The sequence below is a fragment of the Abramis brama genome (genome assembly GCF_963993115.1).
Source record: "Abramis brama genome assembly, chromosome: 21".
Taxonomy (NCBI): domain Eukaryota; kingdom Metazoa; phylum Chordata; class Actinopteri; order Cypriniformes; family Leuciscidae; genus Abramis; species Abramis brama.
Genome location: NC_139983.1, coordinates 4699308 through 5181727, shown reverse-complemented (window position 1 = coordinate 5181727; position 482420 = coordinate 4699308). Strand labels below are relative to the sequence as shown.

The window sequence follows — 482420 nt, the reverse complement described above, 5'->3', positions numbered from 1 at the left end:
ACACTTTCAAATGCGCTTTTACTGTCTGAAAAGTATTGAAAAGGTCTTAGTGTTTCAAAACAAACAAACAAAAAAAAACATTAAAAAGCTTTATTAACATTCCATTTCATCTTGTGCTACTATATTTAATTTGGAATTGATTATGTGAAAATGTCAAAATCTTGACACAAATTCAGGTGCAACTTCACTGTCTGGAAAGTAGTGAAACCATATCTTAGTGTTTAAAAAACCTTTAACATTGTTCCAAATCAATGATTGTAAGTGATAATCAACAAGACTCTTCTCTTTCAGTTTAACCCACACATTCCTCACGTAACTCGATTTTGATGATGTACAATGCTATATATTTTTTTGTTCAAAATGAATTTATATGTATTTCCCAATCTAAAATGAACTCACAATAGAGTCTTGACAGGATGTGACCTATATGTGCTAATGTCTCCTTCACTTCCTTGTTGCCAAAAATGTCAAGCACATGGCTAATGGATTTTAATTTTATTACCAGATTCGGATGTCATATGATAATGCTAAACTGTATTTTTTGGTGCAATAATACATTAATAGTGGCATTTATAAATGATGATCCACCATATAGAGTAAACAGTGTTGTATTTTGTAGCATTTTATACTTGAGAGCAAGTTTTTGAAGCTTCGACTCTTCTTCTGGAGTCTTAGACAGGGACTTTTGGCCTTGTGGTCAGAAGGGAGGCCCACTATCTATTCATATCTTCACAAAGTGTGGATAGGGGCCAGTGACACACTTCTTCTTCCTCTGAATATAAATGTAAATGCATGGGTTTACTGAAAGTAGTGGGATGATTATCGAAATCTAACTAACTGGGTCAGAGAGCAATAAACCTGTATACAGAAAAGCAAATAAACATGACTTGAAACTCGAATAACATCATAACCATGAAAGCAGGAAATATCATGGGATGAAAACCCCACTGGAGAAAGAGGCTATTCAACCGTCGCTACAAAACACAAGTTCTCTTTTCAGTTTATTAATCTATTTAAATGCAATACATTTCCTCATACTACATCAGCAAACAACACACTGAATTTGCATATACACACACGGCATCGTAAAGCCCCTAAATGGACAAGTTCACCAACCAGTTACGTTTCTAGGTGAAAGTCTCTTCTGCTCACCAAGGCTGGATTTATTTACCAACAATACAGTAAAAACTGTAATATTCATTTTTGAAATATTATTACAGATTAAAACAGCTGTTTTCTATGTGAATACATTTTAAAATGTAATTTATTCCTGTGATCAAAGCTGAATTTTCAGCATCATTACTCCAGTCTTCAGTGTCACACGATCCTTCAGAAATCAGTATAATAATGATTTGATGCTCAAGAAACATTTATGATTATTATCAATGTTGGAAACATTTGTGCTGCTTTGTATTTTTGTGAAAACCGCGATACATTTTTTTCAGGATTCTTTAATGAATAAAAAGTTGATTAGTAATAGTTTTGTAACACTGTAAATGTCTTTACTGTCACTTTTGATCAATATAATACATCTTTGCTGAATTAAAATATTAATTTAATTTCTTTAAAAAAAGTCTAGGTTAGACTATTTTAAGGTGGCCTTGTTGTGTAATTATATAAATAAGTACTAATATTTATTAACAACATGTACTTACTAAATACAGTAAATTATGCATAAATACAAGCAACTAACCCTGATCATTTGTACATGTAAGAAGTGTAACAGAGACACTGTAAAATAAAGTGTTACCAAATTCTTATACTGACCCCAAACTGTAAACTGAAGTGTTGATGAGTCACCTTTTCACCATTTTACCTTTAATAGTTTCAATGATCCTGAGGTGTTTTTGTAAAAGTATAAATAATAGTTTCTCTCTAGGAGAATGAAGTGAAAAAAAGAAGACTATGATAAATTCTTCAGCAAGATTTTCTGTGATAAAGACTTTATTATTTTACTCAGACAAAGAGAAGGGAAAGATGTACAGAACAGCTGTCCAGGAAACCTCTGTAACATGTTAAGAGTTACATCAGCAAAAAATAGGAACTGAGTCATTTATGTAAAGAGAGCTCTCCTATTCTGATTATGAACTAACTTAAATTACGAGTACAGCATTACTTTACGCTTGTGGTACATGGAGCTCATTTGAAACACAGAATCAGTGAGGTATGTGGGGAGAACAGAGCATATGTAGAAAAGCAACACCTCAGTCCAGGAAACGAGCAGGTATCGGGTCTGAGGTCTGGGAGCCGTGAGAGCGTGTAGCATGGCATCGATAACCAAAGTGCAATCCTTAAACCCGGAAGAGCACACTGAGTGGAAATATTCACATGCCATCTCAACGTATTTCAGGTTGAACTTTAGTTTACGTGAATCGTCAAATCCATCCCATATGTCTTGCGCCGTTTTCTTGTGCAGAATGTTTGTGGCTCCGCCAAAATTTCCTGGTTGAATAATGCTGACCTACAAAATAAAATACACAACAATTCACCATGTTCAATTTGTAATGGATACTACATCAAGAAATAGATTATGGCATGTTTTAATTATATTATTATTACTGTTTCTTTTGGTTCATAGTCTTTAAAATTTAAAATAGTGATTTATGTGATTTACAGTAGAAGGGGATTTTTGTTTTAATGACCCTTCAAGCTTGGTTAAACCAATAAAAAAAAAAAGGAAAATATTTCATATTTTTCTAAAAAAAAAAATTGTTTTAAATATGACGAAGAACAAAACACTTAACTCAGTAAAGGTATTTATCTGACAAAATAAAAGGTATTAAAGGTATAAAAAAATTAATAAAAAAATAATAATAAAAAACATAGCTACACGTTTTATTTTATTATGCAGAAAAAAAACATAGAAAAACAAAAAGCTCACAGGGAAAAGAATAAATTGACTGCAACATAATTGTACAACATTTTTTTTGGTTCTCTCATTTTTGCATGTGATCATAATTTCTTTGTATGACAGCCTGGCCAGAATTTATGTCGGCACAAACTGGAATGTTTCATTGCGTTATCATCACAAATAAAACAACTGACACAACTACGCAATATACTTAAACAAATTTGTAATAATAATAGAGGTATCTTAATATTTGTGAAGATGTCCATTTTCCAAGGCCAGACATTACCTTTGGCCACTACTGTCTCTTCAGTTTATCATTATGGTTTGCCTGAGAAACGCTTGATGTCTGATGAAGTCCTTGAAGTTGATTTGAAATTTCGCTCTATTTGTAATGAATAAAATAATAATATTTATTTATTTATTTATAATAATACGAACAGTCCACTTAGGTCAGTACATGTGTGCGTTTCTAAGATTCCTTTACCAGAACGGATCAGTCCTCACCTTAACCCCAAAACTGGCCATCTCTACTCTCAAGCAGTCTGCGAAGGCTTCCAGTCCCCGCTTGGACACACTGTATGCTCCCATGTTCAGACAATTGAAGAAAGAAAGGATACTTGACACATATAACATACGACCTAAGAAGGAATTATGAAATGAATGACAGTAGTAAGTTATCTTTACACATAACACTGTCAGTGGGGCGGCACCCTTTCAAACGCATTTGACTTTGAATTATTGACTTATTTACCCATAAAGGATGCATATTAGTGGCTTAAAGGTACATATTATTACCTAAAGTATTTTAATTAGAATACCTAAATGGTAAAAGGTAAAAGGTCGGCTGATATTTGGCACTATTAAATTATCGTCCGATAAGCTTTTTTATGTCTGGGAAGCAGCTTTTATTTTGACAGCGCTAAGAACGGCTGCACCGGAGCACAGATGTAATCTAGTCGGCGTGGAACGGAAGTTGAAATAGTCTTTGTGACGGATGTCCGAGTAAAACGGCTTCTGGAACAAGAACAAATGTGGGGCGGGGCTTGATTTTGATGGTCAAATTAATTGAATTGCTTTGTTTACTTCCTTTTAATTCACGTTTTTTATTTATTTGTTTCTTTATTTGTGAAAAAGACTACACTACAGTATAATACAATTACACAATAAAGAAGTTACCAAAACATAAATCTGTTTATTTTACTTTAACTTATTTTTAGTAAAGCAAAAATTATATTTCAAGTCAAGTCAAGTCACCTTTATTTATATAGCGCTTTTTACAACACAGATTGTATCAAAGCAGCTTCACAGTGATAACATAAAAATGAAGTTTGTTTCTAGAAGAAAATTGCATCATCTTCCACCTTAAGTGAGGCAGATCAATAATATTGTTGAATATTAAATGTTTAACATTGATTAATTTTACAATTAATTATTTCTAGTTTAGTAAATATGTAAAATAAATCTAAATTTCATTGCAGCTATTTTTATGCATGTTATTTAAATGAAATGGTGTAGTATCATATACTGTATATTGGCTTTATATCAGCCACTCTGCTCTCTAAAATATCAGTCATTAAAAAATCCACTAGTAAAAACGACCTTTTGAAAGGATGCCACCCTAGTGACAGCTTCAGTATATGTTTTTTCCTGAAAGTGAAGGAATACATCAATCAACAATGACTTTAGTACATTATATTCAAGTCAGAATAGAAGGCATCAATGACCTTTGGATGCTCTAACAAGTGACAAGAATGGGATGGTGACTCTGATGGCACCAAACAGGTTGACATCCGCCATCTTCTGGAAGTCCTCAGCGCTACTCCACTCCGTCTCTCCCCAGTCACTGATGCCAGCGTTATTTACAACAGCATAGAGACCTGACAATGTACAACAATATATAGAGAGAAAGGGGCTTTTCATTTTTGACATTTTAAAGAGGCCATATTATGCCCTTTTACAAAGTCTTGATTTTGTTTTTGGGGTCTACTTGAACAGATTTTCATGCTTCATGCTTCAAAAAATACATTATTATTCCCATATACTCCATTGTTGCAGCTCCACTCTTCCCAGTGTCAGTAACGCTCAGGGGTGTGTTTCCCGTACAACGATGTAACTCGCTGCTTCACTACCACAGTACGACGCATCGTTGAAGAAATCAACTAGCTAGTCACGACTGTTTCCCAAAACCATATTGTCGCAAATTGGTCGTTCAACCACATTGGTTTATGATGTCACACAGGTGGTGGAGTAATAACTACTTTTAATGAATCTGTTTGAGATCGACTTAACGCTAGATGTTTTGCTAGAAATTACGGACATGGCATCTGAGGATTCTCTCTCATTTTTCTCAGACGGAACATGCGAACATAGTTGGCTAACGATGCTTTTGGGAAACGCACCCCTGTTTAGTTCCTGTCTCTGTGAAACTCCTCCTTCTGAAAAGCACAATGTGCTCTGATTGGTCGGCTGGACTAGTGTGTTGTGATTGGTCAAGCATTTCGAGTGTGTTGGGAAAATTACCATAACCGTGAGTTTACACACTACTAACTAACTCAACCAGGCCCCGCCCCTTTATTCTGCGTATGAATTATTTAAATGAGGAATATTGTGACGTGTTCGTTTCCGGAAGAAACTCAAGACTACAATGGAGGCGTTTCAGGAGTTCAGAAACAGTGACACTGATGTAGAGAACATATCTCTTTGTGCTTTGAAACTTTGCAGAGCTTTTTCATGCTCAAAAACATTACACACTAAAGATGAACATGGAAAAAAGCATTATAGGTCGTCTTTAAATACCATTATGCCTTATAATATAAATAATACAATTTGAAGTGTTTAAGTTACCTTTCTTTGGCAAGTTTGCTTCCACGAAATCTTTGGCCAAGCTTACATGTTCATCTTTGGTCACATCCAGCTGGAGTACCTTCATACGGTCAGAGCCTTCTTCAACCAGACTCTGAGCTCCGGGCCCTTCAGGGCATAAACATCCAGCAAACACTGTGAAGCCCATGCTGTCCAGTTTCTTTGCTAGGTGATGTCCAAATCCACTATCACAACCTGTTACTAACACTGCCCGGCCAACTCCATCAGACAAGCCATTTCCCGCCTGGCGAACTGCGATAGCCAAGAGCACGAGGCAGACGACGAGACCAAAACACATGCATATATGATCACCCAAACAGATGTAGGAGATGAGCAGGACAGTCATGCTGAGGAAAACTGGCTTCATCGTGAATTAGGAGCTCACAAACTCAACCATTCACAAGCTCTGATTGAGAAACCTAGGAATAGACAAAACAAAACAAAAAACAACAACTTGTAAAAATTACAACTGAAATTAGCGCTGACATCCAGGTGGATTAAGGAATCTCACAATTATTAGCAGTTGCATAAGAAGACATAATAAACATGCAGAAATGTTACACAACATAGTTCATTTTTATTTTATCTTGATTTAGCCTATCCTTAAGGTACCTGTTGACACACACACCCACACACACCCACAAAAAGATGAGTAAGATAGCACTTTACCCTAACCAGGTCATGCATAAAAAGACAGATTGATCCACTGATTAAGAGCTGCAATCGGTTCATTTACTGTAAATTACAAGGAGTGATTGAAGATAATCTGCAGATAAACACACACACACATTCCAATCTGAGGTTTGATAAACATATTCCATGGTTTGTTCACAACGAATGATTGAATTTATAATCATTTACAATAATTTGTGTCGATTCTTGTATTTTTTTAAAGGAAGATTGACAACCTTTCACATGCACATTAATACTGTACATTTAGATAATTTATTACTATTGATAACTCTTTGACTCTATAATATTTTTTAGCAAATAAAATTATACAAAGCCTAACTGGGAGGCTAATTCGCTTCAGGAGATTTCCTATAGGATATTAGAAAGGCAGTTTTTGATTTACGAGTAAAATACGGACTGTGGCTAACATCACTACAAAACACTCCTTCTACTGTAAATAAGGACTACAATGGTTGTCCATCTTACATCTTACAAAAACATAGCAGCTTCAATACTTTTTTTTTTCTTATACCTTTTTATCCCTTTAAGTACAGAGAAACAGTACAAAGAGTTATGTCTTAAATATCTTAAAGGTATTTAAAGTGATACATGGATGTAAGAGGTATTATTAGCTAGGGATGGGCAATATGGCCAAAAATATTATCACAATATTTTTTTTTCCATATTATACGATATCAATATTTATCACAATTAAATGGGGCAGGAAATGCTTTCTACATATTTGTTAGACTTTGAGAATGTTAACATGTAAACTTGTTTGTTCACAATTAAACTCCACAGAGTAGCTAACTTTTAAAGGGTTAATTTCTGTCATTAAAGGGGAACTCTCGCCAAAAATGCAACCTATGGTCTTTTTGTTAATCTACCCGAGGCAAAGTTTCATTTAAAAGCATAATTAGAATGGAAACGCCACTTTTAAGTTTTACCGTATTTTCGTTTTCGGTCAAATTGCCTTTTGAATGGGAGTGCTTGGGGCACTTCTATGATAGCATCAAAAAGCACTAATTTTTCAAAAAAATTTGGGGGGAATTCTGTGTTTTATGATTTAATACAAATTTATATAAGCTTTAACAATTTAATCAAGCTTTTAAAATGTAAACAAATTAAAATATAACAATTCATTTATTACAAAACATTGCTTTTTTTTGGTCAAATAGGCTACAGTTTAGTATACAGTAGTGATATATTTCAGAAGTTTAACCGGACTTTTATTTTGACGGTTTGTCGTGAAGATCTTTGTTTCAGTGTTGTTTGACAGTGGTTTTTCTCAAATGAAACGGTGAAAATCTTGTGAAGTAACTCAGAGCAGCTCTGGAGTAGTGATGGGAAGTCCGGTTCTTTTCCGCGAACCGGTTCTTTCGGACAGTTCGTTTCAATGACGTGAATGACGTGAATTCTATCATCCCGGCGGATAAAAATACATTTAAATAAAGGCATTTGTAATCTTAACTTCAGTTAAATAATAGTAATCATCGTCAGAATCATCTTGAATAAGTTTCTAACATTTACGTTTTGCAAATGAACCCTATATAGGATAGGCGATGAGCAAACGTGGATCAGAGCCATAGAGAGAGTGTCCGTGCTCAACTAAGGCAGAGGCGGCATCTATGCCGGTGAACCGAACAATGGTATAATGATTCAGTTCGACTCCCAAGACAAGACGATGCTCACCCGACTGGCCAATAGGAACGTGGCCCCGCCCATGACACAATTTTCACAGTGAAAGCAAAATCCTGACACAAGAGCAAGAAATTGCATCGAGAGCAAAGAAAAGCGTTTTGAGAGAAACACTTTTTTTTTTTAGAGAAAATGTTTTCACACTGATAGCAATATATATATATATATTTGAGAGTTTTTTTCAAAGTATTTTGAGAGAGATTTTTTTTCTCAGAAATAATTTTTAAAAATTCAAATTTATATTTATATCTTTTTATGTTCTATGAGAAAATACTTTCTCTCAAAACTTTTGTTAGTCTCAAATATTATTATTTTTTGCTATTGGTATGAAAACTTTTTCTCTCAAATATTTTTTTTTCTCTCATGAAATGCTTTTTTGCTATCAGTGTGATAACTTTTTCTCTCAAACTTTTTTTTTTCTCTCAGATCATTTATTTTCTCGCATGTAATAAAGACACAATTCTCTCTCCATATTCATCAATTTTATTTTATTTGTTATTAAATAAACTTACATTTCGCCGAATTCGGCCCCTCATTTAAGTCCTCGGTTCACCCGTGCTCAATTATCAGCAGCACAGCACGCAGTTGGCCGAAAAAAAGGTCGGTTCAGAGACGGTGCTATCACGCATGCGCAGTATCTCCAGCTCATCCGTTCAACGTATCGAACGTGTCCGAAAGAATCAGTTCTCGGTTCTGTACTGGTGATTCGGTTCTGTACTGCAGCCAGCAACCAGTTCTTGTCTTGACTCGAGAAACTCTGTTGCAGTAAGCCTGTATGCGCTGAGCTTACAACTGCTGAAACCTTACATTGGAGATGTTCCATATGTGCTTATTGAGACGCAGACGCTGAAAACATCAGTGTGAGTTTGTGTTTTCATCCACACAGAGACACGCAGAAATCACTTCATGTAAGCGTCATGCACTGACTGGCTGTTGTCGCGTTTATTTCTGCTGTTAGATTAATTAATATCGAGTAAAAATGTCCAGAGCTTACCATTGTCATCGACGTTTGATCGCGATCTCAGTATATCCTCGTTTATCACACAGACATGATTAGGCTAGGTGCTTTTAGAATGAATCTTAAGCTGCAAAGAAATTAATACTGAAAAAAAGTATTTTTTATATTGCTCTTCAGGTCACTTAGGCTACTCACCATCCTCCTTGTTATAGACCATGTAGCGCTGCGCTCGTTTTGACTTCCGGTCTGTATTTTCACAGCGATCTTGCGTATTTATGAATTCGTTTTAAAATCTTCCCGGTCTACTGACATTTGTTAAGACATCTGCTTTAAACATTACAATCCTCACATGATAACTTTTGTTAACTTTACATTAAGTAAATCCACTTCAAAAGCGACTTGCTCCTGGCCATAGAAATATACAGAGCAACCGCAAAAACGGAAGTTCAAAGACAATATTCTAAAGATGGCGGCGCCCTCGTTTCTCTGGCGCATAAGGTCTATAGCTTTGCTGTTCACCCTGTCTGAACGTCATTTACAGGCTTAAACTAAATAGGCCTATATGATATGATCAAATTGCGAGCCCTACTTGTTAGTGTAGGCATCTGAAAGCAGCCTTCAACAGAACGCCTCGTTTGCTCTTCTCTCCTCCCGAGTGCAACTTAAATTCAAACACTAGATGCGCTAGAAAGCCAGCGTTCGGAAGTTGGCTCGTTTAAAAAAAAAAAAAAATTCCAAGTGCTGTGGCTGAAATCGCCGCTTATAACATTAAATAGGGCACTAGTTGAGGGGACAGCCATTTTTAGTGGTGTCTGAAACCATAGTGGATGTTTTCGAGTGCACTCATTCAATGCCATAATGCTCTGCAATAATAAGTGTAACTTACAGCCAATGTACACTTGGTGCGTTTCACTTCGCGTTTAGACATACACTCCTGAAGTTCCCTAAGCACTTCCCCTCGGGGATCCCTGCCACCATTTTGAAGTGAGTTCCACTTTGTCAAGTAGGCGAGGGAAGTTTATGTTATTATAAACCGACATTATTTAGGCAGTCGTGATAGGCCCTCGTCCCCTTGATTTTGACAGATGGAGAGCAGGGCTCGCAAAATCGCCTGCCCGACGTCCCGGGGCTATTGTGTTTTCCAGTCGGGCTACCAAAATGCATAACCGGCCTGCCCGACGGGCTATCTGAAATAGTGTTCGCTTCAGTCTTGTTATAATCAGATTCAGCGCGTTCTTCATCTTCAATCCGCAGCGGCGCCGAGCAGCGCGCACGTCAGAAACAGAGGACAGGGTGTGTGTGTTTGTGTGTGAGTGTGTTCATCTGAGTCTCATTGGTCTGTCACTCATTGGTCTGTGGTGCTCGTCAATGTCAGAAATTTTTAGATGACCAATCAAATCAAAGTAGGCGGACTTTATGTTCACAAGAAGCTGCTGAGCGCGAATTTGATCAGAGCGACTCGACGCATCAGTTTACGGTCAAGTGCGAGATAAGATGTAAGTAGCTAAACTAAACATTTCATATTTGATAGCTTTTTTAGGTCATAAATGTGAAACTAATGACAAAAATAATCAGGCAAATGAATATACTTTTGTCGAATTTCGCCATTTTGAACTGAAAATAGGCCTATGTAATGTGACTAATAATTAGTTTACTGTCATTGTGAGGGGACATTAGCATTAACAAAGCCGTTTTCATGTTAGGCACAAGATTAATAATGAATGTGTACATGTTGAGAATTAATATACAATTTGTAGCCTTCAGTAAATTAAAAAAGTTCAGCTTTAGGAGGGGAAGAGACAGGGCAAGATGAGGAGACTGAGAGAAAAAGACAGAGTGATGTATAAGAAGTGAGAGCAGGTATCATCTACTGCCTGCTAACATGGTTTTAAAGCTATTTCTTATCCTTTTTTGGCCTTTAAACGTCTTGAAATGCACATATCAGAGAAATAAAAAAATTGAACCCCCTAATAACCTTAAATGTAGGACCTCTTTGATTATAAAGCCCTGTCTACGGCCCTGTATTAGGAATAAGATCAATAATGAATGTGAACATATTGTGAATGAATTTAATAAACTTAGTTAGGCTACCTAGCTTTCCTAGTAGCTTTCAGTGAATTAATGCATCTGAGAAAATGATTCATAAATCAATCAGTTGACCCTTTGTTTACTTCACTGATAGACAGAAATGAAAAGCCTATATCAGTCAAGGCTCAGCTTTAGGAGGGGAAGAGACAGAGCAAGAGAAAAACTAAGAGAATAGGAGTGTGATGCTGATGAGGAGAGAAAAATAATCAGCTGCCAACTTACATGGTTTTAAAGCTATTGTTATCCATTTTTTTTGGCCTTCAAAACATCTTAAAATGCACATATGTAGATCAGAGAAATAAAAATTTGCCCCCGACCCCCCTGACTAGCATATCTCACATTCGGGACCTCAGTGATGAAAAAACCCTGCCATCTGCATGTTAATGAAACAAGTTAATAGTGAGTATTAGACCCTAAACTAAAGAGTTACTTATTTTTTATCATACCCTCATTGGGGGCTGAGCCACACACACAGACTGATTCATGATCCATACTGGTCACACACATTTCAGTTCAGTTAGAACCAGATGCATATTTGTTGATATTTGTGTTTTGAAAAAGTTTTTGATTCATTGTTTTGACTCCTAACCAATATTCTACATTAAAAATTGTAGTCTTTTTATATGGGCTAGTAAAATTCATTTCGGGCTACCAAAATCTGAAGAGTGCCTGCCCGAAGGGCTACCAGCGATTTAGAAATTTTGCGAGCCCTGGAGAGAGTCTACTCTGATGTACACTTCAAGCAGCTCTATATCCCACAATTCAACTTTGATGTCACAGCAGATTGCGCTTAACTGTAGTGTATGATATATAAATTATTTTTTAGAATTAATAGTATATAATATATTGATTATGTTGAGATGCAATCACATAATACTTGTAGTTACCTTATGTTCACAAAGTTTATAGGCTACTATTGTTTTTTTGTTTTTTTTTGTGTAATTTTATTTTTCTCCAAAAGGTCACCTAGCTTATAGGATTTTATATATTTTCTCCATGAACTTATATGCATATAGAATGGTGCATAAAACAATTCATAAGTAAAAAAGGGTTTTAAATAATAAATCAGCTCCATAGTGAATTGAATGATCAATGAACAAGTTCTGCCAGTAGTGGGGACTCATGCAATGTAAGCCATGACGCACATCAGAGTCCACGAGACGGAGTGAAGTTAATGAGGGCATAACAATTTGGAATGGAACACAGCCACTCAACGGCCAGAGAATACCCATAATGCACTATGATGGTCGTGGTCAATGAATTCCCGCGTCTCACCATGAGATGGCGCCCACAGATGAATCATCCATCCACTCAGCGCATTCCGTGTCCGAATTCACTCACTCGTCTTCATCCACTCCTTCAAGTGGACTATATTAGTGGCGTAATGTAGGGAATATTGAGTGAGGGTAAAGGGGACGCTTTTGAACACAGCCTATAAAGGGCTTCACACAGCGCATTGATCCTGGGAAATTGCCGTAAAATTGCTAGAGTGCCTTCTGTGTGAACGCAAACATGTGGACCTAGTAACATTGCCGGGATCAGTCCCGGAAAGCGCTCCGTGTGAACAAAAGCCATAATCAATGCCGTAAGGGGTGTGTCGTAGTGATGACACTAAAGCTGAGATCGTTCACCAGCTTAGTGAAACGGTACGTAATGCACTTATTTATGATCGAATCAGAAAAAAATGCACAAGCGTGGAGAGAAAACGCAGATCAAAGGCAAACTTAAAGGGTTAGTTCACCCAAAAATGCTCACCCTCATGTTGTTCCAACCCTGTAAGACCTTCGTTCATCTTCGGAACACAAATTAAGATATTTTTGATTAAATCTGAGAGCTGTCTCACTCCTCCATAGGCTTCTAAGGCATTATAACTTGCTGGTCCAGAAAATGTATTAAAGACATCGTTAATATAGTCCAAGTGACTACAGTGGCTCAATCTTAAGTTTATAAAGCGACGAGAATACTTTTTGTGCGCAAAACCCCCCCAAAATAACAACTTTATTCCACTATTCATTTCCTTCTCTCTGGGCCTCGAGTTTTTTCACGTAGTATAACTGCGCAGCGCTTCTGTGTTGTACGTCACACGTAGGCTCACTATTGGCCGACGCTGGTCATGTGTGTGATGCGTGTGACGTACAACACAGAAGCGCTGCGCTGTTTTACTACGTGAAAAAACTTGAAAAAGTTATAAAAAGTTATAATGCCTTAGAAGCCTATGGAGGAGTGAGCCAGCTCTCAGATTTAATCAAAAATATCTTAATTTGTGTTCCGAAGATGAAAGAAGGTCTTAGGAGGTTGGAACAACATGAGGGTGAGTAATTACTGACAGAATACATTTTTGGGTGAACTAACCCTTTAAGACACTGCAGAGACATTACCCGTCACATCGATGTCACATGTCTTCATGGATGTGTGTGAATGCACGGACAGACAAATTCCGGGACACATTATCAGTGTATTTTCTGGAATCTCTGTGTGAAAGGGGCTTTTGTGAACATTAACAGATCCGACTCGTAAAGAACCAACTTTTTCGATCTGCTCGTTATAAAAGGTGTGTTCGACTTGAGGCGGCTTTGCGCAGACTGATCAGTGTATGACTAAAGCTGGGCTCAGACTGCAGGAACTTTTTGATCTTAACCGATTGTGAAATCTGGTTGCTGTAGACATTATATGAGGAGACATTATAAAGTAGGGCTGGGACAGTAAATCGATGCATCGGGATTCGTGGACCGATTGCAATATTTTACGAATGCATCGCGATTATCTCTAGAATAGATTCTGAGCTTAGTTTTAACAGCAGATGGCGCTCTAGGCTAGTTTTTACCGCATGAAGAAGAGCGATTGTGCGTTGTGCGAGTAACTTCGATTTTGGCACGGTCTGCAGCAGCTGTATCCTGGAAATCCAGACCTAAATCTAAAAGATTAATGGTCTGGCGTCGACTAATGAAAATCGGCCAGCTCGAGGGGCGGCACCAGAGTAACTCGCTGAGCAAATTCAACTTGTCCTCTCGTGAGAACTCTGGATTACCAGGGTACAGCAGCTGACCACTAAGGAGCGAATGTAGTGACATGACACAACTGCCAGATTCAAACTGTGCTTTCGTGCTATGGCTAGCGCTGAGCCAAAGACGGACGTGTTCAGCGCTTATCATATATCACAACTTTTCTGTGTTTTTAACCACATAATGTTTATTTTAGGTTTCAGACATTTAAATGCATATAATTTATAACAAAACAATACATTTATAGTTTGTAAAATACACAATGGTGTCTATGGAGGCAGCAATAACAATCCATTCAAATATATTTGCCAACGTGTTATATTCATATCAGATACACAGTGTAAGTAACTATAAAGTTTACTCTATTCTTCTCTCAGTTCACCAGCCTCTTACTTTCATGTATGCCGGAAGAAACTGATGAATTCACGTGCTTTAATAAATCCAACAGACAGGAATCTCTGAACTGCGGCCCAAACAAACATGGTGGCGCGCATCTTCCGTTACAGATCAAGATCATTTATAATGGTTTTTAAATGACAAAACAAACGCGAGAATGCACAAAAAAACGCCCAAAATTGTTTTGGCTTGTTTCTCGTTTAAACACATTGAAATCATTAACAAGCTTTACAATTACCCATTTTTCGACTTAGCCTATCCAATTTCAGAAACAATATTCAATAAAATGAACGCAAAAGTTGGCTATACTGACCTCAGTCAGACTTTTAATAATAATAATAATACATTTTATTTCTAATGCGCTTTTCTTTGACTCAAAGTGCTACAATACACAAAAGAGAATAACAACAATAAAAAGCAATGAAGCAATCACAATTCAGTATTCAGTACTTATAATAAACTATGGAAAATAATGCGATCAACTTAGGCTCTCAATGAGTCTGTTTATTGTCAATAAAAGTCGCTTGGAACAAAAGCATTCAGTATAGGATATTTGGCATTTTTGAAATATCGGCATCGGCCGATACGTTTTTCTGATTGGCCGATGTGTTGGGACTTTTATTTTGACGGCGCTCCGGACTTTTATTTTGACGGCAGCTCCTCAGATCACACAGCGCTCACTCACATTCTCCATCTTTATTAATTTACGATCTCTGTCAGTCATATCTAATGGTAAACAAAGAAAGTAAATGGTATGCGAAATAAGTAAAGCGTTTGCTTTTATATTATTTGTAACAGAAAAGGCAAACAATCAGGCTAAAATACTTTCTCATTTGCCGTCAACATTCAGCAAATGCGCATCTACGTCATTTAAACAAATCTCTGAATATCTAATAAACATTTAATTTAACAAACCTTGCAGATTTAATCCAGGGTTCACCAATCTCGGTCCTGGAGGGCCGCTGTCCTGCAGAGTTTAGCTCCAACCCCAATTAAACACACCTGAACCAGCTAATCAAGGTCTCAGTAGGCATACTAGAAACTTTCAAACAGGTGTGTTGGAGCTGGTTGGAGCTAAACTCTGCAGGGACAGCGGCCCTCCAGGACCGAGATTGGTGAACCCTGATTTAATCGAATCCAGCTGTGATATCTTGTGAAGTGTGCATTACTGTCTGCGAGTGACGGTCGGTCCGTGCGAAGTGAGTGAATGCGAACAGAAGATCAGCTTCACAGGAGACGCGATCGAAAAACTTTAAATCCTTCATTTTAAAATATGCTGATATATAACCAGTTGCCAACTGTGTCCCACTGTGCTGTATGTAAAATTAGCGTTACCTTGTCTTTATTTGAAAAAATATGATTACCAGCACGAAATTACCAGAGTACTGAGTGCCCTGTTACAGTGTTTACCTTCTTTTTATTCACATATTCATTAGGGGTGGGAATCTTTTACCATCTCACGATTCGATTCGATTCCGATTCTTGAGGCCACGATTCGATTCAAAATCGATTTTCGATTCAAAAAGATTTTCGATTCAAAACAATTCGATTTTATTCATAATGATTTCTAATCAGGTTTCTGATCATGATCTACTCTCATCTGCTTTGCAATACAGAATGACAAACGGAGACATTAAAGTGTCTTTTTCACATTTATTAAGTTCAATTCTCAGGGAAGTGCCTTTTATCAAAAACATTGAAAAAATATTTTTACTTGGTACTTTTAAAGCAAAGTATTTATGATGACCCATAACGAACTTACTTCCAATACTTCCTATATTAATTGTATTAATAAAACAAATGGAAGTGATTTGGCAAGTCAACTGTAAGGTTACATTTGCCAGCATATGTCCCAACATTGCTGAGAACCAACAGGAAAATAAATGTGTGCCTGTACTAGCAGCATACTTGTAGTAAATTAATACAAACTTCAGCATATTCTGAATCTCTAGCATTTAATAATAGACTTCTAACCAACATCCTCTTGTTATTTCCAATGAGCAATATAATCCTTCAGACAAAAAAAAACATTTTGCTGTAGCAAATTCACAAACAGTTTTCGTTCAAAAATATAGAATTATGTACCAGAAGCTATCATAACGTATAATGCTTGTGGACTTATGCATATTCTGAATAATTAGTAACATACAAAGTCGCTCTTGACTTATACACAACTAAATAATAAAGAGTTATGACTTGAAATGTTTGCTGTATACCACAATCAAAAATAGCAAAGAAAGTGAATGAACATTCTGCAGAGAGTAACTTACAGTCAAAATGTAACTTTTTGTGACTGGCATTGCACATATTGCATACAGATCAGATCGGTTTACAAAGCATATTGATGTGAAAACTAAACAATACAGAAATTCGCTCTCATACAAAAAAATACTAAATAGATCACAATGAAATTGCCAATGTTCCATACGTTAGCTTTTAACGAAGACATTCTCTGGTGCCGTTCGGATTTGGCGCTCAGCCATCATGCGTCTGTTATGTGCGCGTCTCTGTTATGTGCACGCCACAGACTGTCCGCGCACTGCACGTCCGCTTCAGAGTTCCGCCTTTTGCGTTCCTTCAATGTTACGTTATTAGATTTTTTTTTTTTTTTTTTTTAGAAAATCGATTTTTGACATTTGTGAATCGATTCAGAATCGTCCACGTCCCGAATCGCGATTCATCTAAGAATCGATTTTTTTCCCCACCCCTAATATTCATATATTTCTAAACAATTACTTTGTGAAAAACACTGTAATAGGATTGCAGATTCAAGAAGTTGCCATCTAAAGTATAAAAGCATGTTTATTTTAAAGATTTGTTTTCTAATTTATTTCTAATTTATTAAATATTGATTAAAATAAATATATATAAAAATATCGGCTTTATATCGGCCATCGGCCACCCTGCTCTCTAAGATATCGGCATCGGCCATCAAAAAACCAATACCGGTCGACCACTAATTCAGTAACATAAAAACATTGAGTGGATATATGGACATACAAAATAACCCACTTTAACATTTCAATTATTTCAAACAGCAACATGAAGCATATTCATGAATAACATTACATGAATATCGCGTTGATTATAGAACAGGGGTGTCAACTCTTTGAAGAGGCAGTGCATTCATGACTGGCGGGGAAATTCTAGGCTACACAAAAAATATTTTCATAGGTCTACGTCAAATATAGGCTAAAGGCAAACTTGAGTTTGACACCTGTGATTTAGAACAATTAATACCAAGGAGTTAAGCTATTCCTTGAGACAGGCAGTTGAACCTAGAGTTTTCATGAAAATCGCATTGAACATATTGTTTAGAACAGGGGTGTCAGTGCACTCTTTGCAGAAGCAGAACGTTCATGCATGGCGGGCCATCTCTACACAATTTTTTTTTTTCATATGCCAAATATAATAGCAAACTTGAGTTTGATACCTGTGATTTTGAACAATTAGGCCTAATACCATAAATGTAAAGCCTATATTCCCTGAGACAGGCAGTTAGGCCTAGAGTTTTAATGAAAATTGCTTTGAATAATTGTTATTTAGAATAATACACAATAACATAAACAATAATGTGTTAATAATAATTTTAATGTGTTAATAAAATTATTCTGAATAACATGTTCAAAGCGATTTTCACAAAAACACACAGGTTGAACTGCCTGAGCCAGGTTATTCCCCGTCAGACAGTTAGGAGTGTGAGTTTTCGTGAAAATCGCTTTGAACAATTGTTTTTAAAGTCAAAATTAAGTATGTGTTCTGAGTTTGTCACACCACAGAAAAATTTGTTATTAGCCACCCAGCCAAATTTGAATGATAAAAAAAGCAGCCAAGTAAATAAAATAAGCTATCAAAATCTTGAAAAAATGAGCAGTGGTCTCTGCTCTCAAATGCTGGGGGCGTGTCCGCTGGCTGTGCTGAAACCACGCCTACTCGCGGGAAAGTTGACTCGCGGGCACGCACTGCCGATGATGGCACCAGTTGTCGGCGCGACGGGAGGATGAAGGCCGAGGCTGGAGATGGTCAGTTCGGTGAAAAACTGTTTAACGGTCTTAACTCCACAATTCAGTACTTCACAGTTCACAGTCTTTGTAATGTGCTTTAGCAATACATTTCTAACATTTCTAATGTGTTTAGATTTTTTTTTTTACAATTGCCTTTACAGGGATTTTAAGAATAATTTGATTAACACAAAAGCTCTAGTATATACCATTTTCAAACTTCCTCAACAACTGTCGGGGTGGACGGAATGTAGCTGATGTCAAGCCATTACGCGCAAGACCTGTGCGCACGTCCATCAACCGTGAAAGAAGGGGTAAGCCCATCCTGCTTCGTAGGTCATCTTTCAGCAGTGTGACTTGAGAAAATGCTCTTTCAACTGGAACGTTGGATGTGGGGAGGGTGAGCAATTTTATAGCACCAAAAGCTAAATCATGGATAGTGGTTTCCTCCAGCATCTTTAAAAGATTCCACCTCAAGCCAGAATGCGTCAATGGCCAGGTTGGAAGAAAAACCTGCTGAGGCAACATTTCTCAGCTGAGTCTCAAGAGAATCGAGAGAGCCAGAAAAAAACTCTCTAGGCAACTCTCGGACTGTTGGCTTGTAGGACATCACGGCAGCAGGACATAGGAGCTCCAGCTGTGCGAGCAGCTCCATGGATGGATGCAGGCAGGCGCATTTGGTATTGGACCAGGAGTTCTTTCAAAAAGTCTGTGCAACGTGTTTGACCAGTAGCTTCATTTCAGAGGACAAGGTGCTTGCTTCCAGCTTCTGGCTGAATGTGGCCCCCAAGTCAGCATCTGCAGGTGAGAGATAGACACTGGTGGAATTTAGGTCCAATTCTCTGAGTTGTTTTTCATTATTCATGCGGAAAACGCTAGGCTTCATCATGGTTGACATTAGGGCTGTAGTACTCGAGTCCGGACTCGAGACCGCTTTTCTATGGTCTCGGACTTGTCTCGGACTCGCTGGTATTCGGACTCGGACTTGTCTCGGTCTCGGCCACTGGTCTTGCCAAATATGGCTTTTGGTCTCGACCGAGTCCAGGTTTCTTTATTATGTTCCCAGTAATCACACATACGTCGCCGCGATATTAAAACAATATATTATTGGAGGGAAAGTGAAACACTGGCCACCTAATAAGTATTTCGGCTCTTTTTCGTGAGCCGGCTCGTTTCACTCACAAACAGCTCTTTAAAAAATAAATGTTTAAATAAACTCGCTGAAAGTCCACCGCTAGTGCAACGTGAATATCATCCGCCCGATCCGCGGTTTATCCGCATCTCTTGTGTGTGTGTGTGTGTCTGTGAGTTGTCTCGGTCTTCCCTCATGCAGTTTAATTGGTTGACATCGCGTGTATGATTGACAGGAACAGAATGTAAGGCTGATCAGACAGTCGAAACGAATTATTCATTATTTCATTATTACATAATGATTTAATTTCTATAGGCTAGCCTATATTTTTTAGCAGACACTTTTTTTTCCTGTCCTGGACTCGGTCTTGACTCGGACTCGAACCTTTTTGGACTCGGTCTTGACTTGGACTCGACAAAGGTGGTCTTGACTACAGCCCTAGTTGACATATAGAGCTGGTTAAGGTCTTGGAATACAGTGAGGCTGCCCCCAGTCTCCAACTGGAAATTCTTGTTTACGGCCTTAATTTCAAACAGCAGCGGATGTAGAAAATGCAAGTACAGACTGTTTGTTTTATCTTTGTACATCTCGCTGAGGAGACGCGTGGCATAACAATGCTCAGCATTAGCAGCCAATGTAAAATGTAAGGTCAGCTCCTCTTCTTGGTCCAGAATTCGGTCTATGCAGTCTGCTGTTGCCAGCCAGCGGGTGACGCTCGGGGATAGTAACTTTAGGGGAGACCCTCCATTGATGGTCTCGTATATGGCTTTATAATCGGTCTGGCGCTTTGCGGAGTGTGAGAACCAGTTATACGTCTCCCTGATCAAATAGTCTATATTGCTGGGCAGCTGTTTCATCGCTTTCTGGGCAGTTATATCCAGGGAGTGGCACACGCATCTTATTTTAAGTTGTAAATTCGGTTGCCTCTGTTTCAGTAACATGTACACCGAATGATGCCTGCCGACCATTACACTGGCCCCATCTGTTGCTATCCCCACCCTATTAGCAATGTCCAATGCACACTCCTGCAAAAATCGAATGACTGCCTCCACAACTCCATTAGCATCAGCATCTGAGAGCTCCACCAAACCCAAGAAAGTGCTAATAAACCGGTTGTGTTTTTTGGAACGATATTTATTCTACGATATAAAATGAGGTGCTAGCAATGACTGCATTTTGTCCTGTGCATCTGGAATGCACCTGTCTCATCTTTCAGTATATCAGATAGTTCATCTAAATAATACAAAACTATTTTTTAAACATTTTGGATTATCTAGATTTTTTAATATCATTATTAGCTGAAGCATATGGAGAGTTCTGGTAACATGCAAAATCTGAGTGTATAAATAAATAATTATATTTCCTTCAAGCAGCTGACATTAGCCAGCAACCCTTGGTTCCCTTTCAGTCGCTCACATTCGACGTTGTTGACGTGTCGACTGATTGGGATCACGCTTAGGGAGCCTGTCATCTTCGAGTATTGATAAAACAAGCCAATGCACACATTGGCGTGCAAGCTTTGCATCCACGCTCCGCCCCGCATCGCGGATATAAATTCGGAAGTGGATGCACGCATCACTTGTCTTTCGCTTCGGAGGCGATCGGTCTTCATGACGGTGTCTCTGAAAAGTGCTGATTAATTCAACGAGCGAGTGTGTCGGTGCTTATTCTGGAAGTCTCTCCCGGTGCTGGTGGTTCTACAGCGCGAGTGCAGCGGTGGTCGCGAGCCTTCTGAGCTCTCAACTGCTGTTTTAACAGCATTTCTTTTTGTGTTTGTTTTGTGTCTGATGGCCGGTTGAGGGCGAAGAAAGTGAGTGCTTCACTGGTACAGGCTGCACCATCCCTGTCAGTGTTGCCGTGATCATTCCCCTATGTGCTCCGGCACTGGTGAGAGTTTTTCATTTCCTGAAAGAGCAACACGGGTGCGTTTGTGTCTTTTTCAAGATGTCATTCCACCCATGCGTTTCTGGATGCGGTCGTTCCCTGTCCCCCTCTGATGGTCACATTAGTTGCATCACGTGTTTGGGATTACAGCATGCTGAAGCAGCTTTTGTGGATAGTTCATGTTCTCATTGTGAGAACATGACTATTGCGGTGTTGAGACAGAGACTGCTATTGAGACCGGTTGCTTCCCGTGTGCTCCCTTCACATGAAGCCATTTACACTGTAAGACCCTAGGGTGCCGTGTGGGATGGGTGATCAGAGGATCATAGTGATGGCTTCCCTGCCCGGTAACCAATCCCTGTGGGCCCCTCACTCCTCTATCACACCGCAGCCGGTGGATCCCCCTGTTGAGCGCGCTGGTCCCTCTTTAATGGACCGACCAGCCGTTTCATTCAGGGCCTCTCCAGAGGACAGGATGCCGATTGCAGCATCGGAGGGTAAGCTGGCCTCTGGAGATGATGACTTGGCTGCGTTATCTCCCTCTTCTTCCACCGTGTCCCGAACAGTCTCGGTTGGATAATTGTTTTTTGGGGGCGGGCCGCGTTGGTTCTCAGCCCACCGGCCCAGTGCCTTTCTTTCCCGAAGTGCATGGAGAGCTTACCAGGTCATGGATGGCACCTTTCTCTGCCAGAAACTGCCTGAGTTGCTCCTCCCCCCTCACTACCCTTGACGGAGGATCGCTGAAGGGTTACAAGGCTATCCCTCCAGTGGAGCGGTCTGTCGTGACACACCTGTGTCCACTGCCTCTTGGACGGGGGATCCTCGTCTTCCCTCTAAGGCATGCAAGTTCTTGTCCGTTCTTACAGGCAGAGCTTACAAAGCTTGTGGACAAGCCGCTTCCTCTTTGCATGCCATGGTGTTGCTACAGGTCTATCAGGCCAAGGCACTCATGGACATGCACGAGGGTAGCCCAGACCGTGCGCTCAGAGGTGAGCTCCGCACCGCAACCAACCTCGCCCTCCGGGGTACGGCCGCTGCGGCTTGCGCGACCGGTCTGGCGATGTCCACCTTAGTGGTCTAGGAGTGCCATCTCTGGCTCAACCTGGCCAATATGGGGGATGCGGACAAGGTTCGGTTCCTGGACTCCCCTATTTCCTAGGTCGGGCTGTTCGGCAACGCTGTAGAGAACTGCGCCCAACAGGCCGCCCAGCCTGTGTCAGACGCTGCCAAACCAGGTGGCAAGCGTAAGACCAAGTATCCCTGACACAGGCCACCCAGGGATGGGGGACGAGCTCTTCAGATGGTTACCGTTCCGCCCCTGGCTCCCCAGAGTTCAGCGGTACCAGAATTGTCAGAGAAAGAGCAAATTCCTCTGTTCCTGGGTCCCAAGAGGGCCAGACTGGCGGTGTGTGACCCTGTAAAGCCTTGCACCACTCAGTCCCCTCTTGTGTCGCCAGCAGGCAGCTAGGTGCGGTTCGAAGACCCGATTACGCTTTCTCATGCACCCCCTGCCGACCCGTGGAGACAGGTAGGTGTTGCATCGCACACTCAGACCCCGCTTCCGGCCGCCCCCTGGCCTTCCGAGCCGGATCCCTGTCCTCCACCTCCCTGCCCCACACCGTGTACGTCTGTGGTACCCCTGGTTCCCTGGCCCGGTTCGTAGAAGCCTGGAAAGTGCTTCCCAACCAGTCCGGCTGGCTTCCCCGTACCATCAGACTCGGCTGTACGATTCAGTTCGGCCGGCGGCTGCCCAAGTTCAGCGCTGTTAGCTACACTCCGGTGTTGAGCGAATGTGCACCTGTCATGTGCGCGGACATCGCAGTCTTACTGGCGAAGGATGCGACTGAGCTGGTCCCTCCAGCTGATATGAAGACTGTACTTCATTTTACCCAAGAAAGGTGGTGGGTTACGGCCAATCTTGGACCTGCGACTCTTGAATCGGTGCTATACAGAAGTGAAAAAGGGTCCCACTGAAACTTTTCAGAGGCTCCTGGGGCATATGGCAGACGCAATAGAACGGCTTCCTCCATATGAAGACCTCTTCAGCACTGGCTTCACGGTCGAGTCCCGAGGTGGCCGCAAAGATGCGTTTTCCCAGTGAGCCTTCTTGCACAGCACTGTGCTTAATCAGGGAGGAGAAGGAGCAGGTCTTGCTAGTTGCCCCTTATTGGCCCAAATGGACCTAGTTCCCTTGAACTTATGCTCCTCTCGACAGCCCTCCCTGACCCATTCCTCTGAGACATTCTCAGGGACGGGGCACCGTTGGCACTCACGTCCAGACCACTGGAAACTCCATGTCTGGTCCCGAAAGGACGGGACGCGGAGGTTCTAGGTGATCTACCACAAACAGGATACTAGGATACATAGATACTATCACTTCTGCGAGAACACCCTGTACAAGGCTTGCTTAAGTCCTGAAGTGGAACCCGGAGGAGGCAGACCCAGCCCTGGCTTTTCTCTGGCCCATCCGCTCCTGCGGTTAACGTGGACAGAACGCAAAGCCTCAGGACCTCAGTCCAGCTCTTTGTCTGTTACGGAGACTAGCAGAAGGGAAAGGCTGTTTCCAAGTAGAGGTTGGCCCACTGAGAAAAACAAAAACAAAATAGTGGATGCCATCTTCTTGGCATATTAATCCCAAGACGCACCATGCCCCCCCTGGGTTGCGAGCCCACTCCTCTAAATTGGAGCCTCCTATGGACCGGATACGTGCGCCATTCTTGCTCCAGTAGAGTTCCTCTTAGCTGAACCCTGTCGGAAAAGCAGTGACTTCCCTGGCCTAAGCCCTGTCCTATCTCCGCCTCAATAAAGCAGGGGGATCAGGAGGCTTTTGTCAAGGCACTGGAAGGTGGCAGCACTAGTGGCATTTTAATAGGGATCCCAATCAGTCGACTGAAAGGGAACGTCTCGGTTACGTATGTAACCCTCGTTCCCTGAAGGAGGGAATGGAGACGTAGTCCCGTCGCCAATATTGCTGGACCAACGCTTACTCCGGGCTCCGCTCGGCTCCTCAGCGAAAAACAAGTGGTGCGTGCATCCACTTCCGTATTTATACCCGCGCTGCGGGGCGGAGCATGGATGCAAAGCTTGCGCGCCAATGTGTTCATTGGTTCGTTTTATCAATACTTGAAGATGACAGGCTCCCTAAGCGTGATCCCAATCAGTCGACACTTTGACTATGTCTCCGTTCCCTCCTTCAGGGAACGAGGGTTACATACGTAACCGAGACGTTACGGAGAGTTGACATGGTATCTCATGTAGGTCACAAATGGCATGATCAAATAAAAAAATTATGTTACAATATAAAACTATGTATACAGTATTACTGTACATTTATTTTTAAGTATATCATTAATACATAATATTTAAAGCTAATTGCAATATAGTACAAAATGTACATATATTTGTTTTTTTGTTAGTGTTACTGACTTGATTATGTCATGTGCTTCATTGGAGTAGGTAGTTGCTGTCCTTTTCTGATTTCAACAGTAACAATGGGTGCCTATACCACACTTGCAGTCTTTGCACTGGTCTACTTTATGTATTTCCTGTTTTTGGCCCAAGTGTTCAAGTGGACATGAAGATGACAAGTGTGCGTAGAACTTTTGATTAACCAATGGGACACACTTAATGAGTCTGATTTAGGGATGTCAATTTACATAAATTCCCATAATCTATTGTTGTTTAAATTTAAAAATCAATTAAACGTTAACCAATCTCTTAAATCCAAAGTGGGGGGCACTACTAAGGCTATGTTCAGACTGCAGGCAAAGCAGATCTTTTAAGGCAGACTGTCCGCACTATTAATTGCAAGTGATCAAATAAGATTTGTGTGTCCAAATATAACCAACCTATCTGCATGGGTTGGTTTGGTAACAATGTAGACAAACCCACGTATGTGACAAGGCTCTCAAAATGGATACAGGAAAAATGGAGGTGCATCATCTACTCTCCAAATAAGAGTGAGTTGCGGTGCAGAACTCCTACGTCGCACAGGATGATGCAGAAATCTTTGGATATGCCATTTGAACACCATATGAATTCTTCTGATATTTCCGACGCCAGTTTTGGTGTTATTGTTGTGTGTCACGTTAAGAGTGAGGCAAAAAATGTTAAATCTGATTTGAGCAGTGTGGAAGAAATTTTATCTTTCAGATGTGTGTGACCATCATATGACAGTAAAAGAGCACACACAAACCTTATCCTAATATGGAATTGTATTGCAATGGTAAAGATTGTTGGTACGTGACAGGAGGGCCTCCACTCAAGGATAAAATATCATGAACAAGTCTAAGAATGTTCACATATGGTTGAAAATACCATCATTGGCCTAGAAAGATAACATTCTGGGAGTCAAAATTATAAAAGAGGAAGGATGCCCTCCCTTCACTGTCACACTCTGCAGCCACTCTGTGTTGACTGTATGACTGCTGACCTTTTCTTGCAAGAAAATAAACCTCATCAAAGACTATTGGAAATGTTTGTCTCTTATTCAGTGATAGAATTTTGTTTGCCACCACAGCAGCCAGAGCGTCCAGAGTTTGAATCAGATTTTATCAGATTTCATGTTTTTTGCTGTCAGGACTTTCAAAAAGCCATCTGGATAAAATCTAGATATGCAAGAAATTAATTGCCTTTTTGCTGGCAGTCTGAACATGACCTTAGTTATCACGTTACTTAACGACTTGCTTAACCAACAAAAAATAGGCTACAGTAGGTGTCGTTTTTAAGCTTCTAAGCTTGATTTACAGTGAATATAGGAAACATGATCATCAATTAACAAGTGCTTTCAAATTTTCTGACATATTAGAAGTGCTGTATTTTCAGAGCGTGAAAAAATAACTGCTTTACATGAAAATGTAATCTGTAAAATCATCGTACCAGTGGCATGACATGCTGCTTGGCTAAAGCTGACTTAGTGTTTTCCAATGTCATTTGAAAGTTCAACTATACGAAACGCTGAGTCCGAAAACGTAGGCAGCTGACTTGTTGCCTTACTGCTTTATCAGGCAATGACTTTGCAGGCAGCATTTTGCGCATGAAGGTACCTCAGGAAACTGATTTCAGACAGACTTCTTAGGCAGTGTTACAGTTTAATGATCTACAGCAAAATACAGTAAGCTTTGGTGATAATTAAGCAAGTATTTAATCACTATAATAGTAATTATGTTTCAAAATAAATGTCTAGCCTACCTAATCCATTGCATGGTTTTAAGACATTAGGGCTTTGTTCGAAAGCTTAAAAATGCTTCCTTCAGAGGATGCATTCCAAGGTAGGAAGGCATCAAGGAATGTCCCAATCCAATGTTAGCTTCACTTCCTGTCTCCTGAGATACCTTCATCTGATCGATTTTCGAAGGATAGCCTACATCTATGCTGGCTTCTGATCGAAGGCAGCATAGATGTATCCTTCGCTGCCTTTGATATCCCACAATCCTTTGCTTTCCATTCTGTGACAGCTGAGCTAGAAAAATAAAGATTTGCGGTTGATGGTCAGTTTGTGTGTAAATGTACGTTTTTGACAAACGTTTTCCACTTTTGATGTAATTTCTAGCGGGAAATTACTATTGTAGTAATTAAATATTCACTTAGATTGTACCAAAGCTCGCATTTTGCTGTAGATGTGTGCAAACGCTGCCTGTAAAGTCATTGCCTGATAAGGCAGTGAGGCAACAAGTCAGCTGCCTACGTTTTTGGATGCAGCCATGATGACCTTGCTTAAACAACCATCCATAAGTTTTATCGATTATATTATAATCAACAATTAAATGATCGCTGATTAATCGTTAGCAGCATCTTTACTAGTCTGCTCGGTGAATCCAAGAAGATGTTGCTATAATGGTTAGTGTTATTCTTCATGTAATATTCTTATTTTCTTATTATCATTACTTCTCATTACTTACAGTACATTGCAGAGCTGGTAGGTCTGCCTTACAAGATTAAAATCTGTTTCATTGCTAAAAATCCATTTCTCTATGGAAATAATTAATGGGGTTTTTAATTCCTGAGCCCAACTGTTGGAATACATTTTTTTCAAAGTAATTTCTACAAAATGTGCCTAAAAATTCGGATGGAAAATCTGAAGTGAGATGGCGAAAGCACGCTCTTATGAGGCATATGTGATGTATTCATTAGAGGCGGTGCAGGCGCCACTGGCCAATGAATTGGTGTGATGGTATAGGGGCTTCAGATAATCGTCACACTGGGGGTGTTTCCACAGCGCCAGCGACGCAGCTTTCATACCTAACCAGTTGCCATTTATTTACCCGTAACCCATTTATTCGTCTTTTTGGTTTATAATGTTGAGTGACCGATGTTGTGTTTAATTTAGCCTGTTTTTCTCTGTGACATCTTTTAACTGTGTTGACAGTATCTTGATAAGACAAAAATAACAAATAAAATTCTTGCATAGCCAACATTTTACATTTTATATCCCCAATCTCTCTTTCTTTAGGGGAAATTTAATTGTGAAATTCTGGAAACAAGATATACATTTAGCTGGATCGGTCTGGTTGGGAAGAAAATCATTTTAAGCAGATAGCGGGTGAACACAGAGTGAGTTTTTAAGCAGGAGTGGGCGGATGTGGAATAGAACCTAGTGGGAGCAGGCGGGAGTTGGACGGAAAAAACTTAAAGCGCTACTTTCATATAACAGAAAGATTTTCAAAATGGGTAAGCATAAAATAAGTTAAAGCTTTACCTATTGTTGCGAATTCAGTATACGTGTAATGCGCTGACCCAAGGAAGAGGATGATGATGATAAAGATAACTCACAATTTATTACGCACACAGAATAACAGGCAAACATGCGTGACAGTGTGCTAATGCACAGACAACAACCGACAAAGACCATAACAAAGGGAGGAAGTTAAATACACAGAGATGATTAACTAAAAGATTGATGATTAGTGTCCATTGTAATAATTTAGTGTATTAATTTAGTAATTCATATAGTGGCGGGAAAACAAAGACAAAGAAATGTGATGAATGAAAACAAACTAGAGTCAATGAACAGAACTAAAAAGGAACATAATGTGACTACAGGAGTCTGTTCTAGAAACAGCACATCAAAATGGCTTGAAATGTTGTTCAGTGTGACAACATGTCCTGTGGCATTACATGCTGCTGTTATCTCCATCTGAAACGACTTTAAAAAGCACTTTTACAGTTGTATTATAATTATTATATTATTTATTACCACATAATAACTGAGAGACAAACAGATTATATGTACTTAAATCAATTAAATCAACTTTCTCATATTTTGTCATCTATTGAATTTTTCAGCTATTGAATTGACTTATTGAATTAGTATCCAGCAGTGACAACATCTAAAATATATACTTTCTCCACAATTTTTGACCTAAAATGGTAATGGTATTTCTGTCCACAATGCAATGCATCCCTCCCCAAACTTACTTTTGACTCTTGTGATGAATATCCTGGAATATGAAGAAAAAGTTAATAAAAAAAAAAAAATACCAACCCTTTATTTTTCATGGGCTGAAGAGTTTGACGTCAGTCTCACAAGAGGTTTCTTCAGCTGAATGATGGTGGGAAAACCTTCTTACCCAACCTAACCAGATACAATGACATCATGACACTCGTGATTGCAGTGGGAAATGCCATGCATGAATTTGAATGAAAAGGATAAACATCTACATTATAAGTATCTGACAAAGAGTATAAAACTGAAAACCTGATTTCATGTCTTTGTGAATCAAATTGCTGCAACAAGAGCAGCTGTAGCTGCGAGCCATACGAAAACTTAATGTATTCAAATCTGATCAAAAACATTGAAATGCAAAGTTGCCACTTAATAATAACATACTGTAACACAATGTGGTAACACTTGCATGAATAATCATGTACTAATACCTGAATTAATAATTACTTCAATATGAACTCATGATTAGTGAAGATATGAACTAATCATGAACCAATGAAGAGCGATCAAGTTTCGTCACAGTGTTGTTCTTCTTGCAAAGAAGCTAGCTAAAGTCTGTGAATAAAACACTGATACAATGATAAACAAGTAACAATAATATTCACAATAACATCGTTTTGCTGAATAATTAAGTAAACCTAATTTCTTAATTTATCTTTGTAAAGAAACCTCATTGGTTAACTGTCTACTCTCTGCTGTCTCAGACGACGACATCTTTTCCTGTCGGCCACCGCAACTTCTGTTGGTTGCAATTCGCAACCTCGCCACTAGATGCCGCTAAAATTTACACACTACACCTTATAGATTTTTTGGGTCAGAAAAAAAAGGTTTCTTCAATCTTCTTGAAACTCTGGATTCTGATAGAGTGTGCTGAGACATAGACATGAGTGCAAGTTTGGAGGCTCTAGAGCCTTTCATGTTTGCGGGTCATATCCAATCTGTGCCATATGGGAGGAAAAAACAGAACTGGGTAACTTGAACCATGCAGTGTAAATGCAGCCTTTTAGATGCGGCCAGATATATCTCGAATTCAATCACTAGTTTTTATTCACTCCTTCAAATGGTCAAGTGTTTAATTCAACACCAGAAAAACAGGAATATTACACAATAACAAAAAGGAAATAAAATTAACTATAATACAATACAGTAATACAAATGTAGAAAATACACAATAGACAGAATTACATACCTATGCAGATATACAGTTTTGTGCAAAATGGAAGTGTAGTATGTGCAAATGAAAAGTGGAATAAATATACAAAGGTAGAAAATAAAAATACGCTGACAAAAGGATTTACAGTATATTATATTAATGTCACATTATATGAACATTGAAGAGAGCCTTTTGGCAGTTGTAACTGTTCAGGTGGAAGACAGCCTGAGGGAAAAAGCTGTTCTTGTGTCTGGCTGCTTGGGTGCAGTTCAAGGAGAAAGTGAGCTGGGTGTGTGTAGTCCAAGTTATTTTCTTAGCCCTTTTTCTTACTCTGGAGGTGTAATGTTCTTAGATGTTGAAAGGCGGTGCCAATAATCGTCTCAGCAGTTCTAACTGTGCATTGTAGTTTACTCCTCTCCGATTTGGTGGCTGAACCAAACCAGATAGTTAAAGATAAGCACAGGATAGACTCAGTGATGAGGCGAGTAGACCGGTGTCAGCAGCTCCTGTGGCAGGTTGAACTTCTTCATCTGGCTGAATCTTTACAGCAACAAAAACAAAGGTTTTTACAATTATGCTAAACAGCCTTTTCCTCTCTTAAAAAAAGTATAAACTATCTATCGGATGATAGAAGGCATGCAGTAGATTGTGGCAACTTTAGTTTTGATTATGGTAATCATTTAGAGGCCTTTCAAATTCCACCTATAAATACAGTAGGGTTTATAGGGCAAGAGCAAAGCATGAGCATGCGTCTTCTGCAAGTGGGTCAACAGCTGCAAGTATCCAAGCTACGGGCAAGCCAACCAGTGACTCACTGTATGTGTTTGTCTCTTGCTCGTGTTGGTGTGAAATCTGTTATATTCTTTTTCTCACAGTATCTTGTGCTAAATTGTGTTTGTCTGTGTGTGTGTGTGAACATTTTTGCCTGTGATATGTATTAGGAAAAATTAATAATTAAAAAATAATTAAGGAAAATTGTATGTTGCAGGGATCAGAAAACATACAATTTGTTCAACATGATTGAAGATTGCCAGCCATTTACTATTGCTGAATGATGTTAGTGGGATTAGGGTATATGTGGATATATTAGATCCAACTTTCATTCTTCCATTGAGGCAATCAGTAAAAAAGAAAAGGAAAAATAAAAGAAGCCCAGCTAACAAAAACAAAAAAACATTTCTAAGAACATTTTGCTTAGTTTGCTGTTATTTCTGAATGCTCTCTATTCAGTTCTCATTAATGATCAAACAACCTAGAAGTAACGCTCAGACCCGTTAAATTAACATGAAACTCAATTATTCTGGATAAAACGTTCCATGAATGACGTTCTTTTGAGAAGAACATACTGAGAGAACTTTACCAGAAGTTTTGTGAGTTCTGAGAATTTTCCATGTTACCTTGGAAGCCTAGCCTGATGTCGTCATACTCAGATTCTAGTCAGAATGTGAGTCTGAAACTGTTCCATTGGGCTGTGATTATGGGGCGTGTTTCGACGAACCAGGAAAGAAAATGCCTTTGCGCTCAATTGGATAGACCTACAACCAATCAGAGCAATGGAGTAAGTAACGTATGTTGAGCGATGCATAGTTGTCAACAGAATTCAACTGCACACACACTGGAAGAAGTAGAAGAAGAAGAGTGTAAACGATCTTTGCCGGTGTTGTAAAAAGAATTTAAGGATACACGGAGTACTTACCAACACGATCATAATTTTTGAGAGAAATAGTAAAGGTGAATGCATATACGAATAAGTTCTCCGTTTAGGATAGCTAGCTAGCTAGACTACGACTTCATTATAGATGAGAGGAACACCATGAACAACCAAATCAAGACAGTTCTGAAAACCGGTTTAAATGACGAGCTGCTCATAACATTTACCACAAAGCACAGTGTATGATGATATACATGGCAGTCAAAACCATAGGCAGAGATTAACCCTTGTGTGGTGTTCATATTTTTGTTATTCAGCCAGTGTTCGTGGGTCTGGTGGACCCGCTGCATTTTTGGGTAAAATGTAATGTTTTTGGGTAACATAATCAAACAATTTATGTTAAAATACTCAACAGATGTTTACTTCATCCCAATTACAAGCAATATAAACAGCATTTATGGTTAATATTTTCCCTTTACCTTTGTTAATCACATTTAAGAATTGCAACCTTGTGCGGGAACGGCAGGGGTAGAAACAAAACTCACTTTTGGACTCACACTCTCTCACACTTACAATCACAATCCCTAAACCTACCAATCACAGAAAACTTTTGGCCTTTTTTGAATTTCAAAAAACACCATTTAGTATGTTTTTTTTAAGCCATTTGGTTTATAAGGACACAGATGTCCTCATAAACCATGTTTACGTTGTAATACCCATGTCATTATACACATTTGTGTCCTCATAAACCATATACAAGAACACACATACACACACAATAACAGCAAGCCCTGACAGGAGGACGACAGAGTAAAGGTACACAGGACCTAAAATTTCCACACTTTTATTAGCCCCGGGTCCAGTGGACCCGCACATCCTTAGTGTAATATAAATGTGTAGAGGGGGTGTACAGTGTGTGGTCATTGAAAATGTGTATATATATTCTATATATACAGATATATATTCTTCACAGAAAATGAGCCAAGGCCAATGAGTCTGAGGTTGAAAAAAATAATTAATCGTATCATTTTTCTTTTGATAAAAAATGAAAACGGGTCCTACAGACCCGAACACCATACAAGGGTTGAAGTTGATTCAGCCACTTACTCTTAATTTTTCGGACCCCCCCAATACCCCCCGTAATTCGAACCCTGGTTGTGGGCGGGGCTACATTTGGCTGGCATCCAGGCTATAGGAGGCCAGCAAGGCAAAAATAAACACTACTTAAAAGTTTTTAATGTAGTTTATATGTCTATGTGGTGTTTTTAATATGCTTTAAGACAAACCATGTGCAAATTCATAAGTCAGCACCATTGCTGAGTATTTTCTCCTTAAAACTGCAGTGAACCAAAAACACGGTTTGAAATCACCCGTTCTCTACGTCACAAACATATAGTAACCAATCCCGTCAATGCACAGTCGGGTTTTAGCATATCATTAACTATTTTCTGAAGCAGGGAAGTCTCAAGAGAAGCCAGGTCATCCCTGTATATTTTTGGTGATATGAAAAATCAGGTAGATTTAGCAATATATTTGGTTACTTCTGTATATGATGTATATTACAATGTTATGATGAACTATATGCCTTTCTCCACCGACGTTCTGAGTTGTTCAAAGCGTTTCTAAGGATGCTGATTTTTAGAGTCAGCTGACTGACTCTGAGAGGGCGAATGGGAAAATGGTTTGTGTTACATTTGCAACACATTATTAGCTGTTTGCTAACGTAGTCAAGCCAAAGGCTAATCATATTAATTACCATTTTGTGTCTGACGTAGAGAGAGCGATACATAAAACGCGTTACCATTCTGATGCATGGAGTTGTATACAGTACGAGCCTGTATAATTAATTTTTCCACTTATTTTGAATCAGTTTCTGGTTCGTGTGTGTGTGTGTTTGAACTTTGTTATAGTTTATATGGATAACATTTGCTTTGTAAGGCATATTAATTCTATTACACTTTTTTTTTTTTGGGATTATTCTTTTAAAGGTCCAAATCATTACCCCAGCAACCCAAACCAAATACCATGCAATTCTGGACAGTGCAGTGCTTTATATCCCCGTTTTTATTCTTCCATCCAAGTACTCACATGCCATCACATCAGTTAGATACCATTATTGTTTGACAGTATTTTCAAAGTATAAACTGTTGTAGTCTAACCCCAAAATCTCTGAGTCTGGTTGCATTAATGAGATGCTTTGACAGGCCTTTAACCACCAGGTGGCACTAATGTGCACCATTTTGACAAGCTTTGAAAGCCTGTTTTTTGCCATCACTAAGCAACAGTCTAACAACTCCCTTTTTTTTCTAGATGTCTTTTTATAATCAAGACTTTCCCCTCAAATTCAAATAGATCAATGAAATCAACAATTCATCAGAATCTGAATAAAAAATAAAAACATCAATTTATAATACATTATAAAGGGCATTTAAATCTAATAAGAATCTTTGCCCATTCTATTCATGCTTCCTAACTGCATGCGTCCCTAGCCTAATACAATGAGGAGTGATGATGATTTAGTTATTCATTGCAAAGTAGGTATGAATGTATGAGATTTTGAAAGTGTTCTTATATGGACATTAAAATGGCCAATTGGGAAGCAAATAAGTTCCGTAGTGAGATAAGATTACTGGAATTGGAGTTGGTGAAGGGAATAGAGGAGTCATATGAAGAAAAAAACGTGTTATTTTATATAAAACCGCAGACAAAGTTATAGGGTAAAATCCAAAAGCCAATGGAAAAATTCTATTAGAGTTTTGTCTGGTACTGATTTTTCAGAAAATTATTGCAGAAAATAAGCTCTGTGACCAACAAAAGTTTATGATTCTAACATGTTTTGTTCATCATGATAATCTTCACAAGTAAACACAACTTTTATGAATTTTAGCCCAAATACAATCAGCAGAAGTCAAAAGCAAAACATAGGCTATAAATGAGCTGCACCACGGTCACATGACTTCACAATCACTAGGCTTCTGACAACTCTTTCAGTCTTTATTTAAAAATATTTTCCATATTAGAGTAGTTTGAGTTAGAATAGCTTGCTAGTAGTTGAGTAGATGAGTTTACCTATTCACCGTGATGTTTAACGTCTCCATCAACATCTAGTGTCGTTTAGCAACTGCCTTGTTCAAGACAAATAAAAGCTCAAAATCACAATGGGTCTTTCTGATGTATTTTATGATGATGTATTAAAATGTAAAATATCTTGAGCTTGTGTTCACCACAGACCGTATTTCAGGCATTTGACCAAAAACCACTTCAGAAAAACTTACTGAGTTCAGGATGATTGAACCAAATGTGCTAAAATGCTAATATTTGGCCTACAAAAACATGTCATCCCTGCAGCACTCATTAGAGTACAACAGTCAGGGCTCAGAAGTAAAAACTCCATTGCTCCATAGGGATATAGATTTTTAACAGTAACTTATAAACATTTAAAGACAGACCTGCAGTGGGCTTTGAGGTTTTTAATCAATGGTATATGCTTTTGGTGAAGCCATCTGTTCACATTATTTCAACTTGTTTTTAAAATAATCCAGTTTAACAGAGGAATTTGTGGTGAAAAACTACATTACCCATGATGCTGTACAGAAAATTCTTCCATAGGTCAGAGAGTTGTGGCAAGCACCATGAATGCTGTCTCGCTATGCTGTCAAAATAATTAAATATTCGTATATATGCATATTTGCAATGAACTTAAAACATAGCCTATCTATAGATAAAATCAACAACTTTAAATCAACAGTTTTATATTTCACCTTTGTTTTTAATTCTTCATGGAATTGTAATTTTTCCCCTCACCAAAACCATTCAGTTCACAGTCTTGTACCTTTGTCTTTTTGTCAGATACTTTTTTGCTTTAAATAAATGTTATAATGTTGTGCTTCACCTCTTGGTTGGTTTTGTTCATGGCTTATAATGCTTTAACGAAGATTTTTATTTTTATTTTTACGAAGAGTTACAAAGCCTCCCACAAAGGGATTCATTCTGTCTAACAGAGAACACTGATCCAGACTTGCGTAAATCACCTCGACCAAAATCTTGTAAACGTTACATTGATACTGACGTATTGGGGTCTCACCTGAGAGCTTTCCTTCAAGTGGTAACTAAACAAGCCAATGGACATTGGCCAACGAGATTTGCATGCTGAGCCACTCCTACCCTGACATACAGGTATAAATACTCCCAGCAAGCACTTCTCTTTCATGTTTTGATGAGGAGCCGAGACAGGGATCCCAGCCATTCATTAGTAACCTAGACGTTCCCATTCAGTCAGTCATGTTTGACGTTACATTAGTACTGATGTATTGGGGTCCCTATGGAAAGTGCCACAGCCACTGAACTGTTACGAGTGTTGGAGATGCAGATGCTGTCAAGCTGTAGCATGACCTTTGGCAACTTCTCACACATAGTTGTAACCTACCCATTGTAAGCCCAAGGAGAGTAGTCCTCCATACTAAAGGGATGGAAGGGACAGGGCCTACTCTGGAGGCAGTCGTAGCTGCTGTTCCTCTAATTGTGACATTTCATGGGGAAGAATACTTCGTATCTCAATTCCCACGCTTTTCAGCCATGACCAGTGTTGTTAACGCTGGGGAAACATGCCTAGTCCAATGGAGAGGAACTCTACGGAAGTCACACCCTGCCCGAAGGGAGGTAACGTGTGGAGGTTACACATATGGACTGACCCGTGGGGCAGAATTTGGGCTGTCAGTGAAAATTAAATAGACGTCTAATCATAGCCCAAGTACAGACACACAGGCTACGCATAGAACATGTCAAAGAAATTAAACCAAACACCTTGTAATCACTGTTGACTTTGCTTACATGATGGAATATCATACATCTTGCAAGTTATTTCGGCAAAAACGACATTCAAGTTTATTTTGGCTAGAAGTGGGTTACTCATAGTCGGACTAAATTGGGTCTATAGTTAACCTAGACGATGAAATGGCGGCTATTGCTTGCTGGGTACCGATACAGAGACAGGGCAGAGCAGAACTGCCCAGGGAAATACACCTGTTTACCGACAGGGAAATCGTATCGTGGACAGTACACATATGGAATTACCCAGGGGAATCACAGCATATGGGCATCTAGCCCAGTACTGACCGGCCGGGCATGCACATGAGTACTGGGCCTGGAGTCGGACGCATACCGAAGGATGCAGGAGGAACTCAATTCAGGGTTCGCCAAGTGGGGAACTCACCTGAAGTGCAAGTAGGTGCTTGTATCCCCTATTAAAGGAGAATGGCGCTGCAAGAGAGACACCGAGCCAGCCTTCCTGCACATTACCTTTTTGTGCCCAACACACAGGAAAAAACTGGCTTCACTAGGAGATTGTAGAATCTTGCGAATGTGTCGCCCAGCTCGCAGCTCTGCAGAGGTCTGCCAAAGAGGCGCCATGCGCCAATGCCCAGGAACAAAGCAACACCCTGAGTGTAGTGAGCCCTCAGTCTGGTCTGGTACGCTGAGGCGATGTCATCCACTATCCAGTGGGCCAACCTCTATTTGGAGACAGCATTTCCCTTCTGCTAACCTCCAAAGCAGACAAAGAGCTTCTCTGATAATGCGTCTCAATTCGCCTACTTATACTATGCCCTAAAAGTATGTACTCTTTTTGTGAAGAAAAAGTACATACTTCTGAGTGTGTAGCAGAAGAGTAGACAAGCTTTGGGACATACTATCATGTCATACAATTGCGTCTTTAACGGTTGCTCTCTGTCGCATCCTGTCACGCAAACTGACCTCTCAATCATCTTGTCAAATATAAAATCCTCCACATTTCACATTTCCTACATTATCAGAGAGAAATGCAGTAGCACGTTGATCTGCAGATGCGGGTCTTTCATGCAGAGAACTCTCCTCATATTAATGCATAATGTTGCATTTAAAAGTTAATGGCCAAACGGATCTTTATAAAAGTCCACATTGTTATTGCAGATGAAATATAACACGGATAACTTTAAATAAATATTTTTCTATCAGGTTAAACTTTGATTAGTCACTCATACCTTTATCTAAACCTCTCATTTTTTTAACACTTTTTACTCGTGTCTGTAGTTCCTCCTCCAAAGCGCAGTGGGTTGTGGGCAATATTAGACTTTAGAGTGTGCACGGATCCACACAATCCACCTGAAATAGTAGACCATCCGGGGACTTCTGGCATACTCTTTTCAACATACTATGCTTTGGGACACACCTATTTTAATCTCACATACTGTTTAGGATGGATAGTATGGACATAACGCAGAGTGAGCTTCTGAAGCTCTGCGTGCAGTCCATGTAAACACGCAATGCGCATACAGGACACAGCAACACAAAGGCTGGGTCTGCCTCCTCCGGGGGCAGCACTTACAAGTTCACCACCTGTTCTCTGAAAGGAGTGGTGCGAACTTTGGATATGTATCTGGGCTAGAGGTCTGCTACCCGACCCGGCCCGACGGGTCCCGAAAAATGTGCGGGTTCGGGTCGGGTTCGGGTTAATGTTTATTGAACAGCCTCGGGTTCGGGTCGGGTTCGGGTTTGTAACTAAGAAAAACTATATAGGCTATATATAGTTTGCGTGCCGTGTGCTTTGCCTGCTTGCTGTGTTGTGGTGACCGGCACGCGAGAGAGAGAAAGTTGCGTGCGCATGATGTGCAATGTGTGCATAGCGGTTTCTTCTCGCTAATATTTTAAAATAATATTTTAAATAAAAGTGCTTAAAAAAAACATTTCGTTTGTATATATACAAACGAAATGTTTTTTTAAAGCACTTTTATTTAAGTTATTGCTGTTGTTCATTTAATTTGTTTTAAAATTCACATTTCATCCAGAGCGGTTTCTTCTCGCTTTGCAATGTTTTCGCTTTCTTCTCGATGTGCAATGTGCAATGTGTGCATAAGCTACACAGACCACAGACACACAGGCTCTCTCTCTCAAAAATGGTATTTATTTGCTGTGAGAAATAGAGTGGACCTCGGGTTCGGGCTTAACATGTAAATGTAATTGTCGGGTCGGGTCGGGCCGGGTTAAATGATCGCGGGTACGGGCCGGGTTCGGGCTTCAGTTTAAAGCCCGTGCAGACCTCTAATCTGGGCCAGGGTCTCAGGATCATGTGAGACAGGGCCTCACATCTCAAGGCATGATTCGCTGACCGAAAATACCTGCAGGTCCCTGACCCTCTTGAAGGTAGCGAGCTTGTCAGGAGCACTGACTTTAGAGACAGGATCTTAAGCTCGACTGACTCAAGCGACTCAAAGGGAGCTCTCTATAGACCATAAAAAGGATCACAGAGAGGTCCCAGTAGGTCCCGTTCTGGAAGGATTTAACCTTCTGGTGCCTCTCAGGAACGTGCTCAGCTTCATCATCCTCTCCAGAGGACAATAACCTGCTCTCTGATGCAGCGATTGACATCTTGTCCTCATCCAGAGTGCCAAATGAGACACAAGGTTGCCCCACTAGAGGGACCCACGCCATCACTCGGCAGCTCTACGGCACATGGCATGCTAGAGGAGTGGGAGGTCTGTGGGGGCTGGTCCGACACACGCTTGAGGTGTTCGGCCAAACACAACGCACTTAGTCTGCTGGCTAATCAGAGTACTTGGAGCTTTTCGGAAGGAGGGGCTCCTCAGACTGGGAAGAGAGGTGCAGCAATAATGTACATTATCTGTAAAATAATGTGTTTTTTGAACATTAAAGCATTAAATCTTTTTACACCAAATAAACAAAATAATGAACTTTTAAAATAGCATCATATGACCCCTTTAAATCAGAGGGCTAAGATCAGGGAAGAAAATGGCCTTTTATTTCTACATTTTGACCGTTTCTTTTTATATAAAATCCCTACTAACATTATAAGTGCACCTTAGAAAGGATTATAAAATAAAATGTTGCTTCTTTATGTTTTTCCTTTGGTGTTGTGTGGTGTTTGCATCCCTTGAATCCATTAACTCTAAAGATTCATCATCCCCACTGCTCCACTTTCAGATGTGTAATTCATTATGCACTAGATTCTGGGAGTGAAATCTCTGAGCATGTAAAGTTCTGGACAGTCGTTTTCATCAAACTTTTTCTCCTGTATCCACTTGGAGGCGTTTCTGTGAGTTGGGAGTCCCCACAGAGAGATAAGCCTCTCTAAAGTCAGGGGCCACGTTATGGGACTTACACACACATATCCAAGCCCAGCAGATGGGGAGCCTTTGTGGCCTAATTGTGCAACTTGGCTCTAATCCCAGACTGAACCCTGAAAAGAAAACATCTCATGTGAAGAGAATGTGTTCTCCTCCAAGCCAACAAAACATTTGCACAGATTGCTCTCTTTTTTGGGGCGGAAAAGATAGTGCTGATCTTTTTTTCCACCCTGTCTTTATTTCTTTAAATATACTTAACCTAAAACCATGGCGTTATATAACAGGACGGTGCTGCTTTCTGTCTGTGGAAGCCTTGGTGCATTACAGGAATCATTTATCCCTGCAGCGAGAAAGAAAGTCTTGTCTATTCTCTGTGATATCAGTATAGTATAGTTTCGTCATAGTCGTCATAGTATATTTTAGAGAACAAATTACCATCCAATCACAATTCGTTATCGATTAACATGCAGTTAGTGAAGGTAGGATATTAGAGAACGTGGAGATCATCAAGTCAGATGCGAAGATGTCAAAGAAGCGTGTGTACATTTAAAGAGGATCTTTAAATGGAAGTTATTATGCACAGTAAGTTGTGAAAAAAGAACTCAATGTGGTATCGTACTGAATGAAATGATTGGGAGGGAGGGAGGTAGGGAGTGGGTGTCTGTCCATCCCGTCCTGTATTCTACCATGAAAAATCTGGTCACCCTAGTTTTAGGGTGTTTTCACACCTGTATCGTTTGCTTTGTTGCGAAACTAAATGAAACTTTGAATGAATGAAAATTTTATACAATGTTGCAATAATTGCTTGGTTCGGTTCACTTTCACAAGGCAACATTGCCATTCAAACACCTGTTTTGGAACCTGCCGCATTTCTCCCTTATTTCCATTCATTAAGGCATATATGAACACGCCAATCACACTCGGATCCGCACCGAAAAAATCTGTCCGAAATCCCCTGGACGAACTGGTCTTGACCCGCCTGAAAACATACTCTGCAACAGTTCGCTTGTGGAAAGAAAGCAATCCAACCCAACGAACCAGGCTGTATCACAATGTGTAATCGGTAATTACGTAGGATGCGTGAAGAGCAGCAGTGTTTGTTTTGCTAATAACTCTCTAAGTAATTTGTGGGTTAACATGGAGCAAAGGTGAAGTGAAATGCCTAACTGAAATTTGAACATATTTCAGAGCAACTCTCCAAAACACACAAAAATATGGAAGTTTACAAGGTGTTTCACGAGTTCACACTTACAAATAATCAGATTAGATTATCCTCACACTATGGTCTGCTACTGGTGGGGAAAAAAGTTAATGGCAGCGGGAGGAAAAGGAGAAAGAAGTCTTGTCTGGGCCTGCATCGCAAGCTGAGGCAGCCTCACGCTAGGAGCTGCAGGCCAAGGACAGTGGGGAGGGTTAGCGACGTGGGATCGAGAGGCCGAAACAGCTGAGCCTGCTCCGATAGTAGGGGTAGGCTCACGCTAGGGAGAATGCTTTCGTTGGGAGAGGTGGGTAATGCGGCGTTGGGAAAAGCCGCGTTGTGTGGCTGAGCAGAGGGAGGAGGAGAGTGGGGACTGGCAGTGGAGGGATCTGGGCTTGCTGAAGGCCTGCTGCTGCGGCCTTACTCTCGGAGAGGATACGCTCTTGCCCGGGAGGAAGGAAGTGTTTGGGAGAGGATGTGGCAATTGGCCCCTACTATCTTTGTTCGCTTTATTGGCGGCCTTAGAGGGTGAAGAGGATTTATTAAGGGCGCAAGCTGATTGTAGGTTGACATACAAATTATCTAGCTGAGATTTATTCAAACGTCTTGAGAAATGGATGTCCGTGCTGATCAGTGCTTGCCTTAATTCCAGCACTATCCATTTCTCAATTGCAGGTATATTTGGCTGGGCCAAGGTGTATGAAGTCTCCGAAGAAGACGAAGAGGAAGATGGTTGGTGTCTCACCGGTGGAGGTTATGGCAGGTCTAGGCATCTTGGAGTGTGGAGCGGAATGGCATCTGGCGGAGTGTGGGTGCTCCTTGTAATGGCGGAATGTGGCGAAGGATTCTGGGAGAAGATGGAAACGCCATCGGACGGTAAAAGTTTGATCTCTGACATAACTGCTATTGGGCGGTTCCAACGCAGAAAACTGTCAATGAACATAGGTGAGTCGGCTCTGTAAATATATATATATGTAAAAAAAAAAAAAAAAAAAAAAAAAAAAAAAAATTATATATATATATATATATATATATATATATATATATATATATATATATATATAGGCCTTATCTCTTGCTGATTGGTTAGGCAATTTGAACCTGTTCCTATTGAACTTTGTTAATAAAACATAATTTAGCGAGCATCCCAAAGGGATGGGCTTAAATCGCTGCGTGGAACAGTAGCACACAAAGACGTAGCTGTTGTCTATGCATCCTGATGGATGACCCGTAGTAGCGGAATCCTGGAACATAAACAGCTGTGCTCTGACCAATGAGAGGACAGGTTACTCACTCATGACTTGTATTAACATATTTTGGTCCATTTAGAAATGTAGCCTTTTGAAAATGAAATAAACCAAGAAGAAATTGTAACAATTTTAAACCCTGTTTCAAAACAAAGCAAACGATCTACAGGTCTGAAAAACAACAACAACAACAACAACAACAAAAAAACAGACTGAACTTTGTCACGTGTGAGTAAACTGTGAGTTTACAATGTATGATGTAGTCAGCCGGATACGGGCCATATCCAGGTCAGATGGAGGACCTGTGCCTAGACATGACCACAACGCATCCCTGAAGTGTCAGCAGAGATTGTGTCAACTAGACTCTCTCCTGTGAAGGCCTCATCGACTCGACAGCCAATGGCACTGATCCTCAACAAGCCCGTCTCCATACCGGTGTGATGACTCCGATCTTCAACCAGAAGGAACTGGATAAATATTCTGAATGTTCTGATCCAATCTGACTTCTGACCTATAATGCTGCCTGAATCATAATCCTACACTGTTCATTCGTTGGCCAGAGGAGAACTGAGCGACTGAGCCTGGGTTCTCCCAAGGTTTTTTATTCTCCATTCTGTCACCTGATGGAGTTTTGGTTCCTTGCCACTGTCGCCTTTTTCGTCATTGGCCTTTGGCTTGCTTAGTTGGGGACATTTAATTTAATATTCAACAATGATCTGCCTGCATTGACACCATTATATGAGAACTGAACTGAGCTGGACGATGACATCACGGTTTTCTCCAGAGCGGCTATATATATATACATCTGCCAGGACGTAAAAGTCCTGGCAGAAAGCGATGCATAAGGATATAGTGTAACGATGAATTATTTATTTTTTTCTGAAGTGTTAACAACTTAGTGTTAACTAATAATTGTTGCAAACTGGTACGGAACTGGGCGTCGTTACACTACATCCTTATGCATCGCTGCCAGGACTTTTATGTGCTTTTCCCAAATCACAGGGTCGAGGTCATGGTGCATGGTCAAAGGACCTAGGATGATTTTACTCCGAACCATCCCTTTAATGCTTAAAAAAGTTCATAAATGAACTTAAAATAATCCATATGGATTGAGCGGTTTAGTCCAAATATTCTGAAGAAACACATTCGCTTTATATGATGAACAGATTGAATTTAAGGTTTTATTCACATATAAACTTTAAGCGAACATAAACAGAAGGTCAACCGAACCTGCTTGAAACTCATTGGTTCTTGCAGAAGCTCAAACAATCTGTGTAACACACAGGAATGAACCAAATTATTTCTTGCGGAAGCTCAAACGTGCTGTGTAACACACAAGACTAAACCTCATTGGTTCTCAAGCATGCTTGAGCTTCTGTTTACCAGATCTGATGTGTGATGCTGCCTCTGAATTGGGACACGGAAGGTGCTTCTCATTTCTTATTTGTGCATCCTCGTGTCCTTTGCTCGCGTCAGGATGCACCTGAGCTCAATTTTGGGCTGTGAATACTTGTATACATGTGAAAAAAAAAAGAAAGAAGTGAAGCGCTGTGAATACTTTCCGGATACATTGTACATGTTTCACCACAAACAAAATGTTCTGAATCGGAAACTGTTACGTACACGATTAAGCCATGAACCCACTGCGCAGTCACATCAACTGGGCTTTGTTCAGAACTACTGTATTCACACATTTTAAAAGAAAGGGTTTAAAGGACACTTAATATTCAGCAATATTATCGCTTTAACTGCACTGGATGAGAACAAAATATGAACTGAATTGAGATGGATAATGACGCTAACTTTGTAGCATCAACGCTGTTATTGAATTGAATTGAATCAACACTGAAATAAATTTTCCTGTTTATTAATGTAAAGCTGCTTTGAAACGAGGGCTACAGACAGTAAATAAATAAATGTGATGAAGTTTTGAAATAAAACAGTCAATGATACATATGTGGCCATTTTATTGTTGAAAGGCATACGTTGCAGTGCAAACAGTCTTTGGCAAAAATACAATACAAAAGATAAGAATCATTTTGACCACTTGTTTGAGCATGTTCAGTCTTGCAGGGCAGTGCATTTCCAAGGCAGATGGGCACAGTTTGGTTTGGGGGAGGATCTTCAAGAGGTTGTTAGATCAAGGAAGGAAGGAAGGAAGGAAGGCTGTTTGAGAGTAATAAAACACTGACACAGAGTCACATAACAGAGATAAAAGAGTTGAACGCAGGTCAATCATGGTAAAACTAACAGTCAAACACTCACCACTTTTCCAATCACTAACCAGCGTCAACATAACTGTACAAGCAAAACTGTGATTCTGATGATCTGCAATCTGTAACGCTGAATACGTTTAATCAGGATACAGTGGAATGTTCTGAGAAGGGCAGAGAGACACTGCAGACCTCCAGCTCAGGGTATGGCTTCCATTTCAGCGAGACTTCAAAAAACTCAACCAAACTGACACAGATTGGACTTCTTATTAGTCCACTAAACGACACAGATGCATGATTGGCCTTTGGGGGAAATTTACATTCAGCAAAAGAAGTGTTGTAAAATTCCTAGAGTCAAGTTTCTACTAAAAAACTAGTACAACTAGACACTACTGGTCAAAAGTTGCAATAATTGCAAATGGCAAAAATACAGTAAAAATAGTAGTATTGTAATATATTATTTCAATTTAAAAACTGTTTTCTATTTTAATAAATGTAAAAATGTAATTTATTCCTGTGATCAAAGCTGAATTTTCAGCATCATTACTCCAGTCTTCAGTGTCACATGATCCTTCAGAAATCATTGCATTTAAACTTTTTTTTATATTTAACAATATTACTGTTTTTACTGTATTTATTTATTTTTATCAAATAAATGCATAAACAAGAAACTTCTTCCAAAAAACAAACAAAAAAAAACCAAACTTTTGTATTTTTAATTATTCCAAACTTTTGACTGGTAGTAAACTACTAAACTAGTTTTTCTACAGCATCAAAGCAAAACGTTGAGTCTTTAATCTGCATTGAACATGACAAACACTGGGCGCTTGAAAGTAATGACAAACACACATAGACAACACTGAAGTCCTCACTGGTTCACCCAGCGACAAACATACAGCATGAGCAGTGCAGTCCGATTCACAGACCAATGACTCTTATGAACCAGTTCAAACGGTACAGTATTATTTGAAGGAAGTGATGTGACATGAAGGCCAAGTATGGTAACCCATACTCAGAATTGGTCCTCTGCATTTAACCCATCCATGTTAGTGCACACACATTAGGAGTAGTGAGTAGTGAACAAACACTGCAAACCGTAGACACACACACCAGAGGCAGTGGGCAGCCATTCACTGCGGCTCTGCCAGTACTGAGAATCGAACCCACTCTGAGTCTCTAACCATTAGGCCATGTATTGCGACGAGGCAGAAATGTTTACATCTCTAAACACTGTTTGAAAAGAAAGGAAACATCTGGACCTTCATTCATGACAAGGATATAAATACTGTGCTGGTAGAATGGAGTGTTATAGAAAAGTAGAGTCTAACACTTTAGATAAGAGCCTGACTTCAGCTCAGTGCTGCGCTTCCCAAACTCTTCACCTCAGTCGCTCCCAAACCAAAAACATCAATAACAGCTTTCTGTCAAGATAAAGCCCAAAGTCCAGGTCTCAGAAAACCCGCAGTTGCCAAGGGAAACAAACATTTGGTGATCAGTAGAGTTTTTTCCCCATTGCAAAGATTGTTTTCAAGGTATTCACATTTTTCTCCATATGAGAGGAAGATACAAAATGGGAACTAATGTTCTACATATGTCCAGAATATCATACTATGCAACATAAACAAAGTAAAAGCACAAGTAACGTTTAATTTTTTTTAAGCTCAACTACAAAATGACAAGTTTTCGCTCAAATGGTGGTTTTAAAAGCACATAAGGAGTGTATATATTGTATGATGCATTGCATATTGCAAAACAATTAAATGCATAAAACAACACTCGGGTAAATCACTTAAATGATAGCACCAGTTCTGCAGCATCTCCAGCCTGAGAATGCTTCTTCCATAAAACAGAAAAGGGAAACTCGGGTCCTGGAAAGACGTTGTCCTGCAGAGTTCAGCTCCATCCCCAATTAAACCCACACTCAAAATATATTTAGGTTTAAATTTAGGATTGCATATAAAATTTACATCCATTTAGATTACACAGTTTTAACATAAACTCAAACGTAATGTGATGCATATTTGTCAGTCATACATTCTGCATTAAAAAAAAATCATGTCAAAGTTTATTATTAACTATTTGCATTAATTTGATTTTATTTAAATAATATTTTTTTAAATGCATTCATTCAAATAGCTTAGAATCCACATAGTTTCATGTATGACTGATAAATATGCATCACATTAGGTTTAATACTTTATCGTACAATTCTGTAATCCAAATGGATGGAATTTTTATATGCAATATAAATACATAAATCTTACTTTTTTTTTTTGAGTGCACCTGCCTGTAATTTTCAAGTAATCCTGAAGACTGTGGCTTTTTCAGGCATGTTTGATTAGGGATGAAGCTGAACTCTGCGGGTGAACATTCCTCCAGGACCGCAGTCGCCCATCTCTGGTCTTGTAAATGAACACCTTGGGTAGTCGTCTCCCGGTTAACAGGCCTGAGGAGAAAAACAGGGTCCCACATTCATCTGTTCAATACTTTTTAAGGCAGTGTATTTTTTGGTTCTTTGTAGTGGGTGTCTGAGGATATGCAAACAAAAAAACCAATACATGACAAACAACAAAAAAACCCTGAAACACAACTATAGACCAAATGGAGGCATGAGCACAAGGTCACATGGGTTAAGTGTCCTGAGGTTACACGTGATGATCTGTATCCTGCGGTTGTGAAGGCTGGTTGATGCACACGGGGCAGCATGAGCCTTTGGGCGTCACGGGATTCAGACATGCTGCCGGTGGACACTTTTCCACGAAACACGTCACTTGGGCCCCCTGACAGAGACAGACCGGAACAATTGAGCTAAAACCACAATTTGTATGTAGAAACTGATGCATGCATAAATTAATTAGCAGGAACTGGATACATTTTCCAATGTTGTTTTCATTTCAAATTGCACTCTGTGTACAGCGGGAGATCTAAAAGGCACACTAATTAACTGCCTCAAGTTGCTAGAGGTACTGCTGGCCCTGCAGAGGTTTCGGCCGTTGATCGCATGTGTTGGTCTGGAAGGCATTCACATTGCGACTGAAGTCACTGCGGGCCACTCATCTCCCAGCTGAACTTGAACGTGCTTTCATGACGAGTGACGCTTCAAAGAGAGTGGAGACTGATTTGGAATTGATTTGGCAAAGCACAGGTAAACCTGTTCACTTCCTAGGAATCCTCCCGTTGCCCGCTGTGGTATTCCCTGACTGGGGCCCCTTTCGGCACGGACACACTGGCACACAGCTGGCTCCGGGGTCTACGCAAATGTGCGTTTTCCCCAGTGAGCCTGGTTGCACAGACATTGTGCACAGTCAGGGAGGACAAAGAACAGGTCTTGCTGGTTGCGCCAAACTGGCCCACCTGGACTTGCTTCTCAGAGCTCACGCTTCTTGCGACAGCCCCTTTCCGGATGAATTCCCCTTAGGAAAGACCTTCTTTCTCAGAAGCTAGTTCCTGGTTTTCAGGTAGGACCTCCTGTCATAACGCTGAACTACCTGCTGAAATGGCCGGGAAACTCACCAATTCTCATTGGTCTTCTCTGAAAGTATCAGCGGTACCTGGGGCTTCCAAATGCGACCCCTAGTGTCAGTAAATTGACAAAGTCTCGTTCCTTCCATCAGGGAACAGATGTTACAATAGTAACCAAGATGTTTCCCACAGCACATTTCATGTGAAGTTTTCGATAAAGAGGAATCGCGTTACATCAGAGAAATTACTTTTTACTATACTATACTATATAGATAAATGTTTTTGCTTTGCAAATTCACGTCATAGTACATAATACCTGAACATTGGTACGCAGTGCAAAACTAAATTTCTGTGCATTCATTTCCACTCCACCGCATTTACGTGCCGATGTATGCAGCACAGTCTACTGTGACCACACCTTAAGATTTACAGTATTTGGGGAAAACTGGTGTCAGAGTGACAGAGAGTTTCAGTGCACTGATGAACTTACTTTACACTGACATATGGTGCAGGGGTTCTTCTTCCAACTCTCTCCATCTACTCGCTCTCTCCCGTCCTCATCTGCACAGTCTGTCCTGCTCAGACGACCTTCAAGTCTTTTTATCTGTCAGTTTCAACAGAGAGAAAAATTATAAAAAAAACTTTTTTTCATAAAATACATTGCAGCATCACCTCTTTTCTCAGTTTCTGAAATGATTTTGATAAAGTCTCTCTGCACCCTTCCTTTCCTAATTCAACAAAAGCTCAGTTGCTGCATTACATTTTTATGTTATCTTGTTTATCTGAATCTTTAAAAAAAAAAAAAAATTATTTTGATAAAATATTTTGATGAAAAGCATGTTGCCATGACTTATTGATTATAATTTTATACAGTGCACCACTAGAAAATACTAAATAACTATAATATTTTGGACTGTTCTACACACAAATGTCATATTGCTTTAGAAGACTTTATGTATGAGGTGTATGTACAATTTTAATGAAGCTTAAAAGCTTCAGTGTAATCTTGAAAAGCTGTCCTACTCCATTATTGTAGTTGTGTTAGTTTGATATCTACTCTTTTGTGAGGTGCATTCCTTCACAGCTCTGTTTAAGTGGGCTCTAAAATATGTGGTTATCAGATCTTTGAATGAGGCATTTAGTACAGGGCCAAGTTGTTCCTTCAGAGAGCTTTAATGTGACACTTTCCTCAGTGTCTTAATTTCTGTGTGAGAATCACATTTTAAAAACAAAGTAACTCATAGCTGTCACTGTGTAATTCATCAGAACTCACTGTAATATGATTAGCGATTCAAAAAGTTGAACAAATACATATCATGATTCTGTATATCAAAAAGAAAAAGAAAAAAAGAATGGCAATCAACTGGAGCTCTTTGGTTGCAGTGATTGAAGGTGAAGGTCATATAATCAGTTATTAATTGTGAGCAGGTACCTTTTACAAATAGGGGATATAATGTATAATCTGTTATTTTGCCAAGCAAAAAGTGTTTCTGAATCAACATCTATTGTTGGTCCTCAAACAACCTTCTTATTAAGATTTTAGGGCAGGGTTGATGTTGAGGATTGAGTTTGGACTATGTTTGACAGCCACAAAAGATGTTGATCCTAGCAAAAATACAGTCATCTGTAGAATAGTGAATTAGTTAATAGTTAAGTTCTACTTAGTTCACAGAGGATCGCTTCATTTGATATTTGATAGACTTTAAACATATGGCGTGAAGTGGACATAAGAAACAAGGCAGACATTATTTGTAATGTCACTGTAGATTGCCATGTGTTTTTGATTCAAATCAGAGTGTCTGGAAAGTTTGATTATTGGCCTGTTGTACTGGACAGTGAAACGGACATTTTCAGCATCTCACCATCACCGCCAAACGCATGTGTCTGAGCAGATCTTCATCATCCTTGAATATTCACAAATACATGCGACTAGGTTTTCAGAAGGTTTAAATAAACAGATACATATGCATTGCAGCTTGGCATTGCAATGTACCAAGTGAATCATGTGTCCTAACCTGTTTTCGTAAACTTGTGATAGTTTTCTGCATGTCAGCAACAAAGTCTTGGAAATCCTTAATGGAGGGTTCAGTGCTTGACTTTGGTGATACAGTTACGTTTACTGCAGTTTGAGCATCTTCCAAAGTGCTGAAAAACAAAATTCATTAAAAGTAAAATAAATAAATAATCCAAAATGTTGTAATCTAAAGCATCCATGTTCTCTCTGGTATCTGATGTCCCAGTTTGTTTCTGAATATAAAAATGTCAATACAATGTAAAGTATTTGTTGTTGTTGTCTGTTGCCATTGTACAAGCATGATGTGGCGGTTGGTCACTGTGGTATTTGTCCCACCCCTCCTCCACTGTGATTGGACAGTTGGGTAAAAAGTGACAGTGTTGAACAAAGTTGAACATTCTTCAAAAAAAACCCAAAAAAAACAAAACTGAGTGCTCAGGAGTGAAATAGACGCTCAGCGCCTTGTCACGCTTCGCTCCCATTGAAAACAATTAGTACAATTAGCTAGCCTCGGGAAAAAATGCTTTGGTGGACACACGGCCTTAATGTTACGCATGTAATGCATTAACTAATATCAACAGTGTGCAATACATTTGCTACAGTATTTATTCATCTTTGTTAGTTAATAAAAACACAACTGTTCATTGTTAGTTCATGTTAACTCAGGCCCATTACATAATATCAACAACTTTTGATTGTTATAATGTGTTAGAAATTGTTGAAATTAACATTACTTAAGATTAATAAATGCTTTAGCAGAATTTTGTATTATTAGTTCATGTTAACCAATGTAACAAATGTAAACCTTATTGTAAAGTGTTATCATTATTACTATTACGATTATCATTAACTTCATTAGAATTAACAAATGACAGGCTGACTGTAAATGGAGAATGTGAGTTGTACCTGCTGTTGTCTGTGATGTTGCTGGCAGGTTTCTTCTCCTCTGCATAGCTGTGCTCCGCTGACCTGCGGCTTCTGAAGTGGTATGACAAGGCATTGAACTGACCTTTAGTGCGACAGTCTGCAGGTGCAAGATATTCAGCCTTTTATTTGATGCAGGAAAAACAGCAGTACTAACATAACAGGGATTCAAATATCAAACAATACAAGCCTAAAGGACTAGAGGTCATTTAGTGCTACATATGAAGTGCTGCAAACACAGGCCACATGGGACACTACACAAAAGACCTGTAGATAATAGCCACCAATAGACAGTTCTACATTCATGCTGCTTTTATGAATGCTTTATCAGTGTGTTGCATATTGTAGCATACAATGTTAAACAAGAAATAATTTGACGATGGATAATAATAACGGTTAATTTGTTAGTTATTTTATATGTCGGACATTAGATAGAATTCTCAAATAAAATAAAGTAGTGCACCATTTGTTTGAATAAATTGGAGAGAGACTGGGCATGCGTGAATGGACGCAATGTACGAAAATTGTGAGAAAATCTTGAGAAATTGTCACACAACAGGACAAAATAATATTGATAAGATCCCTCCTTCTCGAGCTTCTGAAACTCATTACCAAAACAGTATGATTTAATGTAATATATTAAAATGTTATGTTAACTAGAGTTTTATAATATACTACATTACAATACAATATAATTATTTGTAATCAACAGTTATTAGAAATATGGCAGAAAGAGTTTGTTACTACCACAGTTTAAAGTAAAAAACTAAACATAAACAGTGGGGATTGTCAGAACAGAGCATTGTAGTGCAAGTCCATAGGACCAATGTAAGATAAATGGCTACATTGATGGGGCCTGTAGTTAGCAGCGTGTCGAGGCAGAGGATATGGCTGCGAGATTAGAATCAAGAAGTTCCCATAAACCTTTAATTCTGCTGAACCCTTCCATCTGATTACAAATACAAAAGTAAACAAAAGATGCTGATCAGGAAACATTTCTACTCGGCAAAATAACAGTTATCCCCTCCGAAATCCAAAGCATTACAACATTACTAGCCTTTAATGTTTGTACAGTACTCAATCTTCACTTAGTAATATATAGCAATTGGGAGTCAAAATTCATATAAATGTTCTTGTCATAGATTTTAGATAAACAAACAAACAAACAAATAAATAAATACACACTAAAGTTAGGAACAATTAAGATTTTTTTTTTGAATGTTTTTGAAATAAGTATCTTATGCTTACCTTGATGAAAGATACAATTAAAGCAGTAATATTGTGAAATATTATTACAATTTAAAAATAACTTTTTCTATTTGAATATATTTTAAAATGTAATTTATTCCTGTGATGCAAGATGCATTTTCAGCATCATTCCTCCAGTCTTCAGTGTCACATGATCATTCAGAAATCATTTAAAATAAATTCTGTTCTTTTGAGCTTTCTATTCAATCAAAGAAACCTGATATTTTTCCTTTCACAATATTGCTTTCACAAAATATTAAGCAGTAAAAACAAATGTAAACACTGATAACAAGAACCATATAATAACTGATAATTATAGAGAATAAAATCAGCATATTGACACTGAAGACTGGAGCAATGGCTGCTGAAAATTTGGAGACTGATTGTCACCATTTTAGCGGTGGTAATGACATACAGAACAAGGAGTGAACAGAACTGAACTGAACAGAACCAAGAGTATAAATACACACGAGTTAACAAGGAAACTAAACAAGACACAGGTGACAATAATCAATCAGTAACTACAGAAACTAACTAGGAAACGATGAAAGCTAAGCTGAAAAAATATACAAGAAACAGATTCATGAACAAAAACACAATGGAACTAAATATAACCCTGACACTAATGTGAGGCCAATAAATTAACTGATGCTAAATCTCAATGTCATGGCAAATTGATTTTATATTTTGGGGGAAACACAATCCAAGTCTCGTACCTTCACAGCAGTCCTGCCACATACGTAGGTCAATCTTAGGTAAATCGTCACAGCTTCCATAACCGTGAGGGAAGACAGCCACTTTAAAGACATCTGACTGGACGCGGGTGATGTTGTCGCTATTATCACACAGCACCCGGGCAAGCGACGCCTGCTTCAACTGGGTCAACTGCGCTGGACTAAAGGAGCCAGGGTTCTCATACCAAAACCTACAATCATATAAATGAATCTTTTGAGAAAGTGACATATATTTGACTTTCTTTCTTGTGTAGATAACAAATAAAGGTTTTAAGAAGTGAGTCCATATAATGCAACAGGTTCATGAGTAAACTAAACAAAAGGTTGCTGGAAATGATTTATAGTTTAAAAAAGTTTAACAATTAGTATTTTCCTCACACACATCCTATCATTTAGCTTCAGAAGACATTGATTCATCATCTGGGGACATGTGGATTACTGTCATATTAGTTTTGCATGGTTATTGAAGTGCCAGCTTTGAGGTACCCATCCACTTGCATTGTATGGACTTACAGAGATGGATTCATTTTCCAAAAATCTCTGTTTATGTTCATCGGAAGAAAGAAAGTCATTTCAAACATGACAACACTAGCTGGCAGTAGCAAGTATGGACTTGCCACTGCCAATAGATAAACAGACACACTGCTGTGAGAATGTAAAATATGTTGATGCTGCTTGCATATGCGTACATAAATCCTGTATCAGATCTAGACAGGTGGAAATGGGGGAGGTGGAGGGTTTCAAAGGAACTCTGATAACGTGGTGTAGGACCAGCTTACAGCGAACACTTAATCGGACTATTTAAATGTTGAGCAAGTAATCTCATTGGCTGCAGGATCAGCGGAGACCAATCAGTTTGTGCAATGTAAATAATGTGATTGCTAGCAGATTGGACGTAAAGGACCTTCAATTAAAACTGAATTTAAAAAGTCTTACCGGTCACCATCTCTCAGGCGCTTAAACTGGGTTGCCAGTAAACACATGAGGGTTGGTCCCAGTCTGCTGCCAGGCACCAGCTCTTCAGCCATCAGTGCAGGAAACAGGTCGATATTTAGAGGTGTACCATAGAGCCTGGGAGCAGAACAGACCGTTACACCAAGAAAATGTTAAATATGTCTTTCAATAACAATGGATGTGGCTAACCTTTGAAGCTTCTCTCGCACACTGGGGTTCTGAATCTCATTCCTCAGATCGTCAAAAGTCTGTGCGGAGGTGAGGTTGCAGTACACCCGGTAGTCATTATATGAGGGTATACCATGGTCACGGCCCCTTTGGATATTCATGGCTGCAAGGTCAAGTGCCACCGCATGCGCCATTGAGAAAAGGCGTTCGGTAAGTTCTGTGTTAAGCAGTTGAGTGGACACTCGCATTTTTCCTGCCACTCCAAACAATCCACGGAGCAAAGGATCAATGCCTCCTTCATTCACAATACGGAAGGGTGAGAAAAAAGCCTTATGAAGTGAGATGTGTCCTTGCTGAATGGGCTGGAAGGTTTCATTGAGCCGGTATAAAATGGGGTTAATTAGCGTATGACCAAAGCGGAAGGCAGCAGTGGCAAAAGCGTTGAGGATGCCAGCGTTGATATTGGGATTATAGCCATTATAGTCACCCATTAGCCTTATCCCAGCCTCACCCAGTATTTTAGGCAGCCAATGGCTGTAGGTTATATGCTGCATCTGGGCTCCGACTATCTTCCGTGCCTCATGGTAAATGGTGTCGCCATCCCAATGGGGGTTGAGACGAAGCAACTCACTGGCTATTCGGTTATGCTCACGGAACCAAACCGTGTGCATAGCCGTCAACCCAAGCTGCTCATTGGCACGATGGTCACCAGCTAGAAAGCAAGGAATGGGACTCTCGTTTTCATCCCGCATGCACTCTGTTGGTGGCCCAGTTGCAAAGGGGAGCAGCGGCTTGCCAGTGCGTTGCACGATACCCTGGCGCAACATGCCCCTATGGCTGGCCAAGTCACGAATCTCTTCGGCTTCGTGATGCGAGCTGCCGTAAACATTGGAAGCATCAATGTAGGATGTGAGCTGGTTCATTTGCTCACGGGGATACACAGAGTTCATAAGCAGAGAGGTCATTCCGCTGCCGCAAACGGGACTGGAGCGCACAAAGAACATGCACCGTGCTCCATTGCGCCGCTGCCGTGGGTCGTTGGGTGGAAACATGATGGGAAAGCAAGGTGGGTCGTTGGTGCACACCGAGGTACACAACTGTCCATCGGAGAAACGCGACTGGCTGAGGGATACGACGGTTGAGTCCAGGTCGTGGTCCAGGAACTGGCCCCATTGCATAAGCATGTGTGTGTAGCGATCGTCTGGGGTGATGGTCTCTGAGCCGATCATGGTGGTGGAGACAAGACGTGGAAGTGGCAGAGGGAAGCCGTTGTGCCATCTTTCAGTGGTGCCACGTGGGAGATTGAAGCCATTGTCATAGACGGACTTCAGCAAGCGTTCAAAGGCAGTGAGCGAGGCGCCCCACATGGGGTGCTGCAGGTTGTTACAAGTGCCATCGTGAGTGCGATACTTCTGGTGGAAGCAGATGTCCGAGCAATTGTTGATGCGTCGATGGGCCGTGCAGCCAGACAGGTTAGCTATCATATCCAGGAAACGCGGAGACACCAAGTCATTGTAGCGGTAGGCTGTAAAATAGTTAGGAAAGAGTGGGCATCTTGTAAAATGTCCACATCCAAAAATAAATAAATAAGACATCATTATTTAGTGTTGTGCTCCTATTATTTTGTAAAGAGACATAAATGCAGTTGTAATGAAAGGCATTAAAGGAATAGTTCACCCAAAATTCTGTCATCATATACTTCACAAGACTTTGATTAAACCACATATGGATTCAATTTACAATGCTTTTATAACCTTTTTGAATATTCTAAGTTTTAGTTACCTGGACTTTCTAAGTCTTTCTCATAGGCTGTCGCTGGCCAATTACAAGTTCATTGTCGTGTTTATACTCGTGCTTCAGACACCGGTCATGACGGAGGCATTCCCCATAGTGTCCTCTAGAGGACGCAGTGTCTTGTTCCCCTTCTCAGGGAACCATGGAACCAAAACCAAGCCACGGAGCCCCAATCTATCTTTTAGAAATACCTATTCACTATAGTAATGTACAGTTAAATGTATCTGTTTTATTAGATTTTAACCAACATTTTATTTATTTATATTAAGCAAAATTTGTATTTATTTATTTTAATCTAATTTAATATATTAATAACCAACTAATATATTTTTATTTTAGTCTGACTAATTTTATTTTAGTAATGACTCTAAAAACCACACATGGTGTAAGCATTAAGTGATAACATATCTTCCTTAAATAATGATCACATTTTAGCGTCAACATCTTAATCCTTATTTTTTAAGAAGTTTTAACACTTGGAAAAAAAGTCTGCACTCATTTCCGCAATTTTTGTTTTCTATTAATTATATTAAGGAATTATATTTATATATTATTGTACTTACAACCATTTTAGATAAACCTGCCCCTAAACGGTACATAAAAATATAACCGTCTGTTGCTGTCTAAGTGGATGATTATTGGCAAGAATAAGCTGCAAATCGGACCAGACGCTATGATGATAGTTAAAAGTTTTTCTACGGTAGACTACCCTTGTGAAAAAGAAGTGCGCCTAATTGAAATGAATGTGCACATGTAGTGTACTTCAAATCATAATTATTAGTTATATAATAAAGTAATAATTAAAGTATATATTTTTAAAAACTGTACTTGCAGATAATTTATTAATGAAATTAAAGACACAAGTGTGAAGAGAGTACACTTTCATGACTGTTTCTTTCTTCTTTTTTCAAGTGAACTAACTGCATTTAACGTGAATTTAAACTATAAAACATTCTCATTTAATTTTAAATAACATGTAATTAAGAGTCTGAAAACATTATATTCAGTTCACACTTGATCTGTTCTTTTAAAGTATATTACTTCCATAATAAGTACCTTTTTTTAAAAGTATGCTAAAGTGCACTTCTTTTACCCAACGGTAGTCAGCGATAGAGTTGTGTTGACCCCTTCATGGTATTTCAGTGAATGTGTCCGGAGGGTAAATGCTCAGATTGGGGCACGGCTTGTCCAAACATGTGGGGCCATTTTGCCATAGTGTGGCAATGAAAGCTGTGCTGTTGTCATAACCAGAAAAAACAGTGAGTCGTGTCTTCTGCAGCACGAAGCGCCACAGTGTCTGCTGACCGTTTAGTAAAGTTTAGTTTCTTTTGCCATATATTAGTTGGATATTTTAATAAAAAAAACAAACAAACAAGAAATATATAAAATTTGAAGAGTGGGATGGTGGTGTGAGATACCTGTTCCATTCGTGTCCACCATGAGGCCCTGGTTGACATGCCTCTGGATAAGAAGTAGGGTCTGCTCAAAAATCTCTCCAGCTCTGGCCTGCTCCACTGTGTAGGGGTCCCGAGGGTAACGAAACAGAGCCAAGAGCTCGGCAGGGGTACGAGGAGATCTGATGATGGTGGAGAACACATTAACTTCCACATTCACAAAAGCCATTCAGACTCACTCTGGAAGAGAATACAAAATCGCAAACTATAGACATGTATTATGTCTGACGGACAGATTAGTAGGTAGATCAATCTCATAATTTCTTATTAATCAATCGATTCAGAATCATTCTCTGATTTTTTTTTTTTAAACAGTTTTCAAACCGTAGGCAAGACATTTTTATAGATATCATTATACTTCCCCAGCTGACTGATACCATAAAGAATTGCAAACATTTGTGCATTACAAGTTTTCTGAAATGTTATGTTTAAATATGCAAATGAAACATTATCTAATTAAATATGTACTATTTTGCTTACATTTCCAGATCAGAAATCAGAATTTCTGAATAAAATTCTTCCTCCATTTTGTCCACTTCATAAATCAGAAAATACTGTTTGTAGGACAAAAATATTGTATAAAATCATATAAATGATATATAAACAAACTCCTCAATAAAAAGTTTCAGAATATATACTAATTTTGAGAAAACGGCCATTACAGATATGTATTTATTCTAACTGAAATCTACAGAGGCAAATAGATATAGTGCAATAAAATACACACTTAAGTGTATTTGGGATGTTTTATTTCCACTAGTCTGAAACATTACGTTATGAAAAGCCTTTAAAAAATGACCATGAAAAAACAATGTTCCAGCATATGTGAACCTGGACCACAAAACCACATGGGTCACATGGGTCAAGTTTTGAAATTGAGATGTATGCATCATCTGAAAGCTGAATAAATAAGCTTTCCATTGATGTATGGTTTGTTAGGATATTTGGCCGAGATACAACTATTTGAAAATCTGGAATCTGAGGGTGCAAAAAAATCGAAACATTGAGAAAATCACCTTTAAAGTTTTCCATTTATGTTGGCGATTGTGCTGCATTCACTCACAAAAATAAATGTTTTATATTTATTTCTTAATATCCTAATGATTTTTGGCATAAAAGAAAAATCGATAATTTTGACCCATACAATGTATTGTTGGCTATTGCCACAAATATACCCGTGCGACTCTGACTGGTTTTGTGATCCAGGGTCACATATAGTGTCTTGCTTAAATTCACAAAATGATAAATAAAAAGCACAAACTTATTTAGTTAGAGGTTGAATGTTCTGCAGGAACACACATTATGTTAGAATGGTGACGGACTATTACAACAAATTTGTAAATTATGTCCTAGTGAAAAGCACATCTGAACACCATTGACCAGCAAAATCAATCTGCCAAAGCACTTGACATGGCCACATATGCACATGACCTCCTTTCAAGCGTTTAATACAAAGTGCTTCCATACTTTGGACAACTTGGATCATCCACTTTTTTCCACTGAAGTTCATTCTAAACACTGCTTTCAAATGCATTTTCCCCAAAGTGCAGTCATTGATTCTGCCTAGTTTTCACAGCCCTAATAGTAAAATAAATAAATAAAATAATGCTCAGTAAATTTCCATAACACATTAAACTGAAGTTAATTGAGCAAAACATATGACTGCAACCATGTTCTAACAAGTGGCATCTTAAAATGTTACACAGCTGACTACAAAAAACAAAAAAAGCAGCCTAACAACCTTGTTTATATATGCCACAATAACTATTAAACTGTCAACTCTAATTCATTGTTTTTTGGGGTTATTTGAGAGAACCAGATCAAACAAAGAATAAGCGCTTTGCCAACGTCAACAGTAATAGTTTGCTCCAAAGCTGTTGGGGATGATTCAAACAAAGGCAAAAAACATCAAAGTCTGCAGCATTAATATAATTGTTATCCTTCAGAGAGTTGGCTTCACTTCACATATTATCTCTTGTGAACTAAGAATACGCCAGGTTACAACAATATATCTGAGGTAATTTGTGCCAAACACATGGGCAGACTTTTTCAAGGTTTTCACCCATGACCAGTTGTCTTGGACTGAATATGCTTTAATGTCTTGGCAAGCTGTGTCAAAATGTCAACTAATATTAGCATTTAAAATTTAAAGGTCATTCAAGGTTAGTAAGGAAAAATCTTTGACATTCTCTCTTTACTAGAATAACATTATCTCTCAAGACTTCATACAAAAAGCATTAGTTTTTAAAGCAATCCTCTCCAGCTATGAAACAAAAACACTCTGAATGAGCCCAGCCCGCAACTCTAACGTGATCTGGCAATGTTCTCGACAGACAAAATACCTCGCCCCCCTCCCCCACCAACAAGCTCGAAGCGCAGGGTCCCCTTCCAATGAGAAATTAGGAATCATTCTGCAGTGACCAGCCTTTGTCCAAGGCATAAATGGTCCCAGAAAATTCCTGATGGGTTACGGCATTGTGACTCACAGCAGTAGGAATTGTTTTCTTGGCATGTTTTGCCCGCAGCACTGAGTGCTCACCCGTCAAAGAGCTGCCTCCTGGTCGAGTCTATTGCGCTGTTTATGCTCCGAATGGCCTCTTCAAGGGACGTCGAGACAAATGGATCACCCTCCCTGCTCACCTGTGGGACTAGAATCACACAAACATCCCTGTAATTAAAAGCTTGGAGTTTAGTGAAAATTATAATCTGCACATGGGATAGGAAAACTGAACAGAAACTCCATAATTATGGCATATGGTAACTGGCAGTGACATAGAGCTTCTAAAGATGCTTTATGAAGCTTTATTGGCTGTCAATAGAATAAAAACGTTTTCTGAATTAATTGCATGATATGCCAATTAATTAATGAATCAACTCAAATGAATCACATATCAAATATTTGCTGAGAAAAGGCCCCAAATGAAGCAAGTCTAATACATAATATAATATGACAGATGAGTAAATAAACAACAAGTGGTTTTAGAAGTCAATATATTACTGATTTACAGTCCACAGCAATCCATTCAATCGAATTTGTCAATCTGGTAAACTTAGGAGCCATCCATACAGGATACGTTCTTATATTGTGTCTGCAGTATCTGTCAGGTTGTTCAGTCATAACTCTCAGAATTATTGTAGCATGTTAATATATATGACAAAGTTATAATTTTAGGATTGCCAGTATGGTGAGGTCATAATTGATCTGCTGAGCAAAAATCGAAGAACGAACTGGTGTGACAAAATCTAGTTGAACAAAACTTTGAACCTAATCAAACCAAAACGAAGTTCATTCGGAGTTTGAAACAGCTTTTGCAAAAAGTTCGCTCTGGCTTTTAAACAGCTTCAAACGAGCACTGGTCCGGGGCGATTAGGTATTAGCTGGGTGTGGCTTAGAGGCTCCACCTTCTTCAACATGGAAATCTTCTCCAATTAATTTCTTCTGTTCAGTCTGTCAACGTCAGACGCGAGTAAAAACATGAACACACAGGAGAGCTGCTGTACACATGAAAATACTTAAGAAAATGAAGTTGTAATTCTAATTGAAAGCAGCTGACACTATTTATTCATGTTTAATACTCTAAAGCTGTTTGTTTTATAGCGATTTAAATAAATATGACGTGACTTGACTGAATTGCAGAGCTCGTGGAAACGTATCCATTGCTATGATCAGATGCTTAACTGTTGTTTTCTCACTGCTGTCATTTTTGTTTGTGTTTACTGTGTTATCGAGAGGAAGGTGCGCGGCACATAATTATATATTCACTAAATACTAAACGCCACTCGCAGCAGTGTGGACAGTATCGGGATGTTTGCCGTCAGAACAGTACACCACTGCTCAGGTGTTTTGATCTTCCTTTTACCTTCAAGTGAAGAACAAAAAATAACTTCACTGTGAGTTTACTGGGGCCTTAAAGACCCCCGTGGCAGATCTAGGCAGGTGGAGCTGGGGAGGTGGAGGACCTCAGGCATACTCTGATAGCACGCTGTAGGACTAGCTTACAACGAACACTGAACCAGTCTTTTCAAATGTTGAGAAAGTAATCTCATTGATTGCAAATATAGCAAAGGTCGATCAGTTTGTGCTGTGTAGTACACCATTTGAACAATAGCAAAATACAGGCGTGTCAGCAGAGTCCATGGCAAATAGACGAGCTCAGAGACAGACCCCTATGAAGATCTCGTTGACTAGACAGCCATCGGCACAGATCCTCAGCGAAGACCACGAGAACCAGACAAGTCCTCTCAGTGTTTCCTCTAGGATTTTTATCTAGCTGTGGTGCCCATGAGTGATCTTCCCATAGGCCACGCGCTCTTGCCCCAGGTGTTTAAACCTCCCCAAAATATTATAATATGAAAGGCTCCAATTTAGAGCAGCAAAGCGATTATGCGCATCCCGTGCGCAGAATGATGCACTTGAAGCAATGCGAAGTCACAGCATACAGCGCTTCGCATTGAAAAGTTCAAAGCTCAAAGCGAAGAGATATTTGATGCTTAGTGTATTATATCTATGCAACAGTTTATTGAGCCTTTTCTTTTTTGATTGATTGATTTATATTGTTTTTTCAAAAACATATTTATGTGACCAGGTGTAAATGGAATCGTTTTGATAAATCGGACAGCTATCCAATCTGAGAAAATGCATGAAGTGGCCAGGTGTAAACAGCCCCTCACTGAGAAGCTGCAGCGGGGCGGGATGATTTTTGGTGTGGCGGACCACCACAGCAGAATGAATGTAGCGGAAACACTGCCTCTACACAGACTCTATGGCCAGCTTCAACTCACCCCCTCCCACCAAATGATGCCGTAATGTATCCCGATCTTCAAGCAACTGGACGAAATATCTGAATGATTTCAATCCCCAATCTGAATTTTAATGCAGCCTGGAATTATACCACACAATGTTTGCTTGTCTGGCCAGAGGAGAACCGGTCTCCCGACTGAGCCCGTTTTCTTCCAAGGTTTTTTTTTCCCTCCATTCTGTCACCGATGGAGTTTGGGTTCCTTGCCAGTGTCGCCTTTTGGCTTGCATAGTTCGGGACATTTAATATTCTGCAATATTATTGACTTGACTGCAATGACACTATTGGATGAGAACTGAACTGAGCTGGATGATGACATCAGTGCTTTCTCCAGACACAGCTGTTTCATGAATGGTCGGATTCAGAATGACGCACGCTTTCGTGCTTATTCTCACATCTTCAGCTCCGCTAATTGCTTCATGAAAATGTCTGAAACATCTGTACATTTGACAAATATTGCATCTAATCTACTTCATCTGTGATAAAATACACAAAATACTCCATTTGAACTCCGCCCCGTCTGCATTTGGCAAATCTTGCCGATTGGTTAAGACAAGCCGGAGCCGAAGTTGAACATACCTTACATGTCAAGGATCTATCAGCTAGCGGCAGTCTAGATTTTCATTACTGAACTGCTCATTTCAATTTTGAAAAATGAGTCAAGACCCCTGAACTCATTTTGTTATGTTCCATCCAGGTATTTTTGAATGCAAAAAACATTATACCTACTGGCAGTCGAAAATGTGTTCTTCAATGGTAAATCACTAAACACCTACGTTTGATCACCCACCTCCAAATCCTAAATATGTGGTTATGGCCTTCAGTTCTTACCTTGGACTGTTAGCACCATGCTAGACGATGAATATCCAATTGAGCTGCGGGCTACACACTCGTATCGGCCCCCATCGGCAAGCCCCACGTCACGCACTTCCAGATAGCCATCTGGATTTATATTAAACTTCCCACTCTCTGTAATCTGGACTCCATCCTGTAGATCAGGACCAAAAATTGTTTAAATGAGTCTAGTTACAAAGCCAAAATAGTCCCATTGGGACAAAGGTGGCAGAAATGGTTGGATGACCAGTTGTTGGGGAATGTGGCAGCCAATGGATCTAACCTTGCTCCATGTGATGATAGGTGTGGGCTCACCCTGAGCACTGCACGGAATCTGGACATCTGATCCAGACTCCACAGTCAAATCCCTTGGAGCACTTGTAAAAACAGGCGTTACTGATGACGTAAAAACACATGTTAATGATTACAGCGTGCAGCCAGAAACACAGCTGCATCTATCATGACACATGCACATGATGTACAACATGAAAAGATCATGCACAGGTCATACATGGTCCTGAGTTCTTGGCGATTGCACAGGTTCTGTAATTATAAAGTCAATGAAAGGGCAAGAGGCATATGTGAGTCTTCAAGGTCAATGTGGATTGGTTTGTTTAAAGAGCTTTATCTAAACATTTTAACCCCCAAAGCTATGAGTTGGGTCATGTGATCCTCAGAGGAGACTTTAACAAAGTCATGACGGGCTAAAATGGTGCATTATCACCCCGTTTACAGCTGTTTTATAGTAACCTAGAAGTATTTCCCACTAACTGCAAAGAACTATTAAGTCAGTGCTGACTCTCTTTGCTTAAAAGAACTGTAATTCTGTCATCATTTACACACCCTCATGATGTTTTCTTTCATTCGTGACACACAAAATAAGACTTAAAGCAGAATGTCTGAGCTGGTCTTTTCCAAACAACTAAAAGTGGTCAGTGATTTTTCTGTACTAAGCTCGAAATACTATATTCCAAAGTCCTGTGATTAGTGGTGAAGTTTCTGCAAACCGAAAATATTCCAGCGAAAATGAATTGCAGATTCGGAGTGTGGCAATCATTAACCAAACGGTAATGTTTAATTAGCACTTCTCCATCTGTGTGTTTTGAACGAGTCAGTGTCTATTTCATGCACACAATGTTGATATGCTACAACAGGCAAACATGTCAGCTGAGTGGATGCTAGGGCCAGGTTGCCAAAACTGATTTCTCACTTTTTTAAAATCTTTTAGTCCATGCTGTTTTCAGTTAATGCATGAATAAAACTTCCCTAATAATTATTTTGTGTGCGCCTGCCATCCATTAATCTCAATAAGCTTTGTGCTTTGTTACTTTTAATATGAAACGAAGTCTCAGCTTTTAAATTCTGTCAATTTTATCATGAAATTCAAACCATAAATACCATTTCGATGACCTTTAATGTGTGGTGGGGACAGATCGCTGTAGCACGTGAACCGATCATCTCTTTCTCTTTACTACTATATATAGCATGAAATGACATCAGAAGGTGTGTTGAAAGAAGCAGTACACCTAAACTTACTGAAATGTATAATGTCTCAAGTAATTGCTCAATTAGTATTTCAACTGCGGTAAGACGTCAATAAAACAGCTTGAAAACAGTAACTTTACATTTACCTCAGGAAAACCATTTAATGTCAATAGCTCAATAGTTTGCAGAAAAAAACTTGGAGCATTTTGCTAAATATATTACATATACAGTACATAGTACATTATATTATTTAACCTGTCTTTAGTATTTAATGTACTTTATGTTTGAATAAATCTGTCATGAAAACAAGTTTTTATTACAGCCACCATTATGTTTATATTTCAACAACAAATATATAATTAAAAAGTTGACAAAAAATTTCCTTATGTGCAACTACCTGAATTTTGATTATTAAGTTAACTTTATTAATTAACTGATTATTAAATAAACCTTATTTTTGGTTTCAGGTTTCTGCCAAATTAAAACTTTCATTTCGGCTTTGGTCTTTTGGTAAAAAGTTAATTTCAGAGTATCACTACCTGTGATATTTTAAGCTGTTATTTCACTTAACATATGCCCCTCCAAAAGAGCTTTTAAAACTTTTTTTAAAACTCACATTTGTTTTCATTTTGAAATGGGACTTTTTGACATGCTTTACCAAGTTTGGCATCTTTGGTTCTCCTCACATGACCAATTGTGATACTCAAATGATATTTGAGAGCAGTGAGGATGGTCAAGACTTGGAGTGTAGCGTATGAGTTGAATGGACTACTTTATGAAAGTTTTATTTATTTTTAATTATTTAATTTTATTTTTTTATTTTTTTTGGAGCTTGACAGTATGAATCAGAATCCATTTTCAGTGAATGGAAGAAAGCAGCTTAGACATTCTGCCCAATATACAGGTTTGCGATGGCATATGTAAATTAAATAAATTCATGGGTGACCGATTCCTTTCATGAACTTCTTAACATTAATTTATTCTGTACTCACTCTTTCTGCAGCTGTTCTAACTAAAAGTTTTTCTCACAACTCTCTCTCTTTCTCTCTTAACTCTCCCCATTTCTTCAGATACTTCCCGTAAGCCTATTCTAAATAAAAGCGCCCATGAGCCAAACCTGTGCCTTGCTTTTTAAGTAAATACAGGCGGTTGTTATGCAGTGTGTTAACAACCATTACTACATGGAAAACATCTTGCCATGTGGGAATTTCAAAGCTGCATGCTTTCCTGGCTATTCCACAAGTCTGTAATAAAGCTTAAGAGGTGGTTTTAAGGCACTTACATGAAGGGACTTTACGGGGTATTGTTGTTCTAATTGAAGGCTTTGCTTGTGGGTAAATGACAAATTAGTTTATGGAGCCAACCCTCTTTCCCTCCTGTTAATATCATGTCTAGTCTTGTTCCAAAGGATGGTTGAATCAGGAATTAACAGTGTTAGTTTGTGCTGTACCAAAGTAGATAAATCTGTGGGCAGCACTTTTAGTCATGCACTAAGAAACATGGAGTAATGTGAAAATATATGAGAAAGCTGTGCTCCAAAAACATCAAGATGATGCACAACGTGAAGGAGTTATCTTGTTTACTGTTGAAGATATGTTATAATATTGATTTGACTCTTGATTCATTTGCAGGGTTACTATCGCTAAAACAAAATTTGAACAAAGTAAAACTAAAACATTTTCATTACTTGAAATGGAAAAAAAGGTCAGTGAAATAAAATATATATATAAAAAAAAACATTCAGCTAGTCGCTAAAGCAACATTGCTCATTTTCATTTAGTTTAAGTACTAAAACAACTAAATATAGTAAAATTATAAATTAGACAAAAACACAACAAAATCACTAAAACTAAGTCAAATTAAAATGAAAACATAATATAAAAAAAAAAATCTAATTCAAAATATTAAAAAAACTATAATAGTACGTCAATGATGCTAAAATAACACTGGTCTTTTGTTTTTAACTCACGCGTTTAATAATGTGAAGTCTTTGCACTCATGCCGGAGCTGTTTTGAATAATCTAATCTTCTGATTTCATGTTCCAAAAAATAAAAAAATAAAAAAATCCAATTCTTCATTTGGAAAGTATTTAATTCACTGGATTATTCAATTGGGCATTATCATTTGGGCATAATCACAGTGCAGTTTTGACTGTTGACTATTTTGAAATGTATACTGATTGCTCATGCCATGATATATTTTGGACATACTACTGACCTCTAATTCAACTTGATGAAATAATCAATGTCAGGATGTAATTTGTGTTGAGATCAGGGTCTCACCAGCTTGTAGGATGTTGAGATGAACAGCTGCTCTGGCAGTGCCAACAGGACTGACGGCCTGGCATTCATACTGGGCCTGGTCATGAAGGGCCACGCGGCTGATACGCAAGCTGCCCGTTGAGAGAACAACGTGTCGTCTGTCATTAGGCAGGGGGCTGCCTATGGTGAGAGAACAGAGTTTTAGTGATTTTTTTTCCTGGCTGAAAACAAACTTTGTAAATAGTTGATGCACTGACAGACAATTCAATAATATTTAAATGTGTCCTTGTAACCTTTAAAGGAACGTTCAGATCAAATTAAACTCTGTTGAGAGTATCTGTGGCATGCTGTTGATTCAGACTCATCTCTCAGTTTGTGAAAACAAACCAAAGTCATGTTTACAGCACATGCAACAGTGTAGGCTGAGCGTTAGAACGCTGTTCATCCAATCATAATTTCACTATCAGACCATTGTGAAAAAGAAGAGCGCTTCATTGTATTGAATGTGCACCTGTAGTGAACTTCAAATCTAAAAAGCATATTTAAATTAAAAACTGTAATTGCATATAATAATATATTATTAAAGGAATATTTCACCCAAAAATTATCCCAAAAAGTGCATCCATCCATCATAAAAGTAATCCATACGCTCCAGGGGGTTTATAAATGCCTTCTGAAGCGAAGCCATGGGTTTATGTAAGAAAAATATCTACATTTAAAACTTCATAAACTATAATCACTGGCTCTCTGGCAACGGCCATACACGCGTTCATGAGCGAGTCGAGCTCCGGTGGAAGTGTGACATCTGACCCGATGTAGGACGTATGATGTAGAAAACACGTAAGCTCAGGTGAGAATTGAAAAACGCGGAAGCGCAGAGGATAGAGCAAAACAAAACGCCGGTCACAAATTAGAAGTCTAAAACGAGAAGTTTAAAAGAAAAATGACAGGAATTTTCTATATAATAGGAGCTACTCTTCAGCCAGAACTTAACCCACTGAAGTCATATGGATTACTTTTATAATGGATCGATGAGCTTTTTGGAGCTTCAAAAAACTCAGGCACTATTCAATGCCATTACTAAGCTGGGAAGAGCCAGGATATTATTTATTATAACACCGATTGTGTTAGACTGAAAGAAGAAAGTCATATACACCTAGGATGGCTTGAGGGTGAGTACATTATGGGATTTTTTTAGCAAGCATGAAATCCCCTTTCACTTTTATGCAGATGATATGCATAAGTCTATCTTCCAGCAAATAGAGTTGTTGTGGGACTGTATACATGACATCAAATCATGGTTATCTTTACATTTTTTAAAACTGAATGAAGATAAAACTGAAGTTGTGTGGTTTGGAGTTCCAAATAATTTTGTTGATCTGGGTGGTTTAGCCCCCTTCTGTAAGCCATTAGTGTGAAATTTAGGAGTTCTTCTTGACAGTGATCTGAAACAGATTTATTCTGTGGTTAAGTCTTGTTTTTATCACTTGAGATTAATAGCGAAGGTGAAACCATTTTTGTCCACACGTGATCTCGAAAAACTCATTCATGCTTTTGTGTTTACAAGGCTAAATTACTGCAAATCACTATATGTCGGCATAAATAAATCATTGCTTAACCGCTGACAACTGGTCCAAAATGCTGCTGCGAGGCTTTTGACAGGTACTCGTAAGAGAGACCATATTACTCCAGTTCTGAGTTTTTTACAATGGCTACCGATCAATTACAGAATAAAGTTTAAAATTTTGTTTTTTGTTCATAAATCATTGCATGGTATGGCTCCATTGTATTTGGTGAATCTGATTTAGAAATATGACCCAAAATGGTCTTTAAGGTCAGCTGACCAGTTGGTTTTAACGACTCCTAGAACTAAACGGAGAAGTGGAGATCGAGCTTTTATAGCGATAGCTCCAAAACTCCGGAATGATTTACCCCTTTCTCTCAGATCAGCACCCACATTAAGTGTTTCATCTAATGGGGTATAGAAGTTGTTTGTGTATTAAAACTGAGGGGTTTATTTCGCTGTTATTGTATGTGTGGTTTTAGTGTTGTGTTTTTATGGTTGTCTTTATGTGTTTTAGATACTACAGCACTTTGTTCAATGGTCAGTTGTGTAAAAGTGCTTAATAAATAAAATAAACGAAACAAAACGATAATTAAAAATTTTGGGTGAACTATTTCTTTATTGAAATAAAAGGCCACTTAAGAGTACTTAAAGAGACATATGTACGATTAAGAACTCTTTTAAAAAGTGCAGTTTGTAATGATTTTAAATAAAAAGCTTTATGTTAAAGTCCATTTTAAATTGTTGTTTTTATAATAATCTTTTGACGTGCTTTAAAGGTGACATGTTGACTAACAATACCTGATCATAATTATAAATGTATTGATAAATGTTTGATGTTATTTAAATGTAATGTACTAAATTGCATCTTCATCACAAATGTGTAAGTACAAATATATTTAAATGACATACAATAACATTTCAATAGAAATTACTGTACATTAAAAGTATATTTTAGTTTAACAAAATTTAAAAATATATATATTTTTAAGATTATTATTATGATGAATATTATAAGACATTGCCTGTTGAACAGAAAATGTCAGTTGGTCAGTTTTTTACAAGATAAAAATTCTGACCATTCTGACTTTTGACTGTTGAAAAAAAAGTCCACTCTAAAAAGCCAAACAGTGAAGGAGGCGTTAAATGATCTCACCACCGCGTGTCCAAGCTATGACAGGCTGCGGGTAGCCACTGGCCTCGCAGGGAAAGTCGACTGTATGACCCTCCAGCACAGACTGGTCCTGAGGGGTCACTGTGAACTGAGGGCGAGCTGAGGAGGGAAAGAAATGAGAATGAGCAAATTTGACCATTATGTCTGTTTTTTAAATGTTTTGATCAGAATACATGATGTAGACTAATTTTATTATTACCAGATAAAAATCTAGACATTACTAAAGAACTCGATGTTGCAACAGAAACTATTGACTCTCTCTTTCCCAGCACTTTAGACACAGTTGCTCCTTTGCACTTAAAGAAAATTAAGGAAAATAGTCCAACTCCGTGGTACGATGAGCACACTCGGGCCCTCAAGAGAGCAGCCAGAAAAATGGAGCGCAGCTGGAAGAAAACAAAACTAGAGGTGTTTTGCATTTTGTGGAAAGAAAGCATTATTGCATACAGAAAGGCCTTAAAAACTGCTAGATTTTTCAACTCTCTTAGAATAAAAGAAACACAATCCTAGGTATTTATTTGATACAGTGGCTAAATTAACAAGAAATAAAGCTTCAGCTTAAGACGTTTCTCAACAGCACAGCAGTAATGACTTTATGAACTTCTTTACTTGCAAGATTTATAATATTAAAGAGAGAATTATAACTATGCAACCATCTACTACAATATTGCATCAGGCAGTGCATTGTAGTCTCCTTGAGGAAAAATTCCATTCATTCGTTGCTATAGGAGAGAAAGAATTGTCTAAACTTGTTAAATCATCTACAGTAAATCAACAACATGTATGTTAGACCCTATACTGGCTAAGCGACTGAAAGAGATGCTTCCAGAGGTCATAGATCCTCTTCTTAATATAATAAATTCACCTTTGTCATTAGGTTACATAACAATAACTGGCTATTAATAAACCTCTTATTAAAAAAAACACAACTTGATGCTAGAGAATTAGTCAATTAAAGGCCGATCTCAAATCTACCCTTTCTGTCAAAAATACTAGAAAAAGCAGGATCCTCACAACTATGTTCCTTTTTAGAAAGAAATGAGATCTGCGAGGATTTCTAGTATCATAGTTCTGAGACTGCTCTCATTAGTTACAAATGATTTGCTTTTATCATCCGATCGTGGTTGTATCTCTCTATTAGTGTTACTCGATCTTAGTGCTGCATTTGATACTATTGACAACAACATTCTTTTAAATAGGCTCGAAAATTTGCATTAGTGGCATTAGTGGAATTGTATTTGGCATGGTTTAAATCATACTTATCTGACCGTTATCAGTTTGTAGCAGTAAATGAAGAGATGTCATATCGATCACAAGCTCAGTATGGTGTACCACAAGGCTCAGTGCTAGGACCGTTGCTGTTCACTCTGTACATGCTACCATTAGGAGATATCATTAGGAAGCATGGCATTAGTTTTCACTGTTATGCTGATGATACTCAGCTCTATATTTCTTCAAAACCTGACAAAACTTACCAATTCACAAAATTAACGGAATGCATAGCTGATATAAAAAACTGGATGACTAGTAATTTCCTATTACTTAATTCAGAAAAAAAACAAAACAGAGATTCTAGTTATTGGACCAAACACCTCTGCACATAATTACCTAGAATACTGTCTAACACTTGATGGTTGCTCTCTCGAGTCTTCATCGTTGGTTAGGAACCTGGGTGTACTCTTGAGAACTCTTGATACCAATCTTTCATTTGATAGCCATGTTTCTAGCATCTGTAAAACTGCATTCTTCCATCTAAAATATATCTAAACTACAACATACAGTGGAGAAAGTAATTATTTGATCCCTTGCTAATTTTGTAAGTTTGCCCACTTACAAAGAAATGAAGGGTCAATCATTTTTATGGTAGGATTATTTTAACGGATAAATACAGAATATCAACCAAAAAAACAAACAAAACAAAAAAACACATTATATATAGGTTTGCATATTTATTTGAATAATAATATAATAATAATTTGATTTTACATTACAACTGTAAAATTACAATACTAATATTTATGACTGTTGCAATTTCTTGATTTTTAAAAGTCAAGCTTGTCTTTTGTTGATTAACACTTCTCATTACAAGTATGTGAAGATGGCTGGCGCATGTTAAGTTCCCAAATGCCCGTTAAGGCGACTCAAACTCAGAGTAGATGAAGATGGAGTTAATGTGGAGCAGCATTTACTGTGAACCGAGCCGCTCTGAGACGCTGATTTGGATGAACAGAATCCTGGCAAAAAACTATTTTTTTCATGTTTTACACTGTACAATAATAAACTGTTCTTTCATTTACCACACTTTCCGTCACTGTGACATTTACCCTGAAACTAAAATTAAATGCAATGCCGCATATTGCTAGCCTGGAAATCCAGAATGCATTTGGAATGCAATTGGATAACACTACGACCAATCACAACAATAAGCCCCATACGCTTAGCTACCAGCGGAGCTAACTGGTAGATTAGACTCTTGCCGTATCCGGTCGGCAAAACAGCAAAAACGTCCTTCTTGCAAAGGAACGATTCGAGCGCCGTCTTCTGTTCCTCTTTTAGATAAAAAGCCATTGTCAAATGCAAAGGCCAAAGCCGTTTCAAACAACTGGTGTTCATCCATAGCCATCTTGCAATGTTTACTAATGACTTCGACGTCACAGCGCTGTCGTCATCTCGCCTCGGGCCCGCCTATATCAGATAACCCGATGTGATTGGTGCAGCTCGGATACAAGGGCATATTTAATGAGCATCATTACTCGACACCAGAGTAACTCGCTGAGCAAATTCAACTTGTGCTCTCGCGAGAACTCTGGATTTCCAGGGTAGCATATTGCATCTTCACACTGAATTTGAAGGAGGCACAGAGCCACCTTAACCTCACAGTGAATGACACCTTTAGACAACCGTTAATTGAATTTTAGAAAAGGTAATGAATAAATGTGTAAATAACATGTCAATGTAAGAAACTAAAGAATCAGTGCAAAATTATGAGCAACAGAATCTTGATGAAAATAAAATATTCACAAATAAAAATTCCCATCTCTTACCCTGTACTATAATATATGCAGTGGCGTGGATGGTGTCCACGTTGTTGCTTGCGAAGCAAGTGTACTGTCCCCCATCAGCCTGATTGACATTCTGGATGTAGAGACCTGCTGAAGGAGTGATGTTGATGCGGGGATCCACTGGGAGGGCCGTGTGGTCTCCTTTGGTCCAGGTCACGCGGGGCTGCGGCTGACCCGTCGCACTGCACTCCAGGGTCACGCTCTCCCCGACCAGAACCTCTGTGTTCTGCGGCTGGATCACAAAACTGGGTCGAGCTGGAGAGACAAAGGCAAGGACCAAAAATGGATTGCTGTGTGCAAAAAGTCTGCCATTAAATGGTCTTTACCAGATTCACATGCATGTACAAAATAGGGTTAAATTCAGTGTTACTTTGTAATTATTTGTGAAATTTACAAGCAATTTCTGAGAGACAATTTCAAAGTAAAAATTCAATGCATTACTTTGTTGTTTCTTTGTAATTATTTGTGAAATTTTATAGCAATTTATGAAAAGCAATTTATGAAAATTGTTTCAAAGTAAATCCTACACTTTTCTTAAATTGAATGTGTTACTTGTTTCTTTGTAACAATTTTCAGTCAGAAATTCTGTAAATCCTAGTAATCCTACACCATTTTTTGTCAGTGTATATGAGATTATACATTTTACAGGATTAATCCGATACTATAGATTGTGCCTGAATTAAATAGGGTCAAGCTAGTTTGGGAGGATTTAGTTATTCTAGTTGAATTATTATCACCTACAGGACCCCATCACACTCACAAGGTGATCTGAAGTATCGTAAGGTGACCTCTGAGGTCTTCACCTCTCCAGCCACATTTTTGGCCATGCACTGATACACGCCCTGGTCCGTCTCCCGCGTGTCCTGGATCATCAAGGTTCCATCTTCCAGTAGATTGAGACGGGTGTCATCCCTCATGTTTAGTGCATTGCTGACAAAAAAAGACTTTCCTGTTTACGCATACACCCTTCACACGTTGAGGATAAAACAACCAAAACATTTTATTTCTGTCATCATTTACTCACACTCATGTCAGTCCAAACCTGTATCACTTCCTGTCTTCCATGGAACACAAAAGAAGATAAATTACAGAATGTCCAGACTGTCAAACTCCAAATTTACAAAAAAGCACCATAAAAGTAGTCCATGCGTCTCATGCAACTACATTCTAGGGGCCAGGTTTACTGAACAGGGCAAATATTGTTTGCAAATGTACATTTGTATGTTAAATAATACATTTTGCATGCTCAGTTTATTTATAAATTGTCCCAAAGACCCCCTGTGGTGAAAATCAAGTTTTTAAATGTTGTTTTTATGTCTATGTGGTGTTTTTAATATGCTTTCAGAAAAAACAGGTGCAAATTCAAAGTCAATATCCTTGCTGAGTATTTCTCCTTAAAACTGCAGTTAACCAAAGACAGGTTAAAAAATATGGTTTTGAAATCGGCCCGTTTCATACCACAAAATCACAAAAATATTTTTCTTGCTCTGTGGGCATTTAACACAGTGAGCACAAGACCTTTATGAAGGGACAGGGAAAATCAGATACATTTAGCAATATAGGGAGTGAATTATGCATATGATGTACTGTATATTACGATGTTATGATGAACTATATGCCTTTCTCCACTGACGTTCTGAGTGGTTCAAAGCGTTTTTTAAGGATGCAGATTTTTAGAAGGCAGACTGAGATGGCGAACGGAAACATGGTTTGTGTAACATTAGCAACACATTATTAGCAGTTTGATAACATAGTCAAGCTGAAGGCAATTCATATCAATTACAGTTATGTGTCCGATGTTGTAGACAGCGATACATAAAACGCATAACCATTCTGATACATGTATTATTGGCCACTGCTGATCCTGCAACCACCCAGCAAGCAATAGCCGTCATTTCACCGTCTAGGTTAACTATAGACCCGATATAGTCCGGCTATGAGTAACCCACTTCTAGCCAAAATAACCTTGAATTGGTTACATGTCGTTTTTGCCTAAATAACCTGCAAGATGTATGATATTCCATCATGTAAGCAAAGTCAACAGTGATTACAAGGTGTTTGATTTCATTTCTTCACTTATTTAATTTCTTTGTTATCTAATTGATGACTGGTCTATTTTTGCCTATGGTTTAGACGTCTATTACATTTTCACTGACAGCCCAAACTTTGCCTTGTGTTTGGACGGCTATTAGATGTCTTTTAAATGCAAAATTGCTTGCTGGGCAGTGAGATTGCTTGCTCAACATTTAAATTGTCTGGTTCAGTGTTCGCTGTAAGCTGGTCCTACAGCACACTATAAGAGTAGGCAGTGAAACCCTCCACCTTCCCCAGCTCCGCTTGCCTAGAACTGCTACAGGATTTATGTATGCATACATATCTTACATGCTGTCGCCAGTATCAAGTCCATACTATCTAGTCCGACAAGACCAAGTACATTAACTTTGTCATATCCATTAACATGCTAAAAGTATTTAAAGATTCATCATGACTGAAATACTATGTTACATGGACTAATTTTATGGTGCTTTTTGTCATTTTCAGACAGCCTCATTATGGAAAAAGCACTCTAGGCATACTGTAATACTTATTTTGTGTTCCATGAAAGAAAGAAGGTAATTTCTGCTTTGAGCAACATAAAGACGAAAAAAATTAACACAGAATTTTATTTTTTGGGGTGAACTTTTCCTTTAATCACGTACATCAAGGGTGGAAGCTTACTTGTTTCTGAGCCAGATGATCTGAGGTTTGGGGTTGCCCTCTGCCCTGCATGTGAAGTACACAGTGTTCCCAGAGGTTACGTCCACATCCTGTGGCTGAGATGTTATCCGGGGAACTTCTGCTCCACAAGAGAGACACATTCAGATGAAACCAAACATAAGTGTCCCAGAAAGGACAAAGCAGAGGATAAGTCAAATGAGTTTATTTCGGTCTGTAAAAGCTATTGAAATTACAGCACTGAAGGTCTATTTGTAGTGGCAGTGTGTTTGACATTTCCCTCTTGCCTCACTTCCTCTCCTCTGGCTTGGCCGCCCGTGTTGGTTGACGGCCAGGCACGAGGTGATTGTGTCTGTGGTCACAACGGCCACATGCCAAACCCCAAACATTACCCTCCAACACCAATGTGCACATGGCAAAATATATTCCTAAACAGTCTGACAGAACTATTAAACTGTTTCTACTGGTGAAACCAAATGTCTGGTTGCACACTGTGTCAAAGTACTCACACATTATTATGACAAAAATGGCACAGATTTCTATAGAGTGCTGCAGGGATGATGAGCTTTTGCAGACCAAAACCTGGAAACAAGTTCCTGTTCCTGATCCTGAAGTCAATAGGTTTATGCTTAAATGCCTGAAATAAGGTCTGTGGTGAACAAGTTCAAGATATTGTTTTTTAACGTTTTATTCTACGAGATAAAATACATAAGTAATACCCCTTGTGATTTACTTTTTAAAGCTTTTACTTGTCTTGAAAAAGGTGTTTGCTAACAAGTGTCTAAATGGGACTAGAGAGGTTTTTGGGGACATTTTACATCACACCGAACAGGTAAACTCATCTACTCACAAGTCACTTTCATTGTTATAACTGCACTCTTGCAAACTATTCTAACTCAAACTCAAACCATTTTTTCTGGTTATTACACACTACTGTTCAAAAGTTTGGGGTCAGTACTTTTTTTTTTTTAAACAAATGAATACTTTTATTCAGTGAGAACGCATTAAATTGAACAAAAGTGACAGTAAAGGCATTTATAATGTTACAAAAAATAAATACTGTTCTTTTTTTATCGGTTTCACACTGTTTTCAACATTAATAATAATCATAATTTTGTATGAAAAGTATAAAAGTATGAAAACAGTATATTAGAATGATTAATAATAAGTAATGATGCTAACAATTCAGCTTTGCCATCACATAAAAAAATAACACGCACACACACACATATATATTCAAATAGAAAACAGTTATTTTCAATTTGTAAATAACATCTCACAATATTATTTTTTTGCTGCAGCTTTAATCAAATAGTCATGGTGAGCAGAAGAGACTTCTTTCAAAAACATTTTTGAAATATCCCATCGACCCTATACTTTTAAAGTTTAAAGTATGCTTATAATTACACAATAACACTAATTATTAAATACCCTTGAAGCAGAAATATTTAAAAACAGTGTACCTTTTGAATTCTAATAAATACAATTATTTTGCTTGCAAAATAATTGTTGCATCCTTTTATTAAGGAGTAACACACCGGCGGTTCTTGAATGTCTGGTAACTGATTGTCTTTGGAGCTTGACAGCTCACAAGCTCATTCATTATTGATATATGGAAAAGAGCAGCCTGGATTTTACAAAACACCTGCTTTAATGTACAACGAAAGAAAGAAAATCATGTGGTTTTGAGCAAATAATGAGCATACTATGACATTTTGGGGTGAAGTATCCCTCAGATTTCCTGACTAATCCCTTAGCTGCTCCATCTCAAAGCATTTTTGTTAGACATTGGATTCATGATGCCTTGCTTTTTCTTCTTGATTTTGCGCAGTGTGGCAGTACGACATTTTGTCAGAGATACTGCAGTTGTCTGTCTGTCTGGCTGGTGGCGCCCTGCTCTGTTTTGACAGGTGCCTCAGGCATATGTGTGCTGTGTTTTATGTATAGAAAAGTCATACTGTGTTAATCCCATTCTTTTAAAGAGCCTAAATGGGCGTTTGTGGGGGGCTGATTACTGTAACAAGCCTGAGCAAGTCTATCGAGCACAACAGCCGCAGTGATTTGTGGTTACACTGTGAGGAAACCTCAGAGGTCCCAGAAGAGACCATACAATTCCAGACTAAAAGATGTAGACATGACAATGAAAAATACATACATGAGAGTCTTAAAAAAGTAAAAAAAAGTAAAATTGATTATATATTAGTATATTTATTTTAGTTATTATTATGTAATATATAATATATATTATACTAATTATTAGTTTGATTTCATTGAACATAAAACTAGATTTTAGTTTTGATTTATTAAAAATTAACAATTAGTGTAAGTAAGAATACATTTTTTATCATTTTATATCAATATGTAAAATGTCATTGTAGTGTAGTTAACTACAAAAAGGTAATTTGTCAGTAGTTTGACTACTTGAAATTATAAGAGGCTTTAGTTTCTAAGCACTGTAATAAATGAATTATTTTACAGAAAATAAAAAATCTACAGTAAACACCTGTTAATTAGTTAACTGTAATTCACCTTACTATAACTTACTATACTATCACATTATATGTAATTTTACTGTACAATAATGTAAATTGTATGGTCTTAGGAAGTGTGATTTTTTAATTAATCATAACTAACATTTATTTTTCTTGCAGGAACAACATTCATATGCTTTTGAATCTTAAATGTTTACAAACCCTTTGATCGAAAACTCGTGACTTTGAGTGTGTGAGTGTATAAATAACAGATGGGGAAATTAAAGTAGACAGATGTCTAGGTTTGAAAACTTGTGATTAACAATGAAGTAATCAAGAAAACAGAGTTTGCTTCTACCTAGTAACAGAAGGGTTTGCCTATTAATAACCAATCAAATTGTAGGGAAATTATGTAATGTATCATGTCATTTTCGCCATGCTCCTATTCTATAAAAACTGTTGTATTTCTTTTGCGGGTGGGATTCTCTCTGAAATTTGTCTGAGATCCTCCGTGACTGAAGCATATTCAAAGGCATTGTCTGAAGTCTGTCAGTTATTATTGCTGCGCAGAAAGTTAGTTAGTGGAACAAGTTATTTAGCTAAACACTAGAGACCTTAATACCAAGCGATAGTGTGGAGCGGGTTAAGAACACTAGAGACCTTATTCCCGAATGATAGTGTCAAAAGGGGGCGAGACGTCGTTCGACTCTCTGTGAGACTCTTAGGCGGGGTTAGATTGCGGTCAGGTAACTATAATTCTTAGGCATTTTATTTATGCGGTAAGAATAGCTACTCTTAGGCGTCAACCCGCACTTTCAGAGGTTAACTCAATTGAGTATAATATTTTCAGGTGTCAAGGACACTCGGTTCAACCTATGTTAGGTGGGTAGGGGACAAATCTACCACAGAAGTAAAAACTGTGATTTACCATATAATTTACAGTGAAAAATGTTGAGCTATGCATTTAACTAGTGTTCCCAGAATGAGGGATACGAGGTGACAAGACGTGACTATGGGATATTGCTCTTTCATGCAATTCACTGAAGACACCTTTATTCACGCCTGAAAGGCCAATGACGCATGCCGACTTGGGCGGACCTTCGTCATTTCCCTCGTTCAGGCCAGCTCTTCATCGAGCCTCCGACTGCACTGGGCTCAGATGTGTTGTACCTCGTTCCCCTCCTTCTGGGAACTAGTTATATGCATAACTCAATGTTTCCAATCAGTCCGTTCAGTCGGTGGGACTGTGGGACATATATTCACGCCCCACAAAGTCTGCTGAACTACACGTAGGGGACCAGCACCGCCACATCCCCCTTTTTCTTTTTCAAGCGATTTTCCTAGTTTAAAACCCCTGCAGTAAGCGGCAACTGAGCGACCGTCGCTGCCGTGACATCCAGTCTGTGAAATCGAACAAACAACCCAACTGGAAGCCGCACAAATATCCTCCGAAGACATCCATCTAAACAATGCCCAAGACGTCGCCATGCACCTCGTTGAGTGCGCACACACCCCTGCAGTCAGAGCCAACCCTTTACTCTCATTTCCTATAGAAATAGCCTATATAAACACTATATAAACATGCAAAAGACAATGTTATATAGTGGCTTCCCACGGATCAGGTTAGCATACAAAAAGCTGGTGAGAAGAGCACACAGCCTGTGTCTGCTCAATGTATCTGTGTAAAACTCACACAACGCACAAAGCATGGAGTCTCCTTTCTTCCTCTGAGTCAAAAGAGATGTTTCACAGGGCAGGCAGCAATAACGAGCACACACTATATGCTCCTGACATGACTTTAGGCGTATACACCGCTTTAGGATGCAACACCACTTTTGACCCATCCAACGTAAATTGGATGCATGAGGGATGCGCTGACAGCACATGGAGGTCACCAACGCGTTTCACTGATGCCAGCGCCAGGCTGGTTTTATAAGAAAGCATCCTTAAATCCAAGGATTCTAAAGGCTCAAACGGAGGTTCACACATAGCCTCCAGAACTACAATTAGGTGCCACGACGGTACCAGTGATTTTGTAACGGGCCTAAGACGCTGCGTCCCTTTAAGGAACCATAAGGCAAGCGGGTTTGGAATTGGCACAGCACCATTAATGCCCTCATGACGAGCCAAAATGACCACCAAATAAACTTTCAACGTGGAATGGGAGCGACCTTCCTGTACTTCCTGACCTTCCAAGAATTCCTGCAAACATTTTGTATCCCTGCAATCGGGATTTCACTGATATTGCGATAAAGATATTCACCCACACCAAGCTTCAAACATACGCCACTTCAACGCATAAAGCCCCCTTGTCAGTGCCGCCCTAGTGCTCTGTATTGTCGCCACAACATTGATTGAAGGTCGGCCCATAGAGACCACAGCTCTGGCCGAGGGTGAAGAATCTAACCCCAGGTCAGCGAGTGCTCCTGCCCGTGATCGAGAAAAACAGCTGGCAGTGAGTGTTTTCTGCTGATGCAAAAAGATCCACATCAGCCCTACTGAACCGATCCCAGATCTGTGCCACATCCGAGGATGCAGACGCCACTCCCTGACCTGTGGTCCCCCCCTGGACAGCAGTTCTGCTCCACCATTTATGGTGCTTTCCACTGCATGGTACGGTTCGGTACAGCTAGGTACGGCTCACTTTTTGCCACTTTTCCACTGCATGGTACGGTTCGCTTAAATAGTACCATCTCGGTTGAGGTTCCAAGCTAAAAAAACTATACTAAAATGTGACGTGTAAACAATGCAGATCACTGATTGGTCAGAAAGAATAATCACTACCAGCGTCATTTGATTTGAGACACAAGACACCAAACCTGCTAGATTTAAATAGTCAGCAACAGCCAGCTTCATTTGTTCGCACATTTTTTTTAAACAACTTAAAAAAAGAAATGGCTGAATCGTGGTCAGTAGACAAGGTGCAGACATTCCTCTCGTTGGTAGCCGAGGAGCGGATCCAGCGAGAGCTGGATGGGGCGACCAGGAATGAAAAAATTTTTCAGCAACTATAAAGATCAGTCTACAATCCCACCCACTTTGAGGTGGAACTAAACTGCAGTGGAAAAGCAAACCGAGCCAAAGCGAGCCGTGCCATGCCGAGCCGTACGAGCAGTACCATGCAGTACAAAAGCGCCATTAGATGGCCCGGGACGTGCACTGTCGCTAAATGTCCGCTGCCACATACAGTCGTGCTCAGAATTAATCATACCCCTGGTAAATATGATCAAAAATGGCTGTAAAAAATAAATCTGCATCATTTATCCTTTTGATCTTTGTCACGGTTCATGAATTCACTGACTCTTTCTCGTGCTGTGTTTGTGTTGTGTGTGCGTGTGTGTGTGGGCGTGGTCGCTGATCAGCGGCTGATTGTCATCAGCGCCAGCTGATTCTGATCAGCGATCTCTATTTAAGCTCATTGTCTTTCGTCTTGTGTTTGTCAGATCGTTGTGGGATTTTCCCCTGTGCAGTGTGGTCTTCGTTGGTGTTCCTGATTTCCCGGTTTGGTGTTCATGTCGAGTTCGTTCTGCCTGTCGTCTTCCAAGGATCCTGTCTCGTCTCTTCACTCTGCAGACTCGTGTTGTGTTCCCGTCAGCTTGTCTCATCAAGGATATCATCTCACCTTTTCACACCACGGGATCCGGGTTGCCCATCTGCCATCCTGCGCTACCAGGGACCATTGGACTGTGTGCCTTATATCTCCTTCTACGTGTTCATTCAATAAACCTGAGTTCTTGCACTTGCATCTTCTGTCTTCATTTAAACGTTACAATCTTTCATTCAAAAAATTGGCAAAAATCCTAACCTTTCATTGAAGTAAAAGAATTGAAAGTGGGGGGGGAAATCACATTATAAAATAAATGTTTTTCTCCAAAACACGTTGGCCACAATTATTCATACCCGTAGAATTTTTTATGAATAAAATGTCTCTGAACTATATTCCCATTAATATTTACCTTTTTAGCACACCAGGGTGACTAGGAACATGAAATTGTCCAGCTATGACTTCTTGTTTCACAGGAGTTTAAATATGAGGAAACACAAAGGCCAAATTCCCTGAATCATCCATCACAATGAGTAAAACCAAAGAATATAGTTCTGATGTGCAGCTGTTGAGCATCACAAAATAGAAAGTGCTGTAAGAAAATAGCTAAAGAATTGAAAATCCCCATTTTGACCATCAGGGCAATAATTAAGAAGTTATAATCAAATAAAGATGTTACGAATCTGCCAGGAAGAGGATGTGTGTCTATATTGTCTTAATGGACGGTGAGGATGAAAGTTTGAGTGGCCAAAGATTCTTCAAGGATCACAGATGGAGAATTGCAGAGATTAGTTGAGTCTTGGGGTCAGAAAGCCTACTATTAAAAAAAAAAAAAAAAAAAATCAAACAACCCCTACATCCCCACATGTTGTTTGGGAGGTTTTCAAGAAAAATGCTCCTCGCTCCTCCAAAAACAAACTCCGGCATATTCAGTTGTCAGACACGACTGGAACTTCAAACGGCACAGGGTTCTGTGGTCAGATGGAACTAAAAAAAAGAGCTTTTTGGCAGCAAACACGCTAGATGGGTTTGGAGCACACAAGGATAAAACGTACCCCATGTGTACAATTTAATATACCATTGGATCTTTAATGTTGTGGGCATATTTTTCTGCTGGAGGTCCTGGACTTCTTATTCAGATACATGGCATCGTGGATTCTATCAAATATCAACAGATAAAAAATCAAAACCTGACGGCCTCTGCTAGAAATCTTATAATGGGCCGTGGTTGGATCTTCCATCAGGACAACGATCCAAAACAAACATCAAAATCAACACAAAAATGTGTTAGGGAGCACAAAAAGAAGGTGTTTGGTGTTTTTAGCCCCCAACGGCACCTTCCAGGCAGTGAGGGGATGGGTAGGTTTAAGGTTGAGGGTAGGGTTAGCTGCCTGGAAGGAGCCATTGGGGGCTAAAAACACCATCGAGCCAAAAAGAAGCTTCTGCCATGACCGCCCCAGTTCCCTGACCTGATGAGTGAAGTGAACTGAAGAGAAGCAGCACCAACATGGATCTGTGAATCTGAAGGATCCGGAGAGATTCTGTATGAAGGAATGGTCTCTGATCTCTTGTCAGTTGTTCCCCAAACTCATCAGGCATTATAGGAGAAGACTCAGAGCAGTTATCTTGGCAAAAGGAGATTGCAAAAAGGTATTTAATAAAAGGGTATGAATAATTGTGGCCAACGTGTTTTGGAGAAAAACATTTATTTTATAATGTGATTTCCCCCCCACTTTCAATTCTTTTACTTAAATGAAAGGTTAGGATTTTGCCAATTTTTTGAATGAAAGATCAAAAGGATAAATGATGCAGATTTATTTTTTACAGCCATTTTTGATCATATTTAATAGGGGTATGATTAATTCTGAGCATGACTGTATAAAGAGCATCCATGACAATTATAACAGGGGAGGAGAGCGAGTAACCCCTTGCCTGTGTATATATGCGACACCACTGCTGTGATGAGAAGAGATACATGTTTGCCCTGCAAGTGCTGGAAAAAGTGTTTCACTGCCAGAAGAACCGCCTGCAATTCCAAATAATTTGTGACGCTCTTTCAGCAATGCCGACCACTCCCCTCTTACAAAGCTCCTATCACACAGAGCTCCCAATCCATGTTGTAACGCGTCTATCGTCAATACTTCACATGACAAAACCCCGCCCAGGGGAATTCCTCTGTCAACAGATGCGGGTTTCCCCAGGAGATCAGAGCTTGAACGCACAATGGCTTTATCGTCACCCGTCTGTCTAAATGGCGTATAGCGTCCAGCCCACTGCTTAGTGCCCAGTGCTGGAACGCACGCATGAGGAGGAGACCCAGCCAAACGACTGCTATCATAAGGCCATAAGCCCTAGCAGTTGCAAAACTGTTAGGAAACGCATTGGCCTGCCCAGCTGAAACAGACAGCTGTGAAAATCCGCTGCCCTCTGTGCTGACAACATAGCTGTCTCCTTCACTGAATCTATCTCTAAACCGAGAAATAAAATCTGCTGACTCGGGACCAGCGAGCTCTTTTTGAGATTTCTTAAGAATCCCAGAGCTTGTAAATGGGAGACAAGTACTTGTGTTTGAGAGAAACTCTGCTCTGAGAAAATTCCTAATGAGCATTTTATTATTTTATTTGCAAAATAATCCACTCTGAAACAGATATTTACCTGAAAATTACTGTTAGACCTACCTGAAAAACCTGAAAACAACAACTAGGCCTATTTTATATATATATATATATATATATATATATATATATATATATATATATATATATATATATATATATATATATATACACACATATATACAGTTGAAACCAGATATTTACATACACTTCAGAAAAAAACACAAAAACTTTTATTTCTTTACTGTCATACATTAAATCAGAGTAAACTTTTTCTGTTTCAGATCAATAAATATTAACATATTTTTGGCATTTGTTAAATGTCAGAATCGAGCAATGGAGAATTTTTATGTATTGTTTTTATCACTTTCATATATATATATATATATATATATATATATATATATATATATATATATATATATAAGTAAAAATTAACTATATTAACTTTAACTGAAATAAAAAATAAAAAATGCCTGAAACATTGTTAAAAATTTTTACTATGAATTTCAGGCACCCACTGTTGCCTTATTTCCTTTTCTACCATACATTTAACAGTTTTTTTTTTTGCTTTTTTTTTCAGTGAACACTGAACTGGTAATTAGCCCAATATTTGAATCTGAGCTGGCTTTTTCCCAGTCGACAATTTTGATCTCACAAAAGCCTGGTAGAGATGACCTGTATTTGTTTCACAGATGGTTGAAATGAAAAGTTACGCTTGACCCTTCACTCCCTCAAACATTTGACGAGGAGGTGGCGTAGCATGTGAACAATGATACATCTGGGAAATCACTCCATAATCCAGCTCACAAAACCAGATCAGCATCTGTTATTTATTATGATGACTAACATGTTCAAAGACATGCAGTAGGTCCCATGGAGTAGAATAATGTGGATGTGGTGAATGGGGGCAGATGCTGTAAATATTGCAACAATTTACTGCCTGTTGATCATTTTGATCTGAACAGAACGTGTACATTGGCTTGTGAAGTGTGTTTATGTGTGTGAATGGCCTCACCACAGTTGAGCTCCTCTGCAGTGAGAGTGGCGACTGAGCGTCCCTGCAAACGGCTTGGATAGTCGCAAGTAGCTGCAGCTTGAGCGTTCCCAGACTCTGCGTACTGCTTCAACAGATCGGCCAACCACAGCAGTTCACAGTCACAGTGCAGCGTGTTTGAGTCGAGGCGCCTAAAACACCCACAAACACAAGATTTAAATAAAATTAAGGCAATTTTTTGGTTAAAATAAAACAGTTTACATGTAAGCATTAATTTACACTGCAAATCGGAAAACAACGTTGATACATTTGTAGCTAAGTTGGCAGAGGTGGACAAAGTACACAACTTCCTTACTTGAGTGAAAGTACAGATACTACTGGTCAAATATTACTCCGTTACAAGTAAAAGTTGTAAAGACCGATTCTCACTTAAGTAAAAGTACAGAAGTACTCGTTTTTAAAAGTACTTAAGTATCAAAAGTAAAAAGTAAATGTCAATGCATTGTTTTATTATTGTTGCATTGTTGAATGTAATATTTACAGTACCTTATGCCTCTGAATCTATGCCTGCCCTCATATCAATATCACATTTATTTCTAGAACACAGTTCCAGTAGTGGGATTGAATATGAGATTGAATAAGTCACTCAATAACGTCTACAATGGTTTCGGACACCCAAATGGCTGTTCCCTCAAATAGTGCCCTTGGCTTAGTTTTTTGGCTTTGACGTCAACCCGACTTTCATTTCCAACCAAAATCCAACGTCTGTCCGACGTCGGGTTCTGACGTAAATCTGACGTCGGGTTTTGACGTCAACCCGACTTTCATTTCCAAACCAAAATCATCCCCTGACTGACGTTACTACTTTCTACTCAAGGACCTTGACAGAAACGTAGTGGAGTAAAAAGTACGATATTTGTCTTTCAAATGTAGTGAAGTTAAAGTAAAAAGTTTCCAGAAAAGATAATACTCAAGTAAAGTACAGATACTCAAAAAGTGTACTTAAGTACAGCACTCAAGTAAATGTACTTTGTTACTGTCCACCTCTGTAAGTTGGTGTGTTTGAGTCAAGATGGTAACCCTCATTCTGTGAAAAGTCTTACCAGATTCAAATGCAACACTCAATACACTTTTGTAAATCCTGCAGTAAGTGTACCTCAAATGTTAACCCTGGTTTTGCAGAACAAGTTTTACTATCTAGATCAGTTGATAAAAAGTTTTTTAGAACACCAATCCAAAATCAGCTAAATTTGCACTGATCTTTAATAGATTTTAAGTTATTTATTTCATCAACACATTTAAACCCCTAAAATGATAAACAACTTCCTGTTAACAAACATTTAAAAATGACTTTTTAACATCCTCATCTAAAGTTATGACACTAAAGGCCCGTTCACACCAAGGACAATAACTATAACGATAAAGATATAGTTCTAAAAATAGTTCACAATATTAAAGAATAGCAGAGACCACACCACAACTATAATTATAATGTTGGAATCTCTTTCCAAAAGATTTTTTCTGGCTGATGAACAATAAAAACATTGACAGCCAATCAGAATCCATCCTGTTTTCAGAGCTCGATCATTTAAAGTGGCAAACGACAAAACTGAAGCATGTGCTTAGAATAAGCAGAACAATATCATGCGCTGGTGTGGACGCTAATAGTTATCTTTATAGTTATCATTCCTGGTGTGAACAGGCCTTAAGTCAAGGTTATTACTAGAGTTAAGTAAGCCTAAAACCATAGGAACATTTTTATTACTTGTAATAAAATAAATGTTAACTGAAACAAAATGAACTACCAAAACTTAAATTATTATATTTCATCTAGTTGCCAAGGCAGCATTTCTCATTTTTATTTAGTTTAACTTGATGTACAAACAAACCAATATAAAACTGAAATAAAAATTTGTATAAACTGTATAGACATTTAAAAAACGAATAAAAAAATGACAACACAAAAATACTAATACTTTAAATTTAAAATGAAAACAGAAAAAAAAAAATATTAATTTCAAAATATGAATAAAAATATAATAGGATCTCAATGCTACAAATATTACACTGTACTAAATGTTTTGATTACAATCCATTTAAAATACTCTCTCTGTCTCATTTATTTATTTTTGCTGGCTAAAGTGGAACACAACCAACTTTGAGTTTTTCAAGATCTAATTGATAACCAAATAAAGAGACAGTCTCTGAGCAACCTAATGCTTTACCTATCCGTAAATGAAGTCAGCTTGAGTAATACTCACAGTCTCTTCATGGACTGCAGGTGGGAGAAGGTTCCTAAAGCAAGATGAGTAATTCTGTTGTTGTGAAGAAACCTGCAGTAGATATCAATGAGAAGCGCAGATTCAAATGTGTGTATTCACAAATTAGGCATATATAATCTGTGACCAGGACAGGAAAAACACAACACATGCCATAAAATAAGTCATTTGTTTAAACTTTGACATCTATTCCAATTGTTGTTGTTGTTGTTGTTGTTTTGAGGAAAATGTGATATTTGTTTTGTAGGTGATCCGACAAATTCTTTTGGGGGGGATCATGAAAGATAAACCAAAAAAATTAAATAAAATATTCACATTTTTTTTACAATTTTTTTTGTGATGCATCAGTTTTTATGGCCCTGACACTTGTAGCGTACCTATTGTAACCTTCTTAACTGCTGGATGGACATGACGTTGTCTCGATTTGTACTGACACTAGAGGTCACACTTGGGAGCCCATAAAACCATATTTTGAGAAAAGGCCAATGAGAATTGGCGAGTGAAATTTGCATATGCCACTCCCCCGGACATTCGGGTATAAAAGGAGATGGCATGCTTCTACTCGGTCAGGTTTGTGCTGAGGAGCCCAGACAGTTTCCCAGCGGGTAGTTCAGCACTGTGGTAGGAGAGAAACAATGTCTCATTCCCTCCATCTCAGTGGCAGGTCTTGCGCGATTGAGTTCGCATGGGATGTGAGTGGCCCGCAGTGACTTCAGTCGCTGCTGACTCCAAAGGAGGAGATGGTGTGCGAGTTGCGACATGAGCACAAACAGTCTTGGCGGTTTATAGAGGCTACTGTCGCTGTGTTGTCCATCCCAATCAACGGCCGAAACCTCTGCAGGGCAAGTACAACCGGGCTGTACAATCTTTGCCTGTCACCGAGGTAAAAAGGACGCCGCTGAATATGGGCGGGCACCTGGTGAACTGAATCACATAACTGAGTCTGGCTGTTCTGATGAGCCAGCGAGACGGGTTGAGGAGTACGTCTCCTGGGAAAGAGCAGCTTCCACCATCCCTAGGTCGCCCATGTCAGGGACACTTTGAAGCCGTCTTCAAGTTCTTGGTGCTCGCCTGAGGGACAGGCGGCTTTGCTTTCCTGCGGGTGGCTCGACGCTGCACTCGGGCTGTGGGTTCGGACTGTGGAGTAGCTGGTGTGGCTGCCACACTTGGTGATGAGCAGATGGGTTGCGGGACCTCGGTGGCCTGTAGGTGGAATCTCACTTAGGCAAGATGCTATTGGTTCCATCTGCTTCCAGACTGCCGAGAACTGCTGGGCAAAGTCCTCGACAGTGTCTCCGAAGATGGGGGCGAGATGGGGGCATCAAGAAAGCGAACCTTGTCGCCGTCATTCATTTCAGCAAGGATGAGCCAGAAGATGGAGTTCCTGGACCACCATGGAGGACATCACCTGGCTGACAGCCCGAGCCATGACCATAGGGCGAAGTCGGACACCGAACGCAGTTCCTGCATCAATACCGGCTCAGAAATACCCTCGTGCAGCTCTTTTAGTGCCTTGGCCTGATGGACCTGCAGGATGGCCATAGAGCGGAGGCAGCCTGTCCAGCAGCACTGTACACTTTCGCTGTCAGAGACAAAGTGAGAAAGTTTGTGAGGGAGACCAGGTGGCTGCGTTTTTACGGGCATAAACACACTGCAATTGCATGCTCCACCTGTGGGACCTCCTGCCCCACTGTCGAGGGTTGTGAGGGTGGAAGAGCTGGCAAAGCAGGACCTGGCAGTAAAAGGTGCTTTCCACGACTTTGTCAGCTCTTCATGCACTTCCGGAAAGAAAGGCCCAAGAGGCCATTCGCTTCAAGTCTAGCCGTCCTCTGAGCCCAGATACCAGTAATCCAGCCACGAATGTTCGGGACAGAGGATTCCACTCCAGCATGATGCCTCTCGGCCCGAGCAAGCATGGCTGCCAACTCTGCGTCGGACTCAGACTGAGCTACTACACCCAAAGGTTTGGAGTCCAGCAGAGTCTTTAGTATTGGAAGGCATAAGCCCGCCCTCTGATGCTACAATAATCCTCATCTGGAGCCCCGAATGAAAAATTAGGTTTGCCACAAGACAAACCCCTAACTTATCTAGACACTCCACTGGACACAACGAGCATGACGAGGAATGAGAGGCCCGTGGGGATTGACCCAGCAGAAACACTCCCATTGTTGTCCCCATGTCACCCTCAGCGCTTGCTGAAGTGGCCTTGTGCATAGCAGAAGGACTGGGATTGGGAAAAACTGAAGTACCATAAACTGATGTAGTACCAAATCATAAAGACTTAAATTTAAGGAGGGGCCAGATATCTGAAGGCCAGAATATCAAAGAGACTTGAGTTTGGGCTCTTTTGAATATTATGATAGTAAATAACTAAAGTACCAAGCAACCACTCAGAATACCCTAGTATTCTGTATAATGTACATCAATGTGCTAAAAAATAACCAACACACCTTATCATTGTGAGTTTTGCATGAGTGTGCACTATTATATTAAAAGTATTTTTCTTATTTACATTTTTGAGAACTAAACTGTAAACTAATTTTTTCAGGATTCTTTAATGAATAGAAAGTTCAAAAGAACAGCGTTTATTTAAAGTAGATATCTTTTGTAACATTATGAATGTCTTTACTGTCACTTTTGATCAATTTAAATTCGCCCTTGCTGAAGTAACTTTTGAATGGTAGTGTATCATGGTTTCCACAAAAATATGTTTTCAACATTGATAGTAATCAGAAAGGTTTCTTGAGCATTGAATCAGCATATTAGAATGATTTCTGAAGGATCATGTGAGAGTGAAGACTGGAGTAATGAGCTAAAAATTCAGCTTTGCATCACAGGAATAAATTACAATTTCAAATATATACAAATTGAAAACAGTTATTTTAAATAGTAATAATATTACAATGTTATAATGTATTTTTAAATGCAGTCTTGGTGACCATAAGAATTAAAAAAAAAAAAAAAATCTTAAATTATCACAAACATTTGACTGGTAATGTATGCTCTGTGGAATAGAGATGCAAAGATGAAGGTCCACAGGGTCGATCTTGCTTTATACCAGGACAGACGGGGTTACTTTCCCAGGGATGACATTACTGTTCACAACTACTCATATAAATAAGAGGAGGGTTAGTTTCATTAATCATCATCCAGATGCAGATTATATTCATGTTCACTTCTTCACCGCCCAGTAGATTCTGGCTTACAAACTCCAGTACTGAATTGGTCAATCACCATGATGAACTAAAATGACAACATTTCTGAACATTTTGTCACTACTTAATTTATTATTATTACTAGTATTGTGTTAGATCCACATACATATCTAAAATGGAAGTTTACTTAACCCTACAGTGAAGCCTACAGTATCATATTTGATACGCACAATTCTAAGTGCTCTAAATGATCAACATTATCAAAACTTGAAAAACGTCTAGTATTACACATGTAACCCCGTTTCCCTGAGAAAGGAACGTGACGCCACATTAGTTGCTGGCGCTATGAGGACGCGCCCCCAAAAGTTTAAATATTTCATTTGTCAGGCTTTACAAGGTTAAAGTGTTCCTTTGATTGCAAAAAAACGATAACATAGACGCGTCTGCCTACAAGCTTATCTTTTTTTTAGCTCGTTTTTAAAAGGGATGTGTTATCATGACTAAACATGATAAACATGTGATGATTTGAGGTTTGAGATGCATGCAAAACTTACAGCCGCTCAAGCTTGGGTAGATGAGAGAAAGACTCTGGCTCCAATGACTCAATGTTGTTGAAGTGCAGGTATCTGTGAGAGAGAGTCATATGTTTTATTTCCCATAAACATGGTATCTAGATCAAACACTCTATCAATGCTTTTCCACAGATTTTTTACTTCATTTTGAACATGTTTTGTGCCTAATGTCTGTTAACACAGAACCTTCCATAATCTTGTGTATTTTTTACCAAGATAAAAATTATAGGACAGGACTTGATTTTATCATTGAAAATGTATTGTGCACCATTCCAGAATGGAGACCATTATTTAATTTTCTTTAAAGGGGTCATATGATGCTATTTTATAAGGTCATTATTTTGTTTATTGGGTGTACTAGAATAGGTTAACATGTTTTAATGTTCAGAAAACACATTATTTTTCACATTCTGTACATTATTGCAACACCTCTATTCCCAGTCTGTTCTGATTTCTACAAAGCCCCTCCTTCCGAAAACTCCAGAGTGCTCTGATTGGCCAGCTGACCCAGTGCGCTCTGATTGGCCTCAAGACGTGTCAGAAATGTAACGCCTCTTACCATAACCGCGATCTTCAGCTTCCAAGGCTTCTAAAGCAATTGTAAGCACAAACAGTAAGTGTCTGCAGCTCTGTTAGATAGAATAAATCCCTTTTGTGGGGAAGTATGAGTTTTCTAACTTTGCAGATCTTATACATGCAAAAATAGATAAATTACACTCTAAAGGAAAAGGAAAACATTAAGCATCATATGACAACTTACAAATAATGTACACCGCTCAATCAGGTACAATAAGACCAGGGACGTGTATTAGCAAAGCAAACACAATTTAGTTTAATTTCATGTTGATTTGAACAATATGAACGAGGTGATAACAAAATTCCAATTCTGTGACATCATAAATAGCTCTTGCCACAAGTCTAATATGCTGTGGGTTTAAATGAAGATAACAATATCAGAAACAAAACGTCATGGAGAGTTATAAAGAAATGCTTTAAGTGATTGTAAAGTGTGCTTATCAGTATCTGCATTCTAGCCAGCTGCAAGTGAGTATTTTATGAACGTTATCAAAACCTGACATATTAGAAGATATCACTAATTAACTAAAAAAGTGGAACAATACAAGAAAATATGAGCTATTACTCCCAAGGGAAGGTTCTCTGTAAAATCTAAATGTAAATGTTATTTTGTTTTAGGATTTACACTCCCCAGTTTGGCATTGTGCTTTATCAAATTTCTTTGTGTAAAACACGGATCAATTTTCACCATACCTTTAAAAGAATAGTTCAGCCAAATATAAAAACTTCTGCAATTATTTACACACCAATGCTATATGACTTTCTTTCTTTTGTGGAATACAAAAAGATCAATTTTGACTGTTGTTATTTTCAATGCAATTACAATAAGTTGGGACTGAATGTATTTTTCACCATAACATTATCATTATAGTGTCCATACAATATATTTTACAAGTCTTCTGAAGCAATCCAATAGCTTTGTGTGAGGAACATAAATTGTTTTTATTCAAGAGATGACAATTTTCATTTTGGGAGAACTATTCCAAACATTTTGGTTACTATAGCCAGAATTAACATGGAAAGGAAACTTAGACAGGGCAGAGGGTCACTTACAGTTGTTCTAGAGAGACGAGCCCCTTAAAAGCTTCTCGGTCGATTGCCTGAATTTCATTCTTGTACAAATAGCTGGAAGAAATATTCAGGGATATCACAAGGGTTAGGGCTGAATGTCAAACACATACACACATGCACTCACAGAAAAAAGAAAACAGGTCAAAATAAACTTGTCATATCATATAATGAAGGAATAATAGAAGAATAAAAATAACAGAAGACTGTTGCATATTGACTGCATATTGGTAACACAGAAGGGGTGGCCTGTGGGAAACAGGAACTCATGTTTGTGGTTTCCCTCTCTAGGGACAGAGGGCTGTTGAGAACGAGGGCTCATTCACATAAACCGCATGATCCACTGACCTTGAGGACGATGATACCATCCCAAAGGAAGAATATGTCAAGTCAAGTCATCTTCATTTATATAGCGCTTTTAACAATGTAGATTGTTCCAAAGCAGTTTTACAATGATAATGCTAAGAGAATATGTGCTGCAGCATATATACATACACATGTAAATATATACATACATACACATGTATATATTCCATACACATATGCAAGATTTTCATATATAAGCAACACTTCTCTTTAGTATTAAACAGTGCAAACGTGATCAAACCTAAGTTATGAGAATTATGAGAGCTGTTCAAGTTGTTTAAGAATCTGCAAATATGCCAGTTGAATATTATTGCTAAAATTAGGGATGCACCAATTTTTGGCCAATACGACAACAATTTTAACAAACAACTACCGACTGATTCCTGATATTTTGTACTTGAACTTGATCACTTTGAACTTTTTTCATTAAAATAGATTACTGTTTTGATCATGTTTTAAAATAGCAAAGTTTAAAAACACATGCATTAAGGTTTAGGGCCCTATCTTACACCCGGTGCAACCCTGCACTTTAGACCATGCGCTTAGATCGTTAAAATAGGGTCCATGGTAGTTTATTGCTGCATCATCAAATAATTTTTATTGAACATGGGTTAGATTAATTTAACATGCAACAGACCAGCATTATAACACAGCAAAAAATGCTTTACTTACTTACTAAAAAATGTAAATCAAGATCCATTTGCCAGAAAAGTAAAATGCCATAAGATATTATGTCTTGTTTTCTGGGGAAATAAATAAAAATTAAGTGAGTTGTTGCTTTAAAAAATGCTAAATTATCTGCCAATGGGGTAAGAAAAATTATATTGTTTCTGTTTGAATTAAAATTATTTTTCTTACCCCATTGGCAGATAATTTTAACAACAACTGACTTAATTTTGATTTATTTCCCCAGAAAACAAGACATAATATCGTATGGCCTTTTACTACTTTAGTAAATGCATCTTGATATAAGAATTTTTAGATATTTGGAATGGAAACAAGACAAAAATACTAAGTAAGAAAATATTTTTTTTTTTGCAGTGAAGAGAGGCACAAAGTAAGATAAAAAATAAAACAAAATACAAATAAGACAACGTGGCAAGCTTCAGAGGTTATATTTGCTATCAAATATTTCTTATTAACAACATCAACTCATATTTGACTTATTATTATAGAACATTTCATATTTCTTAGTTACATATTTCTAATAAATAGAAAGACATTATACAACTCAGTGCCACACAGTTAATTAAAAACTTTCGGTTTGTTATACTGGATTTTTCATGCTATTGGTGATATGCCAATAGTCTTAAATTTTTTATCATTTAAAAACCTTTTTCACATTACAGTTATAAGATGTAGGGGAGGGGATGGATGTGACAACTAAAAAATAATGTCAATGCCAAATTGAAATCTTGGTGGTTCTAAAAACAAACTTCATTTTCTTAAGGAAAATATAATTTATATATTTATTTACTTTAATTTTGGGGTGAAATATGAGCCTGGCATTTTCTTGAGAGGTTTGATGACATTCACCTACACATACTTTACTCTTATTGTATTATCTAACCAGCTGAATTTAGATGTTATCTAGTCAAAACCAGGTGTGAAACATTTCAAACAAGTGACTATTTAAATATAAACACAGGCCGCTCTCACCACAAATAAAGTTTGAGATTCTCGAATTGCCCTGTGACGAACAAAGACAGGAACTGTGCAACGCCTAAGCAGAGAGCAATTATTCCATCTCTGTCTGATCTCTGCACTTTTGGGTCAGGGCCATCAGACAGATAATTTCACAGTGCAGACAGTTACATTCCCCATATGTGTGAGAGCTTCATTCCATGACCTCAACTCTTTACTGTGTAAAACTGGTGAAGAGGGAAGATTTATCATACAACACCTACAATAATGTACATTTAAACTTTATGATGTGCCTTCAGTCAGTGGTTAAAGAGTCAACTGTACTTAGAGTCAATATAAACTGTTCAAATCAACAGTACTTAAGAGTCAATATTACTTTACTGCTTCAACTCTGGCACACTATTATGCATAAAGTATCACTCATTCCACATTTTCTATCTATACTTTTTATAGAATCTATAACCAAATCTGTTCCATAAGAAGTCAAATCAGAATCAAAGATAAACTCACAGATATTTGAGGTTTTCCAAATCTTCAAAGGCTCCTCTTGGGATTCGTCTGATGTGGTTATTATTTAAAAGGCTTAAAGAAAGAGGAAAGAAATGAATAAGACATTAAAACAGATGGGCATGCATAATACATGTCAACAACAAACAAATGTACATGATCCAAAATGTTTAGTTCTGTTTAGTTTGGTTTCATGAAACCAAAAAAGCAAGTTAATGCCAATAACAAAAACAGCAATCATATAATAGAGTAAGTTTTACAAGGTGGCAAGACTTTAGAAAACATGGACACTTACAGTGTATTGAGATTCTTCAACCGCCTAAAGGAGCCTGGCTGTAAATCCTTGATTTTGTTGAATCTCAAATCTCTGGAAACAAAAAATAAACACTTTTAGATAAAAAAAGAAGTGTATGTTATTGCATTTGCCATGGTATTTTATGCACACAGCGTTGTCATGTATTAAGTAAATCCCATTTTTTTTAGAATATTACATTACTTTAGTGACAATCATTAACAGGCTTAATTTAAAACACCTCTTGAAAAACAGAGAATAGCAGAAAATATGCATCTGCTGTTGTGGTTCTGAATACAAATTAAAATTTCAGTGCTACCCATGACATTATACATCATCAAACTCTGACCTAAGAAGCGTGGAGTGCCACAAGGCTCGGTCTCAGGCCCTTTAATGTATTGCTTATATATGCATCTTTCAGCTGATATAACAAGGTACAGCTGATATTACAAGGAACTAGCTTACACTGTTTTGACATGCAGCTCTATGTCCTTGACACTAGATGTAATTTCACTGCTTTCTAAGAGTACATTAAGGACATTTAAAGCCTTGATGACTTCTGTCCTTCTGCAAATTCTGATAAAAACGAGATGTTAATAAGACCAAACATTTCAAGATGTTCTTTTAATATAATGTCTCTAGACTCTTCAGGGTGTTTGACAGAAATTCATAAATTTAAAGCCACTTTGTCAGTGTCCCTATACAGCATGTTATCATAGTGGCATGTCAATAATGAATAGGTTCAAGCATTTGTAAATTCAAGATGCAGGAGTCAAAGTTCTTACCATGTCCAAAGGACATAAACAGTATCAGAATATCTAGTTTCACAGCTACTTTGGTGGCCTGTTACTTACTTAATTATCAATTATGAATAATTTAATTTAATTTAATTATAAAATGCTCTTGCATTTAAATGCTCTGATTTAAAGTACTGATTCCTCAGAACCCCAATAACTCCCCCTTAATGTAACAAATACTTTTGTATTTAAATTATTCCCAACACATGTTAGAAGCAAGGTTGAAAATATATTCAATCTCTTCCTCTTCCTCTATCCCTTTCCTTTATGGCCCCTGAGATTCTGAATACACTCTCTCGGCTAAAGTCTAGACATATTGGTCTAGCCAACCATATAACTAACTTTTTATAGACATGCGCTCAACTGTGCTGTATTGTTAGGTCTGCTGGAATCCCGACTATTATTCTCAGGATATAACAGAGTTTGTGAACTATAATTAGGGACTAAGACTAACATTAATCACTATTTTCTCTGACTTTACCTCATAAGCTCCTGTCCTGGTCAGATCCAGCTGACCCACCGCTAACAATCTCCATTATCCCCCACCTACACCTATATTTGCAGCTCCATATCTAATATCAGTCATATTCTAAGCCAGCAAGTGAAATATATTTCCCTGACCATTGCTTGGATCGCTCCAGTAATCTCAGGATGGGCTCCAAATTTACAAATTTACATATATTTTATTTAACAACAAATCAACAAGTGACCATTACAATTTGCAGTAACACTTTATTTTACAGTGTCCTTGTTACATATGTAACTTGTACTTACCATAGTAATAACAGTAAATTATGCATGATTACATGCAACTAACCCTCAACCAAATTCTAATCCTTCCTGAACCCTATAGTAAGTACATGTAGTTGCTTAGTATTACTCAGTACTTAAATATATAATAATAACACTGTAACAATGACACCTAAAAATAAAGTGTAACCCAATTTTCTATAACAATTTTTTTTGTACTTTGTCCTAGACAATTGTTTAAGCCACAACTTTAGTTTTTTTTTTTTTTTTTTTTTTTTTCTTGCCACAGTTGCCTTTGGTTTGCTCACACAGAGTATTAAGACAGGTTTCTCAGTGCAGCTGTAGTGAAATGTGCTATTTAAATTGAATAAAACAGAAACTGTACTTGATTGATGATTGTTTTGTGTCTTTGGTGCATTTGTCAGTACACTGAAACAGGCATGGAGTACTAGGGGAGGGTACTAGTGCTCAGTATCTTCACTGACATCATGATGTATTTTACCTTATTATGAGAACAAATAACTAAAGGATAACATTGCAGGCAATAAAAGGATGGCTGTGTTTTTCTGTTGCAGAGACCATTGATTTGACTTGCAAAACCCACTAAACTGTAAATAGGGCATGCACCAACTTACACATGCTCTATGAGATACTGAACAGAGAACGAACTTCAAGCAATAACCAGGTCCAAAATCTGGTGATTAAAGCTAAAAGTTACTTTTCAAGGGAACTCGCGCTGCGTCGAGAATTGATGCTGTGGGAACGCTCTGCGTGAATGCGTCGGAAAGCACATGTGAAATCAGTGTATTCTGAGGAATTAAATGGCGAAATTCCCGAGGGAAACGGATAACACCTCACTATATGGTGCCCATCTTCCTTTGATACCCTCAGTGGACCATTCTGCCAACCCCGCTACCGCTATGTGCTTCGGGGCACAGCGGTCTTCAGCGAGTTCTAGTCTCAGTGTCCGCACGGAAACGTTGCAGAGGAGGGTGTCAGAGTGGTCAGTTCGGTTGTTTCCTGCCGGTCATCTGTTTCATGACACCGAATTGGTCGCTCGAGTAACACCTAAGACCAGTGTTGAGAGACTGGTTCCCATAGCAGATTTTTTGGCAGCATGGGAACTTCTGCCAAATATATCTCAATGGGTCCTGCACACAGAGGGGTCCTCTCCACTGTGGTAGGCCCAGAGAAGGCTGTGGTTATGGAACAGGAGGTAAAAGCTTAGCTGGGGAAGTGGGCCATAGAACGTGTTCCTTCCCACGACAGAGAGTCCGGGTTTACAGCCGGTATTTTATCGTTCCCAAGAAGGATGGGGGGTTGCGTCCAATCGGATCCAAGGACTGGTTTGTCATGATAGATCTTTAAAACGAATACTTCCATATTCCATCCTTCCTCAACTCAGGAAGTTCCTCAGGTTGCTTTCGGGGGCAAAGCAAACCAGTATCGGGTTCTTCCTTTCGGCCTAAACTTGTCACTCCGTGGCGGATTGGCATTGAGATGTCGTCCTCACCCACATAAAAGTATTGAGGTTAAGGCTAAACGCAAAGAAAAGTGTGCTTTCTCCATTATAGAGGACCACCGTTTCAGGTGTGGTGTGGGGTTCGACGACGATGCAGGCACGTCTGTCTCCTGCTCGTATCGGTTCGATCCTCACAGCTGTGAGCAAGATAACGCTATCTTCACATTTTTCCATGTCAAATTTCTGTTGTATGATGTAAATATTGAATTAACATTCTGGAACAATCAAGTTTCTTATTACGTTTACTCCAAAGCTTTTGGAGTTGGAATTCTGAGTGAGTCAAACCAACATATGAATTTAGCTATGCCAATATCGGTGAGAAACACAATTCAAAGAAAGAGTGAAGGAGGACACCTACATTGTGCTGGAATAGCTACTTCTACCCTATGTACTTGACTCCATTCACATCTGCAGGTGTGTTATTCCAACTATTAGGAGGTCTTGTGAGGTCACAGTGTGCATAAATTTAAATGCTGGGAATTCCTCACCAACCAGATAACTGAAAAAGCCTCTTGGATAAACGTCAAACATCATCTTATTTACAGCTGGGATCTACTGACTTTGACTTGATGTCCCTAGACATTATACATTGACGTGAAAACCCTCATGGAAATTCTACAGGTAAAAACATATGGTTTGCATGTTAGAGAAGAATCTAAACCTAAATCTAAAGAATCTAATTTAAAGAAGAATCTAAAGCCCTAGTATGGTTAATACATATAGTAATATAACTTCTGGTAAACTCATTCTTACCTCACGTGTACAAGAGTTTAGTGCAGGAGAACGCACAAGGACAAAATGATGATTAGTTGATCATTTAAATCAGTTTTATTAGTTGATAATTTGGAATCAAATAAACTAGTAAACACTAGTAAACAAAACATGTTGGGTTAAAAACACAATTTGGATCATTTTGATGAACACACACAGCAGTGAGTTAAGTTAAATGTTTGACCCAATATGCTTTCCTGTCCACTATTACTATACTGACCCAAAAAGGGAGATAAATAAAAATCCCACAGAGATTGTCTAAAGTAACACAGGCAACCGTAATACTGAAAGATGAAAATTTAATTATAAGCTAGAACTTGGGCTAAAATTTAAGCAAAAGTAACACAAGGGCAGAAAAGACTGACAACTCAACAGCTTTACAGCTTATATAGTTAAACAAACTTGCTTTTAAAAGTTCAATGACCTTAAAAGAAATGACCAGTTATTTCATTTTTTTTTTTTCCCCGCTAATTAACACTCTTATGAATCTTTCTGTTTAAATAACATTAACGAGACTTTCTCTGAAGAATGTATGTTCTTCACCAATTTATTGTACCCTTGTTCTTCTTTGCAAATCTGCATGGTCAAGTATACTCTAAAAGCATTTGCTCATGTCTTTACTTCAGAAGACATTATTAAAACTTACTATTAAATTGTGACAAATAGACATGTGTGGTGACAAATAGACAAGTAGATATATATGTATTTGCATAATTTACAGTGAGCTTACAAAACTGTCCCCAATATAAAAAAAAATAATAATAAAAACTGTGGTAGGGACTGGCTGGTGCTGAAACGGGGTTTCATAACCCTTTAATAGGCAGTGACAACTATACATAATCAATCCATAGGTTGATTCTGGTCACATGTCTGGCTCAGATAAAGCAAGAGACTTCCCTCCAATGTACACATCGTAAATTGGTCCTCTATCACAGATGAACAGGAAACCTCCCTGATTAATTGTCACATAAGGAAAGTATAAACCACTAAATTAAAGATAAAAATCTTTGTTGTTTTCTCACATTTGCCAAATGAAATGAGTAAGTGAGTGAAAGAGATTTTGGAAAATGTTCTTCTTGCCATCAGGACACTAAGCCAAGGCTTTTTTGCTTACATTTTCCTGGGAGTCTTGCAACTCCTAAATGTTATCTCACTGCACTTCTATCCGAATCATCTGATCTTCTGAAATGCTAGAAGACAAATGGCCCTGCATGACAGCCCTTATGTTGAGGGATGCCCCACTCACAGAGACATGCTCAGACACGGTTGCACAGATTCCAGAAGACCTCCATTATGCCTCAGGAAACACCCTAAACAAAGACTGAGCTCATCTAGTGCACTGCACAACATACTCAACAGATTCATACCATTCCTTACAAAGATATGGGTCAGTGTGGTTTACTAGTCATCCAACAAATTCTCTTTCGAATGGGAACTCTACACTGCGTCTTGGTTGGACGCTATGGGGACGCCATCAGCAAATCCTGTGTCTGAAGCATGTGTGAAAACACTGCAATCAGCTTTTTGTCTTCAGCAGCTGTTAGTATTGTTAGTTTGTGGTGAAGACAGGATCATGGAAAATTCTAGCAAGTGTTTTTAGGAAGTATGTACCTCCGTGTGCCAGGTTTTTGACACCTGAGGACACACACGACCTGTGCATTTATTGCTTGGGAGAGGAGCATAAGCATTCAGTGCATGAGGTTTCTGAATGCACCCATTGTGATAAATAGGGTTGGGAACCGAAAACCGGTTCTTATCCAGAACCGGTAGTGTTTTTTGAAAAATACCGGAACCGTTCCAAAAACGGTTCTGGGCCGATGTGTGGGCGAAGTGCTGGGAGCTTATCCTTTAATAGCAACGTCTCACACTCACCTCATGAATATTAAAATAGTAATGAAAGCACTCGCGCTACTCATATACGTTGTGAGAGAGAGAGAGAGAGAGAGAGAGAGAGAGAGAGAGAGAGAGAGAGAGAGAGAGAGAGAGAGAGAGAGAGAGAGAGAGAGAGAGAGAGAGAGAGAGAGAGACGATCTTGATCTCGATTCAAACATCCACGCGATCTTATTCCTAAATGACAAAAACTTCACACTGGAACATTCAAATCTGTTTGCGCTGTCGCTGAGAGAGCAGTTGTCAATATGAAACAGCTTTACTTTCACAATCTTTTCAACAACACAGTATCGGTATTTCGGTGTTACAAATATTCAAATGATCACAGAAGTACTGAAATAAAAGTTTATAGTTCGAGTTCGAGTATAAACACTGATGTCTACGGTAGCAACCAAAACAGAGTAAATCACCTTTTGAAAGTCGCTTCAAATAACGAAAATTCGCTTCAGAATTTACTAAATGTATATAATGAACGAGTACATCATGAATGCCTTTTTTTCAAACTGTGTCTTATCCTAAATCACTACGGTAAGTCTGTAATAAGCGTTTATACTCAGACTACTATACACCGGCACCGCTGCGGAGTAGCACAGTGCCTGAATGACTCACCCGCGTCATAGAAATAAACATAGAGAAGTAGCTCCGGCTACAATGTTCTTCCGCAAGATGCATGCAGTTCTGTTTATTTAACTGCTAGAGCACAGTGAAGTCGAAATTCACCTGTCTGGATCTTACATGTGTGTTCAAGCATATTCTACCCCTTCTGAGAGGGTATTCTCCACTGCTGGAGATACAATAAGCTATAGGGGAGGTCCCAAATTATCCTAGAGAATGCAGAAATATTTATTTTCCTTCAGAAAAATTTATTATTTTTGCAAAAATTGCTAAATAATATGTTGAATTTGTTGACATTACCAGTCTGTTAAACTCATTTGACAAGTATAAGAAATAAACACAAAAAGGATTGTGCATTTTCCCCTTACTACTATTTGTTTTAATAATTTGTATTGAATGGGAACCGGAACCGGAATCGTTTGGCGGAACCAGAATCGGAACCGGAAAATGTCTTACGATTCCAAACCCTAGTGATAAATTCACAACGAGGAAGCTCTGTTCACGTTTGTCCCTATGCAGGCCCGCTGTTGCCCAGGCAAAGCGAAGGCTTCAGTGGTGGCTCTTTCTCGCGCCTCGATCGGGGGCTTGAGTGATCTGTTGGATCAGGGTGTGTTGTCTCTCGAGACATCCGATCCAGCAGATAGCATGTTGCTGGCACCATTCAGCCAAGAGGAAGCAGATGTGGTTGAAGGTGAGGAAAGTGTGTTTACTGAGTCTTCTCATCCTGCTAGCCCCACATACAGGGAATTGCTGGGGGTCATGGCCTGGCCTGTCAGATTGGATCTGGCTTGAGGGTGTGAAAAACAAAATTTTATTGTGGTAGACTGGACGAGCGCTTCCTGTTAGGCTATGTTCACCCTTACCCCATGAGCCTTCCATTCCTTCCCAACCTTCACCTTGAAGTGGAGAAGTCATGGAAGAAGTCATGTTCTGCCCAAATGTATCCATTTCATTATTCAAACTATGCGAATGTGGAAGGATTAGCTGAGTGTGGATATGTGAGGATGCGATTGCAAGCTATCTCTCCTAGGGTAAGTCATCCTCTTTGAAAGCTCCTGCCCTGTCATCCAGGTCACTCTAGACCACCTCACGCTTGAATGGCAGGGCGTATGTGGCAGAAGGTCAGGCGAGGGGGGCTTGGACACAATGGCAGTGTTGCAGGCCTACCAGGTAGATCTGCTAAAATATCTGGATCAGGGCCAGAGACTGTCCCCTAAAGCGGTTGCTGAACACAGATATAGCTCTCTGGACCACTAAACAAACAGCTGCTGCTATCGGTCGCTCAATGGCAGTAATGGTGGTCACAGACAGGCATCTGTGGCTGAACTTGGCAGACATCAGGGAGAAATATTTCCTCGAGGAGTCAAGTGCAAAGGAGGCAAGTCGCGAGGAAGAAGAGACAGGACCTCAGGGAAGTGATTAATAGGAAGTCCTTCGGTAAAGACCCAAATGCTGATGAAAAATAACATCTCTCCTCTTCCCTTTTTCTTCTTCCTCCTTTAACTTCTTTCCCCATTTATGAATTACAGCTCTAAAGTCTGTAGCCTTAGGGATTTGACTCCCTCTGGTAACGGCCTACACATTCTGATAGGGTACAGCAGATGACGCAGGTTGATATATATATCCATCGTCCCCTACCCAGCTAAAGGCTCGGTGCTCCCCTATGGTGGCACAATTAATGTTTTACTCCCCTCGAGTATACTGAACAAAATGTTCCTAAACCATAATTCTAAAGTAACATTCGCTCCCCTTTTTGATTTCCCTCTTTGGGGTAATGCAAAAGGAAACTAAATATGATCATGGCAATTGTTTTCTTGCTATTTACTTTGCTCCCCCTCCCCAATTACTGCTTGGTTTCTAAGTCTTGGTTTCTTCCTTGAAAAGTGGGTTATTAAATGCCTGACTGAGCTGTTTAACTCTCATGTGAGCTGACAACACTAATGAGTTGAGGAATAAAAAAACAAAAAACCTCCCTATGGCAGGCGTTTCCTGAGAGCTGTGTCAGACAAGAAAAGGCTGTCACAGCCTGGACATTTTTTCCGTAAAGCTCTGCCTTAAGGGCTGTAGTGGCAAGGGAGGATGTTTTCATTCAAGCCGGGCATTCCCCTGCTACAGAGGCATAGAAGCATCTTCTATTTTTGCGGAAGATAATGGATTAGGGAACACTACCACTAGACGGTCTGTGTATGTGTGCGCCATGGAAGGACGCTCTGACTCAGGCTAAGTAATCCATTGAGTCAATGTATGCTATGCCTACTGTGGGCATTTTTTCACCTAGTGAAGCAGGCATCCCCGCAGAATGGATATTTGTTCCCCATATCGTCCATTCAAGATGCAGCGTACAGTTCCCATTCGAAAGGGAACGGTCTCAGGTTACAACTGTAACCATGGTTCCATGAGAAAGGGAACAAGACTCTGCTTCTCGTTGCCATGCCATTGGGTCTGCTTGCACAACAAAGTTGATGACGTGTACTACCGGCACCCTCTCCGTGCTCCGCTAATGATGTCTCGGACTGTCGCCAACTAATCAAATTGGACTGTTTTCACACGTGGTTCAGACACCAGATACGCTGATGGCGTACTCATAGCATCCATCCTAGGCTGCTTTCACACTGGGCTCGTTTGCTGCGGTCCGAGCCCGAGCGCATTTGTTCCCGGCACCCCCCGCAGCGTTGGTCTGGATTCACACAACTTGATTCTATCGAACCCTGGTGCGTTTGCGTCGCAAACGTGCACGGCGCATGATAGAAAACAGAACGCGAGTCAATGTATTGTGTTTTTTTATTAATTTGGTGCTATTATGCACAGCTGAGTGAACAACACAGGTTTACTGTGCGTGTGTGTGACGCATAAGGTGGTTTTCTGCTGCTTGCAAACAAACTCTTTTGAGGAGACAGTGGATTTCCATTAATTTGTTGTCCTGATTCCACACGCTATGCGCGAATACACTGCAGGCTCACTCTTGCTCGTATCCAAGGTAAATCATCAACAATATCATTTATTTAACTAAATATATAATAATCAGCTAAACCGCATGGGCAGGTCACTTTTCTTCCTGAACAAGTGCGCACCCGAGTCCGTGTTGCTTTCACATTCATGTGAACTGCGGCACGGTTCGAGTGCAACCGAACTCAGACCCCCTCCTCCAGGTAGTCTTGGGTTCGGTACCCCAGTGCCCACCCGGGTCCACATGACAGCGTTCACATTAGCGATTTTTCATGCGAACCGTGCCCCGTTCCGAACTGCCAGGGTGAAAGCACCCCTAGATGCAGTGTCTAGTTCCTCTTCTCAGGGAACCATTGTTACAGTTGTAACATGAGACGTTTGTTAGTGAGCTTATTGAGATTTTGTTTAGTATTGTAGCTGTAGGCCTTGTCCACACTAATATGTTTTCATTTGAAAACACATCTTTTTCTCTTTTTACTTCTGTCCACACTGAGACGGCGTTTGTCCTGCGAAAACGTAGCTTTTTGAAAACGCTTTCCCAAGTGGACAAATTTGATAACACAGTTTCGCATTGTAGTGTGGACTGTGAAAACTGAGATATTTTAAAATGATGATGCATGTTTAGTCATGTGACGCATATTGAACCGATAGATATCCGTTTATACTGCTATTGTGTCTGTTACGTTAGAGCTATTCACTTTCACACTGTTGCTAAAGATATGTTACTTTGTACATTCTTCATATCGCAGTCCTGCAAAGATGACAGAAAATTTACTCGCAATTGCTGTCTTGTAGAAAAACATGAGAGCAGTTGCGTTTTAGACCAAACATATAATGATGACTGAGTGGAACCTGGCAGCATTAGTGATTGGTGAAATAATTTGCTAAATAAAGTGATCCTGCCAGAAGTAAAGCATGAGAACTTTATTGCGCAGTAAGGTGAGTTTAGCGTTTTCCGTTGTTTCAGTGTGGATGAGAAACTTTTGGAAAACACTTGACAATGGACAATTGACTAGTAAACGCTAGTGTGGATAGAGTGTGGATATTTTCAAATGTATCTGAATTAATGTTGACTTAGCCTTAAAGGAGACAAATTACTACCCTAAAACCCTCTCTGATATGCATCTTTAAAGTGCCTTTAAAGCATCATCAGCATAACACAACCATAAAACACTATTGTATGGTAGACATGGCCCTAAACCAGCCTAATTACACAGAGATCTCTTTATACTGCCTAGTTGTCAGAATAGCTTTAGATTTTTTTTATTTTATTATTTTATCAAATTTATTAGTGACACAGTTACGCCCATGTAATACACAGAGGGGATATGTTTTTTTTTAACCCTCTGAGGTCGACAAACGCGCCGACGCGTTTTGCCGGATTTTCTCCACATTGTAGCACTATAAACTTAAATTACTCCATCATTTATGGTCATACAGAAAAAAGAAATATAAAAAAAGAATCTGTGATATTTCTCCTTTTGTATGTGTCCACTTACAATCAAATCAAAACATTGTGCTTTTGTAAAATAAAGAAAATAAACAGGGTGTGCTTTCTGCCTCTCCGTCGCGGTGAACTTTTTTTTCTTGAGCACGTCTATAAACTGAAACAAAACTCAGCGAATACTTGTCACACATTTATGAGCCATATACCTTTATAAACATTTAAGTGTGTACTTTTAAATGATCGGATTCAAAACGAAAACAAATATTCTCTGTTTAAGTAATTTGTATAAAACCAACAAGATGTCCAGCTTCTCAAACGCTTGCTCATTACAGTTAATTTGGCCACGCCTACTCGCGCAAAAGATATTCACATGCAAATCTCCACATGGAACGCGAACGCGCTCGTTACCTCAACAACAAAACACTTCACTTCACTTTTCGTCGAGTTTGAAAGACGTGCCTGAGCTTACATTGGATTTAGGCTACCTCAGAAGAAGAAGAACGCGATTTGAAGACAAGAAAGATAAGGTAAGAAATTCTTACATAGCCTAGTTTGTTATTGTTGCATAAATGTCACGTTGCAGCTGAACTGTTGCTAGATATATGGGGAATATTATAATATTTAGACCCGTGTTTACTGTGTTTGTGGATATCTGCTCAAACATAGATATGTTTATGGTAACCATAATGTTTTATATTTGAGAGTGATCGCGTTTGAATGTATCATATTTTGCAAGCGATCGCGTTTGAATGTATCATATTTTGCAAGCGATCGCGTTTGAATGTATCATATTTTGGATGAAAGCAAAACGCACCAAACGGCTTCATGTTTTTATTATTATCTCATTTCATATCATCATAACGGATGGAAACATTTGAAGTAACATGATAATCAATATATTTTTCTCTAGCTTCTTTTGGAAGATTTATAGGCTGCTATAGGTTATTTATTGTTATTATTATTTTATCCGCACTGCGCATATACCTTATGCCTACAAGGCACAACAAACCTGGTGTTCATTATATTATATATCGTTGGAAACGTGTGTGTGTGTGTGTATTCTGTGAATTTTAAAAAGGAATTTTAAAAAGCAATTTTAACCAGAAAAATCTAATATTTATTTCCAAAATCGTGCAGGCCTTTCTCTTGATATCAGTATGTTCACTTTTTTTTTTTTCAGGTCCCAGATGCCACTGAGGACTTAAACATTCACATGAGTCTCAGTACGTGAACATGGTAAAGTGAAAATCTTGGAAATGAAAGGTATGTACAATGTTTTTAGGAATGGCACAAAGGTCTCTGTCTTTGAAGTGCTTTTTTGGCATTTGTTGTGTATCTTTGGATTATGTTGTGTTGTAAATAAATCCAAACAATTTAAAAGCCATTATTTTTTAAATCTCCTCATTTACAGTATTGTGCAAGGTTGCTCAGAATGATAGGGGCCTGATAGCTCCTAATAGGGCCGTTAGGGGAGGTTCTTTGTCTTTCTCAGGTGAGAAAAGCTTACATATTAATGAGCTCTCGCATAAGGCTTTTTCACACAAAACACGTCGTAAAATTTTTAAATCAATATATTGTCTTATCTGAATGAGCAGTCAGGGTGATTTTCACATAGTTTTGCAGCAAATATTCTAGGCTACGTCATACAATTTTCAAAAGTCTTGTGAAGAAATAATCAGTATGGGTTTCATGGCCTTATTTCAGTGAGAATTTTTTTTTGTATTTTCAAAAACCACGCATAAATGTCATTATCTCAAAACTACAAACTTTTACATACATGCTGCTGATATATTATTGTAGCAGAGTTTGTGCTGAATACAGTGTAATTAGACTTTAGCCATGAAAATGTCACAAGTAACAGAAATAACCAGAAATGTCAGAGCATGTCAGAACACCTCCAGGGCCCAGAAAACAGCTCAGACCTCAGAGGGTTAATAGAATAGAATAGAATAGAATAGAATAGAATAGAATAGAATAGAATAGAATAGAATAGAATAGAATAGAATAGAATAAAGTGTGTATTAAACAAAAATTATAAAATCGTTTTGGAATTCTCCTCTAGGCTTCTGATTGGTCAATTCAGTGTTAAAATTATTCAACTATCCAAAATATAGTAACAGATATTATATGAAACACTTGTTCACCATATCACTGCAGTTTATGTATATAAAAATAATCTAAAATATGAAACAAAACCACACAAAGAACTAAACAAAAGGCTATATATATATACAGTGAGGAAAATAAGTATTTGAACACCCTGCTATTTTGCAAGTTCTCCCACTTAGAAATCATGGAGGGGTCTGAAATTGTCATCGTAGGTGCATGTCCACTGTGAGAGACATAATTAAAAAAAAAAAAAACAGAAATCACAATGTATGATTTTTTAACTATTTATTTGTATGATACAGCTGCAAATAAGTATTTGAACACCTGAGAAAATCAATGTTAATATTTGGTACAGTAGCCTTTGTTTGCAATTACAGAGGTCAAACGTTTCCTGTAGTTTTTCACCAGGTTTGCACACACTGCAGGAGGGATTTTGGCCCACTCCTCCACACAGATCTTCTCTAGATCAGTCAGGTTTCTGGGCTGTTGCTGAGAAACACAGAGTTTGAGCTCCCTCCAAAGATTCTCTATTGGGTTTAGGTCTGGAGACTGGCTAGGCCACGCCAGAACCTTGATATGCTTCTTACAGAGCCACTCCTTAGTTATCCTGGCTGTGTGCTTCGGGTCATTGTCATGTTGGAAGACCTCCAACATGACAATGTTGGAGGTGTTGCAGCCTCGACCCATCTTCAATGCTCTAACTGAGGGAAGGAGGTTGTTCCCCAAAATCTCGCAATACATGGCCCCGGTCATCCTCTCCTTAATACAGTGCAGTCGCCCTGTCCCATGTGCAGAAAAACACCCCCAAAGCATGATGCTACCACCCCCATGCTTCACAGTAGGGATGGTGTTCTTGGGATGGTACTCATCATTCTTCTTCCTCCAAACACGTTTAGTGGAATTATGACCAAAAAGTTCTATTTTGGTCTCATCTGACCACATGACTTTCTCCCATGACTCCTCTGGATCATCCAAATGGTCATTGGCAAACTTAAGACGGGCCTTGACATGTGCTGGTTTAAGCAGGGGAACCTTCCGTGCCATGCATGATTTCAAACCATGACGTCTTGGTCCCAGCTCTTTTCAGGTCATTGACCAGCTCCTCCCGTGTAGTTCTGGGCTGATTTCTCACCTTTCTTAGGATCATTGAGACCCCACGAGGTGAGATCTTGCATGGAGCCCCAGTCCGAGGGAGATTGACAGTCATGATTAGCTTCTTCCATTTTCTAATGATTGCTCCAACAGTGGACCTTTTTTCACCAAGCTGCTTGGCAATTTCCCCGTAGCCCTTTCCAGCCTTGTGGAGGTGTACAATTTTGTCTCTAGTGTCTTTGGACAGCTCTTTGGTCTTGGCCATGTTAGTAGTTGGATTCTTACTGATTGTATGGGGTGGACAGGTGTCTTTATGCAGCTAACGATCTCAAACAGGTGCATCTAATTTAGGATAATAAATTGGAGTGGAGGTGGACATTTTAAAGGCAGACTAACAGGTCTTTGAGGGTCAGAATTCTAGCTGATAGACAGGTGTTCAAATACTTATTTGCAGCTGTATCATACAAATAAATAGTTAAAAAAATCATATATTGTGATTTCTGGATTTTTTTTATTTTTTAGATTATGTCTCTCACAGTGGACATGCACCTACGATGACAATTTCAGACCCCTCCATGATTTCTAAGTGGGAGAACTTGCAAAATAGCAGGGTGTTCAAATACTTATTTTCCTCACTGTATATTATATATTTATATATATATATATCTATATATATATATATATATATATATATATATATATATATATATATATATATATAGGGTAATGAGCAACTTAAAAAGGTGTACACATAATCGGTGTGCAAGGAAACAAACTCGAACACAGGACAAAACACAGGAAATGGAAACTTAGAAACTGTCAGGGTTCTGTCACTTCTGTCTAGTTTATATCTTGGTTTGGTGACAGAGCTATGACACTCCTGTTTTGTCATGTGCTTGTGTTATAGTCCTGTTTGTTGTGAGCACATGGCTTGTCATGTGTCTCCTTGCGCCATGTGCTCTCTTGTCATTGTCTAGCCCCTCCCATCTTGTTATCTGATTATTGATTAATTTGCCCCACCTGCCTTCCCTCGTTACCCTCTTTTGTTTGCTTCCCTATTTATTCTCCCTGTGTTTGCAGTCCTGTACTGTTTCATCATCTATGTATCCTTGTGTTCCTGTTTCCTGCCATAGTTCTGTTGTATTTTGATGCCTGTCCTGTTTTTCCACCCCCGTGGAGTTTTTGTTTGTATTTTGTTTCCTTTTTATTAATTAAAGACCCTTCATTCCTGCACTTGAATCCTCGCTTCACTATTACTTCCACCCGTGACAGAAACAATAAAACAATACAAAAAAAAACAAGAGTCGTAGGAAAACTTCAAACAAAAGGTGCGTCCCAATTCACGTACTTATGCATTATTCTGAGCCATTTTGTAGTATAAGTAATGTGAGTAGTGTCTTCACACTGAAAATTCCAAAAGAAATTAAATCATGCACTTAATTAACAGAAGAAGAAAAAACAAAGAGTGGATTGTTGAACAATTCATGCAGTCAACTGTCGCAGCTCTCCTTAAAAGTAGAGGAGGGGGAGGGGTATTAGACTATTAGAAAATACATAACCTTATGAAATTCATACACTAGATGTGCATAGTATAGGTTCATAGTATGTAATTTAGGACATAAGTTAAGAGTCCACTAGAACATAGAACAAACGTGACAGGGAGAAATTGGAGCTTGCTGTGCTTGTTTGTTAGCCTGGTTCTACCAGACTCTCGTACATTTCATTTGTACAGAGAGTCTGGCCTCTCTCCATTGAGAAACGTTTACTTCCTTGTAGGCGGGTTCTCTGTTAAAGTTCAAAACTATTGGATCTGCCCAGAGTCACTCAGGATCTGCCATAGCCAATCGCTAACGTGTGGTTGTGACGTATGTCATGCGCCGAAACCAAACCGGCCGGAAACAACAAGTCAGAATGATCAGAGGATTATGTTTAGAATAAGATGTCTGTCAACGAGAGCTGCAGGTTTTGTTCATCGAATTTAAGAGTTCAAGGAACAATTGTAAATTCTAAATGTATATTTGACACTAAGGACAGTGATGTATCCAGTCAACTAACAACTAACAACAGTCGAAGCTGGGTCTAATCATTAGGGATAGTTCACTTTGAAATTAAATTTTGGTATGTTTTAGCTTACCTCAAGGGCATCCAAGATGTAGGTGTCTTTTTTTCCGCAGTAGTTTCAATTTTGATATTTTTAGGTCAAACCGTTCTTGTCTGTCAGTCATTTAATGCAGGTCTGTGGTCACTGTCTAAGAGCATGCACAGAGTCCAAATTAAAACAATTCCCCATCGTCCAAATTAAACAATTCCCCATCGTAAGTACACATTGATGGCCTAAGACACGAAACGAGCGGTTTGTGTGAGAAAACGAACAGTATTTATATCGTTTTTACCTCTTATACACAACCACGTCCAAGTGATCTGAGGGCGCGCGCGCATCCTGGTGTGTGACGTGTACGCAGACTGGTGCATAGATGTATACACTAGAAGTCGCCTTGTCTACGGCAGTTCATTGGAACGAATGTCTTTAAGGCGACATCAAGTGTATATATCTATGCCGCTGCGGTCGTTTCGGACATAGATATCATATATAAAGGCTAGATGTCTCGTGCGCGCTGCTGGCCAATGGAGATCGATGTCCGCACACGGCGGCCATCTTGCCACAGTGGACTCGCTCACTCGTTTAATGGTGCATATACTTTTAAATAACCATAACTTGCTCAATTTTCTACCAATTTTCAAACGGTTTGGTTTGTTATAAACGTCAGAGATGTAGTTATGACACTACATACATACACTGCATACATATGAATAATTATAACATACATGTTCAAGCATTCGGAATTATAGCCACGTTAATAACGTTTGTAAGAAACCAAACCGTTTTTAAATCCGTCAATATTTCAGCGAGATATGAGGATTTGTGTGCATGCTGATCACTCACCTAATGCACAGCTTCACTGCGGTAAGATGGCCGAACGGTGATGCCGGAAGTGACTGCACCATAAGACATCTAGCGTTTATATATGATATCTATGGTTTCGGATCTGCCGCTGAAGATATACCGTTTTTCAAAGACATAACCCATCATGTTTTCAAAAATGCCTAGTAACTTATCAGTGAGTGAGCTGGGGAACACAGAGTAACAGACAAAGCAAAGCAGGTCAGACTTCCTCTCAGCAGGGGAACATGTGTGTTAACTGTGCAAGACAATGTAAAAAAAAAAAAAACACAACAAAGACTCAGGAGGAAAGCACAGCAATCTGGATGCATTGTTGACGGGACAATTCATCTGCAGTTGAGCCTTGGCAATTATTACATAATGAGTAAAGTTTATTGTCAGCTGGAGAACAAAATGGCACAACAGACTATTCACAGACTGTAACTGTATCTGGGTTGTGACTCATTGTCCCCTGGGCCTGAGTTCGGCAATCTTGGCCACATGTTTGAGCACTTAACTCATATAATACAGCTTGGACTGATTAGCAGTGGTGTTTGGCAGCCGAGACTTTCACAATCAAAAGTACACAACATGCAATATGTGTCCAGAAAGAGACAGAGACGGATGATTTGGTTCATAATGCAACATAACCATAACAAAGCCTGCTCAGATCTGCAGTCCTCGAACGAGCACAAGCATGAAACACAGATGCAAACTCATCAGGACGGAAGATGCAACCAAAGATGATTTTTAATAAAATCAAAGATGATTTTTAAATGTCAGCTTAAAATGTAGGTTTACGATAAATTTTAGCATGAGGATATGGGTTAAAAAACAACAACAAAAAATCCATTTCAGTTTTTATGGAACCCATTCTATATGACTACTATATTATTATTATTATTTTATTAAATTATAAAAATTGTTTTAATAAATACATATAGTAATAGTATTAATACAAACATATTTCATAATAATAATAAAATTCCATTTTTTTCATTTGATTGTTTTCTTTCATTTGTTTAAGCTTAGAAAAAAAACAGAATTGCACATATTTATATTACAAGAACACTCTATTGGATTTTTAGTAGTACTCGCCCGTGCAAACCCTTTGCATCTGACAATATAAAAAACAGTGATAATATATGATTATTATAATGGAGAAAAAAGGCAATAAACAATTCTAAAACCTTTCTGTTATTATTTCGCTTACAAAAGACAACAAAAACACACATCTGATATTGTGGTGTCGCCGAGCAGTCACTGAGCTGACACTGTATGAAAGAACAGAAATGTGACCTGATAGCAGGGGAATGCAAGTCAACGGAAAACAGGATGTGGTCTTGGTCCTTGTATAGGCTCATGTCCAGCCTAATGATTTCACAGGAAATTCCCCACTATGTAAGATATGGATGATAAAGAGCAAGAGCGACACGAAAACACAATCTGACACAAATACAGCAAGAGCAGAATCTCATCAATACTCTGAGATGGTCATGATTTGATACATCAGGCTGTTAGGACTCATCTAGTCTGATATAGTGAGAATGTGGAGCTTGTATTCGAGGAGGGGGAAAAAACACCTTCATTTTATTTAGAGGCCCAAACTGAACAAACATATGCAATGTGGTGCATATATATATATATATATTGATACTGATACACTGATATTTATATGGCGAAAAAGTTAGATGAAAATCTGATCGCTTATAATGTAAATCAATGAGATCTTTATAACAATATAAGAGACTACTTACATAAAATGCATAAAAATATCAACAGTCACTCTATATCTGCCAATAAATGTCTAATAAGATGATGTTTAAATTAGGGATGTGCACAACGACTAATTTCAATAACGTTTAAACAGAATTTTCCAACCGATTAGTCGATTTGTCTAAACCTTCACATAATTGTCTCTCATAAACGGTAGTATAACAAGCCTATAAGCAAGCTTAATTGTTATAGTAGTTTGACATGACAGAAGAAAACGGAAAAGATTTAGACTTTCAAAATACTCCCTCGCCTTGCTCATCTTCTGAATGGACATTTGAAAGAGTGAAAACCAACGCATGTAAAATAAAATCTAAGGGTAAAATTCAATGATTTTGTTTTCTGCTCCAGATATAGCCTACACTTTTGTAACATTATGTGAAGGCAATTTAAACTTAGCCTTTGTAAAAAATATAAAGCAAAACATTAAATGTGCAAAAAAAGTTAACGACTAGGCTATTTCCAAATCGACTAGCAGCAGCAGACAGCATCGTTTAACCGACTAGTCGAATAGTCTCGAACATCCTTAATTTAAATGCTTAGTTTGATGATCAAAGCTCTGTAGTTTTAAAACATATAATGCAATGCAATACAATGATGATTGAGAGATGAACAAATAAACCTTCCTCAAAAGCCGGATGATCATATTTGATACACACATCTTGTTCTTCTTGATTTATTGTTAACAAAACAAAAGTTATTCTTACATTTACTTTATAAAAATCAGTAAAGATTTCACGGCAAAGCGTCACGTGAACCACGAGATGAAGGGGGACGTTTGTACAATAATAGACTAAATACTTTTACTCGCTAAAAAGGCTAAACTATCAATCAGACGACAGAAAGACTGTAGTAAATTGCGTGCGACAGGTTTTTCAGCAAAGTTTTGATCATGTTGATAAAATGTGAGTATCAAACATGATCCAGTAGGCTTTATATGGTTAAAAGTTGCTCTTCCAGTCACTCTTTAACATTCAGCATGCATTCAACATGATATACGGACTTAACAAATGCCACACAAACAGCTGGCCGGACAAAGATGTGTTTGTCATGTACAAAACATCGGGTGCAGTAAAACAAATAATTTACTGTCAGTCAAACAAAAGCTTCAGATGGACTGCCAAGAATCATCTAGGGAATCGCTGATTGGATCTCTTAAGCCAAACAAGAACAAGACTTCATTTATGTTCTAGGGTTAATTTACATTCTAACACACTGCATAATAAAGCGTCCACACTCGGCTCACAGAAGTCCTCAGTCTCTACATTAGGCCTCACTTTCAGCTTTCTACAGCTGGAATAGTGTAGCAAACTCTCTCCACAGCACTGGCACAGGAAAGAGAGCGCCAGGAGTGTTCTTTTATTAACTATCTGGGTCCATATCTCCTCTGTGCAAATTAGCAAAGCTTTAGGGATTTTACTGGCTTTGCATTCCACAATGGCACTGAGAATGAATGCCTGACAAAACCTGACTGCAGCAAATTCCACACAATGCCGCTTCCCTCTTCCTTACTAACGCTCTCAGACTCGACAGATCCTCTCTGAGAAAACCAACTGATGGCCAAAGTCTCAGGAAGAGGAAGGACAACCTGTCCTTCAAATTGTTTGTCTTCTTTTAAACATGTAGCCAAGCTGTAGATATGCAGATGTAGATAAACTGGTAAAAATAAGCAAAACTTTAGCAAGCTTTCTGTAGAGGTTGTGTTTTTACAAAGAACATGTGAAGTTGTTTATGTGAACTCAACTTTTACCTGTTCACACAAGGCAAGCCATGCAAAATATCACATATATTTGAAGGAAATTATATTGGCGGCACTGAGTGAATTTTGGATCCTGGCGACACCTCTGAATAAACCAAGATCTGTTCTGTGACTGTAATAATACATACATGCTGTCTTAAAGGGACAGTTCACCCAGATAAAATTCTAAATTCAGTCATTAATTACTCCTCCCTCATGTCGTTCCAAACCTTTTGTTCATTTTCAGAACACAAATGAAGATCTTTTTGATGAAATCTGAGAGATTTCTGTCCCTCCATTGACAGCTACGCAACTACCACATTGATGCTTCAAAAAGCTCATAAAAAAAGATCGTAAAACGAATCCATATGAATTGAGTGGTTTAGTCCACAATTTTCTGAAGAGATGCGATCGCTTTATATGATTATTGAATTGATTATTTAATTTAGGCTTTTATTCACATATAAACATTCATATAACTCACACATCAGTTGTGGTAAACAGAAGCTCAAGCATGTTCGCTTGATGTGCAAGAACCAATGAGGTTCATTCTCGTGTTACGCAGCAGTTTTGAGCTTCAGCAAGAACCAATGAGGTTCATTCTCGTGTTACGCAGCACGTTTGAGCTTCAGCAGGAACCAATGAGGTTCATTCTCATGTTACGCAGCACGTTTGAGCTTCAGCAAGAACCAATGAGGTTCATTCTCGTGTTACGCAGCACGTTTGAGCTTCAGCAAGAACCAATGAGGTTCATTCTCGTGTTACGCAGCACGTTTGAGCTTCAGCAAGAACCAATGAGGTTCATTCTCGTGTTACGCATCACGTTTGAGCTTCAGCAAGAACCAATGAGGTTCATTCTCGTGTTAGCCACCACGTTTGAGCTTCAGCAAGAACCAATGAGGTTCATTCTCGTGTTACGCAGCACGTTTGAGCTTCAGCAAGAACCAATGAGGTTCATTCTCGTGTTACGCATCACGTCTGAGCTTCTGCAAGAACCAATGAGGTTCATTCTCGTGTTACGCAGCACGTTTGAGCTTCAGCAAGAACCAATGAGGTTCATTCTCGTGTTACGCAGCACGTTTGAGCTTCAGCAAGAACCAATGAGGTTCATTCTCGTGTTACGCATCACGTTTGAGCTTCCGCAAGAACCAATGAGGTTCATTCTCGTGTTACGCAGCACGTTTGAGCTTCAGCAAGAACCAATGAGGTTCATTCTCGTGTTACGCAGCACGTTTGAGCTTCAGCAAGAACCAATGAGGTTCATTCTCATGTTACGCAGCACGTTTGAGCTTCAGCAGGAACCAGTGAGGTTCATTCTCATGTTACGCAGCACGTTTGAGCTTCAGCAAGAACCAATGAGGTTCATTCTCATGTTACGCAGCACGTTTGAGCTTCAGCAAGAACCAATGAGGTTCATTCTCGTGTTACGCAGCACGTTTGAGCTTCTGCAAGAACCAATGAGGTTCATTCTCGTGTTACGCAGCAGGTTTGAGCTTCAGCAGGAACCAATGAGGTTCATTCTCGTGTTACGCAGCACGTTTGAGCTTCAGCAAGAACCAATGAGGTTCATTCTCGTGTTACGCATCACGTTTGAGCTTCAGCAAGAACCAATGAGGTTCATTCTCATGTTACGCAGCAGGTTTGAGCTTCAGCAGGAACCAATGAGGTTCATTCTCGTGTTACGCAGCACGTTTGAGCTTCAGCAAGAACCAATGAGGTTCATTCTCGTGTTACGCATCACGTTTGAGCTTCAGCAAGAACCAATGAGGTTCATTCTCATGTTACGCAGCAGGTTTGAGCTTCAGCAGGAACCAATGAGGTTCATTCTCGTGTTACGCAGCACGTTTGAGCTTCAGCAGGAACCAGTGAGGTTCATTCTCATGTTACGCAGCACGTTTGAGCTTCAGCAAGAACCAGTGAGGTTCATTCTCATGTTACGCAGCACGTTTGAGCTTCAGCAAGAACCAATGAGGTTCATTCTCGTGTTACGCAGCACGTTTGAGCTTCTGCAAGAACCAATGAGGTTCATTCTCGTGTTACGCAGCAGGTTTGAGCTTCAGCAGGAACCAATGAGGTTCATTCTCGTGTTACGCAGCAGGTTTGAGCTTCAGCAAGAACCAATGAGGTTCATTCTCGTGTTACGCAGCAGGTTTGAGCTTCTGCAGGAACCAATGAGGTTCATTCTCGCGCATCAAGCAGATTCGGTTGAGCTTCTGTTTATGTTCGCTGATCAATGTTAATATGTAAATAAAAGCCTAAATTCAATATTTTCATCATAAACAGCGATCGTGTCTCTTCAGAAAATTTACTAAACCACTCAATTCATATGGATTAGTTTTACGATCTCTTTATTAACCTTTTGAAGTGGTAGTTGCGTAGCTGTCAATGGAGGGACAGAAAACTCTCAGATTTCATCAAAAAGATCTTCATTTGTGTTCGAAGATGAACAAAAGTCTTACGGGTTTGGAATGACATGAGGGCGAGTAATTAATGACAGAATTTTCATTTTTTGGGAAAGTAACTATTTAAAAGACCCTAATAGTTTTGAATGCCTTTGATGTTTCCACAGGTATATGTGAATATACATGCCTGAAAAAATTATATTTCTTCCATTTAATATACAGTCCAACAGAAAAGCTTATCTTTGGTTAATGATTACCTGATTCTAGGTGTGTATTATGAAAATGAACAACACTAGCACAATCTTTGAATCCAGGTGAGCAATTTCATAAGTAGGCTACATTCTTGAAATGTGTAACACAGGCTGTCTTATCTTATCTAAGACTGTTTACGAACTTTTTTAGATCAGCAGAATGGTATGTTCATGCAGAACCTATAAATAAATAATTACAGTATATAAATATTGAAACTGGTACTATCATTACATACAAATTAGAGGTTAATCAATATTGGATTTTACTGAAATAATAATGATTAAAGAGAGACAATAAACATATTTTAGTGACTAGTCAAATATTTATAATGAAAATGTTAAATAATGTGTCGAGCCTGTTCAGAGAGAAGCTTAAAGAGTTTGATTAAATAAATGCTAGAGTGTATTGTGAAACCAGAAGAAAAAAGATTTTATACATAATACCATACTTTCAATTACAAACAAGCCTAAAATACATGAAATACATTTTGAAATGTTTATGCTTTACAACTTCCAAATGCTCATTAAAAAAAAAAAAAAAAAAAATATGCACTTTTGCAACTACCTACAACATATTACAAAATAAACACCATAAAGTAGCCTAAACATGGTCATAATTCATCAACAGTAAATCATAAGCAATTGTTTGGCATAAATGTGTGGTATTTATTAATTGTGACACCATTTTATTTTATTTCTTTTTACTTTGAAACCAACAGTTGACGGTAGCCATTGACTTCCATAGTATTTTTTTTTTTTCCTACTGTCTGGTTACCAACAATCTTCAACAGAAGAAAGAAACTCATGCAGGTTTGGAACAACATGAGGGTGAGTAAGATTCTCAATATTCAATAATCGGATCGGGGAAAAAAAAAAATCTTGATCGGGACATCCCTACATCGATGGAGGGATCAATAAGTTGAGAGATATGTAACTGCATTCTGCTTCTCAATTCATGAATCTCAAAATAAATCTGCTTATCTATAGCAAACGCTTTTGCACTTGTTCAGCATCTACTTCCTAAACCTCAGCAGTAAAAGTTGGATGGAAAGTTCATTGTTCATCATCTGATCATCTAAAAATCATGCAAAGCAGTATTGTCACATATGGTAAAGAGGTAAAGCTTGACAAAATCATTTTTGCAGGTGGAAAATAAGTTTTCCAGCAGTAGTCAGAGATGCTCTTTAGATACAATGTTTAGCTGTGCCAGACTGGAGCAGGATGTTGTTATGCTCATTTAAACACATACTGAACATTCTGTAATAGTGAACTCATGTGAAACAAAAGCATGCCTTCTAAGTGATTATACTGCCATTTTATAATTCGCTCAGAAAAACTGGCCAAATGATCACATTCATTCTGATCCAATTATTAATACTTCCGCCCCCATTTGTCTGTATTACATAATATATGGTAAGGGGGAGAGGCGCTTTACTGGAAAGCCAAAGATTGACAGCAATTGCATTGCACACTCACGCGCCAGTAACCATTTCAACTATCAAGCTGTGAAATGACTGAATTACTTTATTGCCGTTTTGTAAATCAACACCAGGAAATGAAGACAGACTAAACAGTCACACTGGTCCTCATTCTCAGAAGCTGAACTTGCAACAATCTGTGTATCGTTGAATCAGACTGCTTAAACCTTCGAGACTGCTTAAACCTACTGTAGTCAGTAATATAGGCTCATATAAGGCCTTTAAATCGATCTTTGCATTAGTGGAGCACCAACATTTCTACAACCAGAAATATTTGTCCGAAACTGTTTTGCAGGGACAAAAACATTGTTTAATTAGTGCTTCTCCAACGGCGTCAGTCTCTATTTTGTTTTCTTGTTTCTCGATTTCGCATTTTTAATCAATCTTCATTTGGATAAACTGAGATCTATGCAGTTTTCAGTTTATGCGTGAAGCCGTGAACAAAACTTTAATAAACATTATATTTGTAGTGTGCCTGCCCATCCTATAATCCCAATAAGATTTATACCTTAAAGTTTTAGCTGAAAGATTAATTCTGAAAGATTTGAAACAGAAACATTAGAAGGAATGTTAAAAGATACAGTATAACTTACTGAAATGAATTATGTAATCGCTCAATCAGTTTTTCAACTACGGAAAGATGTCAGTAAAACAGCTTGAGAACAATTGTCACTTAACGTTACATTTACCTCAGAAAATCCATTCAATGACAGTAGTTAGTCAGCTAGAAAAATATAATTTTAGAGGAGCATTTTGCTAAATATATACACTGTTACATATTCATTAGTGTTATGTAACCTGTTCTTCAATATCATCACCTTCCTAAAATAATTGCCTAAGTCATTTGATGATCATAAATGACTTGGGCAATTATTTTAGGAAGGTGACAATATTTCATTTTTGAATAAAACCATCAGAAAAACAAATTATTAGGCTACAGCTACCATTAAATGTTTTATTTCAACTGTGGAGGAGAAACATCGCTATATCATTAAAAAGTATTGTACTTTTTTACGTTCATCTTTCTTTATGTGTAATGTTGCTGTTTGAGCATGAAAAAGGTCTACAAATTTCTAAAGCACAAAGTCCCTCCAGCGGGAGTTATTCTCTACATCAGTGTCAGTGTTTCTGAACTCCTGAAACGCCTCCATTGTAGTCTAGAGCTTCTTCCGGGAACAAACACATCACAATATTCCTCATTTAAATAATTAATACGCGAGTTAGTTAGTAGTGTGTTAGTTAGGTGGTAAAACTCGCAGTTACGGTAATTTCCCCAACACACTCAAAGCGCTAGACCAATCACAACACACTGCTCCAGCCGACCAATCAGAGCACATTGTGCTTTTCAGAAGGAGGAGCTTCATAGAGACAGGAACTAAACAGAACAGGAACTGACAGACTGGGAAGAGAGGAGCTGCAACAATGGAGAATATGGGGAAAATAATGGTTTTTAAAAACATCAAGCATGAAAACCTGTTCTAGTAGAGCCCAAAAACAAAATCAAGAGTTTGTAAAAGGGTTTTATTGGTCCCCTTTAAATCCAAACAGTGTGTAAAGCTTCATCAATGAACCATATATGCTCTTTACGGCACACTTCCCTCTTGCTCAGGCACAATGACAGACCTCAGCAGCGTAATAATGCACTGGCCTCAGTTCAGGTTTTCAAGAGGCTTATTACGTTAGTTAAGTTTCTCCATGGGCGTCTTGCAGACAGATGTGGAGTCAAGCTAATGGAGAGCACTCCGCACTCCTGTTGAGTTTATGTCACTCCTTTGCAATCAGCCACAAATCTGAATGCAGTCCTCTGTCTGTTTGCAGTCGCACAGATGCATTGTGGGTCTGGAAACAAATGCATACAACTGTCACATGGGACTATTAAAACCAGCCGAGGAATGCATTGCAAATTCTGAGCGATTTGGGTTCCACTCTTTCTGTCTTCTCATCTATAAGACACCAGCTCTGAATTTTGAAAAGACAGTTTGGTTTATATGTAGACTGACGGTGTGATGTTCTACAGCAGTATGCATCAAATCATGAGTTATTAAATAAGGTTCCTGTTGAGATCGTGGCACAGACGCCGTTCCTTTAACACAGTGACCCACATAAAAGACGTCATTAAAGAAGTTGCTGAAAAAGCCATTCATTCATGCATGCATCAGTCAGTCAGTCAGTCAGTCAGGAAAGACTGTGTAACACAATGCTGTTACTGTTGCAATTACTTCAAAGCCTCAAAGGCAACACATTAAAGGATTAGTTCGTTTAAAAAAATAAATAATAATCTGTCATTTATTCACCATCAAGTTGTTTCAAACCTGCATGGATTTCTTTCTTCGGCTGAACACAAAGGAAGTTATTTTGAAGAATGATGGTAACCAGACAGTTGATGGACCCCATTGACTTCAATTGTATTGTTTTCCCTACTATGGACGTCAATGGGGTCCATCAACTGTTTGGCTACCCATATTCTTCAAAATATTCTTTGTGTTCAGCAGAAGACAGAAATTCATACAGGTTTGAATCAACTTGAGGGTGAGTAAATGATGACAGAATTTATTTTTAATTGAACTATTCCTTTAAACCATAAGCGGTGATACAGAGTGAGCAAAGTTAAAATTCACTTATTTTTTCCTAAATTCTGTTTTATTTTTCCCAAATTCTGTGCTTTCAGTTTAATTTTTTTTTCTGTAATCAATTTTAATGGTTTAATTAAATGTTAAAAATCAAAAAGCATGCCTAATCAATTGAATTCAAAAACTTTAACAATTGTTGAAAATTGTCAAAAATTGTCAAAAACTCTTGAACAATTTTAAAATGTTATAATGATAGGGCCCTATGATTTTGTCAGGTTTTGTCAGAAATGCGTCCTTCTCATTATAGACAAAACATTTATTCAATCAAGCTCCAAAAATGGCTCATTTTGATATTGTGGGATTTGTGATGTCACATGGGCAAAATCATCTGCATACGCCTGCCTCCAGAGCAAGACATCGACGAATACTTATACATCATCGCACCATAGGCCCCGCCCACTGGTGTTCAGTCGCTTAAACGGCTGACATGTGCCTACAACTGGATGTGAACGTCGCGTCAAAAGCAAAGAGAACCCATTATAATCACTGGCGCTGTCTACGGTCACGGTTGTGGTTGCAATCCAATACCAATGACAAAAGAATTCAATCTAACTAGTCTTTAATCCACAAACAGAAATACACTGGAGAATCTCAGGAGAACATACACGCTCACCACACTTAATGATGATGATTACCGACAAAGGACTGAACAAAACAGGGAGTACATATACACCGAGGGAACAAATTAGATGACAGGTTAATCATTAACTTAGGAGACAAACTAGGAAACAATCAAGGCTAAACTGAACTGAAGCACAAGAAACAAACAATTGAAAAGACAATTTAACAAAACATAATCCTGACAGTATACAGATGCGTGTTCAGTTTCTGGCGTACTCCACACGCTTGATTCTGTCGACAACAGGACAAACGGAAGAGTAAAAGAAGGTTTGCTTTGACGCGTCCAGTTTAAACAGCTGGTTTGCATCTCTGTACAGACTTCAGAAGAATCCCAGCATCAGGAACAAGTGCATGGTTTATTTTTAATGGCATCCCGGATCGGGTCAGAGGATAACATGTTTGTTCGGAGCAGTTTGTTTCGCTAAAGAGGCACAGTGTAATGGAGAGTTCGCAAAGAAACTTTTGTTGAAAGATGAAGCAGCTGACTGTATTGGATCTGACAGCAGCAACATCACAAACTGTAAGTAAAAGATTTCACAATGCTTTGTCTTTAAATGACGATTTTATATGGATGATGTTTTCAAAACACTTACTCGCGTGCAATAGAGAGCGGGCATTAATACTGTTTCCTATGCAGTGACGTTAGCCAATCATAACAGATGCCGTTTACTGACAAGCCTTAAAGCCTTAAGCACCGATCATTTCAGGGTTGTAAATAATCGTTTTTCCACATATATATTTGTTTCCACATATAAACTTTTATGCAAAAAACTTTAGTAGCATTATAAGTGAACCTCAAGGAACATATTAAAATAATAAAAAATCCATGTCATGACCCCTCTAATATAACAAATCCAAGTAAATGAACTTGTTTTTGATGAGTGGGCTCTGTCCAAATCAAAACTACCCAACATAAACACACACGAACACACACAGAGTGATCATGACTCATTTTAACCATTATAGCAGTCCACACATAATGACAAACACACATGCAAAGGTTTTGACCTTTCTTTGCAAACACTGTCAACACGGAGTTTTGTTAACCGTGTCGGTGCTGAAGTCTGTATTATACTATATTATGTATATGTATGTATTATGTACAGCAGATCACAGTGTTATACACTGCAGACCGGTTAGAGTCACTGGCTTTTGAGCCACTAGGTTTTGAGCCCCTGTTTCAAAACCTAGTGTGCTGCCTATCTAGACAGCATTTTAGGACATTTTGGGAACGTGAAGCATTTCTGGATGAGCCTGTACCAACACCCACAATTGCAGGTATGTACACTTGTCCACTTGCATGATGTATTTCTGGTGTTTGAAGTGTTCAAGTAGGTGTGAAAACCTCAAGTGTATGTAGAACTTCTGATTACCTGATAGGACACACTTGCAGTGTTGTAAAAAAAAAAATTGTTATTTTTTTTTACAAAGCTTTATTTACACACCTTGATTTTTCTGGAAGCTTGTTTCCGCCACAGAATTGTGTGACATAAACTCGCAATTATTACTTATAAAGTCAGAATAGCAAGATATAAAATTCAGATGAAAAATTCAGAATTGAGAGTTTATATCTCGCAATTACGACTTTATAACATGCAAATGCAAGTTGTTTCTTTTTTGTTGTTTTTATCTTGCACTTCTTACTTTATAACAAGCAAATGTGAGTTTATATCACGCAATTATACATTTATAACATGCAATTGCGAGTTTATATCACGCAATTCTGAGAAAAAAAGTTTCACAGTGGCTAAGACCGCAAGTGTGTATAGGCTATTGGAACAGGCCTGATGTCATATAGGCTAAATACGTGACACATTTTGGCCATCAAAGTTGCTTTCAGCATTTGAGTCTGAACGCGCATGTGTATCTAGCTGACCTCGCGCCTGTGACGCCCTAAATGCTAAATGCCTAGGTAGTGTTAGGGTTAAAGTTGTGAGACAACCGCTGTATCCGCGAAACAAAGACTCCAGATGAGAAACGTAAATCAGAAACACTGCCACTCAAATTCTTCTGTACTCAGAATGTAACCGATGAGCTTAACGCTGACTCAATGCGAAACATAAACAATGATTATATTACTGACAACTTAAGTCATTTGTAACTCTTAAGGTGGATAAAGCAGGTAAGCACATAGTTTCTGATTCTCTCAGAGAGAAAAAAAAAAATAGTGTACTTACAGGATTGTGGTCTGAGGAAGAACAGCGGGCACTGATTCCAGGTTTAAATGCATACATCTGACAGTGGTACGAAAACATAAACAGCGGCTCGGACATGAGAACGCCGGGTTTGGGCCACTGCTGAGGAGAAACACGCCGAGTACACTTAAAAAGCAGGGTAAGTTTCGGACAGTCCGCAACGCCATGACCAGCCAGTGCGCCGGAGAGCAGTGTGCAGGAATCCAGTGTTACAGACCGTGTACTAGACGGCATGAGAGACCAATCACAGCCTTCTCAATCGTGCACGATAAAAGCCCATCCTACTAAACTTTTGCCTACACTACACACTTCAAAGTACCGGCATTTGCGTAGTACGTAGTCTGAGTATGCAAACTGGGATTCAACCATTAATCGAGGAAGTGCAAAGGGGTCCATGAAAAAGTTTAGAGAAAAGCACTGTAAAAATGATATAATTATACAAAATTAATAAATAATAATATAAAGAGCTAATTAACTAAACAAATACATTTAATTTAATAAATAAATAAAACATTAGATTTTTAAAAAAATATAAAAAATAAATACATTTTGATTTGGATAACACATAGTACAGTAGGCCTACATTAGAGTAGAGAGAATAGGTCTTTCCACATGTATTTATAATTTATACAATTATTTATTAATACCTGCTTTTAAAGTTTAGGATGGGGGTCCCTCACATGAGGATGATCATATCTGGGTGTCCATTGAATCTAAAAGATTGAAAACCCATGATCTAGTATTAAAAATAAATATGGCCTAACTACATTTTAAAAATCAATTAGGCTAATAAATGTAATTGTACATTTTTAGTGAATATATAAGTCTATATAGGCCTATATTAGCCTACCAATAATTTTGGCCTTTTACTTCTGTGATATTCTACAAAAGAACAGTATTTTTTTATGCATTTAAATAGTTTTTGCTTTTCTGTCATTTTAGTATACGCTTTTCATAATAAGAGTCTGTTCACAATGAAACTACAATACTTGTGCACGGCTTATCAATATATTGTGTATGCATTGATCACGCTGTGTGGAGCACTATTGCTTTCCCACAGTGCAATGCTTTTGTCTTGACCCACTATTATGATTTTTAACATGTCTTTTGTCAGGCACCATTTGATTTCTAACGCCAAAAGTTAGATTTTTACACAAAAATTGTCATTTTCACTAAATACCTCTTGCTGCTGTAAAACATGAAACGCCATTTTACAATTTTAACCATTTGTTTGTTGCATAATGCATACTCACTCACTCAAAAAATCAAAATTGTGACATAATGGATGGAAATGCAATCCAAATACATCAGGTAGTTGTTCAAACTAAATGAGCATGCACTATTCATCACAAAGGTTAAACATGCACATATATGAAAATGATGCAAATTATTTAAAATAAAAAATGTGTAAGATTTTTGTTTGCCTTACTGGTACTCTTTTACTGGTTCATGGCTGCTTAAAATAAATAACAAAGACATAAACAGAGATCTTTATTAGAGGAAATCGCATGCTTCTTATACCACGCAGGATTTGCATGAAACATCAATTTATGAAGCCTGTATCGTTTTAAGCATTTCCTCTTCTCCAATAAATCATTGAAGATGTCTACTCGAGTCTGTGGCAACACCATTTTCTTTATTCAGAGTACGATGTGTCAACATCCAGCATGACAAATATTGTACAAATTTCCACAATTTAAAAATGAAAATTCACCGCAACTTGTGATCTCACACATTTATAGTAAAATTAAAATGTCAACAAATTCATGCTGTATCGTACAAAAATAAATCAAACTCCAGTTCCACAGAGAGCACAATAGTTTATACAAAATCCCGTCTTCATTGATGATTAAACAAATCAACCTTGAAATGAAGAATTCCAGATAAATAAACTCATGAATTCACAATAATTCATATGAAAAATCGCATTCTAATACGTGACTTTTGTTTTACCTTGGGTAATTAGTCACATATCCTTTAAAAATAAAAATAAAAAACAATATTATGCATCAACAGTAAATGAGCAGCATGTTTGTGCTTAAATTCCCATTTCCATTGTACCGATGATGACGATAATTGATTCAAAAACCCATACTAGCTATTTCTCTATTGAAAGCATTACTATATTGGCAGAAAGCTGCAGATGTGATGCTGTGCATGAATGATGGAGCCCTGAAAAAGGGCCGATTTGTACAATGGATGAGATCCAGTGAAGTACAAGCACCTTTGCGTTAGCTCTCAATAAGGTATTAACAAGGTTGCTACAGCTAAGTACAATGGAAATCAGGGGTGACCCCCTCAAACTCTACTGATGACTCTAACCTCCGATCCCAGCGCACTGGGACATTTTCTTCTTAAAATGCTTTATTTTGATTGACTACTCTTTTATGATTTTGTACAATGATTAGACATAAAGTGCTGCTGGGGATTATTTTGTATGATACAGAACATACTAGATGAACTAGCATCGTTATTTCAAAATGCACAATATTTCTTGTAAAGATATTTTCCTCATGAATATCTCAATCCCTGTAATCTGTCGTCAAATCACTGAACGTCTGTCATCGCGCCTTCCTCGTGCCAAAGAGACACCTGGAGATTGCACATCGTCCGAAGGTGGGATAAGTGCAAATAGTCTTCTGGCACAAAAAGTGGGGGCAAAAACCCTGTAGGTCCCGTTTTCATTGTCTTTACTGTGTGTATTCTTTTCAGATTCCTTCTGCGTTAGTTTCCGTACTGTACAAACATCCGAGCATGGAAACCTGGAAATCGTCCGTCTCTAAACCTAATTTCCACTTCCTTTTAAAACATTTGTATTAAAAGATTTATATAAAAATCAATCATTTACATATAGTAAAAAGATTCTGTAGCTTCCACTGTTTACAAACATGAAATTGCATATACCCACCACATAGATTGCATCTCTCTCTATTTTTTTTTTATACACATGGTTTAGTCAAATATTGCTGAGACAGTTCCATTCTGGCTACTGTAATTTCAAGAATAGACCGAGTGAAGACGTATGTGGCGCGATGTTAGAGCTGCTAATGCCGTTACACTGATGCAGATTAAATGACGAAGCCACAAATAATCAAAGCGTTTCCGTTTGCATGTTAAAGCAGTTTCAGGAACTCCACCATTAGCTTTCCCTGTCATGACACGTACCATAAAACATTCACACTCCAAATCCACTTCTAAGATCTTTAACACCAGTGTTTTTCCCCCCACATCCTTTTAATTGATAGTTGATATGGTATAATGCTTTATTTTCAAGGTCCACTAACTATAAGTAACTTTGCAACTACATGTCAACTAGCAGTCATAGAGTATTAGTAGACTGTCTCCTTAATATCTGCTAACACTTTATTTTGATGCTCCCCAACAGAAATTCTACTGATTTCCTGGTTCTGTCATGAAACTCTAGATGGCGCTGGCTGATAGGTCTAACTCATTTGGTAGCGATCACATCATTTTCTACATAGCGCTGCTGATTGGTTGCTGTTGCATCAGCGTCCAATGAGCTGCAGTTCAACATTCAAATACCGGTAGTGTTGCTGTTATCAGTCTGCAGCGCTTTCAGAAACCCTCCTCTTCCCCAGCTCCACCTGTAGAGATCTGCTACGGGGTTTAATCATGTATGTTACATGTGCAGCAGCAGCAGCTTGTCTTACTTGCTCACAGCAATATCTGTGAATGTATTGGCTGTAGAAAGTCTCTGTACTTGCTCTGCAGCGTAGCAGATCTGTTCCACCAAGACCAAATACATTAACATTTCCATATCCATTACTATGCTAATCTCTATTACCATACCAATCTCCTGAGAGTTGTCATGACAGAACTATAGTAACTTTGCAACTACGCCAACTTATTCTACTAAGCCTAACCTGACAGTCTACTAACACTCTGAGAGTTTGTTGACATGCAGTTGCAAAGTTAGTAGAATGTCTAAAGTAGACTATTGGAAAAAAAAGTGTAACCGTTGATATTAATGATAAAAAAGAAACAGCACCAATCATCTTTCAGTAGATCATTCACTGAGCTAACCTCTGTGATGTTAACTCTCTATATCAGCAAGCATCACAAACTAATGTTCAGTAGTGGTTACATTACTGTTGTATAATGTACACTAAAAGGTGCATCAATGAGCAGCGAGAAGGATGATTCACGTTACAAAACGTACAAAATGTGAATGCTTCCCAAAACTATTTTGCAGATTTTTTTTAAAAGCACGGCCAGAAAAATAAACCCAAAGAAAAATTGTTTAGTCAGCATAACACTTTTTAAAAGAACATGAATTTAACACTGTTCGATAAACTACAACAGCAAAACGTGAGGCATCCCATATGATTATTCTTTTTTTTTCTTTCTGAAAGTGTCTTTTGTTCCCTGTGTTCCTTCGTTGTAGGAAAGTGGCCCCTTCATTCTGAGATGCTAGACTTGAATGCCTTGTACTGCTTGTTTGATATTTTCTAGCAGGGCCTTGTTCTCTGCGCTCTGATACTGATCTTGATTGGTGTACATGTCCGTTAGCGTGGTCACATATGCGTCAAAGCTCTGTTCGCTCATTGGCTCCTGTGAAACAGAGGAAAGCTCCTGTCAGATGAAATGCAGTATGTGGAAGATGACAACAACACATGAATCTGGGTTGAACACTTTTGAGAATTTAGAAAAACAATGTGGTGAGCATTTTGTGTTTTTTTTGTTTTTTGTTTTTTACTTTAATGGCTGTTAATTGCTTTGACAGTACTAAATTTAGTTGTGTAAGATTTATTATAAAAAGTCTATTCAGTCTAAATCATGTTCTGCCTATCGGGGACAAGATCGGCATAATTTTTAAAAACAAATATGTTATTATTTATGTTTTACTTATTTATTTACGTAGGTAGATAGATAGATAGGTGGGTAGGTAAGTAGGAAGATAGTTGGGTAGGTATGTGGGTAGGTATGTAGATAGATAGGTAGATAGGTGGGTAGGTAAGTAGGAAGATAGTTGGGTAGGTATGTGGGTAGGTATGTAGATAGATAGGTAGATAGATAGGTAGATAGGTAGGTAGATAGGTGGGTAGGTATGTAGATAGGTATGTAGATAGGTGGGCAGATATGTGGGTAGGTATGTAGATAGTTTGTTAGATGGGTAGTTTGATAGATGGGTATTTAGGTAGATCAGTAAATAGGTGTATATCAGTAAATAGGTAGGTTTATACCTGTATATAGGTGGATAAGTAGGTTTATAGATAGGTAGGTAGGTTGGTTACTAGGTTGATAGACAGGTCGATAGATAGGTAGGTTGATAGATATGTAGGTAAGTTTATAGACAGGTGGATAGATAGGTACTAACATGGTAGTACCCATGAACAACACAATTTATGTGTATAGGTGGACATATCATGAATGAAAGATTAAATCATAATGACGTTCACCATGACCAACACCAACTGTGCTCTGCCAGTTTAAAATTGACAGACATATTGAAAGCATATAAATGCTCATATGTATGGTGAGGATAAGATTTAAACTGTGGACTTACTCTCTGATGCAGCTGTAAACAGCTGTTGTGTCTGACTGGAGGCTCTTTGTGAAGTGATTTCTAGAGGAAAAAACAAAACCGTATTAGCTTACAGTGTTCAATACATATACGATCAGGACACTGTCTGAACACCCAGTCTAAGACAACTTACCGGTACATACTTTAGGACATGATGCCATTTATGTCCCAAGGACTAACTTTCTAAATGTTTTTATTTATTATTATTGTAAATATTTCTATGTCCCTTATCCATATATCATGCATTCACTATTTGTATCACTATGTTTTATTATGTTAACACTTAAGCCCCTTTCACACAGAGATTCCGGAAAATACACGGATAAAGTGACCCGGGATTTGACCCGGGCTTGTTTGATTTTGATTTTTCTCATCAAGCTCAATTTCAGCTCTGTTATGAAGGAAACAATCTGATTGCTAAATGAATAATGTGAAGCTGTACGATATTTGGTAGTTAAAGGGTTTTTTTTTTTTAAAGGGTTTTTTTTTTTTTTACCCAGTTTGGCATAGACCTTTACAAAGACATGTAACAGGGAAAAACTGTTAATTCATATTTCATAAAACCCCAGAATGATACCACAAGAATTGTTATGTATTCCAATTAAAAGCATTTAAATTCCAAGCTTATTGTGACTGGTTGAAGGCGGTTTAGGGTTGAGTAATGATCAACTATTCATACTTTGTAAGGCTGTGGGACTGAGAGTCTGTGGTGATTACAGCTCTGATACTGTGGGATTGAAATTGGGAAAATGAGAGAAAATGTCACAAATGTCACTGTTTCCTAAATCTTTTAAGAAACAACCAGTCAGTATTGTTGCATTATCAAAGCTAAACACATTTAATGTTCTCTTTCTACAATGTTTTTGGTGGTGAAATAAAATTAGATGACATTTATTTGTATTCATTCATTCATTCATTCATTTGGTATCACTTTGTTGAGCATAAAAGAAGACAAAATGAGCCCAATGGAAGAAATCTGTTTTGTAGCCATGTCGACCTAAAATCGTTCTGTATAAACCAGGGTTATTATCATCAACTAAAAATAAATCCATACAAATTTTTTATTTCAGCTAGTATAGTTTAAGATGAAATACTACTAAAACTAAATAAATTAAAATATAATTCTAAAACGTCAAAATTACTAAATAGACATAAAAAGAGAATGACAGAAACAAAATGACTAAAAAAAATAATAATTATAGTTAACAAAAACAATAGTAGAATATCAATAATCTCTAAAATAGCGCAGGTATAAACTGGTTTAGTGATGAATGAAATGTCTGTGGAAGTGATTGAAGAGCTGATTGTTTTTAAGCTAACTCGCTGCAGAATAAACCACACAAACTAGACTAAGACCAGCAAATCAACTTTTATGGTATATACTACAAACTGGTTTTATGCTTTTTTGTTGTTGTTTGTTTTAGCAGAGCTGGCCTTTTAAAGAGACTCAAAGCGAGTTCCCCTTGACTCTGGCAAAAACAATGCGTCAAATTCAGATTACACCAGTTGACGCCACAGCTTTTGACGTATGGACTAGTTTGAAATGACCCCGTCCGTGCCGTAGTGCTGATGCACAGGCTCGATTTACTGAACGAGCCAAGAACTGCGGCCTCAAGCCTAACACAGTTCTTTCTTTATTTTTCTAAATGAACAGACTAAAGCAATACGCTCTTTGTCCAGGACTTGTCCTCATTCTGATGGGCATGGTCCCTTACCATCTGCGGTAGCTGGATATTAGCTAAACTGTTTATCAGTGAATGCCTGAGGCTGGCCGGCTCACGCAGGAGAGACTCATTTTGCTGTTCAATCACCTTGTTTTCCTCCTCTAAGGACTTCAGATTAGACTCCATTGTGGTGATCTGTGGGACATGAATCGACACACTTGTTAATTCTGATAAAAATGTCTTCACAGTAGGACAACATAATGTTTAAACTAAGACTATAGTACAGTAAGTACACTGTGGGATTGAAATTTGATTTATTACACATTTTGCATTTACACTGTAAGGCCTAATGTACTGAGACACACACACACTTTTTTGTCTCACCTGTTTATTGTTTAAATATTTACTGTCTATTTGTTTTTTTAGTTTTTTTCAGGATTCTTTGATAAAAAGAAATTTGAAAAGAACAGCATTTATTTAAAGTAGAATTTTTCTGTAACATTATACGTCTTTACTGTCAACTTTGATCAATTTAATGGATCTTTGCTGAATAAAGTTATTAAATTCTTTAAAACAAACCAACAACAACAAAAAGACATACTTTTAAATAGTAGTGAACGTGTATATACTGTATGTTCTTCATTTCGCTTTCATGGACTTTTAGTTTGTATTCATTAGTCACATGTGTTCCCTTGTCTTAGTTTCCCGCCACTCATCTGTTTCCATGGACACTAACTCAATCATCAGAGCTGTTATTCATTTAGTTCATCACCATTATGTATTTAAGTTCCTCCCTGTTCACTCTCATTGTCTGTCGTTTTTAGTGTTAGCATTTGTTTCACGCACACTCTGTTACACCGTCTGTATTTACCTGAGTTTACTTTATTATTAAAGACATTTTTATTGGAACCTGTGGACGCTCATCTTCATCATCTTCATCTTTGTGACAATCACGATATATATCAACTTTATTTATTTATTTATTTTAGCTGTAAATAAGGTTGTTACAATACTAAAGTTTCAGATACATTTTAGATACCACAAATTTTATAGTCAAAACATTGGAATAATAATTGGTATAAAATGAAAGAAGTCTCTTTTGCTCTCCAAAGCTGCATTTATTTGATCAAAAATACAGAAAAAACGTAATATTGTGAAATATTATTACAATTTAAAATAACTGTTTGTTATTTTAATATATTTTAAAATGTATTCATGTGATGGAAATTATTATTGGAGTTCAATTATTAATAAAGGTTCTTATGATTATCATTATATTTTATTTCTAGCGGAAACCATGATTTTTTACATCTTAAAAACAGAATACAATCATACAAATAATATTTTACAATACTGCCGTTTTTACTGTATTTTCAAAGATCAAATGAATGAATACTTCCCTCAAAAACATTAACAAATCATAATAATTCCAAACTTTTGACCACTAGTTAATACTTGCATATGGAAATCATTCTATAAATACCCTCACCTGTGTTCTAAGTTTGATCATATCCGCCTCCACCTGTGAATTTGATTCATGTAAATCTTTAACATCTTCATCCAGCTGTTTAACATCTGCATCACAGTCTAAACCTAGAGTGAGAACAGACAAACTTGATATATAGCAGAAAAAGCAAATACATGTATATAAAAACACCCTATCATTTTACAGTATGCTTACTCTATAATTGTACTCATATGTGTTCGCATAAACTCTTGGATGGTTTGAATTATTCCCAGGCATTGAAAAACACTTATCTAAAATTGGTATTATTACAGACATGGAGAGACTGTCATAATTTGCATTTTTACTTGCATATTTTGAAAAGTCTTGGTGACTGGTTTTGTTCTGAGTTCTCCAGTGTAATGTGAGATTTAAGACTTTGTCTTTACCATTGCTTGTTTGCTGTTTTATTGTGAGCATCTCCACTCCTGATAGTCGGGCTTTCTTCATCGCCGCTGTGGCACGTGGGCAACCAGAGAGACTAGAAAAATGAGAGAAAGGAGAACGTGGAGCATGAAATATGGATTATTAACACTTTTCCCCAAAAAGAGACTGTGACTATGTAGTATTTTGTTTTTGTGGTCAGCAGTTACCCACTGCTAATGGCTTACTTCAGTCTCAAACAGTTTACACTAACGTTCAAAAGTCTGGGGTCAGTAAAACATTGTTGTGGAATAAAATTAATACTTTTATTGAGCAAGGATGCTTTAAATTGATCAAAAGTGACAGTAAAGACATTTATAATGTTTACAAAAGATTTCTATTTCAAATAAAGGCCGTTCTGAAAAGATAGAATGATTTCTGAAGGAGTCTGTGAAAATGGAGACAGGAGTAATAAAGCTTTGATCACAGGAATAAATTACATTTTAACATATGTGACCCTGGACCACAAAACCATCTCACATGGGTATTTTTTTTTTAATTGAGATATATACATCATATGAAAACCGGATAAATAAGCTTTCCATTGATGTATGGTTTGTTAGGATGTGGCAATATTTGGCCGAGATACAACTATTTGAAAATCTGGAATCTGAGGGTGCAAAATCGCCTTTAAAGTTGTCCATTTATGTTCACGATTGTACTGCATTCACTCACAAAAATAAATGTTTTATATATTTACGGTAGGAAATTTACAAAATATTTTCATGGAACATGATCTTTACTTAATATCCTAATGATTTTTGGCATAAAAGAAAAATCGACAATTTTGACCCATACAATGTATTGTTGGCTATTGCCACAAGTACCCGTGCGACTTGTGACTGGTTTTGTGATCCAGGGTCACATATATTCAAATAGAAAACAGTTCTTTTAAATTGTAATAATATTTCACAATATTATTATTATTTTTTTATTTTTTTATTTTATCAAATAGTCTTCAGTACAGTCTTGGTGAGCATAAGAGACTTCTTTCAAAAACATTAAAAAATCTTACTGATCCCAAACTTTTGAACAGTAGTATAAGTGGTATAAATAAATGAAAGTTTCTTATATTTTTATTAAAGAACGAAATTCTTTGCAGAAGTTGACAAACCTAGTCATTATTTGTCAATAATGTACCTGCTACATCCCTGTCAGGGCAGCAGAGGGCGCTCTCGCCTAAATATTGACCGGACTCACGTACTGTTTAGAATAGCATACCATCGTATTATTCTTACTGTATCTGCAGTATGTACACTGTTCACTGCACAGTATGTACATTTAGCTGTATGCATGAAATAACCCATAAAAATAGTGTAGTAAATATACAGCTGGGGCTCTCGACTCTGGCCCTCGAGGTCCCCTTTCCTGAAGAGTTTAGCTCCAAATAATCAAACACACCTGAACAACCTCATCGAGGTCTTTAGGAGTACTGGAAACCTACAGACAGGGGAGTTTGATCAAGATTGGACCTAAACTCTGCAGGAAGTGGACCTCGAGGGCCAGATCTGAGAACACCTGATATATAGTATGTGTTTACACAGAGTATAGAGTATACACAGTATACATAGTAGCACAGTATGCAGTTCAATAGTATACCAACGTGAAAGCACTGCTATAGTACCATCTGTTTCTGAGTTTCTGTTAGTGTATAAATAGCCTGGTGAATGTATCGTGTGCAGATCCTGAACACTACGGTTGTCTTCTTGTTTGTTGTTCCCTTCACTCAGTTTCTATTCTTGATGCTGTTGTTTAGGGTTAGATAAAAGATGTTACTCTCTGGAGTAAGATTTCCTCCTTTTAATTTTCCTCTTGCCCACAGATGACACTAGATCTCATCTCAGCACATTTATTGAAAGGTTATTCTCTTTTTAAACTTGTCTTTTAATTTGAATGGTTTTGAAGTTAACTTATATAACTGATATTTTTGTTGTTGTTGCATAATAGTTACCTGTGTATTTACATTATGTTGGACATAAAATGTTTTTATTTTTATTAATGAGAGATTTGATTTAGACTTTTTTCTTAAAATAATTAAAGTAAATTGAAAAGATAAAGTGGGGTTAGATGTACCACTAAGAATTGGGTCAGGGGTTGTTGATGATAATTGGGTCAATTGTTGATGAATATTTTAATATTTAATGGAACAATTATTACAATTCATATATATATATATATTTGTAATTATTATTATTATTATTTAATGTAATAGACATTTAATAATAGACAATATTACATTTCAAACATCTTCATTATTTATAAGCATTCCCATGGGCTAATATTGAGTGGAATAATTCAGCCAGGATTTAGTTTGCTATTATGACATCACATAATTTAAAGAATGTGTGTACCTTTCAGGTGTATGCTATCATCTCTTTTGAATGGATGATAGACCTCATGCATTGATTTTAATAGGCATGTTTAATTTCATACGGCACTGTGCAGACCGATCAGCATCTGATTTGAAGCAGTGCATGTTGGTCATAAAATGTACCTATTTTGCAAAGTATCTACAGTATTGCCAAACTCACCATTGACTGTTTTGTAAGATTAAAAAAGGTCTCAGGTTATGACTGTAACCATGATTCCCTGAGAAGAGGAACGAGACACTGCATCTTGGTTTGATACCATGGGGACGGCATCAGCGTGACTGTAGTGTTTGCACACGTGCTTCAGGCACCAGTTTCATTGGCCGATGACAGTCTATGACGTTATTACCAGAGAGCCCATGAGTATAAGAGGGCGCCTACAATGTACATCATCAACTTCTTTGTCTGAATGAGATGTGCTTGCAGGCCTGAGGCATGTCTACGAAACGCAGTGTCTCGTTCCCCTTCTCAGAGAACCATGATTACAGTCATAACCTGAGACATTCCCTTTCGAAGTGAAACTCAACACTGCATCTTGAATTGACACTATAGAGAACAAATACCCTCTATGCCACGCTGAGGGAATGCATGCCTCATTAGCTGTGCCTTTGCACAACCATAATGGGCATAGCATAAGTTGACGCTACAGACTTACTTAGCCGGAGACAGATGCGTCAATCATTCAGGGGTCATCCTAAGACCCATAGTGGTAGTATTCCCTTTACCCAAGCTTCTATGCTTTATGACAAGGAAAGTCCTGGCCTTTACAACCTACCTCCCTTCCTTGTGGGGCCAGGCATTAGCCGCATGAGGCCCAAGAGCAGAGCTCTAAGGTTTAGCTATGTCAACATCTCTAGTTTGACACAGCTCATAGGGAATACTTGCCCCTTCACTACCTCCAGGGGAGCATATACAGGAACTGCAAGAATAATTACTCATTATCCTCAATCTAAAACTCAAACCCCTAGGAAACCGCAGGGAAGCTTCAACTCTACTACCCCAGAACAATTGGGGGTAAAGTGCTCTTATCCTGCATGGACTTGTCCAGGACTTGTCCTGGACTCCCAGCACTCAAAAAGATGCCCAATAACTAGAAGGGATGCTATAAGGCAAATTACCTCAGCATGTTAGGTTCTCCATGGATTGGTTAAGGCTCCAACAGGGAGTGGAGGACCCCAAGGAGGGATGCCCCCCACACCCCTTACTTAAAACCCCAACAGTAGTTGGGGAGGGAAGCAAACTAGGTCGAGGGGATAAATGCCCTAAAATATCCACCTTGAGGAGAGTACTCAAAGTGGATAAAAGACCCTTCTTAATAATCCAACCACCATTAGAGAGTTTAGCTCCCACCAAAGGAGAACAACTTCGGCCCAGGCGAGGACTAACTCAGATTGCTCTCTCCTTAAAGGATATTCAAGCAGTAACTAAAGGGAGCCAAGGTCACTTAAGGCTACCACCCTCGGAATCAAACCATATAAAAAAAAAATGTATAATGAAGTAACGAAAACTTAATCCAGATACTCGTTCCAAATGCTCAAGCGCTTCCTTACTTAAATACCCCCCCCCCCCCCCCCCAAAAAAAAAAAAAAAAAAATGGGAAAGGAATTTAGTAGCTCTGCCACCAACCTGTGCCAGACCTGTCAGAAGGCGGTTTGTTATATAATCAAAGTATGCCAGTAACATCATCAGTCCAGCCTCAGGCCCTGATGTAAACACTTGGTACAACCGCTTGTGTCCCACACACAACTTTATTTTACCTTTTTTTACCAATTTGCTTCTTATTAATTACTTCCCTAAGATCTAGTCTTTTCTCTGCTCCTCGGAGGTGCGTGAGTGGCTACGCTCTCCCTCTGGCCCTGGGTCTTGGGCAGAGATTTTGATTGGCCCAGGATGTACTTTCTGAAAGCTACTGACTGTGCCTTTGCCTCTCTAATCTTACCAACCACTGTCTCTACAGATGTGCCAAAAAATTGCGAGTCCAGCGGATCAAGGAGAACGTTTTTTGCTTTCTCCTTGATATCCTCCAAGTTCAGCCACAAATACCTCTCTTTTGCCACCATCGCCGCAATTGATTGACCAAATGGCAGCATCTGTTTGTTTGGTGATCTGTGGTGCAGCACAACTCAGTGACCAATTCAGTCCCTGACCCCGATCCAAATCACTTTGCAGATCCGCCTGGTATGCCTGCAACACGGCCATCGTGTGTAAGGCACCACTGGCCTGATCTGCTGCCACATATGCCTTAACATTTAAGTGAGAGGTGGTCTGTAACGGCTTGGACAGCAGGGTTGAAGCCTTCAGAGAGGATAAGGATTCACCCAGAGAGAGGTAGCCCACAAGAATCTCTTCAACAGGACGCATCCTCACATATCCTTGCTCGTGCAATCCTTCCACATTCAAATAATTAGAAAGCTGGAAAGGATAGATACGAGGTGAATATGGCTTCTTTCACGACTTCTTCACCTCTGTGTGAAGTTTGGGAAGAAATGGAAGGCTCATAGGAGCGGGGCGGTTATTACTTGACACGAATCGCTCGTCGAGTGAATTCACGTAGTGTAACAGCACATCGCGTCTGGGTTGTACGTCACACGCATCACACACATGACCAGCGTCAACCAATAGTGAGCCTACGTGGTGACGTACAACCCAGAAGCGCTGCGCTGTCACACTACGTGAATTCACTCAGGCCCACACAGAACAAAATGAATAGTTGAATAAAGTCGTTATTTTTGTTTGTTTTTTTTGCGCACAAAAAGTATTCTCGTCGCTTGATAAACTTATGGTTGAGCCACTGTAGTCACTTGGACTATTTTAACAATGTCTTTACTAACGTTTCTGGGCCGGCAAGTTTCGATCCCATAGAAGCCTTTTAGAGACAGCTCTCAGATTTCATAAAAAACATCTTAATTTGTGTTCCGAAGATGAACGAAAGTCTTACGGGGTTGGAACAACATGAGGGTGAGGAATTACTGACAGAATTTTCATTTTTGGGTGAACTAACCCTTTAATGCATTAACTAATGGGACCTTATTGTTGTTTTACCTATTGTTACCTACCTAGTGTTACCTGTTCTTTATAGTTCTTTTGCACTTTAATCTGTTTGAAACATTTGTTTGCTTTATACATTTTTTGTGTGTATTGTTTTATTGTATATTTAAATGTTCAGAGTTTTTATTGTAAGGAAAAAGTTATTAATATCGGCTAGGAGGACAACACTTTATTGTAAACTAATTCAATACGTGATACCATATACAGGTTACCATGATAAAAGCTTCAGCAATTACCTTCAGCAAAACCTTGTGTACTTTTTGTATTCTACTCATTTGAAAAATGAGTTTTTAAAGTTTTTAATGCACTCCTAAATTTTTCAACTTACGAGCACTTGTGTTCCTTAGGGAAAAAAGTAAGGGTCAAGCCCTGTAAAATAATATTAACATATGCTTTTTTTTTTATTTATAAAAAAGATCGATAGATAGATCACCATTTCCACAACTTTAAATTGTAATAATGTATTATTAGTAAATATTGAATATTAAATATTTCAGTGTAAATAATTTCCTCTGCAAATAAAAAAGCACCTTCTGTGGGTCAGAAAACTGCCGCTGACGTGTCCAGAGCCGTCACAGCCCGGGGTTGGACACGACATGCCGTCTGTCTTCCCAGCCTTCCATGTGAACTGGGAGCCGCTGATGTAGCCGTCCTTCTGCCGTTTGGCCGCTAGAGGGCAGCCTGACGCGCTGCGGTGGGACGCATATTTACCCGTTATGTGACCCTGGCCATCACAACCTGGCACCGGACACCTGCAAACACAAATTAACCACTGTTTCACAGGATCTCTGCCAGACAAACTAAATCAATGTCATTTTATATTTTCGTTACTTGAAATAAAATAAACTTTAACTGAAATAAAATGAAATGTAAAAAAATCTTAAACTCATTTTATTTTTAGCTAGTTGCCAAGAAAAAACTAATAAAAACAAAAACAACAAATTTACTAAAACTTTAACTCAAATTAAAACGACAGGCATTCAAAATACTAATAAAACTATGATAGTACGAATATAAACTCTTGTTATAGGTGTACCGCAGTGATTCAGGAAGACAAAAAAACACGGTTTGGAAAATGGATTCATGATGTACTCGCTTATTATAAACATTTTGTCCATTTTGAACACACAAAAAAGTTACAGACTGCAGCTTTAATGTTAAACATTGGTTAATTTTGAACAACTTGCTGGTAATTACTATATTTGCAATATTTACATCCAGGAATGTAAATAATTATTGTTTTGCTGTCATTTTATAGCAGATGGAGCTCTTGGAGTACCTGATCGGCTCCTGGTCCTCCTTGTCCTCTTTACTGTGTGTTATCTTTATTCCAGTCTTCCGAGCCCGTGGACATCCTGACAAACTGGGGAAAAACAAGATGTTGTTGCTTCAGCTCTTGTGAAAAAGTACACTTTAGCATACATTTAAAACGAGTACTTATTATAGAAAGAAATGTACTTTTGAAGAATATACTGAATGTAATGTTTTCAGACACTTAATTGCATGCTATTTACAATTACATAATATACAGTAGTTTAAATTTATATTAAATATACATTTTATATAAATTTAGATACAGTTTAAATTAATATTAAATGCAACAAGCTGAACTTTTAGAGTGCTCTATGACCCACTTAAGTAGGACTTTATATATAATTTCATAATTGTTTCTATTGTCTTCGAAGTATTGTCAAAGTGTACTGTACTGATAATAATTTATGGTAAACTAAAATAGACTTTAATGCCATTCTATTAAAACTTGTATATCTTGTAATTATATATTTGTAATGATGAAATTGTAATTTAGTAGATTTAATATAAATAAAATTTAATTGTAACATCGAATAACAAACTACAGTTAAAATTATAATCAAGTACTTTACAAGTGATTTAGTATGTCATGCTTTAACATCTTTAAAGCATGACAAAAGATGATTAAAACAATTATTTAAAATTTATTTGAAGCAGTTTTTAAAAGTGTACTCAAGTGTGTTAAGAAACATATGAAAGTGTACTCTAATCACACCCAAGTGACCCTTTATTTCATTAATATTATCGGCAAATGCTTTTTAAAAAAATTTTTTTTATTGTTTTACTTACAGTACTATTAAGTGCATTTCTTTTTTCACAAGGGAGTGTGTGTACATTACCTTCTGTGTGAAGCGTAGTTGCCAGTAATATGTCCCGAGCCGTCACAGCCCGGGGTCGAGCACCTGGGACAGAAATACACCCTGTTACTGCCCAGCATGCACAAGAAGAGCCCTGACCTTACATTAACATTATCTCTCACAACAGCCTTTCCACAAACCTTCCAAATAAAAGGAAAAGTCATGTACTGCTTATTGAAATGAAGGGAAGAAGCTTCACAGCATGGAGCAGTGCATTCATTGAGTCATTCGAAAAAAAAATTGGGCCTAATAATCTGATACAAAACAATGAGCTCACAACTTAAACAGTGTATATGCGTATGCACTGTCATATTCCTGCTGTAAGCTTTTTTCTAACTATCCTGACTGGTTTTAACACACATTCCGTTCAAGTCATTGTGTGTCATCAAATCAAAATCACAAAAAACAAAAAACAAAAAAACAAAAAAAAACAGCGAGTAAATCCTCAGGAGCTTCTGTAATTTAATAAAAAAGAAAACTTTCATATCTAGGGCCCTATCTTGCACCCAGCGCAATTGACTTTGTACACTGACGCATGTATCATTCCTATTTTGCACCCGCGCAAAGCGCGTTTTTCCCTCCACAGAAGCACGTCGCTAAACTAGGGAATGAACTTGCGCTCATTGGGCGGTTCAGCGCAAAAAAGGAGGTGTGTTCCGGCGCAAACGTTCCTTCATGCTATTTTGCAGGTTTAGAAAACAATTGCGCCACTAACCAGGAAAAAATTGTTTAAAGTCAGTGGCGCGTTGCGCATGTTATTCATATGCTATTTTAAGGGCGCATGCTTGGCCATAATCAATGAAGCGTGTGCACAACGCGCATACACTTTGATTCTCTCATCTACACAGAAGCAGCAGTTTTCATTTTTGCAAATCATACATTATTACGATAGATAGATAGATAGATAGATAGATAGATAGATAGATAGATAGATAGATAGATAGATAGATAGACAGACAATTTATTATAAAAGCATACATCTAGCTTACACATTTACCCAAATTATCATACGCCTTTTTAACCGAAGTTAATTTGGGTGGGTTTCTCCATCCCCAACCTCCCTGACGAGAGCGTTGCTCTCCTCGGCTGTGAACCGCTCCTGGCGCGCGCCTGGCAAATCCGCCGTTTTGATAGGAATCCGCTTTAGAACAAACGCGCCTGCTCTTAAAGGGAATGTGAGATGACGCTCTGATTGGTTTATTTCACGTTACGCCCAAACCACACCTATGAATAATGAAGCTGCTTCAGACCAACCCATTTTAGATTTGCGCCTGGCGCAAGAGTCATTTATCCCGCCGGGAAACTAGCAACAGCGCCAAGACCCGCCCACAAAGTCACTTGCGCTTTGCGCTTTGACACTTGCTTTGATCGTTAAAATAGGGCCCCTAATGTGTTCGAAGCTTCATTCATTGCCATCTACCTCAGAACAGCATGTGTGCTAAAATATTAAGAGAAACCAAAAACTCTGGGTGTCATTCTCAGAAAACCGTGTGTCCCTGTGACTTAATAGCCTATTATAATTTGACTAATATTATTATTTATGATATTCATAGTGTCACGTTACGGAGCGCGTTAAGGATTTTGCTGTTAGAACGGTGTCGTGTTAGCGGCCCCTAAGTTAATAACTAATGATCTTCGCAACGGAAGTGAATCAATCAATCAAAACTAACTTTAGCTGGACAATAACTTTATCCTAGAGCTGCTGTAAAGCCTAACAATCTGTTATGGTAATTTCCTATTATCACTGTAAAGCTGCTTTGAAACAATCCATATTGTTAAAAGCGCTATATAGATTAAGGTGACTTGACGTTACGCTGGTCAAATAGTATAACGAAGAATAACACACTTAACACACTTAACACGAATACGCAGGAGAAAATACAAACTAGACTTCAACATATGCGTTAAAGAGAGACGACAACTATGAACTGAAACACGGGGATATAAATACAAGGACCAAACAAAAGAAACTAATCTAATCAATGATTAACCAAACTAACAACTAAACTAGTAACGAGTTATGGGAAGTGTTAATGGAAACAAGTGTTAATGGGAAACCAAGGGAACTAATTATGAACACAGGCAAATGGGAACAGAGCAGAGAGAGTGAAAACAAAACCAAAATAGAACAGGATATACACGTTACACATAGATTTTTGTCATAGATTTTATGTCAGCAAAATGGTACTTCAAAAACAAAACCATTGCTTTTCATTGGAATATAATTTTTTGTTGCATATCCTTTTTATTGAATGTGCACTTGTAGTGAACTTCACATCTTAAAAGTAAACACTACTTGCAGATAATTTAATATTATTGAAAGCACACTTGCATGGCTGTTTCATAACACACTTAAATACACTTTTAAAGTACATTTTAAATCATTGTTTTAATAATATATTGTCAATGATGTGTTGACTAATATAAGCACATGTAAATTACTTGATAATAATTTTAACTGCATTATGTTTAAAATTAATATATTGTAAATGTACTAAATTGCAACTTCATGTTTACAAATGTGTAATTAAAAGTATATTTAAATACATGACAAAAATGATATTGAAGTATATTTTAGTCTACCTAACTGCATTTAATATAAATTTTAAACTATAAGACATTTTCATCTCATTTTATGCATTTAAGTGTCTGAAAAGTGTCAGTTCACACTTAAGTATATTCTTTTAAAGTAGCCTATATTATTTTTTATACTCTTAAAAGTATGCTAAAGTGTACTTGTATTTCACAAGAGAATGTCAGGGGTCATTAATAATTCGTAGTAAGCTGTAGTCACATATTTATCATCAAAGTGATATTTAAAAAATAAGGTTGCGGATAAACTCATTTTTGTGGATTTTGAGGTACATTGCTTTATATTTGCATCTCAATATCTATGGTGGCCACTGATGCTTTGGGTCTGAAGTGTGAAAACATTATCTTTTAGAATATAACCAATCTAAAAAAACAAGGAACTATCAATACTTGCAAATGATGCTATCAATATTTTGTTAGCAACGTGAAATGATCACATGACCAATCACTGTAAAGATCCATTTGTAACCAATTAAGCTCAACGATTTGCCACGCACCTATCACCTGCAGGTGTGCGATGGTGATTGCTAATAGAATATAACCAATGAAATGTCATTTTCAGGCACAAATGGCACTGATTCCTGAGTATGAGCCATGTCTGTGCTGTACAGTTTGATACTTACTTGAGTTCTTGTGAGTTGGTGGCCATCATACTCCGAATGCTTTTATCTGCTAAAGGACAACCTGAAAGACTAAAAGGTTGCATATTCAGATGTTAGTCAAATAAACTGGTGGTAAGACATGCTACTAATACTAAAAACCAAACAAACACACACACACACACACACATACATAATCCACTCAGAATGGACTGAAAATGCAATAAAGCCATGGTGCAAGTAAAGGGACATCTGCTCTGTATTTAGTAACCCTCTGAATAGCAAAGCATTTTAATGGTTTTTATTCTCTTGAAATTAGCACTTGTCCCAGGATCTCTGGTGAAATATTGAAAGGGTTAACATGGAGAGGCAGTCTGATAACTTTCCGACAGCATAGTTGAAGTAAGCTGAAAACAATAAATTAATTCGACTGAATCCACCATTAAAAAATGGAGTCACACCTTCTATGTGAGGCGTAATTACCGGTTACGTGACCACTCCCATCACACCCTGGTGTTGGACATCTGTCTCCAGAAAAAATAGACAGAATGAAAGGCCAAAATCCAAAACATAATAAAGGAAACAAAATATTATACTACCAAAAGTTAAAGAAAAAGTCTGGTAAAAATGGCAACACTTCAATCTAGTCCCCATGTGAGCATTACAACACCTTTGTGTGCATTACAGGGGTACATGTTAGAAACGTTAAAAGACCTGAAATGTTTTCATTAGGGCTGCCAATTGATTTATATATTTAGATATTATGATGTGTTGATTAATAAATCAAATGAATCACAACTGACAAAAACGTGAAGATACTACTTCAAGTGTGAATTGCTCCAATTGCTCCAATAGTGGGAAATTCATTTTCAACCACAGTAAGGGACGGCATAACATTACACTAATTATGGCTCAGATCAAAGGTGATACTAATTAAAATTAAACCCATACCCTAAATTTCTCAACATTTTTGCATAAATGACTGCTAACTAAACTTGGAAAATGTTAAACTCACATCAGACTATTTGACAACATCTAACTGATCGGATCTAACTGCCGAAGTCTTTATTTACTACTCAAAAGTACCCAAATACTCAGGAAATAATAATTTAAAAAAGCCTGAACAGAACAACAATCATACATTGATGAGAACGGAATGAAAACTGACAGAAAACAGGTAAAATATATTCCAATGAAAACCAATTAAAGAAATGAGAAACAACCAACAATGCCAACCAAGGAAACCGAAAACGAAGCAATGATACTATGAAAAACCAATAAGAGTCCAACAAAAACTCAGCCATAATGTGACATCACCCATAGTCCAACAGGAGGGTGGGAGGGGGCTTAGGAGGAGGATGCAGAGGTGGCAGAAGGGACAAACAAGGAAGAAGAAGAAGCCAGGTAGGGGATGATGGTGGTAAGAGCCAGGGAATGATCCCCAAAAGAAACACCTGGATGCAGGCCCATGGCAGAAATGAAGGAGGGAGGAGCCAGGGTGGAGCCAGGAGCCTGACCGACTGAGGTGAAGCCGGGTGTGGTGGAGACCCATGAGTAGCCAAAGAGATGAAGACCCAGGGCGACACGATGGACTGGAGGGCTGAGGTGGAACAACAGGCTTGTGGGACTGAGGTGGAGAAGGAAGGAGCGAGGTAAACGGTGGAGCTGGAGGGAAGGAAGAGCCTGTTGGAGCCAAAGGGGTGGAGGGACGAGGTGTAGGTGGAGGACTGGACGTCTGTGGCACAACCAGTGTGATAACTGAAAAGGCGGAGCCAGAGTGATGAGGGAGCCCGGCATAGCCTAATGGATGATGGACCACAGTGGACCAGAGGGAGTGTGGAGCCAACGTGAATACGATGGGTCGACAGTCCAGGGCTCGGAGGGCTGAGGTGGAGCCAGGGGATCTACACACCAGGATGGAGCTGGAGACCTGAAAGTTCAAGGCGGATCTGAGCTGCTTGGTGAAGCCAGCGGAGAAGGAGGCAAAGGGCCAAAGGGAGCCAATGGAGATGGGGCCGAAGAACCGGATGGCATGGGTAGAGGAGGAAAAAGTTGGAGGCTGGCTGAGAGCAACACAGATTTGGTGCTGAGCGACAAATCAGTCTTGGTGCTGGGTGGGAGCATCGGCGACGAAGGAGACTTGGTGCTGGAAGAAGAAGGAGACTTGAAAAGGGTTGAAGAACTGTTGGCTCTCGCTCCTGGACAAACTCCAAAACTTGGGCTCCGGGGTGAACATACCCTCAGGGGTGAGCTCCATTAGGGATGTAAGTGCCGGCTCAAGCACCTGATCAGACTTGGCTCTCTGTGGCTCTGGGTCTGCGGTGGGCTCTGACTTTTGATTCCTGTTGAGTTGGGGCTCAGTTTTTTGCGAGAGGAGGAGGATTTGGGCTGCAGCTAGATCCATATTTGGGTTCATTTCTTCTGTCAAACCGTGGTTTGAATATATCTGAATTTGAATTATTTACAAATTCAAAAATACAAAAATATTTAGGATTCAATAATATCAAAACATGCCAACAGAACAACCATCTTACATTGACGAGAACGGAACAAAAACAAACAAAAAAGAGGCTCAATATATACCAATGAAAACCAATGAAAGAAACTAGAAACAGGTGAGGTGCATTAATAAAACAATGAATAAAAATGCCAACAAAGGAAACAGAACAGGAAACAATGATACTATGAAAAAACAACATTTAAATCTCTTAAAATAACAAAAACCAACCAACATTAAAAACTATTAATATAACAAAACTGAGCAATATTTCAATCTCTTAATAGCAACATTTAAATCTCTTAATGGAATGAAACCGACCAATACTGATATATGTGCTAGCCAACTCTATAAATACAATATAGCTAGATCTAAATCAGGAGGAACACTTGAATCATCATTATATATCATGCAGAAAAACATTTGTTTCTCTTTTGATAATTGAATAAATGTGTTAAATTGACAGCTCTAATTCGTATACCTGTTGGGTCCAGTAACAGTCTATGCATAAGTGCCTAGTTGAACTTGAACTCTGATTGGCGGTTAACGCAAAGTGTTGCCCAAATATCTATGATGCTGTTTTTATTGTTCATTGTTTCCAGTTTAGCTTCACTGTCTGCAGGAGTGATTAAGTCCTAAAATCACATCACATCCTAGAGAGAAGCTGAGCAATGAACAGGTCAAATTAAATGATATTTAAAATCCATAAAGCGTTATATAAGTAAGCGTACTCTGCCTCCTGACTCTGTTTATGTCAGATCATGTGGCATGCAGTACTGCTGAGCTCTAAAGCAGAGAGTGAGAGAAGATAAAGAAGAGAAGTAGAACAGGAAGAGACAGTAGAACAGTGTAAAGGCTTGTGAAACATGGTGCGCTGGGTGATCATATCATTCTTGCTTACGTTATCAGGTCCTTTTTGCTTTCTTTGCAAGGTGGAAATTTTGGTTTGGGACTGGGAATGCCGACATCAGTAGTGTATGCACTGTCCTCTAAAATGTCCTGGAAGGGATCCAGATCATCAGACTGTAACGACAAAGCCAGAAAGAGAAACAGAGACTTGTTAGTATTACTTGTTTCGTCACCATAGCTTTTATTTATAAACTGCTTAAAATTTCTGAAGCAATAATTTCTGTAATAATTTTTGATAGTCAGTTCAAATAATAATGTTTCAGACCCTAAGAACCTTTGACCTTTACTACTAAAAAGGATCTTTCTCTATTGACTGCCATTCAAAAGAAGCTTTTTTTTGTGTGTGTGTGAGCAACATACAGATCGCAAATATATGATAATTCATGATTATTATAAATGTTGAAAACAGTGTAGCGTGTATGTTCTGTTTTTGTTTTGTTTTCACTGTGTTTCCTGTTCTGGTTTGCCTGTGATCTTTTTGCCCTAATTAGTTACTGATTTAATTTGTACCTGTTCGTACTTATTTTGATTATTCTTCCTGTGTATTTAAACCCTGAGTTCTGACTGTTCATTGTCTGGTATGTTTATGATTATGTGGTTATCTTCTCCTTGTGATATTCTCCTGTGGATTGCTGTGTTTGGATTACTGAATTAAAGAATGTTCGCTCATGCACTCATTACAGCCATAATGTGACAGAATACCAAACCTAACACAGGATTATTATTTTTTTGCGTTGTTTTTCTTTCCTATTTTTTCATTTTCTTTCCTATTCAATTAGACCTACCAGCCGTCCAACTACTCTGCCTGGAACAGAATGGCCGCTCGCTGGAGGACCATACAAGGAACTTTTTAGATCTGGTATGTCTAACTCACTATCAGGACCGCTCAGTCCAAGGCACGCCTTCCAGTGAACGGTCGCAGAGAGGATTTTGCTGCATTTGTGGAGTGGTTGACCGGCGTTCATTATCTGCCCAGCGGAGGACATCACCAGCCCCACTCCAGACCCAGAGCCTAGCCAGCCACCACACACTGCACGGAGCTAACGCCAGAGCCCACCGCAGATAGTGAGCCTGAGCCTGCCACGATGCACAAGATAGTAAAGAGGACTGAGCATACCATCGCCTCAGGGCCTGAGCTCCTCAGAGAGTCTGACCAGGTGTGTGAGCCAATCCACTGATCCACCTTGGGCCTTCCAGTCTCCTGCTCCATCTCGGCACAATGACCCCCTGGCTCCACCTCCAGCCGGCAAGCCCATCATTCCACCTCGGCTCAGTGACCAGTTGGCTCTAACTTGGCTCCTCCCTTCCTTGGCCCCAACTGGGACCACTGTCTTTGCGGCTCCACCGGGCTCCCTCGTCCCCCCGGCTTCGCCCTTGGTCAGACGTCACTCTGCCAGCGCCATGGACTTAAGGGCCCATGCTATGCTTCGTTCCTCCATCCCTTCAGCTCCGCCTGGCTCTGCCTTCCCTCCGGCTCCACATTGGTCTTCAGTCACACCGGCTTCTCCTCAGTGCTCTGGCACCCTGGCTCCACCTCGGACACTCATCAATGCGGGTCCACCTCCATCTCCAGAGCCATCTGTGTTGTGTGGGCTCATCGGCTCTTCAGCTCTACCTGGGTCTCCATCTCCATCGGCTTCGTCTCCGTCAGTTGTCCCCCTGGTGTCTTCAGCAAAGTATCCACCATGGCTCCCCCCTCCCTTGACTCCGTTGTGGGTCATCGTCCTGACTGCACTCTGGGTTCCCACCTGGCTACTTCTGCTCCTGGCTCCTCCCACCATAATCGCTGCCCTGGTCTCTCCCTCTATCATCTCCTCCGGTGTCCTGCCCTTTGCCAGACCCTCGTCCTCCTCCAAAGCCCTCGTCCTCCCTCCTTGGTTGCACTTGTTACGGCGCAGGGATGTACCTTCCGGGAGGGGGGACTAATGTAATGTGTATGTTCTCTTTTAGTTTTAGTTTAGTGTTTAGTTTCCTGTTCTTATTTGCCTGTGTTCTTTATGCCATAATTAGTTACTGATTTAACTCACCTGTTTGTACTTATGTTGATTACTCAACATACTTTGTTTGTACTTATGTTGATTACAATACAGTATGATACACAGTATGATTGCTTGTTAAATTCAGCAAGCACCATCCAGTTTTCAGTAATGATTTTCTTTGAGAAAGTCATTTTGCATTCTAAATATCGGATGTCTTGTTAAATAATGAGTCGAGGAGCACCTGTTAACGACCCCAGCTAACATTTCTCATCCAGTTCATTCAACACCCTGGAAATAGAAGGTGAAGTTGGGTGCTTTTCATTATGGGATTCATTATCTTCTGTTATAAGGTACACATTTCAGTGTTGGTCATCCTGGTATTCCATCCATAAAGAAAATATGTTCACTGCAGTATGGTAGTAGCTATTTAGATGTGTTTGATAGCAGCTAATTCTTCCGCTCTTCTTCATTGCCTGTTAAATATCAATGCATAATCATCTACACCAGCAAAGAGGCACAACAGTAACCTTTAACAGGCCAAAAGATCTGCCATTAGCTGAAAGAGAACGTTTAAAAAAATCATGAAAAGTGAGACGTTTTGCACATTTAGAGACATATAGGCCTTAGAAGACTGTGAAACTTTCAAGAAATAATATTGTTTCATGAAGTCCTTCACTTTAAAAATACACAATTGCTCCCCACACTCAATTTGTATGCAAATGGAAAAGCATCCGTTGGATGTTGAGGAGCACATCAATCAGTCTTTCCACAATTAACACGCCAGAGGATGTGAGAATTAATCTGCCAGTCATGCAGCATCACTGAGACTTCTACATTTCAGCCAAATGCCTTTAGAACAGCAGGATTTACACAAAGACTTTGCAGTAATGAAGATAAGAAAGGGAAATGATAGAACTAGGTGGAGACGGAAATCCGTGTGCTGCCATACACTAGATGGCGGTGTGGTGACATGACAGTGTGTGTGTGTGTGTGTGTGTGTGTGTGTGTGTGTGTGTGTGTGTGTGTAAATCTCCTCTGCTGCTCTGTGTGATACCTTTCACGTTTCAGGTTATCAGACAAGCTCTTCAGCATCACCTGAAATATGATGCATAAAACATTTTAAGGCACATATTTCTTCAACAGACCAGCAGTGCAAAGAAAGTAATAAAATATGTATATTTTTCAGCATTCACTTTATCTATATCTAACATTAGGGTGAACATGATCATCTCCATATTAGATTATTACAACACCATCCAAATGAAATGTAAAAGTTAGCACCATATAAAAACCAAAAAAGGAATGTAGCACCTTATTTAAAACCAATTTGGGTCTAGTAATATGTGTGTGTGTGTGTGTGTGTGTGTCTGTGTGAATAATAAATCTGTATGAACGATAGTATTCAATGTTCAGCAAACAGTTGAAATGTGGCTTATTGAGGAGAAGTTTGCGATAATTTGTCATTAAGTTTTTACATGGTGAATGAAAAAAAAAAAAAAAACACAACAAAAAATATACTACATAGAAAGCACCATGGCAACCCCCTAGCAATGCCCTGCTAGTCTCACACTGCATAATGGTGATGAGTTGAACGTGAGGCATCACCAGTCAGAAAATGTAACAATCTAGTGTAATATGAATGTAATATATCTTACAAAGATGGCGTATTGAAGAATACTAACTTACAGTGTTCGTGGACAGATTCTACTCAGATTTACCATTAAAAACACAATTTTCTTGTAGTGAAGACAGAGTGATAACGGTGGCTGAATGGAGGTGTTTTTGAAGGCATCTGCATCATGAGCACTAACACTAACACCATCCAGCAGACATTATACCTCAAACAAAACCAACCTCTCTCTCTCTCTGGTCTCAGTAGCTATGTTTCCATCCACACGTTTTTATCCGAATTAAGTGATATCGAATGAAAAATGCCTTATGGAAACAGTAAAATTGAATGAATATCGACTCAAATGAAATACGTTTAGTCTCATCGGATTTTATCTTGATCGATATACGGCTTATGCGATAAACGCTGATGGAAATGCTATTTGTATAAATCCATTTTGTCTAGCAAAACTTTGTTCGCAAATGTTTGCTTGAATGTTGTGCGATTCAGTGCGAAAATGAATGGAAACACCTTAAAATGTCTCAAATCAATTCGATATACCAGTTTGATCGCAAAACAGCATGTGACGTCATTACGCACAGGTTTTTATTCACTTTAAAGCCGTTGGATGGAAAAACACTTTCACCGAACTGAGTTTTTTTACCGAACTTCAGATAATTCGATTGACAAGTGGATGTAAACTTAGCTAGTGAGAGCTGGATTACACACAAGATCTTAAAATCGTTTCTGCTGATGTATGGTGTGTGTGTGTGTGTGTGTGTATGTATGTCAGTGTGTGTGTGTGTGTGAGTGAGTGAGTGAGTGAGTGAGTGTGTGTGTTTGTGTGTGTGAGAGTGAGAGTGAGAGTGAGAGTGAGCATGTGTGTGTGTTGGTTACAGAAAAATAGAGAACAAGACCTTTTTGCTGAAGAACAACCAGGAAAATATTTCAGCCGTCTGTTCCACATACAGCTAAAAAAGCAGCTGTGGTTGCCAGAAATTTTCCGAAAAAAATACAGTCACAACATTTTAAGTTTTAGGGATTGAACTTGAAAAATCTGCACAGTTTGATTTTCATGAGACGGAAAAAGTAAAGGAGAGATAAAGAAGATGAGGATGTACATCATGAATATAGTTTGCATGTACACAACCCATCGAAACGGATCTCAGTAAATTCAGTTATGCAGTGCGAAGACATCAGATGTAATTAGTGAGGGATGAGGAGGAGCTCTCTCTGCCTACAGTCACCCTGACCTATGTTACTACGGGAACCCCCAGAGGAAGAGACAGCGAAGCAAAGAGGTCACGTCCCAACGCTGCCAATCTCAATCCTGCAGTCGCCCCAACTAAAACTGCTCCAATTAGACAGCGCGAGACACGGATGGAAAGTGGAGAAAAAGAAACAACACCACTGTATAAAATGATTCCCTTACTCCCTATTTTTCCTCTTGGTTTCCAGTACAAATATCTAAATATTCCCAATTTTTTTCAACCCTCATTCTTGACTCTTTGTTTGAAATTATCTGATTTTAATCTGCTGTCAGATCCAATACAGTCAGCTGCTTCATCTTTCACCAAAAGTTTCTTTGTGAACTCTCCATTACACTGTGCCTCGTTTACAAAACAATCTGCAGTCAAATGCTCCGAACAAACATATAATCTTTCCGTCACGATCTGGGACGCCATTAAAATAAAACATCCACTTGTTCCTTGAGTGTGTATCCTTCCTCCAGTGGGCGTGGCCTATGGTCGATGACGTAAAACGATTCGTTGATGTCTTACTCTAGAGCAGTGGTTCTCAATTCCAGTCCTCGGGACCCGCTGCTCTGCACATTTTGTATGTCTCCCTTATTTAAAGGAACACTATGTATCTTTTCAACCTTCATAATATATTTCCAAGACCCTTGTGATGGTACATCAACTTACAATAGGTTGAATGACGCGTCTGTCATAGCCTGACAGGGTCTGTATCGCTTTTACTGACACTGCGTAACTTCGGGGTTCGGGTAGTAACCCAAGCACAAAAAGAACTACAAAATTCGACTGCTTTACGGCATACGTCACTTCCCCCACCACTTCCTTAAATTTGGACGTGAGAGGCCAACCAGCGTTTGTTTTCGGCTTTCGTGCGTATGTTTTTGTCATGGGGGCTGTTTACACCTGGTCACTTCATGCGTTTTCTCAGATTGGATAGCTATCCGATCGTGAAAAGACCAGGTGTAAATGCCCTCTGAAACGCATTCGAGACGGATTTGAATCCGATCGCTCAAACCACTTCAGGAGGAGGTCTGAGACGCATTCCAGACGAAACTGGACAAGTGTAAATGCATCTGGTTGTTGAAACCACATATGTAAATTGTACTCCTCCCAAAAATGCTAAAAAAAAGAAAGAAAAGAAAACCGTGTGAGAGCGTGTTATAGGCTATATGTTATAGCCAGATATGACGACGCTACTGGAACACGCATCACCAAAAGCAACTGAGCATATTCATCAAGAGAAAGTAAGTCGCAGACGCTTAACACACAATCATCATCATTAAAAGTAAAGAAATTAAGTGATCTTACCAGGGCTGTTACTGCTCTCTCTTATTGCGGTCTTTGATTTTGAAATTTTAGCTGATGATCAATAAAATGCAGCTCATATCTGTTGCTTTCGGTGACGTGCACTCCATTAAATCTGCATACAGCGCGAGAATTGAAGATCGGATTTAAATCCATTTCGCAAAAACACATTTATGTGACCAGGTGTAAATGGAATCGTTTTGATAAATCAGAAATCCGATCTGAGAAAACGCATGAAGTGGCCAGTAAATAAATCTCTTATTTGTAAACTTGTTTGCATTCTATGTTGTATGTTGTTGCGCTTGCTTGTAGTATGTCATTTTTTTACATGCTGTTCATTCATCCATTGCTGATAATTAGACCAGTCCAATAATTTCCACATATGTCTAGCTAGCTTTCGATTATCAGAGCTGTTAACAGACTTGCTAACAAACACTCGTTTCTCTTACATGTTTTTTTGCGTTATGTTTTATTGCCTAGCTTGCCAGCTGAACTCAGGTGTTGTGAGGTGTATTTATCACGTAGTCCTGAGGGATATCAGACGACGCTGTTGGGGGGTGGAGGGGTATTTACGACAGTGCAAGTATTCCAAAGCGACTCTAGGGGTCGCTGTTTGACAAAAACACAATTTCTCCACAGTGTGCCTTTAACACACCTGAACCAGATCATCAGCTCATTAGGAGAGACTCCATGAACTGAACTGAGTGTGTCAGATAAGAGAGACATACAAAATGTGCAGAGCAAGAGGTCCCAAGGACTGGAATTGAGAACCACTGCTCTAGAGGCCGTCTTTTTTCAAGCATTATTTTGCAACAAAATATGCATGTAACATCAAAACTCAGGGTGTTTTACATAGCGAGTTTTACAGCATCATATGTAATAAGCAATATTTTTTTTTAACAGCAATTACCACATATGATGAACATATAGGTTAACATTCATAACAAAAGTGCACATATTAACAAAGAAATAATGAAATAATTGTGGACGTTTTAAGCTTTGAAACAAGATTTTTTAAATGGCACAAAATTTGACATGTCATGACCCCATTAAATTAAGTTTATTTTTCTTACCCCACTGGCAGATATTTTTTTCTAGTTTTGAAGTCAAGATGAAATGGAAATTGAAATAGTCTTCCATATTGTGACGTATGTCGATGTGAAATGGCTTCTGGAACAAGAACAAATTTAGGGTGGACTTGATTTTGTCTATGGGGAATTGATTGGATGGTTGTGGTTTGCTATTGGCTGATCTCATGTGAGTGACAGGTTGCCCCGCCCTCATCATCAGAGAAGAGAAGAGATGCTGCAAGAGGGAGGGGAATATTCTGATTCAAGATTACCAGGCACATGGATTAAAAAAAGATGTGCATTTAATAAATCATTTATAGTAAATGCTGCAATATTCCATAAAGAACAAGAATTGGCAGTTTTGATGGACTCTACTCTTTCCCAGCCTATGCAGTTCAAGGTAATATTTGATTTAAAGTGTAATGTTGTTCTGGTGCTATTTTTAAGTCATTATTTGATGCCCAATGTAAAGTCAGATTCCTGAAGCTAAAGCAGCAGAGAAGTCATGCTTAACAAGCGCTCCGACTCCTCTGCGAGACGAGGGACTGCATGAATACTGCACTACTGAAATAAATGTGTTGAGCTGAGGTGCAGATGGAGAGGAAGCATCACACACTAAACCCATGACAGCGAGAGAAGAGCACTGCTGCAGGAAGAGCACTGCTGCAGGCAGATCAGTATGACAGCAGATCAAAGAGAGTGAGAGAGAGAGAGAGAGAGAGAGAGAGAGAGAGAGAGAGAGAGAGAGAGAGAGAGAGAGAGAGAGAGAGAGAGAGAGAGAGAGAGAGAGAGAGAGAGAGAGAGAGAGAGAGGTGCCTCCATGTTTCACACACACCACATAATATCAACTCTACTTGCCTCCTATTTCATGCTCTGCATCAGTGCTGGATGAGTGTGTGTTAATCTGAGGATATAATTCCTATGTCCCACACAAATAACATTCATGGTGTGTTCAGCACCACTTTTTCTCGAATCCATCTTCCGTTAGCAGGAGGTCATATGATGTTTGGTAAAACTCCCTTTGTCTGCTTATACAATTGTTAGTTTTCACAGGATTGTAAATGCAATTTTTGTTCATTTACATTTCTTAATTTTTAGCATTTAGTATTTTATTTGTAATAAACACTTTAAGTGGGCTATTAAATAAAGTGTTATTTATATGTTGAATTGTTTCTTTAAAACGGTGTGATGTCATATTGTGAAAAAACCCCACACAGCACCCCCAACCTAAAACATCTTCCTGCTTCCCTCTTTTTCACATATTCTCCATTGTTGCAGCTCCTCTCTTCCCAGTCTGTCAGTAACGCTCTGTTTAGTTCCTGTTTCTATGAAGCTCCTCCTTCTGAAAAGAACAATGTGCTCTGTTTGTTTGGCTGAACCAGTGTGTTGTGATTGGTCGAGCACTTTGAGTGTGTTTGAAGACTAAACACATAATACACACACGCATGATGCCACTATTTTAAAAAATCCACGTAAATTCACCCGAAATTTAGGCCTTGGAGGTCGGCATATTCCTGGCAGAATGAGCTCTGACAGCCAAAGGTGACAGCTGACCAGAGACCTTGTAAGCGAGAGAGATAGCCTCAACTATACACTTGCTGACTGTCTGCTTAGAAGCAGGAAGACCTTTCTTCGGTGATCCAAAACAGACAAACAGCTGATCCAGTTGTGAGAGCGGCGTCTGTCGTGAGAGTGACTCGATGAAAATCCTAACACCTAACAATCCTAACTCCTAACACAGGACCCTGGGACAAGAACCAAGTTTTCCTCCATATAACCAAGGCATGGACACACCGCCGCGTGATCTTGATCATATGAAGTGGGTTCCCCCTCGGGGAAAACCCTTTGGTCCTGAGCCACCACTGCAAGGTTCTCATGTACAGCAAGCCAAAAGGAATCACGTTGGACACGTCTGCCATCAGGACCAACAGTCTCTGAAAATGTTTCACAGTGAGTGACTGGCCTAGCTTTATCTTCTGAAAGGCTGTGAGGATAGCAGTCACAAGAGCGGGTGATAGGACGGTCCGCATCGTCACTGAGTCCCATACCACACCAAGATCTTCTGTAATGGAGAAAGCACACTCTTCTCTCCTAACCGCCATCTGCTTCGACTCTGCTAGAATAAGCCAGTCGTCTATGTAGTTCAGAATGGTTATTCCCTGCAGCCTGAGTGAGGTTACAGAGCTAGACCGAAAGGGAGTACCCGATATTTGTATGCTTTGCCCCCAATATCAAACCTCAGGAACTTCCTGTGTTGTGGAAGGATGGAGACATGGTAGTATGCGTCTTTTAGATCTATCGTGACAAACCAGTCCTCGGATATGATTTGAGTCACGATCTGCTTTAATGTCAACAATTTGAACTTGAGCCTCTTGACTGACCGATTCAGCTGACGAAGATCTAATATAGGACGCAACCTTCTTTGGAACAATGAAGTAACGGCTGTAAAACCCTGATTCTGTGTCGGGTGGAGGAACCAGCTCTATAGCTTCCTTTGCTAATAGAGATTTCACTTCTTGTTCCATTACCAGAGCATGCTAGGGATGCACTAACGTGAGTAGCATCCCGTTGGATGAGAGCCAAACTGGATTCTGTAACCTTACTCTAAAATCTGCAGGACCCATCGAGATATGTTCGGCAGAAGCCTCCATTCTGCCAGATAATCTACTAAGGGAACTAAGACTGGCCTCAAGGCTGGCCTCTAGTGTAGTTAGAGCAGTTCAGAAACCTGAAGCATACTGGCATTTTTTTACATTTTTATGCATTTGGTAGACGCTTTTATCCAAAGCAACCTACATTGCATTTCAAAGTACACATTTTTGATTCTTTTGAGTTCTTGCTTTCCCTGGGAATCGAACCCATCGCCTTGGCGTTGCAAGCGCCCACGCTCTACTGTTTGAGCTACAGGAAAGCTAACTGGCAGGAAACCTATTTGAGGGCGCGAACCTGACACAGCGTCGTGGTGATGTTGAATCATGAGCTCGATGGAAACCGCTGCGCCCTGAGGCACCGAGGGTGGTGGGGTTGGCAGAACCTCCCAAAGGCACCGAAGTGGTGCGGGCACTGTACACTGAGTACGCTGGATCCTCCGGGTAAAGTCAGAGAAAGAGCAGCGCTCGTCTCTAACCCTTCCGAGAGATACATTTGCGAACCCCATGGTTTCAGCTTCCGTGAAAACTAGTCCAAAACTAGTTTGTGGCGCCAGAACCAGAAGGAGAGCTAGCTTCCTCAAAAAGTGACAGGAAGCAGCCTCTCACAATGCTAGCAGTCAGCCCTCTCGAAGGCTGAAAGTACATGATCCGCTCCCAAACACAGTATTAGTATGGTGTTCCTAATAATCCTTTAGGTGAGTGTATAATATAATATTACAGTATCTAAATTGTTATTTCAGTTTTGACATCTTAGAGATGAGCTCCACTACATAGTTGGTCTTCAGATTAATAATTCATATATAATAAGGTAACATAAGTAATATAATTATAATAATGGTTATGTAAAATAGCCTGAGCAAATAAAATGGCTTTATATTGTGACGTGACACACACGTGTGTGTACCTGCGTGCAGATGTCCAGGGGTTTCCCGCTCAGGCTCTGTGGCATCTCCCTGCAGCGGGTGGAGAGGTTGAGGATGGCAGTGGCCGCCATGTGCGCCGCCTCCATGTCGTGTGTGTAGTCGAAGCTGCTCTTGCTGCAGGTGCTGCTGGCGCTGCTCTCTCCTCCTCCTCCTGCTCCTCCTCCTGCTGCTCCTCCTCCTCCTCCTCCTCCACAGCTCAGGCTGCTGCTGCTGCTGGGCCCGAAGCTGCTCGAGGTGCTGCTCGCCGAACTCCAGCTCTTGCAGTAGCGCTTCGCTGACGGGACACACAGAGCCAGGACGTTAACACACAGATGGGACAGATCACAAAACACACTTAGCTTCTGCATCTACATCCTATACTGGCTTTATTGTGCTAGCACTGAGATACTATAATAGTTTTCATTAATAGTTTCAATTTACTTTTTTACATTTTTATTTTCATTTTAGTTAAAGTTTTAGTCATTTTTTCCAGTTTGTCATTTTTATTTCAGTTATTTTAGTTAAACTAGGCCTACATGAAAATCAGAAATGTTACCGTGGCAATATTTTATTTTATTTCAGTTAATGTTTATCTTTCAAGTAATTACTTTTATGGTTTATGGTTTTAGTTAACTATAATAACCCTGGGAGATATTTGGCAGTGACAGCTGATATGTATATGCATTTTATTTAAAGGTGCTCTAAGCGATGTTGGGTGACGTCACTTCTTGTTGACGTTCGAAGTATTGTCAAACAAAACGGAGGCAAGCTCAACTCTCCCTCCTCCTCATCCCCCCCCCCTCCCCCCTCCCTTCCGTGCTTCCTGAAACAGTCATGAACCATTTAGAAAAAACAAACTGGATTTGCCCACCTGCCCAGCAAAAACAGAGCCTCCTGAATGTCGGATTGGAAGCCCTTCTGCCGGAGTTCTCGCCACCTTTTGAACGCTTTTCCGATGTAAATTCGGGACTTCGTGTTCCTTCTCCTTTTCCCTATTCTTTGTTATTTGTTCATCTGAACGTCATCTCTTTGGTCGTGTGTCGGCCATATCAAAATTCTCAAGAATATACAATTTTAACGTTAGTCTTTGTTAGGACATCTCTCCTCTAGCTAACTTCCCTCTTCATGCTTCTCTCTCCTCCACTCCCCACCCCCCCTCCCTTCATGTGCACACGCACTAACCCCCCCACCCCCAACCCCCACCCACAAATCATTCTTGTCAGTTATTGGCTGGAACACTGTTTGTTATGTTTCGTGGTCCAGGCTGGGCCAGTTTGTTTTCTTGCCGTTTGTGGAGCCTGGGTTGTCTACAGAGACCGTGTTTTGTTACAGTGTGTTACAGTTGTGTTCATCGCCTAGGGCACCTTTAAGTATACTGTTATAAAGATCTCACTGATTTGCATCACAAGCATCAGAATTTCAGAATCCTTCTTTTTGCCCAAATAAATATCAGCAACTGCACTAAATTGCACGTTGTTGCTCAGTTTGGGCCTCTAAATGAAATGTGTTGTTTTCCTCTTTGAGTTTGAGCTCCATGTTCTCGCTATATCAGACTATATGAGCCATAAAAGACTGATGTATCAAATATGAAACTCAACAAAAACACACATGCAAACTTTTTTTAAAGATTTATTTTTTTATATTGTGCTTAAAATTCCACTCGAGTTCCACTCGCTTTTATTTTTATATGTCAGACTTAAAAATGTTAAAATAATGTGTTACAGTCTTGTTCTGCATGTAATTACTATGTACTTACTATAGTATTTACAATAGCTGGCTTAACAACTACTATCTCAGAATTGATCCCTAAACCTAATAATAAACCATGCTAAGTTGATGTACTTACCTTATATGGTTGCACTTTATTTTAAGGTGTCCTACGTTGTAATTATCAAATAATTAATAAGTAATATTAACTAACAACATGAACCTAGTAATTAGGTTTAGGGTTGTAATTATGCATAATTTACATTTATTACTATAGTACATATAAGATGTGTAATGGATACTGTAAAATAAAGTGTTATCGCTTCTATTACTCAGTTCTTTCTTGTGTAAGTACACCGTACGTTCATTTACTGTAAAATAAAGTGCATAGAACCTTACGTTTTAGTGTCTGTAGTCAAATCCCTTTAGGAGGAAATGGCTTGTTTATTATGATGATTTTGATGATTATGAGGAGATTTTAAATGATGAGGGGGGTGTTGGGATGTAAGTGAGAGACGGAGAGACACTCTCTATAGTTTGACAAAAGACACAATGAGCCACAACACCAGCTGGGCATCAAAGTGGCATCTCCCACCGGGCGTCCTGCTGCCATCCCTCTCTCTCTCTCTCTCTCTCTCTCTCTCTCTCTCTCTCTCTCTCTCTCTCTCTCTCTCTCTCTCTCTCTCTTTTGAGTTCCTTTTCCTCTATCTTCTCCCTCCAGTCTGGTCATTAAAGCATGGCCGGGGATCTCACAGTCTTGCGCACAGAATTGCAATTAGCAGCAGCAGCCCTAAATCCAGACTGTGATTTGCCTAAACCGCCTCATTCATTATGCATCTGCCTCGAGATCATTTCCATACATTTCCATACCTCCGAAATACAGTGAAGGAAGATCTCGGAGGCTTTTCTAATGGCGTTTAGTTCCTCACCCAACGTTCATGAAATGCAACTAGCTTTCTCAGACCTTAGCAGTCAAATGTTCAAGAGCCATAGTGATGATAATGATCATAAAGCAGCCCCCAAAAAGTACACTTAAGACAGGCTTAAAATGTCCATATTCATTGGACAACAAAATATTAAACCAAGTGACATATATGTAAATTAAATAGATCTAGCATTGAAAAAGAAGACATAGTTGTTGTTTATGTGATGAACTACACCTGTGGTTCCTCTGCAGAATTTGTGAATTTGAAGAGAACTGAGTTCATTCTTTCACAAAAACCCACTGGAGTCCAGGGTTATAGAGCTGCAGGTATGACGTCAAAACCCGGAAAACTGGTTCCCTTGAGATTTCTCTATGGAGTTTTTCAATTTATGAGTAACAAAAGGTCTGTGGTAAACATGACTTGATGATACTTGAACGTATTGCTCTACAAAACACACCCATATTGGAAACACAGATTTTCAACCTGTTATGTTTATTTTATAAAACGTATGTTTCTAATAAGTAAATAGATGTTTGGGGTCTGAGGGTGTGAGGTTTACGTTGTAGAACAGAATGTCTAATTGTCATCAAGTTTCCCATAACCCTTTGCCTGGACTTATTATGCTTTAATAGTTTTAGCTGTGTCTCATTACCTTGTTAACTCTGCCTTTATAAGCCCTGTGTTTTCAGTCATTCTTTGCAAAGTCTTATTACACTGCCTTTCTGAGCATTATCCTGGTGTCTCTTCCCATTTTCTGGTTTACCTTTTTGCTTGTGTTTTCTGCCCTCTGGCTCATTTGGATAGTTTTCCTGTGTGTTTGACCTTCTGCCTTCAACCCAAGTCCTCGAGCAGTTCATAACATCACCAAAGACCTCTTATTCAGAAATTGAAAAACCCCATTATAAAACCCCATTTATATAAAACCCCAAATTTTGAAGGAGCCAGAGGTGAATTAGTCTTCCAGGTTTTGACTTCATCCCTGCAGCACTCTATAAACTAAAACTATTAAAAAAAAAAAATTTATAATAATAATAATTTGTTACTTGAAAAAAAATTAACTTGTTTTTTTTTGTTCAGCTAGTACACTAGAAACATAAATCTGAAATAAAAAATTGAATAAAAACTAAATAGACATAGAATAAAATTGTCACTGTACAGCTGTTTCTTGGGTTCTTTTGGTTAAAAGTAATTACAAAAAGTGGCTCCGAAAGTTAAATCTGAGAAAAGCACTGGCATTTGGGTGTAGATGAAAATAACTCTGACAAAAACATATTAAATTGATCAAAAGTGACAGTAAAAAGTGACATTTATAATGTTACAAAAGATTATATTTCAAATAAATGCTGTTCTTTTGAAAACATTTCCATAACAATATAAGCAGTAAAAACTGTTGTCAACACTGATAATAATCAGAAATGTTTGTTTAGCAGCAAATCAGCATAAGAATGATTTCTGGAGGATCATGTGACACTGAAGACTGGAATAATGATGCTGAAAATACAGTTTACTATATATTCACATAGAAAAAAGTTATTTTAAATTGTAATAATATTTCACAATATTACTGTTTTTACTGTATTTTTGATCAAATAAACGCAGCCTTGGTGAGCAGAAGAATCTTTTTTTTTTAAAACATCCCAAAAATCTCACCGTCCCCAGATTTTTGAACAGCTGCGTATATTGATGTCATAGAGCAGACGTCTTACCCTCTTCACTTTTGGGCAGTGTGTCCCGACCGTGGAGCTTGGGTGCAGCAGAGTGCCGTTTGCTGTAGATGTTGCTGCTGTCGTAGTTGTTGTAGTCAAAGCTGGTTTTGGAGTACTTCTCTAACTCTTTGGCCAGGTTAGAGCGCGGGGTTGAAGTGGGAACGTTGTTTTTGTAGCCGTACTGAGGAATCTCCAACTGTTTCACAAAGCACATGGGCCTGAAACAGACACAGTTTATGTTGTATCATGTGTCTGCCTGCCAATGATCAGTGCATACTATCCATTTTATAAGTGTTGCACAGAACACAAATTGGTGCCTATTTGTAAGATATTCAGGTTCAAATAAGCAAATTCAGGAAATTCATCATATCATTTACAGTGATGTTTTTAATTTGAATAATCATGTTTATTTCAGCTTATGGAAAAGCTATTTGTGATAAACTTTTTTTTCTGTAAAAAACAGGTTGTTTTTTTTTTTTTTACAGCGTACACCCAAGGGAAAAAAAATTACTCAAATATATTTGAAATACATTTATTTTATGCTAAGTATACTACGAATACATTTATATATTTATGTACTTAAAATAAATACCCTGCAATTGTACTTTCGGTATACAAAATGCATATACTTAAAGTCTGCTAAATTGGAGCAACTAATTTTGTACTTAATGTACTTTAGTTATCCAGAAGTAGTGCTGAAGTTCAACTAAACATATACTTAAGTATATTTGATTGTGGAAGTGGAACTATTGCTAGTATATTTTAGGTACACTTTAAATATCTTGCATTTAAAGACAGATATCATACTATCATTACTAATAGTAATATTAAAACTCATTTTACGCTTAATATTAAGAAACATGCATTGTGCAATAAAGTACTCCAAATAAAGTTGAATTATAATATTTATATCAGTCTCAAGCGATATGTCAGAAAATATGTTTATGATAATTGTAGTATACTTAGTACGAAATATATGTATTTTAAATACATTTTGTTATAGCTTTTTTTTCCACTAGGGTAGAGCATCAATGAGAATGTCTGTTACCTGAGCACACGATCTGAAGCCTGGTTGGATTTTCCTCCATCACATGGCTGATGTTTCTCGTGGGCTTTGGCCAGTTTCTCTGCAGCCGCTATTGGGCAACCCGACAGGCTGGATGAACAGAAAGTAATGTGAGGGACATGGCTTTACAAAGACACGTCATCAATATGTGACAAATGTTCATTTCAAACAGCAAAATTATGAAGCTTAGACACATCACTGATATACCATAATCTCGTTTATGCTGTATTGAAATTAAAATCAGAAGTAAGATTCGATAATCCATAAAGATTATAAAGAAAGAATTGAAATCTTCTAATTCTCAGATCTGACAATGAGGTTCATTCTTGTGTTACACAGCACGTTTGAGCTTCATGAAGAACCAATGAGGTTCATTCTCGTGTTACGCAGCAGGTTTGAGCTTCTGCAAGAACCAATGAGGTTCATTCTCGTGTTACGCAGCACGTTTGAGCTTCTGCAAGAACCAATGAGGTTCATTCTTGTTTTATGCAGCATGTTTGAGCTTCAGGCAAGAACCAATGAGGTTCATTCTCATGTTACACAGCAGGTTTGAGCTTCTGCAAGAACCAATGAGGTTCATTCTCGTGTTATGCAGCACGTTTGAGCTTCAGGCAAGAACCAATGAGGTTTGTTCTCTTGTTACGGCAGCACGTTTGAGCTTCTGCAAGAATCAATGAGGTTCATTCTAGTGTTACGCAGCACGTTTTAGCTTCAGTAACCTCATTGTTTGTTGCAGGTTCGGTTTATGTTCGCTGATCAATGTTTACATGTGAATAAAAGCCTAAATTCAATCTTTTCATCATATTAAGCGATCAAGTCTCATCAGAAAATTTGGACTGGAATAAGTTTTACATTCTCTTTATGAACTTTTTGAAGCGTCAAAGTGGTAGTTGTGTAGCGGTCAATGGAGGGACTGAAAACTCAGATTTCATCAAAAAGATCTTCATTTGTGTTCAGAAGATGAACGGAAGTCTTATGGGTTTGGAACGACATGAGGGTGAGTAATTAATGACAGAAGAGATGGACAGTTCCCTTTCAGACGCTCACGTTCGACGTGTCGACTGATTGGGATCATGCTAGGGAGCCTGTCATCTTCGAGTATTGTAAAAACGAGCCAATGGACATTCGGGTGCCGTGTGAGTTGGGTGATCGTAGGATAGTGATGGAGTTTCCACCTGGTAACCATTCCCTGTGGACTCCTCACGATTCCATCACACACGTCAGTAATGGACGGCCAGAGGTTCCATTGGAGGTTCGTAAGGAGGACAGGATGCCGATTGCAACATTGGAGGGTGAGCTGGGCTTTGGAGATGATGACTCGGCTGCATTGTCCCCTTCGGGGAGTACAACGTTGCCTGAGCCGGATCCACAGTTTTTAGCTATGCTGAAACGGGCCGCCGAGGCTGTCGGGCTTGAGTGGAATCCTCCACCGTGTCCCACTCAGTCTCGGTTGGATGATTGGTTTCTCGGGGCGGGCTGTGCTGGTTCTCAGCCCGCCGCACCAGTACCTTTCTTTCCCGAGGTGCATGGAGAGCTGACTAGGTCGTGGATGGCACCTTTTACTGCTAGAAATGACCTGGATAGTTTATCCCCCCTCACTACCCTTGAAGGAGGAGCAGTGAGAGGTTACGTGGCTGTCCCTCCAGTGGAGCGGTCTGTCGTGGCACACCTGTGTCCGGCGGCCGCTGCATCTTGATTGGAGCCTCGTTTCCCCTTGCGGGCCTGTGAGTTTTCGTCTGTCCTTACAGACGGAGCCTATAGAGCTTGCGGGCAAGCTGCTTCTTCTCTGCATGCCATGGCGTTGTTACAGGTCTATCAGGCCAAGACACTCATGGACATGCACAAGGGTAGCCTAGACCGTGCGCTCATGAGTGAGCTCCGCACTGCAATTGACTTGGCTCTCCGGAGCACAAGCGTTGTGGCTTGCGCGATCGGTCTAGCGATGTCCACCCTGGTGGTTCAGAAGCACCATAGTTGGCTCAGCCTGGTTGATATAGTGGATGCGGACAAGGTTCAGTTCCTGGACTCCCCAATTTCCCAGGTTGGGTTGTTCGGCGATGCGGTGGAGAACTGCAGATGGAGGCTGTCCGACACATCCTGCCCTGGCGGCCCGCTGCTGCCATCACCCCGCCACCGGTGGCAGTTCCTCCACTTGCACATCGCCGAGGGCGCCCCCCTGCCGCCGCTCCCACTGGGCCACCGCAGCAGGCTTCACTCAGGCCTCAGCGGAGAGCTAGCCACAGTCAGGCTGCCCAGCCTGTATCAAACGCTGCCAAACCAGGTGGCAAGAGCGAGACTAAGCATCTCTGATACAGGCCACCCAGGGATGGAGGAGGATGCTCTTGGAGTTGGTCCGATGCACTTCCTCCCCCCGGTGGAAGGCCGGATGGAGGCTTGTTGTGTGTGCGTGTCTGTTCTGCCGCTGGCTCACAAAAACAGCGGAGCCGGCAGTACCCACACTTCAAAGAAAGAGCAGTTTCCTCAGTTCCTGGGTTCAAAGAGGGCCAGACTGGCGGTGTGCAACCCTGTAAAGCCTTGCACCCCTCAGCTACCTCTTGTACCGCTAGCCGGCAGTTGGTGTTTAAAAGTGAGAAAGGGTCCCACTGAATAACCTTCAGAGGCTCCTGGGGCATATGGTAGACGCAGCCATATATAACCGGTTTCCTCCATATGATGACCGCTTCAGCACTGACTTCATGACTGAGTCCCTAGGTGGCCGTGGCAGAGCAGCATGCTCCTTGCATTAAACAACACCTGGTCTGCTGCCAAACTCTCAGCAGTGTTCAGACCTTTTGTTTCTCCGAGCTAATCGCTCCTAAAACAAGTGTCTACTAAACACTAGCTCAGGGGCCACGTATAACGGGCATGCAGTAAATAGGGGTTTGGGCAAACCTCCCACTGCATTGGCATTCAATTGCCTCGAGTTGTTAGCAGTTTACTTGCTTGATGCCGCTGCTCAGCAAGATTGCACTGCTCAGTACAGCGACCGTTACTCATACGCTTCCCTTGCATGTCACAACTCGCCCGCCACCTCCTCCTATGGAGTCAGAAACTTCTGAGGCCGCTTCTTCCACTTAAGTTCTGGCCTGCTCAATCATTCCACCCAGGTTGCCTCACGACAGCCTGTTGCCAAAGAGAATGGAGACTCCATCCCCAGGCGGTCCAGCTGTCAGGGATTATTTGGGGCTGCACAGTAACATCTGTTGCAGACGCTCTGATCTTGTCCCCTTTCCAGTTGTTTACTCCCTGAAACACAGAGACACTGGCATACAGCTGACACCGGGGCCTACGCAAGATGCGTTAATTCCCCAGTGAGCCCTCCTGCACATCACTGTGTTAAGTCAGGTAGAGAGGAGCAGGTTTTCTTTGTTGCCCCGTAATGGCCCAACTAGGACCTCGTTTCTCAGACAGCCTTCCTGACTCATTCCTTCTCAGGGGTGGGGCACCATTAGTACCTGCACTGAACCTAAGAAATCCAGGTTCCGTTGCAGTGGTTCAGCTATCTACCTCTAAAAGGAATGTAGATACTATCACTTCTGCGAGAGCTGAAGAACCTGTTGGTGGAAGACCCCCGAGAGTGTTCGATCACTTCTGTGCTTCCTTCCTGCAGAAGATGGGTCGGAGCGTGGCTGTTCCGTTCCACCCTCAAAATGTATGTTGCCCTTTTATAAGGAGATGAATCTTCCTTGCGCCCCTTCTATACCTTCTCGGGACATTTGTGCTACTGCACTCTGAGACCTCCCCTGAGTACTGCAGGCAGTTGAGTTAAAAATTCTGTTTTTAAAGAAATAGTTCTCCTGCTTGCTTGTTCTATCAAGAAGGTAGGGGACCTGCACACATTTCCGGTCAATGAATCGTGCCTGGATTCGGGCCGGCTAACTCTCATTAATATGAGCCCCCGTCCTGGATATGTGCCCAAGGTTCCTACCTCTCCCTTAAGACGGGACCAGGTGGTGAGCCTGCAAGCGCTGGCCCGGAGGAGCCAGACCCAGCCCTGACTTTTCTCTGTTCCTCCCGCCTTGCAGTTATACAGAACAGAATGCAAAGTCTCAGGACCTCGCCAGCTCTCGTCTGTTTCGGAAACCAGCAGAAGTGAAGGCGGTTTTCATGAAGAGGTTGGCCCACTAAAAAAATTTGTGCTTGCCATCATTTTGGTGAGTTTTTCCCAAGATGCACCGTGCCCACCTGGGTAGTGAGCTCCTCCAAAAAGAGAGTGTTGCTCCTTCCTGGGCGCTGACAAGAGTGCCTCGCTGACAGAATTAGAGCTGTGGGCTGGGCGACACCAGCACATTCGCTAGGAAAATAGCCTATGTGTCGAGCCGGTTACTTTCCATGGGCTCCCTTCACATGAAGCCAGCTTCACCTTAGCCCGGTTTGTAATGTCGGCTTGCTGCGCCATTCCCCTCCAATGGACTGGATAAGTGCGCCTTTTTGCTCCAGTTGAGTTCCCTCTAACGAACCCTGTTGAGTTCCTCCTCACCCCGTCGGTGTTGGACGTGGCGGAGCGTCCGATGCTAGACCTATCACTCATATGCTTGGTAACTTGTGTTAGGTGGGGTCCATATGTTGTGATCCCTACGGCGATCCCATATGTGTATTCTTCCACGGGTTGACTCCCTGCGGCGAACCCATGTCTTCCCTTGGCAGAGCCTGCTCTGCCGTCACTGACCGGTTGTGTCTCCCCCCTGTTATCGGCTGGAGCCACCTCAGTGACATGCCATATGTTGTACTGCCCGCTAAGTTCGCTCAGTCCATATGTGTATTCTCCACATGTTACCTCCTTGCAGGATGTGGCTTCCACAGTGTATGCCTTCCAACGAAAGGTACGCTTTCCCAGTGGTCCTGTGGAACAGCAGTGACTTTCCTGGCCTAAGCCCTGTCCTATATCCGCCTCAATATGCGGGAGGATCAGGAGGCTTTTGTCTAGCACTGGAAGGTGGCAGCACTAGTGGCGTTTTAATAGGATCCCAATCAGTCGTAGCGTCGACTACGTCGAATGTGAGTGACTGAAAGGGAACGTCTTGGTTACGTATGTAACCCTCATTCCCTGAAGGAGGGAACGGAGACGTAGTCCCCTAGCCACTATTGCTGTACCGCCGCTGACCGGGTTCCGCTCGGCTCCTCAGCGAAAAACAAATGGTGCGTGCATCCACTTCCGTATTTATACCTGCGCTGCGGAGTGGGGGGTGTGATGTGATTCACGCACGCCAATGTCCATTGGCTCGTTTTTACAATACTCAAAGATGACAGGCTCCTAGCGTGATCCCAATTCGTTCCCTCCTTCAGGGACGATTTTTGGTGAACTAACCCTTTTATTTCTTTCTCTTTTTTCTAAATATCTAAGAATGTTTAGATATTTGTACTGGAAAACAAGATAAAAATGCTGAGTAAAGCATTTTTTACAAAAAGCAACCTCATAGCAACACAATGTTCTTCTACAGTGAAAAATGTGTATGATTTAAAGTTTTCACTCAGAAATGGGTAATCACAAATAATATTGGAGGAATTAAAATTTTTATTATAATTTTTTCAGTGTCATGAGCTCAGAGCACAGAGATATTAAAGGCTTCTGAAGGTGTGTGTGTGTGTGTGTGTGTGTCTTTGATCCATGACATGAACTGCAAGCAAGCTGCCAGGTTTCCTGCCGTAGGAAATGTAATTCCACTCTTGCCAGTATAAGCGAGGTGAGTGTGTGTGTGTGTGTGAGTGTCGTGCCTGGCACGTGTGTTTCAGGGCCGTCTGGAGTGGGCCGTCTCCCCTGGCGAGGTGTCAGTGAGGTGCTAATGGCTGACGCTGAGAGCATTACTGCGCAAACCAGTTCATCAGCCCAATACACACGCAACGCCTTCCACAGAACAACGTGCTGTTTTAAAAGCTGCTTGAGGGAATGTGCATTTGTAGTCTATACTTTTACATCACTAGCAACATCAAACATAATTGCAAAAAAAAAAGTTTTGACCTGGTTTCCCAAACACACCCATGTCCGCCACTTTTTGAGAAAAACACGTATTCCCACACAGTGCTGGTTAGTAACTGATGTAATCTGGATTATGCTATCAGATTACAAAAATAAAGTACTTTTAATTATTAAATTAAATTAAATTAAATTAAATTAAATTAAATTAAATTAAATTAAATTAAATTAAATTAAATTAAATTAAATTAAATTATATTAAGATCATAATCAGATTACAGTTACTTTTTATTGATTACATGATAACATTATTCAGACAGTAAATTATTCATAATTAATTGATTTTCCCTACTTCTTTTTTTTCTCTTTACATTTCTATTTACGTTGACATTGACACAATTTTTACCCTGACGTAATGTGATGTTTAAATCACTTCATGTTGTTGATAACAATGAATGGAATATATCAATGTGGGACAAAATAATCCTATTTGAATCTATGACGTAAGGGAGTTTGGTCAAAATTAATCTAAATGGAATAAAAAAGTAGTCCGATTAGCATTAGCATGCATAAAATGTGTCAAAATGTGTAATCAGAAACAGACTACAATTTGAGTTAGTGTTCAGGGAGTCAGCCAACCAATGGTTTACTTATATATTAATATATAAGTATATATATTACACCTATATATTAAAATTGAAAATATTTTAACAGAAAAAATACATAGTTTAAATTTATTATCCAAGAATGGTGACTTTGAAACTGCATATATCAAATTAGAAACTAATGCTTTGTACCTCCAGAAATCAATGGTACAACTGAGAAATTTGCTGAGAGAACAGGGAACGCTGTGATTTTCTAAACGTAGACACTGCAGAATAAAGATGATAATAATGAACATATGAGCGGTTCTCTCATCCAGACGGAGAGGAACTCACCTCCTGTGAGAGTTCCTGTTGCTGTTGACGTGACCCCGGCCCGTGCAGCCAGGCGTAGGGCACTTAAGAACATTTTCATACATTGCAAGAACTTGACAGCAGGCGAGAGAAATAGGGTGAAAGATTAGGAGTTAGAGGCCCACAGTTAGTCATCAGCATTAGTGTGAAACACTCGTCATTATCACCAGCACGCTCAGAACGAGAGACATCAAACAGCGGCATGCAAGGCACTGCTAATGGAAGAACACTGGCATGCACATGAACCATGCAGCGTGAGTCATGGTACAAATCACACAAGTATTCTATTCTGTTCTGTTCTATTTTATTCTATTCTATTCTATTCTATTCTATTCTATTCTATTCTATTCTATTCTATCATGCAGTCCAAGGTATATTTTAAGCATAAACTATCAATACCTAAATATGAACCTATTAATATATACCGTGTGCAAAACATTATATAAATAGTAAACTATAAGTACAGTATGATATTTAGGTCAAAAAGTATAAAAAAATCTTTTACTGAGAGTTTACTGAGTAAATTCAAAGTGTACTTGTATTCCATAACCTACAAAGTGGGCTAGAAGTATACAGCTAATAAACTAACAGTATACATATGTTCACTTGTAGTATAGTTCACAGAACAAAGAGTAAGACTACATCTGTTACACTTAAAGTACACTTAAAAGTAAACTTTTATCAACTAAAAAGTGTGCGTGTTTTAGTTACAAGAAGTACTGAAATAGTACACTTACAAGTATACTTGCAATATAAAACTATTAAAAACCTTGTAGTTTACTGAGAGTAATTTCAAAGTGTACTTCCATAGTAGCCTATACAGCTAGTAAACTAGTTCACTTGTAGTATAGTTCACAGTATAGTTTCAGTACAAAAGTATGACGTAGATGTAAACTAGTTGTGTACACAAACTAAGTTTACCACTGTTACACTTAATGTACACTGAAAAGTAAACTAAAAAGTGGGCCAATTTCAAGTACAGTATACTACTGGCATATTCATTTTAGTATACTTACTACATAAAGTACACTTGGAAAATATACTTCAACTTTACTTAAATTAACTTAAATCTTTTGCAAGGGTAAAGGTCCTTGCATACTGAGTCCGAAATTCTCAAATTCTCGAATCAATTTTCGCCCGTTAAAAAATAAATACATCTCGACGCCACTGTGGTGCTCACTTCCTGTTAATGAAAGCATATGAAAATGTACAATACTTACAAAATGACTTTGGATTTATTTTGAATGTAGTAAGTAGTATAATGTAAGATATTATTATCTATGTACAGTATTTAAGCATTTTTTTCTAATTTTCATTTAATATCCCCAATGCATTTAAAGCCACACTGTGTAACTTTTCAACCTTCATAATATATTTCCAAGACCCTTGTGATGGTACATCGACTTACAATAGGTTGAATGACACGTCTGCCAGAGCCTGACGGGGTCTGTATCGCTTTTACTGGCACTATGTAACTTCGGGGTTCGGGTAGTAACCAGAGCACAAAAAGAACTACAAAATTCGACTGCTTTATGGCATACGTCACTTCCCCCACCACTTCCTCAAATTCGGACGTGAGCGTTTATATACTATGGACGTGAGATGCCAACCAGCGTTTGTTTTCGGCTTTCGTGCGTATGTTTTTGTCATGGGGGCTGTTGTGTTTAGACCTGGCCACTTCATGCGTTTTCTCATGAAAAGACCAGGTGTAAATGCCCTCCGAAACGCATTCAAGACGGATTTGAATCCGATCGCTCAAACCACTTCAGGAGGAGGTCTGAGACGCATTCCAGACGAAACTGGACAAGTGTGCATCTGGTTGTTGAAACCACATATGCAAATTGTACTCCTCCCAAAAATGCTAAAAAATAAATAATAATAAAAAAAACGTGTGAGAGCGTGTTATAGGCTATATGTTATAGCCAGATATGACGACGCGCTGGAACACGCATCACCGCAGATGATGTAAAGAAATAAAATGATCTTACCAGGGCTGTTACTGCTCTCTCTTATTGCGGCCTTTGATTTTGAAATTTTAGCTGATGATCAATAAAATGCAGCTCATATCTGTTGCTTTCGGTGACGTGCACTCCATTAAATCTGCATACAGCGCGGGAATTGAAGATCGGATTTAAATCCGTTTCGCAAAAACACATTTATGTGACCAGGTGTAAATAGAATCGTTTTGATAAATCTGATAGCTATCCGATCTGAGAAAACGCATGAAGTGGCCAGTAAATAAATCTCTTATTTGTAAACTTGTTTGCATTCTATGTTGTATGTTGTTGCGCTTGCTTGTAGTATGTCATTTTTTTACATGCTGTTCATTCATCCATTGCTGATAATTAGACCAGTCCAATAATTTCCACATATGTCTAGCTAGCTTTCGATTATCAGAGCTGTTAACAGACAACAAACACTCGTTCTCTTACGTGTTTTTTGCGTTATGTTTTATTGCCTAGCTTGCCTCACGAACTAGTTTGCCATCTGAACTCAGGTGTTGTGAGGTGTATTTATCATGTAGTCCTGAGGGATATCAGACGACGCTGTTGACGTTGATTCCTGCGATTATCATGAGAACAGTTATCTCACATAAATATCAGGACATAAATAAGCCTAACGTAGAGGTTGTAAATAAACAAGCACAATTTGCAAACTATTATGATAAATTGCAATAATCATGTCTTCGGAGTCTATGTGTGCCTGTTCCATGCCCTACGCAGGTACCGGTGTAGGGTGGGAGGTAGGGGGGTGGAGGAGTATTTACGACAGCGACTCTAGGGGTCGCTGTTTGACAAAAACACAAATTCTCCACAGTGTGCCTTTAAACAAAATCTGTTAAAGGCATAAAGTTAAAGGTATATACCAAGTACAAGAATAAATACCCAAATCGGAACGTAGTAGTAGTAATACTTAAAGAATAAAAATAATAGATAAATAGTAAACTATAAATACAGTAAGAACAAAAAATACAGTCAAAACTTACAAGTATACTTGAAGTATAAAAACTAATACTTTTAATACTTGAAGTATTAAAAACTAGTAGTTTACTGAGAGTAACTTTAAAGAGTACTTCCATAAACTAAAAGTTCACTTGTATTATAGTTGACAGTTCAATAGTAAAACCTTTATTTTAACTTAAATGTTAACTTTTATCAATTAAAATGTGAGACAATTTAGTTACAAGAATACTATACTTCCAAGTATACTATGAGTACATTTATTTAAGTATGCTTACTACATATACTTGAACTTAACTTGAAGTAAAATCTGGGTATCACTTCATAACTTTCATTCATTTGAATAAACATTATAACATTCTATAATGCTTAACGCACCATTAGAACCGAAGTCATCACAAGTTGATGAACCTAATGAACCTAGAAGTGTTTCTTCAGATGGTATTCTATTCTATTCTATTCTATTCTATTCTATTCTATTCTATTCTATTCTATTCTATTCTATTCTATTCTATTCTATTCTATTCTATTCTATTCTATTCTATTGCATTCTATTCCATTCCATTCCATTCTATTCTAGTTCCTCTTTTTCATCAGATTCCCCGCTGCTTGCTGTAAGTAAAACACACTCCAGTGCGTTCAGTTGTGAGTGATGCAGACAGACGTTTGACGGAGAGCTCTATCCCTGATTATATTCTCATCAGCAGCTGAAGCTGTCAGCTAAAGTTAGCTCATGCATCCAGTCATTCGGTGTGAGGTGTTGCTGCTCTTGATTGTTTCAGCTCTGCATTTGTCTTTCATTTGCATTAAACACACGTCAGCAATCAATGAAATCCCTGCCCAAACTCTCCCTCTCTCTGATCCCAGACTCTATTATTCATCTGTACATGTCTTTGTCTTCTCTGCCCATGACCGACAGGAATTAGATTACTGTTCATTAGGACGCTGGATTGGGGGCAGAGAGTGTGGGCCGGGGCGAGAAGAACGGCACTCTTCCGGTGCTCATCTTCATCATTATCAGCTCCTTAATCCCTCACCCTCATCTTCAACACACTCTGACATGTTCATTACTGAGCATCAGGAGGGATCCGCTCACCTCCACTGACAGAGATGCATGTCTTTGTGTGTCTGAACGCAAGTAAAGCTTCATTTAATGAAGACCTATTATGCCCTTTTACAAAGTCTTGATTTTGCTTTTGGGCTCTACTAGAATAAGTTTTCATGCTTGATTTAAATTTTTTTTTTTTCATATTGTCCATTGTTGCAGCTCCTCTCTTCCCAGTCTGTCAGTAACACTCTGTTTAGTTCCTGTCTCTATGAAGCCCCTCCTTCTGAAAAGCACACTGTGATCTGATTGGTCAGATGGACCTACTCAACTTTTCTGATACTGATGTTCCCATCATGCACTGGGGCATGAATAATTAATGAGGTTGATGTTTCGCTGTCTTCCAGCTCTATTTACACTGTTGTGTCATTGCATTTGTTGTTAGGTTTAGGTTTAGACATTTTGTGACATCTAAAGTTCATTTTCTACTCAAAATGACACATTCATACTCAAATGTTACCGTCATTGTGTATTGTGTTCCAAGTATTGAGGTCTCAGTGTTCAGGTGGGTACTGGTTTATGTCTATTATGTAAACATGGTGTCTATATAATATCTGTTGTATTATTTACTGAGATGTTTTTAATTAAAACGAACACTATAAAAGTGCATGGTACAATTCAGTGTTATATTGTTGGAGTAAAAAAGTACTGCAAAGTATATTTCAACTGAGTAGAAATCACTCAAAAAACTTTTACTAGCCAGGTTAAAGTTACTTATTTTCTTTTGTTAATTTTACTTAACATAGTTAAGTAGAGTTGACTTAATTCCATTTGTGAAATGTACTTTTTAAAAAACCTGTCTACAAAAAACTTTTACAAAACTTTTTACATTGTACATTTGACTTTTTTCAGTGTTGAGCAGCAAAAAGTTGTCTGAAGATAATAACAGCCACTAAGTGACCCAGCATAACAAAACAGTCTTTCAGTAAGTGTGTGTCACACACGTCATGTGATGGTCATCTAAAAACGCTCCCTGCTTTGCCACCCCAGAGCCAGCTCACAAACTGCCTTGCCATCTGGACACTTTAAAAGCAAATCTTTTTGTTAACTGATTTCAGTCTGTAGTCAAAGCCATCAGTTTGATTGCCATCTGGTTCATTTGTGAATAAAAAAACCCCCCACACATTTTAATGCATTTTAATGAATCACGTAAAAGATGTTTTAACAGGAGATTTGCTCAAGGTGAATGGAAGGAAATCTCACTCGTTCTTCCTGTCTGTAACTCTTTCATCAGATTATAATTATTACAGTTTATTCAACTGGATTTAATTGAGCATCTAAAACAAAATGAGAAATCTAACCAACTTATTAAACTGGCCTCCATTAAGATAGCGTCGTAATTACCAACAGAAACAATCAACGCATTCATGCATGTCTGAGATATTGCGACGGCTGCTCCTCTACGCCGGGTCTTTACATCGCCAGAGATTTCCTTCAACAATAGCAACATTCATGTAGGTATACATAGTGTATGAAGTTCTTGTAAATTATTTCAAGATAAACACAAAAACAGTTGTTTTCGCCCGGTTTAGCCAAACACTCAAAACCAAAATAAATAGTGTTCCAACCAATCACCGACTGGGGAGGGTGTTGTGAGGTTTTGCGCTCGTGCACGGCTGCCTATGACGGCTGCACACAAAAACCTTGCAACACCCGCCCCTGTCGGTGATTGGTTGGAACACTATTTATTTTGGTTTTGAGTGTTTGGCTAAACCGGGTGAAAACAACTGTTTTTGTGTGCAGATCTCAGAGCCTAGGCTGCCTACAGAGACGCGTTTTTTTGACGGCATGCTTATGGGGCGGGCAGCTAGCGGATCGTTAGGTAAGATTAGATGAATGTGAACATTTATGTTTGGGCCTGAAATCGCTGATACCACCTTTAAAACAACAACAAAAGCCTGTTCTATAATGACATCATCATCATCATCATCATCTTAATCATCATCCAGGAAGTGATATTATTTTTGACAGGAAAGGAATGACGCATCTTGAGCTTGTGTTCACCACAGATCTTATTTCAGGCTTTTACCTGAATCCCATTCTAAAATCTCATTGACTTGGACGATGGAACTGGACGTGCTTAAAGGTAAGAGGTGTTGCATAGGAATGAGCAGATGTTTTTAGTGTGGAGGAGGACGGCATGCAGAAAGAACTGAAGACTGGTTCCCACAGACAAACACATACAGACACACAGTCAACCAATGATTATGACCTCTTTTCATTTATGCCGGCATGAAAAAAAGCAAAGATTTAAAGGAAGAAGCAAGCAAACGTGGCACTGAAGTTTAGAAAGAGCTTGTAGTGTGCTTACTTTCTGGTGGGACTCTGTCCTTATGCGGGCATCCAGACAGGCTGCGATGATGCGGGTACAAACCAGTCACATGACCTGTGCCGTCACAGCCAGGCGTTGGACAGCGGCTTTCTTTTTTCCCCGACCGTGAAGAATCTGAATACACACACACACACACAGGATTATTATTGACTCATTTGTTTAGAAAAAGAGGACTGATGAAGTCTGGTCCAAGAATTGCCTACTTAGACAGATACTGTCTGACTGACATGTCAAACAACCACATGTCACCATTATGTTCAGTTTAGCTTTAGTTTCACTTTCATGGACTCAAGGGCCCTGTTTACTCCTGGTATTAAGATGCGCTTTGGTTGATCGGATCACAAGTAAACGGGAAACACATTCCCGTTTACACCTGGTGTTTTAATCCGTCTCTTTTGTCCACTTCCGACCACTTCTGTCCTGATTTCTTCGAGGGGAGGGTCAATGGTATGCTGTAAACAGGACCTTAGTTGTTTATCATCACTCACATGTCTCCTTTGTTCTCTGTTTCCCACCACTAGTTACTGTAGTTACCATTTATAGCACACCTGTCTGTATTTGGTTCATCATCACTGTGTATTTAAATTCCTCTTTAGTTCACATTCATAGTGTGGTATTGTTCGAGTGTTTGTGCTTGAACGCTGTCTCGCATCATCTTTGTGTTAATAAAAACACTTGAATCTTCTTCATCATCATTGGACTGAATCGTGACACCGCAGTTGTTTTTGCAACAAATAAGTCTAAAATCAATGATACCACAATGGTCGACCAGCATGGGAAAAAACATTTACATTTTTTTTTTATATAATACCACAAATGTACAGTAATAATCTATTTCGATCTGACCATCTAAAAATTATAAGCACACAACTCTTTTTAAAACATTTTTTTTTTTTTTTTTAAATCAAAATATTTGTTCTCGCTACTATTCTGTGTTGCATACATTTTGGATATACACTACCGCCCTAAAGTTTGGGGCCAGTAATATACAGTATATCATTTTTAAAAATACTCCGATTCAGCAAGTACAAATTAAACTGATCAAAAGACATTTATAATGTTACAAAATATTTCTATTTCAAATAAATGCTGTTCTTTTGAACTTTCTATTTATCAAAGATTCCTGAAAAAATCACAGTTTCCACAAAAATATGAAACAGCACAACTGTTTTCAAAATATTAGAATGATTTCTGAAGGATCATGTGACACTGAAGACTGGAGTAATGATGCTGAAAATTCAGCTTTGGTCAAAGGAATAAATTACATTTTACTATAAATTCAGTTTTTTTAAATTGTAAATATATTTCACATTATTACAGCTTTTACTGTATTTTTGATCAAATAAATGCAGCCTTGGTGAGCAGAAGATTTTTTATTTTTATACTGACTCCAAACTTGTGAACAGTGATGTAGTTGCAACCTTTTGTCCTTGTTAGTGTATCTCTTGTTAGTGTATCCTGGACCTAGATCTGCAGAGGACATCTCTTCCTCGTGTGCTGTCCAGGGCTACTGGCTGTGTTTCAAATAGAGAGAGCACAGGAGAGTGAGTGAGACAGTGAGTATGCTACAGTTACCACTGATTAAAATTTTAAGGATGGAGTAACTTAGTAACAGGCATCATGTTGCCTTCTGTATCAAAGTAATCTCAAAACAGACAGGAATAGCATGAGAGCATGAGAAAGACGTGGGCTCAGTTTTAGAGTTTTAGACTGAGACTGAAAATAGAATGCAGTGCTACTCGGAATATTTGGAATATGTGCTTGAAACAACATTGACTAAAGTACTGCAATATTGGTCACAAACACACATGAATCTAAGTGAATATCATGAAATGTTCAGTTCATACAGTATTTCAAAATCAAGTGAAAAAAGTAATTCTGTTTTGCATAAAGAAAATGTCTTTTATGTTCTTTTATTCACATGTTCTCCCAAATTCTCCAAAAAGGAGAAAAGGCAGAAAACAGAACACAATTTTTTTTTTTGCTGCATAAACATAAAGCTTACAGAGGAGGAAACATGAGGAAAATCATGAGGAGTGATGCTTCTTTTTCATTGAACAATGAAAAATGTACATAAAAGTCAGAGAGGATCATGCTGATCCACGTCCATAGATGGCAGTGCAGCGTCAAACATCATTGTGGTCGACAGTGTTGGTACTGTAGCTAAAGAACTACTGAATGCACTGGATTGTAGTAATTTGTACTGTACTATAGTTTTACTTTATTACAATAAAGATAACTAATGAGAATCGTTATTGAGAATAATGAGCAACAAATCTCTAAAAATGTCCTACCACATGTGTGAGACGTTATATGTGCTGAGCGTGGGGTTCGGATCCCGTCACTTCTGTCTAATTCGGGCTTGTGATTGTGTTCACTGACCATGTGCTGTTGTTTTGTCATGTTTGGTGTAGGCACATGGCTTGTCATGTTTGTTTCTATGTGCCATGTGCTCAGTCCTGTCTATTGTCTTAACCACTCCTCCTTGTTCCCTGATTATTGGTTTATTTGCCCCACCTGCTCTCCCTTGTTACCCTCCTGATTTCCTTCCCTAACCCTTCTCCCTGTATGTCCGGTCCTGTGCCAGATCATCGTTGTACAGTATGTCCACCGTGTTTACATGCTCCCTGTTGTTTCCTGCCTAGTCCAGCCGGTCCTGTTTTCCCCCACAGAGAAGTTTTATTTTTATTTTTGATTCAATAAAAGCCCATCAAGTCTGCATTGAGGTCTTGCCTCATCCTTTACCTGAGACCTGACAGAGATATGCTTAATTGTAATGAAAATAATGACAATATACAAAATCAGCTTCAGGCCAACTTTGGCACAGCTATTGCTAGCTAGCTGTTAACTGCAAAATATTTGAGTTAACATGATATTTATGCAATTAAATTGTGAGTTATCTTAGTCGATATTTTTTAAAAAAAAATGCATTTCTTTTTTTTTTTTTGTGTAGTGCAAAATCAATGAATACTAACTTCATCTTTGAGTTTGTTAACTTAAACAATTCATCTAATTGATTTCCTCAATTCTTTTGAGTTTATCATTGAGTTTGATAAAGGATCCGGTCTCTCTAAACTGCACCTTTGGTCAGATGACCCAGTCTGTTGTGATTGGTCTATTCTGCTCTGATTGATCAGATGACTCAGTCTGTTGTGATTGGTCTACTCTGCTCTGATTTGCTCTGATTGGTCAGATGGTCCAGTCTGTTGTGATTGGTCTACTCTGCTCTGATTGGTCAGATGGCCCAGTCTGTTGTGATTGGTCTACTCTGCTCTGATTTGCTCTGATTGGTCAGATGGTCCAGTCTGTTGTGATTGGTCTACTCTGCTCTGATTGGTCAGATGGCCCAGTCTGTTGTGATTGGTCTACTCTGCTCTGATTTGCTCTGATTGGTCAGATGGCCCAGTCTGTTGTGATTGATCTACTCTGCTCTGATTGGTCAGATGACCCAGTCTGTTGTGATTGGTCTACTCTGCTCTGATTGGTCAGATGACCCAGTCTGTTGTGATTGGTGTACTCTGCTCTGATTGGTCAGATGACCCAGTCTGTTGTGATTGGTCTACTCTGCTCTGATTGGTCAGATGGCCAAGTCTGTTGTGAATGTGATTGGTCTACTCTGCTCTGATTGGTCAGATGACCCAGTCTGTTGTGATTGGTCTACTCTGCTCTGATTGGTCAGATGGCCCAGTCTGTTGTGATTGGTCTACTCTGCTCTGATTTGCTCTGATTGGTCAGATGGCCAAGTCTGTTGTGATGGTCTATTCTGCTCTGATTGGTCAGACGGCCCAGTCTGTTGTGATTGGTCTATTCTGCTCTGATTGGTCAGACGGCCCAGTCTGTTGTGATTGGTCTACTCTGCTATTTTTGGCCAGATAGCCCAATCTGTTGTGATTGGTCGACCGCTTGCAGAATGTGGCGTCAGTTTTACTGTGTCAATCTCATCCTCTGGAAGTACATGTAAAGAGGACTTACTTTCGCAGAGCAGAAAACAGCGTCTTCTCGACATGTCAACAATACAAACCAAATTCTTCCAGTCTCAGCAACAACTACAGAGTCTGAGCGAGGAAAAGTAGATGTTGTTCACTGGCAGTCAATAAAGACCACAGGCTGGCTTTATGCAAATTTGTTATAAACCTACATAAGTTTTTTACTTTTCAGACCTTTTACATTCACAAACAACTACATATTACACACTACATGAAAGATAATGTCTGAAAAAGCCTAATAGGGCCACTTTAAGATAATAAGCCCTGAATCCTCAGACTATTCTGCAGCCATTTCAAAGAGAGAGAAAACAAACGAGCAAGGGAGAGATAGCAAAGCCAAGCTGAGCGGAATACATATTAGAAAGTGCTGGATATTGATTGTGGCTCCGGACAAGCCATGCTTTGCATACCAAATGGCCCCCATTACCATAGCGTCTGTGGATAATTAATGTGCAGTCAGTGGTCCTGTCGTTTGTTATCGGTCATACTGATACTGTTCAATTTCCATCTCCGCCTCATGCCTTCTTTAAGGAAGAGCTCCTTCCATAACTGTCAGGCCTCCACACTTTTTATAAATCATAATGCCCCCTGGTTAGGCAGCGTCTGCTGCTATTTCTGCCATAGCGAGATGCTATCGCAGTGTAAAAGCCAAGCATCCCTCATTATTCTGCCATTAGAAAGATAGTGTCTGCCGTGCATGCCGGCCGAACGTCCTTTCATGCGTGCTGTCAGCCCTTCCTCATCTGGAGAATGGCAGATGAAAGTTTGCATGTGTTTTTAAGGGTTTGTTCACCCAAAAAAGACAATTCTGACATCATTTACTCACCCTCATATCATTTTAAACTGCATGACTTTTTTTTTTTTCTGTGGAATACAAAGGAGTCAGGGTTTTCAATACAACGAAAGCATATAGTGACCAAACCTGTCGTCATTTTGAACCAGGGTTATTATATATTTATTAAGGGTGCTCCGATCGAGGCGTCTGTTTGGCTGATAATCATTTGATATAGTTTGATCAGTGGTCTCTATAAAGGCCGATCAGAAGAGCCGATCAGATGAAAGCAAAACTTTCGAGACAATTTTTCTGTGCGCTGCTAAAATTTGTTCAGTACATTTACAGGTCTGGCAGTTCACAAGGTGTCGGAAAAGGACAATAAATCTGGAAAGTCATTGCACAGACATTGCAACGACAACAATCCTAACAGTAACCCTACTTTCTGTGCGCACATTCTGAGACAGAGTAGAAAACAGACAAGCGAAGTGAACTTTGGACTTCGTGTTCAAACCTAATCGGTCAAATACATGTTAATGTATACATGAAATATGTAATAATCCGTGGCTTGGTGAGTATTCGCTGAGGCACAGTCTATTATGTCTTAAGTGAACAGTTGGGAAATAAAACCGCTTATGTAACATGTAATGCATGCGATCCATGCATTAGGTCTAAAAGGGATCATTTTCATTTTAGGGTGAACTAAGTCATAATTTACTCACCCTAGTGTTGTTCTAATGCCACATGCCCATCTTTATGGACCACAAAAGGATATTTTTTTAAAAATGTCCCGCTGGCGCTCGTCCATATAATGGCAGTGAATAGCGACCAGCATCAAGCTTTTTAGAAAAGAAACAAAAGTATCACAGAATGATCCCACATAACTCGTGGCGTATATTCCAAGTGTTCTGGGGGTTTGCGAACTAAATGTACTATTTAACGAAATTCTTGACCTTGGCCGTTGGTCTTCTGTGCACGGCTGCACAAGGTGAGTGTTCTATTAGCACCGCAGTTCACTCTGATTCACCCAGAAAAAGCACACAAACTGTGAGAAACTTGAGCTGTTTGGCCAATCACAACGCACTTGGTCAGCTGGCCAATCAGAGCACTCTGGACTTTTCGGAAGGAGGGGCTTTGTAGAAATCAGAGCATTTCAGACAGACTGGGAATAGAGGTGCTGCAATAATGTACAGTATGTGACAAATAGCATCACATGGCCTCTTTAAATGCCTGCTTTATGATTATGTATGACATGAACATGCAATGGTTTTGTGGATACAATAATCCTTCAATCTTGCTCCTCTATCCCTGGAGAAACAGGAATAAACCAGGAATCCTATTGAAACTTCCTCAGAATAAGCAGCACTGTCTAATTTCCCAGTATGTTTCTCCATGCAGTGATCTCCAGTGCCAGAGCTATATTTCCATGCAGAGGTTTATAAATAGGCAGCATGAGCACAGGCTGTGTCCCTGGGATGAGATTTGCTGTTCTCCCGGCCGTGCAGATCGCCATTACTTATGCCTGACAAGCTTAGCCTGTGATGTGGCCATGCTGGCCTGTTTGAACAGCATTAAGCCACTGCTGTTTGCACTGCAGGCATGGGGATGTTTGAGAAAGCTTGTCCCGGGGTCAGTATGGGATCCTCTCTCAGGTCAAAGGAACGCAGAAGAGCGCTGAACCTGTCCACTTAAACTGACCTATCAGGTCTGGGGATGTTAAAAGAGTTATTTTTAAAGGAGCAGCTCACGCAGAAATGAAGTCTTCTGAAGCCATATAATAACTTTCATTTAGGTTGTATATTATTATATAGCTCATTGGTGTACTTGTTAGCATTACTTATGAGTCAACTCAATCTGTTCTAAAAAAAAAAAAATTAAAAAAAAATAATTAAAATAGGAGTCCCAAATCATATAAAAAATTTTTTTATTGATTGAACAGGTGAAAATTTCCATTGCTAAACAAGAAGAAAATTCTTTAAAGATAAGCCCCGACATAAGTTTACAAACTTCTGTTCATTTAATTATAAAGATATGGCAGGCGAAGGGAGACCAAAGCCACAAATCTTGGGGCAATAATTTTACATATTGTACAAACTACTTTCCAAAAGCACTGTTGGTGCTCAGATTGCCTAATACAATGAAATAATGTCCGTTGGTTGTACATTTTCCACAGATCTCTAAAATATGTGCACTGTATTTATTAAACATTTGCATGCATATTTTCAAACTTGCCCGGTTTGAAATACTATTGCTTCTCACCTGTCTATTAACCACATGCAACATGCCAAGTTGCATGAGCTGTGAATGAAGTTATGGTGGTCTGTTCCTCACACAAAGCATATGGCTTCTGTCTTTTTTTCTTTTTCTTTTTGGAGCTTGACGGCCCCTGCAAATGTATTTTGTCATTGCATGGAAAGAATTGCTTAAAATTTCTTATTTTGTGTTCCATGGAAGAAAGGAAGTCACACAGTTTGGAACGAAATGAGGGTGAGTAGAAGAAAATAACTGTAATTACATACAGTGAGGAAAATAAGTATTTGAACACCCTGCTATTTTGCAAGTTCTCCCACTTGGAAATCATGGAGGGGTCTGAAATTGTCATCGTAGGTGCATGTCCACTGTGAGAGACATAATCTAAAAAAAAATCCAGAAATCACAATATATGATTTTTTTTACTATTTATTTGTATGATACAGCTGCAAATAAGTATTTGAACACCTGTCTATCAGCTAGAATTCTGACCCTCAAAGACCTGTTAGTCTGCCTTTAAAATGTCCACCTCCACTCCATTTATTATCCTAAATTAGATGCACCTGTTTGAGGTCGTTAGCTGCATAAAGACACCTGTCCACCCCATACAATCAGTAAGAATCCAACTACTAACATGGCCAAGACCAAAGAGCTGCCCAAAGACACTAGAGACAAAATTGTACACCTCCACAAGGCTGGAAAGGGCTACGGGGAAATTGCCAAGCAGCTTGGTGAAAAAAGGTCCACTGTTGGAGCAATCATTAGAAAATGGAAGAAGCTAAACATGACTGTCAATCTCCCTCGGACTGGGGCTCCATGCAAGATCTCACCTCGTGGGGTCTCAATGATCCTAAGAAAGGTGAGAAATCAGCCCAGAACTACACGGGAGGTGCTGGTCAATGACCTGAAAAGAGCTGGGACCACCGTTTCCAAGGTTACTGTTGGTAATACTGTCACAGTGTCTGGTTTGTGTTCCCTGGGTGTCCACTAGAGGTCCTTTTCCCCACGGTGTCATCCACATTATGAACTGCATTCCCCACAATCCTTGTCTGTACCCATCACTCATCATTGCACCCAGCTGTTCCCCATCATCATTGCACTTAGCTGTTCCCCATTATCATTGTTAGTTTCTGTGTGTATATATACCCTGCCTGTTTAGTGTTTGTCACGGAGTCGTTCTGTCACGGGAACACACGGGAAAACAGGTAGATCCATTAGCAGTATTTATTAAAGGGCAATCCAATTCATAGTCGTCCATGCAAGGGTCAAAATCCAAGTAATCCGAATCGTAGTCATCCATACCAGGGTCAAAATCCATTTTAGCAGTCAAATAAACCAATAAACAAATTAACCAATAATCAGAAAACAAGATGGGAGGGGCTAGACAATAGACAGGAGAGCACATGGCACAAAACAACAAAACACCCATGTGCAGCACAAGACAGGACAGGCATGTGACAAATACACTAAGACGTCATGGTTTGAATCATGCATGGCACGGAAGGTTCCCCTGCTTAAACCAGCACATGTCAAGGCCCGTCTTAAGTTTGCCAATGACCATTTGGATGATCCAGAGGAGTCATGGGAGAAAGTCATGTGGTCAGATGAGACCAAAATAGAACTTTTTGGTCATAATTCCACTAAACGTGTTTGGAGGAAGAAGAATGATGAGTACCATCCCAAGAACACCATCCCTACTGTGAAGCATGGGGGTGGTAGCATCATGCTTTGGGGGTGTTTTTCTGCACATGGGACAGGGCGACTGCACTGTATTAAGGAGAGGATGACCGGGGCCATGTATTGCGAGATTTTGGGGAACAACCTCCTTCCCTCAGTTAGAGCATTGAAGATGGGTCGAGGCTGGGTCTTCCAACATGACAATGACCCGAAGCACACAGCCAGGATAACCAAGGAGTGGCTCTGTAAGAAGCATATCAAGGTTCTGGCGTGGCCTAGCCAGTCTCCAGACCTAAACCCAATAGAGAATCTTTGGAGGGAGCTCAAACTCTGTGTTTCTCAGCAACAGCCCAGAAACCTGACTGATCTAGAGAAGATCTGTGTGGAGGAGTGGGCCAAAATCCCTCCTGCAGTGTGTGCAAACCTGGTGAAAAACTACAGGAAACGTTTGACCTCTGTAATTGCAAACAAAGGCTACTGTACCAAATATTAACATTGATTTTCTCAGGTGTTCAAATACTTATTTGCAGCTGTATCATACAAATAAATAGTTAAAAAATCATACATTGTGATTTCTGGATTTTTTTTTTTAGATTATGTCTCTCACAGTGGACATGCACCTACGATGACAATTTCAGACCCCTCCATGATTTCTAAGTGGGAGAACTTGCAAAATAGCAGGGTGTTCAAATACTTATTTTCCTCACTGTACATTGTTGAAGGTGATGATACTAATTTTCTAAATATTCTTACTCTCAGGTTTCATCCTAATACTTTAATTTCCCCTTACATACAGTAATGTTATAATCGCATGCTATTATTCCTAGTCTTTTTTATCATTTGGGGTGTTTATGGGACAGTGCAGTGGAGAGTGCCAGAGAACAATTGTGAAAAAGAAGGAAAATGTGAGTTTAAATTGGTAGCATGTGCACTAACATACTGTTAGTCTTACTAAGACAAAAAATGTAAAACTAACATTAGGGGTTGTATTAAGCAACAATTTTATGGAATAAAATGGTGATTTTTCACTTTTTAAAGTAATGCTGCCCATACACTAAATGACTTTTAAAGTCCTCTGATAGCTAATCAGTTACTCTTATACGTAACTGTGGATTATTCATAACTGCCTGTCATTGCCGATGTCAGTTCCACTCAAAACACATTTCACACTGCAGGACTTGGATCGTAGACAGGTTTAGATATTTAACCTGGTAAATATCTCTTGGGTGGGAGGCGCTTCTCTCAGATCGCGTCTTTGAAAACTCACACATTATTTATTGTAAATAAAACAAAGATTATTGGAGTATATTTAAAAAAAAAAAAAAAAAAAAAAAAAAAAAAAATCTGATTTCTATTTAAAAATTCCATGTTTAATTCAATGTTACAAAGTGCAATAATCCTACACCAAATATTTTTTTCAGTGTAGCAATTGTCACTCATGAAAACAATTTACCTGTGATTTTTGGCTTTTGTCGGTGAGCTCCCTTAATTGTCGGTGAGTGGAAAATCAAGGTTTTAATTGTGTATTGCATGACCAGCATGAATAAATGCGAGTCTAAATATAATTGGAGAGGGTATTATTTGCATTCATTAGTTAGTCATATCACTGACTTGATTAACTTGACCCCAAAGCAGAGGCTCCACCTTTTCAACATTTATTTTGTACTTGTAATGAAGCAGAACAATGAAAGGGGGTTGTCCTCGTTGGTTAATGATGTCACGCAGGTGGTGGAGTAATAACTACTTTTAATGAATCTGTTTGAGATCGAATTAATGCTAAATGTTTTGCTATAAATGACGGACATGTCTTCTGAGGACTATCTCTCATTTTTCTCAGTTATTTTGCTTTATTTCCAGATTCAATCATAGGCTCGTTCTAATGCACTTGAGCACGTTCGCACATGCGCATTCTTCAGAAACGACGCTTTAAATCTCTTGACAAACTAAACACGTAAATAACATTTGTATGTATTCTAAATAAAAGATATAGATTGTCCTGAATGTCAGCTTGCTTATTTTGCTTAAGATAATGATTTATTTAGTCCACATGTCATGCAAACTAGAAACTCTGCTTCTAACACAGGTCGAGAGCTGTCGTTCCAAACACACAACTTTGCGATGCTGTTTGCGAATGTTCGTTGTTTTCGGGAAACATCGTTTAGTTGAACTATGCTGATAATGACAGAATTAGCGACAGATAGCAATAGTTGGCTGACGATGCTTTCGGGAAACACCCCAGTTCAGTCAAAGTCAAATGCGAGAAAAAAACACACAGGACAGCTGCTTTATAGTAGAAGTTGAAGGTGTAACTCTAATTGAAAGCGACTGACACTGTTTTTCATGTTTAATACTGTAAAGCTGCTGCTTTAAAGCAATCTGTTGTATAAAGTGCCATACAAATGAACGTACCGTGACTGGAGAGCCGAATTGCAGAGCTGGTGCAAACATGTTCACTTCGCTATGATCAGATGCTTTCTTAATGGCTGTTTTCTCATTTTAGTGGTGTTTATTTTGTTTTTGAGAGGAAAGCACACACACTGCATATATGCATCTAAAAGCCACTCTCAGTAAGCTGCTGCTCAGGTATTTTGAACTTCTTTTTACTCCCAAGCAAAAAACAATACTTTGCCTTAAGGATATTGGAAACTTATCTCTTAAGACAATTAGTTCCAGTACTGGTCGTGTTTTGTAATATGAGATTACCTTTAAGGTAGTAAGGCTTCTTTAGACCATCGTGGTGCAGACGTGCCTTCCGCTCCTCGGCACAGCTGTGCCTCAAACCGTCCTCATGCAAACGCAGTCTATCTCTCCTGACTGCTTCCGACGCCATTTTGTCCCGCAAAGCTTTAGTCCGCTCTGTTTCCAGCGCTATGGCCTTCTCCAGCAGTGACAGGTTGCCCTTGGTCATGTCGAAAACGTCCTCCGAGCGGTCGGACGTGACAGAGGTGGTGTCTTCATCGCAGTCCTGGAAGCACTTGTGCTCTGCGGCGCAGCTGGAGAAAGCCTTGGATCGCGGGCTGAGCTGCTCCTCAAGCTTCATCAGGTTGACCATGTCGGAGTAGTTTCGCTCGAGGACACGGCACTCCTCATGAGTCTGATGATGCTGCTGCTGTTGAGCCTCTTGATAAAGATGATGAGCCTGCTGGTGGGGATGCAGATAATTACCAGGTTAACCGTTAAAAAATTTGGACTGATTAATGCTCCTGCTGTCGTAATAACTAAATAACGTGTCGTTAAAACTATATTTTTTCTTGTAATCACAACATATGTCATTAAAAACTATATGCTTTTCACGTTATAACATCAATAGATCATAATAATCCCATGCTATGGGCACTGCAATTGATACAGGCTCCAGCAAAAGTTATTTTACAATATTATTTGAGGCTTCCATTTTTCGAACGCGGACTGTGATAAAGACCTATTTCCCACTTTGTTACGTCACATACAATATATGTAGTTTTAGCAATATAATATTTCATTATAATGAGTAAATATGTTGTTTTACATTTATGCATTTGGCAGACACTTTTGTCAAAAGCGACTTACATTGCATTTCAAGGTACACATTTACATTCTTATCAGTTCTTGCTTTCCTTGGGAATTGAACCCGTGACCTTGGCGTTGCAAGCGGCAACACTCTACTGTTTGAGCTACATAACATAGTATCTCATTATTATGATTAAATATATAGTTTTAACGACATTACATCTAGTTATTAATACATAATTGAGTGGAAAAAACAATATGTATGTGGCAGCAATGTGCCACCATTGATATATACGTCACAATATCGAAGAAAAGACTATCGCAATGTCTGTTTCATGCCGACTTCAAGGCAAGTGTTTTTATTGTTGGAGAGACTCATTCGCTTAGGTGTGAAATTTGTGCTTTGTAACTTTGCAGATTGTTTATATGCACAAACTGCTATATTACACAAAAAGTTAAGTAAAAAAAACAAACATTATATGGACACTTTAATCCTTTTCTGTACACACACAGCAGTGAAAACCCCATTTTACCAGTCCCAATTAACTCTCGAAAATTTTAGATAGTGACACCCGCATTTGCCCAATTTCTACACAGAGTGTACGAATCTGAACTAACAACTAGTTGTTAATGATGTATTTGAACGTGCCTCAGGAACGTTTCTCTCTTCTGAATGTGCGGTGCAAGACAATCCCAGGGAAAGAGCTATGAATCTTTACTCATTTGCACATATGGATTGCTTCTCAGACAGAAGGCTGCATTTCTCGGCTGCCACGTCATCGAGCGCTGAACGTCGTCTCAATTTAAAGGATCCTTAGAATGCAGTCTTCATTTTGTTTCCTTCATTCAGCTCATTTTGCTCAGCTTGTCTGAGTTTGTTCAGCTTGTCTGAGTTTTTACTATTCAGTAGTTTCATAAAGGAGCTCAACCTTATGAAACTCCTCATCTAGCACAGTGTTTTGGTAGAATGTCAAATATTTAATTCAGTCAAATACAATTTATGCAATATGTCAAACCTTTAAGCTGAGGGAAAATTTTTACCTAGGGAAACAGTTTAAAAGTAGTCAAATTCTGCAGGAAACTGAAAACTTAACTTGGCAACCCTGCCAATATTCACAGCACAATCGGCGCTGGACTCAGAGTGTGATTTTGTTTTGCTAAAGTTAGTGATTTAAATGAAATATACTTTGTGTAGGCCTATTTATTCTATTCCTTTTGTTTTACTCCGTTCACAGCAGCGCTGCTGGTAAGTGATGATGTAACAATCCTAAATGTTTTTTGTTGGTTATGCTGCTATGTGCCAATATAAAAATAAACCCCTTCTTATGAATTTTTTTTGTTAGTATTTTTAATGTGTTGCAGGCATTCGTCCATTCTATTTGATTTAATTCTAATTTCTAAATCATTAATTAATTCTTAATTCTATACAATTCTAATCTAATCTTGTCAGTTAATGGTTAATTGTCGGTTAGCATGCGTTCGCTATCATAGGTTAGGGAAAAAACTCGAAATGAACATGCATACCTGCTGGTTATTGTTGAGCCGCTCGGATGGCTTGGTCTCGCTTAGCTTGCGCGCCAAGTCAAAGCACTGGTTGCGAAGACACTCCAAACTGCTCAGACAAACTTCCTCGTCACTCTTCTCCCCCATCTGACCAGTAACGGTGGCTCTGCCATTGATGTTCTCGCCCCCTTCGTCCTGGTACGGCTCCTCATGGAGGTTTTCTGAGAGCGTGACCCCGTGACCCTGAGCCAGGAGCTTTAGAGAGTCCACAGTCTCTCTTACCACATCACTGTTCACATCCAGACTCAGCTCACCTTTCCTTGAGCCCTCCTCATCTTCATCATCTTCATCGTCCTCTTCATCTTCATCCTCCTCCTCTTCCTCTTCTGCGCTGTTTGAGGAGTTGCTGTTCATCTCGGACTCGGTCATGGCCCGGTAAGCAGCATCCTCTGCGATCTTGCCCAGGTTAAGCAGAGATTTGGCCACCAGTTCATCATAGTTCTCATATTCTTCGTTGTTGTTGTTGTCCTTCTCCATGGAGGGGCTTGATCTGCTGGGACTGCAATTCATATGGTCACTCTCTGTGAAAGACAAGCAAACATTTTCATACTACAGTAGCAGTTAAACTGAGAGCCTATCGCTTGTTTTTTGAAGATCCAAAGTGGATCATTTTGAAAACAAGTTGTAGTGTGGACTGTAAAATTTGAGGTATTTGAAAACAATAACGTTTGTATCCAGATTAATGTAGACCTGGCCTTGGAAATTGATGGGGACAATTATAGGCTGTGCCTATGAAGAGCAAAATCAGTAACTTATAAGGTTCTAATTTAATTAACAATGCTGTCGACAACTGTTCATGTAGTCAGCTCACTAGGTTTTGAGACAAAGCCAATATCTTAGGTAAGAAAACAGCACAGGAAACAGGGTTAATGCCAATACATGTGGGCGTTTGATTGTTAATTAGACTAGAAGGCTCTGTCAGGTCTGATTGGAGAATGCGTGGAGGGAGTATGTGTGTGTGTGTGTGTGTGTCTGAGACACATCTCACGCCTACTCCCTTATTTAGCAGACATTCACAGACCACCAGAACTGAGCCACCAGCTCAGACAAATACTGAAACCATTTGTAGACAACAAGAATGGCATCTTGTGTACTATTAAGTTAAGTTGGCTTTGTTTAGCAAACAACATGTGGCCATTCATTCTAATATATAGATAGATAGATAGATAGATAGATAGATAGATAGATAGATAGATAGATAGATAGATAGATAGATAGATAGATAGATAGATAGATAGATAGATAGATAGATAGATAGATCTTAGATCGTATCTCTTAAATGTCCATCTAGTTTGAACATGCCGCTTGCTAGCAACTGCTCTTTCCACGGAAGCTTTGCATTTAAAGAGCTAACAAAATATTTAGACTCAGATCAATATTTTGTGTCAAATTATTCATGTGGCAAGTAGCTGTGTAATAATCGGGATAATGTACATCTTATTATCTCACAATAACCCCTTCAGGCTGATGTAAGATCCTGATCACCCTGTTGGGGTTTATTCTGAGATAGCAACCGGCTGAATGTACATTATCCTTTACGTATTTATTGTTCAAAATTAATAATGGATAGATTTACATTGGCTGTAATACTAATACTGTCCTATAGACGGGGGCACAGGATAAGAAATCTTTAAAGTTCTCTTTTAAATCCTGTTTCCAAAATGACAAATAAATGCAAACTCAGAGAGCGCTCCACAAGTTATATTTGTTTATATCATCTGGATACTCAATATTGATCGGGTGAATGCAGGTTTTAATCAGTTTATTGTACAGGTAAGTTAATCGCCATTCTAAACCAATGTGCTGCAACATTGTAACACAGACAGAGAGTAGTGCACACATTACGTGCAGATTCTGTGATTTATCAATAAAATACCTTATAAACTGAAAAGTGCTATCATATAGCCTATTCCTTTCTGTTTTTGAAGTAACTAAAACCCACAGCTACACTATTAGAGATACGCTGCACCGGTAGGATTAATTCACACATGCAATCACTGTCTCACTAATCATTCAAATAAATGTAATCTTTACTGTGCTACTTTATCTGTATCTGATTTAGACCGAGCAGAAGACTGTGAGAAAATAAAGACCCATAGACAAAATAACTGATAAAAATTTGCTGTCATGACGGAGCGATAGCCTTGTGGGCAGCGTACTGGCAAATGCCGCAGCTGTGCACAAGGCGACCCGAGTTCATGTTATGATTAGTAGCAATAAATATCTTGATGCTCTCTGCAAGACTGTAACCAGTATTTCATATTAGGAGTAACTGTAGAACCAATAGTATTTGTTGTTCAAAATAAATTATGGAAAAATATATATTGTCCGAAATGTTTCCTTAAGTCCCCCTGTAGTGAATTCTTTTTTCTTTTTTTTATGCCTTAAAATAGCTTGAATGTAACTCTACACCCTTGCCTCATTTAGTATACACGGTTCTATGAATATGCAAATGAGCCCCGCCTCCACTCACTCACAGCAGCTCAGAGATCCACTTGTTGACGATCACATGTTGATCTGATTGGTTACAAGGTAGTTTGTGACGTCAGAAACACCAGCGATTTCAAAGCGTGTTTTTGAGACTGTCTTTGGTTCACTGCAGTTTTAAGGAGAAAATACTCAGCAATGGTGTCGACTTATGAATTTACACATGGTTAGTCTTAAAGCATATTAAAAACACCAACTAAACAACATAAAATAAAAATAAACAACATTAAAAACTTTATTTTCACCACAGGGGGACTTAAAAGTTTTGAAACTTTTTTTTATCAATCTGAATGTTGCTCATATTTGAGGGCATTGGCCCTGCCAGAGCGCTGCACTTCAAAGCTCACCTTCATTCAGAACTGAGCACCTCTGTTTTGAGAGGGCTGTTTTTAGCCTGATACTGAGACCGTATTGAAGGTCATCGCAAAATCATCCAACTGCACCTCAAATTACGGTGACCTTCTTCTAAAGATGCCTAACTGCCAAATCACCTCCTCTACCCCTCTGGAGGCTGAAATACTCACTTCACATTCAGGTCTGGTTTTGTGTCTGAACCCAAAAATAAAGCATTCTAATGCCAGATTAACCCTATAAAGCCTATTGTATTAGATGTGATACACACATTTCCAAGGCCAAAATGATCAATGCTTTACAGGGTTAAAACTGGGAGCCAAATTACTGCATAATAACTCATTCTCTGTCCACCTTTTATGGATTTATTTGTGCCCTCACCTATTTCTTGAATTTGCTCCTCATTCTCTTCCTCATCTTCCTCTATCTCATCCACTTCTTCATCATCTTCCCCCTCTCTTTCTACTCCTTCTTCCTCTTCCTCCTGCACCACTTCCTCTTCTTCCTGCTCCACCTCTTCCTCTTCTCCATTAATCACTTCTACCTCTTCCTGATCATATTGTTCCTCGTTGTCTGTATATTCCTCATCCGCTTCCTCTTCTTCTTCCCTTTCCTCTTCCTCTTCCTCATCCTCCTCCTCTTCCTCTTTTTCATCCATCTCCTCCATTTTGTGTGTTTCGTAGCATTTCTCCATTGACTGCTGGTCTACGACTGTTAGAAAGACCTTCCTCTTGGCCGAGGGCTCCAGGGCGTGAGTCTCCAGGGGTTTTCTCTTCTTGGCGACGGGACAGCCATACACACTGGACATGGAGAGATAAGAAAAAGGCAATTAGCATGCTGGCTTGTGAATTGCTGGGCTTTAATACAGACCAAGGTACATAATTTACGGCACACAGGCTGAAGGAGTTTTGAATTGGGACAAATATAGCAGGCTGCATGCCAAATCATTTAGGGGTTACACAAGTGGAACAATCAATAGACCTTAGTCAGGGTAGACGCCAAATTCAATTTGCAATGAATGACAACAAAACCGTGAGACAATATATTTAAAGTGCCCACATTGTCAGTAGCGGCCTTTGCTCCACTCTGCGAAAAAAAAGGTACAAAAGCTGTCACTGGGGCGGTACCTTTTCAAAAGGTACACTTTTGTTCCTTTTAGGTACTAATATGTAGCTTTTGTACCTTTTTTCTGAGAGTGCCTTTCACCTGTATCACTTGAAACTGGCCTCACTTAAAATAGAGCCCCATCCCATCACGCCACACACACACCTGGGTCTGAACATAACAGGGGCTTGGGGCAAAAATACCCCAAAAATCCAAGATATGGTGCAAAAAATCTCTCTGTATAAGTTCTTGTTTTTAATATTTATAAGCAATACCACATGAGCAAGAGTGTCTAATTCTGGCTTAATCTAAGCCCTGTTTGTGAAACCAGGCCAGAATTTTTGCTCTATTTTGCCAGTGAAAACAGTTCCAAACAGTAGAGCCATTGCATGTCTCGGTCAGAGCAACAGTTTCAGTTTCGTTACTGAATGAATCCGCGTTTTTGAACGACTCGGTCTGTTCGACTCAACGTCCTACTCATAAAGACAGTAGACACTTGAATAAATGAATCAGCTGATTTGAAGGAACCGTTTGACTAAATTACTCAATGAGTCACTCGTTAAGACAACAATTTTCCACCACCTGCTGGCAGGATATAGTATCATTTCATTTTAGCTTAGGGCTGAGAGAGTGACGAAGATTAAATGCTGTTTTTGCTTTCCATCATGATTGTAACAATAGTTCTGGTTAAAGAGATAGAAAGCATTATAAATTGACTATTAAGAGTGAAATATGATATAACTAGGCATGCCCCAATAGTCGACTGAACGTTATTTCGACCAAAATTCTATTAGTCGGTTAGTCGCAGAAAGAAAAAAAAAAAGTCTGTTATTCGTGGTAATTACAGTAAGTCAGGCAGGAAATCCAAACTTTCGTCAATCATCCATCAACCTTAAATGTGGCTTATCAATTGAAACATGTACGTAACTTGGCCGCTTATTCTAACGTTAACCTAGATAAATGTGCTCTATTATTAGGAGAATATCCAAGTGTGTGTGTGGACTGTGAAAGCTAATGTATTAGCGATGAATGACATGGAGACCCCAGTGCGATTCTTTCCTAATAACAGCGGAAACAACTTAAAATACTCTGTCATTTTTTGTCATACATACAGATAAGAGTAAGACATCAATCGAAACTGTAAATGTCTACTTTTATTTGTATAAACTCACAATAACAACAAAATGTTGTACTTTTGTAAAATAAAGAAAACCAACAGAATGTGCTTTCTGCCATCTCGGTCTTTGTGAACTGGAGCACGTCACAAAAATGAACCGAAACTTTGTTTCGGATGAACCGAAATGAACCGAATGAACCGAAACAATATTTTTTGCTCTCGCAAAAAAAATTATAAAATAAACCAAAAACTAAAGTATAACATTGCAAATGGGTATGTGTTTGGAAATTTTGTAACATGGTGACATTGCAAGGTCATGGAAATAATGGCAGAACTACAACTGAGGCGTTTCAGGCAGGTGTTTTCTTTTGGAGAAGTCCACTCTTTGTGCTTTGTAATGCTGTAGGTTGTTAAAATGCACAAACAGCCACATTACACAGTATAGGAAAGGTCAAATCAAAACGGCATAATAGGCATTCATTAATACTATTGAATTTTCAGATTTGTATTGGAGTTTGTGTGCAGAAATTTTGCACAACAGCACAACCTGCTGAACAGATACATAGGCAACAACTGCGCTGGAAAAAAAATTGGTGCAGAAACAATTTTCACATACTAGTAAATTTCACAGAACATTACAAAGAAATGGCAAGTAACAAATTGAAGTAAACATGAAATGTTGAAGTAGAAATACTTAAATAGTATTTTCTAGTAAAAAATACTCCAATAATCTTGTTTTATTTACACCTAAAAAAAAAAAAAAAAAAAAAATTTGTTTTTACAGTGTTAGTCTTTTTTACGGAGCCCCTGAGGGGACCTGTGAAAAAAAAAAAAAAAATAGGACTTTCGCGTGCGCACGAGAAACTATCGCGTGCGCACGAGAAACTTTCGCGTGGGCACGAGAAACTATTGTGTGCGCACGAGAAACTTTCGCGTGCGCACGAGAAACTATCGCGTGCGCACGAGAAACTTTCGCGTGGGCACGAGAAACTATCGCGTGCGCACGAGAAACTTTCGGTTTGCGTTATAGCGTCATTAATACAAATGTGGAAATATGGATGATGTATATATCATTTATGTTGTTGTTTGACATGTTTTGAAGTGTATATTTTAGCAAAAATCTCAAGCAAGGTGCTATTAAAGACAAGACTTAGAGGCATATTTTAGTCACAATTCAAATAATTGTATTAACTTTGAATATAGGCCTACTTTTAATAAACTTTGTATTTGTATCTGTATTGATAAAAAATAAACAACAGGCTAATAATCTTCTGCTACTGAGATGAAGGAAACATTTTTTTAAGAAGTAAAGTTCACAAGATTGCTATTTATCTTGATCAAACTGCAGAATAAAATAGTCATCCTCTGCTGCAGTTGTACGGATTCTTAACGCATTTATTGCAACTACATTTCATCTTTTTCTCATCAAACAACCAGATTAACGAATGGTTCGACACAACCCGTACCGAGGAGCCTAGACAGGGCTTTCTTCTGTATAGATATACTGTATACAGGGTAAATGACGACTGTTGGCCTACCATGGTCGCCCTCGTCCAGTAAGTTTTAAATAATAATAATAATAATAATAATAAATTAAGATATAAATCAATATAATTCGTTGTAAATTAAATATTTTAAACAATAGCTACAAAAAGGTAATAATTGACTGTATAGTCCTAACGTTCATGCATGAACTGTCATTCAGACTTACTGTCTAACAACCAGAGAACAGAGAACATCAGAGATATTAAAATACATACTCTTCTGAGTTTTATGATGTAGGCCTTTTTTATTAAAATGTATTAGCCTAGAATTTATAAGGATGCGCGCTTGTGCGTGGCGCGCTCAGTCATGTTGAGAGGGAAACACGCATTAGGCCTATATTATTAGGCTAGTATTCAGAAATAGTGTAAAAGATCTGTAAATAAAATACAACATTAACATTATAAACACTATTAATAACATATAGGCTATGCATATTTTACTTCCCCATAGCCAAATCCTTAAATGAATGGAATCAGAAAACAACAAGAAATGAAAAATAAGTAACCACTTATAATAATAATAATAATAATAATAATAATAATAATAATAACTGCATAGTAGTCTATAAAAATAGCCCATTGTGCCCTTTATTACAAACAACTTTTAGCCTATTTTAAACGCCAAGCCTAAACGAATTTATTTGAATCGAAACTGAAACTATACCGCAAAGTTGAGTTCGCGCATCTTTCGTTCGGTCCAAAGTTTAATACTGAACAGGAATTAATAATCATTTAATAATGAACCAGCTGTGATGTCAAGTTAATGCCAGAAGTGAACCGATGTTGTTAATAGCGCGATTCGCCGGCGCCATCACTTGAATTTGTTCCTCAGTTGGGGAAATAACTTAATACTTTATCGTTTCATACTCTGTCATTCGAAACAGTAAAATGTATATTTTTATTTGTGTACATTCAAAATGACTACAAAATGTCATGCCTTTGAAAAAGAAAGAAAACAACATGATGCGGACGTGTAGAACTTTATCCATAACAACCCTTTCCCCTCAACAGTCTAGCACACAGCCAGCTAACTGGACATTTGCTAACTTGTTTTTTTAATTTAATTTTTTATCAATTTGATAAATATTTTATTAATTGAGGGACTTATAATTTAAATTACTGTATAAATATGTGTGCTTTGTTGTTACAGTTTTTCTGAATTGCTAAAACACTAAACCCCACTCTCTGAACCAAATTCTCAATAGTCTAAACCCATTTGTCGAATAAATCACTCTTTATGTAAAACATTAAACAAGTTCAGGTCGTTAAAACACTGTTTGCAAATCTCATGGACTCTTTTTGCAAAACTCTAAACACATTCTCACTCACTAAAACACATTTTGCACTGTGATGCACTTATGTTTCAAAACGCTAAACACAGGCAGGCGAAAGTTAAACACAACTGCAACACAGTTGTCATCGTTTACACACAACAACTCAAAATTGTTCACACTTATTTCTAATGATGTGACCAAACCAACTGTACACAATACAAGTCAGTTCAGAGTCCCAAAATTGACTCAAAATGTTGCACTGAATGTTGAAACCAATAATGGATGGTGACAATATAAGAGGGAGAGGAGGAAGAGTATGTGTATAAGAGGAGGTGAACAAGCAGGATGAGGATGAGGATGAGGACGAGGAAGAGTAGATGTGGAGAATGTTGTCAAGGCTGGATCTGCTTTATGATTTTTCCCTTTGCCTGCAAACATGATATTGTCTGTGATGTGGAGAAACTCCTCCGGCCAGATCCAACATGAAGACATGATGCTGAATCAATCTCTCACTGACCTTGATTCTGCGGTTGCACAACTCCTCTGAGTGACTATAACATGCTTTTCATTTAGAGTTTTTTACTGTAACCTTTTTGTCTTTTGCAGTTGGGTCACTGTATTTTCACAGTGTGCAAGAGTTGAATATAGAGACATTCAATGGGCCTACTATACAATATTCATTACAATACTACACTTGCAGTGCATACAGTATACCATTTATTCACCTTATACTGTACATTGTCATTACTATACTTTTTTACGTAATTGCAAAATTTGTTTACTTTGTTACACTATACTTTTTTTCCTGTAACTGCATGCTTTGGATTCAGTGTTCTCCATTTTTCTCTGTAGTGTCTAATAATGATCTGTAGTGTTTATAATATTGACTGATGTGTGTATGATCTGAAAGCATTGTTTGATTCTGAGCACAGATAAAATGGTTTTGAGGCAATTGTTTGATTTTGCCAGAAGAGTCAGATGTCAAACAAACAGATGAACTAGAAGAACTAACTAGCACTATGAGCACCATTCTCTCTAGAACATTGGATGTTGTTGCACCTATTAAATTAAAAAAGGTCAGAGAGAAAATTAAAGCACCATGGTACAACAATACTACGCACGTTCTAAAGAGAGAAACCCGTAATTTAGAGCGTAAATGGAAACAAACTAATTTAGAGGTCTTTAGAATCGCATGGAAAGACAGTATGTCACGTTATAAAAAGGCCCTAAAAGCGGCCAGGGCTGAGCACCTCTGCAAACTAATAGAAAATAACCAAAACAATCCTAGGTTTTTATTTAACACCGTGGCTAGACTAACAAATAAACAGATGTCACCCGAACAAAATATCCCGTTACAGTTTAGTAGTAATGATTTCATGAACTTCTTCACTGAGAAAATAGAAAACATCAGAACCACAATTGTAAACGTTCAGTCCTCAATCGCGCCTTATAATTCAACCTCAATTATCACCCCGCAAGAACAATTACAGTGCTTTACAACTATAGAACAAAAAGAGGTAGCCCTCAAACCGTATTCACTTTATAGCCTTTAATTCTGTAATTGTGGACAAATGTGGGCACAGAGGACTCAGATGTGACCCTATTTTTTATTTATTATAAATGTTATATCACTGTCTTCGATAAAATTTTGTCTATCCATTTATGGTGTGTTTTTTTTTATTTTGGGGGTATTTTTGAATTTATTTACTTCAAAAAGTACCATATTTTCTATGTAAATTATGCTTATTTTTTGGCATGATGAGAATATTGTACAAGATCAGCCCTTCATTTGTGTGTATGTGTATGCATTGTATTGGATCTATTGATTTATTTTTACAAAAAAACAAGAAGAATGCTCTAAATTACAGTTTTTGCTCTAAATTACATTACTTTCACTTTCACTGTCACTGTCACTTTCACTTTCACTTTTTCCCATTCATTTCTATGGGTGCCCATTTTTGACCCAAATACAAGATTAAGGATTTTTTTTTTTTCACCCACTTAACATTGTAGAATTGAGTCAAAAAAAATTGTGTGTGTTCAGGAGGCAAACTTAGGAAAAGTGGCCAAGTCTTGTACCGCTCAGATCAAGGGAAGTATTTTTTAAAAATAAATCAAAATTATTTTGCCCACATTTGTCCAGAATACGGTTTTAGGGTTAAATAAACTTATCACTTCATCTAAAACAACAACATGTTTATTAGATCCTATACCAACTAAACTACTGAAAGAAGTGTTACCTGTAGTGGAAGAGCCTCTCCTCAATATTATTAACTCATCTTTATCTTTAGGTCATGTTCCAAGAACATTTAAACTGGCAGTTATAAAACCTCTCATTAAGAAACCACAATTAGATCATAATAATCTAGCAAATTATAGACCCATTTCAAATCTTCCATTTATGTCTAAAATACTAGAAAAAGTTGTATCCGCTCAACTGGGCTCTTTCTTGCAAGAAAATGATATCTATGAAAAGTTTCAGTCAGGATTCAGGCCGCATCATAGCACTGAAACTGCGCTCGTTAAAATCACAAATGATTTACTTTTAGCTTCTGACCAAGGCTGCATCTCAATACTAGTTTTACTTGATCTAAGTGCTGCGTTCGATACTATAGATCACACAATACTCTTAGATCGAGTACAAAATTATACTGGTGTTCAAGGACAAGCATTAAGCTGGTTTAGATCATACTTATCTGACCGCTACCATTTTGTCTATTTAAATGGAGAAAAATCGATCATAACTCCAGTAAACTATGGAGTGCCGCAGGGATCTGTGTTGGGCCCTCTGTTATTCTCAATATATATGCTGCCACTTGGAAATATTATAAGGAAACATGGAATTAGTTTCCATTGTTATGCTGATGACACTCAAATATATATTTCATCACGGCCGGATGAAAACGCTAAATTATCCAAATTGACAGAGTGTGTTAAAGATATAAAAGATTGGATGACGCGTAATTTTCTTTTATTAAATCCAGACAAGACAGAGGTACTAATCATCGGTTCAAAAAAACGCCCACAGAACCTCTCACAATACAACTTTGACATCGTAGGATGTCCTGTAACTTTATCCTCTACAGTAAAAGACCTGGGTGTTATACTCGATTATAACCTGTCTTTTGAAAATCATATTTCGTATGTTACAAAAACAGCCTTTTTCCACCTTAGAAACATTGCTAAGCTACGTAATATGCTATCAGTTTCTGATGCAGAAAAGTTAGTTCATGCATTCATGACCTCGAGACTAGATTACTGTAATGCTTTATTAGCCGGTTGTCCTGCATCCTCAATAAACAAGCTACAGTTAGTCCAAAATGCAGCCGCTTAGAGTTCTTACTAGATCAAGAAAATATGATCATATAACACCGATTTTATCATCACTACATTGGCTACCTATAAAGTTCCGTATTAATTATAAGTTATTGCTACTGACTTATAAAGCCCTAAACGGCTTAGCTCCAGTCTATTTAACGGATCTTCTATCGCCCTATAATCCATTGCGCGCTTTAAGATCAATAAATTCGAGGCTTTTGGTCATACCTAGGATATCCAGATCAACCAAAGGAGGGAGAGCATTTTCACATTTGGCTCCGAAACTCTGGAATAGTCTTCCTGATACTGTTCGTTGCTCGGACTCGCTCTCCCAGTTTAAAACTAGATTAAAGACGCATCTTTTCGGCCAGGCATTCATATAATATTGTTAATCTTACAGTTCAAACTACAATCCGGCCTCTAGTTCATAAATGCCAGAGGAGAACTGGCCCCCGACTGAGCCTGGGTTCTCCCAAGGTTTTTTTTTTCTCCATTAGGTCACCTGATGGAGTTTTAGGACACCATTAGGTCACTTGATGGAGTTTTTTCGGTTCCTTGCCACTGTTGCCTTTGGCTTGCTCAGTTGGGGATATTTTTGGGATATTTAATTTTATTCTATCAATCAATAAATTCCACTAGAAACAAACCTTGTTGTATTATTTTATTTTAATTTAATACTGTGAAGCTGCTTTGATACAATCTGTATTGTGAAAAGCGCTATACAAATATACTTGATTTGATTTGATTTGATTTGATTCTCTGAATGTGGCTTGAAAATGTGGTTTTGTGTTCAAGGTTTTGAGAAAGTGAGTGATGGTTTCAAGAAATGTGTTTTAGCAATTCAGAAAAACTGTAATAAGCTGAATCACTTAATAAAGCTAACAGCCTTGTACAGTCACATATCAAATGGTAATACCATGGTGCTCAGATACACACACACACACACACACACACACACATAATATATGTTAATGAATGATTAATTCATGTATTCATGATTATTGGAAGGTACTTCAAGGAACAGCATGGCACTGTAGTGGACATGCCTAAAACATATAGCATTACCAATGTTCCATGTCTAACAAAACTTTTTTATTTGCTAATGATAACAATCTCATAAAATGTTGTCTTCAATCTGTCTTCAATCTCATATTTAAAAAAAAAAAAAAAAATATCTACAACAGTTCAACTAAAAAGTATGTAAATAAAGGAAAAACCAAGGAAGTTCCTTGTGTCTTACTTCCTTACGCCACAGATTCAGGATTTGCCATAGCTAGTGTAAAAGATGTGACCAAGCTTCCGTTACTTATTTCAAAACATCATATCACAACTAGAGACAATGGCTTGGGCCAGATATTACTGGAGTAACAAGAAATCAGCATGATTCTGTTACATAAACAAGAAGTTAAGGTACATTTTAGACACAATATTGCAAGTTTCATTTTGCTCCACCACTGACAATAATTCAAACAAAGCCACAGCAGGATTGTTTTAGTGGAGGTGTTTGGTTTCTGAATTATACAATTTTGTATTTTGTAATTTTTTTTTTTTTTTACAAATTAATAGACTGAATGATTCAATGACTCATCCATGAAGAAAACCACTTGTTTAATTCCTGAATAAATAACTACTTTTGAATTAATCTGTTCAAACAATGAAAAGTCCCAGTGCTGTTGGACTGCTGTCTGCCAATCCATCCATCATCCATCCATCCATCCATCAACCATCCATCCATCCTCCATCATCCATCCATCCTCCATCATCCAGCCATCCATCCATCCATCCATCCATCCATCCATCCTCCATCATCCATCCATCCTCCATCCATCCATCCATCCATCCATCCATCTATCTATCTATCTATCTATTTTTCTGTCTAAAAAACATTTCCAGAATATGTCCCCACCGATTCCACCAGGTCTATCTTGACTCTCTGCCACAGAAACACGCATGTTTTTCCCAGTCTCCTCACGTGGACAGGCAGCAGAGCTCAGGTCCAAATTAACCAGTGTCAACCGTCTACCCGATTGGCAGGATCCATCTCGCAAGAATGTGAGTTTATTGGGCTGACCCTTCCAACAGGGCACTCATGGCACCTCATTCCAGGGCTGACATCCCGCACGGCACCCTCGGCTCTCCCGGGATGATCCTCCGTGCAGTGATCAATAGTGCTTGTGCCCAAACACCGCAAAAGCACATTAAAATGCCACTCATCCTGTCTGACGGCCTTCCAAATAAATCAGGTGGCGTTCCCCTCAGGCCTGGTGTGAGCGGTCCGACAGGCGGTGAGAGGGGAAGAGGACAGAGAGCACTGGTGGTGTACGGGTTATACCTCGTCTGTCCTATCGCATTCACGTCAGTCAAATGAGGAGTGGGTCTTGCTGCACACACGCTTTCCAAAGAAACAGACTGAAAACTAAACTGACATAGTTATAATGAATGTTGCAGTATAGTATGCATGATTTCTAACAAATGCGGTCAATGTGGGATGAAATGTCATTTTTCTTATTACACAGCTGTCAGGAATACTTGACTCTAGTTGGCCAATCCTGTCGGTCTGTGGTCAGATATGTAAGACATAATGTATGGTCAGCTGGTTATTATTGAAAAATAAACATTTCTATGTTGCATTGGAAACCTAATAACCCTGTTACAGTTTATTTAGCAATAATGATGGCTGACTGTACATTCTTCCTTACACAGTGGTGAGATAGAGCGGGTAGAGGACCTTCAGAAGTTTGGGGCAAAGGTTTTGTGCTTTGTGAAGTTCTCTGAAAGGCGTACTCCCACCTGAGATGAGACTGTACTCATAATAGCTTTCTATAAGAAGTGTTCCCTCTCTGTGTATTTCTGCATATCGTGATCCGAGGTGAAACTCCTTTACCGAATCCTGATTCTATCATAGCATTTTAAATTGATTCTTAATGGAGACAAACAATTCACGATTGAAAAATCTGTTTCAAGATTTTCAGTCGATGCATTGTTACACTCTTAATTATTTGTCTAGTATAATACATTGCATTTCACATCGCTGTTTATCTCCACAGGAATTGCCGTTGCATTTTGCAATTCTCTCTCTTTCGTTTTGGCATGTTCTGCTGAGTCCTTACCAACCTAAACACTGTCACTGGTGCTCACACTCATAATGTACACATACCTACAGTTCGGGAAACAAGTACACTGAAAAAAATTATATTATTTAGCATCACTGAATCAACCTCAATACATTATTTTATACCAACAAAACTATTTTTATGGGTTAAATCAGGTAAAAATGGCTCTTTAAGGTAACAACTGCGGGTTACCACATTTTCTGTGTATATGGACAGAGGGTGAAACTGAAATTGAATTCGGACTAATCAGTCAAATCTAGCATGAAAATCAGAGTTTAGTACATTTATCAGTTTTAGCCACTCTAGAGTTTGTTTCTCCATAATCTATATAATTGCTTAAAAATCACTATCCTCTGGTGCTCTTCAGTCATTTTTTTTATTATTTTTTTCATCGGAATGGTACAAAACTTGGTAAAGGTTTTGGCACTTGCTGTGTGAACACAAAAAAAATAAATCATGGACATGATTCGAACAGGTTAAATGGTCCTGAAAAAAATAGTCACACTTGTGCTCCTCGCGGTCAAAAATGAGTGCATTGGAAATGAATGGGAGACAAATTTTATCTAGTGGAAACTTTTGGTACTGCAGCCAAACTAAATCTTACTGAAAGCTCATTTTTTGAGATATCAGGCTAAATCTTTTTAACTCAACTTGTTTAGATGGATGGCTTTGATTTTCTCACAGTTTCAGAGTAAAACATGTTTTTTGAAAATATATATTTCATATAAAAAATGTAAATAGTATTTTTGCACATTTTTCATAACAATAAACGTAAAATTCTGTAACTTTTTTTAAGTTCACTTTTTAAAACGTTTTTCACTACAGCGAGTATCTGCCAAGTGTCGTCTTTGAAAAGAGATCAAACTTAAGTCTGTCGCTCTAAAGCATTCAAGATTTACGACAGTTTAAGTTGGAAATTAAATTTTCAGGTCTATGCTCAGAAAGTGAATTACTGGATTATAAATACAGCATAAATATAAGTTAGTACCATACAATCCCCTATAAATACAAAATATTAAATAAAAATATATAAAATATAGTACATTCATTTCATTGAAAAAAAAAAAAAAAAAACTGTCATTTTTGACCGACACACGAAGAGCACCAGAGTCATCTGATTCATTTAATTCTCAGGGAAAAGCTCAAATAAAGACCACAAGATATAAAATAAAAACAGACACAAATACTGTACCTGAAGAACTCTGGAATATGACTAACCATGAACATTCATGAATTCATATGCTATAATTAACTGCAGCCTTGTCATTGGCGTTATATGCGCATCTCTGCGTGTTTGATGAGAATGGAGACAGGACATTAGAATGAAAGATCTGTGAAATGTGTGCATGCTCTGCCTGCTGGTGTAAAAGCATCTCTCGCTGTGCCACTACACTGCGATCTATATGCGCGAGCAGCTAGAGTGCCGTCACCATGGTGATCTCCGGCTCAAATCCAAGTGGGATTTGCCATCTTGGCAGGCAGACAACGAGGAAGCCAGCAGGAGTGACTGGAGTACAGGAGGACGGAGAGAAGCTGAGAGATATAAGCACAACATTAGATCTAACCAAATTCTGCTTCAAAATGACTCAAACAGAAAAGCCAAACAGAAGAGCTTTAGTGTTCTCATACGATCATACATATCTGTGCTTCTAGACCATTAAAAAGAGCGTGCAGAGAATGGTTAAGGGCAATGAAGGTCAAAGACGTGCTTTCAGCAACCAACCTAGCGAAGTCCATCTGACAGGCACTTGTTTGGGTATCAGCTCTGGAAAGCATTTGCACACTGGAAACTTCTCATGTGGTGTAATGCATTAGTGTACACGTGGCATCAAAAGCAATGTAAACACATGTCTCTCTCTATATTGTCTGGTGTATATGAGCACCAAGTGTGTGTCATGTGGTCACAATCAAATTATTTCCATCACTTTGCACCAGACCACTAGAAAAATGGGAAATGGCAAATGGACAAATGGACACTGCTGTGAACATGCAAGATAAGCTGCAGATTTTGACAGGTGGAGCTGGGGAAGATGAAGGGTTTCAGACGTACTCTGAAAGGGTACTGTACGACCAGCTCACAGCGAACACTGAACCAGACTATTTAAATGTTGAGCAAGTAATCTCATTGGCTGTAGAACCAGCAGAGGCCAATCAGCTTGTGCCAAGCAAATAATGTGATCATGTGATCAGATCCCTCTAGAGTAGGGCTGGGTATCCTTCAATAATTTTCGATTATCGATACTGATACCCTGACTTCGATACCCGTTCCTGAACGATACTTTTTCAGATACAAAATATAATGAAATCCGTTTTAACTCACACTCAAGTGCATGAATAAAGCTTGCTGCAAAGCACTGGCAAAAGTAGCTTAATGATTATGAATGTGTCGGGAAAAAATAGCAAGGGGACATTGTTATTGTGTAATAATAAACTAGTGTTTTCTGAGTCAGTGTTGGCTGCAAAGATGAAGTTGACGTTGCTGACTCGTCATCTCCGCCGTATAGTGAATGCACACGCCTATAGAGAGAAATGCACCTTTCATTTGGATTACATAATCAGAGAGAATTTGTTTTCGATTTAAATTGTTTTGTTTAAAAGTAGAAATTTCAAGCTTTCTATAGGCCTATTTCTCATGTCTGTGAGGCAAGTATCCTATACGGCAAGTTTCGGTTCCTTTGTGACGCACTCCAGTTCTTCTTGCAGTCGAAGACAGAGCAACTTTCTGCTCTTAAGTTTATTCCGTGCACTGTCAAGGGCTTCATCACATTTGTCGTGTTGCCGGTCTTGGCAGCAATTATCTTGTCGCAAATATTGCATCGTGCGCTGTTGGCATCGAGCCTGGTGAAATGTATAATTCTGCATGCTTATTGGCTCACTGACTATCACGTGCGTTTTCTCGTGCACACTCGATAGTTTCTCGTGAGCACGTGAAAGTCTGTATTTTTTTATTTTTTTTGCAAAGGTCCCTTTAGGGGCTCCGTAGTAAACCCTGAAGTATTCTTCTAATCCCTGAAGAATACATGCATCTTTAGAGTTAGGCCAAACTAATGTATCTAAAAAGGGAGCACAATTTTGCTGCACTTAATAAAATGCTTAGCCCTAAATTATTTGAAATGCATATAAAATTTACATAGCTTTAACAAGCTAATAAACTTATTGTCATGTAATTTTTTTTAAGTCATACATAAATGAAACAAACAAACAAAAAGGTACGATTTCTGTAATAGTTACTAATACACTGAGTGTTTTAAATCCACAATAACCAGGTTTATATATTTATCCTCAATGTATCCGATTTGCTTCAATCTCATACATTTGAACTAACTGAATATTGCTTGTTCCACAGCTAGTCATATTTTAACGCTTCAAACTTTTTAACTGAATACACTTATTTGTTTTCACAATGATCAGATTTATGTTGGTTTTAAGCAATTTGAATAAAAGCATTTTTAAAAGATGATAATCTAAATAAAATCAAACAGATGCAAATAGTTAAAAATAAAATATGCCTTGATTCTTTGAGTGCAGAAATCTTACATAAGCTTTACATATCTTACATAAGCTATAAAGAGCTATAAACAGTCAAGATGCAGGAAACGCTCAGCATAAACACTTCCTCTATACCAGAGGTAAGATAAATGGATAGATTTTCGAAATGAACCCAGAATGAAAAATGAAGTGTAGGTACGTAGCCTTTCTTTTGAAAGTATGGAATACCTCGGCATCACGCGGACCCCATTACAGGTCTCCAACAATAGCACTTGATTAGACGCCACACACTGCCTATTGTTGGTAGACCTCCCTATGCAATTTGGTTTCCTCTATGCAGTCATTCAATCACATTAAGCCTCCATTAAATATGTAAATGTGTGTTGCAGTGGTGGGCTGTGATAGCGCGGGAGGGGTGTGCAGTGATTAATGGACCAGAGCACACAGGGATGCTTGACTAGCTCTGCTGATAGAGGAGTGAGACTGAAGGGTTGTGCTGAGGATGTGCCGGCTTGTCAGTCCAACTTGCTCCCAGCATTTATTCGGAAATCCCATCTCTCTCTTTCACTGTTATTCTGCCTTTCTGCCACAGCTAGAGAGGTCCAGCGCTCGGCTATCGCGCCACTTTGTCCGCCTGAAATCCCGCCCTGCCAGCATGGCCACGTGCCAAGGCTTTTAGCGAGTGCTATCTGTCAAGGTATGAATAATACAACCCGCAGACTGTCCGCGGAATCCAAATGAGGTACAGCTACATCGGGACCAAAGCGCTCTACTTACACACTCGCGCCAACAAAAGGCAATTATTGGAGCCGGTTGCAGCTATGGAAATGAGAAGGACCGGTATCCATGCTCTGCAGGAAAAAAAGAACAGATAGCAACACAACTACTGCGTACATAAAGAAATAAATAACAAAAACCAACACCGACAATTAAATAACTGCTCAAAAAGAACGACCTACAATGAAACAACTATTGATCATCTGAAAAAAAAGAAGCAACAATTGTTTAAAAGGGGCAGTTAAAAACATTAAAAAAAATTGTAGCTTGAAATTTTTTTTACTTGAATGTATTAAAAACAACAGACACAATCTAATAAAAATGACAAAAACACAACAAAATTATTGTAACAAAATTATGTAAAGTATAAAAATAAAAACTAATTGAAACTATTAATAAAAAAGATATAACTATATGAAATAACACTGCTTTAAATGAGTGAAGAGAGAGAGGTTCAGGAAAACTTTGTAGGTTTTGTTGTAAATTATATCATGCAGTTCTGATGGCTAGTCTAAAAATTCACAGGGAATGTTAAAAAGACAAAGTTGTCAGATAACTTTATTTTACTGCATGTATTTACCCAAGAAAGTACTGAATAATATAAGGTAGGCTACTAATTGGACTTAACATGGGTTGAGGTTAGGAAGTTATTACCTTGATATTGTAATTCTTTTAGTAATGGTCCTGATATACGATATATCATGGCGAAGTTCTTTTAAATTTTTCGCTTAGGGGTGATTTTTTCTTTTGAAGCTTTACAGTATTAAACATGAAAAAGTGTCAGTGTATCTTTCAATTAGAATTACAACTTCAAAGCGGCTCTCCGGTGTGTTCATGTTTTCACTCGCGTCTGACCTCGACGGACTGAACAGAAGAAATGAACCAGAGAAGATTTACATGTCAAAGAAGGCGGAGCCTCAGAGCCACACCTACCTATTACATCATCACCATGAACCGAAAGGCTTGTTCGACTTCATGCAGCTCTGCGCAGACCGATCGGCGGCTGACTTGAAGCAGTGCATGCCGGTTAGAAATTTTGTCCGACTTGATACAGCGCCAACGCCACGTGACTGTGACGTATGCCATCAAAGTACAGCGAGAGCGATTCGAGAGTAGCCGGAGAACTCAGCCAGCGCAGCTTCTCGAGAGCGGCTGTAGGAGCTCTGATGACGACACAGCTGTTCCACGATTGGCCGGATTCACCGCATGACAACGATCACGTGTGTTTTGTGTTTATTCGAACACCTTTAGTTCCTCTAAAGCTCACAAATCAGTTTTTTATTACAGTAAACACTCTTTTCATGTAGTTGCGATGTTATATTGTGTCATGTTTATCAAATTAAAACTGATTAAAAAACGTAGACTCCACTTCATTGATAGTAGCTTATGTTGAACTTTATTCTTGTTCAAACAGACGCTGTATGAAGCAGTACATAAAGTGTTGAATGAAAATGTCTCTGAAACATCTGTGTATTATCTGGCAAATATTGCATTTATTTCACTTCAGCTGTGGTAAAGTATGCAAACACCACGTGAGCGGTCACTACGGGAACCAGAAAGTGTCCGACTTCACGTCTCCGTTTGCAGCTCCTCCCCGCCTGCACGCGGCTACTCTCACCGATCGGTTATGTCCAGCCACAGCCGATGTCGAACACACCTAATGTTACTACGACGGTGTTTACCAGCCGGAGTGAATTTTTCCAAAATGTTTGCTTTGGCAAGCTGTTTTGAACTCCCAAAATGAAGTCTAAACCAATTTTGTTTTGGCCTGATTTTGTTTTGAAATTCCATCACTTGAAGTATATGGAGCCTTAAGTACGTACAGTAATATGTATTCGCTACAGAACTGTAAAAAGGGCTACCAAAGAAGAACTTTTCAAACTGTTTATTTTTTATTACAAAGTACCATAAAGTGCTTCTTTGCATACTATTGTATGTCCAAAATGTTATTACCATTTTATCAAAAATTCATTGTGACTATAGTGTTAAGCCCTGTTCACACAAATGACTATAATGATAACTATATTAGCATCCACACCAGCGCATCATAGCGTTCTGGTCCCGGTTCCCCGATAACACTCACTCTTAGCGCGCTAAGAAGACTCGAAAGATATATCTTACCAAAGTTGTTTATGTTCCTAAGTGTGTTCCCCGAAGTGTCCCTTAGGAAGCTTCTTAACACGCTGCCGTTCGGCGTTACAAAGGCGCTGTCCCAAGTGAAGGTGCTGAATTAGTTGGCATCGATTGCTCAGGAATCGATTTTCCACTTCACGCGAAGGTGCATTACGGCGTTAAAGGGTTAGTTCACCCAAAAATGAAAATTCTGTCAGTAATTACTCACCCTCATGTTGTTCCAACCGCGTAAGACCTTCGTTCATCTTCGGAACACAAATTAAGATATTTTTGATGAAATCTGAGAGCTGGATCACTTCTCCATAGGCTGCTAGGTGACCGAAACTTGCTGGCCCAGAAAAGTTATTAAAGAGATCGTTAATATAGTCCAAGTGACTACAGTGGCTCAATCTTAAGTATATCAAGCGACGAGAATACTTTTTGTGCACAAAAACAAACAAAAATAACGACTTTATTCCACTATTCATTTCCTTCTCTCTGGACCTCGTAGTGTTTTTGCGCTGCGCGTCTGTGTTATACGTCATCACGCATCACACACATGACCAGCGTCGGCCAATAGTGAGCCTACGTGGTGACGTGTAACACAGACGCGCTGCGCAAAAACACTACGTGAACCAGCTCGAGGCCCAGAGAGAAGGAAATGAATAGTGGAATAAAGTCGTTATTTTTGTTTGTTTTTGCGCACAAAAAGTATTCTCGTCGCTTGATATACTTAAGATTGAGCCACTGTAGTCACTTGGACTATATTAACGATCTCTTTAATAACTTTTCTGGGCCAGCAAGTTTCGGTCACCTAGCAGCCTATGGAGAAGTGATCCAGCTCTCAGATTTCATCAAAAATATCTTAATTTGTGTTCCGAAGATGAACGAAGGTCTTACGCGGTTGGAACAACATGAGGGTGAGTAATTACTGACAGAATTTTCATTTTTGGGTGAACTAACCCTTTAAGAAAGACAACACATTCTATGCAAATGAAACGTTCCTCAAATTATTCCAGTAACTAGTTTAAGTTATCAGTAAAATATAGACTATTAATTAAATTATCAAATTGTCAGTAATATGTTCACACGATATGTTGTGACGGGTAGACGAACCGGGTATCCCTCGCTAATCATCCACCCTCCTTATCCCGTTGTGCCGCTTCTTGACATGGGTTTAACGACTTCTAAAAATTATGTAATACACTTTTATATTAATGGTGTAACAGTTACCCTGTTACAAGGATGAAAGTGTTCATCCTGGCCTCAAGAGGGCAACAAAAGGAGGAAATGGTTTAAAGTTTGGGAGAGATAGAGGGAGAGAGGAGGGAAGCATGGTGATGGTTTGGGGTTTGTTGGGGAAAAAAAGAGGTGGAAACCCATTGGGTTAAGGATGTTTGCAGAGAAGCTCACAGAGGACTCTGTAATGGAGCTTTAGAAGAGAAACAAGAGTTGTGATGAGATATACTTTTCCTGTGTTGGATTATGCTACCTGTGTTGGATTACACCAGTGGAATTATTTGAACTGATTGCCTATCTTCATTGCCTGCTGGGACATTGCAAAGACTGGGACTTTCAACCAACATTCAGATAAGAAGATTTGCATTACAGACTGTATTTCTTTTCTCATACTGCAGTTACACCTTCCATACCTCATGTCGCCTGTTTTGTTTATTTGTGTTTTGGGTTTGAGTTTGATATGTTTATTTGTTTGTTTACAGTATTGAGCTTGGTTATATGAAATGTTGTTTTGGGTTTCATCAGTATGTCTAGTGTTATCAGTAGCATTCATTTTTAATACATACTATTCATTTTCACTCCCTTATTGAGACTCGTATTTAATTTGAACACAACTATAAGCAAAAGTGAATCCCCCTTTTATGTAACTTATAGTCTATGAAATAAAAAGGCGAGATAGTTACATAGTGGTGGCCCGTACGGGGATTCACTTTTGCTTATAGTTGTGTTCAAATTAAATACGAGTCTCAATAAGGGAGTGAAAATGAATAGTATGTATTAAAAATGAATGCTACTGATTTGCATTTGAAGGTTGTTGTTTAATTAAAAAGTCACTACTGCCATGGCTGACCTCTGTTCTGGTACAGAAGGGGAGTTTGAGATTAATCCAGATTTCACGGCCGGACCATTCGTAACCAGAAGAGAGCCGGTGAGAGAACTTATTACTACATTCAGTGGCCTCTATATAGATTCTGATGGAGAGCCTGAGGCAGAGAGTGATAAATGTGAAATCGATGATGATGATATCAACTTTCCTCTTCCACCGCCACCAGAACCTGAGATAAGTGACCAAGATATGGTGGAAAACCTTAGGAGAAGAGTCGTTTTCTTGGAAGAGCAGTTGACAAATTGTATACAGAAGGTGAATGAGAGGGTTACCAGTGACCAATTAGAATGTAGATGCAGAGCAGGAGAGGATAAAATGTCCTATCGTGTTGAAAGAGCATGTGAGAGGGTCAAGAAGGAGTTGGAGCTAGACATACAGGATCTGGGGAAATCAATGGTTGATTGTCTTGCTAGACGTGATATCCAGATGGATAGGAAGATCAACGCTTGTATACCCTCGACATCTACTCCAATACATCTAAACCCAAGTTCACTTTCTAATCCTGCAGTCTCTCGTATCTCCAATAAAACTTACAATGTGCAAAGAAGTCATCCTCCATTTTCATCTGCATCCATCTCACACCGTCCTCCTGTTGATATTGAGTTTCCTCGTTTTGGTGAAGATGAGGCTGATGATCCCATTTCCTATATTGAGAAATGTGAAGAATACTTAGCTCTACGACCTCTTTGTGAGGTAGAGTTGTTTGCTACCCTCTCTTCTGTGTTAAAAGGAACTGCAAAAGCCTGGTGGGCAGCCGAGAGGAGAAATGTGAGTTCCTGGAATCAATTCAAAGACGTTTTTCTGAAGTCGTTCCTAACTGAGGACTATGAGGCGGAAGCTGCGAGATTGCTGAGAGAAAGGAAACAAGGAGTACAAGAGAGTATCCGTGACTTTGCCTTCCAGTATCGTGCTTTGTGTCTCAGATATAGGAGGGACATGCCTGAAAAGGAAGTCATCCAAGCTATCCTAAGGAACTGCAACCCAAGGCTAGCCAGTTTGCTTCGAGGAACCGTGAAGAGTGTGAGTGAGCTGGTAAGGATTGGAACCCAGATTGAAAGGGACTTTGAGGAATCAAAAAAATATTGGAGCAGCATAAATTCTGAATCCCAAAGGAAGAAGAATCAGCACGTACAAAGTCCATCCATCCGGTCATCAATGGCTAGTACTAATACCATACAGTCTGAACCATTTGTTAACCAGCCCAGTAAACCAGAGATGAGGATGCTTACCCTGCCTATTCTTCTACGGGGCCGTTATTTCCATGCTATGCTCGACACTGGGAGTACATTTTCTTTGATCCAAGAGTCCTGTTGGAGGCAGTTGGAATCTAAGCAGAAGTGGAAATCCAGTGGAGGACAGACGTTTTTACTAGCAAATGGACAGGTTCAGACTGCATTAGGACGTTCAGACTGGGAGTGTGAGGGTGTTTGGACAGAAGTTTATAGTCACCTTATATGTGATGAAGGATTCTGATTTGACATTTCCTCTCATTTTAGGAATGGATTTTTTGATGTTTTCGGGGATCATTTTGGATTTTTCTAGATCTCAGTATATACTATCCACAGCTTCAAAGGAAAATGCCATTCATCCATTTGTTACTAAAGAATCAGGTTGCCCACCTAATCTAAACTTTTACCTTGCTGTACCTATTCCTCCAGACACTGTAGATACTAACCAGTTGATCCATCAACTTGTGCAAGCAGCTGATACCACCAACGAGAGTAAGGTTTCATTGCAAGGGGTCCTGAGAGAATGGCCAACTGTATGCACTATTGCCATTGGCCATACTAAGATTGTGAAGCATTCCATCATTACACATAATGAAGTTCCCATCAGGAAAAGGCCATATCGGGTTTCAAGAGAGAGACAACAGATTATAGATCATGAAGTTCAAGACATGCTGACTAAAGGTATTATTCGTCCATCTGTCTCTCCTTGGGCCTCTCCTGTAGTGCTGGTACCAAAGAAAGATGGAAGTACAAGATTCTGTATCGACTACAGGGGTCTAAATGCAAAGACTTACCTGGACTGCTATCCCATGCCTCAAATCCTAGAGATCTTAGAATCACTGCATGGAGCCAAAGTATTCAGCACTTTGGATCTGAAAAGTGGATACTGGCAACTGGATATGGAGTCAGTCAGTATTCCCAAGACAGCATTTGTTACATCTTCAGGGCTTTATGAATTCCTCCGTCTTCCTTTTGGCCTGAAAAACTCTGCTGCCTCTTTCCAAAGGTTGATGGAGATTGTGCTGAAAGACTTAAAAGGGAAGTGTTGTTTCGTCTACATAGACGACATCGTTGTTTATTCTAAGGGTGAAGAGGAACATCTAGAACACCTCTCACAAGTTTTCAGATGTCTTCAGAAAGCAGGTTTAACACTTAACCTCAAGAAATGCAACCTGGTTCAGAAATCCCTTGTATTTTTGGGGCATGTGGTGTCCGCTGAAGGTGTGAAGACGGATCCAGAAAAGGTGAGAGCTGTGAGGGAGTTCCCAACCCCTCAGTCACTCAAAGATGTACAGAGATTTCTTGGCCTAGCTGGATGGTATCAGCGATTCATCCCTGGTTTCGCTGAGAGAGCCGCACCTTTGCATGCCTTGAAACGAAAGGGCGCCATGTGGGTCTGGTCTGAAGAGTGTCAGAAATCTTTTGACGACATAAAGCAATCACTTACCATAGCTCCAGTGTTGAGTCCTCCAGAATTCTACAGACCATTCAGAGTTCAGACTGATGCTAGTCAAGTGGGTCTTGGAGCCGTGTTGACCCAGGAGTATGAAGGCGAGGAACATGTTGTAGCATATGCGTCCAGATTACTACATGGTGCTGAAAGAGCATACTCAGTCTCTGAAAAGGAGTGTCTCGCCGTAATCTGGGCTGTGGAAAAGTGGCGACCTTACCTTGAAGGACAACGCTTTGAGGTTATCACCGACCATGCAGCTCTATCTTGGGTTTTCAACCATCCAAAACCTTCCTCCAGACTAACACGATGGACCATTCGGCTTCAGAGTTTTGACTTTGAGGTAAAGTATCGGAAAGGGCAATGTAATATCGTACCTGATACCTTGTCCAGAAGTAAGGATGACATAACTTCTCCAGCAATGCTTGTTGTATGCAGAGCCCCGAAAGTGTCGGATAATTATGCAAGCCTTCAGATTGACTGGGATGGATTAGCTGAAGCACAACAGAAAGACCATGAAGTCAAAGAAATGATGGACAAAGTTACATCTCAAATTGACCGTGACCTTTCAAAAATACATTACACCAATGAAAATGGATATTTATTCCGTAGTGTGCCAAGTCAGCAGCAGGGACATAAGTTTCAGTTAGTCATTCCGACATCTTTCCGGGAGGAAATTTTGAAGTTTGCTCACGATAGTCCTTTGAGTGGGCATCTTGGAAGGATGAAAACTCTCCTACGGCTGCTAGAAGTGGTGTACTGGCCAAGTATACGCAAAGATGTCTGGAATTATTGTAGAGACTGCCAAGTATGCCAACAATACAAACCCTCAGTCACTAAATTGTCTGGGCAGTTACAGTCAACCCCAGTGGTGGAGCCTGGGCATATGCTGGGTGTAGATTTTATGGGACCATTTCCCAGAAGTACTAAACAACATGAATACCTGTTTGTGGTGGTGGACTACTGCTCCAAGTGGGTGGAAATGTTCCCAATGCGGAAAGCTAAAGCACCACAAGTGGCAAGAATCTTGGTTGAGGAGATCTTTACTCGCTGGGGTACCCCTGCCTACCTTGTGTCCGATCGAGGGGCTCAATTTACATCTCGTCTCCTCACCCTAGTATGTCAACAATGGGGAGTAGTTAAAAAGCTGACCACTGCTTACCACCCGCAGACCAATTTGACTGAGAGGATTAACCGTACGTTGAAAACGATGATGGCATCGTATGTAAAAGATCACCATCGACACTGGGACAGGTGGTTGCCAAATTTCAGATTTGCCATAAACTCCGCTTGGCAAGAAAGTACGGGGTTTACTCCAGCAGAGATTGCTCTTGGGCGTCCTCTCAAGGGACCTCTTGAAAGAGCTATACCAACACCACCTCAACCTGACAGCCCTACCTATGAGCTATTGGAGAAACAACGAAGGCTTGTGGAAACTGTAAAGGAGAATGTTGAAAGAGCTCAGCATAAACAGAAGCGGAACTACAACAAAAGGAGGAAAGTGGAGGATTTTCAAGAAGGAGATTTGGTATGGGTTAGGGCTCACCCTTTGTCCAGGGCAGAGGAAGGTCATATGGCAAAATTGGCAGCAAGATGGAAGGGTCCAGCCAAAGTTTGTAAACGGTTGGGTCCTGTAAATTATTCAATTTCATTTCTGGATGCCCCTCTGGTTTTTGACAAATTTCACGTACAAAATTTAAAACCTTTTTATGGCATGGTAAACTCTTCCAGTGAGGGGGGAAGTATGTAACAGTTACCCTGTTACAAGGATGAAAGTGTTCATCCTGGCCTCAAGAGGGCAACAAAAGGAGGAAATGGTTTAAAGTTTGGGAGAGATAGAGGGAGAGAGGAGGGAAGCATGGTGATGGTTTGGGGTTTGTTGGGGAAAAAAAGAGGTGGAAACCCATTGGGTTAAGGATGTTTGCAGAGAAGCTCACAGAGGACTCTGTAATGGAGCTTTAGAAGAGAAACAAGAGTTGTGATGAGATATACTTTTCCTGTGTTGGATTATGCTACCTGTGTTGGATTACACCAGTGGAATTATTTGAACTGATTGCCTATCTTCATTGCCTGCTGGGACATTGCAAAGACTGGGACTTTCAACCAACATTCAGATAAGAAGATTTGCATTACAGACTGTATTTCTTTTCTCATACTGCAGTTACACCTTCCATACCTCATGTCGCCTGTTTTGTTTATTTGTGTTTTGGGTTTGAGTTTGATATGTTTATTTGTTTGTTTACAGTATTGAGCTTGGTTATATGAAATGTTGTTTTGGGTTTCATCAGTATGTCTAGTGTTATCAGTAGCATTCATTTTTAATACATACTATTCATTTTCACTCCCTTATTGAGACTCGTATTTAATTTGAACACAACTATAAGCAAAAGTGAATCCCCCTTTTATGTAACTTATAGTCTATGAAATAAAAAGGCGAGATAGTTACAATGGTAAGGTACTTTACAATCAGAATTGATTGGCAAGCAGCTGCAGTTACTTCTGTTTAAAGGTCCCGTATTATGCCCCTTTTCACAAGATGTAAAATAAGTCTCTGATGTCCCCAGAGTGTGTGTGTGAAGTTTTAGCTCAAAATACCCAACAGATCATTTTTTTACAGCATGTTTAAATTGTAATTTTTTTGGGCTCTTTTAGTGTGTGCCCTTTAAATGCAAATAAGCTGCCGCTGGACGACCCAGGGGGTGGAGCTTCATGAGCTGGCGCTCAGTCTCTCAGGACAATTTCATCTCACGGAATGATGATAATATCAGAAACTCTCAGTAACGGTGTTCATTTCGAGTCGGACAATAATGCCTACAGAGTCAGAGTGCTGTATAGAGATGGAACAGGTATAGTTTAGTAGTTTAATTACGGTTATAACGTATTTGTCATCTGCTTTTATGTATCCATTATTAATAGCCTACAAGTCTGCTGTTTCAGACCAGGTCCGAATGATGATCAAACATATACTGATGAGTTTAATAAAGTTTATTGTACATCACACAAAAGATGAAGCGTCAGTTTTACTTCAGAAAATCACCGTAAGAGCTGAGTAAACACAGTAAGTTATAAGAAGTGTGCAAGCACATAAACGAATTTCGGTAGAGTTGAGGGAGCAGTGTCTGTCAACACTCGTGGGCGGGGCCTGTGCTTAGTGACGTCACTAAAACAGCATTCTGAAAACAGGTCGTTGGGAGACACTGCTGATGATTTATGGGGATTAATAAAAAAGGAGTGAGTGGATTTTTATCACTATTGGTTGGTTGTGTACACACACTGCCAACACACATTTATGTCCAAACAGCATGCAAAAGTGAATGTGGTATTGATTGCCATTGGTTAATGTTTTCAATAAAAAGCAACCTATCTACAATGAACAGAGAGAGAGAGTTAGATACAGAATATGGTGGGGAAGCAACGTAAAAAAAGGGCACCAAGCTTCTCGTCAGAGGAACTTGAAGTTTTGCTGGACGAGGTGAGCTTGCACAAGGTGACACTGTTTTCCAGCTTTCGGAATAACTTGTGCAACAGCAACAAAAAAGAGCTATGGAGCGACATAGCAAGGAAGATGGCTGCCTCCAGATCAGGCACACCAAGGTCCTGGCAGGACGTCAGGCAAAATGTCAAAAGGGCTTTAAGTTTTGCCGAATAAAAAATTGACATTGACTAAACGGCTCCGCGGCCGGCGCCGTCTTTGATTCAATACAAGGACACGTTGGATCGCTGCCATAGTTGGTTGCTTACTGGACACCACCATGCTTACCCATTTATAGATCTTAGCCATTTAGAGCCAAATTGTTTGCCAGATTTTAATTATCAAAAGTGACTGCCAATTTAAATGCTTTAATGACATTACGAAATAGCCTAGGTACCACCATATTAGTTCTGATACCAAATAAAGTCAACTTCATAGGTCTGTATCCATTGCGAACATATTTTATTATTAGTCTTAAAATGTCCATAACATAAAATCATTGTTGAGCCACAACATTGTCAACATACCATAGTTTGACTTGTACTGCACTGTGCTGATTTCTAAAGACTGCTGCACAGTGGCGGCGACTAGCGTCTTGAGCTCAAACAACGCTAAGAGAGAGCTTACGAATGGTCCAGGGCCCGGTTTCCCGATAACGCTCACTCTTAGCGCGCTAAGAGAGCTCGAAAGATATATCTTACCAAAGGTGTTTATGTTCCTAAGTGTGTTCCCCGAACCATACCTTAGGAAGCTGCTTAAGATATACCTTCTTACGTGCGACGTTACCCGGCGCTGTCCGTGGCGATGGTGCTGAATTGTTTGATATCGATGGCTCGACAATCAATTATTCTCTCGTGCAGGGGCTGTTTATGTGAGAAAGCGGTGATCTTTATAAATCAAGCACTTCAGAAATAGTTGAAACTGCAATTTATTATGATTATTGGATATTATAAAAAATAATCCAAACTATAATAGCCTATAATAGCCTAGCCTACATATTTTAAAATTGTAACATATATTGCTGCCACAATGACCTTTTCAAAAATGTACGTGCCTTCTTCTCTTTCCCATTTCTGTTCGCTGAGGTGGAGCTGCGATGAAATATTGTTCTTGTCAATACTTTCCAGCATTTCAGTAATAAAAGTTTACATCTTGCGTACGGTGCTCGGCAGTGATCAAAAAGGATTTAAACCGTTTAAACTCAGAGATGTGGATTCAGACGGCAATTAAATTACCACACGACCTGTTTGTCAAAAAACAGAAGGTACTAATTTGGCCAGGGATTTTTACGCGGGTTGGGTGAGAAAAACACTGATATTATGGATTCGGACGGCACTAAAATCACCGACTTACCCCTGTAAATGTTTAAAATACCGGACGAGCCCATGAGAAACAATATTAGCGTCCGAATAGGACTTAACTGACAGTAGCCTATGCTTTCACTGGCCTTTAAAAGAGCGTTTTAATTAAATTAATAATATTGTATAATAATATAATTAAAAATCTAACAACAATCAGTGTAATGACAATTTTATTCTTTGCATGAAAACACTTGAATTAGCCTAATTTAATACTGTCTGGGTGTATTAAAACTTCAGAATTATATTCATATAGACCTGCAACAGTGATAAGGTAAAGCTAAGAGTGGTCCAGACCAACCTTACGAAAGTGTGACTTACAAAAGATATACTTAGCGTACGAACGTTTCGGGAACCGTCCCATAAGGTTAAGAGATAGGTTAAGGAATAGGTTAAGAACTACTTAGAGATAAGAACGCTTTGGGAAACCGGGCCCAGACCAACCTTACGAAAGTGTGACTTACAGAAGATATACTTAGCGTACGAACGTGTCGGGAATCGTGCCATAACGTTAAGAGAGAGGTTAAGGAATAGGTTAAGAACTACTTAGCGATAAGAACGTTTTGGGGAACCGGGCCCTGTTTGTTAATAGCGCATGCTGCAGTTTTGTCGTCTGCCACTTTAAATGCTCATTAAAGTCTGTTGGATTCTGATTGGCTGTCAATGTTTGATGTGAAAGTTACTCTGTATTGTTGCTCTGTACCGTTATTGTTAGTTGTGGTGTGGACTCTGCTATTCTTTTAGATTGAGAACGATTTTTAGTTATCTTTATCATTATCGTCCTTGGTGTGAACGGCCTTTATTCAGCATGAGTGACCTTTCCAACAGCATTAAATCCCCTGACCAATACAATCTGCTCAGAAAGCTGTGCATTAGGATCCTAATGTCTCACACCCACATCTGCTTTACATCTATACTGCGACAGAGTACTTATGCAGTTATTCAGCTATGCACATTATTCATGCCGTAATCTGGTTTTGCTCTGCTTATCCCCTTCACCAGCGCTTTGCTAGCACACACTATATAAGTAATATCAATAATCTATTTACTGTTCCCATAATTACCTTGCGTTCAGGCAGTTGGGTAGAGTATCAATCCATCATTGGCTAGTTTACATATGAGTTTATACAACAGATGAACCATAAATGACAGTATCGTGGGTTATTTGTAATATGGGGTGAGATTCCGTTATGCAAAGAGCCATGGCTAAATATGATATGAAATGTAAATATTAGATTGGTTCCAGTTTGGTATAGCAAAACACTTCCGCTCTGTTACAAAGCCTAGTGAGTCCACTGTCTGCATATCTTAAAAGGCATCTTAAACGAAAGGGAACCTGAAATCTGTTACAAAAATACACGTGAGTTTGCCTAATTCTGCAGTCTGTTTAACAAGTGCAGTAAAGGCCACTTGATGAGTTCCGACTGGAAGCTCGTGATTTTGCCAAGATTTGGGTGTATATGTCACGCAAACATGGCGTCACTCAGGGAGATGTACATATTTACTGGTGAACACTCACTTTTAGGCAAATAGAATGCATAAGTAAATGACCATTTTTACAGTCCATGATAGTAAAAAATGTTTGCAGAGACAAATGTTGAAACAAATGCACTGAATAGCATTGCATTTATTCACCTGAAGTTTGGTATCAAATTATGCACCTTACTGTACTAAATGTGCAATTGTAGTGTACTTCAAATCTTGCAGATAACATAATATTAATGAAATAAAAGTATACTTAGATATATTTACATTTTTACATTTTTTTAAGAATGTCAAATTAAAAAGTTGTACTTTAAAGTACATTTTAAATCATTGTTTTAATAATAGTTTGTCATGCTTTAAATAAGTTCACTTGTTTTTGATATGTTGACTAACATACTAAAGCACATAAAGTACTTGATTATAATTTAAACATTTTATGCATTATTTTCCTGTTATCTCTGTAAAGCTGCTTTGAAACAATTTGAATTGTAAAAAGCGCTATATAAATAAATGTGACGAATTTAACTGAAGTCTATTATTTGATATTACATTTAAAGTTAATATATTTTAAATGTGTTAAAGGGATAGCTCACCCAAAAATGAAAATTCTGTCATCATTTACTCACCCTCAAGTTGTTCCAAACCTGTATGAGTTTCTTTGTTCTGCTGAACAGAAAGGAAGATATTTGGAAGAATGTTTGTAATCAACAGATCTCGGTCCCCATTGACTTCCATAGTAGGAAAAAAATATACTATGGTAGTCAATGGCGACCGAGATCTGTTTGGTTACAAACATTCTTCCAAATATCTTCCTTTGTGTTCAGCAGAACAAAGAAACTCATACAGGTTTGGAACAACTTGAGGGTGAGTAAACAATGATAGAATTTTTATTTTTGGGTGAACTATCCCTTTAAATTGAAACATGGACACTGCACATGTGTAATTGTAAATATATTTAAATACATAACATGCAAGTTTCAATAGAATTTGGCATTCAAGTATACTTTACCGTAAACTTGTCAGTACCGTCAGCAGTACCATATTTCAAAGACAAGAGAAGTAATTATGAAATTACCTATGAAGAAGTAATTAAGTGGGTCAAAAACATTCTAAAGTTCAGCTAATTGCATTTAATATAAATTTAAACAAATGTATTTAGGTAACACTTTATTATTCAGTGTCCTTGTTATAAATGTTACAATCAACTAACCCTAAACCATATAAGTGCATGTTGTTAATTATACTTAATTATATGTAACTACACTGTAACAAGGATGCCTTAAAATAAAAAAATATTTTGGAAACACACTTTATAATAATGTGTCCTTATTTATTTACAACCTTAATTACAACTATAGTGAGTAGTTGTTAGTAAATATTACTTAGTAATTGCTAGTGTAATTACACTGTAACAAGAACACAAAATATATTGTGACCTAAATATTCATTTAATTGCAATTAACATGCAATTAAATATATTCTTTTTTTCTTTTTTTTTCTTTTTTTAAGTGTACAAACATGTACAAGCATCCGGAAATGGCTGAATGTTGATAAGTGAGATAGCAAATGGGAAAACCTCACATCCAACTTTGAACAGTTCATGATGCCTTAGAAGACTGTTTTAAAGTCTAATCCTGTAAAGACGACACAGTTTGCCTGACAGAATGCTTAAAAAATAGCAAAGGCAGGCTGTAAATAGTGGCTCCCTCATTAGCTATGTTTTCTTATTAACAAATAATAACAGCAGTGCTTTGTTTTTACCTCTCGCCACATGAATTATTCAGCTTTTCACAGAATTGCCCATGACTCTTTTATGGAGCATCTTAAGCAACCCAGATACTAAATGTCACTCAAAACATTGATGTCACACACTGCTGTAGTCGTTTGCATGTGTGTGTGTGTGTGTGTGTGTGTGTGTGTGTGTGTGTGTGAGAGAGAGAGTGTGTATTCAGCATCAGCGCTGAATAATGTGTGCCACGCTTGTGTGTTGGTGTGTGCATCACATGTCATCTCGCACCTTCTCGATCAGAAACTCCAGACAGGAGAAACAGTTCGTAATCTCCTCATTTCGGCGGAAAGAAGAAAAACCTCTTGCTTGAGCGCTGCTCAGTTCAAATCCCAAACCTAATCCCAATCCCTGTCCTTCAGCCAATGAAAATGTAAACATGTAAAGGTCACATTTCACCCCCAAACCCCGGATTAATTCATCCAGATGTCTTTTTATTTTTTTGTAGCTATCACTATATATTCTCATTGATGTAATACAGTATTTTACACTAACTAACTAACTAACTAACTACTTATTTACTTACTAAAGCCAATTTAAGCACCATTAAGATGTTGGTATTTATATATAATATTTTGGCATTGTGACATTATTTTTATGACAATTAAGACAAATTATTATTATTATTTTTATTATTATTATTTTTTGCTTTATGGTAACAATGCAAATGCAAAACACAAAATCAAAACCATTACAATTTTCTTTAATCAAAATACAATTTCTTTCTGCTGATTTTGAATCTTGGGGTGAAATATTACCTGGACATGCCTCATAAAAAAATAAAAAAAACACCTATAAACGAAAGCATTGTATATATGTTGTGTTTTTTCTTCAGAATCTATTCTTGCATGTAGATTTGAATCTGGTTGGGAAGGAAGCCCAATCAATTTTTTTTTTTGTCGCCATGGTTACACGCCGCCTGTATAATTGCATGTCTGCTCTCATGGGGTACATGAGGTCGGTTTTGGGGTCGGGGCTGACAGGAGGGTGTAACTAATCTCCCTCATGATCACTACCTGTTCCTGCCACCACCCCCTCCTCCCAGTACAGATCGTTTTCTCATTCATCTTCTCGCAGTTCTTCTCACAGAGCCAAAGGTCTGCCAGACGAGGCTCCTGTAATTCCAGGGCTGTGCTGAACGCCTGGTACAAGAGCTGAGCATGTCAGTCATTCAGCCGCGTGTAAACTGAGCAGAAACTAGTAATCTGGAATTTGAGTAGGCGGGCTGTGAATCAGAGTAGAGACCTGAGAGTTTAGATCATTGCAAGCTTTTGTGTTACGTGCTTCTAATAGCTGCTTTTTTCTAATAGCGCCAATGGAAGAATGGCACAACTGTATAAGATACAAAATGTTGACCATTAGCTACATCTAAGAGCATGTAATATCAAATTGTTTTTGTTGGTTGCTGATTGGCCGTCCTTCTGTCATATATGTATATATATATATAACAGAGATGCACCAATGTATTGGCCAAGAATCGGTATCGGCCGATCAATGCTCTTATTTTCAAAGATAGTTTAAAAACAGCCGATGATCGGGCTGATTATATCCTGTCAATCAAAAGGGTGCGGAAAACATGTCCGAATGCAACTCAAGAAAATGTCTTGTGTTGAATTTAAGGCAAGTTAACGCGACAATAACGCTTTAACAGTTAAAAAATAGTGACGTTAATGCAGGCTTTATTTGACCCTATGAATCACCTGTAGTTCAAGCCAGGGTTGCCAGATCTAGTTCTTCCCTACACCAAACGTTATTTGTAGCGTGTCCCGTCCAATAATCACAAAGAGCTTTATGCTCTGTTACTTCTGATAAGAAACAATGTCTCCTCTTCTTAAATTCTCTCGATTTTATCACCAAATTCAAACAATAAATGGCTTTTTGGCTTAATTATACATGTATGTTTGAATAAATTTGCCATGAAGACAAGTGCTTATGAAAACAGCCTTATGTGCAACTGAGGTCTATACAAACATTTCAGCTTTTATTTGAGTGTAAATATTCTATTATATCTGGAAATAAAAACAGTTGAATATAATAGCTCTGTTGTTAATTTTAACCGCTAATATTATAGTGTACCAAATGAGAGGTTCCCTGTATAGTTTGCAGCATTATTTTTTCCTTAAGAAAAATCTAACTATCAGTATCGGTATGATTCGGAATAATCGGCTATCGGTATCGGCGGAGAAATTTAGTATCGGTGCATATATGAACACCTTCCAAATATTGTGTTGGTCCCCCTTTTGCTGCTAAAACAGCCCTGACCCATCGAGGCATGGACTCCACTAGATCCTGAAGGTGTGCTGTGGTTTCTGGCACCAACATGTTAGCAGCAGATCCTTTAAGTCCGGTAAGTTGCGAGGTGGGGCATCCATGGATCGGACTTGTTTGTTCAGCACATCCCACAGATGCTCGATTGGATTGAGATCTGGGGAATTTGGAGGTCAAGTCAACACCTCAAACTCGTTGTTGTGCTCCTCAAACCATTCCTGAACCATTTTTGCTTTGTGGCAGAGCGCATTATCCTGCTGCAAGAGGCCACAGCCACCAGGGAACACCGTTTCCATGAAAGGGAGTACATGGCCTGGACAGTTCATCACGATATATGACATTTGCCTATACCTCAAAAAATTCTGTGATACGATTACGATTCAATTCGATTCTGGGCTATATCAATTGATTTAGCAATATTTAGATATTATGTGCCAAGTTTACACAACCAGTTATATTTTTATTAACTCACAAATGCAACCAAAATATATAACATGAACGTTTAATTAAACTCTTTGCACACCCTCTCCCAATTGGGATATTTACAACAGAAGAGTTCATTTGCACACAACAGATCACTCTGTTCTTGTTCATTTTCAGAAATCATGTTTTTTTTTTATTGTGCATTCCAAGTAATATCGATCAAACTGCAGCTGGGTTGTAAAACATGAACTCGCAATGTCTTGTTTAGGGTTCAGTCAATCTTGTCAGGCGTCTATTTCAGCTGAGGAGATTAACGTTACAAAGGCACACCTATTGAAAATGCGGAAATGCGTAGACTGACGTTACGTGAGGATGTGGAGAGTGTCAAAATAAAGGTACCTCATATCGATATTTTACGTGTGGCATCGATGCATCGTATCGTTAGACGTTTTGATCGATGCATTGATCCATGTTGATGTATTGTTACACCCCTATACGTGTCAAAGTAACATCCACATGGATGGCAGGACCCAAGGTTTCCAGCAGAACATTGCCCAAAGCATCACTCTGCCTTCGCCGGCTTGCCTTCTTCCCATAGTGCATCCTGGTGCCATGTGTTCCCCAGGCAAGCGACGCACACACACGCACCCGGCCATCCACGTGATGTAAAAGAAAACGTGCTTCATCAGACCAGGCCATCTTCTTTCATATCTTCGTGATCCAGTTCTGATGCTCACGCGCCCACTGTTGGCACTTTCGGCGGTGGACAGGGGTCAGCATGGGCACCCTGACTGGTCTCCATACGCAACAAACTGCGATGCACTGTGTATCCTGACACCTTTCTATCAGAACCAGCATTAACTTCTGGAGCAATCTGAGCTACAGTAGCTCGTCTGTGGAATCGGAGTCGGACCACACGGGCCAGCCTTCGCTCCCCACGTCCATCAATGAGCCTTGGCCGCCCATGGACCCTGTCACCGGTTCACCACCATTCCTTCTAAGGACCACTTTTGATAGATTAGATAGACTGACCACTGCAGACCGGGAACACCCCACAAGAGCTGCAGTTTTGGACATGCTCTGACCAAGTCACAGCCATCACAATTTGGCCCTTGTCAAACTCGCTCAAATCCTTACGCTTGCCTCTATATATATATACATGCACTTCTTTTACACAAGGGTATGTATCTCACAGCAGACTGATCACATGAGCTCTAAAGTTTTGCTGCTCATTTCCATAAAGTTAAGCTTTTCTCAACATCACATCAGTGTTCATATCCACATTGCATGTCAATGATATTTCCGTCACTCATGTTGCTGGAAACCACCAGTCTCATTGAAAATGTGGGAATGACTTTTGGTTGTTTTATCGCTCTAAATCAGTGTATGTTTGAACGCTCTTTAAATAATCAAAGTTTAGTCAGGAAACGATTCTTTGACATTGTTTTTTTTTTTGTTTTTTTTACAGCATTTAGATTCAGTATTAACATACTGGCTTTTTTCTAAGCAAAATTACAAAACCTCAATTGAATCTATTAATAACAGCTGGGGTAACCATGTTTTGTATACTGGCCATAAAACAGATGGGAATGGATTTAGGGAGTATGCATACATTCAGCAAGTATGTGACTGAAGTCACGGATGAGGAGCACGTTGTACACATGCTTAAGCAAAGTGTCAAAAGGACTAATTAACATATTAATGATCCCACCTTAGCACTGCAGCTCCCGTTGGATAGTCAAAACACTTTGATAAGCATGCAAATGAGAACCCACCAGCTGAAGAAGAAATTATCTGAAGCGTGAAAGAGAAAGATAGAGGAACAGAGAGAGAGAGAGAGAGAAGAGAGGCTGATAGTAATGATTGAACCGTTGTTTTATTTATCTTTAATTATCTAGTTAAAGCTGCTGGTGGAGGGACATCAAAGACAGGGAGCAGGTGCACAGTAATGCAATCTTCACCTCCATCTTTAGCCACCTCTCATTCTCAGTCTTTCTTCTCAGAGATGCCAATCAATGCAGCGGTGAAGCCAGCTGTCAATCAAAAGTCCAGAGACTATCAAACTAGCTGTCAGATGCTGAAGTCAGGTCGGGATTCAGACAAGGGTCATTGAATATACAGCATGAGAAGGTCCGATTCTTTGCCAATAAGGAAGACATTTTTCCAGGACCATGCAGGTGTTCTGAATGGTTTTAAGTAAAAGAAAAATTCCAAAAATATAAAGCTGTCAATCCATCAACAGATTGTTTGCTGGCCATGTATGCATTTGGCACTTAGATAGAAATACTCATGAAATGTTAGACAAGCATGCCATCATTCCAACTGGTAAATTATGAGTCTGAAGAACATTACGGAGTATAAATATGTAAAAAAAACTCTGAAATGTACAGAAATATTCTTACTAAATGCCTAGAAAGTTCCTGTGAAATGCCCTTTGTATCACTAAGAAGATAGAGAAACACATTTATGCCAACCATTGACATGAAATCCTAAATACCTAAACGTATTTATGCATGAGGTTCTTATGAGCTCACATTACTTGGATTATTACATTGACTACAATCTAAAACCCTGATGTTGATCGAGTCCATGTCATGATATAACACGACTGTGAACTCTCCAGCTATCCAGCAGAGGTTACGGTCACAGGTCTAAATTTGTTTACTAATTTTACATTTCTGCATTTGACAGACCAGGTTTATAATAGTTACATTAACTAAAACTAAAACCATACTAAAAAAATGTGTTACTTGAAATTCAATAAACGTTAACTTAAATAAATATCGACATTTGTTGCCAAGGAAACATTTCTAATTTACATTTAGTTCTAAAAATCTTAAAAATGAATAAAAACTATATAGACATTAAATAAAAAACTAATTAAAATGACAAAATTAATAAAACTTGAACTGACATTAAAATGAAAATGGATATCATAATAGAATCTATAATATTATCTCAAATATCCTAAAATAACACTGCTATGCTTTTATCCAAAGGGACTCTATCAGCTCATGCATTCCCTGAGAATCAAACCCATCGCCAGCGCTCTACTCTGTTTGAGCTATAACTAGAACAAATGAACTGGTTAAGGAGTTCAGGGTGTGCGCAGTCTACAGAGTGAAGTCACATTCACACTTGTGCATTCACACTTGTGCATTCACACCTGCAGATTCATTTGAAACAGGGCATGGTTTGCATGAAAAATTGGTAATATGAAAGCTGTCATGCGGACACAGGAGCACACCGGGGTACCGAAACCAAGTCCTGCACGGGTCCTGTTTGGTAAACCCGTACCCTCCCCGCACCTGCAGTATTTAACAGAACACCTGACCTGTAACAGAACAACTCCCCGCACCTGCATTTAATCTACTACATCAGGTAGATGCAAATTATTTATTTCTCATGTAACACAAGCAATCAAACCAACATTAGTCATTCCGAGTTGATGCATTTTTTTTTTTTTTTTTATAGACACACAGCCCAACATTAACAGTAAAAACAAAGATGAGAGTGTGCATCCGTTGAATAAACTATACAAAACGTTTGCCTACATCATGTGAACAATCTGGCTATTTAGAACAAATGTACATAAATCACACCATAGCTATACAGAGAGGTTACCATAAGTTAAAATTATAGCCAATTATGAGCTTTAACTGTCATATAATATCTGGGATATTTTAGCGGATTCACTCACGCATTTAATTGCTGTTGTCTCTCCTGAAGCTCTGCAGTGTGGCCTCTTAGCAGCATGAAAAATAAAACTTTTATTTAAAATGTAAATAGATATTATATACAGAAAGCGAGTAAAGAGCGCTCATTTATAATCACAGAAGCTGTCGATCCCTTCAGTTTCAGAGTGATTGACTACAATGCTCAACGCAGCAAATCGCACTGTAAATAGAAACCTTTGACGGTCTTCAGACTACAGAGTGTGAACACAGATAAGCAACCGCAACGTAAATATTATTCCTCCCTTTACATGAAATATTAGTGCCTCTGCTTGAGACTACCTGGAGAAAGCGGTCTGAGTTCGGTTCCACTGGAACTGTGGCGTGAGTCGCGTGAACGTGAAAGCAACTCGGACTCGGGCACTTGTTCAGGAAGTAAAGTAACATGCACATGCGTTTTAACTGATGATGACATCATTAGTTCAACAAAACACATGTAGTGGATGACAATGGTGCTGATTTAACTGGGATACGAGCGAGCGAGAGTGTACTGGTGCTGAGTGAGTGAGTGAGATCAGAGCGGCAAATGAAAGGCTCACAATCCACTCTCTCCTCACAGAAGAAAGCCGTCTTCATGCGACACACATTCAGTGTCATTCACTCTGCTCTGCGATATAGCACCAAATCAATAAAAACACAATATATTGACCCGCGTTCTGTTTTCCATCACGTTTGTGATGAAGTTACATGAACACAAATGCACCAGGCTTTGATAGAATAAAGTGAGAGTGAAACTAGACCCGCAGGAACAGTCTCACTCGGACTCGGGCCACAGCAAACGCTCTCTAAGAGATTAGTAGATGAATCACTGTGACCTTTTATCTGATGCCTTCACTGTAGTTTGGACTCGTTTTGTTTCTTTTTTGTTAGCTAATGTGTGACTGTTGGTCCAGATACTGATTTTGAGCCACATTGTTTTTAGGTAAAGCATTGAAATTCATATGCCCTAGTAATCTTTAATCAAAATGTTAACCACACTCCCTGTGGAAACGACGTCTGTTCTCTTCATGACGCATGTCTCGACGGAGGGTGGAGATTAATATCCTCCACAACTGACTGCAAACTGGCATCTTCCTACGAGCCACTCAATTCCAAGGACGAAATCAAGTCCACATTTTTTCAACACATTTTTTTGTAATTCCAGAAATCTAAAAGTAAAAGTTCATAGTAGTGCCTTACATATTACTATTCTAGTTTTTTTTAAAAAGCCTCTTTTAGGGGTAAATAACGTACAAAGTTGTCCCTTTCAGGGTACTGCACCAGTGACAAGCTGACCATTTTTGCAAAAAAAAAATTTCTGACAGTGTAACATCTAAATTAATGGTTTTATTCAAGTCAAAAAAAAAATGTATTTAACATCACTGAACCAACCTATTTACACATCAATTCATACAAACAAATCTCCACTTCAGCAGCACTTATTACACAAAACTTGACAGTTTTATTACTATTCCTATCTATATTGAGAAGAATTTTATATAGGGGTTTGTTCATATCATTCGACTGGTGTATATTTAACTCTTTATGTATATTTCATCGCCATTGACAGAAATTTCCGTCCTTTATAATTGCTCAAAATGTTGCTTTTTTATGAAACATTTAAGTGATGATAAAAAAAAGAATGCATTAAGCTAGAATAAAACAGTTTTTTTTTTCACTGTTCTTTCTTTTGAAATATTGCATGTTCAGATATTCATACAACAAAATATTCTGAAGGCCATAAAAGTTTTGTGAAAATTATCAAAAATGCTTCTGTGGCAACTTTTTTTTTTTTTTTTTTAAAGCTGGCGGGGAAAGAGTTAACATTTTATTCTTAATAATATGGTGATTTTTTTCTGTTCACAGTATTTTCTGATTGATGAAGTGATAAAAAAAGATATGCAAATTACCCTTTATGAAAACCTTTCACTATAACATGTGACAGGAATTTGAACCTGGCTTTAATGTTCAGATTTCTGTTATGGAAATATATGCAAATATGTGCATATTTAATTTAATTAATATAAAAAATGTACTGTGCTTCTTCAACTGTGGCAGTATGGTGATACCTGTCAGTTAAATCTCTACCGTATTCACTTGACTTAATTTATGTTAACCAAACGTGTAAATTTCTCACATCATTTCGTGAAAATGATCAGTTTAGAACAACCTTCAAACCAAAGTTTGAAAAAAGTGAAGTGTATATTGTGATTTTTATTTAATTTTTTTTATTTAATTTCTTGTTTGATTCTCGGCTCCTGAAGGATTTGGCCATATGTCATCCTATGGAGAAATAGTTGCAGCTTAGCAAAGTGCCGCTATTTGATCATCACCCATAAGGATATGACAGATGGAAAGAAAACAGGAGAACAGGAAAGCGTGATCACAACACTGCTTACTGGCAGCCATTACGCAGGTGAAGAGCTCTTTGCCAGCCTGTGTGTAAAAACACTGACCTGAACAACTCTTGTATGGCTGGCTCCAGGGGAACTGTGAAAGAAGCACACAGAGAGACAGAAGGACGTGAGAGGTCAGTTGAAAGGGAAGATTAGATTATCACTCACACAAAAGGCCGGTCTGAGCATATCGCCACATTACATCGGTGTGTTATGTGTACGTGACGGAGAGCAGAATACCTTTTGAGCGTGTGCAATGGCGCTTCTCATCTGCTACATCCACCTCCATCTGCGGAGAGACACAGATACTATCAACATTTTAATGAATTCTTTCATTTTTTAATGTGAGCCTATGTTCATTACATTGATGTGTGTGTTTTGATGTTAAACTGAGATACTCGCATACATATCCTCATATATTTAGGTGACCTATTACCATAAATAAATGACTGGGTTGTAAGTTAAATATTCAAATTTATTAAGTTGCAAACATTCTGTTGCATAATAGTGTTAATATTGTGTAACACTTTGTACTGTGTGTAATTTCCGCATTAGCAGATTTTTGTTTTAAAAATTATAAGTTGTAGTACTCTTGATAACTTTGAAAATTGGGCACCATTGGGATTTCTAGTTCCCAGCATACTTTGCTTTGGATAAGGAGAATAAGTCTTGGAATTATGTATTATTTTAAGCGTTTTAGTTTAATGTTTAATGTTGTCATGTTTGACTTGGTGCTTGTTATGGTTGTGTCTTCATGAAGGTATTCACTGATTGCTGTGAGCAATGGCTGCACTTATGCCAGTGACAAATAATGTCTTATTAGTTCATGAAATTTACAAGCTAAATAAGTTACATTTAGCCTACATCTAGCCTAACTAGCCGTTAATTTGATCTGAAATAGAAAGGATCAATGTTGAAATTGGTTGGAACAACTTAATTTTTGTGAATAGTCAGCTTAGAAATTTGTGTTTATGCTACTAGATATTACAGTTTTTCTCCATTGGTTTGGCTCATTTCTTGAAACAGAAATGACATTCTCAAAACAACATGGACAAACCTCCAAACCACTTGGCAATTGTTCACAACAGAATTGAATTTCTCATTCATTTCATCAAATTGCAAATGTCTAAGTACATGTCTCAATGTCTCAGTACATCTTTGCAAATGATTAAGTACAGGTAGCCTACATTTAGCACAAATTCCAAGTGAATAGATCTTGTTGATCTAAACTGATTGTTGATTCTCAGTCTAATGGTTGTTCGCTCCAAAACGTGTCAGCGTCATTTCATTGTATAAGTCATCACATGCACAATAGTCTGTTCAATTGTCAAAATTAGTCAAGAACATAATACCATGAATATTATGCTCAAACACTCTCCACCTCCAAGAGAGTGTATATAATCCAAGTCCAAGAGAGAATATATAATATTATTGGCCACCAGGCCACGGTGGATGTCCCAGGCCAGCAAGGGGGCAATATAACTATGTGTGCTGCCATATCTGAGAATGGTGTGGCCACTCACATCCCCAGTCTTGGCCCATACAATACACAGAAGCTCCTCATCTTCTTGGACCGCCTTCATTTTGATTTGATCCCTGAAAATGAGAGAGGCCTCGTAGGGCCTCACCTACCACAATATGCCATTGTATGGGACAATGTGAATTTCCACCGTGGCCCACTCATCAGGGCCGGGTTCACTACTCATCCAAGGATGGTCATGGTGTTTCTACCACCTTACTCTCCTTTCCTCAATCCTATTGAGGAGTATTTCTCCGCTTGGAGGTGGAGAGTGTATGAGCATCGGGCTCAAGATCAGAGGTCCCTGCTCCATGCAATGGACGCTGCGTGTGAGGATATTACAGGAGATCAGTGTAGGGGATGGTTGCGACATGCACGCCGTTTCTTCCCTCGTTGCATCGCAAGGGAGAATATACGCTGTGATGTGGACGAGAATCTGTGGCCAGACAGACAGCAGCGTGTGGATGGCCAGGAGGGTGAGGACAGCGACCAGTGAAGAACTGTTAGTTGTGAAACTCCAGCTTTATTTACAGCACTGTAGGCTGCATATCATTTTCATTGTTTTTTGTTTGTGTTTATATTACAGTATATTATGCTGTATACATTTTCTTTTTACTCTGATGTATGGAAGTTACTTTATGTGTGTGAATGATAATGGTTACAATTTCCTTGGCAGTATGAGTGCAATGTGTGATGTCAAACCTTGGAGGCTTACTCTTACCCTAAAATCCTATTTCTTTTTTTCAGTTTTATACACAATTGTATTCTGTTAGCTAGACAAAAAACAGTACAGTAACCACTGTCAGTGAAGGACTGGGCTAAGACTGAAAGGTGGACATGAGGGATATTTCAATAGTCCTCTGCCATAGTGACAAAACATCTAAACATTTTGACTTGAAGTGCTTACACAATGCCAAAGGGACGAAGCATTTTGGGGGCACTGACTGTTTACAGTTTTTCTCCATTGGTTTGGCTCATTTCTTGAAACAGAAATTACATTCTCAAAACTCTAAGATCATTTGGCAAAACAGTCTTACAGTTCAGCACAACACTATAGCTCACTTGCAAAAGCTCATATCTCTCCCAAAACTGTTCACTCATGCTTCAAAACTAAATCTGTTTCCCATATAAAGAGTCAGTGCCACGAAAATGGCAAAGATCCTTCTCAATTGCTTTGGCTCATTTCTTGAAACAGACCGGACGTTCTCAACACTCTTGGTGCTTTTGCCAAAATAACGTGTCACAGTTCTGTCACCCTTGTTCTGGGTTTTCTCTTGGTTTGTGACAGAGCTGTGACACTCCCGGGTTGTCATGTGTTTGTGTTGTTTGGTCTGTTGTGAGCTCCTGTCTATTGTCTAGCCCCTCCCATCTTGTTATCCGATTATTGGTTAATTTGTTCCACCTGCCCTTCTCGTTACCCTCCTTTGTTTGTTCCCCTATTTAGCCTCCCTGTGTTTATAGTCCTGTGCTGGTTCGTTTGTCCTAGTTGCTTGTTCCTGGTGTTTCCTTCCCGTTTTGCAATCTGAGTTTTTGAGTTTGTACCTTGTCTGCCGGTTAATACATTTCCTCTGCATTTGAATCCTCGTCTCACATTCATCCATTCCGTGACAGAACGAACCAGCCTGATAATGTGGATTCAGCGGAGTGAAATTTTTTCTGGAGAGGATAAGGAATCTTCAATTTCCTTGTTCGAATATTTCGCCAGGTGCGCTCAAAGGACTCTGGAGGAGGAGGGGACCATGGTAGACGGCGGTCAGCAGAAAGGCAAGCCTTCACCGCTGGTCCCGAAACGGAGGAGAGGAAGGAAGAACCCCTCTGTGACTGTTCCGGTGGTCCCAGTTCCGGTGGTCCCGAGTCCAGTGGTCCCAGTTCCGGTGGTCCCAGTCTCAGAGGTCCCCGTGCAGTCTGAGGTAGACAGAGCAGCTGAGACTCTGTTGAATTACTTTGAAAGACTATACAAGATCCTAGAGTTTCCCAGAACTGTTCACGTCACGTCTGCCGAGCCTGTGTCTCCGGACAGGATGGCCGCCGCTGAGCCTGTGTCTTCGGACAAGATGGCCGCTGCCGAGCCGGATCCAGTGTCTGCGGACAAGATGGTTGCCGCCGAGCCTGTTCACGTCACGTCTGCCGAGCCGGTGGTGCCAGTTCCAGTGCCTGAGCCGTTGGTGCCAGTTCCAGTGCCTGAGCCGTTGGTGCCAGTTCCAGTGCCTGAGCCGTTGGTGCCAGTTCCAGTGCCTGAGCCGTTGGTGCCAGTTCCAGTGCCTGAGCCGTTGGTGCCAGTTCCAGTGCCTGAGCCGTTGGTGCCAGTTCCAGTGCCTGAGCCGTTGGTGCCAGTTCCAGTTCCAGTGCCCGAGCCGGTGGTGCCAGTTCCAGTGCCCGAGCCCGAGCCGGTGGTGCCAGTTCCAGTGCCCGAGCCGGTGGTGCCAGTTCCAGTGCCTGAGCCGGTGGTATCTGTTCCTGAACCGGTGGTGTCTGAGCCGGTGGCGTCTGTTCCTGGGCCGCTGATATCTGTTCCTGAACCGGTGGTGTCTGAGCCGGTGGGGTCTGTTCCTGAGCCTGAGCCGGTGGGGTCTGTTCCTGTTCCTGAGCCTGAGCCGGTGGGGTCTGTTCCAGTTCCTGCGCCGGTATCTGTCCCTGTGCTGTGGCCGCCCGAGGGGTCGTCTCCGCCCTGGCCGCCCGAGGGGTCGTCTCCGCCCTGGCCGCCCGAGGGGTCGTCTCCGCCACCCTGGCCGCCCGATGGACTGTCTGCTGCGCCCAGGCCACCCGATGGACTGTCTGAGCCGCCCTGGTTTTCTGCCAGGAGTCCGTACCCTCCCTCCCTCCCCTTTCTGTGTATTTGTTTTGATCTGTTTATTTTGTCTGATCTTTGGTCTTGTACGTTTGTTCTTGTCTTGTTTGGTGTCCCTCCTTGGGAACGCCAGGTGGCGTTCCTTTGAGGGGGGGTAGTGTCACAGTTCTGTCACCCTTGTTCTGGGTTTTCTCTTGGTTTGTGACAGAGCTGTGACACTCCCGGTTTGTCATGTGTTTGTGTTGTTTGGTCTGTTGTGAGCACATGGCTGTCATGTTATTTCCTTGTGCCATGTGCTCTCCTGTCTATTGTCTAGCCCCTCCCATCTTGTTATCCGATTATTGGTTAATTTGTTCCACCTGCCCTTCTCGTTACCCTCCTTTGTTTGTTCCCCTATTTAGCCTCCCTGTGTTTGTAGTCCTGTGCTGGTTCGTTTGTCCTAGTTGCTTGTTCCTGGTGTTTCCTTCCCGTTTTGCAATCTGAGTTTTTGAGTTTGTACCTTGTCTGCCGGTTAATACATTTCCTCTGCATTTGAATCCTCGTCTCACATTCATCCATTCCGTGACATAACGTGGATGGTTCGGCACAACACCATGGTTCATCTGCAAAAGCTCATACCTCTCCCAAAACAGTTCACTCATGTGTCAAAACTAAATTTCCTTCTCATTTAAACAGTCAGTGCCCCCAAAATGCTTCGTCCCTTTGGCATTGTGTAAGCACTGCAAGGCAAAATGTTTAGATGTTTTGTCACTATGGCAGAGGACCATTGAAATATCCCTCGTGTCCACCTTTCAGTCTTAGCCCAGTCCTTCACTGACAGTGGTTACTGTACTGTTTTTATGTCTAGCTAACAGAATGCAATTGTGTATAAAACTGAAAAAAAGAAATAGGATTTTAGGGTAAGAGTAAGCCTCCAAGGTTTGACATCACACATTGCACTCATACTGCCAAGGAAATTGTAACCATTATCATTCACACACATAAAGTAACTTCCATACATCAGAGTAAAAAGAAAATGTATACAGCATAATATACTGTAATATAAACACACAAACAAAAAACAATGAAAATTATATGCAGCCTACAGTGCTGTAAATAAAGCTGGAGTTTCACAACTAACAGTTCTTCACTGGTCGCTGTCCTCACCCTCCTGGCCATCCACACGCTGCTGTCTGTCTGGCCACAGATTCTCGTCCACATCACAGCGTATATTCTCCCTTGCGATGCAACGAGGGAAGAAACGGCGTGCATGTCACAACCATCCCCTACACTGAGCTCCTGTAATATCCTCACACGCAGCGTCCATTGCATGGAGCAGGGACCTCTGATCTTGAGCCCGATGCTCATACACTCTCCACCTCCAAGCGGAGAAATACTCCTCAATAGGATTGAGGAAAGGAGAGTAAGGTGGTAGGAACACCATGACCATCCTTGGATGAATAGTGAACCAGGCCCTGATGAGCGGGCCACGGTGGAAATTCACATTGTCCCATACAATGGCATATTGTGGTAGGTGAGGCCCTACGAGACCTCTCTCATTTTCAGGGATCAAATAAAAATGAAAGTGGTCCAAGAAGATGAGGAGCTTCTGTGTATTGTATGGGCCAAGACTGGGGATGTGAGTGGCCACACCATTCTCAGATATGGCAGCACACATAGTTATATTGCCCCCTCGCTGGCCTGGGACATCCACCGTGGCCCGGTGGCCAATAGGCCAATAATATCATATGGTATAATATATATATATATACACACACATATGGTATTCATGGTATTATGTTTTTGACTAATTTTGACAATTGAACAGACTATTGTGCATGTGATGACTTATACAATGAAATGACGCTGACATGTTTTGGAGCGAAAAACCATTAGACTGAGAATCAACAATCAGTTTAGATCAACAAGATCTATTCACTTGGAAATTGTGCTAAATGTAGGCTACCTGTACTTAATCATTTGCAAAGATGTACTGAGACATTGAGACATGTACTTAGACATTTGCAAATTGATGAAATGAATGAGAAATTCAATTCTGTTGTGAACAATTGCCAAGTGGTTTGGAGGTTTGTCCATGTTGTTTTGAGAATGTCATTTCTGTTTCAAGAAATGAGCCAAACCAATGGAGAAAAACTGTAAATGAGAAGGAAATGTAGTTTTGATACATGAGTGAACTGTTTTGGGAGAGGTATGAACTTTTGCAGGTGAACCATGGTATTGTGCCGAACCATCCACGTTATTTTGGCAAAAGCACCAAGAGTGTTGAGAACGTCCGGTCTGTTTCAAGAAATGAGCCAAAGCAATTGAGAAGGATCTTTGCCATTTTCGTGGCACTGACTTTTTATATGGGAAACAAATTTAGTTTTGAAGCATGAGTGAACAGTTTTAGGAGAGATATGAGCTTTTGCAAGTGAGCTATAGTGTTGTGCTGAACTGTAAGACTGTTTTGCCAAATGATCTTAGAGTTTTTAGAATGTAATTTCTGTTTCAAGAAATGGTCCAAACCAATGGAGAAAAACTGTAAGTTACTTTAACTAAATAGAGTTTGTTAGTCAAATATAAAATTGTGTAAGTTTGTAAGAGTCATAACTGAATATGTTCAAAGCATCCAGCAGCAGAGACTCAACCAATGGCGTGAGTCTAAGGCGGGACTATCTGTTTGCCTGACCAATGGCAGATGAGGGGCGTGTTCAAAACCTCAAAAGGAAAGGAGTCCTGACTTTTGTAAGTCTGTTTGGTGTTGCTTCTGTTTATTGTGCAGGAGTCTATGGGCAGAAAGACAGATAGAAAGAAAGACAGATAGACAGACAGACAAACAGATAGAAAGACAGACAGAAAGACAGACAGACACATAGAAAGACAGACAGACAGACAGACAAACAGACAGACAGACAGATAGAAAGACAGAAAGACAGACAGACAGACAGATAGATAGATAGATAGATAGACAAATAGAAAGACAGACAGACAGACAGATAGATAAAGAGACAGACAGACAGATAGACAGATAGATAAAGAGACAGACAGACAGACAGATAGATAGATAAAGAGACAGACAGACAGACAGACAGACAGATAGACAGACAGACAGACAGATAGATAAAGAGACAGACAGACAGACAGATAGATAAAGAGACAGACAGACAGACAGACAGACAGACAGATAGATAAAGAGACAGACAGACAGACAGCTTGCAGTGGTACCTGATGTAATTGCCGGTTTAATTGCTCTTTGGTTCAGACCTCTGTTTGCCCCACGGCCCTCTATGTTAGACAACTGATAAGAGGTCACTCCTCCAATTTCATTTTCTATAAGCTTTAATATCTTCCCCACATACATATCTTAAGTTACTGCAATAAGTGAGAAATCAATGGTAAATTTGGATCTTTCTACAGCTCATTAGCTACAGTACATCACCCCACGTCCTATAGAATATGACAGATCATTCAACTAACCTTTCTCAGCTCTATTTTAGAGAGAAATAAACTGCAGTTTTTGAGAGAGGAACTGCCTTTATTTCACATTCAAGCACAAAAAATCATGACTATTCATGCTGCTTTCCCAATGATGATCATGATGAGAGTTTACAGTTTTTAAAATAATTTTTTTTTTTTTTAAATTAAGCATAAAAAAAAAAAGATATTCCATATGATTCTTCTTTTTGTTCAAAACATAATAGACATGATTACAGACCCCATGAGGTCATGAGATCCCATTACTTCCCAAATCAAACGATTGTTGTCTTATGTTAACTTTTCCGTAGCAGCGGGATTAGGCATATAACTTCCTCACTGCGTTTGCCACAAAAACATGTCGTTTGCCAGCTCAGCTACAGTATGATATTGACAGAGAAAATATTTTGAAGGAAGATGAGAAACTCAAACAGCTCTTGTGTATTTGGCTGTATGAAGGGAGGATCTTGTGTGGTGAAACTGGAGCAGATACAAACAAATTTGGAGCAGTTGCGTTTGATTTTTTCGAGCCTCTGTTGTGCGGCAGCATTCAGAGACACTAATTAAAACCAGTGAAGCAGTTGGTAACAAATGATGTGTTTGTGGTGCTGCAGTGGAGTGTGGTGGGACAATGAAGAGCCCCTCCGGGAGCCTGATAGCACGCTTAATATCAGAGCTGCAAGGCTCCCTGCCAGTGTTCCTTTGTGAAAACACTTTAAAAACATACAGAAGCAGGACTTATTTGGAAAATTAAACTATTAAACACATTATATGTGTATAAAAACATGTTCATAATCTGAAATAAAATAATTAATAAAAAAATCTAGTTTTTCCTTTATATTTTGGGGTGGAATGTGATCATGACTTTATGAGAGTGCTCAATGTAACAAAATGTTTGGCTTGCGGACTCAAGTTTTAAACTCAACACGGTTCTAACAAGAGTCTAACAAGAACTATGTCACTTTACTTATACTGTTCAAAAGTTTAGGCTCGATGAGATTTTTGAATGTTTTGAAAGAAGTCTCTTCAAGACTGCATTTATTTGATAAAAAGTAAACAGTAAAAACAGTAATATTGTGAAAAATTATTGTAATTTAAAAGAACTGTTTTCGATGTGAATATAATGTAAAATGTAATTTATTCAAAGTTGTTCAAAGTTGAATTTTCAGCATCATTCTACAGTAATATGCTGATTTGCTGCTCAAAAATCATTTCGGATTATCATCAATGTTCAAAAAAGTTGTGTAGCTTCATATTTCTTTTGTGGAAACTGTGAAACTGTGATACTTTTTTCAGGATTCTTTGATGAATAGAAAGTTCAAAAGAACACCAATTAGCTGAAAATGATTTATTTATTTTTAACAAACTATGGAAAAAATAATTTACTGTCACTTTTGATAAATTCATTGTGTCCTTGCTAAATTAAAAGGTATTCATTTCTTTTTTTTAATAATAAAAAATATTACTAATCTTGAAAATGTGTTTGTAAAGTTGTATAGTTTAGATTTATGGCTTTGATTTTCTTTGAGTAAAACATGGCTTTGAGTAAAACATGTTTTGGAAAATATACATTTCATATAAAATTTGAAAATAGTTTTTTGAGCATTTTTCATAACAATAAACTTAAACTTCTATAGCTCTCTTTAATTTCACCTTTTCCTTTTTCACTTCAGCAATAATATGCTAAGTGTCTCCTTTAAAAAGAGATAAAACTTAAGTCTGTGCTCCAAAGCATTCAAGATTTATGGCAGTTTAATTTGGAAATTTAATTTGCAGCTGAATGCTCAAAAAGTGGTTAGTAGGTAATAAATGGATTATAACTACTGCATAAATATAATTTGGTGCATAGAATGAAAAAAACTTTATTAAACTAAAATAAAGTGCATTAATTTCATTCAAATAAAAAAAATGTAAATAAAAAATAAAGTCTTTTTTGACCATCACACAAGGAGCACCAAAGGGTTAAAATAACGAACAAACGCTGTCACATTAAAATAAAACACATTCAGTCAATAAAAACATATTCATATTAACAAGCAGTCATACTACTTATTCATCAAGATTTTGCCCTTATAATCGATCCACAGACAACCTCACCCTTGTGAATGAGCTGAGAGCATAGTTTCCATGCTACAAAACAACAAACGCCTTTAGGGATTCCAATTAGAATCTGACTTAACATATGTCATTTATTCCAGTGAGGTGTTGTGGTCCACTAACTAATCAAGAACTTGGCAAATGGGAAAACAACTAATCGAGACCATGCAATGCAGAATTCAGTAAGAATAAACCAGGAAACCACACATAAAGCATGCAAAAAAAGAATCTGTGAACAAAACTTAATGAAAATTTCAAACAGGGTGTAAAAATGTCTAGAGCCTTTTGACACAGAGATTCCAGGAAATACACAGAGTATTTGTCCCGGGGTCCTTTGATTTTGGTTCATTAACACTGCCAGTGATTTTCCGGAATCTGTGCGCGAGTTCACACACATCCCGTAAAGATTCCGTAAAGACACGTGGCATCGATGTGATGTGTAATTTCTCCACAGCATCTTAAGTTTGCCTATGATCTGCGATTTCTCTCTCGAGAAACAACACTTGTGCAGTTTTTTCTGATTCAATCATAAACTAGCACATTGCGTACCGTTCCACTAAGCTGGTGAACAATCTCAGCGTCATCACTATGACACACCCTTACGGCACTGAATACGGCTTTTGCTGTCACAGGGAGCGTTCCGGGACAATCCAGGGACGTGTTTGCGTTCACACAGAAAAATTCTGGTAATTTTATGACAATTTTCCGGGATCAACACGCTGTGTGAAATGGGCTTAAGTTACTAATGTAACCCCTGTCCCCTGAAGGGACATCACACTGATGTACTGGGGTCTGGCCTGGTAGCCCAATCACCTCAAAGTGGTAACAAAATGAGCCAATGAACATTGGCCAGTGAGATTTGTATGCCGAGTCATACCTACCCAGACATACGGGTATAAATAGAACCGGCATCACTCACTTTATTCAAGTTTTGCTGAGGAGCCGAGACAGGGATTCCAGCCATTCAGTGGTGGTTCAGGGCTGTGGCAGGGGGACGTAACATCTCTGTTGCCTCCTTAAAGGAATGGGGGTTACATTAGCAACCTAGACGTTCCCATTCAGTCAGTCACGTTCGACGTTACGTCAGTACTGATGTATTGGGGTCCCTAACTGTGTTACTAGTGTTGGAGATGCAGATGCTGGCAAACTATGGCGTGCCCTTTTGGCAACTGCACTCACAATGTCGTAACCTACCCAGCGCCCCAATTAAGTCCAAAGGGTAGTCCTCCATACCAAACGGGATGGAAGGGACAGGGCCTACTCTGGAGATGGTGGAATCTGCTGTTCCTTTATCATGACATTTCATGTGAAAGAGTGCTTCGGATCTCAATTCCCATAGATGTTCAGCCATGACCAGTACTGTTAATGCTGGGGAAACATGCCAAGTCCAATGGGGAGGGACGCTACTGAGGCCACACCCTGCCCGAAGGGAGGTAATGTGTGGTGGCTACACGTATGGACTGACCCGTGGAGCAGCACTACATTTGGAAGATCTCTTTGGTAGGCCCTACCTAACCAGGGAGGAGCTTCTACCACTTGCTGGGTACCGATACAGAGACAGGGCAGAGCAGAAATACAGGGAAATACACGGGTAATGTATTTCCCTGCTCACATGGCCATCTAGCTCAGTACAAGGGCTGACCGGCAGGGCATGAACACAGGTATTGGTACTGGCGTCAGACACCTCCGCCGCATCTGACTACCGAAGGATGCTGGAGGAACTCAATTCAGGGTTCGCCTAGTGGGGAACTCACTCAAAGAGCAAGTAGGTGCTTGTATCCCCCCATTAAAGGGGAATGGCACTGCAAGAGAGACACCGAGCCAGCCTTCCAGTACATTAACTGTTTGAACCCAACACACGGGAAGAAACTGGCTCCACTCGGAGATTGTAGAATCTTGAGAATGTGTTTGGTGTCGCCCAGCCCGCAGCTCTGCAGATGTCTGCCAAAGAGGCACCATGCGCCAATGCCCAGGAGGAAGGCAAGGTACGCCAACAAAACTAGGTAAGTTCACCACCTGGTCCCTGAAAGAAGTGGTGGGAACATTTGGCACGTATCCAGGCCGGATTCAAGGCATGATTCACTGATCGAAAATGCCTGCTGGCCCCCCACCCTCTTGAAGGAAGCAAGCACAGTCAGGAGCACTGCCTTTAGATACAGGATTATAAGCTCAGCTAACTCTAGCAGCTCGAAGGGAGCTCTCTGTAGACCCGAAAAAAACCCCACAGAGGTCCCAGGAGGGGATGAGGCATGTTCTGGGAGGATTTAACCTCCTGGAACCTCTCAGGAACCTAATGATCAGATTGTGCTTTCCCAGTAACCTGCCATCAACAGCATCATTATAAGCTGCAATGGCGGCAACACCTTCAAGATGGAGGGGGACAGCCTCCGCTCCAAGCTCTCTTGAAGGAAGGAAAGCAAAGAGACAATCAGCATTTCCAGGGGGCTTCCCTTCAAATCATAAGTGTGCCTCGTAGAGTCGGCTCTAGCTGAAGTGATAGTGTCAACTACCGCTGGAGGTAGGTAATTTAAATCCTCCATCCAGAGACCACAGAGGTCAACTATAGGAGGGAGAGCGTTTTTGCATTTGGCTCCTAAACTCTGGAATAGCCTTCCTGATAATGTCCGGGGCTCAGACTCTTTCAGTTTAAATCTAGATTAAAGACAGACCTCTTTAGCCAAGCATTCATATAATGCATCTCATAACCTTATACTCCAGTTATATCAGATCAAATGCACATGATTATCTGCTTAATGTTACGAACAGCAGCTACACCTATTATTTTCCATTTGCTTTTCTGTTTTTTCTTGGGATGCCCATCCTGAGGTAACTAGAGAGTACGTTAGCTCCAGTTTGGATCCATCCTCTTTTGAAGACTTCAGATGCCCAACACCTGTGAAGAGACAGCGCCAACTCCTGACAGGACTTCAGATGACGCCAACTCTGAATCAACATGCTACATTTTTCTATATATCCTTATCATTTTGTTAACAACATGTATTCATTACTTCAATGAGCTCATGGTTTCTGCCTTAAATTAATACATTGTTTAAATAAATACATGATGTTTGCTATCTGTGTGATTTGTATATGTTTATTTCTGAAATATGGACATTACTAAGTCACCTCTGATAACAGATCACTCTAAAATGTAATGTAGATACATGCATTTTCTGTAAATCTGCATTTAAATGATATGTATTGTGAAAAGCGCTATACAAATAAATGTGAATTGAATTTATCTTTATACAAGTTTCCATGACAGATTTTTCAAGATAAATCATTTTATTATTAATGAAGCTTGCCAGTTAGCTAAGTGTCAAATGATTATTAACCCTGTAAAGCCTGACATATGAATTAATAGTCTGAATAATATATATATATATATATATATATATTGTGGCGGGAGGAGCAAACGACAGACACAGTGGGAGTGGTGTCAGGCCTCTGAGAGGCATTTATTAAAGCAAATAAACATAAAATGATCCAAAAATGGGGAAATAAAATGTGAAAACAAAAGAGGATCTGGTGTCCTCGTCGTGCCAGGTAATCATGAAGGATGGGATGGTGAAGAGATGGGATGGGTCCAGGTAAGGGGGCGGTGTCCGGCGGTCACACGCACTTCTCTCTCTCTTCGGTCTGAGGCACGAGGGGCGGTGGCTTCGGCATCACGGCTTGTCCTCTCTAGGCCCCGACAACTGAGGGGAATAGCGGCCTGGCATCCTAGCCCGTCAGCGGCGTCACGCATGATTCTCCATTCTGGACCACGGGTCCGGCGACTCACATATTGGACGGCGCGGGAATCCCTCCGCGCTCCCTTCCTGGATCCACAAGGACACCAGCGTGCATGCACAGGGAAGAGACCGGTCTCTCTTGAGGAGAGGCACGAGCAGCATTTAACAGCGGCGGTGATGAGGCTTCATATTCTTTAGGTGTGCCTCATCACACGCCGGCAATTCTCCTCTTCAGCGCCCCTCCTCTCCAATCACACCCACTCCAGTCGGGAACCTGGCGAAGAGCGGCGAGTTAAGGGACGGGGTGGCGCTGATGACCAGGGAGAGGCAGTCGATCCGTCACAATATATATATTTAAATGGAACAGTTAAATGGAACCTTTTTAGACAAAATCTAAAATCTAAATTTTTTGTTGAGTACTGAAATGAATATTTAATACTCACATTTCGACATGATTTTTCTAAAAATTATGTATTGATAATCAAGTAAACATACATTGCTTCAATCCAGTAAGTCTTCATCTTGAAGTATTACTACCAAATATAAAACAAATATTCTTACATTTACTTTATAAATGTATTACTTTATTACTTTATGGATGACATCCCTAGGGAAGAGTGGCCTACCCAGTAAGTATAAGGCCTGGGGTTCCAACACGGTGTACTCCCTAGCCTGCTCTGGCCTCTGCTTCTTTATGAGATACCTGTCTCTACCGTCGAGGGATTGGAAAGGAAGATTAACAGCTATTTGAGAAGGTGGCTGGGCGTCCCAAGAAGCTTCTACTCCATTAGCTTGTATAGTACAGGCAGCAAGCTGCAGCTGCCAGTGACATCAGTGGTCAAGGAGTATAAAGCGACAAAGACATGCCAAGCCATGATGCTGCGAGACAGTAAGGATGAAAGAGTACGCCAAGCAGGTATTGTGGTCAGGACAGGTTGTAAATGGTCTGCCAGCAGAGCACTGACGGAGGCTGAGGATCGATTGCATCATGCTGACATCGTTGGGACAGTAGCTCTGGGCAGGCTTGGACTGGGTTGCTTCACCAGAACGAGCTGGAAAAAAAGCTGACCCAAAAGAACGCCGTGGCATGGTGCAGAGGGATGTCCATAAAGCAGAGGAGGAAACCCGGCATGTCAAGACTGTTGCCATGAAAAAACAGGGGCAGCTGGACAAGGTGGGAGGGCGTACGAGAAAGGGCCCTGACGTGGCAGGACATCTGGACCATGGAAGGACGTCTGATTAAGTTCTTGATGTGTTCTGTCTACGATGTCCTGCCTACTCCATCAAACCTCCATATTTGGGGGATGGCAGAGTGCCCCAGCTGCACGCTGTGTGGAAAGCCAGCCAATCTTGAGCATGTCCTTTCATCATGTCATCAGACAGGAAATTCCAGTGGCTTTCATCATGCTTGGCAGACGGGAAATTCCAGTGGCGTCATGATAAGATCCTGTCTCGGTTGGCGGATGGTGTGGAACAGGCAAGGAAGAAGGGTAAACAACTTTCCGACGGTCACCACTTTATCCATTTCGTCAGGACAGGAGAGAGCACTGCAACAGGACGGAGGAGCAGAGGGGCCCTGGCCTCAGCAAATGACTGGGAGATGCGGGCAGACCAGAAGAAGCAGCAGATATTGTCCTCTGGTCTAGAGGTACCAAGCAGGTGGTGCTCATAGAGTTAACAGTACCCTGGGAAGAGAGGATGGAGGAGGCACATGAGCGCAAGCTTAAAAAATATCAAGGCCTTATCCTCGAGAGCCAGCAAAAAGGATGGAGGGCCTGGAATCTACCAGTAGAGGTCGGCTGTAGAGGTTTTGCTGGACAGTCGCTCTGGAGAACCATTGGATTGTTGGGGATTGAAGGGATGGCCAGGAAACGGCTGATAGGCAATGCCACTGAACAGGCAGAAACAGCATCTAATTGGATTTGGATACAGCGGGAGGTGCGGTGGCAGAGCAAACCTGTTGAAGGACTAAAAACGGCATAGAGTTGGGTGGTGGTCAGCAGGGGTAGATCCAGGACGCTGGATCTGCTGTCGAGTCCTCCCGAGGTGTTATGGGCTTAAATCGACGAAACAACAAGAAACCCATCTGATGACCGGCTGTAGCCACCAAACTCTTGTATTGTTGAGAGATGAAGCCAAGCCTTGAGCTGGCCCAGGGAGAAGGACAGTGCTTGAAAGGAGGAGAGAAGTAGAGGAGAGCGATGCCACTGGCTCACAGATGGGGCAAGGCAGAGTACCTGTAAAGGTGGGCCAGCTGTGATGATCACACAAAAGGCACATAGTAGATTGCGTGCAAAAAGTTTTACAGCAAAATTCAGCAATGTAATAATTTCCCTTGCTTCGTTTATGTGTATGTCTTATTTAGTGTGTCTGTACATAACTGCAGGTGCTGTGCTGATCACAACCCAATCAAAACTCTCTCTCTCTCTCTCTCACACACACACACACACACACACTGGGTTTTAATGTTTTATGGGGACTTTCCATAGACGTAAAGATTTTTATACTGTACAAATGTAGGCTTTTCCAGGTACACACACACACACACACAAAATATTGACAAGCACAGAGAAAGCACACAAACAAGTAAAGTGTTTAATGAAACCGCATGTGAGAGGTCTTATTTGTGAATGCATCTGAGGTTCTTTTATGTGATGATCTGAGGAAGCGTCGTCTGTCTAAATCACGTCTGCGTAAAGAGAGTGTAGAGATTGTCTTAATTAGAAGGTGTTTTCGGATAATATTTTGGAAATCCCTTTGCTGAAATGCATTCATGTGTATTTTTCACAATCTAGGTTTGATTTTCTTCTAAGGGTCTTTAACATTCAGATTTAAAACATTACTTTAAACAGGGTTCCCACAGTCATGAAAGCTGGAAATATCAGTTTTTAAAATGATAATTTCCAGATCTGGAAAAGACAAGGAAGTTAATGAAACCATAAGAAGTTGTGTAAATTTCTACACCTAAAAAAATTATCTAGTTTTATTAAAATAAAAAATAAAAATATTACTTAACATAACTGACACTTAACATAACTGAATGTATTAATTTATACAACAATCAGGTAAAAAAATGCTGTAAGGTTACCACTTTTACAGTGTAATATAAGTTTTTGTAGAAATGCTCAACTCTTGCTCAAAAACACTGTACAAAAGATTTTGTAAATAAAATAAAGATTATTGGACTAAGTTTTATATTACTATTCCAGTCTTTCTACTACAAAATGTCATGTTTAATTCAGTGTGTTACTGGCCATTATTATTAATTATTATCAATTATTTCTGAAATTTACTAGCAATTTCTAAGTGAAAACCTTATCCCAAATTTTTGTTCAGTGTATTTGCATTATGGGATTGCCTTCTCCATGAACACTTCCTGTTAATTTAGCCCAATGAAGTTAGCATAAAGAACAGCAAATGTGTGCTGCTCACTATCCATGAGATCACATTCTGTTCTTGCAATTTTTCCTAAATGACATTTATAATCAGCCACTTTAATGCTGATTCTCTAAGTCATCTGACCCACCTTATTTTGCACACCATGAAGCCTGTGTGTGGTGCGCTACTTTTCCTGAGCAGTGATGCGGTTCCACACAGTCTACGGGAGCCGTCATTCACTCGCTGTGCAATTACCCACGCACTCGCAATCGCCTGCACAATGCCGGGATGGCCGGGAAATTCAGGTGAAAGATGCCAGGCAGCAATCAGCAGGAGAGAGCGAAGCCATTTTCTTTCATTTGGCATCAAACGGCAGCACCAGGCCCTTAATTACACGCCAAGTGTCAGGCCGGCCAGCTGAATGCCTTATTATTCCGCCGAGCTGCGTTCAATTCAGTTTCGTTCAGATAATCCTCAGAGAATAGAGCAAACGGAGGCTTGAACCATGACAAAGAGAGAGTCATAACAGAGAGAGAGAGACTTGACTGTGGTGAGGGTGATTTATGCTTGTGAAAGCACACAGTGGGTCCGTCATATTCACCTGAAATCAGCTCAAACTTTAACACGGAGACCAATACGGAACAGGTTTAGAGATGCAGAAGCTGTGTGTACGTGTCTATGATTTAACTGCGTTCCCTCAAAGATCACGGTAACCAACTTCAGACGGCTGTCATTCAGAAGGAGCAGTTACAAAGAACATGGAACAGGACTCATAATACTGTGCCATTTTTAATATCACTCTGACAAGAATTTCATGGGATCTATTACCACAACTTAAATAAATGAATGGCTACAAGTTAAAAGCTCTAATTTATTGATTGAATTAAGCCTTTTAAGTTGCATTAAGATTTGTTTGATGAATTATGTTGACATAATGTTGATAATTTCAAACAACTTAAAATTCTGTGTAATTTAAACTGAAATTTATTTTTCAGAAACTTTTCTCCACAGGCCAGTGGCAGCATTTTTGATCAATTTCACAAAACTTTCATGACCCCCCAGAATATTTTGTTGTTTGAATATCTGAATATGTAGTATATGCAATGGTGAGGAAAGAGTAAATTAAATTGTCTTTTGAAATGCGTTTTCAATCAGCTCCCTAGGGCACTGATCAGGGAGTCGGACATTTTAAGGGCTCTTTTAAGGGTTCTCAATCAAAAAATCCATCCAGGGCACTGAAACGTTTGCTCCCTAAAAAAGTCCCACAATGCACCGTGAAAAGCAAAGCATCGATGCTCACTATGTTTCCTTAACGGAAGTGCTAAAGCACAAAGCATAAATCACCTGAGCCAACTCACTACACATAATGACACGCGATAGAGTTTTTTTGTTGTTTTTTTAAATACTAACCATTATTTAATTATATTTCAGCATAAACACACACTAGAAAGGTAATGAACACAATCTAGCTAACATTTATAATTTATTTATGGCTGAAATCTTGCACGTATATGTAACAAGTATTTATCATAATGTACTGTACTTTAAACTATATAAACAAATAATGTCAGAAAGATATCAGCTGTGCTGTTGTTCATAAATACCAGTAGTAATGTTGTACAGTGAAGACATAGTCAGTAGTGAGCCAGCATTCTTTACTGTCCTTATCCTTACCACTGCCCGAATTCATGCTCATGATATACTGATTCACGAGCTCGGGAGCTAGAGAGCTGATTGAGAAAGACCTGCTAGTGTTAATTGCCGTTATGTTTAACATTTAAAAGAGTTTCTGTTATGTTGAAGTTTTTGTGGTCATCACTCTGCTGAAGAGTACGTTGCTGTTACATTTAGTATGTTAAATGCTAGCCGTTAATTTTAATTTAAATAGATCAGATTGGTTCCAGCGTCACAACTCAGCTATGTTGAAATAAGATGTACGTTTTAGTAAATAGCTTAAAAATGTTTATGCTATAAATTATTGTTTCAATAATAAATTATATTACAATTAAAGGTTAAAGGTGCAGTAAGCGATTTCTGAAAAACGCTGTTGAAAGTGAATCGGACTGAGCAGACACTTCTAGCCAATCAGCAGTAGGGGGGAAGAGAGAGAATGAGCCAATCAGCAGTAGAGGGCCAATCAGCAGTAGAGGTCGTGTCCACTCATGATGGGGGAGGAGAGAGAGTGAGCCAATCAGCAGTAGGGGGTGTGTCCACTCATGATGGGGGAGGAGAGAGAGTGAGCCAATCAGCAGTAGGGGGCGTGTCCACTCATGATGGGGAAGAGAGAGAGTGAGCCAATCAGCAGTAGAGGGCGTGTCCACTCATGATGGGGGAGGAGAGAGTGAGCCAATCAGCAGTAGGGGGTGTGTCCACTCATGATGGGGGAGGAGAGAGAGTGAGCAAATCAGCAGTAGAGGGCGTGTCCACTCATGATGGGGGAGGAGAGAGATTGAGCCAATCAGCAGTAGAGGGCGTGTCCACTCATGATGGGGGAGGAGAGAGAGTGAGCCAATCAGCAGTAGAGGGCGTGTCCACTCATGATGGGGAAGAGAGAGAGTGAGCCAATCAGCAGTAGAGGGTGTGTCCACTCATGATGGGGGAGGAGAGAGTGAGCCAATCAGCAGTAGGGGGTGTGTCCACTCATGATGGGGGAGGAGAGAGAGTGAGCAAATCAGCAGTAGAGGGCGTGTCCACTCATGATGGGGGAGGAGAGAGAGTGAGCCAATCAGCAGTAGAGGGCGTGTCCACTCATGATGGGGGAGGAGAGAGAGTGAGCCAATCAGCAGTAGAGGGTGTGTCCACTCATGATGGGGGAGGAGAGAGAGTGAGCCAATCAGCAGTAGAGGGCGTGTCCACTCATGCTGGGGGAGGAGAGAGTGAGCCAATCAGCAGTAGAGGGTGTGTCCACTCATGATGGGGGAGGAGAGAGAGTGAGCCAATCAGCAGTAGAGGGCGTGTCCACTCATGATGGGGGAGGAGAGAGAGTGAGCCAATCAGCAGTAGGGGGTGTGTCCACTCATGATGGGGAAGAGAGAGAGAGTGAGCCAATCAGCAGTAGAGGGCGTGTCCACTCATGATGGGGGAGGAGAGAGTGAGCCAATCAGCAGTAGGGGGTGTGTCCACTCATGATGGGGGAGGAGAGAGAGTGAGCCAATCAGCAGTAGAGGGCGTGTCCACTCATGATGGGGGAGGACAGAGTGAGCCAATCAGCAGTAGGGAGCGTGTCCACTCATGATGGGGGAGGAGAGAGTGAGCCAATCAGCAGTAGAGGGTGTGTCCACTCATGATGGGGGAAGAGAGAGTGAGCCAATCAGCAGTAGGGGGTGTGTCCACTCATGGTGGGGGAGGAGAGACTTAGCCAATCAGCAGTAGGGGGTGTGTCCACTCATGATGGGGGAGGAGGGAGAGTGAGCCAATCAGCAGTAGGGGGTGTGTCCACTCATGATGGGGGAGGAGGGAGAGTGAGCCAATCAGCAGTAGGGGGTGTGTCCACTCATGATGGGGGAGGAGGGAGAGTGAGCCAATCAGCACTAGGGGGTGTGTCCACTCATGGTGGGGGAGGAGGGAGAGTGTGCCAATCAGCAGTAGGGGGTGTGTCCACTCATGGTGGGGGAGGAGAGAGTTAGCCAATCAGCAGTAGGGGGTGTGTCCACTCATGATGGGGGAGGAGGGAGAGTGAGCCAATCAGCACTAGGGGGTGTGTCCACTCATGATGGGGGAGGAGGGAGAGTGAGCCAATCAGCAGTAGGGGATGTGTCCACTCATGATGGGGGAGGAGGGAGAGTGAGCCAATCAGCACTAGGGGGTGTGTCCACTCATGGTGGGGGAGGAGAGAGTGTGCCAATCAGCAGTAGGGGGTGTGTCCACTCATGATGGGGGAGGAGAGAGTAAGCCAAATAGCAGTAGGGGGCGTGTCCACTCATAAGCAAGAGGGAGATTTGAAGAAAGACTGTAGAAAGAGATAGCTGAAATACATTACAAAAGAGAAAAGTTCAGAGGAATATCACTGAAAAAAGAAGGGTTATGATCAGACAAGAGCTTTACGACCCGCGTGAATATTAGAAAAGCTTTCCAGTGCTGGAGAGACCTCAGCATGAAGGCCTGAAAACGGACACAAGGTTTCATTGTTTCTGCTCCATACGCGAGTAACATTGGTTTAAAGTGTGTGCTCCTGGCGATTAACAACAAACTCTTGCTTGTTTCCTCTTGTGTACTATATGTTCATTTTATTGTTCTTCCTTGTCTTTTGTTCGTCATCTTAGCTTAATTTTTCGCAAAGCTTTATTATGCTTCGCTTCTGCTATGATAAACCATATTATCCACACTTGTATTGCGTGTACGTGCATTTTGGGGGCAGAGTAATGAAAGGAGGGGTTTGTTTGTTTGGGTTGATTTCAGATATCAACAGTGTTCAATGATGGTTCTCAGAAATCGCTTACTGCACCTTTAAGTGCTGCCTTTAGTTGTTAATTTGTTAATAAATAAAATAACATTTTGGGGCTTAATTTGTACCCTAATCATGTTCAAGTAATAGTGTTTTTTGTTTACTTGTTTAAATATTAATCAGACCTACAGTATTTGAATTCAATATCTTTAGGTATAAATTAATATCTGAAAAAGAAAACCATTCAAAAGCCTTTAGTGCAAAAGATCAATATGAGCCTTGACAAATAATTTCAAAGACAAAAACAAATGCCCAGACACTTTGCACAGCTCGCATTTGTGTATGTGCTGAATATGAGTAGGCATTTAAGGGCTGCTGGTATAATGGCATCAGTTTCATGCACAGCCTGAGCTCCTCCCGCTGGCGTCCTGCCCATCGTCTGAGGGAACTAAACGGGCACCTCGCTGACGGGACACACCCCAGTGACTCAGACAATCACACACACACCAGATACCTTTATCTGATAGATTCTGGTTCTAGAGATGAACACATTTATTAATAACCAAGATGTCATAATTATAATATTAGCTGTAAGTTATTTTCTGGAGATAACACTTATATATATGCAGCTATACTCAGAGCATTGCAGCAACTTCAATAATAATACATAAAAAATAATAATTAAAAAAAACTAAACCACCAGACTGCATGATCGATCTTTGATCGAATACATTATTATTATTAATCAGTTCATATTTAACTATATTTAATAACCATAATTGTAATATTCAGTATACATCATATAATGTGCATCAGCTTTGAGTGAGGTGCTGCAGATCTTTGAGTGTGTGTGCTCAGTAGACTACAGGCTGAAATGGGACGCAGACAGTTTGAAGTAAACAGATGGAGGTTTGGAGAAGCTCGGCGCCTGCAGCATTAGCCTCCCACACGCATGCGAGACACGCACATCTCCAGCGTTCACCTGAGATGACCCTCTCAACAACTCCGTCTGCATGCAGTGTGTTTGAAAAAGCTGAGATTCTCACATAAAGACTGAATCCACAACTGTAATACAATAAGGAATCAAGGTCTGGCAGTCGTTTCACACACTGCATTAATTGGATCATGAGAAGTGGGTGTTTTACACCAAAATAGAGTCAGACCTGAATGTGAGTTTGCCATTTTGAAGAGGCTTTTTGAACAGAACATGGAAGCAGATCATCATTTATTGGGTCTTTGCAATATGGTCCCGAGAGTAATGCATTGACCAACATTATTAAATAACAATGATCAATACATTTGTTATAGTATTTTTTAATCTTTAATCCATGTCAGTATTATTATAGTTTTATGAACATTTCAAATAGTTTATTTTTATATTTAGTTTATTTTTAGTAATTTTGTTATGTGCTTTTGTCATTTTATTATTATTATTATTATTATTTTTTTAGGTTTATTTTAACTTCAGTTTTAGTTTTAGTTAACAATAATAACCCTAGTTCATGTTATCTCAAGTGCATGAGATATTAACCGATACAACAAGATCAATAAATGCTTTATAAGTATTTTTCATTGTTAGTTCATGTTAAATCTTTCCCCATCATTAACGGATTTTTCCGGCAATCCGTGTTTTCACTGTTATACGGTAGGGGGCGTACATTACACATCTTCTGAAAGAGTACTGAATCTCCTGATCAAAACACAGGAAAAGAAGAAGCAGAAACAAGCGATAGGAGCATTGCTTATGCACATGTAAAATAACACGATTATCAACATTAAACAGCAAATAAAATCAAAACTGCCTAATGTTACTGAATGAAATGTCGACCTAGGACGAGCTATAGGACTGTGAAGCTTTGGGGGTGTGATGGACTTGATCTACTCCACCTATGTTTTGAAACATGATTTAAAGTTTTGATAATAAATTATTAAGCTTCTAAGCATTAAGCTAGAATATTTTTTGTTGTTTGTTTTAAAAGCAGAGGCTCTGTTCTTTCTTTTTATATTGCATGTTCATGTTCATCATTCAACAAAATATTCTGAGGGCCATAAAAGTTTTGTGAGAATGATCGAAAATGCTAATGCTGGCAGGGAAAGAGTTAATTAATTTAGTATCAAGTAATGTTAACAACTGGAATCTTGTAAAGTTAAAGTGTAAAGTGTAAAGTGTTACCATTTATTTCTATTTACTATTATATTCCCACTTTTTTTTATTATATCAATTTTAAATACCTGTTTACTGTTTAAATTGCAACAGTATATGGTTATTTCAGAGGTGAAGCAAGTTATAACATTTCGATGAAAAATAATTTAGATGTTTCTTTGGAATAACATGCAGCACAGAATTGTGTTGAGTATTAACAAAGTAAATAGGGCCAATTTATCTCCCATGCAGTCACCGTTTTGTGCTAAAATCTGTCATAATTTGTTTTTTCCATTAAGAATCTCTCTCTCTCTCTCTCTCTCTCTCTCTCTCTCTCTGTCTTAGGTTTAAACAGGAGCTGTTGTGCCTTTAAGAAACACCCTCTTCATTCGTAAATGTGTTAATATCTTGAGTATCTGACATTATTTGAGGATTTCAAAATAAGCAATTTTTGCAGCTTTTATCTCAAAAGATCAAAGAAAATCTGATTTCTCGTGTGACCCCTTTCAGCATTTTCCCCGATATCTCTATATAGCAGTGACTGGCCCCGTCCTTCCCTTGCTCAACAGTGTATTTAAATCTATCTTCTCTCTCGACTAGACCAGCAGCCAGACGCTCAGACGGTGGCAGTCCTGGATCACGTCTCTATAGTTTTCTGCCTCCCCGGGGAGCTCGCGGCTCTCAAACACACTCTCACACACCTTATCTCCTCAGCGCTCCTCTATTCATTACAGCTGAAACCAGAGTGTTCGAGCGGTTCATGTGTGGAATGAACAAACAGTGCCACTCTATACTAAATGTACTCACATAAGATCCTAAAGAAATTAAATAAAGAAGTGACAAGAACAAAACTATAAATAAAACAACCCAGGCTCTTTGGAAATATGGGACATTTCAGAAAAATTCCTGAAATCCGTTGTTCCGGGTACAATTTGCTGCACTTTTCAGGTGACACGTTCACATGTGCTTTAGGCAATATTGTTTTTTCTCCGTTGCAGATGTCATGCAAAAAACATGCCTTTGAGTACATTTTTGCTAAATTATATTGCATTGCTTGTAGCACAATTCACAGTTACTGGTACTAAATAGTGTGTTAAATATTCTCTGAAACAGCTAAAAAAGTGTGCGTTTGAATTAACTTACCACATACACTAAAACTTCGGACTAAATCTAACGGATAGTGTTAACAAAAGCAAATGTGATATGAAAATGCTTTTACTGAATTAACCATGTTTGCTTGCTTCTAGAAGACTTTGAGCTCTTTTATCGGTTTCCTTCACATTAAAAGTGCAGTGCTGTATCAGCTAAGCTGCCGTGTAAGTTAGCCAAACATATGGAGATGATTATGTGATGCAAACATCAAAATGAATTTGTTTACAAATGATGCACTATAGTAAAAGTGTTTTGAGGTCATAACATAGTAGAGGATCCACACGAAATAAGCAGTTATTAATCAATAATCTGCCCCTGTAATCATTATTTGTGTGAAAAGGAATACGACATGTTGGTGTTTTACAGCCTCAAGTCTTAATTTCAGCAGGAAACTGCAGTGAATTGTATGTATAGGTATATTTTTGCAGAAATGCCACCAATGTCCAATAAACCTGGGTTGCAATTAAACTGGAAGTACAACTAAATAAATAAATATTATGAATACATATGCCACGTAAGTTCTTAAGTACTTAACGAATGTCCTTACTGAGAACTGAGAAAAAAAAGAGGCATTTTTCTAAAAAAAAATCATATATGAATAATCAACTGAACCTAATTTGCTTCAGTCCAGTAGGTGTTCATCTAGAAAATTACTAACAATATAAAAGTTATTCCTACATTTACTTTATAAAAATCAGTGCAGATTTCACAGCAAAAAAGACATGTGATGCACGAGCTGAAGGGGGACGTTTGTGCAATTATACTAAAAGACCTTTTACTTGCTAAAAAAGTCAAAGCTATCAATCAGACGACAGAAGGACTGTAGTAGAGTGCGTGCAACAGGGTTTACAGCAAAGTTTTGAAGTTGAACATGTAGACGACTTAGACATTTGTGTATCAAATTTAAAAAAGTAATCTTTATAGGGTTAAGAACCATCTCTCGAGTCTCTTTGGACTCGTCCATAAATAAAAATGCAAACAATAACAAGTTCATACAGATGTATGAAATCAAACATGCACAATTACTACGGCAGCAAATATGGCAGGTAGAAGGTTCAGCAGAAAAGACTCGAGTCAAACTTGAGCAGTAAAACGGTAAGTATGAAAGCACACTGTGAAGGGAGCAGCCAAATGCTAAACGCGTTCCTCTGTGTAATAACAGTCCAATGGAGCAGATGGCAGGTCTTGTCAATGACGGTCGAGAGAATTGCCAACATTCTCTTCCCAACCACAACCTCCGAGAGTTCGAGTCTGAGCCGCGGGACACAGTCTTTGGGCATCACATCTGGATGCTGCTGCACACTTGATGTAGACTTGGCCTAGACTGTACTTCAGAAGAGTGCTCCCAAGTCAAGTCAAATTTATATGTATAGCACTTCATATAGGCTAGTACTTTAACATGGGACACGTTTCAGGGCTGGGCGATATGACAATATATAATGCTAGAAGAGTTCCTCAGGATTTAGATCCAGCTATACTGTATAGTGTTGGCTAGCACATATATCAGTGACTGAGCACTCAAAGGCAATTAAGACGTTTAAATATTAGTCATTTTTTTCCATTGAGGAATTTAAATATTGGTCGGTTAAGATATTTAACCAGGTGAAAAGTCTGATGCTCGGGCACATTCAAATTTTAGATAATTTAGGCCATTTAAATAATGGTCATTTTTGTTCTAAGCGAGAGTGTACATATCTCAAAAGCATCAGTGAGGATACGATTGGTTGTCTCAAGAGAAAAAACAGCCAGTTGCCAAAGAGTCATATGTGAGTTAAGCATTTTTCAATTAAATTAGTAACGTCTGATTTCAGGCAGAATTATTATATTGTGATGCCATTCCTAACTGTGGTTAAAAGTTACTTATATAATGGTAAAGAAGTGTCTGTGATATGCCCCCAATGTGCCATTTTGCAAACCCTGCACTGGAGAACTGCTACCCAATAATATAAATGACATTACGTCACCAGAATGTGGACTTGGAAGAGGACCAAAGGGTCTGAGGGTGCCAAGCTTCCACAAGCCTTTCTGGAGATCTAATCATATGAAGTCTGGACCACTGTACAAGACCTTCATGTAGACCTTCAACGTCTGCTGCCTTCACCTGGACAGTTGAGATGGAGTGGTGACGATTAAGAAAGAGGCGAAATCCATAATGTCCGGTCTAACTAGCTTACTTTTGCAAAACTTCTGGAATTGATCAGAGTTTTCGGATGTGTCATGGTCACATCTACTGGAGTGGAGCTGCATACTTCCTTGACATTAGCCATCAGCATCAGCAAGTTTTACGTTTGGTCTTTGGTAGAGGTTTTAATAAAATGATTGTAGTTAGGCCGTGAGTTGTGAGTAGCAAGCCTATAACTAGATGTAGCAGTGAGAATGAAAGATTGGTTGAGCATGATCCCATTATAGCTGTGCTCTGAGACTCCTGCAGTAGATTGTATAATCTATAAATCAAATATTGTGTACAAGCTTTATAATAATGGTGATGTGCCCATGATTCCTGTACACTATTTGAAACCCTAAATTGCAGCATTAGGATCAGGAATTCAACGTCATGCAACTGGCTCCTTATCTTACATTCACCACTTAAACTTTGTACCTCTTCTAAGCCTATTACTTGATCCCTGGTGTATTTTCATGATATTTATATTTCCTCCCTTATGTTGGAGATCCCTATCATATCTTTGAAAATAAGGTTGTTGTCATCAAAACATTATGCCATGTCCAAACTAAACAGAAAATCAAACAGTGAACACACACAAGAAGCTTGTCAACGGGCAGAAGAGGACAGCAAAACAAACACAACAATCTCATCTTTCCGCACAGTAAATGACTGGAGAATCTGAAAACCTCCAGAGGATTTTCAACAAACACAATGTCCCCATATATTTCAAACCTTTCAGCACACTAGAACTATTACACCCAAAGGATCTAACACCAAAACACAAAGCAATAGTGTATATACAGTCCAGTGCAATGAAGAATGCCCTGACTTGTACATCAAGGAAACAAAGCAACTGCTGCATAAGCGCATTGAAGGGCAAACCCCTCAGGGCAGATTACAGATGGTTCAAATGGGCAGTGAAAGAGGAAAGCTAGAGCATCCATCCCTGCAAGGCCTTCTCACAATTTGTCTGTTATTCTAACATCTTTACATCTGCAGTTTTATCCCAATTTACTAGGGATGCTTCAATAGATCGGCCACAGATCTGTCCCGGTCGATTATCACATTCTATGACTCGATCGGTAGTCACTAATTTTGGCCAATCACATGAACTGATTGCAATATGATTACGTAAAGCCGTAAAAAGTTTACGTAAACGCGCATGTAAACAGTATACAGAGGAGGCTTTTGTGCCACATTCTGCTTTGTAACTTTGCAAAACATAAGAAAACCATAGTAAATTGCACATCTTCATTTAGAGCAGGTTGTCTCGATTCAAACAAGATCATATAAAACATAACATGATGCGGAGATCTTGAGAAAATCCTCATGGAGTGACATGACATGCTGCTTGGCTAAAGCTATAGGACATCCGGGATCCGTACACGTCGCGATCAATGTCAGGAAACTGGATCTCGGGTATAGTGGGATGGGACGATGTGCAGAGACCAATCAGACACTGTTTTACAGCGTGCTTGGGTTGGATCGATCACTCAGATTGACAGGTCTTGATTTACCGTGTGCCATATTAGAGTGCACAAACAGCGCTGGAAGATCGTCAATCATCTACCAGGATCTTATTTTTTGTTGCTTATTCTATGCAATTATTATTATTTTTTATGGGTGTGGCATTTACACATGTAAGAAGTTCTTATGTTCAGTAAAACACTCAGATCACTTGTTTGGACAGGTTTTTGGACTTTTGATAAAAAGGCTACCATCTTTCCAAATGCTATAACTTTTGACTGCTTTAAAATATCAACACAAAGTTTGGCCCAGGTGCAGTTGGCATGATCGTGAACAAGCCGAATCTTGATTTTATGACCTATCGTAATAATAATGAAATAAATCAATAAATTGCATCACTTTTTCTGGGGGTTTCTCAGCAGTGTTGTAACATAAGCCTCCAAACATGATCAAAATCTATTTTCTTCAAAATTTTTGGTTTTCTATTTTGTAGAGTTGTAAGCCATTACTTTTAAGTATGCCACTTAAAAATCACCTGAAATTATTAAAAATGCCTGTATCGGCCAATCATGATGACAACAAAAAATGATAGTTAGTATTGACTGCAAAAATCGTAATCGGAGCATCCCTACAATTTACCCAATTGTCATGGAGACAAATCATATTGGTCACGAGTCTCATGAAGAATGTTAAAAAAACTGGGTTCTGCCACATTCAAACCTTTGGACCACTTTAATGAGTGGCAAGATATCTTTAACAAATGGATAAAAAATGAATGAAGATGCATCAAACGATATTTACTGTGAATCCATAAACATCCAACAATGGAGTTAAGTAACTTAATGCAACAAATGTATGAAATGAAATAAAAAATATCTCACACCATGGTACATCAGTACTTACTGTTGCGTTATTTTGAAACATTAGGTGAAATATATGGCTGCTTTTCATTCATGGCTGCAAATAATCATCCTTTTTATCAGCCTCGAAAATGCATTAGACAATTTCCCTTTAAATATCCCAAATGTCATTGAAAAAAAAAATTACACCAGAGCAGTAGATCTACAATGATTTTCAAGTTCTTCATGCCTTGAGTTCTTCAACTTCTTATTAATATCACCAACAATTGTTGAAATCAGGGAATATCTTAATTTCATTGTGTGACTTATCTACCTTTGATAATCTTCTTGAACTGGACTACTTTAACACAAGAGATGTACAAAACGTAACATTTGTACCACTTAAGGTTTGATTTTCAAGTTCTTAATAGGTTATAATGCTTTTGGGACACTGCCAAATATTGTAAATATTGTAATAGATTTGTATGGCTATTTCTGTGATTTACTTTGGCTTATGATGCTTTTAGAAAATACAACCCTGGGCTGTCCCAACAAAGACCCAGGAGTCTCTGTTTTGCTCTGACAAATCTGGTCAGTTTTTCAAACATTTCAAATATATTTATTCAAGTTGCCCATCAATCTGAGTCTAGTGATGAACCAGAACAACGTTTGTATCCATTTCAGTCATGCTCTTATACTATATTTATCCATTTTATTGACAACTTGCATACTGAATGGATAAAATAATCCCGAGAAATGTCATAATGCCTCTCATGGCCCCTGTTGAATGTGCAAAGCAAATGGTCCTGCCCTTTCACAGTCTCTCCTTTGTTCAGTAGCTCAAACAGTAGAGCATGGCGCTAGCAATGTCAAGGTCATGGGGGTTCAATCTCCAGGGAAAACAAGAACAAGGAAACAAAATTGAACCTTGAATACAATGTAAGTCACTTTGGATAAAACCATCTGCCAAATATGTATTATTTTCCAATAACAAGAACTCCCTATTCAGGACTGGATTTATAAATTAACAAGCAATAGAAGTTCCTTGTACTCCTCTTTGTCACTGTATACATTAATACAGATATTATTTAGTCATCTGTCGTCAAATCAGTCACTTTAACTCTTTCCCTGCCATTGACGAGATTTTGAATCTGTGTTGAATCTGTGTTTTCACTATTATACAGTAGGGGCCACGTCTGAAACAGAACAGTATTTCCAGGCCTAAAGACAAGCAAAGAAGAAGATCTGCGTAAACCAGGAGCAGTGGATACAAGACTGCTTACACACAATTACGCTGATAATCAAACGTTCAACAGCATATAAATCAAAACCGCCAAACGTTACAGAGAAAAATGTTGAAACCACAAAGAGGTAAGAACTGTGAGGCTTTGGGGTGTTGATGAACTCGATCTACTCCCTCTATGTTTTGATCAGCGTTCTGATTCTGTTCTTTGACAAAACAGTTTTCTCAGCTTTTTCTTCAAAATGTTGTTTTTTAAACCCACATTCAAGCGTTGCTAAAAAAAGAATGAAAATTGGATTTTTTTTTTTTTTTTAAGCAGAGGCTTTGTTCTTTCTTTTGATATAGCCTATAGACTGTTTACATATTCATACAATAAAATATCCTGGGGGCCATGAAAGATGTGAATATGATCAAAAATGCTGGTGCTGGCTGGCAACTTAAAAATAAAACACTGATGGGAAAAGAGTTAACTGTGAATCTTTTTTAAGACATGAAGATATCACTTTATTAAAGATGACCTGCCTTGAGTTCTTCATGTTATTTCACCAGTTGTTGGTGATATCAATATCATATTAATGTTGTTATTATGTAGCTTACCTACTATGGATATAACTGGACTGCTTCTTTAGCAATAGGGATGTATAAAAAATTGAGTAGTCAAGTGGCTTCCCTCAACAACTAGGCTACTAGTGGCAAAGTGCAAAGGGGATGAATTTAAGGGTTAACCAAAGATAAAGTGTGCTAAAGGAGCATTTGAAGATTATGTTTAAACAGGTCCAGCTCATTGATGATCTCCTGACCCTCATCATTCAGTTCACAGGCCATCTGATGCATACTGTATTTAACACCACAATACCTAGAGAATCCATCAATCAATTCCATACAATTAGCTTGCTGTTCCATAACTTCTGGAATAACTTCTTGGATCAGTTCACTGAAAAACAAAGTTAAGTTTTAAAGTAATCATTGCAAGAATAGACAATTACAGAGATCAGAAGTTACAGTGACATCTACAGGAGTGGTGCTGCATACATCCCGCAAACAGAATCTAACTTAAGTGTGCAGTCGCATTCGCCATTGTCCAGTGAATTTTCTCGGGCGAAATCCAGTTATTTCAACTGGAATCTAAGCAAAATTCCAAAACACATGGAGTCGTAATGAAATCACTGGATTTCGCCCATGAAAATTCACTGGACAATGGTAAATGCAAAGGATTTCCACATCGGGTTCAAGTTGGTCAAGCAAATTCACCAACAGAAAGCTGCTTTGAAAGTGACCTCAGCGAACTAAGCACCATACATCGCTACACTACTAACAATGGACAATGGAATGTTTTTGCTTGTGAAATTTCACTAATTTACTATCGGCAATGTGATCCATTGTGCTGCATTTGTAGACTGTATCGCTAATTATATAATGGGCTCTACTTGCTTTTGACGCTGGTGGAAATTTTTTCTTTAGAGGAGTCTGTTCAATCATTAGCTATGTTTACATGGAATCATTCTGATTGATGAATCTGAACATAGTGTTTACATGAACGCTACATAAGTTTGTATGTCACACTGCACAAATATATTGAGTTTCCCACTATTGGCACATACTAACTAACCAACCATTGCTTTTCTTTGATTTAAAAAGCAGACTTTATCTATTTAGGGTTCTAATTAGGAGACGACGAGCGCATGAAGCTTTGTGCAGTGCTGCTTATATTGATCAAGGAATACAAACGCCCCTTCCCACATTCAAAACAATGCATCTGTGGGAGAATTTTAGATTGACACGACAGTTATTTATGACACTATATTCAACAACAACAGCTCGTCCTGTGCATCATACATCATTACACCATTTATATGTCATTACACGTGTGCAGAACTTTCCAGTTTCAGTTCCCTTTCAAGGGAACTCGCGTTGCGTCGAGTTTGACGCTATGGGAACGCTTTGCGTGATGACGTCTTGAAGCACATGTAAAATCAGTCCAATGGTGTGGCGGAACGTCAGAGGCGGGTGACGTCACGTACCAGGAAGCTATAAAAGCCGGCTCGAAACAGAAAACGAAAGCTTTCTGAGTCTTCAGTTGCGCTCTGTGTGAAATCTGTCTGTATATTTGGTGTTGTCTGTCTATATCATATATATATATATTCAGTATGGCGAGCGAGCAGCAGTTTAGAGTGTGTGTCCATCCCTGCCCGCGTTATTTAACGGGAGGTGACACACACACTCTTTGTGTTGTTTGTTTGGGAGAGGAGCATGCCCAGTCAGCACTCGAGGGTGGTGACTGTGTGCATTGCTGTGCGCTTCCATTGCGTACGCTCCGATCCCGCTTGGCTCGGTTCAATCCCGACCACGCTCCCCAGGGCTCGGGTCCCGCCGCTGCCGAGGCACGGCGTCGATCTCAGACCTGGGGTTCACAGATGGATTTATCAGTGGATGTTGAGACGGGCTCTGCCTTATCTCAGCATCCGTCTGATAGATCCAGTGCCTCTTATCAGGGTGTGGAAGCACGCGCTGCGGTTTCTTCCCCCCCGATAGAGGTACCAGTACTGCAACTATCCAGCTCTGAGGAGTTGGATGTTGTGAGTATTGTAGCTGAGTCTGAGGATTCGCCACCTCAGTCTCATGCGTTTGAGGAACTGCTCGATGTCATTACTAGAGCTGTTGACAGACTGTCTATTGAGTGGCCAGAAGATAGGCAGGACGTTCGTTCGAAAAGTAAGCTCGACGAACGCTTCCTGCCATCTCGTGCGCAGCCCCAGCGCAGGAGCCTGCCGTTTTTCCCCGATCTCCACACCGAGGTGTCGAGATCGTGGGCGAAACCAGTGTCATATCGAGTGTATACTGCACAAACATCACACTATTCATCCATTCACAATTATAAAGAGCATGGTTATGGGGAGATGCCGAAGGTGGAAGAGACGCTCGCGAGCTATCTCTCTCCAGCAACGGCATCTTCTCTGAAGGCTCCTGCACTTCCATCCAAGCCAGTAAAAGTTACTTCTTCCCTGGTTCATAAAGCTTATGCCGCCGCCGGTCAAGCTGCAGCGTGTTTACATACAATGTCCATAATGCAGGCTTACCAGGCTGAGTTATTGGGTGATTTTGAGGAGGGCGGGGGTATTAGTGCTGATACGGTGTCTGAACTGCGTAGAGCCACGGTTTTGTCTCTCAGGGCCACCAAGGAGACGGCTAAATCCATCGGCCGCTCTATGGCAGCCCTGGTGGCCACTGAGAGGCATCTGTGGCTCAACTTAAGTGACATAAAGGACAAAGAAAAACATGTTCTTTTAGATGCACCAGTATCCATGCAAGGGTTATTTGGAGACGCAGTTAATAGTGCTGTAGCGAAGTCACAAGAAGCTTCAAAACAGGCAGCTGCACTTCAGAAACTTCTCCCCCGCCGTTCTTTCTATGAGGCTGCTGAGCGGGAGCAGCCTCACTCCTCTAAAAAGAGCGCTGAGCACCGCGCCACTCAGAAACAGAGCGTTTCCTCCCGTGCTCCCCCACAAAAATCTCGGGGACACGGAGGGCGCTCTCAAACCCAGCAGTCTTCGAGGGGTAAAACGGATCTGCGGACCGTTATTACCGCCAAGAAGGCTGCTGGGAAAAAGTCCTGATGTCTGAGGGCTCAGGACAAATGAGGGTAGTCCCCCCGAAGCAGAGCGGTTAACACCTCTTTTCACGGTGCCGTCTCTCTTCGGTGCCCTCAGGGGACCGTTCTGCCAACCCTGCCGCCTCCGGTGTTACAGGGCGCAGCGGTCTCCGGCGAGCACATATCTCAAGGTCCACCCAGAAACGTAGTGGCCTCGGGATGCCCGCCCCCTCTGAGGAGGGTGCTAGAGCAGTCTGTTTGGTCGTTCCCTGCCGGTGCGCCGTTACAGGGCGACGAACCGACTACTCAACAGCAACAAAATCCAGAAACCAGTCTCGAGAGACTGGTACCTCTAGTAGAATCTTTGACAGCGTGGAAGCTACTGTCAAATGTTTCTCGTTGGGTCCTGCAGACCGTGGAAAAAGGGTATTAGATACAATTCTAGTAACGCCCACCGCGGTTTATGGGGGTCCTGCCCACAATGGTGGGCCCCGAGCAGGTTCTGGTTATGGAACAGGAAGTAAACACTCTGTTAGAGAAAGGGGCCATAGAATATGTACCTCCCTCCAACAGGGAAACCGGGTTTTACAGCCGGTACTTCATAGTTCCAAAGTAGGACGGGGGATTGCGTCCCATTTTAGGTCTTCGAGTTGTCATGCAGCTCAAGTTCAAAATGTTAACATTGAGACAATCGTGCCACAGATTAGTCCGAGGACTGGTTTGTCACGATAGACCTCAAGGACGCATATTTCCATCCGTCCGTGTCATTGGAAGTTCCTGAGGTTTGCTTTCGGGGGCAAAGCATACCAATATCGAGTTCTTCCATTCGGGCTGGCTTTATCACCCCGCACTTTCACCAAATGCGTGGATGCAGCTCTGGCGCCTCTGCGCCTCCGGGGTATTCGCATCACGAACTACATCGACGATTGGTTGATTTTAGCTCAGTTGCATTAGATGGCGGTTCAACATCGAGATGTTGTTCTCGCCCATATGAAAGAGTTGGGGTTACGGCTGAACGCCAAGAAGAGTGTGCTTCTCTATTTTAGAGGACCACTTTTTTAGGCGTGGTTTGGGATTCAGTGTCGATGCAGGCGCGCCTGTCATCGCCACGCTTCGATCCTGGCAGCTGTGAGAAGTGTAAAGCTAGGCCAGCTACTCACTGTCAAACAGTTCCAGAGACTGTTGGGTCTCATGGCAGCAGCTTCCAACGGGATACCTTTTGGACTGCTGCACATGAGGCCCCTGCAGTGGTGGCTCAGGACCAGAGGGTTTTTCCCCGAGGGGCAACCCATTTCGCACAATCAAGGTCACGCGGTGATGCCTACGTGCCTTGGTTATGTGGAAGAAACCTTGGTTCCTGTCCCAGGGCCCAGTGCTGGGAGCTCCTTGTCGTCGCAAACTGCTAACGACGGATGCTTCCCTCACGGGTTGGGGAGCGATCCTGAGGGTCGCTCATCTCAAGGTCTGTGGGAAGACCATCATCGTTCCTGGCATTCTATAGCCTAGAGATGTTAGCTGTCTTCCGGGCTCTGAGGAGCTTTATCACAGGTCTCAGGGGACACCATGTGTAGTACATACGGACAACACGTCGGTAGTCGCCTATATCAAGGGGGTTTGCGCTGGCACGCCATATCCTCTTGTGGTCCCAGGGGAAGTTGCTGTCACTCAAGGCAGCCTACATCCCCGGGGTCCAGAATATAGGAGCAGACACTCTGTCGAGACAGGGGCCGAGGCCCGGGGAATGGTGGCTCCACCCCCGAGGTGGTGGAGCTGATATGGAAATTATAAGTGGATCTGTTTTTCATCTCGAGAGACGTCTCACTGTCCACTTTGGTTCTCCCTCACGCATCCAGCTCCTCTGGGACTGGATGCTATGGTACAGACGTGGCCGAGGCTACGTCTGTACGCCTTTCCCCCAGTTGCTCTGCTCCCGGGAGTTCTGGAAAGAGTTCGCAGGGACCGGGTTTGCCTGCTTCTTATAGCCCCGCGCTGGCCGGGCAGAGTATGGTTTCCCGATCTTGTGTCCCTCCTCGACGGGCCTCCTCTGGAGCTACCCGTCAGGAGGGACCTTCTGTCCCAAGCAGGGGGCTCGATTTTTCACCCCCGACCAGAACTGTGGAACCTGTGGGCTTGGCCTCTGAGGGGGCCCAGCTCATAGAGTCAGGTCTCTCAACTGAGGTTGTTGAGACCATTCTACAGTCCAGAGCTCCCTCCACGAGGAAACTTTATGCCCTGAACTGGAGAGTATTCACCTCTTTGTGTAGTGACCGTCGGTTGGATCCAGTCAACTGCCCAATTGGTACAGTTCTGGAGTTCCTGCAGGACCGGTTCACTGCAGGTCTGACCCCGTCCACTTTAAAGGTTTATGTGGCGGCCGTAGGTGCTTACCACAGTCCTTTGGGTGGAATGTCTGTGGGGAAAGACCCCTTTGGTATCTCGTTTCCCTCGTGGCACTTGGCTTTCGAAATCGGACCAGGAGGCGAATAATTTGCTTTGCCCTGTTCGGGCGTTAGACGCGTATGTCCACAGAACTGCCCTGTGGCGTAAAAGTGACATTTGCTCCCCTAACAAGGGAGGTCCAGTGTCTAAGCAAAGGATGAGCAGTGGGTGGTTGAGACTATCTCACTTGCTTATGAGGCGGCTGGACAGCCTTCTCCTTTGGTCGTCCGGTCGCACTCTACGAGGAGTATGGCGGCCTCTAAGGCCCTTATATCAGGAGTTTCGTTACAGGACGTTTGTGATGCGGCAGGCTGGTCCTCACCGCACACTTTCGTCAGGTTCTACTCTCTGGATCTAGACTCTGCTCCAGGGTCTCATGTTTTGTCTTCCTAGTGCTGCTCACCAGATTTCACACAGGACAGACATTTGTAGCTATGGAGGCGTTGGTATAGACGTTCCCATAGCGTCAAACTCGACGCAACGCGAGTTCCCTTGAAAGGGAACGCCTTGGTTACGACTGTAACCTCGGTTCCCTGAAGAGGGAACGAGCGTTGCGTCACCTTGCCATATCTCCTTCATGCCTGTCAACACGACTTCAGACTTTACGAAGCTTTCGTTTTCTGTTTCGAGCCGGCTTTTATAGCTTCCTGGTACGTGACGTCACCCGCCTCTGACGTTCCGCCACACCATTGGACTGATTTTACATGTGCTTCAAGACGTCATCACGCAAAGCGTTCCCATAGCGTCAAACTCGACGCAACGCTCGTTCCCTCTTCAGGGAACCGAGGTTACAGTCGTAACCGAGGCGTTTTCAATCCAATCAAGTGTTTACATCGAATGGTTTAGAAAAGATTTAAACCACTGCTTCCAAATGAAATTCCAATTGGATTTAGCCAATTCACTCCAACTGATATGGTTATGTGTGACTTTTTTATTCCGACTGTGCAACTAGTCCGATTACAAACAGATTATTAGGGTCCATGTAAACACAACTATAGTCTCAGCCTCAGATGTCATGCCCACGGACTGACTGAACACCTGATGCACTTGGCACGCAAAATGGGAAACATTTTGGAAGTTTCGAAGTTGGCATCTGATTGGTGACACCAAATCCCTTCATGGAAGAAGCAGTTGTGTTCACAACTGTGACAATGAACACTTATCAGGATCAACTAAGCATTGGATTTTCAAAAGTATGTGAAGTAACTGAAGTAAGTAACTCTTTAAAAGCCATCCAGGAGTATTACACAGAAACATTGTAGGGACATCGACTTTACATTTTCACGCCCCTAAACATGACTGTTTAGGGTTGCTTTACATGTTAGTCAGATGTCCTCTAGGCAGTCCTTGGTCAATGAAAGCTACAATGAACTCCGGACCTTCTGCCGTCAGTCTGAAGGTCTGGTTACTTGACAAAACTAGGTCAATCTGGCCTAACCCTGCTCAACATTGTCTTCTCAACCCACCCTTAAACCAACCCATTCCAGCAAACCTGTCCTAACCTTACTCGTATCACACACCAATAGCAGATAAACTGTTTTTGCAATACAACATGAGCACTTTAAGTACTTTGAACCTAACAATTATACTTTTTTAATGTAAATACATAGTTTAAAAACACCTAATGTAAAGTGTGTGTGACTTTTTTTTTAATGTAATGGGTTTTTAGCAAGAAAATATACATTAGCTGTAACAGAGGCACTCAATCCAGATGCGATGCTCCTTTCTCTCTTTTGGAGTGAAGTAAACTGACTTCCATGCCCCATCAAAACAACCTCAGCTTGTGTTACATCTCATCTCAGTCACGCTCTGCTACTGTCTCTTTATCAACCCCCTCACATGCACTGTCCTGCAGGCTGAAGGAAGTGTTGCCATGTTATTATTTGTGCCTAGGTTCCTATTATTTTTTGTTATCGTGTAGTTAAAAATATCCCTCACAAGTTCTTGTCTTCCAAGCTCTTCCTGTTTGCTTTCCTTTTTTGTTTCTGCTCAGCATGGGGCTGCAGTAAAAGAGGAAATATCATTATTTTTCCTGTTTTCGTGTCAAAGAGCAGGGTGTATTTCAAGCCGGTGCTTGAAGAAACAGCCATTGTCAAAGACGTTTTAATTGCTACAGGACAAAAGACGTGCAGCGTGCCAGGGCAAAGAGACAAGTGCACATTGTATTTACGAGTAGGATCTGTCAAATTATGCGTTACATGGAACAAAGCATGACAGAATGGCAATGGTTCATATTTGGCTACTCCAAGGACTGCCCTTATATAACATTGTGTGTTTACAATGTTGTTCTTACATATGTGCAAAGAAAAGGTTCTCAGGAAATATTTCTGCTCAATAGGTGTGTCCACATATGAACTAGTTCTTACTCTCGTTCCTATGTTGATGAACCTGGATTCATCTAAAAGAGGGAGTGTGTGATCTAAATAGAATTCGCAAGTAAAATCCATAAATTTTCTCTATAGGGAAATAGATTTTTAACAATAACTTATAAAACTGAGGCTGTTAATCGATGATATATGCTTTTGTTGAAGCCATTAGTTCACATTATTTCAACTTATTTTTAAGAACTGTGTTTAACAGTGAAAAAAATGGTAAAAAACAACAACTACATTACCCATGATGCTGTAAAAAAATCCAGCCATTCAGGGAGTCGCTGAGAGCAAAATGCGCCAAAATGGCTGTAGAGATTGCCATTGGTTGATGTATTAATGTAAAACCTGTGATAGATTGAGGTATAACACGCATTGTTTTTGTTGCTCAGAAATGAGTTAGACTTAATTTAGAAAAAAAAGTTGCCTATGCGTAACTCTCAGTAAAACTGCACAGTGCACCAAAACAGATATTTGGATGAGAATTCCAAATCTTCCAATGTATAAATTAAATTGCAGATGCAGCTTGGTTTACCCTTGTTAAGAGGTTTCCTAATGTAATAATTAGGTATGTGCATGATTCTCGCTGAGCGCTGAAGACAGCCGCCCAATAAACAAAAGCCCATTTCAGAATAATCCCGGCAGAGAAATACTGCTCATGCATTGAGGTCTTCTTTGAGGTCTTGCTTTGTTTCACTGAAAAATCCGTCCCATGCGTGTGCTATTAAAGATTCAATCTGTGTCGCTCTTTGTTTGTTTGTCTGCCTCTTGTTCGCTTTTCTCCAAGGGTGAAGCTGTTGTCACACTTTGGAAGTGTGTCTCCTCATCAAAAGTGTGACATTAGCATGCTGCTGGCCACTGTGAGATTCCCAACACATGCCCTTTAGCTCGGGCTGGCAGCGCGATATATCGTGCCTTACAGGCCAATGACTCTTCATTGGGACGGAGTTAATTATCACATATGCACATCTGTCTTCCTCTTTATTTTCAGTCCAGCATCGCCCTGGCAACCTCCAATTATGAAGCTCTTGTAGAGAGAGAAAAAAATGGAAATGGAAAATCAGGGGATACCTTTTGAGCCGGAGCCATATGATTGTAAACAAGGAGATTGCCACCGGCCCCATCATCTGAGAAAAGCACTACTCATGGGAGACTAAACATCATCAGTCTGAGGTTATACTGATACTCTCATTTGGAGGGAACAAAACAACATGACTGGTAATGTCAGGGTAATAACACTGATAGGCCTTTAGGAAGTCCCTAAAGGTGATGGTGATTAGTACTAAAGCTAATGCAGTATGATCCATTTGGCTTTTGTTCAAGGCAGTAGCACATATACTGTAGTCTTTGTCATTGGCTTTCTCTCCGGGGTGCTGTCCAGGGTCCTGAAATGTATGAACAGCAGCTCAAACAGTTGGTTGAATTTTCAAGAATACATCAATAATGTGTTGTCAAACAAGTTATTTTTCAAACCAAAATTGCATTCGCATGGTTCAAATCATACTTATCTGATCATTACCAATTTGTGGCAATAAATAAAGAGGTGTCATATCGATCACAAGTTCAGTATGGAGTACTGCAAGGCTCAGTACTAGGGCCGTTGCTTTTCACCCTGTACATGCTACACTTGGGAGATGTCATTAGAAAGCATGGCGTTAGTTTTCATTGTTACACTGATGATACGCTATTGCTAGCCTCTTCGGAAAAAAAACAAAAAACATTGTATGTAAATGTCATTCAGGGTTGAGTGACTGACAATCAGTATTTGGAACAGTTCATTAAAATGAATGAACAGTATGATGAAAAAAATACAATTTAATACATTACTAAACAAAGCTAAGATTCACACTTTTTGTTATTTAAGACTCCTTATAGCCATACGTTTTGAGTTTACAGCTGCACTGAAACAACAAGTCAATAACTTATCAATATTATAATACTATAATCCAGGCACACTTAGCCTATACTGTAGATATATGGATGGAGGTATGTCCTTTTGTTCCTCTTATACACCAGCAAACCCTGAGATGGCAATCAAGGCCTGAGAGGAAGTGCAAGAGAGAGAGAGAGAGCGAGCCCTCGAGCTGTCATTTCATATCTGTCTCAGACAGGAACACTCTGTGTGACAGGTGTTGCCCAGCAGTCACGCAACTAGAGCCGCACACCATCCTGCAGTTTGACTGACGGCCAGAGCCAGCCAACACCAGCAGCACTGGGGGCGGAGCCACAACAAACCTCACCCCGTCACAGCGGGAGCAGCCAGCCATGTTAACACATTTGTGCATGAGAGAGAATACACGACATGCCTCCGCACTCCAGGAACCATCCTTCATGCCTATGACCTGTACATGAAACACATCAGCTTCTGATACTTCTCATTCTGAAAACAACAACATGATAGATTTAGTTATTTTTAGTTTAAAAGACAATTAATATTCAGTAATATCGATTTAACTGCACTGACGCCATCGGATGAGAACAAAGTTTTAACTGACTTGAGCTGGATGACAACACTATTGTCTTTTGTAAAGCTGCTTAAAACTGAATTGAACTTTGTTTCATAACTGATATACTTTGCAAAACAGAATTGAATAAACATTGAACTGACTTGAGCTGGATAACGATGACACTATTGTCTAATGTAGAGCTACTTATGGCTGAAACTGAATTCATTTCATAATTGATTAATTTTACAACATTAACACTGTTATTTTCCTGTTTATTAATGTGAAGCTGTTTTAAAACAATCTATATTGTATAAAGCACTATATAAACAAATGTGACTTGACTATTTGTTTAAAATATTACGTATGATTATTAGTGGTGTTTGCTAAGCAAGCACTTTGCAAACTTACTATTGGTCATACTTAGGATTGGTAATTTGAAAAAAATGCTTTACACTATTTTTACAATAGGTCCTTGGATCTTTTTTTGGTTGAGCAATGTTTCAACAGTGCTGATATAACAGTCCAACAGCACTGGGACCTCTAATGTTTGCAGGGGAATTTCTAGCCTTTCATCAGTACTGGCACCACATCAAATAGTGTTCCCATACTTTGACACATTTTTTATACTGTTAAGGATAAGTCATGAAACTCTAGATAGGGCAGACTGATGTAGGTCCTTTACATGCAATCTGCTAGCAATCACATTATTTACTACACGGCATAAGCTAACTGGCCACTGCTGATTCTGCAGCCAATGAGATTGCTTTCTCAACATTTAAAGGGGACATATTATGCCCTTTTTCACAAGTTGTAATATAAGTCTCTGGTGTTCCCAGAATGTGTTTATTACCCCACAGATCATTTATTATGGCTTGCAAAATTTGCCCCAATTTGAGTGTGAGCAAAAACATGCTGTTTTTGTGTATCTCTTTAAATGCAAATGAGCTGCTGCTCCCTGCCCCCTTTCCAGAAGAGGGCGGAGCCTTTACAGCTCATGCTTCGGATACTCGGGCAATAACAAAACTGGGGAATGTCACTTGTGTTCATTGGTACGTTGAATAACAGAACAGCGAGGACTGAACAGAACAGTAATGGCGGACTGCTACGGCTCACTCAGGGCGGGATCTATGCTAATAGGTCAGATCGTCACCAGTCATGGGTTTATGTAAGAGTAGGGGGGGGATCTGGAACCGCTCATTTGGAGAGACTGTTTATGATTTACAGGGGTTAAAAAAGGAGTGGATGGATGTTTACCATTATAGGCTGGTTGTGGACACACATCTGTGTTCAAACATCTTATAAAAGTGAATTTTGCAAAATAGATCCTCTTTAAATAATCTGGACCTGTTTTCGCTGGTTGCTGGAGCGTTAGAGTTCCTCTAAAACCCTCCACCTCCCCCAGCTCCACCTGCCTAGATCTGCTAAGGGATTTATGAATGTCTATTCATGCAGAAGCAACAAATCGTACATGCTCACAGCAGCAGCATCGTAGCAGATCCAGTCCGCCAAGACCAAATACATTAACATGGCTATATCCATGAGCATACTAAAACTCTTCAGGAGTCATGATTAAAATAGATATAGATTGTCTTTACCTGCAGTACAGAGTAATTTACTTGGCTGCTTAATTGCTAATAAACACTTCTCTCTTTTTTTGACAGTTCTCATTACGAATTTGGTAAGATGAGTATTTTGCATTATAAGGACCCAAACTCACAGCACTTGCAGAGACGACTGACACTGACATTCAAAGAGACAAATCCAGAGACCAGAAGACCAAAAAGGGGTATTTTCTCTTCAGACAGTGGGCAACCACCAAGTAACATCTTAGCAACTGCATAGCAAGATGCTAACAAATACTCAGGCTTCCTTCCCAACCCACATTCTACCTCTCATATTCTCATATTTTAGATGATAAAAAAATTCAGTCAGCCGTTCATACAATTACACTGCATGCTCAGCAGCTGGGTGATGGGTTGCCTTGCACAGATGTGGATTAGTGGTTAGCAAGCTTGTGAATGTCAGAGATTTGGAAATGAAATCCCCTGATGTCGCCGGTTCTATAGGACTATGGAGTCTCAAGCACGTTCACATTCACTCAGATTATTTAGCCCACAACAGCCGGCGTCTCTCGCACACATCCTGAGAGGTCTGCAGCACTCAGGCAGATGTATCCAGAGAGGGCATGCCAGGCATGACAGATTCCAGTGCCCTTCACGCTTAAAACAAACCCTTCAGCCACAAACCAGTGAGCCGAACAACAACGCCACCAACAACATTAAAGTGCTAATGTACAGATATAACGACAATCAGAACCACATATCGAATAAAACCTATACAGACGGGACTACTGTACACTGAACTTAGGCACATTTGTGTTTAAAAGACTTTATGATAGTAATCCTATTCATTTCTTTTACAAAACAGTAGTAAAAATTTGATTACCTACTCATGGGTGATAAATTACAATTAAAAAGCCATCTGTACTGGAGTATCTGCAATTGTGGTAATTCCCATTTATTTTGCCCTTCACATATGCCGATAAAAGTGAAACAACTATGCAATTTATAGATATAGTTAGTCATTTATATCAGTCTAATAAAAAATGATGGTTCTATCTCAAGTGAAATTTCTTCTTTCATATCATAGCTAATTTAGTTTTTGTTCATGGAGAAATTAAGTTGTAAAAAGCCAAAACCTGTTTATATTTACCTAAATTAAGTTACAATTTGGAGTATATTGATTAAGTATATGATCTTTATAATTAACACATTTTTCACTCTGTATGAATGTTTTTGACTGGGAAGAGAAATATTTTTCATTAATATTCAATCAAAATGTAAGTATTGAACCAAGCCATACATATAATAAAACTATAATACATTTGGTTGTATTTTTTATTTTATTTTTAGTTGGTCAAAAGTAAGGTTAAACTTCTCCTGCTTCTGGCATCCCATTTGACGTAAAATACAAATATAAAAATCTAGTCGTCCTTATTGACTGACTGCTGGAGACAGGAATACGTAATTATCATTTTAAATCATATACATTATATACAACTAAATCACATTTACAAGTCTTGGTTATTTCAGTGGGTTTGGTGATGCACTCATCCAGAACACATGACCAGAGTACAATCATGTCCCAATCAGTGCATAAAATGACAGAGTTTAGAAACTGTATCCAGTCCAAATAGTGCTATCTCATGTTACATAAAAAAGAATAAAGTGGAGGAGTAAGAAAACAGCCCTAATGCAGAATGCTCTCATTGGCGATAGCTTTATGAATGATTCATCTATGAGCAAGAGAGAAAACATGGAAATTAACATTTATCAGGATATGAACCAGCTTTGTCACACTGCCATTCTCCTTCCAGTCCATGTACAAGACTTCAAATATGACATATTTTGGTTTTCATCCATCAATTTACCAATACAAAAAGAAAATAATCAACTGAGATGCGTTAAAGTATTTAATTCACCGGATTACCCCAAGATAGCCATTAATACATGGATATACAGTCAGGAAGTTTGAAGCAGCACAACTGCTTTAGCATTGATAATCTGAAATGTTTCTTGAGCATCAAATCATCATATTAGAATGATTTCTGAAGGATCATGTGACACTGAAGACTGGAGTAATGATGCTGAAAATTCAGCTTTGATCACAGGAATAAATTACATTTTAATAAATGTAATTAAATTTAATTAAATTTCAATAATATAATAAAGCAGCCTCGGTGAGCAAAATAGACATTGAAAAATAATACCGACACCTAAGTAGTGTAAGTACTAGTGTAGTGTAAAATTACATATACTGCAATATAACATTTTGGTTATGCTTCCCACACCTAGTTTGGATGATGCAGAATATTGATGTCCAAAGACCTTCATTATGTAGAGATATTCTGGTTACAGTACTGAATGAATTACATTAGTTTGTGTGATAAGCCCTATTCGCACTGGATTAGTATTATCTGGGGACCACGTGTGATTTAGAAATTACCCACCCAGATCTGATTTTTGTGTGGCGCATTCACACGGGATAAACGAAGCCTGTGATTTTTACTTGATTTTACGGACTTATCCAGCCCGATCTCATGAAAGTGCGTATCTATACCACATATTTAATTTCTCGTGCCATTTATATGGCAAAAATAGTTTTTGCGTGTATATGATACAGTTTTCGCGTGCATATGATACGCACTTTATGGCGTGTAATACGCACGCACTCCACACTCCTAATCCTAAAATTTATAGTGCGTAGCATATGCACGAAAAAACAACAACAAAAAAACCCAAACATTTTTGGCGTATAAATAGCACGAGAAATTAAATTTGTGGTATAGGCCTTTCATGAGATCGTCATAAACAGAATAATGTTCCTTACCGCATGCTGCTGTGTCATTCATCTCCATCTAATCATTCTTTTTGCTCTTCTGATGGTTGTCAGCTTTCTCTTTCTGCAAATTGTGTATAGTTGAATGGTGTATAGCGATATGAACCAGCACCCAAAATACTATCAAAACACTCCAACGCAGCCTCCATTATTCGTGAAAGATGGATAAAAAAGCGCACAGGAAACAAAAACCTTTAAAAATGATATACGACCCCACCAAATCACAGAGATGCCGATTCGCACGGGACTAATATTATCACACAAAAAATCTACATCTGGAAAAGATACTTAAAAGCTATGAAATCCACAGAAACATGCTTTACAGAATCCTCTAAAATGATGTGAAAACATCAGCAAAATGATGTTGTTTTGGTAGAACAGCATTTGCTCATGATAGCGTTTGCATAAACACAGAACCTTAAATGACTGTTTAACATTTTTTACGCTTTGCTCTACTCTACAAAGCGACTCAACAAAAAGCTACAGTAGCCTGCTAGTCACTCCCTTAAACAGTGCTGCTGATTTCACACGCATGTAGTGTCAAGCATTGCTTGCATAAGCATTGCTTATAAAAAATAATAATAAAAAAGAGCGTTTGGCGAAAAAGCCTGCCAACCTCACAGCACTTTGCGAAAATGTGGCACTACAACAGTCTGAAAACTCCCTGACGCAATTATCCGCCTGCTTGTGTTACTCTCAGTGTACACTGCACTGCTTCTCAGTGCCTTGGCTGGCCAAAAGAACCATCAGCCTGTTATGCAAGATGGAAATGCTTGCACCACTTTTCTTACTGAGCTATTTCAGAGCTCCATACCTCAAGTGTTGGGCAGGGCTGGGGAAAATAGGTCAGAGCAAGACTCGGGCAGCACCTTCCTCTGCTTCCAAACAGACCATGCATGCAGTGTTATCTGGATTTTCTAATGCCTCATGCATGGTTTTATTTACAGTTAACTACGACTAAAAGACCCTACAAATGAATGTCTAGAAGCTATAGCTGCATATACCACCATGTAAGACCAACAGAATACAGAAAGATTTGTGAGTGTTGTTGGCTTAGTTCTTAGTAAATCCAGGACGAACAATAGGCAGATGTAGCTTTTGGAAGTAGGGCAATTCCAGCATGCACCTGGGGGTCTCATTCACCTCTTCCCAAAAACCGCTGACAAAGGCGCCCCTGGGACACACTTTTGTCTCTTAGTCTTGCAATTCTCTCCACATCTTTCTATGCACTTGCCTGAGTATTTGCTAAATGTATGATTATGGTTTGGGCATGCAAAGTTAAACGGGTTTTGAGTCTGTGATTGTTTCGTAATCTTCCACTGAATGGCCACCAGAACTGTTCGAATGCCCGCATGAGTATCCCAATCACCAGAGGGCAAAAATTATTGTTAGTAAGATACCTTGATTTACAATGACCAACGTATTATTCAGACACAGGAATGACATATTTTTGCAGGGCAAAACAAGTTAAGTCAATGGGGTTTTTTGAAGGTTGTTTTTATTAAATGCTTGAAATAAGGTCTGTGGTGAACACAAGCTCAAGATATTTTCATGTTTTATTCTTCTAAAGAGATCAGTAGACTCCCTTGTGATTTGTTTATACAGTTTTTACTTGTCTTGAAAAGGGCTTTTACTAAAAAGAGTCTAAATGGCACTACATTAAACATCATCACACCGAACCAGTCACTTTCACAGCCTCGTATTCATAATCACGCTCTTGCAAACTATTATAACTCCAATTTTCAGAGAAAATGTTTTTAATTAAAGACTCAAAAAGTTGCTGGTGACGTTGAAGTCATGTGACTGTGGTGTAGTTTCTGCAACAATCCAAAAGCCAGTGGAAAAATCCTGTAGGGTTTTTGTCGAGGGAACCAGGGTGATGTGAACTTACGGGCTGACCAACAAAAATAAGTAATCACTGCAGCACTATATTAACCTGCAGAAATTATAGTGGGTTTAATGAATTTTTCTGGTGTTATTTATTAGTACATAACAGAAAATACGATGCAAATAGGATTTTAAAAAGACATCAGAATAAACATTAAGGTCTTTCAAAGTTGCTTTTATTTATAGTAAGTAAACTAAATTTCACATTGGTTAACAATTTAATGTATACTACAAAGTAGTGTCTTTCTAATATAATTATTATGTTACTTTGCATTAATGGTTTTGTCTTTGGGGAAAGTAATATTATTAGTAAGTAATATTAAATCAACATTTAAGGTTTGAACCAAACCAAGTATCAATCTAGGGGTGTGTTTCCCAAAAAAATTGTTGGCCAACTATGGTCGTAAGTTCCGTCGTTATCAGCATAATTCAACGAGTCGTGTTTCCTGAAACCATAGTTATAACAAACATTCGCAAACAGCATCGCAAAGTTGTGTGTTTGGAACGACGACAGCTCTCGATCTGTGGTTGGAAGCAGAGTTTCTTGTCTGCATGACATGTGGACTCAATAAATCCTGATCTTGAGCAAAATAAGCAAGCTGACATTCAGCACAATCTATCTTTTATTTAGAATACATACAAATGTCATTTACGTCTTTTAGTTTGTCAAGAGATTTAAAACGAGATTTTGAAGTGCGCAGTGCGAATGTGCTCTAGTACATAAGAACAAGCCTATGATTGAATCTGGAATTAAGCTAAATAACTGAGAAAAATATGAGATAGTCCTCAGATGCCATGTCCGTAATTTATAGCAAAACATCTAGCGTTAAGTCGATCTCAAACAGATTCATTAAAAGTAGTTATTACTCCACCACCTGTGTGACATCATTAACCAAAGTGGTTGAACTACCAATATGTGACAGTATGGTTTCGGGAAATGGTCGTGACTAGCTAGTTGATTTCTTCAACGATGCGTCGTACTGTGGTAGTGAAGCAGCGAGTTACGTCGTTGTACGGGAAACGCACCCCTGCTGAGTAAGTTTGTCGCCATGTTTATAGCTATGATTGAGAACCAAGGTTTGTTACTGTGAAAGTAAAGCAGAAATATACATTAAGTACAGCACAACAAGCTTACGAATGCATCGGCCAAGCATTTGCATCTTTAAGTCAGAGTTTCTAGTCTAACACTGTAAAAAATTTCTAACCCTCCCAAATCAAAAATTTCAAGTGACCGATAACATCTACATTTTTCAATTGGCCCAAGTGAAATTCTTGTTGCAATAGTCTGTTAACATTAGCTCAATTAGAAATAATACGTCAGACTAATTGAAAAATTTAGATGTTATCTGTCACTTGAAATTTTTGACTTGGGGGATGTAATTTTTTTTTACAGTGAAAGCATGCAACCAATAAAGCGCAAAGACAGTTTTTGTTGCATGTACAGTATTCCAATATTGAATGAATATAAAAAAAAGACCCTTCAATATTGGTCGACAAGTTTTGAGATGGCTGTCTTCTTTTCAAATCTTTTCTGAAAGTCTAAAGAGTTTTATTTGAGGCTCAACCTCATGCTTGAACAGCGAACAGTACAGGCAGTCCATTTGATTGATTGTATGAATGTCAAAATGAGCGATCAAGGCATTGTGAAAGCCTAAAGAGCAGAGGTGAAAGAAATCAATAGCTAAAAGTAATCGTGCTTGTAGCTAAATGTGTAATTTCAACACACAAAAAAGTTTTCGTACAATGGAAAGAGATGCAATCAACAATAAGTGAGCTTCATTTGTTGGCTGACAGATCTCACCATTTTAGCTTTTCATTCTCCTGAATAGTGAAAATTGTATGACGGTTTTTCTCTGACAGCCTCACTTAAAGCATATTAGTCTGTCATAGTGTTTTTATACAAAGCACAGTATTTCAACATTTTCATGACACAAAATCCAAAAAGTTGGGTTTTGGACATTGGTCATTATAATCATATCACCATGTTTATCACATTTGGATCTCTTAATGATTCTTAGTTTTACATAAGCCATTGTCAGAAGTTAAAATATAAAATTGTACTTTCGGTTTATGCTTTGACATTTTTCCATTTAAAAATAATAGTTTGAATCATTGAATCATTATTTTGATGAAATAGTGCAAACAGAAGTACATTTCTCTTACAGTCTCAATCGGTATTATAAATGTTCACAATTACACTGGCCTCAGAGAGTTCAACTTTGTTGTAAGTAAATTGCAGCGATACACATTCAGCACAAGAATGTTGACTGAAATGTTGGGCGATTGAATGATATTAGCAACCTAAGCAGTTACAACATGTTTTGAAAGAGAAAAGTCATGGGTTATTAAAATAACATTTCAATTATAATGTGCACTGAGTGATACCATAAATGATCACTTTGTGATTCCAAAATCACTGTGCTTTAGGATTTGTAAAGATAAATAGCTATTGGTAACCACACATTTAGGATTGGGATCAATATGGTATAGTTAATAATTGTTAAACCCATTTGTTAACCATTAATCTATGTAAATGCATTTATCTTACTTTCAAAATAAATTAAAAGCATTGTTCCTTAATAATGACAGTAACTTCTAATAATCATCTTTGAGGATTATAATTTGCTCTGTGTATTTTTTCAAAGTCAAATCCAACAATTTTTGCAAGAATGAGGTGAGAAAATCTGCTTCAAATCATGATTGTACTCTTACCTTCAGCTATTACACATTCATCCCCAGTGGCATCACTTGTCTTAATCCATTATCCATTAGACAGAGTAATATTTGCCAAATATTTCAGTCGTGTCACTAGAAGACTTTACATTGATCAAAACCGACAAATCTGATTTAAAGAGCAGCCATAATAAGAGTCCCGCGCCCTCAACAATATGCTTGATGAATTATGGATGGGTGTTTTGTAATCATTTTTCAATATCGCTCTGCTCTTCTTAGCCCTGTGCGGGGAGGACTATTTTTGCCTCCGTAACGTTTCATCTGGAACGCTCCTGTTCATTGGCAGACATGCACACTGAATGTCATTAACATTCAAAGACAGAGGTTAAAAATCCAGCGGAAAGTCTTGAATTAGCATTTCCAAGGATTTCCAGACTGATTTTCTAATCCTACAACCCCACAGAATGGCATTGGCGGATGGATGGACGGATGGATCACAAACATGAAAATATTAATATCCTTTGAAATATTAATATCTTAATGAAGCTTACTAAAGGAAAACTTCCCAGGAAGCTGTCACAGTGTGTAATGGCAACAGTAAGGGAGTTGTTGACGGTGACACTCTTGACACTCGTGATGTTAGTGATATTCATGGCACAATGCAGGATCACACGCTGCCAACATCTCTATAGCTCAAACCCCTGCATGAGCAGCTCATTTCAACTGAGCCAAAGCCTTATTGGCCAAAGATCTACCTTTACATTAACATGTAACCTGTATCCAGATGCTGTCCACACTTTCACACTGAAAAGACAAGCATAAATGCATTTCTGATCGAAATGTCATCCTGTCCGGAGTTAGTTGAGAACGCATTGTGAGTGGATCTCAGTGTAATGTAAACGCAATCCAGCCGTCGGCGTCATATATTTAAACTTGACAGTAAACGTCAATATTTAAAACTGTTTATTTAGAGTTACTTGGTATTCCCTGTGTGTTTCATTTTAATTGTGCAACATTATCTGAACGAGGAGACTGTCAGCTGAGTCTGAGATTTAAATGAAGAGCTCAAGTTACTGACTGACAGACGAATACACTATAAAAAATTAGAGATGCACCGATTACAATTTTTTAGGCCGATTCCGATTTCCGATTTTTCATTGAGTTTGACCTGCCGATTCCGATTTAATTTTTTTCTAACCACTTTACAGAACACACAAATATTTATTTTCGATCTTTTCTTTAACTCTTTCACGCGTAAGTTTAATATATTCTAACTGACACCCCCACCCCCCACCCCCAGAGTGAGTTTTTTCAAGGCGAACGTTCCCTTTAATATTTCCATGGCGACGCGTCACGCGATACACTGCAGCCACAATAATACTGTATGACAGATGTGTCGCTTTTATTTTCCAAATATTTACAAACTTGCTTACCATGTCATCAACTAGCCTATCTGATATTCCGATTCTCAAATACGTGTAAGTGAGTGTGTCTTGATCTATAACATGAGATGGGCGCCACAATGTTGTCCTGTCAGTCGGATTTACAGCACATGAATTCATCAGTTTCTCCCGAAATAAATGCAAGTGGCCGGTGAACTGAGAAGAATAGTGTAAACTTTATAGTTACTTCCACTATGTTTGTCTGATATGAATAACACATGTCGGCAAATTATATTTGAATAGATTGTTATTGCTGCTTCCACAGACATCAGTGTGTATTTTACAAACTCCAAATGTATTGTTTTACTCGTGCTTATGTGTATTTAATTATCTGAAATCTAAAATAAACATTATGAGGTTGAAAACACTGCTTAGTTGTGATATATGACAGCGCTGAACGCGTCCGACTCTGGCTCAGCGCCAGCCAACGCGCGAAAGCAGTTTGAATCTGGCAGGGATGCGACGTCACTGAACATGCTAAATGTGGCACCGTACTCTCAGGGGCACAGACATAAAAATCCCATATATGAGGCCGTACCGCTCAAAAGGTTAATCATGCGGCGCCCGAGTGCATTTGACTGGCATAAAATCGGCATATGTCAGACTGACCGGCCGATCGCTGGTTATGGCCGATCACGTGAAAATTGGCCAATTCCGGTCACCAGCCGATCAATCGGTGCATCTCTATAAAAAAAATATATATATATAATATGTTTTTATTGTTTCAGCATGTTTATTATAAATAATCTCCCATTTCTGTCTACAATATAGCCTTTTCTTCGCACACTATAATCTTTGCACTTAAACCCAGATGATATGATTCGTTTAACATGATCAGTTATTCTTAAATAATCAAATATTCCTTCAATGAATTTGATCTAAGACTGTCTCAGAAAGTAAAGTAAGTGAATGAAATGCTTGCGCGCTCTCTTTTCAATCATGAAATGCGTCGGAATAAAATGTTTCTTTGTCTCATCATCATACAAGATTAATGTTGGGAAACTTAAATTGGTAGATTAAATGCCCTATTTGTGATCAATTGTACATGAATAAACCACAAAAATCCCGTGCTATATGGGCACTGCCATTGATAGAGTCTAAATGAAAGTAGTTTTCTGCTACCAGGTCATTTGAAGCTTCTGCGTCCGTGGTAAAGGCCTATTACAGACCAAATTAAAATATCCCGCAGCAAACAGAAATCCAGTTATTCAGATACAGAGGCCACTTGATGTGAACAAATGTAAACGCGCCATGTCCTTTCTGATGTTGATACCAAGTGTAAACACAGCCACATTCATACCGACCATGACATTAATTATGGGTATGACTACCCACAAACTGTAAAGAATCAGCCATTGCAAATGAGTTCATTTACTGTATGTAGCAAACTACCAGTCAAAAGTTTGCAATAATTAAGATTTAGAAAAAAACGAAATCTGCTCAAGGCTGCACAAATACAGTAACAACTGCAATATTGTGAACTACTATAAAACATTTTAAAGAACTGTTTTCTATTTTAATATATTTTCATATTATATTAAAATGTAATTTATTCCTGTGATCAAAGCTGTATTTTCAGCATCATTACTCCAGTCTTCAGTGTCACATGATCCTTCAGAAATCATTCTAATATGATGATTTGATGCTCAAGAAACATCATCAAACATGTCAACGGGTTGAAGCGGTTCAGTGTTGAACTTCATTCTAATTTATAACGTTACACATATTAAATTGTGTTCATCTTTGTGCTGAACAGTCATGTTTATTCCGTACTAGCGGGTGTTTTAGGAAACAGCAGTATTTAGTGCATGACATTCAGACTGCAGGCAAAAGTGGCCCAAATCCGATTATTTTGGTCATATGCGACTTTTTTGTGAACAGCACAATCCACATGGAATCTGAATGATTTTAAAAAAAAAATGTTTTACTCTGATTTAGACCACTTCTGTAAGGTTAAATACAGGTTATATGTTCTATCTATCTATCCATCCATCCATCCATCCATCATCCACAATGATTTTGCCGGGTAAGACATGTTCCTGGATCAACATATTTCAGCCAAGTGTCAAATGTAAATGTACAATATATTAAATAAAATAAGTGCCTCATGCGTCTTTCTTGATGTTTGGTTTCTAATGTCATTCCAAGTAGATCCATATTGTTTAATGTCATATATCTAAACTGTTTAAAAGATCCCTAGCTTTAGTTAATTGTCTCACCTCATCGTTCAAGTGAAATTAAACCAAATGACCCCCTGCTCCTACATTCACAATGCTTTCAGTTCCAACTCTGACACAATTCTCACGCAGCAGAGAATAACATCAGGATGCACTTAAAGCATCCTCTCTTAAAGCAGTGCACCACTAAGCCTGGTCAAAAGACGCTGGAGTCCTCAAAGACAGGCAGCGGTAATCCTCCTCCTCCTCTTCCTCTTCTGGAGAACAGCGATGACTAACCCTACGGCTGCAGAGCACATAACTCATGCAGATCCCTGTGTTTCTGACACGCTGGGACTGTGGTGCCATCAGGTGAGCGAGATGAATGTTGTGTCTGTAGGTGAGCGACGGTATCAATCACTCGTCTGCTTCACACTCCACACTCTCGGTTACAGACTCGCTCCAGTCGAGATGGGTTTTTAATTGGCCTCACTGTTTAGATATAGATCATGCTTTGATATGGATGATGATGGGGAAGGCTCTTTCTCGCACAGAACGCATGAACGTCACACGTATCAATCATGATCCAAATTACTTATGTGGCCTTCACGCCTAATAAAGATCAGCCATCGGTCCGTCAGCACAACCGTAAATACCGTAAATGGTGGCGTTATTCAAGTCAAGTCACCTTTATTTATATAGCATCTTATACGATGCGGATTGTTTCAAAGCAGCTTCACAGTAATAAACAGGATTATAACGATCAATAATGCAAACTTCAAGTATGAGACAAATTAAAATTCTGCAAAGCAGCTGTAAAAAGACAATAGTGTATTTATTCAGTACAGAGTTGATTCAGTTCAGTTCAATTACAGTGTGAAATTCATCTATTTTGAAATGAGTTTATCACAGTCTGCCTCTACCTTTCTATAGCCAGAAAGGTCTCTTCAATATGACGGATAAATTAAATAATGTTGATAAATTTCAATAGTCATGCTGGTTTGTCCTCATGTCCTCATTTCATATATGAAACACCTGTGATTCAGCAACTACCTGCTAATGCACTCACATTCAAGTAAAGTAGCGTTGTGCGTAAGTTTGGGTGAGTAAAGCCAGATGCACATTTATAATAGTCCTTTACGATTGTTGCTTGTCAGACTGTACGAACATGATCCTCGCTGTAAGCCATGTCACACTAGCCGCGTTTCCATTACCCTTCAAATTGCGCAAATTGAAATTGCGAATTGAAAATACTCCCAATGGAAACACGGAAATTTCTCAAAAACTCCCATTTATCGCAAAAAGGTTTTTACGCTCGCATGAGGAGGTTTTTCAGGCAATTCGAAAAAGAAATATTTCGCAAAACTGCAATGGAAACAGTTTTTGTGCATTTACAGTCACCTGACGTAGATGACGCGGTGTGTTTGGACAGAATATGAGACAAGAGTTCAGATTATTAAATTCATAAAAGACAAAAGAATTACAGGAATAATGGATTCTAAACCTCAAAGAAATGCCACAATCAAGACCTCGAAGCAGAAATGAGGGAGAAACACCCAGAAACACCTCATATGTGCCACTCCAAGTATAGGCTAAGGGTCTTTCCTTGCCATTAATGCTTGGATACACACATGCGTCTCCTTCGATTAATAATAATGGCCAGTGTGGTGGCTGGTATACATAAACCTACCAACATCCGTCGACATGATTTTTGGAATGACTTATCGCGAGAGGAAAAAATTACGTTTAGTCGCATAACATCGGTTAATGGAAACGGCATCATTTCGCAATAGTTTTTTGTCAACATTTAGAAAAAGTCGCAAAAGTTTTGCGCAAATCTGTAATGGAAACGTGCCAACTGTAAGATCTCAGTTGTCATTAATGCCAGACTCTACGACAGTCAAGATCAATCCAAACGCAAGAAAACTCGTCCGAAGTTTTACATCATCAATAACACGTTCAGTGACGGTGAGCTGCATTACATGAGAGATTCAAATAGTGGCTACAAAGAAATCTCTAAAGTTCATTTTGGGCATGGCTTGTTTGGAAAATGAAGACAATTTGACGGTCGTCGTATTAGTCACACTGCAGGACTGAGAGTCAAATCTTCTGACACCGACAGAATTTCGTCTGAGGTAAAATTTTATTGAAACGGTGAACATGTCAAACTAACGATCAAAGACTTCAGATTTTAGCCTAGGATCAGAGGAATCTTTTAGGATTTGCAAAATTTGGCCAAATCGTGACCAAAATCATACAGTGTGAACCCGGCTTGACGGCAAAACGCACAAGCAGTACCTTCAATCCCCTGAAGATGGCGATATCCCTTCTTTTCTAGCAGGAATAAACTGCTGCAGAAAAAGTTAGGTGCCATGCAAAATGTAATGAGTAAAATGCATTACACATCACAAATGTATTGGAGTAAAGAGTACATATACTTATTCAAAAAATTTAGACAAGTAGAGAGTAAAAGTTGCTAGTATCTTTGATACTCAGTACAACTACAAAGTAGCCAAAAAGTTATTTTTACTACTTGAGTATAGTAACTGATTACATTTACTCAAATACTTTACACCACCACCAAAGAGACCTTAATGTTTATTGTTAAGTCTTTTTAAAATATGCATCATATTTTCTTTTATGTACTAACAAAAAAAAGAAAGTGAATAAAACAATAATATGCAGTCAGTAAAGCAAGTCTGCATGTGTTCTGCACACAATGAAAATACTAAATTTAAACTAAATTGCTTCTTTTACTTTTGTTCTATGGGGATTGTTATTTGAGATCTTTAAGACATACTGAAGTGTTTAAGTGATGGTTCATAGTGACCACATCTGTCAATGAAAACACCATAACAGTGTGTAGTACACTGATATTTAAGTCATTATGCATTGATGATCTGTCCCTCCAAATATTGTGTGAAACTGAATTGCACAAAGACTTTAATATTCCTTTGAAAATTGAACAGCATCTGGGCGTGAAACGATAAGAGGGTGCGCAAATAATGCCAGAATTTAGGAGTGAACGTTTCAAATTCTCGCTGAAATGTTTGAACTGATCACCTGCAGCAATTAAAACAGTATTTCAAACAAAGCATAATGGGAATCAGATGAAGGCTCTTTCTTCAATTCAATCACAGTTACACACTGAGTTGTATTATGCACACGCCTCATGCTCTCTCTGCCTTACACAACATCTATACTTGGATACATATACTGGATGTGCTATTTATACAGTAATCTCTATCCTACCAGAGACACTGCACATGCATGACGTAAGACTTGATTTCAATAATTTTGAGCTTTGACTGTCATATCAAAGTAAACAATATATTATACTGTACAATATGTAAACGTGCTCTGGTCATTCGTAGATCATTTATTATTGGCCTTAATTATCACATTTATTTAGAATTTCCATAAACACAGATGATTGCAGATACGCTCTTCTCAAAAATGAAGAACATGTAAAAAAGTGAGTAAAACTGGTGTCATTTTATTGTGGTCAGAATCACAAATTGAAGATTGTTTATCATAATAGAAGAAATTACAAATTTCTTTGAACAGAAGTATCTAAAACCTGACATGGGAAGGAATTTGGTCAATAATATAATAAAATATAATACAATATAATATAATATATAGTTACAATTATATATTCTTCCAAGTTATTGAGTATTCAGTAATATACAGTAGACTCAATTATGGACACAGTTGTGAAATTGTTTAGGGTGAATTGAATTCTTATTGAAAATTGCATGGCTCAATATAGAATAGAATGTTCACTATAGAATAGAATATGCATGTCAATGTCTATACAAGAAAGCAATGTGTGTTTCCACTATTTCTGTATTACTAGATCAGATACATTGGGCTTTCACTCATAGTGTAGAATTATAATATAGATCATTAATTAACACAAAATAAAGTGCACTTTGTCTCAGTTCTACACAGTGTTGAGAATAGTCTGTGTACATACAACGAAAAAGAGAGTTTGCTTCACTTAACCTAAAGTAGATGGACTGTTTTTTATCTTGATGCTAATTTTAAAAACATTTTTGGCTACTATTTAGTTTGTCTTTAAGTAACATTATAAAAAAGATTCCCCTGATTCATAAACAGTTCTTTCTCAGAACTTTAGCTAATGTTCTCTCAAGGTTCTCAAAACGTTAACATAAAAACATTAATTATGCATCGTTAATGAAGCGTTTTTTCTTAAATGTTTTAGTTGGATGTTCTTCTAACATTTTCTTACTATTTGTTTCAGAACATTCAGAGAACATTCAAAAGTAACATTCCCAAAATGTTTGAAGAATGTTCAATGTTTCCTTAATGTTCATATAACCAAGAAACATATGCTTTAAAACATTTGAATAACAGAACGTTTTGAATGCCTAGAGAACATCCAGAAACGTTTTCATAACTTAATTGGAACAATAGCAAAACGCTCTTAAACATTTTTGGGTTACACTTTATTTTAAGGTGTCATTGTTACAGTGTAATTATATATTTAAGTACTGAGTAATATTAAGCAACTACATGTACTTACTATAGGGTTAGGGTAGGATTAGGATTTGGTTGAAGGTTAGTTGCATGTAATTATGCATAATTAACTGTTATTACTATGGTAAGTACATATGTAATAAGGACACTGTAAAATAAAGTGTTACCCATTTTTGTGTTGGCTGGGTTGTTACATTTTCTGTCCTTCGCATGTGCAGTTTCGGTTACACTTTATTTAAAGGATTCCGTGTTACAGTGTAATTATGCATTAAAGCACTGTGTAATAATAATTAACTACATGTACTTACTATAGGTTTAGGATTAGGATTGAGGTTTGCTTTGGGGTTAGTTGCATGTAATTATGTATAATTTATACAGTAACTACATGTAACGTGTAACATGGACACTGTAAAATAAAGTGTTACCGCAGTTTCTTACAAATATCAGGATCAACTAATGTTATTTCAGAGTTTGATGTTGACACATGATTAAGATAAAGAAACAAAAGTATGAAAATCAAATATGCAACTCAAAATATATAGGCAGGGGTGGGGAACGCTCATACAACTGATGTTTAATGAAGGAAAAATGGCTACTGTATTTAAAATCACTTTCTTCTGAAGGCATATCTGTGCATTCATCATGTAATACAGCTTATCTGCAGTCATCTCAAGAAAACAGAAGTTTCCCAGCAGCGCACAGTTATCTCTACAACTCTCATAGCAATGAGGAAGTCGAATAGCCCAGCCTTACAGTAAGTCCAACCCAGAAGCATATGGACTCTACTGTAGTGCCATTTCAAACAAGAAACCAAGCCTTAGAAGCTTCTGGAGAAAAAGCCCAACAGCTCGTGACCTGAGAGACATGTTTACCTCTCACTCACAACATCCACTTACATTAACCACAGATATTCCAGCAGCATGTGCAGAGAGACGTCCAACACACAGTCAGACAGTAGTGATGTAGTCTGGCTGATACAGAGCAAATCAACTGCAGTGCATTAGGAAAAATTATCTTCTGAACTGAACTTCACCCTTTCAAATGTGCTCGTTTAACCGTACCTTACATTATATTACTTCTACTGCAAGAAAACAAATATTTTCTTACTCAATATTTTGGTCTTGTTTTCCAGTACAAATATATAAACATTTATACATTTACATGAAAAGAAAATGTCCTGTTTAAAAATGTATCAATTATATCTAAAACTAAATTATGATCCGTACCCTGTTGGCATATATATATATATATATATATATATATATATATATATATATATATATATATATATATATATTATCACTTAAATTTTACATTTCTCAGAAAAGAAGACTTAATATGCAATTTTGCTTCTCAAGTAAATGTATCTTCTTGACTTAGATATTTGTACTGGAATACAAGAGTAAGAAAATCATTGCACTGTAAAAATGTTTTGTCCTAAAAATCTAAATTATCAAGTTAAAAGGTGTTATTTAGTTATTTTTATTATGAATTATGACTAAATCAACCTGATTACATTTTGTTAATCTAACAAAGCACGACATGTTTCCCTCTCTTTGTTTTTAGAATAATTATATTATTATAGGCTAATTATCTTAAGATCCAGTAGCCTATAATAGCCTAAATAGCTCCTGGCGGTAACACGTGCACTGTAAATAAAACTTGAAATAAAACACACAGTGTAAGAGCTCAACCCAGCCAGAAAGATAAAACCACGAGTGACCCACCAGTATGGAAATGCTGCCTTCGCTCAAACTTTCCAATCGCTCCTGATTGTATGTTCCCACGATCTTCCCTTCGCTCACTTGTTCTCCTGTTCACTCGCGCTGGAAAGTTCCTCTCGCCTCCTGTATGCTAATCATTCTTCACACGATGAAGGAAGACGGAGGAAGAGGAGAGACAGAGACAGACAGACAGACAGAAGGAGAAGGAAGAGAGCAGTTGAAGGCAGGCAACCAATTGGCCTGGAGCTAGCTCGAGAGAGAGAGAGAGAGAGAGAGAGAGAGAGAGAGAGAGAGAGAGAGAGAGAGAGATGGGGGGGGGTAGCACCAATGAGGAGGAGCGAAAGGATGCCGCCATAGAGAAAGGAAGAGAGAAAAAATCAGCTGTGTGTGAGTCAGAGTCGAGATGTGGAGCGCTTACCCTCAGCGTGATGCCTGTATCCTCAGCTCTGTGTGTGTGTGTGTGTGTATATGTGTGTGTGTGTGTGTGTACTCCTCCACCCATCCGCCGAAACAATACAGCGCGAGCCTCCTGGTACCAGAACACGCGCGTTTGTGTGTGTGTGTATGTGTGTGTGTGAGTGTGAGTGAGAGAGAGAGAAATAGATTGGAGACTGCGCGAATGAGAGCGTTTCGGATGCGTTTCCCTTCTCTGTCTCGTGGACTGAATTGTCTCTCTTCCTCGCTGTGTGTGTGTGTGTGTGTGTGTGTGTCGAGCCGCAGACTGTATTCTCGAGCATCACTGCCTCCCATAGGCCTTGTGCTCTTCCAAGCTAACACAAATATGCTCTAAGAATGTTTTGCTAACGGTCAAGAAACCGTTAATTATTGTTCTCTAAAGGTTTTTTTCTTTTCTGTTCTTTTCTTTTTTCCAGTTATACAAACGGTAAAGGAGCATTCCGTTTTCATTCTGTAAACATTACCCAGCTTATGTAGGCTAGGCTAAGAGTGAACTTGGCCATTTGTTAAAGTCATAAAGTTCAAGTTTTGAATGTAGTTTATATGTCTATGTGGTGTTTTTAATATGCTTTAAGACAAACCATGTGTAAATTCATAAGTCGACACCATTGCTGAGTATTTTCTCCTTAAAACTGCAGTGAACCTAGCCTGACTACGTCAGACTTCGTACTTCCGCTCAATTTCAGTTCGCTTCTGTACTCAGTCTGAGACAGTGACCTATCTTTCCGTTTTCCTCCGGCCTCAAAACAGCCGGCCAATCAACGAACAGAGGGCGGGCTGAGAGCCGTGACGTAGACGCTGATTGTACCGGATGCGTAGATTTACTTCACATAATCTGCAAAAGTCGTTCACAGCCATGTTCACTCCGGTATTTCGCTCGATGGTTTTGTTTTCGCATCATACATGTGTTTACAGTGGAAGTTAAATGTGGCTGAGCATGCGCATAACACATGTCATAACCAAACATTATGTGATTGGCTTACAGGTAACCAATGATTTTAAACTTCAGACAAGCGCCCCCCCCACCGCGAGAAAGAAAACACTTTTCAATTATGCCCTTCCAGACTCTGTCTACAAAGCAAAGCGAAGTAGCAGATTTTGGTATTACCAGGCTACAGTGAACCAAAGACAGTCTCAAAAACACGGTTTGAAATCGCTGGTGTTTCTGACGTCACAAACTACCTTGTAACCAATCAGGGTTGCGTTTCCTGTACAACGACGTAACTCGCTGATTAACTACCATAGTACAATGCATTGTTGAAGAATTCAACTAGCTAGTCACGACTGTTTCCCGAAACCTTACTGTTGCAAATTGGTAGTTCAACCACGTTGGTTAATGATGTCACGCATGTGGTGGAGTAATAACTCCTTTTAATGAATCTGCTTGAGATCGAATTAATGCTATGTTTTGCTATAAATTACGGACATGTCTTCTGAGGACTATCTCATATTTTTCTCAGTTATTTGCTTTATTTCCAGATTCAATCATCATAGGCTCGTTCAGTGTAGAGTTACATTCAAGATATTTTAAGGCATGAAGAATTTTTTTTTCATGCAAAATTCTTTTGGTGATCAAAGATGAGTTTTAAGGGATACAATTATTGACTACAGGGGAACTTTAATGTGTCTGGCTTCTGGTGTCACTTCCAGTTAAAACATATGCTGCTTTAACATATAAACATTTATCAACAAACATAAACAGAAGCTCAACCAAACCTCTTTCTGAAGCTCAAACATGCTGTGTCACACGAGAATGAACCTCATTGGCTCTATTCTACTTGAACTTCTGTTTACAACAACTGATGTGTGAGTAATGAATGTTTAAATGTAAATAAAAGCCTATTAAATCTATTCATCATATAAAGCGATCGAGTCTCTTCAGAAAATTTGGACTAAATCGCTCAATCATATGGATTAGTTTTACAATCTCTTTATGAACTTGTGTCAGTTGTGTATCTGTAAATGGAGGGACAGAAATCTCTCAGATTTCATCAAAAAGATCTTCATTTGTGTTTCGAAGATGAACGAAAGTCTTACGGGTTTGAAACGACATGAGAGTGAGTAATTAATGACTGAATGAATGTTATAATTTTTTTTATTCCATTAATATAACTTAATAAGAACATTGGCAGAAGGTTCTTGGAACATGTTTTTGTTAGCTGGGTTCATGCTTTACTTGGACTAGTATCAGGGAATCTCAAAAACACATCATTTTCCTGCAGAAGAGAGAGAGTGGTGCGGTGTAGCCCGTCTCAGCCCTCCACGACTCATTAATGTCCTCCTCACTCAGGACTGTGAGCGCTGGCAGAGCACCAGCAGTGTGGAGCGCGAAGATAACTGGCTTAAGAAGCAGCCAATTCACACCGCCAGCCAACGTCCTCTGCTCCGGCAGATATATCTGTCTCCTCCCAGACAAAAGCCATGCTATCCATGCATCCGCTCCACGCACATTCACCACGGGTCCATGTGTTGGGCTGGTAAGTGATATCCCAGCTAACAAAAACATGCATGAAAAATGTTACGATAGCGTTCCCATTTAGTAATGCAATAGTATTTCTGAATGTTTTCTGATCATTCAAAACGTTTAAATTGCTTATTTATGCAAACGTTAGTGAAAACATTAAGGGAATGTTCCATTTTGTGATTTCGCAAACGTTACGAGAATGTTACTTTTGAACGTTCTCTGAATGTTTTGAAACAAATGGTTTTTAAAAACGTTAGACAAGCGTCCAGATAAACTTTCAGGAAAAAACAACATTCCTTGAATGCTTTTGTGCTAACGTTTGGGGACCAGATGTCTTTTTGATTTTCGAAAGAACGTTTGTTAATAACTTTGAGAGAACGTTCCCTGTTAGCTGGGATGCTGCTAATTTAATTTGAGGCCATTCTTCATTTTAAAGGAGGGCAGAGGAAAAGACAGTGGTTTACTACAGGAAAGGATTGCACTGTAACTCTTATTTCATGACAGCATCAAGACAAATTTGTTTGCAAATATTAGAATTTTGTTTTTGGTTTAAAAATTATTGGTTACAAATTAAATATGTTTTAGTGATAAACAAATCAGATTTTCAGCATGTGTGGCACTTGTCTGCTACATGTAAACTAAAGACTATGCTATAATGAATCTTATTACACAAATATATTAGTATTGTCTCTCAGTAGATTTCAATTCTACTGTTATTTCTGTTATTTCCGCTATTTCCTTCATAACTAATAAAAACCTTTCTCATTTCTCTGTTTTGGCCAAATTCTAAGGCCTGTATGTATTCTATGCAGAAAAGAAAAAAGAAAAGAAAAAAAAAGATGGTGGATAATATAAGAGGATTGACAATTGCAATCTCTTTACTACCGTTCAAAAGTTCAGGCTTTTTTATTATTATTCAGCCAGAATGCATTCAATTGATCAAAAGTGACATTTATGATGTTTCAAATAATTTATATTTAAAATAAATGCTGTTCTTTTGAACTTTCTATTCATCAAATATTCCAGAAAAAAAAATGTTTCACAGTTTCCACAAAAATATGAACACTGATTTTCAACATAATAATCATAAATGTTTCCTGAGCAGCAAATTAAATCATCATATTAGAGTGATTTCTGAAGGATCATGTGACACTGAAGACTGGAGTAATGATGCTGAAAATTCAGCTTTGATCACAGGAATAAATTACAGTTTAAAATAGATTCACATAAAAAAAGCTATTTAAATTATAATAATATATCATAATTGTACTGTATGTTTGACTAAATAAATGCAGCCTTCTTTCAAAACCATTAAACTTTTGAACAGATGTGCAATTTATTGAACTTTTGAAAAGTTGACTATTGTACCTGATATTCAGAGTGCTTTGTATATCCATGCTTACAATATAACATTTTTAGCTTAGCTACATATCTATGTTTGCTTCCTTTGAAATCAGTGCTTGCATGTATGGTTCTGCATGTGAGTCGTGCTAATGAGCGGCAGCATAATGTTCCAAATCACTCATTTCTGAGGTTCGTTTTTAGCTTTTACATGTTTTAATTTTGTCACGAAATTGCCATTCTATTCTCAGTTTTTTGTCATTTGTTTTAAGTGATTATGAGTTTCAATTATTAATGCTTTAAATGCCTTTAAATTTATTTTTGCTTCCGACAATGCAGTTTATTTATCTTTAATCTACTGATGCTGAAAAGAAAAATGATTAAATGAGATTAGAAGGTGATTAGAAAATATGATATCCGTGAACACACGACATAAAATGACAGGGAAGTGATTAAAGATAAAGTGCTTGGTTTTGCGTGAGATGGAGTGGTTGTGCGTGGATGATCACTGAGCTGTTCGTCTTCCTGACAGTAAGTTGTGTGGAAACTGTGAAACACGTGTGCATGAGCTCTGCTCATCAGTCAGAAGACGGCAAACATTCCCCGTGTCTTACTGACACAAGAATGCATTCACAACAGTATGTGAGCATGCTCTTTTTTTCTAAACATCAGATTTAGAGGTTTTGAGAATGGATTCAGTAATATATATCATTACATATTGCTAAGCTAACAATGTGATCGTGACGCGTGTTTTTTCCCCCAAACCAGTTCAGTGGAAATCCCGCCTTGCAGCTAATTCTAGATAGATAGATAGATAGATAGATAGATAGATAGATTAAACGAGACACATGTGGAGCTAATTGAAAACTAAAGCGACTAACAGAGTAATAAGGTCAAACTGAAATGAAACTCAAGTAACAAAGTCACAGGAACAAAATGTACGTCATTAGGACACGCCGTGTGGGAGGAGTACTGTCAGGGTTATGTTTGGTTTCTGAGTGTGTTTGTTCCTGTGACTTTGTTAGTGATATTGTAAGCATGAAAATACAAAACATTCTCATTTGATTATTTTTTATTAACTGTTCTATATTGAATAAATTATACTACTGTTCAAACGTTGTGGGCTATAAAGCCAAGGAGAGTGGCCGGACTGGTTCGAGCTGATAGAAAGACAACAGTAACTTGAGTCTCGATTTCTGCCGTGACGTTCAGATGGTAGGCTCAGAATCTGACGTAAACAACATGAAAGCATGGGTCCATTTTGCCTTGTATCAACAGCTCAGGCTGCTGGTGTCGGTGGTTTAATGGTGTGTTGGATATTTTCTTGGCACGTTTTTGACCCCTTAGTACTGAGCATCGTTGAAACGCCACAGTCTACCCGAGTATTGTTGCTGACCATGTCCATACCTTCATGACCACAGTGTACCATCTTCTGATGGATACTTCCAGCAGGAGAACACACCATTACTCAAATCTCAAATGTGGTGGATGTGATGGAACGGGAGATTCGCATCATGAATGTTCAGCCGACAAATCTGCAGCGACTGTGAGATATTATCATGTCAATATGGACCAAAATCTGAGGAATGTTTCCAGCACCTTGCTGAATCTATGCTATGAAGAATTAAGACAGATCTGAAGGCTGAAGCGTTGATGGCAAAGCGGTTCAACCCAGTACTAGCATGGTGTACTTAATAAAGTGGACAGTGAGTGTGTGTGTATATGTATGTGTGTCTAATATATATATACATATACAGTACATGCATATACATACATACACATACATACATACACACACATATATAGCATTATATTCAACATGGCTCTGCAACATGATTTAATAAATAGCAGTTCCAGCACCTCTACTGCAAATTGTAATTTAAGTACAGTAATATCTTTGTTACTAGCAGCAACACTAGTGCTAAACACAGCATTTTCCTATTTTCTAAAAGCATATATATTTCCATAAGTTCTCTCACAGAATTTAAGTTGTTACACCGACTACATACAGTACACATGCACATCTGCATTGTGCCAAAAATAAAATGTAAAATTTATTTTAATTTTATTGTTTAGTGGTTAAAAAACTGTCACTTTCATTCTTCTCACATCCCTTTTGCATTGACACCAGTTGTTTCTGATAGAAAGCAATGCTTTGGCACGCAGAGGAGTGGCGTGGAGCGACTACAACCCAGAGCTGTGAGAGGAGCAGCCCTGGGAGAAGGAACATCAGCCCATGTTCTGACATCTTATCACCAATATTACGCTGAAAAATAGCTGAAGCACAGCTGGAAGTTGGAGATTGTGAGAAATAGAGGAGATGACTGTAAATAGGTTTGTGTTTTGAAGGAGCGGGGAATTCTGGCTTTGAAATGAGGGGGGCTGTACAGCTACAGCACACTAATATTTTAGGAACTAGGTCAGGTTTTATAGTGCGCCACACAACAGACAGCGAGCAAAAATAGACATTTAGTTCACATGACATTCGTACCACTTACAGCTGAAATCAAATACGCCTGCCAAAGATTAGTGAATCGAACGTTACTGGATTCGGAGCGTAAATTCACCATAGCAAAGATGATTAAATGATTTCATGCTCACAGTAACTGAGGGATGCAAAGTACTGAAATAACAAGCAGTTAATTTCAAGACTGGCAATCAGAATAATTCCCTTATTTCGACTTTTGCATTACAAGTGAGCATGCAAGCGTTTACTTCAGCATTCTATTTCGGGATTGAATGAATAATAAAAATGTATTTAAATTCAATGCTTTTCATGCAAGCATGGCTGATTTGATACAGACTGAGAGTTTCATGCACACACCAGGTTTCTGAAACAAGAATCTCCAAGTGTGTTTCTATAGTGAGACGCAGCTAACTTTGGCTCGTGGTCTGGCAAGGTTCTCTCAATGTTACGAACAATCATTATTTCAGTAACGTTAAGTCTGGTCTTTAATAATGTTCTCAAAATGTTATTTATACACTTTTTTTCTCTGGAATATTTTAGTTGGACTTTTTTTTTTTTCATTGTCACTTCTTGTTTCAGAATATTTAGAAAATATTCAAAATGTTCCCTTAAAGGAATAGTTCACTTCAAAATGAACTGTCATCATTTACTCACCCTTAAGTTGTTTCAAACCTGTATGAATTTATTTCTTGTGCTGAACACAGAATAAGATATTTTGAAGAATGTCGGTAACAAACAGTTGATGGACCCCACTGACTTCCATAGTAGTAAAAAACAAACTTAAAAACAAACAAACAAAAAAAATATCTTCAACTAATATAAATATATTTAAAAAAAACTGGATGCTTTGAACGTTCTGAACTGTCACACTTCCAAAGATGAATACGAGTCCAAAGATGAAGTAATTTAATGACGTAATCCACACAGAATAACAGTGTGTCCAACACAAACAACAACTGACAATGAACTGAGAAACCAAAAGAACTTAAGTAGTGTTAAAAACAGGGTTAATTAATGAAAAACAGCTGAACTAAAAGAGCTAATCATATCAGTAACCATGGTAACAAAGGAGTGGCGGGAAAATCAAACAAAGGAAACCAGGAAACAAATGATAGCCTATACAAAGTCCGTGAAAACAAAACTACGATAAAAGCAAGACAAGAACATTCAGAAATAATGTTTTCATAACTTAATGGGAACGTTAGCCAAATGTTTTTACAGTATATTTTACTGGGATGAAGGCCCCCGTTTAGCCCTCTTGCTAACCGTTGTCAGATGACGGTATAATAAAGCATGCAGACTGTTCCAAAGCACAGCGACATACTGCGAGTGTGAACTCCCCAAAATAAACATCTGTGCTAATAACGTTTCACACACCTACTCGTCCAGCCCCCTAAACAAACACGCGAGCACAACCTCTCTGTCTCTCTCCTTTGCTGCCTCCAAACCCGTGGCATATGACCTTCTGTTAAATAGATAAAGAATGCGCTTATCAGTCATGCAAATGAGGCTGAATTCATTTTGCACAACAGATGGTCTCATAGATAATGATGATGGAGGAGAGAAAATTAAATGTCTCTTGTGCGGTGGTCATGGCAACGGAACCCAGAGTAATATCAATAACAAGTACGGCGCATAATAAGGTTGTCAGTCCTGCTAATCAAAGCCTAAGCTGGGGAAACCCTCGCAAGTTTACCACGGTACTTCTGATGCTTCACTTTTAGTTCAGACTTACAACATCTTGCCTGATGCTACTGACGATACTGAAGACGTTTTTTCTTAAAGAAAGAAAAAACGTTTTTCTTAAATCAAGCCAAGTCATATTTATTTATAAAGCAGCTTCACATGAATAAACAGGAAAATAAGAAATGTCAGGCCAGATTTCAGCTTGAGCCAGCACAAACCCTCTTTTGGTGTTAAAAACTACTGTCAGGAGGATTTACTAAAGACACGCAGTGAAAAATTAGCGCTGTAAAGACGTGGACTGGGTTATTTTTGCAGCTGATCTTATTTCCCTTTCAGACGCAGTATTTATGGGAGGAGATTGAAATGAGTCATGCAAGGTGATTTACTACGGTTTGGGCTCGTCACTTTACTGTATTTGTGCCATTATTTAACGGCCAAAAATGTCTTAAACCAGATGCTCTTGGTAGACTGTGTTGGTCATTATGGAAATGATCCGGCTGGTCTGTGTTCGTTTCTGGCCCTTGATGTTGAACAATTAATCACTTATGAAACAAATGCGTTTTGTTGTTGTTGTTGTTGTTGTTTTGGCTGTAAAATTTTAGTATGAATACAATTTTCAAAACTTTAGAATAACATGTACTTGTGATAATATGACTAGCTGATTTAAAAAAAACAAAAAACTAATTAAAATAATTATAATAATCATGAAGCTCCAATATTGAACTAACTGATTAATAAACTGTAACACTTTACAATAAGGTTAATTAACATCAGTTAACTACATTAGTTAACATTTACTAATAATGAACTGCATTTATACAGCATTTGTTAATCTTTGTTAATGTTAATTTACTAATACTTTATTACAATCTTGTAACATTAGTTAATGCACTAACATGAACAAACAATGAAAAGCTGTATTTTTATTAACTAATTAATGTTAACAAAGATGAACTAATACAGTAACAAATGTATTGCTCATGGTTAGTTCATGTTAGTTAATACATCAACTAATGTCTAATAAATGAACCTTATTGTAAAGTGTTACCATAAACTCATTATGAAGAACTAACTGACAGTGTTGTCAACAACTTCTGATAAAGTGTTTCTGTTTTCTCACTTTAATGTATGACACTTAAACATCAGTGTATTCAAGTGTTTGAATGAGTGAACTAATGTAGCTAGTGAACAGTCTGCTCACTTAGGTTCATTAGTTAATAGTTCATTTCAGTGTTAAAGAAATATAACCATAATGAATCATATGATTCCCATCAATTCCTTCTTAGGATTAATGCAATAAGCAAGTCCCTACTGCCCCCTACCTGCTCACGCTCTTCTGTCGTGCCCAGTGCTCGCATCACTTCCTGTGGGATGAATCAGCGATTTGCTGATGAGGCTGATGGAGTGACGCATATGTCTGCCAGTCTGTCTCCAGCATTACATTACCTAACCTGCACCATTACAGCCTGGCTCAGACACTGGGACAGAGTGGGCAATGAAGGGGAGAACAAATGATTTACTGTGGGATGTTTGACAGTCAGGCATGAGGAATCACAAATGAAGTCACAAAAAAAGTGACGAGAGAAAGTCTGAAGAATAGTACAGAAACAAACTACAGGAGTCAAAGAGAACGCGCTGCAGGAAGAGACCGAGAAAAGATGAAAGAAAAATGCAAAACACAAGCATTTGAATAGTGTGAGAAAAACACACGGAGAAAACAGAACAACAGTCTCAATAGTATTGACGAGTTTTTAGGGGATTCTCACAAAATTGTCAAGTAAAATGAAAATCAGATAAAAGGAATATTGCATGTTTTATACATATATCATTTATTTATATGCATATTTTTGTATAAAGAAAATATTACTTTTAGAAGCACAATTTTCCCTCTTTCTCGTGTCTATTTTTTTTTTTAAATACTGATAAATGAAAAATGAGAATTTCAATAAATAAATAAAGTAAAAATAGTTGTGAAAATAGTCATAGTCATGCAAATGAAATAAGATGGATGGATGGATGTAATATAGATCTCTCTCTCCTTTTCAGGGCAGCAATTATTTTCCATACATCAATAATGTGCAACCTGAGAATGCTGGTAAAAGACAGAGTGTGTAAGACGTGTGAGAAAACACCCCCAGATGGGCATCCATGAAGGCTTCTGTGTCATATTCAACCGCTCCTGTAAATAATGCATTCGCTCTTCCATTGAGGGAAGAATAAAGAGAGGGATAAATACCCATAATGCAGTGCTCCCTGATGTGTCTGCCAGCACAGCTGAGAGGATGCTCTCACACTGGATACTTACACCGAATGTTACATTACAGCTGCATACAAGCCTGTACGGCATTCAAACAAACAGAAAAAAGATGATGTCATAGAGAAAAATATATCATAAAACAGAGAGAAAAAAAACAGAAGACCTTTAAAATATAAAATAGCCAAGCCTTTCTATGTTCCTCTAATAGTTTTTTTTTTTTTTTTATCTTTTTTTTTTTTTATATATATGCTATCTTTTCCTCTACCAGGTCTCTGCCAAATACAAGATGAATGATGGAGTATTGTGGCAGTGCTTACATTTGATTTATTTATTTGCATTTTTTTTTTTTTTTTATGCAAATCACATAATTTAACAATTCATATGTTTGTGAATTGCACTACACCGGTTGTGCTGTGTTTGTTATTTGAAGTCTTTAGCTTGATTGCAGGTAAGTGAGAATCAGCTGGAGGAGAAGATTCAACATTCCTCAACACTGGCTGACTAACCCTGGGGGGAGACAAGATGGATGTCTTCCCAAGCTGTTTCTGGAGAAGAGCACATCAGGTGATGAGGGCAGAGCGACGCCTGTTTACAAGCCTAACACTGCTTTCAGAAGCTGCAAGCCTCAACTCCAGATGAATGAGAAGAAGAATGAAACAAATAGACTGAAAAGCCTAAAAAAGGAAAGTGTATTCAAAAACTTTCCTGGAGATAAAATATGTCATATAGGTGCCTTTTATTGTGTCAACCAATCAAAAGGTTGCAGTGAATGTGTTACTCCTGATATAAAACCATAATTACATGTCTTATTGAACAAATTATTAAAGGAACTATATAAAGAAGTCCAGCAATAGTATCGACATCAAATAACAATGAAAACAAAATATTCTTAGTTGTGTAGAAAGCCATATGCAAAGCTTTTTGTATCTAATATTGAGAAAACCCTCAGTCAAACAAAAAGACATTATATGTGTGTATAATACTATCCACCTTATTCCTGACGACCTTACTGTGTTTTGAATTATGGGTGGCACTTCCGGTTTGGGGAACTTCCATTCAAAAAGGCTGAAACAGGGCTGTGTTCGGCCCCGACAAAACGTTGCACAACGTTTTTTAAACAGAAACGGTGATGCGTTGAACACACTGTTCTGATGACGCAAGAGTTGCAACTATGGCAGCTGAGAAGGCCATTCTTTGTGTTCTTTGTGAAGAATTTTTGGAGCCTGATGAAGTCGGTATAAATATGTGTTTACAAAATATGCCCGATGTTACAGTTACTGCACTTGCCGCCCAGAACAAAAGAGAACATCCTAATCGAGTGAAGGGATTGCTGAAACTGAAATGGAAGCACACATCTTACCTAATTCAGACTAAAACACATCTATTTAGCCTCACATACTGACTTTATTTGTAGTTCATACTGTTTTAATACCCTGTATTTTCTTTCTCATTTTTAGGAAAAGCACTTAATTACCATTGTTTATTTCTATACCAAATGTCATACACTTGCAATGAAACTAAAAATATAAACAACTACATCATTATGTTGATATCCTATATTTTTACAATAAAACTTACAACAAACATGTCTTCTAATATTCTCAGTTGTTGCGTATACCGAGCCGCATCGAACACATTTGTAAATTACTTTCCTTGAACCCATTGTGCGAGTTCACTTTAATATCGCGTGCTTTATATACATGTTGCTGCTGATTGGACTGCAGTTCTGACACACCCACCAAACAAGCGAAAACGTATCTCAAACCCCGTTGCACACCGGTGCACGCCGTTTCCAGGAAACATGACGTTCAACCCGGAAACCGTAGCAAAACGTTGCGCACCGTTTTGAACTTGAACGTGCCCCAGGTTTCATAAGGTTGCCCTACAAATAAAGCTGATCGTCAGTTTGACTGGATGAGCTGTAAATTTTCCTTCATGATTTATTTTCAGACATGAGAATAACGTTGTACTTGGTATTTTAACGTGACATGTTATAAGTTACGACTGAAAAGAGCTCTTGCCATAGATATTCTTGTTATAACTTATAACAAGAATATCTATGGCAAGAGCTCTTTTCAGTCGCTGCTTTCTTTTCCTCCTGATTATTTTCTTTTTTTTCCCTTTGCAATCTGCTGTAAAAGTATGAAAAAGGACAACATATACTGCACATCTGTGGTCTGTTCTCCCGAATTTAATTTACGATATATTCAATTAATAATTCACTGGAATGCACAAAATAATCTCTCATTATTCTCCTCAAATCCTCACGTCTCTTTCCAGGTTTGTTTTCACAGGTAAATGCAATTTATAATCTGACAAAATGACGGAAATCACTTTGAAATAGTATCACGCAATGCTGAAGTTAATGAACATTTTTGATTAAGGCAACATAAGTTACATAATACAGATATGTATATTACGAAAGTGATATTTAACCCGTCCGTTATTGCTGTGGAAAGACTCGCGCTTTTGGGGTTATTTGGTCTGTTGAAAGTACCTTGTTGATGCTTTTACAATTTTAAATTTCCTTTCAGTGTTCGATGGTTGAAGGGTGAGTAGATTAATGTCATCTCATTGTGACACTTTTTTAACGTAGGCTATTGCGTTCATAGAGCCAGCCTTTTTCACTGATTGTTTACAGCTTAACGGAAGTTACACCCATAATTCGCGCAAAGCGTCATGTGGCGTATGAATAATGTGGATAGAATTTAAAATAACTGTTTTCTATGTGAATATATTTGAAAAATGTAATTTATTCCTGTGATCAAAGCTGAATTTTCAGCATCATTACTCCAGTCTTCAGTGTCACATGATCCTTCAGAAATCATTCTAATATGCTGATTTGATGCTCAAGAAACATTTCTGATTATTATCAGTGTTACAAAAAAAAGTTGTGCTGCTTTATATTTTTGTGGGAATCATAATACAATTGTTGATACAAGTTTCTACAAGAAGTAGACCTAATGCTTTGTAAAACTAGCTGATAATCATTAGCAACATCAAGCAAGTTGATAAATTAGCACTTTAGAAAGTCAGTAATATAGCACATATAGAAGGTTGTGCAAATAAATCTGTCTGTTTTAGATTGCCATGTTCTTCGGCTGGCCCGTGTTTGTTTGTTTGCTCTGATGCAGCTGAGTAAACAAACAGCATTTTGCAGGCTCTCAGCATCGTCCAATTAAAGCGTTTCATCAGCCAGAACAGGAAAATGGATGGTTGCAGTAGATGGGTGTAACAGCCTGGATTCTTCATGCACACGGCGCTGCAAGACACTTTCATGTTTTGAAGGACTGCATTTTGCACCATACTCACATTCAGCAGAAGGAAAGAAAAAAAACAACAACATTATTTTAGTGAAAGTAAATAATCAACCCTGTACTTTGGGCTGATGTTGCCACTCAGATGTTGACTACCCAGAACCCCCAGTGTGTCCTCGAAACGGCCGCAGCGCTGGGATGTGTGGCACGCCTCACTGACCCCTGCCTCGCAGCATCTGCTGAAGGAAGCCCTCTAATGAACCCCGAGCTCCACACACACACACACTCACAAGGGCAGTCAAAGCTAGGCCAGTTTCTTTCCTCAGCCTCTCATTTACTGCCAGCCAGGGGTGCTGCCCGTCCTGGAGAACACCTCCTCATGCAGGCAAACTGGACAAAAAAACAAATCAAGGGAGTTGACAGCAAATACAAAGTCTGTTGATCATATCGTCGCAAAATGTAAACTATATTGTCACCCTTAAACTTTATATAAAGTTGGATATACAAGTATGCATCTTTATCTGCATACACATACTCACATAGAGCAATATATGTCACAAAATGTAACTATATTATTACACTCTAATCTGCTAAATGCGACTATAATGCATGGAGAATTTATAAACAATAACATCATGAATGTACATGTCACGGTTTGGGTTTTCTTGTCATTGTCATGTTTCTGTGTCTTGTCATGTGATTCCCTGTTTGTCATGTGATCCTGCCATGTGTCTTGTCATTGGTTAATCGTCTGATCATTGTTCACAGGTGTTCCTTGTCTTGTAATTAGTCTATGTATTTAAGCCTTCATGTTTGCCGTGTCCTGGTCGGGTATTGTTTGTTCTATGTCCCAGATCCGGTTTCTTGTTTTCTAGTTTAATGCCACGCCATGTTTTTGTTATATGTTTGATCTTGTTTTTGAATTGTTTTGTAATTAAAGTTGCGTTTGGGTTCTCAACCAGCTTGCCTCCAGCGGATTTCGTAACAGTACCGGTCTGGCTGTATAGATCGCACAATGCTGGAGATTCAGAGGAATAAACAAAGGGTCTTTAAAGGGGATGTCTAATGCTATTTCATGCATTCTGACTTATTTACACGGTTAAATAGTTGGATTCTCGTGCTGAACATGGCCAAAGTTTAAAAAAAGGAGTTGGACAGATGACGGAGAATTTCGGTGCCAAATACACTTCTTCAGGACTCGTGTAAGTTTCGGAAATTTTTTTTTTCCTCCGCCGGAGGGTCCTGGTGGAGCCGTAAGGACGATGGCCCCAGGTGGAGCCAAGTGAGGGAGGAGCCAGGGTGACAGGCCATGGCTGGAGGAGGAGTCAAGTCAAGTTTATTTATATAGCGCTTTTCACAATACAGATTGTATCAAAGCAGCTTCACAGTATTAAATTAAAATAATACATCAATGGTTGTTTCTAGTGGAAAACTTCCACGTTTGGTAATGCTGATCAATAGTATTGTTGATTGATTAATTAAATCAAATATCCCCAACTGAGCAAGCCAAAGGCAACAGTGGCAAGGAACCGAAAAACTCCATCAGGTGACCTATTGGAGAAAAAAAAAACCTTGGAAGAACCCAGGCTCAGTCGGGGGCCAGTTCTCCTCTGGCGTCATCATTTATGAACTAGAGGTCGGATTTAACTATATGATTAAAAGTATTATATGAATGCCTGGCCGAAGAAATGCGTCTTTAATCTAGTTTTAAACTGGGAGAGCGAGTCTGAACAACGGACAGTATCAGGAAGACTATTCCAGAGTTTTGGAGCTAAATGTGAAAATGCTCTCCCTCCTTTGGTGGATCTGGATATCCTAGGTATGACTAAAAGCCTCGAATTTAGTGATCTTAAAGAGCACGATGGATTATAGGGCGATAGAAGATCCGTTAAATAGAATGGAGCTAAGCCGTTTAGGGCTTTGTAAGTCAGTAGCAATACCTTGTAATTAATACGGAACTTTATAATGTAGTGATGATAAAATTGGTGTTATATGATCATATTTTCTTGATCTAGTAAGAACTCTAGCGGCAGCATTTTGGACTAACTGTAGCTTGTTTATTGAGGATGCAGGACAACCGGCTAATAAAGCATTACAGTAATCTAGTCTCGAGGTCATGAATGCATGAACTAACTTTTCTGCATCAGAAACTGAAAGCATATTACGTAGCTTAGCAATGTTTCTAAGGTGGAAAAAGGCTGTTCTTGTAACATATGAAATATGATTTTCAAAAGACAGGTTGCAGTCTAGTATAACACCCAGGTCTTTTACTGTAGAGGATAAAGTTACAGGACATCCTACTATGTTAAAGTTGTAGTGTGAGAGGTTTTGTGGGCGTTTTTTTGAACCGATGATTAGTACCTCTGTCTTGTCTGGATTTAATAAAAGAAAATTGCGCGTCATCCAATCTTTTATATCTTTAACACACTCTGTCAATTTGGATAATTTAGCGTTTTCATCTGGCCGTGATGAAATAATAGATTTGAGTTTCATCAGCATAACAATGGAAACTAATTCCATGTTTCCTTATAATATTTCCAAGTGGCAGCATATATATTGAGAATAACAGAGGGCCTAACACAGATCCCTGCGGCACTAGTTTACTGGAGTTATGATCGATTTTTCTCCATTTAAATAGACAAAATGGTAGCGGTCAGATAAGTATGATCTGAACCAACTTAATGCTTGTCCTTGAACACCAGTATAATTTTGTAGTCGATCTAAGAGTATTGTGTGATCTATAGTATCGAACGCAGCACTAAGATCAAGTAAAACTAGTATTGAGATACAGCCTTGGTCAGATGCTAAAAGTAAATCATTTGTAATTTTAACGAGCGCAGTTTCAGTGCTATGATGCAGTCTGAATCCAGACTGAAACTTTTCATAGATGTCATTTTCTTGCAAGAAAGAGCCCAGTTGAGCGGACACCACTTTTCCTAGTATTTTAGACATAAAAGGAAGATTTGAAATGGGTCTATAATTTGCTAGATTATGCGGGTCAAATTGTGGTTTCTTAATGAGAGGTTTTATAACTGCCAGTTTAAATGTTCTTGGAACATGGCTTAAAGATAAAGATGAGTTAATAATATTGAGGAGAGGCTTTTCCACTATAGGTAACACTTCTTTCAGTAGTTTAGTTGGTATAGGATCTAATAAACATGTTGTTGTTTTAGATGAAGTGATAAGTTTATTTAAATCTTTTTGTTCTATAGTTGTAAAGCACTGTAATTGTTCTTGCGGGGTGATAATTGAGGCTGAATTATAAGGCGCGATTGAGGATTGAACGTTTACAATTGTGGTTCTGATGTTTTCTATTTTCTCAGTGAAGAACTTCATGAAATCATTACTACTAAACTGTAACGGAATATTTTGTTCAGGTGACATCTGTTTATTTGTTAGTCTAGCCACGGTGGTAAATAAAAACCTAGGATTGTTTTGGTTGTTTTCTATTAGTTTGTGGAGGTGCTCAGCCCTGGCCGCTTTTAGGGCCTTTTTATAACGTGACATACTGTCTTTCCATGCGATTCTAAAGACATCTAAATTAGTTTGTTTCCATTTACGCTCTAAATTACGGGTTTCTCTCTTTAGAACATGCGTAGTATTGTTGTACCATGGTGCTTTACTTTTCTCTCTGACCTTTTTTAATCTAATGGGTGCAACAATATCCAATTTTCCAGAGAGAATGGTGCCCATAGTGCTAGTTAATTCCTCTAGTTCATCTGTTTGTTTGGGTTCACTGAGCAGCTGAGACAGATCAGATAAGCAATTTGAAAAATTATCTACGGTGGATGGAAGGATTGTTCTGCCTGATCGATCACGCAGCGCAGCATTATATATTACAGGAGTACGTAATATGCAAGTTACCATGTAATGGTCAGTGACATCATCACTTTGTGGAATGATATCTATATCGGTTGGATCGGTTCCATGTGATATAATTAAATCGAGTGTATGATTAAAACGATGAGTTGGTCCGGTAACGTTTTGCTTGACCCCAAAGGAGTTTAATAAATCTGTAAACGCAGCCCCTAACGCATCATTTGGATTATCTACGTGTATGTTAAAATCTCCAACAATTAATGCTTTATCGACATTGACTAATAGGTCTGAGAGAAAATCTGCAAACTCTTTTAGGAAATCAGCGTAAGGCCCAGGCGGTCTATATACGGTAGCCAAGGCTAGAGATAATAGGGAAGTTTTTCTAACATCTAAGAGAGTAGCATTTAGTACAAGTACCTCAAACGAAATAAACTTATAACCCATTTTCTGAGTAACATTGAGAATATCTCTATAGATTGTTGCAACACCGCTGCCACGACCAATCAGATGGGGCTCATGCTTATAGGAGTATCCTGCTGGGGTAGACTCATTTAGACCGAAATAATCATTTGGTTTAGGCCAGGTTTCAGTAAGGCAAAGTACATCGAAGCTATTATCTGTGACTATTTCATTTACAATAACTGCCTTAGGTGTGAGGAGCCGAGGAAACCCCTTGACCGGGCGGAGCTGAAGACTTGAAGACCCAGCGGAGGTGGGGCTGAGGAAACTCTAACCAAAGTGACTCAAACCAAACTAACATTGATGATACAGGACAAAGAACTCGAGTGGACTCAGGGCTTATATAGACAGGTGATGATGAACGAATGAATTACCATGGAAACAAAGTAGCAAAGGGAACACAGGAACAGAAACCAAAACCAAAACTAAAATTAAGCTGCTTTGACACAATGTGTATTGTGAAAATGTGCTATACAACTAAATTTGACTTGACTTGTTTCTTAGATGTGCACAGTTTAGAATTGAGAATATATAAGTGATAGAAAAAAAACATTTGGTTCAAGCTTTGAAATCTCTTCATGTACCATTATCTCTACCTATAATTACCATTATTATGATGGTGATAATTATGATAATGATGGTGATGAAGGTGATGATTAAGATGAAAATTCATGATGACAAAAGGTATTTAGTTTTTGAAAGGAGGTGATCATCTACTCAAGAGTCTACAGTAACATACAAAAAAAAAGATTGCTTATGCTTATTTTATTTAGCAAATACAATTTTTTAAATAACTGCAGCGATCAACCTGTTGATAATGAAAGATAGACTGTCAACACGAACACTTAATGATTATCATCACCAATACACAGCTGTATGTAACAATGCTACAGTATGTTAATTTTAGCAGTTGCTTAACAGTACATTACAACTTTTAAACTGATTTTGCACAATTTTGTAAGCATGTAGAGTAAAAAGAATAGTTCATCCAAAAGGATTTTTTATCCTTTTTATCCACTCAACCTTTTAAAATTGTGTGGGCAGATAAATTTGTCCTGCTTTAAACACCTTTTTAAATTATATTACTTCTGAATATGGAGTGACCATAAATGAACTTTGTTTATGTGCTGTACTGGCTAATAAACACATAAACCAGACTGTTTTTTTTAAGTGACTTTAGGTGATTAGTATGGATGAAAGTGTTTTCCTTTAGATATTTGTGTAGGACGTTGCTGAGGAAGAGAGACTGAGAAACCCAGGACATAGTGTGTGCTAATTGGTAAATCTGACTCAAAAAGTGAAGCATTCTTTGAAACTACAAGTGTGTATATATTTCCGCTGCCAGTGGTTGTCTCATGAGGAGGAGATGCCTGACCGTGGCTCACTGTTGACAGGATGAACAAATCAGACCATAGCTAGAAGAGTGTGAAAAGGATCAACATCCAGTGGATATAAGGCATACACACCCCTTTATTTTTTTCTATGGAAACATCTTGTTATTTGTGGTTAATCAGAATCATTTATATGAGTGGGGGATACAAATTACTTTTGAGTTAGAATTTGAATGTGATTGGTTAATTCCAAACACAACATGCCCCATTATAAAAGGGGGTGCAAACTAATTGAACCAGGTTATGTCTTTAAATTTTCTTGTTTTTTCTTTAAGTCTGCAAGAAATGGAAGTTGCGATAGTCTTTTCTTCCCTGTTGTGACGTACTGGATATCCAAGTGAAAAGGCTTCTTGAACAAGAACTTGTGTTTTGCTATTGGTGGATCTCATGTGAGTGACAGGTTGCCCCACCCTCACGTTAGTAAACACATCATCAGAGAAGTAAAGAGATGTCACTGCAAGAGGGAGGGGAAGTTATTCTGAATCAAGATTACGAGACACATGATTTTTTTATTTTTTTATTATGTGCACGGGTAAATCTTTTATAGTAAATATTGCAGTATTCCATAATAAAATAAAAATTGTCCATTTTGATTTCATGGTGACTTTGAAAGTTTCAGTTTGTTACTTGAATTTTGTTTGCATTAGAGGAGGAAAAAGATCTTGCATGATTTTTCTTTGGATTAATTTGTTTTTCTGCACCTCAAAAAGCTGCAATTTTATCAGACTTTTTATGTCCTCTGATCCTCACATGTCTCACATTAATACATTCTCAGTGAACGTTGGCTGCTGAAATGCCAGACTCTGAAACCATTCCAGCTGCTTGCATCATGGATTGAACCACTGGAATGAATCAATAGATCTTATTTTCAGCGCCTACAAACACACCTTGGGCCCTATTTTAACGATCTGAAACGCAAGTATCAAACGCGAAACGCAAGTAACTTTGTGGGCGGATCTCGGGCGCTGTTGCTATTATACCGGCGGGATAAATGACTCTTGCGCCCAACGCAAATCTAAAATGGGTTGGTCTGAAGTAGTTTCATTACTCATAGGTGTGGTTTGGGCGTAACGTGAAATAAACCAATCAGAGCGTCATCTCACATGAGCAGGCGCGATTGTTCCATGGCGGATTGCTATTATAACGGCGGATTTGCGGTTCACAGCCGAGGAGACCGACGTTCTCGTCAGGGCCGTAAAACACAGAGAAGTGAATATTTTTCCTTGTAATTATGTATGGTTTGCAAATATGTCAACTGCTGCGTCTGTGTGTAGATGAGAGAAGCAAAGTGTATGCGCGTTGTGCACACGCTACATTATGGCCAAGCATGCGCCCTTAAAATAGCATCTGAACGTGACACTGAAAACGCGCCACTGACTTTAGACTAGGTTTCTCCTGGTCTGTGGTGGAATTGTTTTCTGGAACTGCAAAATAGCACCAGGGAACGTTTGCGCCGGAACACGCCTCCTCTTTTCTCTGAACTGCCCCGGGAGCACAAGTTCATTCCCTAATTTACAGACGTGCGTCTGTGGAGGGAAAAGTCCGCTGTGCGTCGGGTGCAAAATAGGAATGATACATGCGTCGGTGTACAAAGTCAATTGCGCTGGGTGCAAGATAGGGCCCCTTATCTTTCTGTATAACTGTTTTATATTTATAATTTCACAAATTATAATTTCACAAATATTACAAAGAAATGGCAAGTAACACATTTAATTAAATGTGAAATTTTGAAGTTAAAGGACTGAAGTAGTATTTCTTGAAAGTACTCAATCTTTGTTTTATTTTATTTGTTTTATTTATTTACTTTGAACTTTTTTTTTACAGTGCATCTGAAGTCGTTCACACTGATATAATTTTATTTATATCTGTTTAGATTTAGTTGAAACTCAGTTTGTGGTTCTGTTTGTTTATTTTATTTATTTATTTATATTTTCTGAGTGTTCTGTTTAGAGTAATTAAAGACTATTTTGATTTCCATTCCTTCAGTGTGCACATTCACAACACCCACGTCATTACAGAATATCGGACCCTCAAAATTGAGTAATAAAAAACATCTTACGTCCAGTCCAGCTGCTTCTTTAGCTGAAAGAGCAGTGCTTCGAGGTCCACACCTGCAGATTTCTCCATCTGGTGAGCCAAACCTAACCCGCCGACCAATCATTGTGCGCATTCTTTTATGCCAGCTTGAACCCTTCCGGTGTTGTCCTTGGGGAACTTTCGGTGAGTTTGTGGAGCGGGTGCTGGTGTACTCTGGGTCCTTCCCTCCGCCTTCCCTCCGGCTCCACCTTGGTCCTCAGGCACTGAGGCCTTTGGTTTAATTCCCTCCAAGAACTAGCACATGATTGCATTCCCAAACACCAGCACCCGAATGCAAGATAACATGACAGTGTTATTTATTGCGCACTCTCTGAAATGCAAGCCATTTCTGACGTAGAAAAAAGATCCATAGTTTCTTCCCCAATTACGGCAACATCCATGTGATATTTTGTGCCACTTTACCAGGAAGTGACAATTTTGTTCTCTTGTACACATGAGATGGAAACACTGCTTTATTCGCAAATGTCTAATTGAGTTCTCTTGTTACCTTCTGTGTATTTATACCCCTGGTTCTGTTCAGTTCTCTGTTGCTTCTCGTTAAGGTATTGTTTGGTTTCCGTTTATCCTGTGCTCTCCTGAGTATTTGGTATAGTTAATAAAATCTGAATCTCCTTTGTCTTCGTGACTGCTGACCAGCAACCGTGACACAGGCAAATCAGTCGTCTAATTTGCAGTAGTTTTCTGCTTTCATGCATCCAACATACACATGATGGTTTTGATTGATGACCTCAGCTCATGCATGCATTTGTGTTGGAAATAATTTTAAAAATCACCTAATATAGTATGCTTGTCATGGTCTTACTATTGGTAGTGTCTGCCCTTGTGAATTAATTTTCTTGTTTTTTCTCAGTTGATCAAAAAAATTAAAAACATTTTATATAGACTGCGATCAAGAAGCCATTTTTTGCTGATGAAATATTTTGACATTACTATTGAAATATGCATTACCTTTTTTTAATTTAAGCGCACACAATATTAAAAATTTGAAGACACACACATTATATATTAGGTGTCCAGTGAATTCATGCTGTCGTTTCTGACTCTCCTCTACTATCCACGCTCTCCCCAACTCTCCCTCCATCTGAGGTCTTTAAAAATTAATTCTGTCGGCAGTGACCCTTTGGCCTTTTGTATCTCAGGCAATACTGCAGTTTCTTGCCTCCTCCCACGCTACATCAGTGCGCTCCTGCTACAGTTCAGCATGCTGTTTTACCCATCAGTCCATGCTGCTTCACATCACCATCCCAATACGCTCTACACAACTTCATAAAACAGACTTTAGTGGAAAAACACAACCTAAATAGTCCCATAAATGAGTCATATTGACCTCAAATTATACTGTAAATAGCAAAAAGTTTATTATATGAACTGTATTTTCACCAGAGAGAACAGATATTATATTATATTATATTATATTATATTATATTATATTATATTATATTATATTATATTATATTATATTAGCTGTTCTCAACAGGTCACATATTCAGCACAAATGGCCCAGTTCTTCTATACTGTTGGGGAGTGAAATGACAAATGCCTCCAGTCAAAATGTTTTGCCATGTATTTGCCAACATTTATAAAGACTAACTTGAAGCAAAGGTAGCATATTATGCCATCATACTTTGTCAATAAAAGCATTTGCTAAATAAATGTATGTATTTTCTCTCAGGCAGAACACAGCTCTTCTGTACCTATGTTTCAAGCATAGCATAAAACATTATTATGGTTATCTACAGTTAGGTCCATATATATTTGGACACAGGCACAATTTTAGATTTTTTCAGTTTTTTACCAAAACATGTTCAAGCTATATTTATATCATGGATATGGGCTGAAAGTGCACACTCTCAGGTTTAATTTGAGGGCATTTACATCCAAATTGGAAGAAGGGTTTCGAAATTACAGCTCTTGAGAGTAGCGTCCACCGAAGACAACAGTGGTAGATGATCGCAGGAAGGATCCATGGTAAAGAAAAATCCATTCACAACATCCAGCCAAGTAAAGGAGACTCGCCAGGAGGTAGGTGTGCCATTGTAAAAGTCTACAATCAAGAGAAGACTTCACAAGAGCAAATACAGAGGGTTCACCACAGGTGCAAACGATTCATAAGCATCAAGAATAGAAAGGCTGGATTAGACTTTGCAAAAAAACATTAAAAAAAAGCATGACCAGTTCTGGAAAAGCATTTTTTGGATGGATGAAACTAAGATCAACCTGTACTAAAATGACAGGAAGAAAAAAGTATGGAGAAGGCTTGGAACAGCTCATGATTCAAAGTATATACAATACGTCATCTGTAAAACATAGTGGAGGCAGTGTGATGGCATGGGCATGCATGGCTCCCAGTGGCACTGGATAACTGGTGTTTTTTAATGATGTGACAGAAGACAAGAAGCAGCCGGATGGATTCTGAAGTGCATAGGAATATACTGTCTGCCCAGATTAAGCCGAATGCAGCAAAGTTGATTGGATGGCGCTTCACGGTACAGATGGACAATGATCCAAAACACACTGCAAAAGCAACCCAGGAGTTTTTTAAGGAAAAGAAGTGGAATATTCTGCAATGGCCAAGTCAATCACCTGATCTAAACCTGATCGAGCATGCATTTCACTTGCTGAGGGCATAACTAAAGGCAGAAAGACCCATGAACAAACAACAACTGAAGACAGCTGCAGTTAAGGCCTGGCAAAGCATCACAAAGCAGGAAACCCAGTCTTTGGTGATGTCCATGGGTTCCAGAATTCAGGCAGTCATTGTCCAATTACATTTGAGCCCCTGAAAAGGGGGGGACTATGTATAAAAATGGTTGCAGTTCCTAAAATATTTACTTGATATTTTTGTTCAACCCTTTGAATTAAAGCTGAAAGACTGCACTGATTGTTTCATTAATTTTATTCTGGTGGCATACAGAGCCAGAAGTATGAAAATTCTGTGTCCAAATATATATGGACCTAACTGTATATTAAATGTATCTGTTTCAGCACGGCATACACTTGACATTTTCCAAAACAAAACAAAATGCATTACATTCTAATGAAATATATTCTGTATTTCAGCAAAGTTTGCCCTTGGCAAGAATGAGACAAATCATACATTTTACAACAGATTGTGGATGTACCTACAGTAAAAATTCAGAATGTGACAGACATTGCTACACAGATAACAAACTTAAGTTAATCATACTACCCCATTCGGAAAAGTAAACTTCTGCATACTTTTAAAAAGGAAATAATAAACTTTAAAACGTATACGCAGGGAGCCGTACCGTCGAAGAATACACATATGGGATCGCCGTAGGGATCACAACATATGGACCCAGCCTAACACAGGTTCCACCAGTGCATACGAGTGATAGGCCTGGCTTCAGACGTTCCGCCACATCCATTGCCGAGGGGTATGGAGGAACTCGACAGGGTTCGGCTAATAAGAGGAACTGGAGCAAGAATTGCGCACTTATCCAGTCCATAGGAGGAGAATGGCACAGCAAGCTGACACTTCGAACCGGGCTTACAGTGAAACTTGCTTCATGTGAAGGGAGCCCACGGGAAGCAGCGGTTCGACACATAGGCTAGTTTTCTAGCGAACGTTATAGGTGATAGGCCCAGCCCCCAACTCTATTTAACATCTGTTCAGCGAGGCACTCTGTGTCAATGCCTAGGAGGGAGAAATACTCTCACTTAGGAGGAGCTCACCACCCAGGAGGGCACATGCATTTTGGGAAACTTTCTCACCAAGATGAAGGCAACCACATGTGGTGGGCCAACCTATGCTTGGAAACAGCCTTCCCTTCTGCTGATCTCCGTAACAGACAAGAGCTGGTCTGAGGTCCAGGCTTTGCATTCTGAGCACTTATAACCACAATGGAGCGGACGGACAGAGAGAAGCCAGGGCTGGGTCTGCCTCCTCCGGGACAACGCTTGCAGGCTCACCACCTGGTCCCGTAGGAGAGATAGGAACCTTGGGCACATATCCAGGCCAGGGTCTTAGATCTCATGAGAGTTAGCCGGCCCGAATTCCAGGCACGATTTGTTGACCGAAAATGCGTGCAAGTCCCTACCCTCTAGATAGAGACGAATCAAGCAGGAGAACTGTTTCTCTAAAAACAGGATTTTTAACTCACTACCTGCAGGGCTCAAGGGAGGTCTCTGCAGTGCAGTAGCACCAGAGATGAGTCCCGAGAGGGTAAAGAGGGGACGCAAGGCGGATTCATGTCTCCTTGCTCCCCTCAGGAACCTGACGATCAAGTCATGCTTGCCACAGATTTGTATCCACTGCATCATGATGTGCATCAATACAGAGGCAACAACATTTTGAGGTGGAGGAGACAGCCCTCACTCCAACCAATAGCAGGAAAGAAGCACTGAAGTGAACGAACACCTTCGGGATCTCCTCATGGAGAGAAGACTCAATTCAACTAATAGGTTCCACTTCTAAGGGGGAGCGTGCCTCTTTTTGAGAGGGTTCTCTCACAGAAGTGATGGTCTCTACGGCATAAAAACTTGCGGTAGTAACCAGAACCTCCGCGTCCCGTACTTTTTAGAACCAGACCTGGAACTTTCCAAGGTCTAAACGCGGGTTCCATCATGGCCCATCCCTGAGAATGAACTCAGAGTAAGGAGTCAGAAAGGGCTGTCGAGAGGAGAGGTCTGGTTGAGCCAATAAGGAGCAACAAACAAGACCTACTCCAACTCCTCCTGACTTTAGCACAGTTGTGTGCAAGAGGCTCACTGGGGAACGCATTTCTGCGGGGCTCCCGGGGCCAGCTGTGGCCAGAGTTTTTTCTGTGTCAAGGGATATCCACTCAGACAGGAGAAGAAACAACTGGCAGAGGGACGAGTCAGGAGGGGCAACAGATGTAACTGTGCAGCCCCGAAGTGATCCCAAACAGCTGTACCACCTGGGGACGGAGTCTCCACTCTCCCTGGGCCACAGGCTTTCGTGAAGTTTGTCAGCGGCACGACTGAGCAGGCCAGCAGTAATAAGTGGAATGAAGCGACCTTAGAAGCTTCTGACTCCGAGGAGGAGGTGGCGGGCGAGTTGCAACATGCGAGGGGAGCGTAGCTCAACAGTCGCAATGTTGCCTTTTCAGACCAGTACATGCTCGCTGAGCAGCGATGTCTCAAAGCGAGGTGAACTGCAAGCAACTCGAGGCAATGGATGCCAATGCAGTCAGAGGGCCGCCCAGACCTCTGCTACTGCATGCCCTTTATACGTGGCCCCTCAGCCGCTCCTCCGTCAAGGGTAGTGAGGAGGGAAAGCTACTCGGGTAATTTCTGGCAGAGAAAGGTGCCGTCCACTACCTGGTAAGCTCTCCATGCACTTCGGGAAAGAAAGGCACTGGGGAGGCGAGCTGAGAACCAGCGCGGCCTGTCCCGAGATACCAATCATCCAACCAAGACTGTTCGGGACACGGTGGAGGATTCCACTCGAGCCCGACAGCCTCGGTGGCCCATTTCAGCATAGCTGATGTTTCTGGATCTGGCTTGGGCAACGTTACACTCCGAGTCATAATGCAGTCATAATGCAGCCGAGTCATCATTTCCAGAGGTCAGCAAGAAACGGATGGTCGGTCCATTACAGAGGGACCAGCGCGCTCAACGGGGGGCTCCACCGGCTGCGATGTGATAGAGGAGTGAGGGGCCTAAAGGGATTTGTTACAGGGCGGGGAAGCCTCACTGTGATCCTCTGATCTCCCATCCCACGGCACCGTAGCAGGGCGTGGTAATCACGCATAAAGGCGAGTCTCGATCTCAACACCGTGATAGTCATATTCTCGCAATGAGAATATGAACTATCCACAAAAGCTGCCTCAACGTGCTGTATACACACATTTGTGTGATTGTCTCATTGCGAGAATATGACTATCGCGGTGTTGAGATCGAGACTCGCCTTTAGCACATATATATACATACATATATTACATAAACACGTGATACAACCATTGTGACCGTCCATTTGGGGGGACAGGGAACGATCGCATCCAGAAACGCACGGGTGGAATGGCATCTTTTTTTTTTTTTAAGATGCAAACGAACCCTGTTGCTCTTTTAGGAAATGGGACCCATCACCAATGCCGGAGCACACAGGGGAATGACCGTGGCAACACTGAACAGTGAATTGAAACAGTGAAGCACTCACTTTTGCGCCCTCTAACCAGCCATCAACAAACACAGAAATTTGATGCTGTTAAAACAGTAGTTGAGAGCTCAAAGCTCGCGATCACAGCTGCACTCGCGCTGTAGAACCACCAGCACTGAGATAGTTTTCCTAGAAGAACACCAACACACTCACTCGTTGTAAACAACAACACTCTTCAGAGACATCAACAACGATCGGCTCCGAAGCGAAAGACAAATGGTGCGTGCATCCGCTTCCGTATTTATATCCGCGCTGTGGGGCGAGATGCAATTCATGCACGCCAATCTGCATTGGCTCGTTTTAACAATACTCGAAGATGACAGGCTCCCTAAGCGCGATCCCAATCAGTTGACACGTCGACTACGTTGAACGTGAGCGACTGAAAGGGAACTTACATAATGAATCGTTATGTTTTTATTACCTTAGAATGAGCCATTTCTATCTACATGCACCGTGGGGCCCCTTACATCGACATGTTTCTACAGTGGCCCTAAACAGACAAATGCGTTTCGTCACTATGTTGTTCTTCGTGCAAAGAAGCTAGGTAAAGTCAGCAACTAAAACACTGACACAAGCAGCCTTTAAGCAGGACTTAAAAAGTGCATCTTTAATTATAACTTGTAACGTGTATGTTCTGTCTTTTGGTTTTGGTTTTTCCTGTCTGTCTGTCTGGCAGTTTGTGTTCCTAGTTAGTCTCCTTGGTTGTTAATTAGCTCTACACCTGTACTGTTTTAACTTGATTTCTCTGTCTGAGTATTTATGTTCTTAGTTTCCTCGGTTCTGTGTTCTGCGTCATTATCTTTTTGATCTGAATTATACCCTGGTTATCTCCTGCATGTTCCATATTTGGATTATGATTAAAGACAGTTTTTGTTCTGTTCCTCGTGATCGTGCACTTCATTGGAAAATTAAACTCTGAGCTGGGTGGGGGCATAGAAAACTCTGAGCTGGGTGGGGGCATAGAAAACTCTGAGCTGGGTGGGATCAGTGGTGGAACAGGAAACTCTGAACTGATTCACAGCTGGGCTTCACAGAAAATGCAGTTGCGAGTCCTGAAAATGTACGAGTGTGTGAGTTTGTTTACACAATGCTGTTGTCACTGCTTTCAAACTCCTATACAAATAATTATTTGAAATGTATAATTTCTGTGAAGCCATTAGGCCCCTCCCCAGTGAAGGCCCCTGGGCTTCAGCCCATGGAAGCCTGTGTGTTAAAGGTGCAGTCTGTAAGAATGACAGCTAGTGGTTGAAATAGGTACTGCAGTCCAAATTCAAAATATCAGAGATCGTTGTTTCTCTCGCCCCCTCCTCCTCAGACTCGAAGCTTACGCGGGTTGCCAGTTTGAGGATACGCAACAGGAACGAGCTCAATTCACCCTTCGCAGGGAGTTTGGTTGACAATCTGACTAATCGTAATCAGCCATCCGCCGAATCCGCCATTTTTTGTCCAACAAAGCAGTCAGGAGAGTTAGTAGATTAACGTCGGTGGACTTGAACTTGAAAAACAGTGTACTGACGTCTTTCCGCGGTTGAAACAACATTCCTTGTGATGTTCATTCATGTTTATTTGATGCTATAAATTAACTATAAGGAAGAGATGATCGGTTCACAAGCAGCTTTAACTGAGGCTTTACAGCAATCTGTCACAACACATTAAAGAGCCACAAAATGGTATTTGTTTAAATTTCTTTAAAAAATGGCCAAATTTGAAAGTTGAGACTTTGTTTCATATCAAAAGTAACCTGTTGTGTCCTCTCTGCTCCGCAATGTATTTTTCACTGCGTGAGAACATGGTGGGGCGTGAGAGCGGCATGGCTTGTCGGACATAGCAAGAGTAACAAAAGGGGGCGGGTCTTTGCGAACAGTCAAATTGACAATGAAAGCCGTGGAGACTTACAACACTGTAAGTTGATGAGTTGATTTATCCGTGTTTTAATATGCTCTCGTTCATATCGATTTTTAGATGGATACCAAGGCTTTTTAGGTTGGGCAGAATCTGCAATCTCTGACCCAGTTTGTTTGCTGGCTGTGATACGCTGTGTTTCCTGCCAACTGGCATCCCGGGGTGTCGAAATACTATTGGGTGAACTGGCAGTGGGCGAGATCACAGAGACCAAAACAAAAACAGACATTCCAACATAACTGGCTGTAGACGTGTTTTCAGAGAAAAGAGTATGTGAACTCAGCATGTTTCCTAAATATCTGTAATATTAATAAACATATTATGGTATTTTTATGCTTTATTAGAGTGAAAAAGTTACATACAGCACCCTACATGAATCTATATCTTAATCTTTTAATCTTGCCCTGGCAACAAGCACTCTGCATGATTTCAAAAACACATTCCAGCACCAGATCGACTCTTATTTATCACAAATGAACTAAATTAATACTCTAGTCAACTGGAGATGTTTCCTTTGTATTAGGTACATCTGTGCCACTAGATGTTTAAAAAGTGGTGGGGACAAGATAGATCCAGGCAAAAAGTGGTGGGGACATGTCTCACTTGTCCCACCTGCAAATTATGTCTATGCCACACTTATGTCAAGGCAACTTGGTGTTCGTTTTTAGTTTTTAGCATACACTTTGCTTATCTCATCTACACACAGACGCAGCAGTTCTCATTTTTAGAAAACCATACATTATTACAAGGAAAAATATTAACACACGAGGGAAATCATTGTTGTGTCCATGCATGAAGATGTGAAAAAATAGGCATAAATCTAGCTTACACATTTACCCAAATTTTTATACTGTTTAACCGAAGCTAATTTGGGTGGGTTTCTCCATCCCCATACAATGTCACTTCTCTGTGTTTTACGGCCCTGGCGAGAACGTCGGTCTCCTCGGCTGTGAACCGCTCCTGGCGTGCGCCTGGCAAATCCGCCGTTATAATAGCATCCGCCATGGAACAAGCGCCCTTGCTCTTAAAGGGAATGTGAGATGTCTCTCTGATTGGTTTATTTCACATTACGCCCAAACCACACCTATGAATAATGAAGCTACTTCAGACCAACCCATTTTAGATTTGCGTCGAGTGCGAGAGTCATTTATCCCGCCGGTGTAATAGCAACAGAGCCCACGACCCGCCCACAAAGTTACTTGCGTTTCGCGCTTGATACTTGCGTTTCAGATCGTTAAAATAGGGCCCATAGGCTATTATATATATAGTCAGGACCTGATGTGAGATCCACCAATCAGAGAGGTTCCCCAAATCCCAATATTTTGATTGGTTACAATGAATGGAGAATATATCGGGGTTTTCTGTGGGTGCTCGGCCATTTCTGTGGATGCTTAAGCGCCCTAATTATTATAATAATAATAGCTAATAAATCCTATGGTGTTGAAGAATGAATGGAGGCCAACTGAAGGTTGTCATGGAAATGCAAAATGTATTTTCAGAACAGAAAAGCAAGAGTAAAAAGCAAGAGTATTAGAATATCACAAATAAATAGTTGGACAAGATTATGATGCACATACATCTTATTAAATCATTGTCTATTTCACCCCGTTCCAAACGAATTATAACCTATAATTAAAGCATGCCGTTTGATTGTTGATCGTTACCAGAACTGGGAGCTTGTTCTGTGATGCATCATGTGATGCATCATCAGCAAACATTAAATGTAATTACCACATGATAAGATAAGCGCTAGAACCTCGTCACAAGATGGCCGCCACGCCAGAGTCTTCAGCTGTCATGAAAATGGCCATTCTATGTCTGGGCCATGTACGTATTTCCAGTTGCTCCCGAAATGTCAGCATCTGATCTAGTTTTGTCTGAGGCGGCGTTTACTGATCCTGAACCCTCTGTATGTCCTACCATGGTCAAGAAAACCACAGATAAACTCTGTTTCTCCATCCATCAGTGAAATTCCTGCCTGTTCTGTTATGACCACAGTGGTTGGCTGTAAACTCCCTGTCGCCCCTGAGTTTCATGTCTGCTCTGAGCTTCTTGTCTGCCTAGATATGACCATGGAGGTTGCCCTTGAAGTTCCTTTCTCGTCTTGGCCAGAGAGGCCGTTCTAAGTTCCCGAATCTAGTCCAAGAAAACCACGATCAAACACTCTGCTCACCTTGTCATAGACCGTGTTCCTGGATGTGCTGCCTAACCTGTTATGGTCACGGAGGCTGCTACTGAACTCTCTGCATGTCTTGTCACAGCCCCAGGGGCCAACCCTAACCTCTTTATGCTTTTTGTTCCAGTTCCGTCTACTAAGCATGGTGGCTCCCAGTCCCATCTGCTCCACAGTCGTGGTCCTCAGCTACGCCTAGGGGATCTTGAATGAAGAAATTAAGGAATAAATGAGGTATTTGTATAGTGCATTTTCTATGTACTGCTGTACACCCAAAGCACTTTACTATCATGTCAGGGGTCTGCCCTCAACCACCACCAGTGTGCAGCATCCACTTAAATGATGCGACAGCAGCCACAGAACAATGGCGCATGTGCTACACACCAGCTATAGGTGGAGAGGAGAGAGAGTGATTGAGCCAATTCAATGCATGGGGATTATTTGGAGGCCATGATTGGTAAAGGGCAAATGGAGGGAATCTGGCCAGGATACTGGGGTTACACCCCTACTCTTTTTTCAAAGGACATCCTGGGATTTTTAGTGATCTTCAGACCAGTCCGCTCTCCTGTCGTGCTGGGGATGTCATGGCTGTCAGCTTAAGTGTAGATGATAGCAACCAGAGGGCATTCCTCCTGTCTCCTTGATCGTATCATGGATTGATCACCCAAAACAATTACGTCCGGTGGAGAGAACGCTGGCACGTTTGGCTGCCGCTTCTTCACTCTGTATTTTTAATTCTCTATTGTTTATTTACTACTATACGTTATTGTTGGATTCCTTGTTATTTGGCCGTGCTTCTACATTCATGGACTGGGATCGGACAACACTCTTTGCTGTGCCTGTGTACTCTAGTGGTGTGCCTGGATTTCTGACTCCCTTGTGCTGTCCGTGTTCCTGTACAACAGGGTGTCAGAAGTTCTGTTTTATCATAACGCTGTGGAGAGCGGATCCTCGAACACCTGGACCACGTCATGATAAGGTATTCTCTGCCTGAACTGCTTTCACAGAAACACCATTTGTTCATCAACATACGTGTCTGTGAAACCTTCTACGCCGATCTAAATATGTTCATAGGGGATCACAGCGGAACTTTAACATCACAGGGACTGATATTAAGATCTTATGTTCCCGTCCCACGTGTACTGATATTAAACAAAATATCTCTTGTGGTGTTTGCCCTGCGAACTTATGCTATCCACAAGTGTCTATTATACACTCTGACAAAGTGTGTCTTGAATTCATCAGGTTTGCACACCTTAATGTACCTTCATTAAACAAAAAGACTGATTTACTCTGGCATCGTCTTGGACAAAAAACTTAATTCTAATTCTAATTTCTGAAACTTGACACCAACAAAATTACTTTTTAAATCTCAATCTGTGTATTCCACCGGGATTTACATATCTTGACAAACCCAGAGCAAAGGGTAAAGGTGTTGTGTTTGCTGTTGTGTACAGTGCAGAGATCTCTGTTTCTGAAATTGCTGTTCTTTCTGTTTTATCATTTGAGAGTATTGTTTTTAAAGTTAGTGGTGTTTCTCCTGTTCTGATCTTGTTTATTTATCGATCACCGAAACATAACCCTCTGTTTTTTGATGAACTCACAGAGCTACTTGCATTTGTAAATTCCCTTTGTCCATCTATGATTTTTATTGGAGATATTAACATTAATGTTGATAATCCTAGTTGTAATCATACTGCCAATTTTATGGAGATTCTGGATTGTTTTAACCTGATACAACATAGAAAAGGTCATACCCTTGATTTGGTGTGTACAGCTGGTGCTGATATTAATCAGCTTGAAGGCAAAGATTTCTTCTTCTTCTTTATTTATTTATAGAGCACTATTCCAACAACAAGTTGTACCAAAGTACTGTACAAGCCGTTCTAAAATAAAATAAAAATAAAATAAAACACAATAAAACAACACCACAATAAAATCCACATAGTAAAACATAAATGCACAAGAACTCAACCCTCTACACCTAAAGAGGACATATGAGATAGGTGAATTTTCAAAAGGCTTTTAAAAGAGCCTAAAGTTGGAGCAGACCTAATATAAAGTGGTAACATATTCCATAGCTTAGGGGCAACAACAGCAAAGGCCCTATCACCCCGTTGCTTGTATTTTGTGCGTGGTACAGACAGCAAAATCCCTTTCTCTGCAGATCTTAAAGCTCTAGAGGGCTTATGGACCTCAAGAAGTTCGGAAAGATATGATGGCGCTAGTCCATTTAAGCTCTTATAGGCATAGACTAGCATTTTAAAATCAACTCTATCTCGAATGGTCAACCAGCCCAGGGAGGCCAAAACAGGAGAGATATGATCATATTTACGGGTCCCTGTCAAAAGTCTGGCTGCAGCATTTTGTACCGCTTGCAGCCGACGTAAAGATGCTTGGGAGACACCAATGTATAATGAATTACAATAATCAAGTCTTGAAAACACAAAAGCATGGATCAACATCTCTAAATCTTTTTTAGTCAAAAAAGGCTTCACCTTTGCCACGAGTCTTAAATGAAAGAAAGCAGATTTCACCACTGAGTTTATCTGTTTTTCAAACTTTAAGGAGGAATCCAACATTACCCCAAGATCTTTTACCACTGGTGTACAATAGGGGTACAGTTCTCCTAAAATAGGAAGATCACTCAAGGCAGGACCTCCAAACCAGACAAGCTCAGTTTTGCTTTCATTTAAGTGTAAAAAATTATTTGACAGCCAAGTTTTTACCTCCTGTAAGCAGACTTTAAGTGAATCCAATGATGATTTAAGGTTTTTACTCATAGGCAAATAAATTTGCGTATCATCTGCAAAAAAGTGAAAGGAAATACCATACTTGCGAAAAATAGACCCTAGTGGTAGCATGTATAGGGCAAATAACATTGGCGCAAGAATGGATCCCTGCGGAACACCACAGTCCAATGAAGTAGATGACGAAAAGGTATGTCCTAGATTAACTGAAAACCTTCTGTTTGTCAGAAATGACCTAAACCATTTTAATGCAATACCATGGATGCCTACCACATTCTCAAGACGCGAAATTAAGACCCCATGGTAGTATCAAAGGCTGAAGTAAGATCTAATAGCAACAGAACAACAGAATGGCCAGAATCCCTAAGTAAAAAAATATCATTTAAGACTCTTAAGAGGGCAGATTCTGTATTATGCTTGGTTTTAAAGCCTGATTGAAACATTTCAAGTGCCACATTTTGGTCCAAAAAACTCTGCATTTGATTAAAAACAGATTTTTCCAGAACTTTTGCTAAAAATGGCAACTTAGAGATTGGACGAAAATTCGATAAAACCTCTTGTCCTAAATTTGGCTTTTTGAGAAGAGGCTGGACAACAGCATGTTTCAATGAAAAGGGCACCGTACCGGTAGACAAACTAGTATTTATAACAGAAAGAATACTAGGCCCAATAATATCAAAGATTTGTGTATTAGTGACCATCAGCTCTTGAGTTTTAATTTATCTGTTCCTCTACAAAAACTACAAAAGAGGGTTATTAGTTTTAGAAATCTTAAAAATATTGATCTCAATCAGTTTTCATGAATGATCAATGATATTCCTACAGGTAATACTGTTCAACACTGATCCATATAACTTAATTTTATCATCAACTTTAGATGTGCTGGCCCCCAGGAAGGAACGTATTGTTTCATTTACGAAATCATCACCCTGGTTTACTATTGGGCTTAGGGCTCTTAAAGCTAAGAACAGACAGCTGGAATGACAATATAAAAAATCAGGTCTCACTGTCCATAAACTTATGTACGATGAGCATTTGGTTCAGTACAGCGATGCCCTAAAAATAGCAAGAACTGAATACTACTCTCAAGTCATTAATGATGGTACTGCAAATCCAAATAAGATGTTTAAGGTAATCAACAAACTCCTTAAACCTACCAATCACTTATTTGTTCCTCTGTGCAGCAGTGCAATAAGTTTCTGAAATTCTTTGATGAAAAAATGTAGAATATTTATCAGTCTATTACTTCTGTCTCTCTTTGTGCACTTCCTGAGATTCATCCCTTAAATTGTCCCTTACCCTTACCTTACTGATCGTTTTAGAAAACAATAAATCTAACGTCGCACAGGTATGTCATGGTGTTCCTCAGGGGTCTGTCCTTGGCCCAATACTTTTTAATATTTACATGCTTCCTTTAAGGCAGATTATTAGAAAGCATGGATTGGGGTTCCACTTTTATGCTGATGATACCCAAATTTATATTAGCACGAAAACTAATATCATAGGTATAGCAAATCTCTGACTGTCTGCAGGAAATTAAATTATGGATGTACCACAATTTTCTTAAATTGAATGGTACAAAGTCAGAGGTCCTTTTAGTTGGTACCCCTGCAGTTGCCTGTAATTGTAGAAATTTAAGTTTACACCTTGAAAATAATGTAGTATTCCCATCATCTCAAGTTCGCAATCTTGGTGTTATTTTTGACTCTCTTTAGACACTTGAAGCACATATCAAGAGCATTTCAAAATCTGCATTTTTTCATCTCAGGAATATTGCTAGGATTAGGCCTTTTCTTTCATTGCCTGATGCAGAAATGCTTGTCCATGCATTCGTTAGGTCTAGGGTTGATTATTGTAATGCCCTTTATCTTGGCCTACCTGCAAAGTCTATGAAGCGCCTGCAACACATACAGAACTCAGCTGCACGTGTTCTTACACATACTCCTTCTCGTCAGCATATCTCTGGGGTGCTTAGGAACCTGCATTGGCTTCCGGTCCATGCCTGCATCTTATTTTAACCTATAAAGCTGTACAAGGAACTGCACCATCATATATATGTGATTTAATAACGCTATATTTGCCCTCTCGATCCCTCCGCTCCGCCAACTCTTTTCTCCTTAAACAGCCTTCTTGCAGACTAAAAACTATGGGTGAGAGAGCCTTCTCTGTGGCAGACCCTAGGTTGTAGAATGCACTTCCTTTAACTGTTGCCCCAACATTAAGTAGTTTTAAGAAACAGTTAAAAACTCATATTTTTAAGATAGTGTTTGTGTCTTAATTGAAGACACTGGATGTATTTTGTATTCCACCTGTTGTTGCATTTTTTTTTATGGATCTACTTTTGTATTGTACTTAGCACTTAGCGCTTTGGGCATAAGAAAAGCGCAATATAAATAAAATGTATTATTAATATTATTAATTGCATTTCCCATGATTCATTGCCTGGACTCATTATATTCTGATTCCTGCTGTTACGATGCAGAGCAGGAAGCAAGAAGCAGGATCCAAGTGCAGCAGTGTTTTTATTAAACAAACTAGAACTTTGACATAGACTCAGACTTCAGAACAGAACAAAGAACATGCAACCTAACAACATCAGTAACTCACAATGACTGAACTAAAACACAGGGCTTAAATACACAGACAACCAAGCTAAACAAGATAACAAGGGGGCATGGTAAATAAGAAACACCTGGAAAGACTAATCAACATAACGGGAAACAGCTAAACATGAAAAGACAGGGGAACACATGACAGACAAGAACAAGACACAAAACCCACACCGTGACACCTGCCACCTGTGTGTAATTATCTTAACCATGTTTGCCTGGAATATCGAAATCAACTGCAGGTGGTAGATCCTTTTCCTATTTAGTACCTAAACTTTGGAATAGTCATCATAGCATTGTTCGAGAAGCAGACACACTCTGTCAGTTAAAATCTAGACTAAAAACACATCTCTTTAACCTGGCATACACATAGAACATTATACATTTATATTATTTAAATCAGTTAAAAGATCGTTAGGCTGCATAAACTAGGTCAGCCAGTACCAGAACACTTCCTATAACACCCAATGTACTCGTTACATCATAAGAAAAATGGCATCTACATTAATGTTAGTCTTTCTGTTTATTCTGAGGTTTACTGTAGTCAGCCGGATCTGGGCCATATCCAGATCAGATGTGGACCTGCGCCTAGACTCGACCACAACGCATGATGTAGTCAGCCGGATCCGGGCCGTATCCAGATCAGATGAAGGACCTGCGCCTAGACACGACCACAACGCATGATGTAGTCAGCCAGATCCAGGCCGTATCAGATGAAGGACCTGTGCCTAGACATGACCACAACGCATGATGTAGTCAGCCGGATCCGGACCATATCCAGATCAGATGTAGGCCTGCGCCACAACGCATCCCTGAAGTATCAGCAGAGATTGTGTCAACTAGACTCTCTCCTGTGAAGGCCTCATTGACACAACAGCCATCGGCACTGATCCTCAACAAACCCGTCTCCATACCGGTGTGATGACTCCGATCTTCAACCAGATGGAACTGGATAAATTTTCTGAATGTTCTGATCCAATCTGACTTCTGACCTGTAATGCTGCCTGAATCATAATCATACACTGTTCGTTCGTTGGCCAGAGGAGAACTGGCCCCCTGACTGAGCCTGGTTTCTCCCAAGGTTTTTTATTCTCCAATCTGTAACCTGGTGGAGTTTCAGTTCCTGTCACTGTCGCCTTTGGCTTTTAGCTTGCTTAGTTGGGGACACTTAATGTTCAACAATATTATTGATCTGCCTGCATTGACACCATTGTATGAGAACTGAACTGAGCTGGACAATGACATTACTGTTTTCTCCAGAGCGGATATATATATATATATATATATATATATATATATATATATATATATATATATATATATATATATATATATAATATAATTAATTACTTTTTTACAACAAAAATGAACCATCACTGAACTTACCTAAGCTGGACTATGACACTATTTTCTTCTAGATCCGCTGTACAGCAGAAACATAATTGCATTATTTTCCTGTTGTCACTGTAAATCTGCGTTGAAACAATCTGTATTTGTAAAAAGCGCTATATAAATAAAGGTGACTTAACTTGACTATTTAAGCCCTGTGTGTTTTGTCAGACTTCCTTAATGTTAGTGTTTCACTGCATTTTGGGATGTCATCTCTATTCCTTGTCATGGTCTTGATTCTCTGCCTGTCTCCTTGGATTTCCCTGTTTGCTTGCGCCTTGGACCTTTTGTGGTTATCTGTATTGTTTGCCCTGTGGTTTTGAATTTATACATATTAAATTAATTATGATTATGGATTACACTCAAAGCTTGCATTTGGATTTCCTGGTCACATATTTTAGCAGTACACTTAACAGACAGGATTCTTTGATGAATACAACATTTCTAAAGAACAAAATTTATTTGAAATAGAATCTTTTGTAACAATGTAATTGTGTTTACTGTCACTTTTGATCAATTTAATGTATTCTTGCAGAATAAACTGATTAATTAATTCATTTCTGATAAAAAGTGTTTAGAAAACACTTTTAGTAAGGCAAATGAAGTCGAGAGAATAACATTAGATGATGTTGCCTGTATTTAATAGTGACATCATCATGAAGTGGCCTGGTTCATTAATCACTTCTAAAGTTTAACAAAGATAATATTTTTTTGATTCTGTTTGTTCCGCCGCTGGCTCCCTGGAGTCCAGCGGCACCCACATTTTCAAAGGAAGAGCAAATTCCTCTGTTCCTGGGTCTCAAGAGGGCCAGACTGGCAGTGTGCGACCCTGTAAAGCCTTGCCACCCTCAGGCCCCTCTTATATCGCCAGCCGACAGCCAGGTGCGGTTCGAGAACCTGATTACGCCTTCTCACGCACCCTCTGCCGACCTGTGGAGACAGATAAGTGTTGCACCGCACACTCAGGCCCCTCTTCAGGCCACCCCAGGGCCTTCCGAGTCGGGTCCCTGTCATCCACCTCATTCCCCCACCCCGGGTACGTCTGTGGTACCTCTGGTCCCCCTGGACTGGTTTGTGGAAGCCTGGAAAGTGCTTCCCAACCGGTCCAGCTGGCTCCTCCGCACCATCAGACTCGGCTATACGATTCAGTTCGGTCAGCATCCACCCAAGTTCAGTGGTGTTCGTTGCATTTCGATGTTGAGTGAACGTGTCCGTCATGCGCGTGGAGATCGCAGTCCTACTGGCGAAGGATGCGATAGAGCCGGTCCCTCCACCCGATATGAAGACGGGCTTCCTTGTACCCAAGAAAGGCGGTGGGTTATGGCCAATCTTGGACCTGTGAGGCCCTTTACAAGCTTCCGTTCAAGATGCTAAAGCAGAAATGCATTTTCAATTGCATCCGTCCCCGAGTTTGGTTTTCAGCGATCGACCTGAAGGACGCATACTTTCATGTCTCCATCCTCCCGTGACACAAGCCATTCCTACACTTTGCGTTCGAGGGTAGAGCATATCAGTACAAAGTCCTACCCTTCGGGCTGGCCCTGTCCCCCGTGTCTTTACGAAGGTCACGGAGGCGGCCATTGCTCCCATGAGAGAGTGTGGTGTTCGTATCCTCAACTATCTCGACGACTGGCTGATACTGGCTCAGTCTTGGGAGCAGTTGTGCGAGCACAGGGACTTGCTGCTCCAGTGTATCAGTCTGTTCAACTTCGGGTCAACTGGGAAAAGAGCAAACTCTCCCCCGTGCAGAGGATCGCTTTTCTCTGTATGGAGCTGGACTCGGTCCACTAGCAACAAGCCTCACAGAGGAACGTGTCTGGTCAGTTCTGAACTGCTTGAATACTGTCAAGACCAGAACAGTGGTCCCACTGAAACCTTTTCAGAGGCTCCTGGGGCATATGGCATTCACAGCTGCAGTAACGCCGCTGGGTTTGCTTTATATGAGACCGCTTCAGAACTGGCTTCACGGCCGAGTCCCAAGATGGGCGTGGCAGAGTGGCATGCTCCGTGTGACAATCCCCCAGGCCTGCCGCCAAACCCTCAGCCGGTGGTCAGACCCTTCGTTTCTCTGGGTCGGAGTGCCCCTAGAACAAGTGTCCAGGTATGCTGTGGTCTTCACAGTTGCCTCAAACACCAGCTGGGGTAGCAGGGGTCTGGACGGGCCCCCAACTGCATTGGAAAATCAAATGCCTCGAGTTGCTAGCAGTACATCTTGCTCTGAGGCGCCTCAAAACGCAACTGCTCAGCAAGCATGTGCTGGTCCGTACGGACAACACTGCGACCATTGCGTACATCAACCGTCAAGGTGGTCTACGCTCCCCTCGCATGTCGCAACTCGCCCGCCATCTCCTCCTATGGAGTCAGAAGCATCTGAGGTCGCTTCATGCCACTTATACCCCGGCCTGCTCAATCGTGCCGCCGATGAGCTCTCACGACAGACTGTGGCCCAGGGAGAGTGGAGACTCCATCCCCAGGCTGTCCAGCTGATTTGGGACCACTTCGGGGCCGCACAGACAGATCTGTTTGCCTCTCCCAATGACAGTTGTTTTAATCCCTGACAGAGGGGACCCTCGGCACACAGCTGGCCCCGGGACCTCCGCAAGTCTGCGTTTCCCCAGTGAGCCTTCTCGCACAGGCACTGTGCAAAGTCAGGGAGGAAGAGGAACAGGTCTTGCTAGTTGCCCCTTATTGGCCCAACCGGACCTGGTTCCCCGAACTAATGCTCCTCTTGACAGCCCCTCCCTGGCCCATTCCTCTCAGGGAGGACCTCTCCACCCTCAAAGTGTATGTTGCCTCTATTGCCTCACATCACGATGCAGTTGATGGGAGATCCGTGGCTTCCGCAGCGTCTCCCTTTCCACCGAAAGGGCACGCTTTCCCAGTGTTATCCAAGTCTGTCTGAGTGGGTCATGCAGAACAGCAGTGGACTTCCGTGGCCTAAGCCCTGTCCCATCTCCGCCTCAATAAATGCGGGGGGATCAGGAGGCTTTCGCTAGGCACTGGAAGGTGGCAGCACTAAGTGGAGTTTTAATTGGGATCCCAATCAGTACGGTTGACAGAACTGAAAGGGAACGACTCGGTTACGTATGTAACCCTCGTTCCCTAAAGGAGGGAATGGAAACATGCGTCCCGTCCCCACAGACACTTGTTCATTCCAGTGACTCCTCATGATTCATGGGTTGACGGAGATCATCGCCCCCAGCGGTGAACCATTGAAATTTCTAAGTGTTTTTTTTTTTTTTTAGTTCACTCAGATTTTATTCGACCCTCAATCACCTCAATAACTTTTTGGACTGTTTATCGCACAATAAACTGTGATAGGAAAAAAATTATGTACATTTTATCAACAGTGAGGTCACAGCAGATACCACATCAGACACCGAGATGCCTTTCTACGACCTTCGAGGTCATTTCCGGATTAAATCTTGGACTCGGATGACAACTATCTTGATTAATGTTGACTTACTCTCCTATCTATCCACATGTGTAAAATTGTTTAGACTTTATGTTCTCTTAGCCAATCAGAAGTAGCTAACATGTATGTACTGATGTCATTCATGTACATCATGTACACCATAACTGTAAGGGGTTTTACAGTCAAAGACCCAGAACCAGATATGATGAATGAAGACCCGGAGTCAGAATTATAATAAATTAAAGTTTTACTGAAGATAGTTTGTGGTTTCACCAGCAGAAGTCAGCTTCAAGACTCACACAGGAGTTCGTACAGACCGGGTAGTGTAGTAACATAGCGTCAATTGTCTTTTTTCTTTTTTTTTGGCCGATGTACAACCAAATTACAAATATAAGAATAATTGAACATTTACAACAGTGAAGTGGCAGTGGATGACAGCATAAATAAAATAAAGGGAGACAGTAAATACGAATTAAGTATGAATACAATAGAGAGGGGGAAAAAAAATATACAGAGATAGTAAATCAAGTTACATATCACTCAACAAATTTTTTTACCAGTTTTGAAACGTTTTGAAACAGTTATGACGTAATGAAACCTCGTTTACTGAAATCACATGACTTTGGCAGTTTGCTCTGAACCATTGATTTCGGAACAAAAGATTTGTAAAGCTGTCGAAGCTTCATGAAGCAGTAATTGAAATTGAAACTTTTGAAATTGCCATCACTATCTACAACCATACGTGACTACATCATACTAACCAAAAAAAAAAAAAAAACTTCCATTAACATTAAAGGTACACTGTGTAGTTTTTTATGTATTTTAATAGCTAAAATCAATGTCTTTATTCATAAATATGTCCTCATTGGTGTAAAATTACCTCTGCCAATGATCTGACTTATCCTCGTAAGAGAAGAATATCTTATCTTTATTTACATTGGATGGGTAAGTCCAAGGAGGCTTCCATGTCGTTCCGACATTTTGAAAAACTATAATAGCAGAGAGGGACAAAAAGCACTAGCCTACCTCAACGCGTTTCCACAACGGATTTTCGTTCAGAGCCAGCGTCACATGACTGAAACCAGCTGAAACGGACACGGAGATCAGTGAGAGGTACTTGTCACTGCCCCGGTAAATTTGAAAGGCTGCACTGCACGGTACTTCATAATGCAGGATCATACTTATGCCAAGCCACAGGAGGCTCGCCAAATCCTCGTCGCAAAAAAGGCAAAAAATAAATATTTAAAAGGAAACATGACCGGCGAATTAAAAAAAGACAAGGGTAAATATCGGGATAGCTTTTCCCAGGTGGAAAGAGCTAATGAAGGAGAAAGACTTTGAAAGGGACGCTGAAGTTGCCTGCTTTCTTCTCGACAGGTAAGTCAATGTTACGGTCTAAATTACAAGCTTTTTTTCATTGCTTGGTTGTGTAATTCATTATATAGGCAGCATAACAGTAGAACATGTATAGTTAAACTCGATGAAGTGCTATTGGAAGACATGTTATCATAGCTTCTTGGTACATAACGTCTACTGTAGTTGCAACACTTATTTGAAAAAGCAAGGCGCTAGAGAGCACTATTCGTTTGAATGCAAAATACAATTTCCTACACAGTGTACCTTTAAGAAAACTGGACCTTTTAAGGTTGCCATGACCAAAACAGAATGTTTGGAAAACGTTCTTAGAATAAAATAAATGGATAAATGGATAAGTCATTTATAAGCAATATTCCATTAAAAAGACTAACCAATTTTGATTTCATGGTGACTTTTAAGACTATGATTTACATGCTAGCTATTTGTGATCATGCTTTCACGTCAGCTTTTGTGTAGATAATGTTTCTAGCCTTAATTAACAAACCCATATCAGTAATCGAAAGCTGATAATTTTTCAAAACTTATCTGCAAATCATATAGCAAAATGTGTTTTTGACTGTATCCATTAGTGCCCATTACAAAAGATGCTAATTTACAATGTGTTACACAGCTTGATAGCTACTGATACTGTATGTAGAGTTTTCACTTTAAACCACACAGAGTAGTAGCCACAGCAAATATATCAGCACTCCGCTAATGAGCATGACAATCAAATCCATTATCGAGCCTTCAAAATAAAGCAGGATTAAGGGAGTGTAACATACCCGTGCACAATCCTGACGCACACAGATGCACCTTACAGGCTATGACACAAACACACGCACACACAATGACAGGGGTGTTTACCTTTCTTTTTTCTTTAATTAAAGCATGCTGTAAGTGTGAAATGAACTCTCTCCTGCTCCGCGGCTGACGGCTCTGAGTGGGCGGCTCATTCAGTTTCCTTTTGTCTCTCGCGTAATTATCACCCGCTATAATGAGAGCGCAGCATGCGTCCACTAGCAGCAGGATGAAAGCGAAACTGTAGAAATAGTAAAGGACAGACGGAGAGAGATGGAAAGAAGGAAGGAATGAAGAAGAGAAACATGGGGGGTGAAGGAAAAGAAGGGCTGGTTTATTAGCACCTTGAAGAAAGAAACCTGCATGCCGAGTCCCGTGATAATTTACCATTCTGCCACCCTCCTGAAGAAATGCAGAGAACAGAGAAGACGAGAATAGGAAAGAAACAATGTACAGGGTGATAGATGGCACAGTGTGGAGGGATAGTCTTATATAAGCTACAGGAGACAGAGCGGCCCTTTAGACATCTGTAAAAATGTGTAGATTCATCCTGATTAGTTTGTCTTGTACTCTGTTATCAAATCACTTCTTCTCTTTGTCTACATGAGCTACCAGCTGTCCCCTCCGGGTGAAAGACAGATAACTTACATTCTCCTTATGAAAGAAATATCTTTCACTCATACGTTTTTAGCATTCGGAAAGTTATTACACCAAATGAAGGTTCACTATTAAAAATAAAGTTTCCCAAAGGGTGTTTTTGCAGCAGTGCCATTAAAAACCATTTAGTTTCCCAAAGAATCTTTTAATGGAACCGTTCTTAAAAGAACACTTTTTTTCTTAGTGTGAACTTTTTAATAATCTAAAGAACTTCTTTTCCACTATAAAGAAGAAACTTTTGTGGAATGGAAAGATTCCATGGATGTTTAAGGTTCTGGAACCATGAATGCCAATAAAGAACTTTTATTTTTAAGAGTGTTGATCAACATGATGCTTTGAAATACATCTTGCAGAAGATCTCAATGTTCTGCTGATGATTCTACCACATGTATGAACCCTCTGAAATTGCACACAAAAATGGCAAGAGCTTCCTTATTCAAAGTCATAGTAACAAGCTGTAACAACGAATGCTTCCGAGAAATATAGAGTTGCATGGATTTGCTAAAGTTTGTGAGATTTACAGCATCAAATCTGTGTATGATTTCCAATAGTTTTGTTTCAAAACACATTGTTGCAACTATGTAAAGATATCCTGGAGTAAACCAGTAATCCACAAGGCTTCCAGAGTTATATCCCATTATCTCACAAGCCAGACATTTAACCATTTGAACAAAGTCTGGCACATATCGTAAGTTATTCTGCAACAAACTTTGTTCCCCTCCATCCAGAAGTAATAAACACTGAATATTTCAGTGACTCGCTCAGAGCGCAATATGCAGATGCGCTCAAAGGATTTGTTGGCAAACATTAAAACAAGAGCTAGCCATTTGTGCTTCTTATAAAACTTTTTTTTCTTTTGAATCGTGATGCCTTGAACCTTGAAAAAAAATGCAATTCAACAATTCTTTTCTCAGAAGAATTTACTAAAAAAGTCTTCTATTATCAAATCAACATTTAAACCCATTTCATTGGTCAAATCAATTACACAGTAAACTGTCAAGAAAAGTTCAGGCTTCATGGATTCACGGCTGGATCTGATTACAACAAAAAAATAAAATTTTTAAAGCACCCCATACACTATACAGCATCTTTCAATGAACTTTGGGCCCTGCTTTGAGTGTATGTGAGGTTTGTTGAACCTTTTAGTGTGGCCCCTTAATAATTAATAATATTTCAATAATTTAACAACACATTGGCATGTTCACGGTTTATGAATAGCATGCAGGTAAACAAATGGTATAACAAAACATTTAATCTTTTTAAGGTCCATTCACTCCAAGTATGATAACTGTTTTGTCATCTGCCGCTTTAAATGCTAGAGCGCTTTAAAGCTGCATTATGCAGATTTGCCGATTTCTTCGCTGTTTTCTCGCTTTTTGCTCGCGGGTTTCTCTATAGAGCTCCCCCTACAGCTTCGGAATAGATATTTGGCAACACTGTCGTCAAAACTCGTTGGCGACTCTCCCCCCTCCCATCTTCTCCCGCTGGTCATGTGCATTTGTTTTCAAAGAAGCCGGCGAACGCACCGAGCCATGTCCACTGAGGTATGTATGATACACAGAAGGCCAGCATATAAATGTTTAGATAGTGTATGTGTGCAGTGCCGTAAAGCAGTTCGTTACATCGCGAGACCTGATATCACGCAATACTTCCTGATGCTGCGGCCGGCGGCCCGCCGGCCCAAAGTTGCAAGGGTGGTTTTTCGTCTCACAGGCACTCGAGGGGTGCGAGAAGACCACCATTCAACCTGAAAACAGTCATATAACCATCCCAATGACTCCGAAGCTGTTCGGTTAAGATAAAAAGTTACTTAGTTCACCTTTAAAGCAGGATGGATTCTGATTGGCTGTCAATGTTTTTATCATTCACAAGTTGTAAAAAAATCGTTCTGAATGTGATTCCAACTATATCATTTCTCTGTGCAGTTATCGGTTGTAGTTGTGGTGACTATTCTTTTAAATTTAGAAAAAAACTTTATCGTTATTATTATTATAGTTATCATCCTTGATGTGAATGGGCTTTTAATGTGTTTTTTATTTTTATTTATTTTATTTATTTATTTTTTGCCAGCCAAACTAGCAGTGAAAGTCAGTCTGGAATGGCTGTGTTATCTCTCACACATATGGTCACCTCAGGGACAGTCTGATTTTCCACCGACCAAATGTGCACTACAGGCGCAAAGTTTAGTCCACTCCTCAGTGCTGTCTGTCAGATAAAACAATTGAAATCCTCTGAAGGGCCTGCAGAGACCACACACAGATGCTTCTGTCCTCCAGTTCCCCTCTCTGCATTAAACCAACTCAAGCACAACAACTGCTAGTACTGTTGAATATATGCTAGAAGAACATGGGCAGATCACAGCTGCAGTATTAAACAATTCTGTCAGCGTTTACTCCAAACCTTGATGATTCTTTCCCATTGTAGAACACAAAAGGAGAAATTCTGAAGACTATTTTTCTCTTGAGTCATCTAAAAAGCCCTATGAAAGCTTTGTGTAATGAAAACAGACTGAAATGTCTGTTGTTATTCACTAAAAACAAATCATTGATCCAACCCAAAATGATTCACTTACTTCTCCCATGAATTCTCACGAGCATGCAAACCAGATGACTTCAGAAGACCTACAAGCTGTATTGACCACTTTTATGACCCCTCTTGCAATGACCCCTTTTTGAAGCTTAAAAGCCCTAATATTCTGAAATTGCATGAAAAATAGCATTCAGTACATTATACAAAAGTGATCCTTTTATGTTCCACAGAAGAAAGTCTTGCAGGTTTGTAATGACATGAAGGTGAATAAATTATAACGGATCTAGATTTTGAGAGTAGGCCTGCCAGGAAATTTTTTGTTAAACACATTATTTAGTTTTGTTCAGAATACATGTAATTCACAAATATGTGAATCAAATTACAATGTTTAGTGTTATTAATTATATACAGAAATGTCAGATTCTGAAATTGGATTGGATTCTTTATGACTGATGAAATGAAAAATAATGAGTAATGGGATGAACTTTTTACTCATTTTTTTTGTTTTTTAACTATTTGTTAATGTATTGCTATATGGTTATTTGACACAATCAAGAGTGACAAGATTCAACTTCCATATGATTGGAGAAAATGCTGACATACTGTTGAATATCAAAGCCACATCACTGCTTTCACTGCATCCTAACTGTTTCGTTAAGTCCAGCCACTTAAAGCAATACGTTTAAGGCAAGACATTACATTATTTTCCATGCACTGGTCCATCTCGAGATTTTGGGGTTATTTAGCTTCCATAACATGTTTTCTTTCAGAGTAGTGGAAAGAAAATATCCAAAATACACATTTAAGTGTTTATTTTATTGCACTTTATCTATTTCCATCTGAGGATTTCAACAACAAAACATATCTTTAAAAGCCATTTTCTCAAAATGAGTTTTTCTTGTTCATTTCATTTAGAAATCACCACTTCAGAAGCTCTTACATACACCAAACTTTATAGTTCTGTTCATAGAGCAGTCAGCTGATTTTATTTCTAAAAATATGGTTATTTTTGTATTCATGGAGTGATAAAAATAGAAATTCAAAATCCCCTCTGTAAAAACTTTTAACAACAAAACGAAGCAAGAATTTTGAACCTGGCTTTATCCAATGTTCAGATTTCTGTTCTGGAAATGTATGCAAATAAGTGCATATTTAATTTGACATCATAACATGTATGTTCTGTTTTGGATTCGTTTTATTGTTTTGGTTCTGTATTCCCTGTTCTGGTTTGCCTGTGTTCCCTAGTTTAACTTCTTGGTTGTTAATTAGTTCTACGCACCTCTTTCTGTTCTGTTCAGTTTTCTTTGTTTCATTAACCGGTTTTGTTTATGTGCAGCGTGGTTATTTCCTGAGCTTCTTCCCTTTGTGTTCCTAGTGGAATTTACTATTAAAGACTCCTTTTGTCTTTTGTCTTAATGTACTGTGATTATAACTGGGGAAGTATGGTAAGCTTTTGTTAGTTCATTTTTTACCCTTTTCACCTGTAGTTTCTTGCCTTATGAACAAACACACTGACAAAATCACCTGAACCCGGATCATATGTTTCCCCTGGGTTGAGTTGATATGCCATTCAATAGAAATCAAAGATATGCTCAATGTGGAATCAGCTATAAATGCGAGTATTGCCTTTTAAACTTGCGTGATTGAGTACAGTGTCATGAAATTTTCTGGGTGATGTGTTATATGACTGAAACTTTTCACTGATGTCCCAAAGCCATTTACAGAGCTGCTGCTCATTTGCTACTGATGTGAAAACATAAAGCGAGACAGTATACTGTACATGTCAAAGATCTGAAAAATTATTCCATTAAGCCCTTCGCTTCAAAGTGCGTGGTTGGGAGAGGAATACGAATGGCTTTCACCCACAAACATTCGCATGAATATTTCATGATTTCCTGTTTATTATGTGGAATTAACACAATGACTCTGGTGGTTTTTGGTTGCTTGTGTGCAGCCTACACTATAGCCTTCACTCATTTCACATACTATCGGATCTCCTATTAAAATTCATATGAATCCTATTCAGTTAGCTTAGCTCTAAGCTCATTTACCCGACAGAACCCGTCATAAAACTTGAGTCTTATTAATCCACGGCAAAGTGATGCCAATTGCTAAACACGGCACACGTGTGTATGAAAATGCCTACAATATGCAGATACATTCACAGGGATAAAGAGACACTCAATTTATGGAAAGCAGGCTGTTGTTTAGGACACACAGGATTAGACGAGTGCCCTTGCTGTGTTTATGGGATTTCTTTGTGTGCTGGCAGAGTCCTCAAATGTTTTGCAGGGACACAACCCTTTATTAATAGTTAACCAGACTGCTAGACCAACATATTTGACTGGAGACCAGCAGAACCAGCTGCCTTAATTGCATACTTAATCCAGACAAAACACATGATCGGGAGTTTCACGTATGAGGCTGAAAAGTTTCCCTTGCAGATTTTGCTCTTTTACGCACTGACCTACAGAAACCTGCTTGGGTTAAAATAGATTTGTGTGTGAGCTGTGCTTCATACATCGCTTCTAGTGGTGGACCGATATGGATTTTTTGATGGCTAATGCCTATATCTTAATAAGCAGTGTGGCCGATCAATTTAGTGTCAATGTTACTAAAATAACACTGATTCAAATACAGATACAAATCATTTTGCCACTGGCACAGATACAAATATTGGCTTTGCTGCACACATTCAGGAGCCATTATTGTATTTAAAAAAAGCTACAATCTGCAACACTGATTTACATTATCATGTGCATATATAATCATAAAAGTACACATTTCAAACATTAATGCAACAGTTGAAACCACACACAAATGATTCATTTTGGTTAACTATTTTCCACATTATTTTTTAAATTAGCTATTGTCCTTATTTTTTATACATGTACATTTGCCTTAGTTTATACTGACTTTTTTTTCCATTTCAAACAGCCTCCAAATACAATTAGGTAGTAAATAATTACTATAATGTTTCATACATTTGTAACGTCAACTAAATCAACAAATTTTAAACCATGCAATTTACTAAATAAATTTGTTGGTTTGTAATAGTCAACCTGATTTACAATGTTTATTGCTCTCTTCTGTAACATACTGTATTTTGGATTTAAGTTGGTTTTATATCTGTGACCCCATACCTCCACACAGTAAGTAATGTATGGTACTATGAGTGAACAATACAATATACAATGAGTTTTGATTCAAAATGTATTTTGTTTTATATAATATTGCAATGGATTTAGACATTTTTGTTTTTACATTATTTATATGTGGGTTCTGTCACAGTCACCAGCTGGTGTGCCCAGGTTGACCACTAGAGGGCACTCCTTCTCTGACCTTTGCCACTCAGCCATGAACTTCAGTCCCCATAATCCTTTGCCCGGACTCATCATGAATTATTGCATTCACCTGTTTGTCATTACATTGTTTGTCTCACCCTACTTATACCATGTTCTCTCTGTCATTTCTCATTGAGGTTTTGCAATTGTCACACTGCATGTCTGAGCACTCTCCCTTGTCGCTTGTATTTTTTGTGGATTGTTTGCAAGTGTTTTGACTCTTTGTCTGGCATGACTACGATTCTGGATTTTCCAATAAAGCTGCACTTGGATCTAACTTGTCTCAGAGCAATCCGTGACAAAAACCTTGATCACCTCAGATCCAGCAGCATGAGAATTCGGATTCTTCCTCCAGCCACTAAGAAGGAGCGGAGGGCACGACGTCAAGCATTGACTGCCCTGCGTCAGCTGGGGTGCAGGGTAGGTGGATTTGCTCAGCTATTTTGGTCCCTAGCTGTGGGGCTGGAGTAATAGTTGTTTTTAATGGATGCCTGGACTACCCATTGCCTCTGTGGGAGATGGAGGAACTTAAAACTCTGGGTTTTTGGGGCTTCATTGACTTCAATATCGAAGTCAAGTTGTTACTCCTGGTCCGGTGGAGCCTATACCCAAGATGGCCGCCGCCGTTCCAGAGCCTCGTCCCAAGATGGCCACCACCATTCCAGAGCCTCGTCCCAAGGTGGCCGCCGCCGTTCCAGAGCCTCGTCCCAAGATGGCCACCACCATTCCAGAGCCTCGTCCCAAGATGGCCACCACCATTCCAGAGCCTCGTCCCAAGGTGGCCACCACCATTCCAGAGCCTCGTCCCAAGATGGCCGCCACCATTCCAGAGTCTCCAGCCAGAATGACCGCCGAGCCAGAGTCTTTAGCCAAGATGGCCGCCACGCCAGAGCTTCCAGACAAGATGGCCTCCGCACCATAGCTTCCAGCCGCCATGCCACCACCTCGCCCTTCCAAGCAGAGGAGGAAGGGTTCCTCCGTCCCTCAAGGCCCAGAGCCCGCTGCCGGCCTGGAGAACATCCCAGAGCCCTTCCCAGAGTCCGTCTTGACTCCGCCCATGCTCCTTGCCCTGCCGGCACCGCCCTTGATGTCTGTCAAGCCAGAGACTCTTCACGTCATGCCGGTCAAGCCTGGGTTTCTTCACCTCATGCCTGTCAAGCCTGAGTTTCTTCACATCATGCCTGCCCCACTCAAGTTCCTTGATCTGCTGATCCCACTCAAGCTTCCTGCTCAGCTGGCACCAGTCAAGCTCTCTGATCTGCTGGCCCGGGTTTCCTGAAAAACCTAAGCCTCCTTGGTCTGTCCCTCTGGTCATCTGACGGGACTCCATATGTGATGGAGCCTGTCTGGTCAGTCCCTTCGGCACCTCCATGGTCCTCTGCCGGGACTCCAGATGTGACGGAGCCGGCCTGGTCCGTCCCTCTGGTACCTCCATGGTCCTCTGCCGGGACTACAGATGCAACGGAGCCTGCCTTGTCCGTCCCTCCGGCAATGCCATGGCCCTCTGCCGGAACTCCAGATGTGATGGAGCCCGCCTGGTCAGTTCCCCCAGCTCCACCCTGGCTGCCTGCTCTGCCTTCATCTCCAGTTCCCCTTCCCCTTCATGGACTTGGCCACCCAACCCTCCCCCTGATCTTCCTCCATTCCACCTCCCTCCTAGAGTGTTTTTTTAGACATTTGGAGCGTCTGGAATCCGCTCCTTAGAAGGGGGGTAATGTCACAGTCACCAGCTGGTGTGCCCAGGTTGACCACTAGAGGGCACTCCTTCTCTGACCTTTGCCACTCAGCCATGAACTTCAGTCCCCATAATCCTTTGTCCGGACTCATCATAAATTATTGCATTAACCTGTTTGTCATTACATTGTTTGTCTCACCCTACTTGTACCATGTTCTCTCTGTCATTTCTCATCAAGGTTTTGTAATAGTCACACTGCATGTCTGAGCACTCTCCCTTGTCTCTTGTATTTTTTGTGGATTGTTTGCAAGTGTTTTGACCCTTTGCCTGGCATGACTACGATTCTGGATTTTCCAATAAAGCTGCGCTTTACTTAAGTCTCAAAGCAATCCGTGACAGGTTCAGTATAATTTATGATCAATACACTCTTTCTATTTCCTCATTATTAATCCTAATTTTAGTTTTATTACTTTTCCAATTACTAAATATTATGAACTTAAATTCAGAGAAAGTGAAATCACTTTTTTTTTAAGACTATCAATTAAATTTTCACTGTATTCAGAACTGGTTCCAAATTTCCCCCAAACAATATAAATTCATGTCATCAGCAAACATTTTAAAATATTTTTAATAACACTTCACAAATAACATTTATATACAGTACAAATAATTTGGGGCCTAGCACCAAACCTTGTTACACCACAAGTGACTTTCATTAGATCCGATTTAATATAATTGTTACAACCCTTCACTGGTTTTTAGAGGTCTAGGGAGTGAGAATGTCTCGGTTACATGTGAAGGAGGGAACGGAGACGTATGTAGATGTGTACCGACGTATTGGGATCGCGTCAGAGGGCCCCTATCATCTTCGAGTGTAAACAGAATGAGCCAGTGCATATTGGCGTGCAAGATATGCATCTCATGCTCCACCCTGCAGCGTGGGTATAAATAGGAAGCGGATGCAAGCACCAGTTGTTTTTCCGCTGAGAGCCGAGCAGGAGCCCGGCGTCAGCGGTGGTCCAGTAATTGTGGGTATGGGACGTATGTCTCTGTTCCCTCTTACAGGGAACGAGGGTTACATACAAAAACGAGACGTTCCCTTTCAGTCGGTCACGTTCAATGTACGTAGGCATACCGAAGTATTGGAATCCCAAGTAAAACACCACCTATTGCTGCCACCTTCCAGAGCCCAGCGCGAGCTTCCTGATCCACACCTTGGGGCGGAAGATGAGATAGGGCTTACGCCGAGGAAGTCTTCCTGCTGTTCCGCATGACCCATTCAGTCAGACTATTGGATAACACTGGGAAAGCGTGCCCTTCCCGGGAGACAGGAATGCTGCGGAAGCCATATCCTGCCCGTAGGGAGGTATCATGTGGAAGTTACACATATGGAATGTCACTGAAGTGGTTCCGGCCTATATCAGGGGGGAGACAACACTAGTCAGAGACAACATAGCGGACTCTGCTAAGGGAAAGACACGACAGCAGGAGGGAGCCGTGTTCAGCAGGGAGCCGAATTCATGGACAGAAATTTTAGCACAGCCGAGTCTTCATCTCCAGATTCAAGCTCAACCTCCGATGCTGCAGTCGACATCTGGTCGGCAAGGGGAGCTCCGAATGAAACGGCTGACCGGTCGTGAGAGGGGCCAGTGCGATCAATCGGAAGTTCCACATCTTGCGGTGTTTGAGAGGAGTGGGGCCCACAGGGATTGGCTACCGGGCGGGGAAGCCCTCACTGTGATCCTCAAGTCACCCTGGCTATTCGTCGAAGTAGTTCTTTTTTGGGGTTGGCCAAAAGAGGAACTAGATCGAGGCATAGGTAAGGGGACCCCACCTTGTATGAGGTATAGGAGTGTCGACCGTAACACCGAGATGGTCATGTTCCCGCATTTGGAACACGAGTCATTATTATTTACAATCAAGCCAAAATAATTAACAAAAAGAAAATACATAACGGCAAAATTATGATACACAGGACCCGGGGAGAACAAAGGGAAACTGGACAGTGCCAACACAAAGAAAAGTATAAAACAAATAGAATCTAACCCGTTTCAACTAAACTTACCTAATACAAAAGAAAAAATGCAGAAAGAAAATTCTTCAACGTCCAAGACGTCGTACCTTCCCTGCTATCTATCAAAACAAAAATTACAACAGATGGACACATGTCCCAAAAATCTAATGTGTCTAAACAAATAAAACAGTTTGTAAGTGTGCACAATGTATATCACGTGACAGAACTTACCTATCCCTTTTCCTCTATCCAGCCCACAAACAGTGTTAATGCTCTCAAATACTCAATAATAAAGGAATAGGACAGCAAAGTAATTTGGTTTCACATGGTAATCATAACACACTAACAAAGCTGATATACAAGCCCAAAATAAAAATAAACAAAAACAAGAAAAGCATTACAAAAATCACAAAGCGCACAATCACAGCTCATGTTTACACACACAAAGGCAGGCCAGATCAATCCCGGCTGAGCCCCCAATTTATGTTACAAGCCAGATTAGGGACCAATATAAAAACCATTCAAAAAAAAGTTACAAACAAATCGCAATGGCCAGGGCAAGAAAAAGATACAATTTATTGGCAATAAAAGTAACAAAACAATACAAAGGAACATAAAAGCATACACAACTCAAATCAGAACTTGTGAGCTAACTAATCTAAACTACAGACTTCCGGGTCAGCTTACTTACCTATGCTTTCCCTCTATTCTAATATAACTTAACAAACAAAACTCACCATCCTGTACAAAAGAAAAGGAAAAACAAACTCTAAAACCCACCAACAATAGGTTTCCTGAGGTAAGCCAAGGTGAAGAGCCACCAGCAGTTAAATTGGCAGAGGTGTCAGGAATAATGAGGCTCCACCCCCATCCAATTGATAATGTGCTCAGAAAAAAAAGACAAACCAAGAGAACAAGCATGGGCTCTTAACAATTATTTATTTGTAAAAATTGATATCTATCATCAAGGCTTTCCCTCTTATACTCTTCAGTTTCATCATTAATAAACTGTGATCAGTAGTTTCAAAAGGTTTTTTTTTTTTTTAATCTAGGAACGAACACACATATTGATTATTATCCACTGCAGTGGAAATCTCTTCTACCAGACCAATTTACTCTAAAGGCATATTGATGTTCACTCAATAAATGTTGTTTATCTATGAAATTACCAAGCCAGTGTACAAATAATTTCTCATAAAATTTGAGAACTGGGAAAGCAGAGAAACTGGTCTGTAATTGAAAAAAAAGTCTATCTCCAGAATGCAGGGATCTTAATATTACAGAGACCCTAAAAGAATATGGTGGTGGGGAAAAAATCCATATATTTCAAAATATTTGCATTTGCACACAAAACTTTAGTGTTCCCCATGCAGAGAAACTTTGCATTTACTACTCAAAATTTTCTCGTGGGGACTGGAAACATTTTATGAGTGATAGCAAATTTTCTCTGGGGAACGCAAAACATTTGCGAGAAAACACAAAAGCATTGATATATTTTATCCTCCCATCTCAATTTTTTTCATCTCTATGGTTTTTAGGGGCTCCGTACAAGACACCTATCTGAAATCTATTTTTAACTTGACATGGCGTTATAAAAATGCAGTGCTCATGCTGTGAGACTCTTAAAAAACAGACTGTGCCTGGTTGTATTTTGTGATATAAGTGCTGGTATCTCTTATGTGAATGTTTGTTATGATTGTCCAGCCATACCTTCAAGTCCAAAAAACCTGTATTTATTTTCTCATACATTAATAAGTTCAGCTGAAATCTCGCTCAACATTAGCAGCCTGACAAAGGAACAAAAACAGAAACAACCACAGCAGAAAGAAGCTTTCTATCCTCTTCAGCATTTGTTTCCCACAGCGCCACTAAACCGCATTACATCGCATCGTGTTTGGCGAGCAGTCGTGTTTTTCATCCTCTCCTGAATGCAAAATTCAGCACTGAAACAGTGAGGTGGTGGTTATGTAGGTCACTTCCTCCAACTCACAGGAAAAAGGAAGAGGCACAAATTCTTATAATAGCACACAAACACACAGTAGATAAAACAGCTTCAGCCTGTAAAGCAGGCTTACTTATTCTCAAATCATAGGCCCAGTGGCTTAGAAAGAGGTAATAACAAACCACTGAGAGAGGATGGATATTTTCTCCTCCAGAGGAAGGAGGAGGCTGAAAACACCACTGGGAAATGGTCTACCGCGACACACACGCTCCCTGAAATAACTCCTCTCCGCTTCATCGTGAGAGTGGGAGGAATATTCATACACTGCTCAGGCTGTAGATGTGTTTGAATAATTACAGTGTTCAATTACATTTGCATTGCCAAGACTGGTAATAACAACAACAACAACAACATGAAAACACATTCCAATAATTGCTGCGCATAAAACAGTAATAATGACTTAAAATTTGCTTGCAGATTGCATTGGAGCAAACTGATCCTTAAACGGATCTGTAAACTTCAGCTTCTTGACCAAATAATAGCAATAACGTGCACTGTTAGAAATACCAGTACATAAATAAATAAATAAAGTTCTAGTAAGTGAGTACCGTATAGTATAGGTAAAATTAAAAGTACAGTACAGACATTGAGTCTCATTCACAATATGTATATATATATATATATACACAGAATAACTACTCACTGAAAATGTATGTAAGATTCAATGCATACGCACATAAATTTGTTATTAATCTTGTTCTAATGTTAATTCCAAATATTCTAAATGAGCGACCATGTGCAGGTAATCTGCATATAACAAGCATTTAGAAAATAGAAAAATGAAATGTATGTAGAATGTTAAGGATGTCTTCTTAATTCTAAAAATTGAAAATTCACACAGTATATACTGTATATATGTATATATAGGATATGTGAATTTTGGGTTTCAGTTGTTTCTAAATTTAGAATAAATTTAAGTGCAAATTTACAAGTGAATTTCTGTGTGAAAACATTTGCATGCAGACTTTTACGCACAAATTCATGTCTATAAACAGTTAGTGAATGAGAACTATTGTTTTGCTCCACTTGTTAGTTTGTTGCCATTATAGCTGTTATACAGTAATGTTCTTTGAGCTCCAGACAGACGAACCAAAGGCTCACACTTGTGAAACAGATTTTGATTTGATTTGATTTATTAGACAAAAATAATGGTGAAAAATACACTCATTTGTCAAGGATAACACAATAAAGTTTAAACAAAACTTATTTCCAATGTGGTCCTTGATGTAAAGCACAACTTCAGTCCTAGAGACAGGTTATCTTGGCACTGCATACTGTTATACTTACAACAATACAATAAGAACACACGTTTCCAAAATATACATCACAATTAAACATCCACCCAAAAACATCAATACAAATGAATCACTAAAACAACTTGTCTAATAGCCAACTTTTAACTTTTATACTAAAACCAAATATATTTGTCATACTTACATCTAGAGGCAACTTATTCCATTGGGCCCCTGAGTACTCAAAAGACCTTCGACCGTACATTGTTTTGATACGACATAATGTAACATCCATTAGACTCTTTATAGTATTATAACAGTGTTTCTCACTTAGCCTAGAAAAATACATATTAAAATATGAAGGAGCTCTTTTATTAATTATCTTGTGTACGATCTTTAATTCAAAGTGCACAACTCTGCTTTCTATAGGTAACCACTTAAGATGTCTAAAATGGCAAACTCCAAATGACATGGCACGTATTTTTAAATTTTTGCTTATCCAAAAAACTAACACATATGGCAAGAAATTTTGCTAGCATTAACCTTCCCTAAAATTTTCATAGCCATACTTGTACCACTTAAATCATTGTCCAAAACACAAACTTGATAGACAAGTTAGGAGCTTTGTTCAGTTTACTTCTTGTCCCAAATAATATGGATTCAGTTTTACCTCAATGCAATAAAAGTTTATCAGAGAGCCAGTCTCTTACCCTACAAAGGTCCTCGCCTAATATCACTTGTACTTTGAAAACATCCTTGTCTTAAACCAGTAGAGCAGAGTCATCAGCATAAAAACAAATTACAGTCACAAACAGCTTGCATGTCATTTATGTATAAGATAAATAAAAGGGGGCCTAGGACACTTCCCTGGGGAACTCCATTATTAATGATTGTCTCCTCAGAGAGTATCCAATAAATTTCTACCCTTTGAATTCTCCCAGTTAAATAAGAGTTCAACCAGGCTATGACCACACTTGAAACATTGACAGACGTGTGCTTAATTGTACTGAATGTGCACTTGTAGTGTTCTTCAAATCTTAGAAGCATATTTTAAAAAAAGTACTTGTAGATATTAAAATATGAATAAAATAAAAGGCCACTATAGTGTTTTTAAAGAAAGTACACTCTCATGACTATGTTTATTAACACACTATTAACAAAGTGCAAATTATCACAAAGTGTATTATTACACATTATTACAAAGTGCAAACTTAACTTTGCACTTTGTAATAATGTAAAGGTAAAAGTTTTATTTTTCAATTAAGAACATTTTAAATCATTGTTTTAATCATATTTTTCCATGCATTAAAATACACATTTAATGCGTTGACTAACATACTAAAGCACATGTAGAGTACTAGATTATAATTTAAAAGGTAGTGTTAATTAATATTACTTTTAAAATTAATATATTTAAAATGTGCTAAATTGCAGATTCAATTAAAATTTTCAATTAAAATGTGATGTACTCACTCAAAAATTTATTTTGGATAATTTTTAACCCAAAAAAGTTACGGACTGCAGCTTTAACATAAAATGCCATGTCAGTATGTCATTACATTCGGCAGTGCACTTTAAAAAAATATTTCAAATATTTCAAGTAATTAAAAAATGACATACACAGTAAAGTTGTAGTAAAGTCCTACTTACAGTAAGTAAGTAAGTTACTTTTTGGGTCAAAAGTTCAACTAACTGCATTTAATATAAATTTAAACTATAACATATTTTCATGTCATTGTAAATAACAATTGCTCGCAATTAAGTACTTTCTTTTACATTATATTATTTCCGTAATAAATCCTCTTTTAAAAGTGTGCCGAAAGAGTACCTCTTTTTCATAAGCTCAGCCTTACTGGTTGGTGAACATCGACAGACTCTCCAGAGAAAAAAGTTATGTGCTGTTGGTCTGTTTTTTGTCACACAGTACATGAACAGAAGTCTATCTGCAGTGTAATATGGGTAAATGGCAGAACTGCAGCTTTCTTAGCATTCGGCATCAACACGGACAGAACGAGGAGAATGCCTCAGCTGTCTTCATTAGACCTCAGAACACACTGGACCTCGAGGTTACCAGATGAGGAATGTTTCTGCAGAGGCCTGGGACGACTTTGGACACTGTCAGGACAGAAATGGCTTCTGTTTGAAAGCAATCAATGGCTGTAACCCAGAAGAAGAGCTCTCGATCTAACTCATTCCTCAGAGGGCATATCGCCGGCCACAATGGACATGAGGAATGAACGCAATTACGCCATTGCAGAACCAATTATATGTCTGATGTGTTGGCAAAAGCCCATAAATAATATCACACTTCATACATTTTAATTGCCACAATGAAGTTCATGTGAGACAAAGGCATGTGGCGTGTTCATATTGTCCACAAGTCACAGTGAACAACACAAAGTGCACTTTTGTTGTTACAGCATGAAAGATGTTACACAAAGTTGCAACAAATGCTGCTTATGAAGTTGCTTTAATCAAGATTGAATGAAATTAATGCATTAGACATTTCTTTCTCCTTTTTCATTTTCACTTTTTAGCACTAGGTTAACACAATTAAAGGAGTTTCACTTTAAAATGAAAATTAGCCCATGATTTACTCACCCTCAAGCCATCCTAGGTGTATATGACTTTCTTCTTTCAGACGAATACAATCAGAGTTATATTAATAAACACCATAATGCTCCGAGCTTTATAATGGCAGTGCCAATGCTAGAATTTTATTTTGTAATGTGTTAAATATGGATATTTTTCCTACACAAACTTCAGAAGGCCTCTATTAACCCTGGAGACGCGTGGAGCACTGTTATCATGGATGGATGCACTTTTTTGAGCTTCAATCTGATGGTTGCAATCCACTGCCATTATAAAGCTTGGAAAGCATGGTGTTTATTAATATAACTCCGATTGTCATATATGTCATATACACCTAGGATGGCTTGAGGGTGAGTAAATCATGGGGTAATTCTCATTTTAAAGTGAACTACTCCTTTAAGAGCAAATTATGTGCATTAGAAGCAAACTGTAAAACAACTTAGCGTAAAGGGGCGCTAAGTTATACTAATACTGAATATATTTGCATTGCGCCATTCAACGTAATGGTATATATAAACTAAATGTTTACTAAATGCCATTTCTTATGTTTTTTGAATCAGTATTAATTTATTGCTGTTAATTTCAAAGACAGTTTTTGAATGTTATTTAAATACAAAAATATTTATTACGTTATTTCACAATTAAGTATCACATTTGAGAGAAAATTCACAGCATTTTAACAACTTTTTATAAATGACAAGGCTGCTACTGGATCACAGAAGGTAAATGTAATTTTATGCGTCTACGCATTACTTTAAGAAAAGCCTATGACCTTCTAGCTACATCCAGCCTGTAATGGATTTTTTAACTAATCATAATTCTAACATCTAAACTTACTTCTCTTTTAGGCCTAACATTCTAAACACTCGAACAAAACGTACTCTAAAAAATGTTGGTGACCAGACAATATAAAATATACTGTCTAGAATAGAATCATGACATGTTGAGTTATCAACTGAACTTCTAACCTTTTCCATTCTTCTGATGATTTGAGATCTAAATTTGCTTCTACCTAGTAACAGAAGGGTGTACATATGAAGAACCAATCAAACTGTAGGGAAATTATGTAATGTATCTTGTCACTTTTGCCATGCTCCTATTCTATAAAAACTGGTGGTGGGATTCTTTTTGCTGGTGGGATTCTCTCTGAAATTTGTCTGAGATCCTCCGGCCGTGATTAAAGCATATTCGAAGGCATTGTCTGAAGTCTGTCGGTTATTATTGCTGCGCAGCAAGTTAGTTAGTGGAACAAGTTACAGGTTACAGGTTAGTGAGACACTAGAGACCTTATTCCCGAGTGATAGTGTCAAAAGGGGGCGAGACGTCGTTCGATTCTCTGTGAGACTCTTAGGCGGGGTTAGATTGCGGTCAGGTAACTATAATTCTTAGGCATTTTATTTATGCGGTAAGAATAGCTACTCTTAGGCGTCAACCCGCACGTTCAGAGGTTAACTCAATTGAGTATAATATTTTCAGGTGTCAAGGACACTCGGTTCAACCTAAGTCAGGTGCGTAGGGGACAAATCTACCACAGGCCTTAAGATGAAATGGTGCAGAGTAGATTATGGAGTAGCTGGTAGCTATAGCTAGTTACTAAGCCTCTAGTGTGGACTACGGTCCAATTTAAGAACGACTGGTGCAACGATATGAAACCGATTCTTTATTTAAATTAAAAAAATATATATATTGAGGAAATACTTTGTAGAATCTTCTCTGTGATTTTATATAAAACAAAAGTCCAGAAACTCCAATACACAACATAATTAGTCCATATTCCAATCGATCTTGTACATTTCAGCATATATCCAAATGTACAAAAATAACATAACAGCAACATCAGGCATCAAGTCATTATTCCAATGAAGAATTTTCCCTCCACAATGTGCCGAGTAAAGAGCACACATATTTTAATACCTGTTGGTTTCATGCAATAATCGAGTAATAGACCAAACAGCATGAGTTCTGATTAACACTTGATAGGCTTTATCACAGAAGCGTGTGGCGTCTACGTCAGCAGTCTCTCCACATCTGTGTGTCATTTGTCACTCAAAGAAGCTGTCCACATTTACTGCAGAGAAACAGCCAAAGTTGCAGATCTGGTATGAATACAAATATGCTAAATCATTTACTGCCACCAAAGGGACTATATGCAGAATTCAGAAACCCTTGTTATTAGTGACACCGGTGGCTGTTAAGTAAACTGCAGCAGCACTAGTGCACACGTACTGTAACACACGAGAGACTCAACACGATTCAATGACCCAGTGTACTTACAGCGGAGTTCTTTTCATTCTTCGCTTAGAAGTAAAAAGTTGGAAATACCTTTGCAGTGATAAAGATGAATATGTAAACGTGCTGCAAACTTTTCTCCCAATCTAAAAAAACAACAACAAAAAAACACTACACTACACAAAAATGACAGCTGTGAGAAAAGAGCAGTTCAGAAAACATCTGATCAGGCACCAAATGGAATTGCAAAAATATTTCAATTTTAATCCAAACTGGTTTTCCCAAACACTCAAACCACTCCCTGTGGCCCTGTTAAACAGATAGTCCTGCCCCAAACTCACATGAAACTCAGATTGGAGAAGGTTATTTCCCAAACAGTTCGCGCTTCACCTCCTTTTAGCCTGAAAGCATCGACGAGACACGAGACAGTGATTTAATGACACTAGTGCCTGCTCTCATTACTCGACTGCACTGGGTTGTCCTTCACTCATGAAGAGATAGACAGCCAGTGTGTGTGTGTGTGTGTGTCATACTTTTATTCAGTTGACCATTTAAACTAACAAAAATGCAATGGATTTAAGAACACTCATAATTTGTGTTGCAATATAGGGTATAAAACGTTCAAATAGACCATGGCAACTTTGAAAGTCTTTCTGATGCAGAAAATTCAGCTTTGCATCACAGAAATAAATTACATTTTAAAATATATTAAAATAAAAAAAGTTACTTTAAATTGTAATAATATTTCACAATATTACTGTATTTTTGATCAAATAAATTCAGCCTTTCAGAGACTTTCAAAAATCTTACCGACCCCAAACTGTTGAATTGGTGTAGCTGAAAATGCCATTAAGTGATTCTGAGCCAGAACCATTATCCGAACACAGTAGGACACGTGCCAACTTGTGCAGTGGATTCAAACACATTCAACACATGTGAAATGCAAATAATCTGAAAAGCTGAGAAAAGCAGCCACGCAGCGAGTTATATGAAAGACTCTTCCCCATGAGGTTTCCACAAACACAGAAACATTCCCAAGGTCATTCCCAACCAGTCCTGTTCCATCGCTCCGATCGTTCCCTCTGTTTATGGGCTCTTTTCATTTGCTGGGGTTTATTCTGAATGCTAATCAGAGCTCTTGTGAAGGTAATCATCACCTGGGCTCCCCAGGGCCGTTCTCCTTCACAAGAGACAGAAATAAATTATTAAATCAAATCTAATTTCATTTAATTCATTTGCGAGCGGCTGAAATCCATTTTTGGCTAGGCCCTCTGGGAACTGCAGTGACCCCGTGGTTTTAATATTGAATGTATTCAATAGATTTAACAGTATTTAAATACGACAGATACAAATATAAACCACTGGAAACACATGAGAGATCCAAACAGACAGAGATAGCACTCGAATAATTATATCACAGAACAATAACACACAGATGAATGGCAGATGGCATTGTGACACAGATCTCTGCACTGAACGCAGACTGAGCTGCAGAATGTGTTGCTCAGAGAAAAGAGCGACTGAATACTTTTTCAGCAGTACATTTCCAGTTTGTTTTGGAGAGTTTGCTGGATGTAATGGTTTATAAATGAGTATTTTTCTTACACACACACCTATCGTTTGGTTTCAGAAGACACGCATTCATCCACTGGGGTCGCATGGATTATCCTCACGATGGCATTTGGGCACCAGCTCACAGGGATGGATCATTTTACACAAAATCTTTGTTTGTGTTAATCTGAAGAATGAAAGTCATACCCTGTCTTAGTGTTTTGGGTGGAATATCTCCTTTATGAGTGAATAACCCATGAACCATTGCTGTATCAAATAAAAAACGATGGCAAAACTATTGACTTACAGTCATTGCTTAAGTAAAAAAACATATATTTTAATATATATTTAAATAATTAGTATTTTTATTTATATTTAATATATTTTGTTAATACACTGTAAAAATGTATTTGTCATAAGATGAGGAAGATGATGAAGATGGACTGAAGACGAGGTTATCGAATATAAACAGGTTTTTAAATACAAGAAGGCAGGCAGGAGTATGAGTGTGTACAGGAGCATTTTAAACGTAACAAACACTAATTGTAACACAAACATCAACCGACAACCAAAGATTGAGGAACTAAATACACAGAGATAACTAACTAAATGATGAGCAGCTGTGCTGCAGGACTGGTGTCCATGGGAACTGATGAGACGGATGAAAACAAACTGAAAATCCAGAAAGTCCAGAAAACAGTCTAAATTGCAAGTTATTTAGCAAGACATATGTCATTTTTCTGTGAAATACTGTAAAATGTATGATTCTTATATGTTAAAATTATGAATTACCCTATAATTTGCCATTAAAAACAGTAAAAGATTTAAAAAAAATGTTTATTTTATTTAAATAATTTTGTTTCTTCTTATATTTCTTATCAGTAATGTTCAATAGGGTGTTCTGTTACAATTTCTATTAATGTTTATTGCATTATCGTGTGTGTTATCCTGATGGTTTTGTCTTTGTGTTTATGACTCTGTGCACAATCTATCTACAGTACGAGTATTGGCCATGTTTTATGAATATCTCTGCTTTATCTATTGTGCCATCTGTATTATTATGGTGGTTATAAGCAGATTTTTTTTCCATTGTATTTTTATTGGTGAATTGACCAACATGACCAACTTTCATAGCACCGAGTGGATGCCGCTGAGCTCTTGTCTCAATTCTGCTTCCATAGTAACAGCGCCGTCTCTGATTGGTGGATTTCTCTTTGGGATTATGGGTAGTGTAGTTCTTCACCCGGAATTCTGCAGTTCAGAAATTCAGAAGTGTACCTTATTCTATATAATCACTGTATAAATGTTTTTCATTCTGTATGTGGAAAATGAATGAGATTTGACTTCCAGAACTTGACAGTTGAATTTTGAACTAGTAAATATGAACTTTCCAGGAGGATGAGAACGCATAAGACATATTCAACCCTTCAGGTGGGACAGTCGAATGTCTCCATGGGCACTAACATCCGACACGTCCACAGAAGAACAGCAGCAGGGCTTGTGACAGACCCATTCAGAGCGAGAGTGTGAAAATCCCTAAACTCCAAACGCATTTAACCTCCCAGCATCCCTGCCAACAGACGGCGGTTCGTAAAGGATCCGGCGTGACATTATGCATTCAGAGACTCGTTCCCCGGCCCTGGTATTGACGGATCGGACCGGGGCCGTCCCTTGACAGCCCGAGATGTGGAGAGTCAAGCTGCAATTAAAACAGGCTGTCACCGGAGGAGCTTTAATGAACGCTCACGCCGATAAGAACGAGAGAAGGACATCAAATCTTGCTCTTTAATTAAAGCTGTTTTATGGGAAACATACAGGGGTAATTAGGCTCTCTCTGACAGCTCCTGAGAGCATTGCTTTTGTTACAGCGTACATGATAAGACACATAATCATAATTAATCTTCAAGGTTCTGATTGCTGAAAAACAGCGATATCTGCATTCATATCAACTAATTCACGGTAAACCAGCCCAATAAATCATCAGGTGTATAGAAATCATGACACAAACATACAGCAAAGAGCAACGTCTCACGTTATTTTACTCAAACAGTCCAGTACGAAGTCAAAGCAGGATTTCACTCGTGCAGAAGCTGGGAATGTGAGTTCATTCTGGGAAAAGAAAGAGAAAAAAACCCCGTCTGTAACACTTTACAATTAGGACGTTTTAACATTAGTTAACATTAGTTAACATGACGACATTAGTTAACATTAGTTAATGTATTAACTAACATGAACTAACAATGAGCAAAACATATGGGTTACACTATTTTAAGGTGTCATTGTTACAGTGTAATTATATATTTAAGTACTGAGTAATATTAAGTATTAGTTAGGATATGATTAGGGTTTGGTTGAGGGTTAGTTGCATGTAGTTATGCATAATTTACTGTTATTACTATGGTAAGTACATGTAACATATGTAACAAGGACACTGTCAAACAAAGTGTTACTGTAAGTTCACAGTGCATTAACTAATGTTAACAAATACAACCTTTGATTTTAATAACATTAGTAAATGTTGAAATTAATTTTAACTTTGCTGTAGTTAATACTGTAGAAGTACTGTTCATTCTTGATTCATGTTAACTAAGGTAGTTAACTAATGAACCTTATTGTAAAGTGTTACCAAAACGTCTTGCAGTTATTTCTTACACACACTGATTGTTGAATAGTGTGAATAATGTCCCTGTTTTCAAGCGCCCGTCGCTCACCGGCTCTACAGAAGGATCCGGTATTTAAGGGCTCGAGGAACTCTGTTAATCACCAGCCGGCCGTCGTAACTGAGCGAGGCGAAGAGCCAGGGGTCCGCAGCGGACCACTCCACCGCATACACACTGTCCTCGTGCTCCTCGTATGTGGAGATGATGCTGTCCTGCAGGGGCTCTTTCCCCCTACACACAACAAACATCAGCAGAGGAATCAATAAAACAGATCCTACATATTTTAACACATATTTCAACACATATTTCTCTAGGGTAAGTGAGATACATCTTTATAATACTAGGCAAAGTCTCATGGATATTTCATTATATCGTTTTAAAACTGTGTATGGTCATTGGTCTTTTGAGTACTCGGGCTCAATTGTGGAATTCGTTGCCTCTTGATATCAAAAGTATTTCTAATATGGTTGGTTTTAGTGCGAATGTTACAGTTGGTTATTAGATAGGTTGTTTAGTGTATTGTGTGGATGTTTAATTGTGATTGTAAACTTTGCAAATGTGGAAACCTATTGTAGCTTTGTATTTATAATAGTATGCAATGCCAAAGTAATCTGTCACTATGAGTGAAGTTTGTGCTTTACATCAAGGACCGCAATGGAAACAACTTTTTAACTTTATTGTGATCCTTGACAAATGAGTGTATTTCACTTTTTGTTGTCTAATAAATCAAATAAAAAACTGATAATGTTAACATTTTGCTGTACTTGTGCCGTGACACACAAACTGAATGCAATTGAAACAAACTCAACTGAATTGGAATGTAGTGAATAGCATTAAATTCTATAAAATTGAATGCTTTTAATGGATTATTTAATGGTTTAAATGATTATTTATTATGTATTATTTAATTGGAATTTAACTGAATCTAACTGGACTGAAAAATGTTGAAAAAAAAAAAACTGAATTGTACTGAAATAAATTGAAAATAAATGTATTTCGTGAAATTTGACCAAATCAAATTGGACTGAAAATTACTGAGCTAGACTGAACTGAATTGCCCAGAACTAAACTATATTGAACTGGATTGACATGAATAGAATTGAATAGAATTGTACCAAACTCAATAGAAAATAACAAATGTATTTTGTGTAACTGAATTGTATTGTACTGAACTCGATTCAAAAAAAAAAAAAATTATTTCCTGGGATTTAACTGAATCTAATAATTTTAAACTTAAACTTAAAAATACTGAGTTAGATTCTTGAGTACAGATTGAACTGTACTGACCAATACTGAACTGGATTGAAATGAATTGAATTGAACAGAATTATACTGAACTCATTAGAAATGAACAAATGAATTTTATGGAATTTAACTGAATCAAACTGGACTGAAAGACACTGAGTTAGATTCAACTGAACTGACCTGATCTAAATTGTACTGAACTGGATTGAAATGAACAGAAGTGAATAGAATTGTACTGAACTCGATTCAAAAGAACAAATGTATTTCCTGGAATTTAACAATCAAGATGAACTGAAAAACACTGAGTTAGATTCAACTGAACTGACCTGATCTAAACTATTTTGAACTGGGTTAAAATGAATAGAATTGTACTGAACTCAATTGAAAAGCTAAAGAATTTCATGGAATTTAACTGAATCAAACTGGACTGAAATATACTGAGCTAGATTCAACTGAACTGACCAATATTGAACTGGATTGAAATGAACAGAAGTGTGCTGAAATAAACTGAATTTAATTGAATTAATTACATAAATACAATTCAGTATAGAAAAATCAGGTGTAAGGTAGAGTATGAGAAAGGGACGAGTACTTGTCCTCCTGCTGGCTCTCCTCGGTGTCGCTGAGGTCGTCGTCGTCCACCAGGTGTCCGAACGGCTCGGAGGAGATGGACACCATGTTGGACAGGATCACTCTGCTGTCACTGCTGCCCGTGAGCAACAGCTGGTCATGAGAGTGATTATACCTCACACTCCACACCCTGAAACACCAGCACAGCACACACCACAGCGTGACACACTCATCTCCAAACACGGCTGCTTCTTCCTCTGCGTTTCCACCTCACCCACGACACTAAGGGCCCATTTTTAACTATCGAAGCGCATGGTCTAAAGCACACGGCGCAAGTGCACTTAGGGCGTCCGAATCCACTTTTGCTAGTTTAACGATGGGAAAAATGGTCGGCGCTCCCGGCGCATGGTCTAAAAGGGTTGTCCCTATTCTCTTAATGAGTAACGGGTGTGTTTTGGGTGTAACGTGCAATAAACCAATCAGAGTCTCTTCTCCCATTCCCTTTAAATGCCAGTTGCGCTCGCGCCATGGCGGATTCGCTATTTACATGGCGGAATTTGCAAGCGGAAAAACTGAACGCTTCTCCAGAGAGGAAATGGATCTGCTCGTGCGAGAGGTTAAAGCTGTGTGTGTGTGTGTGTGTGTGTGAGAGAGGTTAAAGCGCTAGCAGACCATCTACGGGACAAGCCGGATTCAATAATAATCTTTCACACTGTAATCCTTTCATTTTAAATATTTGGCATGTTTGTGTGCTGCTGTGTGCCCCTGTGTGTGTAATAAGCAGAGTGTATGCGTGTTGTGGACCCGCCTATAGGCGCGCATTACTAACGTGCTCTTTAAATAACAAAAATATTGCGCCATTGACTTTAGACCAGGTTTCAGTTGGTCAATGGCACAGTTTATTTCAGTTCCTCAAAATAGCAACGCTCCAACAATGCGTCTGAACACACAAATGCATTTGCTATTTAAACAACGTGGCGCAGGACGTGAAAATGAAAACTGCGTCGGGCTGAAACTAGCAGATAACACTTGCGTCGCGCCTGGCGCTGCATTGCACCGGGTGTATGATGGGCCCGCAGACTTACTTCTCTTTTCTCCTCCGTCTATATCAGCCTCGGGCACAGAAGAGGATGCAAGCCTCATAGCCAGGGATTGTGGGAGAATAACTCAGCTGTCAGCAGTAAAAATCTGGCTCAGTCAAGACTTCTCCCTAACTAATCTGTCTCCGATCCCAAAATATTCCCTAATACCTCCCAGCCCGAGGCTTAGCAGAACCCCTGTCGCGGCAAACACAAGAAATGAGGAACATGTTGTTGTTGTGGATCTTACCTATCTAAATAGGATCAAAACATCTCTGATTGATTCCATACCTCTATCTTTAAGAGATAGCATCCTGTGGCTGACATGCTATCATGCCTTGATGTGTGTGTCGTTGTGTGTGTGTGTGTGTGTGTGTGTGTAGAAAGTGATACGTTTGATTCTGAGGCAATTATATCCAGTGAGTCACACCTACGAGCAGATACTCTCGCACAATCACACACACACTGAAATAGATCCGCAGTGAGCTAAAACGAGCTACGCTAACACACCCTTGAGCACTATAACACACAACTACAGCATCAGCAAGATGTAAGAGCTTAGATATACACACACTAATTAAAATACTGTCTTTTACATTGAAGATAACCATGTTGAAACCTGATAAAACAGCACAGGATGGCAGGCTTTGACTGTGGCCGGTTTAAGCGAGATGTGAAAGATCGTACTAACACAAGCCTCAAAGCTGATGAAAAAGACGATTATGTTTGATGTAACTGAAATACAGTTATGAATGTGGCTGCAAAGGTAAGTCACATAAGATAGATCAACAGCTAATTAATAGAGATCTCACACACAGACCTTGACATGCGAGTTTTAAAAGCAGCCAGAGGCATTTCAACCAATAAATCTGAACAATCGCATTTGTTGACAGATTTGATTCTGTTTAGTGTATAAAACAAAATACATTTTATATACGTGTATATATTTATTTTATATATTTTTTATTTGGTTACTATAATATTTTTGTGGCAACCATGATTCTTTGATGAATAGAAAGTTGAAAAAACTGATTTTTTTTAAATAGAAACCTTTTGTAATATTATAAATCTTTTTGATCAGTTTAATGCATCCTTGCTGAATAAAACTATTAACTTCTTTCTTAAAAAAATAAATTAAAATTAAATATTTTTTTTATTTAATAAAGTAGTGTACTTTATGTATTTAATAAGAAATATAATATATATAATTTTTAAAAGAAATCATTCTTAAATGCTGACTTGGTGCTCAAGAAACAAAAATATTAAGGAACAAAAACTGTATTCAACATAATAAGAAGTTCTTTCGAATTTACTATTTATCAAAGAATCCCCCCCAAAAAAGTATCACGGATTCCAAAAAACAAAAAATCGGCACTAAATCATCATATTAGAGTGATTTCTGAAGGATCATGTGACACTGAAGACTGGAGTAATGATGCTGAATATTCAGCTTTGATCACAGGAATTAACTACATTTCAATATATAAATATTATTATATTAACTCTTAATTCATCTTAATTCTTCCAAACTTCTGACTGGTATTAAGTGGACATTTTCAGCCCTGCTGTTGCAGTGTTGTAGTGTGTGTGAGTGTGTTTCTGTGAGTCTAACCAGTGCGAGTGCTCCTCCAGAGTCTTGACGGGCTCGTTGATGTGACGCACGTCCCAGAACTTGACTTTACAGTCGTCTCCACAGCTGGACAGGTAATACTGCTTGTTCGGGTTGAAGTCCAAGTCACGCACCAGCTGCCCGTGAGCGTTCTCAATGCAGTAGATCTGACTGTGAACAACAAAAACAACAGACCAATGTAATGAACTCAGAGACTGAGTGATGGAGAGAAGAGAACGGGAACAAAAGACAGAGTGGGAAAGCGAGAGATAAGGATGGAGCGTCTGGGTCTGAAGGTCACACCTCCATCACGCGCCGTATAAAAGTGTGACAAGCCATAAAGCACAGGCTGCTCGCGTCCTTCGCAAGGTGAAGACTTGCTAAGCTCTGTGCGTGTGTGTGTGCGTGTGTGCTTTAGGCGACCTCAGGCTCATCTGTATGGACTAAACACAGTTCAGACGTATTACTACACCATCACGTCTGGATTTCTCTACTTCCATTAGCCGGCTATCTTGCCACACACTCATTAGACAATTAACATGCTAATTAAAAATCTCATTAAAACAGGAAGTGAAATATTTGACATGAGAGAGTGCATTGAGCTTCAATTAAGTCCCCATTCATGTCGAGTCTGACACAGCCGCTGGAGAACCATATTAACATTGAGAGTCCTGTTTTATGGAGTGGGAATATTAAATCAGTAGCAGACAATGCTAATATTCCATCTAGGGATGCAACTAACAACTATTTGATTAATCTGACTATTATTTCTTTCAATAGGTTTTTAGAAAATCTTCAGTGGTCAGATTTTAAAAATATATATTTCCTTATTTTATGAAAAATATGCTGTTACTATAACTTTTCAGCCTTTTCTAGGGTTGCAAATAACTATTTTGGGAATTGATTAATCTGACAATCAAATAATCTGACAACTATTTCCTTCAATTAATTAAAAACAATCAGCAGTCCAATTTTAATATATATATATATTTCCGTATTTTATGAGAGAAACATGTTGTTATTCTACACCTTAGAAATATATATATTTTTTGTTTTATGTAGGTTGTTTTATGTATTTTCAATTAAATATGATAATTTTACTGCTCAACAACAAACTTTAATCAACATTTCTGCTCATTTTCTGTTATCAGCGAAATTTAAAATAGCATAGCGTATGACTCGTCATTTTTCTCTCATATTTTTGTATGCTATATGCTATTCAGTAATGGCAAAACTCATTATGATATCACAAATTAATCACATTAATTGGCCTCAATATGGCCAAAAATAACCAACAATACGGCCTATTATGTTTATTACCCTCATTGATGCATTTATTATAAACGTTATAGACAACTTAATTTAAAGAAAAAAAAATCTGCTTGTTCTGTGGCCTTTTTTTTAAGGAGTTTTTTTCCAATAGAAATGAGTTTATTTTCATCACTAGTGAAGGTTCTCTATGCAATACTACACAGACCCAACTAATCAGTCATGCAATTTATTGTTGCCAATCATTATAGATCAGTTGTTGTAGCTTTAATTTGATCCTCTTATTGCAATACTGTATGTAGAGGCATTTTTCAGCACAGCCTCGGTCTGTTCACTCTGTCTGTCTAATGCAATTTGCACACAAAACGGCAAAGTACCAGTGAAAATGACATGTTCAGATTATCAGACTGTAAAATAAGTTTCCAGAATTGAGGTGCACAGGTTTGGATCAGTCAACCAGGAACAAAGATCGTTTTGTGCTTAAAAGTTGACTTGACAATCAAACTGATTTGTATGGAAGCTCGTTTCCACCACAGAATAATAATATCAAAAGGTTTTTTTTCATCAAAATTGTACGTTTATATCTAACATTTCAGATTTTCTTCCTCAGAATTTTGCACGTGCATGTGGTCCGGGCAGGTGTCTAAAAAAATAATACAATTGCGAGATGCAAACTCAGAATCCCAAATTTATAACCTGCAATTCTGAGGTATAAACTCGGAATTCTGAGGAGAAAAAAACTCAGACTTATGAGATATAAACTCACAATTGTGTAAAAAGTCAGAATTGTGAGATAAAAATGTGCAATTACCTTTTTTATATTTTTATTCCGTGGCAGAAAAGCTGTCATAGACTTGAGACATAACTTGGAGACTCACTAATAACACAAGACTTTCGGTCTACAAGGAAAAATATTTGTCAGAATATTGTGACAGAGTTTAGATAAAATTGTATTATTAGTGTTATTGAGTCGAAATTTACAGAAAGATGTAAGTGTTTTTCCCTCCGTTGACAATTATAAAAGCATGGCATTCAAATGAAATGATCAGTTGATTCAAGTAAAAACAAACTTTCTTTTGGATAAGTGTGACATAATGATCAAAGGAATCCTTCAGATATACAAAATGTGTAAATAATGAAAGATTTTCTGCCGACACGATAGCCGACTACACAGAATACACATAATTTGCTTTTCTTTAGTAAAACAATCCCTTCAAATTAATGCTGTAAACTATACAGGGAATCCACTCATTTGGTCCATAACTATAATATTAGAGGTTAAAATAACAACAGAGCCCAAACTATTACATTCAACTGCTATTTTTCAGATGTAGGCTAATAATTACACTCAAATAAAAAAATGAAATGCTTGTGTACAACTCAGTTGCACATTGTCTTCATGGACAAATGTAATCGAACATACATGTATCATTAACAGTAACTAAGCTCCTCTCTAGTGTTTTTTTTATAGCTGTGAATGCAATGTTAAGTGACACATTGTTCTCAAGCTGTTTTATTGACGTCTTTCCTCATTTGAAACACTGATCGAGCTATTACATGAGACAGGACACATTTCAGTAAGTTGTACTGTTTCTTTCAACATACCTTCTGATGTTCATTCATGTTTATTTTGTGCTGTAACAACTTGCATTAAATTGGAAGAGATGACTCACATTTAAGAGCATCAAAACGGCACTATATTGTTTGACTTTCATGATAAAATGGAGATAATTTGAAAGCTGAGACTTTGTTTCTTATCAGAAGTAACAGAGCACAAAGCTCTTCGTGATTATTGGACGGGAGACGCTACAAATGATGATTGATGTAGGGAAGAACCGTAGATCTGGCAATCCTGGCTGAAACTACAGGTGATTCATAGGCTCACATACAGCCTGCTTTAACATAACATTTTTAACTGTTAATGCATTATTGTCACATAGACAGCCCTAAATTCAACACAAAAGACATTTTCTTTGCACACACTATGGGATGCAGTCTGACACGTTTTCCGCCTTCTTTTGATTGACAGGACATAACTGGCCCTGATCATCACCTGTTTTAAAGAGACAGACCCAAACATGAAAATGCTGTCATCACTTACTCACCCTCATGTTGTTCCAAACCTGCACGAGTTTCTTTCTTCTGTTGAACAAAAAAGATGATATTTTGAAGAATGTTGGTAATAAAACAACTGGCAGTAGCCATTAACTTCCACAGTATTTTTTTCTCCTACTATGGAAGTCAATGGCTACCGTCAACTGGTTATCAACATTCTTCATAATGTCTTCTTTTGTGTTCAATAGACGAAAGAAACTCTCCTGTGACAGGGTTTATAAAACGTACCTGCAGTATAATGAAATCATTTAACACACGCCCTTAAATGTCCCCTAAACATCAGCTAAAAACTAACCAAACTGCAGATTGCTCAGATCTTGATAAACGCTGATAGTCATATCGTCATGATTCCTCTCTTGTGTTCCCTTGTCTTGTGTGGACTTATGTATGTCCTGTTCTGTGCCATGTTTTGTAGTCCTTTGTAGTTTTTTTACTGTAGTGGGTTGAGGCCAATTTAAAACCGCTCGTACCTTTCCCTCGTCCATAGACATTCCTTCAGGACTGATGATAACCGAGGAAGGAAAACTCACACTTTTCCGGCTTGGCATACAGTTGATGAGGCGCTGCAAGACTCACCTGGGAACAATCAGGAACTAATCAACAAGAAAAACTACAAAGGACTACAAAACATGGTGCAAACCAGGACATAACATAAGTCCACACAAGACAGGAATCATGACACATATCTGTAGCTTGGCCTTCTGCAAGCGAGCAGACACAACAGAGGAGACCTCTAGTAGACGGAGGGGTTGTGAACTTCATCCCGTTTAAGGAGCCGGGAAGCGTCCCGAGACACAGCCAGCACCGAAATGGAGTAAGAAATGAGGTTAGCGGCGCTGCTCCTGAGTCCTTCATGCTTGTAAATGTGAAATTGGGATCCGGTGAGCACATGGCACATGCCACACCAAATCGGAGAGAGATTAGCTGATCCGTAAGCCTGCGGACACGGTGCGGGTCAATTCGCGTCCCCTTCCCAACGCCCTTTTCCTGGTCACAGAAGTCATTACGAAGCCCCTGTTCCGCACGGCACGGCTGATAAATGGACTTGCATGAGCGATCCGCTTGGGCTGCGTTTCCCAAATGCTCACCAAGTCGGACCGTTGTTTCCATGGCAACATCACGGAGATCTAAGACATGCCGAATGGAAGGCCTGATTTCTGCCTCGGTCCACAAGGAAGACCGTTTAAAAGCATGCGGATTTCAAGCAGCTCTGTAGGAAATGGCACTTTCTAAAGCTATGGGTTATTAGACGGAGTGCAGGGAAGTTAAAAGGTCAGGAGACAGTTTGTGGATGTATGCAGCCTGACAGCGGAGAAACACTGACTCACATACAAACACCTGATAACCTACACTGATACACACCTTATTTTACAATGCGGAAGTGAACTGTTTTCTGTGAGTGTGCGAGACTTCCGATTCAATAGATATAACGGGAAGAATAGTGCATTAAACGGTTAAACTGTTTGCGCTAAAAAAACAATGTGTTCATAGTTATGACAATACATTTAAATAATATGGTTAGAGATACAAGTTTGCGATATTAAGCAGCATAATCAGCTGTTTTGTACAGCTAAAAATAAGCAGAAGCGGACGACACCGGAAGCCAGACACATTCAATTGACAAATAGCCACGTTCACTCTTACGTGAAAAATAAGGAGGATAGATGGAGATTAAATTATTTCCATATTTGGTAGTATAGACATTATGACATTATGCTTGCAGGATCTGAAAAAAAGCAACAAAACAAACAACAACAAAAACAGGGAAGTGACAAAAAATTATATATAAAAATAAATTATGCATTTTAATTTAATTTTATAATTTAATTTTAATTATAAGATAATTTAAAAAATGTTCATTCATTAATTATTTTGCATGATTTATTCATAAAATTATTATTTTGTTTTAGCTACAGCAGCACAGATAAACAGATAAATTACAAGCTGTAATTTCAAGTAGGCAAACAGTTTGGTCAATAATCACAATCAATCTGTAATCTAATGAAATTAGTAAATTCCATGGATTTTCTTTTGCTTGACCCCAATATTGGTTGTTAAAGCAACATAAAGTAAAAAAAAAAAAGAATTCACCTAATATGAAAAAAAATCTAATGCTACAGTAATATTGGCTTCCACTGGCTTCTATCATGTGCAGTGCATATATTTATTTATGATCCTTTAAAACCTTTACCTGGAAGACAATGTTCATCACTGTCAAGAGAAAAGTATGAATATACCTTTGGGCATATTTAACATTATTCTGGGGAAAAAAGCATTCATGCTGAAACTTTTCATCATTTACAGAGAAATACGCGACTCTTTTGAATATAACAAAAATGCAGAGTCATCGGCATGTTTATGTGTACATGGTCTGGAAAAGTAATGATGGGATCAATTATCAATTCCGTGAACTAAAGCATGTTCAGCCGCACATTCTGCACTAACTGATGCTTAAACACAAATGTGTGTGTATGTATTCATTAAAAGCTTGTGCAAAATGTGCAAACTCTAAATACGCATTGTATCGTACTGTCGTTAAAGCAATTCTCTTCTGCTCACCAAGGCATTTATTTGATCAGAAGAAATACAGTAAAAACAGCAATGTTGTGAAATATTATTTCTGAGATCAAAACTGTATTTTCAGCATCATTACTCCAGTGTCACATGATCCTTCAGAAATCACTCTAATATGATGATTTGATCCTTAATTACTATTAATTAAAACTGGTGGCCAGTTATTAAAATGGTCCTTATTATCATCAATTTTGAAAACATATCCTTGATATTTTTGTGGAAACTGATACTTTTTTTCAGGATTCTTTGAACTGAAAGTTTATTTATTTGAAATATAATCTTTTGTAAGATAATAAAATGTCTTTACTGTCAATTTTGATCCATTTAATGAGTCCTTACTGAATAAAAGTATTATTATAATTTTATTTTAATCTTACCTACCCTAAACTTTTGAATATATCACAGTTTCCACACAAAAAAGAAGAAAAAAACATTTTCAACATTGATATAATCAGAAATATCTCTTGAGAAGCAAATCATCATATCAGAATGATTTCTGAAGGATCATGTGACACTGAAGACTGGAGTAATGAAATAAATTACATTTTACAAAATATTCACATAGAAAACAGTTATTTTAAATTATAATAATATTTCACAATATTACTGTTTTTACTGCATTTTTGACCAAATAAATACAGCCTTGGTGAGCAGAAGAGACTTCTCTCAAACACTTGAACGGTAGTAAAAGTGGTAATTCATATGTTATGGTGCTCCAAGGTACTTTGAAACCCATGTTATAATCATGGTCAATGTAAAAGAAAGAAAGAAAGAAAAAAAAAACATTCTGGTAATAGTATTTCAGTGGTAAGTTTTGGTACTCTTTTGCATTCATCTAGAGAGATTGCAGCTGGATTAGAAATAATGTGCTTCACTGAATGCTCTGAACATCAGGCTGAACATGTTTCTCAACACTAATAATGCATTTTCAAACATCACACTTTGAAGGAATGTTTCTTAGTTCGACAAAGTGATCTGTTCCTCAATGTGTGTAGAGTTCAGATTGTCATGATCCGGCGTGTGTGAGCGGGAAGCTAGAATGCGTGTGCCGAGTGAAATGACTGTTCATGCGAGCTCTGCTGGAGGAATAATAATCACAGTGCTATTGATCCCGGGATAACAGTCTGACCTGATGAGGTGATATGAGCAAGAGAAAGAAGCAGAAGAGAGAAATGAAGACCAGAAGATGAAGACTGAGATGCACAGAACAGAGCTTGTGTCGACGTACAGAAAACGAGAAAAACACACATGCAAAGTGAAATGCAGAGGCAGAAGTAGATGGAAAGACTGAGGATGAGAGTTCAAAATACAAATATGTTCACCAAGATGTTCAAAAGAACAGCATTTATTTCAATTAGAATCTTCTGTAACATTATACATGTCTTTATTGTCACTTTTGATCAATTTTAAGCATCCTTGCTCAATAAAGTATTAATTTTCTTTCTCCAAAAAATAAAATTTGGTCGACCCCAAAAGTTTAAACTATACTGTAAAGGCCATCTATGGTATATATGGTAATAATGTATCATAGGACCATGGTACCACCACAGAATTTATTTTTATAAGGAGAAATAAAATATATTTTAGTCTTTTAAACTTTCATAAGAGAAACTTTAAAGAGATATGAAGTTTACATCTTATGAGTCTTGTGTGGTATAAAGTCACCATGAAATCAAAATAGACCGTTTTTTTTTTTCTTCAATTTTTAATATTGCAGTATTTATTATAAATGTGTGCACATTATTTTTTTAATCCATGTGCCTGGTACTCTTTAATCAAAGTAACTTGCAGCATCTCTTCTCTTCTCTGATGATGAGGGCGGGGCAACCTGTCACTCACATGAGATCAGCCAATAGCAAACCACAACCATCCAATCAATTCCCCACAGACAAAATCAAGCCCCGCCCACATCTGTTCTTGTTCCAGAAGTTTCACATGAATATACGTCACAATATGGAAAGATGGTAGCAACATCTGTTTCATGCTGGGCAGTTGAAGAGAGATCTAAAAGCTATGGTATAATGTAGTTTTGTTGTGATTGATAGGATGTTCTGGGTCATTGCAAAAGACAGCCTTCCATTAGCAGTTTACTTTTTTCTTTAGCCCATTTTCCATCACAAGCTTAAAGGGATAGTTCACCCAAAAATTAAAAAAATTCTCATCATTTGCTCACCCTCAAGTTTTTCCAAAACTGTATGAGTTTCTGTCTTCTACTGAACACAAAACAAGATATTTTAAACAATATTGGTAACCAGACAGTAGACAGACTCAACTGACTTCCACTGTAGGACAATTTTTTTTAATGGAAGTCAATGACTAACGTCAACTTTCTGGTTACCACTATTCCTCAAAATATCTTCTTTAGTGTTCAGCAGAAGAAAGAAACTCATACAGGTTTGGAACAACTTTAGGGTGAGTAAGTGATGATAAAGTTTTAATTTTAGGGTGAACAAACCCTTTAATCTACGTGCACAGTCTGCACACAGCCACTCTCAGCTGTTGTTAACAAAAACACATTCCTGTTCAGTCTGGTCCAGTATTTTATGTTTGTGCAGTTGGAATATTTGGTCTGCGATTGGGATTTTGAAACAAACCAAGCCCAAGTTTGTACAGTAGATGTTTGAGATATTACCAAAAAAAAGTAGCCATGCACAGTTTATCCAAATTAAGCTTGGTTTATACTCGCTGCGTCCGCACGAGCGCGAAGGTGCGGCGTCATCACGGTCTGGGCGGTCGTGCGCGTTGAGGAGCGCGAGACCCCATTTCACATGGCGGTGTGCGCAGCATTTTTTTAAACTTTCCGCACAGCTCCGCATCCGCAGATGCACGACTTTGAGCCGAATCTGGCCAAGCATATACGTCTCAATGCACCGGCACCCAGTTTGTGCGTCTAAATTAGTTGCTTATATTTAAAAAATGAGCCTGCAATAGCAGACATAAAACAAAAGGTCCATGTTTTATAAAAATGTTCACAAAAACGAAATGAAAATGTTTAGTGAAATTAGAAAATATGCAAGATATCGTTAAGTTAGTTGTATAGGCTACGTTCTCATATCCATTTATTTTGTTCTAATGTCACGAGTAATAATCTCAAGGTTTACAGCTTTACACGATTCTTTTGTAGTGTGGTTTTGGTGAAGTGTACTAAAATAAACATTCACGTGTGTATCTTACTTCTTCTCACCGCTGATTCCTGATGGTTTACTGGACAATTACTCCGAGTCGCCCCCTGTCGTTTCACATAATAGTACAACGGCGAGCGTTCAAGTATGCAAAGTATGCCGCTGCGAAAGCATAAACCAGGCTTAGCGCTCGTCTCGTCTCACCTCATGCTCCGCAGGTCCCAGCCCCGGATGGCGGTGTCATTGGCTGTGGCCAGCTGGGTGCTGTTGTGATGTGGGCTCCACTTGCCTGCGGTGAACTTCAGCTGCCCTTTTCCCTCCAGGGTGGCGCTGCTCGAGATCTGTGGGAGGAGAATCGATCCATCTCAATACATCTCAATCAATGGCTGCATATTCACCAGCAATCTAATGCACTGTTTATACTGGGAGTTCAATGAAAAGGGTGCCCTCGGCCTGGGAAGACCTTGCTGTTTTCTGGATCGTTCAAAATGAAGAACCTTCAGAGAAAACGAAAACATCTGCAACTCATGACAGTCCACTGGTGTTTTTGATGAAGGTGTTTCACTATAACAGAGAATGCAAACTTGATGTTCTTGTTTGTTTCTGATTTATTTATTGTGTTAATATAACTGTGTGCAACAGCTCGCGTTTCAGTTTCAGTGCCATTGGCTCTGGAAGTATCATCCATTTTTCTCATTGGCATTTAAAAAAAAGCCTTTAGTTTGAAGAAAAAAATTATTTGAAAATCAGACATAAAGACATACAGTAGGTACAAGACAATGAGGGAAATAACTACAAGTGTCCGGTGATAAAGTGTTCTTTTAGAAAACTTTTCTACTTTTTTAAAACTTTCAGAGTTTTCTTTACAAAATCATTGGTAATGTAGTTTTCACCAGGAATTCCACTATCTAAAAAATAAGTTGAAATAATGCAAACTGATGTCTTTAACAAAAGCATTTACCATCAATTAACAACCTTGTTGCTCTCTTGCAACTCAAGCCTTTCGTGACAAAGTGAATGTGAAATGTCCAGTGAGCAAATGACCAAGATTTTATAATGTTGGTCATTGTGCGTACTGTGGCAGTTCCAGAACGAAATGTCCAGTGAGTGACGCTAAAGGGTTTAAAGCTGTATCGCGTTTGCACCACCCACTGATGAGCTCTTTTAACGTGATTCGTGTTTCACAGGACTTGTACCCGGATGCTCCACATCATAAATGCAATGCTGTGCTAGTTGAGCAAGTTTACTTAATCAGAAAAGCCAAAGCAAATCATGCACTATGTTAAAAGTGTTTTGAGGTCGTAACATAGTACCGCACAAAAATAAGTCTTTATTAATCAATAATCTCCCAATATAATCAGAATTTTTGGTTGGTGATTTACTGCCCTAGTGTTTATTTTCAGCTGGAAACTGCAGTGAAGTGCATGTATAGGTACATATGTATTTTGGAGTTTTGCAACAATATACTGTAGGTAGAGGCACGTTTTAAGATGAGAGCTAAGATAAAACCAGAATATACTTGACGCAAATATCTGAAATGTCAATGGAAAACACTGACAAACCTGACAACTCTAAATGAATCAAAACTGGTCCTTTATCTAATAAATAATCACAGATGATTGACTGATTGATTGATTGATTGCTTTGTTACTTGTGCTCAGTTGTGAATGCTGTAAGAGAAGCAGATTTTCCCGCTCTTTGAACCTCTACCGCTAATTTTTCAGGATTTGTCGCTCAATTGACCACAGAGAAAACAGACTCAATATTACAGCACAAGCAGCAGCCTGAGCTACTGAACAATAACACAACAACTGAACAATTGATCCACTTTTTGATCATCTGGCAACCTCGACAGCATTTGAAACACACTCAATGTGAAAAATTATCTTATCGTGTTTGCAGATATTTGTTTCTTGTTTTAAGCAAAAATGTTACACATTTTCCAGAAAACAAGTCTTGTGGCCAGATTACCAGGGCAAATTACCGTTCAATCCCATAAAAGCGCTGATGGGAGTGTAAAATTCTGCGGCTGATAGACTGACAATGCACACATTAAAGAACACAAACGCGGATCATTTCCATAATGACCAACGCATTCTACCAAGAGTGGCAAATCTTCACGTAAGGTCACAAACAAGCAGAGCTGATGATAATCAGGTGACTGTGGTTTACTAATGGGTACTTATGGGTTAGAACGACATGCTTTTTGGCCAATAAATAATTCAGCAAATATCATAAACTGACTACTGCAAACCTCCCATACATTTCTGAAAGGTAAACTCCTACAAATGCATTTCCATTAAGGTCAGGCGCAAAAATAACCCTGTCCACGACTTTTCAGCGCTAATTTTTCACTGCATGCCTTGAAGGGTTAGTTCACCAAAAATGAAAATTCTGTCATTGATTACTCACCCTTATGTCGTTACAAACCCGCAAAACTTTCGTTCATTTTCGGAACACAAATCAAGACCCTTTTGATGAAATCTGAGAGCTTTCCCTCCGTTGACAGCTACGCAACTAACACTTTGTCTCTTCAAAAGGTTCATAAAGATTTGTGAATTTGGTGGTTTAGTACAAAATTGTCTGGAGAGACACAGTCGATTTATATGATGAACGGATTGAATTGTCTTTTATTTACATATAAACATTGATCAGCGAACATAAACAGAAACTTAACCGAACATGCAAGAACAAGCCTCTTGCTGAAGCTCAAGCGTGCTGCGTAACACGAGAATGAACCTCACTGGTTCTCGCACGTCAAGCGAACAAGTTCATTAATGTTTATATGTGAATAAAAACCTAATAGGTTCATCATATGGTGAGTAAATAATGACAGAATTTTCATTTTTGTGTTAACTATGCCTTTAAGTAAATCCTGACAGTAGTTTACAGCAAAGATGGCATAAGCTGGCCCTTAATATCTCATAGTTTTGCTTCTCAAGAAAATGTATCTTGATTTAAGAATGATTCGATATTTGTACTGGAAAACAAGACAAAAATACTGATTAAAAGCCTGTTTGCACCCAGGACAAAAACGATAACGATAAAGAAAATATAAAAATTGTTATGAATATAAAAGAAAAGCAGAGTCCACACCACAACTACAACGGTAAAGGCACTGAGGAACGATATTGATGGAATCACTTTCAGAAAGATTTTTATTTTTGTCTGATGAACGATTAAAACATTGACAGCCAATTAGAATAATTTTAATAATTTGTTACTCATTGTCATGAATCACAAGATGTTACAGGCCATAACAATATAATATTTTCTGTAAAAAGTGTCTTATATAGCTGAAAATTATGATTTCTTGCTGTCCGAATTAGTCGGTTTATTTTTTTTCATCATGTATCATTGTGTAATCCAAATATTTTATTTATCTTTTGGACATATTTCATTTATTTTATTAATAAAATCCAGAAATAAAATAAATAAAAGGTCCTAATTCTACAACATTAAATTGTTTAAAAATAAATTTGATCTTATAAAAATGTGTCCATTAATGTCACGTCAATTCTGTTACCGTACCATACTTTGCCTTTAAATTGGTGGAATTATCCCCCATAAATATGTAAGACACAGGAAATGATGTCACTTTACCTCACTGATAAGATCTGAAGCACTGAAAGGAATGTGAGCTCTCTCTGAGAAAATATTTTACTCTAAAAATGTAATCTTATTTTGTAAAACGTCAAAATTGTTATCACAATACCGAAAGGAAAAGAGAATTTATCACTGATCACACAGTGGATTGTTTAAAAGTCTTTTAATCGTGATTTCATTAGTGCCATGTGCTCTTAGCCTTTATGCTAGCAAGTGGAGTTTTGGACTAAAAAGTTAAAAACTGTCAATTCTGTTGCCGTCAAACTCTGTTTCTCTGTTACCATTGCCTAATTTGTCCGTAACAGAGTTGAATTTTTTTTTTCTGTTAAAAGTAAAAATAGGAAGTTTGTGTGTTTGGCAAGCAAGCACATGTTTCAATAAGGTACTGGAAAGAATTTCTGTTAGTGAACAGTTTTTTTCCTTAACTTTTTGAAATGCAATGTACAGTAATCTCCAATTATAGAATCACTCGTTTAAAGTGACAGAATAAACAGAACGATATCGTCCGCTGGTGTGGACACTGATAAAGAAATCTTTAGTTATAGTTCTTGGTGTGAAAGGGGCCTTAAGAAAATCATTCTTTGCACTGTAGAAAAAAATAGACACACTAGTTGATCTCATATTTTGTAATATTTGATATGTTTTATATTTTGTACCGTTGATTATTTTCTCAGCCAATTTGTTTGAGAAGGCTTTTTCCTTTGGAGAAAACGCCCCAGAAACACGTAGAGTCTCGCTTTTATTCAGCGATATCCGAATAAGAACAGCACTAGCAGACGCAGCGTGGTGATAAACACATCAACCTGAGCTTTTCTGAAGAATTGAGGGATGAGCGGAAGGGGGAGGTTGACGAGTGTGTGTGTGTGTGTGTTGTGAGGATGGGGGCGGCATAAGGGAAGATTTGCATGAGGCAGATTAGCATTCTTCACGACACCGCTGGAATCTAGCTGTGCCGAGAGCTTTCCGAACATCCTCTTTCTCTTTCTCTTTCTGCCTCCCCCTCTTTTCCCTGTCTCTGGTTTTTAATGGGCACGCTGCACTCAGCAGGCCTTGCCACTCGATAACCTCCCCTCGCTTTGCATGCAAAGCTGACATTAGCGGGACCTCACGGAGCGGCTCAGTGTGATGTCATCGACGGGCCTTTTCTCCAGCCTCCGTTGGGAGCGAGAGTGTTTCGCACGTGATGGCTCGTCAAATGTCGAGTCAAGGTTATGTTCGCAAAGGCCTGTGACATCGCAGTCCATTAATTATGAACGACTGCAGCTGATTATTAATGAACATTAGCTGCAAAGCTGTTTCTTACTCGCTGAACCTCCTTCAGTTTAGACTATCAGGCTTTTAGAGCCTATGATTTCCAATCAGGCAGAATTGTGGAATCCAGTCCTAAAATGGAATTTACTGTATAATGAAGCATGTCATGGAATTTGGCAGAATTTGGATGAATAAATCAAAAGCAGAGTACACTTAATCAAATCATGATATGGACAAGTGTGTGTGAATATTAAACCACAAATAAACTATTGAAATATGAAAGTTTGGTTTAACTTGATGACAGAAACATATTACTACTGAACAGTAGAATGCACTTCTCAAAGAGATAACAGTAAAACAGTTTATTAAAACATTATTTTAGGGAACATCACACAATTTTTCATCCATGTTTTAATTGAAAGAGTAAATCTCTGTTGTGCAGCACTTTGTTTGCCCAAAACAATCAACGAATTAGTAAGTTTCATTTGATTACATTTTAAAAGATGAATTAAAACGTGTCATGCATTCATTTGATTACCGGTGGTTCCCTTTCGAGAACGGTTCACTCGTATTGCGTGAGAGAGCTGTATAGCGTGCTGATTGGCTGGGCTGCGGGAACTGCACAAACCTATGGCGAAGCGGCCAAAATGGGCGTGGCTACTGACTATGTAAGCGGCCCATTTCGCCATAGGAATCAGATTTAATCTCCTTCAGCGACGACTCACCTCTTGTACGACCTGGTAGTACGCTTCCTCAAGGGGGCCAGGAGGCTGAACCCGCCTCATCCCCCCTCTATACCTCCTCAGGGCCCGTTAGGGGACCCCCTTTCGAGCCGCTTCAGTTGGCTGACTTAAAGCCACTTTCGCTCAAGAACTCGCCACTTCGCCATAGGTTCGTGCAGTTCCCGCAGCCCAGCCAATCAGCACGCTATACAGCTCTGCACTGTTCTGGCTGTGCAGCTGCACTGCGTTTTAAAATAAAGGCTTCAATATTCTCGAGAAAAGGAGTTTTCCCATAACGTTTAGCGACGCAATACGAGTGAACCATTCTCGAAAGGGAACCGAGGTTACGTTAGTAACCGAGTATGTTTTGCTATTAAATCATAAAACACAGAACTTCAGACTTTTTTTAATTTCTTATATTTTAAGTATTATTGTAAAAAAATTAAGTATTTAACTGTTAAAGATGTATAAATTGAATTGATTAGACATCCATTTTAATTATCTTGATTTTAACAATCAAAAATAGAGATGTAAGATTTAAGTAGCTTAACATTTAATATTTGGCAATTGTATTACAAAAGAAATGATAATATCTAGCGATGTAAACAACTTATACGCATAAGAGTAAGAATGAATGTGTGCATATTGCGATGAATTTAATGAACTTCGTTACACTTTCCTAGCCTTTCAGTAAATGCACTTATCATCCTTGAACCTGCACTAGAAAAATGTGTGGCTTTGACAAGTGTGTTTATAGACTGTGGTTAGGACAGTCAAAAAAAAAAAAAAAAAAATCACAAAAAAGGCAACAAAAAAAATTGCAAATAGATCAAATGCATTACTTTACAATAAAGGGAAAGTTCTTTAAATATTTTTCTTCATAAGTCTCATTCTTAATTTTATAAATGTTCTCTTTTTGACAAGAAACCCCTAAGTGTCTGCAACCTTTGTATGTCCATGGCAGGGTTTTTATAGTTAACAAACTAAAACCATAAAACAAATAAAGAATATATTTGTTAACTGAAATAAAATAAAATAAAAATCTGTTTATCATTTTCATATTTAAATTGATGTACTAAAACTAAAACTGAAATAAAAATGATAGACTATCTATAAATCTAAAGAGATCTATAAAATCTAATTAAAATGACAAAAACACAACAAAATTACTAAAACTTTAACCACAATTAAAATAAAAATGGAAAATATAAAAAATAAAAACTTATTCAAATTATTAATAAAAAGTATAATAGTATAATGACACTAAAATAACATAAAATAACTGGTCTGTGCTCATAATTTAAATGAATGGTTCAAAATTGAGGTAAAAATCTGATAAAATTGTGTTATCATTTACCTATCCAAAATTTGTCACTCCAAACCCAAATGCTATTTAACATACAACATTTTCATGGCCATGTGTTCACTTTTTTCACTAACACAGATGGAAATGATAAAGACTGGCATGGTTTTAAAGCTAGTGTCATAACAATTTTCAGAAAAAAAACAGTAACATTCTTCGAAATATCACTTTTGTGTGTGTGTGTGTGTGTGTGTGTGTGTGTGTTCCACATAAAAAAGTCATAGAGATGCAAACTTTGAATGAATTTCACTGTTAAGGAACTGAGCATGATGACTCTTATTGATATGCAGTGCCAGTGTCATCGCTGCAGCACTGAAAGAAGGGCTGTGAAACACGGCAATTATGAAAATAATGACTCTCACCGTGGCCTTGCTGGAGCTCTCCTGAAGGTCCCAGAGCAGCACGTGGTTTTCAGCCAGCGATATCACACGCTTTCCGTCACCCATGGGCTCCCATAATACACTGCAGGAGACATGAGAGAGGACATTGTCAATGGCTGACCACAAATTCAAAGCAATTTCAAGGAAGTTACTGATTGAATGGTGCTCTTTGCATGATGTTGATAAGGCTATGAGGTGTAGAGCAATTAACCGAATTACACAGTCTACATATCTATTATCATTAGCTATCCAGACATCAGATGCAGTACATCGAGACACAGAAAACATCTGTGTGAGAGAAAACAATTGGCAAAGACAAGTTAAAATGTCATCTGCAATCAGAGTATTTAATATGGATATAAATCACTAAAATTGGATTTACTATAATAAGACTTTCCATACAGACCAGTAGACCCAGAAGCATATATTTACATACATAGCTTCTTTCTGTAGAAGTAACTATTTTCTGTAGACTATACTATTTGTATAGTCACAGCGTGTACAAATAACAAGGTCACATGAGACACAGCCATCTTCTAACCGTATACGTACTGGGATCTATATTCTCAGAAGGCGAAGCACTGCTACTCGCAGCGCCTGAGAAGCCCCGTGGTGAGGAGCAGAGAGTTCGCTCAGAGTTGGAGTAAATCACTCCGCAGAAGTAGCAGTGCTTCGCCTTCTGAGAATATAGATCCCAGTATGTCTACGGTTAGAAGATGGCTGTGTCTCATGTGACCTTGTTATTTGTACACGCTGTGACTATACAAATCACAACATGTAAATAGGAAAATGTTGGCGTTATTTTGTCACTTATTGGGAGCAGTATGCTAGCTGGAGCCATTTACCTCCAGTCTTTGTGCTAAGCTAGGCTAGCTGTGGGTGCGTCAGACAGAGTTACGGCACGCACAGAGATGAAAAGGGCATGTATGGACTTATCTAACTCTGGGGGATACGGTGAATAAGCTAAAGTCCTAAAAGGTTGTCGTGTTCCCTTAAGCCAAACCATGTGTAAATTCATAAGTCGACTGCATTGCTGAGTATTTTCTCCTTAAAACTGCAGTGAACCAAAGACAGTCTCAAAAACACGCTTTGAAATCGCTGGTGTTTCTGACGTCACAAACTACCTTGTAACCAATCAGATCAACGTGTGATCGTCAACGAGTGGATCTCTGAGCTGAGTGAGTGGAGGCGGGGCTCATTTGCATATTCATAGAACCACGTATACAAAATGAGGAAAGGGTGTCGAGTTACATTCAAGCTATTTTAAGGCATGAAGAAAAGAAAAAATTCCAAGGAAAAAAAGATTAAATATATCATTTTGGTGATCAAAGATGAGTGGGATAAAGGGATACAATGATTGACTACAGGGGGGCTTTAATTAAAGAGATATCATAGACATAATCATAATACCAATATACAATAAATTAATTTTAAAGGTCCCGTATTATGCCCCTTTTCACAAGATGTAAAATAAGTCTCTGATGTCCCCAGAGTGTGTATGTGAAGTTTCAGCTCAAAATACCCAACAGATAATTTTTTACAGCATGTTTAAATTGTCATTTTTTGGGGCTCAGAAAAACGCGCTGTTTTAGTGTGTGCCCTTTAAATGCAAATAAGCTGCTGCTGCACGACCCAGGGGGCGGAGCTTCATGAGCTCGCGCTCAGTCTCTCAGGACAATTTCATCTCATGGAATGATGATAATATCAGAAACTCTCAGTAACAGTGTTCATTTCGAGTCGGACAATAATGCCTACAGAGTCAGAGTGCTGTATAGAGATGAAACGGGTATAGTTTAGTAGTTTAATTACGGTTATTATAATGTATTTGTCATCTGCTTGTATGTATCCATTATTTATTAATAGCCTACAAGTCAGCTGTTTCAGACCAGGTCCGAATGATGATCAAACATATACTGATGAGTTTAATAAAGTTTATTGTACATCACACAAAAGATGACGCGTCAGTTTTACTTCAGAAAGTCACTGTAAGAGCTGAGTAAACACAGTAAGTTATAAGAAGTGCGCAAGTACATAAACGAATTTCGGTAGAGTTGAGGGAGCATTCCTGTGGGCGGAGGTTAGTCAAAAAACTGTTCTAGTGACGTCATTAAAGAAGGAAGTAGAGGGATGTAGTCCAAACGGGCCGTTCGATGTAGGCGACTTCTGTTAAATAAAATATCTCGCTTGGCATTGAACTTTGAGCTTTATAATTTTACAGATATTATTTATGCTCTAACAACAACTAACACTAACTAAAGTTTGAAACATGGGATCACGAAGAACGGGACCTTTAAATGATTCAACTCTGTTGGTCCCTATAAAGGCTATGCTAATAACGAAGATATTTGAAATGACTCTCAATTAGTGTGACTGCATCAAAGTTGAACACATACAGTACATTTGGGCTAATCACGACTAATGAAACAATAACAAAAAACACCTTTTAACTAAATATTTAGTTCATCACTGGACAAGTAACAACGGAGCCCCTAAAGTGACCTTTGTAAAAATAAAAATATACAGACTTTCACATGCGCACGAGAAACTATTGTGTGCTCACGCGTTACAATTTCTGGTTTGCGTTATAGTGTCATTACTACAAATGTGGGAAAAGGGATGAGATGAGAGTGTATGGATACAGTTGGATGCATAAAAGCCACTAGAAGACAAGCCTGCATCCTTCAGCCAAAAAAAGGAAAGGAGACCAGAGTCTGTTTTGTTTTTTTTAATGGATATCAATGGAGATGGAGAAGAGGCTTCACAGAACCGTTTTTGTGAGGAAATAGCTTATTTAATGAATCGACTGCCTGCCCACTAATCTTCAACATGTTTTGCGCTAAACAATACTTTTGTTGGGAATGATAGGCTATGTAGATTTTACTATGATAAAAAGGTTATTTTATGAGAGAATGCAAAGAAGGGAATGTCGCGACAGGTAGGATCCATTTGTGACATTACCATAGTATTTAATAGTAATATTGAGTGATACTGTATATGGTCTAAAGAAAGTATAAAATACAGATGTTTTCTTTCTTTGACTTTCAGGTTTTACCAGTTATGATAAGACTTGAATTGTAACTGCATGTATGCATATGACGCTGATTTTATGCATTTTAATGAATAAAGACAACATGAATTTAATTATAAATATTTGTATGTTGTTTAATTAAAATAAAACAAGAAGTGTTGTGTCAACACATTGCATGTATAAAACTAACCAGGAAGAAGTGTATATGTGATGCTTGGGTAAATGGTAAATGATTCAAGTTTGATCTAAGGGAAGAAGGCAAAGTAGGAGGAGAGGTGTTGCCAGGGAACCCATGTGTAGCAAATGTCCACAGTATAAAAGGTGTGCAAGCATCGACTGGCCTCCGAACATCGCAGAGATTACTTCATCATTACTGAAAGTATTGACTGACCTATATAACACAGTTTGCTTTTGTTTCTACTCAGGCTCCAATTGATCTAGCAGCGGTGGCTCTGATAACCCATCACACAGCCATTAGCCTGTCTCACGCTGCCATCACTGCTCGCTCAGCACGTCCTGTGCACAAAATCTCACAAATGCTCCATTGGCCACAAAGTGCTCAATGGGCATTGATTAAGAGGCGTCCACAAGCTTTCACAATGAAGCGATTCTATTCTGTGAGACAAAAAACTAAAAACAAACATAAAACACAGGAGGTGACAACAATTTTGTAAATTTTTCATTGATATTTTGTCTATTTTCTTCAGGGGAGCCTAAAGTGGCATGTTTTCAAAACAGGCACATGTGTATTTGAGAGAGAGTACAGAGAAAGTTTGTGAAAGACATACAAATTCTCTACACTGCACTTTAACACTAGTCTCACATTTGATCAACATGTACACCAACAATGACAATAGAGTTTATTTTTTCTGACATATCGGGGCAGGTATGCGTGGATTTGTATTTGGCTGACTAAGCAAACACCAAGGATAATGTGTTATTGTTTTCAGCAAGAGTATATAAATGCATTAAGTGTGAGTATAAAGGTCCATAAAATAAACCTCAATATGATCAACTTTGTGGACCATATTGCAGCAACTGAATAGTTCTTCTACTTTATGATTTACAGTGCAAGGAAAATCAAGTCCTTCTACAACCAATAGTCTATTTTGCTGCTTGTCCTGCTCCTTTTATTTCATGACTAGTTTGGTGCAAATCACATGTGCTTTGAGCACATATAAAAATGCCTCCAAATTGACTTATACCCAACCTTTGGATCATCAATTACATTTGGGTCTCTACACTGGACCTAAATCCATTACTTTCTCTGGCAATGTCATTAAAAGCCTGCCAAACGATTACTGTCACCACACAACCCAGCCACGCTGCTCTGATCAACATCATTCACCCTCACCCAGGTAAGGTCTGAATCTTGAGGGGTTTTCAGCTTGATATTACTTTCCCTTCTCATGGTTCCTGTTATGGCCAATGCACTGAGGGCCTTGAAGAAAAACTGTTGTGTAAATCCCAAACAAACTTACCTAAATCAGCATACACTTTGCCTGCCAGCCCTTTTTCAACAGTCACTGGCCAAATCTTCCCCTTGAATATTTTCATGGGCTTCTTCCAAATGATCCACCCAAAAGAAAGATGCTCTTCTTTGCCTCAAAGACCAGAAGAATGTCTGGTATCAAAGAATGAACTTAAGTCCTTTAGTCACATCCATTCAGACCTGCCAGTCATGTAAGGATGCAAGGACTTGGTTTCTGGTCCTGGCTGTTCACCAGACCCCTTAAAAATTGGAAGCACACTCCAGCCTCCCCCACCTCAGCATGGGTATCTTTTGGTATCTGGCGTCCTTGTACTACATTACCTTAATCACCAGAGATGTTAAGGGCAACCGTAGCTTCATAGCTCTGGTGAAAGCTAGTAACCTGCTTACCCAACCATATACGCCAACAACAGTCAAAATACCCATGCAGGCCTTGTGCCTTCCAGGCAGACGTGACTGGTCGACTGCTCTCAATCAGACTTTCAGCTTGTGGCAGGTGGCCTGAACTGCTGTTGTGGCCTTCAGGCTGCTGCAGAACCATTAAGACCATTACTTTTACACACAGTCCCCTTGTCCTACTGGACAAGGTGGGTAGACAGGTTTTCTTATTGAAAACACTTTATAATTCACTCTTTTCTTAAAGGCCCCTATCATGCTCTATTACAGGATCACAAGAATAGATTTACACAAATCTGTTAACAGGCTGACATTCATCAAACTGCATAGTTCAGAAAGCAGTCGTTAGAAAAATTGTGAGAACACAACAAATGGTTGTTGTTATACTGCTGAGGAATAGTGTTAAAATACATTTTAACCATTGATTCTTCAGTTCCTCTGAATGCTTGCCCTTGCAGTAAAACATACAGGGCCCTATCTTGCACCCAGCGCAATTGACTTTGTACACCGTACAATTCCTATTATCGTATAGTATCATTCCTATTTTGCACCCACGCAAAGCGGACTTTTCCCTCCACAGACGCACGTCGGTTAACTAAGAAATACACTTGTGCTCCCCGGGGCGGTTCAGCGCAAAGAGGAGGCGTGTTCCGGTGCAAACGTTCCCTCATGCTATTTTGCAGGTTTAGAAAACAATTCCGCCACTGGCCGAAAAAAAAACTGTTTAAAGTCAGTGGCGCGTTGCGCATGTTATTCATATGCTATTTTAAGGGCCATAATCAATGTGTGCTCAACGCGCATACACTTTGATTCTCTCATCTACACACAGACGCAGCAGTTATAATTTTTGCAAATCATACATTATTACGATAGGTAGATAGATAGATAGATAGATAGATAGATAGATAGATAGATAGATAGATAGATAGATTATAAAAGCATACATCTAGCTTACACATTTACCCAAATTATCATACGCCTGTTTAACCGAAGTTAATTTGGGTGTGTTTCTCCATCCCCAACGTCCCTGACGAGAACGTCGGTCTCCTCGGCTGTGAACTGCTCCTGGCGTGCTTCTGGCAAATCCGCCGTTATAATAGGAATCCGCTATAGAACAAGCGCGCCTGCTCTTAAAGGGAATGTGAGATGACGCTCTGATTGGTTTATTTCATGTTACGCCCAAACCACACCTATGAGTAATGAAGCTACTTCAGACCAACCCATTTTAGATTTGCGTCGAGCGCAAGAGTCATTTATCCCGCCGGTATAATAGCAACAGCGAGATCTGCCCACAAAGTTACTTGCGTTTTGCACTTGATACTTGCGTTTCAGATCGTTAAAATAGGGCCCAAAGTGTTTACTCATAGCGATAAACTCTTTCCAGCTTTATAACTACCTTTGCTTAAAGGCGAGCCAAAGTAGTCAGCAGGCCGACATTATGGAAATATGTTACTTGGTGATGGAGCTACGTCAAAGAAAAAATGGCAGGACTGGAAGAAGCAGTCAAGCAACAGGAGGTGACAGTAACTGTAAAGCCCAATTTATACTTCTGCGTCAAACTCAGGCCGTAGCTACGTCATAGGCTGTGTGTAGCGCGTGTACCCTTCGGCGTACCCTGACGTGCACTTCTCCAAAAATGTAACAACGCGTCAACTCTACGCGGACGCAAGCGCTGTGATTGGTCTGCTAGGACCGCTCCCTCGGGTCTCACATGCTCCCTCTGCAAGTGTAATTGCGCGTCAATGCGGACAATGACACAGAAGTATAAATGAAAACCAACGCGATGCCTACAGCGTAGAGGCTCCGGCGTAGGTCCGACACAGAAGTATAAATCAGTCTTAAGTGTTGTGTCTTTTTCTCATTTGATTTTAGCGCAGTTGTAGTTACTAGGATACATTGTTTACTGTGCTAACGTGCTATAGTCGCGTTGGTGAAGTCTCGTTTGTTCGGGTTTGTTCACGTTGGTAAACAGTTTCGGTAGTGAGGATTGTCCAGCTGTATTCAATTACGACATTTAAGGTGAGTATAAAATCAAGTAGTATACCGCGGCAGCCCTCTTGTGAAGTCCTCACACACTTCACTTTCTCACACACCCCTCGCCTGACCGTTAGGGGTGAAAGTACTGGTCTGCTCATCTCCAACGATAGGAAATTTTATCCTTTACCATCTCTGTTTACCAAAAGCTCATTTGAATCATGTTCAATTACTATCACCATCACATTAAAATCCATTTTGTAGTTGTTTATCGTCCCCCAGGTCAGCTTGGCAGTTTCTTGGAGGAGTTGTTACTCTCATCCTTTCCTAAGGATGGTACTCCTCTCGTAGTTCTTGGAGACTTCACCTAGAACAGCCTCAAGCTGCTGATTTCCATACTCTGCTCGCCTCATTCGACCTCAAATGAGTATCTACTGTGGCTACTCACAAATCAGGTAACTAATTGGCTCTTATTTACACAAGCTACTGCTCCACTGACCATACACTGCACACCTCAGATCACTTTCTCCTCACTCTTAACCTCAACCTCCCTCAGGACACAACACACACTCCACCACAGGTCACCTTTCGGCAAAACCTACGCTCACTCTCACCCCCTCGCCTATCCTCTTTGGTCTCATCCACACTTACTCCCCCTAATCAACTCTAAATACTAGATACTAACAGTGCAACCGATACTCTTTTCTCCACTTTAACATCGTGCTTGGAGAACTTCTGCCCTCTTTTCTCCAGGCCAGCCAACGCCACACCATTTGCCCCCTGGTTATCTGATGTTCTCCGCGAACATCGTTCTAAACTAAGGGCTGCAGAGAGGAAGTGACGCAAATCGAAAAATCATACTGACCCTGGTCTGTATCAGTCCCTCCACTTTTCCTTCTCTGCTAATGTGTCTAATGCTAAAATGACTTACTACCACAACAAAATTAACAATTCTTAAAACTCTTGCACGCTTTTCAAAACCTTCTCCTCTCTTCTTAACCCTCCTTCTCCTCCTCCTCCTTCATCAACCATAACAGCTGACGGTTGTCATATTCTTTATAAATAAAACAACCACCATCAACGGACAATTTGCCATACCACAAACAGACACACACACACATCTTAACAGCTAACACATACATTCTCCCCTCCTTCTCTCCACTCTTGGAGGCAGAAGTCTCCAAACTCATCCTTTCCAATCACCCTACTACCTGTCCACTTGATCCTATTCCCACTCATCTACTTCAAGCCATTTCTTCCTCAGTTGTACCCGCACTTACTCACATCATCAACACCTATATTCACACTGGCACCTATTACCAAAGCATTTAAGCAGGCTTGGGTAACCCCACTGCTTAAGAAACCCACTCTAAATCCAGCACATCTGGAAAATTACAGACGGGTGTCCCTTCTTCCAGTCGTTGCTAAAACACTTGAATGAGTTGTTTTCAACAAAATCTCTGCCTTTCTCGACTGAGACTGCCCTGCTCTCGGTTATTGAAGCTCTGAGACTGGCAAGAGCAGCTTTCAAATCCTCAGTTCTCATCCTGCTGGATCTGTCTGCCGAGTTTGACACAGTTAACCACCAGATCCTCCTGTCAATCCTAAAGATGAAGGGCATCTCAGGAACCACAGTCCAATGGTTCAAGTCTTACCTCTCATGTAGGTCCTTTAGGGTGTCGTGGAGGGGTGACGTGTCTAATTTGCAACATCTAGCTACCGGGGTGCCTCAGGGCTCAGTGCGTGGACCACTTCTCTTCTCCATCTACATGTCATCACTAGGATCTGTCATTCAGAAACATGCTTTTTCCTATCATTGTTATGCTGACGACACACAACTCCACCTCTCATTCCAACCAGAGGATCTGACGGTAGCTGCGTGCATCTCATCCTACCTGACAGACATTTCTTGCTGTATGAAGCACCACCACCTTCAACTAAACCTTGTGAAGACAAGTTAAGTTGCTTGTGGTATCGGCCAATCAAACACTACACCACAACTTCTCCATTCAGCTAGGTTTCATCATCCATTACTCAACCAAGGTCAGCCAGGAACCTTGGAGTTGTGATTGATGAGCAATTGAACTTCACAGACCACATTGCTAGAACTGCCCGGTCCTGCAGATTTCCCTTATACAACATTAGGAGGATCAGGCCCTTCCTATCAGAGCATGCTACAAAACTCCTTGTCCAAGCGCTTGTTCTATCCAGACTGGACTATTGTAATGCTCTCTCGGCAGGCCTTCCAGCATGCACTGTCAAACCTCTGCATCAGATCCAGAATACTGCAGCTAGAGTGGTCTTCAATGACCCGAAGAGAGCACACATCACTCCTCTCCTCACAAACTTGCACTGGTTGCCAATTGCCGCTCATATCAAATTCAAGGCACTGATGCTTGCCTACGGAACCACCACTGGCTCTGCTCCCTTTTACCTAAACTCATTACTCCAGACTTACATGTCAACCAGAAGCTTGCGTTCTGCAAGTGAACGTCGCCTTTGGTGCCATCTCAAAGAGGCACAAAATCACTTTCACAGACCTTCACCTTGACTGTTCCCTGCTGGTAGAATGACCTGCCTAACTCAACCCGAGCTGCTGAGTCCGTAGCAATTTTCAAGAAACGACTGAAGACGCATCTTTTTCGGCAACAGTTGATCCATTAATACTAACATTTTATTTCATTTTGTCTTCTATTCTATATCTTTTTTTTTTTAATAATACGTAGACTGCGTTAGACTAAACTGGAAAGGGTCACATCACTTGCATGTTGTCCTATTGGTAGTTTAAATGCTTCTATTGCTCTCCTCATTTGTAAGTTGCTTTGGATAAAAGTTTGCTAAATGATTAATTGTAAATGTAAATGCACACCAAGCAGGAAAACAGCTAGTTTATTTTATTGTAACCTTTGTGCTTTCTCCACATGCTTCTTCTCTGTGGTGTCTGCATCCCTTTCCTCCTCTAATTACTTCTTCTTTCTTGATGCGAATGATTCCAGTATACATACTCCAATTTAATGCTGAAAATATCTGCCTTTTTACCTCCAGGCCAGAATGTGTGACACCCTCTAGCACCTTGCTCGCCGATTCTCTTTGTGACCATTGGATCAAGCTCAGTGCTGCAGAGAGGTAATGGCAAAATATCCATCTAATCTGAGCCAGTATCAATGCCTCCACTCCTTCTCCTCCAGGTTTCTGCTGTTAAAATCACTTACTACCAAAAGAAGGTTATTAGCACTTTGGACACCCGCAAATTCTTCACATTATTCTCCTCTCTCTTCCCACTAACTCTCTGACTGCTGATGACTCTGACTGCTGATATTTTTTCACTGATAAGGTAATGACCATTAGCAACCAATTCTGTACACCACACATCCACAACCAACCTCCACCTTTCTTTCTTCTGTCCTCTCAGAGTCTGATGTCTCTATGTTATTTAATTTCAGCTGTCCTACAACCTACAGCCTATTCCTTGCACATAGGGCCAGATTTACCAAACAGTTCAAATTAGCCTGAGAGTGCAATTCCAAAATAGTGCCGATGGGAGTGAAAAGTTCTGATCTACTGACGACACGCAAATTAAAGAACACAGACGCAGCCGGATCATTTCCATAATGACCAACACTATCTACCAAGAGCAGCGCAAATTAGCGTCTGGTTTAAGACATGTTTTTTTTGGCCAGTAAATAATGGTGCAAATACCAGTAAACTGACGAGCACAAACCTTAGTAAACCACCTTGCATGATTCATTTAAATACTCTCCTCCCATAAATGTTGTGTCTAAGAGGGAAACTCCTATAAATGCATATGTAATAAGGTCAGCTGCAAAAATAACCCTGTCCATGTCTTTTCAGTAGGGTTGGGCTGATGGACGATGCCATGACAGACATCACAATGTTGAGTCTTGATAGCGTGGCACATTGTAACGCAGTGTTTCAACGAGCCAGCTATTAGAAGTATGCTGTTCTATGACATTAGCAATTTGTGAGAACATAAAAATTGGATTGAGAAACCATGAGAAACAGGCTGAGAATAAAGACTGAGAGTCAATGTTCAATGTTCAGATATTATTATTTTAAGAAATGTGAAGCATTCTAGCTCATCTGTTGTGTCCTGTTCTGTGAAAGCTATGTGTGGAGGAAGGGGAAGGGTGTGCTTTTCTGAAAGTGTTTCTTCTTCTATCTATTTTCCTACATTGTTTTGAACTATGCAGTGTTTTGCAGTGTGTTCATTGTCAAACTTTTCAATTACTTTGTTTAATTATTAAAAACAAAATTATAAAAAAATTTTTTTACTGGATCAGATAACATTTTAAGCAGTCATTTGGTTATGTTACAATGTTCCCCACATATGGGGCATGTTGTCACATTTCACTTCCATTCTTTAGGGGTAAATAAAGTAAAAAAGTATACACTGTAATAATGAAAACAAGCCCACATAATTGTACTAGACATCTGTGAAATGAATGTGGGGGGAAAAAGAAATACTCTGAATCCAAAGTGGATTTACACAAACTGAGAAAGTCAAAATGTGTCAGGTTGTGCCCCGCTCTCCCCTACATGCATGTAGCACATGTAGTCCGGGGAAACAATATATCAAATGCTCGAAGGTTGAACAAAGAATAAGAAAATAGATGAAAAAACAAACAAAAAAACTGCCATGTTGTTCATGGTCATGAAAGCCCTGGCTAAGAAATGTTCCATCATTACTTCAGTCTGACTTTAGAAGAGCTACATGTGGGTTATTTAGGCTTTTTTGTGATTCTGGCACACACTGATCCATCAGCAGGCTATTGTTTATCAAACACTGCATTTTTATAAGGCGTCTCTGTTATAGTTCACTCATTGCAGTTTGTCTAATCAATCTGGCAACTGCTGTTGATGGTCCCAGGGCGGTCTCCACTGTCCCCTGTCAGACGGATGAATGATGGGGGAAACGAGGTTACCAGGAACATCTTCAATCAAACAATTTTTGAGGCCAGAGTAAAAGGCTGCTGCAAACCTCATTTGTGCTTATGCATATTCAAACTTGCAAAATGTTGCACCAAGTTTGGCCCCAAAAGACATCGGTTCTGTCTTGCAACTGATTGAGACATGCAATGAGTGAATTTTGCTGTCCATTTTAAACAAAAGCCAATTTTGGTGGTATGGAAAAGAGCAGCTGGGTCATTATCACATCATGGAAGAAAGAAAGTCTGATGGGTTTAAACATGATTTAAATTTTTAGATGCTTGGCCTTTTATGTTGCAATACAGCGAGGCGCAGATTTGAATTTGTTGAATATTTTAGCTGAGATGAAGCAAAATTCCATTAGTATGTGCAACTCCCTCATCTGACGGATGCGAGTATGATGGCCTGCCATTTCAAAACACAAGCAGGATTTTTTTCTTTATTCTGTGTTTTGAATTATGGTGCATGAAATAAAGCGTGCAGGTCTGAGACAAAAGAAATAGGCGGAGGTTGAAAATAAAACCGAACGGATGGGTGCATGAAATACAGTGCAAACAGATTTCTGTAACATCAAGAAAAGAACAGAACAATAGATTGAAGGGAGGCAGAGCCGAAATGCTGCAAGAGACGGAGACAAAGCGAGGCAGAGAGAGAGAGAGAAATGGAAATAAAAGCCATGACGAGAAGGATAGCAAAGCTAGGAAAGAGGGAGGAGAACGGGGAAGCTGCAGGGCTAAATCGATAGCGTGTGGCGTGTGGCGTACCAGGCCGCGCTGCCGTGGGCCGTGTTGTCAAGGTGACAGAGAAGCTCCAAGGTCTGCGGGTTGTTTGATGAATCGTCGGGGGACTCGTGGCTGCCTGATTCCCATTCCGGGGGCATCCTCCACACCGCCGCACATGTGAGCACACGACTCTCAGACGCTGCCCGACAGGAGACACACACACAACACACTGTCAGAGTCTCACATCAGCATGCACATACAAAAAAACACGCTTAAAAACATATGCACGACAGCTTCAGCTCAATTGTAATCTGAAAATAAAATAAAATGCACACCCATCACCGATATAAATCATGAGAATAAATTTGATCATATTATTGGAGGGTTAATGCACTATTGGGTAATTTCTAATGTATTGTTACTCTCTTGTTACTGTCATAAGCATAATATGCCATAAGCATGCATATACACGAAACACACTTAAAAACACATGCACAACAGCTTCAGCTCAATTGTAATCTGAAGCACACTGAGTGCAGAACCAAAATGAAATAAAAAATGCACACAATCACATATAAATCATGTGAATAAATTTGAAAGATTGGAGGGTTGATGTATGGGTAATGATTATGGTTTGTTTCTAATGTATTGTTCCTCTCTGGATTGTCTTCCAGAAGCACATGCCATAAGCATAATAAGCCATAATATGCCATAAGCATACATATACACAAAAGCACTCTGAGTGCAGAGCCAAAACATGCACACCATCACATATACTGTATAAATCATGTGAATATATTTGAACATATTATTGGAGGATTAATGTACTGTTGGGTAATGATTATGGTTTGTTTCTAATGCCTCTCTGGGTTGTCTTCCAGCAGCAGCACATACCCTGATGTGCAGTTTTGTTCTCTGAGAAGCGTAGACTGCCTCTGGAGGCCTGATCACTCATAGCGCTTTTCATTTCACACACTCATCTTTCAGATTGGTGAAGATCAGTACATATACAGCACCTGTCAAAAGTTTTTTTATTCTTCATTTATAATGTTACAGAAGATTTCCATTTAATAAATGCTTTAATAAATATAATAAATAAATGTAATAAACGCAAATAAATGCTGTTGTTTTGAATTTTCTATTCATAAAAGAAAATTTTGTATTCTGAAAAAATAAAATAAAACACCTTATCCACAAAAATATGAAGCAGCACAACTGTTTTCGACAATAATAATAATAATAAATCTTTTCGGAGCAGAAAATCATCATATTAGAGTGATTTCTGAAGGGTCATGTGACACTGAAGACTGGAGTAATGATGCTGAAAATTCAGCTTTGATCACAGGAATAAATTACAGTTTAACATATATTCACATAGAAAAGTTATTTTGATTTGCAATGATATTTCACAATATTACTGTTTTTATCGTAGGCTATTTTGATCAAATAAATGCAGCCTTGGTGAGCAGATGAGACAACTATCAAAACATTTTTTAAAAATGTATATTTCCAAAATTTTGACAGGTATCAGGTTCTTACTAAAACTGATCACTAAATGACAGATTTGGAAATATTGAAATGACCATAAATCAATTACATTATCAAATAAAAAGGTTTTGTTAGCAGTAGTTAACAGTAGTTAACATGAACTAACAATAAAAAAAAATTAAAAGCAAATATTAATTTTAGTTAGTTAATTTCAACATTTAATAATACATTATTAAAATGAATAGTTGCATCAGTTACTATTATTTAATGGACCTGAGCTGACCTGAACTAGTGAACAGTTTTATTTTTTATTAACTAACGTTAAAGATGAATAAATACTGTAACAAATGAATTGCTCATTGTTAGTTAATAGTAGTTATGCATTAACCAACATTAACTAATGGGATCTTATTGTAAAGTTTCATCAGGAAATCAGGAAACTGCAAAATCTAAATACAGATATGTTACAGTGACCCTGATGAAGTAAATATGTACTGGACTTATGAAAATTTTTTACATTTCTGTACTTTATCAGAATATTTTCATCATGGGAAACATTTACTCAACAACATTTTAAGAATTGTATCTTAGTTTTGACTGACTAAGAGTGTCCTTGCTTCATCTGGGAGATGTCGCTCGATGGTGTTTTAAGCCCCCGATGGCTCCTTAGAGGCAGCTAACCCTACCCTCAACCTTAAACCTATCCATCCCCTCGCTGCCTGGAAGGCGCCGTTGGGGGCTAAAAACACCAAACGCCGGAGATGTCCAGAAATGCACATCAGCCAAAAAGTGTACTACTAGTTATGGGTTACTGATAAAACCTTAAGGCAATACTTAGGCTACACATTTACAACACCATATGGTTTGTGTATTCTCTCAAGTATTTTTAAAAATGTATAACTCACTCTGTAAATAAAAAAACAACAAACCAACAAAAAATACCTGGCAGTTGTTGTTGCCATAAATTCATGGTAAAACTGTATTTTTCAACTTATAACTGTATTTCATTAAGAGATATAATACTCAAGGATTCAAGGGAGGATTGTTGTAATTCTGAGAGATGATGTACATGAAAATAACAAAGAGCTTGGGCTGAAAAGGAAATAAAAATGTGATTTGGTGACAAAATGCAGACAAAATGATAATTCAAGCTTTTGCTTTCTGCACCATCTTTAAAGGTCAGCAAAACATTGGGTTGAGCCTTCATCCTCCATTGCGCCATTGAAAAGAGTCATGTATAGGGAATATCCGATCTATCCGCTTACATGGCAGATGCAAATGCACATATCGGACTCACATCAGATTTAATTCCACATATGAATGAGGCCTGAAACCAATCTGAGAGTATCAAACCCATTCAGCTCTTTTCCTGCTTACACATTTGTGGGTCATTTCAAAATCAGAATTAAACCATGAAATGTAAATGCAGCCTAAGTCTAACAGCTTCTGGAGCTTCTTCCTGAGTGAAGGGGGGTAAACGGTCCATGAGGAGGGGTGGGTAGAGTCCTCAATGATCCTGGCAGCGCTGTTCCTGCATCTGCGGATGTAGACGTCCTCCACTGCTGGGAAACGGCTGCCAGGGATCTTCTGTGCAGACTTAACTATCCTGTCTGCAGCAGAGCAGTTTCCGTACCATGCAGAGACACGTGCTGTAAGGATGCTCTCCACACCACACCTGTAAAATGATGTGAGGACTGTTGTTCCCAGGCCAGCCCGCTTGAGCCTCCTCAAGAAGCACAGCCGTTGATGGGCCTTCTTTATTAGGCCAGCAGAGTTGGTGTGCTAAGGTTGTACACACAAGTATTTAAAACTGGAAACGACCTCAACAGCTGCTCATCAACTACACTGTCAGAAATAGGGGTACAGTAGGAGTCCATTTCTGTCCCCCAAGGTACAATCTACACTAACGTACCCCACAGGCCTTATTATTGGACCTCAAGGTACATATATGTATCTTTTTGAGGGTCAAAAAGCATTAAAAGGTACATATATGTACTGTTTCTTTTAAAGGTTTAAAGGGTACAATATTGTACCTTTGAGGGTGCAGCCCCAGTGACAAGCCATTGTACCCCTAAAGGTACAATTATGTACTTTATTTTCTGAGAGTGTACCAAACTCTGCTTTTTACTTTAATATGTACTGATAATAATACAAGTGGCACAATAGAGTTCATTTTAAGTGGTCTGTCCATAAAACATGGCCAAAAGTCTCATATAGATGGTGCACAAAGACAAAACATACATGACACTAAATAAACATGTGCTTGTAACGTGTGTGTTCCAGTCGTGGAAGGTATCTTTTTCTGCCCGAAACTGCGCGGTCCCTTGGGCAGACGATGTCCACACTTGTGGTCCAGAGGCGCGATCTCTGGCTGAACAGGGCCGGGTGGAGACTCCTGTGTTGAGTTTGTTTTTTTGTTCTGCACTAGCACCACGGTACCCACATATTCATCAAAAGAGCAATTTCCTCAATCTCTGGGTCCCACGAGGGCGCGGCTAACAGTGAGCGACGCTACGCCACTCTCAGCCCACTCTTCTATCGCCAGTAGGCAGAAGTCGTATGGCAAGCCATTTTAACATTTAATCCTTAAAACCTGCTAGTATCTATTTTCATGCTACTAGTACTTATTTATTAGATACTAGTATCTATTCCACTAAGTACTATTACTTATTCACTAGCTACTAGTGCTTATTCTTTAGGTACTAGTGTCTATTCTTTAGATACTAGTACCTTTTTAAAATATACTAGTAGTTATTCATTAGATTCTAGTGCCTATTAAATGGATACTAGTATGTATTTATTATACATACTAGTCAGAACTGAATATAATTGATATCTGAATGACAGACCCCAATAGAAGTCAATGGCAAAAATTGAAAATGTGTTACTAGTAACTATAGAAATAAGTACTAGTATCTAATGAATAAGTACTAGTACAAATTTAATAGGCACTATAATCTAATTAATAAGTACGAGTGTCTATATAATAGGTACTAGTATCTAATGAATGAGTACCAGTCTCTAAAAAAACATGAACTAGTATCTAATGAATAACTACTAGTATATTTTAAAAAGGTACCAGTATCTAAAGAATAGGCACTAGTACCTAAAGAATAAGCATTAGTAGCTATTGAATAAGTAATAGTATCTAATAAATAAGTACTAGTAGCATGAAAATAGATACTAGTAGGTTTTAAGGATTAAATGTTTAGGATTAAACGGCTTGCCATAGGAGTTGAACTTCGAGGACACAATGCCTTCTCACGCATCTCCTGCCATTCCCTCACAGGAACCGTGGAGCAAGTACGTGTTGCATCGCACACTCAGACCTCACTCCGGGAAGCTATGCCTTCCGGGTCGGGTGCCCGTCCTCCACCTCGCTGCCCCACCGTGGGTACGCCTCTGGTCCCACTGGTCCCGCTTGCCCCTCTACAGGAGGTGGGTGTTCGCATCCTCAACTATCTCGACGACTGGCTCATCCTGGCCCACTCGTGAGATCAGTAGTGCGAACACAGGGACTCAGACACCTCAGCCATCTGGGGGTTTCGGGTCAACTGGGAAAAGAGCAAACTCTCCCCCTGCAGAGTGTCTCTTTTCTTGGTATGGAGTTGGACTCGGTCAACATGACAGCACGTCTCACCAGCGAGCGTGCTCAGTCCGCTTGCATTCGTTCAACGGCAGGACAGCGGTTCCACTGAAACTGTTTTAGAGGCTCTTGGGGCATATGGCATCCTCAGGCCCGCCTCATTCTATATGAAGTGAATCATCATAAAATCAGTTTTACTTAAAGGAGGGGTGAAATGCTATTTCATGCATACTGAGTTTTTTACACTGTTAAAAAGTTGGATTCCCATGCTAAACATGGACAAAGTTTCAAAAATTAAGTTGTAGGTTTGATTGGAGTATTTCTGTGCCAAAAATACTCCTTCCGGTTTGGCACAAGTTTCGGAAAGTTTTTTTCGAGTATGGGTGTGTGTGACTTCAGATGGGGCGGAATTTCCTTATACGGGTCCTAAGGGCACTTCTCCCGGGAGGGCGCGCGCGCACTTATAGACCAGAGCGAGAGAGCGAAAGCAGTACGCCCATCAAAGCGTTGTGCTCGGCTTTAGGGAAGTCATCACCGGAGTTGTGCAAGTGTTCTTGGTTGTTCCCTGCATTTCGACGATGATTGTTTTATAAACAAGGCCCAGTTCGACGCCGGATTTGCAGATCGTCTAATGCTTAAGGATGGAGCAGTCCCAACGATAAAGGTTCACGGTCATGCGTTGGAACCGCAGGCGGTGAGTAAAACTGCTTCAAATGTCTGTGTGTTGTTAGCTATCGGCGCGTAAGCACAGCAAGTAAACAACATGATCACGTATAGTTAATGTATCTATGGAGCATGCGATGTATGGTGTGTGTGTGATTCGCGCTCGTGATTCTTTAGCTCCGCCCACACGGCACGCCTCCAGCCGCTCGTTTTTTTCCGGAAAGACTCGGTACAGCCTATCTTTCTTTTATAAATATAATAAAACTAAAGACTTTTTGGAGATATGAAGGATGCAATACTACTCTATAGGTACTCAAGATTAACATGAGATTGACTGACACTGAGTGTTTCACCCCCCCCTTTAAGTACATGCAAAAATAATAAGTGAAAAAAATTGAAGATCTGTCTTCGAGATTCCTGAACAAATTTCAGTAACTTATCAGGGTATTTAATTATGACCAAACTTTTACTTGTACTCCACTACATTTAAAGCATATTATCTTAGTTTTGACTTCACTGCCGAAAAACAATAACCTGCTGTTATTACAAAATGAAGTACTGAAATATTGAAATAAATTATGTGTTGCCTCATTCTATGAAGATAATACACATAAGTTTTACTGTACATACAAAATGAAAAGAAGTGAAGATCAGTCTTCAGTATTTACAGGATTATTGAACTTCATCCACCACTGCTTAACTGTGATGAAAACCACTGCAATGCACAGCCACAAACAGCTTATTGCTTTTCTAAAATGACTGTAACAGCAATAAAATACAATTTTTTTTAAAAAATAGTTACATTTTGGTATGTAAATAGTTACAGTTAGAGTTATGTATAGTGTAATATTCACTAATCCACTAATAAAGCTCGGTAGATTTCATTCTGCAGTTCTTTCTTCCTAGTAAAGCTGTTTAAATGCCTGTCACTGGTGTAGTGGAGCACACGCATATGGTCGCATCGATATCAGCGGTTCTCAGATCAGATAATTCAGCGCTCAGCGCGGCATAAGGTGGCGGGCGGGGGTGATGATCGAGCCAGACTCCGGGCCGCCCCGGCTACTCCATTAGCTTGAATGTCACGGTAATTACATTCCTCTTTTGAACTCCACTATGACATCTTGCACATTGGCCTCATCATAATGAAGATCGAAGGAGAAATGAAAAAAAAAAAAAGTCCCCATTTTCACTCAGAAAAGAAATGTTCCCCCCTATGAGAACTGTCAGTAACCAGCCACGGGCGTCACTCTTATAAACACGGATTTAATTAAAATTTTCACTTTCAATTGTTTCGTCATGTTTGTGTACAATTTTTAATTGCCTCAAGGCGAGTGCAAGAATGTGTCATATATTGCATTAACAACCTGTGTGACATGACTGTGTGAGTGAACTCACAGCATATACAGTATAACCACATATAAACAGTCTTTTGTGAACTGTCACCCACGAAGCAAAATTAAGTACAAAGCACTTGTAGCAGAAGAAAGCAGTGGAATCATAAATGAAACATTATGTGCACAACTTCCCAAACAACAGAATCCAAATCAAACCATTACAGTTTAAGACATCACAGTCATGCTTGTGATAAAAAGGCTCTTCTAAACCGTAGACAGCAAAATGAAGCTGCCATATAAGATAGCATGTTTGATCAAAGCATGAAAAAATACAGTTCATTTTGAATTTAAAGGGGACCTATTGTGCTTTTTACACGTTCATCTTTCTTTAGTGTGTAATGTTGCTGTCTGATCATGAAAAAGCTCTGCAAAGTTACAAAGCACAAAGTCCCTCCAGCGGGAGTTATTCTCTACATCAGTGTCAGTGTTTCTGAACTTCTGAAACGCCTCCATTGTAGTCTTGAGTTTCTTCCGGGAACGAACACGTCTCAATATTCCTCATTTAAATAATTAATATGCAGAATAAAGGGGTGGGGCCTGGTTTAGTTAGTTAGTAGTGTGTTAAACTGCCGGTTATGGTTAAGGGCGGGACATTTCCCAAACACGCTCAAAGCGCTCGACCAATCATAACACACTGAACCAGCTGACCAATCAGAGCACAGTGTGCTTTTCAGAAGGAGGGGCTTCATAGAGACAGGAACTAAACAGAGCGTTACTGACAGACTGGGAAGAGAGGAGCTGCAACAATGGAGAATATGGGGAAAATAATGTGTGTTTTTTTTTCCATTCAAGCATGAAAACCTGTTCTAGTGGAGCCCAATAACAAAATCAAGACTTTGTAGAAGAGCAAAATATGGCCTCTTAAAGGGGTCATATAATGGTACATGCACTTTTACAAGCTGATTGTACTGAAATGTGTGTTGGCAGTGCCTGTACACAACCATCATAAAATGATAAAAATCCATCCAGTGTTTTTTTTTTAATCTTCTTATATGTTTCCTCCTGTCTCAAATCAAGCTGTTCGATATTGTGACGTCACAAAATCGACGCCCCTCCCACGATGGCTGATTGACAGCAGCGTTTCAAACACAGACCCGCCCTCGTGAGCGAGCTGTCAATCATAGCACGCGCCGACCGGCGCGTTCATTGTTGATAGCTGGAGTGCTGAGTAGAATGGCGTCTAACGATTGTGGTGTTCTGTTCTTGGGTGTATTAACGAACACAGCAGTCATATTGATGATGTTTCTAAATCCGTACAGCTGAAGACGCAGTGGCTGAGTTTGTTTTCGAAGGGAATATTCCCCACGATCAACGTCAATGCTGTCATGTTTGCGCGAATCATTTCACCAGACTCGAGACTGCTTTATAAACGAGGGTCAGTATAAAGCTGGATTTGCTAAGAAGCTGCTCCTGAAAAAAGGATCAGTACCAACTATTCGTGTTCCTGCTGAACCTCCAGAAGAACAAGTGAGTGTAACGTTTTATTGACCTTTATATTAATCTTTATATTAATCTTTGCAAATAGCTTGCACGCTTCACGATGAATGTGGCTATTTTTACACTCAGGGTACATTATGGCATGTTTTCTATGTACGACTTTATCAATATAATTCATAATCCCACGTTTATAATGAACAACGCGTTATGGTTATTGTGTTATTGTGTTACGGTGTACGCACAGAACAGAGGGGCGGGGTGAGCAAAGCTCATTATCATTTAAAGACACATGCACTTAAACAGCGTGCTGAAAACAGAGCTGATTTTGACCAGGTAAAATGAGTGTTTTCTTACAATACTAATGAGAATTTTTAATTAAAGTATATTACAAACTTTTAATTTAGACCCTAAAGAATCATATTAGCTTGTACAAAAATGACATTATATGACCCCTTTAAAGAGTTCAAACCTGTCTGTCTCTTGCAAGTTTTCCTACACTTTATAAAAGGGTATTTTCACAGAAATGCCATAGAAGAAACATTTTGGTTCCCCAAAATAACTTTCAGAGGGCAGTTGTTAAAAGAAGCATGTTTTTCTTAGTGTGAATTACTTTTTAATAATCTATAGAACTATAAAGAACCTTTTGAGCATTTGAAAGGTTCCGTGGATGTTAAACTTTCTTCATGAATCCACAGATGCAAATAATGATATAATAATGAAGCCGATAACCTTGATTTTTAAGAGTGTAGTCAGTTGGTGGAATACTTCTATGATCGGTTGCTCAAAGTGAACATCTATAGGCAGCCTTAAAACACAAACTATGTGTCTACGTGTTGTGAGAGGAAGAGAAGACTCACTCTTGTTGTAGCAGGTGGTCAGCACCGCCTTGTCTGCAGGACTGCCGCTGATGTGCCATATCTCACCGGCATCGTGCAGGAGCACGCTCTTATTAATCATATTATTCTCATCATCAAAGTCAATGATGTGGATCTGCCGAAGAGAAAAAGGAAAGCACAGCTTTGAGGAGAGCGTCCTGACGGCAGGTAAAAGAGCTGGGACTTCACTCGCAGATATTTACTTTAATATGACAGGAAAGGAAATCTCAAACACCTTATAACTTCACACACTCCTGACACTGATTTCGCAGGTTTTTATTTCAACTTTGAAGTGACTGCATCTTTTGAACTTATGTTAGATGCATAAAAGTTAGGCAAAGCATCACACATGTGAAGAGTTGTTATTTTACTGAGAGACCACATGTGCACTGTGGGTAATATTCTGCAGAGTCTATTAAAGCTACAATATGTAATTTTTTTCGCCGCTAGGGGTCGCTAACCTCTTACAATAACAAAGAGTGTAGGTTGATGACGCAGTGATATCATGGAAGTTGTCGTCATGCCGATGGATCTAATAATGTTTATGGATGAGTGAATACACTGATGTTTTTAACATGACTGTGGTATGAAGCAGGCACGATTACTAATGAGAGACAGATATCAGCGCCACACGCGAGTCCCGCGGATATAAAGGAATGAGGACATTTCATTCTACCGAACTAACTTACCCGCAAGTGCTGAATAATACTCACACAGGCCAGTTTATTAGACGAATTAAACCTGTGAGGAAACGCAGCGCTGTTTCACTTGGTCTACACTATCCCACTAAACTGCATTTGAGTGTGTTGAAAGTTATAATGTTATTCTATGTGTTAGTTTGTCTGTATGAGACTAGCAGTGAGCTAGATCAACATTAGAATAACATACTGATCATATACTAACATCATCATGTTGAGCTGTATAAAACAGCGTGAGCGTGCCGCTAAACATCACGCAGTTGTCCACGTCTGTCGCCATGGTTACTATGGCAGTACGAGCGGAAACCAGGGATAACGCGGATATTATGTCACTGACAGGAGACAAGTGACGAGCCATTATTTAAAATTGGAATTTCTCTGAAATGAAAAATCTTTGGGAACTTTTGGGATATTGTAAGTGCACAACTGCAGGAAATATATCACACTGTGCAAGTGATTTTACTACAAAAATCTTACATATTGTACCTTTAAGCAAATTCCAAGTGTAATTGTGTACACATCACAAAATCCCCTTCGAAATCAGAAATACTTCCAATCTGTGTTTTTGTCCTGTTTTTCACTAAAAATATCTAAACATCCTTAAAACAAGATAAATTCCCTGGGGAGGCCAAAGTCCTAAATAGATATCTTGAATATTTTATTTGGATAAATACATTTATAATCTTGAGCTTAGATAAATCATTTAGATACATTTTCTTTTCTTTTTTTTTTTTTAAGAAATTGAGTGACATTTCAAGTATTACATATTTTATAAATGCACGATTTTAAAGCATCAACATCAAGATTAACAATCGAGATTTGCTTGATTCAGGAAATGTAAAACGAGTCAATTTAATTAGACACCTATACGATTATATTTAAAGACTTTACTGATTTAGTGATTTTATTTGACCTGGTTTACACTTAAAAAATATCTAAATACATTCAATGAAAGCAAGTTTAAACATGAATACATTTTCTAAATACCAGCTTTACAAATTCTCCTGAAAAACATACCTCTAATTTACAGTCTTATATTTTCAAAGAGTCTTTCTAATTTCAAGATTACTTTGAAACGTATACATTTCAAGCATAAATCTCACGTCTTATTTTACTAAGAATTTTGTCATTGTTATATAGTTGTTATATTGTATTTTGTGTTTGATGTGTATGGTAGAAATAGAATATTGGTGATGTAAGAATGATTCTCCACCTATACTGATTTTAGTATATGAATGGCATATTAACTGGCTGTATGCAAAACTAGACCACTTGCGTGAGCATGTTAGTCTGAGAGAGAGAGAGCGCATGCATACGTGAGGGCATCTCTGCCTCTCAGGCTGCTGGAAGTTGGAAAGGAAGCCATTAACCTTGGGTTGGACTGCACTGAAGGAGAATTATTAGGCAACGTTATAATTTTATGGAGGGAAGCAATACAAATAAATTCCAGTGGCTGGACAGGATAATTGGAGGCGTTGGAAGGTTCTGTAATGAGTGCTGGGGTTGGAGAGACTTGCTCGTGATTTATCAGCCTGTGCTGTACTAATGCGAGTGAATTATCACATGGGCCTCGTCTCTTGCCGTAGTCATTACGTGAAGGAGGGCTCAGGGGCTCAGGTAGGGAATGGCCTCCACTTTAGGTTCACTCATGCTCAGGACGGAGGTGAAGTGTCGTATCAGTAATGACACACAGGCCTCGGTGTGTGTGTCGCTCGAGGGCTGAAGGAAATGACCGGCTGAAGAGTAAGTTTATGAAGCTGAAGTCTTTTTGATCACAGCATATAATCATTTCCTTACCATACTAATGATTTTGATACTGCATATGCTTAAAACAAGAAAAGATTATCTATTTAGCAGCTGCCAAGTGAAAATATCTTCTTAAAGACACAGCTATGCTAAATATGCAAATTATTTTTAAAAATAAGAATAATATAATTAAGTTTTTTTTTTTATTGAGTGCATCCCTGCCCAGATGAAGCTATGATATTTCACAAATACTTTACAAAATACAATTAAATTTACACAAATGATGCAGTTCAACAGCTGACATACATATCCTCCTTAATATTCTTTTATGACAGCTCTGGTCTGGTTTGTCCTGACCAGTGAAGCCGCCCACAAATATCCTCCAGGTCATGAAAGTGCAAGGTTTACAGCACTCATACGTAATGATTATAAAGGGCTGCAAACAGTCAGGAGTCAACAAACAATATCAAATGATTAGTTAGTTCACCCAAAATGTTTGTACAAAAGGAACACAAAAGAAGACATCTTGAAGAATGAAAGTCAATGGGTTCCAGTGATGTTTTGGACCCCACTGAGGTTCATTATATGGACAAAAACAGTTGAAACATCAAAACATCTTCCTTTATGTTCCACAGTAAAATAAAGTCAAACAGATTTGGATGTGGAACAACATGAGTGACTAAATTATAACATTGTTTTTATTTTTTCCATATTTATTTTTTTCCCTTTTTTAACCAAGGTAATGTAAATGTTTGAGCAGGGTCATTTGTGTCATTTCAGTTACTACTTTATCTAGAATATACTGTATGTTATTCAGTTTCTTTGGGGCAAATAATGTATGATCTTATTTATTAATAATCTTTATTTGTCTATTATTTTATTATTGTAATGTTTAGTCCCAAGGAAAATGAAAAGGTTCCAAAAAGGAATTTATTATATAAAAACAAACCAAATGAATCCACAGATGAGCAGGTAACGTGCCAGCATGTGAACAAAGCAACACAAACAATACCAGACAAGGAATGAAAGGAAATGAGGAAGAGATGGTGATGAACTAACAATAGACAGGTGTGCTCGTTAATTAATGTCCATGGTAACTAATGACTGGCAGGAAACTAGAACAAAGGGAACAGGGCTGCGTTCAGCCCCGACAAAACGTTGCACAACGTTGTTTAAACAGAAACGGTGATGCGTTGAACACACTGTTCTGATGACGCAAGAGTTGCAACTATGGCAGCTGAGAAGGCCTTTCTTTGTGTTCTTTGTGAAGAATTTTCGGAGCCTGATGAAGTCGGTATAAATATGTGTTTAATACTAAAAAATATGCCCGATGTTACAGTTACTGCACTTGCCGCCCAGAACAAAAGAGAACATATCCCAGTCGAGTGAAGGGATTGCTGAAACTGAAATGGAAGCACACATCTTACCTAATTCAGAGTAAAACACATCTATTTAGCCTCACATACTGACTTTATTTGTAGTTCATACTGTTTTAATACCCTGTATTTTCTTTCTCATTTTTAGGAAAAGCACTTAATTACCATTGTTTATTTCTATACCAAATGTCATACACTTGCAATGAAGCTAAAAATATAAACAACTACATCATTATGTTGATATCCTATATTTTTACAATAAAACTTACGACAAACATGTCTTCTAATATCCTCAGTTGTTGCGTATACCGAGCTGCATCACACATTTGTAAATTACTTTCCTTGAACCCATTGTGCGAGTTCACTTTAATACCGCGTGCTTTATATACATGTTGCTGCTGATTGGACTGCAGTTCTGACACACCCACCAAACAAGAGAAAACGTATCTCAAACCCCGTTGCACACCGGTACACGCCGTTTCCAGGAAACATGACGTTCAACCCGGAAACCGTAGCAAAACGTTGCGCACCGTTTTGAACTTGAACGTGCCCCTGGTAACTGAAGAGAAACAAACTAACAGTCCATTAAAAGCAAACTAAACACCAACAGAATGTGGCAATTATATATTATTGTATTGTCAGTATATTATATTATTTTTTATCTTATTATTTATAATTCATCTTAATTATAATTAATATAATAAATTATATTATTGATTTTGGCTTTTAATGTCTAATGTATGATCTTATTTTATTATTAATCTTATTATTAATCTTACTAATCTTATTGTTTATCTTATTGTTTGTCATTTAATTATCTTGTTTATCTACTATTTTATTTATTATATTTAATAATAATTTATTTTATAACTTTATTTATATTATTATTATTAATTTCATAATTTATTATTTTGTCTTATTTAAAAAAAAATGCTAAACATCTTAAAGATTATTCAATTAGTATATAAACAGTTTATGATGAGAACAAAAAAGAAAAGTCTAAAAATCGTATTCAAACAATCATTTGTAGTTTGTCACTATTAGGAACTAATTACTGCCTAAATTAAAAAAATATATATATATGTGTGCATTCTTCAAATATTAAATCAGAGTCTGATATAAACAACAATAAAATCGTTTCAGAAATGTTGTTGGAGAGATGAATTACACATGCACTAAAATACCGTGTCCTAACAAGGGCCGATGTAACAAAACAACAAGTGATAAACGCTTTCTCTTACATGTTAATCTGTGATTTGGTCCTAACCTGAATTATAACCATGACAGATTCATTTAATTTGTAGTGCTTTATTTCCATGGTATTATCCTAGTTAGTGTATTATGACATGAATTAACAATAAATATGAAATGGACTGTTCTAAAGAGTCCTGCATATAGGAGTGAATATAGACACTTTTTGCCATTGAGACGACTGGGGAAAAGAATGTACATTCACTCACCTGGTTATCAAATTTAAGTGACTGTGTGCCCACGAGAAACCTGATGGCATCTGTCTCCGCTGTCTGAGCTGCCAGAGCACGCGCCTGAAAACATGACAGCCCATGCATTAATCATACACAGCCAAAATACAGGAAAATACATATCTGACACAAAATGCCTTCAGCTGCTACCTAACGTTACCTACCTGCATTTTTGGATATTATAGGACAGATGGGCTCATGTTTTCTTGAGCACGTACAAACAAAAAATTACCAAAACCATGTGCCATGTATATGTATATTTCTATCATTAATTATATAATGAATCAATGGAGCTCATTTGACATTCTGTAATTCGTATTATTTGGAAACAAAAAAGGCTTAACTTATTTGTCAAATCATATTTCTCTATTATTTAGTCTTTTGATATTATCATTATCTACTATGAATGCCATATTATTATCATATATATATATATATTATATGATAATAATATGGCATTCATAGTAGGCTATATGTAAGTGCTTATGGTTTATTACCTTCTGATTCCATACTTATACAAAAATATACGAAGATACATTGTTTGTGACAGATATTAGGAACGGAACGGATCTCTCCATTTATCATGTTTAATATAAAAACATGTTTAATAACCATCTTATATTAAACATGTAAATATTACAACAGTGAAACATAGGTACCAGTTCATAATGTATCTATATGAGATTGTTGTGTGGAAGTATGAAAAGGTAAACAGAGCTACAGTACCTGAAACTCCAGGCCATAAATAACCGGTGCATCATCCTCCATCTTCAGTCATTCATTTATTCATTTATGATTTAATTCAGAGTAAAACATTCTCCTGTTTATCAAATACTAATGACATGTACAGCAGTTCCGCGAGAGTAAAATGAAACTTACGAAAACGGCGTACGGAAAGTCACGTAACACTGTTCTCTGTGAGTTCGTGCTTTGTGTTTTGCGAACGGAAGTGTGTTCGAGAATACCAGTCTCCTCCGTAGCGCAGATGTTTGACACCTTTCGCACACCGTAGGGTTCTCTTCTTACGTCAGTGCGCATGCGTGTGTTTACACTGCTGTCATCACAGCGTTCATTTCACTGAAGGTAAAATCATGTTTTTACTGTTTTATCATAATGTAATTTTCTCTCTGTGCGTAAGTATTATGATGAATATGACGGTCACCTAAATGTCAATTCAACAGTTGTTGTATGTTAGTCTACATTCATCATGTTGTTGCTACAGAGCTCTTCAGACATGCATCCAGTATTATATTACTGATAAACTGCATTTTAATCCTAATTATTTTTTTTACTAATTTTCTCCTCCAGAATGTTTGGATTTCTATAATTATTTATATAATGAATCAATGGAGCTCATTTGACATTCTGTAATTCGTATTATTTGGAAACGAAAAAGGCTTAAAACTTATTTGTCAAATCATATTCCTCTATTATTTAGTCTTTTGATATTATCAGTAGTGCGATAAATGAATGTTTACTTAAATATTATTTCACAAACTCCAGCGAAAAACGAGCAATTGAATAGATATAGAGCAAAATCTCTTGTGCTATATGAATATGAGAAGAAACCAGAGAAACACTGTAAGAATGACCTTGTGAAAAAGAAAGAAGTGTGCTTAATTGTATTGAATGTAAACAATCATTGTAATTCAAATCTGTATTTTGTATTGTATTTTTTTTTGTAAAAACTGTACGTGTAGATAATACAATATTAATGAAATTCCTAAAGAGAGTACACTTCATTTACTGTTTCTTAACAAAGGCTACTTAAAGGAATATTTGGTGAAAATATAGCATAACAAGAGATTTATAAGCTATTTTTTTAGGCTGGTCATTTTTGACCACAAGTGTGACATGGTGGGGGAAAAAATCTCACAAAATATCCCCCAAAAAATTGGGAAGTGAGCAAAGTCAGCACGTTTTATTCCAATGCGATTACATTAACTTACATTTTCAGGAAAAAGAAAATGACCCTATCAAAACATAAATGTTCAATTACAAAATTTAAATATGTATTTAATATATTTAAATACATGACATACTTTAAAAATGAATAACATTAAAGTATATTTTAGTTTATCATACATGTTTTTCAGTACATTCAGCTGTGCACTATTTTAAAGACAAAAGGAGTATGAATATGAAATTACATATAAATTTGTAAAAACACTCATCTAATTGCATTTAATAAATTTCAACTATAATTCATTTTCATTAAATGGTAAATATCATGCAGTCAAGTGTCTGAAAACATTACATTTAAGTTTACACTTAAGTAAATATTATATGTGTAATAAGAATGCTAAAGTATACATCTCAATGTATTCACAATGGTGTTTATGTGTCTATAATTTAGCTATTTAGCCTTATTCATTGATGTGTGTTTTGTTTGACTGGGAATGACAGGGAACATCCAGGCTGGAGTCATGGACAGCAGTGAAGGTCCATCTCAGAGGCCTGTTACTCTGGATATAGATGCAGAGACGCCAGGAGCCTCTGTCACGCCCCAGACTGACACAACAGAAGCGTCTTTCCAAGAGGAGAGCATCGACCTGGACGCCGAAGCGTTCGTCTCCCCACCGGACGACAGCATTCACTCTGAGAGCTTAATAGACAAGCTGTATGACCAGATGATGGAGAGCGTGATGATCTCAGACTCCCCTAACAGCGAGGAAGAGGACATCGTTCCCATCGACTCACTTTTGGGGCAGAATGAAGATGAGGAAGCGCTTTTGTCCAAAACACCGGATGAAGATACAGAAGAACAAAAGGATGACGACACCGCTAAACCTGAGGACACATCAGAGCCTTTATTGGAAGAAGAGCACGAAGAGGAGAAGATCACACAGGCGGATGACAAAAGGGAAATTGTTCCTCAACACGACCCAAACCCAGAGGCTCCCAAAGTTCAGGAATCCGAACTTGAGGTGAATACGGATACGTCCCCCAAAGAGGAGCCGGTCCCGGTGTGTACTATCTTCAGCCAGGCTGTGCAACCCAAAACACAAGCCCTGATTCCTGACGGCTTTCAGCCCACGCTAGTAAAATCTCCAAGTTTTACCATCGGCAACACAGACACCCCCAACAAACTCATCCCTCAAGTGTGCCAGCCCAGTCCCAGCCTCAGTAAGTTCTTCACGGATAACTGCGTGGTCAACCCCGCCTCGGACTTCTTCGATTCCTTCACCACATCCACCTCTTTCATATCAATCAGCAACCCGAATGCAGAGTCGGCCAAGACTCCAGATTCTCCGTCGGGCCCCGGGCCTCAGGAAGCTGTGCCAGCCAGCACGTACTTCACCCCGGTCGCTGCGAAACCGCAAGAAAGTCCCGCGGAGCCCGTGAACAAACTCCAGGCCGTGTTCTCAAGCGGCGATGACCCTTTCGCAAGCGCTCTGATCACCAGCGATCTGGATAAGCGCTATGACGCCTGGCTTCCCTCAGACGACACCAGGAAGGTTCTGATATCAGTGGCCACACAGCAGATCAGTCCTGTGCAGATCGACCGAGAGCAGCTGGCCATGCCCGGACTCAAGTTTGACAACCTACAGGTCAGTGCAGTTTCGCAAAATCACATTTTCAGATTTCTAATTTGAACATCTGCGAAATGGAATGTGGTGCGTAAAGATTCTTGAACATTTTTTATTCAAAGCAAAAACTGGGTGCAGGTTTGATGTGAAATAAGAGTATATAATGACAGAATAATTTTTTTTATAGGTGTTCATTTAAAGACCACATTCATTCAAAAGTTGCATTTTGTGCCCTTTATTCCATATTTATTATAGGCAAATATGTTACATTTAGGATTACTTTAGCATAGGGGTGTGCGATATAATGTCATCAAAAGTACCGACAGTACCAAATGTGACAATACCAGCATTTACCTTTAGCATTTGAGCAATGTTGAACTGATTCTTAAACACCTCTGATTGGCCATTGTGTTCAAGCACTCAACATATATGACTGTGATTGGCCATTGTGTTCAAGCGCTCAACATGTCTCTGATTGGCCATTGTATTGACGCGCTCAACATATATGTCTCTGATTGGCCATTGTTTTCACGCGCTCAACATATATGTCTCTGATTGGCCATTGTGTTCATGCGCTCAACATATATGTCTCTGATTGGCCATTGTGTTCACACACTCAACTAGTGTTGTCACGATACCAAAATTATTGTTTCGATACCGATACCAAGTCAAGTATTGCGATTTCGATACTTTTTCGATACTTTTCCTGAAAAGGGAGAAACACTCTCAAATATCATTGCTGTGCTTTATTTTAAAACCGGAACAAGATTCTAATTATATAACACACTAATAAATGAACATATGAACAGCAGATATATTAAACATTTGAACAAAATATGAAATATAAAAATATAAAAAATAAATTAGAGCAATGACATTCAAGGTAAAAAAAAATATAAATTTAGCAGCATTATCTCATTTATCATAAGAAACATAAGAGCTTTATCTTGATTCTGAACTTTGAATAAAAATATGAACAGCGATTATATTAAACAATGTTTAATATTGGTAACATACGATAAGCCTCATTGGTGATATATTTGACGTGGGGAGAGAGTTGTGGAAGGCCTATACTTCATGTTAAACATAAATATATAGCAGCAAAGACAACGTCGGCAGTGTTGACGGCAAAATAGGCTACAGAATAATTCGTTCTGTATTGAGAGGTGCAAATTACATTTTATATTGTATTTGTCAAAACTTTCAAACATCAAAATGTCATTGATTAATATGTATTCATGTCAAAATGACAGAAACATCTTTTCCTATTCTATTTTGCCTGGAAACGCTTCCAACACGCTTGCGTGTCACGTGAAAAATAGGCGTCGGTTCTATTTCTAGCATGCACGCGTTTTCCGCGCGTCTCGAGCTGCGCCCAGACGCGTGTGTCACGCAGGCAGTTAACATGGGAGCCGAAATAATAACGGACACGACACGCAGCCAGTGTGTCGCCGGCCTTACAAATCTGGAACGCGGTCATTCTTAGAAGTATCGATACTAATAAATTAAGGAATCGTGACGTTTTTAATTTCCGGTTTACTTTTGAAGTATCAGTGCACCGTGCAACAGAGCAACGTAGGCAACGTACTTCCATATGTCACTCCTCTCGCCATCTTTTTCTACGAGTCGTGGACCACTTGTGCTCGCACATGCAGCCATGTCGCTGTAGTTTGTCACATGACACTGACAGCGGCAGGTTCTTTGCTGCGTGCGTCAGGAAAAAAAACAGACGTCCATAGGGAGGCGTTTTTTTTTTTTAAGTATCGATACTGATAAATTTAGGTATCGTGACGTTTTTAATTTCCGAGTATCGCGATACTTTTGAAGTATCGGTACATCGTGCAACACTACACTCAACATATATGTCTCTGATTGGCCATTGTGTTCATGCGCTCAACATATATGTCTCTGATTGGCCATTGTGTTCACGCGCTCAACATATATGTCTCTGATTGGCCATTGTGTTCACGCGCTCAACATATATGTCTCTGATTGGCCATTGTGTTCAAGCGCTCAACATGTCTCTGATTGGCCATTGTGTTCACGCGCTCAACATATATGTCTCTGATTGGCCATTGTGTTCACGCGCTCAACATGTCTCTGATTGGCCATTGTGTTCACGCGCTCAACATATATGTCTCTGATTGGCCATTGTGTTCACGCGCTCAATATGTCTCTGATTGGCCATTGTGTTCACGCGCTCAACATATATGTCTCTGATTGGCCATTGTGTTCACACACTCAACATATATGTCTCTGATTGGCCATTGTGTTCACGCGCTCAACATATATGTCTCTGATTGGCCATTGTGTTCATGCGCTCAACATATATGTCTCTGATTGGCCATTGTGTTCACGCGCTCAACATGTCTCTGATTGGCCATTGTGTTCACGCGCTCAACATATATGTCTCTGATTGGCCATTGTGTTCACGCGCTCAATATGTCTCTGATTGGCCATTGTGTTCACGCGCTCAACATATATGTCTCTGATTGGCCATTGTGTTCACACACTCAACATATATGTCTCTGATTGGCCATTGTGTTCACGCGCTCAACATATATGTCTCTGATTGGCCATTGTGTTCATGCGCTCAACATATATGTCTCTGATTGGCCATTGTGTTCACGCGCTCAACATATATGTCTCTGATTGGCCATTGTGTTCAAGCGCTCAACATGTCTCTGATTGGCCATTGTGTTCACGCGCTCAATATGTCTCTGATTGGCCATTGTGTTCACGCGCTCAACATATATGTCTCTGATTGGCCATTGTGTTCACGCGCTCAACTTGTATGTCTCTGATTGGCCATTGTTTTCACGCGCTCAACATATATGTCTCTGATTGGCCATTGTGTTCAAGCGCTCAACATGTCTCTGATTGGCCATTGTGTTCACGCGCTCAACATATATGTCTCTGATTGGCCATTGTGTTCAAACGCTCAACATATATGTCTATGATTGGCCATTGTGTTCAAGCGCTCAACATGTATGTCTCTGATTGGCCATTGTGTTCAAGCGCTCAACATATATGTCTCTGATTGGCCATTATGTTCAAGCGCTCAACATATATGTCTCTGATTGGCCATTGTGTTTAAGCGCTCAACATATATGTCTCTGATTGGCCATTGTGTTCACGCGCTCAACATGTCTCTGATTGGCCATTGTGTTCACGCGCTCAACATATATGTCTCTGATTGGCCATTATGTTCAAGCGCTCAACATCTCTGATTGGCCATTGTGTTCAAGCGCTCAACATCTCTGATTGGCCATTGTGTTCACGCGCTCAACATATATGTCTCTGATTGGCCATTATGTTCAAGCGCTCAACATCTCTGATTGGCCATTGTGTTCAAGCGCTCAACATCTCTGATTGGCCATTGTGTTCAAGCGCTCAACATATATGTCTCTGATTGGCCATTGTGTTCACGCGCTCAACATATATGTCTCTGATTGGCCATTGTGTTCAAGCACTCAACATGTCTCTGAGTGGCCATTGTGTTCACGCGCTCAATATGTCTCTGATTGGCCATTGTGTTCACGCGCTCAACATATATGTCTCTGATTGGCCATTGTGTTCACGCGCTCAACTTATATGTCTCTGATTGGCCATTGTTTTCACGCGCTCAACATATATGTCTCTGATTGGCCATTGTGTTCAAGCGCTCAACATGTCTCTGATTGGCCATTGTGTTCACGCGCTCAACATATATGTCTCTGATTGGCCATTGTGTTCAAACGCTCAACATATATGTCTATGATTGGCCATTGTGTTCAAGCGCTCAACATGTATGTCTCTGATTGGCCATTGTGTTCAAGCGCTCAACATATATGTCTCTGATTGGCCATTATGTTCAAGCGCTCAACATATATGTCTCTGATTGGCCATTGTGTTTAAGCGCTCAACATATATGTCTCTGATTGGCCATTGTGTTCACGCGCTCAACATGTCTCTGATTGGCCATTGTGTTCACGCGCTCAACATATATGTCTCTGATTGGCCATTGTGTTCAAGCGCTCAACATATATGTCTCTGATTGGCCATTGTGTTCAAGCGCTCAACATATATGTCTCTGATTGGCCATTGTGTTCAAGCGCTCAACATGTATGTCTCTGATTGGCCATTGTGTTCAAGCGCTCAACATATATGTCTCTGATTGGCCATTATGTTCAAGTGCTCAACATATATGTCTCTGATTGGCCATTGTGTTCACACGCTCAACATATATGTCTCTGATTGGCCATTGTGTTCAAGCGCTCAACATGTCTCTGATTGGCCATTGTGTTCACGCGCTCAACATATATGTCTCTGATTGGCCATTGTGTTCAAGCGCTCAACATATATGTCTCTGATTGGCCATTGTGTTCACGCGCTCAACATGTATGTCTCTGATTGGCCATTGTGTTCATGCGCTCAGCATATATGTCTCTGATTGGCCATTGTGTTCACGCGCTCAACATATATGTCTCTGATTGGCCATTGTGTTCACGCGCTCAACATATATGTCTCTGATTGGCCATTGTGTTCACGCGCTCAACATATATGTCTCTGATTGGCCATTGTGTTCACGCGCTTAACATATATGTCTCTGATTGGCCATTGTGTTCACGCGCTCAACAAATATGACTGTGACTATTATTCTCGTGCACTAAGCTGAACAGCCAATCAGAGTTCTCTCTCTCACCGACGGCCCGACGCCGATTCAACATGTCGAATCGGCAGAAAAAAAGCAGACGAGGACCAATTTCTGCCGACGATGTGGAACACACTGAGAAAACTTAGTCGGCCGACGCACAAAAACTGGCCGACCGTCGGCTTGGTGTGTTCCAGGCTTAATCAAGAAAAAACAAGAGGTGTGTAGAACTAATTAACAACCAAGGAAACTAACTAGGGAACACAGGCAAAACAGAGCCAAAACACAATGGCCCTCATTTATCAAAAGTGCGTACACCAAATTTCCAGCGTACACCTGGCGTACACCCAAAACCACGGTGACTTTGAGATTTATCAATATGGACGTTGGCGTACGGCACGCTCAAATCCTACGCCAGCTCAGGAGGTGGTGTACATGTACGCACGTTTTGAGTTAGTGCGGAAATGCGCAGAAAAACAATTCCTAACACCACAAAACGCACTGACAAACTAAAAGATATGATATATTATGACCCACTGTAAAAAAACAACAACATAGTAATTATAAACTTCAGTGTTTATTTTTGTTCAACATGGACTTCAATGTTTAATTTGTGTGACTTTACCAAAGCATTTGATTTGTAGGCATATGTATTCCTTCAGTTGCGAGTCTGTGCGCTTTACCTGACGTTTCAGGGTTAGGCCCGGCAGGTGCGCACTGGGTTCAGTAATGAAAGGCTTTCAATGACCAAAAAATAATTCAGACTGACAAAATAATAAAAATTACATTCTTCTTCTTTTAAATAATAATAATAATAATAATAATACAAATAATAATAATAATAACGACATTCTTCTTCTAAATAACAATAAGCGTCATTAATAATAAAAATCATAATAATAATAATATTACAAATTGTCATGCAATTATTAATGTGAATGAATGGTACTCCACATCACATCATCATCACTATTGTACATCCCAATACATGTGACGTGATATGAAATTAAATGCTAATTGTTTCAAAACACGTGCTGTAAAATAATGCATTGTGATAGGTCATTTGCTCATCCAAACAGAAGTGAAAGAGAAAGAGAAGTTTCTCTTCTTTGCCGTCTTCCGTGTGTCCATGGCGTAAAATGAGGGCGTGGGGGAAGCGGAGACTTGAATATATAGGGGCGTGTTATTCTAATGACGATCGTTTTCAGCCGCGGCATTTATCAAGGGCAGGTATTGCGTACACCTGGATTTCAAAGGTACGCACAGCTTCATAAATCAGGCGGTGAGAGGAGTGTAAGCATAATCTTACACCAACATATACACCCGTTTCTACGCAAGAATGATAAATGAGGGCCAATGAAACTAAATCAAAACCAAACATACATGTTACATATGTGACACTGAAGACTGGAGTAATGATGCTGAAAATTCAGCTTTGATCACAGGAATTAATTATATTTTAAAATATATTCACAGAAAAGTTATTTTAACAATATTCACAATATTACTGTATTTACTGTATTTTTGATCAAATAAATGCATCCTTGGTGAGCAGAAGAGACTTCTTTCAGAAACACACAAAAAACAATCTTACCGACCCCAAACTAGTGTATGTCCGTTTCATAGGGTCTTTAAACTGCAGTAAATAAAAGTGAAGACATAGTGAATAATTATCTCTGTCAGTCTCTGTTTCGTTGTCCTCAGTGTAGGAACGCTCTGAAACAGGAATCTGTGTGATTTGCAGGGCGACGCGGTGAAAGATCTCATGCAGCGTTTTCTGGGTGACCAGGCAGCGATGAAGAGACAGGTGCTCTCGGCCAACTCAGTGGAGCAGAACTTCCTGGGACTCAAGCAGCTAATAGTGAGTAGCAGATCATGATTGTTCCTTCTCGTGCTCCCATTTTTTTAATCATTTCAGCTGAGACAGACATGTCACATTTTAAAACGAGGGTTGGAGGTGAGTGGCATTAATGGCGGAGCTCCACTTTTGTGTTCTTGTTCACCATCTCCATTTCTTTTTTTAGTTTTATGACTGTTTAAAATCTGCAGAAGGCTTGTGGCAATTTGCTCCAGACTGGAAATCGGAGTAAAAATCTGAGCTAAAATCTTGTACTGTAATGTATTGGTAAAGTGGCAGTGTTTCATGATCTAGATATAGTACTATTGTAGTCACTCACCATATAGTTACTGAATTAAATATTTTTACAATAAGCAATTGATGGACCAATATTTCCACCTCCAGCAACGACCAGAATGTGACAGTAACTCACAGTTATGTGACGTTTGCTGCTCTGTGTTGGATTTCTAAACTCCAGACCACATCCACATGACATTCACACAAGTTCTTGCTTGAAATTATAGACGTCAAGACATGTCTTTTCCTCGTTCCCACGTGCAAATATCATCAAGCAATCCCAGCTGTGTAGATAGCTCTCACATTATAAACGCTTTGACCTATTTTACTGTTGATATTGTATTACAACTTAGTGACTGAAAATATCTAGTGTAGGATTTTACCATTTTCACTCAGAAATTGTAATGACAAATAATAGTAACATATTGAATAAAACATGAGATTTTGAAGTTGAAATACTGAAATAGTTTTTTTTTTTTTTTTTTTTTGTGTAAAATGTAGGGCTACTCCAATAATCTAATTTTATTTACAATTTACAAAAACATTTATTTTCACAGTGTAGTTAAATTCTATCTTAATGTTTTTATCCTTTTGACAATATTTCATTTATAATATCTTTAATCTATTTATTTACTCTAAAATGACTTAAAAGGTTCATCCAAAGCATCATTTCAACTCAACAGTCACTGGAGCTATGAAGATTTAAAAAAAAAATTAATCAAGAAGTAAAATCTAAAAAAAATTAATCAAGAAGTAAAAAAATGATATTTATTCCCTTTTATTTATATGAACCAATATACCAATAACCAACACATAGTAATAAACAGCAATATTTACTAGGGGTGGGAATCTTTTAGAATCCCACGATTCGATTTAAAATCGATTCTCGATTTTTCAATAAAATTTCAATTCAATATATGCATAGATTTAAAATCTATGATCAAATCTAAAATCAAATCTACGCATATATCGAATTGAAATTTGATTCAAAATCGAGAATCGAACAGCAGAAAAATGAACAGCAGCTCCTGTTAGTCCCAATCGAGCGGGAGTTATTTAGTTTAAATTATAAACACCTCATAACTGTGTTAATTTAAACCACCTGCACTCTCGCCACATTGAACGTGCATCTTTTATGTAAAAACTGAAGTAGCCTACCTGTTACATGGAAATATCGCAAGAAAAGCTTGACGTGTGCTCGACTAACCAAACTAAAAATTATTTAAGGCTATTTTCTATTTGTTAAGATATTGATATGAACTGCCGTTGTCAAGTATAATTTTCACTCATAAAGCTTCCTCCGTTGCAAGCCTGTGCGCTCTCTAAACTGTCCGGGTGCTGCACTGTCACCTTCTTTTAAACAACATAATCACATTATTAAACAAAATAGATTTTTGAAATTTGTGAATCGATTCGAATCGTCGGAAGATAGAATCGAGATTCATATGTGAATATTTTTTTTTTTTTTTCACCCCTAATATTTACCTCCATATACAGTATTTTTATTAGAACATTTTAGGGTGTGTTAACACTTGGCATGTTTGGTTCGATTTAAACGAACTCTGGTGCGATTGCTCTGTCAGTGCTGTTCATTTGAATAAGTGTCATCCGAACCCTGGTGCCACCAAACAAGCAGACCGAGACTGCTTGGGGATGGGTTTCGATCCACTTCAAAACGAACTCTGGTGCAGTTTGAATGAAATATGAACACAACACGGACCAAAGACATGTAAACAAACCAAAAATACGTCATATTTTGTTTTTTCTCGTCATGTTTCTGAAGAGACTTCAAAGAAACACGTGTCACATGTCACGTGTGTGTGTGTGTGTGTGTGTGTGTGTGTGTGTGTGTGTGTGTGTGTTTGTATACGGTTTATGTGGACACAAATGTGTATAATGGCATGAATATTACAACGTAAACATGGTATATGAGAGACTTCATGTGTCTCTCAACAAAACTTAAAAAACATACCAAACTGTGCTTTAAAAAAAAAAATTATTCAAAATAATGCAGAACGTTTTCTGTGACGGGTGCACCTATGGAGATTTACACACATAAACTACATATACGTGTGTGTGTGTGTGTGTGTGTGTGTGTGTGTGTGTGTGTGTGTGCAGTGCTGTATCAGGCAGCATGAAGTTCCAGCTGTAGCCCTAGGGGCCCAAAATTACTGCCTCACTGATTTACCTCTGAACACAAGAGTCAGACACATGCAGACAGGCCTGAGACGCACAGCCTTGCCTGCTGTGCCCACGTCCTTCACTGAATGACAAGGATACCCTGCGTGTGTGTGTGTGTTTCTCTAGCGTTAATGCTGAGGCAGCCTGCAGTGTGGAAGCATGAGCTCTAATCCCCAGATCCTGGACTTCACAGGCCAGATCAAGAAGAGAAACATGTGTGAGGCTTACTGAGACACACACAGGATTAGTCCTCTGTATATAGTGAGACATTCACAGACACTGCATTGTATCACTCTTAAAGATCCTACGTGTTTTAAATACATTTATGTATTTTGCTTTTATCCAAAGTGACTAACATTGCATTCAAGGTATACAGTCATTATACTGCAAAAAAAATGTTTGCCTTGATTTCCAGTATAAATATCTAAACATTCTTAAATCAAGATACATTTACTTGAGAAACAATTACATAAGTCTAAATTACAAATTACAAAATTAAGTGAATTTTTGCTAAAAAAAATATCTGCCAAGGATAAGAAAAAAATATCTTGTTCTCCCTCTGAATTAAGTTTATTTTTCCTACCCCACTGACAGTATCTTTTCTTGTTTTAAACATAAACTCACTTCGTTTTAATACTTTTCAATTTACAAAGCTTAATATCTTAAGTCATTTTGCTTCTCAAGTAAATGTATCTTGATTTAAGAATGTTTAGATATCTGTACTGAAAAACAAAACAAAAATGCCAAGTAAGAAAATATGTTTTATGCTCAACTGAAAATGAGGAAACATAAGGTGAATACAATTAAAAAAAGACAAAACAGAACCCTGACATTAATCCCCCTCCCAGAAGGCGCAAAAAGCAACAAAAAGAATCCTACTGGGGGGAGTGGGGGAAGGTAACAGGCAGGTGTCCTGGGCCGTGCCGGCAGGCTAGGAAGCCTTCAGGGTGACACTGGCGATACAGGAGCCAGGGAGGCGCCGGCAGTTCAGGGAGCCAGGGAGGATCAGCCTCTGTGGCCTCCAGAGCAGACTCTGCACCGGGGCTCGTGGACTGGAGCGATCACTGGACTCTGGTCAGGGGCTGGAGCTGAGGCGTGTGTGTGGCCCAAACACACATAACAGGAAAGGACCACCTCTTCAATACAACAAGGGCAGACAGGAAGGGCAGATTCTGGAATTTCTCTCACTGGAACAGACTCTGGAATTTCTCTCACTGGATCGCACTTGGGAATTTCTCTCACTGGAACGGACTCGGGAATTTCTCTCACTGGAACGGACTCTGGAATTTCTCTCACTGGAACGGACTCGGGAATTTCTCTCACTGGAACGGACTCTGGAATTTCTCTCACTGGAACGGACTCGGGAATTTCTCTCACTGGAACGGACTCAGGAATTTCTCTCACTGGAACGGACTCAGGAATTTCTTTCACTGGAATGGACTCTGGAATTTCTCTCACTGGAACAGACTCGGGAATTTCTCTCACTCACTCACTCAACAGACTCAGGACACAAGGACACATAGGTGGCCAGCACCCACTCTACAAAGTCCACAAAGGTCCCACAAAGGACGGGCAGGCGTGCCCTCTTCTGCTCATTAAAGCTGGAGTGGTAATATACCTTTAATGAACGGTCGGGAAATTAAGTCAGGCATGCCAGTTGTAGAAAATCCCTCGTGTGTTCCTTGAGGGCTCTGCCTTGCTGTTCTAATCAGAGCAATTGTGCTGCTGGCAAATCCATATTTGAGTCCTTGTTCTTTGGTCCTGTCTTCTGTCACGGAACATTGCCAAAGAGTAGTCACGAAGACGAAATAACAGAGAACAGGCTTGCAACACTTCACAAACACAACGTTAAGACGGGACAAATTAACTTTTCTTACACAGAATAAGGCACACAACATATTATTTCTTAGTATTCTACAGTGATAAAGGCTATGTTGATTAGCATTAAAGGGCACCTCTTATGCAAAATTCACTTTTACATGTTGTTTGAACATAAATGTGTGTTGGCAGTGTGTGTACACAACCACCCTATAATGATACAAATCCACCCAGTGCTTTTTATTTTAAATCCCCATAAATCATAAGCACTGTCTCAGAACAAGCCGTTCTCAGATTCGGGGCAATGTGACGTACTTTTGCACAAGCCCCGCCCACGACTGTTGACTGACGCTGCTGTATTAGCATAGACCCGCCCTGAGTGAGCTGTACACAGTCCGCTATTGTTTCGACACCGGAGCAGCTGTAGACAAGAATGTCTTCTAAGCGATTGAGGTATTTTGTTGTTAGATGTTAGAATGAACATAGCTGTCTTAATTTACTCTCGTTGTTACTCGAGGATGGATCTGTACCAACTGTTTGTGATCTAGCTTACAGTTTCCACAGCGACAGTTTCTTTCTATGGATATAGTTTATCAGTTTATTAAGCACCCCCTGAAAAGGTGTGTATATATTTGTATACTGTTAGTTGTAACGAGTGTTTTGTGTAATTTGTTGTGTATGTTGATGATTATGAAAGGGAGAGTAAGAGAGAGAGAGAGAGAGTTTATGGATAAGACTTTAATGCACATCTTCTTATACAGTGTTTATTCAGCTCTTACAGTAAACTTCATTGAACTCATCAGTATATTTTTGGTCTTTATTCGGACGGGGTTTGCTACAGCAGGCTGGTACTAATAGTGGATAAAAGCAAGATGAAAAATAAGTTATTATCGTAATTAAACTAAACTATACTTGTTCTATCTCCATACAGCATTCTCTGGCTCTGTGGGCATTATTGTCCGATTCTGGGTCGAAATGAACACCGTTACTGAGAGTTTCTGTTTTGATATTATCATTCCGTGAGATGAGATGAGGCTCTGAAGCGCGAGCTCGTGAGGCTCCGCCCTCTGTGCGGCAGCAGCAGCTCATTTGCATTTAAGGATACACACTAAAACGGCATGTTTTTCTGAGCCCCAAAAAGTGACAATTTAAACATGCTGTAAAAATTATCTGTATATGAGTATGAGTATTTTGAGCTAAAACTTCACATACACACTCTGAGGACATCAGAGACTTATTTTATCTAGTGAAAAGGGTCATAATAGGTCAGGTCAAGTCAAGTCAAGTTTATTTATATAGCGCTTTTCACAATACAGATTGTATCAAAGCAGCTTCACAGTATTAAATTAAAATAATACATCAATGTTTGTTTCTAGTGAAAAACGTCCACGTTTGGTAATGCTGATCAATAGTATTGTTGATTGATTAATTTAATTAAATTACCCCAAATATCCCCAACTGGGCAAGCCAAAGGCAACAGTGGCAAGGAACTGAAAAACTCCATCAGGTGACCTAATGGAGAGAAAAAAAAACCTTGGGAGAACCCAGGCTCAGTCGGGGGCCAGTTCTCCTCTGGCGTTTATGAACTAGAGGTCGGATTTAACTGTAAGATTAAAAGTATTATATGAATGCCTGGCTGAAGAGATGCGTCTTTAATCTAGTTTTAAACTGGGAGAGCGAGTCTGAGCAACGAACAGTATCAGGAAGACTATTCCAGAGTTTTGGAGCTAAATGTGAAAATGCTCTCCCTCCTTTGGTTGATCTGGATATCCTAGGTATGACCAAAAGCCTCGAATTTAGTGATCTTAAAGAGCGTGATGGATTATAGGGCGATAGAAGATCCGTTAAATAGACTGGAGCTAAGCCGTTTAGGGCTTTATAAGTCAGTAGCAATACCTTGTAATTAATACGGAACTTTATAGGTAACCAATGTAGTGATGATAAAATTGGTGTTATATGATCATATTTTCTTGATCTAGTAAGAACTCTAGCGGCGGCATTTTGGACTAACTGTAGCTTGTTTATTGAGGATGCAGGACAACCGGCTAATAAAGCATTACAGTAATCTAGTCTCGAGGTCATGAACGCATGAACTAACTTTTCTGCATCAGAAACTGATAGCATGTTATGTAGCTTAGAAATGTTTCTAAGGTGTAAAAAGGCAGTTCTTGTAACATATGAAATATGATTTTCAAAAGACAGGTTGCAGTCTAGTATAACACCCAGGTCTTTTACTGTAGAGGATAAAGTAACAGGACATCCTACTATGTTAAAGTTGTAGTGTGAGAGGTTTTGTGGGCGTTTTTTTTGAACCGATGATTAGTACCTCTGTCTTGTCTGGATTTAATAAAAGAAAATTGCGTGTCATCCAATCTTTTATATCTTTAACACACTCTGTCAATTTGGATAATTTAGCGTTTTCATCTGGCCGTGATGAAATATAGATTTGAGTGTCATCAGCATAACAATGGAAACTAATTCCATGTTTCCTTATAATATTTCCAAGTGGCAGCATATATATTGAGAATAACAGAGGGCCTAACACAGATCCCTGCGGAGGTGCCCTTTAAAGTATAAATATACTTTATTATCATGAAAGAGAAGGCTTGAAGAACTCATAGATTGTAGTAGTCATGTGTATTAGTCATGTTTAATCAATCAAAGCGTTTCAATCTTCTGTTTATTCAGCTACAGCGATAGTATGATGCCCATAGGGATTTCCGGAAATGACGTGCGTTATCAAACTTCTGCGGGGCATATTTCAAGTGTCTGCGCGAGAGCGCCCTCTGGCTTTCCGATGAAGCAGCATTTACTACTGATCACAGAGCCGTGCTCCACTGACAAGCTGCGCAGCCTTTGCCAAATCATATGTGGTTTCATTTCAAATAATCGTGCAGCTGTTAAAATGGTCTAGAACTGGGACTAGTGCAGAAGTACATACTGATCCAGATCTGTCATCCCCAGAGTAAAAAAAGTCTCACATACATGATACAACACAACATGTGCTGTTCATCTGAACCTGATAGAAAATCCCTCATTCTACAGAAGAACGATGCCTCATCCTCCCTCGTTTCCCCATGACTGCTCATTTCTCTCTTTTCTTCTGGTCTGGCTCTTGTCTTCTCCATACGGGGTTCCAGTGATTATTTTTGGCTCTTAATCTCGGTCTTATTTCTCGCGGCACCATCCTGACTTCCTTTCCAGCTGTTCATAATATTGTTATCTATCTTATTTTCTTGGCCACAAAGGACTGAATCTCTCTCAGTGCAGCCCATAAGTATTCAGTGAGTGTAGAGAGTGAGAGAGTTGCAAAAGACAGCTTTAAAGGAATAGTTCACTTAAAAATTAAAATTATGTCATCATTTACTCACCCTCAAGTTGTTTCAAACCTGTATGAATTTCTTTCTTCTGCTGAACACAAAAGAGGATATTTGGAAGATTTTTTTGAAGAACAGTTGATGGACCCCATTGACTTTTTTTCTCTACTGTTGAAGTCAATGGGGTCCATCAACTATTTGGTTACCGACATTCTTCAAAATATCTTCTTTGTGTTCAGCAGAAGAAAGAAATTCATAAAGGTTTGAAACAACTTGAGGATGAGTAAAGGATGACAGAATTTTCATTTTTAAATGAACTATTCCTTTAACAATAAAACCGTTTTAAAGTTGAAGGTTGTTGGTTTTCATCTCCAAGGTTGTCATTTCCATTTTTGTATTTTTTCTTAAAAGTGTCAGATACAAAAATAATTTGTATGAATATATACAAATCTAGCATTCACTTATCTAGCATTCACCGACAACTGGTTTTCAGCTCCATCTATTGAAGAAACTGTAAGTATAAGCATAATTACCTACAGTAAAATCATTAAAATCTCACCAGATCTTGTGTGATTTTTTTTTTACTTAGCAGGTGAAATATGACGTTTTCAAGATAAAGACTGACTTTAATATTGCTTGATTTTTAATAACGATTCCATAAACATCTGATGGTGTTTACATAAACATTTAAATGAACCTCGTCCTTTTGTCAGACCATCGTACTGATGTTCTTTTACTGTCTCAAACTGTCAAAGACAGCAGAGAAAAGCAAGACCATGGTTTCTGAATGTCTGAAATGAGTAAGAATTTCATTAAAAGTATCCAAAGAGAGTCACTGACCTAATTTGCCTCATTGTCCTTATTAACAGAAACTAAATGAATATGATTTTACTGACTATACTGGATTGTTTAAAACAATCCATGCTCGAGCTGCCCGATTGTGGACAAATTGAGAATCACATTTTAAAAAAAAATCTTTTAAATAGAGATCACGAATCACCCTCAATACTGAACAGACAACTAAACAAAATAACAAGTAATTTACAAATAGGATCAAACGAAGTGTTAACTGCTGCAGTCTATTAAATAGTTTTAAATGAATGATTCAATGACTCACTCATAAAGAGTTTGCTTGTTTAATTACTGGATGAATCTGTGTTTTTTGAATGAATGTTTCAATGACAAAAACATTTTTCAACAGTCACTTGTCGCCACCTACTGGTGTAACGATGTAATTGATACAATATTTCTGTGAATCTCTGTGATCGAATTGTCAATGGTTTAATAGACGTAGCCAGATTGTTGTCATTTAGGAACAAGATCGAGTGGGTGTTTGAATCGAGTTTGCAATCATTTATCGTGTTACTACTTTATTGTGTTATTAATTGTGTTACTAAGTTGCTGTTGCTTCAACTGGTTGGTTCATCAGTCCAAACAGGACTTTTGAATCCATCTGCATTGAATGAATCCATTATTCAGCCTCACATTGGCACTAATGCTTGCCTGTTGGGTAATTGGTTCTTCCATTGCATTCAGATTAGCTTTGGCTTTCAGAGGAAGTAGAATATTTGGTTGATGGTTTACCACCAAAGACCTTACATCAACATTTATTTTCATATTAGCAGATTTGTCTGAAACATTAACAGATGCCTTTTCTACCCGAGGTGATAACAATGCGACAACAGCATTATCTTGGTGTGCAGCATGTAGAAAACGCTTGCGGGTTAGCATAGCTTTCAGTAATTAACCTCTGGGTCTACCGCAGTCTTCTTTGGTGACGCAGGTTGTTTGAACTCATTGCTGAATTCTTTCTTTTTTACAGTACAACACTAAGTTTGTGATATTTTCTCAGTCTCTGATCTGCTTGCTTTCCTGCCAGACCCTTTTGTTTGGTCAGAAAAGCTGACAAGGAAACAGATAACTGTTGTTGGTGTTACTTGTTTCTCCAGAAAAGAGGGAACTGTGTGGGTCAAAATCAGGAAACAGAGCTATTGTCTCTGTAACGATATAATAAACAGAACTTACTGAATTTAGTCTCATAGATCCAATTTTCATGAGAATAGCAGCCAATTCATCACTGTTACACTGTATAGAATGAATGAAAAATTATGTATTTATTGAAATGAATTTACATGCTTTCGTTGTCTGTGTAGTTTTTTTATATTTTTATTTATTGGATTTTAAAAGGCATTCTTAGTTCAATTCTGAATGGTGTATGATTCCCTGGTGAATTGTTTCCATACAGCTTTTGTTTATTCCTCACCTGTTCATTGTATTAATTTACTTCTTTTTCCTTGGTTCATTATCACTTCTTGTTTCGTTGTTTCGCTTACAGAGCTGTTTTTATTCCCATTTTGGATGAATCTTTGTAGCGCTTTTGGGTTAGTAACAATGAATAACGGTTTTACAAGGTTGTAGCTACATATTTAGGTGTTTACATATTTTATGTGAATATTCTCTCCATAATCTTCATAGCATCAGTGAAAGTCTGACTGTAAAGCTGTAAAAGGTTATGGTAATTACGATATGGCGCGAACGCAGAACTAGTTTCAATGAATGTCTTGCTTGTGACTTTGGTGAAAGTGTTCAAAATACTGATATGGCTTCAGTGTGTACTCGTCTTAAACCATTTCTTTAGGTTTATGTTAGGGATAATCCACGGCTACGCTACCCCATCGTTGCTGAAAAATATGATGTAGTGATTCAGTTTTATTAATAAAAATCCAGGGATCTAGCTGTGGATTAAACCGTTTTATTTCACACCTTCCAATCAATCAGAATTGAGTATTCAAACAGACCATGGTATAACATCTAAATAATTCTCTTCTATTTTGTTTTAGCTACAGCATCATATATTGACATCCTTGAAGGTATAGTTCACCCAAAAGTATAAATGTGAAGTGTAATAAAAAGACCCAAATTTAAGTCATTATTCACTGAAAATATTTACTTCCACCTTAGTCCTCCTTTCACAGTCAAAGTATCAGTGTCTGATTCATTCATTAACTGTGAGCCTTTTGAGTCGTATTTCTCAATGAATCAGTGGATCCATTCAGTTCATAAAACAGATGGCTGTTAAAAGCTTGCTTACAGGTAAGATTATCAGTCAATAACAACTTAAATGTATTTTGTGTCCTTTTTGAATCAGGGTTATTAACTAAAAATAATAAAAACTGTACTGTTAATCGAAATGAAGCTGAAATAAAATGAAATATAAATATTAGTTGAAAAACTTAATCTAAACGAAAATTAGAAATGTTTCTGAGCTGAAAAATGTTTAAGTTGAAGCACTAAACTGGAGGGGAAAAAATATTTAAAAAATTAAATAATTAAACCTAAATAGCAATATTTTTAAAAAAAAACAAATAAACAAGAAAAAATTCATATTTCATTGTACAGTAATTGTGTGTAAAAGAACCACATGCTAGAACATTAATAAAAATGTCTCCTTTTGAGTTCTACTGAGGTTTTGAATGACTTGTTGAGGATAAGTAAATAGGGGCTTTTGCACTGGGTAGTTATAGGAACTTAGAAGTGACGTAAGCCGTCACAAACGTCCTGCTGCTCTGCTTGTTGTGCGGGACTTTTATTTTGACGGTGTGGCAGATTTTTACTTTGTTGTCACTGAGAACGCCAATACCTGCGCTCCCATTCTCCGCCTTTATTAGTTTATGATCTGTTTAACAGTCCTATATAATACTTTAATAGATAGAAATGTTAAACAAAGAAAGTAAACTGTATACAAAAAAGTATTATAGCATTTGCCATGTTGTTGCTAGCTGAGCAGAAATACATAATCATGTTTCGCTTGGTCCCTTCAAAGTCGCATTGGGTTTCCTCCTTATTGTAAAGGTTGAGAAGTGCCACTGTAAAAAATAATACTGTTGGTTTAACATAGTTACAGTACCTTAATACCTTAAAATTTTGAGTTCATTAAAATAAAAACATTTAAGTAATACAACAAAGGAGATTGGTTTAATAAATAGAATAAATAAATGATTTTTTTACAGTGTGACTTCGGTCCAGCTATTGCTGTTTTGCTTATTCGTGGAGTGAATATATAGACTATAAACTGTGTTTGCACGGCTTTTATAAAAATGGCAGGTTTTTCACATACGTTCAGCCAATCAACGTACACTTACGTCACTGGTAGTTCCTGTAGTGCTGGGTTAGGTTCTGATTTAGTCCCCCCAAAAAGCGTTCCTAGAACTAAAATCGTTCCCAGTTCCTGCGGCGCGATCACACCAAAAAGCCTGTACTTCTTCCAATAGTTATAGAAACTATGAAAGTGTTCCTCCGGTGCGAAAGCCCCTAATGATGACCGGGAACTGTAAAACAGCAGAACCTCTGATCTGTCTTGTGTGTGTGAGTTTGGGGTCCCCAAGTGTGCAGTACATCAGAGAGGACCCTCGTTTCCCCTGTCATTGACTTCTGTTATGTTTTATCTCAGTGGCAGCTGCTGCTTTTGCTCGTTTTCCTTCCAGTGGTTTTCAGCTTCATTTGCCCCTCTAATGAAGATTTAGAGGCTCTAGGATCTCTAAAAGAAGAGAAAGAGAGAAAGCAGTAGCACAGAAGGAAAGAGAAAGCATTTTTAATGCCTGTGAAAACAGAAGAGATACTAAACTCAGGCTGAGAAAATGAACACAAATGAAAACAAAACAGACAAACAGCATCCCATCTAAGGCACATGTCCACACCATGGGCAAAAAGTGCCAAAGAGCAGTGTTCTCCTCAAATCCAAAGGTAGAAAAGTGTCAAAATTACATGCAGTCACCAGCAAATTTCACAAGGTCAAATTGTAAATCTGAATATATTCACAATGTGAATTTGGTCTTTATATTATATTTATATCATCACCTGATTGTTTAGATTGTATAGTAAAGGTAGACATGATATTGAATATAAGGCGGATAAAAAAACGAGGGATAGACTTTAGGGCTGTTACTAATAATTAGTCGATTAATCCAGTGTTTCCTCTAGGAAATGATGGATGATTTCCCATTGACCACGCCCCCTCCCCCTTGGTAGTTAAACCTCCCCTCCCCAGAATCACATGCACTCACACACAGGCCACTTTCTGAGGAATTGAAAAATTAAAACAATCAACCAAAGATTTAATCTGCCACAGTAAGAGAAGGCTATATTCATAAATGGCAAAAATGATATTATAAATTAGGTTAGAGGATAATACAGCAGGATATGTTGATTACAAAAATTGCACTTAATAATAAGATGCACAATAATTTGATAAAATCTGAACAGTTAGTGAAAAAACAAAACAAAACAAAAAACATTGAGTGGGGAACAAATAAATTGTAAAATGTTCCACCTTGCTTTTTGTATTGTTACACACACATATATACTATATTGCCAAAAGAATTGGGACACCCCTCCAAATCATTGAATGCAGGTGTTCCAGTCACTTCCATGGCCACAGTTGAATAAAATAAGGCACCTAGACATACAGACGCTTCTACAAACATTTGTGAAAGGATGGGTCGCTCTCAGGAGCTCAGTGAATTCAAGCGTGGAACCGTGATAGGCTGCCACCTGTGCAATAAGTCCATTCGTGAAATTTCCTCACTACTAAATATTCCACGGTCAACTGTTAGTAGTATTATAACACAGTGGAAACAATTGGGAACAACAGCAACTCAGCCACGGAGTGATAGGCCACGTAAAATCACAGAGCGGGGTCAGCACACTTTGCAGAGTCAATACCTCCAAACTTCGTGTGGCCTTCAGATTAGCTCAAGAACAGTGCGTAAAGAGCTTCATTGAATGGGTTTCCATGGCCAAGCAGCTTCATCCAAGCCTTACATCATCAGTGCATTGTAAAGCGTGGTATGCAGTGGTGTAAAGCAGCCGCCACTGGACTCTAGAGCAGTGGAGACATGTTCTCTGGAACACGAATCACGCTTGGCACGTCTGGCAATCCGACGGACGAGTCTGGGTTTGGCGGTTGCCAGGAGAACGCCACTTGCCTGACTGCATTGTGCCAAGTGTAAAGTTTGGTGGAGGGGGGATTATGGTGTGGGGTTGTTTGGTGTGGGGTTGTTTGGTGGAGGGGGGATTATGGTGTGGGGTTGTTTGGTGTGGGGTTGTTTGGTGGAGGGGGGATTATGGTGTGGGGTTGTGTGGTGGAGGGGGGATTATGGTGTGGGGTTGTTTGGTGGAGGGGGGATTATGGTGTGGGGTTGTTTGGTGGAGGGGGGATTACGGTGTGTGGTTGTGTGGTGGAGGGGGGATTACGGTGTGAGGTTGTTTGGTGGAGGGGGGATTATGGTGTGGGGTTGTTTTTCAGAGGTTGGGCTTGGCCCCTTAGTTCCAGTGAAAGGAACTAATGCTTCAGCATACCAAAACATTTTGGACAATTTCATGCTCCCAACTTTGTGGGAACGGTTTGGGGATGTTCCTGTTCCAACAAGACTGCGCACCAGTGCACAAATCAAGGTCCATAAAGACATGGATGAGCGAGTTTGGTGTGGAGTCCTGACCTCAACCCCACAGAACAGCTTTGGGATGAATAAGAGCGGAGACTGAGAGCCAGGCCTTCTCGTCCAAGATCAGTGCCTGACCTCACAAATGCGCTTCTAGAAGAGTGGTCAAAAATTCCCATAAACACACTCCTAAACCTTGTGGAAAGCCTTCCCAGAAGAGTTGAAGCTATTATAGCAGCAAAGGGTGGGCCAACTCCATATTAAACCATACGGATTAAGAACGGGATGTCATTAAAGTTCATGTGCATGTAAAGGCAGGTGTCCCAAATCTTTTGGCAATATAGTGTGTGTATGTGTATATATATATATATACTATAAAATGAAAAGACATTTATTTTAAATGTATAGCGCAGCTTTTTAATGAGGAAGCAACATATGATAGATAGGACAGAGCAAGATAGGCTGTTAATAACCTTTTATTGTGCAAAAGTATTACGATATGAAAACTGCGCAGCAAGCAGCACTTCGCATTGATAAATACAAAAGCAAAAAGGGAAGAGATATTGATGCATAGTGTATTATATAGACACTTGGTAGAAAGATGACATGATTTAGAAACAGCAGTTAACAAAATAAAGTCCTTTAGTGCAAAACCGTAGACCTTTATCTACAAATACAGTATAATAATGGGAACATTGATCTTGAAATGAGTTTAATCGTGTTGACTGTCATACCTGAACGCGACGCACTGTTTGAATGCTGAATGGAGAATGACTGAGGAGAGAGATGAGTTTCCATTAACTTTAACTTAATGACTTAAATATTCATTAGTACCTCACATTAAGCTATCACAAGGCTTCAGAAGTCTTGGAATATAGTGCATGTAGTTGCACGCAATAACAGTAAATGATGCAGAATTTCAAGTAAATAACCCTAAATCAAACCCTAATCCGTTTTGTAACTCTATAATAAGTACATGTAGTTAAATACTATTCAGTACTTATCTGAGTAAGTACAATGTAACTATATTACCTTAAAATAAAGTGTAACTGATTAACCTAAGGATTAATTGTTAAAGTCCCCGTGTAGTCAATAATTTTATCCCATAAAACTCATCTTTGATCACCAAAATTACATATTTAAAAATGTTTTCCTTTAAAAAAATATCTTGAATGTAACTCGACACCCTTGTCTCATTTAGCAGGGCTCTACACTTACTTTTTGAACAAGGAGCACTGGTGCGCCTAAATAAAAAAAATTTAGGAGCACAGACAAATATTTGGGGGCTGTGGGAAAATGTATTAAAATGTTTCATTTAGGTTTACATTGAATTTAGCATGTTAAGGTTAGGTATAAATTATGATTATCAGAGTTTTCTAGCAAAAGACTCTGGTCAGTCCTGTTTTACTGAAACTCTTGGAGTTTGTGTTTTAGCAAGAAAGTCCAGCCAGTCCTGTACTCGGGTCTCAGTGTTTGAATAGATATGCTGAGTGGATTAGGGTGGGCAATGCTCTCAGTCTAAAACCAGTTCCTAAACCTGTCTTTTTCGGTTCCTGCCCCTAAATGTATATAAACTGTAAGCGAACATTCACGACGGCTCGTATCCTCAATAAAGAAACCTGCTGAAGAAGCAACCAAGTCTCCTGGTCTTTCGATTCTAAGTTCACAACAGGGCACAGTCATTTTTGTTGTACAAGTTTATCATTATAGTTATCATTATCATTATACTGAAGATTTAGGCCTAAATAACTGATCTCCCGGTAATATAGTGTCCTACTCTGCCCCTCCTCATAGGCGTCGATTTCAGGGGGGGGGACGGGGGGGACGCGTACCCACCAGATTTCGTCATGAGTCATTTTGTACCCACCACTTTTAACTTCCGTCCATATTAATTTGACTTTTGGTTCGATTTTTTTTTTACCGTTTTCAGTGGTTATGAGGAGCAATAGAGAGAAATTTGGTAATCGTCTGACCCAACAAAAAAACATTATAATATTCATTTTATTTTATTTTTCGTGTTCGCATTTATGAGGGAAAAAACAACGTGTCAGTTCTCGGGTACGGACATGAGCGCTCTGAAAACGGCACTAAAAGACTGCTTTAAAACTTTCACAGAGACCTCAAACAGAACAGCTGCCTTTCTTTAAATTGAATTTCGTTTTGTATTAATTATATCTTAATTTTAATCAGTGTTTCATGAACCAATTGCCTGGATTTAATAAGTAAATATAGCAGAATCACGACATGGAGGTGCCGGCGAGTGAACTGGAGTTTGTCTCATAAACGAACCGAAACTCAGCGTATAATGCACATTCACATTCACAGCGTATTTAGACACATTTAGACGCATTCATAATCATTACTTTTACCGGTTCTTTGTGGCAAGCTTTATGCGTGCGGTCGTGCGCTTTGAGTGCGGCTATACGTAAACGCTCATTATCCTGTAGGCTATAAGTAATTAAATTAATATAAAGGGGCGATTTGTCCACGAATGACTTAAATAAACAACTAGCCTACTAGTCGACTAGAAAAAAAACTTTTAGTCGGAAGCAGCCCTTATTCCACATATTTTCGATTTCGAACCAGGCAACAGGACATCTGGGTTGAGCGAGCGACCCTGCGGAATGAACGAGCGGAGCGGAATATTCAAAAAATGCGCTCTCCACTCACGAGCTCTGATCGGAACAAACCTGAACCTCACTGTCTGCTGAACTTGCGCAGAAACATCAAAATATAACCAGCTTTTTAAAATGGTTTTTAAAACTAAACACTATTTTAGCACAAATTATGAGCTTATTGGCGATTTTTACTCGCATGTGCGAAATATTTACTCGCATGTGCAAGTGAAATGGGCGCACTGTAGAGCCCTGTTTAGTATACGTGGAACCATGAATATGCAAATGAGCCCCGCCTCCACTCACTCACTCAGCTCAGAGATCCACTGGTTGACGATCACACGTTGATCTGATTGGTTACAAGGTAGTTTGTGACGTCAGAAACACCAGCGATTTCAAACTGTGTTTTTGAGACTCTTTGGTTCACTGCAGTTTTAAGGAGAAAATACTCAGGACAAATACAAACACAGAAAATGTTACGTATTTATTTATTTTTTGTTCTTATTTTATTACTGACTGTTCACTTGTCTTTTATATTGTTTCATAACTTTTTATTAGTCAGGCTAGTAGTTTCTGCTGTGGTATAAAAATTAGGTTTGAGAATAGTGACATTTCAATGGTCTACAAATATGGTGTCATAATAAGTATATTTAATAGAATACAATGTTGAGTCTAAAACAATGAGTCAAAAACAATAACAATAATATAGTGAAAAGTATGGCAGGGCAAGTAAAATTTAACCATTGGCCCGATTGAGATGTAGGCCGGATATTGACTGATATTGTCTGAACAAACGGATCACAATTTCATCCATGCAAAATAACACTGCAGACACTGAAGATTAGATCGGATATATGTGCAAAGTGATCAAATCCACTGCCGGGAAATGTGCCTGTCACCCAAAAAACAAATCTACAGTACGCCATATGTGAGCAAAAATTTGGTGTGAACAAGACTAATTTGTCTAGGCTTTTGTTTGTATTGCAGTCAATTACATTTTTTTTGCAACATATGCAAGTTTTGTAACGAAAGTCTTGCCGTGACTAATGTCAGTGTCATGTAAAGCGAGTGCTCACAGTGACCTTGTCGTCTCGTTCGCGCCTCCTCCTGAGCGAGCAGCTGTTTGTGTAATGTCTTCATCTTCTCTCTCGGCCCACAGAGCACTAAGAACTGGAGGGCGTCCGTGGATCTGACGGGACGACTGTTGACGGCTCACGGCCAGGGCTACGGCAAGAGCGGCCAGCCCACCGGACACACCACTGACTCCTTACAGGTGAGCACAACCTGTGCTCTCTACAGGGCTGCGGCCCAGCGCTTAAAGGGATAGTTCACCCAAAAATGCCGCTAGAGACAAGCTCCAAAAGAGAGTCAATCCCATAGACCCCCATGTTTAAGGGATAGTTCACACAAAAATGAAAATTACCCCATGATTTACTCGCCCTTAAGCCATCCTAGGTGTGTAAGACTTTCTTCTTTCAGCCAAACACAATCGGAGTTATATTAAAAAATATCCTGGCTCTTTCAAGCTTTATAATGGGAGTGAAGGGTACCTAACATTTTGAAGCTCTAAAAAGCACATCCATCCATCATAAAAGTAGGGTTAGTTCACCCAAAAATGAAAATTCTGTCAGTAATTACTCACCCTTATGTTGTTCCAACCCCGTAAGACTTTCATTCATCTTCTAAACACAAATTAAGATATTTTTGATGAAATCTGAGAGCCGTCTCACTCCTCTATAGGCTGCTAGGTAATTTCATCTGCCGGCCCAGAAGGTTAGTAAAGACATCGTTAAAATAGTCCAAGTGACTACAGTGGCTCAACCTTAAGTTTATCAAGCGACGAGAATACTTTTTGTGCGCAAAAAAAATAAATAACGACTTTATTCAACTATTAATTTTCTTCTGTGAAAGTCAGAACGTAGGCTCACTATTGACCAGCATCACACGCATCACACACGACCAGCGTCGGCCAATAGTGAGCCTCCGTTCTGACGTACAACCCAGAAGCGCTGCGCTGTTACACTACGTGAACTCACTCAGACACACAGAATAAAATGAATAGTTGAATAAAGTCGTTATTTTAGTTTTTTCGCGCACAAAAAGTATTCTCGTCTCTATACTACTGTCTCTATACTACTAAAAAAATTAACCAGCTCAAAACTTTTTCTGTATAATATTTTTTTTTTTTTTATTCAGATTGTTATAATACTGATGCCACAATATTTCAAGGGTCATGTGAAAAAATATGACATTAATTAAAGACTTTGTATAAAGCTAAATTCCATCTACATATTATGTAATTATATTCAGAGATTTGACTGTCATATCAGTGAATCAGATCATCATATGATGACTATAACATCATCATTAAATGACCAAGATCATCTGATATTTTCTCCTGTATTTATTGCTATAACAAATGTGTATCAAATACACAGTTAAAGCAGCCAGAGAAAAACAAAAGTAAAAAATCTCAATCATGGTGACATCAAATTTATTTGAAAGTTTTTTACACTTTATTTAAATTAGCATATTTTACTTGAATTTTATGGTTTTTGTTTGGCAGCCGTAGCTTCCAGTCATTTGACCCTTTTTTTACGTTTTTTTTTACAATGAAGGTTTATGATCGTGATTATTCAGGAAATACCTGTAAAATAACAGTGTTTTTCAGTTTATTTAATTTAGTGTTTTACAGTTTTTTGGGGGGCTGACAGTCATTTGACCATTTTATCATTTAACTGTTTTGTTTCTGTTAAATTACAGATTATATTTGTAATTTTACATACATTTTTATGTAATTTAAGAAAACAGAAAAAATACTGTATGAAAAATACAATCAATTTTCTGTATAAAAAATGTGAATTACTGTAATTTGTCATTAATGTCACAATACCTAAAATAACAGCTGAATTTTTATTTTACAGATATTATTTGTAATTTTACAGTGTTTTGAGTACAATTTCAAATTAAAGGAAATTATCGTCAAAAAATCACAGTTATTTTCTGTAAAATTAGGGGTTTTTTTTACAGTGTGAGCTTCTCACCTAATTGTGGTTGAAATGTTTTTAATTGAAATATTCACAGCTTGAATATACCGTAAAACCATATTAAATTTCAGCCTGAAAATACACTGCTTTAAAAAGCAAGCACTTTTAATCCAATGCATTTTTTTTCAATGTTTCAAAGACATTTGTCATTAATTTACTTCCATTAAAAAGTTATTATTATAATGTTATTTATATTTATATATATATTTATATATATATATATATATATATATATATATATATATATATATATATATATATATATATATATATATATGTGTATATATGTATGTATATATATATATATATATATATATGTATATGTATATGTATATATATATGTATATATATATATATATATATATATATATATATATATACTGATATATAACTGGATTTCGAATCAAGATCAGAATTTAAATGAATAGCAAGCCTTGTGAATCAAAATCGACATTTGTGTCGATACCCAGCCAGTTTTGTTCAGTTCCCCACACTGATATACATGTGAAGCAGCAGATCTGTCAGTGTTTGAGCTGGCGTCCCGACTCCCACTCAGTCCACAGTAACCCGCTGACGGGCCCGTGGCTCGTGTCAAAGCCCCCGCTCGCTTTGATGAGCGGCCTCACCCAGCTCCACACGCACTGCTGCAGAGAAGAGCTCGTCTGGAATACATGAAGATCACAAAGCATTGCACAACTCAGTTGCAGAAAGAACAAAATGTTGAATTGTTATGTTGAAACAGACACCTCTTTTGTCTCTGCAGCTGTGGTTTGTGCGTCTTGCTCTTCTGGTGAAGCTCAACCTTTTCCAGAACGCTGAACTGGAGTTTGAGCCCTTTGGGAATCTTGACCATCCAAACCTCTACTATGAATATTACCCGACGGTTTACCCTGGAAGACGAGGTAAAAGTTGTCTTATCGAGGCAATATTAAGATATTCTGAAACAGTTTTCCATACACTACTGTTCACAGGTTTGGAGTCAGTTAGATTAAATTTTTTAATTTTTAAAAAAGAATTTAATGCTTTTATTGAGCAAGGACGCATTAAATTGATCAAAAGTGACAGTAAAGACATTTATAGTGTTATTAAAGATTTTTATTTTATTATTATTATTATTAAATAATTAATTTAACTTATTATAATAATATTATTATCTGTTGCTGCTGAGTTTTATTAAGTGATGACTTTCTGTAATCACTGATTGTGTAATTAATACTCTGCCTAAAGTCTTATTAGATGGCTGACAATATTTAGGATAATAAACTTTATCTCTTTTTTTGTACCTCTTAATTTTTATTATCATTGTTATGTTTATGTTATAATGGTAGTAAAAGTCTGATTGTTATTTAATTTATACAAATGCAAGCATGTATTATGTTACAGCATTACCTGTACAATGATATTTTTGCTTTGAATGCATTTTTCCTTCAGCTGTTCTAGGTTGTTTTGTTTTTAGTGTTTGTAGTTATCACAGTAGTTCTTTGTTTTGTGTTTGTTCTGTGAGAAAGCAAAGGCACCAAATAAATTATTGTATTATATTGTGAATAAACACGATTATCTTAAATTGCAATAATATTTCACAGTATTACTGTTTTCGATCAAATAAATTCATCCTTAGAGAGCAGAAGAGACTTTTTTAAAAATCTTACAGACCCCAAACTTTTTAATGGGACTGTAAATATCTTTCACGACGCCACGAACCTGGCAAAATTGGGCAAATCCAGCAATTAGTTACTTCTCAAATGCATCATAATATCAGCCAATTACCCAACAGAGCTTTATTTCCAGTCATACCAATAAAAACCTTTTGCAGTCGGTCAGGTGAAATTTGAAGATCTTCAGACCCAGGTCTACGTTACAAGATCCATCCTGATATCAAAGAGTGGTGTGATCAAAGCTTGTTTCACCAGCATGGAGTCTGTTTCGTCAGTATATTTACTGACAGAAAAAGAAGCAAGAATGGAAAATGTTGTTAGTTTTTGCAGAAGAGAAAGACTATGCATTAGTGTTAATATCCCTAAATGTGTTTTATATGCCTCTGTCTTGGATGGTCAAGGCTCGATGGTGCCATTCTCCATGCGTGTTTTGCACGCCGAGCTTCCCCAGTATTTGCAGAAGCCTCAGGATACTCTGGACCGCCTCCACAGAATAAAGAGCGTCTGTCAGAAGGTGAGCTGAACTTTACACCTCACTGGCTGCACCTGCTCTGCAGAGCTCTGAAATTTAATTAGCATAGCTGTAATTGGGGTTGTAAAACCTCTGTTCTTGTCCTTTCACAGATTCTGAGTAACCTGCAGGAGGGTTTAGCTGAGGACGGGAGTATGATGAACCTCACACAGGACAACAGACTCGGTACAGACCACTGAAATCTCTCCTCTAGACCTAGTGCATGTCAAATACAAACAGAATGAAAAATCTGTCATTGTTTACTCATCCTCATTTCCACCACCCTTCAAATTGGTTATTTGTAAGCTTCTGTATCTGTTATGTTAAAGGTCCCATGACATGCTACTTTTTGTAGGCTTTAATATAGGCCTTAGTGGTCCTTAGTACTGTATGTGAAATCTCTTTCCAAAAATTCAGCCTCGGTACAGAATTATAGCCACTACAAGCCAGTCCCAGAATGAGCTTCCTTCAGACGGGCCGTTTCGGTGTCTGTAGCTTTAAATGATAATGAGGAGGAGAAAGGCGGCGCAAGGTGGAGGGTGGGTGTGGCCTTGACCATCTTGCGCAACGGTACCATGCACATTTGTTTATGTTGGATATATTGCAATGGCACGAAGACACGCAGTCGTTCAAGCATTTCAGTTTGACCCAGAATCTGATCCAGATGGAGAAGCAACGGATGAAGAAGTTGCAACTCAGCGGCTCCAGCGGGACGTTTCCGAATGGTTAGTTTAAAATATTATGTCTGGATACGGTACTTTATTCGGATGGTTTACAGTTATTATCATATAGCTAACGCGAACCTACTGTTGCCTTTTCATGAGAGATCTGTAACGTCTGTAATTTATCTTATTACAATTACATCAAGCTCTGCGATCTTGAAATGCGGATATCGCGCGTGCCATATAACCAACAGGAAAACGGTTATCCAAATAACAAAGAAATGTACAACACTCGCGTTACAGTGTGTGTAACTTGATGCTGTCTACCTTTACATTAGCGCAAGTAACTGCATAGCTGCATAGCTAATGTGACAGCCACATTCTACGTGTAAGAAGCTAGGTAACCATAAACAGTAAAGCAACACACTTATATATCATTTGTTGACTTACTTGTCCGAGGTGTGTAGCTGTGTGTACCCTTCGGTGTTCATTTGCACATCCAATTATTGAGCAATTATTATGCTTCGCTCGCTCAAAAGCCATGATATCTCTCGTGGACAAACTAAAATCGCGCGCGCATTCTACTTCCTAGCTCATTTTCTCATGGGCGAGAACTATTCTCTGGGCGGGCAAAGCAGAGAAAGGGGAGGTAACATTTCTCCTTATAACGTCATAAGGAGGAGATTCAAGATCAGCCCGGTTGAGCTTCCATTTTCCAAAGGCAGAGAAAAATAGCAAAAGCTCGATTTACACCGATTAAAATTTCTAGAAACTTGGGGACCATATACAGGCTAGGGGAACTCATATTAATGTTAAAAAACCTCAGAAAGTGGAAATTTCATGTCATGGGACCTTTAAATTACATTATAGTCTTTTACCAGATATACACTTGTAGACTTTGCAGTCTTTCTCTTTTTGATGACTCATCTCGCAATCACTGATATCAAAATCTTCGTACAATAAAAAGCTCTCTAAATTATACAATCCCTTCAGTATGCCTAAACTTCCTTTTAGAAAATAAAATAGGAAGAAGGAAACCTGTGCTCATTTTTGGATTTTTTTTAACAATAAAACCCAAATGGCAAGAATGTACAACTAATATATTAGTAATATATTTGGTAAATATATTTATATAACTATATAACTATATTTATGGGGTTATGCACCTATTGCAATGGTGGCCGCAGAGCTTGGCTGCTACCATACCAACCTGGCCACTGTATACGTCTCGGGCGGACAAGACTGGCATCCAGTGTGGCGGATCCACCGCTAATATCAGTGTGAGCAGCTGGCATCCCTAGCCCGGTGGTCTCAAGTCTGTTAGACTCAGCTCTCCCCAGCCCAGTGGTCTCAAGTCTGTTGGTCTCAGTGCTCCCCAGCCATTGATCTCAAGTCTGTTGGTCTCAGTGCTCCCCAGCCATTGGTCTCAATTCTGTTAGTCTCAGTGCTCCTCAGCCATTGGTCTCAAGTCTGTTGGTCTCAGCGCTCCCCAGCCCCGTGGTCTCAAGTCTGTTGGTCTCAGCGCTCCCCAGCCCCGTAGTCTCAAGTCTGTTGGTCTCAGTGCTCCCCAGCCATTGTTCTCAAGTCTGTTGGTCTCAGCGCTCCCCAGCCCCGTGGTCTCAAGTCTGTTGGTCTCAGCGCTCCCCAGCCCCGTGGTCTCAAGTCTGTTGGTCTCAGTGCTCCCCAGCCATTGGTCTCAAGTCTGTTGGTCTCAGTGCTCCCCAGCCCAGTGGTCTCAAGTCTGTTGGTCTCAGTGCTCCCCAGCCATTGGTCTCAAGTCTGTTGGTCTCAGTGCTCCCCAGCCATTGGTCTCAAGTCTGTTGGTCTCAGTGCTCCCCAGCCCAGTGGTTTCAAGTCTGTTGGTCTCAGTGCTCCCCAGCCATTGGTCTCAAGTCTGTTGGTCTCAGTGCTCCCCAGCCCAGTGGTTTCAAGTCTGTTGGTCTCAGTGCTCCCCAGCCATTGGTCTCAAGTCTGTTGGTCTCAGTGCTCCCCAGCCATTGATCTCAAGTCTGTTGGTCTCATAGCTCCCCAGCCCCGTGGTCTCAAGTCTGTTGGTCTCAGCGCTCCCCAGCCATTGGTCTCAAGTCTGTTGGTCTCAGTGCTCCCCAGCCCAGTGTTCTCAAGTCTCTTGGTCTCAGCGCTCCCCAGCCATTGGTCTCAAGTCTGTTGGTCTCAGCGCTCCCCAGCCCAGTGGTCTCAAGTCTGTTGGTCTCAGTGCTCCCCTGCCATTGGTCTCAAGTCTGTTGGTCTCAGTGCTCCCCAGCCATTGGTCTCAAGTCTGTTGGTCTCAGTGCTCCCCAGCCATTGGTCTCAAGTCTGTTGGTCTCAGTGCTCCCCAGCCCAGTGGTCTCAAGTCTGTTGGTCTCAGTGCTCCCCAGCCATTGGTCTCAAGTCTGTTGGTCTCAGTGCTCCCCAGCCCAGTGGTCTCAAGTCTGTTGGTCTCAGTGCTCCCCAGCCATTGGTCTCAAGTCTGTTGGTCTCAGTGCTCCCCAGCCCAGTGGTCTCAAGTCTGTTGGTCTCAGTGCTCCCCAGCCATTGGTCTCAAGTCTGTTGGTCTCAGTGCTCCCCAGCCCAGTGGTCTCAAGTCTCTTGGTCTCAGCGCTCCCCAGCCATTGGTCTCAAGTCTGTTGGTCTCAGCGCTCCCCAGCCCAGTGGTCTCAAGTCTGTTGGTCTCAGTGCTCCCCAGCCCCGTAGTCTCAAGTCTGTTGGTCTCAGTGCTCCCCAGCCATTGATCTCAAGTCTGTTGGTCTCAGTGCTCCCCAGCCATTGGTCTCAATTCTGTTAGTCTCAGTGCTCCTCAGCCATTGGTCTCAAGTCTGTTGGTCTCAGCGCTCCCCAGCCCCGTGGTCTCAAGTCTGTTGGTCTCAGCGCTCCCCAGCCCCGTAGTCTCAAGTCTGTTGGTCTCAGTGCTCCCCAGCCATTGTTCTCAAGTCTGTTGGTCTCAGCGCTCCCCAGCCCCGTGGTCTCAAGTCTGTTGGTCTCAGTGCTCCCCAGCCATTGGTCTCAAGTCTGTTGGTCTCAGTGCTCCCCAGCCCAGTGGTTTCAAGTCTGTTGGTCTCAGTGCTCCCCAGCCATTGGTCTCAAGTCTGTTGGTCTCAGTGCTCCCCAGCCATTGATCTCAAGTCTGTTGGTCTCAGAGCTCCCCAGCCCCGTGGTCTCAAGTCTGTTGGTCTCAGCGCTCCCCAGCCCCGTGGTCTCAAGTCTGTTGGTCTCAGTGCTCCCCAGCCATTGGTCTCAAGTCTGTTGGTCTCAGTGCTCCCCAGCCCAGTGTTCTCAAGTCTCTTGGTCTCAGCGCTCCCCAGCCATTGGTCTCAAGTCTGTTGGTCTCAGCGCTCCCCAGCCCAGTGGTCTCAAGTCTGTTGGTCTCAGTGCTCCCCTGCCATTGGTCTCAAGTCTGTTGGTCTCAGTGCTCCCCAGCCATTGGTCTCAAGTCTGTTGGTCTCAGTGCTCCCCAGCCATTGGTCTCAAGTCTGTTGGTCTCAGTGCTCCCCAGCCCAGTGGTCTCAAGTCTGTTGGTCTCAGTGCTCCCCAGCCATTGGTCTCAAGTCTGTTGGTCTCAGTGCTCCCCAGCCCAGTGGTCTCAAGTCTGTTGGTCTCAGTGCTCCCCAGCCATTGGTCTCAAGTCTGTTGGTCTCAGTGCTCCCCAGCCCAGTGGTCTCAAGTCTGTTGGTCTCAGTGCTCCCCAGCCATTGGTCTCAAGTCTGTTGGTCTCAGTGCTCCCCAGCCCAGTGGTCTCAAGTCTCTTGGTCTCAGCGCTCCCCAGCCATTGGTCTCAAGTCTGTTGGTCTCAGCGCTCCCCAGCCCAGTGGTCTCAAGTCTGTTGGTCTCAGTGCTCCCCAGCCATTGGTCTCAAGTCTGTTGGTCTCAGTGCTCCCCAGCCCAGTGGTCTCAAGTCTGTTGGTCTCAGTGCTCCCCAGCCATTGGTCTCAAGTCTCAGTGCTCCCCAGCCATTGGTCTCAAGTCTGTTGGTCTCAGTGCTCCCCAGCCCAGTGGTCTCAAGTCTGTTGGTCTCAGTGCTCCCCAGCCCCGTGGTCTCAAGTCTGGTGGTCCTGGTCTTTCCCCTTTACTCAGTGCTTCCAGTAATGGCTACCACCATTTTGTGTGTCAGGGCTGCACACACTTCCCCTGGGGCGGCTGTGTTTGCCACAGTCACGGAGGTCGACTCTGAACTGGATTATTTTTCTGCCCCTTGAAATACATTTTTAATATATTTTGACATTTATTTTCAGTGTGAAAAATACAAATACATTCTGTTCACAACATATATATTTATTTAGAAAACATTTGAAATATATAGGATTTCTTTTTTAAAATCTACATCACCATTTACCATCACCTTTATAATCTGAGTTTATAATTTGAGATTATAATTTGAAATCACTCTCAAATAACCCAAGAAAGAGCTGTAGATGTTAGCGATCCATCAGAACAGATAGTTGACGTGTTCTATAAGTCTTGCATGCTCGATTGACTTGCTCACGTGTTGTTTTGGTGAAGACAGAGATAAATACATGCTTCAGCATAGCTATGAGGAGAGTCTGTGATTTCAGAAGCCCCCCACCGGCCCACCGCCTGTGTGCCTGATGTGGTTTCAGCGGGACGGACTCCCTCCGTCATGGGCACATGTCTCTGAAGGAGCTGCCAAGTGCTGACAGACTGCTGGCACCCCCTTTACTCTCACCCTGAGATTAGTGTGGCTGTTCGTTGCCCTAGTTTGCCTCTGGCAGTGTGAGGATTTTTTGGTGAGGATGAGAGGTTAATCTGAGGAGGATGAGTTCAGTTCGAAGACAAACATCCTATAATGTGCGTCGAAAGTGCAAATTTTGTCTGAGCTGTGGGTGACTCAGGTCCAAAGCAATATAATCTTCAATATAATCAATATTATTTTATGTCCTCCATTTAGTATACTGATAAAATGGCAAAAGCCACCCCAAAACAATGTGATAGAAAAAAGAAAAAAAAAATATTCAGATTTTTACTCTGAATTTCTTTTTAAGTAAAGTCACATTTATATAGAGCTTTATACAATACAGATTGTTTCAAAGGAGCTTTACAGTAATAAACAGGAAAATAATTATCAAGGATTCAAACAGAATTCAATTCTGCTTTAAAGCAGCTCTAAAAATGGAAATAGTTTTATTATTTAGCTCAATTTAATTCAGTTTATTCAGTTCAGTTCAATAATTCTGTAAATTTCATCAATTATAAAATGAGTTCAATTCAGCTATAAGCAGTAAAAGGCCTTTTAGTATAATTGTAAAAGCATCCTCCTTCAGCTCGTGTTTCACGTGTCTTTTTGCTGTGAAAGATTCTGATTTTTATAAAGTAAACATAAGAATAACTTTTATATTGTTAGTAATTTTTCAAGATGAACACTTACTGGACTCAAGCATCCTAGGTTTACTTGATTATCCATACATATATATTTTTTTTTTCATTCAAATGTGTGTATCAAATATGATCATCCGGCTTTTGAAGAAGGTTTATTTGTTCATCTCTCAATCATCATTGTATTGCATTGCATTATATGTTTTAAAACTACAGAGCTTTGATTATAAACTAAGCATTGAAATATAATCTAACTAACACATTATTAGCAGATATAGAGTGATGACTAATACTTATATGCATTTTATGTAATTATCTTCTATACTGTTTTAAAGATCTCAATGATTTACATTGCAAACTATCAGAATTTAAAAATCTCAGCGCAAAATCTTTTGTCCATATAAATATCAGCATGGTTCAAATGAGCAATAAAAGCCTGAAGAATCAAATTTTCCATAAAAAAAAAACTAGAATTTTCTGACTATTCTTTCATATAGTTATAATTGATTGACAATCCTATTTTTAATTTGTATGCCCTCTAGGAATATTATCATTCTGTGTTTATGTGGCAGTCGTGATGCAGTGTCGCTCTCTTTCTTCAGTTGCGATCTCACACCCATCGGTCTGTTCATGCGCACACACACACAGATCTGAGATCAGATCGGCTCGCTGATGGGGGTCTACAGTGAGCCAGAGGGGGGAAATAAATGTGATTGTCACTCTGTCTTTTCCTCCTGCACTATAATTCCCACCAGCAGACAAACAATTGATGGTTTGTAGCTGGGAAAAGGATGGAAAGACTGCAATTTCCAATTCCAGTCCATTTGCTCAGTCTCTCTCTCTCTCTCTCTCTCTCTCTCTCTCTGTGTTTCAGCCTCGATCCAGCTGTGGAGGTCACGTCTGAGCAGGGTGATGTACTCCATGGCCAACTGTCTGCTAATGATGAAGGTACATGGGCGGACAAACATACACACACATATACTCAGTCACACATTTATATCTGACCTGAATCATATCTGTATGCATACAAACACACTCTATCAAGGGTTATAAATCATAGGGTTTCCTTCAAGCAGGTGACGACTGGATAGTACTGAAATGGGATAAAATAGGTTTTCTGATCATTGTTCTATTGGTAAAAACGTGTCTATGCACACATACTATACCTATATGGCATACGCTTAGATTTAGATTGTCATTAGCTGAAATATATATTTTTTTTATGCAAGTTATCATGTTAAATGAGTGCCATCTGCTGGCTAAAGACTGTAGTTGCACGCATAGAAATTGGTTACCAGACACACAACAAAGAAACTCAGAATCACAAATATGAATTGTTGTTGTAATGAATATTGTATAAATGTCATATATGGATTCCCTGAGAGTTTTAGCAATGCCAACACGAGGGTTTTGTGAGGTGAAAACTGTTTAAGATGTTTCTGTTTCAATAGTTTGAGTCCTACTGGCTCAGGAACCTTATAGGAATAGTTCATCCACAAAATGAAAATGCTGGGTTACACTTTATTTTAAGGTGTCCTTGTTACAGTGTAATATGGTAACACTTTACAATAAGGTTTCTTTTGTTAACATTAGTTAACATGAACGGTACACTGTAACTGTTGGCCCTCCAGCGGTTGTGCCTCGTCTCTGCGTGACTGTACACGGGAGAATATGGCTTAAGAGATATGACCAGTTTAGATGAAAAGGATCTCAAGCTGACTAGCTGAAGATGTTACTGTAGGTTCACCTATTAATAGACAAGTACTTCCTTAAAAAACTGCCATTTGCTCACCGCTGTTGTTCAAGATCCATATGCTGTATTTTTACTATGATACTCAAAAGGACAATTTGTGAAGAACCTTCACACATGCTTTTTAGTGACCACATCTGTCAAGCTCAAAGATAAAAATGCATAAAAACGTATCTTAACAGTGATTCAGTACACCTTGTGCGCTATATATTTTAAGACTTCTGAAGTCAGCTTTATGATTCTGTCATCATTTACTCATCCTCATGTTGCTCCAAACCTGTATGAATTTCTTCTGCTGAACACAGAAGATGATATTTTGAAGAAGGACCCCATTGACCGCCATAGTCTTCTTCTTCATACTGTGGAAGTCAATGGCGTAAATGGTTTGGATGAACGAGCTCACACAGTCTTCCTCTCGAATCTCATCCTCCATCCCGCATGTTCAAACTGACATGATGCATTCGGCCGGTTCCTCACACAGCACTATCAGATGACTTCAGAAAACGTGGAATATAGTCGTTTAGGCGTCTTCTATGGAACTTTCGTCGTGATTTTGTGTTCTTTTGGAGCTTGACAGACATGGTCATTATGAATTGTTGTTGAATGGAAAAGAGCTGTATGAAGACTCATGCAGAAGTATATTTCAACAGAATACAGGTTTGGAACTACAAGATGCTGAGGAATACATGAAAGAAGTGTTAGCTCCGAGAGAAGTAGCTCCGACGCATGCAGTTTTGTTTATTAACCGCTAGAGCTCCAAACGTTACATAGTGTATCTTTCAGAAAAGCTCATTTTACTGAAATGATTTCCCCTTCCTGTCACATTAAGGACTATGTTCTGGCGGTGGAGACGTATCACTCCATCATCGAGTATGAGCCGGAGCAAAGCGTGCAGTTGCTGAGTGGAATCGGACGCATTTTCCTACAGGTGAGAGACACCTGAACAATACTCACCTGACGTCAGGAGAGGAGACACTGAATCACATGACATACGCCAGACAGAGGTCAGGGCTGCAGTTTCTGAAGGAAACAGATAGCAGTAAAGTTTAGCATGTGTCTTGGTTTGGGTTCAGTAAATCAAGTTTTGGTTCAGTGAGATTTTTTTGAAAAGAAATGAATACTTTCATGCATTTAATTGATGAAAGGTGACAGTAAAGACATTAATAATGTTACAAAAGATGCTATTTCAAATAAATGCTGTTCTTTTGAACTTTCTATTTATCAAAGAATCCTGAAAATCGGTAGACTGGGTAAACCCAGCCCGATCTGCCGATGATTTGATTTCGCCCTGCAGCTCAGGCTGGACACCTGTACATTCTTCTATCCTGCTTCCGTTACAAATCTGCGGGGACCAATCACAAACTGGCTTATCCACCTGGCGCGCTATTGGAGGGTTTAATCCAATCCAATTCCTTTTAACCTCTCGACGATGCTCAATGACTTCTTTAGTTTTGCAAACAAATCGCTCGAGTGGGTGTAAATACCACTAACTTTCATGTTTGTTTTTTTTGCACAACCTGCAAAAATCGCTGGATGCCATTGCTGATTCTGCAAACCGCTGATCAATGCTCCAAACCAACACGTTTGTTGACACGTTTCCTGCCTGGAGTTTTCACTGCAAAGTACGTCACCCGGATCGTTGGTTTGATTGGTTGAAGGACTATCCAATTGCGTACAGAGTCATTTATACTGTGCCCGTCGATCACGCCTCTTGTGCAGTAGAAAATACAGAGCAGACTCCCCAGACTAATGATCAGTCTTAAAAGATTGAGCTTGGTCTGGTGATAGCCAGGCTAGAAAATCGACATATTAGAAGTATTTCTGAAGGGACCTGAATCAACACACAAGAATGTGCACAAAAGTTTCATTTAACTAAATCACAAACACATAACTAATCTAAACAAACACATGCACATACACATACACACAATCATGCATACATGGGGAAAATGGAAAGGAAAAGTGAATGAATCTGAAACAAGGAAATGAGAAGAGAGTCATTTAACCATCTGAACAGAACCATCAGTTTATTGTTTCAAAGCACCTTGTTTATTGCAGCTTTTATTAAACCTATGTTGAGTTATTTAAATGAATCATACTTGCAGTGCCTCAGCTGTTGAGCCATTTTCTGTGATTACTGTCATCTAGTCGACTGGATGAGTGAACGGTGTCCATTCTTTGCAGAGTTACTTGTTTCTGAAGAGAATCAAAGACTCTGTTTTGCTCTTCATGTTTTATCTTCACACAGAGTGTAATTAATGTTCTGTGTGTTCATATTTTTAGATTGGAGACATAAGAACTGCGGAGAAGTATTTTCAGGATGTGGAAAAGGCCTGTCAATCAAAGGGAAAAACACCTGATGAAGACACCTCAGTTCTGATGAACAGGTAAACACTGATTTCTGCTCCATAACAGCAGCGCTTATTGAAATCTGCTTTCAAATTTGGAATAATTATGATTTTTCTGTGTTTTTCAAAGAGGTCTCTTCTGATCACCAAGGATGCACTAATTTAATCAAAAATACAGTAAAAACTGTAATACTGTGAAATAGTATTACAATCTAAAATAACTGTTTTCTATGTGAATATACTGTATTTTAAAGTGTAATTTATTCCTGAGATCAAAGCTGAATTTTCAGCATCATTACTCCAGTCTTCAGTGTCACATGATCCTTCAGAAATCACTCTAATATGATGATTTGATGCTCAAGAGACATTTATTATTATCATCAATGTTGAAAACAGTTGTGCTGCTTATTTTTTTTAAAACAGTGATACTTTGATCAATAGAAAGTTCAAAAGAACAGCATTTATTTGAAATAGAAATCTTTTGTGACATTCATCAATTTAATGTGTCCTTGCTGAATAACAGTATAATTTACTGTATATATATATATATATATATCTTATCTGAAACTTCAGTTTCCACAAAAATATGAATCATGTGACATTGAAGACTGGAGTAATGATGCTGAAAATATTTTAAATGGTAATAATATTTCACAATATTATTGTTTTTACTGCAGTGCATTCAAATAAGTGCAGCCTTGGTGAGCAAAAGAGACTTCTTTCACAAAAAAAAATTAAAAATCATAATTACTCCAAACGTTTAGTGTAGTACTTGTACTTAAACGGTAGAGTCTGTGCTTCTGTTTAACGTGAATGTGATGTTGTCAACAGGGCTTTTGTTTATCTGAGCCAGAATAACTACGCAGACGCACACGTGTGTTTCTCCAGTGTTTTGAAGCTTGATCCCAAGAACCCAGTGGTGAGTGCTTGTTCTCTTTCCAGAACACTGATGACCAAGTGATGCTTCAAATCGGCGTGAAACGGGTGTTGCGCTCGTCGATTTTTCTCTATTCTGCCGTATATCCAAGTGAAACGACTTCTGGAACAAGAACAAATGTGGGCGGGGCTTGATTGTGTCTGTGGGGAATTGATTGGATGGTTGTGGTTTGCTATTGGCTGATCTCATGTGAGTGACAGGTTGCCCCGCCCTCATCATCAGAGAAGAGAAGAGATGCTGCCAGAGGGAGGGGAAGATATTCTGATTCAAGATTACGAGACCCATAAATTAAAAAATTATGAGATAAAACATACTGTAATATTCCATAGAAAAACAAGCACTGTCATTTTTGATCTCATGGGGACTTTACCACTAGAAAAACAGCAGCTGATGAACATCGGACGTAGCCTGGAAATCCAGACCTAAATCTGAAAGATTAATGGTCTGGCGTCGACTAATGAAGATCGGCCAGCTCGAGGGGCGGCACCAAGCATGCATTTGAAAATCTCACGGCACGCAATTGGATAACACTACAACCAATCACAACACGCCCCATACGCTTAGCTACCAGCAGAGCTAACTGGTAGATTAGACTCTTGCCGTATCCGGTCGGCAAAACAGTAAAAACGCCCTTCTTTCAAAGTTACGATTCGAGCGCCGTCTTCTGTTCCTCTTTTAGATAAAAAGCCAAGTCTAACTCGTTCATTGTAGCGACCAAAGCCGTTTCAAACAACTGGTGTTCATCCATAGCCATCTTGCAATGTTTACTAATGACTCAACGTCACAGCGCTGTCGTCATCTCGCCTCTGGCCCGCCTATATCAGATAACCCGATGTGATTGGTGCAGCTCGGATACAAGGGCATATTTAATGAGCATCATTACTAGACGCCAGAGTCACTCACTGAGCAAATTCAACTTGTGCTCTCGCAAGAACTCTGGATTGCCAGGGTACATCGGATGCATGTGCCAGTTCTAACAACTTGAGCTTTCTTTCCTCAGGCGAACAACAATGCAGCGGTGTGTCTCCTGTATCTGGGCCGGCTGAAGGAGTCCCTGGGCCAGCTGGAGAGCCTGGTGCACAAGGACCCCGCGCTGTACCTGCACGAGAGCGTGCTGTTCAACCTCACCACCATGTACGAGCTGGAGTCGTCCCGCAGCACGCAGAAGAAGCAGGCTCTGCTGGAGGCCACGGCCTGTCGGGAAGGAGACAGCTTCAACATCCAGTGCCTCAAGCTCGTGTGAGGACCAAACGCAGCACTCGCGCGCCGGCGTGGAAAATAAAGCTTTTACAAGTCTTACGGTGGACAGACAGGACCAAAGTTAACTTGAGATGTCGATATTTTGCTCCGCACAGGACAGAAAAAAAAGGGTTACACACTTTTCCCCCTGTTTCAGGAATCAAGAGAAATGCTTTTAAGCACATTAAATGATTGTTTTCAAAGAGTGTAAGCTAATTACAACTGTACTGTGTATTTCTGAAAATGAGAAAATGAAATCTTGTGAATAAATGTATGAAAACCTGTTCTGATGTTGAGATGTGCTTTATGAATTAAACTGTGATTCTACGGTTGAGCTCACAGGATAATTAATGACAACAGTACATAAAAACAAATCATGCTTTGGTCAGGTTTGAGATTTTAGGCTATTTGACTCGTGGAAATATTATTTATTGAATAATTTTTTTCTTATTCACTGAACGAGATATCTCCACTTTACATGCACCAAACTTTACATTCCTATCTATATATTCTGAAGGCTTTTACTGAGAGGTTTGTTCATACATCAATCGCCTGATTTATACATCATTTTATTCCTAATTTCTTTCTGACTATTAACAGTGTTTTCTGATTTATGGAGTGATAAAAAGAGATATTCAAACTCCACAATATGACTTATTCATGTCAACCAGATGAAACAACATTTTTAAACCCGGCTTTATCCAATGTTCAGATTTCTGTTCTGGATATGTATGCAAATGAGTGGACATTTAATTAGATAATGTCTCATTTGCATATTTAAAACACTGCATTTCAGAAAACATGCAAAACAAAGGTTGTTTTAATGTAATCAATCAACTGATGAAGTGTGGCGATATTTACTAGTTACATTTTTACCCTATTCAATCAGCTTGAAGGAATAACTATGTCGAACTGTGATGGACTGTCAGTAGTTTTATATAATTCATGTATAATACAATCTGTGAGATGCTTATAGATCAGTAAATGTTCAAGTAACCTCTATATACCCCAATAATATTGAAAACCTACTGTATTTGTCAACATGCCAGTCATGATTAAATATAGTTGTCAATTAAAATTAGACAAATTTAGAAAAATCTCTTTCAAAACAATTTTTAGCATAATATTTCTATATTGATACTCATTTAGTGTTGCGATATGAGTAACAAAACAAACGGCAAGCATATAATCATACAGACAGCATTCTCATACAACCAACATCAATAATTATTCTGTTTATTTATGTTTATAATGTTGTCTTCAGTATAACGACTTTGTTCTGTGCAGTGTTTTTGCATTGCAGTATTACCATATAATAATGTGCTCAAATATATTTTATGACGCAAATCATGTTTCCATCCACCTATTTGTATGCGCATTTTGGGATGTCGCATAAAAAACTCTGGATGGAAACGCCAACGCCTTTTCTTTTGCAACCATTTTTCTTAGTGATATTTTGCGCTAGTTTATCAGGAAGTGATGATTTTGTTGTATTACAATTTTGCACATTGAAAGTTGAATTCGGATAAGTTGAACTTTGGATGGAAACATGAAACATGAAGACACAACAGTTTGTAGGCTAGTTCTTCCCCACATCTTTTAACAGAAAGTAGTGAATTAATGCTACAAAACGTCACTTTTAAACTCTACAATTCATCGTCATAACTATCAAAATACTAAATGATACTGTATTATGTGTTTATCATCAGCAATGACACGTAAGATCTACGACTCATGATTGCAACCCCTGTCAAGAGTGTTTGTTAAAGGCACTACAGAGTTTCATTCTGATAAAGATCAAGTCAGCAATCCTGTGATTCGGTCCTTCGTTAGCTCTAAACCAATCAGATGTGGCGTCTCAGGAACGTCTCAGGAGGATCTCAGGGAGTTGACGTAGGTCTTACGGATGTCGAAGTCATCAGCCGGACGGTTATAGGCCTTCCAGACCGGCTCGCCGATGAACAGACGCATGGCTTTAGTGTAGTTCTGAGGAGAAAAACGTTGCGTCTGATAACAGCGTCTGCTAAACGACTGGAAGCAAATACTTTAGTGAATCATAAAGACACGTACGGTTTCGTCAACGGTGAATCTGTGGTAGATTCCCGCCGGTAACGTGATGAGGTCACCTTTAGACACGGCCAATCGGATCCAGCGGTCATCTTTGTCCCTCACATCAAAGTAAGACGACCCGTCCAGAATATAGCGGATCTCGTCGTCAAGATGGAGGTGTTCTTCATAGAACATCTTCACCTGGAAGGCAGGAATCAGATTTACAGATGCATTTCAGTACATGCTGAAAATTATTCTCATTTTATACCAAATCAATGAGGACATGCATAACCTACTTTGTTCCCATAATCAGGAAGTTTGTCCGGGTGAATGGTTATAATATCCATATAGGAATAACCTCTTTCCTCACGGATCTTCTGCAGTTCTGGGTCATTTTCATAAATATCTGCATTTAACTGAAAAAAAGAAGAAGAGCAGAACCATTAAAACTTGTTATTTTAGTATGCTTGACATACTATTATAGTTATTGTTAATATTTTGATTTAGCATTTATATTTTCTCTTTTCACTTTAGTATTTTTTTATACATTTTTAATTATTAGTTATTCTAGCACTTCAACTTCTTAAACTAAACAAAAATAAGAAATGTTGCCTTGGAAACTAGCTGAAATAAAATGTTATATATAAATGATTATATATATATATATATTAATGCATTTTTTTAAATATTTTGTAAAATTGTAACATTGTAAATATACAATGGTAACGGAAAAATAATACCAGGGTATATTTGAATGCTAGTACCAAGATACTTATTGTAAAGGGTTAGTGCAGTAAAACTAAATTATGTTAAATATAATAGTCATCAAAAAAATAAAAGATTCTAAAAAGCGTCTTAATGTACTTGAATGCCATCCCATATTATAATTCTACTGTATAAAGTCATGTTTTTGTAAAAGTGGATCATGTCAGTTATTGCTGACGTTGTATTTCAGAAATGTACTTGTACTGCAACAACATTCATGGACAATGAATAAATGACAAGTAAAAAAAAATTTACTAAATGGTTCTATTTTGCATTCGTCATAAAGCGCGGAGTTTCTGCTGGTATCACGTGATGTGTGCAACATTAATCTGAGTGATTCCTGACCGAACCTTCCAGTAATAAACTCCGATGTGCTGGAGCTGCTCTCGGGTCACGGGCTGGTTCGGGCTCAGTCTGTGAGGCAGTCTCTGGTCCTCACTGGACTCATCCATGTACCATGCCTCCATCACACTCAAGTTTATTCCACATGCGGGAGCCCAGAAAGCAAAGCACTGAAAGGAATTTGTGGTTTTCAAAATAAAAGTAACTTATGATTTAAAAAAAAACAAATAAATAAATAAATATTTATAATAATACATATATTGCTTTTGATTTGTGTATATGTGCCTTTATATTTTAATTTCAAGCTATATCAGTGATTACCAACCAGGGTACCAGATATTCCAGCTGGGACTTTGGAAAATCCTTTAAAACAAAAACCAATTAAACAAATAATAATAATAATAGTTAAAATTCCCATTCCTTAAGTTTCCACCACTGAATAAAAAAAGGTAATAGCGTCTTTTCATCTCAAAATTGTGAGATTTTTTTCAGAATTGTGTGATATGAACTCACAATTCTGACTTTGTTTCTCTCAATTCTAAGAAATAAAGTCAGAATTTCTGACTTTTTATCACAATTGCGAGTTTATATCTTGAAATTATGAGGAAAAAAGTCACACTTGCGTGACCCTACTAGGAAGTTTAATAGCGTGTCGGAAACTAATAATTTTATCTCGTTGAACGCGACCTTTATTTTGAAAAACGAACTGTTTTGACCTTTGCTGCGCCTCTGCCTGGCCGTGTCGCGCTTCACAGTATTGGGCTTTTAACATTGTGAATTCAGACTCCAGGTTGGTCAGGCATTCATCTAGAAATGATGTTATTTGAACAGTTCCGTTTCTTCATTTTACATAAACTGGTGTACGACTATATGGCTGTCTCCTTTTGGTTATGAAGTTTTTACTTACACCTAATTTCTAGTTTACAGTAGACAATCAAACGGCTATGAGATGCGCTAACTAGCCTGAAGCTACATTGTAATGAAATAAAGCGTTGCTCATTTATTTAAATCAAAAAGTTCTTCACCGGAAATAAAAAAAGAAAAATCGGTTTTACTCGATATGAAGTGGAAAAGGAAGCGGTTTCGCAGAATCAGATTTGAGGAAGCTCTTCTGCTGTGTGTGGTTGAATCAAATACCAGGGGAAAACCATGGGTTCAAGATACACTAAAGTATTACCATGGTGTTCTTTGAAGTCACGTTACCACTGGAGAATTATGTAACTTAAATACCACACTTTCCGAGAAGATGGTAGTCGTTGTATTTATATTAAAGTACAATAATATTGCCATCTGATATCATTACTGTAAGTTTACTCTAAATTGCAACCACAGTGCTTTTCTGAAAAGAGATTATATCTTGATATTATGTACTATAAGTTCTTCCTTCTGAAAGTTATTAGGCTTAAACTCAGTCTGAGATGTGTATTCGCCTCAGTCATAAAGTTTCTGAAGCTGTTATTGAGGTTATTCTGTGTTCTCAGTCCACAGGTCCTGGTGTTTCTATGATCCCTGGGTCTCTTCACAGCATCGATGGCCGATCATGTGGAAAATAATGCGGTCAATAATGTGGTAAGTCTGATTTGTGAGGCATATATTGTGATTGTTTTAAACTAGTGCTGTCAGATCGATTTATAGCATCTAACATAAAGGTGGAGTACGTTACCGGTCAAAAGTTTGGAAACATTACTAGTTTTAATGTTTTTTGTAAAAACAGTAATATTGTTAAATATTTTTACAATTTAAAATAATGGTTTTCTGTTTTAATGTGAATTTAACTGTAATTTATTCCTGTGATCAAATCTGAATATTCAGCATCATTACTCCAGTCTTCAGTGTCACATGATCCTTCAGAAATCACTCTAATATGATGATTATTATCAATGTTGGAAACAGTTTAATATTTTTTATAACATGTGATGCTTATTTTAGGATTCTTTATTGATTAAAAAGAACCGCATTTATTTAAAATAAAAATGTTTTCTAACAATATACTCTTACCGTTCAGAAGTTTGGTGTCAGTCGTTGTTTTTCTTTTCTCTTTTTTAAAGAAATTAATACTTTTATTCAGCAAGGATGTGTTCAATTTATAAATAAAAAAAAAGTGATAGTAAAGACATTTATAATGTTAGAAAAGATTTCTATTTTGAATAAATGCTGTTCTTTTTAGCTTTTTATTGATCAATGATTCCTGAAAAAAGTATCACAGGTTATAATAAATATTAAGCAGCACAACTGTTTCCAACACTGATCATAAATCATCATATTAGAGTGATTTCTGAAGGATCATGTGACACTGAAGACTGGAGTAATGATGCTGAAAATACAGCTTTGATCACAGGAATAAATTACAGTTTATAGTATATTAAAATAGAAAACCATTATTTTAAATTGTAATAATATTTTACAATATTACTGATATTTCTGAGACTTCTTTCAAAAACATCAAAAATAGTAATTTTTCCAAACTTTTGACCGGTACTGTATATGTACACACACACACACACACACACACACACACACACATACATATATATATATATATATAGGTGTAAGGTGTAAGGGGGGCGTTATCATACACTTGTGTGTGAGGAGAGAGACCTTGTACTCATTGTGATTGTTTGAAAGCAGCTTTACAGTGATAATAGGAACTTAAAGTAACAGAGATAGTTTTGGCTTTTGGTTTTCTGATCTCAGGCCAGTTAAGTGTCATTTTCGAGGCGCTCTCGTTGGTTTGACTCTAAACATGGTCCGAGACGTCGTTCCTCTCCTGCCAGAAGACATGATCCAGAGTTCCTGAGAAAGCCTTGGCTGTAATCATCCATTTTAACACCCAGGTTGTTGACTGATGTCGAATGATGTAAAAGATTGAAATTGAAATTTGATTCAAAATCGAGAATTTTGAATCAAAGAGAATCGATTTGCATCGAATCGTGGGATTCCAGAAGATCCCCACCCCTAAAACAGAGTCTGATAAACCAGTAGACCTTATTCAGAGCAGCGCCACGACAGGTATGAAAGTGAGCCTGTGAGGGATTGTAGACTTGTCGTGTTTCCAATGGCATCCGCTGTAAAAAGATGTATAAAGCTCCTAGATTACCCACGGCTTATATCGTCGGGAGTTTTTTTGTCAACTGAAATTTCTTGTAAAGATATTTTCCCAGTGTTTCATGAGCAGAACAATCCAAAAACGCATTAAATAACAGTACAGCCCACTGAAGAGATTCATGTCTGTCCCTCCCAGTCTCGCTTTCATTCCCATTAAAGATCAAAGATGGCGCTGCTGTGAATAAGGTCTGTAGTCGGTGGAGGAGAATGTCATGATCCGCAGTGTCGAACGCTGCAGTCCAGAAGGAGGAGAAGAGATGAGGAGCAAGCGTCTGCTGTCCTCAGCGGGTCGTCCGTGACCCTGACCAGAGCGGTGTCTGTGGCCAGAGCCGAAACCAGACTGCAAATAGTTTTGTTTTAAATGGACCTGGAGCTGTGCAGCAACTACCTTTCCCAGCACTTCGGAAAGAAAGGGAAGGTTGGAGATGGGCCTGTAGTTGGCAATAACTTCTGGGTCCAGCGTGGGTTTTCTGGGAAGTGTTCTGATGACAGCAGTTTTCAGTGTATCTGGAGGACCTCAGTGATCATGGGACTTATGACACTGAGGTTCGAGTTCAGCAATGCTGTGGGAAAAGGGTCCAGGGCACAAGTTGACGATTTCATCTTTCCGATGATGTCCTCAATCTCTCGCTGTGAGATAAACAACAGAACGGTGTGGATCAACAGTCGGGAGCTAGATAGGAGAGAGTGGATAATGTCGACTTTTTCTCTGAATAAAGTGACACAATAATTGCTCCTCTGTGGCTTCAGAGTGAGAGGTCTCTGGTTTAAGGATGTTATTTATAGTAGAGACAAGTTTGGATCATCATGCTGTTTCTGCATTGAGATCTGCTAAAAGAACATTTCCCATGATGACTCTGGTGTGTGGAGCGGATCAGAAGAGGTGTGTTCAGGGAGGTTGTGTAAGAGCGAACCGCACCCATGTCAGATAAAGCTGTGAGGGCTTGAGGTATTTATCACTGTTTGTAGCTTCAGGCTTCAGGCTCAGTATCTGACTCTGTCTTCCTGCCGGGATGAGGCTGAACTTAGACACGCGTGTTAAAATCCTCCTTTCAGATTCATCAGATAACACACATTGTTGGTTTTCTTGATGTTAATGTCCGTTTCACATCCCGCATTACATCTGTGAAAGAGATTTGTTGGAGGCACTTACTAGTGGAAACTAGAAACAAACAGTCATTCAGATCTTCATATTCATCACAGCACCAAATACTTAGACATGATAGGCTATTTATTTTTTAATTTGTTTACACTAAAACAACTTTAATGTGGAGTAAGATATGCAAATGTTCTGATTCTTAATTATTGTCCTCGATAGTTGTTCTTTTGCACTTTAATCTGTTTGAAGCATTTGTTTACTGTATACATTCTTGTGTATTGTTTTATTGTATGTAAAGGTTCAGAGTTCTTGTTGTAATAAGTTATCAAAAGAGGTCCACGTCAGCAGTTATCGTGATCAGAAAACCTGATACCGTCACGCGCCTCGTAAAGACGTTTATAATGACACAAAATATTTTGAAGAGTCCTGAGAATAATGTATCATGTTTCCACAAAAATATGAGGCATTCCATAAAAATATTTCAACATTGATAATAATCATAAATGTTTCTTGAGCATCAAATCATCATATTAGAGTGATTTCTGAAGGATCATGTGACACTGAAGACTGGAGTAATGATGCTGAAAATACAGCTTTGATCACAGGAATAAATTACACTTTACTGTATATTAAAATAGAAAACCATTATTTTAAATTGTAATAATATACTACGATATTGCTGTTCTTACTGTATTTTTGATCAAATAAATGAAGCCTTGGTGAGCAAAAGAGACTTCTTTCAAAAAGTTTAAAAATAGTAATGTTTCCAAACTTTACACACACACACACACACACACACACACACACACACACACACACATTCTTGTACATCTGTCTTTATGAGGACATTCATTGACACAATGCAATCTCTAGCCACTTACCCTAACCTTACCCATCACAACTAAGTGCCTAACCTGACCCCTGACCCTAAACCGACCCTTAACCTCATTATAACCTTATCCCTAAAACCAAGTCTTGACCCTCAAACAGGCCTTTAAAGGCTCTCAGAGAGTGAGGACCGGCCAAAATGTCCTCACTTTACTCTCTTTGTCCTCACTCCAATGGTCTAAAACTCAAACTGGTCCTCACAAAGATAGTTGCACAAGTACACACACACACACACACACACACACACACACATATATTATATATTTACAAACGTTTATGTTAGATGACTATTTTAAACACTATTATCTATTAGTTGCTTATGTATTTTAGGGATTGGAGAAGTAAATGTTATATAGTCATTTTTCATTGTAATTATATTTCACAATTTTACCGTTATTACTGTAATTTTGATAAGTAAATGCAGTGTTGGTGAGCAGAAGAGACTTATTTTAAAAACTAAACCCTAAACTTTTGAACGGTAGAGTCGAGCGAAGGCTTTCATTCACTCTCGTTCTGCTTTATTTCTCTCTCTCTCTCTCTAGTCTAATGACGGAGCGGAGATCGTCCGGCACACGGAGACTCCCGGCAGGAACGAGGTGGAGATGAACGGACAGCCGCCCAGCGCTCGACCCCCACAGGTGCTCACCGACGCCGAGGAGGACGAGGACGAGGAGCTGACTCTCAAATATGGGGCTAAACACGTGATCATGCTGTTCATTCCCGTCACGCTGTGTATGGTGGTGGTTGTGGCCACCATCAAATCCGTCAGTTTCTACACGCAAAAGGACGGACAGCAGCTGTGAGTATCATCACTGGAATCTAATCTTCCTGTTATGCACTTTAACAAAGGCTTGATTTTGTTTTTGGGCTCTACTAAAACAGGTTTTCATGCTTGAATTGTTACACTGTTTTCCCCATATGTGTTGTAGGGCTGTCAAAATGGCTGAAAAGCTTCTTGAATATGATAAAAATTCGAATTTTATTCTAATTCTAAAGACAATACTTAAAGTCAGAGGAAAAAAGCACTGTATTGTCTCCTATGTCTACACGAGGGTGCAAGCGAGCGCAATGATCAAATATGAAATGACATTCACTTTAATTCACACATTAACTTATGAAACAACTGTTCTTAACTTGAACTTGACGCACAACGTAATGGCGGCAATTGACGCCAATTCAAACACACAGGGCTGGTCAACCGCGTTCGTCATTACGTTGTGTGTCAAGTTCAAGTTAAGAACAGTTGTTTCAAAATTTAATGTGTGAATTAATGTGAATGTTATTTCATATTTGCTTATTGCACTACTCTTTTGGCGTACCGTATTTTTATCGCTCCGGAGTATAAGTCGCATCAGTCAAAAAATGCGTCATGAAGAGGAAAAAAACATATATAAGTCGCACTGGACTATAAGTCGCATTTATTTAGAAATTTATTTCACAAAATCCAAGACCAAGAACAGACATTTAATCTGGAAAGGCAAGTTATTCAACTACACAGTAGCACACAGAACAACAGGCTGAGTAGGTGTCCGGTATGTTAACGCAACACATTAACAGTTATTCAGCTACACAATAGCATAAAGAACATATACCTGGGAGGCTGAATAGGCTAAATTAACATAAGCTAGCGAGTCCAACAAGCAAGTTACCAGTAAACAAGTTCACCAAGCACCCGCGATCTCATTCCACATCACTGAATCCATTGAATTTTCTTCATCCTTGGTGTCGCTTCTGAACAACTCCGCCATAGAGCGCCCTCTCGCGGCTGTAGACGGTAATGTTTTCATCTCAGCCTGAATTAATTTTGATATATAAGTCGCACCTGACTATAAGTCGCAGGACCAGCCAAACTATGTAAAAAAGTGCGACTTATAGTCCTGAAAATACGGTAAGTCGATGCGTACGGCCGTCTGCCGGAATCTAGTTATTTTAGTCGATAAAGTTATAAATATGGATATTTTTCTTACACGAACGCACCGCTTCACTTCAGAAGGCCTTTATTAACCCCCGGAGAGCCGTTTCGAGCACTTTAATCATGGATAGATGCACTTTAATTGACTTCAAAAAACAAAAACCCATTCACTCCCGTTATAAAGCTTGGAAGAGCCTGAACATTTTTTAATATCACTCAGATTGTATTCGCCTGAAAGAAGAAAGTCATACGCACTTAGGATGACTTCAGGGTGAGTAAATCATGGGCTAATTTTGATTTTTGGGTGAACTATCCCTTTAATGCAGGAATGATCACAGTCCTGCTCTGAATATCACAAGCATCACTATTACTTCAGCTTATAGTTAGTGTTGAATTAATGAAGTTAATTGAACAAACCCATAACACCTAATATTACAGTTTTTCACAATTGCTAAGACACTAAACTCCATTCTCTGAACCAAATTCTCAATAGGCAAACCAATATGTCGAATAAATCACTATTTCTGCAAAGTTCAGGTAGTTAAAACACTGTTTGCAAATCTCTAAACACATTCTCATTCATTAAACACATTTCGCACTGAGATCCATTTGTGTCGCAAAACACTAAACACAAGGCGAAAGTTAAACACAGTTGTCATCGTTTACACACAACGACTTCAAATTGTTCACGCTTATTTTTAATGGTGTGATTAAACCAGCTGTATGAAAAACGAGCCAATTCAGAGTGTACATGTGGCACTGAAAGATGATACAAACAATAGATGGAAACAATCTGACGGAGAGGATGAGGATGAGGAAGGTGTTGTCGAGGCGAGATCTGTCAGGCTAGAGGGTTTTTCCCGTCGACTGAGAGACAACATTGCCTGTGATGTGGACAAAGTCCTCAGGCCGGAGCCAGCAGGAAGAAGAAGAATAAAATCTCTCACTGACCTTGGTTTTGTAGGTGCAATACTTACAGTATTTGAGTGTACTGTAACATGCTTTCATGTAGAGTTTTGTTTGACATTTTTGTCTTTTGCAGTATTTTCGATGGAAGCTTGTTTCTGCCACAGAATAAAACATTTTAAAAGATAATTGTGACTTTTTTCCTCAGAATTGCGAGTTTATATCCCACAATACTGACTTTATAACTCGCAATTGCATGTTATAAAGTCTGAATTGCGAGATATAAACATGCAATTCTGATATTTCTCATAATTCTGACTGTATAACTCGCAATTGCGACATTATATCACGCAATTCTGAGATAAAAAATCAAATTGTGGGATAAAAAGTCACAATTATCTTTTTTATTCAGTGGCAGAAACAAGCTTCCATAATTTTCACAGTATGGTGAATATACAGACATTCGATAGGCGTACTATTCAATATTCAGCACAATACTACACTTGCAGTGCATACAGTCTACAATATATTCACCTTTCTCAATTACTATACTTTATGTAATTGCAAAAAGTTTACTGTGTAGTGTGTACAATATATATCTTTTTTCTGTAATGTTCTGGATGCTGTGTTCTCCATTTTTAAAATTTGGATTTGTTTAATGTTTTGAGAAAATAAGTGAACGTTTCAACAAGTAATGTGTCTTAGCAAATGTGAAAAACGGTAAATATCTGTGCATGATTCATCCCAGCTTCAAATTTTAAAATCATGCAGATTTTTGTGTTGATCAGGCTTAAGATTTGTGTCTGGCTGATAATAAAATGTGTGAAGAACACTCCCATATATGTGCATTGAAGGAGGGCCTGAGACATATGTTGAGGCAAGAGAATATTAGAGCTTTTCTCAGATTCGACTGATTGTCTGAAATGATCGAGTTGTTCTGGCATCATTTTGTAGCAATAAACCACATGCCCTATTTTACCGTCTGTAGTTTAGATCATCTGTGCCTCAGTGGTTTATGAGAGAAGAATCGTCTGAAGCTGGTCAGTGTCCAGTGATGCAGTTACAGTGACTGTCCTCTAGACTGCGCTAATGTCCCACTGACCCCTCATCACTGTCTGAGAGAGAACCAAACACACACTAGATCTGTGAAAGCTTGGGGTCAGTAAGAGAATTATTTGGAAAGAAATTAATACTTTTATTCAGCAAGGATGAATTAAATTGATCAAAAGTGACAGTAAAGACATTTATCATGTTACAAAAGCTTTCTATTTCAGATATGCTGATCTTTATAACATTCTATTCAACTTACAGAATCCTTTAAAAACATAATCTACTGTTTTCAACACTGATATAATAATAATAAATGTTGAATAAAAGCAGCTTTACTGTATTTGTGATCAAATAAATGCCACCTTGGTGAGCAGAAGAGACTTAAAAAATAATATTACCAATGCCAAACTTTTTAACGGTAATGTACATACGTACACGTGTGTGTGTGTGTGTGTGTGTGTGTGTACTTGTACAACTATCTTTGTGAGGACCAGTTTGAGTTTTAGACCATTGGAGTGAGGACCAAGAGGTGAGGTCCTCACTTTCTGAGAGCCTTTAAAGGCCTGTTTGAGGGTCAAGCCTTGGTTTTCGGGATAAGGTTATAATGAGGTTAAGGGTCAGTTTAGGGTCAGGGTTGGGGTTAGGCACTGTGTGTGTGTGTGTGTGTGTGTGTATTTAAAACACAACATTAATCTGAAGTTAAACCTGCTTCCTGGAAGGTTTAATGTAAGCCAGGACAGTTTAGTCCTGAAGTCGCTGCTCTTCCTCCAGGAAATCACGCTCATCATCTGTTATGTTCTCAAAGCTCTCAGCTCAGTATATTCATTAGCAGGTCTTAAACGTCTCTCATCGGGAGTCCACAGCTGGGGTTTATTTATTTTTGACGTTTTTTTAAATATTTTTTCCACAACAACTGTATTGTCTACTGCAATGTCAACCCAGAGATTTCACCAAATGAAGCTGATGATTCTCACCTGAAGTTGTGTTTTCCTTGTAGATGTGTGTTCATTTCCATTTAATACATGTTTTTGATTGCAGTCTTTTTTTCTCCTGCCATTGTTTTCCTTTTCTTGGTTCATTCCATGTTTAATAGGCAACTTCAGCCGTGCTAATTCAGATTAGCACACTCGGTTTTAAATGAATCTTATTTTAGTTCAGGGCTTCATACTCCAGGTGTTAGTAATCTGCACTTAATCTGTATTTCAGAAAGACATGATTAACTATTCTAGATTAAGGCCTGATCATTTCTTAATCCGGGAAGCCTCCCGTCTGTGTTCAAGTGAAAGAGCACTATTATCTCTCACAGTTGAATTTCCTCCCTTATTGTTTTCTATTTAAATAAAGTTACTTTAGAATGAAGTGTGTCAGACAACAGTTTTGAGAATGACGTGTGTGTGTGTGTTCACAGGATCTACACCCCGTTTCGCGAGGACACGGAGACGGTGGGTCAGCGCGCGCTGAACTCCATGCTGAACGCCACCATCATGATCAGTGTGATCGTGGTCATGACGCTTGTGCTGGTGATGCTCTACAAGTACAGATGCTACAAGGTCTGTTCACTGGTGTTAGTATCACACTCGTGATTTGTGCTCTCATGCTGCAGGTTCATGACTTGTTTTTGGGTTTTTTTCCAGGTGATTCAAGCCTGGCTGTTCTTCTCCAACCTTCTCCTCCTCTTCTTTTTCTCCTTCATTTATTTGGGGTGAGATCCGTTTCTTGTCCTAGCGTTGCTGCTTTAGGGCTGTAACTAATGGGGGGAAGTGATTTATAGGGCTATTATTGAAGTGATAGCATGTTTGGCAACAGTTCTTCTAACCCTAATTGATGGAGTGTTTAGCTTTACATTTGAACTAAATGTTGTGACATTGTTTCCATCAAGAGGCACATACATTTTTGGTCAAGATCTTGTATTGACAATGCAAGAGTCAAGACTCTGTAAAGTCTCCTCCAGCACATCCCAAAGACTTTCAATGAATGTAAGGTCTGGACTCAGAGGTGCCAGTTCATGTGTGAAAATGATTCTTCATGCTCCTCTCAACCATTCTTTCACAATTTGAGCCTGATGAATATTGACATTGTCATCCTGGAATATGGCCATGATGTGTTTCCTACATGATGGTTTAAGAAATGAAAAGCTACACACTCCATCAATTAGGATTAGAAGAACTGTTGCCAAACATATAACATGCTAGAAACATAATAATCACTGCAATAATGATCCAGTCATAGACTCTTAAGCATTTGTATGGATTAGAAGCTTGTGTCCATCACAGAAGAAAAAGATAACTGACTTTTTATCTCAGAATCGCATGATATTAAGTCGCAATTGTGTGTTATAAAGTAAAAATTGAGAGATATAAACTCGCAGTTCTGAGAAAAAAGTCAGTCTTATTTTTTCTTCTTAGAATTGGACTTTATATCTCGCCATTGCGATTTTATATTTCACAATTCTGAGAAAAGATGTCACTGAGAAACTCGCAATTGTGAGAAAAAAGTTGCAATTATATTTTAAAATGTTTTGGCTTTTTTTTTGGTCGCTCAGTGTAAAATACAGTACAAACTTGGTTACCAATGACCGTGTCTGATGCTCATCTTATGGTATGATGACAGATGCACTGTGTTTCTTCACACCAGGGAAGTGTTCAAGACGTACAACGTGGCCATGGACTACTTCACGGTGGCGCTGATCATCTGGAACTTCGGTGTGGTGGGAATGATCTGCATCCACTGGAAGGGTCCTCTGCGGCTCCAGCAGGCGTATCTGATCATGATCAGCGCTCTCATGGCTCTGGTCTTCATCAAGTACCTCCCCGAGTGGACCGCCTGGCTCATCCTCGCTGCCATATCCGTCTACGGTCAGTGAAAGTTCATCTGGTTCATATCTACAGTTATAAAACGGCTAGTTCCAATCCTTGATTCTGATTGGCCAATAGCTGTGTTTTATTCTCGATATACCCTACGGTTCTATGTATCACAACACAACACCCCTAGCAACCACTCTTAGCAACTTAAACACGTTTGATCTCATTGATAGCCTATTGTTCGTTGAAGCTAGAGTAGAGTAATGTTTGTGAGAGATCAAGTAAGCGAGTGTTCCTGCATTGACAGTAGATATAGCATTTTCCTTCAGGTCAGTCCTGTATGCATAATAAAAAAATCAGTTTGAATGTCCGCTGCCATATCTTGTCCTTTTAACAGTTAAGGGGTTTTCCCGAGCCCTAGTCATGTGTCAGTTGTGTCTTGCTTTTCCGTGTTCACAAGTTTGAGTCCTTTCAATGTAAAAGTCTTCACTACTGACTGACTCACTCATAAAGACATCTAATGGTGAAATAATGCATGTAACTTCTGTTGCTGTTTACGGTCAGGGACTATTTTTTCCAGTGGAAGGAAGGCTTTTAGTGATTTTACGCCATGAAAGTAATGATCCAATCCCTTCGCTTCGTGCCTAACAGCGCCCTTCAGCCGTGACTTATTCACGATACAGCACAGCCTCTCGTATTGCTTACTCCTACTGTAGGGATGCACGATATATCGGCCATCATATCGGTATCGGCCGAAATATGTTCATTTTTGATGTTATCGCTATCGGCCCGATTGGCCAATATATTAAAGCCGATTATTAATGGATTATTTCCTTCAGATGAGACGCTTCAGATTTGCACTATTCAACATGATGGTTTTGAATTGCTTGAAATATGATTGAAATCACTTAACGAAAAAAAGGAAAATATAGTAAAGTGCAGCAAATCTGTCATATAGGCTACATAAAATTATAATGACAACATTAAAATTGTGTGCTTGGGACGTGGATTTTAATGGTGAGACTTTTGTTTTTGTAATCAGCTCTCAGAAATTATATAAAATTGTTATATATTTTGCTTTCAAAAATTATATACAAATTTGCATTTAGATTTATCGCCCAATATATTGGTCACCGGCTTTCAAATATAAAGAGTTATCGGTATCGGACAAAATTTCCATATCGGTGCATCTCTAATATACAGTATTTCGTACTTTTGTGTCTGTGTCTGTACTTTATTGGATTATTTTTATTTTGGTGAACTTGCTTCTATACATTCCAAAGGATAATATCGTACTTTTTGTTGAATTGGTTCGTAAATCACTCTGAACGATTTATTTGCAAATTGGACTGATCTGATTGCAGCTGTTCTCGAGTCAGCAACTCACTGACTCAATGATCCGGTTCTCTCAACTGTTCACGTCTAACTCAAAATGAACTTCGAGATCCTAAGAGCTTGAGTGTGTGCCGTTATTAATGCCACATTTGAATATTGATTATTTTAATCGTAAATTAAAATGATATTTGATCCTGTTGTGTGAACTAATGCAGTGGTGTATGTCTTCTTGCACTTCTGTAGATCTGTTGGCAGTGTTGTGCCCAAAAGGACCTCTGCGTATCCTCGTAGAAACGGCTCAAGAGAGGAATGAACCCATTTTCCCAGCGCTCATCTACTCCTGTACGTAAAACGCCTCTCAGCACTTCTGTCTTCTCAGCCGTTTCAGTGTTTTAGTCGTTCCTGACGTTTAGTATTTAGTTGTTCCTGTCGCATTTACATGTGTGCTCCTTTGATCTGTCAGCGACCATGGTGTGGCTGTTTAATATGGCGGACGTTGCGGAGACCGGGAATAATACCAGCCATCCAGTTCCTCAGCAGGAGAACCAGGGTGAGTGTTTGCTGCAGAATCACACACACTCTTATATTCATACTGCAGGTGATCATGTACATGAAGCCGTTTCCTTCACAGAAGAAATGTTCATTTCAGATCTATGTTTTAAGGAGAAACTCTGACCAATAATATATACACTAGTCAAGTCACCTTCATTTATACAGCGCTTTTAACAATATGGATTGTTTCAAAGCAGCTTTACAGTGATAATAGGAACTTAAAGTAACAGAGATAGTTTTGGCTTTTGGTTTTCTGATCTCAGGCCAGTTAAGTGTCATTTTCGAGGCGCTCTCGTTGGTTTGACTCTAAACATGGTCTGAGACGTCATTCCTCTCCTGCCAGAAGACATGATCCAGAGTTCCTGAGAAAGCCTTGGCTGTAATCAGGGCAGCGCTGATGAACGTCAGAGGAAAGTGGTAAACAGAGGAAGTCAAGCCTAGTAACCTTCATTTACACAGCGCTTTAACAATACAGATTGTTTCAAAGCAGCTTTACAGTGATAATAGGAAATTACAGTAACAGAGATTGTTTTTCTAGAATAAAGTTATTGTCCAGCTAAAGTTAGTTTTGATTGATTCACTTCCGTTGCGAAGATCATTAGTTATTAACTGCTTACACGACGCCGTTCTAACAGGAAACCCTTAATGCGCTGGTCCGCTCATCCGCACGAGAACAGTGCCTGTGGCTCGAGAACGCAAACCCTGATATAGGTGCAAGTCTTGAAAAAGTTATCTCTGCGCAAACCTGTGAAAACGCTGACGGTGCACATGCGTATAACGTGTTCAGTCTATAGGTGTGCACGTTTGAATATATATGTGTGCAGGCGTGTAGCGTTTCTTTACAAATGAACTACTGTTTACAAGTTTGGGGTCTGTTTATGTTTTTGAAAAAAGTCTCTTCTGCTCACCAAGGCTGCATTTATTTAAAGGTGCCATAGAATGGATTATTTTATTATTTTATAATGTTTCCTGGGGTGCCCTTATAATGTTAGTATGTTTTTTAGATCAAAATTTGTTATAATTTAGAAATAAAAGGCATATTTCCTAGCCTGATTTCATCCATTGATTTGAACACTCTGTTTGAAGGGGCGTGTCTGCTGTGAGACTTCAGTGTAAACGCCCACTGCTGTGATTGGCTGACATGCTTGCATATGAAATATCTGGCATTACATGTAGAGCTATCTGGAAAACTTTTACTATTACAGCTTTTATATGTTTTTACTATTACAGCTATCGGGATTAACGAATCATGAGAAGTTTTTTTTAAAGTATTTAGATCTATTCCCATCACATAAAAGGTTTCAGTGATGAGCACTGAGCAGATGACAGCCTGTTGATCGCGTGAATGAAGATCTTATCACTGCAACTCGATATACTGATGCATAAACAGTGTTGAACGACTTTGAAAGAAAGATTATCTGTCTGAATTTGAACAATTACACATCAGAAATTCACATAACCCACTGGTTCTCCAGAGGCTCGGATGAAGGAGCAAAAAAATATTTTTGTGTTCATTTGTACAACCAAACACTGAGCAACTGCCATGCTTCGTTCGCTCGTTTGCAAGCCATGATGTCTCTCGAGGAAAAAACAATATCGCGCTGGATCTAGATAACACAATGTAAATTATCGTAAATAAAATCCCTACTTGCCGCTTGCGGGAATATAACGTTAGTTGAAATTGCCCCCTTCGTCCGTTTGAGACGCCGAGAGAAGCCTGGCTGCTTGATATTGTTGTAACAGTCCGTGGTGAAATGGGCAGAGCAACTAAACAACTTCGAATTAAACTGTAGCGGTATCCGATTATAGATAGATAGATTATAGATAGATCTGCCATTTTCCCTATGATCCTCCTCCTGCTTGTTTCTTCACCTGCAGAACTTCTGATGATTCGGCTGTGCAGTTTCGCCTGGCACTGAGCATGGGCTGGCATATGCAAATTTTTAGAGGCGTACATATTAATGATCCCATCGGTTTCGTCACAGTTGGTGTTATGTGGAGATTCGCCCGTTTTTCAGGGGTGTTTTTCAAAAACGAGATTTAAATAAGAAAGAGAAAACTATGGTGTTTGAGACTCACTGTATGTCATGTCCATGTACTGAACTCTTGTTATTTAACTATGCCAAGATAAATTCAATTTCACATTCTATGGCACCTTTAATCAAAAATACAGTAAAAACAGTAATATTGTGAAATATTACAATTTAAAATAACCTTTTTGTGATATAATATATTGTACTGAATTTTCGGCATCATTACTCCAGGCTTCAGTGTCACATGATCCTTCAGAAATCATTGTAGCTGTTGGTCATTAGTAATCCTACTTCCTGATATGGTGTGAAGGCTGCTCACATGAGCATTTCTGACTGCATTCTCATTGGTTTTATTCTGTTAAGCTCTTAAACTCTGCTGTAAAGCGCTGTCAGTATGACCTGGCGTGTCTCTGTCTCCAGCAGTCGCAGTGGCGCCCACCGCTCAGCCGGAGGATGATGGGGGTTTCACGCCAGCGTGGGTGGATCATCAGCAGCACCAGCTCGGCCCGATGGAGACCACAGAGGAGACCAGACGAGAGATCCAGGAGATGCCCTCCGCACGACCTCCCGCCGAAGACGACGAAGAGAGTGAGTATCAGCATCAGCTTCTGCTCAAAACATCCCGGGAGAAGTGCGGGTGTGCGATATTTCCATATGATGGAGTTAACCAATATCACACGAGCAAGTGTGAGGGTTTTCCCCAATATCTGCACGACTGCAACTGTGAAACTAGGAGTTAATATTGTTACATATTAGACACAGTATTGTCTGTTTCTGAATGAATCGGTCATTCAAAGATTCATTCATAAAGATGACTTGCTTTGTTCCTAAATTAATCTGCTGTAGTGATGGGAAGTTCGGATCATTTTACTGACTCTCTCATTCGATCTCGTCCATCAAAATGTGTAATTTTCTTCATTTGACTGGCATTAAAAAATATACTTTTAACAGCCAAATTCCCCAAACACATCCACCAATGCAATCTTGATCATGAGTTAAGAAATCATTATAATACAGCCAAAGATAAATTACAGTGAACATAAATGAAGGAAAGGCTCGGTTTTTGTCACGTGACCGACGCGGTGAACGTTCATGAATGACCCATCACTAATCAGCTGCTTAATTATTTTTAATTATTTTATAGTTTAATCATTAATTTATTTTAATAGCATTATTTATGCATTTGTACTTGCAGTGTAAATACATCTAAATGCTGATTTAGATGCAGCTTCTGCAGTGCAAAAATGATTTTTCTTGATACTCATTTGATTTTATTTGTAACATTCTATAATGTCTTATTATCCCAGTGGAATTTATTTATTAAACGTAAGAATTTGACTTCAAAGATATTGCATACATCTAATAAGGTTAGGAAAAAAATGCTCTTATAAAGCTAAAAATGCCCCTGAAAAACAATAAAGTTGGCAAAAATTTGCCCTTAATTAGTTTATTTCTGTCCCTACTGTACACTCACCACTCACTACACAGAATATGTTGACAATGAAAAGCTTCAGGAGTCAGCTGTCAACAACACACCTAAACCAGTCAAAACACACTCAGCAAAATATCATTTTTGTCAGTATCACACACCCCAGTCCAGTCCTGAGATGACATTCAAATAATAGTTCTGATTCAACATGCTGTGACACGCTTATATTAGCAAGTGATGGATATAGTCATAAATTCTGAGATGCATGTTAATGCCTGGTGTGAGTTGGGCCACAGCTGTTTTATGTACATTTCTAGGTGTTTTGTAGCACTAATGATCTAGTGAACACTGGTTTAAAATAATGGCCAGTCGATATTTCTGCTTTAATTATCCGCTTCAGCCGATTACATTTAGTCATAAGCGGGACTCTTATTTTAACAGTGCTGAGTCATGTTTATGTCATGTTTACTGTGTGCTGCGAGTAAAATGAGCAATGCCTGGTTAATGTGTTTCTCCAAAGTGCAGAGACCCACACTCGGCCTTTACGTGACCCTGAAAACGCTTGATCATGAAAGTAAACTTTGTGCTTTGCTTTGAAACGCAACTATATACTTGTTTAATTAAATCTCAGCCTTTTGATTTGATAAGCGCACTAGTCCATATTGTGCTTTCGATTTTAGTTCGATTGACAGACTCTGTGCCAAAGTGATGGCTCAAAATACAACGTTAGTGATCTTTTATGTTATGAGAAATTTAAAATATTTTCAGTTCATTATGAAACTGTGGCAGTCCAACAGAATCTAGGTATTTAATGGGAAACGCTGCAACATAGGATTAGAGAATCCAGGCCCTGCTCTCTGAAGTACATCTGTTTACTGTGTATCTGTGCCTACATGTGATGCGGGAAAAATTAAACTCATTGTTTAAATTATGTTGGCTATTATTTTGGATGTTTTTTGAAAATGTGGTTGTTGAAGTTGCATAATATTGATAACTGCGAACAAAACCCTGACTGCTGTTGTGCACATGCTGACCTGTGTGTTTGTGTGTGTTTTTCAGGGGGTGTGAAGCTGGGGTTGGGAGATTTCATATTTTACAGTATGCTGGTGGGTAAAGCGTCAGCTACAGCCAGCGGAGACTGGAACACGACTCTAGCCTGCTTTGTGGCCATTCTCATCGTAAGTATCCCACAGGAAACCCACTAAATAAGGCTTTTTTTCAGGTACTACTCTCCCAAAACGCATTAGCACACCTAAGCCACGGTCTCACACCTGGCTTATTTGGAGCATTTGTTTTGTAACCTGGCTCATTTTCCCCTTAGTTCGGTTTGTTTAGGCATATAAGGGCGTTTGTTTTGTTCTGGAAACGAACGACTTTGTTACAATGTTGCATTTTCTCCTTGGTTCGGTTCGCTTTCACAAGGCAACCTTTCAGAGCGCACCAAAATGTGTTCCCGCAAGTCACATGCGAGTACAACTGTCCTCTTATTGGTCAGAGTTTCCTTTGCGTCATCCATCAAGATGATTGACAAGTTCGCTCCATAAGCTTATTGTGGCTTTATATGTAACTGTCGAGACACACGTTAACATTAAACGAATGTAGTATGCTAGCTGGAGCCGTTTACCTCCAGTCTTTGTGCTAAGCTAGGCTAGCGGTGGGTGCGTCAGACAGAGTTACGGCACGCACCGAGATGAGAAGGGTATGAATGAAATTTTGTCAATTTCCTACCGTAAATATATAAAACATTTATTTTTGTGAGTGAATGCTGCACAATCGCCAACATAAATGGACAACTTTAAAGGAGATTTTCTCAATGTTTTGATTTTTTTTTTTTTGCACCCTCAGATTCCAGATTTTCAAATATCTCTACCAAATATTGTCCTATCATAACAAACCATACATCATCTGAAAGCTGAATAAATAAGGTGTATAAATCTCAATTTAAAAAAATTGACCCATGTGACTGGTTTTGTGCTCCAGGGTCACATGTTTTTGTGAATAAAAAAGGAGGGGGGTTGCCGTATTGATTTGGCGAGGATAATTAATAATAATAACACTAGAATACAAATGTTTTTGTAAAAAAAGGGGTTAAATGCAGCATAACATTCCTAACAGAGATGTTATAATGCAGCTAGAGCAGGAATCAAGCAGGAATTCATCGGGACAGCATTCTCACACGGAGAAGCGCACTTACACAACATTGAGATGAAGAGATGCTCACAGAATCAGACACTACTGCTATGTATATAGCGCATTTCCCGTTATGAATTATAATATCATTTGGTTCATTGGTCCGTTGGGTCGGATGGCTTTCACACCTCACGCCCCAGAGCTCGTTTGCAATCGGATCGAGAAAAAAGTACATTTAATTTTATATGTATTAATTTTATCAATGTAATAGCATTAGACACACGTCATCTCCAAACAAATGATGTTAGAGTATTATTTAATCAAGAATACAAATAACCTAATCACTTTTGCAACAAAAAATGCACAATTTGTTAGCTTTTTACAATAGTCTGAATTATTTTGTTTTTTTTCCTCAGGGTTTATGCCTAACTCTTCTCCTCCTGGCGATCTTCAAAAAGGCCCTCCCAGCTCTCCCCATCTCCATAACCTTCGGCCTGGTGTTTTACTTTGCCACCGATAACCTCGTGCGGCCCTTCATGGATCAGCTGGCTGTTCATCAGTTCTACATCTAGAGAGGTCACGTCTCACACACTCCACTCTACAGTGTATTCCCAGAACCCTCTTTCAGGGAGCGTGGACCCTGTAGACTAGCACACCTTTCCTCTTCCTCTGGACATGACTGGATTCGCTGTTTTTGGCATTGAATGACTCTTTATTAATTGCAGTGCCTCTCCAGTGACTGATACTTGCTTTGGTAACATCTTTATTTGTTTGGAGAAAACACAGAGACCATCTAAAGTCATCTTACATGTATGAATGCATTACCGTTAGTGGATGACTTCATTTGGAGTTGGATCAACTCTGTTGTGTGCAATGGGACCAGAGCTAGCTTTGTCCACCAGATCTTGGATTCACTCTCTAGGCATTATGTTAATTCCTGCTCTGATTTAGCGAGCATTAACCCAAAGCCCTCTGAATGATATGACTGTTCGCACACAGGTAGGTACTTTGAGTTTAAGATTGATGCCTTGTGTTTTCTTATCACCAACAGTGTCCATTTGACCATTTCAGACAACATCACATGTTCTGGTTTACTCTAGCATTAAATCAAGTGCTCATCCAAGCTACTGTTTTGCTCTCCTGGAAAGTATGGGAGCATAATTTTGGAATGTATAAACTTTCTCTTTTAAATTTCCTTCATGTTTGGACGAGATGTGCTAGGAGATGTTTGTTTGTTCAATTTTTTGTTGTTGTTTTGTTTCTCTTCTTTTTTTATTCACCTGCAAAATGATTTATGAGTTACTTTTACTTTCATACTACCCACACCTTGTCATTTCAAGAAAAGATTTTGTAACTAATTTGAAAGATTCACAAATAAAGGGGTTGCTCATTTGAGCAAAATTTCAGTCTTCTGTATTATATTCTGTTAAAAGAGTTTTAGAAATGAGGTTTTTTTTTTTTTTAATCTTCAGCCCTGATTACACACCGAGTATACAGTAAATATCATGTAAATTGGGGGTCAAAACTGTTTTGTGATCCAATTACTCACATCACGTTTGGAGGCAGTCAAAAGAAAATGTAGTATTCCTGCAATGCACTCAGACATCGCCGTGTGTTGACCAATGAGCATTCAGTTGTGTACGTACTGTTTTTAGAAGATGTTTGCTCTATTTAACATATTTGTGAACCACTTTTAAAACCATTCTTGTGTTAATGTGTTGCCATCAATTCAGTACAACGATATATGAAAGACTTCAATATTACCTAATAGATTTGTTTACCTGTAGTAATTCTGTAAGGTTAATCTGAACTCTCCAATATTGAGGACGTTGTGCGTGTGACTGACTATCCCCTAATCTCATGTGATTGTGGATCACTGTGGGGGCTCATTGTTTTTGACCTATTGTTCAGTCTCCCTGATGCCGAAGGGCCTGAAATGGTGGGAACATTTCAGAAATTCCTGAATATTGTAGGACCATCTCCCCCTTTACCGGCTCCCTGACCCTCTGGAACTGGCATGTTACCTGAAACCCTGGAGGTAGCAGTAGTTTCCATGGGAACCGCATGGTCTGGCATGCTGGGATGGCCACTCTCCTTTGTGATTGGACCTTGGCGATTAGCGTCAAGCTGAGCCTTCACGTCCCACCTGAAGTCTACAGTTCTTTTGTTCATCTAATCAACAGAGATTATTTAGCAAAAACACAATGGGTAATGACGCATCACTAATGTGACCCTGGACCACAAAACCATGGGTCAATTATTTATATTTATACATCACCTGAAAGCTGAATAAATAAGCTTTCCATTGATGTATTGGTATGTTAGGATAGGACAATATTTGGCCGAGATACAACTATTAGAAAATCTGGAATCTGAGGGTGCAAAAAATCGAAACATTGAGAAAATCTCCTTTAAAGTTGTTCATTTATGTTGGCGATTGTGCTGCATTCACTCACAGAAATAAATGTTTTATATATTTACGGTAGGAAATTTACAAAATATCTTCATTGAACATGATCTTTACTTAATATCCTAATGATTTTTGGCATAAAAGAAAAATCTATAATTTTGACCCATACCATGTATTGTTGGCTATTGCCACAAATATACCCGTGCGACTCGTGACTGGTTTCGTCATCCAGGGTCACTAATGCTATTGCTCATGCTATTGCAAAACTTAAAAACATATGTGATGCCTCAAATTGCTGTCGGACTTGCAAGTGTTCCCTGGTGGACGATAAAATGTCTGATTTGCATGGAATGAAGGTACTCAGCTCTTCAAATCCAGTCCTGGAGGGCCAATGCCTGTCAGACTTGGGTACCAATCTCAGTTTAACCCACCTGTCTGTAATTTGCTAGTTCTCAACATCTTGGCCCTGTTTACTCCTGGTATTAAGATGTGTTTTGGTCGATCGGATCACAAGTAGATGATGGAGACACATTCCTGTTTACACCTGGTGTTTTAATCTGTGTCTTTTGTCCACTTTCAACCACTTCTGTGATTTGTTTGAGGGGAGGGTCAATGGGCGGGTAAATGTATGGGCTTTTTCAGATTTTTAGATCTAATGGACAAAATAAGCTCACACAATTCATGAACGTGACCGGAAACAACAGAAAAACACACAGGGCAGTAGTTTTTGTTTCTGCTCTGACAGACGCAAGATCAAGCCAAACGCTGTTGAGCATGTGTTAGGTGTTGTAAAGTTTTCTTTGATCGAAGCAGAGACCAGTGAGACAGTCGGGATCGCGTTCAACAGAAGTTATTCTTTATTGAGAACTCCGCCGTATGCGGCTGTAGAAACTTCCAACATGATCTAATCTAACATAACTTTACATGGTATCTTATAGGCATTTTAGGAGGAGGGACTTTTGGGGGTGGAGACAAATTCAAACAAAGCATGTAAATGAGTATACAGGTTAAGGTAACACCCTAGACTGAGGGTCTAGCCAATCCTAATTCAATCAGCATAAGGCTCCAAGGGCCATTTGGGTCCGAAAGCCATTTGCAGAACAAAAGGTGAGATTCTCAGTGAATCATTCGTGTGCTAATCCCATCAGTCTGAGTGATACTGGGACTCAAAGAGCCATTAAAGACAATGAGGAGAAAACAGGAAAGGCAACTTTGCTGAGCAGAATCATTATCTTACCCTTAAACACTGAATACAATATTCTTTACCGTGATGTTATGTAAGGAAGCATATTTGAAATAGATTCTTAAATTTGAATCCTTAGGAATCAGGAATGATGAGAGAACATTGGGTCTCATTCACTAATAATTGCACAACACAATACCCCTAAATTTAGCACTTTCTCTGCCTGGATCCAGTTGTTTCTATGAATTCCAGCGATCCATGTGCTTCTCTGTTCAATAGCTTTCGGCTGTCTGTAAAAATATACCTCAGATTTCTAGTCAAATCTTTTTATTCAGTCTTTTTTCTATTCTCGAGAAATGCCAAGTGTGCAATTCTCACCAGTTCTCACAATAAACACCTTTTATACAGACCCAGATTACAGACATTAGCCAGCTGTACATAGGCCCTACGTGTAGATCTGCGTTATTCAGAGAAACCTCACAGCTGAAGCTATAACGCAGCTTTTCTTACTCTTTAACTGTATTATATGATGGAATGTCTTAAAAATGAAATGAAATTGTATTATTTAATACTTTTATTATATAATTTTATAAATGCAATAATGCAACATATACTTCAGTATAATCATAGTCGTGTTAGGATGAAATATAACTTCTTAACACAATTATAAGGCCATATGGAGTAGGCTAACTGCTTTTTGCATACGTGTGGTTTCAGTTGTTCCTAAAAAAAATTGTAAATTTATTCAAAATGTATTTCGAAAAAAAATTGTGAGTCGTGATTTGTTCTTAAAATCGTTCGTATGCACATTTCACGCACAAATTTGTGTGTATGCATGCTTAGTGAATGAGACTCATTGTGCTTCAAACCAAACTTGGATCTCCTGCTGACAAAGTTTAAATCTTGTCTGGCTAGATAATGTGTGTAAGTCCCATAATGTTGACGTGTTAGGTCAGTAGGCGGAGAGCAGGCGGTCTTTAGTGGCTGTTCGAACACATTCGACCACATGAGCATTTACACTACAAAAGCAATCCGGTTGAATGCGTTCTTGAAAGTGGACAAGCTTAAAACGTTTTTAAACCCTGTTTACACCTGTATTTAGCGTCGTCCAATTGTGATCCAATTGACCAAAACGCATCAATTGGATCACAATTGTTTGGTTGGGGTTAGAGCTAAACTGAGAAGGACGCTGGCCCTCCAGGGTTGGATTTGAAGGGCCCTGACCTAAGCCAAACATATTCCTATTGGTCAAGGTGTCCAAACCTGCTCCTGGAGGGCCACTTTCCTGCAGACTCCAACACATCTCCCTTGAAGTTTCTAGTGATCCTGAAGACCTATGCTGCATCCCAATTCGCCTACTTATACTATGCCCTAAAAGTATGTACTCTTTTTGTGAAGAAAAAGTACATGCTTTTGAGTGTGTAGCAGAAGAGTAGGCAAGCTTTGGGACTTACTTCGTCATCTTTAACGGACAGCTCTGTCGCTTAGTTACGTCATCCTGTCACCGTAAACTGCCCTGTCAATCATCGTCACCGTTAAAATCCTCCATTCAATATAATTTAATTTCCTGCCGCTTCGGAGAGAAATGTTGAAGCACGTTGATCTGCCAGTCATGGGTCTTTAATGCGGAGACTCTCCTCGTGTTTGCAATTTGAATATAATGATGTATTTAAACGTTAATGGCTAAACGTATCTTTACAAAAGTTCACAATGCTGCTGCAGATGAAATATAATGTGGACAACATTGAATAAATAAATTTTCGTCAGGTTAGATACTGATAATTAATCACTCAAACCCCTTTATCTAAACCTCTCCACACAGCCGTCGGACTCGCAAATCCTCCATGTCTGTAGTTTTTTAACACTTTTTACTCGTGTTTGTAGTTTGTAGAATCCTCGTCCAACGCGCGATGGGTTGTGGGCAATATTAGCCGTTATAGTGTGCATGGATCTGCACTTCGGATTCTGCAATTGCAGAATTGCCCTCCAGGGTCGGATTAGAGGAACCCTACAGTAGAGCATGGTTCTTGCAAGAGCATACGACACCGTTTTCAACTAAAAACGTAAAACTTTGCATGTGTTTTGGCCGCACATTTACATGACAACAGCGTTTTGGGTGCCTGAAAACACAAAGTTTTGAAAATGGGTTTCAAAGTGCACGTTTTTGAAAAGGGTCTCCGTGTAAACGACAAAAACGTGAATCTCTATTATGTGTCTCTATAATCTCTGTAATCTCTATAACTTTTCCTCTTCGGTCACCCTACAGGTTGGAAGCGGAATTGTCCATCACCGCTGTCGTAAATAATTTCGCCGCCCGCAGCCTACCGTCGCACACACACTCACTATTTATCCAACACCGGCTTTGGAATGAACGATGTCCACAGACAAGGTAGAGTATGTTGCATGATTTCATTAAAGTATGATATATTGCGACATCAGAAACGAAGAAAAACTAAATAATGACTATTGTAACCCTTGAAGTAAAGCAAGTCAAATTTGTAGTTTTCTTATGTCTCATTCGAACTACAGAAACGTGACCCGGTTTGGCAAACTTGCATGGTGTGGTTATAGCAGATATAGGGATGCAAAGCGAATCCAGAAGTGCCTTTCACCCTGTTAAGACTTGATGAACCACTGATATGATTTTGGAAACATTATTTTAAGGTCAAAAATGTTCCTTAGTGTTGCTTTAAGCATATCATTGTCATGTAAACGTAGCCTAAGAGTGTGGGCTTGATTCCCAGGGAGTGCATGAACCTAATGTATACTTTGAATGAAATGTAAATTATTGCAAGCATCTGAAAATATAAAATGAGATGTCAGAACATCACAGAGATTGGGGGATGGACTCTTTTGAGTTGGGCCAATAAGCAACAACCCAGAATACCTTACATCAAACTTGTAGTTGGTTCAATTCAGTTTGTTTTTTTAAAAGAAATGTATTTATGCCAGTGTGAGGAAGCAAAGCTAAATTTGATCACTTTTTTGACAGCCTGTTCATTCACTTCCTGGTAAGGTATTAAGATGGCTTACTTGAGGCCATGCAAGGCTGTAAGGCACTCTAATCTCTGGAGGTGAGTCTGGAGCACCTACACCACCACGACTACAGGAGATGTGGCTAAGGATAGCTCCTCTAAGGGGATTACCAGAAGTGTGAGGGAGTGTCCTATGGCACACAAAACAAGCCAGCGCTGAGGGATTAGGCCATAAGTGATT

At 39.1% G+C, this 482420-nt stretch overlaps 7 protein-coding genes and 1 pseudogene across 11 annotated transcripts; 2 read left to right on the top strand and 6 right to left on the bottom strand.

Annotated features, from left to right (window-relative positions):
- Window positions 1–1910: 1910 nt before the first annotated feature.
- On the bottom strand, window positions 1911–6132 carry LOC311072234 (D-beta-hydroxybutyrate dehydrogenase, mitochondrial). Its single transcript, XM_084097097.1, has 4 exons — window positions 5696–6132; window positions 4576–4728; window positions 3356–3489; window positions 1911–2461 (listed from the first exon to the last, which is right to left on the bottom strand). Exons 1-4 carry the CDS (start codon window positions 6078–6080, stop codon window positions 2099–2101), a joined length of 1035 nt encoding a protein of 344 aa, XP_083953223.1. The 5' UTR covers window positions 6081–6132; the 3' UTR covers window positions 1911–2098.
- A 38172-nt stretch (window positions 6133–44304) lies between these two features.
- On the bottom strand, window positions 44305–125546 carry pxdn (peroxidasin). The gene is made up of 23 exons (XM_084096025.1): window positions 125251–125546; window positions 95304–95375; window positions 95012–95083; window positions 92477–92548; window positions 90830–90901; window positions 87103–87174; window positions 84863–85032; window positions 75218–75335; window positions 73260–73429; window positions 72482–72754; window positions 69420–69536; window positions 66721–66879; window positions 63236–63348; window positions 62950–63106; window positions 59859–59967; window positions 57284–57441; window positions 54093–55596; window positions 53886–54020; window positions 52932–53140; window positions 50950–51067; window positions 50045–50174; window positions 48520–48633; window positions 44305–47347 (listed from the first exon to the last, which is right to left on the bottom strand). Exons 1-23 carry the CDS (start codon window positions 125433–125435, stop codon window positions 47213–47215), a joined length of 4434 nt encoding a protein of 1477 aa, XP_083952151.1. The 5' UTR covers window positions 125436–125546; the 3' UTR covers window positions 44305–47212.
- A 1332-nt stretch (window positions 125547–126878) lies between these two features.
- myt1lb (myelin transcription factor 1-like, b) lies at window positions 126879–294287 on the bottom strand. Of its 3 annotated transcripts, none has more exons than XM_084096011.1 (22): window positions 294150–294287; window positions 241670–241774; window positions 234399–234447; window positions 234219–234252; window positions 194987–195405; window positions 191729–192288; window positions 189419–189857; window positions 178010–178144; window positions 171616–171706; window positions 164746–164853; window positions 163698–163915; window positions 159361–159653; window positions 148579–148700; window positions 145205–145273; window positions 141972–142034; window positions 141101–141184; window positions 140352–140573; window positions 134371–134462; window positions 133967–134070; window positions 132625–132672; window positions 130796–130855; window positions 126879–129840 (listed from the first exon to the last, which is right to left on the bottom strand). In XM_084096011.1, the coding sequence occupies exons 3-22, from the start codon at window positions 234445–234447 to the stop codon at window positions 129700–129702; spliced, it is 3351 nt and encodes a 1116-aa protein (XP_083952137.1). In that variant the 5' UTR covers window positions 241670–241774; window positions 294150–294287; the 3' UTR covers window positions 126879–129699. The 3 variants fall into 3 exon arrangements, with proteins under 3 accessions (XP_083952137.1, XP_083952138.1, XP_083952139.1); XM_084096012.1 differs by having other exon boundaries at window positions 189419–189854; XM_084096013.1 differs by lacking the exon at window positions 132625–132672.
- On the bottom strand, window positions 227641–228652 carry LOC311072455 (annotated as a pseudogene). Its single transcript has 2 exons — window positions 228547–228652; window positions 227641–227883 (listed from the first exon to the last, which is right to left on the bottom strand). The product of its transcript is annotated as an uncharacterized misc_RNA (transcript).
- A 65686-nt stretch (window positions 294288–359973) lies between the features above and the next one.
- Window positions 359974–409989, bottom strand: eipr1 (EARP complex and GARP complex interacting protein 1). Its single transcript, XM_084096023.1, has 10 exons — window positions 409797–409989; window positions 409050–409133; window positions 403752–403884; window positions 394369–394525; window positions 381750–381849; window positions 374650–374786; window positions 365369–365536; window positions 362700–362867; window positions 360914–361093; window positions 359974–360311 (listed from the first exon to the last, which is right to left on the bottom strand). The coding sequence occupies exons 1-9, from the start codon at window positions 409836–409838 to the stop codon at window positions 360919–360921; spliced, it is 1164 nt and encodes a 387-aa protein (XP_083952149.1). The 5' UTR covers window positions 409839–409989; the 3' UTR covers window positions 359974–360311; window positions 360914–360918.
- A 106-nt stretch (window positions 409990–410095) lies between these two features.
- trappc12 (trafficking protein particle complex subunit 12) lies at window positions 410096–453499 on the top strand. Its single transcript, XM_084097119.1, has 12 exons — window positions 410096–410153; window positions 411477–412621; window positions 418978–419094; window positions 436898–437011; window positions 439549–439687; window positions 440842–440954; window positions 441065–441137; window positions 447816–447889; window positions 449521–449619; window positions 450975–451078; window positions 451871–451958; window positions 452977–453499. Exons 2-12 carry the CDS (start codon window positions 411497–411499, stop codon window positions 453217–453219), a joined length of 2289 nt encoding a protein of 762 aa, XP_083953245.1. The 5' UTR covers window positions 410096–410153; window positions 411477–411496; the 3' UTR covers window positions 453220–453499.
- A 398-nt stretch (window positions 453500–453897) lies between these two features.
- Window positions 453898–456541, bottom strand: adi1 (acireductone dioxygenase 1). The gene is made up of 4 exons (XM_084097122.1): window positions 456380–456541; window positions 455561–455680; window positions 455286–455465; window positions 453898–455201 (listed from the first exon to the last, which is right to left on the bottom strand). Exons 1-4 carry the CDS (start codon window positions 456494–456496, stop codon window positions 455085–455087), a joined length of 534 nt encoding a protein of 177 aa, XP_083953248.1. The 5' UTR covers window positions 456497–456541; the 3' UTR covers window positions 453898–455084.
- Window positions 456542–457076: 535 nt separating this feature from the next.
- Window positions 457077–477017, top strand: psen1 (presenilin 1). Of its 2 annotated transcripts, none has more exons than XM_084097120.1 (11): window positions 457077–457161; window positions 457853–457940; window positions 462006–462262; window positions 466740–466881; window positions 466966–467033; window positions 467966–468186; window positions 469711–469809; window positions 469931–470017; window positions 472473–472640; window positions 474541–474659; window positions 476028–477017. In XM_084097120.1, the coding sequence occupies exons 2-11, from the start codon at window positions 457902–457904 to the stop codon at window positions 476181–476183; spliced, it is 1356 nt and encodes a 451-aa protein (XP_083953246.1). In that variant the 5' UTR covers window positions 457077–457161; window positions 457853–457901; the 3' UTR covers window positions 476184–477017. The 2 variants fall into 2 exon arrangements, with proteins under 2 accessions (XP_083953246.1, XP_083953247.1); XM_084097121.1 differs by having other exon boundaries at window positions 457097–457675.
- The last annotated feature ends 5403 nt before the right edge of the window (window positions 477018–482420 follow it).

Coding starts and splice junctions, on each gene's coding strand:
- LOC311072234 (XM_084097097.1), bottom strand. CDS start 6,080: ATGAAGCCAGTTTTCCTCAGCATGACTGTCCTGCTCATCTCCTACATC. Junction 4,729..5,695: donor AGCAAACTTGCCAAAGAAAG/GTAACTTAAACA, acceptor GTACATTGTCAG/GTCTCTATGCTGTTGTAAAT. Junction 2,462..3,355: donor TGGCCAGTTTTGGGGTTAAG/GTGAGGACTGAT, acceptor TTTATTTTGTAG/GTCAGCATTATTCAACCAGG.
- pxdn (XM_084096025.1), bottom strand. CDS start 125,435: ATGGCGTTGCGGACTGTCCGAAACTTACCCTGCTTTTTAAGTGTACTC. Junction 57,442..59,858: donor AGGAGGCAGCTCTTTGACGG/GTGAGCACTCAG, acceptor CACCATCATCAG/ATCTCCTCGTACCCCTGCCG. Junction 55,597..57,283: donor GGTGGACACGAATGGAACAG/GTATCTCACACC, acceptor ACTATTTTACAG/CCTACCGCTACAATGACTTG.
- myt1lb (XM_084096011.1), bottom strand. CDS start 234,447: ATGGAGGTGGATGTAGCAGATGAGAAGCGCCATTGCACACGCTCAAAA. Junction 234,253..234,398: donor CCATTGCACACGCTCAAAAG/GTATTCTGCTCT, acceptor CTTCTTTCACAG/TTCCCCTGGAGCCAGCCATA. Junction 129,841..130,795: donor GTTTACAGCTGCATCAGAGA/GTAAGTCCACAG, acceptor TCTGTTTCACAG/GAGCCAATGAGCGAACAGAG.
- eipr1 (XM_084096023.1), bottom strand. CDS start 409,838: ATGGAGGATGATGCACCGGTTATTTATGGCCTGGAGTTTCAG. Junction 409,134..409,796: donor TTTATGGCCTGGAGTTTCAG/GTACTGTAGCTC, acceptor TCATGTTTTCAG/GCGCGTGCTCTGGCAGCTCA. Junction 374,787..381,749: donor AGAGCTCCAGCAAGGCCACG/GTGAGAGTCATT, acceptor CTCCTCCCACAG/ATCTCGAGCAGCGCCACCCT.
- trappc12 (XM_084097119.1), top strand. CDS start 411,497: ATGGACAGCAGTGAAGGTCCATCTCAGAGGCCTGTTACTCTGGATATA. Junction 437,012..439,548: donor ACACCACTGACTCCTTACAG/GTGAGCACAACC, acceptor TTGTCTCTGCAG/CTGTGGTTTGTGCGTCTTGC. Junction 447,890..449,520: donor ACTGTCTGCTAATGATGAAG/GTACATGGGCGG, acceptor TGTCACATTAAG/GACTATGTTCTGGCGGTGGA.
- adi1 (XM_084097122.1), bottom strand. CDS start 456,496: ATGGAGGCATGGTACATGGATGAGTCCAGTGAGGACCAGAGACTGCCT. Junction 455,681..456,379: donor TCGGAGTTTATTACTGGAAG/GTTCGGTCAGGA, acceptor TCTTTTTTTCAG/TTAAATGCAGATATTTATGA. Junction 455,466..455,560: donor TTCCTGATTATGGGAACAAA/GTAGGTTATGCA, acceptor CCTGCCTTCCAG/GTGAAGATGTTCTATGAAGA.
- psen1 (XM_084097120.1), top strand. CDS start 457,902: ATGGCCGATCATGTGGAAAATAATGCGGTCAATAATGTG. Junction 462,263..466,739: donor CAAAAGGACGGACAGCAGCT/GTGAGTATCATC, acceptor GTGTGTTCACAG/GATCTACACCCCGTTTCGCG. Junction 470,018..472,472: donor TCCTCAGCAGGAGAACCAGG/GTGAGTGTTTGC, acceptor CTCTGTCTCCAG/CAGTCGCAGTGGCGCCCACC.